General features: G+C 41.3%; 9 protein-coding genes across 45 annotated transcripts; 6 read left to right on the top strand and 3 right to left on the bottom strand.

Annotated features, from left to right (window-relative positions):
* Positions 1 to 1,176: 1,176 nt before the first annotated feature.
* Positions 1,177 to 13,654, top strand: FUT11 (fucosyltransferase 11). 4 transcript variants are annotated; one of them, XR_007889250.1, is made up of 5 exons: positions 1,186 to 1,929; positions 3,198 to 3,823; positions 8,519 to 8,675; positions 10,180 to 10,262; positions 13,392 to 13,654. XR_007889250.1 is itself a non-coding variant. In XM_051616867.1 (3 exons), the coding sequence occupies exons 1-3, from the start codon at positions 1,186 to 1,188 to the stop codon at positions 8,664 to 8,666; spliced, it is 1,518 nt and encodes a 505-aa protein (XP_051472827.1). In that variant the 5' UTR covers positions 1,177 to 1,185; the 3' UTR covers positions 8,667 to 9,221. The 4 variants fall into 4 exon arrangements, 1 of the variants encoding a protein (XP_051472827.1); XR_007889248.1 differs by having other exon boundaries at positions 8,519 to 8,796; positions 13,392 to 13,652; XR_007889249.1 differs by lacking the exon at positions 13,392 to 13,654 and having other exon boundaries at positions 8,519 to 8,796; positions 10,180 to 11,107.
* A 2,648-nt stretch (positions 13,655 to 16,302) lies between these two features.
* CHCHD1 (coiled-coil-helix-coiled-coil-helix domain containing 1) lies at positions 16,303 to 19,976 on the top strand. The gene is made up of 3 exons (XM_051617871.1): positions 16,303 to 16,463; positions 17,581 to 17,699; positions 19,168 to 19,976. The coding sequence occupies exons 1-3, from the start codon at positions 16,322 to 16,324 to the stop codon at positions 19,279 to 19,281; spliced, it is 375 nt and encodes a 124-aa protein (XP_051473831.1). The 5' UTR covers positions 16,303 to 16,321; the 3' UTR covers positions 19,282 to 19,976.
* Positions 19,977 to 20,930: 954 nt separating this feature from the next.
* On the top strand, positions 20,931 to 44,093 carry LOC127384024 (neurotrypsin-like). 3 transcript variants are annotated; one of them, XM_051617868.1, is made up of 16 exons: positions 20,931 to 21,276; positions 23,484 to 23,717; positions 25,820 to 25,865; positions 27,203 to 27,439; positions 28,852 to 28,975; positions 29,656 to 29,831; positions 30,252 to 30,399; positions 31,185 to 31,363; positions 31,778 to 31,919; positions 33,015 to 33,217; positions 34,755 to 34,896; positions 35,165 to 35,370; positions 35,891 to 35,969; positions 36,176 to 36,298; positions 36,817 to 37,097; positions 38,775 to 44,093. In XM_051617868.1, the coding sequence occupies exons 2-16, from the start codon at positions 23,646 to 23,648 to the stop codon at positions 39,083 to 39,085; spliced, it is 2,469 nt and encodes an 822-aa protein (XP_051473828.1). In that variant the 5' UTR covers positions 20,931 to 21,276; positions 23,484 to 23,645; the 3' UTR covers positions 39,086 to 44,093. The 3 variants fall into 3 exon arrangements, with proteins under 3 accessions (XP_051473828.1, XP_051473829.1, XP_051473830.1); XM_051617869.1 differs by lacking the exon at positions 20,931 to 21,276 and adding an exon at positions 22,937 to 23,018; XM_051617870.1 differs by lacking the exon at positions 20,931 to 21,276 and adding an exon at positions 23,095 to 23,145.
* Positions 44,094 to 53,710: 9,617 nt separating this feature from the next.
* On the top strand, positions 53,711 to 117,865 carry ZSWIM8 (zinc finger SWIM-type containing 8). Of its 4 annotated transcripts, none has more exons than XM_051617612.1 (26): positions 53,711 to 54,811; positions 79,788 to 79,941; positions 81,111 to 81,205; positions 87,630 to 87,802; positions 89,511 to 89,618; positions 92,278 to 92,359; positions 93,624 to 93,744; positions 94,092 to 94,293; positions 95,148 to 95,323; positions 97,675 to 98,683; positions 99,450 to 99,581; positions 100,515 to 100,694; positions 102,874 to 103,057; positions 103,204 to 103,302; positions 104,194 to 104,318; positions 105,419 to 105,650; positions 106,434 to 106,586; positions 107,350 to 107,572; positions 107,762 to 108,051; positions 108,796 to 109,019; positions 109,306 to 109,788; positions 110,372 to 110,540; positions 112,742 to 112,915; positions 114,333 to 114,452; positions 115,391 to 115,569; positions 116,831 to 117,865. In XM_051617612.1, the coding sequence occupies exons 1-26, from the start codon at positions 54,634 to 54,636 to the stop codon at positions 117,032 to 117,034; spliced, it is 5,469 nt and encodes a 1,822-aa protein (XP_051473572.1). In that variant the 5' UTR covers positions 53,711 to 54,633; the 3' UTR covers positions 117,035 to 117,865. The 4 variants fall into 4 exon arrangements, with proteins under 4 accessions (XP_051473572.1, XP_051473573.1, XP_051473574.1 ...); XM_051617613.1 differs by having other exon boundaries at positions 112,832 to 112,915; XM_051617614.1 differs by lacking the exon at positions 112,742 to 112,915.
* A 3,368-nt stretch (positions 117,866 to 121,233) lies between these two features.
* On the bottom strand, positions 121,234 to 126,897 carry LOC127383666 (repetin-like). The gene is made up of 5 exons (XM_051616908.1): positions 126,852 to 126,897; positions 126,565 to 126,605; positions 124,168 to 124,415; positions 123,965 to 124,136; positions 121,234 to 123,417 (listed from the first exon to the last, which is right to left on the bottom strand). Exons 1-5 carry the CDS (start codon positions 126,895 to 126,897, stop codon positions 122,671 to 122,673), a joined length of 1,254 nt encoding a protein of 417 aa, XP_051472868.1. The 3' UTR covers positions 121,234 to 122,670.
* An 831-nt stretch (positions 126,898 to 127,728) lies between these two features.
* Positions 127,729 to 259,081, bottom strand: NDST2 (N-deacetylase and N-sulfotransferase 2). Of its 9 annotated transcripts, XR_007889489.1 has the most exons (19): positions 258,881 to 259,081; positions 230,668 to 230,747; positions 204,440 to 204,513; positions 179,681 to 179,790; positions 176,040 to 176,101; positions 151,041 to 152,439; positions 145,354 to 145,441; positions 145,009 to 145,163; positions 143,392 to 143,577; positions 142,894 to 143,022; positions 137,256 to 137,438; positions 136,356 to 136,452; positions 134,909 to 135,032; positions 133,241 to 133,415; positions 132,813 to 132,983; positions 131,369 to 131,478; positions 129,811 to 129,913; positions 129,151 to 129,655; positions 127,729 to 128,536 (listed from the first exon to the last, which is right to left on the bottom strand). XR_007889489.1 is itself a non-coding variant. In XM_051619585.1 (18 exons), exons 6-18 carry the CDS (start codon positions 152,031 to 152,033, stop codon positions 129,530 to 129,532), a joined length of 2,640 nt encoding a protein of 879 aa, XP_051475545.1. In that variant the 5' UTR covers positions 152,034 to 152,439; positions 175,134 to 175,206; positions 176,040 to 176,101; positions 204,440 to 204,513; positions 230,668 to 230,747; positions 258,881 to 259,081; the 3' UTR covers positions 127,729 to 129,529. The 9 variants fall into 9 exon arrangements, 8 of the variants coding, with proteins under 8 accessions (XP_051475545.1, XP_051475540.1, XP_051475542.1 ...); XM_051619585.1 differs by lacking the exon at positions 179,681 to 179,790 and adding an exon at positions 175,134 to 175,206 and having other exon boundaries at positions 127,729 to 129,655; XM_051619580.1 differs by having other exon boundaries at positions 127,729 to 129,655.
* A 4,262-nt stretch (positions 259,082 to 263,343) lies between these two features.
* Positions 263,344 to 381,850, bottom strand: CAMK2G (calcium/calmodulin dependent protein kinase II gamma). Of its 17 annotated transcripts, XM_051619589.1 has the most exons (23): positions 381,612 to 381,850; positions 379,703 to 379,797; positions 330,261 to 330,320; positions 313,002 to 313,056; positions 312,347 to 312,412; positions 309,889 to 309,961; positions 306,739 to 306,841; positions 305,840 to 305,923; positions 304,871 to 304,965; positions 302,172 to 302,294; positions 300,032 to 300,115; positions 299,330 to 299,372; positions 291,421 to 291,461; positions 283,247 to 283,279; positions 279,413 to 279,481; positions 277,763 to 277,807; positions 277,050 to 277,098; positions 274,898 to 275,011; positions 272,994 to 273,119; positions 270,468 to 270,543; positions 269,884 to 269,978; positions 268,545 to 268,790; positions 263,344 to 266,048 (listed from the first exon to the last, which is right to left on the bottom strand). In XM_051619589.1, the coding sequence occupies exons 1-22, from the start codon at positions 381,674 to 381,676 to the stop codon at positions 268,558 to 268,560; spliced, it is 1,827 nt and encodes a 608-aa protein (XP_051475549.1). In that variant the 5' UTR covers positions 381,677 to 381,850; the 3' UTR covers positions 263,344 to 266,048; positions 268,545 to 268,557. The 17 variants fall into 17 exon arrangements, with proteins under 17 accessions (XP_051475549.1, XP_051475550.1, XP_051475552.1 ...); XM_051619590.1 differs by lacking the exon at positions 283,247 to 283,279; XM_051619592.1 differs by lacking the exon at positions 279,413 to 279,481.
* A 69,849-nt stretch (positions 381,851 to 451,699) lies between these two features.
* On the top strand, positions 451,700 to 463,961 carry PLAU (plasminogen activator, urokinase). 3 transcript variants are annotated; one of them, XR_007889444.1, is made up of 13 exons: positions 451,702 to 451,758; positions 452,047 to 452,140; positions 452,999 to 453,105; positions 454,183 to 454,237; positions 454,434 to 454,535; positions 455,066 to 455,231; positions 455,525 to 455,610; positions 455,707 to 455,896; positions 456,300 to 456,454; positions 457,555 to 457,695; positions 458,250 to 458,398; positions 463,247 to 463,381; positions 463,473 to 463,961. XR_007889444.1 is itself a non-coding variant. In XM_051619118.1 (12 exons), the coding sequence occupies exons 3-12, from the start codon at positions 453,046 to 453,048 to the stop codon at positions 459,092 to 459,094; spliced, it is 1,299 nt and encodes a 432-aa protein (XP_051475078.1). In that variant the 5' UTR covers positions 451,702 to 451,758; positions 452,047 to 452,140; positions 452,999 to 453,045; the 3' UTR covers positions 459,095 to 460,099. The 3 variants fall into 3 exon arrangements, 2 of the variants coding, with proteins under 2 accessions (XP_051475080.1, XP_051475078.1); XM_051619118.1 differs by lacking the exons at positions 463,247 to 463,381; positions 463,473 to 463,961 and adding an exon at positions 458,900 to 460,099; XM_051619120.1 differs by lacking the exons at positions 452,047 to 452,140; positions 463,247 to 463,381; positions 463,473 to 463,961 and adding an exon at positions 458,900 to 460,099 and having other exon boundaries at positions 451,700 to 451,758.
* A 46,283-nt stretch (positions 463,962 to 510,244) lies between these two features.
* Positions 510,245 to 570,281, top strand: VCL (vinculin). 3 transcript variants are annotated; one of them, XM_051616385.1, is made up of 22 exons: positions 510,258 to 510,680; positions 530,776 to 530,846; positions 536,979 to 537,129; positions 539,051 to 539,159; positions 541,625 to 541,747; positions 542,005 to 542,165; positions 547,834 to 547,924; positions 549,140 to 549,287; positions 549,975 to 550,128; positions 551,087 to 551,262; positions 552,400 to 552,590; positions 555,046 to 555,245; positions 555,746 to 555,874; positions 556,884 to 557,033; positions 557,609 to 557,717; positions 557,950 to 558,252; positions 559,320 to 559,444; positions 559,769 to 559,954; positions 563,082 to 563,291; positions 566,136 to 566,339; positions 566,926 to 567,030; positions 567,749 to 570,281. In XM_051616385.1, exons 1-22 carry the CDS (start codon positions 510,513 to 510,515, stop codon positions 567,893 to 567,895), a joined length of 3,411 nt encoding a protein of 1,136 aa, XP_051472345.1. In that variant the 5' UTR covers positions 510,258 to 510,512; the 3' UTR covers positions 567,896 to 570,281. The 3 variants fall into 3 exon arrangements, with proteins under 3 accessions (XP_051472344.1, XP_051472345.1, XP_051472342.1); XM_051616384.1 differs by lacking the exon at positions 563,082 to 563,291 and having other exon boundaries at positions 510,245 to 510,680; XM_051616382.1 differs by lacking the exon at positions 563,082 to 563,291 and having other exon boundaries at positions 547,831 to 547,924.
* Positions 570,282 to 570,599: the final 318 nt, after the last annotated feature.

The raw sequence follows: 570,599 nt of genomic DNA on the forward strand, positions 1-570,599 counted from the left end.
AGAGTGGTAGTTTCAAAAATAAAGTTCAGTGTGAACTGGCAGTGTAATTTAGCCTAGAACATGGATATTGTGCAGTGTGCTGATAACATTACAACAATCTGTATGAAAGCACAAGACAATCATTGCTAAATATCCACCAAGCCTTACCTTGCTGTAGAATATTTTTGAGATTATTCTCCTACAGAATGTACATTGTGTCCAGAATCTGCTGTGGAACAATAACAATGGGCTTTGTGGATCCTTGTATATTAATCATGTGGAGTAAATTGTGCTTGTGGGTATTTTTGTGGCAGCACCCCTTCTGATGTATGTGGAAATTACTTTGCAGAGCACGTCTGTTGGCATTTTATCAGGACAGAAGTGAAGGAGCTGGTGGGGATGGTATGAGGTTGGGTAGTCTTTCTGTACTGTTGTGTGCTCCTGGCTCATGCCTGAGCAGTGTCAAGACCTAACAAGTCAAAGAAAAGCAAAAAGATTCCCAGGTTTTAACCTGTTCCTTATGCAGATAGAGAATACTTCTTTGCTTCTGTCCATAGTAGCTAATGTCCTGTATTAGGATTGATCAGTTTTAAGTATTGTGATTGGGATTCAGTTATTTCTTTAGGAATTTATTTGAAGCTTTTAGCAATTCCCTAACCGAATGGTAGTTCCAGCATACTTCTGTTGGATTTTTATAGTGTAGCCCAAACTCCCATTTACAGAATATTTTAATACTAAATGAGTTATGGCAGGTAGGTACAGTAGAGCAGCTTTGAGGGAGCTTTAAATCTACCTGTAGATATTTCTTAGAAGGAAAATTTCTGTTACTAAAACGTGTTTTCTGTTCCCTCCCTTCATGGTTTTCAGCAGGCGCTGCGCCCGCTCAGTGCCCCGGTAAAGCAGCTGGGGTGTTTCCTTGTCAGCTGCGGGTGCTGCTGACGGACGTGTCCTCGCAGCCGGATGCAGGTGCGTTAGGGGCAGGGTTTACACCAGCTGCAGAAATCCGCAAGTGCTGCGGTGGCCTTGCTCGCCTTGTGCTGTGTTGCGCTGGCCCACCCTTTCCAGTCGCGTTGCGGCTCCCAAGTGCCGGGATGGGGGAAGGGGCTCCCGGCGCGCCCCGCCTGCTCCCGGGCCCCCCCCCCCCGCCCGCCCGGCAGCGCCGCCCCGGGGCGGGGCCCTGGCGGCCTCTTCCTGGGCCGGGCGGGCATGGAGGGCGGCCGGGCGGGCCGCGCTGCGCGGCGGGGCCGCGCCTGGCTCTGGGTCAGCGTGGCGCTGGCCTGGGGCGCGGGCAGCGCGCTGGCGGCGGGGCCGGGGGCAGAGGAGGAGGCGGCCGGGCTGGCAGGCGCCCGGGAGCCGTGCGGGGCGGAGGGCTGGGCTCCGGGTGCCGTCCCGCCGGGCGCGGCCTTCGTCGCCGCCGCTTCATACCGCGGTCCCGGCAACAACGACACGCGGAGCAACAAGGCTCTGCCTATCCTGCTGTGGTGGAGCGGGAGCCTCTTTCCCCACTTCCCCGGCGACACGGAGCGGATCGACTGCCCGCGCGGCTCCTGCCTCGTCACCCGCAGCCGGCGGGCGGCCCGGCACCGCCGCACCAAGGCGCTCATCTTCTACGGCACGGACTTCAGGGCCTACGAGGCGCCGCTGCCCCGCCTGGCCCACCAGACCTGGGCGCTCTTCCACGAAGAGTCCCCCATGAACAACTACCTCCTCTCCCACCCGCCCGGCATCCAGCTCTTCAACTACACGGCCACCTTCCGCCGGGAGTCCGACTACCCGCTGACGCTGCAGTGGCTGCCCGGCGCGGAGTACCTGCGGGGCCCGGCGCTGCCGCTGGCCGAGAAGGACGCGTGGCGGCGGAAGGGCTATGCCCCGGTGCTGTACATGCAGTCCCACTGCGATGTCCCCTCGGACAGGGACCGCTACGTGCGGGAGCTCATGAAATACATCCAGGTAGGTGGGGTGTGCAGGGAAGCTCTGGCACGGCGTTGCTGCGGAGCCGGGCCTGCCGGGCCACCCACCTCCCTCCAGCTCCTCTTTTTAATGGGGTGTGTTTGTCCTTGTTTTTAGCCAGCACACGAATCGTAACGGGATGCATGCTGACTACGAGCTGGACAGAAAATCTAGTTGTATTCCTTCCCAAAGCATGGTCCAGACTACACCTTATGCCAGTAGGTAGGCCTGATGGTAGCTGTTAGTGATGGAGTTGGCCAGACTGGGGATGAGATTAAAGTTGGGCTAAACCCAGATAAGCTTGGTTTTGTGGACCAAGTGCAAGAAGTTGCTGAAATCTGTGGGCCTTTAAGTCATTGTACAGGAAGGTCATCCATTTGTAAGCCTTGCTCCCATTTAAAAGTACGGGCTTGAAGTGAATAGACAGGTTATGGTGTTTTGGGAATCTGCTCCTAATCTGCAGCGTGATAGGACCGTGTTATTTCTGTGCTGGTTTGAACTGCTGTGGCACAGCTGTTGGAGAGTGGATTTATAAACTGAAATAATGTTTCAGGCAGAAAAAAAAGTTTTATTCTTTTTTTACTTTGTAAAAGTTTTGAAGGGTAGTACATGTTTTTAGTCTTTATCTGAAAAGTCTTTTTCCTAGTTGTTTCTGATGTTTCTACTGATAGCAGTTTATTGTGCAAGTTCGTCATGTACTCAGCAGTGAAGCAAATACAAAATAATTTTTTAAATGTGACTGAATTGTCAAAGTATGAAACATATTTGAGATCAAGTGCCTTGTCTTCCATTTTTAGGCAGTATTCTTTTAGCTCTCTGCATCAGTTTTTCTTAGCCTAACAAATGGAAACTTTTTGCCAGTCTGCTGAGGATGGCAGGAACTGTGTGCAGTAACTCTTTGGAAAAGTAGTGGATCTCTGTTAAATAGAATCATGACTTTTAAATTAACACAGGGTTGAATGTCCTTCCATACCTCTCAGTTTCTGATTAATCTGGTCATAATTTTTGGGTGACAGCTTCCTTTCTGCACACTTCCCCCGAGAGTGTAGCATCATTTATGCTGCCTTTGAAACTGAGCAGTTGGTTTCTGCTGCTAGAACTGGGACTTTGGAATAGTCACAAGGGAAAAAACTTGGAGTCAAAGTGAAGGTAAACTAAGGTAGGTAGATAGGAGCTGATCAAAGTTAGGAATTTTACAGGAACTTCGAGCTCTGAAAACAAGCTCAAGCAAACATATCACTTTGTAAAGATGCCCATTGGTATTTTAGGTTGACTCCTACGGGAAATGCCTGCATAACCGTGAGCTTCCCAGTGAGCGACTGAGCGACACTTCTACAGCCACTACGGAAGATTCTGAATTTATGACTTTTATTGCCAGGTACAAGTTTCATCTGGCCATGGAGAATGCCATATGTGATGACTACATGACAGAGAAGCTGTGGCGTCCAATGCACTTGGGTGCTGTTCCAGTATACCGAGGCTCCCCAGCTGTGCGGGACTGGATGCCAAACAACCTCTCCATCATTCTCATAGACGACTTTGACAGCCCTCAAGAGCTGGCAAAGTATCTTGATTTCCTGGACAAGAATGGAGAGGAGTATATGAAGTATCTAGAGTATAAAAAACCTGGTGGAGTAAAAAATCAGTTCTTGCTAGAGAGCTTGGCGAGGCGGGAGTGGGGTGTGAATGACATGACTCTGCCCAATTATCTGAATGGCTTTGAGTGTTTCATCTGTGACAGGGAGAACACCCGGGTCAAATGGGAGCAGGAACACAAAAAGTCTCATGGGAAGATTCCAGCTCCCAGACCTCACATAGCTCAGTTCCAGCATATGGGATGTCCTATGCCAACCCCTGGTTTCGGAAGCGTTGAAGACCTCTCTGGAGGAGACAGGTAATGTACCAATACTATGCTTTTTGAAGGAAAAAAACCACAAAAGTAGCTGTAGCTTTTAATAATGCCCAGTACTTAAAGCATCTCTCAGTATATTTCCAGTTACACTTCCTGTTATGTCTTGTGGGAGTTATGGTAGTTCTGCTGATACTGGGTAACACTGAGGCTGAAAAAGGTTTGAACACTGGTGTTGGTTAGTGGCTTAATGAGAAGCATGAGGCACCCATAATGCTCTGTGACCTTGGGCCATGTGATGATGCTTTGTCTATCTTAGCCTCTTTGTTTGGAGGAGGGATGTTTTTCAGTACAGTGATGGTAAAGCACTTGGTAGCCCTTGGGTGAAAGAAGCTCTCTGCCTCGTTACAAAGTACAGTGTTAGGAATGATTTTGCCACAGTGTTGGGTAACACAGGCCTGGTTAACTCCCACTGGCTTTAGAGCAGAAGTTAGGCTCACCCTGAATACTTTACAGGACTTCTTGGGTTTTTGTGTGACAAAATCCTGCTTGTGTTGAAGGATGCCATCCCATTTATTTAGAAGGGGCCACACTGGGCAGAGAATACGTTGAGTAGTTTCTTGCCCCACTTTGTGCACAGGGATTGCAAGTGTTTCTGGAATCTCCCAGGTTTATAGCCCAGTGTTAACCAGTTCTGGTGCAAGCTGGCCCTGAAATCTGTCAGCAGGGAGTTAACCACACAAACCCTTAGACAGCCACTTCTGACAGGCAGAATTAAGTTTTGTTTGCATGGTCTGCTTAGTATTTATACATGCATTGGTACAAAAAAAATCAGTGCTTGTGTTCCCAACCTTGAATTTTTCCACTGACAGCGTTTGAAGTTGCAGTTGCTAGAAGGAAGGGTTCTTGCAGTTCATGAAATGTGTGCCCTTCTTGTAGTGTGTATTACTAGTGTAACAAGTTTGGATCCCCCAGGTTTATCATTTTTCTTTGTGTTGCCTGCAACAAAATCTGTCTTTTTAGGCAATTACTCAAGTGCATGCAGTTTGCTTTCTATGAGCCATCAGACAGCTGTCATAAAGAGAAAACATCAGCAGTAGCAGATCTTGCCTATGTTTGTAACTTCCACCAAAGATTTCAATGGTCTGATGTCAATCTCCACTGTAACATTCAATAAATTACTTTTTAAATTGGGAAGTTCTCATGCACTGTCCAGAAAGAAGTTGTCAATATACTCTATCCTAGTTTATATCAATATATATCTCTGTTAATAATTTCCTAGAATAAGAAATTTAGTGCTTCAGAGTATTAAAATGTTAGAAGAAACAGTATGTTGAAAATGTAGAACCCATAATTTCAAGGACACCCTCCCAGTTCCAAGTAGATATGAAGCTCAAAAATATTTTTTATTACATTATCCGTCCACAAAGAAGTACAAAGAATTTAGTAAGTGCGGGGAACTACTTCGTCCTATGTTTGGATACTTTCAAAAATGGCTGGCTGAAATTAAAAAAGGAAAGTAAGACTGAGGTCATTAAGGTTCTTTAGGAAATGCCTATTTCATAAAACTGAACGTTTGTCATTAAAAAGCTTTTTTCACAGTACAATTAATTCTCATATTTAGTAATTGAAAAGTTATGCTTGTAAGTAAAAGGGGCCTATAGTCCTTTGTGTTGGTTGCTCGATCTATTGGAACTTTTTTATAGTGATATTTTTTCTCAGTCTTGGTAGCAAAATGCACGTTTCCCTTGTAGTGCGCTAGCCAGCGTCCTACTCCATGAGAGTGTTCTCTACTTTTTCACAGATTTTCTTTTGCTTGAACAGCAGATGGTTGTAGAGAAGTACCTGTGAAGGCACTGCAAGGGTGACTGTGCCACTCACTTGCATGCTCAGATACTCCATTATTCTGTGCAGTGGTCATCAGCAAGGGGTTTTCAACAGTTGGTCCATAGTCCAAGCTACCGTTGCATCCCACAGAAGTTTCCGTGTCTCGTTCAACCATAGTGTATTATTCTTCTCATGTTTATAGACATGAGATGTGTCTGGAAGAATTGTACCAAGGAAGCTTTTACATCGTCTGTTATCTACTTTAGAAAGATAGGTGTCTATAACTTCTGAGGCATGACCAAGGGGATCTCTAGTGAAAAAGAGAAACAGTAGTTTCTATCTTGTAAGCATCTGAGCTTTCACTGTTTTATTTCCAAAATTGAACATGATTACTTAGAATTTTAAATGATGTGACAGTAACATAAAATTGCCACCAAAGTATTAGCTAAACATGCTCATATTTGTCAGAGTTTGAGAATAATATTATGCCAATGGTATGATCCATTTAGATTATTGTTTACTGAGCCAGTCAATTGTGTATTTTGTTACTTGAGAAAGCATTATCGTGGAAAAAATAAGCAGCCTAGTGGGGTTACAAACAATAGAATTTATGCAACATATAAGGTCTAACTATATGTTTTTATAGCAAGTGCCCGTTTACAGTACGGTTACCCTGTGCATCTGTGTGGTCTGTAACCCTTATTCCCAGATATAATTTGTATTTAGTGTTGACGTTCTCAGTTGACAGAACTCTGGCATCAGAATCTCTCTCTGTGTAGGTGTGTGTTGCTGGAGCACATTGTTACACCTTCACCTTGCTGTCCTTTAGCTCTAACTGTGGAGACATGGCTTGTCAATCCTTAGCTTGCAGCCTCTAGTATTGGGACTTTTGGATTTCTGGGCTTCATGCCCCATTAAACTTAGAAGAATGGCTGTGAAACAGCCATTTGTATGTGTTAAGTTATCACTATAATATATTGAATTCTTGACTGCTTTTTACAGAAAATAGTATCTGTTTAATAGGTACCAGAATATCCACGTATCCTTGAACTTCCACCCTTGTGAAGAGAAAAGTTTAATTTCTTTCATTGATAAAGATTCATTTTCCAAAAGTGTGAGGCATTTGAGAGGATAGCTGTAAGGTGACTGAATTATACCTTTTCAGTTACCTGAAGTTTTAATTTCTTTTGGCAAGTTCCTTTTTTTGTCAATGTTTGTTTATGACAAGAAAATTCATCTTAAAAGCTTATCAGATTTACCACAGGTACACTGTAAGGTGTAAAAATCCAATAGTCTGTCAGGATTAAAGTTGGATCTCTACCTCATGGTAATAACATTTCAGGTGTATGTAGTTGGTAGTTTCAGGATATTTGTACAGTCCTATTCACCTAGGGATACCAGTTTTTTCCAAGCTACAGAATCAGAGTGAAATTATTTTCTTAAAAAACAGTAACAGCAATGTAAAAATAAAAATAGTAAAGTGCCCTTATTTAATGTTTTTGACAAAAATCTTCACTTGGATACTGGGATTCCTTTCAGCGTTGTTTCTATAGAGTTCAGCTGGAAAACTTTTTCTTTTTCCTGTTACCTGCTGCCACTTAGTGTGGTGTCTACTACTTAAAGCAAGCATGCTCCTTTTCCTAACATGTGCCCTAATTCAGTGCTGTAAAAACAAGTAGCTCATGTTGGCAGTCTTTGAACAAAGATTAATGAATTTAGCTGTTAAGCAATGTGATCTCACAGTACGTGCATTTTACAAAGGAACCTTTTGACAGGCTTTTTTAATGCAGAAGCAAGCCTCTGTGATCCTTCATATTGTAATCTATGTTAAAAGTTTATGTTGAGGTCTCTGTTGGTGTACACTGCAGAAATGTCCCACTGTAGATGATGCTGTTGACCACAGAAAATTAATTCCCATGGCGTACAAGTTGTATGCTGCTCCACAAAATGTTTTTTACATGTCATGCATGTACATTTCTTTTGGTCTTCCTGGTGTAGTGGGTGAGATTTGCTTCTGAGCAGTGCAGCCGTGCTTGCTTTAATATGTGATTTATAACATGAAGGGCACTGTGCTTATTCCTGTGATAGGGAGGGAGAAGAAGCCAAAGCTCCATATGTAAGTTAACGGGTATTGAGTAACTCATATGAGTAGATTTAAAAAGAGCAGCATGTTTGGTTCTTCTTTTCAAAATTTGTGATGGCCTTATCTGACTGGGTAGCAGATATAATGGAGAAGAGATAAATAAATTATTGTAGTACCTTAATATAACACAAATGAGAGAAGTAGTCCATATGATGATGAACTGGAAGGGAATCGCTGAGGGTTTCAGTGATATAGTGCTATGAAAAGTTTCTGAATGTACACATTGAAAAAGAGCCTATGAGCAACCATGTAGTCTGGAAACAAAGTCAGGGTTGAGGTAGATAATAATTTTTGTCTCTGCTGTGTATCACCTGAGTTTGTAATAAGTAGCTGTCATTCTCTAATTGTTAAATGGTTTATCTTAAAAAAAAAATAATCAATTCTTAGGCAAACTGTTAAATACATACTGGACATGGAAGGCAACTACCAAAATTGTATAAGGACTCTGTGCTAGATTTTATTTTAATAGACATTTTTATTCTCTACAGTTAATAATTTCATCTCTTTGGTTAACACTGAAGTCACATGCTGGTATTTCCAGAATGTTGTAAAGGTAGCATTGAACTTGTATTTTCTGTAGACAATTTTCACAGCAGATTTCTCTAAATGACTTGGGAGTACAATGGCAAGATATAACGTACTTTGTCATGACCATCTCAGGGTCTATTTTCCTCATATGTGAAAGAAAAAACATGATTCAGTGCTATTACCAGCTGCAGACTCATTTGTTTTTTTAATGGTTTATGATTGTGTCTCTTTTTTTGTTTCAGTTGGAAAGAGATGTGGCTGCAGGATTACTGGCAAAGCCTTGATCAGGGTGAGGCCCTCACTGCTATGATTCATCGCAATGAGTCACATCAGGGAAGATTTTGGGACTATATGCATGAGATTTTCCTCAAGAGAACAAGGCAACACTGACCTATCTTTGTAAGAGCTTGATTTGAAAACTGCATTGAAAGCTGAGATTAGGAATTTTTACCTCGCTCCAAATGTTTGCCTTGAAATGGACTTAAAGCTTTCACAGAGACTATTTTCTCTGGTGCATTAAGTAAGTTTCTGTTTGGATTGGATTTTAGCAGTGGGATCTTAGCAACTGCTTTGATTTGAATTTCAGCTCCATGGTATGAGGCTGCTCCTGACTTGCAGGTGTCCACACACATGGGGAAAAAGAGGAGTTTACTCTCCTTTTGCATTTGCTATAGTTTTTGTGGCTTACATGACTTCAGAGGAACACCTCTTCAAACTCACGCTCAAATGCCCTCAGTTATTTCAGGGATTTTTTTTTTATTCTCCAAAATATTAATAGCTTTTTATAAGTATTTTATCAGTCATTTATTCTTCTCACTAAGGTGTACTTTTAGCTGCTATTAACAAATGGCTTTTCCAGTGAAGGAATTACAGAAGACAAATGTCTGTGGAAAGCAATTGTGCCTTATGAAATTACAGCAATAAAGTCACTTCTCCTCAAGGAAACATGCCTCAAGTGCTCATACTTTTCAGGCTGACTGAATACCTATGGGCAGGTCGCTTACTGCCTAATTTTCCTCTTTTGCTAACTTTCCAGGTGATACATACAATGGGATGAGAGATTAAGTTATTTAATTTATAATTTCAACAAAGTATTTCATACCAGAAAGTGTATTGCCTGGTTTTGTGCAGAACTAGAGTAAAATTAGTATGCTTTGGTTCTGAAATCCCAGTCATAATCTTGTCATCTTGTTATCTTCTTAATACCAGAGATTCAGTGTCCTCTAATTTGTTCTTTTTGAGTATCTGCAGCTTTCTGCAAAGACAAATACGTTTTAACAATGGTGCCTTTCTGGATTGTTTCTGCAGTTTGGATAAAAACCTTGCAGTCTTCCTGTTCTGAAGTAGATAATCAGAACCAGGTGCACTGAAATGGTTTTGTATCTCTACTGATAATACAGTATGATCCTGGTCTGTTACTGGAGTTCCTAAAAGGGATGATAGGTGGATAGACCTTCCTGGTTGCATAGCATGTATCTCTTACAGAGACAAATGAAGTCCACTGTTCCCTGCTGTGTTAGGTACCTTTCTGAAATAATTGATCTTGCACTGGAGGGAAAATAATTCACTTAGTGTCACAGGTTTAAAAGCACAGGCAAATACGGCCACACTGCAGTGATGTCTCTAATGATATAATAGTATTTTATTTCTCCAGTTCTCGCTCTTCAGAAGTAGCTCCTGACTAAATAGCCAGGGTTTATCCCTGCCAAAGCAGAATATTGGTAATGAAGATCTTGAGTCTGTAAAATAATTTCCTTTTGTAAGGCAGTTGAGGCATTGCTGTGGGAAGTCTGAAGCTTGTTAATAAAAGTTAGGAGAAAATTACTTTGTCTGTTCTGTAATAATAGTAACAAATGGATCTTAAGTTACAATGCATTCATCAGTTTACATTCCTTTTTTTCAGTTACTCAGGAGGCATGAATACCTAAATGAACATACCTGATTTAGTTGTTGAAGTGGATTACTCAAATCACATTAAGATTACAGGTATGTGTGTTCAGGATTGAAGTGGCCACAATGCGCTTGAGAAGTAAATTAAGATAAAACAAATTAAGACTGCTCTAGTTCTGAATGTCAACTTCTACTGAACAGTTTAATGACATTTAAATAAATTGTCTGAATTAATGCCTGCAGTTACCTCAGATGATACTCACTTCATGTTTCTGTTCAGAAAGTCATTCAGTCTTTGACTGCATGGTTCTCTTGATTAGCTGTATCTCAAAACTTCTCTTATTCAAGGGTTTGTTGCCATAGTCAGAGAAATTCTGATCTTGCTTTTTGAACTAAACATAAAATATAAGAACCAGATACCAGCACGTTCTGCTTTTGCCATTTTATCCTGTAATTTAAGTAGATTTTCCTTAAGTGTGGGATTTGTAACTTGAGTCACGGTATTTGTTACATTTATCTGCTGTTGCCAAGACTAGACATGTTACATTGAATGTATTCTCCTTACAGGAGTAACAGGAGGTACAAACTTACGAGTATCTAGTAAACTAGATAAAAACTTACTCCTTGGAACCCTGATTCATTAATTTGCTAATTCACAGCCAAGTATTCCTTCTCCACTCCTTTATTATCTGTACTCAATATTTTACACTCAACAATCAACAAGTTTTTTGTTTGTTTTTTTTCTTAGTCCTACAGGAGGGTTTGGGGGTTTTTTGTTTTGGTTTGTTGGGTTTTTTTGTTGTATATGTATGTACTGCAGAAGGCTGGTGTTTTGAGTGTCATGACTGCTGCCAAGCCTGAGTATTTGTGAATGCTATATCCCTTCTTAATACAAGTATGAAAGTAACTTTAGCACAGATATTCTGTGGTTTTGTCTTGAGTTTTTCAAAGTACAACTTCTAGTTTGTAGCTAAGAGTAATGAGCCAGTTTCAATAGCTTTCTTTTCTGATTTTTCAGTGTTGTCCTAGGTTTAACTGTTTCGTAGTCTTATCTGCTACCACTCCTCACACCCTTCGTGCTCAACCAAGCCTGTTTTTCTCTTGTAACAGCAGTTTTTTCTGTGGTAATAGAACATACTAGCTTTATTGTCTCCTGTATGCCACAACATGTCCAACAGTGTGTCTGGTGCCTACATTGATATACTAAATGTGTTTCACTTATTGCACATGGTGTGCAGGAATTAAGGCTGAAGGGTTTCTTACAGTACACAGTATGAATAACTCATATGGCTGCCAGGCAAAGGGGCAGGAGAGGTGGAAATCCTCCCTAGCTACCTAAGGAGTTGTGGTTGTAGTTCTGTTCCAGGCTGCTGACTGACCTTCACAACATCCACTTTGCTGCACAGCAAGGACTGCAAAATGTTGACTAAAGGTGGTTCTACAGCTAGGGTTTTGCTTTCATCTCTCTCCTACTATTTGGAAGAGGCAGGAGGAGAAGCTGGGTGTCCTACCCTTGAAGAGTTTGAGATTAATTTACATAATACTGCATTTGAAAGGATTGCTATATAATGTCCAAGGACTGCTGCCAGTCTTAGCCAAAATTAATTCAATTTACAATTTTAAATGTCTTTCTACTAGTACAAGTATGTGAATACAGGCAAGGGGGAAGGTCATTGCAGCAACTATTAATATTTTGGAAAGAGGTTTCTGATCTCTGTTTTTGAGTGCTAACTGGATTTCTCACTTCACTGCTTTGAATCGAAACCAGCTAGGCAGTGGTTCAGTGTCATCACTTACATTGTGATTACTGGAAGGCTGATATGAATACTCTGAACAGTATAAACAACATCTTTCTTCATTAAGTTCCTATAGCACAGGTGTCTGTACTTGCAGAAACACAAAACTGAGGCTGAGAGGTTAAATATATAAAATACTGAAGATGATAAAGATAAAGCTCTCTAAATCTTTTGGTAGGTTTCTACTACCTAGGGTGAGTCACTTTGCTGCTTGTCATGCATTTTTCCTGTTTACTGTGTGACTAGAGAGAAGATTCCAGAGCTGTCAGTATAGCTTTATTCACTAGCATTAATGTTCTAAGAATAGTTCTCATTGCTGCTTATATGAAATGCTAGTAGGTTCTATTGGTGCTGTGTCTAAGGACTGACAAGCTAGGGATAAATATATACCCTCTGAGAGATGAGAAACAAGTGTCGAATAGAAGATTAAAAATTTAGCAATCCATTTAATTGCATTAGACAAGCTGAAATTCTCATTCTCCTGCAAAAACTGATACCAGGTGCTGCCTATTTTTCCAGTAAGAAGCTGGGTATTTTATATACTGAACCTAGTAGTCTCTTTTCTGTCCTTTAACAATGACTGCAATATCTAGGAATTAAATAACCTCACTGAAAAATATTGATTCAATACCTATCAATACACTGATAATATCTAGAACCAAAAAAACCTGCCTTTTCTTATTTCTGTCACTGTAGTGACTTTCAAACTGAAGGATTTCTGAGTCCCCTGTGATGGTAAGTAGAACGAGAGCCAAGCAACACTGGATGTGTGCATTTGGAGGGAAAGGAGAATGAGATTCTTTCTTTGGAAGTGATCTGTAGAGTGCAGCAGCTGGAGAATCACAGCAGAAATGCCCTTCTTGCACTTTGGCAGAGGGTAGTTTTAACTGGTGTGGAAGAACAAATAACTCCTAAAGTACTGGGAACAGGATAAATTTAATTGAAACACAGTGATCAGGGCATCACTGTTTAAACATGCTTTGCTGTGTTAGACAAGCAGTCATCTGCCTTACCATTCTTGCATATTCACTCTTCAGCCATTGTCCCAAGAGAGCCACTCCTTAATGATTAACTGTCATGTATTTGTTTGGATTTAATTAAGATTGTTGATGGATCTCCAGACACCTTCTGAGAAGGTGTATTCATCAGGAACATAGAGGGTGACAGGTTCCTTCATTTTTCCCAGAGACTTCTGCTGACAGGTTGAAATTAATCAGAGACAAAATCCAGCTGAGCCAAAGGCTGTGTCAGGCTCCAAGAAACTGCACTTCTCTTGTGATTCAGTGTCTCAGAGCTGGCACTGAGAGATACATGGCCCTGCAGAGTAATTAGGAAGAGTGGAGAAGAATGGAACTGCAGGATTTGTTCCAGAGCTCCAACACGACTGGCATTTTAATTTGTATGCTGTTATATACATTCTTTTCTGCAGAAAAGACTCGTCTAATGTTGAAGTGTCTCAGCTAGAGATGGTTATTGGGGATCTTGGAATGGATCGGAGCGGATCATGGTACTTTGTGACATCTCTGAGCAAATAAGGAGGCATCAGGTAATTTGCAGTGGAACAGGCTGGATTTGGGTAGATCTGTGGATTGAGGATGGCAGCTCAGAACTAGTCAGGTGTACAGAATAATGCATCTGACATGAGATAGCCCAAGATAAGGTCGGCTAGCATTGGAGTTGGGGCAGGGAGTGACATTTTGGAAAAAAATTTAACTAGCCAAAATGCTGGTTAGCATTCAGCTTTAACTGAATGTTGATCCAATTAAAGTAGTTGTAAAGGCAGTTACAATTTTACATGTTCTTTACGGTTGTACATTGAGGATACACAATGAAGTATCTGTGGGGTTCATTTGTCAATGTGTTCAGGGAATTGGGTTTCTGACTGTCCCTATAAAGATGGCACTTCTGTCTCATCCATTAGTGACTCTGTGCTATCAGCTATATAAAATATGGGCCATAAAGAGACTTGGCTTCTGACTAACACACCTCTTCTGTAGTTCCACATTCTCCCTTAAAACAAATTTTTGTGTCTTGCTTCATACATCTCTGTATGTTGTGTGCAGACACCGTCACATACGTTGTTCTGTCTGCTCAGAAATTTCTTAGGCTGATGCTCCAATCCCAGGCTGAATGCCAAAAAAAGAAACTAATGCAGACAGCAGTAACTGACAGGAAGCTATTACAATTCTCCTTGTGTTGCTTGCCTTTTTCTCAGCCTTCCCTCCTCCCCATTTTTCTTATAATTACTTAGAAGAGGGATCAGCTTTTGAAGGTGAACGTATCTGAAGGTGCTGCCACCATTAGCTAATGTAATTTAGTAAAAGGGAGGTTGATTTAGAGGGAATGCAGCTCAGCTTATCTTACATCCTAGCATTTGCATCTTTCCTTGTTACTGTTCTTGTGGAAGTCTAGTTAGTGATTGCAGCAGGCAAATGTAGCAAAGTGGGTATCAGTAGGGGTAACCAGAAGAGGCAAAACCAAGAGCAGCTGAACCTCACATGAACTGGAATGCTGAAAAAAACAATCTCCCTGTCTTGAATTTGCAAGGTCTCTAGTGTTGAGAGTTGCAGGATTCAAGTCCTTTACTAATTTGAAGATGTCAGTTTTTCTTTCTTATCCACTAGAAACCAAGCTAGGATGGTAGCTCATTTCCTGTCCTCTCAGAAGAAACAGAAGTAGAGAAACATCCCTCTTACCAAAATGTTTCAGAACTACCACACAGATGTCTGAATTTGGAGCTAAAGAGATGGAAATTTGCTTTCAAGAAGACCAAAAGAAGTATTTTGCTTACTTGAAAATGTCTTCTCATATTCTTTAAGCTGGACTCTGAGAAAATACTATTTTAACATTAACAAAAATACAGATTCAGACATAGCAGAATACATATTCAATCAGATGCAGTAAAATTTAGTAATAATACTGAGAATAGTCTGGTATAGATCCAGTGATGTTTATATCAAGGTAACAGAGTTTCCAATGTCATGTTAACTTCCCTGACAGTGCAGAGGCAAATGGAGTGCTGGTTTTTGATGTCTGTACCTAGGAGGTTGAATATATTATTTTCATCCAAAGCAATGTGCCATAAAATTGTTTCAGCGTTGCTGTGGAAGAAAACTGATTTTTCCTATGTTCTCCAGTGCACAAGGGAAACTGATGGTGCCTGAAGGAGCCCTGGTATGGTGGTAGGATGGCTTAGTGACCACTATATGTCAAGCATCTGAGTATTTTAGGTCCCCAGTACAGTATCTTTACTTCTCAGTTCTTTACATGTCCTTTGTCCCTCATGCTGTGCACCCCAGCCCTTGACATGTTACTGTGCCTCCTGTTACGACCTGGCTTTTTCAGCTGGAGACATCCAGAACCAGCCAGATGAGTTGAAGTCGTCCAGAGATTTAAGTCCTATATTAGGAAGAAAACTTCTGGGAACAAGGGGTTTCTCCACTACTGGGTACAAGGCTGTGAGAATACAATCATGTCAGAAAAAAGTTTCAGTATCTTCATGGAACACAGGGTAGGAACAATGCAGGAGAGATCCAGCTGTTAGTATGTGATGGGGAGAGATGAGGGGCCATGTGGATTGTCAGTTGCTACTGGGTGGTTCCTTGTAACACAGAAGCTGTGAGAAGTTCAGTTTTCACAGCCTTTGTCTGGAGAGCAGGATTGTGTGTATTCAAAGACACCTTTATTTTAGCGATGAAAGTTATCAGTCCTGTAACACTGACAAGCTACTTCACTTGTTCATTCTTATCCTTTTTGACTCTCTTGCATTGGCTGCCTAAAAACCCACCTTCCCCTCAACATCCCCACCACGTTAGTATTTCCCCATGTATCTTTCTAGTTCTTATCGCCTGCCTTACTGGTCAGATGAAGAGAGGAGGGAAAGAGACTGCTGAAGTTCTTCTAGTAGTTCACTCTTACACGAGTTACATTTCCGAGGTTCTTGTGTGTTATTACAGAACGGCTGAATTTGGCAGGGAGCTCCCCAGGCCGCCTAGCCTGACCGCTCTGCTCCGTCCGGGCCAGCTGCGGCCCTCGGGGCGCGCTCCGGGGGGCACGGTGGGGAGTTCTGTGGGTCCTGCCTTCATGTTGCCTTTGTGGGGTGCGCGGTTGCGGCTCTGTGTGTTTTGCTGAGTTCTTGGCTGTGTGGGGTTTTTTTTCCCTTGGGTGTGCGGTTGGAGTCCGTGATCTTAGTGGTCTTTTCCAACCGCGACAGTTCTGTGATTCTGGGGGGAAAGCGGGTGACGCCACGGCCGGGCGGGCCTGCCGCGCCCTGCCATGACGGCGCCGCCCCCGCCGGCCGGGCCTGCCCGCGGGCCGCGCTGCGCAGGCGCCGTGCGGGGGGCGGGCCCGGCGCGGAGCATGGCGGCGCCCGGCTACCCGGCCTGGGTCACCCGCTGGGTCTCCGGGCAGTGGCGGCAGAAGAAGCGGCCGCCGGTTATCCGCCCGACACGGCCGCTGGTGCTGGCCGACAAGGTAGCGAACCGCAGGGAGCAGGCGGGAGGTGAGTTGCGGCCGCCAGGCTGTTAGACGCCCCGTCCCCGCGGTGGCGCGGCCCTTCAGGCCCTGGGGCCGCCCGTGTTCCCGGAGCTGTCCCGCCGCTCCCCTCGGCCCTGCCCGAGCAAGGGGCGCTGGAAAGGGCCTTGTGCCCCGGGGGGCAGCAGAGGGTCTGTGCTGCAGCGTGAGCACACACGGCGTTTTGAAAAGATTACTTTTTCATACAATGACCCGAAGAAGGCCAATGGCATCCTGGGGTGTATTAGAAAGGGTGCGGTTAGTAGGTCAAGAGAGGTTCTCCTCCCCCTCTCTGCTGCCTTGGTGAGGCTGCATCTGGAGTATTGTGTCCAGTTCTGGGCCCCTCAGTTCAAGAAGGACAGGGAACTGCTTGAAAGAGTCCAGCGCAGAGCCACAAAGATGATGAAGGGAGTGGAACATCTCCCTTATGAGGAAAGGCTGAGGGAGCTGGGTCTCTTTTTAGTTTGGAGAAAAGGAGACTGAGGGGGGACCTCATCAATGTCTGCAAATACGTGACGTGCAAGTGTCAGGAGGACAGAGCCAGGCTTTTTCAGTGATGTCCAGTGACAGGACAAGGGGCAGTGGGTGCAAACTGGAGCATAGAAGGTTCCATGTGAATATCAGGAAGAACTTCTTGACTGTGAGTGACAGAGCACTGGAACAGGCTGCCCAGAGAGGTTGTGGAGTCTCCTTCTCTGGAGACATTCAGAACCCACCTGGACACGTTTCTGTGTGATGTGCTCTGGGTGACCCTGCTCTGGCAGGGGGGTTGGACTAGATGATCTTCCAAGGTCCCTTCCAACCCCTAGGATTCTGTGATTCTGTGGTGTTCTATATGGGAATCACACATGTAAGACACTTTGTTACAGCTCGATATAGCATCTATCTTAATAATTCAGTCAGATGTTGGATGGCCGCAATGGTTCTGCTCTGTGCTAGCAGCATCTTCTCTCTGCAAAACAGAGATGAGATCTTTACTTCAGTGTAACTTTTTCTCACCTGCTTCTACCCCATCTTAAACTACTTTCTACAGATTAATGTGCCGTGGAGGCTGTTAGCATGAAATCCCAAACACCTGAGATTTTGGGTTATGTCTCTTTTTCTAGAGGCAACATGCATTACGGAGATGTCAGTAATGATGGCCTGCTGGAAACAGAATGACTTCAATGATGCAGCTTGTGCTGAGGAGATCCGGATGTTCTATGACTGCGTGGCAAAGGCAGAAGTAATTAACACCTCTTCTGTGTTCTTAAAGGCTAGTAGCAGGGAAAGAGGAAGTCCTCAATACTTTTTTGTGTGCCAACAATAATGATGTTCTCTGAACAATGTGACTGATGTTGTAACTCATTTGAGCTGTAGGGGAGATGCAGGATGATGTAGGTCAAGCATGCTGTCCTCCCTTTTTCAATGCAGAAGTCAGATTAAAATAAAGGACTGTAGGAAAGGGACTGGATGTCTGGTATGTTATAACCAAGGATGGAAAAAAAATAGTTACATCTAGTCCTTCTTGTGTTGTCAAATTCTTGTAGTAGAGCTCAGTTGCTCTCAGTTAACCCTAACCTATGCCATTTCTTTTGATTTTTAAAACGTTTTAATCTCTAATGTTTCAGCACTACTGGAGCAATAATAGTCACTGCTCTTCATATTCCGTAATAGTTCAGGATGAGGGAGAGTACAGTTTGGAGCTCTTAAGTAGCACAGCGATTTCACTTATAAACCATAGTATTACCTAGAAAGGTTGGACCAAATGATCCTTGAGGTCCTTTCCAATCTGGTATTCTATGATACTATGAAATGTGGATTACATTGTAACTGGGGAGATGTACAGTGTACGTAAGTTTCCACAACTGCTCTGATTCATAAAATTAAGAAATGGCTCATTTAGGTACTGATCCAATACCTGTAATATCTATACAGTGGGGGAAAAAGCAGGTTAGGATTTCCACATCCCAGTCTCACAAATCTGTAAATACTTCCGTACTTGCACAGGTGAGGGTGAAGACAAGATGGTAGAGAAATAACCAGTGGTTTCAGTAATCTTTGTAACAAACAAAATTTTCAGGATACATGAGGTAGCTATAGCTATTCTTGGTTCTCTGAAAATAAGGAGTTATTTTAGGCTGTTTCTGCTGTAGAAGGCTAGACATTTTCTTGAAAAATAAATTTCATATTGTTTAGTAATTGGAGGTTTCCAGCTGTAGGATAAACTTGAAAACAAGTCAGTTTCAAAAGTAGACTAAAGGTACAGACGTGTACTAAACCTGTCCTTAAACTGATTTCAGGTTTCTGTTTTTTGGGTTCTTTCAGTAATAGTGATTTACTGTTGCTGTTTGAAAGCATAAATGAAAAATTGTCCACAATTTATTTGGTAGATTACAAAGGAAATGAATAATAGAAAGTAAAAAGAAAAAAAAATCTGCATTGTTACTATAGTTTATAATATTGTTAACTAAGAATGGGAAAGAATATAACTTTCACAGGTCATCAGTCATTCATTAATTACACCATTTAAAGATAATCAGCTTTTTAAATTCTTGTTAGTATTGAGCCAGGTGGTATTGTAAGTGTTCCTTAAAGAAACAGCATTATTCTGAAAAGAACTTCCCAGTACAATTAGTAGTAGTCTTTTCTGGTGAGTGTCAATTCTGCAAATAAACAGAGGTAATACCTTGAAGTTTCTTTTTCTGTTTCAGAAGGAGCGCAAGGATCAAAATGACGAGGACATGCTGTCACCCAAGGGAAACTTAACTTCAAGCAAAGTGAACAAGCTCCTGAGGAGGTTTCCTCAGGCCACGCGTTATGTGTAATGTGCTTTGCTAAAGGGACTGCAGACAAGCAATTAAAGTTGGAGACTTTTGCAAAAAAGTGAAAAGCAGACTTGAGTGAGCATTTGATGTCAGGTGTTATCTGTCAGCACTGCTGCATGGATATCGACTGCACCTTTGTTTCCAGAGTGAAAAACGCCCATCTTGACCATCAGCTGACTTTGTTAATGAGGTTCTCGGGTCTTGCAGTCTTAGGGTTTCTGCAGTGTACTGTTCAGTTGGCCACAGTGTGGAGTCAGATCTTCACTGTGAAATAAAATCTTCTAGGAATGCATGTAACTGCCTTTTCTGACAGTTAGGGGGTGACTTTTCCTCATGTGTAAGGTTTCTGCCAAGCATCTGACCTGCTATCAGAAAGTGCTCAGGCCCAGCCATGGAGCCAACCACCGATAGTAATCTCATGACTTGTAGTTCTGCATTGTGTATACACAGTTTGGTTCCTCTTGAAATTTTTTTAATTCCTGCTGCTGTACAAGAAGGCTGTAGAATGAGGAAGAAGTCTCCAGCAAAGTACCTTCTTAATACACAGTACATTGGTAAGGATCAAATAGATTTTTAATGGAGAAGCTTGTGGTTTAGGCCCTCTTGATTTGTAGGTGGGAAAACTATGGTGCCATATCAGAGCTGTTGTGTGTACTATAATAAAATAATGCAGGACTGTTGTTTACCCTGGGCAACTCAGTCTACAAGAAAATGTTGCATTGTTTTGGTAAAACTAAAACGGGGAAAGTTCAAACATGGACTGATACTGAGATAATGCAAGTAACTATTAGTTTTGATTTGTTATTTTTTCACAAGACTACCACAAAACTGCAGGCACGTTCCTGCTGTTTTAGGACCAGTACCTAATTGGTAAGAAAAATGTAGTGACTCAGATAACTAAGAATATTCCACTGATATCAGTAATTCTTTGGGGCATGAAGATAAAGCAAGAGTAAGAGAAGAGTCAGGCACACACAGACTGTGTGATGACCAACATATGGGTATAGAATTTGCCTGGAGCTGGAGCTGACTTCTGGGACCCCAGGCTGTAGAGGACCTGAGAAATTCTAAGTTCACTTCTGTTGGTGGTTTTTCTTTCTTTGTATTAAAACTTTCTAGTACAGTTTTTCACCTCTTAAGCTAGCAGCTGGGCTAAATGTGCCAAATTCTAGTGTCTGTAAAGAACTGTCTCATATGAGGCTGTAACAGAGAAACTAACACTTCTTTGTGAAGGAAGGAGGAAGGAAAGAGAATGGTTTTCAGATGAACCCAGGTTTTACAGTGCTTCTTTTAACAGTACTCTAGGAGTTATTTTGGCTCTGGATGCCATGCTGTAACCTAAAAAAATCTCTAGTTACTGATTGTCCTTGGCAATTTGAGCTGCTGCCATTTCCCCATAACTCAGTTAAGCTTATATTGGGTGTTTAAATGTGCCCTGTGACACACTCATATTGGAGGTCACCCCATTAATAGTTCATGTGTGTAACTGCAGAGAATGACGCTGTCCTCTGAGTTCAGGGTTTGTACCAGCCCATGTTGCTGTTGCTGGGGAATAAATGAAAACTGACTTCTGGTGCTGAGCCCACTGGTTAAGAACACTACTGCAAAGACCTATATGTGATTGCGTGGTGGGGAAAGCATTAAACAAAAGCTGACTAGGTGTTCTACCCTGCTAAGTCAGATTTGCAGGATTTAAGCAAATCTGCTAGAATTCCTTGATCTTACTCCTGTTCCTTACAGCTTGAGTATTATACCAGCTCTGGGTACGATTGCTATTAACTACCTCTATTTTCAGGTTTTCACTGTAGATCTCTTATGGAAGAAGCATTGATGTTTCAGATGTTTTTTATGGAGAGTAGTCCTGCCAGTTCAGGAGAAATATGCTGAATTCCAGAGAGCCAAGAGCATTATAGAAGATGGTGCTTCTTGTTCAGAACAATCAGTACAGAAGGACTCTGCAGAGAATCATAGACTTACAGAACTGCTTATATCAGGGTGAGAAGGTGATTTGTGTTAAATAGCGTACTTAGGTTATTTACAACTACTTCAAACTTGCCAACGCAAGAAAGTTCAAGATCTGTTTTATATATCTTTAGATATGTTACCTATCTAATTGCCGTAATTATATTGGTAAAATTCCCTTCTTGGTCTTCTTCTCCACTTTGGAGAGGGCCACGTATTTGTGAGAAGGTTCTGAGAATCTGAAATCTGCCTCTCTCAAGAAAAAAATGACATGTTCCAGAAAACCAGGGGGAGTATTGGCAAGAAGGAAATACAGTTCTAGAAGAGAGCCTGCTACAGAGGAGACCTCTGCAAAACCCACTGTGTCTTTGTACAGTTTGTCATTACTCCAGAAACTGAATTCCAGACTTGGACTTGCATTGCTTTTGGTGCACTGGTCTGTTTCCTTTCAAATCACTTTCTTTAGGAAACTGCTTTATGTAGAAAAGCCTTGTGTTGAGAGGGAAGCAACTTAAAAGCTACTGTCAGAGAAATCCACTACAGGATTTTGATAGAGGTTTTAAACTGTATTAGTGTGTGGCAGAGGCTCAATCAGCTGTTTCTTCCCAGGACTAGGGTGCTGATTAGGTGAGCATCTTACTGGAGTTCTGAAGGGGTATCGATAACCTCTTTGCTCCTTACTAAGCGTATTTCTCTGAATGCTCATAGATCTTATGTTCCTGCCTCCAGTATATCCTCATATTTTCAGTAGAGTAATTCGTTCAAAATTCCACTGTGTTCCCATCTTTAATTTCATTTTGCTCCTTGCCAACCTGGAGAGTTGCAGCATGCTGTAGCATCTAAGCTATTTCCATCACCTGTTGGCCCTGCTTATCTCCCCCCTGGCTGCAAGGATACAAGAGATTTGCTCCTAACTGACTGGTTGTAATTTGTGGCCAAATCCACTGTGTCCAGAATGCACTGTGTTACAAATCCACTCCTGAAAGAGCTCCCTCCTACCCCTCAGGGACTCCTGTAAAAGATCCAGCATGTAGTGGAATTTCCTCGCATTTATTTGATGAGTGACTTGAGGATGAGGCAACACAAACCTGTCATGTGAAGTGAGTAATGAATGGGCAAAAGGCTTTTTGTCAAGCTAATGGATTTTCATCAGCCCATTCCTTGTTTTTATGCTGAAGGTGTTTTTGGAAATGCTGCTCGGCAGACTTGGCCAGAAGTGAGCTCATTTCTTAAGGTGACCTTCATGTTTCTTGCTGTAGAACACCAGGTGTTAATCCCTCAAAAATCAGAATCTAAGAAATGCCCAATAGGCTGAGTTGAGGAGCAATAGAAAGAACTTCTTAGATTTAATAATGTTTAAAACTTTTATTATAGCCTCTAATCCTGATTTATATGAAGGTGCAGTAAGCTGAAAACACTAAAAAGCCCCGTGGGGTTGTTCATAGCAATACAATAATGATCAACCCTCTGGAAAGCATCCTAGCCGATTGAGTAACAGCCCAAGGTCAGGGAGACACCTAATGGAAAAGATCTCTGGAGGCAGTACCCACGACAGCAGGGTGCAGGGCTGAAAACTGAGAAGGCACCCTGGAGAGGGCTGCGCCACCTGTGGGTTTTCCATAGGGAGATGTGGAACCGGCTTCATGTAGTTTTCTGAGTCCCATTTACCTGGGTTCAAATCAGAGCAGTTTGACCTCAGGAAGCTGCAAGCAAGCAGCTAATCGAGGCGGGGATAAAGTCCAGATTCCTTCCAACAAATCTAATCTCTGGCAAACGTGAGCGCACGAGCTGTTTCCCAGTGTTGTTGCGGGAAGTTTTACAGTGCTATACAGCCCCAGCTCCCAACGTAGATGTAACCTCTGTGCTTCGGGAAGAGGAGGAGGCAGCAGCTGTGGGGAGGAGGTATCGCAGGAGAGAAGAGAGCGGCTGGCCCAGCCGCCGGGCAGGCAGGGGCGGAGAGGCGGAGGCTGGCACGGGGAGAAGCGCATCCCCGGGGCACCGAGAGGGCTCGGGGAGAGGGAGGGGACAGCGGGGAGCGGGCTGAGGGCTGCGCCCCACCCGCCTGCCTCCTGTATCCTAGAGAATTTCTGGGGCATGTTCTCCTCCCTTGTTTCTCCCCCCTGTATTTCTCTCGAAGAGAAGAGTCAAGGAAAACAGATGTGGAGAGGAAGGAGAAAGTGAAATTCTAAGATGCTGCTGGGAACTTCGATCCCTTCCCTTACATCCCTTTTCCTGCATAGGCATGGAAGAGGCGTCCCACTCCCTCCGGTGCAGAGCAGCTAGTGCCCTGCTCTCTGGGAAAAACAGCTGCAGATCCCGGGGAGACGGCAGTCGCTGAGCCCAGCAGCTGAACGAGAGAATGTGATGCTTGAAGAAGCTTCTGGCCACGTTTTACAGGAAGGATGGAGATCCCGAAAGTACTCGGGGTCCTGGTAGAGCTGTTGAGTCTGTTATCCTGTCTCAGTTGCATGGAGGTAAGAAATTGATATTCTTCTATCTGCTTGTAAGAAGTCATGGCTTTCAATATCTACACTGTAAGGGGATCTTTTTATTGCTTGAATATGTTTTCCAAAGCATATAGGCAGGTGTGGACTTTGGGAAAGGTTGGGAGCTTGGGGAGGGATTTATTTCATCGTGCATATGAAAGTCAAGAAAGGAAACAAAGCAGGAAAGTGATGCAGAAGGGCTTGCAGATGCTTTGGCTCAGGCTTCCTATGTTTCTCAAGCACTGCAGTGACCCTAGCAGGAAAGATCCTTTGTTTCTGTTCTTTGCTGATTGACTGATACCCCTATTGCTGTTGTGGACAAATGATTTATAGCCGCACAGACCTGGGACAGTGCTGCAGCACAGGCTGTTTGCACTAAAATTTGGTGGTGGTGATGGTCAGTGTTGGGGGATGTTGGAAACTGCTATAGGAACTGGCAACAACTAATATTTCATTAGAAGGAAAGCATATTACTTGGACTGCAGTTCTTTTGTTTATGGTCCACCTCCAAGAAGAGCAGGTTCAGGCTTTCATATGTAGCCTGTTATTAGCCCAACCCATCCCTTTATCCCCTGCAGGCTTATGTGTGTGCATGTGCACACTAAAAGCTGGGAGTCGGGGGACCGGGATTATGGCTCAGTCACCTGTTTGGTACAGTTACAGAAGCATAGATTAGCTCACTTTCCTCTCTTTGCAAAGAGCTTTGAGATTCTCAGATAAGTCCTTCAGTAATGTTGGTTCACAGACCATTGCGTGGGCTTGCAACAGCCTGATACCATGCAGATAGATGGATTTCTGGCTGAAAAGGGTTTTTTCAGTTAAATGCTGTTTTATCTGTGCATGCTCTTGTGCATACAAACCTGAGATCTGAGCTGCTGTTTCTGAACCTTGTCAGGAATTCATGTTCAATGTGCGGTGTCACATTCTGACTTCTGGAGGGTGATGCTGGAACTTGACCATGGTAGTCAACACTTGCTGATTCATATTCATAAGCTTGATTTGAAAATGACATCTGCTATGAGTAGGTGTCATTCTCATCAGGTATCTATGGGAACTATCTCTGCTTATTCCAGAGGTGGATTTGGTTTAATTCCAAGTTTTACTCTTCCCCTTTTCCAGGAAGAGGTGAAGCTGACAGAAGCAAAATTACTGCATTTTGAAGAAAAACAGATCCATTTCCAATAGCTAGTATTCTTTGTATGGACCGCACTGCTCTGTAAATTACAGCTTCTTCATATAAAAATACTAGAAATGTTCAGTAGAAAGTATTTAGAAATTAATTAAACTACAAGGAGCTAGCAGAAGCATGCTAGCTTTTCACTCTGGCCTTGTGAAGATCTTGCACCTGCCTGCACACCATGTGATGATGCTGAGTGGAGATCCCTATCTCTCAGTCAGCAGTCAAGTTATAATGATCAAATAAACTCCCTATAAGAGGAAATGCAGTTTTGGGGACAGATAGGATGCTGAAATTCTAAGGGCTTTGTTTCGTATTTTTTGGTTTTAGCTATTTAATCCCATTTTATATAATAATACCATAGGTCATATCACATTCTCATGAATTAGAAACAAAACCCTCTGAAAAACATGTTGGATTTTCTTCATTAGGTGTTGCCCACTTTGTACGTAGTTGTTTAGTACTATTTTAACAGGGATCCCTTGGGGCATCATCCCATCATGTAGATGTATTTCTTGTATGTTCACAGCTGTGGCCATAGATGGCTTGCCCTACAAATCGAGAGAAAATGAATGGTTATTAATTATGTTTCTAACTGGTAACAATTATTGTCTTCTGGCTTTTACTTCCATAGGCATCTCACTCAGATTACCAATTGTATTAGAAAAGAACAAGCAGAGCTCTGTAATGTAGTGCTTAGATCAAGGATAAATCTCTGCAGCCAGTAATTATCCATTTTGTTAGTGGACAAAGCTGTGATTGGATTTGAAGAGCAGCAATGGGAGAGCAGGGAAGAGGCTGGTTACTAGGGTGTGTTTGCCTAAAGCAGCAAAAGGCCAAGCTTCTTCTAGGACATGCCCATGTTTATTTCATTGGATAATAATCTCTGCTTTTGCTCTGTTTCTTTTCCCAGGCTTTCCTGGGATCCCAGCCCAACCAAAACCATTTGCAGAGTGCAGGTAAGAACAAGAAGTTATTAATTCAGTCATCGAGCAGATTCTTTCCAGCAGTGGTGATCTGAGACTGTAGGTATGATGAGCCACTGCTGCCTGGTATTCGTTCTTTCTTTCCGTCACTTGTTCAGTTTTTTTCTCCTGCCTCAATATCAGTTTATCTCCTTCCCCAAAATGATCAAACCACTTTCTTCTTCTCTAATACTTTTTCAGTTCCCTACTCCTCCCAGGTGTTCTTCAACTTTCATCTCTTTCTCCGCCTCAGTCTTTTTTGCACACTCACTTTTCCTCCACTCTAATAACTACAGAATTCTGAAACGTCCGTCTCCCAGGGTCCCAGTTGATGCAAAGTGCACAGTGTGTTTTCCAGACACCTCCCTGTAGCTGCTTCTCATTTTTGTACCTTGCCATTAACCTTCAGCTCTCACCCCCGCTGGCACGGGCTAGAAGAAAAATGGCATGAGGCAAAGTTTATTTGTACCCTTGCTGTTTGCCCTATGTGTCTCTATGGCAGAGGGGTTTTCTGACAGTATTGGCTTCTTTTTGTTTATTCAGCAACTAGAGCTACAACTGTTATCTCTGAGTCTGCTCTTCCTGTATTATGCACTCTAAAAAGCCCACCCTCACAGAGGATCTGGTTCTCTTTCTTGTTTCAGGGTCATGAATGGAGAGTTTTTATCTTTTTTAAAGATCCTATTAAATTAATTGTTGGGATTTATTTGCATGAAATGTTTCGCATGGGTACTGGCCTGGAACATTGGCACCTGTAATTTCCCCCCTAAGTAGGTTTCCTTTCTTGTATGTTGGCCAAGTTCAGATCAGCCAGGTGATATGCTAATGTGTATAGGGAACATACATACAATGAAATATAATGTCATTTCTCAACTTGGTGCTTTATAGAATCACATTATAGCCAATTTCAAATTCTTCTCAGTTTCAGTCAATTTAGACAATCTTCTAAAGAGCTTAGGATTGAATACAACAGTATCTTACTCTGTCTTACATCTGCCAAAGCAGATGGGGGAGGAAGTGGAGGAGTGTGTGCCAGGCTCAAGAGTAATTGTAATGGGAACCAGTTCAAATTGTCCACATTTGCACTCACAGTTAACACATTTCAAAGATCTATTTGGGCAGTTTGACTTTCAGATAAATTTGGATAGATAGTGCATATTATAAAGATTCTTTGAGCAGCTGTCTTGAAGAGTGATAGAATTGAAGCCAAGCAAGTAGCAATCAAGACTGTAGACACAGGAGGTGTTTCAGATCAGCTGTATCTCCCATGTTGTCTGAGCCTCAATGTGTGATGTGTAGCGTGATGCTAACAGCTCCCTTCCTGTGCCCAGTGTCCAGCGTGTGTGGTGTCGGACCTCTGGGGTATTACAATGGCTCACTGGCAGTCACTGAGGCTGGGGCAGAGTGCCTCAACTGGGCAGAGTTCCCTGATTATGTTCAGCAGTACCCAGACCGTGGCCTGGGGGACCACAACCACTGCAGGAATCCAGACGGGGGAACTACACCCTGGTGCTTCTACCGGCTTGCGTCAGGGGCCATCGGCTGGGCTAACTGCGACTGTAACCAAGGTAAGGGCTGCTGTGTGCCTCTGCCAGCACCTGGGCTGCACTGCTGCGGGGGGCCCAACCCAGAAATGTGTGCTGCACAGAACTGCAAGCAGCAGCTGTGGGGCACCCAGTAAAAGAAGCACAGTACAATAACTGTCCTGAATTGGCAAAATAGTTAGGACTAGAGGCTAGCCTGTGTGGGAGAATCATAGAACGGTTTGGGTTGGAAGGGACCTTTAAAGGTCATCTATTCCAACCCCTCTGCAGTGAACAGAGAAGAACATCTGTGTGTAGTAGGGGGTAGATTTAAGCCCATGTAGCCATAATGCCTTGTATAGAGGTTTTATTCTCATACAAGGAGACTTCTTTATTTTTTTACTGTTAACTTATGCCACTTTGAAAACAGTTTAAGTTATGTGGAAAACAACCCACTCCTGCTCCTTAAGTGTCTGTATCAAAGCTCTCCTGATGTAAGTGTAGCAGTTCAAATATAACAAGGAAAAATCTTCTGTGGCTAGATTTTTAAATCTTCTGTGGCAAGGTAGGTCATAGGCTTGCTTTAAAATTCCTCGCAGTGCTGACACAGACTACTGCTAACTTTGAAGCACACAAGGGAGCTCAGCTTTTTCAATGCACCGACTTCAATGCAACGTTTTTGAAAATGTTTTGTTTGTTCTCCTGTTTTCTGACTGTCCTTGTTTTTCCCACATTTTGCAGGACAGATGAAGTACCACTTTAATAAATGACATGACAAAGTCTTTTCCTTTGTCAGTGCAAGTGGCAAGTGCAAGTGCAAAGGTGGCTTCATTAAAGTGAAAGATACAAGCGTATTTGTGCTGTATGCCTGCATCGAGGTACTACAGAGAGAAGGTGTATCCTTCTCCCAGTACATAACTGAGCTGAGATGTGCTTTGTAAACAGTGATAGATATCTGTGGCACAGTGGGAATTGAAAGAACATCTACATTGGCACTTGTTTTTCTCAGAGAAATTAAAGAGGATTCACCTGCTCTCACTGAACATCTAGATATAGCAACAGTGATGCTCATAGGTGAGGTGCTAGATGGAAAATAAATCAGTGGAGTGCCAGAAGGAATTTGAGAGCCTGCCATTTCCATATGCCTTTTCAAGGTAGCATGTAAAATCATCCACATTTCACAGGAGAATCTAGGAGCCATGGCAGAAGCCAAGTTTCCTGCCAGTATTACCATGGCTTTAGAAAGGACATAGCACCAGCCAATCCTCCTGAGCAGCCATTGCTGGAACGAGGGAGGTGTCACATCCTGCACTACTTCCTACAAGTCACTTCAGTGAGAACACCAGCAAAACAGGGATGAGAAAAGCCAAGTGCAGTTCAAATTCAAGACTTGTTGATCTGAAACCTCCATCAGAAAATAGCAGCTTTCATTTTTATTTTTTTCCCACTTTTGGAAGGTGCTGTGCGGTTGGCTGAAGATAGCAGTGTGGAGCTGTACTTCAGTGGACTCTGGGGCGCCATCTGTGCTGACCACTGGACTGACTGGGATGCCAGTGTTGTCTGCAGGCAGCTAGGTCTCAGGTGGGAACCTCCCAATCTGGTTGCCAGAGTTACATGTTCATGTGGACTTTGTGGTTACAGTTCCTCTGGCATAGTGTATTGGCTGACGGACGGCAGTTTGTTTTGTGGGCTTATTTCCCAAGTACCAGGGTCCTTTTCTACAGTTTTCTTTCTCTGGCTATGCCCAACCCCAATCAGCATTCCCAAGAACATTTAAAAGCAGTAGTTTCTACTTGGTGCTGGAGGCTACAGTGAGTAAGCTGTGACATTGTATCCCCTTTTTAGTATTACCAGCTGGAGTTACTAATAGAAATTTTGAGAGTGTGAAGCCTTCTTGGGAATCTGGGATTTGGACCTTCAAAATTCCAAATAGCAAGGGGATAAGGAACACAAAGAAGGAAGAAGGTGATTCAGATATTTGGATGTTTGAATCTGTCGATGGGTTTGCTCATCACTCTCAAACAATGGTGCCATTTCTGACCATATCAAATCCCCTGCAGTAAGCAGAAAGACAGAATGGGTTAGATGGTGGAAAGTGCTTTGAAATTGCTTGTACTTTCCCATTATGCACTCCCCATCGGCCAGGTTCACTGGGATGTGAAATGCCACAGCTAGGCTGGAGAGTCACAAGAACTGAGGGGAAGTTATAAATCAAGAAGTACTACAGCATTTCATGGCTCTGCTGCTTTTTTTTGTACCAGTGAGATCGGCACAGCCGGGAAGAAGAGCCATCCTGGACTGTGGCCTGTTCCCCTGCACCTGCAGTCAGCAAACTGCCATGGGGATGAGAAAGCCCTGCTGCAGTGTGGCTACCGGGAAGCTGTGTCAGGAGCTTGTAAGCAGGGGAGTGCTGTGGTAACATGTGTCCCTCCAGAAGGTAAATCTAAAGGGAAGGCTTGCTCCCTGTTTGTCATATCAGTGTCACTGATAAAATCTAAGGTTGTGAAACTGTGGAGAGCAAATAATTGGAGCATGTTCTTCTTTCACCTGCTATACAGGTGGTTATCTCCCTTCCAGTGAAAAATTATCCATCATTTCCTAATCCCAAATACTCAGAGTGGGCATACTTTTATAATCACAGACAGGCAGCAAAGTCCTAGTCACTGCAGCAGCCAGTTAACAAGCTGTTCCTGGACCAGCAGGTCCCCCTGCTGTGGGCTGCGATCATGAATGCTTCAAGGGGGGAGCTTAGAGGGGAGGATGTGGTACAGTGGGACAAGTGTATCCCAAGAACTGCTGGCTGTGCTTTGTCTCTATCTTGCTCTGTTGTGCTCTCTTTCACTTTCTTGAAGCACAGGTGTAGGTGCCCCGCTACGTTTAGTTGGGGGAAAGGAGAGCTTTGAAGGACGAGTGGAGGTTTACCATGATGGCAAGTGGGGTACCATCTGTGATGACCAGTGGGACGACCGGGATGCTGAAGTAGTTTGTAGACAGCTGGGACTCAGGTAACTTCCCTGCTGTATGTCATGGAGTGGTAACAGAGGAAGGCAGAATGAAGAATGTGAGAGCACATCCTTTCACTAGAGAACCAGCCCTTTCTATGGGATGTATAATATAATTCTGAAGCAATCGTCCCATAACGGGATTTTATACTTAATTCCTGGCAGTTTTATGGGTTTACGCTGTGAAAAAAAGTGTGTACATCCCTTTATAAAGTTTGTTTGTGTTTATCGCTGTTCATTATTTTTGCACTCATGTTCTAGTGCAAATCTTGGCCTCAGTGATAACTTGTCATGGTGATTTCCATATGTGAACTGCAGTTGTTTACTTAGTTAAGTTTAAACACTTCCAGTTTAACTGGCTGCCCTTTTTCACTCCAGTCAGCAAAGCAAGAGAGCACACCCCATTCTCCTGTGTGCCATTCAACACTTAACATGGGAGCTGTTGTATACTGAGCATTCTTGAAAATCACATAATTACCAAACTGCTTGCAGTAGATGATTCAAGTTTGAGATCCCTCAAACTTTGGCAGTTTTTTGCCTGTCTCTGAGATTGAAATCTCGTTGTCCTCAGGAGTTCCCAGGTGTTTGAACTGTTCATATTGTGGGCATGTTTTTGTTGTGTTGGAAAGTCTTGCTGCAAAACTTGCCAGTAAGGTATTTTGGTTAACAGTGAGCAACACCAGTGTGTCAGAAATTATCAGATGTTCTATGGGAGAAACCCTGTGCAAGGCAGACTTCGCGGGCACAAGACCTGCATTACTGAGTGTATGTACCTCTACCATCTGCAGTGGGAACCCAAGAGCCTTGTCATGGGCTCACTATGGGCAGGGATCTGGCCCAATCCTGTTGGATGAAGTAGAGTGCTCAGGCAATGAACTCTCGCTTGACCAGTGCAAGAAGAGTGACTGGGGAAGGCAGAACTGTGACCACATTGAGGATGCTGGAGTCTCATGTGACCCTTTCACAGGTACAGACCTACAGCTCTATGCCAGTCATATACAGCCAGTCTTGTTCCTGTATTACACAACTTGCTCAGCAGATAACTCCCCTACTTCAGGATCCTGCAGTTTCTATGTATAGTTCCCAGAAGGATTGCCAGATGTGGAGGCAGAAGCAAGCAGCAGGAGGGAATAAATCAGAGCCTGGTTTGGTGGTGTCCCCATGGCTTTCCACAAGTGGCATGGAAAGGCTGGGGTTGAATCCTGCTCTGACAGATAGGCATGTTTGAGAAGAATGGATGTTTATTTTTTTAATACCCACAGATATCTGTGTCTTTGGTGTCTTTCACTCGTGGTCTGAACAGAGGCTTCAGCAGTGGGGCACAGGCTGTTTCTTTTTTCCTCTGCTGGGTGTTGATCTTCCCTTCTCCCACCCCTTGCAGAGGGCACTGTCAGGCTGGCTGGTGGCCGCAGCCCCAGTGAAGGCAGAGTGGAAGTTTATTACAATGGAGACTGGGGCACAGTTTGTGATGATGGCTGGACAGACCTCGGTGCCCAGGTGGTCTGCAGGCAGCTGGGCTTCAGGTAGGACGACTGAGAGTGTGTGTTGTGTCTGTGCTTCCTGATTTCAGGGATTAGATTCCATGCTGCTTCACTGGGTTAGGCTGGACCTTAACACTTCAATGCTGTCTTTGTTATCCACATTATACAATATTTTCAGAAAAGGTCAGTAGGTATCCACATTTTTTGCCAGGGGAAAAAAAAATAAAAATCTTTATTATCTCTTGCCTCAGCCTGTTTTGAAAGCACGTAACAGGCTTGAGAATGTCTATGTGAACCCCTCACCAAAGTCAGAAAGTCCTCTCAGTGCTCCTTAAATTTGCAAGTGTATCAGCTCAGCACTTCCACCACCCCTGCCCTGTCAGGTGAATGACAACATCCATCTGCTCTGACAGCTAAACACATCACCTGCTTCAATTGTTGAACAAAGACTACCAGGGCAAAAAAAGAGTAGTACCAGCAATTTTCATAAGGCTTTTATTTGAGTCCATTGCTGGACTGTTGTCTGTCTGGGTATAATTCTGGGGAAGACTTAAAATCAGATACTCTAGTCTTGGAGCCAGTAAAGCTTTTTATGACTTTTTAAATATTATTAGGGTATCCTTGTAAAATTTCATCTTTATAGACTAAAAAAATATTAAGCTTAATTCTTCGCTTTGAGTTCAGCTGCATCCTGTGTTTGTAGCCTCTTGTAGTGTCTGAAAGTTTGCAGCCTTCTGCATTTCAATTCCAGGTAGCTGCTTTCTATAAAAAGAAGTAGAATTATTTACATGTGGGTTTTTAATGCCTCCCCTGCTAGCTCATTCCCAAGTTGATGTGCCTTGTGTCACGTCTGTAAAGGAGCCGCTGTGCTATTGCTCTCTGTGCTGCTCTGACTGTGCCTTTCACCATTTTGAAAATGGACTGGTCTGAGTGGGCTTCCCTGAAAACTGAAGGTGGTGAGATGTGCAAGCTGCTTGGCTGCCATCTTGCATATTACTGAGTGGTTTAAGTCCAGAGGCCACCAATACCACAGCTGAGCTCTCTAGGGGAGTTTTGCTTTGCGTCTGAGCTTGGGTCCCTCTGCAAGATTAATGAGTTTTAATTCATCTGATGTTATGTTGTGTTTCCTTCCTCTAGTGGTCCTGCTACTCTGGCCTCTGAAGGGGACTATGCTGCTGGCCAAGGCTTTATCTTACTGGACGATGTGGCTTGTGTGGGGACAGAACTGTCTCTCCTGGACTGTCCCCACAGCAACTGGGGGCAGCATGACTGCTCACATGCTGAGGATGTGGGAGTCCGCTGCTCCCCTGAATGTAACACAGTCATGGATGGCAGCCTGGGTAACTCACCTTGCCTCTTACTCTGGAGAGCAGGGAAGTGCTTTTTGCTGGTCTGTTCTGTGGAAGCTGTGTCAAATGTGGGAGTCATCCCTGTGCTGTCTCAGTGAGGAGACTGGTTTTTGGGGACTCCTAGGAACAATACCTGTATAGAACCTGGAATTGCAGAGAATTATGTTGGCAGTCTCTAAAACAAACCTGAGGGGCTTTAGTGTGCCTTTGCTTACTGATGAAATGCCTGAGCTCCATGTCTGTGGGTACGTGGGGCCCCTGTAATGACATCCCTTAGGAAACTGATGCAGTTATATTAGTGTCACACCTTGCCAAGACCAGAGGACTTCAGAAGTGAGGGGCTGTTGTGTGGAAATTTGCACACTCTTGTGTTGATTAATTGTGTTTTAATTAAAACTGTGAATGTATTTCAAGCTAGCATAATTTCCTGATACTCTCCACTTTCCCTACTACAAGAGACTTTCCAGTTTGTTAGACGGCGTCCAACTTTTTTGTTTTTCCTGGATGTAGAAATCTTCTCTTGCCTAGAATAATGTAACAGTTTTATAATTTAATGGATTTATTTCCAAGGCATGTTTAAGCTTGTCTACTCTTGGCTCAGGAGTTAATAACTTTTCTTCTGTTCTTGTTCTCTTTGCTCAGCTTTCATAATATGATCCACTAATGATTTCCAGGATGTATTAAATAGATTAAAATTTATATAATCTTCTGATTCAGCACCCAGGTGAAATGAGGGAAATAGTCTTCATACAGAAACACTTTTGTTTTTTTAAGCTTACTGATGTCTGAGATTCTGATAAGATACTGATGTCTGAGTACTGTGTACAATTTTGGGCACCACAGTACAAAAAGGATATGAAGCTACTAGAGAGTGTTCAGAGGAGGGCCGTGAGGTTGGTGAAGGGTTTAGAGGGGATGCCATATGAGGAGCAGCTGAAGGCACTTGGTCTGTTCAGTCTGGAGCAGACTGAGGGAAGACCTCATTGCAGCTTACTGCTTCCTCACTGGGGAAGGAGGACGAGTAGGCACTGACCGCTTCTGGTCTGGTGACCAACGATAGGACCTGAGGGAAGGGTTGGAAGATGTGCAGAGAGAGGTTTAGGTTGGATATTAGGAAGAGATTCTTCACCCAGAGGGTGGTGGAGCACTGGAATAGGCTTCCCAGGGAAGCAGTAATGGCACAGAACCTGACAATATTCAAGAAACATTTGGACAACATCCTCAGGGACATGGTGTGAACTTTGGGATTGTCCTGTTCTGGGGTGGGAGTTGGACTGGGTGATCCAGGCTGTTTCAGGAGGCAGTTGAGCCACCATCCCTGGAGACATCTGAGAAGACAGATGTGGTGCCAGGGGACAGGGTTTAGTGGTGGACGCTGCAGAGTTAGGGTAGTAGTGGTTGGACTTGATGATCTTGAAGGTCTTTTCCAGCCAGAATGAATGATAATCTTTTCCTATAGAACCCAAGTTCTGGGCACCTCACACTCTGGTGTTTTTGCTCACAGTGACCCATGTGTTTGCTCCTGCAGGACCTCCTGTGCGGTTGGTGGATGGAGAAAGCACCAAGGAGGGACGGGTTGAGGTATTCCTGAATGGGCAGTGGGGCAGTGTCTGTGATGAAGGCTGGACAGACAGAGATGCTGCAGTCGTTTGCAGGCAACTGGGATTCAGGTGAGAGATCTGGTACATCCATCTTACAGATAGAAGCACCTCTCAGCAGGCATCACTTCTTTCTGGACCTATTGTTGAGGGCTTAATTTCTTAGTTTTGGCATACCTGCATGCACTTGTAGGGTCCTATTCTGATAGTGCCTTCAGCAAGTACTGTACTACTGCGTGCAGAGTGACACTTAAATATTATTTCTTTTAAAGTGTGCTGATGCATCAGGTTCATCTGCCTCCTGCTTACAGCAGATTAGCCACCCTCTCTCTAATTGCAGTGGTACAGCAAAAGCCAGGGCAATGGCTTATTTTGGTGAAGGCCATGGGCCCATCCATCTGGACAACATAGAATGCAGTGGCATGGAGCACACCCTGGGGCAGTGTGTCAGGCCTGACACCAGGATTCACAGCTGCTGGCACAGTGAGGATGCTGGTGTGATTTGTGACTATGTGGAAGAGAAGGTCCAAGACATCAGAAGAACAGGTTATGTGCCCATTTCCTCTGTCCAAAAATCTGGGGCTCCACATGTAGAATCTCCATATGCTTTTATTCTTTTTCCCTATAGTTCTCTTCTTTGGCTGAAACTTTCCCTACAGAATAACCATGTCCTGTCCTTGCTTCAGTTGTCTCTTTTTATGATCACAGGGTGCTCCAGCCTGAGGAGCTCCACCCATGTCAGGCCTTTGAGCTATGTCACAGCCAAGTCACCATACCCTTCCTTGGAGCTGTAGCCATGAGCATATTTTGGGGTTTAGAGCACTGAGGAGGTAGCTGTACAGGTCCCATTCCTGGCATTAGACTATAGGTAACTGGAGGCAAGCACCTCCACCAAACTGAGGAAACCTATAGGATCAAATCTTCTATGAATTGCATATGCACAACACAATCAAGTCAGTTACCGTGAGGATTAATGCCCTTGGGGAAGGCAAATGGTATTTGGCTCTGGGACAGCAATTGTTGATAGTTAAGCTGAAGGTACCTACCCAGCCCCTTTGCTGTGCAGGTCCAGAGTCTGGTGTGTGTGGGATGCGCCTGCTTCACCGTCGCAAGAAAAGGATCATAGGTGGAAACAAGTCTCTCAGGTACTACCCTATGACAGGGAATCAGAACTGGCAATGCTGAATACATTTATACATTTTCACTGATGATTTTTGAACTTGATTTGAACTGGTGTGCCTGTTGAGGGGAGAATGCACACCAGCTCGATCCTAGATGGGACAGAGTGGATAGGAAAAGAGGAAAACAGCTCCTTTGTGTGTGACTGCTATTATCCCTGTTTCTTCTTCAGAGGTGGTTGGCCATGGCAGGCCTCACTACGGCTGAAAGGTTTTCATCAAGATACTCGTCTGTTGTGTGGAGCTACATTGATCAGCAGCTGCTGGGTAGTGACTGCAGCCCACTGCTTCAAAAGGTGTGTTTCTGAGTGGGGAGGTCTGAGGGATACTTGGCAATGAACAAGATAACCTCATGCAAGGCTATCCTCCCAGGCCAGTGGAACCATATTAACAAAGTTTCTAAACCAAAACTTGCAGGTTATGATGTGTGTGATCTTGAAGGACTTACGGGGATGACTCAACGTAGGCTTGCTTTATCCTTCACTGCTGACACCTGCCCTCTTAACTCTGAGGCTTTACAACTTAAAGGGAACAGCATTTTGCCATTTCTCACTGCTTTGAGGAACTATGAACACGAGGTCACATGCCTTTTGCAACTGTTGTAGCCCTTTTTATCGGAAAAATGTCTTGTGTGTGGGACACCCATTGATCCCAACACCTGGCATTATCACATCTGCTAAAAAGGTCCCACAGTCCTGTAGCTGGCACTGTGATCAGTTTGTGAGGAGGTGGTTCAATCTCATAGCAACTGCTGCTCTGGTGAATCAGTTTCTCTCTTGGTGGGAGTGTCAAGGTCTTGTATCTTTCTCTCCAGGTTTGGCGTTGATGTGCGGCGCTACGTGCTGCGGGTGGGCGATTACCACACAGGCGTGAAGGACGAGTTTGAGAGGGAGCTGCCCGTGGAGCGGATTGTCCTCCACAGGAACTACTGGGCTGGCAGCAATGATAATGACATCGCCCTGGTCCGGATGCGGGGCAGAGAGGGGCATTGTCTCTCCTTCAGTCGTCATGTTCTACCTATCTGCCTGCCTGATAGGAAAGAGAAGTCTGACATCAACAGGCAAGCCTGCATCATCTCTGGCTGGGGAGACACAGGTAAGTGATGAGGCTTTGAGGAGCAAAATCAGTGGAGGAGTCTGTATTTAGGAGCCTAAGTGGCCATTAATTTATGTCTGCAGAAGTCAAGCTCATGCTCTTACTGCTTCTATTATGTGTGCCAGTGTATGGTGTCAAGGACCAGAGAGCTGTGGGGGTTTTTGTGCCATTGTGTTTTTTTCTGATTTTGAGGCTTCTTGAACCTGTCCATAATGGAAGTTTTCATTGCCATAGCATCCTTCTGAAGCTGTGGGAGAGAGGAATGCTGGTATCTTTCTTCCCCCTTCTACATGCATGTTTGCCCACAGCAGACCCTTTAGGCAGCAGCCTGTACAGAGCTGATTTACAAAGCCTATGTACTACCCAGGGAGGCCCCCAGGACCTCCTGCCTTCTTCATGATACTATAGTAGTGAGGTGGAAGGAATCTCAGACTGTGTTTCTTAGTCTCCCCGGCTATTGCTACAGGGACAGTTGGTCTCTGAGGCTGATTTCTGCAATAGATTCAAGACAGCCTGTATCTGTCCTCTTGCAGCACATTGCTATGGAGATTCCTAGGTAAAATGGAGAAGGAAATATTCTAGAAAGTATTAATTATTAAATACATAAATCAAGGTAATGTTTTAAAATGCTGGGCTTGGTGAAGTCCTGACATGCATGCATTAGCAAGATCTGGAGACAGCTTTGAACTCTAAACAAAGCTTTAAAACCAGCCATCCAGTCCTCCCCCATTTGGGGCTCAGAGATGTAATGCTGGGCTTGGGGCTAGGAGGCCTTTCTGGGGCTGCTGTGGCTGGAGAAGAGCCATATGTTGAGAAAGACTTGCTACCAAAAGGCAAATAGCCCCAGGACCTTCTCCCTTGATTTTGGAGTTACCTGTCCTTCCCAGCTGTTTCCCTAGCTGGTTACCCCAAGTGTTTAACTGCAGATACATAGTTGCCTTTGAAGTCAGTTGTGGCAGGTGCATGTGTCATTTTGGGATGCCTGGGGAGGAACAAGGAGCAATTTAGCCATGTAACTCCTTAAGCAGTACTGAAGCTTAATGGCTAGAATCCCTCCCAGGCACCAAACCTGGCTTTCCCAATAAGAGGTGCAGTTACCTACTAGTTTGTGAACTTACAAGTAAACCTTGGGCACAGAAAGGTCATACTCTAATATAGCATGGGAACCTTATGTTCTGAGCAAGTTTGAGGTAATAAAGAGATCTGAGTACACAGAGACAAACCTGGCCAAGGATGAAGTGAGGTCCCGTTTAATAACATTTGGATGCCTCTAAAGCATCTTCCAAAACTTATCTGGAATATTACAAATATTACTGCATTTAGTCTCTTGAGAAAAAAAAACACTGTCCTTGTTTTACAGAGCAGGAAATGGAGGCTCAGAGAGGTGAAATAAATGTAAGATGGTTCAACTTACTTGTTGGCAGAACCAGGAGTAAGACTCATCCTTTGATCCAACTTCTTCCCACTTCTTTGATCTTACAGCTCTTTTTTGTGGTCTGGCTTGGCAGCAGTGTTTTCTGAAGTGATGGTGGCTCAGAGATGCTGAGCTTGGCCTATTTCTGTGATGCTGTCTTGACGCTAAATGTGCAAACATCTGCCTTTGTGTGGAGCACTGTTGTTCTAGGTCGCTGCTGTTGAATGTACGTGAATTGGTCTGGCTGATCTGTTCTGTTCCAGGGAAGTCCTACTCCAGAACCCTGCTGCAGGGGGTGGTGCCTCTTCTCCCACGGGAAGACTGTGAGGTCCGTTATGGGCAGAAGTTCACTAACCGTATGATTTGTGCTGGGAACCTTTCTGAAGATAAAAGGGTGGACAGCTGCCAAGGTGACAGTGGAGGGCCACTCATGTGTCAGAGGTCAGATGGACGCTGGATCATTTTGGGGATCACTTCCTGGGGCTATGGCTGTGGTCGGAAAGATTCCCCTGGTGTGTACACAAAGGTCAGCAAATACGTACCCTGGATCAAGAAAGTGACAAAGCTAAAATGAAAATGAGCTGTAGCAACTTCAAGATATGATCCTTCTACCCTGCAGCAGCAGAAAGCTACAGCTTCTGGCCTATGACTGACTGGAGATTTATTTTGTCCTTGGACCCTGGAAAAGACTTTAATGTAGAACTGGGAGAAAAAGTTATGGCTGATTCTTTAGCGTCTTTGTTTTTACTTTAGTCTGTAATCTTTGAGTAGAGAAAGCAAGTGCACTCCGGTAAGAATGATAGGTCTATGTTGCTCTGACTATCCAAGTCCTGTAATATAATCACACTTTGTCCTTTGCCCTGGCACATAGAAATAGTAGAAGTGGAGAGATACCTGCCTCTGCAAATCTATTTCTGTTTCTGTATGTTCGCACACTTGAAAAATGTTGCAAGGAGAGGTGAGATGCTTGGATGGCATCAGACTCTGACACAGTGGAAATATTCAGATATTTTTTCATAACAGCTCTCTTCCATTCCAGAAATCAGAAAATTTGACCTGAGAAACAGGCCAATAGTTGGAGGTTTTTTTTCTTGGAGGTTTTTTTCCTTCTCTGTTATGTCTCTAGGGGGAACCTTCTCCCTTCTGAATAGTAGGTCTGCTCCCATATGATCCCTTCAAAGCATTTGTCCCTGCTAAGAGATGCTTGTCCTTCCTGCTCTAATCCTGTATCACACATCCAGCTGACAGATGCTATGGTTTTATTGCTGCTTTCTAAGTATAGTGGTTCTTTTGTGTTTGTTTTTTTTTTTTTTTTTCTTTTTTTTTTTTCCCTTAAAGCAGCATCTGCTAGAATCAGTTGTTGGTATGAGAGTGAATCTTCATTTTTAAGAGACAATAGCTTTCTTGCCCTCATGATTAGTAAAACGAACTTAAATATGTGACCTTAAAAGGCTGAATAGACACGTTATTTTTTTTAAATCCAAATGTAATGTTAATCTCAAACATTCAGATACTGAGTCAAAATTTAACAACACTGCGGGGAGTTTCTCTTGGAACCTTAGTCACCATAGTAATTACCTGTCCTTTATATGTGATGTTAGTCTTTAATATCCCTGCGTTCACAGTTCACCCATGAAACATGGAAATACTCCCAGGGTATAGATATAGAACAAACACAGGGAATGAGTAATTTGCTTGAGGTGTACAATAGTGTGCTGCAAAGCAGCTTCCCACTTTCCCGAAGTGTGTCCTATTCTTGCAACCTCTGGACAATGCTTCCTCTCTTCTCTTCTTTGCACTATTTCTCTTTTCATTCCTCTCAGTGGGAGTAAATTGGCTTGACTCGAGGGTATGCAAGCAGTGCCATCAAGCTGTAGTTCTCAGCCTGAACATTAATAGTGCTGAGAGAAAGCAGCAGTTGCCGAATGCTTCGATTTCTTCCTTCCCCCTCATCCAAATAAGTGAAGAGTTTTCTCTTAGGCCTTAATCACTTTTGTCAGTTAAATTATTATTCTTGAGTAGGTAGAAAAATATAAAAATAGGCAGGCTAAGTGCATTAACAGTTGTGCAGTGCACAGTGTGTTGTCACTGTGTATAGAAAAGCCAGAGGAAAGGCAGGTCTGCTCAGGAGCAGGGGCAGTAAGCTTTGATGTAGAACCAAGGACCCAAACATGGAGTAGTTGTACAGAATGGGACATATGGAATTTGTGCCAGATGTGCATGTTTTGGGTTCGCTTATGCACTGTTGGGTAGGCAATGACTGGGTCAGGCACTGGGCTGCTGCCTGGAAGATCTGCACTAGAGGCACTGAGGTGTTCAGAACGTAGGTATTACAAAGGCAAGAACAGACAAGACCACAGCCTGTGGGTTAGCAATGCCATATTACAGGACAGGTGGTGACAGCATCCTAGAAATTGCCTTAGATTCAAAAAGCAGTGATTGCCTAAAGCTTTAATTTGTCTTCTATAAAACAGCCTAATGTAAAGGTGCTGACCTGGCTAGGTGGCTGATTTTTGTGTGTGCATGCTAAACTAAGCAGTTCAATTTACTCCCTCCAGGGATTATAGGACAGTTGGGTTACCAATGCTGCAATGGACTACAGTGGAAACTTTATTTTATAAAAGAATTTAAGGAATCTTGAAAACATGCAATGTCAGAACGCCTGCAAACTCTCCTTCAAGACAGATCAGATCTGTTAATGCCTCTTCCTGAGGGGCTGAATGTCTGCAGCGCTGCTTGTGCTGATAACCCGGTTTGAAGTGCCAGGCGGATCCTTCGGCAGCGCTGTGCTTGGCTCCACGCTGGGGGTGCTGTCCCACAGCTGCTCGCAGGGAGGCCCTAAGGTGCAAGCTGCAGACTTCTCTTTATCTCCCAGGAATTAAAATGACAGAAGGACCAGGGCAATTATGTTACAGACCTCTGGTCTTCCAGGGGACTAAAAGCCAAATTCCACACTGTCAGTCACAGTACCTGTCTGGGAAACATTGAGGAACTGGGCTTCAGCCTCCCTCAAGCCAGCATGCTACAAGAGCTCAAATGAAGCTTCTGTGTCTTGGGTGCTGTCACATCTTTAGTTTAACCTGGTATGATCTTTCAGCTTATACTCATAACCCCAACAGGCATAGAAACAACCAAAGGATTGAAGCTATGAGGTTATTTCAGTAAGTCCACTTAACTGGTTGCCTTTTAGAGGTTAGAATAAATTGCCATGTAACATGAGTGAGATGCAGACCTGGCATTGTCTTCTGAAATTCCCATGTTATAGGTCAAAATATTTCTTTCTTCTAGATTTTGTCGCCATTAAAGCTATGGGAATTCTCATAAGTCCTGCATGAGCCAGGAGGAGGGAAAGAGGTATCTGATCTTCACCGAATTTTACACCTTACTGGTACTATAGGCAAGCCTGCCAATTGTCTCCTCAATTGTCCTAGCCTGTTTCAGAGCACCACTCTTACTCTTTACTGTTTAAACTTGGACTGTGGCCCAAACCAAGCTCACATTTACTTGAACTTCCTGGTTGGATGAGCAGCACTCAACTGCCTAGGACTGCCTAGGTATTTTGTACCTAATATTGGCCAGCAGGAGATGTTTCAAAGGATAATAAGTGTGAATTTGTATAGAACAAGTTCTAACAGCCTTTCCTTTTGGAGAGTTTTGTTCTTGGCCCATTTAATTTACTTGCATTACTACTATTATTATTAAAAATAGAAGTACTTGATCCTTTAGGTGTTGTACAAACACTATGTGCTATCTTTTTGTGATCCTTCTTTTTCTAAAGCCTGAACATTTATATCACTCACTTTAAAAAATAATTTAATGTAACCAGCCTTCATCTTCCAGAAAAATGTTAAATCCCTTATTTAATCCAACTAAACTCTCAGCCTCAATATTTTCTGGCAATGAGAACCAATATAATTTTATTCTCTATAGCACATAATTTCTTTTTATGGTTCCTGAATTAACTGCCTTTTGTTTTCATTGAATCCCATCTGTCCTTGTGTTCTCAGCTATGTGAGGAAATAAGGGGCCTGGCTTTATATTCTCTGATGTCCATTACTCTAGTGATAGTTCCTTTTCTAAAACGGTGGCTAGGTATGTCTAGGTATCTGATAACATGCTGACTGTCTCCCCATGTCCTCTCTTTCTGCTGGATCTTTAAGCTTTGGTAGCCAGAACAGAATGCAGCTTGCCAGGGGAGGCTGTGCCATCTGCTGATTATTTCAAGTATTATTTTCTATAGTAGGCAACGCTGTGTTTTCAGTGCTGCATGAGTATTATCTATGTATGCTGGAGCTAGCTTTAAACTTACCAGTGTGGCCTTGGTGGCAGCCTAGCTGCAAGGGGATGAAAACCTGCCAGGGTTAATTCCCCCCATGGCTCAGGAACAGCCCCTCTGAGCCCAGAGCCAAGGCTTGTAGCAGCATAACGCAGCTCTGGGCAGGGAGCACCTGAATAGCAGGGTAGACCTTTGCCTGGGCTGACACACCTGTAAGGCTGATACAGTCCTTCTTTGCAGCATTGGTCTGTTGGATAAGATTAATGCTCATACACTATTTCCAGGAGCTGAGAGCTGGTGGTGGCTGTGCTGTGCAATGTGGATGCTGTGAAACAAGTTCCCATAGCTGTATGGCACATGCTGGTTGTGTGAGAAAGGGAATGTCACTCTGACTGCGAGCATTGGCAGAGTAGACCCATGGCTATAGTAAGGGCCTACAGAGCAGCTCTTAGAGCTCAGGGTATTCCTCTTTGAAGGAATACCCCAGTGCTCTGCAGAGGCTGACCCAGTGCTGGTGTCTTCCTGATCTGCAGAGCCTGCATTGGTTCTCTTACGAGCCCTGTCCTGACACCAGTCCAGGCTTTGGCTGGCTGAACCTGGATTAAAGATTTATTCATTTCCTGTAGCTGAACACTGTTCTGATGATTTCCATGAATTATGTTCTATGCTGTAATTAATCAGGCAGCTGTTTATTAATCTGAACAGGATGCCAATTACCCTTGTAATCCTTGTACCCTTGTAGCAGAGAATAACAGATCGGTTCCTCAAATATATTAGTGGAGGCACTGGTGAGAAACCAGGAACATGAATATTTGCTATCTCAGGGGCAAAATAGGTGGGCCTGCCTTTTGTCTGTCTTCCTTTCTTCCTGAAGTCTCTTCACCCCAGAAAAGAGGTGCAGTGATCCATCAACCCCTTGAAGACAGATTTTTATGTGTATATTCAGCAGTCGCATGAAACCACAGTGTGGTATTTAACACCATGTTGATAGATTTGCTGGGATTTTGAAGGAACAGAATGGCCCATGTAGGTAACCAACTTGGGACCACTCCTTGTGGAATGAGGCATTGTGACCCAGACTGATGCACATCTTGTGGGCTGTATTTTTATATGCTAAGAAAAATATTTAATTCCCTGTATCAAGGAGAAGCACTCACTTGTGTAGTAGCCCACTCAGTCCTATTAAAATCCCTTTCTACAAACCAGAGGCTGAGTATCTCTGAAATCAATCAAGTGCCAAAACTGTCATGTCATCTGGATTAACACATTGCTCACAAGGTATGCTAATAAACAAATTACACTGTGACTCTGTGGGTCTCTGACTTATTTTTTAATAAAGGAACCTGTTTCAAAGGCAGGTTTTAGGATTTTTTCAGCATTGAATTAAACTAATTAAATTTCTGTATTAGTGTTATTTTTAGAGCAGCTTTAATGTGCTAAAGCATGTTACAAAGTCAGCATCTTGCTAGCTACCTTTACAACTAAAGGCAACAGTTCTTCAAATGCCACATTTTGTGGCTATTTGGAACAGGTGTGGGGTATCTGCAGATCAACTCATTACACTTAAAACTTAACAGGATTTGATATATCAGCCTCATAATTTGTTGGTATGGTTGATTTTTCTGTAGTACCATTGAACAAAGTTGTTCAGCGTGATTTAGTCTCAGTCTAGGATTCATGCATCACCACTCTACAAATCAAAGCCAGTCTCTGGAAAAGTGTAAGTAGGAGGAGGGAAATGCAGTTTGAATGAAGCAGTGATGCAAGAACACTCAAGCCTCCCCAGGTCCTGCTGCTCCCCACCTCTGAAATCTGCATTGCTGTATAAAGTCTATTTTGGAAAAATAGTTCAGCTCCTTGCAAGGTCACTGCACAGACTTTCATTAGAGTTAGACTGGGGCTGGTGTAGCTGATGCCTCCAGACTCCAAGTAGCATATAAGTTTGTGTGTGTTGGCTCCAGCCTGCTGTTGGGAAGTGACATGCACTCACTGAAGAAAAGAGCTGCTTGTGGTTTATATCTCCCTTGTTTAATGTCTGTCTTTGGGCTTTTCTGTACCTACCTACATTTCCTTTCTTGCCTGTGCAAAACTGAGAGTTCATGGCCAAGGTTTTGTGAAAATGGATGGCATGTGTATCAACAGGAGGAAGTAGAGTGCAGGCATTTTAAATGGCCATCCGCCCACATAGTAGTGGGCAGTGTTTCACCAAGTCAGTTCTGCAGTGCTCTTTGGTAGGCAGTGCCTGGGAAAGAAACAAAGTCGAAATAGTGGGTAAGGACAAAAGTCTGTCAAGTGTTCTGCTTTGTATTTAAAGCACTTGACTACTGCTTTAATGTGGGGAAATGCTTGGGAGGAGTGTATGGCATTAGCTTCCTCATTTCAGATTGCCAGCTGTAGGATAGCTGGCTTTGGATTTTGAAACTGAAATACGGTTCAGGAGAAATTGGACTTTACTACACACAGTTTTCTAACTAGCAGAGCTGCCATATTCATTGGGAGAGAGGAAGGCAGGCATTCAAGTATCACCACTGCCTTAAAAAATATTCTTACTTGAGCACAATTTCTTCTTTCCAATGGAGGAAGACACTATACTGCTCAGATGACAGTGGGTTTCTGGGCTGGGTGCTGTGCCACTCCTGAACTGGCATGTCTAGAGAGGGCACCTACCATTGTGTTTATGTGCAAAAGTGAAAAGAGGAAGTGGAGTCAGTAAAATGCATCTAAGTATGTGGATGATCCAGCTAGTCATTTATGTTTTTTAAAAAAATTGGATTTAAGAAGTGCTGATGGAGGAGTAGGGCAGAAAAATGCAATCAAATTGATGAAACCCTGGTGCACCACATGATCTTGCCCTCCTTGCTTTTCAAATCCCACACATTCTGCCAGAAATAAAAGGCACCTTTCTCATCACAGATTTTCAAAACAAGCCTGTCTCTCAAAAGGAAGAAACAACTGCTTTGGATCAACTTTACAAAAAAAAGAAGTTGTTGAAGCTGTGGTGCTCTGATGTCAGCCAAACAAAAGACCTTGTTTCTTCTATCTGTTTGTAGCTGGACTGGCCCTCATACAAACACTGAGGAAGCCAAGGCTCAAAGGGCTAAGCTGGTAACAGGTATAACTCAACTCTTCTGCCCAACAAAAAAAAACCCACAACACAGGGACAGGAATTAAAATTGCAGCAAATTAATCCTGCTGGGAAGTGTATACTGAGTATGTTGAGATTCCCAGCCCATGCCAGCCCTGGGGCTCAGGAACCAGCAGCAGGTACCTATCAACATTTTCCATGGGAAGAGCTCATGCAATTCCTTGCTGTAATGTTTTCCTGATGTGCTAGCCTGGTCAGGGCCCTTGTCACTGTGAAGATGGAGAGTGTGGGAAAGATTTATCATGTAACTGGACAACTCAACTAAAACAACTTTAAACACTTATACTTCTCTATTACTTTATTTTCAAAAGCCAAGCAAAACCTTTTCAAACAAAAAGAGCAAAACCTTCTTTGCAATTTAATTAATCTGCTCTGCTTAAAACTGAGCTGTATGCAAAGACCAAAATGTGCTTCTAGATGTTAGTCTCTTCCTATTTCCCCCCTCCCTGCATGCATGTACAGGCTAGCTGGAGATAAAGATTCCAACCTCCGACAGTGGGATGGAGAGATGTATTTAAAAGGGACAAGTGTACTATTCAGACAACTGAAAGTCAGGGGGGGGGTTTAGAACCAGTAACCAAACACACCAGAGGAAAAGTTCTTTGCTTCAGGTTTACCATTTTGTTATCTCTAGCAAGACTAAGAGGAGATTTTGTGATTCAGTACAACTGTACTGATGTCGCTACAGAAACCCTTTTCACTCTCCAGATATTTATACCACAGCTAGGTTGATTAAGACTTGAGAAATCTTTATTATCCTGTAAGACTTGTCTTTGCAGTTACACGGGTTTAACAATTTGCTTAAACTGATGCAACTTTGTTGTTGCCACTTGGGGAGGATGCACCGTTTGCATCAGATGTCTCTGTTCAGTTGAGGCAGGAGTGTCCATGCACGAAGTGCCAGAAGAAACAATCAAAGCACATGCCACTATTCACTAAATTCCCCCTACTATTAATATTATATTTAACAATCTTGAATAAACATAGGTTGCTAGATTCAACACCAACCGTGATGATAGAATTAAACAGATGTATTTTTCTTCCCCCAAGAAGATGTGGGAAATTACCTCGGGAAATGCATTAAATTTGGGATGGTAAGTTTTACAGGAATTTGTCGCAGCATTTTGCAGGCACATGGCTGAAAATTATCTGCCTAAAAAATCTGGTAGCTTCTGAGCCAGCTCACAAAACAAACAGCTGTCAGTACCTGCTAGGGGGTGGTCACCTACCTTAAGAGGAGAGCTGAAAATAGAAGCATCTGATTTAACCTGGGAATCTCTAAGTCTCTTAAAGGAGGAGGATCCTGTTGAAAGAGCTTGCTTCCTGAATGCATCAGGGCCATGAGACCTACAGGTAAAATAGAATGAGACAAACATTCTTTACCTATAAGCATCCAGACAATTCTAAGGATCGACTGATTTGTTTTACAGAGAACCCTGTGAGAGGTCCTACTTGCCCCTAAGAAAAAAGAAAGAGAGAAAATATTTTCTTCTAAATTTTTTACAGAAAAAGAAAAGTGACTGTGAGGTGTTCTGTCTGTATCTAGCAGCCACGGTAATTTTCAGTCATCATGACATGCACATTACTTTTGTTTCCTCTTCTCTTACACAAAAGATGCCAGTTATGCATGTTTAACTTGGCAAGTGCTGACCCTGACCCCTGTTCATGAACACAGTATTTGTCAAGGTATGTTTTCTTAATTTGAGTGCTGGTGTGGGATTGTCTTTATATTTTGAAAGACTAACATGCTGAGAGGCAGCTATAGTGCAAGTGTTGCTGTGGCCATTTCCATCTGAAGGAGCAGGTTTCATAGGATGGATAAAGCTTCCTTTTCTGAAGATGTGAGAAGCATGTAAACACAGCTGAGCAAGGTACCTTTGAGTTTGTTGTATTGTTTCAGTTTGCCTTCAAGATCTGTTTTACATATATTGCAGAATAGTGTGTATTGGTCTTGACATGAATGAATGGATTTCCTGTTTCCCTAGCAGTGATTCTTTACTTACCAACTGATTATACCCTCAACAGCAAATACAGAAACCTGACTGCAGCAAAGGTGTGTTGAGAGTCAGCTACTGCAGCACATGCATCTTTTTTCTGTGATTACCACTTTTTATTTGTAAAACTGTAGTTTGATAGAGAAGGACTGTCACATTAACTGTAGTTTGATAGAGAAGGACTGTCACATTCAGAAACTTTGCTTGATTACTTTTTGACAGACTGAAAGTAAGCCAAGAAACCTATGCTTTGCTTAATGCCTGCATCAAAAGAGGCTCAGAGTATTTAGGAAGCTTTCAAGTATATAACATAGCTAGTTAGTGTCATATACTCCCTAGACAAACTGAATTATCAATTGCTGAGCTTCTGTAAATGGGATATCAAAATAATGTCACAATCTTTTAACTTTAGCTGAGGAAATGTCCAAATGTGATACGAAATGGAAAAAAAGAGGACTTACAGTGTAACAGTTGTTTTTGTTCCCCTCTGAGAAATGGAGAACATTTTTTTCCACTTACTTTTAGCTTGATGCTACTCCTTTAATTTATCTGTGAACTTACAGTGCATATTAGAGCCTGTCAGACTGTCAGCTTTGGTAATGGCAGAAAAAAGAACAAAGTGTGAAAAAGAAAAAAAAATGCTCCTGCAGGTTACTATGAAAGCAGGAGGAAAATATACTTGTAACCTGAGAAATAGGGGAGGCCAGACAAAATATCCTCAGTAGTCCTTGCAGGCATTGTTATCTATAAAAGGCATCTTCTGCCTTCTGAAGTGTATTAGTTATGTTCACACATGAGGTCTTAGCCATAATTGTCTCCTGCTTTATAGCAAGTAATGTTAACAGCTGTTGCAAAGTGTTTCCCTACTGACGCTGTCTTCCATGTATGTATGTATGTACCAGCGATTTGTCTCACAAACAATTAATTCACTTTTGAATAAGGCTTTAATATCAGGCTGTAAGACTGCAAAGAGAAAACTTTGGACACCATCAGTTCAAAGTCTCTTGTGGAAGGGATTAGCCAAAGATTGGAAAGCGCTCAATCCAAATGGAGGAAAGTTGTTTTCCAGAGCTCGTGATTCCTCAGGGCAGCTTTGCTTTCAGCTTCCCAGTGTTCAATGTCTGGGAAAGCTCCATGCATCTTGCACAGTGCCCTGTTGAGTTAGAAGCAGAGCAAGGGGAAAGGAGGCAGCTGTGTGCTGTCCCTTCCTTTGTGCTAAAGCAGTATTTGCTCTGTCTGTTTCACAGGCTCAGTGTTTTGGAACAAATAACAATGGTTGTTTGTTGTGATTTCTTTGGGGGTGCCTAGTATGTATGACTGACCAGTATACTGTGAAACAGTGATCTTCTAGGAGGAAGAGGAACTTAAGATATAAGAATTACCTGCAGTTTGCCATAGTGTCATAGTGGCAGAGCATGAGAAACTGCTCTTCTGCACATCCAATTATTACTTAGACAAAAAGCCATATGTGTGCTTTTAAAAATTGCCTTTGTTTGTGATTTCTGAGTGCATTATTGCATGTGAAATGACAATTAAATCTTTGGCAAGTCAGAATGTAGCTGAACAGCTGGGTCCCACTGCATCAGCAGTGATAAAATCTCTAGAGTGCTTTGTTTTGTTATTCAGACTGTGTTAGATTCAAGCAAGGGTGCATTTTACTTTCTGTGCAATCAGAAAGAAAACCATGCTGGATACGACTTCTAGGGTACCACATGACTCAGCACTGAAAAGCAGACACTTCTAGGGTGCAACACAGACGCTCTTTGATTTTTAGTCCCCAGCGAGAGCTTAAGACAGGAAACAAATGAAAATGTTGCAGTTCTGCTTCAGGGTATATGCAAGAGCCTGTCTCTCTCATATGAAATACCACATTCTGAAAATTGTGTATAACAGAGGCAGAGGAATTTTTAACAGCAATTTCCTTCCTCTAAAATAAGACAGGAGGCGGGGGGCCTGAAGTACATCCCTGTAAGGGAGAAACCATCTTAGTGGCAATCTTGTAATCTCTGTAGGATTTCTTATTGAACCTGTTTCTTCGTAGCAGAGAACTGCTGAAATTGTCAGATACTATTTTTCATGGTCTTTTCAGCAGTAACTGCAGCTTTTGTGTGTTGGGACATCCACAAGGAAAAATACATGCCTGTCTCATGCTATAAGTTGGCTGGAAAAAAAATAATAGATGAGTGTTTATGAACTCCTGTGCCTTTCCAAGCCATAGCCCAAAGGACAAAGAAAAGCAAATAATCACACCTGCACTCCCTCTTGTTGGCCAGGGGATCAGCACACACGTCTGGTCTGCACAAACCAGAAGACACGGGTTTTTTTCAGTCTCTTGAAATACATTTTAAGGTAGAAGTGCAAATGTTCACCTTGCTTTGCTTGCCTCCTGACTTTCATCACCTCTTCCGTGCTTTCAGCATCTGGTGGTTGATAAAGTCAAAAGCAAGATTTCTTTGGAAATTTCTGCAATTTGTGGTATTCCTAAGCTGAAAGGAGAAGGAATGGGAATGAGGTTTGCTCCAATTTAATGCAGTTAAACATAATGTGCTGAAGCCCCTTTGTCATTTAAAGCATGTTACATTAGCAAATCTGGGGAGCTGTGGCTGTGTTAACAGCCTGGGAGTGTGGCGTGCAGTAGAATGTGCTCAGAAATTGTGGGAGCAGGGAGCCTGAGAGCTGCTGCTTGGCAAAGAGCCCAGCACTTGGCAGGGCACTCAGAAACAAATCTAGACAAAACAGAACCATCCCCAATTAATGCAGAGATGCACTAAGCAAGGCTTTCTTACCTGGAGTAGTCCCACCACATCATTCGCCTGGTTTCTAGAGACTGGGCATCTTCTTGGAGCATTTGATTCAGGTGCTTGTCATTGAGAGCATCACCCTGCTTCCCCCCCAGTCTCTCCTCTCATAGTGTTCTTGTTCTTCTTCCTTTCCATTTGAAGATGCAAATTGTTTTTGAACTTGGGAGTCCCAAACACTGCCCTAAGAGGATCCTTACTGAATTTGGGAATTATTTCTGCATCTTAGTTTAAGAAGTGATAATCCATACAGAACAGAAGCTCCTCTGGCAAGAAGCACTGATTACTGACAGTTGTCTTGTGAGCCCACGTCAGAACCTGTCCTCTGCATTGGCTCAGGTCACTGAGGTGTCCACGTGAATAGCTGAGCAGAGATTTTGTAGCAACCTGCACCATTCCTCAAATTCTCTTACGAGCCCATGCACAGTAATTTTTTCCTCCTGACACCAAACTGTCATACCTCTGTCTTGTAAGACTGCAATAGGCTATGTCTGAGGAAAACTCTTCTTTATCAGAAGGATGAAGACAGACATCAAGTTTGCATGCTGTGCTATGACTAACTGTTGTTTTGACCTCGGGTATGCCTTTGGGAGAGAGCTGGGCTGATCAGGAGGTCAAAATTGTTGTTTGCAAAGGTTAGGTGTTACAATGAATTTTGAGACAGTCTTAATTCAAGTCATTTGATAGAAGCTTAACAAAACTTCAAGTCTGGTAAATCCATGAGACAGAACCAGGACTGCATCTACCTTAAAAACCCAGAAATTATATTCAGGGTCCTGAACCTCAGATCACTGGCAACATTAAAAAAAAAAAAAAAAAAAAGAATGCAGGGGCTAGGAAGTGAAGTACCACATGTGGAGAATGGTGTGGCACCAGCTAGAGTTACACTTATAGAGATCCTTCTTCAGACATCTGTGGAGAACTTTGTCCCAGTAGAGTCACTTTGCACCAGCTCAGCGTTGATGTGCTGCCATGGTGGCTTGGAGGATATGTGGTATCACTGTTACCTTTGTGAAACCAAGGTCTCAACATTTTGACTTTGCAGAGCTAAGGGCAAAGCATTTTACTCTATTTGATGTTCTAAATCCCCAGGCTCCCCTAAGTATCACTCTCTGCTTGCCCCTGCACACTGTACAAAGGGACTGAGCACAGTAATTACTTAATTGCCTGACTGCATGTCATTAGCTCACAGGGTAATTACAACAACTACTGTTAATTAATAGTATTTCTTGCTAGCTGAAAAACAGGTTATAGGCAATAATTTTATTTTCACCAAGGAAGTCTCTAAATTTTAGAGATCCTGAATTAATTTAATAGGCTTTAATACACATATTCTTGTTTAACAGAGTATCAAAGATGGTGTCAGCTGTCAAGCCTTACCATAGGTATGTGTGCATGAGATCTTCCTATGAAATGAAAATGTATATAGTCTGATGGCAAAATGTCCGAGAAAAAAGCACAACAATTATATTAATGTTCTTTAGAGTTTATTCAGTTAAAAATTATTTATGTAAAAATACATGAAGCAAATACTTCTCTTGTAGATCTATTACCTCAGCTATTTCCTCAAGAGGATCCCTGGAAGTAATTGTGTAAGTATTTTTAGAACAGTAGTTTTAGACATGCAATGCATTGTTGGACAAAGTCTAGAGAATTGATGACTAAAAGGCTGCAGACTCTCCCTTTTACTTTGTTGGCAGGAAAGTCACTGCCTGCCCTTGTTCGGGGTTCTGGCCAAAAGTTCCTTTACTCTAGGAGGCACTGAAGGATCTGACATTCACACAGGTAAATATACCTCTTACACTGATGGACATTTTATGAATGCATCTTTGTGTTCAAGATCATAAACTACTAAGTATTATATGTGTAAGGATAAGCCAGGTAGGAAGTTTCCCTGGAGGTCTCAGTGGTGTTTAAGATCCAATAGGAGGACCCATCAATTAACGTAATTATTTTGGAGCAAGTACTGTGTTGAATTAAGATGAGGGAGATGTTAAGTGTTCCCAGGGTGAGCAGTTCAGTTTCTCTCAGCTCTAAGAGTACCATGACTTAGTATTTAATTATTTTTTTCCTCAGCTCTTCCTTTTTTCCCCACCATTAGGTTGGTTCCCTTGGTACCAACACAGGAAGGGAGCTGCAGGTCCAGCCTGTGGTTGTTCAGCCGATGTTTGCTCAACTTATGGAGAAAACTTACCATGAGCTGTTTTACAAATTTACTCTCACATTGAATCAACTATATCTCCAAACTAAAACAGAATTATAGAAAAAGCTCAACCAGAAGAAAAAAGCCCCTTGCTTTCAGGGTGGGTAGATCTGAAAACCTTACCTAACCCGCGCCACGACTGAAGCAGCAGGCACGCGTTGCTCCGCGTTCAGGTCGGCGCTGTTCGGACTCCTGCGAGTCCCCAGAGCCTGCCGCCCTCCCTCCGGCCCCTGGGACCGGCTTCTTTGGCCCGAGCGGGGTGGTTAGTGGGGTTTGACTGGTGTTTTTGCAAGAGCTGTATTAGCCCCGTGTTTCATCTCCTTTGTGTTCTCGCCTCTGTCATCTTTCCTGACTAAAATAGTTTTAGTGGGAAGTGCTATTGTCAAGTTTAGTATTTCTTTCCGATCGACAACGGAATTATTTCTGCCTCACGCAACGTCCGTGCAGCACGTCCTGGGGGAAAAATCCCGCCTTTTGGCGTAACTCCTGCTCTCCCGCCGCCTTGGGCGGAGCGCGCAGGTACGGCAGGAAAGCCCTTTCGTTACAGCCCCTTCAAACCACAAAGCGCCCCGCAGCCCGGCCCGCCCCGCAGCCCCGCCAGCCCCGCCGCCCCGCAGCCCGGCCCGGCCCGCCCCGCAGCCCCGCCAGCCCCGCCGCCCCGCGCTGGCCCGGACGCTGGGACCGGGCTCGGGGCGCGGCGCTTCCGGGCGGCGCGGCGCTGGGGCCCGGAAGCGGGGCGGCGGAAGTCGGGCTCAGCTGGCGGGGGGGTGGCGCAGGTGAAGCTGGGAAGCGCGGAGCCATCTTGCTGCCCGCACCGGGCAGGGACCCGCTGCCGCCGCCGCCGCTGCCGCCGGGACCGCGAAGCGCCGCCGGGCCGGGCACGGGGGGCGTCCGCGCGCGGGGCCCCGCTGGCCATGGGCACCTAGATCCGCGGGGTCCGAGCCGCGACGGGAGCGGCGGCGGCGCCTGCCTGCACCGCCCCCAGCCCTCGCTCCTGACCGGCCGGCCACCCGAGCCGGGCTCTCCCCGCCTGCCGCCGCCCGCGCCCCCGTGAGGCCGGAGCCGCTGCCCGCCGCCCGCTCCCGCCGGTGACGACCCGCCGGGAGGTCGCGCCTGCCCCCGCCCCGGGCGCTCCGGCCGCCGGGCCGTTCTTAAGCCTCCGCCAGCGGGAGGGAAGTTGTCCCCCCCACTCCGCTGCCCCTTCCCGCCCTCCCTCCGGTTCCTGCACCGAGAGTGAGAAAAGCACACCCTCAGGGACCCCTGGCCCTGCGCACAGATACCTGCTGTCCCCCAGCGGCAGCCCCGGAGGAGGAGCCGGCCCCTCTCCTCCCGCAGCGCCGGGCCGCTGGCGTCGGAAGGCTCCAGAGCCGGCGGGCGCCTGTCCCGCCGGGAAGCAGCTCCCGCGGGCCGAGCGGGCCCCTGCGCCTCCAGGTCGTCCTGTGGACATCAGCGCTTTTTTAACTTTTTAAAGAACTTGAGGTTGTTTTTTTTTCCTGGAATTTTTACGAGCTTCCCCTTAGTTGATTTCCTGCTTCTCCCACCTCAGATAGCACTGGCTCTGGTGTTCCTGGTACTCTAGTATGGGGTTTGGATCGGAACTGAAATTTTAAGTCTTGCAGAGGCCCTCGAGTCCATCCACCTGTTAAACGTCAACAGCGCTGTTTTTGTCTTTCTTCTGTTTTCCCTCGCGTCGCCCATTGGATGTGATGGAACTCATGTTCGCAGAGTGGGAGGACGGGGAGAGGTTTTCGTTTGAGGACTCTGATCGCTTTGAGGAAGACTCTCTTTGTTCCTTCATCTCTGAGGCGGAGAGCCTTTGCCAGAACTGGAGAGGATGGAGGAAGCAATCAGCTGGGCCCAATTCCCCCACTGTCAAAATGAAAGGTGAGGTCACACAGTTTAATTGGGATGCTCTTTGGGCTTGTGGAAGGTGTGGGGCAGTGGGGGTTGGTGGGTAGAGGAGATCTGCAGGAGGAATGTAGGAGCTCCAGAGGGAAGCCACATGTAGGGTCATTGTCAGAATAGGTTTTGACCAGACATGGTAACTGAAATTTTACCGGAGATCATAAGACAAAGCTGTCTTTTGGATGAGTTTTCACCTGTATGTGCTCTGTCATATTGTAGTACTGCGGTTCTGAGAAGATTTTCTGGGCTTACTTTTGGAACTCTGAGATCAGTTTTCTATAAACAAAGTACAGATATCTTGGGAATAACTATACATACATTCCCACTTGCTTTGATTGAAATACATGAACGTTTTTATGGAGGTTTTGTAACTGCTGTAAAATTACTCATGTAGAGGCATGTAAACCATCATTGTACAGAACAGTCACTTTTCCTTGTCGATTGGTATTTCACTTTTCTAGTAAATTAGCAAACTAACTTTTGTAGTAGTAGAGCAAGGGGGGCCTTAAGACTTCATAAAGAAGTCAGCAAACTACAGTGTTTGCTGTAAGAGTTGTATTTCCTTTCTTTTGATAGTAATTTATTTTTAATAGCAGACAGGAAAATAGATAAAATTAGCAATTGCAAATTATTGAAAACTTTCACATATCTTCTAATTCTTAGCTTGATTTTTTAAAAAGTGAAACAGTTTCTCTGTTATCCTTGATGCATCTTGACCCTAGAATTCAGGAGGCATTTACACCAAGCAGAGTCAGACATACAGTTAACAGAAATTGCACAGGTCCTTTCTACACTTTCTTTTATCTCCTGTATTTTTTTTTAAATCCAGTGTCAGTAATTTTCCTGTTACTGCTGACTTCCATGACCATCAGCTGCCTCGTTAATATCTCTCTATCTGGAATTGCAAAACTTCATTCTCTTCTGAATGTTTGCCTTACTTGAACAGAGAATGCAATATATATTGACTTGTGCTGAAATCTGGCTGTGTTATGTTATGAACAAATGCTCACTCATCATTGGATTAGGACCAGAAAGTACACTCTGCCTGAACCATAGGTTTTCCAGTGCAGCCTAAGTTTTACATTTTTAATAAATCTGAGAATGGTCTCTAGTCCAAGATGGGCAACCACCTGTGTCTCTTGAATAGTGAGGATTACAGTTGAGAGTAGGTTGGAAACTTTAAAAAAAAACTAACCTAAAAGAAGAGAGGGAGAGAAATGCAGAATACGTATCCAGGTTGGATAGCTCTCTGGGATAACACTGCTGGGACACATTGGTTTTAGTATGGAACATTCTGCTGGTGTAAAGAATAGGGACAGTGTTGGTGATGTGTTTTTTTAAAGCTACAAATCCTGAGTTATAGAAGTAAGTGTTGGGCACAGGGCCATAATCTATAAACTTGTGTTGCTCCAAGTCCTTTTGCATATGTTAACTTGCTGGACTGAAGTGGAAGTTTTTAAAAGATACTGCTGAAGGAAGACACGTCTAGTTTGGTAGAAATGTATAAAACTGGTTTGTACAGATTTACAGGTTCAACTGATGTTTGAAAACGTAATAGTTTTTTCTTCAACTTTTGAGATGCTTTTAGCTGACTGTTCACCACTGGCTCAGTGTATGATTGTGTGTTTTTCTGGGTTTTGGCCAAGTTCCTTTAGCTCTCTTGACCGAATTAAAAGGAAGCAGCAGTTGCCCTCTCTTCTGTCATGCACCTGTTGCATCAAAATGAAAAATCACTTCAGTAGATTATGCGTATTTGTAACCCTCAGTCTCTTTCCTGACATGAGAAAAACAATAGGTAACATTGTTGTGATAATTGTAATTATTGACACCACGTTGAGATGTTGCTGTTCTGGGTTCTGGAGGCCTGCATTGGCAAGGGTTGTATTGCTTGTTCTTACTTAATATTTTTTAGGTTTTGTCTGTAAAGAGACTTAATTCCTTTATACAAAAGTGTCACTTTAGCAAGAGAGTAATTCTGAAAGGATACTGTTGTCTGCTTTACATGCATTTGCTGGAAATTCCCAGGGTCTGGGCAGAGTTATTTTAAGAAGTATGAGCATGGATTTGCTGCCTAAATAATTATTTATCTACTCATGAAGTCACATATGGTATTACCAACGTGGAACACTTGCAAGGACATTCCTGTACAAAGTGTGTTGTCATCAACTCTGGTCTGATGAGGCATCTGTCGTGAACTGAGATCTCCTTGGATTTTAAAACTCAAGTACCAATTTAATTATTTTTAACACTTCTTTTTGACAGTGTTTTTGTAGTTAGAAAAAACAGTTTGTATTGAGAACTTGCCAGATCCTGTGGTTGTCAGGTGTAGTGGGTCTTCTCGAATGTGCTTGTTCTGAATTGAGCTGTGTGTTTTTATTTCTACAGTTCACCATTTTGCAGTGGCCTATGCAAACAAAAATGAGGATAGGCCCCAAGTTAAATGCTAACAGGAGGAACTATATTCTGTTAGTCTTTTCCTCCAGCTTGGAGCTCAGCCCGTGTTTTGATTTTGAATCAGCTAGTATTACAAGTAATGTAATAGAAAGGATTTTCAGCTTTTTCAACTGGTTTGAGTTTGTCTCTCTGAGCATCCAATTACTTAGTTCAAAGAGAATCCCCCTGAAACGGATGGTAGTGCTGTTGACTGGGGAGTCCTCTTCTTAAACAAACAAACAAAGCAAGTACCTGCACGCACCCCTGTTACGGCTTTCTTACTGTTTGCAACTTTTTTATTTTGTTTTTGGGTAATTTTAATGTTATTATTATGTTTACTGCAAATTTAACAATAAGACTTGAAGTAGCTTGTGCAAATATGCACAGTATTCATTGCAGAGGGTCACCAAAAAGTTGAGTTACTCAATTGTTTGTCAGTCACCCTACTGGCTTGCTAGAAAGATGATGAAAGGTGGAGAAAAATGTCTGACTTCTCTAATATGATCCTCGGAACCAAATTCTTTATACAGTTTTGTATCTTGAGTAGTTACATCAGAAGAATTGTAACTGGTTGGTTCTCCCTCATTTAATTTTCACTGTGGTTAAGTCCTTTTATAGTCCTCTTGTATTACTTTCTAGAAAGAAGTTTTCTCTTTAAATGTGGAATTGCTAATGTGAAGGAGGGATGCATTGTGTCCACTTTATGGATGCCCTTAGATTTTCTAATTTTTTTCTCCTCAGTCTCCACTGATTCACCTGTACTGAAGTTCCAGAGGAAACTTAAGTAAAGCATATAAATTCTGGGAATACCAAGAGTCCCGTCATAATTTTCAATGTTTATTTTAGAAATTACTTCTTCTCACATTAAACTGCTTCAATTGCTTGGTTTTGCTCCTGTTTTTTTTCATTTTGAATGAGGTAATGCATGTAACTGATATTCGGCCATTGCCTGTGTACATCATTGATTAGAAGCTTTCAGCTGTACTGGGCAGGAAGGGATTCAGCGCTGGAGTTAAGGTATGGATGTTTTGAAGAACAACATCCTTTCAGTGTATTCTGAACCATTTGGTTCCCTGAGTTGGTTTGTGGCTGTAACTCACTTTCTTCCATATCAAATTACATTCCACAAATTTGTTACCTTTCTACCAATTAATGCCCCCCTTGCCTTTTCCCACTTTTCTGGACAGTGTTCTCTTTCCCAGAAATCCCTGAGAAATCCCCTCATTTCCCTTCTTGCCTTTAAAAACAGTTGTATTTTTCATTGCTAATTTCACTAAGTCTAATGTTTCTGCAAATGTTTTGTTGTCAGTTATCTTCAGATAAGGATTATTGTGGCAGTGGTCTTAGAGTAAAAGTTCAGGTATGCCTGTTATCTCTCCAAACCCCCTGTGGCTTTATTTCTTCTTGAAAGATTCTAAGCTCTTTCCCACCCTTAGCCCTTTCTATTTTACAGTTTCTGAAGCGTAAATGTTTACCAAACACTTAAGAAGTTGTCATAAATACTGCAGGATTGCTAAACAGTGTGTTCACAATATTTTTGCTCAGTTTGTATTTATTCATTCACACCAGCTTCTGCTGGAAGCGTGCTGATGAGTTGTGTTGAAACTATTTTCAATAGACAGCTAGTGAGAAACCTGTTGTGTTTTTTTTTCCTTTGCTGTGAGCTTGAACCCTTGCACACTGTATTGCAAAAGTCCGTTGGGCTTAACTGAGAATTGATGCAGGCAGCGATCTCCTAGAAAATGCTCTTATTATCCAGCCCCAGACAGTTTATGTTCTTCCAAACTGTTAGGAGTGCCCACAATGTTAAGCTCTGGGCGGCACAGTGCCTCAGAAATAAAAGCCATAGAGAGGGAATCATTGGCAGAGACTAGAAAGAGCCTAAAGTGAGAATATGATCAGTTTAGACAGACAACCTGATCAAAATCTGAGCAGTGTCTACACTGGTAAAATGACAGCAACTGATTTTCATTGATTTATATGCATAAAGAATAAATGGCTTAGAGAGCAACACTTCTTCCTCAGGATTGCCAGTAACTATTTAATAAATGAAAGTTAACCCTTGCTCAAGCGGTAACTGCGGAAAACAGCAAGAGAAGCATGTAGTCTCTTTCAGATTCATATTGTGCTCTTCAGATTCTTACTCTTTTCAGAGAATAATGTCATCCGAAGTGTTTCCTCTCCTTGAGTCTGGTGAAGCTGGAAATGAAGACTGTGTGGTTTGCTGCTGTTTTGTTACAGGCTATTACTACACATTATAAAGTTACAGTTGATTTATTTTCTACTTGATATGTGCTTCTGGTATTAAGAAGGAGATTATGGTATCAGCTCACGCTTCAGGTAGATACAGGTATAATGCATCTTGTTTGTTGTGTTTTTTAATTTAGTACAACACATGACAAATCTGTTTTTGCCCAAATACATTGGTTTTAATATATCTAAGTTCACCACTAACATTAAAAACCCAAACCAGCAACTGCTGAGCAGAAAGTATTGTGTAACTCCCTAATGAGTTTCTTTATAGAGGTAACATAATTTAAAAAATACAAATGTTGGTGAGAAGATGCTACAAATGCTTATGAAATAAAAAGAGATCAGCTGTTCAGGGAGTAAATGTAACATGAAAGTAAAGGTTTAGATGCTATTAGAAATGAGGTTTCTCCATATTTTCTCACCCTAGTATGTGAATTTCATCTACTTTTCTACTCTTTTTCAGTAATGGCGGATAGTGTTGACTTGCCATATAGCAAATGTTAAAGTTGAGGAAAGGACTTACTGGGTTGTAATACAGTGTGCAAAAGGGGACATTGATTCATTAGAGCTGAAGACACCACAGAGAAGCTCTAGAGACAGTAATTTATGAAGATTGATTGGCATAATTAAATGAACTGCATCAGAGCTGGCATGTAGATTTCAGAAGTGGTCTAGAAGTTTCTACTCAATGAAAAGGTGGTTTCATAATGCAGTCATACCTCTATCTTGGAAGGATGACAAGTTGAATGACTCTCACACATTTGTCTCTTTATTTACATTTTCCTGTACCTAAGATCTTTGAATGTGTGTACTCCTCTCTCAGAAATGTATACAGGAGAAACCACATAAAGAAGCTATCAGGAAAAGATGCTTTTTTACTACTGAGATTTTAAATGACCAATGCAGTTTCAACTCTGTTGTGATCATCTGGCTTCTTCCTTCAGATAAGTTTCTCTTCCCCTGTAAAATGTCTTTCACATTCTTTCCCTCTTTTCATGTGTCATCTTTCTAGTGGGAAATGTCTAATTTTCTCCTGTCGCATCTTTCTACTCATCTTTCTTCCTGGCTTCCGTGGAGTTTTCTTTTTGTGTTTTTCTCCTTCCTTTCACCTTGAGTTGATACTTGACTTGCTGGATGATTGGAGATCACAGATGCTGTATTTGCATTTCAGGCTGACTGAAGCTATAGGGGTTATTCTTCTCTGTGGCATGTTTACTTTTGGGAGTAATAATAAGGATTCAGGTTTGATCCTGGATTCTGGATTGTGCTTTCCTTTGTCTCCTGTAACTTTTGTTATTTGCCTCTTTTTTTTTTTTTTCTTTGGCCTATTCTTCATTGCTAAAAAGTAGGTTTTATTTTGTCTCTCTATTTTATAACGTGTAGGTAACTAATTCTCTCCTGAGATAAAAACAAAGTGAGGACAAAACATCTCAGGGTTCCTCTCAAGCTGCACTTCACGTTTGAAGTGGGTGGTTATCTCAGCAAATGTAATGCTACAGTTCTTTTGTTCACTGAGTATTTTACTCAGAATAATATGTTAAAACAGCTTTTATTTTCAGCTTAAAAGGTGATTCTGTGATTCTATGATTATGGTGACGTTCATTTTTAAGCAAATGTAAGTTAATTTATTTCAGTTACTATGAAAAGTTGTAGATTATAGATGGCTTAAGTACTCGATTTTTTTTTTTTTTTGTAGAGTAACTAAGTAAGTTCCTTTTTTATAGCCTGGTTTCTGAATCTTTGCTTGGTTATGAAGTCTGGGTTTTTAATATAGTGAAGTTACCCTTCTAGCTACTAGGTTTAACAAAATTGTCCTTACACATTTTTAAACTCGCGTAGAATTGAAGGGAGAAGCTTACATGTCAATGTTAGTGTGATTAGGTGAGAGCTTTCTTGTCCATGTCAAGTTTTTGATAGTCTGTGGTTGCTGGGTAATATAATTTATACTAGTATGCTGAGGAAAGGGTATCACAGTGAGTTAAATGCTAAGAATAAGGAATATGAAACCAGAAATAAGGAAATGAAAATGAAAGTGAATGGCACAAATAGTAGGGTAGTCTTTTAAACATACAAGCAAAAAACCTCTCTTCCTCTCCCAGTATACCTTTGAGGGAACAAAAAAGGCCACCAGTGATTTGAACAACATCTCTTACGCCAGTTACAAAACTGGGAGCAGAGACTATCTCTTCTTAATTGTCTGGTGTCCTAGTTATTGTACAGTACTTTGTTCCAGAGGAAGAAAGGAATGTACAGCTTCAAAAGATGTTTTACATACTGTAATGAACTTTTGGAGTAAATACTTGGCTATTTAGCATATCTGTAATTGTTTTGTTTTGGTTTTATATCTTTTGAGTAATGTTTCTAAAGAGTCAAAACCAATTTATTCTATAGTTGTTAAAATGCAAGGATGTCTTTAAGATTCTGTTGCTTTTTTTAGAGCGACAACTTTTTTCTGTCACCTTTCTAATTGTAAGACTGTATAGCAGTTATAACAGTAATTTAAAAGTGTCATGTCTAAAAGTTAACTTTTCAACTTTATTTAAATCTACTTTGTTAATCTCCTTCCTTCCTCCTTCTCTTTGTAACATCCTTCCAAACCCAGAAAAAGTAAAATTCAAAGCACATATGTATCAACTAGCTAAAATATTAGTCTGGAATTTTTATTTAAATATTAAAGAGCAGTGATGCATAATATAAACAAAAATTAAAATACTGGTTCTAATTTCAAAATACTATATCAGACATTTCTAGATTACCTTCTTTGAAGCAGTGTGGTCTCCAGCAATAAATACAGGGTTACCAATAAGAAGATGCTCATACTCCTCATGATTTGTGTGCTTTTTGTTGCATCCTTTCTTCTTTGTTTCTTTCCCTATAGAATGGCAGTAAAGTTCTGGCAAGACTGTAGGTGTTGTGCCACTTAGTAGTTGTCTAGCATTTTTAGCAGAAAATACTGAAAATTATGTCTTTGAGCACGCTTTTTTAATGGTGGTTTAAAGGTTATGGGCAGGGCTTGTGGAAACTGTGGTTTTGATTATGCTTAATTCATCTGTATTTGCTTCCATGCAGTTGGGAATATACCATCTTTGAAAAGAATGAAACAAAGGAGCTCTGTCAGGCTGTGATATACCTACTACTTAAAATCCTCTAGAATGGCATACTTTGAGGACAGTGAAGCTGTGGAAAGTGTCTGGTTTTAATAAAATATTGTTGCTATTATGGATCATTATTAATGGTTCTAGATTGCTGCAACAAAATCCTAAGAATCCTAAATTTCTGTTGGTGTGTGGCTAGCACTGAAAAAAAGTGGAAGTCAAGACATTCTCTTTCCATAGAAGAGGGAAACCCGAAAAGGTTGCAGGATTAGTGTCTTTAAACAAATTCTTAACATCCTCATTTGGCTACTAGAAGGAGGGGACCTGAGTGTTATTTCTTGATGTCTCAATGAATTTTGTACCTTTCTGTTGACCACTAGGTTTAGTTTGTCGCTTTGAGATATATGGTAGAGCTTTCAAGCTTCTGTTTCAGATGGAATAAGGATTGGCATATAGAAAAAGAGGGAAGAATAAATGGATAAGATGGAGGGAGTATGAAAAAAATCTGTCCTTTTGTCAATGTATAGGACAGAACAGGAGTCTTCCTTGAAGTACAGAAAAAATTGCGGAAGCTGGGAATATTGAGTATTGTATGACTTCATGGAATCTGTCCAAGTCGTAGGAATTCAGGTTTACTGATCTCAAAATATGTGCTCATATTTGCCTGACTTCATTTATCACACATTGTGATTCTCAAGACTTACCCTTTAATTTTTTTATTTTCTTTTTAATGTCCCTGTACTTGGTAGATTTGCATCTGTCTCACCCTGTGGAAAATGTACCAACATGAATCGTTGTTAATCCATGTTAGATGCTAATTAAATGACTTGATGATGGCTTGAATGTTCAAGGTCCACGCTATTAGGAAAAACTCATTGCTGATATAAAAATTATTTTAAGTATTTGACATTTAAGCTTGATGGTCATCCTGCTGGTGGGTTAGTATGTAACTAATAGGCACACAAATGAAATGACAACTTTTTCTGAGAATCTAGTGCCTTTCTGAAGTCTATAGGGCATAATTTAGTAATTATTTTCTGCTGTTTACAGTTTTTGCTGTGCATTGTGTGCAATTTCATTTATATTTAGGTCAGTAAATGCTGAGATGGGCAAAAAAGGGAAATGCAGCAGGAAATTTGTTGACCAGGGGTAGCAACATGGGCCAGGAGAAAATATTTTTAACTTACACCTGCATGTAACTTTCACATGTGGCTTGAAGAGAAGGTGATATGACAAAGAGAAGTTAGTTGTATTTGACCCAAAATGCCTCTGGAAGCTTTCATTGACTAATTGATTACATTTCAAGCAGTAGTTCATGAGGTCATCTAAGGTGCTTATGCTTGTCAGGTGTATGAGCAGCCAGTGTTTCAAGACTTCTGTGACATTTTCAGAAGACAGTTGACTTCACTTCAGTCTTCTGGTGTTGGGAGAGATCTTGGGAGATACTATGCATTCGCCTAAGCAAATGGGCTGTAGTTAATCACAGTTTTCCAGTGCTGCTTTTGCTATAATTTTTGTGCACTGAAAATGATATATGTGCTTGTTACTATTTCTACTTCTGTAAATGTTCTGTAGCTGCCTGCTTGTTTCATATATTCCTTGGTACGCAGTTTTGTTTCTCCCCTTTTGTTCTTTCTATAGGTGATGAGGGAGAAATGGAAGAGAATTTATTTATTGTTAGGAAGAATCTTGCTCCAACCGTAGGGTACTAAGAAATGATCAGATGGATGTCTTACTTTGAGTGAGAGGAAATGTAATTGCTGCAGGGTGGAGCACTTGAGGAAGGCTGAGGACTAGTGTCTTTGGAAGCCTGTGTCCTGCAGCAGCAGCTCAGACTGGTTAGGGGCTGCTTTGCTGCACCTTTTAGCTGCGGTGGAGAAACTAGAACTTGAGGGGCATTGCAGAGTGGTTTCTGTAACCTTGTGAAAAGTCATAGACATAGGGTTAGATTTGGGGAGATTTTTAGAAAAACAAATGAGATAAAAATAGGAATTGGGTAATATTTTATTTTTCTAAAGCATTTAGGTACCTAACGTCCTTAGGCTCCTGCCTATGAAACAGATTTTTAAACCTCTAATGGTTTCGTTTTGGTGATATTAAGAGGGAGTATCTTCTTTTAGTTCCTGACAGATGTTTAATTATTTTTTTTTACCCTAGAGGTGAGAATGCCTCATCGTTGATCTCTTCTTTTCAGACAATAACTTTACCATCAGCCCCAGCAAAACTGGCCTGATCTCAGTCTGATACGTTCAGTAATGCAGCTCCTCACTGTTTGCCAGTGCATTTGTTTGGAGGCCAAGTGATACTGCTCTGGGATTTAGACACAGGAAAAAAGCTGGTTAGAGATTAATTTTGTATGTAATACTTCAGGATGGATACTAATGGCAGAGAGCAGCTCATTAATTACCAGAAGTTGTGGTGTTTTGTATGACTTCTTTCAGCATCTGAAAACATATCTTGGTAGAAATAGGTACTCAGTTGTGATGCAGTCTTTTTGATTTGTGTTTATGTTCCATCTACATTCAGAAAAATATCTGGTACCTCTTGGTGTTGTAGCTTGCTTTTTGTCATAGACCACTGGAGATAACTTTGAATTCTGACCTTTTAAAATACCTTGTGTGGGGTAGAAGTGGGAATAACTGGTAGCCCTGAGCCTTGCTTTCAGGCAACAGGAGCCGTTTGATGTCTGTGCTCTGAATGCAGAATCCCAGTTATGCAGTGTGCTTTCTGCACGGGGCTGAGAGAGTGGGGAGTAGCAGTGCAGGGGAAATGACTTGCCTGAAGCTGATCTGCTTCATCAGCTGTAGAGTTATTCTGAGTGCAAGCTGCCCAATTTGTTATGAAACCTTGGCCAGCACTGGCATGAATACAGTGTTTTGTAGCACTGTCTGTCTTGTTTAACAAAAATCTGCTGTTCATTTTAGGATTTCTAACAGCTGTTGGTTGCTTGCCCAGGCTGCTCTTTTTAAAAAATTAATTATTTGGGGAGGGAGAGAAATGGAAGGGATTAAGGATTTTCTTGTCTGAATTTCCAGAGGAGGTTATCAAGTTGTGAATGCTGCATTGCCTGCCTAATGCTAGTATTTCAGTTTTGTGATCTCAGGCATGTTAGAGTGGGTGAGAGTTGAGAAAAGAGCTTGCTGACATTTTGCTCTTGAGATGCAGAGCTTAAAAAGACATGAATAGATCTCATCTGCCATAGGTCATCAATGTAACATCAAATACTCCAGTTTAATCAGCACAGTCCTGTGCAGAAGATTTTCACATATTGCGTAGCAGAAGCAATAGAGTTAAATATAAAATATGCCTTTCTGATCTGGATTTGACTTGTGTTTGGAGAGGTTCTGGCATTTGCTCACAGCAGATGTTTTCTGTAGGTATGTTGTATATGTTTGCAACAAAATCTGTGAACCATGAGGCAGAACATGGGTGACTAGGATCTTAGGAATTAGAGTTCAGTGATAGAGGAACGTGCTAGTGTTTCTGTCCTGGAGTCATGAAACCAAAAAAAGGATTTTGGTTTCATCTTTATTTTCCTCCCTTCCCCCATCAAATGTCTTTTTGGGTCCCAAACATAACTCTAGCTTTCCACCTTTGTGTTGTCCTGAATATCTGAGGACTTGATTCAAGTGGGTTCTTTCTAGACACCTGGTTTATATATATAGTAATATGTAGAAATATATTTATTACTATAGTAATATATAGTTTATATATCTTTCTATACATAGTAGTGTCTAGAAATATAGTAAGTGTGTTGTAGCTCTCATACTTTAAGGACATAAGGGAGACAAGTTTGTAAAGAAAGAAGGCAAATGAGTTCTTCAGCCAGCTGACTTCTGGAGTGCAGGTAAAGTTTTCACATGTGTTCGTCTGTCTACTAATTGCAAGAGGACCTTTATGGGATGATTACACAGCAGGTTATCTGCTTGGCAATTAAAATTTACTGGGCATATCAAAACTCTTGTAGCCATGTTTACCAGTGATGAAAGGAGAAATAACATGGCAGGGGTGGTTATCTTTCTTATTAACATCTTAGGCTGCTCTGAAGAGAGAATCTCTTCAGATATTTTGCCTTAAAAAATGTTGCTGACACAGGAAACTGCGGATGAAGCTGGGGTGCAAGCAAGCAAGCAGCTGCTCCCAGAAGGTGTCTTGAGAAGTTTGCCTCCATCTTCATGTACATTGTAGCCTCCTGCCATAAGAAGCTGTTTCTCATGTCATTTTCTAGAAAGTCCCGTAGCAGAAAGCACTGGCCTTTTTCTTCTGGCATAGATCTGCTCAGCAAGTTCTAAGCACCCAAGATTTCCCCTGGTAATGCCAGTACTACATTACTTGAACTGTAATTTCTCCCTATTGATTCAGTTGTGGCATAGGTTAACAGTATCCCCTCTGGCTGTTCTTGCAGTAGGTTTATAGCAGGCACTGGTGTTTTGTGGGGAAAAAAGAATGTTTTTGAATAATTTTGTGGAAGTTTCCAGACAAAGTTGTATTGGATCATCTGACAAGATGATCTGAGTAGCTAGTCTGGCAGTCACAGAATGTTGAACTCACTTACCATGTGTCTTGGGTTCGCATGCCATGTGGCACAAGGCTGAGAGGTCTGATTCTCAGGAGAGAAGTCACATTTGGAGAGAGTGTGGGAAGAAAAAAGAACCATTTCCCCTCAAATTTCTAGAATCACAGAATGGTAGGGGTTGGAAGTGACCTCTGGAGATCATCGAATCCAACCCCCCTGACAGAGCAGGACCATCACAGAATCTAGGGCAGGTCACAGAGAAACGCATCCACACGGGTCTTGACAGTATCCAGAGAAGGAGACTCTACAACCACTCTGTTCCAGTGCTCCATCACCCTAACAGTAAAGAAGTTTTTCTCATGTTGAGGTGGAACTTCCTGTGTGCTAGTTTGCATCCATTGCCCCTCATCCTATCACAGGGCATAACTGAAAAGAGATTGGTCCCTCCTCCCTGACACCCACCCTTCAGATATTTATATACATTAATAAGATCCCCTCTCAGGCTTCTCTTCTCTAGACTAAACAGCCCCAGGTCTCTCAGCCTTTCCTCATAAGACAGATGTTCCAGTCCCTTAACCATCCTCAAAGCCCTCCTTTGGGCTCTCTCAAGTAAATGTCCCTCTTGAACTGGGGAGCCCAGAACTGGACACAATAGTCCAGATGTTGTCTTACTAGGGCAGAGTAGAGGGGTAGGAGAACCTTCCTCGATCTGCTGGACACACTCTTCTTAATGTACTCCAGGGTACTACTGGCCTTCTTGGCCACAAGGGCACATTGCTGTCCCATGGATAATTTGTTGTCCACCAGGACTCCAAGGTTCTTCTCTACAGAGCTGCTTTCTGGCAAGTCGGCTCCTAATCTGTACTGGTGCATGTTGTTGTTCCTTCCCAGGTGCAGGACTCTACTTGCTCTTGTTGAACTTCATTTAGGTTCATCTTTTTCCAGCTCTCCAGCCTGTCCAAATCTTGCTGAATGGCTGCACAGCCTTTCGGTGAATCTGGCAATCCTCCCAGCTTTGTGTCATCAGGAAAGCTGCTAAGGATACACTCTGTCCCCTCATCCAGGTCGTTGATGACAATGTTGAACAGGACTGGACCCAGCACTGAATCCTGGGGAACTCCACTAGTTACAGGTCTCCAGCTGGACTCTGCACCATTGATTGCCACCCTCTGGGCTCTATTGTTTAGCCAGTTCTGAATCCATCTCACTCTCCACTCTTTACCCCACACTTCTTGAGCAGTAGAAGGCAGTAGGTTTCGCTGCTTGTGGAAGGTTTTTGCTAACAGAAGGAACATTTTAATTACTCTAGAGAAAGCTGGGATGTGACTATGGGGTTTTTTTGGCGTGTTCTTACTGATTTAAACTCCTAGTGGGTTAGGACTCTTGGACCTTAGACAAACATTGTGCATCTTCTACGTTTTAGTTCTCTTATCTCTTAGTTACTGCTTTGCATCATAAATTCTCAGCAGTATTCTTTTTTTGCACAGCTTTTTTATGCCCATGAAGTCTTGTGGAAGTGTCACCAGCAGTTGGCATAATACTTGAACATGTTATGATTTAAAATATGGCATTTTAAAAACGTAAACATAAAGTAGTTTTAACTCAGTCTAAGATTGAAACAGCAGGAGTTGAACTGATTATGTGGGACCTCTCCTCTGTTAGGTGCTAAGATTCTGTAACACAAATTGTTTTGGGATGCAGTCCCTGTGCTTAATGTTAGCATGATAGTGATGCCATTTCTTCACAGGTGAACAAAGTTAAGTGAGAGAGTTTTTGGTGGGATTTTTTAGCTCTGTATGCACGCAGAAAGTGAGTGCAGAAAACCATTGTGGAATGGGTTTATCAGAAATGTTTTTTTAATCATCCAGGTGAACAGAAGGGAAACTGCAAGCCTTAAAATTACTGACACTTGAAAAAAACAACCCACTCATCCACTCCAAATCCACAATGTGATTTAATGTTGTATTCTGTAAATCTACAGGGCTTGTGTACAAAATAAAAAATTAGTATTTGTTTTAACATTTTGATGTATTTTAAGTTCTGCCTTACAGAAGAAACCAATTTTTGCTTCCTAAAATGTCTTAGTCTTGGAGGCAGAAGTAATGGTGGCAGGATATATTTATGCAGCCAGTCAGATAATATACTTCTTTTGTTTTGAAGAGAAATGTAAACACAGTAAGAAAAAGGTAGTTTGAGCCATTAAATATTTTGACTTTCATGTATGAGCTATTTGTGATGTAGTGTTAAACAATTTTCAGAAATCAAATTGAGTTGAGATTTGGCTCTGTGCTCTGGATTTTGCTGTAGATGGTGAAGACTTTGTGGGTAAATAGGACACCCTCCTGTGATAAAACTAACCTATTTGTATTGGATTAAAAAAAAAGCCATTCTTAAAATGTTATTGTGATGGTTGTAACAGAATTTGTGTAGTAATAGTTGCTGCAGTTAAGCTTGAGGTTTCCAATTCTGGACTGTAATCTGCCCATCTGGGATTTATATTTTTATTGTTTTTTGGCTATGAATCTCATCAGCCTTACCCATTGAACGCTAATGAAAAAGTTCTGTTGCTTATTCATCTTCTCAACTGTTTTGGACATTAAAATGTCATTCTGTGGCTTAGAGCTGATGTTGGCCTCCCCCCAGTTCTTTTCGCTTTCAATGTGGTCTTGTATATCTCCGCATTTGTTACCCTGACGTTATTCTCAGTGTAATTTCACTGCTGCAAAATTATTATGGGATCCAGATAGAGTTGTATAATTCTAGGTGGGGAAATAACAGGTATAAGAAAGTCTTGTAAACACAGATTCCCTTAGGGTTTTAATACTGATAGTAAGCTTGTGGGGATAGTAGCTCTGGAGGAGGAGGAGGAAAAAACAGCAAACAAGAGAATAATAGAATGGGTTTGGGTTGGAAGGGAGCTTGAGGATCATCTAATTCCACCCCCCTGCATGGTCAGGGACACTTCCCACTAGACTAGGTTGCTCAAAACCGCATACAACCCGGCCTTGAGCACTTCCAGGGAGGAGGCACCCACAGCTTCCTTAAGCAGCCTGTGCCAGTGTCTCACCACGCTCACAGTAAATAATTTCTTCCTAATATCTAATCTGAATCTACCCTTTTTCAGCTTAAAACTGTTACCCCTTGTCCTATCGCTACATGTCCTTATAAAAAGTCCCTCCCCAGCTTTCCTGTAGTCCTCTTCAGATACTGGAAGTCTGCTATGAGGTCTCCCTGGAGCCTTCTCTTCTCCAGGCTGAACAACCCTGGCTCTCTCAGCCTGTCTTCATAGGAGAGGTGCTCCAGCTGGATCATCTCCATGGCCTTCCTCTGGTCTCATGCCAACAGTTCCATGTCCCTCTTGTGTTGAGAGCTCCGGAACTGGACACAGTACTCCAGGTGGGGTCTCATAAGAGTGGAGTTGAGGGGAAGAATCACCTCCCTTGACCTGCTGGCCATGCTTCTTTTGATGCATCCCAGGACGCTGTTGGCTTTGTGGGCTGCAAGCACACATTGCCAGCTTCTCATCAACTAGCATCTCCGAGTCCTTCTCCTTAAGGCTGTTCTCAATCCATTCTCTGCCCAGTCTGTATTTCTGCTTGGGCTTGTCCCAGCCCATGTGCAGGACCTTGCACTTGGTTTTGTTGAACTCCATGTGGTTGGCATTGGCCCACCTCTCAAGCCTGTCAAGGTCCCTCTGGATGTCATCTCTTCCGTCCAGCATGTTGACCACACTATACATCTTGGTGTTGTTGGCAAACTTGCTGAGGGTGCACTCAGTCCCACTGTCCAGGTTGCTGGCAAAGATTTTAAACAGCACTGGTCCCAGTACTGCCCCTTGAAGAGTGCCACTCGTCACTGATCTCCGGATCAATGGACGTGAAGCCAATGACCACAACTACTTGAGTGTGACCATCCAGCCAATTCCTTATCCACTGAGTCATCCATCTAGTCCATAGTCCATGTATTTCCAGTTTAGAGACAAGGATGTCATGTAGGACTGCGTCAAACACTTTACACAAGTCCAGGTAGATTACATAATTTACTTTTCACTTATCCACTAACTCTGTAACCCCATTGTAGAAGGCCATCAAATTTGTCAGGCAGGATTTGTCCCCAGCAAAGCCATGTTGACTGTCACTTACAGTTTCCAGGGCAATCTGTTTTGTGATCTTGCTGGGCACAGAGTTGAGACTGAATAACCTGTAGTTCCCTAGGTCTTAATCAGAAGCAGACTTGTTCCTAAATTTTAAAAAGACATTTAGTCGATAACTTTCCATCCTTAGAGTTCAGCACTCTTTACAGACAGTAAGAAAGGTAATATGCAAATTTAGCAGGTGAATCTTTTTATTAACAGAAAATTATAACCAAATAACCCTTATAGTTCTTTTTTGTTTGCTTTGTCCTATGTGGGAAAATCAATGTACTAGCAACTCTAACTTAATTTTGATTTGTTCTTTGGAGCGTTTTGCATTATTGGTTGCTTAATTCTCTCTAGGGCTGTGTTTTCAGCTATAAAATCAAAGTGTGTATGTATGTGTTTGTGTTTATAAATTTTTTTGAATTTTTGTTTTCATTCTTGTGTAGTAAGAACATCATCCTGCTGTACAAACCCTAGTGGAGAAAGCTGTATTTGCAGTTTTTCCTGTGGCTAACTTTGCCTGAAATACCTGATGATTGCATTAGAGTGCCCTGTCCTTCCTGATTTTCTAAATCAGTTTAGCTGCACTTGACAGTCTGTTGTGAGTATGTGGACATTTTAAACATAGAAAAACACTGAGAGAAAACAACAAAAGGAGTCCTCAAGTGCAGATGCTCCTTCCAGTCGTCTTTTCTGAGCAAGCTTGGTTAACAGTCAATCATCAGCAGCATTTTTAGCATACTTTCTCCATCACTCGATCCCTATTCTAGTCTTACCTAGCCTTTTTGGTCTGTCACAGCATGTGAAAAACTAGCACAGATAAATTCCACCAAAGGCTTTTTAATCCAGACTCTACTGTTCTCCATTTGTTGTTGCAGCTGGCTTTGTGAATGCAGAGGTGTTTTGCAGGGAACTGGTTTGGAGTGGGTAGTATCTGAGAAGGAAGTAGCTGAAACTTTATTCTGACTTGGTACAGCAGGTGTTCCAGTGTAAAGGAATTGCTTGTTTTCTTAAGAGTGACACTACTTGGATAGTTGAGGAACCAGGAAAATGTGTCTTCTCATCAGTTTCCTTAATCTGTAAAATAAACTACTTTTTAGCAACACTGTGATTTGCTTGTTTTTTACAAAGGATGTTGTGGGTTTTTTCCCTATGGTGTAAGATGGCATGGAATTATTAATCTGAAGCAGAGGAATGCTGTTTGAAGACAACTGGAAGTCAGTATTTGAATGTTGCACTGTGTCTTCAGCTTTTCAGATGCTTCATTCTTCATGTAGTCAAGCTAGATCAGGACTGGATGCGAGGCGGCTGCTCCCTGTGTCTGTTCCTCTGTCAGGGTCTGGCATTGCAGAGTCTTGGTTCAGTCTTGAGGTCCCTACCCCTTGGCTTGCCAGTTTGGTTTCTTCGCTTGTATCTGGAGCAAGGAAGTTGGTTCTTGGTGCATAGTCAGTACTTGGCATGTCTGCTGGGCTGCCGTAAGAGCACCCACTAGCTCCAGTTGTGCTGAAGCAATCGGTGATGTGTGTGTGTGTCCACTGTCAACACCACTTAGACCACCTACATGGCTTGAAAAGACTCTACAACCCAGAGAGTGATGATTTTTTTGAAGGGAAATAAGTTCCTACTTGTAAGCATCAGAATACAGGCCTGAAAAGAAGTCACACTGAGGGAGGTTTATCTTCATTATCTAATGTGCTTTATTAAATAGTCTGCTCTCAGTATATGTCTAGCTAATCTTTCCTTTACTACATGGCATGGCTTCATAGCTGCTCCAGCAGTTCACCTGTGAGCCTTTATAACCAAAGTTTCTCATGCTGTTCAATTTAGTTTTAACTCTTTTTTTCCCAAATCTTCTCTCCCTTACCTTGGGCCTATTTGGGCATGGGTGTTTAAAGATGAATACTACTTCTATTAAGTGCTTGTATGTTTTTTCTCTCTCTTCTCTATGCTTAAAAATATATTGACTCTTTCACTTGCTTTTTTGATGTATTTAGTCTCCTTCTGGAGCTTGTTGGTTGTGGTTCAGTACTTCCTATGTTCCAAGTAAAGTCTTCATATGTTCCAGGTCTTACAGGCACAGACTAGAGTGGCTGTAATACCTCTTCTACTCAGATAGAAAACTGTTCCTTTAACTCTTTGAAAACATAGCCATCTCATTTGTGAGTGCATCGTGAAGCTTACATTTAACTGTGCTTAATGTGATTTGCTCTCAAGATTGGAATCCCAAGACTATTTAAAATTCTCTTAATATTCCACCATGTACATGTATTTTGTACTATTACGTTATAGATGTGTGGGGTCTTTTAGTACAATGTTGCCTGAAGTCTGGGAAATTATACGGCACACACATTAGCTACCCAACTAAAAAGTCTGTGCTTGAAAGCCACAAACCAGTAAGCAGACAGAAATGTACCCTTGCTGCTTATATAGACTGCAAGTATATTACTTAAACATTTCTGAAGATAATCCCTTTCTGATGATTTCATAGAGCTGGGACCTACCTGGGCAAAATGTTAACGTGACAGAAAGCCAGCTGCTGGTGATGTGTCTGTAACCCATTGAATCAGTTCTGACTCTTAACTGAATGCCTCTTTTTAAAGGGAACTAAAGTTAATGAGTCTTGTGGTCAGAGCTTTCAATGAGAAATGCTTCTGAAGGAAGATAAAATATCTTAATTTTAGACTTTTGCAACATGCTTCTGTTACACATTATGCGTCTTATCCTCAGTTCAGGGATAAATTTTATTAAAAAAAAAAAAGACACAACAAAAAACATGTTGCTTTCTATAGGATGTTGATTATGCAGTAAAATGGAAGAAGAACAAGTAAAGAGGTATAAGTAATGACCTAAGTATCTTGGATCCCATTTATTTTAACTTAACATACATTTTTAATTAAAAAGCTAATGTTTCATTTTGCAGTGTTCACATTGGGAAACTTTTTTTAAAGTACATTCAGAGCATTAATCTTTGAGTATTTACAGAGTTCAAGACAAAGGTCATGTTTTCTAATGTTTGCTTGAGAGTTTGAGACCTGAAGGTATGTATTTCTCTGGCACGTACTTCTTAAGGACATCAACTCAGAATAAAATTCTAGAAAGGAAAAAAAGAACAGAAGCTACAGCAGAATTTTAGAAGGAAGTGCACAAAAACTAGAAAATAGTAAGAAGCCAAATATTTTTAAGAGTTTTTATTTAGGTACGTTACGGTTAAAGGTAATGCTTGCTGTGCTTCCCCATATTTCATAGTTCTCAGCACTTTTTAGTTTAAAGGGGTATCAAAGAGAGAATAAATCACTGACGAAACATTTTACTAATAGTCACTTAAATAAAACAAGCAAAAACACTTGAAGTGCATTGTACAGTAAGAGATTTATCTTTCTACTTGGCAAATAATGTAAAAAGCAATGTAGTATTTACCGTTTTTTAAATGATATCTGTGAAACAGGTTTTATAACACCTTGCATGACCTCCTTCACTGGTGAAGATTGCACTCCGTGTATGTCCTCTTAGTTTTACTGTTCTTCTCAGTTTAACTTTTGATATCAGAAGTGCTTCACCTAATTTTCTTTATCTCCTTGTTCTGTGTATAATTGTATTCCTTTGTTCAGCTCTGTTACATTTTGGACTGAAGCCGGCAGGAAAGGTGAGGGGGAAATGTGAGATGGGGAATCAGAGCTATAGAACCATCTCTAAAAACATAATGCAGCCTAACATACCATTTTTCTTAAGGTGTATATATAACAAAAGCAAAATTTCCTGTCTTTGCGCTGTCTTGTATCTTGCTGTGAGATTTGTTCACTTGCATTTGTATTTATTCACTTGTACATATAGTTTATTTTTAGAGATGTGTGTGAGATGAAAGTAACCCAATGGAAATAATATAATTAGCTAACAAATACAATCAATGTTTGGCCCAGTTGTTTTATCTTTCACTTCTATTTAATAACTTTCATATTCTCATGGCCCCTATTTTTCAAGCAGTTTCTTCTCTATTTGTTTATTGTGGAAACTCAGTTATTGTACTGAAGGGATAATAGCCCAGTTTGCACATGATCTATTTTTATGAATAATTGTTGGCTGCAACTTGTTACAGCTTGCCTTATTCTAGGAAAGGTTAAGCAATGTAGCTACACATACATCACTATGTCAGTAAGCCCTGCTGGCACAGATCTTGTTTCCATTGGTTAAAATGCACGCTTGTGTGCATAGCTTGTGTTGGCTGTTTTGGGGTTGGGGTTTTTGTTGTACTTGTTCTGGTAGGAATAATTATGTCTATGCTAAAGTTTTCACTGTTACAAAATGGCTATAAACCCCCCCCCCCTCCCGTAACTCACGTAAAACAGTAGCAAAAAGGTTAGGATAGTCCTCATGAAAGCTGCACGTTCTGTGGGGCAGTAAATAGATGAGACATGATTTATTCGGAATGGTTTACATTTGTTTGATACTGCTTCTTAGGTAGAAGGTGTAGATTAGGCAGCCTCTCAATATCCCTTCCTGACCTGTTTTTTGCTAGTCATTTAACCTGTGAGATTATTTGAGGTTGCTTATGCTTTTCCTGTGACCTTATTCTTCCAAGTCTTGGTGTTTCTTTTGTTCTGGTTGGGTCATCATGTCTGCTTCCCAAGAAGAAGCAGTGATTCTTGCTAGTATTGCTCCACAATTTAAACAGATCTTCTCCCTTGGATATATTTATCTTGCAGATTTGTCAATTTTGTATCACATCTTTGTTTTCACTACTGAATAACGTTTTATACTAAATTTTTTGTCTTCTTTGCTGTCTTAACCTTTGCTTTCTGGTCAGAAGCTGTGATCCTTTCTCCTTTTCTTTGTAAGCAAACTTTTCCTTTTATTTTTCTTGCTCAAAATATATTATTCTAGAACCTGAGAGTACCTGTTTTATTGATAATACCTTTTGATACAAGTAGGTATGCAATCCATCAACCCTGGATTTGTGTATCTAGAAATAAACTTTTTGAATGGATCTCTCTTTAGGACTGAAAGGGAGAGTATTCAGTGTCTAAGCACCTTGCTCACACTGTCCATTTGATTTTATGGGAAGCCTAAAGAGAAAAGACCCTCTGATGCTCTGAGTCAAATTCTAGATAAGTTTCTCACCTTAGCTACATAGGAGATTACTCCCTTGAAACTCAGGGCAGTTTAACTTAATTTTGTGTGCCAAGTTAGCTACCATGGATTAACCTTCCCTTAAAGTATATTTGAAAAACTATACTCTAGTTTTCAGTTATTTTCTACTTTTTTTCCATGTCTCTTTCCCTTTATAGAAAATTCAGCATTTTAGAAAAGTGCATGGTCTCACAGAGAAAGTTACTGTTTTTTAGATTATTTTTCTCTACTAGGTTTTACTGCTTTCACCTTATTCTGAACATGTCTAAGCTCTGTGCTGTTAGATATGCAAGATAATTAGCCACCTGTCTTCTGCTGATGATTCCTAACAGAGTGCAGCTGATGAATCAGTTAATGAGTTCAATGCAAAGTCAGCCCTGTTACCTTATTAGTTCACTGTGTAAAACTTGCAGTCAGGCTGGCTGACTTGCACTGGACCTGCACTGGAGCAGATGAGGAGGGCTCATGTTGTCTTCTCACTTGGAAGAAATGTTTTCTCAGGAGAGGTAATTTCAATTACACTTGTCAGAGTATTATTCTTGAGTGAGTTTAGTTTAGCTTGAAAGAGAACAGCCACATAGTGTAATGGAGAGATTGGGGGGTAAATGCAATGATTGTGCTACTCTGCTAGAACCATTGAGACCTAGTAACTGGTTGTGTGTCGCAGTCCACTGCACCAGTAAAGTAAAATACTCTTTAAGAGTGAGATGTACTAACAGAATAGTAAGGGGAATGCATTTGCCTTTGCTGCTTTTTTTGTCAATTTAGTCTGTTCAGCATTTCTAATCTAACCTTTATACCCAGCACTAAATCCTTGTAAAAAGCAATGCCAGGCTGCAGGCTTGCAGCTATTTGAAGAATGTGTAGGTGTATTACCTGGCTCTGAAGTATTTTTTGAGTTTTGTACATTGTAGAAGGTGTTTAGGTGTTCTTTCTTTTCCAGTATTGTGTAGTGAAATACTTTAATAAAGTGCCTCTCTAGAAAAAGTGCAGTTAAACCCACAAGAAATACCTCTCCTTTCATTGCTCAAAGTAATTTCAAGTGTTAAAGTGCCTCAGTTTTCACCTTCTGTGGTATCTACTACTACTGCAGTAGCAGCAATGGTGTTTATGTTGCACTAATTAAAAAGAATGTGTTTTTTTTGGTGACTAATGAAAAATCGTTTTGTTTTTTTTGCTAACTTGATGAAATCTTTACACCTGTTCTGGTTGTCAAAAGTTGAAATGAAACTTTTCTGCCACGATTTTGATTGTCTGCTAGCTGTGGAGAATGGGGCACTCCACTTTTTCATCATTGTTCATTTTACAGTCTGCTGCTCTCACATTTGTGGATGGGATTATAGCACTGTAAAAGTCACTGGTGATGGAGAAACAAAACTGACAATAAAAGACTGACTGTATCTGGGAGATGGGAATGCTGCCTAATTAATCTGGTTTCACGGCAATAAAAAAAATTATAAATGTGGATGTTTGAAAACTTTTCTTTCCATATTTATGTAATCCTTCCATTTGAGAGGTCGGCTTAGTATTGGGGGGGGATGTTGGCTGCTTTGCTGTGTGCATGCACTTTCAAAGCCCTCTCCCTTCCTATCTGGTTCCCAGCTGTTGAGACTGGAGGGCATCTCTAGGCAGAGGGTGAGCAAGTGCTCACTGGCATCAGGGTTTAAGTTTTCCTTTGATATGTTGCCTGGAGGCTGGTGGGGAGGGAAAGCTGAGGGCCAAATTGGTTTATATTCTGGCTTCCAGTGGTGTTTTAGAAGCTGATTAGGAAGGTGATGAGACATAACATTGAATATCTGAAAGAGAATTAATAAGGCTCTTGGCAGCAGGGTTTGGAAGAGAGGGGAACCAAGGCTGCTAGATCAGGAGGTGATCTTAGTAAAGCAGTGAGGTGCTTGCAAATGAGACAGGTCTGGCATTTTCTAGAGTGTAATCTAGCTCAGAGTGAAGCAGAAACATAAGGCTCGCATAGTCTTCTGACAAGAAATCTTCATCTGCACTTTAAAGCAGTAAAAGGGGAGTTAATTTTCTATAAAGGTGATGGTTAAATGTGTTTGTATGAAGCTCTTGGCGTCTTCAGTTAAGATTCTTATGGGCTCAGTGTAGTCAGCCCAGTTGCTTCTGTAAAGAACTTGAAATATAAAGACATATACAAAAGGTGGTGGTGAGGGGAATAAAACAACAAACACTGTTTAAAATCTTGTAAATAGCTGAATACTGAATGTTACAAAAAACTTCAATTCTAAGGATCCTGGATAACCTTTACATTAATGTCTTGTGCATATACACTGTAATAGTTCTTCTCTGTGTATTCACCTGGCATTCACAAGATATTGCTGCCATATTCCAACAGAAATATATTTGTTTACCTTAAATCTCACTAAATGGCTTCAGTTTTCTCAGAAGACAAAGTTCAAGTCACTGATGTCAACGTTTGACTCAGGTCTGACAGCAATGCTCTCGATCCCCTTCCCCTCCCACCCAGGTAGGGAAGGAGAGAGAGAAAAAGAGAGAGACTTGGCTGGATTGAAAACTAACCTACACAGCTTTAATGAAACACTAATGATATAAGAAAATATATACAATTATATACAAATATGTTCGGGTATGTGCAAAATCCTCTTGCCTTCCCCCACCCCCAGCAACTCCCACAGCACTCCCCTGAGCTGGAACAGTCCTGAGAAATCCCAGAGCTGCTGCTGGAGAAGGTGGAGAGTGATGAGCGTCAGGAGAGCTCGAGCCTAAGGGTCGACGGTGATGGATGGACGGAGTCCTCCCCGGACACCAGCCATGGATGGGAGAGAAGGGAAGAAGAAGAAGGAAGGAAGTTGTCTTCTGCGATCCCTGACCTTCCTCTGATCTTATGTAGATATATGGAATGGAATATCTCTGGCCAGTTTTGCTGTCTGTCTAACTCAGACTCCTACGGGGGGGTCATAGATCTCCCCGTAGTGTCTGAGCCGGCAGAGTGAAGGTGCGACCTTGAAGCCCCAGCAGTTAGAAAAACATTCCAGTGTCTTATCAGTTTTAGTTAGAACAGAGTGTTGCTAGTTAAAAGAAAGCTCACTGAAGGAAAAAAAAATCAGTAAAAAGGAAAATTGGCTTCATCCTGGCTCAAACCAGGACAGATGTCTGCTAGGTGAATGTAGTTCTCCTGATGAAAGGACTGTTTTTTGAGAATGTGTACCCATGTCCCAGGGTGCTGCAAACAAGCATAAAGTTGGCAGGCAATTCTTCAGAAAGCTTCTCTGCTGCTTTTTACTGTTTATCAAAATTGGTCCTTGAACTTGGTGAAAAAAGAGAAAAAGTGGAAGAGCTCCCTGCTCCTATCTCTTTAGCCATTAATGAGTTTTATTCTCTGAATGGCAAATTGCATTTTGTTTCTTGTCTTGCTAGATGGGCTGGTGATCCCATTGGTGGAACTGTCTGCAAAACAGGTTGCATTTCACATTCCATTTGAGGTGGTGGAGAAAGTTTATCCTCCAGTGCCTGAGCAACTGCAGCTTCGAATCGCTTTCTGGAGTTTCCCAGAAAATGAGGAAGATATCAGGTAATGCATACTATTTGTATTTCTTCAATGCTTAGGTAAAAGTTTTGTTCACTAGAGGAGAATAGTTGTCCATCTGATGTCCTGTATATTTGCTGCTTCTGCTGTTTTCAGGTGCATTTTGTAATATGTGGATGGATTACTGTGGGTTATGGCATGATATGGGGTTTTACTTCAGGGTGAGCTGCCCTGCTTACATCTGAGGAAAACAATGTACATGTGGGTTCTGTGTGTAAATGATAGGAGAATAAATGCACACTTTAATTTGCCTGACAGTAACTAGTTTGTAGAGTTTTGTCCTTATGTTAATCTTGTACAGTATTCTCTCCAGTTTGAATCTGTTGCTTGAGTCAGAGCTTTAACTGGGCTCCGAAAATGCCAGGGAGGGCTAGCTCAATGTGCTATGTAAGCCTGTTGTAGGAGAATCAGAATTTGCTGAGTACATCAGTGATGAGAGTAGATACAGACAGGGAGATGACTATATTTCTTATGTTTCCACATCAATTCTGTGAGTACCTACTCAAATACTTTGTGCTTTTAGATACTTCACTAAAGTATTTTTGCTGAAGCTTTTATAGTATAGGAGGCCTACCCATGTAACTGTGCATGCAGACTTTTGTTGTAAAGTAGTGATATTACACTCTTTTAGAAAGAATAATTTTAGATGCATTCATCTAATATTCTGGTATGGGGGGGCGGGGGGGGGGGGCATAATTTCAGACATGCTGATGTAATTTGTAAGATCACCTGTGGAGGAAAAAGAGACAGCCAGCTGGTTGAACTTGTTCATTATTCTGATGAGCACAGGTGTTAAGAAACCTCACTTGATCATGTGGGTAACTCATCTAGAAGCAAAAGGAATTTTTCAGTGGCATGCTAACATTGAACCTTGAATTGATATTATACAGTATATAAAATCTTAATTTTAGACTATGAATGAATTTATATTTCAGAGCCTCAGGTTCCACTGGCTATACACAAACCCAGTTAGGAAGGGACTAACGATTTTTATGGTTGGATTGTAATGGAGAAATAGCAGAAAAGAGCTGGACTTCATCTTGAAGATAGTAATGATTTTTCAAAAGTCATGTCAACAAAGAATGCAAGAAGATAATACTGTGAAGTTTCTCAAAACCAGGCTGATCTTGTCGTGTTATGTGTACCTCTTGCAGATTGTACTCATGTTTGGCGAATGGCAGCGCAGATGAGTTCCAGCGAGGGGAGCAGCTGTTTCGGGTGAGGGCTGTCAAAGACCCTCTGCAGATTGGTAAGAACATTGCAGCTCCACATCTCTAGATATTTCAGATTCCCAAAACCACATCTGCAGGTGGTATGACCATGTCTCAAAACCAGCTCTTCTGACATCCTAAACTCCCTCCCACATGTATTCTTTGTAGTGTTCTGAGCTAAACAGTATGTTTATTTCAGCATACATCAGCTCTGCTGTGAAACTAAGTGAAAAGCCAGAAATGTTCTGAAAATTAGATCCTGAATCTGTCTCAGCAATTTTGGAGAAAACTGTAGAATGCCTTTGTCTCCATAATGCATAAGTTCGTTTTTGAGAACTTGGTTTTCTGGTGGTCCAGTCAAATGAATGCCTTGCCTGAAGTGCATGTATGGCAGAGGAAGATTGCAAGGCTTAATAATTCTTGTAGCAAAAGAGTTGCATTAAAACTACTCATGTAGTATTTTGACAGAAGGAAATCCCTGTTGCTGGACAGTGGATTTTATCGTGTCTCCACTTATCTTCTTTTTATGTTTTATCGTTATAGGAAACTAATCTTATCTTAAACAATGAGTCGGACCATAGATTTTTCATTAAATCCTTTGAAGTGAAAAAGAATATTGAGCTGGCTTTTCCAGTCACAGCTGTTAGACAGGAATGCATTAATGTGAAATAAAGACACTGAAAAAGGGAATAAAAGGGACTCTTACTATAAAAGTTTGGGGAGAAAGAAGAGAAGGAGGTAATAATTGAGATAAGCAAATTGCAACAGACTGAACTGTTACCTGAATGCAGGATAAAGCATCTTAAAGGGTTTTACCTAGTCCTTTGTCTACTGCAATAATAACAGCAGGAATTCTAGGGAATGAAAATTAAGTACTTCCTTATACATAATGTATATTGAGTTGTCAGTGACACCAGATAGTAATTTTGGAACATCAACAAAATAGATCTAAATAGGATTAAACTGATTTTTGAGTGCATTCATGAGCTCCTGATGTCAGGATTGAAATGCTGAAAGAGGACTCTAAGGCATCTGGTGGACTTCAGGAAAGTAAATGTTTAAGAGAGGCAAAATAAGTTAAAATGCAACTGGGGCTCTCACAATGGAAAAGAGCAGAATATTTAGCATACTGTGCTTAAACTATGGTCAAAGCATGTTTCAGTAATAAATTAAAAATAGGAGGAAGTCTAAAGTGATGTAAATGAACAAAGGCTAGGAATATTGATGCAAAATCTGTGCTTGGAGGAGGAAGAGAGGAGTAGGGAAAAAGGAGCGAATGATAAAAAGGAAGAACTTCTTAAGTAGATGTACTGCAACTGAGCTTCTTGACAAAAGATTGTGTGTGTGGAAGGGAAGCAAGTAACTTTTAATAAACTTTATAATTCCTCCTTAATAGAGGAACTTTATCTAATGGAGGGATTGGATTGGATTTTTTCTTTTGTTTTGATTTATTTTTATTTAAATGAGTAGCAGTCCAGAAGCTGGGCAGTGCAGGTGGGGTGGATATAATTTCAGTTGTCTACTACAAATGATTTTAAGGTGTGTTATTACAGTTTTGAGTTTCATATACTGACAAATGGGAAAAGAAATGCAGGAAGTAAAGCAGCCCTTGAAAGGGAATTTGATTTGGAGAGGGATTGGGCAGTGCATTGTAGTACTGTGATCAGTAGAACAAAGCTTAAAAGCTTGTGCCTCTTTTTGTGCCATTTCCCTTTGCAGTATAAGATTATTATTTTTTAAAAACATAAGTAATCTCAATCATCTTGCCCACATGCAAATCCATAATTTCTGAACAAAAGCACCTCTTCACCACATTCCAAAACCTCAGGTTTTTTTCCGTGTTCTACTGTATATACACAAAGAGTTTGCTTGTGTAGACCCCCTGCATGTTCCTTTTGTAGCAGGTCATATACCTCCCTCCTTAAACTGAAAATATTCTTGCTCTTCTCAAATAGGTGTATTGTAGTTGCTGATTTACAGGACTTTTTTATATCATAATTTCTTTTTAGCAGTTGAAGAAGGCATCAGCAGGTTCAGTCTGGATTCTAACTTTGCATCTCCTTAAATAATGTCTCTGATTCTCCACTTTTTAGAGATTGTCCTGTCTTGGTTAAAAAAAACAAAACCAAACAACCAACAAATAACTGAAATTACCTTGCTTTATTTCCTATCTAAAAGCTTTTGTTCAACTCTTGTTCTCCCATTTCTGTTAGTCCTGTGAAAGCCAGAGAAGAAGTACTTCAATTCTGTACAAGGTGTGTTTGCTGTCATTTTTGTAGGGGCATCAGAAGTACTAAATATCAATGAGGGAAGCTTGGAACCTGTATTGCAGGAAGTATTATTATCAGGATGTTGTTAACTCATAGGTCACTTAATTTTTTTCACTCCAGTTGCTCACTGAGTAGCTTGAGGTATTTCAAATTTTGCATTTGGCTTCACTAAGGGCAAGTCATCCCTGACCAATCTGTTGGCCTTCTACAACAAGTCTACAGAGATGGTGGATGGTGACAGATCATCTGATGTTATCTACCTGGATTTGTGCAAGGGTTTGACACTGTCCCACATGACATCCTGGTCTCCAAACTGACGAGACGTGGATTTGACAGGTGGACCACTCGGTGGATAAGAGATTGGCTGGATGGCTGCACCCAGAGAGTTGTGGTCAATGGCTCAGTGTCCAAATGGAGGCAGGTGAAGAGTGGTGTCCCTCAGGGGTCAGTATTGGGACCAGTGCTGTTCAACATCTTCATTTGAGACATGGACAGTGGGATTGAGTGTATCCTCAGCAAGTTTGCTGATGATACCAAGCTGTGTGGTGTGGTTGACACTGTAGAGGGAGGGGACACCATCCAGAGGGACCTTGACAGGCTGGAGAGGTGGGCCAGTGCCAGCGTCATGAAGTTCAGCAAGGCCAAGTGCAGGGTCCTGCACTTGAGTTGGTGCAACCCCAGGCACAAACAGAGGCTGGGGGAAGAATGGCTGGAGAGCAGTACTGAGGAGAAGGACTTGGGGGTGGTAGCAGATGAGAAGCTCGACATGAGCCGCCAGTATGAGCTCGCAGCCCAGAGAGCCAATTGTGTCCTGGGCTGCATCAAAAGTGTGGCCAGCAGGGCCAGGGAGGTGATTCTGCCCCTCTCCTCTGCTCTGGTGAAACCCCCACCTGGAATACTGTGTACAGTTCTGGGGCCCTCAGCACAAGAAAGATAGAGACCGGTTGGAAAGAATCCAGAGAAGGGCCACCAAGGTGATCCAGGGGCTGGAGCACCTCTGCTATGAAGACAGGCTGAGAGTTGGGGCTGTTCAGCCTAGAGAAGAGAAGGCTCTGGGGAGACCTTATAGCACCTTCCAGTACTTGAAAGGGGCTACAGGAAAGCTGGGGAGGGGCTTTTCATCAGAGAAGATAGTGATAGGACAAGGGGTAATGGTTTTAAACTGAGAGAGGGGAGATTTAGGTTAGATACTAGAAAGAAATTCTACACTATAAGGGTGGTGAGGAACTGGGTTAGGTTGCCCAGGGAGGTTTTTGATGCCCCATCCGTGGAAGTTTTTAAGGCCACGTTGAATGAGGTTTTGTGCAACCTGGTCTAGCAGTAGGGTTCCCTGCTCATGGCAGGGGGCTTGGAACTTGATGATCTTTAGGGTCCCTTCCAACCTTAATGATTCTGTGATTCTATGATTTCCACCTGAAATAATGAGGACTAATAGGACCTCAGAAAAATTAATAAACAGACCTGAAATTTCACAATAAATAATTTTCATTATAAAATAAATATTAAATGCAAAAGACATTGAGGTAGCTGTTCTAAAAATAAAACCCCCTCGATTTTTCTGGTGGGGAGCATACATTTCTTTCAGATACTTTTCCTGAAAGATTAAGTTTCATGGGTAGAACACTGAAAAGGAAATAGGTTATGGACTGAAAAAGAAGCCATCACTACTTTGTAGAACTTAGATTAGGCACCAGTTGATTATTTCCAGCTTTTACAATCAAACTATGTGTCTTAATTGATCAGAGAGGACAGCATGTTGCTATTTCTTCTCTATGTGATAAAAACTGCTTCACAGGTGCAGCAGATCACTCCTGGTGCTGCTCTCTGTGCATAGCAAGTGTGTTGTACAGTGCATGTACCTGACACATCCTCTCAAGCTTGGGTGCTGGCTGGTTGACATGTTCGTTCCATGCATGAGTAGCAAATCTGGTGCTCGTAAGAAGTGTAATATGCACTTTCCGTGTAGAAAGCCGAAGTGCTTTCACAGAAACACAAAGCTTGCTCTGTGCCCACAGTGCATTTAAGAAAAATCGTAGTCAGGGGTGTAAGACTCATGGCAGAGCAGTTCCTCTGGCCTGCAGTCCCTTCTTGAGGTCTTCTGGGAGGGGAGCCTGCCAAGAATAGTCTTGGCAATCTTAAGTCTTTTTTCTGGTGGGCTACATCCACTTGCAGAATGAATGCTGCTGGTACATGCAGACACGTTATTGTAATGTATTGTTATGCATAGAGTAGATAAGCTGTTATCAGATAGTGGGAGCAGTGGGGTGAGTGGGAGGGAAAAACATTCTTGCAGTCTCTGTGTGGTGGCCATGTCATGCAGATGTGCAGTAGATGTCTTCACATTTAAGCAGGATGGTAAGAACTACTTCTGGTCTGCAGAAGAAAATAGTTGCACTTTGACTGTAAACTGGTACAATTTGATTACCACTACTTTAAACAGTAGTGTTGGGCTACAGCACTGCAGAGTGGTCCCCTCATAATAGTGTTTTCGGACCCTGCAAAATTCTGTAAGCTGTGCAGTGAACTGAATTGTGGTGTTTTTTCTGGTAAAAGTAACCAGTAATTTAATCAGGTTTTTTTCCTGGAATGGTTTCCTGTACCATCTCACATACAGTTGTTCGGTATAGCAAGACTGGTGGTGCAAAAGAATTGGGCAGAGCTGCTTGAAATGGCAGTGTCAGTAGCAGAAATGTTCCTCAGGCTACAGTTCGAGTTGAAGCTTGTGATAAGTCATGCTGAAGCCCCATAATTTTCTTTGTCCTCTTACAACTGTTTGTCCCTCTTTGTGCTTTTGTGAAAATTAGGACATTTTGGCATCAGAGATGCTTCTAGTGTAACAGAAGGACTAGCTGAATTGCTTGGGTTGCATTATTCAAGTGTGGAACGTAAATTCAAACTGTAGCTAGTATTAAGCAGTGCAGTAATTTTGTGTGAATGCCTTATTTTGTTTTGGTGCTGTTTCAATGGCTAAAATGGCTGAAGAATTAGAGTGGCATTATGTGTACTAATCGAAATAATCACCCACATCAAGAAGAGGATTTGAATTCTGATGTACAGGAGGCATAGAAAGGTTAAGCAAGTTTGTGTTGGCACAGGGATTATATTTTGAGGAAGAGATATAGTGCACATTGTTTTAAATTTAGTATTTAGTAGATCATGGGCACTCCTGAACACCATCATTATTATAATCTTGCAATATAATAATAAAAGCTTAGTAGTGTGGATTTATAATGTGCTTCCCTCTGCTGATGATGGAGAAACTATTTCAATCATCTGTCCCAAACCATATATTTTCATTCAAGGTAGATTGTTGGATTGAATTTTGGCTATGGCTTTGATACCCTAAGTGCTCTCTTTCATTCATTAACACTGAATTTGAGACTAGCCATTATTGGTAGAGGAAGCTGCATTAGAAGTACAACTTGTATGCATTGTACATGAGTTTACAGTTAAACTTGATAAAGTTGTTTGTCATCCTGCCTGAGATGAGATGAATAGTTTATTTGTTTGATCGCAGATTAATGGGGCTGGATTAACTGAAGTGTTATGGCTTAAATTTCTCTCTTACATTGATTTTAGTCTAAGAAAGAGGGTGGTTTTTTTGTTTGTTTTCTGAGTACCTGGTTTACAAGAATGGGATATTTGCAAAATTGCAAGGAGGTACATAATTTATGAGAAATGGGTAGCTTCGGAAGCCACAAAGTGAAAGTAAGTGTTCAGTAAATGCTGCCTTCTTTAGTTCACTGTAAAATTGTGAAAGTTGACCAACTTGGAAATAATTCTGAAGAAGTCACCTAGCTGTTCTACACTGTTGCCAGAGTTAATTAACACAGGAATCATGCCTAAAATTCTATAGCCTAGCTTTGACCCTGTGATAACACCCCCCACACTTTTCCAGTTCTGCTTTCCTTTGTTAAATATGAATAGAAAGAAATATATACATCAATGTATTAAAAGCTGGTATTTTTTAGCTTCTTGTAAAATGTTATGCCTCTCTGCTAATGTACTGCCGTAGCTGACTGGGAAGAAACAAGTACTGGAGACATGGCAAGAGCCATGTCCGTCCCTGTATGGTGGTTGTTGCTAGACATGTTGCTTCACTGTTTAAATGGTATATACCTAAATTTCTGTGCTAGCTGAATCTGTCTTCCAAGAACCAGAGGAGTAACTTTGGACTTTTGAATTTTAACAGGTTTCCATCTGAGTGCCACTGTGGTACCCCCACAAATGGTGCCACCCAAAGGTGCATACAACGTGGCAGTGATGTTTGACCGATGCAGGATCACCTCGTGCAGCTGCACCTGTGGAGCTGGAGCCAAGTGGTGTGCTCACGTTGTGGCACTCTGCCTCTTCCGGATACACAACGTAGGCCTTTAAATACAGTTCTGCTCTCCCCTAAGCGTCTTCTCAGGGTCTCTCATTACAGTTTCACAGAACGTGCGCTCTCTTTAGGGAAGTTGCTCTTGGCACTCCTTTTGGTTACCGACTTTGCAAATGTGCACTCACAGTTGCAGTCTGAGGAGTGAATTGTCAGAGGCACTAAACTGCAGAATGTCCTTTGATGATGTGCAAACTGCTAAGGGGTAGATACAGTCTTTTTTTGGTCCCTTTGTCTTTCTCATTTAAGTGCTAGAATTACTCATTCTTCAGTTCTGCAAGGAGTGAATAGTCACTGATAGTTAGTCTTTTTGTTAAGTCTTTGTAAATATGGGATTTGTAAGCTTCCTTTAGGTTGTTCGATCAAAGTGCAGAAGGAAAGTGATTGTGATCACTGTTGTCCCTTATATTTGCCAGTTCATTTTAACACATACTGAGGCAGGTAAGTGTCATTTTGACTTGCAGATTTCAAGCAAGTTTATGTTCTTAGTTGACTGCTTGTATAGAGTGAAAAGTAGGTGTTTCTTATTCCAGTGAACTCCAAATAAAAATGCATAGCATCGACATGAAATACACAAGTTGAGGGTTCAGTCTTGCATGCGGATTAATTTCCTCAGTCTTTGGGAAGCTGAGAAATGCATCTTCAGGAAGGATTAAGCTTGGATGATTAAAAGGAACAGAAGAATTTCTGCTGTCACAGGACATTTTATAGCTAACATGCTTATGATCAAGTGCTAATAACCTGATGAAGCTTGTTAATATTTCACAATTAAAAATTATAGTAGGCTTAAATTGATACTCTTTTGAAATAATCTGAATATCAGTATACTTACTGTACTTAGGACCAGAGAGTTGGCAAAAAAATGGGTTCTGTTTTAAATTATTAGTTCCAGTTTTAAAACGTGGATACAGAGAGTGAAGATAGGAAATGAATTTTCATTTATATTATTTAAACTCAGAAAGTTTGGACCCTGTGTTTGATAAGAATAATTATTTTCCCTTCAATACTTTCTTCTGCCTGAAAAATGATAGTGAAACGATTTTCATATTTGGATATATTGACTGCTGACACAAGCAAGTTTCAAGCCAAGGTATATTGCTCTATGTAGACAAATCAATATCAGAACCATCTTTATTATCAAACTGCTCTTGCCTGTTTCCAGGTTAAATTTTAGGTAGGTGCCATTTGCGCATATTTTGTTTTGCAGAGTGAAAAAGATTAAGAAGCTAGTGGTGTTTTTATCATCTAAGTTGTTGTAAGATATGGAAAGAGACTGATTTTAAGATTGAAGAAAAAAAACCTGCTAATGAGATGGTTGTGTTTCTGTGGAACAACCCCCACTGCGCTGGTTGATTTGGCAGGAGCTTTAAGAATAATGTCCTATTTTAGAAGTTTGTTTGTGAAATCCCTGCCAATATTTGTGCAATTGTTAGCAACAACAGATCTTAAGCACGGCTGTTAAAGCAGTTTCCTTGAAAAGAAGCTCTTAAAAACACTTTATAAAAAGACTAGACAGCTTATTTGCATCCTATCTGCAACATGCTGTATAATTACAGAAAAAAAATAATTGTCCATCAACACCACTTATGAGATGCATCAGCATAGCTACTTTTCATGACACTTGATCCATTCAGTGGACACAGCTTCATTGTCTGACCTGTCAATAGCAGTTTATGTCTCCTTTTCTTTCTTCAGGCATCTGCAGTATGCTTAAGAGCACCGGTTTCCGAGTCCTTGTCTCGACTGCAAAGAGACCAGTTGCAAAAATTTGCTCAATACCTAATCAGTGAACTTCCACAACAGGTAAATGGGGACAATCCTTAGTTCTGGCTTTTTATTAAATTCAGCTATCTTAATTCTGGGTCAGTTTATATAGTGTCTTTTGTTGCAAGTTAACCAGTTTTGCTATTTCCTTTTTTATGTTGCTGGTAATACTTTCAGTTCTTGCCCTTTTCAGGTTTCCTGTTCTATTATTTGACATTTGTCTGTTGCCAAGTAAAAGATTAGAAGTGTCTTAAAAGGAGAAAGAGGAGTGGAAGCTATTCATGTTAACATGAATATACACTTGCGTTTTGGAAGACCAAACACAATAAAATAAAGGCACGATGGTGAAAAACTTAGGTCAGAACAAATCCGGTTGCTTCTTTATTGTGTGTTTGGTTATTTAAGTGGAGAAGACTACCCAGGGGATGTGGTGTATGTACCTTATACGGGCACTTTCTAATGGACCCAGCTGGTAACTCTTTGACTTCACTCAGTGTAGTTTCTTTATGATTCATAAGAATAATTTAGATTATGAAAAGTAACAGACAAGAAATTTTATTAGTCAAAGGCAAAATCTGCTCTCTTATTCCTTAGATATCTGTGTTGGTCAAGGCCAGGTCATTGATCTCATCTGCCAAAAAGGTTTGCACAAAATACACAAGAATACCTAAATTATTATAAGGCCTTGGCAACTCTTCTGTGTTGGTTAAACTGGAGGAGGATGAGAAAAACTGACCTGCTTGGGTATCCATCACATTTCAGTTGTGCATGTGCAATGTCTTAAATAGGAGTTAGATTACTGTCAGCATAGGCCTAAAATTCATATTATGGTGCAGTGCTTGGGACACTAAGCTATTGCTAAAATGTCTTCTGAATATTCTACAGAAATTCTGATCTTCTTATGAGAGGAAACAGAGGAATCATATAATATGAAAGTGATATCAAAATACTGCTTTTTTGTTGCTGAATGTTCAGCACCAATAGTATGTGCTGCTTGCTTCATTATGTAACAGAAAAAGCTTTTCTTCTCTCCTTAAGGGCTCAGAGCTTTGTGTCACATACTCTGGTGCTTAATAAAGGAGGATTTTGAAAGGCTAGTAGTGGTGGTAGTTGTTTCCTGAATGACATGCAAGGTGTTTGCTTTCAAATATTTTGTGTCTGCTCCTTTTTCAGAGTTTGTTTCTCCTTCTGTCATGTGTACCAGCTGTGCACCCAGGAACATGTAGAATATTTCGTTTAATTATGACTATTTTGTCAGATAATCTGATGGATGCTGCCCAACAGAAAAGTTTGGGTTTTATTGGCACGTGCATCTTAACGTGTTGTGTAATTCTCTTGAAAAACACAAGGCATGCCTCAAACTCTTCCTACAGTCCCATTCCTGGTTTTCAAGATTTCTGAGTGGAGATAGATACTCTGATACCTTGGGACCTCATATTTTGACTACATGATGTAAAATCAGAGTAGGCTGTACACATGATTCTATTTTATCCTAATTTCCAGGTTGTGAATGACATTATGGTACAGTAATAGAATGATGAATTATTTTTGAATGAAAAAGGATGGTGGTCTGTAGGAATGCAGCTAGATAAGGAGATGTTTTCAAAATCTCTGTAGAAAGTGTTTTCCGTATCTATGAAAATGTCAGTGGTTCTGAGCAGCTGGAATTTATTACCCAGTTCTACCAAGAGCTATTTCTCTTCATGAAGCCAGTACTCCTGAAATTAATTATGAATATCTTGGCAAAAATGCCTGAAGCAGTCACTGTAGGTCCCTGATGCTTCAACCTTAAGGTGTGACATTGCCTAGACCTGTGACTTTTCTGCTTTGTGATGACTTAAAATATGTAGTGGTGGAAACCTCAGAGTGGTGGGAGGATATCAGATGTTCTGTTGCAAGGCATTTAAATCCCAACTGTATGGACTAACCTCTTGTAAGAGTGCATCCTAAAGGCTAGTGGATCTGCAGTTTCAACCTAGACATAGTTTGGGAAAAAGTGTTTCCAGTGTGCATTTTTCTTTGAAGAAGAGTAAACTAAGGGTGTATCTGCATAGGATTTTGCAGTCAGCTACGAGCATTTTCTGCTTATGCCCTGAACTGTCCAGAAGCTATTTGTTTAGTGCTGAAATTGCATTAGTTTACTATTGAGTTTGAGTTGAATATATAGATGGTCCCTTTGCTCTAACAGGATCGTAAATAAGGTGAAGTCTGCCCAAAATGTTATGTATAGATGTAATTTATAGTTAGCTCCTCTGTTCCAATTGGCTTGGGTTTTAGAGAAATTACTTTAGGAAAAAGAAACTAAGAACATTCAAACTGCAGGAAAATGGTGACCTTGACCGCAGTCACTTCTGTCTTCCTCAAAATCAGTTGCAGTATCACTCTCTGTGGGCTACTACTTATCAAAAAATGAGAAAGGAACCAATATCCTGTGATATTTTTGTTTACTTCTTCGGGTATGAATGTAGGAAGTAAGCCTTGCATATATATTTGCTTTGAGAGAGGAGACATGTAACAGCTGGTTTGCTATTGTATAATCTTTAGCACCCTCTGTCGTCCTTTCTGAAAACAGGACTGTGTGTGTTTGATACTTCTGAAATTATGAGTGTGTCAGTCATGAAAATCCAGGCAGATCTTTGGCTGGGTACATCAGGGTAAGAAATACAGTGTATATTGAAAGTTTATTTTGTGTTTTCAGATTCTTCCAACAGCTCAGCGCTTGCTGGATGAGTTGTTATCTTCTCAGTCTACTGCCATCAACACGGTGTGCGGAGCCCCGGGTAACCTGGATATATCTTATTTCAGTAATCTGTGTCACAGATAGAAATTAGCTATATTTCCATTGCTTTGAGTTTCTGTTTCCATGTAGTTGAGGTTGCAGGTGAAGAGAGGTAGAAGGAGGAAAAGGGATAACTGCTAGCACTTGCATGTATATATGGCACAGCAATGGGCAATTGCTGGTATATTGGATGCCTCAGAGTGTAGACAGGGGAAGGGAGCATCAGGAAATGCACCTTTTCAGCAAAAGGTTTTTCTTTTAAAGTGAGTATTAATTATAGACTCCTAGAAATGCTGATTGGAGGGGACCTCTCCAACCTCCTACTTGAAACAGAACTGTTCACAGCGCTAACTTGGGTTAGCTGTGGCTTGGGCTAGCATAGCTGAATCTTGGTTACCAGAGATGTTACGGGGGGGTATTCCTATTTCATTGCTGCATTACCCTTTTCGTTAAGGATTTTTTTCCTAATGTCCAGTATGAATTCCCTTTTTTTATAATTTTCTACAAAGAAGAGTTTGCCTGCACTGTGTTTGTGATTGTAAGTAGCTGTAGACTGGTAATGATCACTCCTTACCCTCTCCTTTTTAGATTAAATTAGCCCATCTTCCTCAATCTTGCCTGGGCTCCATGCCCCCAGCTATCTTTGATACCCCCCCACTGTATCCTCTCTGGATTCTGAGTTGTTCCTGGTCTGGGGGACCCAAGACTGGATACAGGATTCCATGTGTAACTTTACCATTGCCAGGTAGAGGGGGATAAAATAGTTTCCTTAAATCTGCTAGCTGTGCTTTTCTTAATAGAGCCCAGTTTGCAGGCTCGTTTTTTGTTTTGTGTTTTCAGTTAAAGTTTGCCATTGGTTTGTGTTCAGCTTGGCATTCAGCATAATCGTCAAATCCTATCAGCTACTCAGCCATTTGGTTTTCAATCTGTACTGATGCATGGGCTTTTCTGTCCCAGGTACAGAAGTTTAAATTTTTCCTCAATGAACTTGATGAGGTTTCTATTGGCATAGTCCCTGAATTTCTCCTGGTTCCTCTGGTTGTCGTGCTACCATTAAGCATGCCAGTCATGTGTCCCAGTTTAGTCTTGTAATTGGTTAATGTAATGGTAGAATTTTAAGATAGTTCTGTATAGTGACTTCTGGAACAGGTGAAATAAACTGAGTAATGCTGCCTGTGTACTCCCTATAATCTCTGTGGTTGGGCACACAGAGGAAACTACCTTCAAAGCCTGCACACTATATATTGTGTTATTCTATTGTCAAGATCCCACTGCTGGACCTTCTGCATCAGATCAAAGCACCTGGTACTTAGATGAATCTACTCTGAGTGACAACATAAAGAAAACCCTTCATAAATTCTGTGGACCCTCTCCTGTTGTGTTCAGGTAACTGTTTCCCGTAGAAGGGAATTAATGTAATCTGTAAGCTCATTCACCGTGTAGCCTGTACCTTTGTGTGATCCATGGACTGAGGATGCTTAGTTTCATGGTCAGTCTTCTGGACTGTATTTTTGCATAGCTTGTCCAGTGTTATTTCAGTAGAGCACAGTGTATTTGCACAATACCTTATTTGTGTGGTGTTCTTGGTCTCGTTATGCATCTTCTCTTTTAGGTTATGCATGTCTGTGTAAAGGTACAAATATACTTCTGGATGTAGAATGTACTCAGGATTTTGTATGGCTGTGCTTAGCTTAATATTTTTTCTCATGCCTGCTCTTCTGTTTTATCCACAGTGATGTGAATTCAATGTATCTTTCTTCTACGGAGCCACCAGCTGCTGCTGAGTGGGCCTGTCTCCTGCGTCCCCTGCGAGGAAGAGAGCCTGAAGGAATCTGGAACCTGCTTTCCATTGTGCGGGAAATGTTTAAGAGACGGGATAGCAATGCAGCTCCTTTGCTGGAGATTCTAACTGATCAGTGTCTCAACTATGAGCAGGTATTCAAATCTCTCTACCGTGGGAGAAGATTTTGGGGAACCAGGCTGAGCCAGTGACTGGTGCCATGTGCCTATAGAGTCCATGGCTGAAATGATTTTATTTTTTTTTACATTCTGTATGCATTGTGAGCCTGTGCTTCTCCGTGCTAAAACAAGGTTACAGTTTGCTCCTGTCCTGATTTAGTCATGTCCCAAAAATATGTCAGTCCTTTTAACATTAATATATGGAGTCTGATCTCTTTTGTTCAGCACATTTGATTTCTGCCCAGTCAAGGTGATTATTTTTTTTTTATTTTCCCTAAACAAAGTACATCACACATGAACTGCCATTTTGGTAAAAACTGAAGATATGTTGGGTGGTAGAATCTCGGATTTCTTGTGTTATTTTTGTAGAAGGTACCTTTGATGGGCTTAAGTAACGTATTTTCTGATCTTTAAAAAAAAATAATATTGGGAGGAAGATTTCCTTTGATAGTTCAAGACACTGATCTCACTCTGTAATATAAATTGCAATGGAAGTTTCCTAATTGCTCTATCACATGCATCATCTTTGAGCAGGAGAAAGGAAATGCTTCATTTATGACATTTGTTCACTTTTTTCCTCCAAGCGTGAAGGCGTCTAGTAAGAGAACCTGCTGTGAGTGTTTTGTTCTGTGGGCATGTGCTTTCTACCAGAGAAATTTTGAGAGGCCCTTAGTTCTCACAAACCAATACTGCTTTAGTGGTTGTAGTTATCTTGGAGTTAAGTGAAAACATGGCACTAGCTACAGATGCCATTTCCTTGTGTGATTAAGTGAGAGCAGGGGATGAGATGTTGGCCACAGTGCAGCTCAACTGAACGTTTTCTTCTGCAGATAACTGGCTGGTGGTACAGTGTGCGAACATCTGCATCACACAGCAGTGCTAGTGGGCACACAGGACGCAGCAATGGGCAGTCAGAAGTAGCTGCTCATGCCTGTGCAAGTATGTGTGATGAGATGGTGGTTCTTTGGAGGCTGGCTGTCCTTGACCCAACTATTAGTCCACAGAGGTGAGTGCCAGGATCAGATCCAGTCTCTCTCATTCTCTGATATTCAGGCATACTCAGGAGTTTATTCCTGTAGATTTCTTGTATTTGTATCATTACCTGTTCAACCATTAGTCCTTCTGTTCTATGTGCTGTGTATGGTTCAGGAGCACTAAAATTACTTAAAACTGTATTTGCTATAGGCTGCTTACTTTTGCAACATCATGTAGTGTGGATAACTCCTTTCCTGAGAGTTCTCTTTTACATATGGGTGTAATTCTGCATTTCAGTGTCTCAGTGGAGAACATTTCTTTGAATGGTTACACTGGCTACCAATACGTTTTAATGCTTTCTAAATTTAACTCTTCAGCAGTTTAATGGATTTCTGTTTAGCTCAGTGATTCACTGATGTCTATTTCAAGAACCATTTCTTGCTTTCTGTGCTCTTAGGGAGTGTGTTCTCTGCAGTATGTTGGTAAACAGTGTCACCCACGTGTTTTGCAGTATTTTCAGTTCTCTGAGGCAAAATTCTGAGGCTTTTGCAGGTTTCTAAACCATACTGTGCCTTGGTAAATCACTGCTATCTTTATTTAGCACTAGTAGAATAGCACCGGAGGTACTGAGGGCTTATGTTGAAATACTGTGGTTGACATTGAAGTAATTTGTTTTGTACATCTTGTCTACAAAGTGGGGTGTGTAGAATGTACTGAATTAGTTTAATGTGCTACACATGCTCAGAAAAAGCTTTTCAGAACAAATTAAAACAGGTGGCATTTTCAATATAATTACACATTAACAGGATTTGCTTTCTGTGAATTGTTGTGTAACATTAATAAAATGCCCTATCTGTGTAAGATACATCAGGGACACTAAAATGGATGCAGTTTCTGTCTTGTACAGTTTATAATATGAAGTAGCTAAATATATCAGATTAAGACAAATAAAAAACTGTAGGAAACTGGGAATTGGACTCAAAATAAAAGCAGACATCAATCAGATCACATAGAAAAACCATAAAAGATTTTGGCTTTTAATAAAGTATGAAGTTATGCTATGGGTATTCACATTTCAGTTACTTGGCACAGTTCAGATTTGCTCAGATCTCCTACTTGAGCTCATGCATAATTGAAATGCTCCTGCTTGATTTCTTATTCTCTAGGAGTTTGAATAGTCATCAAGAACAACGCCCTTCTACCCATCCTTGCTGTTCTTTCCAGTGAATCGTAAGGAGACTTGCTCCCTCATTCCTAACTCGTTGCAGGCTCTCATCCTTATTTTTCCTGAGGGGTTCTCCCTTCTTCCTTTTCATTCTGAAAATCTTCTCCTTATTAATTCCTACCAGTCTCTTCCCTTGTTAATGTGGTTTGTTTTTTGTTTTATGGACAAAAGGAAGCAGTCCATTTTCTTTAGCCTCTTTTGTCCTAATACCCTTTGCACCTAAATTGAGTCACCCTGTTTGATTTTTTGTTCTTTTGCTTTTGATAGGGAATCTGAGAGGATTGAGGTGTTTGGCTTATATCTGAAGTCTCTGAAACCTGTGGTAGAGACAAAATGGCAGTTGACTGAGACACTTGGTGCAATTTCTAGAAATGTCTTTTCCTCGTCTTGAATTAGATCACCCAAATGTGTAATCCATTTAGATTATGTTGCTCAAATGCTTAGTCCCTACATCTGATTTGGCACTGGGAAATACAAAAATGCTTTGTTTTTCCCATGGTAATAAGGGACATGGAATTAATTGCTGTGTAGTTTAAGTCTCTGTAACCCTACCAGCTTGCTTCTTAGTCAGAATTATTTGAACATCAATTATTTTGTCTTGCTTCTTCTGTGCCTGTGGCTTGCAACAGTTTATTCTCCTGAGGATGGCCTTCTAAAGCCTAAATTAAATTGTTAAGCTCTAGATAGGCATATCAGGGTAGAGAGGTAAGTGCTTGGGAGGTAGATTAGGTGGACCTGTCTGGCTTTGTGCTTCCCTGTGAAGGCTGTTTAGATTGTACTTGTGAATGTCTTAACTGGAGTTGTTCACAAGACTGTTTCACAGCTGCTGCAGACTGTTTCAGGAATGTCTCCAAGAGCAGTTCCTCATGCACTGACTGGTCTCAAGAGTGCTGAGTCTCACATAACTAATACCTTATTAGGGGGAGATAAGCAAACATGTATCATGCTTTCATGTTGGTACTGTTCATGTTTTGTTTCTGTATCAAGAGTCTTGGTTGTTAATGTATCTGTTTCCTTTTATCCACCTGTCTTCATACTAGTGTTGTCTGCTTCATTCAGCAGAAGATGTTTCTGACAAAGAGGAGGAGGTGTAAGAGAGAGTTTATTGCAGCTACATTTTGTATCTGCTTTCTAACGTGTCCTCTTACTTCTCTTAGGCGCAGAGACCTTTGCTCACAGCTCAGACAGTGGCAGCTGAAAGTCATAGATAATGTTAAGAGAGGTCAGCACAAGAAGTCACTGGAGAAGCTCTTCCAGGGTTTCAAGCCAGCTGTGGAAGCCTGTTACTTCAACTGGGAGGAAGCTTATCCTATTCCTGGGATCACATACAGCAGCACTGACAAGAAGAACTCATTCTGTTGGGTAAAGGCCATCCAGCAGAGGAGCTGCCGGTTGCAGTGTGCAGAAACTGCCTGTGAGGCTGGTAGAACCCATGGACAGGAGCCTGGGGGACCATGTCTGCAGCCTGGGGACAGGCTGCGTCCCTCCCCCCAGGAGCCAGCAGTTCGTCCAAAGGAACTTACTGGAAAGCGGAAAGTTGTCTCTGAAACACCACAGAGGGTTTTGAGACGACTTTCAGCAGAAGGTGATAAAGCTGTGTATAAGACTGCAGTAGGCAAAGCAAAGTTGCCAGTGAGCAAGGGCTTGACCAGTAAACATAGTGGGAAACGCCGCATGAGCAGTGAAGACAGCTCTCTGGAGCCAGACTTGGCAGAGATGAGCCTGGATGACAGCAGCTTGGCTCTGGGGGCAGAAGCCAGCAACACATTTAGTTTTACAGAAAGCCCACTGAGCAGGAGCTACAGGGACACCTTTGAGGAGGATGGTGGGGTATACTTCTCTGAGGGACCTGAACCCAGTATCGGAAGCAGTTCCATGGCCAAGAAATCGTCCAAGGATCTTGTGGGGGAAATGGGTAGTGGTGATGATGATCTGCCTTCTGCAGATGAGAACAGTGGTGGTGTGAGCCTGAAGCCAGAAGAAGTGGGAGAGAATGGTGCAGCAGGTGGAGGGGATGATGGAGAAGAGGAAGATGATTACCAGGTATACTATCTGAATCCACAAGAGGTAGCCAAGGAAGATGATGACAAAGCTGAAGGGGGAAATGAAGAGGAGCAGGATATATTTGCAGGTATAAAGCCTCTGGAGCAGGAGAACCGGATGGAGGTGAGCAGAATCTGGTTCAAAAGACTATTTTGCAGTTTTGTGTATTGTATACATCATGATCTCGTCACCCTCCTAGCTGTCACACTTGACCTAGTATGTTGTTTAATCAAGTGCTTAAGCATAAGGGTATATGGTTAGGTATCTACAGACTTAATCCAGTGGTATCGCACATGTCTATTTCCCACAAGCTAGACTCCCTATTTCTGTGCTAACCTCAAGTGCGCCTCAATTTTAGCTCATCCCACCTCACACTCCAGGATAGGTAAAACAGTCTCTGCTTTTTTCCTAGTCTTGCTCTTGAAAATGGCAAAATTGAGTTGATATTAAAAATAAGTAAGACCAAGACATGGCCAGCAGGAAAATTTTAAATCCAATCATTTAAGCAAAAAATTTCTGGAAAACCAGACAATGTCACATTCCTGTAATAACCTCAAAATACGTTTAGAGCTTGCACCTTTATGAACAAGCTGCTGAAATGGAGATGCATGGAAATAGTCAGTCAGTTTGGGGTTTAGGTTTTTTTGAGTTACTCTCTGATCTCTTATAGCACTTGGAGGAAGGATGGGACTTAATAATGGAAAGAAAGCTTTTTAGGGGAGTACTTAAAGGATGGTCATTAATGTCTGGGCAAGGAGGACTCAGAGTATCTGCTGCTGAAGTTAATTCTGAACTATGTTTGCAGAGTCTTTGCAAGCAGTGGTTTGAGCAGCCTAGCTCCAGCCTTCATGAATGTGGTTGGAATATGACCGTCTGTTCCTTCTTGCAGATCCTTTTTGCCTGTGCAGAGGCCCTGTATGCACATGGATACAGCAGTGAAGCATGCCGCTTAACTGTAGAGCTCGCCAGGGACCTACTGGCCAACCCTCCAGATCTCAAAGTCGAGCAGCCACCAACTAAGGTAGAGAGAACGCTTGTCCAGTCTTGGGGGTAGAAAGTCAGCTAGAAGCAATGTGTGGGATGGATACAACAGCTTTCATGGGCGTTTCTCACTTGCTGTGATTAAGGGCCTTTCACTTACTTTGGGTTGAACTTCTCTGGATGTAATTAATGTGTTTTATCACTGTGCATGTGTGGGTGAATGAAAGGGAGAAAGAAAATAATTGGCCATTCAGCAGGACTTCAGGAGTCTTCAAAAACTCAACTTTAGTTAAAAGCTTCTTCGCTTTTCTCTTCGTTTTGCTTCAGAGAGAAGCTTGGTTTATCTGTTAAAAACTGCAGCTGCTTTAGGAATCTATTTTAAATCAGTTGAACAAAACTCTATTTAACATCAACTTCAAGGGCTATTTTGTTCAACATATACTTGCTATTGTGTGCTATGAGATTATACTGCAGCCATAAGAAGTTTTGATTTTTGTGCAGGTCTGTGCAAGTGGCCCTGTTTCATGTCATTCTCCCAAAACCACTTGTCTCCTACTTCATAATGTCCACCACTGGAAATGTTAGAAATTTTGCTATTTCAGGATAGAGGGTTTGAGAGGAAATAAGTATAAACTTCTGGAAAATCACTTGTAGTGGCACTAAATAGTGTTTCTTATATGGAAGGGTTCCCTTGGAAGGGATAGGCATGCAACATCTGCCTGCATGTCCAGTAGTGGACATACTGCTTACCAACCGGCCAGCTCTTCCACTCTGTTGAACTGGAGTGAGATAGGGGAAATAATGATGGTCATCAGTTACCACTGGGATTTTTGATTCCTCAAAAAGGGAATAAAATTTAAATGTGTTTTATTATTTCTTCTGTCTACTCATTATTGCAAAGAAAAGGAGGACAAGCATAGAATCATTTAGGATGTTTAGGAAAGTGTCCTGTTAAATATTCCTCCTCAAACAGGGCAAAAAGAACAAGGTATCAACCAGCAAGCAGACATGGATGGCAACCAACACCCTGTCTAAAGCTGCTTTCTTGCTGACTGTGTTAAGTGAGCGGCTGGAGTATCACAACCTGGCCTTCCAAATAGGAATGTTTGCTCTGGAGCTGCAGAGACCACCTGCCTCTACAAAGGCTCTGGAGGTATGAAATGTGTCAAAAGGTATCTGTACAGCATCTGTAAGCAACATTGTTCTGCTTGAATGTTTTTGCTCTTCTGGTTTCCATTTCAACTCCTGAAGTTTGGTTATGCTTATATTTGTTTCCTTAAAATTGGTTGCAGTGGGACTAAATGAATTGTCTCCACATCCCATTAGCACATGTTGATCTACCAGAAGAATTATTAGAAATATCATTTCATCTGGTGCCATCAGGCCTTTGATTTCATGTGAAGTGATAGGCTTGAAAATATTTAAATGAGTACAGAATCTTTTATTAATATATTATTTTGATTAGAAAAGCTTGCTTACTTATCTTAAATATGTTTCCAGTTTGCTTGGCTAATTTGGGAAAAGTAAAGCCATTTGTAAACGGAATTGCTCATATTTGCATTGTTGAAATAGTTTGAAACTTATTCCTATGGGTGAATAGGTGTAATTGTTACATGTTTGAAAATGGTTACTCTTGCCCATAGCTCATTTGTTGCAGGCAAACACTATGCAGGCATATTATTTTGAACACTGCTTGATTACTATTAGGCTTTCTATTTAGAAAAAAGAAGTGTCCAATTAAGATCTTGTCTGTGTGATTTGCATCCACCTTGCTTTTCACTGCAGGGTTGTGCAGTTCCTGAAGATGTGTATCATAGAATCATAGAACTATTCAGGTTGGAAAAGACCCTTGGGATCACTGAGTCCAACCATCATCCCTACTCTACAAAGTTCTCCCCTAAACCATATCCATCAACACCACATCCAAACGACCCTTAAACACATCCAGGGATGGTGACTCAACCACTTCCCTGGGCAGCCTATTCCAGTGTCTGACCACTCTGTGAAAAATTTTTCCTGCTGTCCAGTCTAAACCTCCCCTGTTGCAGCTTGAAGCCATTCCCTCTTGTTCTGTTGCTAATTACCTGTGAGAAGAGACCAGCACCAACCTCTCTACAATGTTCTTTCAGGTAGTTGTAGAGACTGATGAGGTCTCCCCTCAGCCTCCTCTTTCTCAAACTAAACATTCCCAGCTCCTTCAAGTGTTCATAAGACTGGCCCCAGCTGGATTTGAGTCTATTTACCACCACTCTTTGGGCCTGACCATCCAGCCAGTGTTTGATCCAACAGATCGTATGCTCATCCAGGCCATGAGCAGCCAGTTTTTTTATGAGAGTTCTGTGGGGATCCATGTCAAATGCTTTTTGGAGGTCCAGATAGACAATAACCACAGCCTTTCCCTTGTCAAACAGTCAAGTCATCAGGTTATAAAAGGAGATCAGATTCCTCAGGCAGGACCTGCCTTTCATAAGCCCATGCTGACTAGGCTGATCCCCTGGTTATCCTCTATATGTCTTCTAAGTACACTCAAGATGATCTGCTCCATGACCTTCCCTGGTACTGAGGTCAGACTGACAGGTCTGTAGTTTCCTGGATCCCCCTTTCTGCATTTCTTATAGATGGGTGTTACATTTGCTACCCTCCAGTCCACTGGGACCTCCCCAGTTAGCCAGGTAAATGATGGAAAGTGGCCTCTTGATCATGTCTGCCAAGTCTTTCAGCACCCTTGGTATCCACCAGCTATGTTTGTTACACTAATTATCTGTACTTCTTACGGTCTGATTAGAAGATGGTGAGATTGCCGGTCACTTGTGACCAAAAAGAAAAGAATCACTTTTGACATTTTAAGAATGGAGGGAATGCAAGAATGGCACAGAGCAGTGAAATCTAACAGTCTTCATCCAGGTGGCATGTGTCCTGCCACCCTGTGCCCATTCTTATACCAGTCAGTATCTGTGGTCTCCAATGGGTGTATTACTTAGCATAGCATCCTTTCTTTCTACAATTAAGAGTAATCACCTTTTCCACTGACTTACCCAGTCAAACACTTCTCCCGATTCTCATATGAAAGCTGAAGTGGTTTCTTCTGTATGCAGCTCAAGACTGATATTTGAGTAAAAGAAGAAAATGTATAAATATGAGGCAAGTCTTGTATCAGATTGGAAAATCTGTTTGTTATGGAGAGAACAGTAAGAGGCTAAGGTACTAAGAGTTGCTATAATTTAATGATCCAATAAAAACTATTGCTGTACTCTACGTATAGAAAAATAGTCGACTGCCCACAGGGCCTGTGCTCATGACAGCTACTTCTGTTTCCTTGTGGATACTACCAGGTGAAGCTGGCATACCAGGAGTCTGAGATTGCAGCCCTCTTGAAGAAGATTCCCTTGGGCACTAATGAGATGAACACTATTCGAGGGAGAGCTGAAGAACTACGAGAAGGAACACTATGTGATTACCGCCCTGTCCTGCCTCTGATGTTGGCTAGCTTCATATTTGATGTCCTGTGCACTCCAGGTACTGTCTGCATTGGCTTGAAACAGGTACAAAGCAAAGAATAGGACCACAGGAAGCTCTGCAGATTCAGAGAGTTCTCAGCAATGACTTTTGCCTTCTGATCCTAGTTTTGAAAGTTGAGCACTAATTCTGTTGTCTTCTTTCAGTGGTCTCTCCTACAGGCTCTAGACCCCCAAGCCGTAATTGGAATAATGAAATGCCTGGAGACGAAGAGCTTGGCTTTGAGGCAGCTGTTGCTGCTCTTGGTAAGAATCTTTTACAAGAAAGGTCTTTCTTCATCCATGTTTTGCATCCTACCTCATTTTGCATGGTAAGAGTTAGTAGTTCATTCCAGTTCAGTGAAGAAATGAAAGTGTATGCACAGTTTGTCATAGCCAGATGAGGAAGAATTCTACATGCCAGGGCTGATCTTCCTTTGCAAGCTGTGGAAAATGGAAGGTTACAGGACAGGAATTGAACGTTAAAGGAGTAACATTAATTCTAGCTTTTTTTCTTGCTGTTTTGTTGCGGAAGATGTATTGCTTGGGTTTTAATGGAGATGGACGGTTTTGGAGAACCAAAGACTAGACAATTATAGTGAAAGGCTAGCAGAAGTACTCTCAGGCGTTACCATATAATTCAGGATCTTAGCATAATTCTTGCCCCATTTATCAGCTTCAGAAACAAAGTAGTGATTATGTATGTTATATTGACAGTACTGTATGCCTGCCTTAAAGCAGCATGCAAAAAGGAATAGAATGGATTAAACAAGACCTGTCCTCTGTTGTCCCATCTCTGAAAGTAGGAATATTAGCTTTTTATGCTGTGGGAATGCTGGCTTGTGTAGCATCTACAGAAACTGGAAAAGCTTGTTTTAAGATGGATTTGTGGGCTTGCTTGGACTCTTCCCATGGCATATTAGGATCTGGTTGTTCTGACAGTTGTAGCCAACTTAGTATTCTGGGGACAGACAGCAGCTCCTATTTATTCATGGCCTATTTCTGAAAGTAACAGAAAAATATTGAAAAAAAAAAATAACCTTCTTTTGCCTGTGACAGCAAGGTGAGTGAAATAGCCTGAGGTATAGATAGTGCTCAGGATGTAGTACAGTCCTGTGGGCTCACTTCTCTCTTCATCCCCTCTTTTATGGCCTGCAGGCATGAAAACAACTGTCAGTGAGGCAGAACATCCTCTGTTGTGTGAAGGCACCCGAAGGGAGAAAGGGGATCTGGCACTAGTCCTGATGATTACATACAAGGATGATCAGTCTAAGCTGAAGAAGGTGAGTTTTCCTTTAAAAGGGGAAAGGGAGATGCAGAGCAAGCCATGTTTGGGTTATGATGGATTTGGTAGTTTTGCCAGTGAGCATAAATGGCTGTGTCATGTGCTGATAATTTACAAACTATGTGTGGTATATATGTTCTTCCACTGATGCAAAGTCTGATTGCAGAGTGTGCATTGGCCTGTAAGAGGCACTCTTTCCATAGGTTTCTGAAGGTCCAGTTGGGAGATGCATTTGCATACCTGCTAAAACAAGTCCTTTGTCCCAGGCATTTTCAGTGTGCACTGTGTGTGTGGTCTGGGGATTAATTCTCTTTTGCTGCAGGGATGTTGGCTTGCAGAACAGTATATCTAGCAAAACCTTTGTTTCCAGCAAAAAATATTACTCCTGTCTTTCTGTCTCCTAAAAGAGAAGCCCTTTTTGCTGTACTCTTCACCAGGGAATAATAGGGACATGGTGATATCAGTCATAAATTCTCTGTCACTTGCGTAGTATTTACTTCATATGGAGAATGACAAACAGAAATGGATGAACCCATAAAACGTGGTCATGCATTGTTCCCCAATGACATAGTAAATAAGGACAAGGAAGTGTTACTGTAGGCTGGTAGAAGGCAGATTCTCTAGTGGCTTTACCAGTTTCTCAGTAATGGTGTCACAGAATTTTTTTGAATGATGAGCACAGAATTTTGGTGACTTAAACAAGAACATCTAATGACTGGCAGAACTAAATACAGAGTCCTCCATTCTGTTCTTGATTTACAAGAAATACTTCTTTATAGTTAGTTTTGGGTGTTTGTTGGTCAGTTAGTTTCAAGTATAGACAGTGGTAATTTGAACTGAAAATGGAGATATTCCCAGTGAATCTCCGCTTCCTCGGTAATACAGACCATGTGGCTCTCAACTGTGCATTGCTGGTCTTCAGTGCAGGAAGATGATGCCTGCTTTCTAGAAAATAAGCATTTTCTCTTTTTCTCCAACAAATGGAGTTTATTGTCCACTGGGAAGCTGATTTAAAATTTTTCTTCTGTCTTAATGTAATGCCTGTTCTTACCCTTCTGCTAAGCTCTTTCTTTATTTTTTTTTCCTTTCCTGTTAAAGATTTTGGACAAACTCCTGGACAGAGAGAGTCAAACTCACAAACCACAGACTCTGAGTTCCTTCTACTCATCCAGCAAGCCTACAGTAGCAAATCAAAAATCTCCCTCCAAACATGCTGCCCAGTCCACTGCAGCTATCCAGCAGCTTCCAGGGACTTCTGTCACACAGCAAGCTTCTGTAAGCACTGCAGTCCAGAGCAGTCCAGAGAACTTTGTGGACAAGAGTGCACAGGGTAAGAGGTGTTTTTAAGGGCTATGCTGACATCCTTCTGTTATCACTGCAAAACCAGTACTGCACATTTTTGCCTGTTTGGGTTGTTGTCACAGTGATTATATTACCATCTGACTGCTTGATGATTACTAGAATGTCATTCCCCCTTTATCTGTTCGGCTGGATCTGTTTCTGTACACATTCTTGTTGCACAGAAAGTCAAGCTAATTTTCAGGTTTTCCTATCTTGAGCTGCTTGTATAACCAGCTAACATAAAACTACTGTGGCTTCATCTTTTTGGTTTGTATCACAGAAGTGCAAGATTTCAAAAGGTTACACACTGAGTCAGGTACCTTAATGCAAGATAAATAACTAAGACTGCTGAAGGGCATTAGAGATAAATGTGGTTTTCTTCAAGCTGCTCCTCCACTTTCATGGCAAACATCACATACAGCAGCATTTGGTGGGAAGCAGATGCTCTCTTAACTCTTCCCAAAGAGATCAATACTAGCTGAGGATTGCTGCGATAAGGTTAGGATTGCTGAAGGGTTTTTCTTCTAAAAAAATTTCTATAGTTGCAGCAAATTTTACGAATTTTGAGTTGTTAAGATTAAATGTTATTGGCCTGATACTAGATTATATGCTTAATACTGAAAGAAAATGGAGATAATCCTGGTCATAAATACCACTTATTTTATAAAAATCCTGCACCTTTCAATTTTTACGTCTTCTAAGTGGCCACATCTGGTTTCAGAGATAGAGAAACAAATCAGAATGCTTACCTTGTCACTGTCTGTTTATGCAGAGAGCTCTCAGAGGTCACCCTGTGAGCCAGCTACAGAGGCCACTGTCTTGAAACAAGAGGGAAAGGTCCCCAGTCGTCTGGCCCTTGGAAACCGAGGTGGATACAATGGGAGATGCTGGGGTTCGCCTGTCAGGCAGAAGAAGAAACACACAGGTAGAAACTGATTTGTTCATACAGCATCTAGTGCTGTACTAGGCAGTCTTGCTGGGCTTTCAGCAATTCCCTTGCGCTTGTCAGCCTTTCCTGAACTACAGAAGCAGTTGATAGTTTCTGAAGTGTTTGGCATGGAGAAATAGGTTTTGGTCCACAGGTTTCCTGCCCTGTGCCTTGTATGCAACTTGTATGCCAAGTTGCCATACTTTTCTGACACCAGGTATTTTCTTGATGATGGATTAGATTTCTGGAGCTGAATGACTGCTGGACTCTGGGAGCAGAGCACTGTGCTCATGGGTCCAGAGACAAATGCAGAGGAGCTGCTGCCTCTACAGTTCTCTTGAAAGGGTTATAAGGATGTGAAGAACCTTTATGTAAACTATGCAGTGTATACCAGAAGGGTTTTCTTCATACTCATATGATCTGGGGAACTTGACTTTGTATGTATATTTACTTCTTGTTACACTCTGCCAAAAAGTTCGGCAGATGGAATGAGAGACTGGGATGGTGTGAAGGGGAAAATAAAAATACATTGTTTTGGGGCTCTTCTGCTGTTTAATCTGAGAACTGCAGAATGAACCCTGATATCTATGGCCACACTGACTAATCTCTCTTGATTTGCAAAGTAGAATGCCTGGCAGCTGTAAGGCTAACTTGATGTGGAACAATAGTTGGGACTATAGGTGATGTGGCTAGAAGTTTACCTACCCACATGGCATTTACCAACCTTGGTGACATTACTGTGTTGGTTCTGGTGTTACAGGCATGGCTAGTATTGACAGCAGTGCTCCTGAAACCACTTCTGACAGTTCTCCAACACTCAGTCGGCGTCCGCTACGTGGGGGTTGGGCAACAACATCCTGGGGCAGAGGACAGGACAGTGACAGTATCAGCAGTTCTTCAAGTGATTCGCTGGGATCTTCCTCTTCGAGTGGCAGTAGGAGAGCCAGTGGGGGAGCCCGTGCAAAGACTGTGGAAGTTGGCAGGTAAGGAATAATACCAATGCATGGAGGCAACCATTAGGCCTGATGTCTAGCACATGTGCATCAGGAAGTAATTCTTGGAATTGTTTGCTTTGTTTTTTCTGGACTCTAAAGACAGGAACTCTGCATTCCAGCTAGTGAACTTGGAGTACTTGTTGCTGTCTGAAGGGTTCCTCTGTCTTTTTCTTCTAGGTATAAAGGGAGGCGGCTGGAGAGCCATGCTCCTCATGTCCCAAACCAGCCCTCAGAGGCAGCTGCTCATTTCTACTTTGAATTGGCCAAGACAGTCCTTATCAAAGCAGGTGGAAACAGCAGTACCTCCATCTTCACCCACCCTTCCTCCAGTGGTGGGCACCAGGGACCACACCGCAACCTTCACCTCTGCGCCTTCGAGATTGGGCTGTATGCACTAGGGCTGCACAACTTCGTGTCTCCCAACTGGCTCTCTCGAACTTACTCCTCTCATGTCTCGTGGATCACAGGTTACAGCAAAGCTTTATTGGGAAGCTTGCTTTTGGGCAGGAAAGAGGGGAGGGAGATGAGCTCATGCCCCAAAATGGTGATGCTGATGTGCTGTGGAAGCCATGTAAGCTCTGGGCACAACTGAGCACCTGTGATTTTACAGAGTGGTGCTTGTTTTGGCCTTGAAAGTTACTGCAACCTCTTTCTTCTTGTTTGTACTGCAACATGCTTCAGAGCCATATGCCACTTCTCACACAGAGACTGGTCTTAACTCCTCCTTCAGAGGCTGGCTGAAGAGACACACATGTCAAGTCTCAACACTCTCTTGGCTGTGTTCAGCATTTCACTTTCCTCCTCCTTCTGTTTGCACCTAGACCTACTACCTGCTTTCTATCCATGTGGCTCCTGGAGCCTGAAAAATGCCCTTGTAAATGCCTGTGTTCCTGACACAATAGAAATAATGGACAGTCCAGGCTCTGGTTTGTGGGTACTAAAGTCAACTGTAGCAAGTTCTTGTCAGTTTCAAATGCATATTTGGCTTAACTTTAATAATGGTGCCTTTGCTCACTGATTGCTTGTTGAGGGATCTTGCCTCTCCTGTGTTTTGGAAGGAAGAGCCTGAATTTGACTTGAAGCCAAAGGGAAGCAACTGGGCTCTGTTACTGTTCCTAAAGGCAGAGAGGAGTGCACCTCCTGGTGAGGGAAGGCTGACTGGAATTGTGCTGGACATACAGTGGTGTGAGAGTCTTCTGTTTTCCTCTTAGGGCAGGCCATGGAGATTGGTAGTGCAGCCTTGAACATCTTGGTGGAGTGTTGGGATGGACATCTGACTCCCCCAGAGGTGGCATCATTGGCAGACAGAGCTTCACGGGCCAGAGATTCCAACATGGTGCGGGCAGCTGCTGAACTGGCACTCAGCTGCCTGCCCCATGCCCATGCCCTGAACCCAAATGAGATCCAGAGGGCTCTGGTGCAGTGTAAGGAACAGGTGAGCATCAGATGGGGTCTGGCTAGCACAAGCTCATTGCCAGGGTCAAGGTCGTGCTGTGGGATTGGCTGTTCTGTGCTACTGAACAGCCTTAATCCTAGTTCTGTGGATTTCTCTTTATTTTTAATGAATAGCTGTGGTTGTTCTGTTGCATAGTTGTGATCTGTCTGGTTCCGATAGCGTAAGTTATTTAAGAGTGTCTTACACTTTCCTCCTGTTGTAGTTTTGTCTTTTGTGTTTCTGGTTTTCTGTTCTTCACTTCTGCTTTTTTCTTCCACTGTCCCAGGACAATTTGATGCTGGAAAAGGCCTGCATGGCAGTAGAAGAGGCAGCCAAAGGAGGTGGCGTGTATCCAGAAGTCCTCTTTGAAGTAGCTCACCAGTGGTACTGGCTTTATGAACAGACTGTTGGTGGGACCCCAGCCCAGAGAGAAGGTGCCACTGGCTGCAGTGCCAGTGGTACACGGGCTGCTTCTGAAGCAGCACGTGGGTTGACAGACAACCGGGTGACATCTGAGCCAACCACTGTAACAGTGGCAGCTGCGGTAACCGCGGCAGCAACCGTCATGCCAGTGATCTCTGTGGGGTCAACCATGTACCAGCAGCACACCATGGCAGGGCCGGCAATGGCACATACACACACACAGGGCCTCCACCCTTACACCACCCTTCAGACTCACATCCCCTGTAATCCTCAGTATATTGGACACACTATCCAGCACATGCCACGCCCAGCTGTCTTTCCCGTGCCTGGCTCAGCGTACCCCCAGGTGAGTTCTGCCTGTGTCGTGTTCGTTTACGGTGACTTTGTGCAGCTGCTGTCGGAGTATGTCAGACTGGGGAGAGCATGGCATTCAGACCTGCTGTGGCTTGACATCTAGCTTCTGCTCTTACTTGCTGATTTTTGATAGTTACTTACTCAGCTCTTGTATTACAGGGAACCTTCTGTGGGTGCATGTGAAGTCTCGAGTATATAAAATATAAACATGAGTAGTTTTTAACTTTTATTGCTCTGTTTTCTCAGAAGGCACTGGACAGGAAGCTTGTCTTGAGAGCTTGCAAAGTAATTAAGAGCCTACAGAAGAAGAACCAAACATAAGTTATTTTAACCTCTGTGTATTTTGAAAGTTCTTGGAGTGCTTTTCTGCAAACTGATTAGATTTAAAAGGATGAGGAGCAAGAACATGTAATGATTGTGTGGTGCAATGTAGTTTCTGTGCTGATTCTTCCTGTGCTTCCTCCCCACTGTCAGATTGGACTTCCCATGCTTGCGGGTTTGTGTGGAGGCATCGTGTTTTCCATTTTTTCTAAACTCTCAAAGTAGACGTGACTGTTACTTATTTTCTCTTTTAGGGTGTCCACCCAGCATTCATAGGAGCGCAGTACCCGTATTCGGTAACAACGCCGTCATTGGCAGCTACAGCAGTGTCGTTCCCTGGTGTGCCAGTCCCATCCATGACGCAGATTGCAGTGCATCCCTATCACAGTGAGACAGGACTGTCACTGTCTTCCAATGTCGCAAGTAAGTGTTACAGCCCTGAGCTGTGCATAGCATAGACTTGTTTACTGTGCCTCTTTAACCACAGGTGGAACCAGGGTTCTTGCACTGAAAAATTCTGACCAAATCTACCCCAGCCTAAAGGTGTGCATGCTCGGGTGTACTGGGACTCGTGACAGGGTGTCAGCTAGTGGAGCTTTAATTTCTTAATTTCCAGTATGAGATTATTTTGGCCTCTCAGACTAAAGTGTGTTTGGAGCCCTCCTGGCCTTTCTGACGTAAAACTTATTAGAGCTTTATTCCCCCTCTGCTCAGGGCAAGGAGAGCATAGATGATCTTAAGCAGGCTCTTGTGATTCCTTTGGGTCAGATGAACAGAGTGCAGCAAGCAAGCAGATTTCTGCTTACAGTAGTAGGAACAGATGTCTTTCCTGCCCAAAGGGACTGGAGGCAGCCAGTACTCAAAACTTGGAACTTGTGTAGAATGTACAGATGTTTTGGCAGGATCATGTCAATGGCAATCTGAAGGATTGCTTGCATGTTGTGTTGCAGCTAGAGTGGAGGTGAAGCCCCATCAAGTAGTGTGCAGCACTGGAACAGCAGATGTGGACTGATTTGTGATTGTGCTCCCATTGCCATGGGGTTTTGCACCAGTGGGTCATGGCTGTCCCGGGTTCTGTTATCCCCTCATGGGAGAGGCTGCAGTGTTTGCCTGTTTGTATGTTTTTTTATTCATACTTCACAACTCACCGGGTTCTGGAAAACTGGTACATGGGAAAACACTTAAAAGCTTTGTTGGTCTCTGTCATATCCAGATTATCATGAGAATCTTTTCAGTTATTTTTATCTTGCATTTTCATGCCAAAAAGCCACTGCAAAATCAATTAGAATAGTCCTGAAGGCTTCAGGATCTGAAGAGCATCCTTTGTTGACAGTCACAAGTCCTGGGCTGATGCTGTGACTCTTGATTGTGAGAAACAATTTCTGTACTCCTCCAAAGAGTTATGAATCTTCCAGAACTTCTATCTCATCCTAGAGCACTTAAAAGGAAAAAACAACTCCACCCTTTCCAGTTGCCATTGTTTATAACTTGTATAAACTTTGTTTTCAGTTCTTAAAATACTGTTCCTGGAGTACACAATCATGTGATGATGCTTGAGCTCTGGCAACAATTCAGCTCATTCTTGCACGTTATTCTCTTTGGCCAGGCTTCAAATGCAGCATGGATTTTGCCTCATTTTGTGGGTTGTTTGGCACTGTGTGTCTGCTTGGTTGAGAAGGCCAGACCGATCTTTCCTGGGAGGCACATGGTGCTCAAGTATTCAAGTATTCACTAGTAAACCTTTTTTAAAAAAGGCTGGATGTGGCAGGGGAAGAGGAGAAATAGGAACTTGAAGCATTACCCAGGCTGGTGTGGTATCACCATAGAGAAGCTGTGAAGTAAGGGTAACAATGTGCACACACCTAATGGCACCTCTGCCTTGGAATTCCCAGGCAAACCTTGCTCTTTCCTCTCCGTACCTTTCTTGAGAGGGAACATAAGGTAAACTTGAGTCCCTTGTACAGCTTACTGGCTTGTCTGTACAAGTGTAAGTGGTTGACTTTGCCTATACTAGTTAAGTGTCTGAAGGTGATGGAGCTTCTCAAGTTTCCTTGCTGTTTTTACTGTTGGTATGTACTGCCAGCATATGCAATGGTTGTTCCTTCCAGGGATGGATTGGAGGCTAGTCTTCCCATGTGGTGGCTGGGTAGAGTCTTAGCTGTCTTGCAGCAGAAATGAAGGAACTTGACAATGTTGGACTTGATCTTTGAGCAGGGACAGTATTAAGTGACTCAATTATTTTCCTCAGCAGTTTCTCATCAGGTGTAGACATTCACATGCTTGTTTTTGAGGACAAGAAGTCAGAACCAGACATGTCATTTAATAATAGCAAAGACTTTTGAGTCAACACATGTATTTACATGTAAAATATGGCTCATGTATGTTCAGGGTATACTGCAAAAGAGATGGTCAAGCATGTAGTCCTGCTTGCAAACAAAACAGAGATATTCCTAGCACATTGTGTTTCAGTTGCAAGTCTGTGGTTTTTGATTGCTGTATTGTTCTGTTTAGGAGCGCAGAACACTACATTGTCAGGGGACTGTCAGGTGAGGGAGATGATGGCCCAACAAAACCATTGTTTAGGCTGGTGGTGGGTCCTAATGCTGCTGTTTTGCTCTCTTCAGTAGGAAGTGTCCATGCAGGATCAACGTTCCCAGCGATTCAGGGGGCTTCCTTGACAACTCTGTCCTCACAGCCCAACTCCCTTGTTACAGGGGGTTTTCCTGCCGAGGATGAGCAGCACAGTCAGCCTGTGAGCCCCCAGGGTCTGCACTACCTCCACTCCGCATACCGAGTTGGTAAGGATGGCCAAGTGGGTTTCTGTGGCCCCCTCGAGAGGGATTCAGGGCAGGGCTGCAGGTTTTCACTGTCATTTAGCAATTTGCTGCTGCACCTGTGGGGGGTTATGACATCTTAGTTACATGGGGAAAGCCAGTTCATAATATGTCGAGGCTAAAAACTGAGACCGAGCAATAGAAGGTTGAACAGTTGCTATTGAGAGCCATCAGAACAGAAGAGAAAGCTAAGTGGGTTAGAGCTGGGAAGAGTCTTGCCTATCAGCAGGTGTATATAAAGGAGTCTGGACAGGGCTCTGAGGATGTGGTTGTGTAAGTTGTGTGACTGTGTGAAAAAAATGGAGTTTAGCTCCTGTTGCTCGTGGATGATGAAGGCACACTTGTAGTGTAGCTGAGTCTTCAGAGGCACACAGGAATGTGCCCTGTGCCTTTCCAGCTAGGTTGTTGAAGACTGACAAGGAGGGAAACTTAGATTTTGTGGAGAGTGGGTAAGTAATTAGCGTTCTTTTCACAGTTGCACTGCATATGAAGAAATAATCTCTGCCTGAACTGCCATTGGTACAAGTCTATCAGTCTTGGGTTTTCTGATTGAGCTTAGACTGCAGTATCTTACTTATACATAGTCATGGTCTGACCCAGTGGATACGTGGAGGGAGTGGAAAGGAAGCCTCTAATGTAAGCAAAGCCAGTTCAGGGCAGCAAATGAGGAGAAATAGCAGGAAAATGGAAAGAAGGCTATCTAGAGGTTGCTTGAGTTTTTTTTGTTGAAAGCTAGAGAAGAAAGTACTTGTTAGCCAGAAAGTGGTACAGATGTCATTGGAAACATGCAGTGGTAAGTTATAAGCCATGAAAGGTATTTGATAGCCTGACTAATGGAGAAGTGGGGAAGAGGGTCTGGTAGATCAAGACACAGTTCCTGTTGTTATTTTAAAACTTTTTAAATGGGAGGATTTGCATTAAGAACTGTAATGGAGTAAGTGAAATGTTTGCAGATTGATGATGCTGCAGCTCAGTGTTGGCCTGTTGTCTTTGCAGCTGAGTAAGCTGATTAGGGTAGCTTTTTTGTTGCAAAATTTGGTGCCAATGTTTTGCTTTCAGGACATCTTTTGCAGTGCAGCCTTTGGGGCTATCTGCTTGACCCTGCTGTGGATGCTACTGGAGTCTCTTTGCAGCTCTAGTGAGGTGTGATGGCTGTGCAGATTTCCCAGCCTAGAGTAGCAGATCTGTATGTTCTTCCAGATATTTACTGTGTTGACAAGCTCCAAGATGGGACTTCTGTTTTGCTCTGGACTCTTTGCAGCTAGGGAATTTTCTGCTGATGAAGGGCAGGCCAATCAGGTTGTGTTGCAGTGAGTGAAGTGCTAGACTGAGCCTTACAGGGCAGAAGTCCTGCTTGACTCTGGCTGCCCCTTTCTCACAGGCATGCTGGCTCTGGAGATGCTTGGCCGAAGAGCTCACAACGACCATCCCAACAACTTCTCGCGCAGCCCACCCTACACAGAGGATGTAAAATGGCTCCTTGGGTTAGCTGCAAAATTAGGTAAGGCTCAGAGCAGTATTTCAGCAGAAATCCACTTGCTGGGATTTGGACTATGGTGGGGAAAAGCTCTCTAAAGAGTGAAACTTCAAAGATTGGGTGAACCTGACATCTGATTCCATTTCTGAGAATGTTCCAGAAGATCCCTCCTGCTCTTTCATCCTGGCAGTTGTCCCATTTCTGGGTTCTGTAGGCATGCTGTTGAATTTTGAGGCACTGGATGAAGTGCATGAGGTTGGACAGGACTCAAAGCTTGTATCTCTTCCATTCTATAACAACTTTTCTTTTCCCTTTCCACTACCTTGTAGTCATTTCTCTTTCTTGTATATATTTACTCCTTCTGTGAAGACCTTGTATAGCAACGGGCACTCAAACCACCATTTGTTCATTTTATTTTACTTCTGCTTTGCTCTTGGATCTTTTTTGTCAGCTCTTTTTTTTCTTAGTTATTTCATCAGCAGTAAGAACTTTAAAAAAAACACCTCTACAAACAGTCTGTCTATTGGCATGGCTGTTGCTGCTGCTGCTGGGGGACGTGCACAGTAGGCTGCAGTGGGCTTGACTGTTTCTCCAGCCTCGCTAAGACCTGAGTGCTGGGGCTGCAGGTGCTTCCTACACAAGCAGGCATGAAGCAGTGGGAGGACACGTGGTGTATCCTTGCCTCTCTAGTTACCTTGCCACGTTGGTTTTCTTTCATATCCCCTTCAAAGACAGGTGAACTGTGACTGAGGTGGTACCTAGTCTCAGACCTAATGAATTTATCAGAATAAATGAGAGTGATTTCTTGTCCCCATGAGTTTGCTAGACTATTGTCCCCAAGCCTGCTGGAGGGTACATAACATGGAGAAGAAGGTGCCCCAAATCCAGGTTCTTGCTGGAAGTAGTTGATTTCTTCTGTCTCTCTTACCTTAACATTGTTCTGATTTTTCCTTCCCCTGCAGGTGTAAACTATGTGCATCAGTTTTGTGTTGGTGCAGCCAAGGGGGTGCTGAGCCCTTTTGTGCTCCAGGAGATCATCATGGAAGCTCTACAGAGGCTCAACCCTGCCCATGTGCACAACCACCTGCGCACCCCAGCCTTCCACCAGCTGGTGCAGAGGTGCCAGCAGGCCTACATACAGGTAATGTGTGGCCTGTCTTGCCTGTCAAAGCTGCCTTGCAGGTAGCTCTGTGTGTGTGTGTGCAGAGGGGAAGAGGCCTTGGTCACTGATAGCTGAACTGGTCCATTGCCTGCTGCATCCTGCTCCCTCAGCAGGGACTAGAATAAGCATCACTTGTCTGTATGGAGGCTGCATACAAAGGACCTCATTGTACTGCATCTTCCAAGGCCTCTCACATCCTGTGCTTACCACAAAGGATGGGGTGGTTCTGTTCCTTGTCCTCATTCTATCTCCAAATGCTAGCTGTGCCTTTTAACTTCTGTACTTGTTCTTTGCTATGTTTTCAAGCCCTTTGCCCGCCTCCTGTCCTAGCCTTTCTCTTTTTTCTTTCCTTGTTTGCAGCCTGTCTTCCCCTTGTGATGAAGCCCTAGCATGGCTGTCTGATGTGCCAGTGCTGGCACTAATAGTGGAAGTGGCTTGGTCAGCTATTAGTACAGATGAGATAGCTCAGGATTTATTGAAACGAGGACAAGTGTGTTTCAGTGAGCCAGCTGGAGTACTAGAGCTGCCTGTTCCTTAAAACAGTGTAAACAGGACACCCCACATGTATCTCCTTCTCTTGAATAAATGGCCAGAAGGATGATTCTGTAGCCATACTGTCTGGGTTGGACTAACTGTCCTATCACCTAAGTGGTATTTTTAAGAAGTTACAGCTTTTTCGTGTAAACTGTTTTTCTGAGCTATATTGGGGAAATATATTTCTCAAAAGCTGGACCTGCAGTTTTGGGGCCTTGATTGAGAAGCTGTTGGAAATGACAGTGCTAAGCCTTAGAGATATTTTGCAGGAACTTAGTGTTAGCCTTACTTCTTCCATACCCTTTAGCAAAGGAGATGCCCAGTGAACCTGCAGGGTCCCTGTGAATAACCTGTAGAATGAATGGTATGATGGTTAGATGCTGGTGGGTGGTGGGGTAGAGTGCTAGCTGGCTGTTTCGTGCTGTGGCGCAGTTTGGTGGTTGTGAAGGAGGGAACACCTGCTGGTGATGTGGGGTGGATTTTGGTGCTCTGAGGGGACACTCGCCTTGGCCATGTTACGAGTAAGAAATAGCATTGCTGTCTTGGGAGCTTGCTGTCCTGTCAGAGTCTCTGAGTCTTGGAACCTGTCTGGGGTGACAGGACCATGTGACATATTGGCCTGGGAGCTCTTGAGTCCTCCTCTGAGTGTCACCAGCAGGACGGTGGTGAGCAAATATCTTAAGGCTCTTTTCCTGTTCCCATCCAGTATATCCATCATCGGCTGATCCATCTCACTCCAGCTGACTATGATGACTTTGTGAATGCCATCCGCAGCGCCAGAAGCGCCTTCTGCCTGACTCCCATGGGAATGATGCAGTTTAATGATATTCTCCAGAACCTAAAGCGCAGCAAGCAGACAAAGGAGCTGTGGCAAAGGGTCTCTCTGGAAATGACCACCTTCTCGCCATGACAGCAGGCCGAGCTACACGGACATACAACCCTTTGCCCCTCATAGTTATAGTTCCATTTACATCATCCTCCCTTCTGGTGTCTTTTTTTAATTTTCATTTTAACTTGTTGGAAACCACTGATCTGATGTATTTATACTATGACATTCCTCTCCAGCACTGTTGCGTGTTGGTGCTCTGCTTTGCTCGCTCTTCCTCCTCCTTGCCAGTGGGCTGCAGGCTTCAGAAGCATCAGGAAATAAGAAGGAAGTTGAGCTGGCTGCCCTGTGGTGTAGTCACAGCTTTTTTCCCTGGGCCCCTGAAGGCTGTCCTGCGAGCACTTTGCAGTGTGATTGCGCACGTGTTAGAGGGGTGGGGGATTCTGTCTTTAAATATTTATTTTGGCATTTTTAAATATGTAAACTGTTTTTTTTTTTTGGTATGGGCTTCTCTTACTCCACACACCATCTCCTGTTGGGAGAGGCTGAGACTGCTGTCCACAGCCAGTGCTCCATTCCTTTCAGCACCTCCTGCTGAGAGAAGCTGAGACTGGAGTAGCAGGGCCAGGGCCACCTCTGCAGCTTTCTGCAGCAGCTGCTGAGGGCAGAGGCTTGCAGAGGCTGGAGCTTGGGCAGTTAGAGTCCATGAATGTGCTGAGCTGCCTGGAGACTGCCAGAGTGCTTGGACTCTTTCTCAGGAGTGTTTCTCACTGGACACTGCTGGCTTATTGGATGTTTTGATCCTGATTGTTCTGAGTTGTACAATCGTTTCTTTTGGCTGGGGTATTGCTGTCCTGTAATCAGTTTCTTATCCCTTGTCTCTTCTCGTTTCCTGATTAAACACTCGTTTTCTTAGGCTGACTCTCTTCTCTCTGATGTTGACAGCGTGATGGAGCTGACCAGTTGTGTTGTCAGTGGGAGCTCCTTTGAGCTCTGGTAGTTAGCAGTCCTGCCTTGGGGAACAGCAGTCCATCCAGCACAAGGCAGGTGGCCAGAGCTTTTACACAAGCTGTGAGCCAAAGCTTTCTTGCCTGGTACAGCTCTGTTAGTGACATGCCTCTGCAAAGGCTGAGGAACCTGTGGACTGGGTCATTGATGGGTGTCAGGGGAGCTGGTGGTAAGCCTGGGATGTTCTGCCTACACTTCTGCCAGCCACCAGGTTCCTTTTCTGGTCTTGACACCAGTGATACTGTGTGTTAATGCAGAACTATGTATTTCTAGAGTATCAGGTGAAACTGTGCTGCTTACCCTTGATGTAATTGTTAAAGGAGGCTAGTGGTCTGTTCTTGTGCATTTAGAGAGATGTTTGGTCAACTGTGCAAGATATCCAATAGAGACAGCATTGCAGAAAATGAATTTCAGAAAGCTTTTATTTGTATGTGAAGGAAATTTAAAAGGCTGCTGCCATTTGTAAGCATACAAGCCTGTAAATTTCAGGGCTTTTGAAGTGGGAAGTCAGAGGATTGATGGATGTTAAGAATCCAGTTTCTCAGAAGTAATGTATTTTGATTCTTACTTGGATTTAGCAAATGAAAATGGGAAGCTTTTACTTTCTACAAGCTAGAAATATGTGCCTGTTTGTATTTGATATTTTCAGCGATACTCTTAAAGAAAGTAACTCATAGGCACAGGGCAAAACAGATGTACAAGCTCCTTTGATTTCACTTAGTAACGTACTGCACAGGTCAGAGAGCATGACTGAGGTTCCTCTACTTCTGATTGTGCAACAGTAACTATTTAAAGATCTCCTTACAGCCCCTTGTATTCCTTCATAAGGTGTCTGGTTACATGCTAATTATAAATGCTGGTGTTGGTAAGAATGTGTTAAGTTTTCTGGTTTTTGAACTAAACTCTATGTTGATGATGAGCTGCCTTTTATTGGACAAAACTGGATTTGACTGGAGAGCACAGCCTGATGTCTGGAAGGTTTGGGTTCCTCAAGCACTTTCTTGCATGTTCAGAACTGGGAAGGGAGTTTGGAGAAAAATTAGTTTTCTAATAAAGTCTAATCTTTTGCTTTCTATTGCTTATAGGATAAAACTAGGGGAAGAGAAGGGAGCATCTTCTAGAAGGAAAGAAGCAGAAGGGAAATGAGCAAAAGAGCTGAATGTGTTAAATATCAGGAGCAGAGGTGACTGTTCCTGCATTGAGGATTTGAACTGAATAGGGAAATGAAATGGCAGAGCCTTATTTGTGATATCTATTGGAGGAATACACTTAGATCCTTAGCAGGCAAGTTTTCAGGCTACTGTAATTTAAAAACATCAGGAACAAGATAGTACTGTCACCAGCATCTTTGTTTTGGGAAAATACAGTGGAGCTGTTCACTGTGAGGTTAGAATGGAAGTGTACTTGCTTTCACTCTGTGTAGTCTCCATAAAGATTGTAAAACAAAAGAAATGCCAATGACCATTAGCTTTCACTGAGCTCAGAACTTTCTTTGGCTGTTTAACCTGTTCTAGTTCTTATACAGATTGCACTGCTTGCATATGACAGACCCTGTCAGAGTTGTCGTCCAGCAGCTGCAGAGCCCAAAGAGAGGAAGAGCCAGGGAATCTCACCTCAGGCTGACACTGACCGAACAAGTAGCTCAGTGGTACAAGGCAAGGTCAGTAGTTTCAGAAGTTTCCAATATTTTCTCTGAAAAAAATAATTGGTGTGAGCAGACAGAGATGGGAGCTGTGTGGAGGTGCTGCACGCTCATTTATTTGGATATTCTGGAATACTCTTTTAGTCCTGGATCTTCCACATCTGTTAATCTGTTGCTGTTCCTGAGCTGTATGCCATGGAAATATATATGAGCAAGGCCAGAAGAAAGGAGGAAGTGAGAAAGGAGGTGATGGTGCTTTTTTCTTGCCATGTGGCTGGGAGGTATTTTTCCCTTATAGGAGATGAAATGAGCCCTGGTAGCTCCAGAAGCATTAATCTATTAAAGCAGAAAAAATATTACCCAGTGCATTCTTGTTAGTTCGGTCACTATTCTAGGAATGAAGAAAATACTGAGGCTCAGAGATTCAAAAGACATTTCAGCTGAAGGCCTGTAAGAGAGCAGCGGTTGCAGCAACTCAAATTTCATTTGACTTTCAGTTAACCCCTTTGCTTTTTTCAGTTAAAGTAAATGTTCTCTAGGTCCTTATCCTTACCAGCAATGCATGAAGTGGCTGCAGTGATGGCCAGATGCTGCAGCAGCTGGATGCTTTAGAGCTCTTCCAGTGTAGTAATGGTTTTACATAGCGGAGAAGCTGTTTTCTGTGTTGGCTACCACCTCTTCCCAGGCTGGGTAGCAAATGCCGAATTTAGTCAGTACTGATGGCTATGGGGATATGTCTGGATAGGATAGGACCTGGCCCCAGCTTGCATGAAGACATGATATTCTGTGATGGGAGACCTTGCAATGAGTTGTTGTCACATTTGCTGAAGTCTAATTCACTGTTGGTTCCTTGAAGGTAAGACAAATGAGGTCTTTATACCGTGCTTCTTTCCTGTGTCCCTTGTTCACAATGACTTGCTTTCACTTGCCACATTTGTTTCCTCTTGTGACTGCAGGAAATATACTTTCCTATCTCTGGAGATAACAGCTCACTTCAGTGGACAGCTGGAGAAGACTAATTTTTACAGGTGCAGATGAAACCATCTGAAAAGTGGCTAAACAATCTGGCATAGTGCATAGATGTGCATTTTGATGTTCTGTCCAAGGCTCAGTACATGCAGATAAAAACAGATGGTGTTCAGTTGCTTCTAACTGTTTCATACTTAAAATCAACTCCTTAGAGATTCTCTCTGTGTCTCATTTTATATATATACAGTGGGGGCCATATATAAAAAAATGTAAGGGAGAGCATGTGAGAAGATAAAGGTCAGGTACTGTAAGTGAATCCCTTCCCTCCCTCAGGACATTAGTGGGTGCTCCTATAGGGTATTTATCCCTTGTCTCTGTGCACTGTCATTCTGCATCTGGGACAGCAGAATTTTTAGACTTTAAACTGTTGAACCCTACAGTTTCTGGGTCTTCAGGGGGAAAATCTTGGCATTAGTGTAGTTGGTCTAAGACATGCCAAGATTGCACCTGGACTTTGAGATATTTGGCTCATTGGAAGGAATAGTGTGATATTTCTGCTCTTATGGAATGGATAAAATAAAGGTTTTAGTCATTACAAGCCTCTTTCTTTCAAATAGATCTGCTGCTGCAGATCTATTTACACCCTTTTTCTGTGTAAATCAGGTGTGCCCTCTCTGGACATGTCCACCTTCAGCCATCTTACTTGCCTGTGAAGGTTTCTCTTTGGAAGCACTTTCCAGGAATATGAGTTAGCAGAACAGTATTTGCCTTTGGACTTCAGTGTCTTTACAGGCCAAGAACAAGAGGAGTTGGAGTTGTCTGATGAAGCAACATGCCTAGCAACAGGTATGGCTGGAGTTAGCTGAAAAGTGTATTTCTGTCTAATTTTGTTTACTGACATTAATATTTTTTTGGAATATGTGTTTTTCTGTCTCTGAGAAACCACTCAGAAATAGCCTGCTGCAAAGCTGTTGAACCTAAACTGTTTTTTAATTCTTATTGTGGGTTTGTTTTTTATCAAGCCTAGCACCGTTGTATTTTGGAGTAGATTACTGGCTGTAATTTTCCCAGCTGATTTAGTGCTAGCTTGGGTATTGCTACACCGTGCTGTAATGCACTGAACAGTCGTGCAAAATAGATGTCCTCACGACTCAACCTTGACTCTGTCCTGTCTGTCCTGTCCCTCCTGTCTTGTCTGTCCATCCTGTCTGTCCTGTCCCTCCTCTCTGTCTTGTCCATCCCTCCTGTCTGTCCTGTCTGTCTGTCCTGTCTGTCTGTCCTGTCCTCCCTGTCTTATCCATCCATCCTGTCTGTCCGTCTGTCTGTCCTGTATGTGTGTCCTGTCTGACTGTCCATCCTGTCTGTCCTGTCCGTCTGTCCTGTCCTGTCTGTCTGTCCATCCTATCTGTCCATCCATCCTGTCCTGTGCCTCCTGTCTTGTCTGTCCATCCTGTCCGTCTTGTCCGTCTGTCCTGTCCGTCAGTCTGTCCTGTATGTGTGTCCTGTATGTTCTGCCTGTTCTGTCTGTCTGTCCTGTCTGTCTGTCCTCTCTCTCCGTCCTGTCTGTTTGTCCTGTCTCTCCTGTCTGTCTATCCTGTCTGTCCTGCTTGGTCGGTCTGTCTTATGTCCCGCCTGTCCTGTCTGACTTTTCTATCTGTCCTGTCTGTCTGGCCTGCCTGTCCTTTCTGTCCTGCCTGTTCTGTCTGTCCTGTTTGTCTTGTCTGTCTGTCCTGTCTGCCCGTCCGTCCTGTCTGTCGTGTCTGTCCTGTCCATGTGTCCTGTCTGTCTGTTCTTTCTGTCCTCTCTGTCCTGTACATCTGTCTGTCTGTCCTGTTTGTCCTGTCTGTCTCTCCTGTCTATATGTCTATCCTGTCTGTCTGTCCGGTCTGTCTGTCCATCTTGCCTGTCCTGTCTATCCTGTCTCTCTATCCTCTCTGTCTATCCTTTCTGTCTGTCTGTATGTCCTGCGTGTCCTGTGTCTGTCCTGTCTGCGTCCTGTTTTTCCTGTCTGTCCTGGCTGTCTGTCCTGCCTTTCTGTCTGTCTGTATGCCCTGTCTGTCCGTCCTGCCTGTCCTGTCTGTGCTGTCTGTCTGTACTGTCTCTATCCTGTCTCTCCTTTTTGTCTGTCTGTTCTGTCTGTCCATCTGTCCTGTCCGTCTGTCCTGTCTATCCATCCTGTCTGTCCTGTCTGTCTGTCCTGTTTGTCGTGTCCATCTGTCTGTCCGTCCTGTCTATCCATCCTGTCTGTCTGCCTGTCCGTCTGTCTGTGCTCCTGTCTGTCCTGTCTGTCTGGTCTGTCTGTCTCTCTGTCCTGCCTGCCTGTGCTGTCTGCCTGTCCATCCTGTCTGTCTGTCTTGCCTGTCCTGTCTGTCGTGCCTGTCCTTTCTGTCTGTCTGTATGTCCTGTCTGTCTGTCCTGTCTCTCTGTCCTCTCTATCCTTTTTGTCTGTCTGTATGTCCTGTCTGTCCTGTTTGTCGTGTCCGTCTGTCCTGTCTACGCGTCCTGTCTCTCTGTGCTGTCTACCCTGTCTGTCTGTCCATCCTGTCTCTCTGTCCTCTCTGTCCTGTCTATCCTGTGTGCCCTGTCTGTCCTGTTCTGTCTGTCCTATTTGTCCTGTCAGTCCTGCCTGTCCATCCTGTTTGTCGTGTCCCTCTGTCCTTTCTGTTTGCCTGTCCGCCCTGTCTGTCCTGTCTGTCTGTCCTATTTGTCCTGCCTGTCCTTTCTGTCCTGTTTGTCCCTCTGTCCTGTCCATCCTGTCTGTCTTGTTTGTCCTGTCGTGTCTGTCCTGTTTTTCCTGTCTTTCTGTCCTGTCTGTCTGACCTGTCTTTGTCCTCTCTGCCTGTCCTGTCTATTTGTCCTGTCTATCCGTCCTGTCTGTGCTGTCTATCCTGTCTTTCCTGCCTGTCCTGTCCATCTGTTGTGTCTGTCTGTCCATCCTGTGTGTCCTGTCTCTCCTGTCTGTCCTGTCTCTCTGGCCGTTCTGTCTGTCTGTCCTGTCTATCCTCTCTGTCGGTATGTCCTGTCTCTTTGTCCTGTCTGTCCTGTCTCTTTGTCCTCTCTGCCTGTCCTGTCTTTGTCCTGTCTGTCCTGCCTGTCTGTAGTGCCCGTCTGTCATGTGTCTGGCCTGTCTGTCCGTCCTGTTTGTCCCTCTGTGCTGTTTGTCCTGTCTATCCTGCCTGTCCTTTCTGCCTGTCTGTCTGTCCTGTTTGTCCTGTCTGTCCATCCTGTCTGTACTGCCTGTCCCATCCGTCTGTCCTGTTTGTCCGTCTGTCCTGTCCGTCTATCCTGTCTGTCCATCCTATCAGTGTCTTGTTTGTCCTGTCTGTATGTCCTGTCTCTCCTGTCTATCTGTCTGTCCTCATTGTCCTCTCTGCCTGTCCTGTCTATTTGTCCTGCCTGTCCTGTCTGTCTGTCCTGTTTTCCATGTCTGTCTGTCCCGTGTGTCCGTCCTGTCTATCCGTCCTGTGCTGTCTGTCCTGCCTGTCTGTCCTGCCTGTCTGTCCTGTGCGTCTGTCCTGTCTGTCCATGTGTCCTGTCTGTCTGTCCATCCTGTCTGTCCTATTTGTCCTGTCAGTCCTCTCTGTCCATCCTGTTTGTTGTGTCTGTCCATCCTGTCTGCCCGTCTGTCCATCCTGTCTGTCCAGTCTGTCCTGCCTGCCTGTCCATCCTGTCAGTCCTGTCTTGTTTGTCCCGTCTGTATGTCCTGTCTCTGTCGTGTCTCTCGTGTGTCCGTCCTGTCTGTCTGTCCATCGTGTCTGTCTGTCCGTCCTTTGTGTCCTGTCTCTCCTCTCTATCTGTCTGTCTGTCCTGTCTCTCTGGCCGTTCTGTCCCTCTGTCCTGCCTATCCTGTTGGTCTGTCCTGTCCGTCTATCCTGTCTGTGTGTCAGTCCTGTCTCTCCTGCCTTCCGTGTCCATCTGTCCTGTCTGTTCTGTCTATCCTGTTTGTCGTGTCTGTCTCTCCCGTCTGTCCTGTCTGCCCATTCTGTCCGTCTGTCCTATCCTGTCTTGCCTGTCTGTTCTATCCTGTCTGTCTGTCCTGTCTCTTTGTCCTGTCTTGTCCGTCTGTCTATCCGCCCTGTCTGTCCTGTCTATTTGTCCTGTCAGTCCTGTCTGCCCTTCTGTCTGTGCTGTCTATCCTGCCTGTCCTGTCTGTCCCTCTGTCCTGTTTGTCCTGTCTGTCCATCCTGTTTGTCCTGTCTGTCCTGTCCCTCTATCCTGTCTGTCTGTCCATCCTGTCAGTGTCTTGTCCTGTCTATATGTCCCATCTCTCTGTCGTGTCTGTCTCGTGTCCGTCCTGTCTCTCCTGTCTGTCTGTCCTCATTGTCGTCTCTGCCTATTTGTCCTGCCTGTCCTGTCTGTCTGTCCTGTTTTCCATGTCTGTCTGTCCTGTCTATCCTGCCTGTCCTTTCTGTCTGTATGTTCTGTCTGTTCATCTGTCCCATCTGCCCTGTCCGTCTGTCCTGTCTGTCCATCCTGTCTTGTTTGTGCTGTCTGTCCTGTCCGTCTGGCCTGTCTGTCCGTCCTGTGTGTCCTGTCTCTCCTATCTGTCTGTCCTGTCTGTTCTGTTTGTATGTCTGTTCTGTCCGTCCTGTGTGTCCTGCCTGTCCATCCTGTCAGTCTGTCTGTCCTGTCTCTTTGTCCTATTTGTCCTGTCCATCCTGTCTGTATGTCCTGTCTGTCCCTCTGTCCTGTTTGTCCTGTCTGTCTGTCCTGCCTGTCCTTTCTGTCTGTTCATCTGTCCTGTCTGCCCTGTCCGTCCTGTCTATTTGTCCTGTCTGTCCTGTCCATTCTGTTTGTCCATCTGTCCATCCTGTCAGTCCTGTCTGTCTTGTTTGTCCTGTCTGCCTGTCCTGTTTGTCCCCTCTCTTTCTGTCCTGTCTGTCTCTCCAGTCTATCTGTCTGTCCTGTCTATTTGTCCTGTCTGTCCTGCTTTCCGTGTCTGTCTGTCTTGTCATGCAGGATAGACAGCACAGACAGACAGGCAGGACAGACAGACAGGACTGACAGGACAAAGAGACAGGACAAACAGACAGGACAGACAGATGGACAAGACAGGACAGACAGACAGGACAGAGGGACAAACAGGACAGACAGACAGACACATGACAGGCACTACAGACAGGATGGACAGACAGGATAGACAGCACAGACAGACGGACAAACAGGACAGACAGGATAAACAGATGGACAAGACAGGACGGACAGACAGACAGGACAGACATGACCAACAGGATAGACAGACAGGACACACAGGATGGAGAGGCCAGACGGACAGGATGGACAGACAGACTGGACGGACAGGACAAACAGGACGGACAGACAGGACAGGCAGGACATACAGACAGAAGAGGTAGGATAGATAGACAGGACATACCGGACAGAACACACAGGACAGACAGGCAGGACATACAGACAGGTCTGTCTGTCCTGTCTTGTCTGTCCTATCTGTCTGTTTACCCTGTCTGTTCTATCTGTCCTGTCTGTCTGTCCTTCTGTCCTTTCCTGTCTAACCCATCTGTCTGTCCCGTCCATCTGTCCTGTCTGTCTACAGGAGCTGGGTTTCAGACTGGTATTGGCAAGGCAGTCACCACTGTGGACATGCTGGTTTACAAGCATTTTGGAGATCCCAGAGAGTCGGTAAGACTATATGGATTAGAATGAGGGGGAATTGAGTCTTGGAATTGAAAAATATATTTAATACATTCTTTTTACTTAGTTCTCAAGAGTAGGAGATAGGTGAGTGCTGGGAATACTTTTTTGTGGCAAACCAAGCCTGAAAAAAAACCCAGAAGTTGTTTCCTAGAACTTGATTTACCAATTCTCACCTGTTGGACATCCTTCCACTTCTGAACAGTGACATGACCTGGATACTGTTTCTATTACAATTACATGCTGCTGATACCTGCATCAAATTACACCTTTTTTAAGGTTTCCTTTGGGTCAGTTTCCTATGTACCAGACTACAAAAAGTTTTCAGGTAATGTTTTGTACTTACCATTTTCCTCGTCTGAGAAGTAAACTGCTTACCATGAATTTCTGTTATTAAACAGTGAGATAAGAAGATGAGGTTTAGTTCCACTGTGGAAATGAAGTATGAAGGTCTGTAACATGTAAGTGCCTAATGGGTCAGTGTCTAGTAACAAACATACCTCACTGGAAAAGATGTTTCAGTTGTCTTTTCCAAGAGCTCCTCTTAAAAAGAGGGTGTTCGTTTGTTTCCACAGCTTTGAAGGGATGTCTGGAGGGAGGGCAGCTGCTGCAGCAATGTGCTGTCAGAGTTACCAGATTTGAAGATGACTCTTTTATCAGCTAGATCAGATAAGGACATCCCGCATTTGGATCTGAGCACAGCAGGTAATTTGTTTGATGTTAGCATAAGCAGTAAGAACAAGAAAAGCATAGAAATGAAGCAATGGGGGCTAGTAAAAGAATAAATAGTGAGAAGACAGGTGTCCTTAGCTGCCTTGAGTGAAAAAGGCTAGCACCAGTAAACAGAGCCCCTCCCAAAATTTATTCCTGGTACCTTGAGTATCTTTGAAGTCTTAAGTTTGTCTCTTCAAAGATGTACCAGTCCGAGGTTAAGCATGAAGTAACTGTGTAAGTCACAAGCTGTAATGGCTTAAGAGGAAGAAACTGTTTAGTGGAGCAGCAGTAACGTCATTGGTCCTGGGATCCTCCTGTGACAGCTGCACTGCTGCTGTGTTTACTTGTGTTTGGTGAAGTGAGAGCTGTTAAGGCTGTTTTATAATGCTGTCATAACTGTGCCTATTGAAATACTATTTTGCTTCCAGTTCAATGTAAGGTTGCTTATTGCTGTAGGTCACAGGCTGCTGGCCAAGGCAAGGCTCTGGACCACACCTGGACAGGAGGTGCACAGCAGCACTGTTGCTGCAGCGCAGCAGCTGGAAACTACTGCAGACCAGTAAGTGTGAGTCTCTGACTACAGGCTGTGAGCTCTGGCAGCTTCTGCAAGCCTGCAGTGGCACCTGCAGAGGAAGAAGCCTTAGGACACTGTTTCTGTGTTGTTACAAATATAAGGTAAAACACCTTTGTTGCCCCTCCCAACATCAGCTGTAAGGGCTAGAGTAGGTTTTGCAGTTTTTCTTCTGCTTCTACCGGCTTAGGGTCCATGACATCATTGCAAAACATCACAAAGAAGAAAAATAAGTAGTACATTTATTGAATCCACTTACTACTACTTCTAGCCTTTATTCAGACACTTGTGCTCAGCTTCAAGAGCCAAGAAATTTCTTCATTATCATTCAATGTGAATGATCCTATACATGAATCCAGTGCAGGAAGTCAGGCTCATCTCTCTAACAGGAGTGAGAGAGGGGTTTCTAGTCTTTCTGTCCTTTTTTTTTTGGCTGCACAAAAGAACCCTTTCCAAGGGCACATGAAATAAAATACTATATTGCATACTATATACATTTACATACAACGGTAAATGCACCATTCATTCAGAAATACACAATACCTAAGGCTCAATGGAAAAGCTTGGTTTAAGCAATTTCTCTCCCGTGATAGGAGAAAAGTAACTCATGACAGTTGTGGAAGGTTCCATAATCTGTGTTCATATGGATACTGCCCATCTTCTTCTCTGGAACTGCAGCAACCTCCAAGGAACAGCTGTACCTGGGAAGGAGGGATGATGGCCCACACAACTCCAGAAGCCCATGGCTCAGCAAGAGAAAACATGTACAACCATGATGGAGGATTTCCTCTGAGAATAATTATCTAGAAACTGCAGGAAGAGGCACAGCACCTTAGTGTACTTACTTGACTATGTGCAGTAGTAAACTAAACACTCCCTTTTGGATACAACACACCACTTCTAGCTCCAAGCCTTCCAGTTATTTCTGAGATACTTGCTTTTAACTGTTTTCTGCTTTTCTCCTTGGATTGTTGGACTGCAGGGGGATTAAAACAGGTGCTTGCTATCAGCATAGATGGCAGGGGCCCTGGAGCTGTTGGAAAGAGAAAAATTTTGCTTTTTAATTTTAATTTTCTTAAGCTGATCAGACTTGGGGAGCTAAGTTGTCTGCTTTCAGATTTATCAGTCTTATTTTTCAATACCCAAGTTTTACCTCCCCCAGCTGCTGTGCTGCACTGCCACATGCCTCCAAAGAGTTCTAAGGGGACGTACTGCCCCTTGGTTATCTTTTGAAATGTGTAGAGTCCCTGCAGAGAAATATTTGCCTCCATTGCCACATATGGCAACCTTTCCCTAAGATAACAAATTAATTCTGTGTGTGTCAGTATCTGCAGCTTTGCCTTATCTCTCACTGCCCATTACCCAAGTTACTGTATCACACTAACAATGCTGCAGATAGAAGAGGCAATCTTACATCTGTTACATCTGTCTCCAAGAAGATGCAATCCCCAATAGCTGCACACAGTGGCACTGTAAGTAATGATAATGGCCACTGTACTTCCATGGGGAGGTAGAAGGCAGTCTTGGTAGAAGGCAACCTTGCTGTTGCCAAATACACTACTAGATAAAAAGCTGGGGCTCACTGGGCTAGATTCCCCCTTTATTAAGCTGCTGCTCTTTTTTGCAGCAGTGGGCACAGTAACTTACCTCTTAAGTCTTCTGGACTCAGAGGAGTAACACATTTACCCTCCAGCTACTGCCTGTTTCATATACTGAGAAGAGTAATTTAGACATAAAGCATTAACTGTGTGCTCTCCCCTGCCAAAAGTAGGGCAGGCACTCAAAATCCTTCCTGTAAGTGAAAGTCAAAGTGTATCACACCATTAATACTCAAGAACGTGACACACTCTGTGTCCCAGGGCAGTGCCAGAGGCAGCAGCCCTTCCTAATGGTGTGGAAAGGCTCCACATGCACATTCTCTGCTCCTGCTGGTTTGTCCAGTTGTTTTGGCTTGACGACAGATGGCATCATAGCACACATTGGAGCACCACACATCCCAATGGCACTGGGGACAAGGGAGCTCCTCTCAACTCCAGCTGGAGTTCTGCAGTTCCTCTCGGAGCCAGGTTGGAAGGGGTTGCCCAAGTCTGTTCATCAGCTTGGATAATTCAATGTTGTGCTCCCGGTAGAAGTCTCTTAGGAACAGCCGTGACTGTGTTGTGGAAGACAGAGACCACATTAAGTGTGAAAGAAAAAGTTACCTTCAACACATTTCATAAGTCATCTAGGACACAGATGGTATGAAAATCCAGGTTGGTTTGCTGGGATGTTTCTATCTGTTTTACTGAGATCGAGACAGTTACTCACCGAGGAATCCATATCAGGGTATTTTCTTCCTTTACTCTTTCCTAGGCATTTAGTCTTTCCTCCATCTAGCAGCTGGCACCAAAAGCCTTTTGGTTCATCAAACCTGAAAAGGATACTTATTCTTAAAAGATATGGCCACATGCCCAATTAGTAGCAGCAGAAATTAAGTGAATCTGTAGGTATTTCCTGTTTCAATACTTTACAAACTGGGCTTAGGTTCTATATATTTATTTGTAGTGTTGGCTCGTTTTATTTTTTTAGAACTTGACTATTTTGACAAGAGATCCATTACAACTATGACTGTTTCAGCTTTATGCAAATTTCAAAGGTAACACAGTGTTACAATATTTGTCTGTTTGGCTGGGAAGGAATAATAATGTTGTAGTGTATGTAAATTCTTCCAACTCTCCTTATAGTTGCGAAGTATTAGAGAATCCCCATATCATTTTAGAGAGTCAGTGTTTTTCTTCTTGCTATAACACAGGTATAAGGCAATTCTAGGAACTATGTCTGGGTCTAGTTTGTTCTGTCCCCGCAACTAGCCAAAGGTGACCTTGAGGTCTCTAAGCAAGTTCCTCTACCAAACTCCTAGGCAAGTTGACCAATACCATTTATTTTCTGACCCTGGCTGAAGGGTACCAGCCAGTACCACTACTGGAACTAGTTAATTTACCATCACCACATGTGCTTCACCAAGTACAGCTTTCAAGTAACATGCCGCCCTCTTGGAAATTACTGTAGCAGAACTGACTTGGTTCTCCTCTACTCTTAAAAGAAAGGGCAATTGGTTTATGCCCACACACATACACACCACTTACTCCCCTCAGCTAACATAGGCTGCTTCACCTGCAAAGAATAATATTCAGGATCTCCAGTGGGCTTGTAGAGTTTCCACTGAAGACTGATAGTCATAGTTTTCCCCTCAGCTAGCATTTAATCTATTCAGACTAATTGTATTTGCAGTGTGGGCAAGATCACAGTAATGGCTGAGTAACATCCTTCAACTTAGTAGCAGCAAAGTAGTGCCTCCACTTTTATTTTCTCAGACATTTCCTCTGAGTACGTGTCAAGTCCATGTCTTCTGCAATAATAGGTTCTTTACCTCAAAACTGAGTGATGTGTCCCTAATCTCACCCTAGCTGAAGATATGAGCAGCTTGTCATACATTTTTAATCATACTTCCTCTACTTTCTGTCAGATACAGGTATAACACAAAGCATAAGGAGTGCTAGTAATTCCAGCACCTTTTCTGAAATCACAAAGACCAAAAGGAAAACACTGTAATTACTGCTGAGAGCAATCTCATACTTCTCCATGACAGTGCAAAAAAAAAACAACAACCAAACCTACACCTTCCCCTTTAATTTCTGGAAAGACTAAGGTATGATTCCAGTCTTAGCACAGCACCTCATGCTATCTGAACCTAGTTTTAGGTTTAGGCATACCTCTCAAACTTTGGCAGGTCTTGTAGCCAGAGGTAAGAAGTATTATTCCAATCAAGTGATTATTAGTATCACAGCTGTCTAAGAAAGCATCTTCCCAAAAATGATTTCCCTACCTGAGGGCCTGGGTGTAGTTGAAGAGCGGCGTAACTCCCAAGAACTTCTGGATGTTGTCCATTACAGAGGCAGGGTTGTGTCTCAGCTCCTGACCATCCACAATGAGAAGCTGAAAAGACAGCAGCTACCTTAGCCTCTGAGAACTTGTGCTTAAATACACCCATGAGCTTCCTGGACCTAAAAATTCCCCTGGCCTTGGCATATGTGAGTAAAGACTGTCAAAGCCTGTTTACTCTAGAGCAACATGGTGAGGGGACATGGCTCATTTGTCACCACAGGCAGAAGAGTTATGACATGGACCACAAGTACTATAAGACAATAGATCACGACAGGCTTCACTGAATAAATATGCCTTTGGCCACACCTAATGCCTTTGATGGTCATTAAGTCCCAGCAGTGGCATGATTTAGAGATCATCTCTGGAAATCTTATGTATTCTTTGTAGATGTCAGCAGCCACTGTCTTAAGTATTCCTCTGTAACCTATTATTATTCTCTCTTTATGTGTATAATAGACACTAATGAACAACAATTGTGCTAATAAATTACCTATTCTAAAAGGCACAGTAGAAAAATAGTCATGTTAACTGAAGTTTGAGGAAGGTAGAAGACCCTGACCCATAATAAGTACAAGGATGATGAGTCTGGCTCTGTCATTCCTCACAGCAATAACCTCCAGGAATAGTAAGAAAATGAGACACGAGCCCAAGAATGTTTTCCCATGTTTCTCTCAGTCTTGACAGATCTGTCCTGTACCGTTTAGGTTACTGCTCTGGCAGAGAATAAGACTGCTGGATTATAAAACTGCTGGATTATAGACTGAGGATAACCCCAGAAGCAGAAAGGAACTTGAAAAAAATATATTGTTACTCATACAGTTTTAGACACTTAAACTTCTTGGGAATTCAGAGACAATAATTCTATATTTTCTATTCAGTGACATTTTGCAAATTTATACACGAAACAGAATCCTGACATCTCTGCATCAGAATTTCCCTTCAGCAGACAACTAAAGGCCTCACAATATGGGAACTTAGAAGTGGACAAGACCAAGAGCTTCTTTTTTAAGCAATGAAACCACAGCAAGTAGGTGAACACCTACCAGGCTTGAAGAGGGTCCCTGGGCTGTAGGCTGCCAAGATAAAGGAAGGGAGTGCTAACACTGCTGTTCTTGCTGAACTTCTCAATATTGTGGAGATCACAGTATTCTCTTGCACTCATTTACTTTTACAAATACAATAAAGTGCAAAATTGGAGTATTCAAGGCTGATTTTTTCCCAGCTCGTAACAGAGGGAAGCAAGTGGTGGCTCTTGTTCCAAAAGACAAGACAAAAGGTGAAATGAAAATGTGCCGGGAAGGAAGTAGATGTGTATGCATTACAGTTTGTTCTCCTCTACACTAAACCTACAAGGGCTACACGAGAGCCTCTGCTGCCAGACCTACCTGCCCAGAGGGGTAGTAAGTCAGCCAGCGCTCTAGGTGAGTTGAATACCAGCCAGGGAGCAGGCATCGGCTTTGCAGGTTGCGCAGATCCTGAGGGGCTTGGGATTTTGCAGAGATCACTTGGTAGAAGGTGTAATTGAGTGCCACAGGGTCACTGTGAGCCCGCTGGTGCTGAAAAAGATAAGCTGAGTTTAGGAGCCGGAACACAAATTGTACCTTGCACATTTCTGTGCAGACGCCAGTGTCTCGGCACAACCACCCACAAATGCCTTTGTATATAACACTCTCCACACTCTGCAGGCAGTCTGCATCATCTCCCCTGGCCCCTTTATGGATATGGATCCACAGCTTTCTGCCCCAGGCTTGCCACCTCACCCCACTGGAACATCTTGCTGGCCCTCATCCACAGAACAATGCAGGGAAGTTACCTGGTACCATGAGTAGGCTCGGTCAGCAGGGTTGATCAGAACTGTAATGATTTTGGCTCGAGGCAGCAGAGCTGCACCACGTTTTGGTACCACCTCTGTGTCAAAGTAATTGGCACTCTTCTCAAACATGAAGTCTGTGCTGGCATTGGATGGGATAGGAAAGAATTCCATGTACCTGCCGAACAGATGGGACACTGGTGAGCTGCATGGCCCAACAGAAAAATGGCCCATGCCAAAACAACGTGTTTGCTCCTCTTCAACAGACACAGTTTGCAGAACTGCACCTGCTCAGTAATGCAGTGGATGGGCAAACGGGTGCAGTGCTGGCAGAGGCATGGCTTGGAAAGGGGTGTTGGAGTGCAATACACAAAGCTGGAGAAATTATGTTACTGACAGTGTGTTCCCCAAGTCCTTGGGCAGTGGAAGGAAAAGGAGGAGGGTAGGTACTAGTTGTAAGCTCCAGGAGAAAAGAGAAACCCTCTTCCAAAGAATAAGGTCAGAATCAGCTGCCTGCCCTTCCACTGACCTCTGGTTTAGACCCATCTAAATTATATATTTATTTGTACCTTAATACATAACTGAGACACTGGGTCAAGAGCTCTGCTATGCCTCACAGGAGCTTTTAAAATGAGTAATGCAGAAACTGTAAATCATTCAAGTAACAGGAGGGGAGAGGGTACAAGGCACTATAAAACACTGGAAGACTGGTCTCTGCTGAAATTTAAGCTGTACAACAAACTTAAATGTTTTTCATCCTTAACATGAAGTTTCTCCTCTTGCATGTGATGCTACACCCAAGTTGGATGACTCTTCTAGGGGATGGATGCAAAACCCTACACTTTCTAAGCCCATCTATCAGCTAGTACAACTGCTCTGTAGTGCTTGACTCATTTGAGCTTCACTCAGGTACCAACCATCTTCCTTCTCAATAGTCCTTTAAATTATCAGAAAACTCAGACAAAATCTCCCACAACTCATGCACAAAGAAATACCATGGCAGAATGCCTTACTGCCACACAGCTGTCCCTCAGAGCCACACAAGGGACTGCAGTGCCACAGCAGACCCAAAGTTCATGCTTTGAGCAAGAGACAACTTTGAAATTTCTCTGCCTGGAAACACGTTGCCATAATAGTGCCATAGTGACACTAGTACATCCTTGCCATGAAACACTTTTATCAAATTGCACCCTTGTACAGGAAAAGGCCAGGGTATGCATGTGGCCAAAGAGACAATGCAGGCACTGCAAGGAATGCAGTGCCGTCTCTGTTAAGTCTAAAGGGCTCAGATCAGTATGGAGGTTATCCCCTCTGTCCTTTGTGTCTTAACTCAAAAACCATGAATAATTTTTGAATGAGCACACTGTTGTCTGTTTTGCATGTCAAAGGAGAAGAAACTTCCATGACAGCAGCACATTCAACAAAGTGATTTTGTAAAGCTAAGTTATGCCTAGAAGTCTCCTGGTGAACAGTCACTAATATCAGAAACTACCTGTCCTGCTCCTGGGACTAAGCAGGAAAACAGAGAACATGTGCTGAGCAGTAGCAATGAAAAGAGCTGCTCAGAAATGGAGAAGCTACTCAGGTGGCTGAAGTGGACATACAGAGAGACTCAGGAGAAGACAACATGGGTGCACCTTATCATATAACAACATGTGTCAGGGTTCTTACCAATCAATTCCTTTATGATAGTTGGGTCCATTAAAAAACTGGATCTCCTCAAAGGTGGATGGACTTGGGAAGTTACTGGTGACAGCTGGATGCATGGTCAAGAAGAAGTGTACAGCTGTTGTGCCTGCAAAATAAACCAGTTAACAGAACCTGGGTCACAGATAATGCTTGGCTGAATGAAAGGCTTTACATTGCAAAGAACAGTCCCCAAGCAGGCGCAGTCTCACCATGCATGGCTAACCCACCCCTTAACTCATGCAGGTTACAACAGCAGTGACACCAAGCATGTCAGGACTGAATTTGACTCGGCAGTTCAATCCTGCTCAATCCCTCACTTCAGCTCATACAGCTGAATTAAGTCACCTCCTTAGCATGACAGCTGTCACCCATGTCAGCTATCCTATGTTCTCACCATGGCTGGGCTACCTCACATGTTTTTTCCCTGGTGGCACAGCCACATTGTCATGTGGCAGAACCAGTACCTGCAAAACAGGAGGTGGCCTGGGCACTGCAGAACAGTATCGTGTTTGGAAAGGAGATGTGCTAAGGACATTTGTGTCCCTGGATAAGAATTCACCTAGAGATACCTTGGCCTGCCTCTGCTGCAGATGTTTTTCTTTTACCCAGCGAAACCAAATAATCCTGCTCTGCACACAGCTGTAGGCCTCCAGCAGGCCAGGAAATCAGCCAGGAGAAGGGTTTTCTTACTGTGCCATTGCAAGCAGCTTGGGCAATGATACAGGAGGGCTCATACTGCACATATACCAACAGACCTTCACAGTGACACAGGCAGGAAGCAGCAGCTTGGCTGGGACAAGCTTCCTCCTAAAGCCAGGATCACTGTTTCCTGAGTGTGATGGTGGCTGCTGTTTCACTGCACTACAGAAAAAGCCACGGTTTGAAGTCCCTTAAGCCTAGAAGAGACTCCTCAGTACAGTATATACAGCCATGTCACTGCCAACCACAGTGCCACCACAGTTAAGTGGTGACAGAGGTCAGACAAAAGAGCACCTTTACCTCCTGCTGGTAGTGACATGGGACGTGCAGTGGATACATGGATCTGTTGCAATAAAAGCACTAAGGGGAATTAATCATAACCTTTGCTGAGCGTGTGTGTTGGTCCTGCTGACAGCTTGTTTGTGACACACTAAGAAAGGTCAGCTTCTCTGAGCTTATGTGGAAAGGCCAACACAGGACTCTGCAGGTAGGGCTTTTCCCTGCAAATCAGGACTGAGCCAAGCAAAGTGCCAGAACACAAAGTACTGACAGACTTGCCAGATTTAGGTTAGAACAAATCTGAGAGTCTCTGAAATGTCCTCTGCAGCCATTTGGCAGCTTGCACCATGTGCAGCCATACAAACCTACAACATGGACCTTTCCAGCTCTCCTCTCTGCCAGAATGAGATGGAAGCTGCAATCTATCTTTAGATTAAAATATTCACATTACCAGTTTTCTGAGGTCCAACGATGAGAAACTTGGGAAGTCGATCACATGTTTTCTCTTTGGACCAGATATCCTTGTGCCTCTTATCATCACAGGGATTCTGTATCACAAATGATGGGATTAAGCATTACCACAGGAGCTAACAGAAAGGGGAGGAAAAGCTGGAAGGCCAGTCCTCTTGGGAAAATGCCATTAGCATATGAAGAACACTTCACAGCCACATCACTGCTCTGCCAGGCATCAAGAAGAGTTAAGAAAAAACATGGGGAAATGTTTTCAAAAGCTATGAAGTGAGATGGGAGCCAAAGTCCCTCTGAGAGCATTAACCACAGGCCTTGCCCTGTGTATCCATGCTAGGCTGGGCCACCATGATAATACAGCTTGACATCTGTGTACTACTGGCAGAGAGACAACTCTACCACCTCCTGTTAATTTCATCTGCTCATTACCATGCAGAGAACTGCTGCACTGGGATAAAATGGAATAAGGATGTTTTTATTTAATCAATATGAATTCTGCAGTGTGAAATTACTTTATGATTAATCACATTAACATGCCTGCAAACTCCTCCAGCACCAGTGTTCTTCCTCACACACCTAACATTTCACAGCAGCTTGTTCTAATATAAGCCCTTTAATAACCCAGATGCCTGCAAGTTGCCCCCCAGTCACTAATGACAGCCATCCCTGTCCCTAAGCTCACACCGTGACTGTGTCCTTACAGCTCCTACCACCCATCCCTTCCACCTTGCAGTTTACCACCTACACCCTCAAGCCACAAAGATGAAACCTAAAAGCTTTATGCATTACCCCTCTGTGCTCTGGATCAGCAGTCTCACCACACTTTAAATGTGGAATGTATCTCTTGGAAAATGACTAGGAGCAGTTAAAGCTGCCTTCTCACCTGCCACAAGGGATTCTTTTCCTGGGGAAAGATTTCAAAGTACTTTTTTGCAAGTTGGACAGGGGGCAGTGTTTGCAGGCGAAGGTTGGTCCAGCACTGCACAAACTTGACCAGGCTCTCAAAAGTGTACAGTCCCAGACGGTCATTCCCATAGTTGGATAGGTGGGTCATGAAGATGCTGATCTGAAAACAGGAAAAACATGGGATATTGGTAAATCAGTACTGGTAACAGTACTTTTTCTTCCTAGCTAGATTCTACTGTCAGCAAGAGTCTGTTCAAAGATCTTAGATTGCCCTGACTGTCTGGGTTGATGAATGTTTATCAGCCAGTATGCAGCAATGCCCTGATGAAAAAAATGAAAGAAATGTAGCACTTGCAAGACAGGAGGAACTCGGGAGACAAAGGACACAGACCTCTCAGTAATGCCTGAGAATGGTAACTGAGCCCTGGCTGTGAGTCTAGAAGATGATTTAAAATCCCATTCAAGTGGCTCTGGGACATTCAGGGAAACAATGGTTAGTCAGTGACTCCCTCCTAGTCAAAACCTCACAAAGTCTCTTTCATTGGAGAACAGGAACTTTCCGTCCTCTCCCCAAGACACAATCAGGGTGACCTCTCTAGCTGAGGTGCCAGCTCCATCAGGGGAGCAGGCCAGGGAGAGGGGCACAAGGGGCAGTTTTCACAGGAGTTATTTCTAGACCCACTTCCTGTCAACTTTCGTTCACTTTGGAGTTGATGTCTCAAGTGTAAAGGAATATCTGGCAATTCACACTTTAAAAAGTAAATGCACACCTGGGAATATAAACATGAACTGCAAAGAGACATGGCACTAAGACATCGTCCCAGAAGCAAACACCAGCTGATAAAGTTTTAGCTTGAAAGAGCCCACAGCATAAGCAGTCCCTGAAAAATATCCTGCCAAGCCTCAGGATATAAACCCTTGGGCAAAGTGGCACTGAGCACCCATGGGAACCCCTCCAAGCACTGCAGTGCTCAGGAGCCCATATGCTATCTCTGCCTTGCCAAGCCATCACTTCTCTAAAGCAGGTATGTTTCCATCCTGTCTGTTTTTTCAGTAGTTTAACTTTTGGAAAAAGAGTGCAAAGGCTGCTGTCAGCTTCACTCTGGTGTGTGGCTTTGATGGGTCCCATGGAATTGGGCATCTCAGTGCCTGTAATGCAATAGCACTTTTCCAGACACAAACCACACCATGGCTATAAGTTACCAAACCAATAGCAGAACACTGCAGCCAAGGGAAGAATGACTATGTGGATGATGTAACACTCTCTGCCCAGTGTCTCCTAGAGCAGGGAGGAGAAGAGACCTCAAGTCATAGTAGAAGTACCCATTGCTGAACAGTTCAGAGCTTAGTCCTGATGATGCCAGGTAAGGTCAGCAGGCAACAACAGGCTTCACTGACATATGTCAGGAATGCCTTTCCCACTCACAGCAGGGGAAGAGCAAAAGAGGGAAGCAGGAGACAAATGGTCTTGGGATTAAGACATTTGCTGGCACTCAGGAGGTCTGAATTCAGTCTTCTGCCCAGTGTCTCCGTGGACTGGTCTCAGTGAGACAAGAGGTAGTGACAGATAGTAGTTTTTTGTGCCTAAGCCATCCCCAAGATACTGTGAAATTAATTTAATCCTGTCCATAAGGTGTTCACACCCCCAGTCTTCAGGTAGGCAACAGAAAACAGTGGCAGGACTGTGGGACATGTGGAAAGTAAGCACTGTTAAAGATTGATCATGTTCATCTGTCTGTGAGTTTTTCACTTCTGGTTTCCTACTGAGCTGACAGAGAGGCCCTGCCAGACAGACTCTGGCACCTCCACTTCAAAGAGCAGCCTGTGCTTGGTGCTGTTGTGTAAAAAGAATGTGCTAAATACAACACAGAACAAAGGACAGAAAGATCCTCTCTGTAACTGCAAGGCCATGCCATGGAGCACCCAAGGCAGCAAAAGGATGTGTCTCATGTATTTTGCCCATTTCTGGGAGATATCAGCGAAGTAGCATGACACCAAAGGGTGGCTCATCCCTTTGAATTGCTAGTGAAACATCTAGAGGAAAAATCTGCTGCATTAAGTATCTGGCTCTCTGGTATGAACCCAGAACTGCAGCAGGGAGGATGCAGGTCACAACCTGGGGCCCCTTCAAGATTTCCAGCATGAAAAAAGCCTGCATGTGACCCAGGTTAGCAACTGTGTCTCAAGATGACTACATTCAGTAAAATGGCTCACACAGGTAAAGCTGTTACCTGCAGAGTCCCAAGCAACTGGGTTTAGAAGTAGGTAAGACAAGCCCAACCAAAGAGCCATTTCCTTGTACTTCTGAGCCTGCAGTCATGTCCTGTAACACACATGCACTGTGTAACAAGGCCTGGCAGCTTGCTCTGCCTCGTCACAGCTACTGCTGCCAAAACAGCTCTAAGCACTACTTCTGACATAAGATATAATCATGTCCCATCCACACCCAGTGACCCCAGGAACTGGCTTGGTAATGATACCTCTCTCCTCTCCCCCTCCCTTCCACTGTTAGCATGCCATGGTTTCCCTTCCTTCACACAGAGGAAAGACGAGAGGAAAGGTCACAGAGAGCCTAGAATACAGAAAATAGGAGAGTATGAGCATCTTTGCAATATGCAATGAGCACCTGTGGGCACAGCAGTAACTTGCCTGTGTAGCGTGGGCACAGCGTTTGTGAGAAGTGATCACAAAGATGCCCTTTGCTTCTGGGAAGCAGCAACTGGGCACATGGCAGCCTGACTGCTGAATGTCAACAGCTATTCTCCTTCCTGACATCAGACCTTGTTCACTAGTCAGAAGATCAAACATCTTCTGTTTGCACTGTGGAGTTAATCATACATATACAGGCTTGGAGACTCCTGCACGCGTATATCCACTCAAAGGGAGCTGGAAGCACCAAAAAGGACCAAAAGAACCTGGTCCAAGTCTGCTACGGATCACTGCTGGGGTTGCAGGGCTGGCCAGCTTTCTATCAGGTTCAAGAGATGGCTCTATCAGCAAGGGGAGGAATGCAAGGGTCTGAGTCACTGTGCAAACAGGAGCAATGAAGAGGAGCTTAGAGCACTGTACTCCACTGCTTACAGAGAGAGAAACGCTCCCCTGCCAAAAGGAAGCAAAATTGTAAACATCAGAAGCGTCTGAAGGTGCCTGAAAGAATTTTAAAAGTCACCATGAAGAGCCAACAGTAAATCTGGCAAATAAGCTCATATTGGACCAGAGCACAATCTTCCCAAACTTTTTGGATCACAAAACACTAGCAGCTGCTTTGACTGTCAGAAACTTATCAGCAAATTTTAATGGGTAGCTCTAGAAATTATGTTTCTACAAATTCCTTGGTGCAGCATCCTAGACCAGCAATGATCTCTGGATTACAGTCTGGCAACTGGTTTTCCAAGAGAAACGTGGAACTCTTAAGTTTCACAATGGCTATTTCTGCAGGCATTCTTTAAGATGTAACAATTATGAAGTAGGACAAGGTGGAATTCACCCAACATATGGGAAGAGAAGTTCAAAAAAGAAAGCAGTTTCTTTCCATCTGACCCATCACTCCACATGTAATGCAAAGAACAGTCTGTTCTTTACTACAGACTGTTATTAACCATAGAATCACAGAATGGTTTGGGTTGGAAGGGACTGTAAAGATCATCTAGTTCCAACCCCCCTGCATGAGCAGGGACACCTCCCACTAGACCAGGTTGCTCAAAGCCCCATTGAACCTGGCCTTGAACACTTCACAGATGAGGCATCCAGAACCTCCCTGGGCAACCTGTCCCAGTGTCTCACCACCCTCACAGTACAGAATTTATTCCTCATATCTCATGTAAATCTCCCCTCTTCCAGTTTAAAACCTTTACCCCTTGTCCTATCACTACTTGCCCTTGTAAGAAGTTCCCCCCCAGCTTTTCTGTAGATTGTTTGTTGTGTGTAAAGATAATTGTGTCACAGGTAATAGGGACAGAAGGTTGGCTTCCAGACCTGAAAGTATTAACCCCTTCAGCTTTTTAGCTAGGACTTTTATAGACCCATATCTTCTGCAGGTCATACACCAAGCCAGAGCTGGTCAGAGGCTAACCTTCAGAAACACAGGGCCTGTTTGCAAACTACAGCCTTGTGTGATGCACCCAGAGCAAGCTGCGAGGGTGTTTTCATTATCACAGTTCTACTTTGAGGAATAGAGAGGCACTAAACACTAGAAAAAGCAAAAGACAATTAAAAATGAAGCTCATTTATGGGAAAAAGCTTGATTTTCTAATTCACTGAGTCTCTACAGCTCATATGAAAAGCAGCTAAAGCTGCATATTCAACCCTGCAATCAAGATGCAAAAGAAAGAGGGAATAAAATAAAACATCACAGTGAACAGAGCCACTGATGTCACAAGAGAAATCCCACAAACAAGAATTCATTGACTGAGACTAATACTCAAGGGTTCCCACACAGGAAACTAGTGAGAAACAAACCTTCTTTCTCTCCAATCTGCTTGCGTGACTTCTTGCCAATATTCAGGCACTGGTGAAAAAGATATATAAGGAGAAGAAGGTAGAAGTTTGGAAATAATGAGAAAAGGAGATTAAACATCTTTATATTCAGGAGTGGCTACAGAGGTAGACATTCTAAAATCACTTTCTAAACCTTGCAGAGCAATGTCCATTTACAGAAAGGATGGTTCCAAACAGGTTCCCTGTTACAGGTTCCAATCCAGCTTTAGTAAGAAATTAATTCAGGTGGGGAACTGAGAAAGCTACTGTACAATCAAAAAAGAGCAGCATGTCTTCCTGCTGCAGCCAACAAGCAGAAATGAGAGGAAGTGTGATCTGTGGTTGGAGACAGCTACAAAGCTTCATCTCCTAGTTCTAACCATTCAGGATTTTCAAAAATTGACAGCTTTTTCTTTTGCGTCTCTTGCCACCTAGTACATCTTACCCACTTCAATGGGAAGTGAGAAACTCATGCGATTTGGCACCCTTGGCTAAGAACTGGGAAGGGACTGCCGAGTGTTGAGGGTACTACATTAGCTTGATGGCTTGACAGAACTGTAAATTATTGAAAGGGAAAAAGAAACACCTGTGTTAGTCCCAGATCTCCCAAAAATGCCCTACGGTGACAGCTACATCACATAGAAAGCATGCAGAAATTGTTTTGAGCATATTCATATGGAAAAACAGATGAGAACACTTCATAAGGAAAGGCCAGAGAAAGCAATTATTCTGAACAAAACAGATCAGTTAGCCCCAAGGAGAAGCCAACAAGCGGCAGATGTGCATGAAACAGAAGGAGCCAAGGCACATCTCACTTCTGATTCACGAAGATGCAGCCACCTAGGCAACACCCACTCTACTCTGGACCATGCTCAGCATGTCACCCTGGCTAGTTTCTGTCTCCTGAGTGTTGCACAGCACTCAATACAGATGCTTCCTTGGCAGTGTGTAAAGCAAAGCAGCGTTAACTAGCAAGCACTTCCTTGGCACTCTTTTTCACATCCCCTTAGCATCACACTGGAGATGCCCACACTGTGACAGGTGGTTATACTGAATTTCCCATAAGATCAAGTTCTTTCCCACAGGAGGCCTATAAGCTCAGACACACATGCACTGATTCCACTTCTGAATGAGCTTACTGGGTTCAGAAGCACCGTCAGGAAGAGTTCACCACCACGAATGCTCTTGTCCAATTCCTTTGAACCACCAGGATATTCATTATAGAAGATGGTGTGAGTAAAAAGACCACAGGTCTGTCGAGGCAGAACCTGGAAATATCAGAGAAAAGCAAAGTTAGGTAGGAGGCAGATACAGCAGAATCTACACATGAATGTGTCAAACCAGCACTCTATGAATCAATATAAAGAGTAAGAGACGTAAGTGACGTAGGTTCAGGGGACTCCCTTGATGTTCCTCCCGACCATTTACTGATCACAGTGCAAACAAGTCAGTGGGATCTTAGTTTAGTCTTGTGCTTGGTTTTGCTCTCTGTTCAGTACTGACCTCTGAATTGTACTGAGAAACACAGGAACTGGTTTTAGCTGATAATATTAAGAATAGTGTCTTTGATAGAGGTCACTAGGAGACTGTTTCTTGGGCAGGAGGAGAGTGGGCTCTACTTGCTCGGCTGTGCTCACCATGATTCCACTATGGATGAATCCACGCCGGTAGCGGGCAGGCCGTAGGTGTGGATATTCCTCTGTGCTCGTTACCTGGATGCTCCAAACAGATTTCCATGCCTCATAGAGTTGTGTGTGGACAGGATAAACCCCAGAATGATGGGGGGCTACTGCATAGCCCAAGTCTGTGGGAATCCCATGCTCCTGAAAGCAGAATATGCAGCTTGATCATTCAATATTTAACTAATAACCTTAAAAAGGATTATATTTAGCAATAGGCTCCAAATTGGAGCACAGTGACGGTCACATAAAACTCTCTGGACTGGGAAACCTGAAATACTACTTTTACCTCTTGTTTTATGCATCTATAGAAATATAAGGGTGATTCTACACCAACAAGGATGTCCAGCACTGGTAACAGCTGCTGTAAGAATAATCTCATAGCTTGCAGATGTGACAAATCAGATGAATTCACAAGCTTCAGATCAGGTTTCTTGGTTACTACAAACTAATCAATGCTGTTAAGTGACACATCTCCCTCCCACATGCCTAGATGTGAGTTACTGGAAGAGGAAAAAGAAGTTCCTTAACTGATACAGAAAGAAAGATGATAACAAAGCTCTGTCTTGTCTCTAGCAATTAAAGGAAAAGCATACATGAAGCAAGAGACTGTTGAGGGTACAGATATAGGTCCTGGAGCTATACTGAAATGACAGGAAATATCTGAATTTCATAGGTTTTAATTCCATTATGTGGTTCTGGTAACAATATGAATGACGACAGGTTTGTCCTTGTGGTGTACAATAAAACCAGAGCCCCTAAATGAAGCAGCAACCTTCTCCTTCCCACGGCTTGCCTGCTTTACGTTAAGTGTGTGTAATTGTGTTCTGTGCTTTGTCTCTCTTTGCAAAGTCTGCACTGTTATTTAACCAGGAAAAGAAGGAGCCCAAATTGTTTCTATAATGCTGCAACTGTGCCCTAAATTTAAGATCATTCCTAGTCTGTGTGTATCACAGGAACACAAGACAGCAGCCTGCCATTCTCAAGGGGATTACCATCCCAAGAACCAAACTAGATGTGAAGAGGACATTTCAGAGAAACACGTATGCTATATTCAACTCTGGGCTGTAAGCACCAAACACATTGCTCAAGGCTTCCCTCTCCTCTGCCAAAACCCAGGGAATTTACCCTGGACTTCCTAGGTAAGTAACTCCCTCCAGCATTGTCTGGGGAGGCCAGATGTAGGGCTGTTAGCACCACAGAGAGTATTTTATACTACTGATCAGGTGACTTCCTTACAAAACCACAGTGAATAAGGATGGAAAGGGAAATGCTTTGTCACTGCCAGAGTTTGTAAATTAATTGCATTTGAATGGTAATGCTACAAGTTCACACCTCAGCAAACAAGAGCCTTGGGATTTGCACCCTGGAATGTAGCGGAGCTGCCTGGGGCCATGCAGGTGTCAGGAAGCACTTCCCATTGCACAGGCAGGCACACAAATGGTGTTTCTTGCCTGAAGACAGCATGAGCCATGCAGCAATTTAAAATTTCAGAACTGCCTTTCTTAAATGCAACTGTTACTAGACTAGTATGTAGGATCAGCTGTAAAGTAAATATACTGTGATGCCACTTACCACAGCAAACTGTTTGTTGAGTTTCATTTGCTCAGCCAGCACAGTGACATTGTGGAAAAGATGAGGCTGCATGTGACTCCACATGTGAGGAAACCACCAGAACTCCTTCCTATGTTTGAGCAGCATGTCATCCCCTTCATCTTCCTCATCCGTACCTACAGAGAGCAGAAAAGAAAGTGCAAAAAGACAAGGCACAAGAGGGGCTCGATGTTTCAAAGCAGTGGCTAATCCCCTGCAATGCTGAGTCATTCCAACAGAGAATCATCCTCTCTCTAAGGTGTTACACACACATACAAGAACACAGGGGTACGCAAGTGCTGGGGTGAAGGTGTGCCAGGGGCTTACCTGTGTGGTAGAATTTCCCTGAGAAGCCCAAGTTGAAGGTGAAATTTGGGACTAAAGTTCTCAGCTTATTCTGGGTGCTCAGTAAAGCCTGTTTGAATGACAGGAGAAAGAAATGTTTATATTCAACTGCCATGTAATGTTTCTCTGTGCTCTACTGGTGTCCAGTTCAGTCTGGAGAGGTATCACAGGGGATGGAGCTAAGGCATTGTTGCCTGTGGAGTGAAGCAGAGTAGCCAAGTGCTCCACGCAGAGTCTTTACTTGAATTAGTCCTACTGTACTAACTAATGACACTTCACAACCACAATCAGATGGTGCCCTCCACTTTAACATGAAGGATGCAGAATATCTGTGCTACGACAAAGGGACAATAAATCTCACTCCCAGGTGACAGATCGCTCACTCTTTACAGGCTCAACCTCAATGCCCCCTTCCTCTCCCATGTTGGCTGGGACTTTGCAATTGAAACTCTGCCCTTTCTCTGTGCCTATGTGTTAATGTGCAGCCTGTGCTCCACAAGATGCAGAATAGGCAATGGGAGGTCAAGTTCCCCTCACATAACCCTGCAAGACCCAGGGACTCATCCCACACACCAGGGAGCACAGACTAAGTGCATATCTCTACAGAGAAGCACCTCTCTGCCCAGCTGGATGACAATGCTGCATTGAATTTGGGACCAGCACCTTGAACACATCAGCCAGTATCTTAGAAAAGTGCCACTTTCTCCTTCTCCCCTGGTTTCCAGAGCTGTCCCAAGTCTCACCACTTGTCTCTGCTGCCCTGAAAGGCATATCCAGTTCCTCCAGCTCTTGGGTAGGGTGGAGGGAGAAAAGGCAGCAGTTAAGAGGCTTAGCATTCCTCCACACAGAGGGAGATTAATGCCTGACTGGGGTTACCATGACAACACATCTGTCTGATGACAAATCCCAAAAAGCCCTGCTCCAGCAGGCAGCAATCCTTTGTGTTCAGGGATGGACTGGGGAGGAACTGTGGAGGTCCCAGAAATTCTAAGACTATGGAGCCTTATGGAATCCTGCTTTCCTGGTGGGTTCACTGGTAATCATGTGCCATCTCTCTGCTGATGCTGGGTCCTTTTTACAGCCACACCCACAAGGTGGCAATGACATAGATTTCAAGAAATGTCTTTCCCCTGCACAGGATAAAAGAGACTAAGGTGCCAAGTAAAGTATTTGAAAATTTGTTTTAACTAATTATGCATTCACTCTTTCCTTGCACACTGGTTTAGGGATGTCTGTGAGCTGCAGTAAGATGAAACAATACAGACATGGGAACAGGCCAGGAAGACGGCACTCCTCTCTGCTCTGACACCTCTACACTATGTTTCTCTTTTATAAAGTAGGATGAATGTGATAGTACTAATAATATCTTACAGGTGACTCAAGTGGCATTTCATTTACAACCATAATGTGAGACTCTTAAATGAAGGGCAATGAAAAAAATGTGGAGTAGGCTATCCATTAAGACATAAAATAGCTAGCCAGATGCAAACAGATCAAATCTGCAAACAGACCAAATATGCATATTTAAGAAATTTAGTTGCTCAGGTGCTATGGGATAGAGTGCTAGCATTTTAGCTATCCCCCCATCTCCAAAAAGCAGAATTTCTTCCCCTAGAAAACTCCCCCTCCAGTCTCTCCATGTAATTCTGTTTATATTTTCTAACTTACATTAAAAAAATCTTTCCAAGATGCAGTCAAGCCCACTAGCTAGCCAGAAAGACCCCTTCCCCAGCTAAGCTCTCTGCTAGAAGCTCAGCAAGGTTCACCACAGGAAGGAACAGATGGGGTCTCCAAGAGATTCCCAGCACTGGCCACAACTACTCATAAGCCACATCAGGGCCAGACCTGCTTCACGCTTGTCACTGTTTATCAGAGAATAACCTCTGCAACTCATGACCTGTATTTCTGGAGGCCTTTATTCCTTAATTGGAGCAGCCATGCTTCAGGCCCAAGTGACAGACATCTGCATTCCAGTGCACTTTTCTGGACACAATGCAAAAAAAGGTCTAAGCATCAGCCTGGTATTTTATGTCCATCACTGAAATGATGATAAATATTTACTTCTAAGAAAATGCCAGGGGAAAAATAGTTGAAAATGGTGCCTTTTGTTGCAACACATTAAAATATCTATATAATCTTGCTGATGGGTCTGCAAAGATTTACTCAAGAGTCACTATGAACTCTTGATGCCAAAGATAAAAACTCTCTCAATGGGGTTAAAATTCTAGGAGTGAGCAAGAAATTAGGGGAAGCCACAGCACCCTGACTTCAGGTTGCTTCTTCAGGATCTAATCCTTTTTTAAATTGGCCTGGTGTCCTTGGCATAGCAATAATACCAGGCTAACCCTTAATGCAACTCTGCTTTTTCAGATATTAAATTTTTCACTTCCAAAAGTGTTTGCAGAGATTTTATCTGTTTCATACAAATGCTAAATATTAATTCCCCTATCTCTAGTCCCTCTAAAAAAAGGTGAAAGGGGGAAAAATAAGGTTGGAGGATGCTGGGAAGTGAGAATACTGTGAGTCTAGGAAAACAGTACATGGACAAAGAAGAAGCAGATATTAAAAAATGGAGGAAGAAAGCAGAGTATTTTGACAGTCTCTCCTCAAATGCTCATGCAAAACACACTAGCAACGTTGCAGAAACACCTTCTCCACAGGAACTATCCCTGTGGACACTGGGCAGCACATTTTCTGCAGTTGTCTCACTGCTCGGCAGCAGCACTGGTGTCGCTCACAGCAGCGCTGTCAGAAAGCATTCAACATACTGCAAGTTCTATCTCCCCTACAATGTTAGAATCAGGGTTAGAAACTGCTGAGTATTTTAATTTCAGGCAAGATCATCCTCTGTAATTTAGAAAGGCAGAAGCTGGCCGACAGCCACCCTCACTAGATTATCTCTCTTCTACCGTCACCATTCATAACCCAAAATGAAACTACTGTCCTTGATTTTCATTCATCTTGCTCTCAGACTTGCTAGCAATGATTACTCACTACTTATGCCTTTGTAGAGATTACGAACAAAAGAAGCAAAACCTCATCTACTTAATCTTCTTTCCTCATACCTAAAGACAACCAGGAAAGATCATAAAAGCCAGATCCTTTTGCAGTAGAAATGGCTTGTCTTTGTTGGCCAGTTTCAGGAAGGTTTGGTAAATTCTGAGGATTACAATTTTAGAAGAGACTGAATGTAGAATAATTGAGAAGGGATTCTCCAAGATTTTGTTTTGTTAATTATGTGCAGCTCAAGTCTCTGGTAAACTTTACAAGGGAAAAACATTTTCCTTACACAACTTCTGTTTCACTTCAGTTGAGGGCTGCAAGCTCCTGCTGCAGCCCTTCAGCAGAAAGAGGAACTCAAGGATTATCACCTTTAAAGCAAGCATGGTGCCTTGTTTTCTTGTCAAAGAAGAAAGCTGTTCAGCTGTCCTTTAAGCATCACAAATAAGAACATTTATCCTCTCACGCAGAACACGTACCACTGGCATACATTCGATCAAATTATATTCAGCACTTTCTTTTAATAATAACTTTGTGTGGGAAGCTCTCTGAACATGGACCTGGATAACGCAAAGAGACTCAATGGATCAAGCAGAGTCAATTTTATACCTTCACACAGAATCCCCTCTTCAAATCGCTACCCTGACCACTGTAATCTAAGCTTTAAGATAAGGAGCTGTGCGTTGCGGTAACAGTCTTGAAACAGAGCTTTCATATAAAAGGCCAAAGAAAATTCCAGCTGTTCTGTCACTAGTATATCCCCTTTTCTCCCCGTGGTGAGAAGTTATCAACAAATCCATGTAGTTATTTCTCGCTTTAAAAAAATAAAAATTCATTAACCTCATGTAGCTCTGCAATCAGAGAGCTTCTTTTAAATTGATATATCTGGGTTTTATCCGCTTTGCCTGAGATTCTCTGCTTACTGATCACAGATTATTTCTCTATTTTCACCCTGTTAAAACCCAAACAAACCATCTTTTGGAATTATCTTGTCTGGGTTTGTTTTTAACATCCAGAGCACCCTTTGTTTCCAAGAGCTTTGGTCACCTATCTCCTGTTTTCTCACACGGGTCTGTAACCTGCACAAACACTACACAGGTGAGAATCTCTGCTGCTGGTTTGGATTAGCGGGTGTAGGGCCTGCTTAGGACCACGATAAGGTTGTGATTCTTAAAAAAGAATATCTTTCAGAGCATTTCAGGATCTCAAAACACAGGGACACTGCAGTAAAATCAATTAAATTTTAGTATTTTCCTTAAGTATTATGTCCAAGTGTTCCATTTTTCTATACCTGTCTGCTTGGAAACACTTTTTCTATACCTATTTGCTTAGAGAGTTATGGTCAAAGGTGACTCTAACAAATCATTAAACAACAAAGAGAGTAAAATAAATAATGGCATCCAATTAGACCTGCTTCAAGTGAATTGAAATGACAAAGCTAGCTCCACACAGAATGTAAGGGTTTCTGTTTCTCCAGGCTGAATTTGGGATCACAAGCAGAACTTAAAATCTCAGTGACCTGAAAAAATCGAGATGAACTAAGGTACGTCTTGCCTGGATGCATAAAACATGTAAAAAAGGTGGCAAGACTCCTAGTGAGGTTGAAGAATGGTCATGGAAATGTAACAGATGAGGTTCAGTTCAAGTAAGAGACATGGAAGTACCACAGTATTTTGTTTTACACCTTTACACCTTTTGAGGCACCTGCCTCAATGGCTACAAACCAGAACTGATGGAGAAGATACAAAGGCAAGTCCTTGGCTCCATGAAGCAGCAGATGTACACATATCACAGGCTTCAAAGAACACTTTATCGCATACTTTAAAGGACATAGAGAATTAGAAGGGGCACTTAAGTTTCTTACCTTCTTCCTACTTGTTTTCTCCTTTGCCTGTCTTGCTTCCCTCTCCACAAAATGTTTCTCTCTGTGCATTTCCCATATCCTTTCCTAAGAGGTCACTATATTACTCAAAGAACTGCCAAAGAAAACAAACTATCAAGACGGCATCCCTCTTTCTTAGTCGGAAGGCCACGGAGACTGCTCTCAAAAAGGCTTGGTCTGAGCACATTTGCCTGTTGAATTTTTGGATACTAACTGCCCAGGGAAGTAATTTGCTGGTAGAGGATATGTGGGGGGTGTAATAAAGGGTGAAGGAAAACTGTTCTTTTTGCTATTTGGTTATGTCCTAAAAGGATTAATGACTAAAACATAGACTATATCAGTTTACACCACATGGACTGGCCTCCAGCTTTGCAATATAATATATACAGTTTATACATATAATATTAAATAATAAGATAATAAAGTTTTTCTGTTAAATTCTAACACAACTTGCCTTTTCCTTTTGAAAGGTAGAGTTTACAGCTACAAACAGGTGACAGAGGAAATCTGCACATTTGTTGCCTATGTTAAAGAGGAGACAGGACAGACCACCACAAGCATCCTCCTCTTAAGAGTTCAGAGAGGCCAGCTAGAGGTCCCAGAATGAAAAATGCCCCATTGAAACTCACAAAACTTTTGAGAGCATCACACACAGTGCTTCAAGCATCTTTGCTGGCTACTTCTCCATTTAAGATGAGAACAACTGCAGCAATGAACACTTTCACTCAAATTAAATGCAACCTTGACTTTCCCGGCACACCACACAACATTTTTCTGCGGACTTTACCTCTACATCAGACACCTTCATGCGAGTGCCCTCTTTTCCCACAAATATATCATCAATGTCGACGAGGATATAGCGATCAAGTGTGAGACAGAGGCGCTTGCCAGTCAAGTAGGCAATGGCATCCACAAAAATGAGTTTGTGCAGCCAAAAATTGAGGTTATTGCCAAAGAGAACCCGCTGGATCCCATCATGCAGACCCAGGTCCTGCACTACTGTGGCATGCAACGCTTTGTGGGTGGCCAGGTGAGGAATGGACTCCGAGGACTTTGTGCTGGCCAACAGCACCGGCTCGTAAGTGCTGTGGTTTGACTGGAATACAGTCCAGTCATCACCAGGCAGTGGACCCTGCTCCACCTCATTAGCCCGGGTGACATAGAGCAGGGAAGCACTAGGGTTGATGTGATAGTCCCGCAGGCCCAAGTTGGAATGTAGGAAAAGGGGGAAACCCTTGAGCTGTGCACTGAGCAGGCTGTTCTCGTTGGCTTTGAAAAAGCCTATAATCCCCACTCCATACTCTACACAGTATTTGTCCAGCAGCTCTCTGTTCCAAGCATCTAGGTTCACATATTTAAGGATGTTCTCATAGATAATCAGAGCGTAGCGTCCTCGATCTTTGTCTGTCAGGGTGGGCATATCCCCTTTGCCAGGGGCAATTTCTGTCCTGTATTTAAACCGGCTAGACTCCAAGATAGCCACTATCTCCTGCCCCAGCTGGGAGTAAATGCTTTCCACGAAGACCAGCACCACAGGATCTGTGCGTGAGGTGTCCACAGATTTCGTGAGCCTCCAGCTGGCTTGTGGTGGGATCAAGACACGGTGCTGGTTGCTGCAGTCACTGAAGGGAAGGGGTGGTGGCTCCTTGATTTTGGGACTGTTAGTGACGTAGTAAGCCAGGATGCACATGGAGATCAGGCTGAATGCAATGAGCAGTAGGATCAATCTGTGGAGCTCCAGCTGACGCACATGCCGCACTACTTTCCACAACTGAATCATGGTGAGGCGGGCTGCCCACCCCCTCCTCACACTCTGCACCCACGTTGCTCTTGAAATCTCCAGTGTTGCTGCGGCAGTACCCAGCAGCAGCTTGCAAAAAAGAAAAAGCAGCTGCGGAGAGAGACAAAGCTAAAGCAAACAGCTACAAGGCTAGACTCCCAGGGATCTGCCATTTATCTCAAGTAACCATGGCCCTCAATTCCCATCGCTCTTTTGTGTGCTTCCTCCTGGTCCTCTCCTCTCACTCAGGAAAGTCTTTCAGAGGAGTGAGATTTCCTGAATCTCGTCTCCAACAGCAAATCAGTCTGTCATCCTGTGAACAAGCAGTTTCAGCTCAGCCTCCCCAGGTGTCCTGTTTCTCATTTAGCTGTTTCACATTCACATCATGGCACTTTCTCTTTGCATCCTGCAATTTAAAAAGAAAAAGTAAACACTCAGTATGGATTAATGGTATTTAACAGGTTTGAGATGTAATGGCAGGATCAACAGGTACCGGGTGGGCAGCATCACTTGCCTGTCAGCAGACAGACCTGTTCCCTGGAAAGCAATGCACACCATTTGTGTGGAAGATGGCAGAAACACCATACTAGCCCTTGGAAGAAAGGTCCTGAACAGTGCACAGGGACCCAGCATTTGCCTTGGTGAGATTCTCACATGCTACAGTAAACAGCCAGTGTACCTGGTTGTCCCCCACTCCTCTTTATGCCACTTAACACAACACATGAACCCCACCCCTTTTATTCTAGCCTATATTTCAAAATTACCAAGAGCCCTCACATTCTCTGACTTGTCCTGTTTTCATACTTATGATGATGTGTCCATGCCAGTGAGTTCCTAGGCCCTTGGCATATGGCTGTTCCAAACCCAGCAAGATGTCTCAAATTCCCACCAGCTCTCTTGCCCCACAGCTCCCAGTTTCCATGGTTTCACTCCTCTCTACAAGGCCGCCTCACTTGTCCTAGGAACTAATGTTTTTCCAGGCCTCTCAGAATATGGCTCTGGAGGGGTATCATCCCCTCAGGCAACACAGAGCCAGGGGCACAGGATGCCCATGCACTGCACACCTAATTGCTGCCAATTGATTCAGTGGCAGTTGGAGAGGAAACATCATCTGAAACCTTCCCTTATATGCCACTGAAGAATCAGTGGCAAATCACCAACAGCACAACATAAATTTGGGTTGGTCTCAAATGCGTGAAAGCTTGGTACAAAAGCTCCCTCACCTCCTGCTTTGTGTTTATGACAGCACACTATTTCACCATATGTTATTATTTTTCTAGGATAAAATGCTCAACAAAGCCAACAAACATGAAACCATCTAAAACATAAACATCAGGGAAAGTAACTAAATTGCTCTGTGATTTAAAAAGAAAACAAAATCACCGTGTAGTTCTCTCCCTTACCAGAAATGTGACTTATCTACAGCAAGAATACCCAGGTGTGCATTACTGGGGATACAGACACATTATGGGAGAGTGCCTGCTGCCCTTGCCAGCAGAGTGCAAGTACACCCTGAACGCCAGATGTTGCTCACCAAGTCAGTCAGGCCCCAAATGAGGTCTCTGTAGAAGTCAAAAAAACCTTTCTCTCAAAACCTTCTTTACTCACACACCCACACTCCTGAAGATGCGCTCCACCACATAAAATCCCTCTAATTGCCTGCTCAACTGGCACAGCTTACACCAGGAGGCACAAGAACAGTGATAACTAAAAGTACGACCAAAACAGTTCTACATCATTTCTCCATTCCTGATATTTTTGAGTCTTTTTGTTACTAACATTCTGATAAAACAAAGAATATTATAAGACTAGTTTGTCCATGAGTTTAACACAGATGCAAGGCTTTCATATAGTAAAGGCAGGGTTTTATCAACCAGCTGCACCAAAAAAACCCCCACCAACCTACTTATGAGACAGATGCTTATTTTGCTCCACCAGAAAAGAATTACTAGTGAGACAGATGATTATTTTGCAATTTGTATTACTAAACAGAAAAAAATCCTCTGACTCAGGGAAAATATCAGTTCACAGATGAGGCCAGAAGTCCCACTCTAAAGACTCCTGACAGGCTGTTTTCCAAACTGCTGGTGCTGCTTGAAGCAGAGACAAAAAAACCCAAGCAGATTTTACATGAAGAGATACAATATTGTGACAGCAGATGGACAAGAGTCAAGAGCGCTCTTCACACAAGCCTTATAATGATCATTATCTCAAATAACTTCTATGCTGTAAGCTCAGCAGAGCAGGGACTAGCTTGTGTAGTGCACAATGAAACCTTAGCCTTGATGAGGTCTTCGGAATAGCCGTACACCATAAATGTAAAGTATATTACAGAAGTAATTTTCCACTGGAGAAACCGAGACATAGCAAATCTTACTGAAGGTCGTACTGCAAGGCAACAGATTAATCAAGATTTTTTTAAAAAACGAAGAAACTCTGTTCCCCAGCCTCCAAATGGATTGAGTCTCCATTCCCAAATGGCACTCTGTAATGACAGGGCTGGCTTTGGAAATCCACCTCAGTCAGTGACAATAAGCTGTGTTTTCTTCAACACAGACAACCAATCATCTTTCATTTTTGTCTCTACCTACTGTTAACTTTTTATTGGAAAAAGGGCAAGGGAGAGAAGGGGAGAAATTACTATGAGAAGATGTAAAGAAGAGAATTCAGATGCTTTTCTCCTGTTTTTGTTACTGAAGTGACAACTGATTTTGAACACATGACTCTATGGACTGAGTAAAGGATATGGTTTCTCATTCCAGCTCAAGTCAACTTCAGTCCCAGTGATACACCGGGATTGCCAGTGTGTCAGGACAGTAACCAGAAACATATGACACCTTTCAAAAGCAACCAGGAAAATTACCTATTCATCTCCACAATGAGCCTTTCCCATCTCACTGACTCTGCAAGGAAGGCTCCAATGTTACCAACCTGGTGCTTGGAACTAGAGCTCCAAAGTCACATTGAACTGCAGCGAGGCAGGAGCCAGTGGAGGCAGAATTCAGCAGGGCAGAGAGAGGCAGAGAAACATAGAATAAATGCTGTATCTTTTTTATGAGGTGAACTCCCTATAAGATATAATATGTACACAGTTCCATGCATATCAGCTACTATGAGAACTGTTCTTTGTTCTATTCCTGTGCAACAAATTAATGCAGAACACTCGCACTTTGATTTCTACATCCTCAATTTCAACTGAGAGGATTGAGAACTGCAAGTCAGTGCTTTTGCAAATAGCTCACATAATTTTGTTTTTTAATCTCACTGGATAGAGTAACTAAACTATTATGGATTCAAAGATTCACTATCTTAACATGCATTAGACAAGAAGATGGTTTTGCAGGAGAAAATAATGTAAAGAGGGACTTACAAGCTCAGGAGCCCACGTGTTGCCTGCAAAAACTTCTAAGCACATACCGAGAGCATCTATGCAAAAACCTGGCAAAGTACCACACTACTGTTACAACTTCTTACTCCCAAAACATCAACCTGGAAAACACTTCTCTTCCCTGGTTACACTCAACTCACCTCTCCAATTTCATTTTAAGTGTTGAACTGAGTATTTTGTAAAGAGCTGTAGCTTCAGTTTCCTGGTTATCAGTATAAAAATGAAAGTCACAAGAAAAGAGGATCATTCTGTAGAATAAAGATGAAACCAGAGTTTAACCTAGGCTGCCACACCTGCACTGCCCAGCTGAAGGGCAAGAGGGAGAGGAACCCCCTTTGCTGGACACTTCTGAATCACAGCAGTGTTTTGATAACAATGACTCCATTCAAACCTCTAGCAAAGCTCCCAAACAAGCCCCCATTTGTTACATGGGTGAGCTCAAAAAAACAAATTAGAAAAAAAGGCCTGCATCAGATTGCTGCTCAAGAATCTGTCAGCTCCAATCTCTTTAACAAGGCTTCACAGCCAGAGGGCATGCCAGCTGGCATAGTATGCATTTCGCTCTTTGGGGACCACATAAGCTGGTTTAGGTTCAAATGAAGAGAGAAAAAAGCAACATAAATATACCAACTAAAATTTATATTAAAAGGTGTGAGAGCTGTCAGAAACCACCCATACCAGAAACAAAAAGCCCAGAAAGATCTAAAAGAAAAAAAAATAATTAAGAAATAAATCACACTGAAAATTCCTCTCTCTTAAAAGAAAATAAAATACCTGTGTCCTCTTTTGAGATCATACTCCTTGAAATCTAACACCACAAAAAACTCCAGGTTTATTGATAAATTAGGGTCTATTCCAAACTCCTGCCAGGACTGCTTGAGTGCTAATTGCAGGAGGCAGCAGTCAGTATACACAGCAAGGATGGAGTGTTTCACCAGTGCAAGGATGCAGGCTCAGCAGGCTCCTGTCCTGCCAGAGAAGCATGGCTGGATCAGACAGCACCAGCTCTAAGGTCATTTATCTCACAAATCATCAGCATTAGGACAAACACTCGATAAAGCATAGATGTTCTGTTTCCTAGTGATATACGGTGTTAATGTGAAACATAAACCGTTTTGTGAATTATCAGCTGCTAAGCCACATGGTAACTGATGTGATCTGAAAGCAAGATAGCAATCAGAATTGTGTGGTTTTCATGTCTGATCTCCAAGTATTTTCAATGCTTGGAAATTACTCTGGGGTATCAGTAAAAACACTCAAGACCAGCACTTGTCCAAAACTAGCAACCAGAATGTACCTATTTGGGGCTACTGGTACATTCATGCAAAGGCACATGGAAGATAATGGATGTCACTTGACACCTTTATCAAGAACTTTGGTCATTCAAGCTGCTTCTTAACTGACCCACAGAAGGTCTTACCACCCTAGAACCCAGTGTCATAGGTACAGTTCACCACCCCTTTTTATTATTCATAATATAACGTCTTTCTGGAACACACAGCAGCAGAGTCTTGCCCCTGTTCACTACAGCTCTAATTCTGGGATCTTCAGCATGGTTGTTGCCTTGGGTCCCAGAGGGACTGCAGTAAGTGAGTTAGCCTGTAATCAGAGATGGAATCTGAGTGATTTTCCAATCCATTCCACTTTAATGGTGTCATCGTGACAAAATTCCTCATTCATCTGCTTGACTGCGAGGCACCAAAACCCCTCCTTTGTCTGTGGTGGTGTCTGTATGCCAGGCCTCCAGGAACAGACCCCATCTTTTGTGAAGGTGGGGAACCTGGCAAGTAATGTCAGCAGAGCACAGTGAAGCACACGGCAGAAGAATTATTAGACCCTCAGGAGAATGAACATTGGTTGTATTCCACATATTGGATTTAAAAAAAAAAAATCATTACTGTGGCAGTTACAGCCACATTGCAATGTAATTGCCAACCAAGCTCATTTCTGGGCTCTGGGTGTGTGTGTCAGCTATGCCTCTTTTGGTACAGACCTGTGCTAAGCCAGAAAGCTGCCAGCTGGCCAGCACAGCAGGCTTAAAACGCATCAGTCTGATGTAAGAGGAGAAGACCCGGGAGATGAAGTAACATTTATTATTATTTTTTTTAACATCATCCCCAGACAGGTATGTAACTTCACACCTTCTGCAAGAGCAACAAACCGCAGTCCATGTTAAAGAGATCTGCATGAACTCTTCTCAACCCAGCCTGGTGGAAACGCAGCCATAGACCTGAGTTTACCCTTGTGCCAGTGCAATGAGGTTTGAAGACACCATGAAGGCACAGATCTTGGAGAGGCTGGCTCATGCTGCCAGGCCAGACCCACAAGGATTGTACAGGAATTTCATGACTGTCCACAACGTACTTGCTATTGGGATACATTATGTATCCCTTCCACTGACAACCTAGCTTGCAGCAGATCTTTGTTCTTTTACTCCTTTACAGTACAAGAAGAGAAACATGGGTTTTGTCCTTCCCATGCCAATGACAGAAATATGGCCCAGCACTATCTGCTGGCAATGTAAACCAATCCATTGCTCTGAAAATGAAAACGTCATCCTTATAAGAGCTCCCAGGAAATCTGGTTTTCAGCTCCCTGCCTTCTCCCCACCATACTACACTCACTGCTTTAGTCATTACAACTGACCTCACTAAGTATTAGAAGCAAGGGAATTTCAAATTTTTAAAGTGAAGTATTCCCTCAAATTGAATGTCAGCACCAGAAGCATGTACGTGCATATCTTGGCACAGTACACATTTGGGAAGGGAAAACAGTTGTTGCCATGTTTTTCAGCTTGCCTAAAGGTCAGATGTGCAAATCAGGAACCTGAAGATTGTTTAAAAAACAAACAATCAACATTTCAGCCTTCAATAGTTGCTGATAGTACTTACTTAATAAAAATAATACATAGCTTGACAGCTGCACACCTTTGATGGAGCAGAAAGGAAAGAGTACGAGTACTGTGGCAGTGGAGGTTTTGCTTTAGGTGCTTTCCATCAGCTGAGGGGATGTAACTGCTCTGAGGTTTCACAGGTCTCAGCAATGCACCTGCTCATAGGCAAGAAAGGAGGTACCTCCCTCAGAGATAAACAAAGAGGCACCCTCACTTTTCCATTTTACGTGCTGCTGAAGCTCTAATGCCCAGGTATAAAACCATCAAAAGAATTGCAGTTCCATTCATGCCATGCCCTTCCTTCTGTTTTTTGCCTCTCCTGACACATAGATCTATGCATGCTTTGATCCTAACCCTCTTCTCAAACCAGGTGATCATGTGAGACACCAGCTCCTTTCTGCAAACAGCCACTTGAAGCTGTAGCACAGAGAACTAAAGTTAGCACAGCTCAGAGTTTACCACACAAAGGGTACTCCAAGTTGCTCTCCAATCCCACTCAGAGTATCTCAGTCACCCCAAATCGTGAGAACACACCGTCTTCAGCCTCTTCTTTACATCAGTAATCAACAAGTATACTCTATCATGGCAGAACATCTTCAACTCAATTGTGAGAACAGGAAAGAAATATAGCTCCTTCCACATAAGATACTGACAATGACCTCATTTCCATTCACTCGTGCACCCTGCTTATCACAATTCAGATAAACAATCCTACTGCAGAAAGCAAAACATCTTCTCTGCTGTCTTAAGTAACATAATAAAGGGGGGAAATATGGTCAAACTGTGGCAAAAACAAGACAACTCCATGTCATCAGAAGGGTCTTAACATAGAAATGTACCTTATGAGAGTTTATCTGCAATTGCTATGAAAGTAGCCTAACTGTTTTTCCTTTGAGCTACACTTTTAAGATTTCACCCCAATTAGCAAGAAGTTGATCTTCTATATTGAATTGCTTCCTCCTGTCAAGTAACACACAGGAGCTAATATTTTCCAATCTATTTTGTCTAGGAACATATGACAGTAGAGAACAGGTTTCACAGTGTTACAGTGAAAGTTCATCCAAACCGACATCAGAAGAAAGCTCTAAGTATGCTCTATCAAAGCATAAAACCTGAGGAAATGCTCTTGTGCTTACCTGTTCTTGCATATTTGCACCAATATTCACATGGTCTGAATTTTCTGGGCTTGTAAAAGAATGGGCTCCACAGGTGTCTACAGCAGCACCCTCCTGCCTGCCTTCAGCTGCCTTGTCTATTCAAAACATTTTTCATCCAGTGTAAGCTAATGGTGTATTTCTCAGTCTTTGCAGTTTCTAATATTCAGTTCTCTACTACTTCGATGTAATCAAAACAAATTTCAGAAAACAAAATATTCACTTTTTTGCTGGCTTGGCTATTGCAAGACAACTTTTAACTCAATTCAGAAAAAAAGAGGGGAAAGTGATATAAGCAAGCTATGAATCTGGCCTAGCAAAAGCAAAATTAGTAAAAACAAGCAAAGGAAAGAAGAGGGGAGTGAGTGGAAAAGGGCTGATTACACAGGCTGGCTGAGACAGTGGTTTGGAGGCCTGGGTTTTGCAAGATAGGAACAAACGCAAAGTGTTCTACTGCCCTCACTATGCCCTCACCTGTGCAATGAAAACCATAATCTGTTTTTTCATAAGGGTTATGGCAGAAATAGATCTCAAGAGGGGGAACTCTGTAAAGACAACTGTCAGGGCCCCATGGACTCATCTGGTAAGGTCTGGATTATAGGCTGAACTTGGTGGCTGCCACTGACTGCCTCAGTTTGTCATGTTTGGGTACTGTTGCTGAGGATGCTGCCTATGTCAGAGAAGGAGGAGGGTGGATGGAGACCCTATGCATGGTAGATGAGGACAACTCCAGCCTACTGGAGTCTCCTTATGGCCTTGATGGACTCTGCAGCAGCTTCCCACACTAGTAAGTTTTCAATGCATGACGATGTCTAAGTGACAGCAGGAGGGAATCTGCTAGAGGAACAGGGTGATGAAGAGTTATGACTACTGTTAGACTTCCCTGTCTTAATGTGGGTAGAATTATTTATTTTTTTCTCAAACCATCTGTGTTTGTAATTTTTACAAAGTCAGAGCAACACACAGAGTGCACACTTATTTCCACATGACAGTTTACATTATGCCACGTTCACTGCATTTTTAAACAATTTCAACCCTGTACCTTCTGTTTCCCAGTGTAGAAACTGTGCTTCTAGACATTAAACAGAGAATTAAGACTTTTAGAAGACATAACTCTCAAATATATTAATTAAGCTGTAATTACATCAATAATTCTTCACATTCCTCCCATTTTATAGACTTAATTCCTAAAGTGGGTGCTACATTCTTACATTTTTCATTCGTCAACTGATAAAGAGTATAATTTTTCTCTACTATGAGGCTGTATCTTTAAAATACTCCTTTATGCAGAATCTGTTCAGGACCTCATTAATAATGTAACACTACAGACAAACTCAGGAACAAAAGCTGCTATATTTGTAATCAAATGTACCCTCTGATAAAGCTGAAGTTTTGTCAGGAAAGCTAAAAACTTTGAGGAAAATGTAGATCCTCATTGAGGACTGCAGAGGAAGATAAAAGAATCTGGCTACTGAAAACTGGAAGATACCCAATTACCAGTTTTGGAGACTAAACAAGCTATCTTGGAGACTGTTTTCCAAAATTTACAGGTAATAAAATTCACAATAAAATGCATTCAACTACTGAAAATATGATTAATTTTTCATTGTTAACATAGAAACTATTTATGTTTTGAAGTAAGAAAATTTTTCCATTCATAAATTTAGTTTTGAAGTCTAGTTTTAGATTCTGATAATGGCAAAACATATGCTTAACCTTCACATCTTGCAAGCTTGTGTAAGTATCTATAGGCTTAAACAATTATGAAACTATTTCTGTTTCACATGTAGCAGTAAGATATGAGGTCACATATTATCAGAAGTGAGACTTAAGAAATAGAAGTATTCGTAACACTTTATATGATACTTAGTCTAAAGCAGCAATAATATTATTTTTTTTTCCCTTTCTTAATAAATCTTCAACTTGGTTCAGGTAACTGAATTGAAAACAGAAAATCCCAGTAACTTTTCTCAGTTGAAATGGAAAGAACACAATTGCTAGAAATTCTCTCCATGTAGAAATGTGCATCAGCCTGTATGGCAAAGCATTTAGTAGGAAAAACAACCCACTTATCCTGGTCTAGCCTGGCAGAAGGCATTCAGCCTATGAAATGCACTGCAAAAAAAACCAGTGACCTGATCCACCAATCGTGTCCAAAAACATAACCACTTACCAACACAACAGTTCTACTAACATGGTGGGTCTTCTACTTCCCTGCAATGTTTTTGTACTAAGACTTGTTCCACAAACAAGGAAACAAAATGCTTTCTAAACAGTAAATAGATGCATCTCCATGCATGCCTCTGTGAGCTTCTCCATGCTAGAAAAATAACAGCCACAGCACCGTAACTACCACCGTAGTGAAGTTGTGCAATGACACTAATATCATCGAGCACCAGAGCCCTGTGTTTTCTGCCACCGTTTCATGCAAATTGATATCCCAGCTGACCTTTGCCTATGCAGACAGGCTAGCTGATAGCACTTGCTGTAATACAAACACTAATTTTCCCGTGTCTAGCAATTACCTTAAGATAAAACATGGCTGCTCTCTAATACAGTATAGAAAATAGTGAACTAAGTGAAAAATTCTGCACCCAAAATGAGAAGAGGGATTTATTACAAATCATTGTATAAAGAGCTAACGCAAACAATGCTCAATAAAATAGTGGCAAATACACTCCTTATCCCACCATACCTACTATCTCACATTAAGAAACATGATCTAGAAAAATAAATATAGGAAAGAAAGCATACAGAGAGACAATTAGTCAGGTAAACAACTTGGAAATGACTGCTGGATGAAACAGGTTCGCAAGAGTGGAGAAAGGGATGGAGGATTTGGCAGCAGAGACTGGAAGACTGTTCCAGGAATAGGAGGTAGTACAAAACAAAATGCAAAAGCTGAGAGTAGGAGGAAGAGATAAAGGGAGGAGTGTACAAGGAGTCAGAGGGGAGTAGGAGAAAATGACAGCTCACATTGCTTAAGGAGGCAGAAACACAGAGCCTAAAGACAGAATTTGCTTGAGACATTAGGTCTAGCTTGCCTAATTTTAAAAAGGTAAGCCGAGTCGAAATAAGCAGAGTCGAAAAAGCTTAACAGCTCATCTTCAGACACAGGGTTCCAGCAGAAATACACCAGCATGCTTACAGCTTATGTATTTAATGCTGATGAAAGAGTGCCCACAGAGTCTAAAATTCACCATGTCTTGCAATATTCTGAACACGCCACATAATTATTTCATCCGTATCCTGACTAAAGCCAATGCCGGTTCGATTCCGAAAATCTAATACACTTGCAGTACTGTTTAACTGCATTCATCCCTTCCCTTTGTCCAGAGAAAAGCGCTTGGGAGCAAAAGAAGGCAAGGACTGCATTAGGCATTGAAGCTGCCTCAACTACATTCTTGCTTTTTGCCCTTTCATTTCCCATACAGAGACAAAAGCAGTATTAGCTAGTTCACAGTGTGTATTACCTACATTAAATAATACCCACAATAAAACATTATAGAAGCTGAAATTCCAGCATTAATGTTGAAATCTCAAGTACAAATGTGCTAATTGATCTCAGTGAGGTAACAGATACTTTACAGTTTTCAGATCATTTAACACTAAAATCTTGTGCACAGATGTGATGGGAGAGAAACAACCACATTTAAGAGCATTTCAGTAACTCACACTTGACTTTGCAGAAACATTGTAACTAAGTAATTATTTTTTGCTTTTTAGTAGCGTCATATTAGATTGACATTATACTTCCAGACAAGATTTTTTCTTTTTCTACTCAACATTGCTGCAAAGGGGAGAGTAAAGGTAGGCTGGATATCCAAACTCTGTTTTTTCTTACCTTTGTCACAGTGGCCAAAACACAAGAATTTAATAATTTTCAGCATGACAGCAACTTCAAAGAGCTATAGTTATGTTACTAAAAAATATACCATGGCAAATGAATTGGGGTTTTTGCAGAGTTTCTGCAATAATTTGAAATGCTCTGACTTTGTCCTCTCCCATGAAGTGCTGTGGCTTGCAGAACATGTGTTATTGCAAGTGTTAATGGAAAGCACATTCAAAGGACCTGCTGACATTTTAATACCTGCAGCAAGAATCTTGCCTCGGTGCTTTTACGCTTATTTTTGCCCACAACCCCTTTTGCCTCTCTGTTATTTCCCCAACCAATTTATCTGACATGACCAGGCAGCACCTCAAGGCAGCTGGATGCAAACCCAGTCACCTCTGCGCTCGCCAGGCACTTGCTTTGCTGCCTGACTCCCCTTTCAGCTGAGAGGGCACAGGCAAATGCACAAATTCACTACTGTCCCACTACTTTGGCCAGGAGAGCAGACCTGCACACCCCCCTCATCCTCGGCTAATCACATCTGCTGGTTTGACAAATACATCACTCATTAAATCTCTGGAAACCCACAGATGCAGCTCTTGGTTTCAGTCCCTTGTTTCCCTCTGGTCAGTGGGGCAGCCCACTGGCAGGAGTGCCAAGAGATAACTATCCCTAAGCAGTGCCAATGGGCATGTGTAGGGGTTCCCAAGCCATGTCCTCATTCAGCTCCTCCAGAGTTAAGGAAGGGTGTCAGTTTTCTAACTCATTGCAACACATGTACACTGAGGACCCAATTCTGTCCCCTCATCCAGACACCAATTTTCCAGAGCATTCAGACAGGAAGACTCCACAGCTGAGCTTCAAGAGAAGGCTTCATGTTTAGGAGACCAACACTGGGAACTACCAAGGAAACTAGTGCCCTTTTTGGCTTCTTTCTCTCCTCACATACTTACAACAGAAGGGGCAGAAACAGGAACAGCATTATTATGGGACATGAGATAGCGTGGGATAACAAAATCTTCAGCTTCCCCTTTGCACAATGGTCCACAAACATCAGAAATAGGTTTAAAGACCATTTTTAAAACAGTTAGAGAGCTCTTCATGTACCCTCTGGGAGGGAGCTAGACATCATCCTAAAAGCTAGGGAATTTTGAGAGTAAGACTGAATTCAGCCCTTTACTCCACTTTTAACTTGTTAGGCTTACACATTTCCTGAACCCCATCTGTAAAACGAGGATCATGTTACATAGGAAGACACTAAGCAGTGAGGCCTCAAGAGCATTATTTGAAAATATCAAGAGGAACGGATATCCTGATGTTACCTGAGAAAAACCACAAACTACAAAACAGTGGGACTGCCACTTCTGGCTGCCCTACTGCAGACACCCCAGAGAATGAGATTAGAGACAGACAGAAGGTGAAAAACCCTCCAGCAGTTCTCAATTAGCAGAAGGATTGTAACTCAGTTTGGTTTGCTGACAGCATAGAGGTTGTTCCATGGAAAGGGTGAAAATTCTTTTCCCCTCCACTGCATCTGCCAGGTTCCCATACATTTATTTTTCTTCACTGCTGCTATTTGCTTCATACGGGGGAACCATGCTCATTCAGCAAGGGCCACCACAGAGGTTAAACTACTGGCAATAGCATTTAATTTACTGGGAAGGGGAAAGTGAGTGAATTTATTTTTAGGTCAAATTGCTTATATGAAAAATCACCTTGGACTCCTCAAATGGTAGGAATACAAATACGAGAAGATATTTGAATCCTCTACCTTTTTAGAGGCACATTTTTTTTCACAATCCTAAACAGACTAATATCAATCAACCAACTTAATGTACACAGGCACAACTGGTGTCACAAATCCTACTCCTAAACTATCCTACCACCTAAGAAGAGACACCTTAACTTCTGTCCCCCACTCCTTACAGAAATCCAAACCAGAGCAACTGTACATGTATCAGTGGGAGCCACTGGAGGTCTGTGTTATGTGCTCTCCCACATTCCCCACCACCTTCACCTCAGGAAAAACATTTGGCCTTTACACAAATATATTCTGCACTTGAATCTTCAGCACACAATATGAAGTGGCCACTAAGCACCCCAGAAATGCTGAAAAGCTACAAGACACTAAAGCAGAGAGAAGTGAGCTTTTCCATTTGGTCTTTTTCACTTCCAAAAGGAGGGTCTCTGCATTACTTCAGCTCATATATGGGGATATGAAAAAGCAAGGTTATGCCTCCTTTGTTGTACAATACCCAACTTTACAACCTTTTGTGCAGAAGGCGGCAGCACACTGGATTGAAAGCAGCTTTTGGAATGGTAAGCAACAAAACAGATCCCTTTGAGGAATATTTTGCATTAAAGATGGCTTCAAATTTGCAATGAAAGATTCCACCACCAGCCATTTTCTGAGAACAATGTGTGCACTCTCTCCACCAGCCCTTGTGCCTGGCTTGCTGGCTGTATAGTGAGTTTGTTACTGCCCTAAGGGAGTATTAGATAATGAAGAGCTCCAAGCTTTCCTTTCACTTCATGCCTGGGCTCATCCTAATGTGTGTAGGCAGGCTTAGTTTGCAGACTTTTCAATCTCTTCCCCTCCTATTTTCCAGCAACATTTTTTATAAATGAGCATTACCAACTGTCTCTCATGAAACAACCTTATTGAATCCATCTTTAGAGTATTTCATAGACTACAATGATGTTCCCAGCTTTCAAACACACCCGAGTGCTTTTACTGGCCTAGGTGATTCCCATCACTAAGCATTAGAAAACAGATGCCCCAGAAAGTGGTAACTATTTAAATACCTGCTCCAGTCCAGCTCTGCACTACAGGTGGCACTTCATCCTCCCATAAGAAAACTTCAGCAGGAAGCGTGGAATGAGTTGTGACAACAGGAACACATCCATACACATTGAAGTGGCAACACCTGGCTGAATGGGAGCTTGTGCAACCAAACTTCAATTGCAGTTTCAGGCAAGTGGCTGCATCCACTCAAGAAATGCATCTGACACACTGCAACATTTTACTGAGCACATAAAATGGTTGGTTTATGATGATGGACGGAAGTGGAATTAAACAGCTTTACATTGTGTTTCACCTAAGGTGAACAGACTTGATACATAATTTTCAAGTGGTTTTAAACAATGGAGAACATTTTTATTGAAAGACCATTTGCATTTTTTTTTTAGAAATCTTTGAAATCATGAAAGCAGAAAAGCTACATAGGAGACTGCCTGACAATTCCAGCAGTGAGGTAAAACAGGATTCCTGGAGTTAGCAGCAGGTCATCTTTAACATTCAATTCAAATTCTTGAATTGAATGGCCTATAGAGAAGCCAGATCCTAATATAATATGGAAAAAATTTCACTGATATTTTAGCTAATCTGAAACGTATGACATCACATAAGCAAAAACAACCACCCTTCCTCATCCTTCATGAGCTGAAGCTGGGGAGTGAAGAGGGAGGGCAGAGAAGGAATTTAAAATTGTGTACCCTTGTCCATATAGCCACATTGTAGAGGGAAGGTTTTAGGCAGCAGAAGTGACATCTACACAGTTACTTACAAAGCAGCCTAACCATCTGACTACATTTGTTACTGCAAAAGGAAAAAACAAAGACCCTTAAGAGAAGAGACCCTGTGAGAAGTTCCTGGTCTGTGTTCCAGGCCAAGCTCTTGCTTCCTTCATCTGCAGTGTTTGGCCACATTGCAGATGCATCCACACTATCAGCATGAACTTGACTGGTTCATTAAAGAACATTTTTAAAGGCCCAAATTCTGTGTAATGTGCTTGAATAGGAGAATGGCAGCTGCATCTCAGCTTGAGAAGCAAGGAATTAGTTAATGACCAGAAAAACCTTAGTGTTCCAATTGAACCTTATTTCCCAAGGAACTAAAAAAATAAATATAAAACACATTGTTAACCAAAGGGTCTTCTTTCACTAGTTTGTGGTGAAAGGAAAAAGAAAATAGAAATTTCCATTTCTAAGCTTTGAAGTTGCTAAACACTAACTTAGCACCACTAGCTTTGCTCTTGAGATGGAAATGAGAATTCAGATCAATGTGTGACAATCCACTAGAAATTACGGCTGCATCAAGGAATATAATCTGATTTTTAAAATGTTCTATCTGTAATGGCTTTCATCTTTATGACGACTTCACCAGTTACTGACACTGCTGATACCTGTTAATCTTCCAGTCAGGTACGCACAACAAAGTGACTACAAAGGCTCAAGGGAGTTTCTATTTATAGTGCAGTGTGAGCTGTAGCCTAGGCAAAGGCATGCAGCTATAACAAGCTTCCTTGTATTTTTCAAGCACGTTTCAGAGCCACCAGCTCTTCACAGGCCAGGTTTCATCCTCCTCTAGCACATTTCAGAACCTGAATTTAACCCAGCGGAAAGATGCAGACATTCCAAACAGGAAAAGAAGGAGAGCAGGAGGAGGAGAAGGAACTAACAAAGGGCTTAACGAGCAAGAAAGGTAGCAGGCATATCAGTGGAAGCTACAAGCCCTGACAACTCCACTTAGTGCACTGCCTAGTACAGTCACTGAAGAGCAGCTCATTCATCCCCTCCTGAAAGCACTGTCCTTGCAGATGATGACTGGTTGACAAGTAAAGTAACAAGGCATGAAAGAAAACATGCTTTTCTTGTAACAACCTAGGTAAGAATTAGATAAGGAATAGCAAAGATAAGCACAAAGATTCAAACTCCTACCTTTAAAAGTGAAATCCTCAAGTGAAGTTACTCTCTCAAGAAGGGTCTGACAGCCAGCAATCCAAGGAAAGACATGGAGCCAAACGGAAAGCAAGAAGGCCTAATAACTGCTCTTCACAAAAATAATCTATGAAATGAGTTGGCCTTTCAGGAGAACGGCAGCTGGGCTGCAGAGTTGGTAGACAGCTGAATCACTGTTAGTAGCAGGGTCTGCCTTCCCTTCACTCAGTGTTGCCAAAATGTCTCAGATAATTTTGTAAATCTAAGGATGCTGGAATTTTAAGAGCAAACAAATGGAAAAATGAAAACAAATTCATGCTAGAAGAGAGCACAACACTGCTGAGCATAAGCACCACATATGTCATGTACCACTAGCTGGCACAGCATGCTGCAGCTACAGGTGAGTGGTGGGCAAAGCACAATCTCATAGAAACAGACCAAAAGCACAACCCTCTTCCTCCCCACAAACTATCTTGCCTTGCAGCTCCCCTCTGAAAAGTTTCCATGTGACTCCCTGAAATCCCAGAACAGTGTGCAGAAGAAGGTAGAGATGCATGGTCCAGTACTCAGAATATCATGGCACAAGGCAGATTTGAGATGCTCCTTCAGGGTGGGGATAAAGCTCCATTCCTTCCTCCTCTTACACATTGTGCATCTCATCACAGCAGGGTGTCGAGCTCTATTTGCACGGCAGACAATGGGATCTGGCAGCAGTTGAAAGGTATTTCTAGTGGAGTGACTGAAGAAGCTCACTGCCAGCGAAGGCAGAGCAGGATGCAGAGTGCCCTGCTTTCCTCCCCTGCGGTCCCCAGGCTGCAGGGGCTGCACCACGGGCAGCCCCTTCTTTTGTTCCAGCGGCAAGAGGATGAAGGAGAAAAGCAAAATGGCACCACCACGAAGACAGAACAGCGGCACCTAAACCCACACTGATAAGGTAGATTGAGGCGGAGAACAAGGAAGAAGAGGAGATAGAGAGAGGCAGGCAGAGAGAGGGCAAACGGGTGAGCAAGGTGGGGAGGAGGGAAGGAAGGGAACCCACAGACAGCAGATCCTGGGACCCTGACAGCTTGCTGCCTGAGTTCAGCTTCTGAAGCTGTCACAGGTTTATGGATGCCTCCAGACTGACAAGCTGAGGAAAACTACACTCAGCAAATGTATTCAGCAGCAGTAAATTGCTTATCTTGCTCTAATGTGGTTTGCAGTTTCACTCAGTGAACTGATCTCGTTATTGGGGGGAACAAACCAATCCAACAGCACACCAGATAAGCATACTCAGGCACTATTACTGGAATCTGGAGACTGGAATATATCTGCAGAAGGACACAAAAAAATCACCTTCTTGTGCACCACTCAAAAAGTTAACATGTTAAAAGAAAAAATACATAAACCTGGTATTATGTTCTTGTCCCTATCTAAGTGTGTTTGGTCACAGTGATGGTGGAGGAGCTAAACTCTCTTTATACCTCTGAAAGACTGGCACAAGAGGGGCTGTCTACTTCAAAGCATAATAGAAAAAGGTGTCCTAGAGGAGTGTACAGGCAGGCAGGAAAGGAGGTGCTGACCACAGCAGCATACCCGGCTTCTCTTTGAAGATGCAAAGCCCCAGATATGCCTGAAGTTGTATCCTTCTTCAGTCAGGGACTGGGAGAAGAGGGTTTTCAGGCAGATGACATACTAGCACACAATTCTTAAGGAGTTATGTTAACAGAAGCTGACAGTGCACAGCAAACACTTCTGTAATAGGACAGTGAAAACTTAAAGTGATGGAATGTTCCAGGGTATTAGAGAGTGTCCTGAAAGAGACCTGAATCTCAGTGCTATCTCTGCTATAAAAACAAAGCCCCTCCTTAAAATTTTACCCCAACAGTAACAAGCTAAGAACTAAAATCAGAAAGAAGGGTTAATTATCAGGCTCTTGGGGTTACCTACTATGACTCAATCTGCTTTTGCAGAATGTCTAGCTTCTCACAGTTAAACTGACCTGGTAGCTGCAGCAAGATCTGTCTCAAAGATACTTTCTCCTCTCTCATCACTCTGACAGGATACAAGCCCCAGAAGCTAAGGTACAAAATGTTTTACATTGTTAATTATAAATAGATTATTTTACTTTTGAATAAACTATAAAATTAATTCAGAATGGGCATACTATTATGTATTCTTTCTGTCCTATAACAGCATAATGATTTATTCAGTGCTGTTTAACCCTAGAAGATATATTACAAAAACATACCAAATTATTTACTTAGGTTAATGTGAAAACAGAAAAAACCTGAAGTTTTTCAGAAAGAAAAGCATACGGACATTAGGATATTTATTGCTAACTGGAGAATAAAAGACAAGGTGCTGAGGGATAAGTATTACACACATGAAGCTAGCACTGCTGTCCTAATCAATCAACAAAAGTTAAATGGATGTTGAGTACCTTTGAAAAATGTGATTTCCACTTCTAACGGCAGACAACTCTGTAGTCTGCATTGTCTAAGAAAATCTTCTCACGTGCATGTCATGCTACAATGCAACACTACAAGCTTGCAAGCCTCTTTGTAAAGCGCAAATGAGTAACGGTGACAAACATTTTCACTTATACATAACATAAAACGATTTAAATTTTTAGCTTCCAGCCCCCATCTCTACCAGTAAACAAATCCTTTTCACTCAAGCTGCAGTATGCAAAAAAAAATGTTGGAAATGTCTTAATACTCCACTAATCACAAAGACGACAGAAAATCCTGACTCCACACAACAAAGAACTGATTTTTAAAATAAGGAAGATTTTCATTATGAGTTTTCACCATACACTTAATACATTTTCCTCCTACCTCCAGTGTTTCCTAGAGATTCAGGTTTATCTGACACTTGCTGGTAGCCTTTTCAAATTTATTCACTTAGAACATGTTAGAGAGAAGAAGTACTGCAGCTCCATGTATATTAAGACAATTAACTTATGCTTCCTGCTGAAAGTCTAAACTTCAATATCCCTCTAAAAGCCTAGATACCCTCTCCTCCATCCTCCCTATCCACACCTCCTGCACTTTCCCACAACTCCCAAAACTATTCCATACTGTTCCCCAGATCAGTGGCAAGCAGATAAAAATTTACCTCAATTGCTGTTAACTATGACTTAAGGGCAAGTACATCAACTATGTCCTAATGCTAGCAGGTAGTTACAGATTGCTATTGAGCTGCTTTAATACTGTATTAACTACCTGAAAAAAATATATATATAACTCCATCCCTTCTCACCCAAATATTAAGACTCTAGATTACCTTAGCTCTTCTCAAAAAAAAACTTGGCCATAAAGCAGATTTTCTTGGGATCACCAAGGGAGGAGGGAAAATTAATTCCCTTTAGCAGCCACAGAAGGGATAGAAGATTAAGGATGCATTTAACCGAGCCAGTACCTGTTTTTTAACATAGGAACAGCTTCCTATCCTAAATTTCCCCTTTAATTTAACAGAGATGCACTCAATAACACAAGGAAGACTACAGTTAAACTCAACAATAGCTTATTGGACTAACAAGCCACACGAACATAGCCAGAATTGAGGCAGAGATGGGGGCTGAGAAAGGAGATGGAAAGCAAGGATGGACTTGTGTAGGTACAATCTGTTCAGTTCCCATAAACTCATTTTATTTGCATGGGTTTTGGTACATTTCTAGCTGGCTCAAATGTTTATGTCACAGGTGAAATCTACCCTACCTGAAAGTCAACTGAAGACAGCTATGTCATATTATCATTTTTTTAGCCTACCACTGAAATATAAAACCAGAGTGGTTCTCTAGAATGTCTCCATGTCCTTGACTTTGGAATTAAGGGAAAAAAAAAGACCCCAAACAAAAAATAGTAAAAGTTCTCTATTCCTAAAAACATGCCTCTGTCTCTTACACCAGGAGACAAGTGAGCAATCATCCACTGTTTAGAATGAAACACCTGTCAATTTCTGGAGCCAGAATATGCACATGAAGGGAAAATCCTTTTCTGCCTCTTCAGCAAAACAAAGGGGCTCTACTATAGGTACCAGCTGTATTATTAAAACCCTTACCTGCACAGACCACTCTCACATGGGACCTTCACGCACGCTCTCTGCCTGCTGCCCAGCATGCCCATTCAAGCTCAGGCCTGGGCCTTCACTCTTTGCCTGAACTTCGCTGTAGGTGACCCTGTGTGCAGGACCTGCCTTTGGCCCTGTCTCCTGGGTGGACTTAGGATCCGTGCTGCCTGTCTTTTAAACTCCTGGATGGAGTCTCTCACTTGCCTGGTACTGTCAATAGACCCTGTTACCAGCACCCAGCTCTGCTTGCCATGCTCAGCCCCTGTGGGACTGACCCCAGAGCACTGCACTGGGGTCACCCTTGCCTCCTGGCTTGCCTCAGCTCCCAGCCCTTGTCTTGCCCTGACAAGAGGCTGATACATATTGGTTGCAGGAACAGATTCAAACACTGACGGATTTATTAATCTACTGCAACTGCTGACTGGACAGGTGCTTTCTGGGAAGCCCTGTAGTTGTCCATAATCGCAATCTAAATTTATATTCAAGCCTTTATGCAAGGCCTTTGGACAGAACTTGGCAGTTTGGTGAGGTACTTGGATAAAAAACGGAAGAATGTGTTTGCCTTTGTATGAGAAAACTGAATGCTATCATGTTACTTTTCCTCTTCCATATTAAAGTAGGAAAAAGGCTTTTGATGTATTCTCCAACCATAAGCTTATATTAATTTAAAATGCATGGCAAGAATGGTGAAAAGGACTAGAGTTAAACCATTCAACTGACAAATAGGTGATACATTCAGAAGACAGGAACATGCCCCTGCTGCATCACCCTAAGTCATGCCCTTCTGCTTTTTAATTACTTTTTTGTCTCTGTTCAGCTGTACTCACAATTCTTATCTCACAAAAGATCTCTAAAGTCCACTTGGGGATAAAGTAAGCTTATACAGAGGAAAAGATACTGAGGTTACCGGGTGTTGCTATGCAGGTTGCTAGCCTTAAATAGTCTTTACACTATAAAGTAGTGCCTACAATTTCAGACAGTTATTTCATTTTTGTATTCATCTTTAATATCCAACAGGCTCATCTTCAGCAACAGCAAATCCTTACAAATTATGTAAATAGTTAACTGGCAAAAATCCACCACTGACTTGCCAGGTCTCCTGACCTTTAGTACAATAAACTAATTAAAATGTTTAAGACCAAATCCTGTTCACGTACTAGAACACATCTTTGTTGCACAAATGTGGTATGATATAATGAAGAACACATTAAATAAACCAGCATATTTCTGGAGAGGTTTCAGTGACAGGACCTCACTGATACGATTAGATCAATTCACCAAGTTTCAGAGAAACTGGTTACTATAACCTGGCCCAGACAAGGAGATTAAGAACTGGTAACTGCAAAGCGACACCTGGTAGACAAGTCCTTATTAGAACCAACTGCCAGAACAAAATAGACACAGTTAGGAACCAGAAAAAGAAAAAATATAATGGAAGAGAAAAGGATTTATTAGTCCCTCTACTTCTACTGCAACTGAATAGAGTTGATATATCTCACAGGAAAAAAAAGCTTTTAGGAAAATAAAGGTTTATTAAAAAGTAAGTTGCAGACATTTTGTGACTCGCTCTCTTACTTTTTCTGTAATTTAACAGCGGGATTTTATTGGCACAGGCTTCTCATTGAAGGAAACATTAAAATATTGATAACCAATAAGTAAGTACTGCTAAGGATGAACTAATAATGAGTTAGCACAATGAATGCCCAAAGTCCACTTTTGAATTACTAACAGTAACTTAGTTTCCAGTAACACTGCTTTCATGTACAGTGAAGTGGGTTCTACATGGCTATATATTCTACTGCATGGTCTTCTTTTCAATCTGCTGTCAATTCTACATTTTTGCTGACTTCACCCATTTCCTAGCATTTTTGTGAATGAAATCAGAGGTGCGGTGGCAATTTCTTGAGACTGTACCTGAAATCAAACAGTCTCCTCCCTTTGCTGTTCTAGCCATGATGTCACATATATATGGACATTAGTAGAATACATGAAGCATTCCATTAATATTTTCACCCTCTCATTTACTATAAAACTATAAATACTTATCAAATTCTCGTGTGAATATTACACTAAGTGTCTCTGGAATTACACAACTATTCAAGCCAAACAGAATGCTAATGTGGTCATTACAGTAAGTCTACTCCATGATAAATTTTTGTTTAATTTATTCTGTTTCTATTCTTCAGTTGGCAAAAGTAGTCCTGGCTTCTATTGCCACTCTATTTCTCACAACAATGTATTCCAAGTACAAAAATCTTTCTTATCTGTTTCAAGTTATTTTTGCTTCTTTACTAGTCTCTGCAAATCACACATGCAAAACAGACACATAAGACAAGCTTTACTATTTGAATCACACCAGAATAATGAGCTATGAAAACAGAAGCACACCAAATACATAGATTGTACCTCTTTTCTAACCTTCCAAAATCCTTTTATCTGACCAACACCAGAAGACCCTTGTCCATGTACCTCCAGGAAACTCAGGGTTAGGGTTGAGAAAAAGTATAGAGCTGAGTGTGAGTGGAGCCAAGAAGGAGATGCCAAAAAAGTGGGAGCTGCATGGAGATCAGCCCTAGAAAAAAATCTTTAATTTAGTCAGCAGTATCAGACTCCTCTATGGCATTCAGGAGAATTACGGTTAAAGTTCAGCATCAGGTTCACAAACAGAAAAAGTTCAGATCTGTATCATGTGTAGGGCTCAGTCTGAAGTCCTTATTTTATCATGTCCACCTTTCCTCATCACCTGAGTCTCTCTACACTGAAATTCAGCATAAAGTACCAGCTCCAACAACTTCCTCTCTAGAAAAACCCAGCCTGATTGCATAAGGAATCTGCTGTTCCATCCTCCCTTTTTTTTCCCCTCTGATTTTCTGCACAGCTGAGACATAACGGTGTGCTCGTATAAAGGACTCTGAGATATCCATATAATTGAGAACACTCTTCAGGCATAAAAAAGTATTTCAATCAGACTTGTCCAGCACACACACAAACCCAAATAATTTCTTTCCAAGTGAAGAATTTAGGAACATTTATAGGGAGACAAGACTTGACCACATCATACCTTTTCTATTGCACTGCAGGAGGAACTTCCAGTCTTAGGATGGGATTGACCTTTTTTGCAAGTATTGCAGTACCTGAAATCCATAAATTTCACAGAAGCCTGAATCTGTAAGTTTTTCACCAGGCACCTCAACAGGACCGATGCTTTTTTGCTACATTACAGGGCAATACTCAAATATATATTCTAAATAAACTCAACAAGAATTGTCTTTCCTCACTATTCATCCAGACAGAACTGAGAGAAAAAAGTAGGACTCCTTTCCTTCAGCACAGAATTTAAACCAACCCAGTATTTCTATTTTTAATTACATTTATGATATTTCCTGTGGGTATAAGATATGAATGCAGTTTCAGTATGCTGAGAGCAACATAAATACAGTCATTCCCAAAGGGATCTTACAGTAGTTATGCATGGGTCAGAGATTTGGTGAAATGCAAAATCTGAAACTTTAAAAGCTTTTTAGCCTCCATCCTTCCCATTCTTTTCCAAAGGCAGAGTTAATGGATACCGAACAACATTGGCCCAAATTTTGCCTACAAGGTATGGAAGTAGTAACTCCATTTAAATAAATATTTAGCAATAAGCAACCACTCAAATCCCATCTCACTCAGGAAATGCATCAGAAATTCCATCCTGATCCAAATTAACTCATATGCCACTTCATGCTGACAACTGTGCAACAAAAGACAAGACACATGGAATTGTTTCCTCTGCAAATCATTCTAAGGGGAGGAAGGAGGAGTGCAACTTCACACTGCAGCATACAAATCTAGTCTCCTCCTCCTGCCTTATTCCTTGCCTCTTATTTTCTGATGACACCACTCAAAAGTACATATAAAAGCAGCTCTTCCCCTTACCAAAACTGGAGATGTCAGCGCATAAAAACACAAAAGATGCTGCACTTACCTCTGGATCACAGTCTGGTGAAGCAAAAATACTCATCAGCTGCTTCTTTTAGAAACAATGTTCTGTTTTAAAAGAAATAAAAAAAAGAAACTACTTTAAACAGTGATTCTCTCTCTTCCCTAACTTTAGCCTCCATCAGTGTTTGTAAACATTTACTTAGCAAGAGAACCTTCGCTCTCCAGAACCAGGGTAATGATTACACTCATCATGGCATGAGGACAGAAAGAGGCCATGACAACAACCTTATTGGCACCAACTAGACAATGACGTGGGGTTGCACTGCAGCAGGCTCAGCTGTGCAAGAGTGAGAGTGGGGCAAGATGAGAAATGTCAAGTGCAAAGGAAAAAAAAACTAAACCAACAATCCAGGAACCTGGTTTTAGAGGTAAACCACAAAGAAAAAAGTTCACAGAACAAGCAAATATGATATGAGCCGACAGAACTGGACTCATCAGCATACTTCTAATGGTATTTCTCACAGCTGCTCATTAATATTGTTGCCTTTGAAGCAGCCAATAAAGCACACTTTAAGATGCTACCTTCTTTAGTCTTGGCCACAGCTAAATCACCTCAGTAAAACTTCAGTGGTGTGAAACTGTCTGTGTAGGCTACTGCCAAAGCTTTTAAGAGTCAGGACCATTAGGTATACCTATACAGTGAAATAAAAACAAACCACAGAAGGACAGAGTTACACCCTTACTCCACCCTTCTACCTGGTGAGCCAGCACACAGATGAAAATACCTAGTGAAGCTAACTGAAGCTCAGGGAACGGGCAGTTTGCCAATGAGACATCTCAGCAGAGTCACTGAAACCCCAAAAGGGAGGGCGCAGATTAGAACAGGGTTGAGGCTAAAATGTTAATTGCAAATTTTACTATACCTGTCAGACAGCCTCTAAAGGCAGCTCTTCCATGTCAGCTGTGTTTCAGGTAGACAAGTACTCTCCTGCAGCTTTCCAGCTCTCACAGACCTCGATTCAGCAAAAACTCTGACCTTTGAGATTCCGATAATCTTTCATACCTCTACAGTCAATTAGTAAACAAGTTAGAACTGCACTTGTGTTACCTGTAAATGTAACCAAGCATGCCCAGCTCCCTGCCTTTCTCACATATGTACAAGAGCAAAATTCCCTTTTCCTGGTTAGACAAAGATTAGTTAAGAAAAAAAGCACCTACTTTTCCTCAGCACCCAACTCTCCTCTCTTATTTTGATTAATAATTCTTATGTTTCTTCACTAAGCAGTTTGGGAAGGCAGAATGAGAACCCCTGCACACCTGACCTCCACAAACACCAACTCACCAGGGTAAACATCTAAACAGCCAGATGCAACAGCAAAACACCTAACCTACAAAACCTGTGAATGTTTGATATCACTATAAAAGGAACAGGCAACTAAAGAAATGTTTTTCACAGAACTGTGTCAATCCAGTGAAAGTCACAGAGAAAAGCAGTCAAATTGGGAGGTTAATTATTAGCAGAATATATACAATGGCAGTGGATAAGACTCTTTACATGTCCACCACTTCCATAGTCGTTGCTGAGACTCACACAGATATACAAAAATCCAACTAATGGCATTTAATGTAATTTTTCATAAGGGATGGCTGTGCCCTGATGTTTCACTGTAAAATATCTTGCACTTTCTGATGCAAACTATTAGCAAAGTGGCAATGGAGTATTACTCTGATCTAGTTGGTTTGACTTTCCAGAATACAACGGACTTAAAAAAAAAAAAGGATCAACAGATCACAAATGCAGGTGAGACACTTAGAGAGGAACATGAGTTTTAAATAACTTCCTCTTCAATTTTAAACACTTCTCTTCAGCTCATAAACAGCTGTATCAATGAGGTAGAGAATTCTGCTTTTTGCAGTCCCATAGTTTTCCACTAAAACTTGTCACGAGAGATAGAAATAGAAGAACAGGGTAGAGTAAGAGGGAGGCAGAATTTAACACCATTTGAATGGGGTAACAAGGAATTTAAACTGAACACAACAATTACTAAGTAGCCCATGATGAAATACAAAGAATATGGTGATATTATCAAGCAGATGGATTTTTCCATAGGTAGAATATGACTCAAACTGGACAAATCTGATTTCACTGCAAGATTTATTTTAAAGAATCTTAAACTAAAGAAGCAGTTTAAAGCAACACTAAAGGGATGATACTGCTGTAATTTCCACAGAAATTCAAGTGAAGTGGCAAAAACCTTGCCTAACAATTTTCCATTTCCCTCCTCCGTACATACTTATCTGCTATGTTTTCTGTGAGAAGCAAACAAATTTGTTTGTTTGGAAAGCTCTCAGCACAAAGTGCATGTTACCACCATTATCAACAGCTGCTACATACTACATCCCAAATGCTTAACAGAGAAGGCAACACGACATTTCACCTTCTGCCTAGCACACAATTAAGCTACTTTCAAAGATGTCATTAACTACAGGAACATTGTATCTTTTCTCCTGTTTGTATTTAGTTTCAAATTTACCAGCCACAACAGTAATGCTCAGGGACTTGTGTACTGGCCACTCAGGCTCCTGCAGGACTTCCCTTTAGTCAGGGTGTGTGCTGTATGGAGACTCAATAGGCAAAGGCATTTGTATTCCTAACAGTTTCATTTCTTTAAACACCAGCCACAGTGAAACTTTCACTTTACTTCTTACTCCATAAAAAAAGACCAAACCTGAGTGTAACAAATGCTGCTTGGAAAGCCCAGGACACATAACGAGAGCATGTGTGTGGTCCCCTTCACCATTATGAGATAAAACAGCTTTCAGGAAAATGAGAAGGGTTCGTAGTTGTTGTAAGCATGAACATCAATATTTACACTATCCAAATACAACAGGGTGCATTTAGTTGGAAGAACAGTTATTCAGATGGGAGCGCAACTAAGTAGAACTATTTTCCCATTAAGATCTTATCCTAAGTTGAGGTAAACAATCCAAGTCACACTAGGTAGACAATAGTTCTATGTGTCTCTGTAGTAATTACACCAAAGAAACACTCTCAGAAACTCCTTAGGTTAAAAAAGAATATTTTTAACAGCTCAAACCAGAAGCACAGAGAAAATATAAAATGATAAAGCATACACTGGGAAAACAGAAGGTGGCTTGATACAGTCAAGATACAAAAAAATTTACAGGGACATGAAGAGAGTAAAAAGTCCTGCTTAGTAATGGTGCAGATTTTAACTTAATTTCTGTAAAATAATAAAACAGAAAATAAAACCCACAGGCACCTAAGATTTGCTTGTCTTCCTGGATAACAAATAGTTTCTAACATTAGTAAAAGAGTTGTACAGCTTTCCAGTTCAAAGCTGCACAAAGACAACACAGAGCAAAGACAGGGGTGACTTTCAGTAGGTACAGGGAGAAGAAATGGACGGACTGCAAGAAACAAGAAAAAAGTGGGGAATGTACATAAAGGGGAGAGAAAAAATGTAGAGCTATGTGGGAAAGAGTGAAACCAAGGAAAAATTATCAGAAGTCATTGTCAAAAATTACACATGCTCAAGAAGCACCATGGAGAAAACTGCATTCCCTGTTAGGATCTCCAAGGAACTGAAAGAAACGGAAACTAGTCAGCAAGGATATAATTGAAATAGTTAATCAAGGACATTTGCAATCTAAACAGATTACCTTAACACATGTAGCTCCTTTATGGCTCATTCACATGTAATCAGCAGAACTGGTTTGAGAAGTGAAATGGCTTCTGAGACCTAGTGAAGTTCTTAAGTGCGTCCATATTTCTGGTAAGAGAAAGAAGTTTAATTTTCAAAGTTCTAGAAGTGTTGTCTTAAATTCCTCTCCTCCCTCTTGTATGTTGGGTTTCCTTATATGTAAATTCACCAGAGAAGCTTTCACAGGAAAAAGGCAGTCATCAAAGGTAGGAAAAGCATCACTTCCATAATGCAAAGCAAATAGCTTAGCATGGTTCATCATTCAGCCAGTGACCTGCTTCAGATCTAGCATGTTCTTTTCAGGCATCACCTTGTTTGCACAAAACAAAGGAAAGGATTCCTTCCTATAAAGCCTATTTATGGCATGAAGGGCATGTGGCCAAGACCCCATTTGCCATCAGCATGACTGTGCTTGCTTTGCAGCCATGCTGCTCTGAAATGCCCATCACCCTTGACTGCTTCTGAAGCTCAATCTTCATCCAATTTTCAGAAAGGCCAATACAAGCAGTGAAGTGTTAAAACCATAATGCCATCTGCCTTTGCCTCTGTCCTTCTCTCTCCTAGCATCAGCAACAAGCAAAAAAGCAAACCAACTGCAATCAAGATCAACAGGGAAAAAGATAACAGCGTAATAACTTTCTTCCCAATGCTGCAGCCTAGCAGCTAAAATCATGCCATCTTTATGAGAAAAAAATAGTAAAAAAGGGGGGAATGACTACCACTAGAATATTAGGAAAAGATCCCTCCTTATTCTCTTTTGCTTTCTGCTCTCATCACATGGGTAGGAAGGAAGCAGCTTTCTCAGCTGATGAACTTCCACTGCTACAATTCTCTTTTTCTTCCCTTTGTTTCTGACTGTTCCTCAAAGACCAAAGAATGGTCTTGAAGAAGGAAAAATTGTGACTTACTTATTACACAGTTGTATCTAGAAGACTGTCAGTTTCCATTCTGCCACAAAGCCACTGTCTCCTGACAGAAAAAAGGTAATTAAGTTGGTAGCATTGAGCAGTATGTGCATTACTGGGTTGAAGTAGCAGAGCACTGCATTTCAACCTTTCACCTCATCCAGATAATTTAAACAATTCTGCTCATGGCTTGTTTAGGCTACACCTCCTCAAAGCATTAAAAATTAAGAGCACCCAAAAGAACTAAAAGACACTTAGTTTGGTACTAGTCTTCCCAGGGTCCTAACAAACCATGGCTCACACAGACAAAGCAATGCTTTATCTCCCCAATACCAGTCACAAAGCCATCGTTACCTTCAGAAAAACAGCATTAAAAAAAACCCAACAAAACACAGAAAAAACCAAGGGCAAACAAATAACCAGATTAATGAAAGGCAGTAATGTGTTAGATTTACAGACAGCCTGAAAACACCTAGGAGCCCAAATCCCATAGAAATGAACCTGACATCAACAGAAAGCTATGTTAAGGCTTTGTGCCTAAATTCTGATCCCAAATTTACAGTGAAGTTGACAGCTACCATGGAGAATTTCAAGAGGAAGAGGGTAATTTATTTCTCATTTTATTTCTCCATTAAGTAAAGCAAATTAAGTCACAAGTCTGCTGACTTTAAGTCCATGTAACTCCTTCTTTACATTTTTAATTTATCATTGTCAATATTTGATATGGACATTGTTGCCTTACACTTACTTTTATCTCTGCCTTTTATCATAAAGCAAAGTGCACTCTACATCACAGAGGAGATTCCTCCAATATCTAAGATGACGTGTAGGAAAAAACAAAGGATAAATGGCTCCTCACTTCACCTCACAAATGGCATGAACAAATCGGCAATTCCAAATTATTATTCACTCCCACCAAGAAACTAATTATAACTGAAATTAATATTGTTGATTTTTTATAAAGGGGAAAACAAATAAAGCAAATAAACTATATCCAAATGAAAGGTACAAAAAACACATCTGATACGACTGTAAAACACATGGCAAAAATGAAAATGTAGTTGTATCCCTAATTTCAGTTCTAATGGGCTGTCTAAATAGCTTTGCTTGTACGCACTTTTAGGTTCACAGTAGTAACTTCCAAGATGCCCAATAAATGGACACACCACAGCTGGCAGTACAGTAAAGATACATAATTATGGGAGATATTAAATTCAACAAACCAAATAAAAATTACAGATATAAGGCTTTTTTGTGGATGCAAATGCACAAACTTCACTGAATGAAATACAAATCTAGAAGAATAAATATAATACTTCAAAGCCAAATTGTGAAAGGACAAGACTTGTTAACAGGTTGTATTTGCACCTCAGCAGGTGAGAGGAAGGCAATTTGCATACCTGGAAATAGACAAAACAGGTAAAAATAATTAATGCTTTCAGGGGGGTGAGGGGTAGGAAGAAATCAAAACTTCTTACTCAGTTACCTTTTACATGCTTAATCAATGTTCAGCCCCAAATTCAGTTTAGCCAATGCTCACAAAAAGATGTGCATATTCAGGATATTTCCCACACTGTGAGGTATGACAGCTTTCTCTCTCTTTCCACAGTTTTCTCAAGCTCTGCCCCTCACTGCTGCTGACTTCCAAAACACCTCTACACCCAGCCGCTGATGGTGAAGGCTGCAGGTGCAGTCAGCTGGTGAGGAAAATACAAGTGTTGAACAGACTGTTCCCTCCTCCCTGGGGGCTCCCGATCCCCACCGCGGTTGACTACATAAATGCTCAAATTGTCACCAAACTTTCCACCAAAATGGAAATAGATACCTGACTCATCCACAGAAGTCTCCACTACCATATGAACTTATTTAGCAAAATATTTAAACACACTATTTTAACTCTGTCTACCATCGTTCTTCCTTTATATTTCTTGGGATGCAGAGGAAAGCATCCTGGCACACAAATCCATTTTAGAAGAATATAAACATTGCTACTGCTTGATCCTATTGTTCATTATGCCTGGAAAAAAAAAAAAAATCTTAGCATGAACTAGTAATCCTCTTCCTCCTTATTTTCCATGAGACAATGCTATAGATTGTGCTTACTGAGAGTAGTGCCAGAACAATATGTGAAGAGGAGTATCAATTTTTTCAGTGCTACAGGTGTAAGAACTTGGCCACATCTATTCACTTGGTCAGTCAACAATCTGGCTGTGGTTAAATTTTCAGAAAGAATGGCATCTGAAAAAAGGTACACATGATCAACCAACCTGAGTTCAAGAACACGATAAATGCTTTCAGATTATTAGCCAAAAAAGCCTGCAGATTCTCTAGGACAATGGATTATGAACAGGGAAGAAGTGTCAGTACTTACAGATTGACTCATGGAAGCACGACTAAAGTAGGTCTGTGTGGCATTGTTTGAGAGCCACTGACCCAGAAAGACACAAAAGCAAGGCTGTATATAACACTCCCAACACAGGCCCTCAGCTCTGCTGCTGGAAGGAAAATACTACATGGAGCTCCGCAATTTCACAACTCACGTAAACAGCTAGAGGAGCTTTTGTGCTTGCACTGAAATGAAAATTTCTACTTCCCTTCTTAATTTCTTTTCATGGCTCAAGTTAAAAGCTCTCTGCTACCTTCCTTCTTTCTCCTCCTCCATCTTATTCTACCCTTTCACAGTGATTCTGAGGCAATCAGTGATTAAATTCCCTGTGTTTTCATGCAATCATCTGACTTCACTGGAACATCAGCAAAGGGAGATCGAGGCATACACAACTTTGCCTGAGCATCATTTCAGAGTAAGGCCACACTTGTGTTTTTAAGAGAGGCATCCAGACAGCTGGAGGTTTCTTTATGGCTTCACTAAGTGGAAAGCCTTTTAGACTCATAGACTGAGCCAAAACCCTGACCTACCATGTCCTTGTGGGACCAACACTCTTCTACTACTTGAGAAAGAAAATACATGAACTGCCAGTTTAAAAAGCATGCAACGTGGCAATTAAGTATTATCACTGTAGGATACTATCAAAAGGTGTTTCGGAAGATGAAACACAGCACGGTCTGGTATGCACACAAATTTTTTTTAAGACTTTCAATCAACTCTGCTCCATTTTAAGGCAGGTAGAAAAAAATGCAAAAGCAGGAGCTTCTGTTTGAGTTTTAGAACACTTATGCATCAGCATAAGAATTTGATCTAACACTTGTCATAACCATCAGAAGTATTTCTACTGAATTCAACAAGCACGGGGTCAGGATTTAAACTTACATTGTGCCAGTATTTGTACATATATTTACATATATAAACACCATGCTCTACAGTATTGTAACTATTTTTTCCAACATGAAACTGTCTAAGCATTAAACATTAATCACTCCAAAGGGTTCAGTTTTTTTAATAATATTAAAAAACTTCTTTCTCCTTTGGGACCCAACCATAACCCATTCTTATCTCTGTTATAACACAGATTTTAATCTCACTAATCTTCCCCACTCCTCAATACAAAAAGAGAATTTACAAAGTGGATGACTAACCAAACCCCATTCAGTTAAGGCTCACTTTGCTTAGGTGTTTTGACACTCCTAAGCTATATTTTTCTACTAGTTTTTTGAAAATGCATGTTCCTTTTGTTTTAAAATATATACAATAGACAAAGTCAGACACAATGACCCATCTGAGTTATTTCATAAGTCAGCAAAAATGTCAGGGGAAACTGCCTTTTTTTATCCTAGCAGTGCAAAAAGAAATTGCTCTTGCCCAGCTTTATTTACGAGACCATCTTGCTGGTAAATTGCATAACCCTCACAATCTGAATGCATCAGTGCTCTCATGAACCTAGACACTTGCAGATTATAGGACTTCTCATAGGAAACACTTTTTTCTTATTCCTTCCTTTCAGCTTAACTACATCTAATCTGGCAATGGCTCTGCCATCTCACCCTCACCTAGACTCAAGTCTGATTCAACTGCAAAAAAGAAAAACAGCTGTTTAAATATCATAGCATTTGTCTTGTGTCAACAGAATAATAGCAAAGCTCTCCCAAAAACAGGCTAAGTATAATTTTTCTGGTACACATGACAGCAAAGCTGAGGAACAGAGCACAAGCTTGGATGCTTACCATGTCAGCAGCAGAATCCAGAATGTGAGGCTGCAGGAACCGACTTCACAGGCTCTTAATCACTATCTTTTTGCCTTTGAGACACTATTTTCTACCCACCCAGAGCACCCCCTTATTTTTTGCTTCCCATGGAGCACAGGCCAGACTGTGCACTCTGAGGTTGCTGGCATAGCGAGGGCTGGGACTAGCGCTCTCAAAATTGTATCTTCCAGGTGTCATTCTCAGTCACCACAACATTAAATATCCAACATTCAACAGAAGGCATCTTCAAATGTTTACCAAAGGCAAAAGGCAGTCATTTGATGAAAAAAAAAAAAAAAAAAAAAAAAATCCCACTTAAAATCACGGTTCTTTCCTTTTTTTCTAGCACCTTCTTGTCAATTCCAACTCACCCTCAGTTATATATTTTCCCTACCAAAGGATGTCCCACATTGCTTCACAAAATTAACCAAAACATTTTTTCAGCAACATACTGATACCTTCTTACCAAGCAGAACAGGAACAGTTCTTTTAATAAAGTCAGATTTTACAGGTTATGAGAGCCATCTCTTCCCTGCTTCAGTGGTGGCTGGATGACAAGTTTTCTGTCCCTTTTTCCACCTTTCTTGTCTATCTCAGCTGGACTTGAGCTAATAAGCTTCTCATTAATGAAATTACTATGCCAAGATACTGGCAGATGGTCCTATGTTCCAAGCACATCTTCCCATTCCCTCCCTCCCAGAAGTCCTAATCTATACACAGTGTAATTGTCACAAAAACATATGCTCCCTGTCAGAAAGCTTCCCTTCCATTATCTCTGTACTCTTAGGGAATTGCTCCCGGAGCTTCAGTGACACAGAGCAACTCCCTTCCTACTCAAGTGTCAGTTTCCTATATGCCTGAACACACACATTCACGAGGTCCTGGCCAAAGTACCTGAACAAGGCTTAAAATCCATGCTCATCTCTCCATAGTACTGGCAATATCATAGCCCATTACTAAGCAAAATGCACATACACCTGTAAATACCTTGTAACAAAATATAAAGTAATATATACCTTGTATTTCTTAAGTGCAGTACTTTGCTACCATTTTATTTACAGGTCTTTGTAACAGTACACAAGCCTGTCTTAGGTGAAAAACCATATAGTATAATTTACTACATTAATTAATCTTGTGCAACACTTCTATTTCAGTGCCAAGTCAGTCACTAATTGGGTATCTCATATATCTTAAAATAATCTGTTTGCTTCATATTCTGGCTCCCTCTATCCCATCAATTTAATCAGATTATTTTGACTGATGCATTCATTAATACGGTCATTGTATCCTGAGATCATAGCTACTTCTAGAGAGAAAGTTTCAGGAAGGAAGATCAAGTATCTTTCTTTTGCACACACAGATAGTTATAACCATGAGTTATAAGATGAATAAATGAATGCTATCAGTTTCCCAGTTGTGGGAAGGGCTGCACAAAGGTTATTTCTAGAAACTTAAGATCACTTTGTCTGGCTTGTGCTGAAGCTTCTCAGAGAATACTAGGGGTATGAGGGGCGCAGACAGGCCACCATCATGTAAAGGGTTGTTTTAGCTCTCCAAATTGACTCTGAACATTCTGAAAAATCATTTCTCTCCAGAGGAAGAAAAATATCATTGTCTTCTCTGTATTTAATCCCATCAGCACCGAACAGCTTTTCCCCACTGCAGATAGGGAAGAACACTGAGAAAGCAGAAAAGCTTTCCTTTAATCTTTGCTGCTTTTTTTTCAACTTCAAGTTGAAATTCTTCAAAGTCAGACCTTTTCTTATACTGTGTAACATCTTAAATCACTTCTGATGTAGGGAATAACTTAAGCTTATCAATGCCAAAACTACCTACCTTACAAGAGGTGAAAAAGTTAAAAAACATTTCTAGACTGAAACAAAACCTAATAGGTCAAATACAGGTAATGGTGGAAAAGAGAGTGAGAAATTTAGCCAGGAGTAAAAAAAATAACAACATAATTAAGCTTCTGTAGCTTTTGTCATCCAAAAATTGAGAAGCCAAAGCACTTTTGTAGCACACCTTCCTGATCCTCCCAAAAAGTAAAAGAAAACAGAAAAAATTTGGCACTTACCAGGAAAACCAGTACCTACAGAAAAGCATGCAACAACACTGCTCAAACACTCAGGAGCTGTGATGACCTGAGGAGGATGATATAAATTACCTCCACTTGCGCTTTCTAGTTGGCTGAAACTGTATTCACGAGAGAGAACTCTACCTTGAGCTGTAACCTTGTATCTTTCTAAAAGCATAACAAACCTGATGAAAAACATTACTTAAAAATATGGTAAGACACCAAATTCCTAGGAAGAAAACCTAGTCTCTACCTTTTGCTGTCTGTCAAGCAACATCCAAAATGACACTGAGCATTTTGAAGATCAAAAAGGCTCTCAGTGTCTGTCAAGCGGAGAATTAGGATGAAGATTACTTCAGGAGGATGGCTGGCCTGCTAAACAGCAGCAAGCAAACAGGAAAGGCTACTTGTTGAAGCAATGCACAACAGGCTTACAGAAACTGAACACACCATATGTAATTAAAGCAATTTATTACAGTTATGTGGCTTTGCACATTTGCAAATGCATTTCTCCCTTTTTAGTCTCAGAGTGATGTTCTTATTCATGCATACTGAAAGGAAATATGCAAACAGTTTTGAAAATACAAGAAGAAAGTGTGAGAATGGAACATTTGATATTGCATTATCTTGCAAATGCCTCTAGATTCCTCTCTGGTCACTGTGTGGGCAGCACATTCCCAGGACAGAGAGCAGAGTGGGTGGGAGAAGGGGGACTGTAAAGCTATTCATGAACTGCATTTTGTCTTTTCCCGCTGAGGTTCATTAGTGACCTGCTGGAGCACTTAGGAGGAGGGAGGGCTCACTCTGGCAGGAAGGGCAGGCACAAGGAGCCCCAGTGCCTAACACGCTGGGGGAGGCCGTGCCGAGGGAGCACGGCCCTCTTGCTGACTCCCTGCCTACACAAGGCCTTTTAATTGCTCTGCTCAGGCTGCCAGCCCGATTTGCAATCTCTCATTTGGATGTACCATACATAATTATTCAAGAGGAAAGTTAATCCATCACAATGAAGTTCTTACAAACTGGGCAGCCCTTTCCCCAGCCCCCACATAAATAAAAATACAAGTTATATCGACTTGATTGCCGAGACTTTCCCTGACTCCACTGAAGCTCAGAGATGGGCCAAGACCAATTGTATGAGTTTCAATAAGGTCAAATGTCAGGTACTGCACTTCGGCCAAAACAACCCCCAGCAGCTCTACAGGCCTGAGGAGGAGTGGCTGGAGAGCTGCCCAGCAGAGAGGGACCTGGGGGTGTTGACTGATAGCCAGCTGAACATGAGCCAGCAGTGTGCCCAGGTGGCCAAGACAGCCAATAGCATCTTGGCCTGCATCAGCAATAGTGTGACCAGCACAACCAGGGTGATCCTGCCCCTCACAACTCAGCCTTGGTGAGGCCGCACCTCAAGCACTGTGTGCAGTTTTGGGCACCACAGTATAGAAAGGACGTCGAGGTGTTGGAGAGGGTGCAAAGAAGGGCAACTAGGCTGATTAGGAGTCTGGAGAACACGTCTCATGAGGAGAGGCTGAGGGGAGCTGGGGCTGTTCAGCTTGAAGAAGAGGAAGCTGAAGGGAGACCTGGGGAAACAGTGCACATATGGAGACCCCAAATCTCAGGGCACTGGTATCCTCAGGACTGATGCTTAACTGGTTTCTGTAACCTCTGAGTGCAAGGAAGGGCTGTGCACACCTGAAGGAAGAGACAGATGATGTGCCAAAGATGTGGTATCGAGGGTGGTTTATATTCACACATTCTACTGTCCCCAAGGGAATATACACAGATCTCTGAAAGTGTTTTTACCCATGGGAATATACAAAAAATTACAGATACTTGAGAGCAGTTTTCCTACTAATTACGTAAATATATTCCTGTCAAGCAGTGGTGTTTGGGGGGAAATACTTTTTCCCACTTCAGCTGCACTAGCGTGCTCTCCTGTAAATGCTCTTTCAACCCACACTGGCCTCTTTATACCAGTAAAAACTCCACTCAACTATATCTTAAAGGGTCTGAAGCAGCATTGTGCCTCCAGCAATCACCATCCCAAGTGTTCTAAACACTCCTGACAATACAGACAATACAACTGTATGCCCTTCTTCCACTCTCTGCCATTGTCTCTCACACCCTCTTCAAACCAAGGCTGGGAAAGGGGAGCCTCACCTGCAAAAGGCAGAAGTCCTGGAAGTTAGAAGAACAGTGAGGAGATGGGATGTGAGCAGCAAACAACAAAATTAAACAGAAGATAAAATCTACTGGACCAGTTCCTTCCACATAAGCAGTGTTAGGCTTGTCTACACTGATATGCTTCTTTAAAATTTCCTCTTTCACAGCTGCCAGTGCCTGCAGGGGTTGAAGCCTGACATGCTGCTCTGTACCAGTTTCCCAGACACAGCCATTATACCAGTACACTGATGTTAATGGGAGATGCTTCTTTCCCTCTTGCCTGGGATTTCCTTGCTTTTATACACTTGACAAGCATAGTTCAAAATTTAAAAATATAAATACATGCTTCTCTGCTTGTTGGAGGAAAAATCCAGGCCCAAGTGTTTAGTTTCACATGTTCAATGAGGCCATGAAGAAAAGTACTATGGATGCAGAAAAGTAACAGTCTTCCGTGATTTGTCAGGTTTTTTCCATATGAAACTACCATAACAATTATTTTTTATTAAATATATCCTAAATTTCTTCTGTTGTCAAATAATTTAAAAATGTAAAATTACAGAGTTGTTATCAACGTTCAGCCAACAGTTACAACACACTGACCTCTACCTTAAGTCAACATGGCTCTAACTTCAAAGCCTGCTTAGAACAATTTAAATACCAACATTATTAAGCATAGCAGGCCTCCTGAATACTCAAATGGAGCCAGCATTCTTTATGTGAAACCCAGCCTCTGCAGTTCCTCCCCCTTATTTCCCAGGCTAAGCTTACATGTGCCCCAGAGCAGGACTTTCCTGCCACACTTCTTTGGACAGAGAGGAGTGGTGTTTCCCGACTCTCTCACCCTTGGACTACTGCTTTTTATTTCCCCATCGCTTCCCCCTTTTACTAACTGCAATGAAGGCTAAGCACAGAGTTTCTTCGGTTCAAGTCACAGGCTTGCACCCTCGCACCAGTGTCTCTGCAGCTCTTCTGCTGAATGCCTGGGGGGTTAACAGAGAGAGCTACCACTGACTGAGCTGGGGGCCCTCAAGGGGACTCAGGCCTGACTGCACCTGCTTGTGCCATTTTTCTAGAGATTTCTCTATATAAGCATCATACAAGTAATCTGACAGTATTACCTACAGAAGGACAAAACAATACAGGAATTTTTATAATTGTTCACAAATTTTATAATTTGTGAACAGTGTTCTGGTCTGGTTTGGTGGGGTTTTCGGTAGCTCTGGTAAGAAGCTGAGAAGGTCCCCCTGCTTCCAAAACCCAGCCAAAGATCCACTACAGGAACAAGAGATGCGCCTCAGCGATTAATATACAAAAGAACAGCTATCACTCCTGAGTGGAGAGGCACTTGGGGAGAAAGAGCTGTGCTGGAGGAGGAGAGTGGTGCTGGGGAAAGAGAGCGGTGCTGTGATTGGTGAGGAAGAAGGGGAAGAAGGTGGCCAAGCAGAAGTTTCCCTGCAACCCATCGTGAGACGGCAGCTGTCGCCCCACACTCACAGAGGAATGTGGTGGAACATTCCCTGAAGGTGCCAGGAGGGGTGAACTTGGCCAGTGGACTTGGATTTTGTGGCCAGTGGATCTGCTGCCTGTGGACTCTGATTGCGCCGCTTTGGAAGACCCCGGCGCGAGGGAAGTTTGTTCCTGAAGCAGCCCGTGACTGTGTGGGAAGTCCAGGCTGGAGCAGCTCCGGACCTGGTGGGAAGGACTCAGGACGGTTTGTGGAGGACTCTCTCCCATGGGAGTGACCCCATGGGGAAGCAGGAAAGGACTGTAAAGAATCCTTCTTCCTGAGGAGGATGGCACGGCAAGAACCACCAGCCTATGAACTGACTCTAAACCTCATCCCCTGTCCGCCTGTGCCACTGGCGCGGAAGGAGGGAAGAGAAACCAGGAACAAAGTCATTGGGGCCCGGGAAGAAAGGAGGGGTGGGGTAACATATGAAAGCCCTGCTTTTTGTGTTGTCTGTGTCCTGTGTGTGCTTGCTTAGAGTGAAATTAATTTTTTTTTTTTTTCCCCAAGTTGAGTCTGTTTTGCCCAGTACCTTAATTGGTGAAGAACCCTCCTTGTCCTTTGTATCAACCTATGAGCTTTGTCTTCCTCATCCCAGACTGTGTTTATGTGGGGGTGAGGGGAGCTGAGCGAGCAGCCATGGGGCTGGTTCTTTGTTGTTGTGTTGGGCCCAAACCATGACATTAAATGGTGAGCCAGGCAGGAGAAAGAGAAACAAAGAACCATGACACAGAGCTACTGTAAAAGGCTGTGTCTTATAAAATGACAGGCAAGTGGTGGAAAAGCCTGGACTGCTAGAGCCCTTCAACACAGACTTTCTGGAACTTCCAGCATCTTTTTCACTGCATTTGTTATGGATAGAATCACAGAATCATTAAGGTTGGAAAGGAGCTCAAAGATCTTCATACAGTCCTGACTGACACTAAAGCAAAACCACCAAATTAAGAAAGTTATCTGCCATCAGCAATGGCTGTAAGGAAATGCTGCAGTTAAACCAATGTCAAAAAAAGTTGAACTGCTTAACTATCAAATGCTTAGCATACCTTAGAAGTATGGCAAAACTTTCAGCACAGTTTCTCAAACATCAAAGGCTGCCAATAGTAACACTGGGATCTCAAGAGTATTCAGTAGTATGTATTGCCGCTATCTTCCAACAAAATACATGTTTAGTAGTAAATTGCAACAGATCATTTAAGATGTAGCTATCAGGCTGCACATTTAAGAGTGCAATCCCAGAGGAACAATCTTAACAAATCTTCACAAGAAGGATTTTTTAATTTCTTTTTTTAAACTCTTCTCCTTTCTGTCTCTTACGGGTCCTGGGTGCAGTTATGATACCCAACCTAGCAATAATCACTGTGTTCTATGATTATTTTCCTCCTGGTCCTCACTGCTCTGGCCCAAACACTTTTACTTTCTCTTGAAAATCAGAGCATGTAGAGGTAACACAGTTCACAGAGACCTTTTAAACCAGACTGCTGGGCTCCAAGACATAGTCTTTTAATCAAATTATTCTTAAGGCTTATGTGAAGTGGCAAATGCATTAAATTCTTGGCTCCAACAAAAATAAAACAACTCCCTCCAAGCAAGAAGACATATACTTTCCAGGGTGAAATTTTACGAATTGTTTTCTACCTAAAAGTCAGAGACCTTATGCTTCTAATTAGTAATTTGCTTTTAAAAATACTACCCTTGAACATGATTTTCTGTATGTGAAATTGAAAAAGGAGGAATCGGGATATAAAGAATTTGGGAGTACATGGGGAAATCTGTGTTCTGTGCTCAAAAGTTAACCAGTACTTGGCACAGGTATTGTATTTTTCCACCATGAATTATCTTCCCTTCTTCAAAAGTAATGTATTTTAGCCCTACTGGTACAAAAGCTATACATGGTAAAATAAAATTTAGATATCCTTAAGCTTATGCATCAGCACAGGACTTCTGTGTACAGTCACTTTCTCCACTTCTTTTTCAATTATCTCTTTTACATTCTGGATACTTGCTGTGAAACCTCAGAGGAGCTGGGGGATTGATAGGGACTGAAAGCTGAGTAAAAGAGACCACTCCAGCACAAATATCCTGTGTCAGTTACCAATACAGATCCATTGCATTAAAAGCATCCAGTTTCTGAACCTTTCTTAAAAGCCCCCTTGAACACACAGTCCTACTGTATGTAATGATGGGATAAATCAAAAAAGGTAAGAGAGAGAGGAAAAAAAGAAGGATCCTAAACATAAGAAGTTTACCTAGGGGAAGTTAAACATGTTCAAAGTATCAATCATAAAGACAGTAACATTTACAGCCTGACGCTGGAATACCAGATTTCTCGTATCTTTTCTACAAATCACTGAGAAATCTTGAGTACTACAGTTTTAACATGCTGAAGTCTTCTACAGCAAAGCTTTCCATAGCATCACTGAAAAGCTTTTGAGTAGTAGCTCACCTTGCAGCTCCAACACATACCTTCTTTTGAAACTTGGAAGACATACTTTGATGATGAAGGGTAAGTCAGAAAGGGACTCACATATAGGTTCAAGCAGTCTTTATATTGCTTTGCTGCAGAGTACTCTTGATCACTTTCTTAGACCAGTTTGGAGTTGAAATCTGTTTTTCTCTCCCTCAGACATGTTTCAATCCTCTCAATACACTATCAAGATTATTACTTTGGCAAGAAACTTTAAATACACCACTCATTAGAGGGTTAATTTTCTTTTACCTTCTACTATCACACTTGAGTGCAGAGTGTTCAGCTTGGCTAAAAGCTCTAAGGGCATGAATAATGTATAAGGACTCCACTGGAGGAACATTAATGCCTCAGAAAGCCTACACTGAATCTCCCACCAGTTCTCACTTGCCTGTATCCTTAATTTCCTTTACATGTTACAGTACCAGCGCTAGGTCAAACTCAAAGCTCTCATCCAGCACAACCTCACCAGCAATGTAGACTAGAGAGATTTAGAAGTTAAAGGGGGGTCACCAGGATGGAAGTGGCCCTCACAGCCTCCTGGCTATGCCAACTAGCTCCTCCACCTTCTCAGCCTGTTCCCACTGCTCCACAGTGTCTTGTAACTTCTGCCTTGAGCTCTGAAGGCAAAAATATTACATCCTTGGTTTAAGCAAAATCTCTTCAATTGTCTTTGAATTATATAGAGACCTAACAAATACAAGAGCTTCAATATGTGGAAAAAGTGCTTTTTACTTTCAAGGATGGCTGAAGTCCAACTGAACTATTCATCTTGTAACGTAACATGGACATGTCATACTCAGCTTGGAAAATTTGGCAATGAGTTGTGGTTACAAGAAAACCCAGCCAGGCACATGCACAGAGGGAAATGGTGAGTCTGAATGTTATCTGATAAGCCACAAACTTGATATATCACACATCTACGAAATTGTATATAATTCTTAATTGAATCATTCAAAATCAAATCAAGAAAACACAACCAGATTTACTGGAAATACGGGGATCTTGGGCAAATAAGTCTTCACTGTCTGCTCTCAGTTAAGCTATCTGTAAAATACAATCAATAAGTGTAACCATTAAGTAAATGCAAAACATGATTAGTCCAATTCTTAAAACAGAAAAAAATAAGGCAGGGACTTTTTTGGTGTAATGTGTCAGACATCTGCTTTGTGGTACACTGCAACTATAATACAATTTCCGAATGCTGGAGAGCCTGGAAAATGGAAGCTGGAAGAGCACATTACAGGCAAACAGCTTGAACACAGAAAATAATTAGATTTGCATATGCACAATTATGATTTGTATCAGCCTTCCCTGTATACATAAACTGAAGTAACAAAATATAAAAGAACAAACTGTGAGGACTTAAGGAATAATGTCTTAACCCACAGTTATGAACCTAAATTGCATACAGAAAAAAGGTGTCCTCTGCACTTCAGTTTTCAGCTAGTTTTGCAAAGCCCACATGACAGGATTTGTAGGTGATGCTGCAAGTAGAGACTGAAGAATAACTGAAGGGAAAGATGGGAAATTACAAGTATTTTCAGTGGTGATAAAAAATACTAAAAGAAAACAAAAGAAGAGAGGCTTGAAGAGCACTAAGGATTCTAAGACTGGCTGGAAAGGATCACTCAAAAGTGGTTTTAAGCTGTGGTTTAAAATATATAAAATATCTATAGAGGCATCTGTTCCAACCTTCAGAGGGTAAGTTCAAGCATTCTTCAGCAAGCTATATAAACTGAGTTCTGTGTCAGAAACCACTAGGCAACTACTTTGTACTAAACGCTAAAAATTTTAATACATCTGTTCAAGTTATAAAATGTCCTGTAGCTCTTTAAAATGTATGAATTTGCTTTTTTTCATTTAATTATCTATTATATTTTCTCAGTATCATACATGATTGTGTGAAGTGCTTTGAAATGAGAGATGCTATGTAGGTGCAAAACAGTACTGCAATATACTCAACTTAATTTGGATATGCTATAACACCATGGTTCCTTTATTGAGACATTTGCTAAGAAACCAATTTGACCAAATCACAGTAGGTGATAATGAGTGCTGATTAATCAAGGCAGTATTAACATAAATTTTAACTTGTGTCAAGTAGCTTAATGGTAAATTACTGGATTTAAACAGACATGGAATTTTACACCTTGGTCTTTCATTAAACAAGTTTTTGCTTACAATAAAATGCACAAATTCTTTAATGTGCAATCAAAAAGAGCTAGATACAACCAGAAAGAGTCGAAGACAAGCAATGCAAGATTGAAATAATAAACTCAATTTTCAGTTTTAAAAGTTTCAGTCCTGGAATGGTCTTCATCTTTGAACTAAATACAAGAAAAATACATTCAGATGTGTTTGTAAGTAGAAAGCAATAAAAGGTGTTTTAATGAATTTCTGGCTTTTATACGTGTATGACATTTTTGACTGAACAGCATTTTACTTTTTATATGAATAAGCAACAACAAATATCTGGCCTTAGCACTGAAAAGACAGCTATAAACAGCCACCTGCCCCTCCATGATAATGCCAGATTATGTGGTTTCATCTGTTAGCCATTGATTTTGCCAGTCAATGCATCCACTTGCTATTTTTCAGGGAAAAATATAAAACTTCTGGCATCCTGACTCAAAACTACAAGGAACTAAAATACTGATGATGAAGAGCCACTGCACTCTGACATCAAGCTGAAGCATTTACTGCAAAAGCATAACACAGTGTAGGTACTGCATTACATATGAACTCTTAAAGGGAGATTCCCGCAAACGTGTATTAATAGTATAATTTGTCTAAATTTTAATTAAATTTTAAATTGTCAAACAACACGTACAGAGAGTGTGTTTAGAGCAGAACAGCACTTGCTGCAACATGTCCTAGAACATTCAGTTCATAAGAAAGGGAAGATGAGTAAAGGAAACACAAACAAAAAAAATCACAGTGACCTGCTCAGTACCACAAATAGTATGTTCTGCAAGAAAAGATGGCAGTTTAGGTCTTAGGACCAGAATACTGGGGAAGAGGCAAAGTGAAACAGCTGGAAAAAAGCTCACAATTGTGTTTAGGCTTGCATTAGGCATCCACATAAGAAGAGACTGTTTTTTTAACTATAGATGAAAAAAGCCAACCCCAGAAGATATCAGCATCAAACGCTATGCTTCTGCTCTCACCCACCCTTCAAGCATAACAAGGTGATGATGCTAGGAAACACAAGAATTCAAAGCTTTCTAGTTCTCCATGCAGCAGCAGATGTTGACACTGCCATGTGTACTTCAGTTTGAAAGAAGTGTCTTGCTACCTACAAGAGGTACCATGCCCAAGAGGTGACTTATCAATCACTTCTTATTTCATGGAGCAAAAACATCCATTACAAGTCCCTTCCCCACAATGTTAGGACAAATGCTGTCACAGAAGAATAGGTTTCTTAATGTGACATCCACACAAAAAGGGTCTATCAGCATGTGGAAAGGAGAATAGCTTCCTATTGCACACAAACACATGCATGAATGGGACAACGGTCATAAATGATTACCAGAGCACATGCACAGGACTGAAATTATTGTTGCCAATGTCCCAGCCCCAGGCCTTTCATTTGCAGAGCTTAGAAAGAGCCATGACTTTCAATATAATAATTTTATTAACACTAAAACCCAGAATTAAGTAGGACTCATTCCTTCCACTGTCACATCATAATCACACCAACTCTGCCAAGAGTCATATTCTTCCCATCCTACTCCTTCCACTCGTGAGCTATGCAAGCTGAAATCCCAGTGGGGAATAAGAAATCCAAGCTTTTCTACAAGTCTAATTCTCAAAGCAAAAGCCACCTTGAAAGGGAAAAAAAAAAAAGTTTGCTGTTGCTGTGGAAACCAGACAAAAACACTTCTGGATCAAGTACCTGTTGGAGGATCAAGAATACGGAGCAGTTACTGGAAGTCCTCTGAGCATGCAGGAAGGCTTAGGACAGGGAATAGAGTCAGCCCAGATGTCTCTAACATCATCCAGATTTCAGAAGATCTGGGACAGCTTTTCCAAAGTGAGTCGCTCACTAGTCTCTTGGGGAAGAAAGGTAGCTTGCTTCTGAAATCAATTACCACAACATGAAGGCACTGAACTGGGAAGAGGATAAATTGCACAGCTTGCTTAAAGTCTTGATAGATGCATTAATACAGAATCAGGAAACAATGTTTAACAGGAGGACAGAAATGACTGGGCCTGCCCCAAAAGTTTAGAGGCTGAATTCAAAAGCAATACTGGTGAACAGTAAAGAAGTGCATTAACCTAGATCCTAGTAGAGTTCTTCTGTTCCTTGTGTTCTAAGAGATTAAAAGTAAGAAATATAATGTGATAGTGTAGTTAAAGACTACATGTTATTAACACCAAAAAAGTCAGAATTAAGACAACATGGGGAAATTCAGTATCAGATTAATTTTTTAGTTACTTGACTTTAAAATAATTCTTGTGCATAAATCTGTTCTGTTCCCCTCTCCATTCCCTTTAAGATCCCTTAACTGTGTAAGCTGTTCATACTCTCAACTACGTGAACAACATGAGACTGCAAGAGTCTAATACAAATCAGTCAAGAGAGAACACTGTAGTTAAAACCAGTATGAGAATGCCATATACACAAAAGCCAGCTCCAGAATTTCAGGAAGAAATGAATTGTCAAGTGTCAGCATTAGGACTTCTCATACTAGCAAAGATCAGGTAAAACTAGCAATTAGAATCATAGAATCATAGGCGTTGGAAGGGACCTCGAAAGATCATCTAGTCCAACCCCCCCGCCAGAGCAGGGTCACCTAGAGTACATCACACAGGAAGGCGTCCAGGCAGGTTTTGAATGTCTCCAGAGAAGGAGACTCCACAACCTCTCTGGGCAGCCTGTTCCAGTGCTCTGTCACTCTCACAGTAAAAAAAAATAATTTCTGATATTCACCTTAAACCTCCTCTGCTCCAATTTGTATCCATTACTCCTTGTCCTATCACTGGTCATCACTGAAAAAAGCTTAACTCCATCTTCTTGACACTCACCCTTTACATATTTGTAAACACTGATGAGGTCACCCCTCAGTCTCCTTTTCTCCAAACTAAGAGACCCAGCTCCCTCAGCCTTTAGGACCTCCTCAGTAATTAGGACCTTTGATACTCTAAACCACTGACTTTGTTAGGACATTTTAAACATCAGATAGAGATGGTAGGGGATTCCAACAGGTTAGAAATTTGTGTAGTTTATCAATGTTGCAATACTACCAGACATTAGTTCCCCCAACTCCATCTTCTGCCCTTCCTTGTCATCTTTGCAAAACATCTCGTATTAAAATACACTGGACATTAGCAAGCTACAAGAATTATTTACTTTACAAGGGTGTTGTGAAGCTTAACTCATGTTTGTAAAGCCCTTTGTATTATGCCTTTCATCTGCTGTGGGAACCTCACAGTATTATCTTCTCTACATTAGAAAGGCTTTGCTAAAATAGCTATACTAGCAAATGTGCCCAGTCTAGCTATGGTTTACCCAGGCAAAAAAGTTATTTTGCCAGAACAGCTAATACCCATTCCCTGAAAAAACAAGCCATACTGGCAGAAGCACATTTTTGGCAATATCTCACTGCATCTAGCATACAAGACTGTGTATTAACTTAGGGTGATTTCTGCACAGTTTAGCAAAACATCAGGTATGCTATCAGAACTTTGAAGGGTGGCTCTTACAAACATATTTTGGAGACTGAAAATGAAGGATGTGTGTTTACTACTTTCACAATACCAAGCCTCTACAATCATTTATTCATGTGAGTGAACTAGAAGCAACAGAGCCCTCTATAAACAGATTAACACACTGTGGAACAATAATCTAGTTCATGTGACAGTAATCAAAGTGTGCTTTTTGGATGCTTCAGCTTGATGTCAGAGTGAAGTGGCTCTTCATCACCAGTATTTTAGTTCCTGCTATTATTATTTTTTTTTTTCTATTCAAGATACCAGTTTTCTCACTCAAGTTTAAAACAACAAGAAATATCCAGTTGTTATTTGCCTCCTAACAAAGGTTGAGAGGCATCATCATTCCAGGCTCCCAAACAACTACTTGCCACTTTTTTCTAGTCATGTTTAGCCTTACTCTAAGGGTGGCAGCCTGCAGCTACCAGTAGTAGCACATTTGCATTTTACCTTTCAATGTTTCCACCTCTTGCTAGAAACTTGTAGTAAATACAATCACCTAAGGGCTTGCTTACACAGGGAAAGGGAACTCATCTGCTTCACATCTATAAAAGGCTTTTCTCAAGTAGGTACCTGTATTTATTTTAGAAGGGTGTCTTTGTATCTGCCTGCACACAATTTTTTAACACCTAGAGGACTGCAATTATAAACTACAGCAAAAGACTTGGGCAGAGACACGTTTCAAACCTGTGATGGGTTACGAAGTGGCTAATCATCTTCCTACAAACTGAATTGGATCAGACATGCCTTAATCTGGAATGGAGCTCAAAAATCCAAAGACAGAAATTGCCACAGTTAAGGTATATAAGCTACTCAACAATATGGAAAGTTTGTTTTCCATGTGGAAGATGGTTTCACTACCAAAATGTCAGCAGGTGTATTCAGTTGCTTTCCACAGAAAAGTAAAGTTAAATCTACTTTAAAGCAGAAGTAAACATGAAACTCAGTCTTCTCTGCTACTGAGTCAAATTAGAAAAAGAGTAGCTACTGTAAATTAATCAGTAACCTATTATTTACTGACATAGCACTGTAGAATACACAGCCCACATACCAGGACTACCTGATGTGCTCTTTTGTTAAACCTAAGAATTATTTATGTGACCTCTGAAATAATAAGCACAATAATAAGCAGCAATTCATAACTGCTACGTGTTCCCTCAGTCACTGATGTACCTGTCTATATAGCATGAAGAACAGCACTGACCTAAAAAACAGGACTGACAGTTCTGGACTAGGCTTTAAAAGAGCAAGGTTCAAATAAGACCCAAAATACAAGAAATCTTGCATATTGACTGAGCTATAGAGCAAAGCTACATCACCAAAAGGTTTTCTGACTTCCATTTAAGAAGCACTTGCTTGTCATGAGAGAATTTCAAAAGCTGGATCAGGTTTCCTTTTCCCACTAGCATATATTTTGCATAATCAAAGAGAGTCAGATATTAACACTTCATACAACATGAAAATTTATGCCACACCCTTCTTTCAAAAATTATAAAGACATTTTCCCCACTATCTCTGTGCCATAGGCCAGATAGCACTCACTGTACCTACAGCATAGGAACCATTTACCTCTCCATCCTCCATTGGTATCACTAGACAGTTCGTGTGAAGATCAAGGACAGAATACGGCCATTAGACAGTAACTACATTTTTAGCTGGAAAACCTTTGGAATACTTAGAAGAAAAAATTAAGGTTAACCACCTTTAAAGGCAAGGATATCTTGCCCCCGTTTCTGCCCATTCCACTCATCACTCTGTTTCAGCTCTTTCCCATTCCTTCTTAACTGTCATCTCTCTTCTGATGGCACAGTCAGATCCCTTGGTTTCCCCCTAGGCAGAGAGCTCACAGGGAATATGCAGAGTTCAGTGCATAATCTTTCTGTATGCCCTGGGTCCTGCCTATACAAAACTGCTCCTTTGCTGAGCACATCCTGGCAGTCAGGTTTAGGCAAAGCATTTGGTATAAAAGTCTAGAAGTAAATATGTGGAGGCTGAGGCCAGGCTTCCCAGTGGAAGGTCACTTACTCTGAAACATTCCTCCATCACTGACAAAGGTACCCCACATTTCTCATGCGTTTAACATTTATCACTCAGACTGAGGATTTTTTTTCCTCTTAGTTTTCTGGAAATTACAACTGCTCCAAAGTTTCTGCAGGGGTAGAAATGAAATTTAAAGAAATTTTAAGAAACAACAGTTACTTGGCATGATCACCTGTTCTGATCTACACTGAAGCACAAAGCCACAACCACAAAAGAAATGCAGTTGAACGATGAGGAGCTTGCTTATATTCAGAGAGGCATCTGAAGCACCCTGAATAGTATAGGAAGACTGAGGCTATATGTTTTCAGCAAGCTCATACAAATAAACTCAACTTGTTGCTTTTTACCTTTGATGTCATACATGACTTGTGTCCTGAATCACTAAGATCAGGAAGAAGTCTAGGACATGGTAAAGATTCAGCCAGTAAATATCTCACTGATGAACTTCTTAGTTCTAACAGAATGGAGGTCCCCTTACTTTCAGAGCATGCTAGGGCTTATATACTCACACCTTACAGGGATGATGGGAGAAAAGATAAATACACAGGAACACAAGATTTTATTTTTTTATATGTAGGTTTTGTAGCTCTCAAATAATCTGTAGAGATCAAGTTGGGTATTAGATTTAACTGCACCTAAAGATACTTATTGCAGAGGAACAACACAGTTTGGAAAAAATATGCAGAATTGAAGATATACTAATTTTGTACAAACAGCTGCAGTACAATCAAAATCCAGAATTTCTTGAATATTAAATATAATCTTAAAAGTCAATCATAAATGCATGACATTTTTTGCAGTCAAAAAAGCAAACAGAAAACCAAAACTCGGAGAGCAATCAGACTGACTAGGAACTCAGTTGTGCACACTATTTCTTCGAATGTAAAATACAGGCTCCAAATGCAGCTGTACCTATTTCATGAATCACATGTTCATCACCTTACTATAAAGTCAGCATAACAGCCTCTGCTTATGCACAAGGTACCTATGACAAACCATCAGTCCTAACTGAGGAAAATATGTTATTAGACACAACATTTAGAAAATTAATTGCCTTTGGGGCTCCAAGAAACAGCACTGAAATTCCAATTTTTCCTAATTTAAACATGTGTTTGTGTTTTAACATACTTGGATGTCATTTTATCACTTCTTTCACAAAGGAAAAGAGCAAAAAGTTTTCAGCTGAAAACAGGCCTGAAAAAGTTTCCTTAAGACTGAGCATGCAAGACACTTGAAATGTGTTTTATTCATCAAAATGTTAACACTTTCAACCCTGCTTTTCCATAAACAATTCTTTCATAAGAAGTTTCTCTTTGAAGAGCTGTAAAAAAGTTGAAGATCAAAATCATACAAAGTGTGTTACACTTCTCCCCACTTTCCAGGGCATGTGTCAAGAGTCAGTGTCTTGCACAGAAGTACAGAAAAGTATCTCTAAATCAGCAGACAATCCCATTATGTGAAAATTGGTAATAAGGTTTATTTTATGTGATTAATTTTAGAGTCCCAAGATTTGGGGGAAAAAAAAAAAAAACACAAAACAATGCTGGGTAAGTTTCATATAATCATCTGAATGGCTCTATTGTCTCTTTCGTCATGCTAAAGTTTGCTTTGTTGTTGTTTTTATCTTTTCTTTTAAAATAGCCTCCTGCAGCTCTAAGCTAAAGATCTTCCTGGAGCTTCTATGCGACAGCTGCAGTATCTTAGCCATCTGTTTAATTTATATTTGCTAATGCAGTTCCTGCTGTTTTCAACTGACAGCTTTTTTCTCTCTTATTACCCCCACATGGGAAATCATTGCACTTGCCAAAGTTTCCCTGTAGTCTCTGTTGTCAAATCAAGTCTGGTGACAAAAGGTGATGAATGAGGCTCCTATGCACCTCTCTTTTTTTTTTGTTAAAAACTATGAAAATCTGTAAGGAGTTTTTTTATGTTATTACTTCAAAGAACAATCATAAATAAAAAGAAAGGAAGGAGTACAGAAACAAAGAGGAAGATAGTAAAGGGAAGCTATACCCCTTCCTCTCAACACGGCAATTCCGTGGGAAGGTTGACACTGGAGGATCTCCAAGATACAGAACCAGAACATCTATTCCATATCCATCCACTAATTCAACCTCTTCAATCATCTATGCCCACCTACCAAGCTCAGAGTTTGATTAACTACTGACTTTCCTTCACTTGCAATCTATGTGCCTCTTAACTTTCTGGAGTGCTCTGAATCTCAGAAGTACTCACAAGTCACTGGGAAGGGACTGAGCCCCAGGGCCCCACACGATGCAGTACCAGTAGTTACTGCCATCCTGTAAAGCCTTCTGCAGGGAGGTGTAAGGCCTGCACTCTATGTGCCATTTAAGAGACACCAGATAAAAGCACAAACTGCATCCTAAAATAGCAGTCAGCCTTATACAGCTAGCACAGATGTTACTGTCCCTCTAACTCCCCTATAGCATGATAACAAGAAGATTAAAAAGTCTATCCCTGAAAAGTGACATCAGGCTTAACATAAAACTTGGAAATTTAATATAGATACCCCTGTCCTGCTTAAAACCGTATCAGCTCAACCACAGTGAGTTCTGCAATACCTGTCCCAGGTGATGCAAGACTCCTGTGTTACATGAACTGTATCTCAGTGACAAGCCCCAGCCCAGGAACAGGTAGACACATTAAACACACAAAGCTGCATATAAACCAAACTCAGAAGAGTAACCACTCTGAATTCCTCCTTTCAAAACAACCTTAATAACTGAAAAGGTGCACAGAAACCTGAAATGGGCAATTCCCAAAGGGCTGGAAGATGCATGCTTTCTGGTGCTCGAGAGCGCCCAACACAGCAGTTGATAAGGAGCAAGCGAGGATGCATGTTTGAGGGAATACTTGGGAGAAAACAAGTCATAATTTTTTATTACTGCTGTTCCCAGAAGCTGATGAAGAGAAATTAAATTTATTCTGGCACTCTAGAGTTGGCTCCAGCTCCTAACATCAAAGCAACCCATAAGATGGAACTTGTGACAGCTCCCTATCTTGTGCAGAATCATTCCACCGAGCTCTGGAGTATAAAGTCACTTGAAACAAAATGAACATTTTTGCTTTTGAAAGGGCAGCAAGCTAGTGCCAAAAATAACTACTGATGCACTCTGGAGAATGTTACTGCTTCATTGTCATATTCCCACTCCTTGAATAATTGTGATACAGAAAGTCGATCTTTGAGCAGCGTATTGGACAAAACAGAAAAACCACAAAAAATATCCTAGAATAACCTTAGAACTAATATACTAATTTTCATTCTGTATCTCAGCCTTTCCATCTGTAAATATACATACATGTTGATGTACTTCATGACAGTACAATTACACAGTGCTACAGCTAGATACCTAGTACAGATTCTAACACTTTCATAATTCAGTGTCAATACCAAGGGGGAAAAAAAAAAAATCACCTCAAGGAGTATACAGGCCTGAAAACTCGAAGTTACTACTCAGGTCCAGTTGCTTACTTTTACTTTATGACATTTCATAAGTAATACAATCAAGAAAGCCTAAAGTATTAAATTATAATAATGTAGACAGAAACTGAAGTCCCAAGTCACCAAAGACTTGTTGCTTATAAGCTTCATCAACATACTGAATTAAAGACCCACAGATATGAATTCTCTTCCACTGCCTCTGTCTACCATGCTAACTGGGTCAAAATTATCCTTTATATCAATTCCTTCTTACCTCAAGAAGACTATCTGCAGTCTCAGAAAGAGCTGTGTTGTACCAGATGCAGCCTGAGTGAAAACACCATGAACCTGGGAAGAGAGAAGCAGTTTTGAATAAATACATGTACCTGATAGTGTAAGGCAGCAGTATTTTCCAAGCTACAAACACTCATCAGTGAGGGTATCTTACTCAATTCAGCACCTGAACTACTGCAGTTTTCAGCTCAGGAAATTAAAGTAGTGCTCATTTTAGTTATTCCTTCAGCCAGAAACCGGAATAACTCAAGTGTCTAGAAACTACCCGAAGTCGCAAATAAAATAAAAATATTAAAGAAGAATTGTATATTTGGTATACTGGTCTTCTCTTTCACAGTCAGATTTTTTGTTTTCTTCCCTCTTCCTGGGTTAGTAAGAACTACTGAGTGTCACTGTGACTAGGCTCTGGTCACAAGCTCCTGAAGGAAAGAGGAGGCTCAGCCATATGCCACTGCTCAGTCTGTTAAACATTATTGTACTTCTTAAGCAAAAAGGCTAGGACTAAAAAGACTCTGGGATCGCAGCTGAAAGAAGAAAACCAGCACACAGCAAGGTGCTCTAGGTGAGCAAAGATGTCTTGCACAAGGTGACATGACACTACTGAAGACCCAGCATTACAAATGTTGCAAAACCAAGGTGCAGAAAAAAAAACTTTAAGACGGCAACAGATTTTACAGCTAATAAATTGGGTTAATTTCTTCTCTGTAGACTACCACAGCACAAACACAGAACAATACTTTTCTACCCCTTAGGGACATAGAAGCATTTAAGTGGAAAGGACCTTTAAGATTATCAGTTCAACTTTTAACCCAACTCTGCCAAATCCACCACTCAGCCATGTCCCTAAGTACCACATCTACGTCTGTAAAATATCTCCAGGGATGGTGACTCAAGCACTTCTCTGGACAGCCAGTTCCAGAGCATGACAACTCTTTAAGTAAAGAAATTTTTCCTGATATCCAATCTAAAACTTCCCTGGTGCAACTTCAGGCCATTTCCTTTCATCCTATAGCTTGTTACATGGAAGAAGAGACCAACACCCACCTTGCTACAACCTCCTTTCAGGTGACTGCAAAGAGAGGTTATCTTCCCCAAGCCTCCTTTTTTCCAGGCTTAACAACCCCAGGTTCCACAGCCTCTCCTCACAAGACTTGTGCACCAGACCCTTCACCAGCTTTGTTGCCCTTCTATGGACATAAAAAGCATTGCTTCCTGGGGAGGTTACATTATGGTAAATACTGTATTCATGCACACCTCCTTTTGGACACTTTCACAATTTGACAAGATGGAATGTAAAGGGAAAAAAGCAGACACTTTTTACTGGAAGAAAATTTCCTTCTTTCTTTTCATAAAATACCTCTTGCTATAAAACTTTTCAGGGCATACAAACCACACAGGCCTAAAAGCTTTATTCAAGGGCAGGTGTATTTAGCAACAGAGCCGTGTACAGGATCATCTGCCCTCTCAATCTTTTCCATAAATGTTCTGAACATTGAGCATCCCAGGAGAAAACACCAGAACTAAACACTTTGTTCTTAGCTTTGCCAGACACCACTCAATGTAGCCTTCAACCAAGTATTTAACAAACCAAGTCATCTTTCCAGCGTTCAGGATAGTGAGGGATGGGATTAGCCCGATAATGGTAAAACGCTGAGCATACAAACCCTGCTGCACAGAGGCAGAAGTCCAGTATCTTTGTACTGAGCTTTGTGGTGCTCCAGGTTCTGGGAAGATTCTTAGCTGGGGTACAAAGGCAGTCCCCTGAGAAACCCCATCTGTTAAATCTCCCAAAACAGAAGGGATCACAGTACATTCAATATGGTACTCTTTCAGCAGTTATCCCTCCTGGAACTCCTGCAATCATCAGCTCCATGGCTCTAAGACTTGCAGAGCCAGATCTTCAACCCAAATCTGCAAGTTGTGGATCCCAGCTGCCTCCACAATGCTTCTCTAGCTCCTCCAAAGCCAGCTTCCCAGTGACCCATGTTATGGGAGTGCCAAGGAGTGGCTCTGAACAAAGTCAGCAACGGCTCAGCAGGTGAATTACCTCAGGGTTTGAACCATGCAAAAACCTATGTACTCCTGCTAGGTCTGAGCCTGGGATTTCTGTATGGGTAACTTGTTACCTGAATAATGTGCCCATGGAAAAATAGAACATCAGTTGCAGAAATGAAATAAAAGCCAAATTCAGTGCCTACACAGTAACGCAGAGGTAAAAAATTAACCTATCATGCTTACAAAAGTTATTTGCAATATCCCTGATAGTGTCTGAAATTTTGTCCTCTAAAGTTTTGCCTGTGTGTATTCCTCTTCACTTCCCAGCACTCTCTGGCATTCCTCAAGAGCTACTTCTGCTAAGAGTATAAAGATGATACACTCAAGGAAAACAAACTTCACTCTTTAGGCTGTCCAATATATGCAAGTAATATGCTTAGTTAAGCATGACTGTTCACACATACACAGCATTTCAAAACCAAACTATTACAGATCTTAACACTCACCATCCTGAAACTTACCTCTGAGCTCCAATAAATAGGTTGCAGCCTACCTAAAAAGGCTAATGGTAGTTTACTTTAAGCACAGAAGCAAAAGCTTTAAAAAATTCTAAAGAACTTAAAAGTTTTACCTTCCAGAAAAACACATTTTACTGTTCATCTGCACTTTAGGTGCCTAGATTTGACACGAAAAGGAAAGGAGAGCTGCTCACAGCTTGTAAGGCCTTATGCTACTGGCATCTATTTATATCCATGACCAAGAGTAATAAACCACATACTTCAAACAACTGAAGCAACTGTTAGATAAAATATGGAAATGGGAAGATGGGACTAGAAGCCACCTCCTTTACTGATTAAAACCCTTCCCCATATATCAAGAAAAAGCATATTTTGGTGAAGATGATAAAAGATCCATACTGTCTCTGAAGATTGACTGTCAAAGCAGAGAATCTCAAAACCACGTCCAAGTCAGTATATGACGGCAACTCCCAATGACATCTTGCTGGTTGTCATCTGGGGCCAGCACCTCTGCCAAGACAGTTAATGCCTTTTGGCTGAGGTCACTAACACACTGTTTTGTATACAGGCAGCTTCTGCTGCTCAGCGTTGCTCAGGAGCAGAGGCATCACAGGATGACTATGAGAGCATGGGTTTAGTGTTTGTGATTAACCTCAAGCAACACCCGAATTGTTGCAAAGCACAGATAGAAACACAAGTTTAAGTTCCCAGGAAATAAGGAAAAGGTGGGGCTAGGCCCAAGAGACAGAGAAGAATGGAACAAAAGTGTGCTTCCACCTAATGGCCATGCCAGCGTAGGCCAGAGCTAATGCTTCTCCTGCAGATGATACTTAGCCCTACTGAGCCTGAAAACCCCTGTGTAAGAGGACATCACAACTCACGCATACACCATTATACTACATTGAGATACTGCTTACAGGAAAAGAAACTGCAGTTTGTCCTGTACTCATCTGCAACATATTATTGCTCCAAAAGCATGTTACAGAGGAGGGTTAATAGCTCCAGGGTAGAGTTCAACAGCATAAACCAATGCTAGTGGCTACCAGCAGAAAAGGTGGACCCATACATCCCTGGCTATTCATAGCAAACCAAAAAAATATCAGTTGGTCAGATTTATGAGCTGATAGAATGCACTCTACAGCTGCCTGATGGCAAGAATTGAAGCAAGACAGAAATGTCACACTATGGCAGGTGAGAACAACATGGACCTTTCCAGGAGAAGCAAAGACTGAGATCACCTTTCACAAACAGTATCTTTATTATACAGACTAAAGGGGAAGGCAAGGGATATAGAGGCTAGCTAGTGAATATCCTTGTCCATTAGAATACATTTGTGTATGTTGTGTATGTCTAGTCCTAAATCTCAAGAACCACAATGCAAATGAGACACTGCTTATTTTCAAGGTAAATTTTTAAACTGTAATTTGGTAACAAACTTTGAAGTCAAAACCCTGAACAAGAGCAAAATACAGGCAGCATCTTAAAAAGCTCTCCCTAGTGTGCCCTACCTCTTCTTCCACAGTGTCTCTCTGCTGTGAAAAATGTTAAGTTTTATTTAAAACAGAAGCAAATACCACTTTCAGAGATCTCTCTCCCTGCTTCTCTCTTATCTTTTTGCTCCAGTGACAGAATAAAAATGCAGGGATTTTGTGGAATAGCAATACAGAGTCAACAAAAGATAACCTGACTGGGCAGGAAGAGATGTATTGGTATAGAGAGTGTTACAGCTCTGGAACAAGACTAAAGGAGAGGATTTCACAGGGACAAATCTGAAATAGCCATCACCTGGCCTTGAGGCATACACTGCATAAATCCACCCAATGGTAAGGGGCATCCCTCATGTTGCACCCAAATTTGTCACCATCCCACACTAGTTAACCATAAACACTTGGAACAGTAAACCAACATTGAACACCTAATCAGAAATCCAGGATTAGATGGAATAGTATTTATATTAAGAGATTAATCCCACTTCTTACCATGCTTCCTGTGCTATATTTTGTTTAACAGTTTTTCATTTTGATTTTGTGTTCCAAATCTGGGTTAGGGCAAGACAACAGTAACTTCAGTTGTTATGCATAACGTAAAATAAACACAATAAATAAAAAGTCTCAGGTCTGAGAATCTAATGCTCTACATCTATAGATAATGCTTAAACCAATACAACGTGCACAACATTTTGGCACGAAAAATGAGGCAGAAAATCAGTCTCAGGCATCAACCAAGGTAATTTTAAGGATAAAGTATGCCAGATGCAACAGAGTGACTTGGACAGGGATTACAAGCTACAGCAAATACAGAGTACCTGAAATTGTCACATTTTTTTCATTCAAATCCTCACAAGTATTTAGCAATTATTCAAATCTCATCCTGGATGAGCAGTAATACTGCACATCTGAGTCTTTTAACTACCAGCCACATGGTTTATGGAGCAGCCGCTCTGCCAGGTGAGGGGAAATGATAGCCTGTTGTGCTGACCTAGTGCAGAAACACATCTCATCTCAGCTGGAGATTGTTCTTACAAAACCAGTGCTCTCAACACATGATAAAATAGCTTAGATACCTGATATCATAGATTTTAATATTCTGACTGTGGGTATGGCCATCAAAATCCCCACTGCATCTCATTCCTCACATGCTTTATGTGATTATTTAATACACACTTGTATGATTTAATATATAATACATGTTTATATATATGTTTGTATTTATATATATTTAATTATTTAATATATTTAATTATGTAATATATGCTTGTAATTTGGTTTACATTTTACAGGAGGAAAATGTAGAGAGATTCTAGTGAATAACACTTGAGACAAGAAAATGAGCAACTGGAGAACATGATGCTCATTTTTTGCATATAGACCAGCCTATAATAAAGGGCTTGAAAATCCACTTGACTAGAGCAGGTAAGCAGCCTTGGCAAAAGCTAAATTAAAATTATTTTCCCAGATTTTAAGGTTATAAAGATAACTTGCAAAGTACAAATGAATAGCTTTCTTCATAAATCTGTGGAGAGTCTGCTGATCCACTCAGGGCTTTTTCCCCAGCTGCAGTCAACAAAGCTTTGCCCATCCTCACTGACCGGGGCATTAGGCAGCAGGGACAGGAGTGGAGCTGAAGCAAACAAGGTCAATTCCACACTGCTCCACCTGGGAAAACTCTGAATGTAAACCCATCTCCTGATCACTGAGGAATCACAGAATTGTCAAGAGATGGAAGGGACCTCTAGTCCAACTCTCCTCCTGAAGTAGGATAATCTCGAGCACTTTACATAGGACTGAATCCAGGCAGGGTTCGAATATCTCCGGAGATGGAGACTTCACAACCTCCCTGGGCAGCCTGTTCCAGTGCCTTCCAAGGTTAAGTAAAACATCTAGCAAACTGAAAGAGGTTTCGAGCTGGATCTTCCTCCAGCTACCTGTATGAAAGCAGCAGCCAGTAGGCTTTAGGGCAACATAAGAAAATTACAAGCTTTGGCTACTCTTCAGAAGAGAAAGGAGGAGGGAAAAACAATGGTAGCAGAGGAAAAGTACAGCAGGGAAAGACTGCAGGGAGGAACACACACATTTATGGAAGACATAAGCAGCAGAAGGAATAGGACACATAAAAGTCCCAGATAATGCTCAGAAAACATGGAAAATCATTTAGATACCTTAATTCCCACTAAGGGACAATTCGCATAAAACAGGAATAAAACCCAAAAAACAGATTACAAATAATCACCAAATGAAGAACAGTCACATCATCCAGCAAATTTTCCTAGCCTTAGTGCAACAATCCATTAGACCAGCATTTTTCTGCAGAAATAGTAACTTCTCTATATGATTGGGTACTCTGTAAAAGAATATACAATGACAGCTAACAAGAAAGTTACAATAATACATTTGACAAATGTATTTTACTTCTCTTCAAACCAGCTGTAGCATTAATTGAGATTGTTAGAAATGAAATGTAGCGTTGTTTTTGCCTCTTAGTGTTAGAAATGTAGTGTTGTTTTCGCACCCTAGTGTTAGGAAGATAATAGTTTGTTTCTGCCCTAGTGAAAAGAAGCTTTATGGTGACTGAAGAGAGAAGGGAGATATCTGGGCATTCCAAGGACACTGAGGTGATTTATGGGCCAAGAAACTGAGGGTCTTTATTGGGCTCCATCTGGGGGAGCTGAGATATCTGAACATGGCGAAGGTCATGATAAAGACAGAACAAAGTTCCTCCTATGTTACTCCCTGGGACAGGATAGCACCAGATGGTATAAATCATTCTGGTGATTCAGAAGACAGCCAAGGGGGCAAGAAAAGTCAGAATTAAACCTTAAAAGGTAAAAAGTAAACTCCTAGAATGGAATGTGTAAACAGGGGTGGGAAACTTATAGGATAATTAGAAGCGTCGGATAGGCTGTAAACCCTGGCCTATCCAGCCAGTGAGGAAACAGGAGAAGGAACTTTGCGTCAGGAATAGGGAATATAAACAGTTATTCACCTTACTATCAGGTGTGCCTACTTGTTTAGGTCACCCATTCTCACAAGAGTGTAAACAAACTGCTTCAACGAAGGATCTGTTTGGGCCTACTCACTGGTGGGACAAATGTTTCTCACAAGAGGTCATTTAAACATATTAAACAACAAGTCAGCTAGCACGGGCTTGATCAGCAATACACAATTATTTCATTTCTGTATGCCACAGCAGGCATGTCAGTAATGTGGCTCTTCAGCCCTCCTTGTTGCTGGATACAGTATCAGTATCTGCTGATGTTCCTCACCCTGCCTTTGTATTGTTAAAAACCATGATTTATGTAAAAACATTATTCCTGTGCTCAAAGATTCCAGGCACACAGCAGGACAGACTGCCTCCATCCATGGCCCCCTGTGCTATGTGACACACACCTCAGGATCCGTGAGACTTTATTGTAACAGAGACCGTGGAAGACTGAACAAATTCACTGATGGGAAATTGCTGACTCCAATGGCAGAGGACAACCCTGCCACTCTGGAATTCCTCAATTTTTCTGTATTTCAAAATCCAACTTATTTTTGAGGCTTAGGAAAGATATTTCAGAAAGGCCACAGATTCAGAAAGCTTGTATTTGAATAAATAGTTCAAGCTGACATTAAATCAAGTAACCTATGGGTGTTTGCATTTTGCTTTTAGTGTTCATATTTTTTACAACATAAAGGACAGGTCTCAGGTGAGCTAGGTTATTGCAGAATTCAGAAAGAGTGAATTCAGAAGAATGAATAGGAGAGAGAACTAGACTCCATAATCAAAATCTGAGGGAAAGAACAAAATTTTGCAGGATATCCAGAGCTGTGGAATTTATTGCGTTTTACCTCTCCAGAAAAATCTAAACAGTAGTATACTAACAAACCGTGTCAGCATCTGTCAGCCTTCAGAATAGCAGAAAAAAAACTCTGTAAGAGAACAACATGCACCAAGGGAGGATCACTGGATTATAGCAGTCACCACGTAAGCACTGATCCCTGAAGCCAGGAGGTATTTCTTGATATAATAAAGAAAAATGTCACCTTTGGTGGTTAATAGTACTGACCACCAAATACTTGTTAAAATCTTGGAACCCATGAAACATCTGAGTGACAGTTTTAAGAGGAACAGTTACAAAACCAGTATTTTGCAACTCTGAATCTAAAATGAGTGGGACATTAAAAAATTGTCCACAAATAATTTAACCAAAGACCAGATGGAATGAAGCACAGAAATTACCTAATAATAAAATTTATTGTTGTTATTTTTGTTAAGTCAGTTCAATTCTCACCAGGGAAAACATAAAAAAAACCAAAAACAAGCAAACAAAAAAAACCAGTCAAGTAAAGGTTGGTCTTGATGGGGGGAAGAGAAGGAGGCATGCAGATGGCAAAGTGAATCTCAATATATCCATGTAGAAAACTGGAAGAACTTTTTTCAGGAATTGAAACCTGTCAGAAATACCCAGAAAAAATTCTGACAATCTCTAAAATTATTAGCATAACAATGTTCACAAACAGAGTAGGAAAGAAAGACTGGGGATTTCATTTCATGCAAATTCATAAGCTGGTAGGAGTATTTTATTTCTTTTTACAGAGAAGGTTAATATCTAAATCAAAAAAACTCAGCAGGTTTACAGAGTAAATGGAGATACACATGCAAAAGCCTTAATGCTCATGCTGTTTCAGCGGAATTAAACCCACCATGTTAAAACAGATGGTCACTGTTTGTCTTACAAATGGTAGCATGAACCTGAGTGTCCATTAGGAAGCTAAGCCTGAAGTATCATTTTGTGTCCCAATGGACTTGCCTACTTTTTTCCTCCCTGTATCACTTTCTCTCAACTCCATCCTACATGGATGATGTATTTATGGTGAAAAGAAGCTGCTGCTGCGGTGTATTTTAGAAAAATCTAAGTTTTTTGCAGTACCCCAGCCAACAAGGTTCAATCCAGGAAATCAAAGTCCTGCGTATTATCTCATACGACAAAAAATCACAGGTAACCAGGTCACCTTGAGGATGAAAATACTACTACAATCTTTACAAAATACTAATTAAGGAATGGGATGGTATATTCGTATGCATTTCATATACACATATATAGTTTTATTTTCTATGTATGGACATACACACATGCCCTTCTGATGCAGGAGTTGAAATTTTCCCTTTAGCACACCAGTATTCAAACACCTAACGTATTAGCATTTTGGAAGCAGCTTGCACAACAGGAAATGCAACTGCACAGAAGGAAAACTCCAGCAGGGAGACAACAATCCAACAACAAACAGGACATAAAACATCAAATGGAAAGTGAACTCTTGAGGAGCTAAGACAGATGCAAAAGCTGTTGGTGGTAGTGTGGAAAGATGTATTTGCTTAGCAAGTTTAGGAACATACAGAAGGTGTGGAAATATTTACCAGTGCAATGCTCTGAAAAGATGTACTGAAAGTTCACTATCACTTATCAAGCATAGCTTTCCAAAAGCACCCAAAAAAAATTTCCACATATGACCTTAAACAAATTCAAATGCCACCCGCTAAAGTATATCACCAGTATAAATCCCTGTGTTGGCACAGTCCTGACACAGCAGGTTTTAGCAGAAAGCTCACAAAAATAGTTTCCCTCTCCCGACAAGTGTATGTTCATGGAATGCCTCTAGTTGGAAAAAATGTCTGAATTTAAATTCCAAAGCAATAGTATTTACTAACCATTACTTCCAGAAGCTAAATTCACAGACCTATCAAACAATGCCAGGTATCCTCCCAAACTCTATTAAGTGGCCATTAGTCAAAATAACTCCTCCAGTAAAAAGGACAAGCTTAAGCTTTTCAGCTTAAGCCTAAAATTCTCCTGATTCCCCCTAAAACCATAGCTATCGTGCATGAAAATTAATAAATCACAACAAAGAAATATCTTCTGTGTAATTTCACAGTGCTGTCGTTTCGATTTTTCTGCTTTGTACTTTAGTGTACTTCAGCAGTGACCCCAGCATCACATTTCAACCTTGGGCCTATCAAGGTACCCAAAGGTACCTTATTCAGAAAGCAGTTTTGACACTGCACTAATATTGGGTGTAAACAACTAGTTCATACAGAGGCTTTCAGAATCCCACTAAACACTAAACCGCTAACTTCAGTATCACAGCCAGGATGCCAGGCAAGTCAGCCTGCAGCAAAGAAACTCCACTTCTTATGTCATGTGGCTTTAAGATGAAGCCTAAAAAAGTATATATAAAAGAAGCAGCTTATGCTTAAGCATGTATTTTATACATTCATTCCTTACCTTTACATTGCAGAGATTTCATCACCCCTTGAGAGAGTCATAAGCAGAAGCAAGTCTTGTATGTGAATCTTTCTCTCCTTGGGTGCTTGGAGATGAGGGAGCATGCACTCAAGTGAGCATTCATGCCTCAGCCAGTTTAAGGACAAGGCTGTGCACCAAAGCCCTTAAGACCTTCTCACGGCTGCTGATTTCATCCACGGAGCTGAAAGAGTATCTCAGCAGGACACTGCCAGCCTCCTTTTCAGCTCCCTCTCACTGACTGCCAGTCTCTGGCAAGTGAAATGTCAAGAACCAGGCAGGGGCGGTGTTTGGAGAAGGAGGGATAAGAGATTCTCACCATCCATCAACCTCAAAACCTATTCAGCCGACAACTTGAATGGAACTGGCATTTCATTCTCCATGGTAACAAGAGATGGAAGGAGGCTGGAAAAAGAGAGAAAGAGGACAGACCCAGGAAAATCTGATGTTGAAGAAGCAGGGGAAGTTATAAACTTAGCAACTTCTCTTTGCTCTGCAAGTAGAAGAGGGAAAAGCCCTTTCCTTGCCTGCACAGTCCCTGAGACAAGGTGTCCCACAGCTGTGATGAGGTGCCCTTCCTGTGAACAGTGAACTGATGTGGGGGGAGGAAATCCATTATATTCTGCACCAGCCCTCCCCAGAGGAAAAACAAATGCCTCTTGAACACTGGGAATTAGGGAAAGATTATTGTCCCACAGAAAACAGAACCACCTGAAAGGGAAAATGTACTGTTGTTCTGTGTACAGTACTTCATGTCTACAGATTGAAGCCACTGATGCCAACTTAGTCTCTATGCCAGCACTGACCACAAAATAGAGCAAAGAATTAGCATCATTCCCTTTGCCTGTCTTGCATCTCATTTGGAAATAAGTGTTCATTACTTCTGTTATGCTGAATCACTTATATGCACAGAGAAACAGGGTACATCTTCTATTCCAAGGCACATCAAAATGAAGCATGGAAGTGGCTAGACTTAAAATTTGGGCAGCAACTTCACTGAGCTCATAGGAGCTCTGGGTTAAGTCAGTGCTAATTAACATTTCAGGTCTGGCCATCTTCTGAACTTTTTTTTCTGCTATTTTACATTCATAACTTGAGCTGTCACAGCCAGAATGTGCACAACAGGGAAATTACATTTGGATTCATGCACTTTTGTATTCCAAGCTGGCCCCATGCAGCTACTGAAAGAGTCTCTGGCTAAAGTACTTATGCAAGATAACCAAACAAAAGACTGAAAAGCTCTGCAAATCCTGACTGCTGCTGCTGCTGCCATCTTACTTCTTACTCAATTCTTTACACAGATTCTTTCCTGAAGGACATATTTAAATCTCCCTCCCCCACCACCTCTGAATTCTGAATTTGTTCTCACTTTTGTATTGCATATGGGACATGCTGTTGTGCAGTACTCTCTTTATAGCCTTACCTATACAGTCAGTTTTTTGTCCTGCAGAGCTGTTTTGAGTTCTCCCAGTAGTCCTCAGCAAATATGTTAAAAAATCATAGCTTTTAAAACTATCAGGTTGTCTTCATTGTTCCCATTTGAATTTTAGACATTGGGTTTTCAGTTTCTTATTTAAGTCTTTATTTACCGCTCATGACATTGCAACCCATCCCTGTTCACTGCACTTCAGCCTTTATTCACCACCAAGCATTTCAAAGCTGTGTGAATACATTCTTGCTTTTGAAAAACACTTTCATCCTCTGAAAAAATGTGTTTAATTTTCTCCTTTGTCTGGCAACACTCTGAAATCTTGGAAAAACCGAAGGGAACCTCAAAGGGAACAACCCTAGTCACTTCACTTCTGCAGCCACTTTTTATTGCTCTCAAACTCATCTTCCTGAGACACTCTTTTCTTTAGGTAAAAGGGGCATATTTACCCTTTGAAATGTACTTCCAAGTACATGGTTTAGAAGTACTTTCCTTCTTTCCAGAATAATTTAACAAGAAAAAGAGAAGTGAGACTGTTCCGTTCTCTCTCTCCACCAGCCAAACTAAGCCAACTAACCTGGGAGTGACAGACATCCGTTGGAAGATGTTGGCCTCCTAGAAGTCTAACTAAGCAAATAAATGCTGTTAAATGCATCCACACAATCAGTTATTTTCACTTACTTTTGAAGATAATTCAGAATTCCAAGGAGATATTTCCATCCCTTTAAAAATATATTCTACCCACATCTATTAAAATTAAGATATTTAACATATAAAGCTTTTTATGTTCTTTTCATAGAACAATCTCAAGAGTACTTTGTTATTGTGCTTTGTTATAGAAGCATAAAAAGGAAAGAAGGTATTTTTGCCACTTCTCACAAAGCAGGATCATCTTTTCTCTTCTCTTGCTGTTCATTGAGTTCAACCTTGATTCTCTTGAAGGTTTGAAAGCGCTGTTGTTTATCTGTAGCTCAGGGAAGGGGATTTTCTTTCTCTCTGAAGTTGATTCTAACATACTTCAAAGACTTGCTGTCTACTAACATCATCCATTTGTCTTTCTGTGATATAAAAACCGTACTCATAGAAATGGAGAGCTTTCCCTAATCCATTCTGGCAGCACACTTTAGGAAACGTTACCAATACTCAGAAACATGCCAAAAGAGCACTCCAAGAGTTAAGAGCTGTACCAACCACACTGTCCTACTGTGTGTTTTCCTACAGCCACCAGAAAGGGAATGTGGATGTGTGTCACCAACATGATGCACATTTTGGAAATGAATCTACTATGAATTGGTTAAAGCTGTCACCCTACTGAGAGGTACTGTAGTGAGGAGAGAAGCATGCCCACACTGAATCATGGTCCTACCCAACTTCCCAAACAGAAAAATGAACAGTACTGTACAGCCAACATTCAAAGGACTGCCCATCATGTGTGCCTGTCATACGATAATTAAAGCTGGAATACAGCAATAGCTTCAAACTGGCTGAGAACAAAGCTGACACTGGTTCTGATGAAGTTTGGTGGTCTCCATGCAGCTCTCACTTTGCAAAAGCTACCATCTCAATTGGCAGCAATTTTACAGGGAAGGAAGCAGTGGTGAACCTGAACCTGTGGTGAGCCTCACCAGTGGGACACCATTGGCAACGTCACATCATAGCATCCTACACTGCACCTGCTTTGGGCACAAATAGAGCTGCTGCAGCCAGATCTGTGAATCCAGAAGTAAATTCACTTTTTTCAAGTAGATGCCTGCTCAGAAAGCCTTGTAAAGCCTACCAAGAAAATTAACATGTGAAGTGACCACACTGTAACAGTGCTAGGATTTAGCAGTAGAACACTTGACTACAGTTGTTCCCTAAAGTACTGCATTAAAAAAGGGAAATCAGAATCCTGTTCTGCACTAAAAAATAAATACATTAAAACAGCAAATATGCCAAATTTTTACTTTAGTATCCATCCACCAACCAGCACAGCCAAGAGTGAGCCAAAATTTAAAGCATCCAAGAGAATATGTCTCAAGAGATATTTTAATAAAACAGAGAGACACCCCAGCCCCAGATTGACTTGCCTGACATGTGGAAGTCATGGAGATCAAATACCCCCTATTTCTGCTCACAGTCTTGAGGGAAACTCAGTCAATCGGATACTTCATATCCACAGGTACTTACAGAGATCGATATGATGTCATAAACTAACGCAACAGCAAAACCCCCTAGCTAAACCCAGAACAGTGGAGGGACTGGCAGGACTGCCATGCCTGACACCCACATGAGTCAGTGTTCACTAAGATACTTTTCTGGTCCTCAGTGCCTCCCTATTTCATATAAATCAGAACACTTCACTCCAGAATAATGACATTAGAGAAGGGGAATGAGGGCATTTATTAAGCTGACAGGGCAAAAGACTCAACTCCAGGAACCTCCACCCAAGACAACAGCTACCCCACTGAATAACATGGGCAAAAAAGGCAATGTCTCAGGCTTCTACACCTTTGAAGTTATAACTGAGATAATTTTTCTTTAAATAAATTTTTACTTCTGGGTTTACACAACACCTTAATTATCCTCACCATCTGAGGAATCAATACCTATCTTGATTTAATGTCAGAAATCACTCACCATCATGGAAATAATTTATGCATCTGTTAGGTTAACAGCTTTGCAGACGCTGTCAATGTCATGAGTTCATTCTGCTGTAGGAAAGATACATTTAGTTCTTGATTTGTCATTCCCAATTTCATCCCAGCTAAACGAAATACATATTTTAATAAACGTGGCCAGAGTACTATAAATTTGCACTTATGAGCATCATGGAATAAAATTCATATTTTACCTGTCTAAAATACGGAAGTGAGAAAGAACAACCAAAAAAGACCGACAGTCAATTATAAAGATTCAGAGAAAAAAACCAGTAAAAACAGTACACATGAATCCCTCAAAGCATACATTAAAATGGTTTCTGAGAATAAAAAAAGACTAAAAAACATGTTTAGAAAGCACACAAAAAACTTACAAGAAGTCCAAACCTCAAAAAATTCTGAGGACATCATTCTGTAAACCCAAAGCATCTTGATTTAAATTGACAGCCGTGGCTGAAATATCTGAGCTATTGTCAATACTAGTAACATCAAGGTAGAAATTAATATGGCCAGAGCGCACAGACTCAGCTGACCTAATGACACAACCTGTGTAATCAGTGAAGGGCACACTGTACCACCTAATTACCAGTCATTTCCCACTGCAGACACACCACCCCTAAATGGGAAGGATGGAATACATGCATACAATATTATCATAAATATTTCTCTAATAAGCTAAATTATACTATCTCCATAGCTTCCTAACTTTACGTGTGCCACAAAATTAATCAAAGAGAAGAGTTTAATAAAAACCTCTTCAAAAGAATCAGCATTAGTTATTCAGATCATGCCCGTAAGGGAAAAGAATCGTCTGAATCCCATGAGGTTGAAATTTTAACATACTTCAGATAAAATTCTTTTTTTGTTGTTTTTTTGTTTGCTTTTTTGTTTTCTTAATTAGTAAGAGTGTTTTAAAACTTCTCCTAAAATAGGAACTTGCATTCAACATCATCCACTAAACAATCTTTCCACCAATTTAGAAACAAAAATAATAAATGCAAAATCCTGTGCATTATGAGTTTCAGGTTTCATAAGAGACAGAGAGCAAATGAGTAGAAGAGTCCTAGCAATATGACTGGTCAATGCTATCAAAAATAAGACACAAAGTCATCTCAATCTGTTATCCAAAAATCTGCAATAGTACCAAACATTAATGATGCATGGAAAGGTGACAAGCTATCAGCCTGTGAGGGAAGAGCTTTTGGAAAAGCTTTTAGAAGAGGATTTTATATCTGAAGGAAAAGTTTCCACTATTTTGCATAAAAGCCATGCAAATAAATACATGTTCATGTACGTGGAAAAGTTTACAAGGGCACAATTAGCTGTTTTCATTGCCTACAAATCAGACAGCTGCCTCTATTACAACCAGGAGCAAAAGATGTATAAGAAATGCTTTCTTCTTTGCAGATGTTTTTCAAGGAAAATTCTACTTCAAGAAATGAATATAATGTTATTCAAATCCACATGGTCTGTGGTTTAATAGGTAAATCTACATGTGAATAGTTGGTTTGTTGTTTGCTTTTTCTGGTTCCCAATTTCTTGGATTTTGCCTATTTCATATAAGACTAAGCAGTTACAAAGATTCTTCAAGTCAAATAAAGCACACAATACCTCTGCAAATAAAGCTATCTTTTAAAAAACAGCAGGAGGGTCAATGCAAATGAATCACCAGTAACTGCTACCATTAACAGTGCAGAAAAGAAAAACACTAGCCCTTCATTCTAAGGGGGATCAGAACTGCAAATTGTTAAAAGTGAGTTTTGCAGATGAAGATATTAACATAAAAGTTTCACATGACAGAGATATGCCTAAATGTCTACTTCTGTCTACATTTCATAATGCAACTGAAATACAAATTATATCCAACATATATTCCACCAGTGTAAATAATGCAAAACCAATGGGTTTGGGGATTTTTTTTGGAGGGTGAGTGGAGAAAATACATCCTATTAAATCTTCTTATTTTTCCACTAAGTCAGCATCTCAACAGCTTAACTATCTAAAAATGAACCTGTCTCTCAAGACGAAACTGATTTCATTTAATTCTGTACCATCCTGCAAATAAGAGGGTGGTATTTAGAACAGATGTCGCAATTTATATCAGCCTTTCTGCTACAACTAACTGCTCCCACGATTTCTAAACCACTTTCCAGTTTTACACATAGTGATTCCAGCTGGTACAAGACAGAGAAACTTGCCCTTCTGTAGGGTGAAGGGAAATCCAGAATCAAAACACTTTTCAACATGCCAACTGACCAAAATGTTGCAGATAAAGAAGAACCATAAATTACCTATTTCATGCACCTCCACTCCCAAGATACCGAAACAATAGAACCAGCTGAGGTACCAATGCGTATCTGACCAAAGAGGCCTCAGGCACTGAAAAATGAGTAACTTCTGCAACTTTCAAGGCAACATAAGTTTCCAGCTGCCAGCTTCTCTTCCCCAGTGTAATAAGATGTAACACAAATTTAGTTTATAGTATGATGCCATATTTTGGCTGGAAGGCATGAGAGATCTGAATTTAACAATGTGTTAAACTGGAGTGTAGCACCTGTGTCTTACTACCAGCCATCTTGATTTCCCCAAGGCCCAAGCTGTGCCTGCCACTGGGAGATGGGCAGCACAGGCTGACTTACTCTTCATAGGCAGAACTACCTGGGCACAAGGTCCCAAACTTGACTGCAGATCCCAGGCACTGTGATAGCAGTGGGGAAGGAAAGCACACTTTCAATGCTATCAAATGCTTCACAGAAAACAGTTAGTACCCAAAATAAAACATTTAATATAATTTACAAGCATCTCTTACATTATCTCCTCCCACTTATTTGTGTGATACCAGAAAGGAGTGACAATTCAGGCGATTGCTACAAGTGACCATGCCACAGACAGAGCCTTCAACACATACTACAAAAGGATTGGGAGGTTTGTCTCTCCTACAAAATGCTTTAAAACAATCCTCTGCTACAGCATGGATTCTAATCAAGCACTTGCATTCTCTCAAGGTATCTCACTGATAAACACAGCCAATGTGATGTGTAATGAAAGGGGATAAATCCTTGCTCCCCAGAAAATAAAAATTAGACAGCTGATTTTCATCAGAGGAAAAAAAGAAAGTTGAAGCTCTCACTAATGGCTCTATAAGTGTTTTGTTTCTAATGCTAAAAGCTCCCTGGACTTAGGTTGGAACAGAGAAATTATGAAACAAAGATACCTCACACATTGTCTCACAGGCATGTTACCTTCCACCTCTTCTTTGAAGATAATTTGTACATCGCATCTTTCTGCATTTCAATATTTTATTGATTTTGGAGCAGCAAGAAAATAGGCATGTTGCTGAAAACATCTTATGTTTTCTAGGTTGCCCTTGTGTTTGCTGTTTCTCCACACAAACAAATGCCAAAATACCAAACCAATCCTTCTGTCCTGCTGCCTTTTCTCTCTGACCTCCAAGTAAGTACTCCTAAATATTCTGTGACTGCTTGGAAAAATGTACTGTATTCCCACCCCCTCAAACCACTTCTCTGTAAAACAGTTAATCTTGAAACTACAATGCTTTCACCGTCCTTTTGCAGGTTTCTGCCATCGCTATCACTATGGAAACAATCAAATCATCAAATTATGTCAATAAGCACAATTTATGAAATAAAACAGCACCAAAGGTAGAGAGTACACATAAAAACCAATCAAGACAAAATTAGCTCTTTAGCACAGAAACACTGGCTTTAAAGGACTTTCAAGTTCATATTCCTTGCTGCAGCAAGCTACAGCTAAGGAGAGAGCTGCCAGTGCAGCATCATGCATGACGTCGCACACCCAAAGGCTGCAACTATTGGAGAGGACAAAGCACTGTAATAATCCTTTATCCATCCATTTAAAACACAAAAATCAGACAGTGAAAAAAAGTCAGTATATCCTCAAAACATTACATCAATATAAGAAATGTTGTAAGGCACAGACATATTTGCTTCTCTGAAATTTAGAAATAAATAAAGGAAGGCCCTTGCAACTTGCAGTGCCTGGATCTCAAGAGCACATTCAATCCTCTTCCCTTCTGTTCATCATCTTAACATCTGCATCAGAAGCAAAGTTAGAAACAATTATTCTTATCTTCACAACAAAACAAAGATTTAAAGCAATTCTTGGAGAAACATCAGCTATAGAGCTTGGCTGGACAACTATTCTGTTGTGTGCTGTAAGACAGGATTCAAGCCCTGTATGTGCCGAAGCAGCAGTTTTCCCCTGCTCCCAAAGCTCACCACATACCTCACTTTGACATGTTGACTCAATTATAGCACATGGAAGCCTCCGGGGAACAAACAGCTTTTTGAGACAACTCCCTCCCCACCACTCATACATATTCTCTCTCTGCTTTTTAGAAGCTCATTTCAAGAAGTGTTTTGTCTTTCATAATTCTGTTATTCTCTCTTTCTCTCCCCTCACTACACTCCTGTGATGTTTCTACCCCCTTCATGTTGCTGCTTTTCCTCACTTGAACTGCTTAGAAAGTAAGCCACTATCGCACTCCAAATTCAGCTACTGAAGTTACAATACAGACAGCAGAAGCAAGAGGGACGTCTTCTTATGCCAAGATAGAACATTTCAGCTTAAGGAAAAACAGCGAGTAAACAGCTCAAACACAAATTAGAGCTACAGAGCACCAAGAGAAGAGTTGCGAACATTCAGCTGTGAAGCACTTCTTAAAAGTATCAAAGAGCTAAAAAAACCATAAATGCACATTTTTATTAATAATAACATGGCAAATGGTAAGCTTCAAGTGTCATTTCAGATACAGGAGATAGCTTGCCAGCCAACTAGTCAGTGCTAGACAGGTCACCCTGAAGACTCCTTGCTGCCTTCAGTTCTTGGCTGAAGGACTTCTGCACATCCACTGTCTTCAATAAGGACTAGATGATCTCCAGAGGTCCCCTCCAACCCCCACCACTCAGTGATTGTGTGTATGTGAATTCACACAAATTCCCTTACATTCAGATGCTCACAAACGGCTCCGTAAAAGGAAGAGCCTACAGTATTCTTGACTTAAACACGTTTCTTTACTGGATGTCTTAATGACAGTTGGAAAATTACCACATTATTCTCTTTTTGTCCCAGGACTGGCCATTTTGGCAGCAGTTCAGGTACTCTAAGATGGAGATACTCCCTCACTTGAAACATGCGTTTTCAATTCCTATTTACAAGCTACATACAAGCTTACACATGCAAGCTTAGATGCTTTGTCCAAGATTCCCTCTACTAGCTGGGAATGATCCAAACAGGAGCTTCATGAACAGAACAACTGAAGGATTGGTATTCCTGCACTACCTACAGGGTAGGGAGTAAGTTATAAATTACAGACCTAAGAAGAAAGAACACAGGACAAGGTAAGCTGAAATAATGAGCCTTCTGTAGGAGCTCCCCTTCCACAAAAAGCATCTTCCAGAAACAAGAGTGAATTTCAATGCATTGTTTCCCTGGTAGTTAATGATGACATTAGTTCACGGTATAAGAAATCTGTATGATAGTACAGAAGGAAATTCAGAGCTGGAATGTATCTTCCTCTAATATTGGACTATTTTAAATAATCCCTTCCACTCCTTTTGAAAAGTTTCAATAAATCCTAAATTAAAATATTTATGGAAATGATCAGTCTTCAGAAATTGACTCACACATACCATGTGAGTTTATATCCTCTTCTATCTGGCTCTTTTTTATCTTCTTTTCCATCAGTCATGCATGCCTGGTCCCACTGACTCCCATTTACACCTCAGAATTAATAACAAGCGTGGCCATGAGTTCCATGGACAAATGTGGGCATAATAAAAAGTACCTCCTGTTAGCAGTTTAGGTTTGCTTCTGCTCAGGTCTCCTAAATAAATCTTTGTTCTTGCATAGATTAAAAAAAAATGTAAAAAAAGAAGGTTTAAACTACCTGTGCTAAGCATTCATCACTTCCAAAATATATTACTTCTCATGTCATTTCTTTAAAAAAGTTCCAAAATTTAAAGTCATATTTATATGTCACTGTACTACTGCTCATTTGTGTATGTACCTCTCTGCCCCTCTCCTTTTGTATCCTTTCCTGTCCTTTAAAGGGACTACAAAACACTGCACTTTTTAGTCCAAATAACAATATGATATCTATAGAGTATTTTTAGTATTATAATCAATTGTGCATTTCAAGAGACTGTGGTACCATTTTAAGACAATAATTATAACTCCAATCAAGCTGATAGTAATCACAATGAGAGGTCTAGTAAAGACTACTCTTGAGACTCTGAACAGCTATCAAAGTCAATGCCACAATACTGAGCTGAGAAAATCTGAGTGATAAATATTAAGAACTTTTGCATTTACTGTGTGACTACTGCTGGATCGATTATGCCACCGAGATCAATGGGGGAGATCTGTAGCAAAACTCCTTGACACCCACAGAGGTAGCTTTTATTCTTTGGGCATTTGGAAAGGAAGCTTAAGGAACAGTAAACTCAGGTTAACTTATTTTTGAACACGAAAAGGACCCCAAAATGGTCAGTATAAGTATCATCCCTTATAACCCTGAGACTGACTACTTTCAACCCCATTACTTGGCTATAACTTCCATTGATCCTCTAGCAAAAAGGCTCTTAGAAAAAATGGAATAGTAAATTCCTCCAATTTATGGAAGGAAGACCTGGGAAACTAGGGACAACATTAATTTTATCAGCTATTTCAGCAGAAATACTCACTGCAGGAAAGAAGTAATCCCTGAAGCCTGATGCATCATGTACATATGTAGTCAAAACCACTGCTCTCTTAGGGTCACAACAAGTTTAGACACAGTTAATAATCTAACACAATATTTGCATATTTAACCATATTTAAAATCCCTCAAGTTGATCAACAGGCATCAAAGGCTGAAGAAAGCAAACATATCTGGATCTTTATGAGATAAGAGATTGACATCAGAGAACCTGAGAAGTTTCATGAGCAGTTTTCAACATGCTAAACCAGTACTAGTTTGGAAAAAGAGGAGTTTTATTATCTGTGATTCCACTGATGAAGACAGAACATTTTTATGGTTCTTGCTTACAAAAGAGCATAAAAAGGATGCAAATATAGAAATTAAGATAATGTAATATTGTTAAATGGAAAAACATACCTGGAATCTGAAACACATACACATTTAATGTTCTCAGGCTGCTCTTGCTTCATACATGCAGAAAATAAAATAGTGTCTGTTACCTTTTCCCTCTTCGCTTTTGTGATTAGATAACTAAGTATCTTCTTACTCTGGTTTCTTTGAGTTTTAATATATTAATGACAATTGAAAAGTCGCAACATTGGGTAGAAAATGCTATTTTATACAAACGCCTTTCATACATGTTCAAACAGCACTCTAAACTCTAGGATGCTTTTCATACATATACACAAGGTTCACAGGTAAAATGACAGAAGAGAAGGAATAAGACAGTGCATGCAATATAATCAAGCCACAAATGTGGGGTAGTCAGTACTGACTATACCTGCAACAGACTGAACTTGCTCCAGATACTCTGAGACAGAGCAACAAGGCAAATAAACTTCAGAAGATACATTTATTTTAGAAAATGACAGTGATTCTCAGTCACATAACAATCATCTTCCAATAAAATAAATGAAATCTTAAGCATCCCACTGATTTCACACTGTTCAGAAGCCAGCACTTAACACTGGCTACACCCAAACACAGATCTATCAGAGCCCAGCAGGCTCTTCAGTGGAATCACACACTTCCAGAACAGTCAAAATCAATATGTAAACCAAGACCCCATTCTATATGGTATACCACAGCTATTTCAAATATTCCTTAACACTAACATAAGGGGCAAAGACAACGTGTTTGGTTAAAATGAACAAGTACCAAAAAAGGATAAAATGTAAACTACTGCTTCGTAAAAACATTAGCTCTGTGAATTAACTGCAGTGGCAGTGTCTGCGCCCCCTTACTTTGGCATAAACAATGTAGTTACTCTGCTGAGAGAACAGAAGAACTTCAAAATCCCAATGAAGTATGCCATCCAGGAAGAGAAAGAATAAGATGACAATCATCTGACATACATTGGGAACATTTTGAATGCAGTTCTGGAAACAGATGTGGAGGAATAAGTGTGGTATAAGAATTTAGAACAAAATGAAACACCTGAAAGCACAACTCAACTGTTGGCAAGGAGCTACCCCCAGGAAGCACAGCACTTCTCAGCAATTTTTCAGACCCAAGATGCGTTCAAAGCTTCTACTTTGCGGAATCTCTCCCGGTCTTCCTAGTTCATGGGAAATTTCATCTCTGCCAGACAATTCGAGGGAAAATGAACTGCAAATTCCATTAACTTGAACTCTGAGACAGCAACTCGGCTACTGTGAGTCACTGACAGCTGGGAACTATCCTGCCAGCTTGGGAGAAAAAACAAATTCAATGCAATATCCACCCCCATATACTCTAGCCTGCAAAAGCCAGCACGCACATCTGAAAGAAATCACAAGCATGCTACTGCTTACTGAAGAGGGAGGTGTCAGTCTGCTTGAAAAAAAAACCCTCAGAAGGAAGGCCTGCTTCAAACAGTTCCTGATACTACAGCCCCACCTGCCCAGAGCACTTCAGGAGAAGAGCACTTCGTGTTCCAGTTTGTTGTTCTGAAAACTTTGTCCTGTGCCTGAATTTCTGGTTTGAGCAAGGATCTGAATAGCAGACTTAGAAGATTTTCCTCCAGTAAACTTACGTACTTCCAATCACCTCCAAGCCATTAGCTCTCTGGGTATAGAAAACCAAGAGGAGTACGTAGTATGTTATTGTAAGAACTCAAAAGATCCCTCTACAGATTCCACATTTATAAAAGAACGTTTTCAAGCCTTCCACCATCATGAATTGGAGAACAAAGAGAGGGATGAGCAGTCAGCTTCTTTCGACACCCCAAATTATTGCTAAATCAAACAATTCCAAATGAAGAAACATTTTGTATCTCTGGTCTTATCATACTGTCTGACTAATAAATGTGACTTGTGTATTAATATACTGTTTTCATTAGCTGCATGAAGTGAAAGTGTGTCTACATCTCAGCCAATTACACGGATATCACAGAAGGCATAGAGTAAATAATTTAAAAGGGTGAGAGAAATGACCAGAGGAAAGCAGCAACTTGAATCATATCCCTGAAACTCCATCTTCTAGATAAATACCACATTTTGAAATAGAGTTAAAGGAGTTTGTTTGAGGGATTTGTTTTGCTTTGGTTGTTTTCTTTTTAAGCAATCCATGCCTTCTAGGAGACAACCACAAAACCACAACTAGCCTCAGTAACTGCCCTTAAATTTTTCAACATGTAAAATTTGCTTGTTTTTAGGACCTTGTCTACAACAGCAAGTTTTAGAAAAAAAAAAAAAAACAACCCACACCAAAATGTTATTTCCAACTCAGCTGTACCCTGGAGTTTCACATAATTTAACTGCTAATGGTAAAAAGACCAAAGATGCTTAGTCTCAAAGAGCATCATGGTAGTTCCTGAACTAAACCTCATCAGAAATGATCATTCTCTACAAGCTCCCAGATACAGAGAATCATTCTTTATGATTATTTAATAAAATTACAACCTCATAACTGTAACTTCTTCCAGGCCTGATTCTCACACCTACCTGTCACCTCTTGCTATTAAGCTTGCTCCTTCCTTGCTTGCAAACCCTTCTGCATATTGTATTTCTCATGATTGCTCCTCACCACTTCCTGACAGAAGAAACATGCCATATACAATTGGAAATTCTAATTCAACTCATACTGATTTGCCAAATGTTAGTCAGGGACACACTTCTGACACACAGTAGTAGTTTTTGAGCTGTATGCAGTAACCTACTTATTTTAGTGTATTTCTGTTAAGAGATTATAACTGTCCTTAGTCAGAAAGGTTTTTCTCATAGATGTCACAGAGTAAGAGAACCACAGAACGAGATCTTGCTCTACCAGGCATATTTCTCTGTGCACAAAACCAGGAAAAGAATCTTGCTTTGCCTTTCATGATTTCAAAGATATATGCTTTGAAATTACCAAAGTCCAAAAAAACCTCAAAAAAAAAAAACCAAAACACATTTAGAAAAAAAAGTAAATTAGGAAAGTGTAACACAGTTTGGACACTAAACTCCATGATATATTCCTATAAGGTCAGAAAAACTATTGTAATACAATAGTGGTGTGTTAATATGGTCTTTTGACATCAATAGAGAAATCCTCTGAGTGGATCAAGAGCTTTCAGATCAGACAAATAGCAAAGAGTATCATGAAAACACTGATTTTTAAAGCAAGTGGATTAAAAAAAAACAACAATCCAAATTGCAATTACAGAACAGGACCTCTTCCAGCCTCTTTCAACAATTACTCATATCTCTCCTAAGATGCTCTCCTAACAAGACAATGCAATATGTGTATAATCCTTTTAAAGTAATCTATATTTTATTAAATACATACATTGTAACCATATTTCTCTAAACATGATACAGTGATATCACTATGAAAAAAAGTACTACAGGAAAAATTAAGCAAACAGTAACTAGCAAAATTCAAATATATGTATCTCAGTATGTTCAAGTTTTATCAAATATAAGTTCAGCTTTCTAACATAATAAACATTTTTTGCTTTTAAACTTAAACATTCTAAGATACTTTCCTGCATAAAGTCAAGATATTTACTTCACATACTTTCTTGTATATAAAAAGCCTTTTGGGGCTACTAGTTGGAAGTTTTTAGAATGTTTTACCCAAGACTCTCTTCAGTTCCTAAACTATTAAACGAATGAGTTAATACAGAGTGGTTATAAGGAAGAGGTAGGTAACACCGGTATTTTTAAATACAGAACACGTATAAGGGAAGTTATCTACACAAGACCAATACACACATATCATCTGACAGCATCTTTACAGATGCTCCTGAAGAACAATCTTCAAACCTGATGCATGACATTTGTGATGTTTAATGCAGCTTCATGGAAGACAGACCAATATAGACTTCACAGTATCACGTATTTACTGTCATCTACACTTCCTTGAAGTACTAATACTCTCCTATAAAGTTTTGCTTGTGTACAGATAAAAGACATTATTTGTCAATCATGAAGCACTAGATGTTTTTAAGAGTTGCCTTCTGTGCTAATCCCCTGATGTTTTACTCTGTTCACAGTCAACTGGAAAGGCTTGTAAAATGACTCTCCCCCCCACCCCTCAAACAGCACCTTTGCATGTCTGGCACACTCAGCATTTCACCGACTGAAGGGAAAGGTTTTGAGAAATTCCTGCTCAAGTACTCACAGAAGGGCAGTATCATTAAACTTATCCCTCATCTCGTAAGTAGCCTTCTCGATTTGATAAAATCCTTTTTTCTTTTTCTTTCAGATAATGCTCAGGAACCTCAGCTACTTTCAGAGGACAGATGATGTGACAGACATGAAATTTCATGAAGAATTTATACAGCTATGTAGGAAATGGGTAGTCAAGGACACTTCTCAGCCATCCCTTCCCATGGTGGTAGGGTAGGAATTTTTATTACTGCTTATTTTCAGGGTCTTAGAGATTTCTCTAGCTCTAAATTCAGATCTGTTTAACAGATGAAACATGCCTACCTTTCAGTTGCTCTGGTCTGCAGTGCTGCAGAATGCCACACTACTTACACTAAACCAGAATTTAACAGTACTTTGATAGCTGATGCTCACAATTTTATAAACTGGTAGATTAGATCTTCTCCACTGCAATGCCAGATACACTTTAAGGTGACAGGTTTGGCGAGCCTAAATCTATCAGCTCCTCTGAACATAAATCTACATCAAAGAAAATGAAAGTTAAGTACTCACCTTTTCAGCAGCACCTTTGTTCAGAAGCCAGCACACAGAGTAAAGCCAACACGCTCCTGGCTCACAAGCACACACTCCAGCTGCAAGGGGGTAATGGGTAGAGGAAGAAAACAAGGGTAAAAGAGGTTTAGATTAGAGATACACAGGAAGGAAAGATCAGAGAGTACTACTTCATTTTATAGAAGTATTAAGATCATTTCAGAAGGCGAAGCAATCACTTTTTTCTAAACACTAATTATTCAACAAGACAGTGCACACTATAGTGCTTCCTTAAACACACAGCAACTGAAAGTGAAGACAATATTTCTTAATCACTGAAACTGATCCACAATATAACAGGAAAAGCAGGATGGGGAAGAACATGGTAAGAACCTCCTGGCTTGTTTTAAGAGCTGACAGTCCACCAGAGAGCTGCAACTTCTATGACTGTAAGTGTCATGGCACCAAAATCTTGGCTTTGAATCTCACATTTAGAACCTTTTTCGTAATGAAAAAGTTAAAATCTACCCTCAGATGAAGTCCTTGATAGTGGTGCTCTGACAGCAGCTTTGTCATGTACAGACTGCACACAGAGAACGGGCACAACAATGTAAAGTAGCAGCATAAACTAACTTTCTCTTACTTCTGTTTGAAAACTAAAGTTTAGGATTTTTTGCTTTGCAAATAAAAGCCCCAAAACTGGTACACTTCCCAAATTCTTTAAATAATCTGCTCAAATTAATCCTAGGGCTGCTTTCCAGCCAATAGGAATCAGCCAGCAAATGCCAAGCATAGCCACGTCCTTCCCCTGACAAGGCAGTGATTCGGGCAGCGGATCCACGTGACTCCTGTCTTTCCTCGCCACATCAGAGCCTAGTGCAGGCACCTGACAGACAGAAAAGAAGCCATCCAAGAGCAGCAATGACCCTGAACACCTTTTCCTATTCACCCTATCACACAAGCCAAACAGGGCAGCTTAGGGATCCTCTCCATCCTCTCAGAAGCAGTCATTCCAACTTTTTGGCTGCAATTTAAGATGCAATTTGGTTTATTAAGGAAAAACTTTCTATTGCCTTCCTCTCTGCTAAAAGGGTTTTGCTCCTTTTCTTAACCATCCCATCAACTACAGGTTGGCTACACGTAACACAAACCATAGCTCACAGTCTGGAAGCTCCCTCATTATCGTTCACCTCGGTGTAACAGGAACAAAACAGTGCAACAACACGTCTATATCTGGGATTAGTTTGCTCCCATTTACTTGCAGCTACAGCGCTTAGGCAGAATGTAGCAAGTAAATGTTCTTGAAAGTAATTCTCTAAGTATACTCACCTTTCTTCTCCCTTTATATCTGCTAACATTGTTTGCCCAACTGTTCTTTTTTAAACATTTCTCTAAAGAAAAACAGCATCTAAGACTGGTATGCAATAATGTAGATTTGAATCAGCAGGAAGCGTTAGGAAGGCAAAATTAAAGAGTTAAGAGAGGCTGCCAACTTGTTTTAATACCTCAAAAGCAAACATAAATTAAATGGGTAAAGAGACTTACTAAATTATTAAATCTATTTTCATCAGAAAGCTGACTCTTTTGATGTTAGATTATTTCCTGAATCTTTCTACCAGTCTTACATATTATGTATTTGTTCTTATATATTTGTTCTTTCAACCTTTCCTTTGGGCAGACTATTTCATAGTTTAATATATTTCATAATCTCATTCCCTTGTTTCTAGTTACGCCCCTTCTCATCTTACTAAATTAATTAGCTTCTAGCTTTCAGGTATATGCCTCTCAAATATGTGTAGGCTCTTACCATGTCTCTCAGCTACACTTCTAGTTATCACAGAGCCATGGTAGGTATGTTTGTCTGTTAGTCCCTTGGCTTTTACACATTTGTCCCTCAGCTCTCTTCAGTTGGTTTACATCTGTCTAGAAACAAGATGTTTGGGCCTGCACACTTGGCAAGTTAACTCTCACAGTTGTTCAAGAAGAAACTTTTTTTGTTTGTATAACCCAAAACCATATTTATTTGTTTTTTTGCACAGCTACCCATCCTAAAGGCTTCTGGTGCTTGGAAGAACACCAGTGCTTTTCCAGTTTCACTGTTCCCCTGACACACACACACAAACAATTTCAGGTTAAATTTTTTTTTACTGCATTCTCTTCAGTGCCTCCCCACAAATGGGAAACACCTCATCTTGACAGTCTCTCATTACTTCTAGTATGTCCATTTCTTTTGTGTTAGTATCTTCATCTATATCTGATTCACCTTCAACACTGAGCATCTTAGAAGTTTAAAAAAAAAACCACTAAACAACAGTACATAATGGAGGTGTTAAAAACATACATTTTTCAGTAAGACACAATGAGACAAGGTCTCCACATGCCTAAACATATTGTTGCTCAGCTCTACTGTGTTTATGTTTCTATGACTTTCTGTTTAGAATCTCCCACTCTCAGTCTAAATTCCCTAATGCCAAAGGAGGAGACCAAAACAGACAATCTGACATACTTTAAGCCAGGTAAGATACACAGTTTAAGCCACCAGCACCATCAGAAGGCAGCAGGTATCTTCCTTCCTCTCCCCCCTCTTTCCCACACATCAGCCAGCCACACATTGCTTTGTTGTTCCGCCACTGCCCTGTGCTGGCACACGCCATGATGAGACAAGTATTTTTCTGTTTCAGATTTAGTGCAGATTGTACATCTGCAAAAACACTGGTTATGGCACTACACACCACATTATGCAGGACAGCAGATGACTGGGACTGCGTGAGAACTTACACCACTGAAAAATGTTCAGGGGATACTGGTCCTGCACTCCCTGGTTTAAGTACCACCTTACTATAAGAAATTAAACCTGAAACCCTGTAAACTGGGAAGTCTGCAAAAACCTGAAGACTTCTCAAGAACAGAGGGAAGAAGAATCCTTCCGAGCATGTGAACACTGAAAATTTCTGCATAGTTGAGGGGACAAGATGAATTGAACACAAGGTAGATCTTTTAAGGAGCTGAATTCTTTCAAGGATTAGAAAAAAAACCCAACATAGTAAAGGAATACAAGAACACATTGTTTCTTGGAACTTTCTCAAAAGATTTGGTCAAGTCCTTCACAAAGGGCTACTCAAGTCACTGTGCAGGCAAGAAGAACAAAGTACTGTCACAAGCAGGAAACTGGCAAAAAAAAACCAAAACAAGAATCACTGATGAGTTTTGAGCATGGAAGAAGGACATTTGTGGATCTCTCAAAGATTGGCATCTATTCCCTTTGGGGTTGTTATTAGTGCAAAAGAAAGCAAAAACTGAAATAAAATTTCAACTGAACACAACTTTCAGTGAGGTTGGTTGAATACAAAGAACAGTGTGCATTAGTTTAGGAAAATCTAACAGAGAGAGCTGCTCGGAAGCTTGGGGCCAAAGCAACAAAGAAAATGAGAAAGAAATTAAAAACAGAGAAGGAGGTCTTTAATTATAGGCTGTAAATTACCTGTAGTTACTCTGCAAGAATTTATGTTGTATGCCAGTGAAAACAATGGTAAAAAAATAAACAACACATTTAGAAAATGCAGTCTTTACATTATTTATATTAGCAGTCTTTAACATGCACTTTCACTTTCATATATTTTCTCCTTTAACGTGTTTAAGTCTACCTCGACTGAAACTGTATTTATCAGAAAGAAAAATCCCCAAGAAAATGCAATTACTATCAGCAGGGCAAATAATCTGCTAAAAACCAAAGGGAAACTACACATAATCTATTTTGGTACCCTTGAAATCACAGACAATATGCTTGGAAGGAAATTCTTTCAGGTGAGATCAGTGATACCTGACACATTTGCCTGTTATCTCTGCTAGCATTTTGGAAGGCAAAGCGTCCAGAAGGTCCCTAGGCAATCCAGAGTCTGCCACTTCACTGCTTGTGCTGCTGGAAAGTTTTTCTTCAAGTCTACTCTAATTCTGCATTTTAAGCTCTTTACTTTTGGTCTTACCCTGTGTAAACACAGAGAACAAATTGTTCTTTATCTCTTTGCAGCACACTTTTCAAATATTTAAATTGTTTTAACTTCTCCAGCTTGAGCAATCCTGAGTGTTTCATTCTTTCATTGTAGCCCCCATTTTCATTGCTATTGCTTTCTCCTGAGCTACTTCCAGTTGGTCTTCACCTTTTCTCAAGGATGGTGTGCAAAAACAGCTTCAGCAGTCCATCATTCCAGTACATGGTAGAAAGACTATGTCTCATATGGGGAAGCTCCTTCATGTACATTTCTTGCATTGTTGACTCCTGTGCAAGGTATGATCTACAACAACACCTGCTTCTTGTCCACAAGCCTACTACTTAACCAGCCTTTGCTGTTCAGTATTTGTGAAGCTGAGAATTCTTGCCTAAACAAGATATTTACCTTAAACAACAACAAAACACACAGTAAAATTAAAAGTCAACTTATTTAAAGTAGAAGTGAGGAATTAAAGAAGCTGTGCATACCCATGTAATCCATTATCAGACCAGTATTTTAGTAAAAGCTAGCAATAAATACAAAAATAGAAACATACTTAGTTTCCACAAACACAAAAGATATTGGCATTCATACAGTCCCCCTCTACCCCATTCTTGTGAGACCCCACCCGGAGTACTGTGTCCAGTTCTGGAGCTACCAGACCTGGACATGAAGCTGCTGGAGTGAGTCCAGAGGGCCACAAAGATCATCAGAGAGCTGGAGTACCTTTCTCATGAAGACAGACTGAGTTGGGGTTGTTCAGCCTGGAGAACAGAAGACTCCAGGGAGTCCTTATAGCAGCCTTCCAGTACCTAACTGAAAATGGCCTACAGGAAAACTGGGGAGGGACTTTTAACAAGGGCTTGTAGTGATAGGACAAGGGGTAATGGCTTTAAACTAGAAAAGGGTAGACTTAGGTTAGACAGTAGAAAGAAATTCTTCACTAGGAGAGTGGCAAGACACCGGAACAGGTTGCCCAGCGAAGTTGTGGATGCCCCATCCCTGGAAGCATTCAAGGCCAAAATCATCAGATTTTTTTTTTTTTTTTTTTTTTTTAAACCTCTTTGCCTTTCAGTGAGATGTGTGTGCTTCAGTGTCCCAAGTGTTGCATCCACTTTTGTGGATGCAAATCAGAGCACAGGAAGTTCCACCTCAACATGAGGAAAAACTTCTTTACTGCAAGGGTTATGGAACACTGGAACAGGCTGCCCAGAGAGGTTGTGGAGTCTCCTTCTCTGGACACTTTCCAGACCTGTCTGGATACGTTTCTGTGTGACCTGTCCTAGATTCCATGGTGGTCCTGCTCTCACAGAGGGTTTGGACTTGATGATCTCCAGAGGTCCCTTCCAACCCCTACCATTCTGTGATTCTGAAATGTTTCTGAAACTCTCATTAACAATTACATAACTATCCATTATGGAGATGTTATCACTTCCTCCAAAGCAGCTGATCATCAGGTACTACTGGAAATAGAACGCATCACTTCTCCGACTGGATACAGCATTCTCATATTTTTTATTTCTCATAAGTATATTTTACGACGCAAAGGAAGCCAAAAAGGAGATTGAGTTTTATAATAAAATGAACTATGATATCAAAGAAGTAAAGTCCAAGAAATGACAGAAATTTTTCTTTCTTGTATTTGTGCATGGATGTGAGTTCTGAAAGCTATCATACAGTATTTATGGCAAGACTTAATAGTTGCCTACAGTCAAAAACAGCAAGGTGTATTTTTTCACCAAATTGTTGAGAAAGCATCATATAATTTGTTTCAACTATAGTCGCATTACTATTTCCATTAAAGCACACACTGAGAGCCTTCAGCCGAGGTTAGGATTGCTATATATTATATATCTACGCAAACACATACACAAGCACGCCACTGTATCTATAGTATCAGATTTCTTTATGCCTAACAAAAGACAGCCCCTAACCCACATACTTTTCAAAAGAAACAGAGAGAGCACTCAGGTAAATTTCCAAAGTTCTCATACAAAGTAGAGCAAGAGACCTAGTTCATTTTCTAAGCCCAGTTATAGCATATGAACCACAAAACAATCCTCCTGCATTCCTTTCCCTACTCACCAAACACAGATGTAAAATGTCTGCACCTAACACTCAGGAACAGCAATACTGGTGGCTGAATAACATGTAACAATTCTCCAAGAGAAAGCAAGAAAGCAAAGAAATATTCTCTACTGTCCTGAATCTAGGAAGCCATTATCACTGTTTCCATTCCTTTTTCTTCTTTGGCAGTTCATAGCAAAGATCTACAAAGGTAGGGTTTAAGTGAACAGTATGTTTCACAACTGAAGCAAGCTAAGAACTCAGTCGCTGCAGTTCAACTCCAGTAGCAGGTTGTTAAGTCATGAGAACTAAAATTTGCTTTTGTTATTTCACCCTTAAAACAAAAGTATCACAGAGTGCTACTAGAACAGCTGGAAAGAGAAAAAACATCACACCTTAAGTTAAAGTACATTGTTACTATATGTGAACAGACTTTAAGAAATAGAGGATTGAGTGAAGAAACATTACCAAAACTCTCACAAATATTTTCATCTACATTTGGAAAAAGCATGCAAAAAGAGGCAAGAGTGGCATCAGAAGTGAGCACATATTTTCATTAAGAAAATAGGAAACGCTGCAGGAAATGACGGGAAAGGGAACAGCTGAAGCAGAAACTATGTTAGAAAAGGACATCTCCCCAGAGCCTTAACAAATCCATTACAAGACTCATGGGAGATGTTAAAAAACAAAAGCCTTTTGTAGTGACGTTTAACACTCCTTTATGCGACACAGTGCATATACTTACCAAGAAGAGTATTGCACCACACTGAAACTAAAAATAAAGTTGCATACTGAAAGATAAGAAGACAAGACCGAATTTGATCAGAGACACACAAAAGATAGCAGGTTACAGAAGGGTACAAATGATGTGAGGAAAAACTGATATGGGTTTATTTCAAAGAACAAGGAAGAAACCACAAAGAGAGCTACGTAGAAAATATCACTGAGGTTATACTTGCAGTTTATTGAAAAGCCTAATGGACCTTTACAGCAAAGCATAGTCTGCAACATCCAAGCAAGAAAGAGCCAAGTACTGATGTGCACGGCGGGCCCACAGGAAAAACATATAACTGGGTACTTTTATGACCTATTTTGTTCATTTTACATTAATGATAGCTTTCTAATCACTTTATGTTTGTATCCAGGCAACAGGACCAACCATGCATGTAAGAGATCAGGATGCTATTAATATATCTTTAAGCTGGGGCAGATGACAGTTTTTATGGAGGCAGTGAAGAATCCCAGGCCTTGTTTTCTCCCCACCAACTGGTAAAAAAAACCCGATCCCACTTGCACTCCAGATTACATGCTCTGCTGCAATACAGCAGCACACAACTCCCGTTGCACAAATTAGCATGTGATAAGCACCAATTCCACATCCCATCATGGGATAGAATTATGTCCAGTCAGAGGACAGAAAAATATCAGAAAAGGTTGGCAGGAAATGGGTAATTGAGACAATTTATTAACTCCTCAACCTGCTTTCCAGCACATCTGCAGAGTCTTGAGAAAAGGGTGGACAGATTAACTTTTCTGCTGCCGTGGATCTAACCTGCTGTTCAGCCTTCTCATCTTTGAGCGTGGTATTACAGTTCTTGCTCTCATCCTGCATCTCTCACACACTGCTTTCAACCTAAGAACATCAGAATGATTTACAGCAGAAAATGAAAGAGTCCTTCCAGTAAAGACAAGGCAACTTATGCAAGCAGCTAAACAGCAAGGGGGTTTTCTGGCTCATGCCAGAAAGAGCAACAAGCCAACCTTGGCTATATACAGTATCCATCCCCTCTATCCAAAAGAAATGCTTGTATGCTATTAATATCACAAGATGAAGCTCAGCTGTATAAATAAAACCTCTCATTTCAGCTAAGTCTTCATCATCTTTCTGGCATCCATCACCTTCTCCACAACAAAACTCTCAGGAGAGCCTTCAGTGAAGGTTTTTCATGGCAATCCTGTTCCTCAAGTACACCGGACAGGAACGCAAGTCTGGTTTTATTATCTCCTCTTGGCAAGTTAACATATACAAACAATTGGAATTAAGAAAAAAATAAAAATGAAACAATGAACTTCTGGAGGAAATGCTCAATTATCTGCAAGTCAGCATTGTTTAAAATGGAAATGTACTGTCTGGAAGTCAAGGGGACCAGTACGCTCTTTTAAGCAACTAGTTGACATGCTGGAAGACCTCAAGCTTATCACTTGATCTATGAAAAAAAAAAATAATCTCCTTACATGACCTTCCTAGGTACCTCACTTTGAGAATTAAAAAATAAATACACTGTAAATCCTCCTATTATTAATACTGCTGTTACTATGGGGGCTGGAACTGTCGTCAGCAAACAGGCAGGACATAATTTAATTTTCTTCAAATATTTATTATGTGACAATAACAGCCATCTGTTTAACACTCACTATATTTAGTTTCTGTCTCAAAACACAGGGAAAGAAAAGACCAACTTCTGCCTCTTGCTTCCACACATCCTTTCCAGCCACACATGCACTAATACATAGAGGACTATCAACTGTAGCACACAAGAAATGGCAGGAAAGCAGGCAAAATTTCAGCTTTGAGGAAAACAATTACAATAATAAATTTATTTTCCAATATACCAAAAACAGAATCCCTAGTTTCAGCAGTATTTAAAACATTTTAATTTCAGCATTGAGGACTAAGAACAGGATATGAAGCAAAATGGTGGAACGAGAGTAGATAGCAATACTGCACTGTGCACAGTGACCATATGCTAAAAGAGGACAGTTCTAAGAATATTATGTACCTATGCAGAAAAAGTAACTTTTCAGTAGCATTATTTTATCTCCAGTACGTTAAAAAATAAACCAAAATTCTTACGTAACAGCTGTTACACAAATCATGAGACACTGACATAATTAATTTATTGACATTGGATGGTTGAATGGATAGCAAACAATAACTCCCTAATATGGTGTCAGTATTATGTCCATCAACTATACAAATTTGTTGATGTTTCTTTTTGTTTGTGAACTGCAGATTCCAAATACATGAATCAAAATTTTTTTAAAAAAGCTGGGACTAACAGAACCAATAAAGATCTAAACGTTACTTTTTTGCACCAAAAAAAACCAAAACAAAACAAAGAAAAACCAAATCATTGGGGAGAGGCAAAAACTGTTTTGAAAATAGTTCTGTATTTGTGATCACAAGCCACCAACTCAATTTCTGTCATTCTGGCTTATGGCATTGGATGCTTATTCAGAAGCAATCTGGCCAGAAAACGTGCAGGTAGCCCTGCTGAGGCCTGGCTGTGCCCTGATGCCTCAAAGGAGCATCAATGCTACAAACAGAAAACTGAGTCAAGGCTGCTGTGCACCAGCATAGCCCAGCACTTCATGTTCATGCATGTGCAGCACAGCAGGACTGGTTAATATATGGCCCTTTTACACGTAAATAAAAATGCAACATCAGCAGGCTGCTAGAGCACTTCTCAGTCCACCTGTATCCCACCCATATCAGTAGCACAGAAACACAGCTGCCCACTTAGAAGCCATGCTCCTATGGAGCACTGGTTGAGCACCCCTAACCTTTCTTTCATTTCTCAACAAGGACAAAGGTTTAGACAAACACAACAGCAGATAGACTCCAGTCCAAAATGAGATAATGCTGGACTTTGTTTAAACTAATATGATTTGAGAACAGGTTAAAGATGTGCCACCACCTGCCTGATCCATCCAAATAACAACTAGGTCTACTCTCTGTTACAGTTTTCCAGATAGCTAAAAAAAAAAAAAAAAAAAAAAATCTACATTATTCCCCAATCCTGTCAAAAGCCTGCATTTAATTTTAAGTAGCCTGCCTACATTGCAGAATATATTTCTACCTAATATTTATCACCAGTGTAATAATCCGAACATAACACTTCAGTTTTAGCAGGATATTCGTAATTGTTTTGTGGTCTAATAAGAATCATAGTTATTTAAACATTTCAAAATCATACAGGACATAAAAATGTCCTCCTGAACTTCACCCAAAACTCATTCACATCAGTATCCTACCACCTGTACCATCCAGTTCCAGATATTTCAAAGACTAGCAGGATAAAGCCTTGAAGACAAATTTGCAAAAGTAGTAGGAAAAGTGGTCCTTATTATCCTTTACATTTAGGAATACCTTAAGCTCAAGGAAGCTACCTGTCCCTTCCAAAAGAGCTTAAAAAGTTTGTTTTCATTTGCAGAATTTGTCTATATAACAATTACTATTCTCCTAACATAAAATACCTGATTCCTTTTGACCCCATTGAGTTTTAGCCTCAATGATATATTGCAGCAACGATCTCCACAGACTAATCTGTGCACTGGACTAAGTATTTTTCCTTTGGCCAGAACTAAATTTGTTACTTTCCAGTATCATTGACAGTCTCCCTTTCTGATTATGGCAAGCTACCTATTCCTAAACCACTACTCTAAACAACACATCGTCAGTATCTCTTTTACAGGGAAGCTATCTCATAAACAGAAAGTAGTTTGCAATGACCATAATTCATAGAGATGCTGTAATAGGTAGGAAAAGCTACTGACAATGCATACACTGCACCTTCTGTATCTGAGATGACGTCTCTTACCAGCAGTACTACCTTTTCTGTGTCTCTGCACCAGGGCTTTAAGAGCAGAGCTCAGAGCACCTCCCTCACAGCTCAACACCCAGGCCTAGGAACAACAGATCATATTACCAGCAATACCACCATCATGAAGAATGACGGCAAATAGAGTTTTTAAAAGGCTGCTGGGTTCTCATGTCAGCACAACTGTGGTTTACCAGAGACACTCCTCCCTTGATAGTGGGAACAAGTGTAACAGCTGAATAAATTACCTATTCACTGGAGTATTGTTCTTCCAAACTTGCCATCAGACATAATTCCTACCTGCAGGACGTGAAGTTTGCAGCAGTCGGTGACTTCATGATGCTGTTTTACATAATTAAAAACCAGCCAAACGATACTTAAAAATTACTCAAAGAGGTTACTTAGCTAACTTTCAGAAAGAAAAACATTGAACAACCCACTCACAGATTTTGATACAGTAATTTTTCCTCTCATCCTCCTCAAATTGTTAAGAGTGGGCTGAGTAGGGTATTTCCTTATACTTTTCACTGCCATGAAGTCGATCTTCTGTCCCGATGTGGTCCAAACTACTGACAGAAACTGGAGCCAAACCCCTCTCAACATGCTGGCTAGCTTCCCCCTCCAGCATCTGAAAACCTTGACAGGAAGTGTGGGACCCACTCCCCAACTAAGAAGCCTTGTGTAACCATTAATTAATCTCTTGCAATTACAGGTGTCCCTGAAATAGATTAAATATTTTGCTATAATATTTTATTTCAGTTTTTCATGCACTGACAACTGGAAAACATGGATGGGTATCTAAATACTGTTAGAGATCTGGTATTATGTCCCTGATGTTAGCCATTGGGGCTTCACTTGGTGTCAAATAATCTCTCCATTTATTAGAAGACCAATTCCAGACAATTCAACAGTTTTAAAAATATTAAAGGATGTCTCTGATAGGCCTAAAGAGGAGATCACTGCTAATTCTGAAATGAGAGAAGTTTATCCAACAGTTTTGAGTCATTTGACACTGGCAGTGACCAAGTATTAATGACATTGTTTTTTTAGGACATATGAAAAAAGGTCTTTTGGCCCTTCAGAGAGGGGTTATGACAAAGACTGCTCAATCTGGATGAGCCAGCCACATTCAAATGGGTCATACACCAAAACAACAGTGAAACAGCATTTTTCATCAGCTTTGTCACGTTTACCTAATGCTAAGAAGTTAAATATGATTGATATTTGCTGAGTTCCTCTTTGTCAACACAGGCCGTAAGTGAAGATGATCCCACTTGCCCATTTCTTCCCTCTCTGAAGCAGCAGAGCCACACACTGCAGCTACTGCTACCCATTCCACGCACACACACTTTCAGTGAATCTGTGCCACAATCTAGTGACACCTGCACGGAAAAAAAAAATCATTTTAGCAGGCACATGATCTACCCACAAAGACAGGACAAAGATCTATCCTGCATATAAGCTCCTGTTTTCCTATTTATCTGCTTTCATCACCGAGAATTCAGCTTAACTGTCTCTGAAGAAGTAATACGCTCTGCTCAATTCACTTGTTTTTAGCTTTCCATGAAGCAGTACTGAAAAATAACTAAAAATACTTAATTGATAATTAAGGAGGGAGGGAACAGTAGACACAGCAGGCTCCTTCCACCAATACGCGTTATGCAGATGAGATAAAAAGCATGAACATTTTACAAAAAGGCCTCAAGCAAATGCCATTTTCCATTTGGTCCCAAAAAGTAATTTCTAACATAGACAAACTACCTAGAGATTCAAAATGTCTGAATTCAATGTTGGGCATAGAATGGAAAGGTCAATTACAAATCAACATCTCCTTTAAGTTCCTGGTAACAACATTTTAAAAAGGACCTAACATCAATTTTCCCTCTTCTGCTTAAGTTTCTCTTCCAAGCCTCAACACCTTTCATAGTAAGTTTGTTCTTTAATATGGAAAACGTGTTCAGTGACTTTTTCCTGTGGGTGTTACTGACATTGGTAGAGGAACTTGACTCACTTCCTGTTTGTTTTTTTAAATCCATCAGCAAAGTCTGTGTCTGCCTCATACCCCAACCTTGTGTACTGGAAGATCTGATGGCCACTCCCACCAGAAGCATTCCTTCTTCCCGTAAAAGAGAGCTGGCTCCCAACCAGCCCTGAGCAGCCCTCAGATGTGAAAAGACCCTACAAGACATGGGTGAGTAGTTTGCTGCATTCCATACTTCTCACAAAATCTGTATGCTGACTATTCCAAGCAGTAAGCTTCTGGATGCAAGGACTGCCTCTTCCCCCTTCTGTAGTAGAAATTACCACAAAGGTAGCCTTGTAACAGAAGCAGAGGTGAATAATTTTTTTGTTTTAACGTAGTGATCAACTGATTGTTAACCTTTTTGGTCTCTTCAATGGGAAGACATAGATTGGAACTGGGTAATAAGAAAAATGTGTCTGCTTTAATTATAGTGCCTAATGAAGCCCTTATCACACAGAGATTTTTTTTCAGGACTGCTTAAGAATGAAGGACCAGATCACAGGACTGCTCAGCTACACCAAGTGCAACACAAACAGGATGACGTACCAAAAGATAGTCAAGTCTACAAAAAACACAGCAACTCCACTAAGAGCCCCCAGATTTAAATCCCTACAGATAGAAACTACAAAAGGAGCATTCCTCCCAGAAAGAGAACATAAAATTCTTGATATAGAAAAGAGTGGTTTTGCCCCTCAAAAGAAAAACTGAAAAAGCAAAACTACTGAAACAACTCTGTGGTCATATGCCACTGAGATGAAGAGGGAGCCATGCCTCTCTTAACTATTGCTTCAGTCTTGAGTCTAAAACTAGTTCCTCACAACAACTTGTTTTGTATAAAGACTCTGCATGCTAGCTATTACATTAGAATATATTCTGAAGCTGCACACCTCTTCATGGGCCTAGGTGGTCTAGGTTGTTAGGACAACCTAGCTGTGGGTTGTCAGCACATGAAGTAGACAGATCAGGAAAGGGATCTGATCGTCATTTATCCTACCATCTGTGGGATCTGCTGCTCTAGCAGTGAATTCCTGCCTGTTTCCTTGCCTATTTTTAAGTTTCATGGCCTGAAAAACACCTGTGCCACTACTGTATGTTATTCCTGCAGTTTTTTCCCTAAAGAAAAAGGACAGAAAAAGAGGCTGACTTGGTAAGGAAAAAGAAAACACCCCAACTGGACAAGATGACTGAAAAAGGAAATTACTAACTCATAAGCTGTATATTAAGCTACTTCACAGGACCTCCCCCACCCTCAACCTCTCCACTTCCTTTTTTCCTAAAAGCACTTAGATGTATGGGTTTTTCTCCCTGTATGCTAGCAAAGCTTCACTGTTCTTTAGGCCAAACCACTAATGCTAGTGTCACAGAAGAGAAGACCAAAGGACAAAATACAGGAAGCAATCCAAGGTATGAGGTTTTTTTAAAACTCATTATGACCCAAAGATAGGGAAAAAAATCATAGTGAATGCAGCAAATTCAGCTCCCAAGATCTAGTATTCCAAGGCTGCAAATCACACATACCACTCTTTAACACCAGCAAGAATTACAACATAAACAACGCTTGCTTAACTCACACTGTTGGGTTTCAAAAGTTCCAATTCATACCAGTAGATACAAAATACCTTCAATCTATAGCATGCTTTCTTCCTTACAGTAATTACAATAAAACATGTACAGATGGTAGAATTAAAAGAATGAGTTTGGGAAAATTATGTTTTCCCCCTATATCTTCATAACCTACATAAGTCAAAAATTATTCTATTTAAGGGGGACATTAAGATTGCATATGCAAAACTAATTCCCCTATGTTCTGCCTTACGAGCGTTTGTCCTCACAACCTTCAAAATATCTTAATGTGGTGGTGAACATCCACATACATGCCTCCATGTGTGTCTCTTACTCCTGTCTCCAATTTTCACATTAAAACAAAGTCCTAAATTATGAATTCCACTACATAATCAACCCACTGATGCCATATGAGCAGAGCTATTGCCTGATCTGCCACAGGGGGATCCTGAGCTAGTTACAGCAACTACAGGTGGTCGTTCTCAGTGTGGAAGAACTGTAAAATGGAAGCAGCATTGCCAGAAGGTTTTAGGTATTCTCTGACAACCAGGTCTTCAGATTCAGAGACCTGAATTCCATCCAAGGCACAACAAGGTGCTACAAATCTTTTTATCTACTTCTTGCTATCTGAATCTCAGGTATTTAATCTTATTTTCTCCTCCAAAGCCTCTGTCTCCCACCTAACCTGTTATAATCTAACCTTCTCATGTTCCTTGTGCCATATGTGCCTGCCCTTGCTGGTCATCTGTCAGTTCCCTGTCTCATGTTTCCCCTCTGGCAACCCGAGCTGACAAAGGCAGTACTTCCTGATGAAATATTTTCCATTTCATTAGCACCCAAAAGCCTACTAGCATCTCAGCACGTCAACCATTTCTATGAACCCTATTTGTTTCCTAGAATCAGACATCTTTTTTTCAACAGCCATAGTCATTTCCAACACATTTTCAATACCCATTTCCCACAACTTCCAGCTTCAGCTTCCATCTCCAAGGATTAGTCTGTACTAATCCTTGGCCTGCTCCAGCCCACAACTCCTGGATACTCCAGTACAGCAGCTCCTTTCTATCCCCTCAGGATGGAGAATGCAGAGCCCAGACTACAGGACAACTGCATTCTGGTGCAACTCCAGTACTGACCATAGCCAATGGACAGGGACATACCATTCAGGGGAGAAGCCTGGGTCAGACCCAGGCTCATGCATACCCAGGTGGGGGGCATCTTCAGAATTTCTAACCAGCTCTACAAAGTGTTAAGCATGCTTAAACTGCACTTACTCCCTTAACATTTTATCACTCAGGTAATTTTCACAAGAACATAAAAGAGTATTGTAGCTGTAATGCAATACCAGTAACCACATATTATATGTTTTGTGTATGCACTTCTGTTCTTTTTGATAGTCAAAAACACAGTAACAAATATTCACGTTTGTCATAGTTCACATTAATTTTCCCATCCCAACTATTCACATGAGTGAAAAAGGCACCAGATTCAATATACAGATTATCTGGGGCAGACAAGAACCTGCTATGCTGTTAAGTTACCAATTGTCATCATTCTTATCCACCTACTCAAAAAAAAAAAAAAAAAAAAGGCTGTGACACTTCTTTTCCCCTGGAAGGAGAAATGAGGTGTGGTGGTACAGGCTAAAACTACAGTAGAAAATGCTGCAGTCACTGTAAGTACTAGCCCCCCCTCCACCCAAGTATTCCATTCTTCCATGATCCTCTGATGAAAATTTACATGGCTAAGTCTTGAAGCTCACTCAGCTCTATTCACAAATACTTCAAATATTTGCATCTTTTGCTGAAAAGTAAGCGCAAAGTTTTCCAAGGCAAAGGTAACGTGTATTATCTAATCTGAAAACACAGTGTGGTTTAGTAAACATTTATCATTGGTTCCTTGCTAAAAAGGAAGAAGAAAAAACACAAGTGCGAAAACCAAAGAGAATAAAATTTTCTTGTTTTCCAACATACCAGTTTTGGGAGGGTCTTTTCATAATGCCAGCAGCCAGCCCAGCACACACTATTTAATTGTGATGAGCAGCATGATGTGATGTGACAAGAACAGCCCAGAAGGCTGGGAAACAGCACTTGCTGAAAATCAATAGAATCTGTTAGGAATGGAAATCTTCAAAGGACCCCTGATGTATGGACATCACAGATCCCTCCTTTCATGCAATGAACTTCCCTGAGATAAAACTGCTCTTTATAAAAAAGTAAGTCCCACTGTGCAAAGCACAGTTCATGCAAAGTTATATGATTAACAGTTCTTCTAACCAGAACTGTTTTATAAAATGTAGCTTTTTATTGGAATTGACTTTTGGGTCTCCTGACAGCTGACATCTTTCTCCCAAGCAACACAGAATGCCTGGTGTCTGTAAACTACTTTAGATGTCATAGTAACAGAAGAAAAACATTACTCTGACTGTTTACACAGTACAACAAGGAAGTGCTCTTTCAGAAATTGCCACGTCAGATATCACAACAGTGGCAACTGTCTTGTAATCTCCAGTATGAGGCCTTCCAGTCCCAGCATCATCTTGCAGAAAAATAGCAGCTGGTACACAAAGATCAAAAAAGCCAGTATCGGTTAAAATTACATCCAATCTGAAAATTTTAGAGCCAAATGAAACTTTCAGACTGCTGGACTTGGGTTGAAAAAAAGGCAATGCTGGCTTTCAAAAGAGGTTTCCTATCTATTGGAAAATCAATATTGGTAAGGTAGCAGAAATCAACATCCCAGCAAGAATGAAGGTCCCCTATTGTAGGTGCTCTCAACCTCACCACACACATTCCTCCTCCCAAACCATGGTCAGGAAGAACAGGGCTTACCTCGAATTGCTAAGATGTTGACACATTTCACTAGAGCAAAGCAGAAGAATATGGTGGAAATAATTTTATGGCTGCTTGGCTCTTGGTAGGGCCGGGGGCTCTGATGAATGTATTTCTTGCTGTAATGAGCCAAATGCCTACAAGTTATTGCTATTTCAAATCCTCTAAAGTCTGTGAAAACAGATAATCCATTGTTTAAAGATTTTAACTAAAAAAGATGAAGGTTGCAAAGCCTCAGGCAGAAAGAACAATGAAACACTAGACAGTAGAGCACATCAGACTAGTTTGCTGCCCACATACTGCTATGCTTTGCACACTGTGCAAGAAATAGCAGCAATTGGACCTTTTTGTCAAGAGCTTTTAGTGAAGAGGGAAGAGAAAGCGGATTGAATTCTCTGCCCAGTCTCATAGCTACCTGTTCCCAGATGCACTGTACACCAAAGGTTTTAAACCATAGCAGTGACTAGTGATAGCCAGTATGAGCTACATTAAATAGGCATAGATTTTTTAAACCACTTGGCACTTGCTCTGGTTATGAGGCTTCTTTAATAAAATGCCTCAAGCATACTTAAATATTGCAGCATTCAAAAAAGTCAAAAGTCATTTATAACCTCTGCTGCTAATACATTTAAAGCATGATGATGCTGCGCTACCAACATAATGGTAATGCTGACCTTGTGTAGGAAGACTGCCAAGCCAAAAAAACACCCTTTATGACTTGCTCCCCAGGAGAGAGACACCATATCCAAGCTTCCGCACCAGGGGAAGAACTACTCCACTTGCTGCTCTCATGTACTGCTTCCTAGAATTTGCCATTTCCAAATGCAATAAAAATTAACAAACATTTCTAAGAATTTTTGATGTGACACTGCTTCACCCTTGTTTAAGATGCTCTTGGGTGACAGCGATAGGACAAAGAGTATTTTGCAGCAATATTACCAACACAAAGCTAGATTCAGATGAGTCAAAAGTCAGTTCTACTTTTTTCACATATTCCCCACAGATCTCTCTCGCTGCAATCTCAGGAAGGCCTGCCCTGCAGGCAGAGGAAAGGGATGAGAAGTCTCTTCACATTCACAGGATGGATGTCACTGCAGTACCCCATCTGCTCCTATTACTTTACATGAAACAGAAGATTTCTTTCTTCTCTTTCCTCTTCCTTCAAGACAGGTAGAATCAAAATAGATGTCAAGATTTTCCTTAAAAATATTACCTAAGGATAACGCATTGTAGGAAATGTTAATTTAAGATTTGAGTGTTAGATTATATCCTAATGCCTGTGCATAAAAGGTCATTCATATTTCATTTGACTGAGAGCTCCCTCTTCTTATTCTAGCCATCATGAAAGTCCTGGCACATCTGCTCACAGGCTTTGACGCTATTTCCCCAGCTTTGTCAGCAGTTTCACAGCTACGGTAAAAGGTCATGACTGCAAAGGAAGATGGAACTCCATACAGTAAGAGTTAAAGATATGCTAACAGAGAGCCAGTAGCAGAGGCTGTATAATAACTGCCAAAGGGTTGCAAAGACATGACAAAACAGCAGAGCTCCCAAAGCTCATTTTCAAGTTTGGTGCCATCAGTACCATCCTGGAGAAGCAAGCATGAGGTTTCTAAATCATTAATGATGGGAAAAAACAGAATCTTGCACTCATAGTTCACATCTGTATGAAGAGGTGTTTGTCTTTATTATTTAAGTTTGCTCATTTTAAAAACTACTGAACATGCTGTAAGACCAAATGATTTACAGACACACTCTTCAAGAACAGCCTTGCTTTCAGTGCAAATAGTGTATCAATTTCTACTGCTCTGTCTTTCAGCATTGCCTCTTGCTGATCTTCACCCTTGCACAGGATGCATTTCAGGAAGATGTAATTGCAGGAAGGGGCCTGAGCACTCACAGCAATTCCAGTCCCCAGAGATCTGTCCAGAATAGTATCATGGGTCAGACTGTCAGTGGCAGGGTGCTAGGGAAAGATCTTGAGGAAAACATGGAAACATTTCTTCTTCTTTTTTTCTTTAAAAAAAAACAACACAAAAAAACCCCAAAACCCAAGAAAAAAACACCACCACCAAAGTAGGGAAAAAACACAAGAACCTTTCTGTAGAGATGTATCCAGTTTTCTGACATAAAATTCCTGTCTTTCTGGCAAATTACACAGGAACACAAAGAGATTGTAGCACAACTCATCAGAGAAGCTGGTAGGTCTTGGAATAGGACATAGAAAAAAACAGTGCAGAACCTTAGACCTCAGATCTGGTCCGTACCACGATCAAAGTGACTGCTTTCCTTTTCCCCTGGACATGTCTCCTTTAGAAACGTCTATTACTGTGATTTCTTCAATTGTTCCCCTCAGAGGAAATCACTGATATAAAAACTGGTCCAGTGTCCAACTAAAACTGGAAAAGAACAAGCAACAGTGAAGGACTGCAGTTCCTGGTGCTCAGCCTGTTGGGCAAGCAGCTCAGCTCTTATCATGCTGCCTGTTTCCAGTATCCTTTCAGAGTCTGTCATGAGCACTGTTAGCAAAGTCTAACCTAGATAAGCTTGACATTTAAAATTTTTGCTGGACTGATGCAAAGAGAAGTAGCATAAGACTCCTCTTTAGCTTACACTGCATGAAATTGGACTTTTAAGGTGATCGTTTGGCATGTGTTTAGGTGGTCACACCTCTCCTTCAAAGAGAGTGGTCCTGGCATCTCATCAGCTCATCCTATCCTCAAGGCACTCTGGTGTGCCAAGACAAAAACATTTAAGCCTGACTGAGCTTCTCACCGATCAACTCAAAAGTAACTTTTCTCCTTGGAGAATGGTAACATGGCAAAAAAGGAGGCTTGTTTTGTTTTGTTTATTTTAATTTCCACATCAGTTTCCTGATCCTGCTTAGCTAAGTGGCTGTGCCAATATTTTTCAAGCACTGGAACAGGCTGCCCAGGAAAGTGGTGGAGTCACCCTCCCTGGAGGTGTACATAAAACATGTGGACGTGGCACTTCGGGACATGGTTTAGTGGGCATGTTGATGTTCAGTTGACACTTGGACTTGATTATCTTTTCCAACCTTAATGATTCTATGATTCTATTGAGAAGGGTCAGTATAGGATTGGATTGCTTTCCTCAGTGGTACCATCAGCTTAAATACAAACCAAGAGGAGTATGCTCAGAGGGCATCTTCACCCTGTTTTCATTTAGCAATGGGAAAAAGCTAGGACTGACATATAAATAGGATAATTATACAATAGTTATACAATATGCAAAATAATTCCTCATAACAACCTCCGAGAAACTTCATACTCAACATCGACTGCAATTATGACAATCCCTGAACATTAACTTGTTCTTTACCTGCCCACACACGCAACACAATACCAAAAGGGACATCCAAAATCTGCCTGATACCACAGGCACTGTACATCATGTGTTGTTAGTGAGGAATCTATATTTACAAGTACTGCTGGAAAAACCAAATGTCAACATTTTGTTTGAGGCAAAGTAAGTTTTCCTGCAGAAAGTTCTGTGTTTATATGTTTATGTGGACTTGTGCCATGGAAACATGCGCTGTTCCACATACGGTAACACCATGCTAAACTATAGACACTGACACATGGTAACAGCAAGTTTTGGTGGTAGCCTTGATTCAGGGAAGTAGGCTTATTCACATCATGCTTTGATACAAGTGGCCAAATCTTAAACAGGAACATAAAGGAAGGATAGGGATGAAAGCCTGCAGACAAAACTAAATCAGGAGACAGTGACAGATCTCTGCTTATGAGAAGGATGATCATGACTCAGCCAAAAGTAAAGCACATACAGTTTGAGCTGACATATCACTGAATGTGAATAAACACAATGGAATTTCAAGTAACAAACCAAAATACATTATTTATAACTGAAATAGGTGGGCAGGAGGAAGCTTGATGTTTAGGAGAGATTCTGGACAACAGATTAGGCATGGAGAATAGCAATTTATGCCAGGCTTCAATGCTGAAATTAATCTGCCTCTTCACGACTGCTGGACTGGGCTAGGTTCCCACTTTTTCCCACTGAAAAAGACAGATTCAACATTGTGATAGCTCACATCATTCTCCTGAAAGGGAATTCATACAGCTGATGAAACAGGGAGCTCCAGCAGTCCTCACACAGGGCCACTTTGTGTTGATTGATGGTTGTTTACACTTGTTTCTGCCTGCTCTTTTTAATACTTCTGCAGCCCTTGAAAGTGGAAGGACAAGCAGTTCACCCACAGTAAGGTGCAGATTATTTCAGTTCTGTAGCTCTGCAGCCGAGACAAACAATGCCGCTTCAAAGACATTTCAAGCAGACCCACACACAGGTGATTCTCAAGAAATACTACCAGGACACGGGTGACGACAGATGAAAGGGGACAGCATTTTAAGGAGTCAGCCAAGACATCAACCTTTTCTCCGCTGAACATATCTGTCTTTAATTAGATGGCACAGAGCTCCGAGTCTTACTGTGCCTCTCATTCACCTTGGGTTGACATATGTTATGAGGTATTCAAGTTGCTGTGAAACTACATCACTTATCGCAATCAGGGATCTAGACACAATGAGCTACTGCTTTAGGCCACTACCAGCCTGACCTCACCATTTCTTCGAAGTTAAAACTTCCAGCAGTGCAAAACACAGACTGTGCAGGAGTGAAGTCTGTCTCTTTACAGAATAAGAGAAAAAATCATGTAAGCCCATTCCCTGACATTTTGACATTCAGCTTTCTTCCAGATCCAACTATAATCTCAGCAGTTAAGATTTCAACCTACTCATGACCTGGTCTGACTTCTCTTGGACTGGGATGATAGGCGAGGACCAAAGTAAAGTCCTGGTTACTAGTTATACAGGGAAAACCTGGCTATTGAACAACTTAACCACAGAGGCAAGGCAAAAGAGACAGCCAACAGCTGCAGAGCATTTGCAAAAGCTTTCAGAATAAAGTGTGAGTGGCACAGAATCACTGCATCAGCATGAGCTAAAAAAAACCTTAAAATCTAGAAAAATGTGCTGTAAAGACGGGAAAGGTAGTTAAGAAAAGACAAGACAAATTTATGTAAATCAGTTATCAATGCAGGTATTAAAAATGCCACACTGAAAGGCGTCCAGGGTTAAAAACAAATTAGTGCCTTTCTGGGAGGTATTCAACTTAGCTTCTGTTCAGATATCTGCCCTGCTGACATTTTCTACATCTGGACTAAGATCCTCAGTTTTTATTATATTTGATGGAAAGGAAAAAAGATCTCCCAGAATGTGATTCACCCCACCAAATCTGGACATCTGCTTTAGGATGAAATGAATTGCACCTTAACATACCCTTACCATAAAGGGAACTTATAGGGCCTAGCTCAGATGTGAACACTTTAGTTGTAGATCTTAATGTGTCGTCAAATGAGTCAAATTCTCATAATCCAAGAGAATTGACTGTTTTAAAAGCCCATTCTGACATGAAATTTCCCACACAGCTTTAAGCACCGGGCAGAGCTAGAGTGCTAACGTAAAGCCATTCAGTAAGAAGCTCTTAATACAAAACTAGACATTCATAAAATGTTCTGGGGTTCTTCTAACCTTTCTCAAGCAAATCTCAAGTATCCCTTCTTTTCTAAACTGATATCCTCTACTTTGAGTCTATCACAGCTAAAGCCTTTCATCCCACTGCTTCCTTTGAGGAATTCATACCAAAGTGGTTGAAAATTAAAAAGTTAAAATCTGTTGAAGAGCTCTAAAAATCCACATGCAAGCTCTGATTTTACTTCAGAAGTACTGTCAAGCAAATCAGCATTAGAGACAAGCTGAAAGACCAATAAAATAGTAGGCTAATGGAATAATCTGAAACTGTTAAGACTAAACATGATCAAAGAAAAACAAGGTGCTCCATCATATAATCTAATAGTCCTGACATGGAAGCCTCCCAACATGAACCACTCAGAGAGACACCATATTCTTGGAGAGTATCTGAAGCAGAAGTGAAGGATGTAGGAGACTGGAGAAACAAACAGAGGAGAAAGGGCAAGGTGCTGAAATTGTAAAGCTTTCAAAGAGACTAACCAGGTGGCACACCAGAAATGCACAACAACATAAAGAAGGGACAAAACTGTCATTTTGCTGTCCTCCTTCCCCCTTCCTTCTGGCATCAGCTATGCCAACCCAGCTCCCAAGGGAACTGATGAATACAGAAGAAACACATACATCAATAAATAAAAGCAGCAGTGATCTCTAGGCCCAGATAGGGGTATGACTTGTTGGCATGTCGTTTAATACATGCAGCTTCATGTCCTCCTACCGCCTTGTTGTGGAAACCGCTTCCTCCCTGAGGAGGTACCTGCAAGTCTTTGTCTCCATGTGCGAGCTACAGTGCTGGGACAGGAAGGTAGGAGAGGAGGGGACAGACTATGCTTTCTCTTGCTTTACAGGGAATGGCAATAACATTCTTTCCCACTAAATCAAACACGTGGAAAGGGGAAAAAAAAAATATGAAAATAATCAGGAATCATGGACTGCAGTGCAGGGAGAAAACAGATGAGACTAGTGCAGTACAGCTGTACTCAGCTCGCACCAAACCCCCAGATCACACTGTCTCATTCCCATCCCACACTTTAAACATGCCCAGGTGCTGAAAATGCTAACAGTAGCGTGGCAGACACACACATCACAGAGACCAGTGTTAGGACCTGTATAAGCCCTGTACACTGAGCAGAGGACAAAATCTATCTATCCTTTTCACCATCTTGATTCTGTAGGAAAAAAACATTAACTTTGGTATCTAATTGTTAGTTTTAATGCTTAAATTCATAATTTGTCTTTAATGGCAAATATTAAATTCAAAAAAACTTTAGGCAGTATTTTAGAATAAGTTAAGGTGTTAACATTTCAGCCTGAAAGCAGCTGCAAACATTATCCATATATAATGTCTGAAACCCCAGCAGGAAAAACAGCTTTGGTTACATACAATTACAAACACACTTGGAAGACACAGGTATTTCGGTGTTGTTAGTACATAAGCAAGTGCTGCATGAAGCTGTCCTTACTTTGCACTATTCATTTTACTCAACAAATTCAAAAGCAGGCTGAATATATACATAGAGGCAGACCATGACCATCCATTTTCTCCTTGTTTGGAGAGCTTGGGCAGTTTTAAAAAACAAGCAAACACCAATTTCCACTTATGTGAAAACAGATCTTGTGACACTGCTCAGCATAAGCCACAAATATTTTGAAAAGGTCCAAACTGTATTTTACAATCGGTCCAAACTGCATTTTACAGTCTTATCAACCCTCCCACATTCACTGCTAGATGAGTTAGCTTACTAAAAATAGTAGAGCAGGCAAGAATGTGATGGAGGATATCTTCTGGTGCAGAAGATTAATTCATCGTTCATGTCTAGAGATTTCAACTGCCTTTTTAATAGGGCACATATGGATTGAGTCTAGTGATCTATATAATTTCCTTTTTGGATATGAGTCTGTATTGAAGAACAGTCCTCAAACAGCAATTGCTGGAGGCCTGAGACCTTCAAATAGCACTATGCAGAAAGAACAATTATGGCTCTGATGTATATACTCCAGTAGATGTTTCAGTGACAATTTAAGACATAACTGCTTCACAACTCTGCTGGAGATTCCTGCCTCCAGAGCCGGATCAAGAAAGCAGAAAGTCTGCCTGTGGCTTTGTGGCTGCACCATACTACCTGGGATCTCAACTCCAGCAGCTGAAGCAGAGGCATATGTTCCCTTCTGATTTTGCAGTGGGAAAACCGCCAGCATAAGGGCAGGGGGCACAGCTCAAAAAAACCCAAAACACACATCCCAGCCGTTGAGACTTCCAGAGCTGATGTCAGAGCACCGGGAGATCAGGCCATGCCTGCAGACTGTGCTGTTACAGGCCAGAGGTGAAGTGCCTCGACACAGGCATGATGAAACACAGAGCTTCACCTCTTTGCATTACCTTCAATTAACCAAAGCAACTGTGTTCAGATAAGTCACAGTGAATTTTACAAAGACAGATAATGTTGCTCTGGGCCTTCTAAAGATACGCTCCCAGCATTGGCCTTCTACCAGTTCTGTGCTGCTCAAAGCCTGGTACTGGACAACAGCAGCAACTTAGATGTATTTGCAAAGATCAGAAAGACAGCTAGAAAAGGAAAAACTGAAGTCAAAGACCCTTGCATCAGCAATGGCTGCAAAAAGGCTAGAGAAGCAGAGACAGCAAACAGAGGCATTCACCCCAATTATTTCCAGAATACGGGCCAGACCCATCACTTGTGCCAAGAGCCGCCACACCTCTGCCTGCCTGTGTGCTTAGTGCTGCAGCATCGCTGCCTCACACTCACAAACTCCATTGCAGCTGCCTGTTGAGCTGGAAATTCGATACACTGCAAAGGCTGCTGACAGCCAGAGGCTTGTTCCCTTGTCTATAAAATATCCTGCAATAAATTACATTACAGACTAGGGAAAAGGATTCGGGAGAGAATTAAAACACAACCTTGAGAGCTAAATGAGACCAATTAAAAGAGATTTGTTACAAGTGTTAAGGGATTTTGACCCGAGCTGTAATCAGGGATGGATACGAATTCCTTTAAAAGAGGAAAATGAGTGAGAGAGTGCAAACAACTCTGCCAGTTAAAATGAAACGGTATCTTACCGGTACCGCTCTGCTCCGAGAATCACCACATATTCCAGATATACCACAGAGAGATCTGAGAAAGGCATTTAAACCTCTGAAACAAGGCTCAGTGATGAAAAGATATGCTGTGGTTCAAAACACATTGAGGCCTCATCTGTATCTGGGTATCCTCCCCACCTTTTTTTTTTTTTTTTTAAGAAATCATGTAATTATACAAAACTAGCTTCAGGCTTTTTTACCAGGTCACTTACATGAATTCTGATGTAGATCAGACTGAAGGCTGGGCATCACAACAGTAAAACAAGCTGGGGTGGGACTTTTTTCAAGGGCTTGTAATGAGAGAACAAGAGGTAATGGATCAAAACCAGAAAAGGGGAAATTTAGGGTAGACATTAGAATAAAATTCCTTAGTGTAAGAGTGGTGAGGCACTGCAACAGGTTGCCCAGGAAGTTGTGGAAGCCCCATCCCTGGAAGTGTTCAAGGCCAGGTTGGATGGGGCTCTGAGCAATCTGATCTACTGGGAGCCCATGCAGGGGGGTTGGAACTAGATGATGTTTTGGATCCCTTCCAACCCTAGCCATTCTATGATTTTGCTGTGTCCTTGCTCTGCAGCTCCTTTTAACTGCTTTTTGAAGTTTCTAATACTCCTTAGCTCAAAATCTTTTATATGTTTTACAAGGGCTGAAAAAAAAAAAACTATAGAGGAAGAAAAGACACATTAGGAAACCATGTTTGAGAAGCAGTAACAAAAAAAAAAAGTATTACAGACTTACGGAAAATTAAAAGGGAAGAAAGCACAAAAAGAGAATTTGGGATGAGTAAGAAAAATTTTAAAAGCAAGCAAGCGTACAAGACAATAACCCTAAGAGATATGTACACATTCACAATTGCTGACAGTAGAAAAATTTCAGAACATTTTACACTGGTTGCCAATTTGAGCACAGAGTTTAGTCCAATGGCTCAGATCTGATCTAGCGGAGTCAGGCTGCTTTTGGAACCAGCCTAGCTCCTACCACAGAATGATCAGTTTTGTGCAGCATGTAAGCACAAACTAGAAAGCCTTTCTAAATCCAGTCTGCCAGGAACTTGATCAATAAACTCAATGCCATGAAAATGGTGCACTGAGAAGCCCACTGTAGAAAGACCACCCAAATCCATCACGATGGAGTGCCTTAGGTGCCTCTGTGCAGCAGTCCTCCAGGGTTTGGCTCCAGGACCAGTTGCCGGTGCAGCCACAGAGTTAACTCACATGGGTAACATGAGCATGTGTGGACATCCAGCCCAATAAACTCTTGGGGCTGATGTGAGCTTGTCGTTATTTCTGGCTCCCAAGGGGCTTTGGGGTACACAAAGTGTCCCACTGTACTGGCACTACCTAGATTTTTTCGTCATTCAAGATTTCCCAGCCCAATTATCATAGATAACTGAATTGACCACACATAACCCGGAAAATTCATTGCAAGTTTTGTTTGCCACAAAGGGCAAGACTGCATTTCCTAATGAGAAATGCACATACAATTAAAAACTCTGAATAGTTCTCTAGCAAGATAGGTCACAAAGAAACCCAGTGTGGAGTAGCGTAACATGGTTAAATTCAGATACACGACATTTGCCCAGTTCTAATTTGGGCAACACAGAGTTTATTCACTCTTGCATAAGCAAACGGGTGTCTCGTGCTTTATTTATCACTTTACCACTGCAAATATGTTTTAACGACTACAGGACAGAACATACTGTAGGAACAACTCATCACGCTTTATTAGCCTTTCCTACGTAGCACAATTTTTGTTGCGTCTTCACTTTAGCACCTGCACCCGTTGTTGGTGTCCACTCAACACAAGTCCCAAACAGAAGCGTGTGCAGCACACGCAGTCCAGCTGCGGCCGCACGACGGGGACACCAGCATCCTTTGCCCCACTGGGTGCTGACTTGCTCAGCGGCGGTCGACGCCATACCAAGCCACCTACCCATTCCAACACAACGCCGTGCGACAAACAAAGCAGGGCAGCCTCAGCACGGGACCGTGCGCCAGCCGGCGGCCAGGGCAGAGGAGAGAGCCACTGCGAAGGAGCTGCTGCTCCGGTCCGCGTGTCGGCGGCTCGGCGCCCACGAAGAGCAGCCGGGCAGGACTTTGAAATCTCCGGCCCTGGGCGCCGCCGAGAGACACGGCCGCCGTGGCGGGAGACGGAGCCAGCTCCCGGCGAGGCCGGGCGCCCCGGCCGCACAGGTGGCTGCGGGGCGGGCGAGCGGCGCTGAGCCTCAGGGGCCGGGGGCAGCGCCCACCCTGCCGGCTGCCCCAGCTCGGCCTCCCCGTCGGCGGCCGCAACCAGTCTCCTCCCGCGGCCCGGCCCCTCGCAGCACCCCCTCTGCCCCGAGCTGCCGTCTCCCGGCCGGCACACAACTTCCTCGGCCCCACCAGCACCGCTTGACCACCCCCGCCGCCCCCCGAGCAGGGCAGGGCAGGGCAGGGCAGGGCCGGGCCGGGCCGGGCCAGGCCGCCGCTACCGCGCTGCCCTCCTCCTCCATCTCACCTGCCGCAGGGAGTCCCGGCCGGGCGGGCTAGCGTGGGCAGGGCACAGCTCCCGGAGGGCGGGCAGGCGGACGGGCGGGCGTCCCCCGACGCCGCGGGAAGCTCTCAGGCCGGCCGCGGCCCGCCGGCTGCCGGGCGCTGGGCGTCCCTCCGGCCGCTGGGGGAGCCGCCTGCGCGCCGCTCGGCCGCCATCTTCCGCGCGAGGGAGGAGAGGGGCGGGAGGCCCCGCCCCAGGGCCGCCCCGCGCCGGGGGCCGCCGCCGCAGCCCGGCAGGTCTGCCCCCCGGTGCGCCGGGAGCGGGGCCCGCGGCGGGGAGCGGCGCCGCGGCCCCGGTTTGGAAGAGGAGCCGAGCGGGGCGGGCGCGGGGCCGAGGCTCCGCGGCAGCGCCGTGACGGGAGCGCGTCGCGCCGGCACGCGCGCGGCGGTTGGTGGCGCTGGGGGGGCCGCGGGGGCGCGCGCCGCAGCTGCCCTCGCTGACAGGGCGGCGCGGGCAGGGCGGGCCCGGCCCTGCGGCCTCCCCTGCCCCGGGAGAAGCAGACACACGCACGGTACAACTTCCTACTCGGAAAGGTGGTAGGAAGCTAGAATGGGGGGCGGGGGGGAGCCACATCACAGGGACGTTTCTTCTCAGCAGAGGATAGAGAAGTGGAGAGCGGTTTGGTAACGCTGCTACCACAGTCCTGCTTTTGAACCTGCTGCGCTGAATGCACCCCCCGCACCGGAGGAGCGGACCTGGAGGGGTCAAAGGCAGCAGAAATGGCTGGCGGCTAAAGAGGAGCAAGCAAAGGGAAAGCAAGTGCTCAGGGAATGAGGTCTCATCCTGGCCAAGTGCTGCTTCCCATCCCACAGGCTAAGGATTTCCAAGGCACTGGGGATCGCTCCTGGGAATCCCTTAAAAGCAGCAACACAAGATCTAATTTTGCTTTATAAGGACCTGTGCCACTATTGAATAGTTGGAAAAGCTTGAAAGTCACTGCTTTCAGACATACTTACAGAAGACTTTTCATCTTCAGCTAATCAATTTGTACCTGAAGCACTACAGATGCTTTTGCAAGCCCATAAAGCCCAAGTTAGCAGGTGACTCAATAACCAAAGCAGACAATCCGATGAGCAATCATATATTAGTGTGGTTCAAAAGCCTGTTCTGCTTCTGGCCAACAGTCCCCGTCCAGCAGAGGTTGGCAAGGCAGCTGCTCCCACCACCTGCACTGAGGCTACAGGCCCATCACACTGTGTCCCCATGCCGCCAAAATTCCCAGCAGCATATATTTGAACATACAACTAAATTTCTGTTGAATTAACCCAAACACGTGCCACAGTGCTTACATCAGACTAAATACCATCTCCCTGCCTGTAGCATCGCAAAACTATGCATGGCAGCAGCAGGTGATACCCAGTCTGCCACAGGCCTTGCCCTTTCCTAAACAGCTGAGCACATCTGAGCCAACTGAGGGAATGTGCAGCAGCTCAGCACTCCATGTCATGTGCTTGTAACATTTATGACCCAGTACTACATCCTGTGAAAATGGACTTACTGTTTCAAATCACAGCTTGATATTCTTGTAAAAGAATAGGTTTGTTGGTAGTTCCCCTCTCTCACTCAGTCCAACCACTCTCAGTTACACTGAGGGAGGGGAATCATTGACAGGAGTGTACGCTGTACAATATAGTAAGCTGCAACATTGGCTTAAAATTCCATTTTGATCTACAGTGGAAGAAACCACGCCAAGTAAGTCCCATGTCTCCAAACTCTTCCTCCCTATTCAAACCAACAGAGCAGAATTCACCCGTCTTCTTTCTCATTTCACCACAACTCTCAATCCCTCGGTCATCTTTGTCTTTCTAGCTACCTCATCCATAGCTTCCTCTACTCACTTGCCAGACACCTTTAAACCCATCTTGCATCTTTGCTCTCCTCCCCACACCAGCTCTCTTCCTCAAACTCCAAACCACTCCAGTGCGTGGCTTTATTACTTCCTTTCTATCTTCCTGGCTATCATACTGCCCTGTGCCTATCTCAGCACATCCTATCCCTGCCAACACTGCATTTCTCTGAAGCAACTTCTCCTTATGGTTATGTAAACAAATAATCCTTCCTTAGATATTTAGTAAAAAAAAAAAAAGCACTATAATATATTTATAATGCCAGCTTCTATTGAGGTTTTAATGGCTCAGGAAGCCTGTTTCTTTCAAAAGGGTAGGTCAAATATAACGCTGTCTAAGAGTTTAAATATGTTACTCTTTATGTGGATGCTCAATTAGGTATTTCTAATAGGTATAAAAGATTTTTATTGATACTGCAACAAATTAGGTGCTCAAACTTGCTGAATCATGATATTTCAAATACTTTCAGCATTAATACTATTTTGGAAAGAACAAGGCTGGAATTAGTTTACAAATCTTCAAAACATTTAAGACAATATATCTCAAAGTTTGGGCCTTTATAATATACGAAAAAATAGGATCAATCCAAAGCAATAAATTTCAAATGACACCCGAGTAGAGCATGTCCTTCTTGTATAAGTCTTAACTATGGCTAGGTTCTCTTAAAAACCAGAAGCATATGCATTTTTGTATTCTAATACTTGTTAAGAAGAAATTGCTTGCTTAAAATTACTTATAATTATCAGTAAATCCCAATTCCTTACTGGCAGGCAGGGCATTCCTGCTGTTGAGTTCTCAGGCACTAAGGATCTCAACTGAAAAATCCATAACCCTCCACTCAAGCCACTTTAAGTGCAACCAAGGACCACTTTTCCCAACTCTAAAATAAATGTATACCAAACCGAAATAAACAAACATTCCAGGTGCATTAGTCTGCCCTTCCAAACCTTTGTTCCGGGGGGGGAGGGGGGAAGGTGATGCACCTGTAAGGTGAACCAACAATACCACCCAGCTGCTCTGCATCACTGCTCATCAGCCTCTTCTAGTGGTTTCTGCAGAGGTCAGTCTATTATCTGCAAGGACATATGGGAAAGCTGAAGCAGAGAGCACACAAATTACTTGTCTGCTGTCACCTCACAGAGCCAGAGCAAACCTGGCTGTCCCTTTGTCTACATTAGCAGTTACATGTACGTAAAAGGTAACAGTTTTCATAATAAAACTGAAAGGGTATCTAACTTGAGGTCCATTTCTGCTTGTGCTTCTCTGCACTGTCTCATACATACTATGGCATAAAAGCACCCTGCCAGACTCGGTGCCACTAGCCCAGCAAGTGAGAGAAGACCAATCCTACTTTAAAAGGAAATCTGATTTGGGCACAAAGAAAAGCTACCATCAATCACAGGTATCCCACAGAGCAATCAAGCTCTGTGTACAAGCATTCATGTGCATATATTGGGAGAGAAGGAAGGAGTTCAGAAAACGATGGTCAGACACTTCTCTTAAGAAGACAGTAAAATGCCATCCAATATGATGAACAGATTTTAACCAGGCTGAAAATAAGTTTCTTAGGATATATCTGCTTGATAGGTCAATACTGCAGCTATCACACTGCAGGTAAGTACCATTCCCAATCCCTCGTGTCAGTTAAAAGACAAGAAAACCCAAGACAGGAACTTCTCTAGAGCAGATTCTATCATATTAGTACATTTTTTTCAGCTTCCCTACCCAAGACTGCCTAACAGATCTCTTGCAAGTGGTGAAGGCACATGCAGTACAGCGTAAGGGGAATGCCAGCACCTTTTCAAGTTACATCAATTCAAACACATAAAGGAACCCTCAGAAAAGTCCCATATATATGCCACATAAATATTCTTGATATAAGCATTAATTTGACTACTGTGCTTTCAGTAAGTCTTAAAGTGACTCTTGTCCCGATTAAGAGCTACTAAGAACACAGGAAATCATCACCAACTTTATCAGTATCTTCCTAGCACGTACTGGATCATACTGCAACATTTCTTCAAAGATCATTAAGATATGATTAACTGCTTCAGAAGATACTTTACCTGATGAGTGAAGTGATGAGTGATCTTGGATGTCAGAAATTATAGCAGAACCCTCTCTGATACCATAATAGCAGGAGCTATCTCTCCCAGCCACAAACAGATTGCCTTCAGTCCCAGTGGGCTGTAAAACTCTTACCTTCTCCCTTTAAACACCAAGAATAATTTTCCTCCTGTTTCAGGTGGCAAAAGCAATCATCTCTTAAGCAGCAGCAACTGACACCTATTTGCTAGGTAATTGCTGCAGTTAGAGGGGATTAAGCACACTGAAGTCTGGTGAGGTGATAAGGCAAAGCTACCCCCTCCCATCTGCAGTTCTTCCCACATGCACCTGAGAAGAGTGGGAGGAGGGTGGGGAGAGCAGCCATTTACCTTTTTTTCTTTTTAAAACATGACTCTTTAAAATCACATCATTTAATGACAGAAAAATAACGCTTTGCAGATTGATTCTTATCCCAGAAGTGCCGTTCCACATTGCTTCATGGTTTAAGAGAAAAACGTGACACTAAAAACTTGGCACTGTTTAAATGTTATTTTATTAAATATCTTCAGTTCAAGGTTTCATTGTAACAAAGCTATGAAGGTTCTACCAACATTCAGACCAAACAAACAAACACTAGCTAACTTTAGTTATTTCTATATCATGCAAAAATTCTGCATCAAATGCCTTCCATTTCCTGTTTAAAATGTGATATTTATAATATATATTATATAGATGCTTATATTAGCCCCATAAGAGAACATTAAGAATGCTAAAGGTGTACAGCTGTGTTTGATAATGGCCATACCAAGCTAAGGTTCTCATTAACTTAGAAAGAAACAAAACAAACAAAAAAACAACCCGAAGAGAGCTTGTCTCCAAGACTGTGCAAAACCAAAATACTCAAGTTCTTTTAAAATTTTCTCTGAAAGATGCAATTACTTAATACAGAGGGTTTTCTTTTTAATTATTAATCATCATCAGGTAGAGACAAGGAAGATCAGACCTAAAGAAGGCATGCATAATGTTTTGTATTTGTCTTTTTTTAAATGGCATAATTGTAACCTCCTGTTTGCTCTCTCTTCGTGGCTTTAAAAAAAACACCTGAATAAAATATCAAGGCTTTTCACTTTCCCACTTCACTCACTGGCATAGTGCTGTCATAAAAAATGTTTTGAAATAATAAAATATAGTGTTTGCCCTCAATGGGTTCAATCTCCACACTACTCCCTTGCATGGTGGAGGGAGGAAGAAAAGGGCATTTGCTCAGACAAGCCTGGGAGCATGGATGGTTTTTTCCTTCATCAGGGGTTTGCTGACCTAATCCTGGTGTGGGATAGCACCTCTCTAACATATGGAGCAGAGTGCTATCTGTGGAGAGAACTCCACTTCATGCAAAAGCTTTTATTTTCTGCATTCTGTTAAATAAGGATTAAAATTCCTAATTGGCTTTCTTATCTTGTGTAGTCTGTAAAATGGTTGCCTCACACTTAGTATGCTGTCAATATAATCACTTTAACTCCCTCAAAAGATCCAAAAAGTGATTAGGGGTAGACAGAAATCCAGGTAAAAGCCTATCCCAGCTTCTGCATGTGATGCCTTCCTTGGTCAGGAAAATCCTATTGGGTCAGCCAGAAAGGCCATTTTATTCTTGGGGCTATGCTCCCTCATTGGTAAGGTCAACAAAACACTTCCACATTCCCCACCCGATGAATAAAGGAAATTGACTCCTTCTGCAGAAAAAAATAAAAAATAAAAAATATTAACTGGCCCAAAGGACAAACATCAGATCACATGTGCTAATTCCCTTTCCCCTCTGCTTCATGACATAACACCCAGAAGCAACACAGGGAGGTGGTCTGGAGTCCTTCAGACAGTCTCTGAGGTTCTGAACTCATAGTTTCTGTGTTACAACATCACTGTAAAAAATAGAAAAATGACCCAAATAAACACTAGGAAACATGACACAAACATCAGATGGGTTAGTGGTTGGGAGAAGCACCTGGCTGGGGCTGCTGGCGCCCACTGCTATTTTACTCGGACACCAAACAAATCAAACAGGAGGCCAGGTAACCCCTTTAGTTCTATGGGTGCACATATTTCAGTATAAAAAACACACGCTATTTATGCCTCATATAGGAGTGTATGTGCAAGTCTTCATGAAGAACATAACACTAAGTTTTTTGTCTGCTTCCTAAGGAACATGTGTTCTGCAGCACTGTGGATCCCAACTATGCTACTAGAAAGGAAAAAAAAAATAAAATAGAAAATCCCATACATGTACTCTCTTCCTCTAAAATCTCTGCTCTTAATGCAATGCTTTTGTTTTGTTGAATTAAATAAGCTGGCTTCAAACCTCCATGTTTGGCCAGGTAGTGGCTGCTTCTAAAACCAGTATCTTTGAAGAGCAAGCTTCTACTTAAGTTATATTCACTTAAACCCATTTTTTAACTCCCTATATCCACCTTTAGTTTTAAATCAACATCCCATTTTGTTTTGTTGTTTGTTTTTTTTAAAAAAAGGTCTGTTTTGGGACCCAGCAGCTGAGCAACCAGCTTTCCATAGCATTCTTACTGTGCAGAAATCGAAGAAGAAACTCAGGCTGAAGTCAGTCTGCCAGGCAACAGGAAGAGAAGTGCCTCCTGTCTCTTGAGCCCCAGTCTTCTCACCGTCTCCTCTGGGGCCTCCTTGCCACCTCTCACGGACTGAAGTCACAGCACAGCCTGAATGTGATGTTACCTTCCATCATAGCTTTGTGGAGCACAGTTCAGCCATCGCTGCTCAAGCCGCCTCTGTTTTTATTCGCCCTCTCTTTCTCTCTCCTTCACTTTTGCTTTCCCCCTCACTTCATTTCTGAAAGATGTTCCAGCTGCTGCCATTTTCTTAGCCCTGGGGGAGGGGGCATGTTGGATAATCTGTCATTTATTTAGCATTATTCCTGTTTTTTAAATATTTTATACAAACAAGATGTCTTTTTTTGGGGGTTTGTTTTTTTTTTTTTCAGATTTAAAAACACCTTCGTACAGCAGAAACAGACACGATGGATCCATGGAAAACAACAGAAAGGCAGCGCCTGGAGCATCAGATGCATGCAGGGTTTCGTGCATTTGGCTGCTGCCTGTTTGTAATTTGTATTTATTTTTTTTTATGTCAAAACAGACATGACCGTTGCTGTCACTCAGGCACTCCAGAGCTGCTTGCTAAGAAGATTTTGCCCTCCAGCTGAGTATCTCCTCAAGTTGCTGCAGTCAGGGAGAGGTAGTGTCCACCCAGAAAGGAGAGGGGAGAACAGGATGGAAGATGGGAAGAAATAAAGTCAAACATTAGCTGTATGCAATTAATAAAACATGTTTTCCACAGGCTAATTATTTGGTGCAGGCAGAAACCCTTGCTAACATAACACAGGCTGGGGCTTGTGAGGAGAGCCCTGAAGACCAGAGGCACACACTTTCCCTTCCAGGTGGCTGAGTGTGCCAATGAAAATTAACTACTTACTAAAATTAATTACTTGCTTGATTGCAGCAGACATAAGCCCACTATCTAATAGTGACATGTCCCAGAAGCTAAAGAAGTTTCCCAAGGGGTGATCAAAGGCTCTGGTCCTAAGAACAGTTTCTGCCTCATTTCCAATTAGTTTTTGCCTTGAACTGAAAGCTTTTATTTTAATCTTCAGTTATTTTGTCTCTGTATGTTCTTAATATTTAAACAAATGTATGAGCCTTTCTACAGTTTTGCAAGTTGTAGCCCTAGTGACTGCTTTCAAAAAAAACTACTCCTGACTAATCTTCTTGTGTCAAATTACTGGATTTATTTTAATCAGTTTTAAGCTTGGGGTTTTTTATGTTTGTTTAGCATTGTCCTGCCATGGAAGTGTAACCAAAATCTTCTTTCTACCATTTCTTAGTTGGCAAATCTTTGTCACAAACTCTCTTACCAGTCTTCTTCCTTCTTGGTTCCTACTCTCTACTTATACAAAGTCCTCTGATTAACCTGAAACTGCTTTTATGGCTGCAGTTTCCTTTCAAGAAACATTACCCAAAACTGAACTCTGCCTACCAGGTAATAAAAACCCCACTGATTTCTATTTAAGCATTCTTATTCATCTCATTCCTTCTTCATCCCTGCCCTTCACTGCACAGGGACCAATAGTGCTCCAAAATGATTCAATGCTCTCTGATGGGGGCTGCCCACACTGACCTCACTCATAATTGCACGTGGTTACACCTCCTTCAGAACCCAGAAATGCACACAAATATTTCAACTTCAGTTTAGTTTATGGGTTGTTTTTTAAAAAATATTGTTTTAACCAACATTTTGTGGTTTGGAAATGGCTTCTGCTCTGCAGTCTTCAGAAACCCTCCAGCACATACTTTGTGAGGAGCTGCAACATTTCAGCAGCCAAGTCAAGGAAACACACTTCTTCTGTAGTAGCTAAGACTCTCCATTCCTAAGCTTCTTCAGAACTCCTAGATGTAGCCACTGAGCCACACCAATCTTCAATGTACTAATTTCTTCTGTTGTTTTTTTTTTTTCTTTGGACTAAATCCAGGAGAGAAGTTTCCCTCAACATCTTTGTGGATGAAAACTGCTGCAAGTAAGTTATTTTTTGTTTCCCTGCAAAAGCTTTATCCTTCTCACTGCCTTAGTCCCTGAAAATTCAGCTGATTGTCCAGCTCTCTGGAAAGCTTCCCTGCTTCTGGTGCCCCAACTGGCTTTTGCTTTTCAAATTCCATCTGTGACCTCTGCAGTTTGCTTGTGATAGTTCACATTCTTTTCCACTGCTTTCAGTAGGTCTGATTCCTCCACAACACATAAGAGTAAAAACTGCTCTTGGCTTAGTCCCAAGTAGTACACAAGACTCAGACTCAAGAAGTAATTATACTTGAGTGGCTCATCCTCAACCAACCACATTGAAAAAAGCTTGTCTCCCAGGTGTAGATATTTTTTTGTGTTTGCTCTTAAATAGAAAACCTTAAGTAAAACGGTCTTAAGATTAGGAAACTTAGATCTTTAAAATGAATGTGATACATACTTTAGCATAAAAATGAAAGGAGGCAGAAAGACTCTCTGTATCTAACTAAAAGAAACCAGTAAAGCAATAAAGAAGGATGCCTAAATGCTGCATAAGTAAAAGGATCTGCTGTCCTTCAGGAGCAAGAAACAATAGTTTCTTCATGTCAAATTTTATAATCCAATGCTGAATTGTAGGAGGCTAACTGGAGGACTTTTTAAATCCTTTGATACTATTATTTTGTTTAGATTTTTTTTCCTCTAACGTTTCTCAAGAATTGTTCTGCAAAGATTCTCTCTAGAACATGACATTCTTATAAAAAATGTTTTCTGAAATCACCAGCATGTAAAGGTAACATGCCTGGCAGCTCAGAAACAGCAAACCCATGCACAGCATGAGATGACTCTTCCTCTCTGCCCTGGATTAGCACTCTATCTGAGCACAGAGCTGAGTACCTGGGAGGAAGGACTGCTGCTACAAGGGTAGCTATGCTTAGGAACAGCTGTCTTGCATATGACTCCAGTTCATCAGGAGTGGCACATAATCCTACTGAGCCCAGAGGGCAAGGCTTAGAAAACAGAACACCAACTGATCAGCAGAAGTTTTTAGCCTGCAGACAACTGAAAATGGTTCTCTTACAGTCAGCTGAACAGCTCTGAATACTAAATTCCCACATAGAGGAGCCTTAGCTGTGTGTATGATATACTCCTTCCCTGATAGTCCATACCCGTATTTGATCCTCACTGGAGAGGTGCTGCAGGAGCTCCAGAGCAGTGGTAGTGGACATTCAGCCACTTGCCATCTCGGCGGTGCCAGACACGGGTCTCCTCAGATTGCGTGGTGCGGGGCCGGCCCTGGCCATCGATGTACTGTGTCAGGCGGATGTAGGCGATGCAGGCAGCATCTTCACCGATGACATGGACGTGGGGGTTCAGGATGGTGGTGTGTATTGGCTTGCTGTTCTTCGACAGTACTGGCAGAACATGCAAAACTATCAGCTTCATTTTACTACTAGGAAGGAACAGCCCCCGCATCCTCCAACCTGTATCGTATTCTCACCTTCCACTGGATTCTGGGATACAATAAAAATGGCTCCTGCAATTTTTCAGGCAAAATCCAAGCAATTCTTTCCCTTATCACCTATTGTTCTCCTCAGGAACCGTGCACTTATTATTGCCTAGAATCCCCTGGGCCCTTTTCTCCCACTTCTTCAGCAAAGCATACTTGGCACTTTTTCAACATCGGTGTTGCTGTTTCTTCAGTTATAGGAAAAGATATTTTAACTACAGAATATTGTTGCAAAAGAGTCAATAATCAGGAGATCTTTAAGCTAGGCCTGCATTAAATATGAACAAGCCTCAGAGAAGTATTAGAAGTACTCCCAAAGAGGCTTTTGAGAAAGACAAAGTCTCTGTGTATTTAGAACACTAGGAATTACCTCTGCTAAGGACCTTGACCTAACCCCCAAAATCAAACAGCTCAGGATTTAAATTTCAATTACCTCTTCCTGTGGAAACATCCAGGAAGGGAAGCAAATCCACTACAATTAATGACAAGCATTTCTCCAAACTCTTTTTCCTGCCCCAGACTGACAAGGTGATTCTTGTATCCATGAAACAGGTTCATTAGGTGTTAGAGATCTGAGACTGTCCAGGCAAAACTCAAAGCAAAGGCATGACTGATTTGTGCATGATGATGTTTAGCCATTCAGTATGTCTACCTCAAACATGCATGTTGTTTCCATCAAAATACACTCTTTTTCTCCACTTCCAGACCAGTAGGAAATCCAGTGCCTCAATCTTTTAAATATCCTGCAGTCCCTGCTTACAAAATATTTGCACCAGGAAAACTGTATGCCTACAGTGAAGGAATCTGGGGGTTAGAATTAAAATTGTTACTGAAAAAGGTTTTTTAGAGAAAGCATGCTGGCCATTATAACCCATGCACAAACAGCTTCTTGCTGGTTCTGATAACCAATAAAAACTAGAGGGCAATTTTCCTAAAAAATGTGGCATAAAGGAAGATTAGAAAGAAAGCTGTTGGTGTTACCAAATCTACCCACTCACAGTTCTCAAAGTAAAACTTATGGAAATCCATTCCTTCAACCAGGTTCCCCAGTGCTTCAGGTTCAAATGAGGTCAAGCCAGGATCACAGATTTTTCTGCAAAGAAAAGCACCACAGGCTTACAGTCTGCATTTGAGCCCCAAGGCTACTTACAAAATGAAGCCCTGGTATGGCATTTGACTCACCCTGTGTCCACCTAAGGATTTCCCTACATAAGTTCCTGGAGAACTCAGTCCTACAGCAACAACACAGGAATTGCTGATAGTTGGCATTTGACATAAAACAACCTTTATCTTTCTGGCTTTTCTTTTATTCTCTTTCTGCCCATCTCACTGCCCTCTCCCCTACTTTTCTTACAAAGCCAGGACATTCCCCTTTTGTCACTCCTACTGCTGTTTGATATCTGGCTTCTACTTGATGTCCATTTAGAAAGCTCTACCATATCCCTACTTGTAACTGATGGAGGCTAAAAAGCGTATAACTTTTTGTCATCCCTGACTGCAAGACAAGCCCTCATACCCAGAAGCCAGAATATCACTTGCACACAAACTGATGAACAACCTGTCAGAAGACATCTGTACTTACGTATAAGCCTCAAAGTCTCCATTATTGATGGCTTCTATCAACTGCTCTGTTATCTTAATGATCTCTTGCTTACGCACTGCGAACAAAAAGAAGGAGCAATTTAACTGTGTGCAAGACTTCAGTGGGAATAAAGGGCTAGTGGGTGCTTCCTACAAGCAATTTGTGGAGCACCATTAGTCTAGATCTCATAGGATGCTGCAGGCATCCACATGAGAGTCAGGGTGGGGGTAGGGGAGGGTGGCAGTGGTATGAAAGGGGAATGGTGATCCTGTAATGCAGGGAGAAAGCAAATAAATATGTCATATTCCATTTTTTTTTCTTCTAGAAAGGTCTAAGGCACCAGAGGTGTCTCCTGAATGACAGCCTGAGGTGCTTCTGGGGAGTTGGACCGAAGAATGTCAGTGAACCTGCCAATGTGAAGCCCTTGTCTGACAGCTTAAGATGTGGCTACCTTTCATCACAGTAGTCATATACAAAAGCCCACCACATAGATCAAGCCAATTGCAAAGTCTCCCAACAACTTGACTATCACCATCATCAATACCTCAGCTATTATGAATGCTGCAAACAAAGCAACTGGGACATGTAGGAATGACTTCTGCAAGCTAGAGAGACAATGGCAGCAGGATGGATGTGTTGGATTAACAGATCCTAGATATTCATTAGTATGCACTCCTTTCCTCAGGCAGTTAGCTTCTGCCAGTCCCTGTGGCACATTTTCAGCATTCTGAAAGTACTGCTATTGACCCAAGTCAGCACACTGGACTTTAAGATGAATGAAGACAGGGGTTATCTGTCTACTGTTATTTGACCCCTCTCTGGCCAGCACCTCTGCACTCTTTTCTCTTGGTTTCCCACAGCCCATTGCCCAGACCCCATCCCCTCTGAGGTGTTCTATCACCTGTGCTCATCTTAAAGAGTCCTTAACACTTGCAAAGTTTGGGTTGGCTCTGTTAAATAACACGGTTCTTGCTCTGTGACTAACTATGCATTATATATATGCCTGAGCCTGTATGCATACCCTTACATCTCTTCAGCCTTCCCCACTACTTCCCTGTGGGTAGAATATCCTGCACGTTATACAAGCATTTAGCATCTTCAATGTTACCAAGTAATCTGCAATTCAGACCACCAGAAGTGGAATTTTCTGCTCTTAAGCATCTAAAATGTAGGTGTTGGAAATGGAACCAGTCACCTGATTATTCCTCCTTTAGACCCTGAAAGAAACAGGCATTTCTGGAAGTCTTCACTGAGGCATCTCAGATGCCTGTCATTAGGAGAATGGTTTATAAATCCAACCGACTACCTTCAGATGTCCAAGTCAGGGAAGTTAAATTCCACTCTAAATGCCAGAAGATGCTAGTCTGAATTGTTGTCCCCTGTAAACTTTCATCCATATGTGCATCTCATCTCACCATTGATAAATGCAGCTGAAGAGCAACAAGATTATAAGCTCATTAGCTGTGAGAGATGTCTGCACTCATGCTGTAAATCAGTTAAGATAACTATACTACACAACATCTCAGGTAGGGGCCAACTGGATCTTCCCAGTGAGAGAGCTAGTATTGCCACTGAGGCTGTGTACACTCCCACATGTCAGAAGATGTATATAGAGAATGGATCAAAATGACACAGGGGCTATGTCTATTGTGAAGAATGTGTTTAAAAGCAAGTTGTCTGGAATTTCTTATGTATGGAGCAGGGCTACTTTTTAGACCTCCCTCCCATGCCACGCATACACCAATATGTGCAAAATCCACAAGATGGAGTCCATGGGAAAGGCTGCATTTGGGATGCGTAAGGAAATCTGCAGAAAACAGCCACATTGTGCTGACGCATCCTAAGGAGATTTGCACCCCTTTCCTAAGGGTCACTAGGCAGCAGCATCGACCCTATCTCCTTCAACCCAGGTCCATTCCATCAGGCTGTGCTCATCTTCTTGCTTTTACTACATGTCCCAGGCTACAACTAGCACAGAGGAGGTGATTAATTTTTTCCGAAGGACAGAGAGCTTCGGGATGTTATGGAGGAAGGCACTCGCGCCTAGGGGCCCTCAGAACTTACACTGCAGAGGGTACGAAAGGGAGACAAGCATGCACCAGCACGGATAGAAAAGCGTGACTCACGGCTATTCTCCTGTCTCTTTTGAACGAATAACCGAAGAGGCAGCCCCGCTGCAGCAGCCCCGCCAGCAGGGGACGGCAGCCGGGTGCACACAGCGGGCGCGGCAGGAACCGGGGCAGCCCTTTCCCGGGAGATCGCTCTGAGCACCGGGCAGAGCAGACGAGCGGGATCTCCGCCCCGGCGGCGCGGCCCCCCCCCGTCCCCCAGCCCGGCGGCGCCGCCCGCCCCTGCAGCCCGCGGCCCCGCCGCGCCTGCGGGCAGCTCCGAGGGGCGCTCCGGGCCGTCTCGAACAGGGCGGGTGTAGGGGCACAGAGGTGGAGAGAAGAGGGAGGGGAGCTTTACATCTACGGTAGCTAGTATTAGCTGCACTACTCCACTACTGCTACCCAGCTGCTAACTTACACGGTGCACGGTTAAGTACAAAGGGAACTACTGGAGTTAGCAAAGGCTCCGACCGAGCACGCTCTAACTCCAATGTCTGCCCTGGGCTCTCCCAGGCAAGAAGCTTCTCTTCACAAGACTGTGTAGCTGCAAAACAAACGTAAGCATTAAAATAATAACAAAAAAAACCCCAACCAACAACAACAACAAAAAAAACCAAACAAAACAAACCACACAACAACAACAAAAAAAAACCCAACAAACCAAAAAGGAACAAAACCAAACAAAGCAAAATAAAAAAAAACAACAAAGAAGTACAAACACACATACAGCCCCAACCCCGTCTGGCACACAAGAGACATCCACATCCCAGCAACCTCTACGGACTCTCCTGCCTCTGTCACACATCAGCCCAGAGGGGACCACCCTGGCACCGGTGCAGGAGGGACACCCCTTAGAGCATAGCTGGAATTGCACTAATGCTGCTGGAGGTAGTTTGAGGGTGACATAAAACACTGGTTGGAGTAGTGACAGAGCAGCACGAGGGCAAGTACGAGACGCGAATGAAAGGCAAAGGAAGCAGGCCACCCAAATCACTGCAAATCTCAACGCAGAGGGGAGGGGGGTGGGGGCGGGAGAATGCTGCCCCACTTGGCAGAGAAGTGATCTGGCACTCCTCAGTGTACCAAGCAGGGCCTTGCTATGAGCAAGAGGAAGGAATTACTAAGAAGGCAGAGATGGACAGTTCACAGCAAAAAGGACTTCAAGAAGAGATCATTTCCCTTCCATTCTAGCTGGGCAAAACACCTTTCTGCTTGCAGCTCATGAACAAGCAGTTTGACATCCTCAGAGCTACATAAAAAATGAGTAAGAGGGAGGCTCTGACTGCTGCATTGTAATGAGATACTGGTGCTGTGTGCAGGAAACCAGGGAAGGAAGACAGGAGGAGACAGAAGACAGCATGCTTGTTTCTTCCAGACTGACCTGAACAGAATAAAATACTCCAGATGTTCTCAACTCACACGAAGGATCCTTCCACTATAGCTTTAAACAGTCAGGCAACTTGTACAGTATGTCTGTGTAGGGGAAAGGCTGGGAATCCCACCTAGGTTTTCCCCAACCTACTAGTTTTTTCTATGTCCATTCTGAGTTTTTCAGCCACAGGCTTCTCTATGGAGGCAGCCAATTCAGGAGGGATCAGGCAGATGGTACTTTACTGGCAGACTAACCATGCTACCAGCTAACTGAGCTAGCAAGATAGACATGCAAGGTAAAGCTCACAACAGAGAAATGCCCTGCAGAGCCCACATTATCCACAGGTTTTCACTCAGAGCCTGTGACAGTGGATTCAGAAATATTAAGGAGTCTTCCAGCAGCCACCTCCTCCCTTCCAAAGCATCTTTGAATCAGTCTGTAAAAACTGGGTTTAGTTGCTTTCATATTTCATGAGCAGCATCCATGTCTGGGGTGCTCAGAAGTGCTCAACAAATCAGACTGAATTCAGTCTTGCACCACTGACCCCATTTACCACAAGGGAAACTAAGAGATGTAGTGACTTGCCCAAGGAGACCTCGAGAGGCAGTGCCTCAGAACTCCACATCTCACCCAGAAGAAAGCAAGGAAATAAAGTTATCTAGGATGAGGTTATGGGTTGGGTGGGGTTTCTTTTGGTTTTTTTGTTTGGTTTTGTTTGGTTCCCCCCCTTCCAAAAGGGTAATGAAAGGTTTGGAAATTTTCAGTGTGCAAAGGAAGGTATTTTGGAGGAAGGGAGATGATTTATTTTTTTATTCTGGAGTACTTGAAATGAAAAATCAACGTTCTGGGAGGAGGCTGAGGAAAGGAAAAATCTTGGGGAAGGAGAAATGGGAAAGGTGAAGAGATGGGTGGGAAAAAGATGCCATGAAGCACTGCACCCCTGGACTTACTGGCTGAGAAACAGAGAGAAAGCTGGGACTGCATGGACTCAGTCTGTGTTTTGCTTTCACTGTGCCTCCGTCCTTCAAGCACTGAGCTGCCGTCCCCGGTGGAGAGAGGGGGAGCTAGCATGGCAGGGAATTAAAACACAAACACAAACAAAACACTCAAGTTCAGTAAATAAAAAAAGAGAAAGGAAACAGAAAAACATTAAAGAAACCACAATGCTAGGCACAAAACATGCTGGAGTATCCTTCAGGGCAAAGCCAAATAGACAGCTTTACAACATGGACCTGCTGTGCAATTTACAGTAACATGGGGGTCAGGGGCCTCTGCCTTTAGCCCCTCCACAGTGGAAACAACATATCCCTCAAGCAACTGTCAGTGGTGGATCAAGATGATGTCTCCTACACCACAGGAGAACAGATCCATGTAACCTGTTGTCTATGGAAAACAGGGAGTTGGCAGAAGAATTGCAGAAGCACTTCCCTTTTCCCAGAGTCAGGGCTATGCAGAATGCCAAGAACTCCAACACCTCCAAATCTTTTGGTCTACTTAGTTTTGCTTGAGTGTTTGCTTAGCCTAAAACATAGAGGGGCAGGAAATAAAAAGGAATACTGGTGAACGCTGCTACACTTAAAACAGAAGCTCTAAAATTACCAGAGCTGGTAACAGGACAAACCATTACTGTGCAAGCTCCTTCCCTCCCAACCACCCTTCAAATGCTACATTCTATTACATTGTCTAACCTCTACAAAAAAAACGCAACCACCACCACAGATACTCAGTTTTGATCTGCAGCTATGTCGCCCTATACAATTCTTCATAGATTCGGCCCTGGCCAGCTGCCCTCTCCTTCCCCCTTCCAGTCCTAGCCTTCCTCTCCTCACAGAATTTGTATTCCTGACTTATAGGACAGATTGGCTTAACTGGCTGAAGTGTGGGACCTCTCCTGAACACAAGCTGCCAAGGAGACAGATATTTGGACAAATATATCTTCTGGATGGATATGCAACAGAGATCAGATAAATCAATCTAATTACCACACTACCAAAGTGATCCAGTTCCCTCTCCTCAAAGCTAGGCTTTTAAACCACAGACTACTCTTCAGCAAAAAGGTGGGAGCTAGAACATTGTCCTATAATGAGGTTAGGTGTTACCTGAAACAACCTGTATTGCAGAGCTCATTCACTCACTGGCATGTGTTTCTGCTCCCTATGACTCCTCAGAAGAGGAGCGAGCAGGGCCATAGGAAAAGCATCAGGAACTAGTCCAGCTGAAAAGAAGTGACATTGCTGCTACATCACAGGGCCAGCATTGATTTTTCTGTGGGTATGTAACTCAGCTTGACTACAGGGAGAATGAGAGTACCTCTGCCCCAAAATTTAAACTGTTTGCCTCAGAATGCAAACTAGATTCACCCGTCCCAAACCTCCTCATTGAGCAAAATGTCAACTCATCCTTCTTTAGGGAGGTCAGGAAAAGGACAGCTACTCAAACAATACGAGCAAATATGAGTCATGGGGCTCTTTCATCTAAAGTTTTACAAGATAGGAATATTTATGATATGGCCACTGAAAGGTGAGAAACCTCTTTTCAACCTCCCCCTCTACAGATATCTCAGTCAAGGACTTGAAAAATAATTTCCATTCAGTGATGACAGGCTGAGAATTATATTCATCTTAGAAACAAAAATAGACCCAAAGAGAAAAAAAAATCAAGAAGGAAGTGTGTGCATGTCTCTAAAGAGATTCCCAGAAAGGAATGAGAAGGGAGACAGAGTAAAAGAGAGGTTTCAACTCCTTGTAACCTACAGGGAAGCACAAAACCAGAATCGGACTCCAAAACTCAAAGGACTGCTAGGGTTTTTCCAAGCCTAGAAATCGACTAGAGATGAACAGATTATGATATTTGCCAGAAATTAATTCCAACTCTGAGACAAAAACAAATTACCTCAGGGCAAACTGTTTATTTACCACAGCAGTGAAGTCAGCTGGTTCTCTAACTCATGGGTCCCACTGTAACAGGAATGACAGCATCACGGCGAATTTATGAACTGAGTCAGACACAGAAATCTGGGAAGCTAGTTCAAGGCAACGATCAAATATCCAGGATTCCCTACCTGCACTTAACTGTATTAGAGATTACAGGCAAAACACCTACCTTTCAGATCATCATCTTCAGTCGTGGTGTTACAGCTCTCTGTGGAACCCTGCACAGCAGAACAGAGCATTACCAGGCATCAGCAGTTGGGAGAATGAGTAAATACTTCCATTTGTTTGTGAAGGAAGATGGGGAATAGCGCAAAAACACTGGCAAGGATGGCAAGGATAGGATGATAGAAGAGATGGACAGAAGCAGGCCAAATATTAAGCAAAACTTAAGAGCACCTCTGCTCAGCTTTTGCATGTTTAAGTCATTCAAATGGTCAGAACCATTTTACAAAAGAACTTTTACAAAGACAGAAGCTACCAAACTGTCAAATGAGATCAAATGGGAGTGCCTTCTGTTTGGAAGAAGAATAGCCACAAGAAGCTAAAGAAAGGCTTCTAGGCTTTCTCAGAGGAACAAACTTCCATTTACAGAAGAAAAAAGTGCCTAAGTGCCTGTATCTTCTCTTCTACCCCACATATGAAAGAGAATGGTGATTACACACCACAGTAGGAAGGAGATTATAGTATCTGAACAGTTGTCCCTACTCAGCCTCTTCCAGAGATCCACAGCTGTACACATAACCCTCCCAGTCTACTGCCAGCAGTACTCAGGAACATGCTACAAACCAGATGCTGGAAAGGTAGAAACCGAACTAGGACACACAAGAATTAGAACAACAAGAGAGAAGCGGAGATTTCTCTGACAACACTCCTGTCCCTTACCTTTATGCCATCTGTAGCATTATGGACAACTGTTGTTTGAGGCTCCTAGGAAAGGATGGAAGAATCATTAAACTCCAGTTCCAAAGCATTCTCTCATTTCTTTTCACTCCCCAGCAAGTGGAGAAAAGGTGACTGACATAAAAAAATAAATCAAACCACAAACTCCAAATAGCACGCGTGTGCTTGCGTGCGTGCACACACACATCCTGCACAGAAGGTTTCCTAAAGTAAGAGGCTGCACTACAAGCTACAATCTCAAGGAGACAAAGCCCCCAGCTTCCCTGCAATTGCCCCTAATTCCCAATTTGCCTGCAGTGAACAAGGCTGGCGCAAACGCCTGATGGCAACTGAATAGTCATTCTGCATCCTCTGCAGCTGTTCATGAAGTAATGACCTCTCAGCAGCACCCTCACTGGAAAACGCCTCAAAAGAGGGAGAGGAAAGGATAATATTGGGCTGGGGCCTTTGTCTCCCAGTTTTTTTTAAAGTTTGCTGGGTACTTTAGCCTAAAAAAGGGACATTCATAATTTCCATAACAATAAGAGGATAAGCCAGACCACCTCAGTGCCTCCCAGAGAGGAGTTGCTAAGGGAACTGGGCTGTGAAAAAAATTCTATTTTTCTAGAAAGCTCTAAAATGAGATCCAATTTAAATAATAACAACAATAATTAATAACTTAGAAAGGCTTTCTCGGTATCAAAACCATTATGAACAAAGGCAGTGAAAGGAAAGCAGAAAATTATGAAGTGTCCCAAAACCCCTCCATCCTACAGCAAACAATAAAACAATTAAATCCCACCCTCCCACCCCCCGAAAAATTGTCAAATCCAACTCTCCAGAGACATACAACAAAAACCAGCTACCAGGCCTATGGGTGCTAACTAGCTCCTGCACTCAACCCTTCATTACCAGGAGAAGACCTGACGATCCTGCACCATCTCCTCACACTGCTGTCACTCTTGCAAGGGTGGCTCTGCAAGGGCACCAGGGACTGTGATGGTGCAGTGATATAAACTCGCCCATCTGCCTGTCACCTATTGCACTGCTGCCTCAACTTCCAAGCACACTGAGGCAGATCACATCAAGTTGTGCCGTTAAAGGTGCTAGGCACATGGTATCCTATGAAGCCCACTGCACACAGCTCAAACAGAGAATGCCAGCCCAGCAAGTCAGTGAGCTGCAGAGGATCAACCACACAATTGAGCAGGCTAAATGGGCCATGAAAGGATTCCTCTAAAACCCCTTTGCCTGCTCTTTCTTCTGTGGTGTCCTAAAGTCCATCATCCATTTCCTCAGTGTTGGAAAGTGGAGGGAGCTTGGACTCTCTTCTTCCAAACCAGACTCCCCAAAGCCAGCAGGAACAGTTGAACGGGACACACAGAACTATACAGGAATGGCACAAGGGGAAGTCCAGGCAAGCTATGATCCCCATATCCAACCACAGCTCTGCTCAGCACCCCCACCCCATAGCCTGTGAAGCTGTGATCAGGGCCCACAGCAGCACAGGGACACAAAACAGGACAAAGCCAAAACACAAGCTGAAACAGAGCAGCACAAGCAGCACTCGGGATGAGGGGGAAGGAGGGAAGGAGAGAGGACAGAATCAAAACTAAACCAAACAGGAAAAAAAATAGTGGTTGGGGAAGATACCATGGACGTCTGCACTGGGGGTGTTTCTTTTGCAGTGCTTACTATACTGGTTTTGTTGTTGCTCTGTGGCTGAGACAGAAAAACATGGTTTTAGTTTCCCTGCTGGGCAGCAGAGGCAGCAAGAAATTACAGTATTGCTTCAATCCCAACCATCTCCTCAGACCCTCCCCTCCCCACAGTCTCAATCACCAAGAAGAGAGAGGAAGAAGGAGCACTGCCCACGTCTCTGGACATCATCTTACTCTCAGAGATAAAAGATGTAAGGGATGTACCAAAACCCAAATGTGAATGGACTGCTAGAGCAGAAGGAAAACAGAAGGGAAAAAGGCAGCAGCCCAAAGGGTTGGGGAGAATTCTGCAACAAGCACCTACAAAATATTTGGTGAAGAAGACTGAGAGGTGACAGCAGTCCTGAGAGAAGGAGACTACAGAAGTGAGAGACACACAATAGTCATGGTGCAGTCTAAAACAGGGGACATGAACAGTCCTAGATATGTGATGATGCTGAGGGTCCCAGGGAATCTACTGATGCAACGTGGTCAGAAAAGGTAAAAAAATGTCCAGGATGATGTGTTGTATCCCTGCTGTGACCTGAACAGAGAGACTTCAGGATCAAACTATGGAAAGGAAGGGGGGTGGGATGAAAGAAAAAGGTCATGTAGTTCCCCAAGTAGCAAGTACTCTGGATGGTGACCAGTACTTTTTCATCTTTCCTCTCTTACATCTGTCTTGCAGCTGTGGCAGAAAAAGAAAATCACAATTTCCTTCACTCACACAGCACAACAGCAAGGCAGACAGTCACCAGCTTGCTGCAAAGAAACATCCCCTTGTGTCATGTACGTCAGTTAGGTGAGGAATGAGCAGAGCCTAAATTTGCGGGAAGACAAATCTGTGTCCACTAATATAGAGCTTCCAGCTCATAAATCCAGTCAGTTGTTGGAGAATTAGGCCCACAGTTACACTGCTGTGTAGGACTCACACCAGGTATCTTGCTGCCAGACACCAGCAACCATGTTAAAATCAGCACTGCAGAAGCCTCCTCAAACTCCTTGGCTTACAGATCAGGGGTACTGGATGGGAGCTCACAGCAGTGTGACCTCATTGCAGCTGCTCTCCATCCCACCGTTCCTGGGGAGTGCAAACTCAAACCACAAAGCATCAGGCCCTCATCACCCAATAACCACCACAAAGAATGCAGAAGTCAAATGCTGAGCTGGAAAACATCTGCCAAAGGTGTCAACCAGAAACAGATCCTTTGAGGCCGAGACTTGACACACCTACAAATGCATAGTTTTTTCTCCACAAGCCACATGCCTTGCCTTAGCTATCCCTTTTGGAGAGGGACAAAGGAGAAACAGAAGAAGATGGGGCAGGTAGAGAGGGAAGGTAATACAAGAGACAGGCAGGAATTAATACTTTAGAAGTCCATGGGGAAAAAAAAAAGAGCATATGACACACTCATCCCCAAAGCTAAGAGAGGAGAAACACTTCACAAATTACTGTTTACTGCCTCTTCCTATACGTCCCTGCATTGTCCAAAAAATGAATCCTAAGCTATTTTGTGGCATAAATACAAACTTCTGCCAATGCCTGGGCCCACCCCTCCACACAGCACTGATGTTCCTGCAATTCTTTGGAAACAGTGATCCTAATGCAGAAATCTATCTTCTGAACCTCTTCCAGTGAGAAGAGCATAGCCTACTCTTCTTACTCCACTGGGATAAGCAGATAAAAAGTTAGCATGAAATAAGCTATACAAAAATACTTCTGATATTTTTTTTCAAGACTTTATAACTGATGCTAAATGTGAGGAAAAAAACCAAACAAACAACAACACAAAAAAACCCCACAAACAAATAAAAACATCCAAGAAGACACTGTCTGTTAGGTGTGGGACATCAGCTTACAAGGTGCAAACCCATGCACATCCAAAGCATACAGCCTACCCTAACCCATCCAGTGGGCTTAAGAAAATGGAGTATCATGCTTGCTAGTCCAGAATCACAGCAGGACAGAGTCCCAAGGACATGAGAGGCAGACTTCGCCCAGTTTTCACAGCTCTTTCTCAGATAGAAGCATCTGACATGCTAAGCTTCCTGCACACACTCGTGTTTTGTGGCCACTTAACCAACTGCCCTTCCCTGGAAGACTGGCCTGCCCTTCCCATGGCTCCAGGTACCACAGCCAACTCTTACTCCTCCATTCCCTCCTACTGCCATCCCACATCATAGTCACTGGGCTGACTACAATCCTTGGTAATGCACAGTGGTACAGCTCAAGTTAAAAGAGGCCAAATAACCTAAAAAGGTGCCAGGCCCTTTTTAAGATCTATATAACACAATTAGTTTTGGCACAGCAGTTGGCAGTGCTTCCTAAGCTAGACAAGAGACAGACAGACAGGCACAAACAACACAGAGGGTGCAGGAGAAAGAAAACAGACCAGTGGATATCACTGAGGACACACACTTCTGGTCAACTAAAAGAAAGTAAGTACCAACACATGGACCATCTCTAGTTATTTAGCCACCTTCACTGCTTCCACATTTTCTAGAGGCTGGCACTTACATGATTTACATATCCCAGATGCTTGAAAACAACATGCAGAGGGAATTCAAGACTTGCTGGCAGTAGGCAGAATAGAAGGCCAAGAATGGCACAACAAACTCCTGCCCTGGAGTTTCATAAAGGCAGGGCTGGTGAAAGGTCAGTCCCTCACATCAGATTTTCCAAGCAGTACTTTGGGATTACTTTTTTTGTGTTTACATAGTTTTAAGCTGTCATTGAAGGAGGAAGAGGAGAAATACCTTCCAGTTAGCAATGTAGAAACATATTCTGCTTTCTCAGTACTATAACATTCCTGCTCCTACCTGCAATAAGGGAGAAATATTTCCTGTTTGTTTGGTTTTTTGTTTGTTTGTTGGTTGGTTTGGTTTTGGTTTTTTGTTTGTTTGTTTTGTGGGGTTTTTTTGTGGTTTTTTCCTGTGTAAAGAAGATTAGGCAATAACTAACTGCTGTACTCTAGTTACTGTTCTTATCTCAGTGTCAGAGATGAAGGCATCATCTAGTGGGCCGTGTATGACTCCTTACAATACGGCACTGGCCAATTTTCTCTTTGCTGTCTTGAGAGTGGATTTGACTACTTTTCTGACAAATTCTATGGATGTCAAGCATCTGGATGGATAAAAAAAGGAAATTAATAGGACAAGGGAGGCAGTTACTAGGTATTTGGTCATGCTGGGATACACAAACAAGATCAGAACAAAAGGAAGTTTGGGATTATAAAGGCTCTGACAAACCTTTTCAGTAAGTATTCTAAAAAAAGAAATGACCAGCAGGTCTGAGCTGCCCAGCAGTGCTGTGCCCACACATTTGATCTGAACAGTGGAGCTCCATCAGTTTCTGTCACATTTGGAGGGATTCCCAGTTTGTTCTACACTGCAGGGCTCCCACCAAGGATGACGGAACCAACACCAGGCAAAGCACTTGCTCCTCTTTTTGGCACCTCTGTAACAGAATGACAAAGCCCTATGTCCAGGCAAGGGACACACCAGGAGAAACACTGCCTTTTTTCATTTGGCACTCAGAGCAGGCAAGGTCAAACTGCATTGCCAGCAGTCAATTTTCTGCACAAAACAAGAACTGTATGACTGGCCAAGGGCCAGATGACTACAGGGCTCTTTCAGTGAGGACATGGACCTTTCAGTGCATAATGATTCCCCCCACAGCCTCCCCCCTGCACAGACATGCTATGTAGGGTGATGAGCACAAGCCGAGCGTGCATGGCATGAGAATGGCGGACGCACGAATTGCAGGCAGCTTACGGGAGGTGCTCACCATCAAATGCACACTGGAGCTCGACTTCCTTTTCTGGACACACCATTGAGAGAGGGAAAGAGAAGGGAAGAGAGGAGATGAAAAGAAAAGCACAGAAACAATTCACACGTTAGTGTGCCAGCGAGGGCGCCCTGGCAACAATGCTCCCCTAGAGGCAGGTATAAGCAGCAGCAGAAATGCACAGACACAGGAGAGGGTGCAGAGAGGTCACCATAAAAGAACATGACTACACTCCAGGGGAAAGAACAGGGTAAAAGACCCCCATATCCACTCAAACACTGAGGTCAGAACATAGGTGTCCCAAACTGATATAAGGAGAGGAGAAGAGGGAGGAATATATATACACAAGATGTGGGATGCAAGGGGGTGCCTCTATGTGCTCTCCCACCTCAGCACACTGTGCAGCTTCCCCAGCCACACTGAAGAGGTAGGAAGAAACCCCCCATGTGTTCACATCTGGAGGAAACAGAGGTGTGACTATCAAGCCCCATTCGGGACAACCTACAACATGAATCAGAGGGTAGGGAAGAGGACACAAGGGAAGGAACATCTCCAAGGGCTAAAAAAAGCAACGGGAACTTCTGTGCATAGCATAGGGAGGAGAAAGGCTCCCTCAAACAGAAATTAGGGCTAACTGGAGAGGCAAGGTGCACCCATGCTCAGACATAAAAGGAAAGGCAAGGAAAGCAAAGAGGCACTCAACAGCCAGAACACTTTGCTCTCTCAGATAGTGGGAGAACAAAGAGGGAACAATGCTCAAACAATATCCAACCTTCTTGTACTCTACTCATGCTCAAAGGTATCTTCAGTCATCTTCAAAGACACCTTCATATCAAACTGCACTCTCCAGTAAAACAGCCTCAGCATGCATTTCTCTGCTGTTTCGCTATACTCTTATTGTCATCCTGTCCCATCTCAGCCTGGCAGGTCTTGCAGAATTGCCATGCTACTCCTTCCCCCTGCTGTCTCCAGATACACTTTTAATCTGCCTTTCTGCTTTGGTACTATCTAGGCTATTTCTCTGCTGCTTACTACTCACAGGGTGGTACCACAGAGTCTAGCTCACAGAGTACTATAGGACATGCCAGCCAAAACTCATGATTGTGTGGGCTCTGCTATGTAGCTCTGGACTCCTGCATACTACCGTGGTCCACAACTGAAGCAGCCCTTGAACTCAGTGCAGGCCATGGAGTTGTATGTCCCCATTTCATACAGTTACTGAGCCTTCACAGCTTTTACCTTGAATATTGCCCTTGTTCCTGCTATCCTCACATCATAGCTCAAGTGCACATACAGACTGACAGGTCTTTGAAAGCAGAAATGCCCATGTTCACATCATACCCAGACCCACATTCCTAATCACACCATTCCGTTCAGAATCATGCAGCTACAGCATGTACAGACTCAAACTAGCAAAGCTTCTGTCTCATCTGATCTTTAATTCCAGAAAAGACAGACTTCAAATACTGATCTGTTCAGCATTTGGCTCACAAATCTTCCACTTTGTGGAGGCACAACATAGGGTTTGCCATTACCTGGTTTACAAACTTGTGATTCCTCTCACCATCTTTTAGGACAATTTAGATTCTCTCCAGGCTTTTCCTCAAGCTGAAGCTAAAATAGGATGTACTACCAGTGCAATGCTTACACCACCAACAACCCAGAGGAACCTTTGAACCCAGTCACAACAGGGAACTTCTAACTGGGAGCAGTGGAAATCCACACCAGCTGAGTAACTGCTCCAAAACTGGAGTTATTACTTTAAATGTATCCTATAAGTTGCAGCAGACACATAGAGGCTACACAGATACTGCAGGGTAACTTATCTCTAAGGAAGACAGTCTTGTTTGAAGTTCATATAGACTTCCAGTGAGTTACAGAAACAAGAAAACGTTAAGAGACAAACAAAAGTTTCAACATAAAAGGAGAGTCAATCAAGCCATACAGAAAACAAACACCCTCCTATATTAGAGGCACAGTTAGAACTGACACAGGAGAAAACAAAACCCTCTGCAGGTCAGAATTTAATTAAGAGTACAATCTAAATTTAAAACAGCACTGGTCTACTAACATAGTATGATGTATTGTAGAAATTCCAGAAAGCAGAGTATTACTGGCTGATACAGGGGGGAGAAAAGCTAGCTGGACATCAAGAGACGGGTTGGGAGTGAGGTTTGTGTTAAGACCAGAGCATGAAAGTATAATTACAACTCAAGACAGGTTGGATAATGTCAACATGAGGTAATGACAGAAAGTACCAAACCTTCAAAACTTACTAAGTCAAAACATACACAAAGAAATTACTAAAACCAGGTTAGACTCCCAGATCCCTCTGTAACGACTACATCAGAGCCATTTATGTCACCTTCCCAAGGTGACTTGCTGAATAAGCAAATCTTTTTGTGCTTGTAACGTGACTGCAACTTAGCAAAGTAAATAAGGTAACAGAAATTTAGTTACAGTTATTTTTCCCTTCCGTAACACAACTACATGTCCATTTATATCTAGACAGTGCAGAGACATCCCAGGGAATGCAAAAAAATCGTTAAAGGCAGCCAACCAGGACAAGGTGAAGTACCTCACTCAACAACTACATCTGAGCAACAAAACATTCTCTGAAAGCAGTAGAGACAATATTTTCCTCTCAAACCCAGGGATGAATGCTTGTTAAAGTTCTATTTCTGCATTTTTGTGATATTCAGGTGTACATCTCAAAAAAGGAACAGATTCTCTACAATGAAACTTAAGGAAGAGTCTTCCTTTAGGTAACAATAAACAGAAGTCAGCAGGTGTTAGAAGAAACCCTGGATAATCACTGTCCCTTCCACATAGCAGCAATACTAAAAATGGCAAGCATATTCCAAGCACCTGTAGAGAATACAACACAAAATAGAAGATGCTATAGGGAATAGAGTGATTCTAGGCAAGGTTCTATTCACAGGTCTGACCATGTAACATGGATATCTTTTTAGAACAGCTTTTTGTGTTTGTCTTCTACATGTAGTTCTCCTCCAGACTGATACTGACAGTGCATGCATGTTAAAATATCACGCTTGCTGCAACTCATATTCCTACAGAGAATTTTGGGTCTCATGGTAGGAAAAATAAAGTTGAACTCAAAGCAGATCATTGAGAGGAATCCTGAAGTAGCAGATTTGAGGTCCTAGTTCTACTTCCGCTTTAGTCCTTTTGTGTGATGCTGAGCAAGTAATTCCATCTTTGTCAATCCATTTTCTCTCTTGCCCTTTGTCAGCTTGTCTATTAAAATTGTAAGCTAAGAGGCAGGTATTTTCTGGTTAGGTAGGCTACAGCACTAAGCACCCTGGACCCTTGATCTCAGTTGGAGTTTCTAGGCATTACAACAATGCAGTGAAAAAAGTGAGTGCATCCAAGGTGTATGTTACTGGATGTCAGCACTTAAACAGATCTGAAGCACTCCTCAAGCATATTGTTTAAAATGGCTCAGCATAAAATGGTGCTGTTCAGGAGAACTTGGGTCCTCCTACTTTAGCTTCACCATAACAATCTTTAAACAGTATGGCTTCAAGATCATAAAAAGTCCAGATACAGAAATGGGAGTATTAACTCTTGTTAGTCTGTGCACGGATGTTACTAGAACCTTGCAGATTTCCAAACCCTTGGAGATTTTCTAAGTATCACCTGTTGGTTCACCTTGCTACTGTGCCTTCTCTGTTTAAGGTATGCCTTCACAAATTGCTTTCTCACCAGCCATGCCTGCTCACAGAGCCTCCTGCCCTCCCCACATACTCTTTAATGGGCAGGGAAAGCTGGTACCCATCAGGCATAAAATGTATACTTACTACAATTCCTTACAAGCAGCACAACAGATGGTATTTGGTGCCTCTCTGCAGTTATGCAAGATGAAGGGCAGGTTTTACAACATTAACCTTATGGCACCAAAAATCCGGATTTTTACCCTTTAAGCTGAGTTCTCCTTTCAGCTACACTATTCAGCTTTTACTGGGAAAGAAAACAGTGTGTGTGCAGGAGAGGGATAAGGTAAAAATCAACACATTTTGCAGAGCATTGCAGGTGAATTCCACAGTCTTCTCCACAAGTTACTCTTTCCACAGAACGTTACACTGGTCTTGAAAAACATTATTGTTATCATTTTTTATCCCCTCAAAGTGCTCAGGAAAAAACAAAAACAAACAAACAAAAAAAGAAACCAAGAAAAATAAAAGATGACAACACCGATAAAGCACTTAGAGAAAAACTAATTTTAAAATACTTATAATTACATACTTAACTAAAAATAGCACTTTGTGCATTAACAAATTCAGATTATAAAGATGGATCTGACAGGCCCTGCTAGACCCGGAAACATATGCATCCTCTCACATCAGTAGGAAGGGAAATTCCCCTTTAGCAGAAAAGGGAACACAACTGTTTGAAGTGCTGCCTGAGACAAAAAAATATCAACTGGACTGTAACACTAACTACAGGGAGCCCAGACCCTGATGGGGTCACAGAAAGGACATTCAGCATAAGGTGTCCTTCATCTTCACCCAGGTGCCTGCACCAGCTCGTTCCTTAACCCCTGCTTCACCTTGCAGTAGATGGCAGTCCAGATTACAGATAGAAAGGGGAACAAGAAAGCAAGGAGATTTGACACGGAACTATCAAAAGTAAATTTTAAAATGGCAGCTGCACAATGTCGGTAACAAATTTAGAAGCTTAAAAAAATACCTGGGACCTACAGCGGTAGCCATAAGATACGTGGTATATTAAATGGTCTGCAATTCGTCACCCAGTATCTTCTAGCCTCACTTTCTGGATTTGAAAGAAGAAAAAAGCATGTTCCTTTGGGGATAAAACCTGGGCATTCCTTGTTGCTATTCCATTAGCCTGGATCCAAACTCTGCCTTAAGAGAGTGAGTGCAGCCCTACCAAAGGTTTGGTGAGCAGGGACAATTTAAGATTCAAGGCAGTTTAAATCATACATTATTTAAGATAATGGAAAAGTTCTCAAGTGCCAAGCTGATGAAATATCTACCAATTAGCAGAATTAGTACTTGAAATAGAAGCAGCAGTGCAGAATGAAAACCAGGAGTGCTTCAAATAGATTTTGGAAATAAATATTCTGCAGGAGAGGGTAATACATATGGAAATTTGTCAAAATAACACCAGTGTGGACACCTGGGACAAAAAAGTGTTTCCTTCCTGTTCTCTTCTCTTGATTCAAGCTTTCCCTTCCCTTTCCAAATGGTCTGATGCCAGTAAAACACATGTATCCCCATTACTTTAGCATTTTAGGATTCTTTCAGCAAAGGATTAAAACCAGTTCCTATAGAAACAAAAATTGTGGGTTTTTCCTTACATATAGGCTCGACATGACTCATGCTAAATGCTTATATCACCACATATGACCAATATATCATTCCTCTCTCATTTATGATAGATCAGCAACAATATGCTGCACCATGCATCAGATATTCACCAGAATACATCTTCATGGAGTTCTTGGGAATAAAGCATAAGAGATGTATAGGTCTCACTTAAACTTGCCCAATACCACATAATAGAAATTCCCATTGTATTTGACAAATAATGCAGGATTCTAGTGTTGCTAGCTCTGAACACCAGCCAAAAGGATGGGAAAGTTACTTTGAACAGAAAGTAAACTAAGATAAACTGGTGGGGTTTTTTGTGTGTTTTTTTGGGCTGGGTTTTGTTTTGTTTTGTGTGTTTTTTTGTTTGTTTATTAATGTGCTTAAAGCCATTAATTTCTATACTCATGTAATCATCAGCTTGTGAAAATATACTCTTTCTATTCTGATCTACTGTGCAGATACCTGTGTGCAACACTCATGGCGCACAGTCACCCTGGACCACATAAAGCCAGCGAAGAAATTGAAACATGTTTTCTCTCAAATCTCCAAAAGGAATTAATTTTCAAGAAGGTTTTATGAAACAATGAAAAAACTCAACAAAACCACCAATCAAACCCAGAGTCTCCATATCTGAAGTGAATATGAAAAACAGCCTAACCACATGGCATGTGGTCAGCAACAAACTACAGTTAAAAAAACAACATGCAGTGCTTGTTCTAAACCTATGTATTATGTTAAACTATTTATATAGGAAGTGGAAGTGAAAAGGATACCACAAAGCTGAAAATCTGTTTACTGTTCAAGTCATAGTATTTGTGCTCTGCACTACTGCAATGGGCAGAAAAATGAGTTTGCTACAAGTAGGGCAAGACCAGATGCTCTTAACTCAGTCATTGGCACAAGTCGTTTGGCAGAAGCATCTAGGATGAGAAAATTTCAACTTTCCTCCATAAGGAGAAATGCATGAAAAGTAGGCATGTCACAATGGTGAGGCCACCAACCAGACAGTGACCAGCACAGAGACTGCTGCACAGCAGCCAAGTGTGCCAGCACTGCTCAAATAAGCAAATACTAGAGGTAAAAGGCTACACTTCCATGGGATGACTAACAGGAAGTAGCACCATAAACCTAGACAGTAGGGCTAAGAAAGGAGATAAGCATGTAATCCAGCTTTACTCTTTTCACAGAGGAAGACACCATATTCTCAATGAACTAAACATCACAAGCTTTCTGTGAAGCTGGAATTCTCTAACATACAGGTGCCCTTGTAACTACACGACCAGGAAGCTGTGCCTCAAAACCTGTGTGCATATCATCTGTCTATTTCTGGAAGATTTTGAGCCCAGTTGTACCACTCACTAAGAGCCTACTGAAAATCAAGAATCTTGAGAAGAAAGCAATTTTTTTCTAGGTAGGTCACAAAAAACTATGTAGATGTGTTGTTATCTGCTGCTTTTCCAGTTGTTTCTCCCTGCCACATTGGGATTTTGAAGCAAGTATCTGCTGGTTCCCAGTTCACAACATTAGAGATGATCAGTTCTTACTCCACTGGAATTTTACTGTAATGCTTTCCATATCAACAGATGCGACAACTTCAATGCACGTTTGCACAAGATGCAGGCATAAGCAAAGCCATACATTCTCACTCTTGCAGGCACATTTTGAAGTTAAGTATCCTAGGGCAAGAACAGCATGTAGCATCTTCATCCAAAAACCCTAAAGACTTGGGTGTCCTTAGGGCAGAACTGCAAGAACGCAAATGCAATAATCAAAATGAACACAACTCCCCTGAAAACACCTTTTTCCAGTAGCCTGCTTGTATTGTGAGTCCTCTGCAAATAGAGCCTCATTAAAATGGAAAAGAGCTGAGAGAGCAGGAGAGAACAAGCATGCTGGTCCTGCAGTGTGCCTGTCAGCCCCCCCAGCATGGGGAGAATGAAGATTGTCCACAGTGCAAAACCAGGAGATGAACTATTCTGCCTAATAGCTGTGGAGAAAGGATTCAACTTCAAATGGAAATGCAAGCAAATAAATCAAATCCTACTTTCCCATGCGGAGGTCAGATAAGCTTTGGAACAGTTTGGGGAAGACAGTGCTCTGGTCCGTAACTATCTGTACTCCAGTACCAGATGGTAAAGGGCTATTGCCTGCAACAACATACAGCCCTGGGAATGGCCTATTTGACCTCAAGAACTAAAGGATAACCATGCACACAAAAAGTGAATTGAAGTGGGGAAAAAATACTTCCCCTCAGAAGGGAACAGGAGAGTGCTTGAACCTCAGAATGTGGACCAAACTCTTAACACAAGACTCAGTTTCCATTCTGTCCAAATATGAGCATTTGGAGGCTCCTCCTTCCCCACCTCTGTTCCCAACTCAACCTTCAGCATATGCTCAAGGGTGGAGACAGTGAGATTTTTGTGAGGTCTGCTGCATATCTTCTGTGACTGACAATTGCTCTGTGCAATTTCAAAACCCAGAAGCATTCTGCACTGAATAGAATAGTCAGATGCATGTGTCACACTTGACCAAGTCCTTTGTCATTCTAATCCACAAAATTGACCAGTACTCTGTATTTTAGAGAAAGGGGAAAAAGAAATCTTGCTGGTACAATAGTGCACTTAGCTAGTTTTGCAATGTGTAAGGTGCATGTGAGGAACTTTAAGATCCCACCTGGGGCTCCTAATGATACACTGAACATAATCCCAGCCACAAGACAGAGCTGTGATTTTACTCTGGAAGGAGATGGGCACCATGGTAAGCAGCTGCCTTCTGTTCAGATGGTGGGAGAGAATGTGAAATGGGAAAGCAAGAACTTACCTTCACTCCATCTGACTTCTTGTTCAGCAGGCTTTTGGCAGCTGTGGAGAGAAGGAGAAACAGGTCAGGTTTTAGTTTCAAGACTATCATCTCTCCCCACTTTCCTTGAAACTGCATGAAACTTCAGCATGACAGCCATCCTGCTGATTCCTTTTTAACAGCAAGAAACCTGGAAAACGGGCCGAGTCATTAATCAAATCCATCCTGAGAGCAGAGGTCACTCATCCTATCACTGGTCACCCGTTTAGGTAAAAATGCTCCCACTTTCACCATCTCAGGAAGACCACATCAGCAATGAGACTTTAGAGCTCCTCTTTTACAATCCTCACAGTGACCCCATGCAGTAATGCCAGTAGTTATAAGGGGAAAAGCTAAAGAAATCTGGCAGATCTTTGCAACAGGATAAAGGCTTTACACTCAAGGGCAGACATTCACGTAACAGACATTGCTTATAAAGAGGGCACTGGTAACACAGAGGCCTCCTAAGTACTGCTTTCACAGTTACTCTGGGGAAACATCAGGATAGCTGAAAGGAAGGGACTGGAAAAGTGCAAATGCCAGTGTCTGATAACTGCTTAGGAAAAAAATGAAAAGAATAATAAGAGACAGACACTAGGCTGAATTTCTTCACTGAAAGATAAAGATTCTCTTCTGTGCTCAACTTGAACAACTGGCACTAGCAATGAAAGCAAGAAAGAACATGATAAGCACAGACAGGGAGCCCACAACAAATATTTTCCACCCTGCCTTCCCCACCACATGACCCTACAGTTACAGATTAACTAGACAATATTAGCTGAGCTGGGGCAAATTACTACAGTGTCTCCTCACAATAAAAAGGGGACACCCTATATAAGTTTATTACAATCTCTGAATTGGTCTTCCTAATTCTACTCCCCAATGCAAGTATATAAAGCTAGATCACTATTTTGTTCCATTCCTGGTCACAGGAACAATTTAAGAACACTGGAAGAACCTCATGCAGAGGTTTTCTTAATGTGATGCTCCAATGTGCACACATGAAGGTGGGCAAACTGCCCCAAGCAGCTCAGCTGCCCTGCAACAGTTCCTTTGCTGAGCATACACATACTAAAGCATTGCAAGAGTGAATCTAACAGCTATGTTCTTGCCACCTTCAAAGCACGATGAGGGAGACCAACTTGATTCCCTATAAAAGTGAGAAGGAGAACAAGGTGGCCATAGGGTCAAAAGGGGTCCAACATTTACACCACACATACATCAAGATATCTCACACAACAGCTATTGAAAACAAGAAAATATTACGGCCTTAAAACACTTCTGAAGGAGTAAAGCATTCTGCAACTGTATACCACAAATGGGACCTCCTTGAAGTGGGGGAGGGTGGAAATCATAAAAAATATCAGAGAGGGGAAACAGCACCACCATATCTCCTTGGGAATGCCTGAGACGCAAGCTGAGAAGCAACGTTTTTCACACTTTTTGCAGTTTTCCCAGAACCTCACATTTGTCTTCATGGACAGAAGCTAAAATCACATTCTACATTGCTGAAGCAAATTCAGCTGAGAGCCTCTCTGTGTGGTCCAGCACTACGTAACACTGACCCAGTGCCCCCCAGCCTGCAGGGCTAGCCCCCTCCCCTGCTGGTATCTCTGCACAGCACACACTGCTCTTCCATAGGCTGTCAGCATCTGCAGAAGAAAACTGCAACAGAAAACTGCAGAACAAAGTCGATCTGCTGTGTATTTAGTGCATCATACTGTAGTTTGTAAGGACAACTGGAGACCAGCAGGGACAACTGGAGAGCCGTAAGGACAAATGCACTGGCACACAAAGATGACTGCAGACACCTCAAACAAAAGGAAGGCATGCAGATTTACCCACAGGTCAGCCTGTACATGTTATAAGACAGAAATTAAAGGGGATGCAAGTGGATTTTCTGCAGCAAGCAACAGACAAGACTTTTTCTAACAAGAATCATTATAGAAGACAGACAGCTTCACCCAACATGCAGCCTAGCCGAGAGACAACAGAAGGGGGGAAAATCCAATGACACATGAATGCAGATTCTTAATGGCTGAAGAAATGGTCTTGCAGCCATGCTCTGCAGTTTTCCAGGCATCAGATACTAATATTTATTTTCACCATCTTTCTTACATCTTTTATACATTAAAGGGAGTGATTTCTCTCTTCTCAGTATAGTTAAGAGTTCCAACATAATGAAGCAATACAAAGGCCCACACAACTTCCCCTGTAGCTTAAAATCTCAGTTCTGCTCCTGGTTTAACAGGACACCCTCCAGTTAATATCTGAAGAGAAACACAAAAGGCCTTCCCTGCACACACCCCATATACCCCTCCCTCTTTCCACATCTCTCAGTTTTGGCCTCCACAGCAAAAGGGGGGGCCTCTGGACCATGCTCCTGGCAGAAACATAAATTCTTAACGCTGAACTCATCAGCAATAAGCACTGGACACTTTGGATATACCAGAGCCAAGGGGAGTGTCTGTTCCATCACGAGTAGCCCTTCATCCAGCCTGCCCTGGCTTTGCCCTGTTCCCAGCTGGCAAATCTTAGTTACATTTCCCATCTCAGTTAAGCTTCCAGTGATTACTTTTTTGGGATGCAGGCATAACACTGAGGTTGCTTTTATTAAATCTAACTCATGACGGTAGTCTAACAGACAATCAAGTCCTGGCTTCTAAACACCAACACATCACAGAGAATTTTGGGCTTTGCTGAGACTTGATTATTAAAATAAAAATTGTATCATACCAACACAGAATTCTCAATGGCACACAATTGCAGTCTGTCATCCTGATATTCTCACTTCAAAGAAATTCAGATTAACTAATTCTCAACTTGATGTCACTTCTGGGGCTCACCACAAACCAAATGACAGTCAGCATCCAGCCTCAAAGAGGCACCTTTGGCTACCACTACAAACAATGCCTGTAAATGCAGTGTTACTTCAAGATCATCTATTTATTAAGGACAAGATAAAACAAAGACTGATGTGTAACTCTGCCATGATGGATAATTAGGCACAAGCCACTCTAGCAGTGGATATTTAAACACAGCAGAGTGATTTCACAGAACAGAGAAGAGTCATTGTCTTATGTTCTCTAATCTCACTTTGGTTTCTGTCTCCGCAGTTCCCTTTTCTCTTAGATTCTCCAGTGACTTGCTATGGGAACTTGTTGCAACAGCAATTGCACAAGAGTGCTACGCACTAAGTGAGAGATGAAAGAATCTATTTGCATGGGATAACTGCCTGGCGGAATTTCCTATGCAGACTCTCCCTTGCTGAAAAGTTTATTTTAAATTATTTTATTTTTAAATCCTCCTTTGTTACTAAATCCCTCTTCCTCCTAAAAAACACCGCAGTTGCAGAAATTTACCTGAGCAACAGACAAACAGCATCATTTAATATCTACCCCCTCAATAAAAAGTCTTCCAAGAGGGCCTGTGTTCCTCAACAGGACTAGACCAATTCTGTTCAAAGAACTGCTACAGGATAAATAAAGGGTCATGAAAAGCAGTCAGTCACTTCAAAACACTCTTTATAAAACAAGTAGAGAGAAATTGTTAGAACCAAGAGGAAAGGCCAGTAAAAACCCCAAACAATTAATTAATGCAAGTTTTTATGCGATCTGGACCTTCAGGATCTCTAGACATAGCAGATATCTTCTTCCTATCCAATTAATCACATCAGACATAGCCAATGCCTAGCACTGTGCACATACTTCAAATGCTTTGGGAAAATATCAAGGGTAGATCATATTTGAAGATGCACATCCTTATCCCAGGCATACTGCAATGGTTTTCATAGTAAGATGAAATGGGAGCATTCATTAAAACTAAAGCCTAAAATACACAACCCAGTGGTATCCTCTTGGCATGAGCCACATAGCTCCCAGTTCTCCCTGAAGTGAATAATGGAGAAACCGTGTGGGAGCCAGGTGATTTCCTTCTGCTTTTTTCACCTTTGCCAGTGAAAGTTGGGAAGCTGCAAAATCAAAGCTTACTTACAGAAGTACACTACTTTAGCAGGTCCACACTGTCGTAGTTGAGCACCATTCTCTGAAACCTCCGACTGTTTCTTAAGCAACTTAATAGATACAGAGAAATCACTTAAAAACAACTTAATAATTCCTTAAATATGACCTGATCTTCTGCTTGGGAAATGTGGTTCCCAGTGATCTCATATTAATGTGTTGGGTTTTTTTCAGAAGAAAAATCCCAAAACTTCGCATGGGAGAATCTTATTAACTCTCTGTAGACAGAATTACAGCTATTGTCACAAGCTGCCATAATAGCTCGCTCACAAAACTGACTTGAGCAAGCAGTGACCAAGAAAAAAATCTCAGCAGCAGTAAAAGAGAAAGGTTTCAGACATAAAGCTTAATTACCTTCAATGTCTGCTTTAGGATCTAGTTTGAACACAACATGGCACAAAGCACTTGTGCTGAACCACTTGAGAGAAGTCTGTTTCGTAGAGCATCAAAGCTTGTCGAACAACTCCTTCCCAGATCAACAGTTGAAAGCCAGTTACGAAAACAGTGATAAGAATTTGATGTAGTCCACTTGTAAGCCTTGTGTAAAAAATAACTTATGGATAAAAGCCACCTCTCAGCACTTTGTGAAGATGGTTGTTTCTAAGGTGAAAACCAATTTTGTCCATCCTTTCACTCAGTTTATAGCAGGCTTATTTACAGAGTTTTATCTACATGAAAAAGTCCAGGCACCCTTAAATACTGCTATTGTTAGGAATCTCTGAAAATTTTGCTAACTTTCTCCTAGTAATAAGTATACATTCACCTCTCAGAAGGTGATTAGGAGTTTCTTGCATATGTTCTAATAAATTTATTTACCTTGACTACATTTCTGTATTCTTTAAATGAACGCAGATCAGATCAGTGTTTGCTTGGATCACCTGAACATCAAAAGCCACAAGTGAGCATCCAAATTATTCTGTGTGTACCCTAGTGTTACTCCAAAGAGTAACACAACTGCAAAGTTTAGATCTCAATGTTCTCTCTTGCAGCTGAGTGAACACCTACCAGGTCTCAGTTTCCTAACTTATACTGAAAGGAGTGCAATTATATGTGCTTTTAACAAATAGCCAACGGCTGACCTGAGATACAACCTTTTAAAAAGAACCACAAACAGCCAATATTAAATTGCTGAATATACCACACCTGGGAAAAGGAGACATATCACATTCCTTTACCTTTAGGACCTGACCTGGGGTGGGTCACACACTTAGCAAGCAACAGATTACTCACAAAAGAACAGAAGGGGCTATTTTTTTGCTTTGTAAAAAGTAAGATTTTTTCAATGTGAAAGAGCACTGCTACAGACTCCTTAAGCATACAATTTGTCACAAGCTAAAACCACACTGTGTAATGAACAACCAAGAAAATGTTTGGAGAGGAGATAGTAATGACAAGAGGATTAAAGAAGCCTTCTCATATTTCCTGCAGATAGTATTATCACGCCTAATTAATTGATACTAGGGTCACATGAGCCTTTGTTTTCCCCATTGGCTCAAAACATCTGTGAAGAAGCTTTTAGAAGATCTCATTCCCAGACAGGAAGAAGCTTCTCTCTTCATAAATCTAGCCCCCTGTCTGCTAAGAATGGGGTTTTTAAAGGCCCACAAAACAGTGTCACCTGATTAGAGAAAATAAAAACCCCTTAAGGTCTTTAGGGAAAGAAACAAGTACTATTTCAGAATTTTTTCAAGTGCAGTTAGATGACCTGCCATTATAGGAAAAGTCTGAGCTCTACCCAAAGCTCCCACATGGACTTTCTAACTTTTCACATTCAGTCAGCATGCACTTCTTTTTCACTTCCAGCACATTTATGCATTTCAACTGCCAGAATTAAAAAAACAACAACACTCTAATACAGTAACAATAACAAAAACAATATCAATAATTCAAGCTCGTAGTACACACAGTCCTATGAAGAAAACGAGTAGCTGATCTCCCCACTTTCAAAACACAAAAATACTTGGCATCTAAATTCACAACATTTCTATCTGGACAGTTACTCAGAGCATTTCATTACCTAAGATCACACCTTATATTAAAAGCAGAACTCAGGGATGCTGACAACTTGGCATTCACTGAGGGCCACCTAGGATTTCCTTCTCTTCAGCTGTTAACTGAAGTGGATCCAACAGCTTCAGCCCTTGAGACAGAGAAGAAGAAGCAGAGAAAGCCTATTCCTCCTTGATTCTAGCTCAGGGAATAAGTGGATGTATAGGTCACACATCATTAAAGAGAACCCTTCTCTCAGGCATTTCATGTACTCAAATCTGGGACACAAGAGATTTTCTTTCCCAAGCACTTCTGCAGCTTCATTAGAAGTGACAACATTTGCAAACTAAAAATGAATCTAAAACTGCTGTTAAAAAAAATAAGAAGACTGTTTCAGATTCAACAGTTAAATGAAATAAAAACTAGTTGTGTGAATATATCAAAGACCATTCACACTAGCAGAAAGCCCATGAAAATATTAAGTTTCATACAGTCCTGTTGAAGCTCTGCCGTGTTGTGCCATAGCTCCTAAAATAGTTATTTCATAGCCATTCTCAGAAAATAAAAAGTATAATTTCTAAGTCCTGTAATAGCATAATCCTGGGACAGGTGAATGGAGAAAATTATTCTGCCCCTTTAAGGCCAAACTATCAGAAATACAGGAAAAAGAAAACGTAGCCACAAGTAGTCCTGTCATATTGGCACAGGTTCACCTGAAAGCAAGAACCAAGGAAAAAACATTCTGAAGCTGTTGGGGGCTGTCCTTTAATTGTAGCTTAATTTCACATCCTTTACTTTCTTTTTTTACTTTTTTTTTTTTACCACCATACAGGAGGTTAAAAATGCTGCCTTGATTTCACAAAAGAATGTATGCATGAATGTGCACTGTGAATGCTAGGATGATCACTTCAGAGGTTTTCATTACAATTAGAAGTTTATTGTAACATCACCCAGAATATAAGTATCGGTATCCACCATTAGTAAATGGCCAGATGAAATTAATACACTTCAATTTTATTTCTCATCATTTAAAAATCCATATGGCAGACTTTCATTGAAAGTAACTGTAGTCAGGTGCAATAAAAGTCTGACTCATGCACTCAACAAATGCTCTTTTTAGAAGAGGAAAAAAAATGGCAAAGAGGGCAAAGAAAGTGATCAATCCCATAAACCAAAAGCAATTGCAAAAAGTGTTTTTCCACCCAAATTGAAATGAACACAGATAAGACTGCATCATCTAGATGTGCTGAGCCAAGACAATCATCTTCCAAAAAGCACTGATTTGCATGGTAAGATTTGCATTTTCAGTAAGTGCACTATGTAATGCAGCTGGGTAGGAGCCAGACTACCAGTTATTAAGCTTAAAAGGATTAAAACCACTTCTGAGAATCCAAGAAGGAAAACTAATAGCTGCATGCTTCAGACCCATTTCTGATGAGTCAAAGTAATACAATACCCAACTAGCTCCTGTCCCTGTTCTCGACAATACTATTACTTGCTCTGTGCCCCTGCCTCTGGTCTAAAGCAAGTAATTACTGCTACCTAATAAGAGTTCTTGAATCCTGGTTTCAGACAGGAAAGCTAACAAATGCCAACTAGAATGTCCCCAAAATAATCTGATAACAAAATACTCTTAGAGGATTGTGGCAGCTGATTTTATTTCTACTTTATACTAGTCTGCAGTGCCATGTGCTCCTACCCAAACAAATCACTTCCTATTTCACGCAGGTCATCAGCCAGGACAAAGCAACTACCATTACACCATAATGAATTGTGAACATTTCCTTCTCTCTTACTCAATCCCAAAAGAGTTACAATATCCCCCGACTCACTCACTCACACAAAACAAAACCAAGGAAAGGATGGGAACAGTAAGAACTTACCTGAAAAATTCCGAGACACAAGCATCGTTGTGAGGATTGCACCCTGTGGGGAAGAGAAAACAGGGATAACAGTGTTACTCACTTCAGAAAGGGGCTGGGCTCACTCATGAAGAACACAGTATGTGAAGTGCCAAAGCAGAGGTATTCCAGTACTACCCTGGAGTATATTCAGAATACTCATAGGCGGCTCTTAGACCTTACATGGGACCACACAGAGTCATGCCTTTCTAGAGCAGCAGCTAGAGGCCAGACAGGATAGTCTAGGAAATCTAAGTTGCCACTAAGAGTTATGTTTAGACACATAGTTGCTTCCTAACTTTCAAAGACCAGACAGCCACTCTATGCAGAGGACAGAGGCTTTGCCCTAGCTAAGGCAACTGATACACTATTACTAGGAGGCAGAGTGTGGTCAGGAGTAAAAGAATTTAAGAACTAGTCCCGCTATTTCCACTGTCCTGCAGGAAGCAGAAGGGGTGATTATGTAGCAGAAGAGGCATGGGAAACTTACAGCTTCAAAAAAAGAAATTACCCAGCTCCTCAACAGATTCCTTTAGTACCTTGTACTGGAAGAACACATAAGGTACTTCACTAATGTTAGTGAGCTAATCATAAAAAAAAAAGTTGCTAGGAAAGCATCAACCTCAAATTCAGATAACAAAAAACAAATTTAAAAACAAACTTACAGCAAACTAACATACTTACCTTTAGCTTCCTTCTAGCATTGAACTTTCTCAAGCATTCCACAGTCTCCTGCCTGTGCATCATCGAAGCAACAGTGGACCGTTGCTGAAAAACAGGAACAGCAAAAAAAAAGGTCAAGAACATACCCTAACCTATCAGCCAGGGGCATCTGCACCACTTGCACACAACCATGACATGCAAGTTGACATGGCCAAGCCTCTCACCACTGCATGGCTGCAAAACACTGCAACCAGTTCCTAACTTAAGAACTTCCCAGTACAGCAAGACACGTTAAGTCAAAGCAGGCTATTACAAGACTGTGCCCAAGAAATTCTATGACTGAAGTACAGGTGAGAATCAATGCTTCCCTACCCTCAGGCACACAAATGGATCAAGACAGTAAGATGACAAAGTCAAGCAAACAAGCATACCCACTGGGGACTGAGTTGAAGGAACTACAGAAAAGATCAGCATTGCATTAATTACAGGTCTAAGGGAAAATTCCAAGCAGTAAGTGAATACTAGTGAGCAGTAGCCTTCCTGGACATGGCAATTCCCTCTATATAAGTACTTGAGTAGCAGAGGCCTCAGCATCTTTGCATCAGTTTTGCAGAAACAGACTTTCAGTGTGCAAGAGGAAAGCTCACATAGCTTTACTGTACCAATGCAACAAACTGAGCGTAACCTCCAGCCAATGGCACACACCTGTCACCCACAGTTAGACTGGGATCCCATCAGCTGCAAAATAAGAACTTCCCAGAAGTGTTCCAAGTCATTCGGAGCACATGAGGAAACTAGAGACTGATGCCAAAGTGGCTGCTGCTCTCGCACAGAGCCACAAGCCTGAACTTCCTTTACAAGGACAGCGGGTGAATTACTAACCTGGCAGATCAGTGTGTTCAAACCCTCCATTACCCTTCTCCTGCTTGGAAAAAGTTCTGCAATATCCAAAAGAACAGTAAACTATATTCATATTCAGCTACTTTCATGGGAAGTCTTTGCTTTGATCCTGTCAGCGAAGCTAGCCACCAGCTGCAGCACACACAGCAGTGTGGAGGCAGAATGTAGCTAAACTGCCCTCTTTAATGACTTTGATGGTCACTGTTCACTCAGCCTCTTTAGGAGTAACAGCAAAGTCCAGTTGTTCAATGTGGGCTTAAAAGTGTCAGGACACGTACTTTAAAAGCTTAGCGATGCTAAGAAACTCAGTGCCTCAGATAAACCTTTAAGATTTCCTACCACATGTACTTCAGAGAAGCAGTAAGTCTCCAGATAGAACACATCTGTTGCACACATAGATAATGCAGAGCAAACGGAAACAATGGACTCAACAGGAGGCAGTTTGGTTAAGAGGCTATAACGGCTGTGAAGTGAAATCAAACTCCCCGTAACTCAGAGAAGGAAAGCCTCTCTTGAACCATTCTATATTATGTTGCTAGAGGGAGTGAGCTACTGTAATATATACAGCTTTGGTTACAAGCACTGGGACAAAAGAATGAGCAAAGGAACACACTAGACACATAGCAGAAATATGCTACAGTATAACAAGAGTATCTGGTTAGACGTAGGTGGAGCTACTTCATGCTGCAGAGACAAAAAAGGCACCATTACTGTTTTCCCCTATGCCTACTCCCAGCTGCATTCTGGGATTTCCTTGCCAACTTTGCAAAAGATGAAAAATACTCATATGTGGGGTCTGATGAGGCAGAAACTACATACACAGAACAGCAAAAGATTTTTTGCTGATTTCAAGTTTACAGTCAGTTAAGCTGCAGCAGAGCAGAAATGTTCCAGCACTGCAAAGACGCAATGCAATGAACTGAAGTAGAGATGAAGAACAAATAATCATAAAATATTTTGTCTGATGCCAAACTCCATCTGACATTTTAGGATGACATGGACTGCAAGAGGAGATGCAGGGAAAACCAGATACCATGGACATCCACAAAACCTCTACAAGAATAAGGGAATTTATTTTTTTTTCCTATAGTGGCAATAAAAGCACCACAGCATGACAAAGCTGGCTTATTGAAGGTCAGCCTCCAAAACAATCAGATTTTTAAATATTTAAAATATTCTGGGCTGCTCTGCAGCTAAGTCTTCTTGACATGTCAGGTCAGAGTAACCACAAATCAATCCATAGTAAAAGGAAAACACTTACGCAGACCCATGGATGTTTGAGAGCTTGGTCAGCTGTGATGCGCTTTGCTGGGTTTATTGTCAGCATCTGGTTGATCAAATTCTTTGCTTCAGGAGTCACAGTGTCCCACTCAGGTGAAGGGAACTGAAAGGGGAAGAAGGACCAGATGATGAACTGAAAATATCTTCTACTAGCAGAAGAGTTTCTCCTCCTACACAGCTGAATCCCAGCTTTTGCCCTTTTGATATCAGGGCTAACATAATTGCAAAATACTTAATTTTTTGTGAAAACCGACGCTGAACAAAAATTGTACAGAATCCAGCAAACAAATGGTAACAGACAGCAGGACACACCTGTACCATTCACCAGACACAAGGAGGAAGATTAACAGTTTACAAGTCTTTTAGGAATCACTCAGACCTTCTAATTTCTTTCACACTCAATAGTCAAAAAAGTAAAGTCATAGATCTTCCTAAATGAGTTCTGACATGAAAAACACAAGCACTATATTTTTCACTCCACCTTGCTCTTTCTCCAGTATGCTAAAAAGCTGTACCAGCATATGTGAAATCACAAACACTTCACTACAGCAAAACCTCTTGGAAGCAAAACCTGCTAACACAGAACATCCCATCAGGTATATTTTCCCCACCATAAGGCATAATATTCTGGAATAATAGCAGTCACTTAGGTGTAGCAACCCACCAGCAATTTATTAGCAAGCATGTCCCATATCAGAAATCATTACTTGGGGAGCAAGAGAGATGTAACAGTGGATGGGAATACAGAAGCATGGAAACAAATAAAATAATCTGAAGTATTTCTGTTTCTGGTTATCCATCAGGGGTAACTGCTCTCTCCTCTAATTCAAGTAATGATAAAGATATTTACGTCGTCCTCCAGATGCTTGCATGTGGTAAAGATGACAGCATGCTGACATTAAATGCAGTACATCTCACTCCTATGAATCTACTGTACAAATACAGGTGAACTTGAGAACACAGATACATATGCTGTTGGGATAGAAGTCCCCTGTCTTTAAGGGGGGCTGAGGGGAAGAATGATCTATTCTGAGAACATTTCCTTACAGTGCTACAACCATTTAGAGAAAGTTTATCCCATTCTGTGCTCCTCTCACTCAGGTCATAAAAATACACCCATGGTAACTGACTTGCCCGTTATCATACTCCTGCATTTTCAGGCATGAGCAAGACATGATACAATTTGTTCTGCAAACATTACAAAAGATGAGTAAAAAATTATGATACTGAGCTTTCAGCCAGTATCAGCCCCACCCAGACTGAAGTATTCATGGTAATGCCTTGCAAAACCTCTACCCAACAGCACGAAGTCCAGTTCACAGTTGCCACTTCCTTTATGGTCAAGAGGTAACAACAGACCAGTCCACTGCATACTCAGTGCTGGGGAAAGGACACCCTAGGCAGGTAGACCAGTAACACTTGAGCTGTATTCTACTAGGTAAAACGGGAGGAATCTACTGGACCTTGTTCTTAAAGCTAAGAATTTGAAAACAGCAGGCAGATAGGGAGCATCAGGCACTTAATTCCTCATGACTTACAGGAGTTAAGACGGTTAACCCCTGAAGTGCTTTGAAAATCCCCATTTACACAACCAGTGCAAAAACATTTCAAATGAGAACAAGCAACACAAAAACAAGAGGGGCAAGAAGGCAAGAGGAGAGTACAAGTCCATTTAAGGCTATCACGTACAAAGGCATAACTTTCCTTTCACTCAGGAAGCCACTGAGCCAGGACATGAGGTTAGGCAGACCTTTGTTCTCACTGTCACCAGTACTGCTGCTCTCATGGTCTCAGGCACAGAGGCTGGGAGGTAACTGGGGTCCAGCAGAACCCTATTTTTGGTAATACAAACCATAAGACAGCCTACAAAGCAAACTCCCTAACTCCCTCTTGATATTCATGCTCACAGGCTTTGAGCTAGGATTTCTAGGAGGTTCCTTCTTCCCTCTGAGCCTCTCTTTACGTGGAACAATTTAAGTCAAACATTCAAGCTGTGGTACTCAAAACACATTTTACACCACCTTTGCTACCCAGTACTAACCTCCTTGCTATTCCTCTCCTTCGGGTAGCTTTTTACACCTCAGTTGTGCCACGCTCTGAGGAACTGCTTTGCTTTTTACCAGAACCTCCAACCCACCATGCTGATCTGCACCATAAAGCCACCCCTCCAAAGACCCCTGCCATTCAGTCTTCTCACTGAGCTCCAAGCTTTGCATGGCTGGAAGAAATTCCACTTTGGCACTGAGGAGATCAGAGGCTATAATTTAAGCTATTATCCTACATAATACTTCCCTCTGATTTTCATTAGGTGTCTTGATCAAGCAAAGACAGGCTCCTTCATTTAACCTTCCCTTTGCTCCTCTGAAAGAGTTAACAATGGCTATGTCTGCGGCACTTTGTGGTAAATGCACTAGAAGACAACATTTTCCACCATCTGCATTTCCAGCTCTGCATCACCCTAATGACCAGCAACATCTTGGTGCCCACTGCAATGCTTTCCACTTCCTTTCAAGTAGCCCCAAACACGACTGTATCCCAAGCAGTGAAGACAAGGTGTATGAACATGCCAAACATCACTTTGCACAGTAGCTTGGGGCCTGCTGGACACCAAGTAAGATAGCGCCATGTTCTGGATGGCTTCTACACCCATGCAGGTACTCAGCAAGAAAGTGCCCTTACGTCATAGGCTCCGGCTTTGATCTGCTGATAGAGTTTGTGCTGATCTTCATCCCAAAAGGGAGGGTAACCCACTAGTAATATGTACAGAATCACTCCTGGGAGGGAGAGACACAGATACACTATGGTTAGGCTAATATGCCAACTACGCCTTTAGCCCCTCTTCCTTCCCTCTTGACAGTCCCCAAGGTAATGATTGCCCTATATCTTAATTAGACATCATATTTAGCCCTCTGAGGTAAAAAAAGAGAGTAGAAACCTCTCCTCTGCTGAAGCTCACCACAGCACTTCATGTTCAGCTCTTAAACCCAGCTGCCAGGAGATAGAACATGGTGCATAATGTCCTACCCCCTCCTCTGGCTACCATGGCTGGTGAGTCACAACTTCCAGCTGCTCTCAGAATAAAATGAAGCCACATCTCCTGGGGCTGCTGGGCAGCAAGGGACTTTTTAGGAAGGACTAGGTTTTTAGATGTTACTGTGCATGGTCTTGGGACAAAAATGCCACTGACAAAGCTAACATTCCTAGCCTGCAGAGAACCATTTATAGTTCATGTCAGGCAACACTGATGTCACGTATCTTTAAACTTATTGGTCCCAGATACTTGAACACTTAATTTTTTCCTTTTCAAAAAACAAGTCTCTTCAGTATTTCATCTTCTATACAGTTAATGTAATTAGAAATTGCTACAGTTATCTAAACAACTAACTCAGCAAAACATAGAGAGGTCCTATCTCTCAAGTCTCAAACATCTGATAGATGGCCTGAGGGAAGGATTAGGAGCCAGAATCAAACAAGTTCAAGCTCCAGTGTTAACTCCATCTACACAAGGTGCTTATTCTCAAGAGTGCCTTTATCTCTCCACCCAGTAAGAAGGAGCATTGTGCACCTGCCCAGCAACAAGTTAAAGGGAATTGCTCTTCTACATTAAATGGTCTTGTTTAAATGCAAAATGTTTTTACAGAATCTTACCACATGCCCATATATCCACTGGTTTTCCATAAGGATCTTTTCTTAAGACTTCAGGGGAGAGGTAGCCTGGAGTGCCAGCAAACCCTGTCAGGAAATGGATGACATGAAGTATTTACAGCACTTAAGCAGAAGAGCTCTTGCCATATCACAAAATCCACTAGTGGTAACCAACAAATCCCAAAATGCATTTCCCACCCTTCATCTCACATTTGCTAGCACTACCTCTTGGTAAACCAAAAGAAAGGGGAGGTGGGCTGGGGGATAAAGAAAATCAGATGGGATCAAGTGTCCATGTTTTGCAGGAAAAACAGAAAAGAAAGAGCAACCAGCTAGGCACAAACTCAAATGCCAGGCCTTTTATAATTTTAACATATAATGGCTTGGAGTTTGAAAACACAAGACACAAATGGGACACATCTGATTACCAAAAGGCAGACCAGGAGAAGCAGTCATCTCTCCAGAATCTCCACAGCACTGCAGAGTCTCAGAGCTGATTCTCAGCCTGAGAAGGTCTTGTTTCTCGTTATGTTTTAGCTAAACAAAGATAAGGCCAGATCCAAATGTGCCTGAGGAAGGCCAGGTCAAATGCATTTCTGTAAAATGACCAAACAAAATTCCAGGTGTCTATACTCCCAAGCAGTAGGAAAGTTCAGATCACGGCCTAAACTTAGCAGCTGCATTCATCTCTGATACTAGTATCTAATGTAAACTGAGAAGAAAGACAGAAATACACAGCATTTTTTTCTGTCTTTATCTATCATATTGTTTCCTCTTTTCCAGCTAGGCTCATGCCCAAGACAGACACAATTATCCTGAAGAGAAAGTACTCTGGGAGGGTTCAACTAAACCAGCCATCAGTCAAGGGGGAAGTAAAAGTGGGAAAGCTCAAACATTCTTACCAAACCAGGCCTGTTGCTCTCCCTGGACTTCTATAGCCAATCCGAAGTCAGCCAGTTTGACAGCAGCACCCTTACATTTACTTGCCAGTAGTAAATTCTCAGGCTGGGGAGAAGAAAAAAAAAAGGGGATGAGAATGAAAGACTGACATCATTGTTAAAGCTTCCTGCCTCAGTATTCACATAATTAAATTGAGTCTGCTGACTGAATTTAGCAGGCATTTACTAAATCTGTTCAGGTGAAGGCAGTGCAACAGCAACAAATGGCATTGACCAACAGTGGCAGAAAAGTCTAAAAAAAATCCTGTGGGAGCCAGAGCATCTCCCAACCCAGGCCATATGTTACATGCTGACACCAGAGGGCACTGGCAGTACAGTTCCTGAAGCACAAAACCCAAAATTTGTTTCTGTCAGCCCTGAAGAGAATAATCTGAGGTGGGGAGAGGAGGAAGATGCAGTATATACAATCTGCAGTGATGTTTCTCCCCATACGCAGTCCCCAGAGCACTGGAAAAGTAAGTATGATGCTAATAAGGGCTGCCAAATACAGCATTGTAATGTGGGAAGGCATCATCTGGGTAGGCAGTAGTTTTCAACCCTTACAGAAAAAGCCTCAGCCTCAAATTGGTGTAAGCAGCACAGCAGTGAGTATTCTTGTAAGCTGATTTTTCATTATACATATTTACAGCAGCATAAAATATGTCTTGCTACTGCTGCTGTCACCTATACAACAAGCAGCCATGTCACCTCTCTCATGTGCCAGGAAAAGGAGATAGACTTTGGCCTCTCATATATCTGTCTCATATGAATCTCACTTAAATAATAATTCTGTTGTGTTCCAGTATAGGACTTAAGGAGAAGACTTTAACACAACTTCAAAAACTGTACTGCTGAGAGTCAGCAGCTTTCTCTGAAGCACCAGAACAGCTAGGTACATGGGACCCTTTGAAACTCCAAAGCCTTTAAGGTGGCTGCTATAACAGTTCTGTAGGAAACCAAACTTGTAGATAAGCTGGAGAAATGCATTTTCTGATCCTACCCCTTCTGATCATTTGTGCAACTCAGATCAATTTGAGTTTTTAACCAAGCAAGGTAGAAGCCTGTAAATGCAGAAACAGGAGCTTGTCTCAGTTTCAGAAATCTGATTAAGAACTTCTTTGCAGCCTGCTCACCAGCTTCATCCCACAGCAACCCCCTATCCCTGCTCTGCCTGACAGGAACAAGATGCTTTTCTCACTGGGCATGTGCCTTTCTTCTGCTTTGAACAAAGGGAGAAAAGCCTTGCTTGTCACAGTCCTTCCTATAAGCAGCATGGAAGGAAGGGGAACTGGTATTCAATACATTTGGATGCCACCCTCTTTTCACCAGATGGGAAGAGGAAAAGATTGTGTTAATCAAGCTACACTGATGAAAATTCACCAGTGCAAACAAGTCCCTAAGACAGAAGACCAATGGAGTCTTCTGAAAATCCCTCCCACCTTCAGATCACACGTAGGCTTGGAGTGACTAAGGAACTATGACATTTCAGCCAGGCTTGTGCTAGCTAAGCACTATTTGCTTATAAAACACAGCTACAAACACCTTAAGGCTAATGGTGCTTAGCCATGTACATGTTTATGAATATACGGGTTGTCTCACATTTCACATACTTTTTTTGTAGAGATCTGAATGCATTCCCTAACTTTTATGGTCCCTACGAGCAGCTCAACATTTGAAGTTCTTTAAGAGCATGTCAGCTTATGAGAGGGAGGTGAAAAAGAAAATTTCACTTGAAGAAAGCTCTGCAGCTATTACACACTGATCCTGAAGGCCAAGCTCTTGGCAAGGAGCTAAATATTAAATAAAGAGCACGGGACCTTTTATTGCCAAAAGGAATGGCTACTCCTCAGGCCTGGACAGTTTCAGTGAATTAGAACAAGCAACAGAAGAAACACATTAACTACAGTGGGGAGTGTCTAGCAGCTGATAAGTCCTAAATGATTTCACAACTTTCACACAAATAAAACATAGGAAGCAAAACAGATCATATCTGAACTTAAACCATCCTGTACTGAAAAACACTACTGATTTTCATAGAGGCCCTAGTTTTGGGCAGTAGTGCCTCTTAGAGGCTGCTTTCTCAAAAGCAGGTATCAGCTCTAACCCAGAGCAGCCGTGCTGCAGCAGATCACTTGCATCTTTTCACAGAACTATGAATCAGAAGGCCAAAAGTGCTGTAGTGGAGCCTGCCAGAAATGCTAAAGGTTAACAGCTGTCCATTAGATCAAAACACCTGGGGAACACTACCACTGAGCTTGCAACAGACTTTTACCTTGCTCTCTGCAAAATATTTCTATATTTTCTCCCTTATGCATTGTATGTCAAATCAAAACCAACACTAGCAGCAAGTGTCATCCTGCATTAATTTAACTGGACCACTGGTGGCCATCACCATTCCCACTTTAGACAGACAGAGCTGCAGGGCAAGCAGACCTTCCTGTACAAATCTCTCCATTTTGGGGCCTGCTTAGCTCCCATTAAAGCTGGCTATGTGTGGGATGGGGTTTCAGTAACTACACTGTGGGGGCTCTGGGTCTGCAAATGTGTTACAATGTGGCAAAAGGTGATTCACCTAGTGTTTAACTGGCCAGCAGTTTTGGTTTTAGAAGTGCTTCCACTGATGAGAGAAGAAATAAATGACACAAAAAATTCTTGTTATGCACCCTGCCCTAGCCCAATGGCGTGTGTTTGGCAACAGTGCAGAATAAAAATATACCTGCCCTGTGCAGACAAACTCATACTGGCAGGTTGAACAGATTGCTCCAGGTTTCTAGGGGTCTCTTCAACGGCCAATTAGAAAGTGTTTTTCATTATAATGAATCTTACCCAAGTTTCTCTGAAAGCCTACTGCACACTAAGGTTCAAAACTACTCCATCCTGGAGCTGCCTCAGAGAGGCTGAGAGCTGGGCAAAGTTCACGAAGACTGAAAACTTCTCAGGAGTTCAGTACACCCTCTAGAAAACTCTGAAGGAGCAAATTTGTGCTTCAGGAACCCTGAGCCCAGTTCAAGTAAAAAAATCCCTGCCAGCTGGCAACACAGTATTCCTGTCTTGCCTATTCCAATGATCCCCTGGCTGCTCTCCTCAGCCTCAGTGGCATGGAGGAAATATTACCTTCAAGTCCCTGTGCACGATATCATGCTGGTGAATGTGATTCACACTCTCCAGTATCTGATGAATACAGTGGCTGCAAGATAAATTGAGAGACACACAGTTATGCACACACACACACCTAGCATCTCATCTCAGACCAGAGCCATTTCCCTAATTTTTATATTTGTAGTAAAGATAGTTCAAGACCCCAGGATGAATCCCTTCATCATGCCCACTGGATGCCACAGCTCAGTACTGTCACAGTTGGACACGCCCAGAGCCCTCAGCAACAGGATGCTAAACATCCTATCTAGTGGGACCACAAAGCCTTGCCTCTCCTACCTTCTTCAGCTCCTTCCTTTGCTCCCCATCACACCAAGCATCTCATTTACTCCTTTAGGCAACAGTGCCCACCCCAAACAGGAGAACCGAGGTACCCAAGTATCTGCAAACATCAGCCAAGACAGGGCAAGAAAGACCCAAGTGCTCCAGGAAACATTCAGCTGGGCTAGTCCTGAGCAAAGAATAAACTTTTTGAGAGCAGCAGACTCCCCTAGGAAATTCAGGATGACAAATCCTGGGCATGTGCCAGTTTGCAAAGCTTTCAGAGCAACATCTCAAGCACTTTACATACACAATGTGCGCACACACCCTCTTGCTGGGTGCCTTTTAAGTTCAGATCCCACTTAAGGGGTTAGTAATCTGAAAAGAAGACTCATTCCCAGTTAAGTGTAGTGTGTTGTGCTCCCTAAACCCACAGGAAACTCTCTCTCTCTGCCACTCTCACTGCTATAACCACTAGGGAAAAAGTAAGATGTTATTTACACCTGTTGCATGAAGACAGTGCAACACACCCATGGGTGACATTTCTGGTTGAAATCATCTTTTCTGCTAAACATTTACTCAGCTCCCACAGGTGAGTGTGAAATGGAGTAGGGATTTTGACAACTATGGCTGGGCAATACACACCCAGCCACGGGCAACTCAGATGGTCCTCACTGCAGGACGAGTCAGTCCCCTCACAAAATTCTACAAATCTTGGCAGAACAAATTTGAAATGAGTGAAATATTTGAGGGAAGGGAAATTCAATACTGGAAAAGATGGGAAGAGGGTGAGGGGAGAAAGAGGAAAGGAGGTGAAGCACTGTATATCTGTTATCCCCGCCCATCCAGAGCTGGCAGTACAATCCTCAGGGTTGGAGTCCATGAATATCTCCCCGCTCCCAAAACAAAAATGTATAATTAGAACAGAGCTGAGCCTGAGCGAGAGAGATTTTCTGGCCAAAAATGGCAAAAGTGTGAGGTGTCTCAGGCGAGCCAAGTACGGCGGATTGGCACAGACCTCATTCCCTCGCTCTCCCAGCCTTCTCTGGAATTCAGCTCGGCATGGGGAGAGAAAGGGAGGAGTTTCACTCTGTCATCTTGTGGGCACTGCAAGACCTGGCCAGCTGACAGTTAGAGGGATGAGTACCCTGATGATGCCCCACAGAACAATCGACAGGTCTCCTTTTCCCTGAATCCTGCCATAATTTTCCTGAGCAGTGTCGGTCACTGCCAGGTCTTGACTATTCCAGGGAACTGGCCCTAGCAAGAGGCTCAGGGGGAAGGATGATGACTGATAACCTCAAATCTTCCCAGATTCAAGCCAGAACAGCTCAAGTGACTATGTATCTGCCTGAGATGCTGTATCTACAACATCTGTACACCCCACTGAAAACACCTACAAGGGTCTCAGACGTCTCTGCCAGGAGCTCCATCAGAGATGACAAGCCCACTGGCCTTCCCCCTCAGCAGACAGCTCACAGTGAAGTGTGTGGTGCAATGCCTCATTTTAAAGCATGGTGCAAGCACAGGCCATCTCAGGAAGCTCACACATGGGAGAGAGGGGACACACTCAGAAAAAGAAGGATATAGCTATGTATCTTTTTAATATTAAAATATAACAGTTGCTTTTACATATTGTGCCTTTTTTCACTGTGCGAACCAGCCCACAGTCAGAGAGGGCACCCACAGAAACATAGTCCTCTCCCACTGCCCTGTAAACCATTATCTAGCCACAGGCCAACTGAATGGGTCTGCCCAACAGCAATGGCAGATCACTGGATCTCCTGGTAGGAGAAGGCAGAGGCCAAACAGGCAGCACTCTGACAGCCACAGGACAGCTCTCCCCTATGTTTTCTCACTGAGGACACCTTGTCATGACCCACCAGAAAGGTCAGGCAGAAAAAGCTGGTAGCAGCGGGTCTCTCAGCAATGAGCACAGGGACAGCAGCATCTGCAAGTGGCAAGGGCTAGAGCTGCAGTGAGTCAGGCTGACTAGTGACAACAGTTTATGCTAATAGCAGAAAGAGGAATTGTTTTTTCCAGATGGGGAGCAAGAGTGTCAGAACAAATGCCTACACAGAGCATCAGTCAGGAAACTCATTCCACTTGCCAGGACACGTGGCACATACACCAAAGGCTCTGGAAACAGTCTTACCTGGCATCTGCTTCACTGTAGTATTCCCTGGCAACAATATCCTCAAAGAGCTCCCCACCAGTAACCCTAGAGAGCAAAAGAAGAGGGGGAAGTTACAGGGTCTGTGAACATCTAGCTCAAGGCTGTTTGGGACATACATGGCCACACCTATGGGCCCTTTCCCACAGCCTGTGTGGAGACTTGCAGCGCAGGGGAGCCAGGGCAGAGCCTCATTACCGTGGCACCAGCATTGGTACATTCATGTGACTGACCCCTTGGATTGCCATTTCACCGACAGTGTACAGGACACTGCTGACAAACTGGGTATGAATTACTCATGACACTCTATAGAGCTCAGTAGATGCTAAGCTTGGGCAGAACATCCCTTCTCTGATCCCCTCCTCCAGGCTGCCTCAGAGACAAAAGTCAAGCAGCCTCCCTATACAGGATAGCCATCCTCAGCCATCCCTTGCTTACACCTGCTGCCAAGAGCCTTCCTGGTCCATCCCCTACCACACAGTCAATGGATTTTTGTCAAATAGGCCAGAGGTCTCTACAGGTCTCAAAAGTGAAAGGGAAAATTATATTTATGCAGGTGCCTTTTATTCCACTCTTAGTCAGCCATCCACATGCCTGTTTCACTGGTGAAGCATCAAAGCAGAAGAAAGACACTTACAGATCAAAGACGAGGTAATGGAAACCTTCTTCTGAAATACTGTCATGGAGCCGCACTGCAAACACATAACAAAGAAATGGAGACTTACAGACTATGTAGCAAATATGGCACTTCACAAATCAAACCCATGCACACAGCCAAGTTCTCCCTCAACCCAATCAGTCTATTAATTACCACGCCCGTCGCTTTCTATGTTCACTTAATGACCTATTTCCTTCTGTTATCTCAAGGGAACAGACGGGTGCCCTTCACATACACCCACCCCTTCCCACTGTCAAAACAAACTGAATATCTTTGACCTCCTGTCTGTTCTCTAATGCCTCAGCTCTGTCCTTTCACATCTGCCTCCTCCTTCCTCCATGCTCACTTTTTAACATCTCACCCCACCCATTCTTATTTGCCAAAACAAATCCTGCTCAGAATCTCCAAACAAACCCCCAACCCAAAAACTGACATCTGACTCCACTTGCATGTCAGTGCCATTGATCTCCCTTTTGCCCTTCATCTGTAAAGCTCCATGAAGTTCACTCCCTCTAATTCCTTTTCCTCACTTCCTTCTTAGACACCAAATCCTTACCCAAAATTCAGAGCCAGTCCCTTGTCTTGTTTTTCCAGACAGGTTTGTTACCACTGACACATCTGGTCACATTCTCCTTCTCAAAATTTCATCCTCCTTCAGCTTTTTTACCTATACCCCCTAGTTCTGCTCCTATTGCCTCAATTAACCCATAGTCCTTCCCCATTCTTCGTCCCTCTAATCTGCAGGGCTGAGGCTGCCTCCATGACAAGCCACTATCCCTTGGCATTCTGCAGGCTCTGGGGCTCTGTCCTCCTTTCCTCATGTTACATGTGGGCAATAACTATTGGATCTATGCAGCCAGCACAGTGCTATTTCCTCCTGTCTAAATAAAACTCTCAATTTATTTGATGTTTCTTCGATACCTAGGCAGTAATTCTAAACCAAGAGGAGAAACTAAGCATTTAATTTCATATTGCTTCCTACCTTCTACTTTTTGCTTTTTTCCCCTCCTGCAAAACTTCACTCTTCTCCCTGCCAATCAGAATGCACAAGCCAGCAACCCTACTTGACTCAGGGCCTAAACCTTCACACCCTGACCAGACAAGCTGTCTTCTTCACATGACCATCTACAGTCCTTCCCTATTGATTCATCCCACTAAAGCAACTAGCTGACACGACTGCATTTCAGTCACTGCAACAACTTGTAATCGAGTATTGACCAAAGTAAAATAACTGGTCTCATCCCTAAAAGACAAAGCTTGTTATCCTGCTCTATGACTTAAATGTTACCTTTGCCTTCCTTCCTTGTCTTCCATTCTCTTCCTCATGAAACACAGGTGGTCTGTCTTGACTTTTCCCATCATAATGATTTTCTCTCTGCCAGTATCAAGAGGTCAGTTTGCACCTCTCACTGGTGCATGACGTCAGCCGCCATCACCGTCTTGGAAATGTTTCAGACTAGCACTTGGCACATGCTCCTACCTCATATGGGATAGCTTTTGCAAATCTTCTCAATGCTGTGCTCTAATCCTCCTTGCAAATCTATTTTGCTAAGGCACCCTTCCACATATATGCAAACACAAAGAAACTCAAAATTGAGGGTAGCACAGATACGCAGAGACCACTGCCAGTACATTTCCTAAAAATATTTCATTCTTTCCTTATTCTTCCTGCCTGTTCTTTCCTATATTTTTCCTCCACTTATCTACAAGCTCTCTGGACTTGTCCCTTGAGCAAATTCCTTCCTAAGTGTTTCTACTGCATTTAACCATTGGGGTTTGGGAGGAGCACCCCACACAGCACAATACTTCAAACAAGCAAGAACAGTTAGAGTACCAGTACCACAGGTGTTTCAGGCACAACTTGCTGTTCCTACAGCATGAAAACAGATATATATCATCCTTAAGAACTATGTTCCTCAAATTGTGCACTGCAAAAAAAAATTATTCCAAGTAAGCTGTTTCAGTTGGCTTTGTAATAACTTCAATGCAATACAATTTGGTGTTTACAAGAAGACTTGTCTCCTGAGTACTTGGCAGAAGCCTGCAGGGGCAACATTACAAAAACACAAGAAAGAAGAGGGTATTTCCTAGGAGAAAATATTTCCATTCAAGAATGAAAACAAGATGGGAAGTGGAAGAAACAGACACTTGGATTCAAGGCTGTTTTCACTCCACTGCACAAGACTATCTGAGGTGAATGCAGGAGACAGGCACATGAACAAGAGCTGAGGCCCAGAACACGGGCAAAATTCTGTGAAGGGACCTTACAAAGAAAACATCTTGATCTGAAAACAGATGGAGAAACTTCAAGAAAAGCTGAATGTGCTAATAAGGTCATGTCTAGTGATGCTCGGTGTGGCGTGCATGAAAAAGCATTCTCCCTCCTCTGGCACCTGAAAGGTCATAGAAGCACTGTAAGGAACAGAAAGAAGAGGGGAGAGCAGCACAGATGAAATCCTGACAGAGAAGGAGCACAGCCACCAGCAAGTGGAGAGGACTTGCCACAAAAAGGGAACAGCAAACACATCTGCAGGTAGAAGTGAGAAACAGTGAACAATAAACTTTGATGCAAAGATGCAGGAAGCAAATTACATCAGGAAATAAAATATAAATTAGCTGATTAGTGCTATTTCTTTATACTGAGGTAAGCAATTTTGTCATATACATTATGAAAAGGGAAGGAAGTAGCAATTGAGCCAGCAGAGACTGGCAGAGGCAGTAGAAAGTGCCCTCCAGAACAGTAAAACACTATTTGTGTCCTTAGGTGAGGAGCCATGACAGAAGGACAGAGATAGTTCATAAACACTGATGCTGTACACCATCCTAGGGCTGCACAGCGAAGAAGGCTTTGGAGGCAGGACACAGGTCATTAACTTAACAAGGGAGCTACTTCCTCGCGATGGTCAAGAAAGATGCTGGCACAAAATCTGCCCAGTATTTAACCTGCTGAGGTAACAAAGCTCAGGAGGTAACAGTAGAACAACAAAACCCAGAAAAGGTATTAGGAAAGATGATGGTGTCCACCACCACCCTGCATAAGAATTAGGGTTAAAGTGTGGAGGGGGCAGCAATGAGGGGTCAAAAGGGATTAAGAAAAGTCTGAATATACCAAAACTCTTGTGACTTTCAATTTCAGAGCACTACTACTTCATACCAAGGCAGATGGGAAGAAAAAAAACAACAATACCCTGTAGCAAGAGCAACCAGTGCCCTTTCACCCTAACATTTTGCTTATCTACCCTCCTGCAGAGGCACAAAAGTTTTCCTCACCAGAAAGGACACTGCAATCAGCAGCTCTGATGCCATAGTTCACTCTGCTGACACTCAAGTTAAAATGCTCTTCAATGCAGTCCTAACTACCAGGGATTGTCAGCTTAAAAACATGATGTGCTTATTCCCAAACCATTCAGCCAGCCTATGAAATGGCATATATTCAGAAATAACTCCACCATCTTTAGCTCATGTCAAAGATAAAAGCATTTTTAAATTTTCTTGTCCCCCACTCCACCATGGTTCATAAATACGATCCACGTTGTGTTAGCATTCATCACAAGATACACAAACATGAGCTACTATCTGATACCTCTGCCTTCCAAACAGTATAGAGGCCTCTGTGCTTTAAAGATGTCCTATGCGAATGCCCTCCACCAGCAGGCAGGACATAGGATCTCGAATGGCCAATTCCAGGAGTGGGTAACAGAAACTCAAGTATTGGGCAGTTCTTCGTTTCAGACATTTTCTCATGAAAAGATGCCATTTGTTCCACTGGCTGTTGTTCCTGACACACCATTTAACATCTCCAGTACTACCACAAGGTAAGCTTGAAACTAGCAGTTGAGCAGAAACCATGTAGGCTGCTCATGGTTGTGTAACCTGTTGACACAAAAGGGTGAAAAATACAATTGCATATAGATGCTGGAGGGTAGAGAATGCCCAAAAACTGACTATCAATGATAAGAAAATGGAGAATGAAAATTAAATGCATTCACCCACCTTTTATTAAAAAATATTTCAGAACCCTTTTTTTTGCTTTCATCAGAGGAGCAGTGACATCTCTCATCTCTGTCTAGTGCAGCAGACTAGACAAACACATGGCAAAAAGAATCTCAAGTCACAGCAACAGGAAAGTTGCACAACAGCGACACAGGGTCTTCCAAAAGATGACCAAAATACAAGAGTCCAGTACTTGGCAAGGAACCTGATCTCAATCTGTTCACCAGAAGATGAGCTACATTATTTCTATGGAGTGGTTCTTTTGCCCAGAAGCAGTGATTCAAAACATATTTCCATCTCAGCCAAACACTTTTAACAGAGGGACGTAGAGAACCATTCCCTGCTAACATCACACACAGTCAGGGTCACCTGATGACTGTTACCATGTCAAAGGTCTCTGATGGATGAAAAAGCACTTACTACAGCAGTTAGCAAAAATAGACAAGGAGACAGGAGTAAGAAGGAAAACAGAAGCAAGTCAGACATTGAGGCACTAAATCAGTTACAGGATACGGCAAAATAATTTACCTAAGGTTTAAGTCAGAGCACAGAAAAAAGTCCCACACAAAGAACAGAGGGCTCAAAGAGTTCACAACACATTTAATTTTGTAAGAGTGTCAAGTCTTACAAAGAGCTTCGGAAATAATTAACAAAAAACCTACAGCACTAGAATGCAATGCTAGAACAAGTGCTATCCTAAGGAGCAGAATCAGTCACAGATTGTTACATAGAAACATCTTCTGCAACAATACCAGCTGGTCAGTCAGCAGAGAGTGTGTATCAGCACCTGCATGGTATCTCCAAGAAGCATATAGATTCTGGGAGAGATAAACAGTGATTTCAGTACAGCATCTTGATGAAACAATGTTTTCATCAGGACTCACAAAAAGCCTAATTTTCTCCACATGCAGTCCTGAATTTGGTACTGTAGTGGTACTCCACCAAGGGTAATGAAAGACTGCTACCAAAAACTGTCCCTCCAATTTTAAATGCACACCTGTAACTCTGCAAAATTAACGAGCTGCAATGCAGGACTACACAGAAGACACAAACCAGCTAAATGGTTTATGTATCCTTTTCTTCCCTCAGCCTCCTCTCCAGTCTCACTCTATGTAAACTGATTTTACCTGTACAAGAAGCATCTCCCACAAAGCTGGCCTTCTGGAATAACAGCTAACAGGAAAAAAAAAAAAAATAAAAAAAAAAATAGGAAGACCAAATAATCCTTTTCCCAAAAAAATTCAGATCTTCAACACTGCCTAACGCAAGTTACACAAATTGTTTTCTGCCTTGTAAGGGTGCTTCAGGTCTCAGGCCCTAACACAATCCAGATAGTTTGTGAAGAGCCTGATACCACAGTGGGTGGCTTAAGGGGACATTCTGCAGATACTAAACCTAAAAGCAGCGGGGTTCTAGGAGTTCAAGCACTTTTTAAGAACAGCTGCTGTGTACTTTTCTCTGCCTGCTGTCTTCAGAGTCACACTGGAAATCCTGCCTCAAGAATGAAACTTCCAAGATGATACTTTAAGGTGTCTCAAAAATCATCACATACATACAGGTTTCATTTTAGAAAAAAAAAAATATTAATAAGCTACAATATTAACTACAGAAAATTAAGCATTTTAGTGAAAAACGACAATACAGTTATGCCATCTAGTTTGCATTCCCTGCCTGAATAAAGTGACCCCGTACAGGGAAGCTGCAGTTCTCTGATGCCTGAATGTGATACAAAGCAACTAGGAGCCAATGAGAAAGGGTGCTGTGAAACAAGGATGGCCTGGTGAACAACGTGAAGCTTAAGGGCAGCCTTGGCTGCAGTGACCATGAAATGGTGGAATTCACGATCTGTAGGGGAACAAGAAGAGTCTGCAGCAAGCTCGTGACCTTGGACTTTAGGAGAGCAGATTTCAGCCTCCTCAGGGGTCTTCTTAGTAGGGTATCATGGAATATAATCATAGATGGAATAGGAGCCCAAGAAATCTGGTCAATATTCAAAGATTATCTCCTTTAAGACCAGGAGCTAGGCAATCCAAGAAAGAGAAAGGCAGGCAAGAATGCCAGGAGACCTGCATGAATGAACAAAGAGCTCCTGGACACTCTTTGATTAAAAAAAAAAAGAAAAAAAAGACTTCAAAGGGTAGAAGCAGGGACAGGTAGCCTAGGAGAAATACAAAGAAGTTGTTTGAGAAGCCAGGGATCAAGGTAGGAAAGCTAAAGCCCAGATAGAATTAAACCTGGCCAGGGACATCAAGGGTAATAAGAAGGGTTTCTACAGGTACATCAGTGATAAGAGGCAGAACAGGAAAATTATGGGCTCTCTCCAGAAGGAAACAGGAGACCTTGTCACCCAGGATATGGAGAAGGCTGAGGTACGAAATGACTTTTTTTGCCTCAGTCTTTACCAGTAAGGGCTCTGGCCACACTGTCCAAGTCACAGAAAGCAAAGGCAGACTGGGAAAAACAAGATCCCCTCACTGTAGGAGAAGAGCAGGCCTGAGACCATCTAAAGAACCTGAAAGTGCACAAGTCAGTGGGACCTGAGAAGATCCATCCACAGCTCCTAAGGGAGCTAGCAGATGGCACAAATATATTCTGGGGCCAGAATGGCTAGAGAACAGTCCTGAGGAGAAGGACTTGGAGGTGGTAATAGATGAGAAGCTGGACATGAACCACCAGTGTGTGCTGGAGCCCAGAGGGCCAACTGCATCCTGGGTTGCATCAAAAGAAGCATGATGAGCAAGGCCAGGGAGGTAATTCTGCCCCTCTACTCCACATTCGTGAGACCCCACCTGGAATACTGTGTCCAGTTCTGGAGCCCTCAACACAGAAAGTAGACTGAGCTGTTGGCGCAAGTCCAGAGGAGGACCACAAAGATAATCCAAGGGCTGGAGCACCTCTCCTATGAAGACAGGCTGACAGAGTTGGGGCTGTTCAGCCTGGAGAAGAGAAAGCTCTGAGGAGACCTTATAGTGGCCTTCCAGTACTTGAAAGGGGCCTACAGGAAAGCTGGGGAGGTACTTTTTACCAGAATGTGTAGTGATAGAATGAGGGGTAATGTTTTAAGCTGAAAGAAGTTACGTTTAGGTTAGTCATTAGGAAGAAATTCTGTAGTGTAAGAGTGGTGATATACACTGGAACAGGTTGCCCAGGGAGTTTGTGGATGCCCCCTCCCTGGAAGTGTTCAAGGACAGGTTGGATGGGGCTTTAATCAACCTGGTCTAGTGGGAGGTGTCCCTGCCCATGCAGGGGGTTGGAACTAGATGATCTTTAAGGTCCCTTCCAACCTTAGCCATTCTATTAAAAAAACACAAACAACAAACTAAGCATAGGACGAAAACCTCCCTCATAACACACTGTACCAGCCTGACAACATATGCAAATTGCTGCTGAGTCTCACAAAGCAAGACTCCGTGAATGCAGAGTTGAAGGAATCATGAAGTAATCAGAAGAGAGTTTTCAATTTTCATAAAAGTTCACCTGAACTACAGGAACATAAGAAGTCACTGAAAAGCAACATGCATGTCATTTTTAAAGGGTCACATGTAACAGGCAAATTGATACTGGGATCACAGACACAGATTATGCCTAGCCTAGATTTGACCCACACCTTCCCTTCACTCTGTCCAGTGTGCTGAGTACTATTATCCTTCCACTCGTATGTCAAGCATAACTGGCCAGGAGCATTTATGCCTGCCATGTAAGTCCTGGGATGAACACTCCCCTGTATCCCATGTCCACAGCAAAAAGTTGAATGGGGCTGCCCAGGGACTTGGCCTGTGATTGGGGCAGGCAGGCTCTTGTAACACAGGATGGTTCTGGAAACCTGCTGCAAGTATATCTCTGCAAGCAAAGTAGTTACCAAAGTCCCAGCAAAAGGCCAGTATCTTCCCTTTGCAGCTACTTATCTCTGCTTAGGAAGAGGTAACATGGGCTGAAATATGCTGCCTGCTACATAACTTTGCCTGTCTTTAGGGACAGTCTTCAAGCTACATGGTAGGGTAATCTTGTCTGCTAAATATATGTTCACTGGTGTTCCTAAATGCAAAGCATTTGGATATTATGGGAACTTAAAGGCCATCATTAGCCAACTACCTCTGCACCAACACACATCGTGTGCTGTGATTATATCGTATTTGGGCCTCTCAAATTAAGTTGCCTGTGATGCAGTACCTGCAGCAGAGCAGAAAACAAGCAACAGAGATTTCTGGTTGTCTCCTGGGTCATGGTAATTGCAACACAGTAAATCTTTCATACAGCCTTAGTAGTGCAAACTCAAAAGTGCTCTGGGATCTTCTAGACTGAACAATGCTATTTAAAGGTCAGCCACTCACTAGAAAGAGCCACAGCTTCACTTCTCAGGAGTTTCCAACCAGACATGAGACATTTGCCTGTATCATGAAGAAAGGGAGGCAAAAGATACCACAAAGGGCATATTTCAAGAGACACTGTATGTCAGAAGTAGTAAAAAAAAAACTGTCTAATGCCCTCTTCCAAAGATATTCTCCAATGTGCCAGGAGATGCTGAAACTATTGATACAAATACACACAGTCTGACAGACTGCAAACTGAGCACTATTAGTCCGTGGCAGCACAAGTGACAAGTGAACTGACGCAGATGGCTACCACCCACCCTCCACTTCCCCAGCTGCTCACCAGCCTGGGGAGCCAAGATGGGATTTGTCCCAGCACCTCCAAGCCTGGCTGTGTGCCAGGATGCTTTCTGTGCATTTCGTATCGCTCAGGATGCCTGTCCCACTAGGAGCCACCACCAACCTGCCTGTGAGCTGGGTGCTCAGCTCCCACCCCAGCTGTTTCTCTAATTACATTAAACATGCAGAATTCAGCTGCAGCTGCTCAGGCTGCTTCCAAAAGGACTCTCCTTTTAATTAAAAATTTGCTATTAAAGAGCATTAAATTGTGTAATGCAAATAATCCTCTAGAAATAATCTGTTCCAGCAGCTAATGACCAGCTTTTTTAAAGCAGTTACTAGCAGCAGCAGGACAGTTAGCTAACAGGACACAGCACGCTGCTTTTAACCAGTCCCTTAGGAACGTGGACTCTTTCCCTCCTCCTCCTTCCAAATCTGACACAGAGAGGTTACAGCATGCTGGATATATACCAGCTTGCTGTAAACTCCCCAAGCCCACAGAATTTCACACCAATTGCAGTTTTAAAGCTCTGGAAAATGGAAGAGAAGAAGGGCTTGTTAACACTGTTCTGGTTCAGGCGGAACCAAGCTGCTGCAGGTTCTGCAAAGAAAGACAAGGAACAGTCACACAGAATCACAGAATCATCCTGGTTGGCAAGGACCATGAAGATCATCTAAAGTCCAACCATAACCTAAATCCACCTACCATAACCTAAATCTACCTGTTCAGTGCTTAAATCATGTCACTAATTACCACATCTATATCTCTTACAGACACTTCCACGGATGGTGACTCCACCACCTCCCCGGGCAGCCTCCTCCAGTGTCCAACCACTCCTTAGGTAAAGAAATTCTTTCTAATACCCAGCCTAAACCTCCCCTCATGCAGCTTCAGGCCATTTCCTCTTGTCCTGTCATTATTCACTTGAGAGAAGAAGCCAACTCCTACCTCCCTACAACCTCCTTTCAGGTAGTTGTAGAGAGCAATGAGGTCTCCCCTCAGATTCCTCTTCTTCAAACTAAACAATTCCAGTTTCCTCAGCCTCTCGTCATAGGACTTATTCTCCAGACCTTTCACCAGCTTGGTAGCTCTCCTCTGGACACACTCCAACAACTCAACATGCTTCTTGTAGTGAGGGGCCCAGAACTGGACGCAGTACTTGGCGTTGGTGAGGCCACACCCTAAGTACTTGGGCATAATCACCTTTCTACTCCTGCCAGCCACAGGGAATAGGAAAATGCATGCACACACACACACAAAGGTGGTTATTTCCCCACCACCACCACTGTTCTCACTGTAACCTTTTTAACACTCTGGTCCTAAAATATTAGGTTAAAGCAGTATCCTTTCTGCCATACATGGTGCCAAGTCAGAGGAAATTCCCTTGAGCACAGGAATTCACAGCCTAGTAAGAAGTTGTAGGAAGAACAGTAACTTGCCTGTTACAAAACTGCTCCTTCTGCAGAGGTAAAAAGTATAAGTAAAAAACAACAACAAAAATTTTTTTAAAAAAACATTTCAGTGTCAGTTGTTATTTTTCCTTTGATTTAGCCATACCTGTATAGAAAGGTTGAAGTTCAGCACCCAGTGCGTAACATTTAGTATGCCCTACTTAAATATTACAAGAGCTAAAAGAGTGCATTAGCAAGAATATTTTCTACTCTCATCATAACATAGCAATCAAGACCATCCAGAATTTTTATTAATAATTTTCTAGTATCCATATACCTGATAATCAAGGTACTTGAGATAACCACTAGTATTATACAAGAGCTTTTTCTAAAAAAACCCAAAATGATAACAAGCCCACTTTATTGGTATCTCAAAGCAAATACACAGAGAACAACCACTTTATTATATAGAAAAAAGTCAGAGGTCATGACAAATTTTAAGTCTCCTATACAGGCTTTGCAATTTTGCTACAGAGGTTTCTGCCACCCAGGACAAATCAGCCTTTGGTGCTGCAAAGCAGAGCTCCTGCCCATGCAGGCAGGTGCTGTGCCTGACACACCCCCCCTAGCCTGATTTTCACAACTTCTTTCTCATGCTGCCCAGGAGAGTCATGAAACCTTGCCACAGAGACAAGCTCTCTAGCAGATTGTCCCTTGCACTATATCACCAGAGTGCAGCCACCCCTCCATTCTGTTTGGTGCTCAAGCAGAGGGAACCCCAGAAAAGGCTCCTTCCATTTCCTCAATGCTATTGTAATTAGAGAGGGGGTACAAAAATAGTAGAGAAATCCTCCTTCTCTGACTTCTTGCAGTATCTTTGAGTTTGTGAGCACCGAGGGGGTTGGGGTGTGCAGGGGGGAGGAAGAGGAGAGCAGGTTGAAGGCTTAAGGCCAAGAACGTCACTGTTTGACCTCTTAGGAAGCACAGCAACAGCCCTATTACACTTCCAAGGAAAAGCTGCTCAGTAACTGAGAAAGCCATAAAGTATAACTCTTGCTGCAAGATCTCTTCTCCCTACATCCCCACACCATCCCATCTCTGCTCCAGTTTCACCTGAGAAAACAAGCAGTTCCCCAGCAGCAGAAATTGCAGGGCAGCAGCTTTAAACAGCAGGCCAGGTGCAGGAGCATCCCACTTTGAAATCACTGAGTTTCCATGGGGCAGCAAGCCGTGGCCAAACCACTGGAGAATCCCCAGCATTTTAACTATTCTTTGCACATAACATCCTTTCTGTCCCAATTGCAAAGGCAGTCTGGATGTCTGAAGCCAAATGAAAACAAGGAAATCTGCTGTTTACAGCAAAACACAGCCTACGTTTTTTTTCTTGTTCACTAAGCAAGCAATTCAAATTCTTGTTAGGGAAAAGGTGATACAAAAACATTCCAAGTGGCAGGAAGGGAGCAAAAAGTGAGGGCCTACTTATCAAGAGTAGTATCTCAACACAAGGAATAAGCAAAGAAGTTGTGGCTGATACCACTAAAACAACAAATCCAGTAGTAAGTCTGCAGATAAGATCAATGCACCCTGTTTTCTCCCAGTTATGAGTGTTGTGGGATTCTCCAGCTGGGCTGCACACTAAAGCACAACATCCTTTGTGGTCCTTGCAGCAATTCACACCTTGACCACCACCATCATTTAAGGACACACAGAACTGGAGGCCTTTTTTCACACATTCCATCAAAATCACTCCCACAAGATAGAGGTACTAGGAGGACAGATGACTTGTCAAAGGAAATAAAATTAAACTGGGTCAAAATAAATTCTTCTAATTCACAGGAGAGTTCTATACCATTTTCTTCCCATTTTAAGTAAGGATGTGTCCAAAATTGTGGTTTATCCTAAAAGAAGCCAACAGATTGAAGCTAAAATAAAAAGAATTCAAGTGAAAGTATACTTTGGAGAATAAGCCAGGAAACCTACTTTTTCAGGAAAAACCTGAAAAAGCAATAATTCTGATAGATGCTGAGGACAGCACTTCACTACTGCTATATATTCCCTCAAAGAAATTAACTCTGAAGAGTTCAAGCAAAGGATATGGAAGCAGAAATCAGAAACATAATTTGGCTCTGGCTTTTGGCCTACTACCAGACTCTCAAAATAAGCATTTTTATTACTCTAGACATAAGTGCATGCAGTTGTTCACTGTAAAGACTGCCATGAGCTGCAACACAATAACTGACCAGAACGGCTCAGTTTGAACTATGAACAAAAGCCATTCCAGAACTACTTCTGTACAGTTGGGTTAGAAACATCTGAGGAAGATGATGCTGCCAGATCATCTGGCAACAGATCCAAAAAGGAGGCAGCACATATTTAGACTGGCATAACAAAGAAAACTTAGAAGGAGAAGGGCAACACTTAACAACATGGTGGACAAAATCTATGGACAGAGCAGACTTCATGGTGCACTGAACCAGCCACACTCCTACTCTTGTAGAAGAACACAAAACGCTTTGGAACAGTGAATGAGGTTTTTTATTGAATTTTGCATCATTCCTGTCCTAGGACAGGAAAGGTTGTGTTCAGCACTGTACTGAACTTCACATCTGCACTGAGCAAGTTTGCAGAAAGATACTAGGGTTCCCAACTCTGTCACTGCTCTAATATTTTATGGCTAGCAGGAAGCATGGGAAAAAACTGAATTTTCCGCAAGAGTATCTCAATGTAGTGAATTAATTCACGGACTTAATCAAAGACACAGACTGATTGAAATTAAGTTTACAACTAAGCAGAAGACCAGATGATCTGTTCTAGTAAACAAGAGCTGATATTCACAGTAAATTTAGCTCTACAACAAACCAAAGAAAATTGTGAGATTTATTGTATCTTAGCCATCGCACAAGCATCAGTGGCACAATCAGGAAAACATCTGCAAATGAAGGGTCAAGGCTGTGACCATGTTTATAGAATCACAGAATCACTTAGGTTGGAAAAGACCTTCAAGATCATCTAGTCCAACCACTAACCCTACTCTACCAAGTCCAGCACTAAGCCATTTTCCCAAGTACCACATCTAGACAACATCTAAACACATCCAGGGATGGTGACTCAACCACCTCTCTGGGCAGCCTGTTCCAATGCCTGCTTCTCTCCTGCAACACACGGACCAATGGAAAAGAGAGCCATATTATTCTCTTCTACATGTTCCCAAACACATCCATGTCAAATGCCCGTATGATTTATAGATAAGTGAATCACTGGAACAAGTAAGTGGAATTCCCCATAGAGCTGTGATTCTTGCCAGCTCCCACAGGCATTTCAACTGCTTACAGACAGTGGAGTTTTACTGATGTTGCCTTCTGCCTCTCTAACATTCCCATATTTTCAGTAATGGGTGCATCTTTTTTGCCTTTAAAACAGGATGGAGTGAACAGATACTACTGTATTTGGTGAACATGGCTGGCAAATGGTTTTGCTGGACCAAAATATTCTAGAAAGTTGTTAGGAGGAAAAAAAACCTATGCCAAAAGTTAGGGAAAGAAGCCCTTCCTCTTCTGAGCTAAAATCTGAGGTGATCAGCTGTAATGGCACATACAATTGGATGGTTCACAATGAGAACAAGGTACACAACATAAATCAGGAATCAGAAAAATGCCTCAAATCACCTTTCTGCTTTTGTCCAGACAAAAATCCCTTACTTCAACACTAAGCTCTTAGAAATATTATGTCACTGTGATTACCTTGCCCATAACGTGCATCTAAATACAATTCAAACACCCAATTACAGAGTAATAGCCTATAATTAGGGCTGAGATTTGATGAAGGCATGTTAGGATAATTCAGAAAGCTGTCATTTCACAAAGAGCAACAACAAATGGAAATATCATCATTATTTTGCACATAGAGTAACCTTTATTTTACTGGAGTTGCAGCGTTATGTCAGTGTGTTCAGTCCAGAATCTCCATGGCAGAATCAACTGTATTGCAGCAAATGGATAAGAACCCATTCAACAATAGGTGTGCTTTATACCCTGTGTGCAGGCAGGAGAGAAAAGCAGCCCACCTTGCAGAGGTGTCCTTCTGCCTCGGAATCACTAGAGGCTCAGGTCACTGTACAAGAGCAGGACATGCTGCAATGCAGTTTGCAATAAAAGGAGTAACAACAAAACATAATGGGGAAATTAAAGCAAGTGCAAAATCTGCAGAATTCTTCAGGAATGGTGCAGTGTTACTAGTATAGCTCACACTGAAGCAACACACTACGCATTCATCTAGAAGAGTTTACAACATAGAATGGCAGTAATTAGGTAATTACTGACTACTAACACACACTTCAAGGAAAAACCTACCACTGTGTCAGAATCACGTTTCCCTCCTATGACAATATAACAAGTCCAAAGAATATGGAACCAGCAATGCATGCAACATCTGGATTTCAGCAAGGCTTGTGACAGCATCTTAAGTGCTATTTCCATAAACAAATTTAGAAAAAAATGTGTACTCAGAAGCAGCTTACAATGGTGTATACAACTCATTGAAAAAAATACTCAGAATTGATCACTGTTATACTGGAACAATGTATCAAGTAATATCTTTCAGAGTTTGTCCAGAGTCCAACTATATATTCAATAGTACTATTAATTACCTATACAATTCAATATATGGCATCGTTATTAAGGATCATGTTACTGTGGGGGGAGTTGCAACCCTATTATGCTACCAGAAGAAAAATCAAAATGGTCTTGACAAATCTGGGGGAGAACCCACTGAGTAAATTTCTTCCTATTTGTTTAAATAAAGACTAATGTTATGTGCACTTCAATGGGAAACCTCATCTATACAAGATGAAAAACATTTTTGCTTGCCAGAAGTTCTGCAGAAAGTAGTCTGCAATATGCATCAGAGCGATAATGTGTTAGAAAACTGTGCAACAACAATATACTTAAATGGCAAGTTTCACAGGTTGATGTACAAGACAAGAGTATCTTTGGTAGGACAGGTGAAGCAATTCTTCCCCCTCTAGTCAGCACTGGCATTGCCTTAGTTAGAATCTTACGTTTCAGGAATCACATTTCTAGAGAGAGATGAATCAACGGGAGAGAGTCCAGGGAAGGGGAAAAAAAAAGAAAAAAAATAAGACTGGAGGTCTAGAAAACATGACGTATGAGAAAAGATTGAAAGAACTGGATTTGTTTAGTCTGAAGAAAAAGACGACTAAAAAGAGACATGATAACAGTCTTCAAATATGTAAAAGACTGTTACAAGAAAAAAAAACTACTTTCCACATATACTCCAGATAGAACTAGAAACAACAAGCTAAGATAGCAGTAATGAATGGTTCTTCTAATGTCTAACTGACAGAAAAATTAAACATTGTCACTAGGGGCTGTGGAAGCATTAAAGGTTTTAAGAATAAACATGCCTGGAAACCAGCCAAGTATAAAAGGTTTTCACAGGGCTGCTAAGCAAGGTCTTACTCAACATACTTTGACTCAGTGTTATAGGCATAAAGCTTAATTCCTTTATTGCTATTTGTGATCACCCATTGAGTTTAGAATGACTAGTCTCTTTATTTTCAAATAAAAACTGTTCTTTCTAGGAGTACAAGAAATGCTCTGCAGAGAACGAAAGAACCACTGACGTTCCTCAAAACTGTCTTTTCCAAACAACAATACAGCAGGAGACAAGCATTGTCACTCATTATAGATGAGGAAGAAGCTGTAGAATTGAACTAGGAACATGATAGGTTTCTGTATTCAGTGCAGTTTATGAAAGTGGTTTTCTTCTTGTGTGTAAGATTTACTCTGTGAGAGGCCTGGCTAGAAAAGATAAAAGAAATTATAAAAAGGAGAGATGATGTTAAGGCCAAAATAGAAAGTGACATCACCTACTAAACTAAGAGCAACAAGTCTTATGGAGCAAACAAAGCTCGACAACTAGCTAACGTGACTTTAGTTATTCTGAATATTGCCAATAAATAAATTTACCAGCTAATATATTCATTAGGGCAAGTTATTGTAGAAGGTGGTTACTACTCCTCTCATGCTGCACCTCCACAACTACACTCTGATGCAAAGCAGCTATGACTGCTGAAAAGCTGCTACTAAGGTTCTTTACATTTTGTAAAGACCTCAGCTTGTGGAAATTGCTTCTTCATCATTTTTGGAATAGGCTACAGCTGTTAGTCCACAGAACATGCTGTAAGGCACCTTTGCTCTCCCAGGTCTTTAGAGGATAGGAGAAAATTATTACAAAACTGAAAGTCAAGAAACCAGACGGATGCTCTTAAGAAGTTACCTACACTTACAGACAGGGTTATGCAAAAAGAAGACAACGTAATACATTACAGATTTTCCCAAGACTGGTTTGGTTGAAAGTGGCAGTTAGATATTTCTCCACGTTTCCTTAAAGAAATTAACTCAAATTAAACCTTATCTGGATCCTAGCTAGGGTTTATTTATGTAAAGGTCCTAGAAGGGGGATTATTACTGGTCTAATTTTTTTTTTTTTTTGCTCAAGCAACTTCAGTCAATTAAAATTTCTCTAAAAGAAAGCTTAAGACAAACTTCCATGGTGCTTTAGAACTAGATAAAAATCCAAGCCCTCTACCTACAGTTCAGTAAATAATGTAGCTTTGGTTTGAAGTTGTGCCTTATTTTAACTCAACCTGTATTTCTAGGCAAAACTATTCTCTTTACAAAATCACTGCCAAAATGGGCAATTTGGTTTTTGTCTCTTGTTTTTAAGTTAACCAGCCACTGAAATGAGAAGAGCTGACATATTAATCCCCCTCCTTTAACTCTGGGCATGTCACTGAATACAGCTTTTATCCGATATGTCCAAAAGTGCCAGGAAGAGAAAACAAAAGACAAGTGTGGGGAAAATGAACACAACAGCTCACTGCCTTTGAAGAATGTAAAATGAGCAGACAAGAGTCAAGTGTCACCAAAGCAGCAGGGACAGCTCTGCATGGGTGAGCAGATGCAAACACAGCACACTTTGGAGAACATCTGGGCCAGGATGCTATGGGAATGGGATAGGATCATATGCAGAATTTATCAGGGAGATAAACTGAGGTGATTTCAACAGGCAAGTCCGAAGAGTTGTTGTAAACATTCAGACTACATCTGTTTTCTTACTGCATGTTAAATGAGAGACATTATTCCTTTCTCACACCCACCCCTCTGAACACAGGGAGGATTACCGATATTTGGATGTTTGAGAAGTCGGCAGATTCGAGCTTCACGTTCCAGTTTCTGGTGATCTGAAAGAGAATAAGAAACAAGGCATTAAGCACCACAACTATGAATTAAGCTCTTGTTCATATTCAACAGAGAGGAACACAGTGACCCAGCAGACAACCAGAGGGCTGGGAACTGCTGGAATACAACTGTCTCCCAAAACTTCACAGGCATTTCAGGTGAGGGCTCCACAACCAAGGCTGCAGAGAACCTCTGCTTCTGCTACAGAGCTAGCACTACACTGATACTCCCTTCTTGGATTCAAAGTGAGTAGCAGCAGAGTCAAAGACATCAGTCTCCTGTCAGACACACAAATACGCAAAGCCATTTCCCAGTGACATCCCTTCTGAGATTCACCCACTTCTCCAAGGCCAGAGAGGAGGAGGAAACATCTCTGAAGAAACAGCTTGCATTAAATGAGAAGACCTGCTGCTACCCCAGAGAAAACACTGGGGCAGAAATGCAGAGGAGGAGGGAGAAAATCCTGCTAGTGAACTGCCCTCACACAAAGTAGGGGACTCTGCCAGCTCCAATGAACTGTAAAGGTAACCATACTTCAGCACCCACAGATGGATATGCTGGTGAAATGCTGATCAAGCACTTTGAGATCTCCAGGCAAGTTCTGCCCAAATGCTAAGCATGCTTATTTCAGCCCAAAGGCAACATCAGCTTGACCATGACTGTCACCTGGATTAAAGAAACAAATATCAAGGACAGTAAACAATGTTTTCTCCTCCCTAAAAACATAACATGCATGAGGGCAAGGAAAGAAGGAGATAGAGCAACTCTGCCTGTCTCAGCCAAGAAGCAGGGGCTTTCTAACCACTGAGCCTTAGACAAGAGATTTTTCACTAGAGCAACAAATGAGTCCTGAACTTTCACTACGAAGTTCCTCTCAAGTGAAACGATCACATCAGGCAAGCACAGCTTCAATGAAAGGATCTGAGAGAGGGAAATATTTTAGACAGCCCTGGCAGTTGCTCAACTGTAGAGCTTTGGGGATGAAGATGCCTAGAAAGAGGCAAGAAACAAGGACTGCCCTTCCTCCCCAGCCCAGCTGCCAAAACAACACAATGAGCAGCAGAAGTCCCTACTTCCTCTTCACACTTCTTCCATAGCAGATCTTCAGCACACAGCCTTGAAAACACAACTTTCTCTGCAACCCCTGAGACACACAAGTCTTTTCCACAGGAGTTAAGCAGGACATTTGGCTCGTTGGGCTACTCAGGCCATCGCTGGTAGAAATGCAGCATTCTCCCATTTATACGAACTCCACTAGAGAACCACTTCACACTGTACAGCTCTGCCTGAGAACAGTCTGTGCAGCTCCATGGTCTCTGCATGGTCTTTCCACTCCTTTGTAAAGGAAGGCTTTGGGCAACTGTTCTATTCCCTATAAGCAGAAAAGGGACACTGAGCCAGATCTCAGCTCAGAACATTTTTCTCTCCCAGGCTAGGAATAGCAGCTCAGCTCAGGGTACTGCAGGATTTCTGTCTTTTTTCCCACTGCTGAACCATAGAAAATGTCCCAATTAATATTTTATAGGACTGAGATGTGCTTACATCCTCATCTGCTACTGTTCAGGGATGGAGGAAGGTAAATTACTCTTTTCATCTCTCCTTTGTTCTCCATCCTGGAAATTATTGTTGTCTTGCATATATTTCACAGTTCTATGCCAGAACCACTCCAATAAAGTAGCAGGTAGCAAGAAAGCCTGGAGAACCTCCATGCTCCCTAGGCCTTGGTGCAGTGCAAGCACTTTCTGCATTGCTGGGGAGGGGTAGAGGTGTCTTAGCTTCCCTTTTAGCAGCATTTCTCACAAATCAAGTTTTGCAAAACACAGTTGCAAGGTAATGGACTGCACTCCATACTCTGCACTCAGGCCAGATTCTCGCAGCAGAACAGTTTAAGATAAACTAGCCATCATCCATGTCCACGCCTAGGTCTTGCAAATTCCCCACTTATCCTCCCAGCTCTACTTGGAACTCCTACAGAAGGGGATCCTTCATCCACCCAGATCACGTTGCCCTCGTGCACAGTTACACTTGCTGAGAATCTGTTCCCAAGTACAAGGACACAGGGAAGTAGACAGCAAAAACAGCTGAGCAAAGGGGGAAGGAGAGGTAAGAGCTCACCACGTGCTACTCAGCCACTGACTCCTGACAGCCAGGACAGACAGCTGACAGGAGCAAGGCTCAAACAAAATGACATAACCATCAAAATGCCACGGGAGATGTAAATCAAGAGCAATTGCTCTCCTGAAATCCTACACCATCATGCAGAGGGAGGGGAGCGGGCAGGGCCACACCAGAACTTGTGACAAGAGGTCATCACCCCACACCCCATCCCTCCAGCACCACACAGCCTGGCTAGGGACCAGAGGAGGAGTAAGCGCTCTGGTCACAAGGTACAGGAAACTATTTCTGGTCAGGGGAAAGGCATACCACACTCTTCTGTCTCCAGGGCAACAAAACAGGCAAACTCAAGCACAACTCACAGAGAGAAAGCACACTGTGGCTCCAGGAGCACCAGCCACAGCAGCCAGCCATGACAGCCCAGAGCAGCAAAAGGTCAGGCTGAGCAGGTTTCCTGCCCTGGGTCCTGGAGTATCACGGATCCCATTCCTGTAGGATCACGGATCCCATTCCTGTAGGATCACCTGTCCCTATCGCAAGCACCACCAGAAAACAGCCCAACCTGTAAGGAGACCCTCTTTTAATTTTTCTTCATTCCCTGGTAACCTCTGGCACAGCACAGGTACCTAAATGCATAAGGAATAAACATGTAGTTGCAATTTTTCTATCCTTCTCTGTTTTAACAAAGGTTATTCCCAAGTAGGAGACAGAAAAAGGTTCTAGGAATCCAGCAGAGCAAATGCTGGGCTTTAAGATGTCTCTTACACAGATGCTCATCAAACCTTAAAAATCCAAAGTATTTTTAACTAAATTAGAATAACGATTTAAAAAAACCCATGGGTTCAGATCCCTGCCTTACAAAGAAATTACAAAACAAATAATTTCTCCTTATTCTGCCCAAAAGATCAAATTATTTTTGCAAGCCATCTTAGAAGTTAAGGTCTTTACTCTTAGAGCACAGCAGAAGTACCTTGTACCTAACAGTAACACAGCCACACAGCCTCACCTACCTTACAAGATAGCAGGCCTCGGACATTAGGACTATTTCCTGCCTTTCACAAACTACAAAACTCAACCATAACTTGCCTAAGACATAGTAAATCCTTTAGAAAATATAAGAGTTCACGTTCAAGACTTAAGTCTTAAGTGATAAAGAAAGCCATACACCCACAGAAATTACTACAAATGTTAGTTATCCTTCCTGTTAAAATTTAGCACTGCTGTTCCAAGTCTGAATTCATCTACCTCCTGCTTCCAAATATTGGATTTCATTAAGCACTTTTCCTGCTATGTTACAGAGCTGTCTAGCCCAAAACAATAGCTGATGCTTAAAACTTAAGTACAGGATATTACAAACACTCATCTAATATTAATTTACTGTTTTCCAGCCAAAAAAAGAGAACCTTGCTATTTGGACAATCTACAATCTGAAGCAATGAGTGTCTATGCAGACAGAGAAGTGAAGTCTGTATAGCTTATCTGTAGCAAAATTTAATACGTGAATGCTTACAGAGATGGTGCTTAAAAACAGCAGGGCAAAACTTTCTCATGTTTGATACACAGACTAAGGTGTGAATATCTGTTTTGTTTCTCTTTATTAGCCTTTTATAAAGATGAAATTTATGCATCTTGGTTCAGCGTGTGAGACTGTATTTAACCAAAGTATGTTTAGCGTTATACTCTGCAAATACTGCTCTAAGTATCATTCTAGTAACTCTAATACCAGGTTTCTCCAGAATATACCTGGTAAGACACTGGCTGCTTAGAGAACTGAGGTTTCTCTGGGTTGGGTTTTGATTTGTCTAGCAATATATCTTAACAGAAAAAAAGAATTATTTAGTTAGCATCATTTGTGAGAGTTAAGGACCTGCAAAATGAAACTGCTTCATTTCATAAAAACATGCAAGGCCATTCACTGGGACAGGACTCCTCATGCACAACAGATGGACAGAAGTGGCTGTGCACAATTAATAACATCACAGCTGTAGGAATCTGTAACAGAGCAGGTGTACCCAACAGAAATGTAGAACAAAACGCGGACATCTGTATTTCATGAAAAACTGGCAAATTCCAGCAGCAGGGGGAATACAACTAGTTTTATATTGATGTGCATTTCTTACTCTCTTATAAGAAAATCCTGTCATCATCTGACCACTTCTGTCTGTAACCCAAAAGATGTGGAGGCAGAAATGGATGGATAATACAAGACCAACTTCTGGGCACCATGCTTCTCCAGGGAATCAGTTCTCAGTTTTCGACTCTAGCCACTACATGCACAGCTGCTTCACAGCTTTTTCTTCTATATCTTTCTCCTCGAAGGGCACCTGTGGCCTGGAGGAGAACATTTTCAGGCACACAGATAAGGTAGAGGATATCTACAAATTGCAGAGGTCTAGAGCTGTTAAGTGACAACATTTATGTAACAACAACAACAAAAGTATAAGAAAAAGGTCACTATTAGGAAGCTGTGCTGCGGAGAAGAGGCTGCCAGGGAAGCACAGGCAGATCCATGGTACACTTGCAAACAGCAGAATCGAGAAAGAGACATGCAACAAACCCAAAAGGGAGGTCAGTCACAAGCAAGTGGAGCAAAGGCGGAACTTGACCCAGGGATCAGGGGAAGGTGGTCAGGTGTCAGGCACCAACACTGCCACCCTGCACAGGCAGCACAGCATGAACCCCCCCTGTCTTTGGACATAGCTCCGATGCCCTGACTCCAGCTCCCGTGAGGCGCAGAGAGGGGTTTTGTTTCAGCTGCAGGCAGCTGCCATGCAAATACGCCCTCCAGGCAGTCTCACCACAAGCTCCCGAGAGGACAAGGGAGGTTTACAGAGACACACCCTTTGCACCCCATCTCCTCCCCCTGCCCAAGGAGCACCAATACTTCACTGCTCTAGGAACAAATGTCAGCAATACTATACCTACTTCAGCTAGTTCCTTCTACAGGCAAGCAGAAGACAGCATTAAAAACTAATTGAAAGAGTGGACAAAAGCATTTTTTTACGTACATCAAACCAAGATTTATCTGAGAAAGAGAGAGAGAAAGAGAGAGCGAAAGAGAGCGAGAGAGAGCGAGAGAGCGAGAAAGAGAGAGAAAGAGAGCGAGAAAGAGAGCGAGAAAGAGAAAGAGAAAGAGAAAGAGAAAGAGAAAGAGAAAGAGAAAGAGAGAAACAGAGAGAAACAGAGAGAAACAGAGAGAAACAGAGAGAAACAGAGAGAAACAGAGAGAGAGAAACAGAGAGAAACAGAGAGAAACAGAGAGAAACAGAGAGAAACAGAGAGAAACAGAGAAAGAAACAGAAAGAAACAGAAAGAAACAGAAAGAAACAGAAAGAAACAGAAAGAAACAGAAAGAAACAGAAAGAAACAGAAAGAAACAGAAAGAAACAGAAAGAAACAGAAAGAAACAGAAAGAAACAGAAAGAAACAGAAAGAAACAGAAAGAAACAGAAAGAAACAGAAAGAAACAGAAAGAAACAGAAAGAAAAGAAAAGGGAGGGGGGTTCTATAGCAGCCTAGAAGTTTACCTACCCCAATGGGAAGGCAGAATCTTTCCTAGATGCAATAAAAAGAAGTAGCAACAAAACTAAGGTTTCATTGTGAATCATCTCTATTTGATGAAAAACTGCCATAAAAAAATTTAAACAAAACACCTTTCCTCCCCTTACTAATATGTAATCTTCCTGCTCTCAACTGGAATACACACTCTGGCTGCTTAATACCACAGTCCACCTGTCTTCATCCTGCACTAGGACCATGCTGTATCATTGCTTGAAGATACAATTCCTTTGGGAACACATTCTAGATTACATTTCTGAGAATGGGAAGAGTCCGGAAGAGGAATCAAACCCAAAGCAATAAATTCAGTTTGATTGCTGTCATCATGCCAATTCCGGAAGACAGTCAATTGGTGCCAGCTGCTAAGTCATCATTTGAGTTGCTTCAAGACAGAAATCGAATTTGCATCAAATACATTTTGTAGCGTAAAACTAATCTGAATCTTCAGGTTGCTTCATGCTTTTCTTTCCCTGTTCAAATTTAAACTTCCTCTCTGAGACATTTCCAGCAAAAGAGAGTAGTTCACTCATCCCACACTTCAAGCCACAGACTTAGCCCCATCTTCTCTTTATTCTTCCAACAAGATTGTGCTACTGAAAAACAAAGATCTCTCGGCATTTGTAATAGAGTGGCACAGGACAGCATACTATGCCATGCCATGCCACCACTTTAAACATGAATACCAGCAACCCTCAAATCACCACCACTGCCCCTTCTGCAGAAGTAAATAGAAACAAACGAACAAACAAGCAAAAAAATCACACTAAACCTTAAGAAAGATCAGAGTGGGCCAAAGAGATTCCGTGTATCCTTTTTAATAATAGCTAACAGCAGATGTCTAAAGAAAAAATATAAAGAAAATAAGCACATAACATTTCCCAAAAGCTCTCCCTCCCTCCCTCCCTGCAGCTATTTGCAACTCAGGACTTCTGATGTTTCCATTTCGGTATTTCTAACATTGCCATTTAAAAGACCAGCCAAAATTCATACATCTGTAACAGCATACTACCCCCACTGCAGGCTACATTTCTGAAAGCCAAAGTCTATTTTAGAGCCCCATAGTGCAGAAGGACCCCAGTGGCAGGATGTCTCAAGTCTGAGGGCACCATTCCCTAACACCACCAAACAGCATCTCTGCTGCAGTAACTGCGCAACAGCTATAAAGTCACCAAGGGGAAGACACAGCTGGAGTGAGCAAGTGAAGATTACACAGCAAATCTCCACTTTTCGCACCCTAAGAAATCCCGAGAATAAAGATAATGGTGGCATCCTCATCACTTGCCTTCAGCTATTGACATAGAAAGAGGTTCATGGGCCAATCGGACACAATAAACAAATACAAGTTTTCTTTCAAGAAATGCTAGCAGACATACTTCTGACCAAGCCTTTCCTCTAGCAAAACCACTAATATCATTACCTCGAACAGCCTTTTCCCACACTCTCCCAACCTCCCAGAAACAAACAACTCCACACATAAAAGTGCAATACTACCCCTAAACGCACATATACATATGGATCTTAAAGACAGCCAGAAAGCTCACAGTTGGTAACAAGCTGGGTACTCACTCACTACTAGCTGTGAACCCCTTGGTATTACTGTACTAGAAAAACAAAACAAACAAAATAAAATTAATTACACAAACTTAGAACTGAGTTTCCATTTTTTTGTTCAAGTAATGCTGAAATTAGACTATCAACACCACAGAGTAGAAGCCAAGATGGTTTAAGTAATTATATTTCTATCCCTGATGAGCACCCTGAAGAGTGGACCAAGAAAACTTCTCTTTTCCAGGATTTCATTACCTTGTACTTACTTTGCAAAAATAATCTAACTGAAGGCAGATATGAACATGTGTACAAGTGGCAAAAGGAAAGAAGGTATTAAAAACACCTAAAAGAGATGGAACTTTAAAAAAAAGTTATCCTGTGCACCTTTGCCACTGCAGTTTCTACACTCTGCATCATTTGAAGTTGCCTTTTCTTTTCCCACATGTATTTTTCAGTTTGTCAGCAAACAACTTGCCCAATATTTTTCTTTGGGTTATTCAGCAGGTGGAACTGGTAAGGAAAGGGGAATTCTTGCTCTCTTGCTTTCAGCAGGAGTGCTGACCCTGAGTATTACCTATTGTACACACTATAAAGCAAAAGGAAAGCAACCTGATGTTCACATTGAGAGGAAGTGAGGAGACTGAGCTCTTAAAGACAACAGCAACTTTACAGGAACTTGAAGAATCTAAGGAAGTAAAATTACTGAATCAGTGAAGGCTCACAGCTATATCTGAGACCAAATTAATGATGTGAACACACGGAGGTTAAGTCTGCTCCAGCCTGACATGCCATTCCTTCCCTACAAAGGCACAGATAAAACCAGATTTGGTGTTTTCTCTCTCTCAGAGATCTTGTGGTCCACATCTCCTCCTGGACCTACCAATTCCTCTTGCTAGCAAAACACATCTCTTCATCTGCCCAGTCATCCTTTCCATGTTGCCAGTGGGATACCCCTGTGGCAACCCTGCTTTTTTTCTGTGTTTTGTTTTTCCCATCAACTTGTTACTTCAGTTGCTAAAAAACAACTAAGCATTTCCAAGAGCCTCTGATCTAAGTTTCATTCCCCCTCTTTTTTCCTCCAGACATCAGTATATTTCATGCCACTGTGATGGAGGCAAGTCATAGAGGGAACATACATCCCAGGTTTGGTGGTGAATAGGTGGGAAGGAAACATTTCACCACTGAAGTTACTTTCCAAACTGTGTGCTAGGCTAGCACTTACAGCCACAGAAGTCAGTACCTACAGTCTGCTGCAATAATTGAGAATTCTACCAATTGACCATGAAAACTACCCACCAATTCATCAACTCTACCTGCTCCATTTGCTACTGCACAGAGTGCCATTTCTTCTTTCTACAAGACAGACTTCTTACTTGCTCAGGTTGGGATGAGACATAAGGAAAGCTGGCACTGCAGTGGAAGGTACTGGGAACCACTCCTGCACCAATACATTGTAGCTCCCCTGTGAAGCAATACACCCTTCAGTCGACAACAGCAAATAGCCACCTTCCTCCTGACCTGAAGCAATGGAAGATCACCAACCATAAACATTGATGGACAGGTATAAGGAAGAAAAGGGCAGGAATTCTTTTATCTAATTTTATCTGCTGTGGCCAGAAGGCATTAACAGCACCCACCACAGTCCTGGCACAGGAAAACATGTGGTGTAATTGTACTCTTCCTAAGAACGGTGAAACTGCCATGCTGTTCAGCCTGGTGGGGCATTTGCTCAAAGGCCCCCACCAGGTTTGTGGTGAGTGTAACAGGGAGAATAAGCTCTCCGTGGGCCTACTTGCTTAGTGTGATTTCAAAAGCTTAATAAAGTCTGTGTTCCATAGAAAGGAAGAACTGGGGGATATGAACAAGTAGCAAAAGGAATTAAGTTTTCAAACTAGAAGGTGCTGAACTTCACAGCTTAAATGGTCAAACGACTTCCTCTTTCTTGCACCAAAGCAGAGCAAAAATTACTACAACCCTCTGTCACACTCACTATGGACCTCATAACCTCTAAGACCTTCAGTTAAGAGTACTTGTCTAGCCCAACTCTGAACAGCCCCCCATACCACCTGCACCCCACCTTTGCCCCACATGCAGCACCCCCCTCCCCCTTCCCCCAGTAGGGCTGCGGTTCAGCATGTTCCACTCCACTTTGCCTCCTGCAGCTTGCACTTTCCTCTGTGGCCCCACATCCTGCAGCATAAGTTCCCCCCAGCACATGCCCTCCAGCACCAAGTCCCCTCAGCTTCCTGCAACTCATCAGGGAGATGCCCCCCTTTCCTAGCAGCCCCCAGCCGCACACAGGGCAGCCCCTGTCCAGCCCTCCCATCCCTGATTTCCCATCTGCAATGGCACAATTTATTTTTTTTAACTGCATTTTACAAGTAAATCACGTGCTCAGCTGCTCCTTTGGGTGCAGAGCCAAGAAACACTTCAGTTCATGGGGGAGGGGAGCTGATGTATTTTTTGTTTCATGTGACCAGCTTACCAGCAACTTCACTGAGAGCAAAAGCAGAATCTCCCCACAGACTTCAATTTCACCATCAACCCCCTTTCCCCAGATGCTCTTGCAGTGCAGATGCAGAGTGAATGCCCAACACAAGAGTCTAGCATCTAAGGTGACAATAGCCAATCTTAAAGTTGGAGAAGAGATGAGATACCCATCCCATACTCCAGCTGATCATCTGAAGGCATACGTGCAGGCAGCTGTGTCTCCTATAAAACACCATCAGGTTGTGGAAAACTGGTGGTTGGAAAAATGTAAAAATACAGTATTAAAGGTAGGGCAGAAGGGAGAAGCATGCTGTATTCCTCTGTAATGTTGGAGTGGTTCCTACTACCCCACTGGAAGCATGAGAGCCCCAAGAAACGCTGCAGCGCAAATGATGTCTGGTGCCCTGACATGGCAGCTCAAGTGTCCATCTGCCCCTCTAAGTCTGAAGTCTGTGGCAGTGTGACAGACAGCAGGCTATGGTCTCCCACATGCAGAAAGGTAGAAGTTGTGGGTCAGGGTATTGAGGCCAGAGGCTGCAGTTGAAATGCTAACTTACACACACACATAGCTACTTTCTTTGTTAGAAAGTTGTGGGGGAAGAGCATTTCAGATCTAAGAGGTTGGCTGTCTAACCAACATACCAACATGTTTTCACTGAAGGGACAAGTTTATTTTCAAATAAATGTACAGCCTAAACTTTAGAGGCGTTCCACAAACTTTGTACATCAAGATGGGCAAGACAATATGCACAGTGGTGTCTTTCAGCCCACACAGAGCTGTGCAATGATGTTATTCTTAGGTGTCCTTTGCAGGGCTCTCTTTAGGTGTTCTTAGGCCTTCACTCAAGCAGAGATTTTGGGACAATGGAAATTCTGGCAAATTTCTAGAAGACAGGTACTGAGGTATGGAGAAAAAAGTTACCGCAGAAAGCCAAAAAATCCCCATAGAAGAACAACTTCTTTCATAGCATCTTTTGTCAGAGAATTTCTAGATGTGTAATAAACATTTACTATGCAGCCTAAAAATGCAGGAAGCACACGTTTCTTTCCCCTGTCTTAGAAAGAGATGAAGGAGAAAAGCAGAGGTACATGTCAGTGACAAATTTGTCAACAAACTCAGATCTTTTAAATTTCAGCCTCAGTACCATGTTCTTCATCCTTCTGCAGAAAGAGAAATTACTATAGAAACAATGCAGTTCAAATTTAATAGATTTTGAGTAGTCTCAAAATGAAAACTGTGAAGGGTAGCACTAGCACTGTTACGATAAGCTCATCATATCTTACTCTGGGAAGCATGAAATCCTACCTCAGTTCCATACTAGGACCTAATGGATTTTTATTATATGGTCCAGTGTTCAGAAGTAAAAAAAAAAATAAAATTAAAACCTAACGTTTATCCTGTTCAGGTGAAGCTGCCCCCAACAGCCTGTGTCATGCTTGGCAAAAACAGTGCAGCCTGTAAACAGCTTCCATCACATGGCAGCTCCAGATCTGCCCCATCTGGTGAGCACAACAGCCTGAAAGTAGTTGACCCACTCCATCACCCTGCATGCTTTCAGATTTCCAGGGAAAGAGGCACTTGACTCACATCTTCTCCAAAAATGCAGCTGTTATGCTACAGCTTTGATTTATTCTCTGGCTAAGTTTTTCTTGTTTTGATGAATGTTTAATGCTCCTGGCTAGATCAGTTTAGATCCTGTTTGCCTAGGGCATTTAATGCTGCTATATTACTGCTGTACTAATTTTAAGGCCACCTACTCCACTGCTTTTGCTATTGTTTGGATCTAAATTGTGTGGTACATTTTGGTACTGAATTCCACAGCACCATATCAAGATGACAGACATCAAATCTCAAGAGATGGCCAGATTTGCTGATTAATGAACAACACATGCAGAACAGCAATCCTCACTGTTTACGTCCACACCATATACTGATTGACAAAGACTGAGGACAAGGGGTTGAATGTGCAGCTCTCGTGTTATCTCAAAGCATGCAGATCTGCAAATGGCTGCCTATCCCAAGGAAAAAAAAAAAAAGAGGGGACAAGGAGGTATGTCAGAAGGAGAAAGAAAATGCAGTGAAACAGTTACTAAAGCACTGATACTCAGTTTTAATGGGGTGGTGGTGAGGAAATCAAGACAATGTATTTTAAGACTAAACCCTCTCTTTATTCTAAAGAGCACACAAAAGAGTAATAGTGCAGAGAAAGCATCTTTCATGCTACCAACCAGCCTCAGCTCTGATCCAAAAGGAGCACTTTGGCCCTACAAACATTACTTTGACCCACACAAATGGACTTTCAAGTGGAGCATGGTCTCCTATGACCAGCATCTGAGAAGTCTCCACACTCCCATATGAGGTCTGTGGAGCGCAAAGGTGGGATTCAGACTGCAGCACCTCCTGTTAAGAGATGGTCCCCAACAGCCACCATTCCCAGCAGACAGCATGGTAAAAAAAAAAATTAAAAACAGTCTCTTTATGCTTCCTTTTTTGCCATCTCTACCTGGACAGCTGGTCAAGTCAGACGAGACCTGGGATCCTGCTCATACTATCACCAAAACTGTTATCTCCATTTCAAGGTGAATGCCAGCAAAAGTGATCCCTGCCCCTTCTTCAGCCTCTCTTCTTCAGTTCTTCTGCCAAGCAGTGTATCTAAACACTGCAGTCCTTCAGCACAGCAGGCAGAGGACAACTACAGACATCTGAATACAATACATTGTGAAGATATTGCTGCAGCCCCAGCGCAGAATCACATAGCTCACACAGCCTCTGGAAGGCTGAGGAACATGGAAGAAGTGCAGTCTTTTACCTAAGAAAAAAATATAATTAAGAAACATAATCTGTGTTATAGGATTGGTGTCTAGCAAAAAAAAAAAAAGTTCCCAGGTCTCATGATCCAGCAGGAGAGGGGGGCAGTGGCAGGGCAGGTGGAACAGGGCTTAGGGACAGCGAGTCTCCCTGGCCAAGGTCCTCAGTAACTTCTTTGCTTCAGTCTTCTCTGGCAAGTGCTCCAACCTCAACACAAAGGCCACAGCAGGTGAAAGCAGGGACTGGGAAAGTGAATTACCCCCCACCGTAGGTGTAGAGAGGTTTTTGACCATCTAAAGAACCTAAAGGTGCATAAATCTATGGGACCTGATGGGATTCACCCATGGGTCCTGAGGGAGCTGGCTAATGAAATTACTAAGCCTCTGTCCATCATATTTGAGAGGTCACGGCAGTCTGGTGAGGTTCCCACTGACTGGGAAAAAGCGAACATAGCTTCTGTTTTTAAAAAGGGGAAAAAGGAAGACGCAGGGAACTACAGACTGGTCAGTCTCACCTCTGTGCCTGGCAAGGTCATGGAGCAGATCCTCCTGGAAAATCTGCTAAGGCACATGGAAAATAAATAAGTGATTAGTGACAGCCAACATGGCTTCACTAAGGGCAAGTCATCCCTGACCAATCTGGTGGTCTTCTACAACAAGGCTACAGAGATGGTGGATGGTGGCAGAGCAACTGGTGTCATCTACCTGGATTTGTGCAAGGCGTTTGACACTGTCCCACATAACATCCTGGTTTCCAAACTGACAAGACATGGATTTGACAGATGGAGCACTCACTGGATAAGAAATTGGCTGGGTGGCCACATGCAGAGAGTTGTGGTCAATGGCTCAATGTCCAAATGGAGGCAGGTGAAGAGTGGTGTCCCTCAGGGGTCAGTACTGGGACCAGCAGTGTTCAACATCTTCATTGGAGATATGGACAGTGGGATTCAGTGTATTCTCAGCAAGTTTGCTGATGATACCAAGCTGTGTGGTGTGGTTGACACCCTAGAGGGAAGGGATGCCATCCAGAGGGACCTTGACAGGCTGGAGAGGTGGGCCAGTGCCAACCTCATGAAGTTCAACAAGGCCAAGTGCAAGGTCCTGCACCTGGGTCAGCACAACCCCAGGCACAAATACAGGCTGGGGGAAGAATGGCTGGAGAGCAGTCCTGAGAAGGAGGACTTGGGGGTGGTAGCAGATGAGAAGCTCGACATGAGCCACCAGTGTGTGCTGGAGCCCAGAGAGCCAATTGTGTCCTGGACTGCATCAAAAGAAGCATGATGAGTAGGGCCAGGGAGGTGATTCTGCCCCTTTACTCCACACTTGTGAGACCCCACCGGGAATACTGTGTATAGTTCTGGGGCCCTCAGCACAAGAAAGATATAGACCTGTTGGAAAGAATCCAGAAAAGGACTACCAAGATGATCCAAGGGCTGGAGCACCTCTGCTATGAAGACAGGCTGACAGAGTTGGGGCTGTTCAGCCTGGAGAAGAGAAGGCTCTGGGGAGACATTAGAGCGGCCTTCCAGTACTTGAAAGGGGCTACAGGAAAGCTGGGGAAGGGCTTTTCATCAGAGAAGATAGTGATAGGACAAGGGGTAATGGTTTTAAACTGAGAGAGAGGAGATTTAGGTTAGATATTAGGAAGAAATTCTTCACTATAAGGGTGGTGAGGAACTGGAACAGGTTGCCCAGGGAGGTTGTTGATGCCCCATCCGTGGAAGTTTTCAAGGCCAGGTTGGACAAGGTTTTGTGCAACCTGGTCTAGTTGTAGGGTTCCCTGCTCAAGGCAGAGGGGTTGGAACTTGATGATCTTCAAGGTCCCTTCCAAACTTAATGATTCTCTGATATCCTCCAGGCCCGAGTAAATGCAAGCATAAAAAGTGCTTCTAAAAAAAACCAAAACAAACATTAATGGCACAAGAGACAGAGAGAAGTCACAAGAAAAAGCATGGATCATAGGAAGGTCAGAACACCTACCAAAAAGAACAGCACAAGGAAAATGGGATCATGTGGGAAGGGAAAGCTCAGCTCAGAGATGAGACTTGTTGGCCTTGATGAAAAGGAGCAAAGGACAGGCTGTTCTCCTTCACAGGCCATAACCCCCAGAAGCAGCCTGGAGCATTACTGAACACGTCACCCACAGTTCAACAGAAAGTAAGCCTAGTAACCTCTGACGAGTTTAACAACTGTTGTAATCACAAAGTAATTAGTTTTCCATTTTACAATTATTTACAAAATTTCCTGGTCTGCACACTGCCCCCACATTCATTCTTCCACCATGCCATGAAATGTGTTTCTCTGTTTAGCTGGAGCAAAGTCACCAGACCCTCCAGTCACCACAGCCAAGGTGGCACCCAAAGAGGTCATTCAGCCTAATTATATCAGCCTCCATCCAAAACACTGACCATACTACTATTGGCTGATCAACTTTAGAAGTTTCTGTCTCAAGCCCATCTGCTTGTTCTCACCTCCTCAGCTGAGTCCAGTGCCAGATCAGCTGTTTGGGTGGCAACCCCAAAAGCAGGGAAGAGGCTGAAAAGGCAATTTTAAGTCTTCTCTAAAGTCAGTTGAGTTTCCAAGGCAGTTGATAAAATTAACAACCTTAACAGAAGCTGCCCACTGCAAACAGCAACCAAATAAAGCTGCTAGTTCCCAAATGGCTGATGACCAAGCCACAGCTGTGATGGGGGGAGGAGAGGGGGAGACTGCACATGAATCCTTGAGTGAGTCACTCGCTCCCTGCATCCCTGCTGGCCTAGATAAATGCTGCTGCCAGTGGATGATGGGCGCCGCTAACCAACTCCTAAGCCCACAGCATCCCTGCTGCTCATCTCCTGGTGGGCACAGAGCCCACGCTGAACACCACGATGTCTGTGCAAGTGTGCAAGCGGAAGAGGTAGTCACAACAGCTGTCAGGTCTCAGTGGTCCCTGTACATCTCTGATAGACTTTTTATGTCTTTTCTTGTCCTTGCTCCTACATTCAGAGTTTCCCCATCAAGGGCTGGGATCTCAGGTAGGTGAGGATGCACTGTAAAGCTCCTCCTTTTAGACAAAGAAAAAAAACTCAAAAAAGTGAAAGGAAATAGATAATAAAATAAATATAGTGATTAATTAACTGTGTAGGAAGTTGCTCCTCATCCCTGTGCCGGCAATAGTTTGTTTACAGTGCTGGCTGCTCACTTGTACCAGAGTTCTCATGGATCACATCAGGACTGCCTCACCTTAGTTTAGGAAGAAGGCAGAAGTGAGCCTGACAACAACCCAAAGCACAAAATACATTGGAATTAGGGAGCAAACAGTGTCAAGTCTAAATCACACATGTAATGTCTCCCCTACAGATGCACCAAGGACAGGGAACTGGTTTAAAACAGACACTCCAGCAAGTTAGAACTCTACAACACAGTAAGAAAGCCTCAATTGCTGTAATACTGAGGCACCACAGCTGCAAATCCTGCAAAGTCATTCAGTGTTTTAACAATGAAAGGTTTTAAGTAAGTCCTGTAGTGCCTAATGCAATGTGTCCCTACAGGACAGCTACTAAAGTTCTATCCTCACCCATGGAGTATGTGACAGATTTCTCTCCTTCTGTTTCATCAGTGTATAAACATGACAGAAGGGATGAGAAGAGAAGAGGAAAACAACCTTGAAGGAACAGAGTCTCAATTTTCTGAATATACTGACTGGATGCTGAGGATTTCAGCAACAGAAGCTGGCTAGCTGATATGCACACCAAGAAGAAAGGCTTGTACTACAAACTCTACGTTTCAGGCTAATTATGTTAAATTTTGCAATTTGCAGATTTCACCTTTGATGTTACACAGCTCTGAAAACTTCCCCCATGACTCTTGGTTGTGAAATGACAAAACACACAGGATGCTGGGTAAAATATAGTTATTCTCAGACTTAAAAGTGCCTGAGATAGCACTGGCTTCTACTCCAAACCACTACTGTAAGTAGATCACGGAATGCAAATAAATAAAGGAACAGCTTCTCCTTTGCTTAATCCACCTGTTCCTCTGGCCTGAAGACAAAGTATCTTACTGTAGTTTCCCTCTCCCTACCATAAAAAAAAAACAACAAACAACATCATTTAAGATCCACCTGCAAAGTTTTCTTGTCTATATCTTTGAAGACATGACATGGAAGGAGTACAGTGTTGTCACTCACAGTTAGAAGTAAGGAATATACAAAGAAGAGAGAGGACTGCAAGACAGAAAATATGATGCTGCATAGGTCACATGTCTCAATTGAGAGTACTGTAACAGCAAATCCCCTCAAGTACATGAAATACCTTCATAAAGGGTCACTGATACAACTAAATATTGAGAAAAGGTCAGTTAAAACTATTTCTGCAGTCTTTCCACAGCCCCCTAGACAAGCAAGATTGTTTGAATGCTTTGATGCTAGGTTTCTCTAAGGAAACTGCAGCCAAAACAAGTGTATCTGAACTAATTTACTGCAATACTAACAAGTGAAAAAAGTTTATAATTTCTGCAGCCTTTAGATCAACACAGCCCACACTGAGAAACACAGCAACAGAATGAATGAAACAGAGTGGTCAAGACCTGCAGTGCTGCCATCCCTACCCTAAGACAGGTAAAGCAAACTGACTATGCTAGTCACAAGAGTATTCTACTCAGTCTCCAGATGGGTAGTCTAGCCCACTGATTGTCCTGAAGCACCCAGTGCTGCTATTGTTTCTAAGCAACCATCTGGCTAGCAATGCCCATGTGTCAAATAACCAGGCCAGTCACGATGGATTTATGAAGCCTTGAAAGTCTCCTGAAAATGCAAAGATGCCCCACCTTAAACAGGCATGTCTTCCAATCAGCTAGGGCAAAAGTATCCTAAAACACAGCAAATACCTGCTGTAAAGTCCAGGGACCAAAACTACAGAGAAGCCAGGGGAAAGCAGCTTCCCATTATACCGCACTCTAAATTATCACATAGAAACACAGATACGGACAAATGAACCAGTGGACATGGAGACCTGAGAAGACCTCTTTATTTCCTTCTGTCGGTCGACTTGGTCCATCCAATACCATTCCAGTGTAATCTCTGCTTAACTTCCCTGAGCATCTGGCTTCTGAGCACAGAACATACGTCACGTGCCCCAGTGTTTATACATCTGTGCTAGAAGCCGATTTGTATCAACTGGCTCAGGTCCTGCTTATGCAATCGATCATCCTTTGTCACATTTGGAAGTGGTATTTCTTTAGCCAAACTACGGGACCTGGGGCAAGAGATTCCTCACCAAACGGTCAAGGAACCCAAGAACTCAGAGGTACAAGCTCTTAAGAAGGACGAAGTCACTAAGGTTGTTCAGCCTGTGTGGATCAGAGCAGGGATCTATGCTCTTCAGAGAAACATTTTTAGGAGGAACAGCTTGATGCTGTTCTGCTACCAGCAATTATGCTAGGTTTTAAACAGTGCAAATGTTTCCTTTTAGTGACCAGAGTTTGATTTAACATCTGATTCCAGCACAGATTTCTTGCTTTTGAAGTCAAAGTTTCCCTTGTACACTCCTACCATCTCACCATACTTGTGGACTTCTTCCTTACTCTGTATTTTAACTAATACATTTGTGCTTTCAAATAAAAAGCACAACAAACTGAAAAGATCTATAGAAGAAAATGCATACTTTTGTTCTTTATAGTAAAGTCAGCAAGAAACTTCATGTAAATCTTAATTCAGAAGGTAGCCAAAAGACAGTCTGTGACAAGCTCAGATAGACTTCTATGGCATCTGCTTTCCAAATCCAAGATTAGCACTGAAGCAGTCTCATTCCAGTCCCTTATAGATGTGTCTGCGATGATAAATAACCTTTGGGACCATGGAAGCAATTCACAAAGCAGGGTTCAGAGAATTTGTATATTACAGTTTTTCTATTTGATACATGATTTTCACTTAAAACTAAGATTTCTACTGAATTACAAGGCCTAATTTTTAATAACACACTGGCCAAACATATGAGTAGTATTTCCATACACAACTTGGTGAATGTTGTTTCTAGTTCTTTTTGGTAGCTTGTTAGCATACTGTGTGCTTTGGGACTGCCAGACAGCATGGCACTAGAAGAATAAACTTTTTCTAAGAGCTTTTAGCAAGCCCACAAGCTTCCTAACCTGCAGGTTGGAAGCTGTTCGTTGGTAGAGTGCCAAGAGAAAAATGGGATGCCCCTTTGCAAGGACCAGATGCACCATCAGGAGCAAGCATCTGAGCATGGTCCAAAGGTACAGAACTAATGGCATGCTGTCAAAAGTTTTATGAAACAAGTTAAAGCCAGGTTTGATTCTCCCACATTGTGAACTCGACACAGGTTCCAGTGTGAGAAGCAAGATCAACAAATGGAACAGAAGATGACTTTAGAAGTGTGTAGTGACCCTAACAAAAATGAATATACAGATTACCATCTGGAATTAAGCTTCACGTAAGGAAAAGGAACAATAAGCTGCCTTTCGTAAAAGCCCTGCATCCCCTGCTACACCACTGACAAAACTGAAATAAAACGAGGAAAGAGATCGCATCGCAGCCTTGCTCTGAACAACCACTTTTATTTTAGTGAGACAGGACGGGAAGGAGAGAAATAAAAAGCAGCCTTCATTAGTCACTGATAGGATAAGTTGTATTTACAGAGAGTGCATTAGTCATCCACTGGTTTTGTTCCAGAGGGAGCAGAGGAGGCTCTGTCTTCCCAGCTTCCACAGAAGACAAGGCCCAAAAGCGCAGCCACTGCACACCTCATTGCAGAAAGCACTTGTGACAGCACGAGGTCCTCACATCTCTCCACCCAGGCGCTGACTTCTGCTCTCTGACAGACACCAGCTAGGAAGATGTAGGTGGAAAATAGATCCTTCTGATTAGTATTGGCCTACACTGCCTCTCAGGGCTCGGTCTATTAAACACACATCAAAACAGCACCACCAGCTCTGGTGGGAGGAAGACGCAGGAAAATACTGAGGCTGCAGCTTCTCTAGTAGCTGTCACTGCTCACATGAAAGCTCATCCACAAAAGAAGAGTGCAAAGCAAGCAATTCAGAGGTATTGCAAAGACAGCCACTCCTTTTTTCCTGCCTAAAGTCACAGCATGCTGCAGAAAGCCTAAAATACACAAAGACCTAAACCCTAGCCAGCACAGTTTGGAATGTCTGGACTACAATGTACTTCTGCACAGCTTTTGTGCATGCCACAGCTCTCTGAGCACACCACATACCCAGCAGACTGACACAAATCATCTCTTCCCACGCACCTCCTCCCTGTGTGCTGGCTATGGCCATTGGGAAAGGCTGCAGCAAGCAGGACCTGCCCCTTGGTATGGAGGGGGCACCATAGAAATGCAATGGCTGTGCTTCTGCTGGCACCTGTAAAGAGGTTCATGTGCAAGGGAGCTGGAGGATCAGGCTCGCTGGGGAATGCAAGACTTGTCACAGAATAAATATTCTGTCCTTTCAAATGCTTAGTAGTTATCAACTCTTCAAGAGCTTCTGAGCTGCAGGGAGTCTGCCTACAGTTCATCTGAGAAATTCTGGGAAGTTCTCGAACTCCTGAGAACAGGGTTGCCAGCTGAATGCATGTTCTACTGCTAGTGTTCTACAAATGTATTAATTCCAGTTAGAAAAAAATACATATATATATATATATATATATATATATATATAAAATGGAATGTGTAACAATGCTCATGTCTGCCCTGCTAACAGTGATTTTGCTGCCTCTCCTCACCACCACCATCCCCCACCACTCATTCATCTTCACAAAATAGCAAAGGGATTACGCAGATGTTGCTTTGCTATCCTGACCTTCTTAACCTATGCCCACGTGCCATCAGTGATGTTGTGCATTCACTGTCCCATCAGCCATACGTCAGAAGCTAACTCCCATCTGGCTGCAGCCTCATTCAGAAGCCGGGTGGTAATTCTCATCTACTGATACACAGAAGCAAAACCAGGAACTACCACCCTCCCTGCACAAATAGGAAGCAAAGTACAGAAAACAACACAGTAGTTATAAACCACAACTGAAAAGGAGGACAACACAGGCAGCATACCCAGAGTTGTATCCAACTGAGAGGCAGCAGGGACACTGGAAAACTGAATGCTCAGAGAAGCAATCGACAGCAGGGACAGTGTAGAGCGTATGTAGATTTGTGCCCACAGACACTAATGGGCAGAGGGAACTGCACCATGAGGGACAGGATTTCGCTCTAGTGTCCAGCAGAACCAGCAGGTCTAAGGAAGCTGAGGCTAATGCTACTGCAAAAGAACCACAGAAGATTGCTGGGCCACCAGTTTGCATATAAACTGTTTTCTACTCCTGGGTGAAAGTCTGTCTAATCCAGAAAAAGAAGCTGCACAAATCTTGCAGAACAGGTCAGCAAGGATTTTCACAGCCATTACTTGACCACACTATGGACACAGAAAAGTTGCATTCCATCCAGTGAGGATAAACCACCTTCACTGTCCAGCACTCAGCTTCTGAGAGCCCAAGAAGAGGTGCTAAGGGCAGCCTACTGTAAATCTATCATGATGTCCACAGCAAGGGAACAAACACTCTTATTACTCAGAACAACAGCTTGATAGATCTATAGCTGGTGAGGTTCCAGTTGAACAGAAGGAAAGACTCTAAAGCTTGCTCAGCAAACCAGAGTAAGCATATAGCAGAGACAGGAGCAGGTGGCAGGGAAAGGAGTCTGGCAGAGATGAGGGGTAACTTCTACAAAGCCATTACTTCAACCACCACAGCCAGCACTGCTGGTGAGCCTTGTGTCAGGACTCAAGCACCAGCAAAATGCAGCTGTCAACACCTATCCCCTGTCACCCAAAACACACAGCGAAGCAGCAGGTATCTGCTACTTTGATTCCAAGAACGAAACCAAAGGTGATCTTGGGCTCAGCTCTACTTGTCCCTACAGCTCTTTCCTATCTTCTGCAGCACTCCAGGTATCCGCCCTGGGGAGCTGCAGGGATGACAGGTTCACAGGGCAGAGCAGAGTCACCTTCCCAAGTACAGTTTCCTCCGGAGATTTGGGAAAAAAAAAATAAAAGAAAAAAAGAAGAAAAAAAAAATATTAAGGCCTCTTCAAACAAAAACCCCCAAACAAACCACATCTCAGCTGCTAGAACTTAGAAACCAACATAGCTAGCAGCTCCCAGAGTTTTCCAGGGTAAATAACTATGGTTAGGAATACAGCTGCCACAGCTGCATTTCCATTCCTTTGGCAGGGAAGGTGTATGGAGGAGAAAAGCAAAGCATGCTGCAGCACACATGGGTTACTTTTGGGTCACTTTTCTAGTTTCCCAATCCCTTTTTCACATTTCAAAAGCCACGAAAGTCATAGTGATTCCCCATGCACACTACAGCTACACCACTAACTTCCTTGATCTCTGAGGCATTAAAAACACCAGCATTCTAAAGACAACACAGTTAGCAAAGAAGGAGGCTATAAAAACCCCAGCCTCTCCACTGCCCTCTCTTTGCTGCTCTGCCCTGCATGGACAGATGGGTGGCTCTCACCACCATCTTCCATCCACCTGCTTCCTAATCTCAACAAGGAGAGGGGACCAAAATTACCTTTCCCCTAGGATCTGACAGTGACACATCCAACACTGCAGACAACCTGTTGCCTATAAGGGCTCAAGTGGTCACACAGGTTTTTCTCCATAGGGTTAGGGGCTGGAAAAGTTCAAGGAGGCTGGGCTTTAGTGAACAAGATCCTGTGCAAGGGGATACCATAAGCAACTGTCCTCTGGGAAGCCAAGACCTTTGTTTCAAAAGCGCAGCAGCCGAGTGAGAGCTAGAGTAAAACTCAAGTGATAAGAAAACTGCTTAACAATTTCTGAGCTGGCACTCACAAGCAGGAGAGAGACACCCAGCTTCTGATAGTGTTCCTGGTGGACACCTTCTGTCCTTCCAAAAGAACCTCAAAGCTTTATAGAGATGTCTACTTTGAAATCAAAGATTTAATTGCAGCATGAATAGACGTATCCACATTAGCACTATACTCAATAGCAGGACTAGTAGAAGCAGAACTCATGGACTTGAAAGCTGATTCTACAGGCCTGCTGGGGACTTACATATGTGCCAAAGTTGCTAGCCCTCACTGATATCCACATCACTGTGACTTCAATGCTATCATCTCTACTTTACTGAGAATAAAGTTAGTGAAGTGTGTTGTTCATGCTGCAATCACACCTTCTACTACACTGCCAGAAGGGAGACCAAGCTCTCTTCATTAGCTTCAGATACTTGGTACTTGTGTATAGCCTATAAATGGGTAAGAGGAATGGAGAGAAAGAAAAAATACAGAAACAAAGTGAGAGATTTCCAATTATGCTTTGTTTGTCCAGCCCTGCATTTTTTCCCCAAACAAACGCTAAGCACAGAGACAAGTTATAGTAGTAGTAATAATAATAATATAGACATATAAAAAAAGGAGAGACACATGAAGAGCAGCTTTGGGAACTCACAGCACTTGTGGGTGAAGTGATTACACTTCATATCTCACAACTCTACTACCCACAGCCAATTCCATTTTCAGTGCAATGAGCAAGCAGAGTCAAGTACCAATCTGCAGCCCAGTGGGTGCAGAGATTTACAAATAGGCACACAGTAGTTCCCACTACATTCGTCTCTAAGCACAAGCTACCAGCATCCACAGGTGTCCTGCTCTCCCCACTAGTTCTGCATTTCCAAATAACTTCTGCATTTCGCTGCAGGGGAGGAAAGAAACAGGAGCCAGTTTGGCATAGAGTCTCCAGAGAAGATCCAGGTAAGTTCAGACATACACAGGATTAACTTGTTCCAACAAGGCTGGTCCTTCACCTCACCATCCTGGCAGTACTATGTCCACATTCAAAACTGTGGTCAGCCGCTTCAGCTCCCTTTTTACATCACACCACCTAGCAGACGGGACAATACTGGTAGTTACTTTGTTCAACTTATGACTCAGCTCTCTGACCACGCTAACCCTAGGTAGAGTAAATATTGTCCCAGATGTGATGGTCAGAAAATGGCATCAGAGAAGAGGCTGCCAAGGAAAACACCCAGGAATTCATCATTTCCCCTCCAAATGGGCCAGTATCAGAAAGAAAAGAGGTTTTTTAAAAAAATCTTTTTCTGAGTTTTGCAAAGACTGGGCCACCCTCAAAGACACACATGTGGGAACAAAAATGAGGGCACAGAACTGAAAGAGGTTTTGGATCAGGAAGGTCAGAAGAATGACACCAACTGAGCCACAATCAATGGGACTGAACTCCACCTGAGTTAAGCATGTGCTTTTTGTATCACCAGCAGACAGGAGCTCAGGAGTCTGAGTCTTACTCAAATTATGAGCTACGGCTGGCTACCTGAGGCCACTGTGCCAAGAAAACAGAGAAGCAGAGCAGCCATAATCACTGTATTTTGGGACTTTTAGAATGTGGTCCACAAGGGCTCAGATGTACTGTTGCTGGAAGAAGAGCAAGTCTCCACCATTTGATAGTCTTTCCTTCATTTCTCTTCACAAGCAAAACTCTCAAAATATGTAATTTGAAATACAAATCAATGTCATGAGCCGAAGCTGTCACAGAGGCTACCGGCTCATGAAAATAACCCTGATAGCAAGAGCAAAGAACAAATGGACATACTCCTTTCTTCCCTTAAAATTCACATCTTGTAAAACTACAAAAGACTCCTTGAAGTTGGAGATGCTAACACAAAACGCACAGAAAAAGAGCTGGAACCCTGGGATCTGCAAACCAGTTTATTTTGCAGGACTAGAGGTAGCTGGGAAAGAGGGCATGAGAAGGAAAGGGCAGAAGAATACAGCCTATTCAGTCTGTACCACTACCCGCCCTACTGGGCAAAGAAGCCCTCACCAGTACTCCCATATCTACTACCCTGCCATGTCAGGAGAGCAAGTAAAAAAGGAAGACTTAACAAGAAATGCACAAACTGTTATTAGAGTCCTACAATGTATCTAGGAGTGACCAGTCATCTTGCCCAAAAATTCAACAGGATACTTTCTTTAAAAGCTCACTAAAGGGGACAGACTTTCTCAATTGCTACAGAAAGTTTATACAAAATAATCCCGTTAGTTTGTTTCAGGACTTTTCCTGAGGGAACAGAGGGAAAGGCAGTATGGTGACAGGACACAAGAAAAGAACAGTTGTCCCATGAAAATCTTTTATGGCAAAGGTACCGGGGTAGAGAATAACAGGCTGCCCAGCTTGCCTTCACTGCAGAAAAAGCACACTGCCCTGCCTCCACATGCAAACCCACATGTACAGAGGGCATTCTTCCCAGCCGCAGTGCTTAATAGTGAAAAGGTTTGAATGACATCCCACCAGGGTACGTAGGGGTCATAATTCTGCCTCATGGTCCAGAAAAAGTACATCTTGAGATGCACAGTGGCAGCAGCTGAGGGGAAAGGCCTAGGGAGATTAATGTGTTTATCTCCTCACTTAAGTCTCTTAACGGCCAACGGTTTCAGCCTGATGGCAGCAACAGGACTAAAAATAAGGACTTGGGCATTACCAATGACTCAGTGGGCAATAACACTGTGAGGGATCAGAGGGAAACCCATTCCGATTCCTGGATCCTAGCTCTAAAATCATAAGAAACAACTTCCCAAAGAGACAAGGGAGACACTGAATGGAAATCTCTTCATTCAAGTCATCTTAAGACTGTGTTACAGTCTCTTCAACCATGCAGTGGCTTTATATACAGATCACCAGACCAATCTCAGACGCAAATTTTGCATTCAGTACCTGCGTCTCAGAGAACGAAACCAAGGCTTCAGGGGACAGATGATGCTATCAGATCAAGCCCATACTTCCAGAACATTAAAATTCCCCACTAGAGATCATGCTCACCACTCCTGGTCTTCATTTCTGTCTGGATCATGTCTACCAGTAAACACATTCACAGGCACAGCAATTCCTGCATGTGGCATTAGAAGAGTTCCTTAAGCAGGGACAAGTGCACATTAGTAAAGCTAGCACAACAGCAAGACACCATGCAACCTGAAGAACTTCCCACTTCCTCCAAAAAGACTTGTCCAACAACAGGTACAGGAGGTCCTTTTGTTGTAATGCTGGCAGACACTGCAGTCCCATCCCTTCCCTGCCTGTTTCCTAATGGCCCTGCAACCTCTGGCACAAGCATTTGTGCAGCAGCGCACTGAACTGGATAGCTGAACTGATGCAGCATTAACCTGGTTCATCATGTAACTATATAAAGATTTTGTGTTGATGCAAGGAGGGAAGAGTCAGAAGAAAGGCTGCCTCCTTCACACGCAGTACACAGCTCGTGCTGTATGCGACTGCTCATGAAGCTACGGGGTACGATTGAACTATCCTTTGCTATCATACTCCAAGAATTGGTGCCCACAAGTGCTTTATGTCAGACCTTATGATGTTCTGCTCTTCTGACTGAACTAGTCTACCCCTAATTTTGGATCCACTGTAAGAGAAACTGTTCTTCAGAGTTCCCCCAGTATTGTCCCTTGTTAACTCCTGGCACTCGTGTAAGAGGTAATTATTTTTATAAATACAGAAAGATCAATCTTCACCACCCCCTTCATCACATACTGAAGAAAATTACTTGGTTTTGCAGATTAAAAAAGTAGAGTGAGAATAAAGCAATTTATATTTGAAAATCACAAGGAGTCCGCAGCACAGCCAGAACTTGTGGAGTCCTAGATTCTGCAACTAAAAGAAAGAGGATTTATCCCAGTCATGTAATACCAGGATACCACATGAGATCTGGATTATAGCAAGGCAAATATGACATTGCTATTGAGACAGTATTGCTTTAGAGACAGACTGTTCAGCAGTAAGTGAAACACACTGATTTCACAAGAAGCAATTACGCAGTCGGCTGCTTACAGTCAGAACCAAAGACCTCAACAATGAGAATAGACAGTGCCTGACACCCATCAGGTTGCCTACTGCACCTTTTACAGTGACAGCCAAAACCAGAGTGTACCCAGATGTACACTTAGCTCCCATCCATTCAATATACTAGAGGACTTGCAAGGAGCAGCATCTCCTCCTGTGTCTATGAGCATACAGAGCAATTCTCTCCCTAGCTCTAGGTGGTCAGGGAACTGGAAGACCATGGCACTGAAGCATTTATATGATCTGAAGTTAAAATTGGATATTATTAAAGCTCCCAGTTTGCCCTAACAAGAACAAAATGGAGACCACACATCAAGAATTATTCCAGTATTAGAACAGTAGGACACTTGACTGAGTGACTAAAAAGAAATGGAAACTTTAAGGGGAAAATAACTTAGACAGCAACTTATCTAGAAAAGCACATCACTGACTGCTTACAGGAGAAACTCTTATTATTACAGCCCCTACATAACTCCACACTCTTAAAGAGAAAAATCACAAAGATGGCAGCAGAGAAACAAAGAAAGTGAAGACAGGTCTCAGGAATGCAATTACTACATTGGCAGGTACAGGAGGGAGGAGTTTCAGGAGGAAGAGCCAGGCAACACCACCAAGAGCCAGGCTGGCAGGAGGTGCTGCAGCAGCCCCACACTGATGGCAGCCTGCACTACTGTGGCCAAGATAAACCCGTCTTTGCCTCACTCATCAGCAGGACAGAGAAGACAAGATAAGCATTCAGTACAGAGAGGGCAAACACCCAGATTACCAGGAAAAGAAGGGGATTTTGAGGAGTTTGTTTCATTTTTCAAGCAAGCGGACTCCCCATGTAAGAAGACCTGGGACAGATCATTCTCAGAAGTCAGAATAAGAAGGCAGCATATCTCAGAAAACCAAACAACTGCAGCTCTAAGGTCTTCTCTAGTCTTCACTGCCTCCTGCCAAGTTTAAATGTATTTTGCCCTGTCCAAGGCAGCTTTTCTGACAAGAGGCTGTCCTTAGGGACTTCCGGATGTTTTCATGATACCAATATGCATCTTTGAGTCTTAACCACTGGGCAAAGTAAGTCTGTAGCTCTGTGGTGATCAGATGCTCCCAGGAATACAATTTGGACAAGAGAAAAAATGAGTCATATTTGGGCAGAAATACAGTAGAGTCCACAGATACTCATTTTGCTTCTTCCTGTGCTCATCAGTACAAGCCAAACTTGGGCTGCCTCCCTTTGTTCCTCACACTTTTAAAAAAGCAATAACCACCCCCAAACCAAAGCTTTATTATTTCTTCTAATTTTATGCTGAAGCATCATATTTCCAGCATGTTAATGTCTCCATCATGTCTGAGTTACTTAATAGGATCATTTGTGTACAGCTCCAAGTTGAGATACACCCTTGTTCTGTGATTCCCCAGCCCATGACAGCAATTGAGTGGTCCTGTTAGCACAGTCAATTCAAGATATACTTGGAGATCTTTCAGCATATGAAATCTTACTACAAAGATAGAACACTTGCTCCTGGTTTTTCCATTAGATTCTGCTTAGTAAAGGTCTGAGGGCATCACTAGACCATTTCTAATAATCTACCTGAGTAGAGACTTGAGTGACACAAAACATGACTGGTTATTAAGCAAATATTTCAAATGTACATTATAGGAAAGATCCATCCACTCAGCACATAAATTGTGGAAGTCTCCATTTATTATGCAGAAAATACATGTTAACATACAGACAGGTCATGACTAAGCATTGAGAACAATTTCAAAAGCCCTTCAAATAAAATACAGATTCAGATACTGGCTGCAAAAAAAAAAAACCCAAAACCAGCATTTCCTGTGACACTTCACAGTACTGCATTTTCAGGTGCTTTAAACAGAAATTATTTTAGCTTACTAGCACCAGCAATAAAAGGAGAATACATAATTTTGTAGCAGAAGAATCTGAACTCAAAATAGTCTGTGTTTTAAAAGGTTGAGGCGAAATATGACTCTGCTTTTTCATAGATACTGCCTGCCCAGCAATCAGATTTGTTTTGATTAGACTTCAGCTATTCCTGAAAGAAAGGAGACAGATAAACGGGGAAAAGAAGATGGTGACAGGGGGGGAAGAGGGTGTATAGGAATTTCTGTCTGAATTTAATATCAAAACTGAACACCTGAATGCAATGACTTGCTTATCATCACACAAACTATGAACAAGGCAAGATGAGACAACAGACAGCTCACCATCTTTTACCCTCTTTTTAAGGAAAAGGGCAATATTGCCTGAGATACCCATTTGCTATAGGCACTTCTTTGTCCTATAAATGGCACCTCTTCTTCAACACCAGCTACTTACAAACTAAGCTGATATCCAAAATTGAAACATATCTTGAAGTGGCACCCAGACATTTATACTGACCCACTCTAGTCAAAAGACATTCCAGACATCTTGAAAAAGATGACAGGTTATGACAAACTGTGTCTTGTCTTCGCCATGCTCTTCTGTACACTCTTCAAAAGCCGTAAGAAAAGAGGAGAAGGAGATGAAGTGGCAGCTACTGCAAAACACATTATCTCTTAGAGAAGGATTCACAAATGTACAAGCTTTCCTTCTCTACCAGCCAATACAGTTAATGCAGTGGCATGAGCAATAAAACTCTGGACTGTAGTAATGAATGACCAAGCCAATAAAGAGGTAGAGAAAAAATATTTATCTGGGCCCAATAGGCATAATACCTTTTAAATCGTGACCCCAAGCACCACATCTCCATGTCTTTTAATTATATTCATGGTAGTGACTCAACCACTTCCCTGGGCAGTCTGTTCCTGTGGCATGACAACCCCTTCAATAAAGAAACTTTTCCTAATATCCTATCTAAATCTACACTGGCAGAACTTGAGGCCATTCCCTCTTTCTATTGTTTGTTACTTGAGAGATGAGACCAACACCCCTGAGCCTCCTTTTCTCCAAAGTAAGCAACCCCAGTTACCTCAGCCACTCCTCATAAGATTTGTCCTCTAGACCATTCACCAGCTTCACTGCCCTTCTCTAGACATTCCCTGAAATGCCCTACTATTTATTTGTATGGGCAGGCATCATGCATGCAGTCTTCTTGTGTCAGCTCCTAACAATAATGTGGGGTTTTTGGGTTTTTTGTGTATTTGATATCCAATATAGTTGGTGCAAATCCTCCCATATCCTTAAGCAGAATTACTCATGTATTGAAAAGCAACTCATAACCTTCCCAACTAAAACAGCACATGATGCTGAGGTGGCAACACACTAAAAAACAAACATAGACAGATGAATAATTATGTAAAAAGATCGCTTTCCTACTCCATGTAACTGCTCTGTCTTGCTGACTCAGATCAGTTCATTCCAGCAGACAAAAAGCTGGGTTTTACTACTGCTACTCCCACTGAGGCTTGGGAAAGCAAATTCAGGCCTACACCAGCCTCAGCTAGGCTCAGTCTGGGAAGCTCTTTAGCACTAGAAGCCCCAGCCCTAACAAAGCCCCAGAGGGAACTGCAGATCATGGGCACATTTGTAAGAGAATAATTAGTTTCAGAGCCAAGACTGTGCTCCTCCTCCACTCCCTAAATTAAATAAGCCAAGAAAGAGTACACAGCCATCCAGTCATTCTTAAGAGAATATTTTTTCTGACTAGGTCTGCACTTTAAGGATGCCATTTTTCATTATTGTTAATAGGTCTCATTAACTAGAAGCTCTTAAGTACAAAACCATTACTAAATGCAGTTTACATTGCACAAAAGCAATGCCCTTATTGTAGCAAGGGCAGGAGGGAAGGAAACAGTTTGCCTTTCCATAAACACCAATAATTCAAACCAAAGTACTACTTGCCCTGCATTTGGGCTCACAGTTTTATAAATGAATTCACAGTTAAGAGGACAGCTTTAAAGACCTCCAGTTTGCAATTAAAGTATAACTCATAACTTAAAAGAAAAAAAAATTTATTTTAAAACACAACAATTGGAAAAAAACCACATCTCCTCTTTTTTACTTAAGAAAAATGTTCAGAGCTTTTTGGGGTTGGTGATCACATCATAGATTTATAAAGATATGTGACCACATAGTTAAATTTCAGGCACATAAGCAACTTAAATGAACAATTATATATATACACGTATTTTCCCCTTCAAAGAACCATATTCTGGATAGCGAAAGCCTGAAACAATGTATGTACTTAGAAGCCTAAAAGTGAAGGCTGTACAAGAATTTCACTTTTATGAAGCTACAGAGCTGCTGAGCACAGGAGAAGCTGGCATGCTCCTTGCTGGAAATGTCAGCCCCAGCAATAGTTAAAACCCACTCTCAAAGAGTCAGAGAAGTTTATTGCAGTGTTTCAGTGCTCCACAAAACCTGCAAAATCACCAGTGCTTTCAATTAGCAATAAAGTTAATATTCCTATGACTACTTTATTGAATTGGCTAATAACTTAGAGTATGATTTTCCATGGAGAAGGCTTGACATCACACTCTTCAGGCTTTAGATTCAAATATTGCCTAAATCAACCTGAATTTCTTGTCATGGACAAATACCACATTTCTTTGGAGGAGACCAGAATATCATCCATAAAGAGAAGAGAACACTTGTAGTTCCAGTGTAAAAAGTTATCTCCGATCACACACCACATCCAGGCAGTTCCCAGGACTGAACCTATGAGGACTGTCCTTCACATCCTCCTTCGCAGTGTTAGCATCCCTTTTTATAGGAGGCAAAAAACTGGGGAGAAAACAATTGCTTCCTAAGTGTCTTTTATGTAGAACTGCACCACATGGACCTTCTAAAAACAGCATCATAGAATGCTATATTATTACTTCTTCAGGCTTTCCCTTTGTTATCTTTTCCCCTGCTCTCCACCAAAAAAAAAACCAAAAAAAACAACCAATAAACTAGTAGAAAAAATCTTTACAATCTCCTGGAGGCTGAAAATTTACATGCAATAGTGCTAGCATAGGTTTACACACCAGCATTAGTTCTCAGCAGCATTACACATTATTCTAACCTGCTAAAGACTGAGAAAACAAAGCTCAACCACAAAGAAAGACAAATGCAATTTCCAAAAGCAGAGAAAGACAAGTCACAGTGGGCAGTACTGCTGGCTCCTAAATGTAATATACGCTCACTGCCAGACCACTAATTCATTTTGTCTCGCATCCTGTAACCAATGGTGTCCGAAACCCACTAATCCAGGTAGAATAGCAACAATTCAACTTACAATATGTTGGAATATTTGGAAAGCCAGATCACAGAAAGATAGAATGAAAAAGGATAGTGGCTGGATGCCCTTTGTTGCTTTTTTTGTGGGTTTTTTTCTTTAAATATCATGCTACAGGATGGATCACTACCAATGCTGGAGTCAAACCTCCACCCTTCCCTCATCTTCCATTCACCCACTGCGATGCTAGGAAACAGTGTATCTCTAAAATTTTTCTCTGAAGTTAGGGAGAAAACCCCAAAAACCCCACAGATCTATGCTTCAGGACTGTCCCATTCATCCTCTACAAAGGGGAGAAAGGAATAATGCCCCAGTGCCAAACACAAACAACCTGGAGAAAACTTTTTTTAAATAATTCCTTTCCAAATATGTCAACTTTATTTACACACAAGTTCCTCATCCTTTTTTCCAATCTATGATATTTGTCTCAAGGCAGCAAGTTTGAAATGAATTATTGAAAAGATAAATTTTCAATTTGTTGCATAACCACATTTGTCTCTTATTACAGAAAGTGCACACAAGAACATCTAATTAGTTTTCACAGCACACTTTAATTAGCCTTAATTACATTCCACCTCTCGCTAGTATTTTCCTTTTCCTTCCACTCCCCCCATCACACAGATACTCCTTCCAACACTTCCATAGCATGGTTTTTAACTGCCTTCTAAACAGAATCCAAATCACACTATTTGAAATGAGAGCAGTATTCCCAACATACAAACTATTAAGTGGAGAATACCTTTCTGGTCATTCCCTCCCATTTTTTATTCCCTCCCCTGAACCAGCTTTCAGTTAATAACAGGTCTTCAGCTCTGTCCCAGAATTTCTCATTATTCCTTCTGACAAGCTAACAGTAATCTTCTTAAATGCATCCAAGGTTTTATGCCTCCCTGGGTGGCAAAGGAAGTTCTACCATTGAAGACTTCATTAGTTTGACATTATCATATGGTCAAGAGGGCTAACAGCAGTATACCTTGTGCATCTAGAGCAGTTTTATTTAGAAAGACTTCAAATGCCTTAACCATATGTTAATGTGAATGTTTACAAATTCTCCAGGACATAGGAAACCTTTGCACAAACAGACTTATTAGTTAGCCAAAAAGACACAGCGAGTGGGGAGCAGGAACACTTTCCTGACAGCATCCCATAATCTAAATTTTCACAACTGACTCAATTACTTACTCAGATTCTGAAATGCTGCCAATTTTAAAATTTACTCAAAGTCCTGTCATAAGATTGATCTTATTTTCACTCTTTAGGTACAGCTGCTGGTCCTAGAGATCCAAGTTTTCGTTTTTGCCATCTTAATTTTACCCACTTCAGAAAGTAACCCACTGCAAATGTTACTGTCCATGTTCTGTAGTTATGACTGATACAAGGAAAAAATACATAAAATACATCTAAGTGATCTCTTTATTCTGATTAAGTCCTCACAAACACATAGAATCACATGCTGTTCATTGTCATCTGTATAACAACCTTCTGTACCAAGAGCAATTACCTCTAGTTTTCAAACCATCTCATATGCCCCAGAAAAATAGCAGGTAGTGTCCAAAGGCAGATGCTAACACTGCATGCCTGGCATAATGTATTTCAGACCTGTATTCTATAAACAATAAGCAAGTCAGATGGAAAAGCAGTACATGGAAGATGCCAAAATCTTATTCCTATAACCAACAAGCTAGACTACAATTCCTCTTAACACTACATGCTTTAGGCCATGTTCTTTTCCTGCCAAATGCCCACAGTCTTTTTTTTTCTACCTACACGCTCCTTATCACTGTTATAGCAAAGAACATGGCTTGGACTCTTTTCCTAATTTGTCATGGCTTATTGCCAAGCGTTTCGGAAAGCACTTTAAAATTTGCATCTCTCAGTATTTCCAAGTGTAAAACAGGACTAATACTTCCCTGACCAGTAGTGGTATTCAGAGGATAAAGAATGCTTAATGAAAGTCATTGATGCATGATCTAGTTGATGGTGGAAGACTTGAGGGTATATGGCTAAACTAAAGCTACAGGAACACTTTTCTGGTGGAGCAGAGGAACACAGTGCAGTGGAAGGACCTTCTTTCAGGTAGGGACAAAAAATTTTGGAAGGACAAGGAGAAGGGAAATCAGACTCCTGGAGAACAAGGCTAAACATCCATCCCCTTCCATAGAAGAGAGCAAATCACTTAAAAAAAACTTTGGGAAAAACCCTACTTGGAAATAACCTGGTATTGACTCCACCTTTACCAACATCTGAGCAAACCATAAGGCTGCCCTGTGCAGGAATAGCTAGGCAGGCTCCTCATACAACCCCAACACACCCCAGTTCAGCCACCATCAGTTTTCCAACAACACATCTGTACAACATGGACCTTGAGTAAAACACTGTATGATAATGCAGCCACTGATCATCCAACCGTTGGATTTCTTTTGAATGAACCAAGGAAAGCTAAGTTTGAACCCAAATGAAGCTCAGGAAGGAAACAAAACCACAGAATTTCTGCATGCTCCTAATACTGGCACTCAGCAGAATGCCATTCTTCACTGCATGAGACATGCTGGGGAAGCCAGTGTTCACGCAACAGCAAGCCTATGTTCATCACTTATTTTTTAGCTATTCCAACATTTGAGAGAGGCAAGGATACTAGAAATGCTGCCTTGATTTGGTATTAGAGGGACACGAACCAGAGGGGTAAACTAAATCTTCTTGAGGGCACAGATGAATGGTTCTGCACCCAAGTGCTGAATGACTCCCCTCCAAAAGAGATAATACCTCTGTCAAAATACACCCTTCTAACAAGAAGATACACGAAGTCTCAAAGGATTAGAGTAATTAAAAAAAAAAAAAATTTCAAACGATCTATTTTAAGACTAAGTTCCCCATGCGAGACTAGGATAACTTTAAATTAAGCAGAGCAAGCTGTAAATACAGACAAGACTACCAGGAAATTTCAGTGAGACAAGACTCAAAATGCACACAAGATACCACCTATAACAAAACCACCGAAACACTTCTGTACAAAAGGGCAAAATGCACCATGATCACACAGCAATTAGGAACATGAGGCGGGAGGGGAAGGTGTGTGTGTGTGGAAAAAGACAGCGTGCCTGCCTCCAGCTCCTGAAGAGTCCAAAAACTTCATCCTGTGTATGCCCAGTGTTCAAGTACTTCTAGGTATTGTATAGAAGTAAGACAGTGAGAAGACATTTTCAGTGGAAAAGTTACCATTCACTAAAGCAACTTCAAATTTAAGGATTACTTAAAAACAAAAACATGCACCTCAAGTCCCAGCTGCAGGAGAACTTGGTTGCTGGAGCTACAATCAAGCAACAACTTCCATGATTACTCTGAGAAACCTATCTGGAAACTAAATGCCTCTCCATTCCTACTACTTCAATAATTCCTCACTGAAGGGTTCTTCCAAGTTTGGTTTCCCAATCCAAGGGATGAGATAGAAAAGGAAAGAGACCTGCTGCAAGACAAAGAAAGGAACAGATGTCTCCAGAGAAAAGAGGTAGGTGCTCCTTAAGCCGACTCTGGCACAAGAGACTGTATCTTGTCAACCCATGGCCTCGCTCAGCTGGGCTCTGTAATTTGCCCATATTATGTTCGTTCTTTGCCAGCTATAGCTGCCATAATTACCAGTTTTCTCAGGTGTTGCAAGCTGCAGATCTGGAGTGACAGAGGTGCTTACAAAGAATAAGCACACACCTTATCCTTTAGTCTAGACCAAGCAATTGGCAGCAACCCAGTGCAACCTAATACATCCAGTACAAGGAGCAAATTGCCTGTTAGGGACAGCCCTGTACACTGACACACAGATCCTACAGCACTGACATCTCTACATACAAAAAAGAAAAAGGACAGAAACAAATTACAGTGTAATCAAAGAAAGGTACTTTGTTTTCCTTTCCTTTCCACACACACCCCCCCCCCCCAAACAACCAGTTCAGTTACTGCCTAATATATCACCCTGGAGGCTCAGTATGCTTTTCATAGGTAGACATGCTGCACCAGTCATTGTGGCCGTCTCCATAATCTCAGTGGTGTAGTAGCAAGGAACTCATGTCTGCCATGAACACCCTTACAACAGAAAGATCAGGCATGCCAGCAATGAGCTGGGAGTCCTTTCTGCATCTCAGTGACATTTTCATCACCATAACTGGCCACGGGTAGAATATCCCAGGAAGCAAACCCTAAAAATAACTTCTTACAACAAGTCAGCCAGTCCCCTGGCAAAAGGGGAGGGAACATTGATTGTACATGGTTAGCACAATTTGCTTATTACAAGTGGGACAGCGAATGCCTGGGGAAACAGCAAAGGCAGAGAAGAAACAGAGGAGGAAAAGCAGGTGGTGAATCTTACACCAGTTTCTCCCACATCACCAATGACTGTCAATAGGAGATGCTTTCCCAAGTGAAAATAAACAGAAGCTCAGAACTAAGTCTGCCCAGAATACTATTAAATGCAGTGAAGGAGGGAGCCTTGCCTGTTAAGCACCAGAGTGAAGAGTACACTCTGCCCAGCAGCAGCCACCTATAAGGAAGGTATTGTGGGGCACTCTCCAGCTCTGGACCATGGAGCTCCAGGTATCCCTGCAGACCCTTGTGAAAAGGCTTCATGCTCCTCAGCCATAGTGGACTTTCACATCAGAACATCCTCAGAAACTTGTTGTTGGGGAACCAGCAAGCAATCCTGCAAGTGTTCCCAGGCATGGCTGATATCCAAGTGGTCATTCAAAGGGCTTCTGCACACCAGAGGAGCCGAGGGGCAGGGGAAGAGCAGGACAGCAAGCCAGCCACTCCTCAGCCACATGCTCCAAGCCACATGCTCCCCAGCCAGCCTCACTGACATGCGCTTAACGGGCTGCAACCCTCACAGAGTTCCCCCTCACACAGTGTATCTGCCCCACCTGCACCAGGGCTACCACAGCACATGGCCTCTCTCTTCCTCATACCAAGTCACTCAGCAGCAGTCCCCAGCCTGCCAGGTACTACACCAGAACAGCTGTGGCACTCCAGCTGACTCCACCTGTGGGCTTCCTCCCCAGCATCCCTGCAGGTCACCAGTATCACCCCCTTGAACCAGCAAGTGTTCACTCTGACAGCCCGTGCAATGGCAGAGGACACAATAAGAAACTTGCAACTCATGAGGCTTCTGTGCACTTCTGAGTCACGTGCAGAAACTTAGAAGTTCCGAATTGTAACAGGACATCCTGTGTGAGAAGGGAGTGTGCAATAAAGACATCTTGACAGGATCAGCCCTAAGCAAACACCGCGTTAGACTCTGTGTCAAAGGAGTGAGGAGGAGTGGAAAAGCATGACAGGATTTTCCAGTTCCAGCGCTGCTGTCCATTGTGCTTTTCCACACGTTTTGCAGCTCCTGAGCAGCTGGGGCAGACACAGGCATGGAAAGGAGGGGCTCTTAGCATCAGTACTCCACTGTCATCCCTTTTCTCCTCCTCCTCCTCCTCCTGCAAAAAGTCTTTCTGAACAAGTTTCCCTGTGCTGTAGGGAGGACACAGCCACAACTGCAGACATCAGGCTCACTTGCATTCGGTCTCTCTTGATTTACAGAACTTCCCCACTAACAGCTGCATTGCAGATGAACCCTCTTAAAGTGGACATGCAATAAGCAAGACAGTAGGGCATAGAGCTGCTCCGAAGGTGACACAGCCATACCAACAACCCTTCTCCTGCACACACAGCAACTCTGACCTTTGCAAGAACTCCAGCGACTCTGTCTCAATCCCACTGCACACAGAGGGTCCTGAAGCACACAGCTTAACAAAGAGAAATCCCACCAAATGAGGTCATCTCTGGACACGAGCTCCTTTCTTTTCCCCATCAGCTGTTCACATCAGGTGCCTGTGGGTTTGGACGAACCAGCTAAATGAAATATCAGACTGCAGCTGGTTAGCAGACAAGGTAACAGTGGCAGGGAGGCAGGTCTCAGCAGTGCCAAGTCACTGCAATGCAGGATCCAGGAATTCAGAGATGCAGAAGGAAGAATATAAATTCTTCTGGCTCAGTCCAGCTGCATGTTTCCTTGTTCCCAAGACACTCCACACCACCTCTTCAGATAAGCTAACTGCATCAGTGAAACCGGAGTTTTGTTTCCAAGATGGAAAGGAAGTTTTAGCTTTGTTTTTCAAATGGGGAAAAACTGCAGCAGCTAACATTTCATATTTCATCAGGAGATGAGCAGGCTGAAAAGCCTAGAAAGCCAAGAAACTTCCTAACCCTTTGCAGGGTGGTGAGAGAGAAAGCTTTTTAAGCTCAGCTTTGGGACTACTGAAGAAACTAAGTGTACACAGTCAAAAAGAGTTAACAAGGCACAATGTACTTTTTTAAAGCTGGATAACCAGCTCTGCAGCAACATAAACTGGTAGCAGCAGCCAGAGTTACCTGGACCTGTCAGCAATATTTTATAATGGTTATCAAAAAAGCAAACTACCTTATTCCTCTTTTTTCACATCTCTGTTGCTGAACTTGGCAATTTGGAAAAGTGTTGAGGGCTTGATTCCCAGTCTGCTGCTGCAGAGGTGCTTCCACACAAAGGACGAGCTGACCAACACTTCACTCCTCTACATCATACTTATTAAGTGCAAGAGCAATTCAGTCAGACAGAGGAGGCTGTGGATCATTGCTTTGCACTGTTCAGGCAACACTGTAATTTTTAATCCAAGCAACTTCATAACAAGCAGTAGATGCAACACAGTATCCTAGTCTGCAGAGCTGGCAGATTCTAGTCCAGGTGACATACGAGTCAAATAAAAATGGGCAGAGCTAGAGTCACATTCCTGTACAAAAAACCTGCAGTACAAAAATCAGGAGTATTTCAAGTAACACAAGAGCTAGGAGTCAGAGTTGTAACTTGCAGGGAAGATGCACATCCATCACAATTGAGCTTTGTCTCTGCACTGGCACCAGTTGCAAAATAAAGCTGTGCAACTTCAACTCTTCAATCTCCCAGAGTCAATCTCATCAGAGGACATTTGATACCCAAAGCTTACATGGAGAGGCCAGAAAGCAGGCAAAATCAAACTTAACAGCATACCAGCTGTTTGGGCAAACAACAGGAAGAACTTCTGCATGGCATCACCAGGCTACACTGTTGATTAGCCTCCAAGAACCTTCCAGCAAGTCCCTGTGGGTTACAAGGGGCAGTAAAAACAATTTCCTTCTTCCATATCTATTTTAAACTCCAGCCACCCTGCGTGATTTCTTAGGCCATCACTCATGAAACGGCCACCACTCCTGAAATATTACACACTTTGATATAAGGCTGTAGGAGGAAAAAATAAAAACCACAAAAAAAACTAAATACACATGGACATTTTTAGAATGACAGCTGCTCCACAACAGTAGAAATGCCGTGTATTTGACAGGCACTGGAGAACAATAGAGGAAGAGGTTTAATGAGCTGTTTTCCCTGCAAAAGCTTACAGGGCTATTTGAAATGTGTATCTAGGAAGTGCATCCCAGAGCAAGCACTGGACTATTGCCTCTGAAGTCACATTCCAAGTCAGGTGTATGACATCAGGTCTCTAACAGCAAACACACCAGCAGGATGAACACACATATCTCACACATCTCCAGAGCTACAGGGAACTATAGACACTGCTGCACAGACAAGGAGACCTCTCACTTGGAAGCAAGACCACTACCTGCAGACCCTTCTGGAACATAGAGCAGATTGGGAACAAAGCAACGGGTTCAGAAAATAATCTCCTTCAAATGAAGAAGTCAGAGTAAGCCCCACCTTCTTGAGCTACCTTATGCTCAAGAAGAAGGCTCAGAGGAAGGAAAAATTCTGGTGCACTTAAGTTTAAAGATTTCTATCTAGTCCTTCTCCCTCCTTTTTTCACCTCAGACTTCAGGCTGTGTCAGACGACTTCTCCTTTTCTCACTGCTCCCCTGGGACTAAGAAAACCTCCTCCTTCAAAGGAGAGTTGTCTTAAACATTACAAAATTATATCTCTCTCTTCATGACTATCACTTACCACAGTCAGCACTAACTGACTTACTGGAGGTAACACAGTAACAGCAGAAGATAAAGCACAACCAAATAGTGTTACTCCACTAGACAAGCTGCAGCCTACATCTACAGTCTCACTCAGGTGCTTAGAAGAGAAGTGAGGAAAGGAAAAATAAAGAATCATTCCCACAAGCTTTCAGGAACTGGCTTTGGAGCCTTAACATCCTTGTTCTCACTCACAGCCTGTATTTACAGCAGCTTAAAAAGTCCACTGGGATTTGAGCTACTGTGAAAGACCTATACCATTAATTTCCATAGATACTAACGTCTCATTTCATAAGTGAAAAGCTTTAAGTTGAAGAAGCCCTTCTAGAAATCAACCAGTTTTAATTACCACAATTCTGTCTTACTAAGTCTACAGAAAAACATTTTATGCTAGTATGTGTATTGCTGCTCAGATGTTTGCTGGGCATGACCACATAAGTCTTTCCTGAAGCAGCCTGCAAAGAGGTGCCATGGTAGCTTATAGTACTGCAAACAACCAAGTGGTACCACCTTTTGAGCTATGGGGCACCAAGACTTTGGGCACCGAGCGGCCCTCACCAGCTCCTCACTCCCCAGCCAACTGCAAATCAGTAATTCTTCTCAGGCCAGTCATATTAACGGTAAACCTCCACACAGGAGGCCACAGCACAGTGTAGTAACAGGACCTCCCTCAGACTCTAGTGGAGGAAAAACTGCCCAAGCCCAGCCTCTCCTGCAAACTACCTGCCCACTACCCAGGGCCTTCCCCACCATGTTGTCAGCTCCAACACACAGAGACAGCATTCTAGCTTTAGAAAGGGAAAACAGCAAGGACAAAAACAATATGCAGGGTCAAGTCCAGTATAACACTTATAGTGCTGACATGGCTTTGCCTCAGACATTTTCAATAACAGCCCTGTGTTATCGATAACACTAGTGCAGGCTGTTCAGCTTCATGTTTGACAGTCTGAAACCCACAGGCAACACTGAAACTTCATTATTTGCACCAACTCTGATGCAGAAAAGCTCTAAGCACAAGGCAGAAAACTAGAGTTATTTGTAGCTACAGGGAATATAAAAAAAAAAAAAAAAAGGCTGAAGAGAGACAACACCTTTACACATTTGTTACATTTCAGCTGCCAAAACGATGCAAGTTCTAATTATTTACTCAGTGAAAGCACAGGTGCAGTCCTCCTCCTCTTTAAAGAGGAAATCGGTCAGAGCAGTGTTGTCCAGAGTTTAGACTGGAGAAGAAATGCCAGTTTGCATTCCCCATTGCCATCCCAGTGGCTATAGGAGAGTGAGCCTGGTATTTCTCACTAAGATGCCACCCTTCATTAAAACATCACCACGCGCCCTCTTCCTCCTCCCTTCCCTCCTATGTGAAAGTTTAATCTTTGGCTCACATGCATCTGGTAAATTTTGCAGTCCCTGTTTGCCACTGTCATCATGGCAACAGCCCCCAGAGATAAGCCAGCAGCTGTGCCATGGCAGGCAGGCTGCTGCTGCCTGCCTTCTCTGCCATTTAGCCTTTGGCTTGATAGGCCTACAAAGAGCTATGCCCGCTCTCAGGCTCATCTTCACGGGCACCTTCCTTCCTTAGAGAAATGTTTGCATGGGTTTTGTTTTTCTTTTAAATTAACTGTGTCTTCATTCCCACAATACCTACTCTTTTCTCTGAGACAGCTCCCAGCTCAATTTTTGGGACTCTGACAGAATCATGCGAACAATAACACTGCAAAGAGAGATGGTACCTTTGCTGCCCCAGAGAAAAAGGGTCTTGTGCTTAACAGCCAAATCACCTGTACCTTCTATCAAGGATAAAAGATTAGCTAGCACCCTTTTCAGAAGCAGGACACTAACCTGGACTTGTCCCAGTGCCATTGCTAAGCATACTCCAGCCATGGGCAAGAAAAGACAGCCCAGGGCTGCAGGTTGCTTGGATAGCAGCTAACTCAAGACGGGAACTTTGGATTGAAGCAGCAGGACAACAGGTCACCACTTCAGAAAGATATGTAACTCCTGCTCTCAGGAACGTAACACAAAAAGCGCAGAGAGTACAGTATCACATCTATACACACACGCACACACACTTTCTCTGAAAGGTCATCACATTTACTCAACTCACATCTCAGAGACAGGGAATTCTTCTTCTGACTCTGCCAGGAGCAGAGCGAGACAGATCCCAACACCAGGAGTAAAGTCACAGTTATCTCCTCTCCTGACCTTGTCATAAAAAGGCAAGATACAGCATTAACCAGCTGTCCTTACAGCTGGTCAGTCACCAGTAATTAGCTGTTTGCACTAACCACCATTCTCCCCAGTCTGCTTATCTAACAGGTAGGAGTGATAGGAATTCTGCAATAGCCTCCAAGAGGCAAAAAAAGAGGGTAAAACAGCGTTACTAAAGGGATAGTTTAAATCCAAGCATTATAGATTAATGCAATGACTGGTTATAATAACCAATCGGCCAGAGACAGAATCCCAGAATTGCCAAGGCTGGAAAAGATGAACATTCAAAACAAATTATAAATTAGAAAGAAAGGGAGCTGGAGAGTAGCAGGTAAAAAAAGCTATGAGGAACCAAAATCTAACAACTACAAACTCAGTTTCCCCAGAAAGCTAAATCCATGTCCCACTGATCTTCAGCTACCCTCAGTGCTCAAAATGCTTATTTCTGAGATACTGTCATCCCATTTCTTTGGAAATATTCTGCAACTGTTCTCAAAAAATCATGCAGGCAGCAATACCAGAATGCCTGGGGAGCCATAACCTAAGTATATAATGATATTTAAATAGACAATTAATTTAAGAAGGTACAAGAAAGAACCTGAGGTCAGTCTAACTCACAGAACTCCACATTTTGATGCATTAAGCTTACGGTTATAAGGGCCAGCAAGAACTACAGTTGTTTAAGTTACAGTTTGACATTTCCTGTATGCACTAAAAAAAAATATCTAGTGAGCACCTCAAAATTTTAAGTACACATTTGTCCACCAGAAAACAAGGCACCCCAGTTTTCCTCAGAATGACTACTCGGAGCATTGATACCACTTCTCTTGCAGGCAAACAAAGTGAGACCATCCACATTTCTTTTTATAACATTCAAGGCTTCTTTCCTGTGCTTGTGATCCTGGTGCCAGCTGATATTCTCCTCTTCCCCAGGCCAAAACTGAACTTTTTTTTTTTTTGCTTGACGTCTATTATCTTGGTGAAAATTGGGAGATTCAAAAAACTGAGCAAAGAAAAAGAAACACCTGAAATGCCAATACAGGTGACAGGCCAGAATTCATGAAAAGACAGGCAAAGTTGTGAAGTAGATAAATGGTGCTCATAGGTAGCACAGTGGAGAGATATTTTTACATTAGCATGCTTCCCTTTTGTCTTCAGCCAATTTGCAGGGCCAGGAAAACTACAATACTTCCAGGGCATGGAAGAGAACTAAAAGATTGTCATAATCCTCTCTTAGAGCAGTGCTGCTAACATACTGGGTTTTTCTTAGGTTTTGTTTGTTATGGGGCAGGGGGAGTGAAGAGGCAAGCACTCAGATTTCTGTATGATGACCCCTCTGGCAGAGATGGTTTTGGTACTGTCCCAAGAAGGATGAAATTTAGAGGGAGTGAAATTTCCATGCTGCACTCCAAAACCAACAAGAAAACCTCACAGCTTTTGCACTGGATCCTTCTTACAAGAAATTCAAGTAGCTCTCCCTGCCCTAAAGATCTACAGTGTGCTCAACATCCTGCTCTTCACTGGAGGGACACCTGGAAATACTTCACTTGTGGCTCACTGATCAGAGTAAATGCTCTAGAGCCAAGGGCTTTAGGACACGTGCAGGAATTAGTATAATCACATCTCTGCTGTACACAAATCCAGTTTATATTGGGAAAACAAGAAACCTGACTCTCTTGCCAAGCCCCTTTCTCCAACCTCACATGGAAGCAGTGGGAACTCCTGCCCAATCTGTGTGCCCACTGCCCCCCCTCCTCATTGTTAAACTAGAAATTTAATACACAATGTGACCACTGAGAAGACAGACACAAGCTGAAATCCTGTCTGCTCTGTTCCAGCTCCTTTATAAAATATACAGCGTAAACTGAGAGGCAACCTGGGGTAACCCCAACCATCATGAACACCCACAGCAGGAAGAAGCCAGCTTCTGGCCATAAAGAGGCACAAAAAACGCCAGCCTTGCACCATTCGCCACCCCCTAGTCTCTGTCGGTTCTCACGCCCGGGCACTCTCCTGCTTGCATCGATGTGTTGGGGTGGGCAAAGAGTCAGGCTGACCCTCAGAGGCCCCCTACCAAGCTCCCAGTCCCTCCACCAAGGTCAGGGTCTCTCCTTTTATCCCCTCACCCCTTCTCCAAACACCTCTTCTAGTGATATTTCCCCTAGTGGCACGTACTGCTTGAACCTCCGTTCCTCCGAGCGAGGGGCTGCAGGAGGAGGCGGGGAGGCCGAGGGGGGAGGCTGCTGGCGGGAGGTAGCGGGCTGCAGTTCTGACATCAGCAGAGCAGCCCCCCCGCCGCCCCCGCCGCACGCATGTGTGCTGCGGTGCAGAGCCGAGAGTTCAGCCACTCGCTCTCCACTCACCCCCTGATTCCTCCCCTGCAGCCCCTTCCCGCAGTGCCCAGCCCCTGACGGACACCACGCCAGGCAGCGCCCCCCCCTCCGCCACGCACACACCACTCCGGAGGGCACAGCGTTCCCTACCTCCCTCCACCTGCGTGAAGATCTCCAAAAAAATCCCCAGCCATTACTGCAGTTGATCTCACATCTATGCTCCCTAATCACAGCATCGCTCAGACTCCTCGCAGGAGGCAGAGGGGAGAAGGAGGAGGAGGAGTTAGGGCACAGGGAAGCTCTTCACACTCAGCCTAAGGCCCACCCTGCAGGAAAGTCAACTCCTTCTCCCACACCAAGTGACCAGAGCTGATTTGGTTGCTCAGCAAGTAACAGCTGAACGGACAGTTTGATTTGCCATCCTCTGCAAGAAAGGACATTTGTCCCCAACGGACAAACACAGGCACACGCAGAGGACACCTATTACAGGACACTTCTACCCGAGGTGGGATTTGCACTTCAGCCATCTGCAACCCGTGTGCTGGGCTTTACTTGCTTCCACGCAGAGCAGCTTTGCCAGGCTGCAGTGCACCATCGCTGCCTGCATCTAATTCGAGCGTGTATACTGTAGCCCACAGGGGACTTTAAACCTGGCAGCCACAAGAGCACTCCAACAGAGTCCTAACTCAAACGCCAGCTAAGAACATTTAAAAAGCAGATTAACAAAGAGGTTACGGACTGATCCTCCTAAACTTCCTCTGCAGCATTCAAGCTCAGCCTTTCAGTATCCAGGGAAACTATTACTGACACCTCCAAAAAACATAACATAAAACCCAAATCAGCAACCACTACAGAAGTGAAAGTCAGGGCAAGAGATGTGTAAGAAAAAAAGTCTGAGCTGGAAGTGTAAAGAGAGAACTTTTTTCCTCACAGGGTATGATACACAGAAGTAATTCCCTGCTCCTCCCCCAGTCCACATAATCTCCTACAGGAATAACGACAAAACAACTGGGTAGACTGCAAATTGTTATCTGTTTTACAGATTTGGAAAGATGGAGAGCAGGGGAAGAATCCACCCTCTTTAGGCGACAGGCAAAGCCACAGCAAGGAGAAAACAGTGGTCGAACTTCCAAGGCAGCTACTTTTTTTTTTTTTTCTTTTTTCATCAAGAGATGTCTCTTGCAAGAGTTGAAAGATACAGATTTTCGGCAGCAACCAAAATGTAACAATAGATGTAATCCACAGAGGTTTCTTCCCTACCCCGTACCTAAAACACAAGGGCAAAAAAATCCTACACATGATGGTAGGATCACTATATACTATTTGGCATAAACAACATTTGAAAAGCTATCACAGGATAGATCCTGCCTACCTCTTTCCAGCGCAGGAGTATCTCAAAGTATATACTGGAGAGTCAAACCCTGGATATTTCCCTGCTGCTGGTAAAGCTACTGCTTCTCTCTTGATCCCTTTGATCACTGCAAGCAATTTTACTTTATTTAAACTTCACTGCTGCCCAGGAACTTAAGCACTACTTGCTATGAAATTTCATGTTCAAAAAGTATTCTGGCGACGCCCGCAAGACAACTTCCAAAAAAATTACAGTTATTACTTCCCTCTGCCTGTAGCTCTGGTAAAAGCCTGTGCATTCAATCCCATAGGAATTTCAGACTGAAGCATTGTATTTCCCCCATATGTAATAACCACTGGTCTTGTATGTCAGAAGAATGCTGACTAAGGTGAAGTCTGTTTCTCCTCCCATTCCACAAGCATTTGGCTCCTATTTAACATTAAAGTTCTTGGCATACTCTTCACTGGGAAGTCTTAAGCATCAACACAATGTGAATAATATCATATACTTCATTAAAGCTAAAATACTAATTTAGTCTAGACCAGCTCTTATTGACATGATTTATGAAAAAAGAGAGAGAATAGGCATCCAAAAAAACAGAGACAATAGAGAAACAGGCTCTCGTCTCAACATCTGACTTCAGATTTTACAAAGGGTGAAAGCTTACTAGACTGAACTTGTTAGGACACCCCTTCACAATGACCAGCACCACAGTCATCCTCCTTGCTTTCAGGGAAACCCTGTAACAGCACCATGCCTCTTCAACTCTTTACTACTTTAAGAAAACAGTTTGATAAACATGTCAGGTAATGCAGAACCCTTTAAATTCATACAATTCACCCTGAAGTGTTTCTCTTCCTCCTTTTTCAGCTATGTGCAGCAAGCTATTCAGCACTTCTCAGTCAGCTATCTAGTATTTCTTCATCAAGAGTATTGAAAAAAGAAGGTAACAAGAAGAACTGTGGAAGGAGAATAAGGCTTTGTTACCATGACCCTGGACATAAGCAAGGGAAGCACTACAGCAGGCAAAACTTCTGTGAAGCAGCAATGGCCTATATGTACTTCCCATCAGCAGCAAGACACTGGCTCCTGAAGTAGCAGTTACTACATCAGGTATCTATACATGTTCAAATTCTGTTAGAAAACGTACAAGATGTTAAATGTAGCTATTGCTGGCCCTGTGACCCAGCCTAGAAAAAAACCAACAACAGGGGAGGCAGGTCAGGAGGGTGGGTTAACATGCGCAACAGGCAAGCACACAGCTGGGTGTTCATGCGTGCGCACTGCTGGGCAGACACGGCCTCCCCAGGGAGAAGTGCCAGCTGGGGAAAGGAAGCATCCGGCGACGTATATCCAGGATACTGCAGAATTAACATCGTAATTCTCCTCCTGTGGGAGACATCTTTCTAAAATGCCTCTCCCTGAGACTTTTATTTTCAGGTTGCTGAATCAAATCTCCCCAAATCACTGATTTACAGTTGCAATGCCTAAATAGCACACATTTTTCTTCAGTGCTTTAAAGACCTATTCCAAGGTGAATTCACTACTTCCTATCAAAATATTAAATCCTTTTCTGTACTAACCACTTCAGCTATCAGCAAACACAGCTGGAATAACTGAGGAACCTATATATTCACCTGAAATCACCATCTACTTTTCACTGTAAATGCAGATTCTTTAGCCCTCAGACAAGACTTCAATGAAACCTGATCAGTCCCTTGTTTCTGATACACTTCTGTACTAGAAGATACATCCATTTCCTTTCTTGACTCTCCTCACACTTGCCCTCTACCTACCTCATACCTTTTTAAGTAAATCTTTGCCAGCTGCCGCAAGTTACATTGCTGAGGACCAGATTAATATCCTCAATATATTTTATTTGTAGGAAGGTATGAAATCTAGAAAGTAAGAAAGAAATCAAAATATGGCCTGTATTCACCCATACTTACTTTTCCTACTTACTCGGTCATAAAACTGTCAATATGAGTATCACCTAAATATGAACAATAATAAGAATCTACATATTGCTCCTTCTGTAACTCATTAGGTGCTCGAACACCTAAAAACCGGAATAATTTCTTTTGCTACTTCTGGACTTTTGCTAATACATTTCTGAGTTTTGTTTCAACTCTACTCATCTTGCAGGTTTCCCCATTTTTCTCATCTAGAGAGTTAACTTGAATACTGCCTCCTTTGTCAGCAAACGGTTTCTCATTTGCAATCAGGTCACCAAGCTGCCCTCTCCTTTCTCAAAGCAGGGCCATGTCCATCAGTATCTGAGAAGATGGCTCTCCTGAGCTTTAGTCCTTGCTATAAGATGGATGGGGAACTCTGAGGAATGAACGTGGCATTAATGGCTGCCAGCAATGCCACCCTTCAAACCTCTCCCATACTAAGCTGGACTAATTTTGAACTCAAAAGATTGGATATTCTACCTACATTACCAACTGACCATGGAGGGGACACCAGTTCTCACAGGATCTGCAGCCACCTCCTAAACAATCTAGAGTTCCACTGGTTGGTCGCCAACACAACCTCACTCAGGCTAGATTCTGATACAACACAGTATCACATATGCTTACTTCTACAAGCCAAACAGACAGACAACCCCTCCAAAAAACCCTTCATGGCCCTCTCTACTTCTGATACTACTTCTCCATGCAAACCACAGTAAATGGATTTTTTTCAACATTCTTCAAGCAATCTTCTATGCTCATAATCACATTTCATATTCCAACAAAAAGAATACATCTATTTTTCCCTTTATAGGGATTAGACAAAACATTCTTCACTTCTAAATAATTTATCAAGATCATTTGCCATCTCCTCCTGATTTTTTTTTTTTTTTCATTTCCCAGTCAACTCCCCTACTAAGCCACCTATTCAACTAGCAAGACAGTCAAGAATCTAATATATGAATTCTGTAAAATCTGAAAGGCCTCTAAGGACTTAGATCTTGTCTTGTTCGTGTCTTCTAGAAACAGTTGCCTCCGGCAGCTCAACTTGTTGCACTCTGCTTTCAGCATCTTTACTGCAATTCAGTATATTTTACTGCAGTTCAGTTTCTTTCAATCTCCCCCTCAAGCATCCCACATGGGTGGGGTGCACCCTGCAAAAGATTACCTGCACACTAGAAGGTACACATTCCTTGCATACTACAAGGTACACCATCCTTTGTGCATACATACATCCCTGGAAAACTGAATGCATAGAGTTTGGGGGAAGAGTTAAGATCTTTTCTCTTTTTCTAAGATTACAGTCTGGTTTCAACTTTTTGAGGAATCCAGGACTAACAAAAGCAAAAAATAAATACTTTTTCTCATTTGTTGAGAAGTCAAACTTGCAAGGTTTCTCCATCCAACCTACTTCTGCCTTTGAAGGCAAACTTGCTCATTCCCAAAGACACCATGTTTAACTACAGCATGAAAAGAGCAAGGAATATAGCATCTATCTATCAAAAATAAAACAATCACATCTATTCTGGTAAGACAGATCTCCTTGGTAGAAAAGATATCCAGCAAAATCAGTCTGCAACACTTCTCTTTAGTATGAGTGATAGGTACACACAAATGTAGACAAATCTTCTATAATCACACCTCCAGCTCAGTTTGTAGAAGAAAGATCTCGAAAAGGAAAAAAACACAACATCACTTCAGAAAGTAAGAGTTTCCAGATACAGGATTTTTTCTATCATCCTACACTACTTCTTTTCAATCTCATCTTTGCCACACAACTCTATTATTTTTTTAACACTGAAATCATGACTGATACAAGCAACTTCAGATTCCTTAAACTTATTACAGCTTCACCTCCAGTGTAGTATTTTCTATTGATAAAAAGAAGCATAGATTGTGGCACTAACCTCTGGCTGACAGTTTTTTGGTGTTGATTATTTTTGCAGCATATTCCTGTGATGAGCTTTTCTTTACACATCTGCGGACCACAGAGAAGGCTCCCCTAGAAGAAAAATAAAGAGGATAGGAGCTACAAAACTGAAAATGAGAATACAATAGCAGCAATTTCTATCCCAAGAGTGGACCAGCTTAAAGATAGGGCAGAAGACATACAGAGAAGGGAAATAACACATGAGAATCTGATGAACAGTGCATGCTGTCTGATCAGCAAATAAAACCTAGACTATATGGTACTCAAGCCTTCTGAAGACCCCTCAAGCCCTCTCACAGACAGAATACGAAGAACAGCACATTTTGCAGGGAGAGAGACCATATGGGCACAGAAACAGGACATGAAGGGACTGATGAATGGGGGACACACAGCCTAGAACAACGCTGCAGGCACTAGCCAGTAAATCCATCTCCCAGATACAGTATCTCCAGGAGAGGATATTCTCGGGGAATTCTCCCACATTCAAGAGCCAGCTCAGTCACAAAATTGCTGCAACACTTTGCAGAATTTACTAGTTCTCTTACACCTCTACATCCACCTGCAAAAGGGGGATAAGCATTTACCTATTTATGAAGTGAGTAGAAAGCTATGAGGCTCTGTATATTTTCTCAAGCTGGAACTACTGATATTATTACAACTATTCCAAAGAGCCACTTGGAGAAGAGGTCTGAGAGAGGGGGAAGAAGGATTTCTGTGAGGAAAAAAAGAGATAATAAAACAACAACAACAAGTAAAAAGACAGGGAATCAAAACCTACAAGACTACACAAATAAGTGCTTGAAAGCAGTCCTTTTTAAAAACAAAACAAAAAAAAACAAAAAACGGGTGGGAAAGGAATAACAAATGTCTTTGTATGAAAGATCTGAAAAGGGGAAAAGAACAAGTAAGAGAAAACTGGCAGAAAATTCCAAGTCCTTCAAACCAGAAATGTGAACCCATGTTTATGGGCAAAAGTACATATTTGAAGTATAAGAAAGGGGAACAGAGACTACATAAAGGCCTCACAAGACAGCCCTATGGAGAGCCTAAAATAGCTTGAATCCTCCTGATACTGCAGAGTCCTGCCTTTTCTCCCCTTACTCAACCTCTACATACAAACCAATAGGCAGCAAGGTGAGCACCAGCACTGAGACCCAGGCTTGGTGACACACAGCTGCAGCACTGTGGGGAGGGACGGGGACACTGGGCTGGAGAGAAGAGATGCAGCAGAGCCCAGTAGTTGGTGCAGAAAGGGAGGGAGAGGGAGAGCAGCAGCACCCAGGAAAGCACTGTCTCCCTAATACTACCCTGGCCGTTGCTACGCTGCTTTCCTGTCCTACAGGGTCCCCTCCAAAGCCTTGTCCTAGGGTGCAGCAGCAGGTCTGCCAATACACAGACAGTGCGGAAAGGAGGGATGGAGGAAGGGAGAAGCGCGGTGCAGCAGCACCTGATCCTTTCACAGGGACAAGGAAGTGAGGACTAAAGCATCGCAGAGTAACAGTGCCGCGTCCCAGCGCAGAAAGAGTTGAAGGGAACGGCAGTGTGTAGCAAGGAGACAGTGCGGGGAAGATAACGCAGCAGCCTGGTCATGAGGAGGGCAAGGGGGGAAGAGAGGAAGTCCCGGGGTGCAACAAGGGCGCGAAGCCCGCGGCGGGCTGCGAGAACACCCCATGCAGCAACGGGGTCGACCCAGGGGCGCAGAAACACCTTTCCCTCCAAGCGGCGATGCCACTGGAGAGGACGGGGGGTTGGAAAGCAGGATTACAGCGCGACAGCTAATCCTTCTCCGGCTGCCAGGAGAGCCGGGGCGTCGGCACAGGGTTCCCGGCAGCGCCGGCGGGTCCCGGGGCCGGGGCGGGCGGCGGGGCGCGCAGCGGGCTCCGTACTTGCCAAGCTCCTCGTAGAGCTGGTACTCGTCGGTGAAGCGGGTGCACGTTGCCGTGGTGGCCATGTTCGGGCTGCGGGAGGCTCAGCGCCGCTGGGGCATTGGGCAGGGCGGCCGGGACGAGCCGGGCCGGGCGGGCGCGCTGCTCGGCGGCCTCCCTCTGGCTCGGTGGGGCGGCGCGGGCTCCCCCCGCGCCCGGCTCGGCGCTCCCCGCTCCGCCGTGCACAGTCACCGCTCGCCGGGGAGGGGAAGGAGGCTGAGCCTGGCCAGCACCGCGAGAACTGGCTCGGAGACACCCCGCGCCGGCCCCCTCCCTCCGCCCCTCCGCCGGCCCCGGCCCGCCGCGGGGTGTGGCCGCCGGGGGCGCTCCCGGGGCGCCCGCAGCGCCGCCGCCTGCACGGGGGCCGGGGGCTGCAGCCGGGGCGCGGCCGCCGGAGCAAGCGCCGCAGCCGGCACCGCCGCCCCCGCGCAGGGAGGGCGGGCAGACTGCGGCGGGCTCGCCCCCTCCCCACCTGCTCCGCTCTGCAAGCGGCTGGGAGGTCACAAGGCCGAGAAGAGACCCTGGGCCGGGCGCACCGCGAGTGTTTTATCTTAATTCCCTCGACGCTGGACGCCGGGCCGGCGCTGTCGCGCTCGGGGCGGGGAGAGCCGCGGCCGGATAAACTTCCTTGAGTGCAGCGGGAGGGAAGGGGAGGCCACTAGCCTCCCCCGGGCGCACGTCAGCTGGGCTAGCGCTGGGCGAGCTGGCCCCTGCCGGTCCCGCACCGCCAGCGGCCGTCCCGCAGGCAGCAGCCGTCCCGTTCTCTCCCGGCCGGCGGAGGAGGAGGAGGAGGAGGCGGCTGCGCGGAGAGGAAGAAGAGGCAGCTCCCGGGCGCTGCCGCCCGCCCTGGCCGCAGCCTGAGGCCATGGTCCGGCGCCGGGAACCCGGCACGCGGCTTTGCCGCCCTCGAGATGGGGAAGCGCAGCCCTGAGTCCTCCTCCCGACCCGCCTCATCATTGGGCCCGGGGCGCTCCCGAGCGGGCAGCGCTTTCAGGCTGCCCGACCTTGGGGGTGCGTGGGGGAGTCCCCGAGGAAAGAAACCATCTGGTGCAGAGAGGTAGAGCGGTAAAGCGAGGATTGTCTTGAAACTGTTAAAGAATGAGTGCCGGCATTCGTACACACTTAGGGTTTATAGTGATGGGACTTGGATGCAGAAGACAAACAGAAATCATCAGTCTCCAACTAAAAGAAAACAAACTAGCCTCTGTTCTGTCTCTAACAGAATGCCATCTGAGAGTGCTGTCTGCAGTGCCTTTACAAGCAAGTTTATTTTCACTTCTTACTTAAGTGAGTCTGTCTCTGTCCGAACAATTGCCAAATCTGCTTAATATGCAGATTTATACACAGCAGTCACTAATCCAGTCAGAGAGGGAAGGACTGCTGGGGCCTCTCCTGCACCACTGGGAGCACAAGCTGTGTTAAGAACATACAGAGAGACAGACGAGTGTACCATGAGCCAGGAACTGTACTAAACTGATTGGAAAATGGAAAGTACTGTATGAGTACTCTGCATTAGTGCTCTGACACTGGACTATGAAATCATTATGTGATCATGTGAAAAGCAGTGACAGCAGCCACCAGCATATCCTCCCCACTTCCCATCTCCAGGATAAACGCGGCCAGCCCACTGTTGCCGAGTCTACACCAAAGTGATGCAGTGGGCAAAAATTGATCAAGCCTATGCAGAAAGTAGATAGCAAAAGCAGGACAACATAACTGTAGCATTACAACAAAGCAATACTTCTAGAAAGCGATTATGAAACAACAGCATTCTGCATCTTACACTGTGCCAGCATTTAAACCTGGAAACCTGCTGAACCAGCCGAATAACTCAAGAGAACCAACAAATTATCTATCCGACAAGTGCCAGTCAGCAAATCTGCCTCCTGCCGAGCTAAAAGTGCTCCAATAGCCTCATTCAGTGGTCCATCAGTTCCTTTAACAGCTAGGAGAGCTGCAGCCAAGGAGGCAAGCAGTCCAACAACCCACGGTCCTTACCAGGGGAACTGGCTCATAACATGAAACTCAAGACGGAGATTCTCAATGCAGTGGTGGGCAATGTTGCTGATTCACAACATACAGCACTCTTCCGCTATCCAAAATGACTTTAGATGTTCTTTATGCAGGAAAGGTGAGCTGTTAAGTTTGTGCTGTGGTTGCACTAGACAATGTAGTCAAGATGTATTTACCCCAGTCCCTTATGTTGAAATGTACGGAGCAAGCAGAACAGGATCCTATTCCAGTCTGTTCCTCAACACAAAATCTGAGGGTGGATGTTTAGGACCAGATTTTAGCACACTCTACTGAATGAGCAGTCAGAGGAAGATTATCTTCTGTGCATTTGTCTTGTGTTCCTGCAAACTGAGGTAAGATAATAAAGATGGAAATGCGTACAAGCCATGACAAAGAAATACAGCAACGGGGGAGCTTTACCTAAAGAAATGGATTAACTGAGTCTGCAGTTAAAAACTGGAACTCAAGGACTGTTCTGTGCCCTACACAAAGCACCCACATAGTATTTAAGCATTGCAGTGGTCTCACAAAAAATACTTGAACATAAAAAGAGGGAGACAGAGAGGAAGTTTCTCATCTTCAAGTGTTACAAGGAAAAATGAGGCCTCCAAATAAGAAAGGGAACAGAAAAGCAAGTGTGGAAAGAAAAGCTAAACATGTGTTATGCATAGCAAGTGCTACAGAAACAGATTGCTAACTGAGAAACTTGTGTTAAGCGAGAAGTGGGATATAAATTGAGAGACAGACTTGATTTAACCAAGTATTGAGTAGAAGACTAAATTATGGGAGTAGAGTTTGTGAAAGGAATGTAGACAAAATGAAGCAGGAGGAGGGGTAGCAATATGGATAAGAGAGTATTGTGTCAACAGAAAGAAATATTGATGTTCTGGCTGACATAGCAATCTACTTGTACTGAGAGTAAAACTGCAAACAGATGTGAATCTTCAACAGCGCCTGGTCAAAATAATGTTGTCAGGACCAGAAAATATCCGAACAGTAAGAAATGGTTTTAAGAGAGCCTGTGCACTAGTAATGGAAGATTGAGCTAATAAACATGAAGTGAGATTCCGACACCAGTTATGCAGGAATGAAATCTGGAAATAATGCCCTACTTCTAGTATTGGCCAGCTGCAGAGTAGCTGAGTACACATTAGCAGGGTACCAGTTTGGGACTCTTATTTTTTGAAGTAGCACAGGTTGGCTTATATAGTACACTGAACTGTCGGGGATCTGTCAGGGATTAATCTGATTTTAATAACTGGGGCTGAGTAAGAGGCACTAAAGAAAGTAAATGCAAAGGATTTAATGCAAAGTCCATGGGCGTAAATGGACATTTCCTCTGATGTTAATGGACTTTGGATCAGGCCCCATCTGTCCATGGAGCCTAAGGTCAGCTTTGGCATGTTGAAGAATGTCTGTAGGAAGGCAGTAACACAGAAGTGTTGGTCTTTAGGGAAGCAGAGTAAAGGACTACCAAATGAGTTCACAGAAACTAACTGGAATTCAACCCACTGTGGAAAATAGGAAGGATGCTGGAGAAGCTGCACCATAGTCTTTATTTCCAGCAAGGCTGAATAAGCCAAACGGCAGCATGTAGCAGTGTGCTGAGTGGAGCAGTGCTGACTAGTGCCAGATAGAAGAGAGGGCATTAGCAAAAATAAAAGACCTGGGAAGGGTAAGAATGGGTGGAGTTAAAAATCAACCTGGGAGGGTGAGGATAAGAAGGAAAAAAAAAAAACAAAAAACCAACAAACCAGATGAGTAGGCATATTTTTAAAATAGACATTCTCTGGTTTTCTGCTGTTAACTTGGGGTTTCACAAAGAACCAAGTAATTTTCTTCTCTATGCCTCTGCTGTCCAGTCTGTCTATTTAGTGTGAGTAACTCCACGTCTTATCACTCACAAGGCATTTACAGGGCATAAAATTCAACCTGCCCTTCTCGTATGTGGGGTTCCTGGCACTACTTCAGCATAGCAACAAAAGAAAGTAAAAACCAAAACACCCAAACCTCTAGAATTGTGTGAAATGCTGCATCATCTTAAAATGATTTATTTTTTGGAAGATGAAAGTGAGAAAAAGTGTTAAAATTCTTAACAATTATTTTGCCTCAGACTCTACAGAGAAAAATGGAAAGATGCATCATTTTCTCATGACTGACCACAGACTCAATGTCATGTACACAGAAAAATACCTTTATAGGTGATTATTCTTGTTGCCTGTACAATACAAGATATCTCAACAATTTTTTACTTCATCAATCGAGTATCAACCAGAAAAATCAGGTTCCTTTAGTGTGCCTGGTTGTTCTCCCTTCCTTCTCCCAAACTGAGGTTCATTTGTTACCTCTGAAAAATCTTGATTCAAATGAGCCTAAAGTGGATTTGTATGTGTAGCTGATAAAAAGTAGCGTGCATAGAATAAAATTTGGAAAGAGAGGAGCTTTTTAGCAAGTGAGTATAAAATTTATATTTTAAATAAAAATTAGCATTCTGGAGACAAGAAAACATCAAATTACTCTTTTAGTATGGACTATTTAGCCATCCATCTAGTTTAGTGTCTTGTCCTCAGTAGTGACCTATTCCAGGCAATAAACGTGAGGAAAGGGTAACAGGAGGGATCGAAAAGAAGATAGAGAAGGGAAAGAAATCAAAACAGGCCAATAAAGAGATTCTTGTAACTATAACTCAAGTGTATACTGCACACTACTCCATTAGAGTGGCCTTCCTCCTGACCCCAAGCTGATGATCAAAATATGCCCTGAGGCAAAAGTATCAGTACCCCTTGTAATTTTGATCCTAGCTTGTGTAGTGCATACGCTATTCTGTTTCATGTCAATGCCTAATCCTTTTTGCTACTTACTAAGCTATTTAAGTCAATAATATGCCATGGCACTGAGTGTTGCATGTTAATTATATGGCTCATAAAACATATAATCTGATATAATTGCAAATTTGTTGTATTTTAATGTCACTGAGTGCTCTCTCCTGTTATTAGAGAGGGTCAGTAGGTATGTCCAAATGGCCAGCTCTGTTCTATACATCTCTGCTCTTCAGTGCCATGGGTCATTGCCCCCAAGTAAGTCTGGCCAAAGGAGGGGGTGGCTGCAGTCTGGCCAGGTCTCAGTGCCTGGGTGCACCTTGGCAGGTCCTATGTACCTGCTGGCAGCTTGCCTGGTTCCCCAGCTCCCCTTAGTGACTCAAGGGAACATGTGCGTTTCACTGGGACTTTTGCAAGCCACCTAGACATGAGGTATTTTCCTCTCAGCTTGAACTTTGTGTTTCAAAAGCACAGGTTAGGTCCTCAACTAGAAAAGGGAAGGATTCTGTGCACTTAGAGCTAATTTAGCTGCCATAAGCTTACTCCACACAGTCTTTTCTCTGCAGCCTTATCCTACATTTACCAAGGGATCGATACTGGGTTCATTGATTGATTTCACAGCCTGATCTGGATTCCTGTACAAGTGCATGTCATATAGACAAAGCCTGGTGTAAGCTAACACATGGACAGTCCTGAAGAGCTGAGAACTTCACTCGCAGACCCATACAGAAGGGGTTGCAGCAGCCTGATTTTATGTTTCACCTCATGAAAATCCAAGTCCCTCTAACACTAGCCTGAACTTTAGGTTAGAAACTGAGTTATCTCTAGAAGAGTAGACTTTCCAGTCTCCTCTTGTATGATGTATGAATCTTTCTTTGCCAGAGAGACACCACTAAACAATTTTGGAATGCTGAGCTGCAATGTCTACTGGCTGGTTTCTTAACTCATCAGTTCCACAAATTATTTTTGCTTTTATAATATCTAAACTATTCTTTGAAACGTATCAGTAGGACTCTGTAGAAAACACCAGCGAGGATTACAGAAATCAGACAAATGTCCTGAACAGTAAGAACAATTTCCTCTAGTTCTGTATCTATATCTGTATCTATAGCAATATGAATAACTTATATAGTTTTGAGTTTTCATCCTATCTCCTTGTAACTGGCCAATGCCACTTGTTAATCCAGTGAAGAGCAGGGTTTCTCACCATTTACAAGGCAACAAGGTCATATTCCATGAATTCCTCTAATATTTATCCAGTAACAATAACCAGAATATTAAAATCACCCTCAGATGAGCTTGGCCTCAATATGTTTCATGTCTCTTGCTCCCCTTGGCAGGTGGATGACAGAGAAGCAGATTTTGCTGCTTCATCAGAGCAAGTGAACAGATCTGTGTGCCCAGCGCCAAGTGCAGCTTAATACAACTCTGCTGCCACTGAAGGGTTACTGTGTGGGCATACGATAGAGAATAAGGGGGGAACATGTTGAAACATTCATTTGAACGTGCCCATTGAAGTGGAATGTCCAGGAGCTACTTTAAGATTCACACTGTTTGTTTAAACAAGATTGCGTGACTCAGTAACTGTTATGTAAAGGATGAACACAGATTTCTCCGTATATCCCGGATATCTCCAACAACTTAAAATATTGCATGGGATTATACATCACTGATTAATGAATACTAAAAACTAATGCCACATCCTGGGGTGGGGTCTCACTCATTTTTAAATAAGGTCTCTGTCCAGGGGAGGGCTAATACTGCAAAAAAAAAAAAAGATCGTGGATGGACAGTCCCCATGAGCTGAATACTGTCTTTCACAGTGTTGAGAAGAATATGCACAAGCAACTCCTTCATTGCTGTGGGTCACCCATAACCTAAAGGAATGAGAAACGAGCACTTCAGTTTATGTGGATCAGTCATTGCTATCTATTGCTACTGTTAAAAAAAGACTTCCGTTTAGTGCCAGCTACAGCAAATTTTGTTTCTCTGCTTTTTAAAATGGAGCACAGAACACTGGGAAAAGCTCCAATTTAACTTTCACCACCAAAGACATCGTAACATTTGGCCATTACTAGCTCTGTTTGAATTTAACTCAAATTAAAGATAAACTTAATGAATCTCACAATATCCATCTTCCTTCCTCGTCATCTCAGTTGAATTCATGGCACAATCCTTGGGGAGATACTAAGCTTTTTCCATTAAGTTCTCAGGTCTTGATTTAAACGGCTATGGATTATTGTCCTAGAATAAGAGTGCTAGACACCAAATCTACACTGCATGACACTTGAGCCACTTGGGATTACAAAGAGACCAAATAATTTCCTTGGGGAATCTGCTGTCATACCGTATCTTGAAAGATCAGTCTCAAACTGTAGTCTCTTCAGAACAAGGCATCTGTCTGGTCTTGTTTGATAAAATAATGTGCATATCTTGTAGCATGTTGTAGACCTATCAGTTTTAACTGAATCAGCTCTCAAATCATAATGCCCTACCAATTAAACATCAAACCAAGACCAGAGTTATATAATGTTATCACAAAAAGATAAAGTTATTAAAAAAAAACACAACACAATAAAAAACAACACAAGGTTTTGCTTTATTCCAACTTAAATATAACTTAATAGTATTCCATAAAGCTTGATTATTTTTGTCAAACTTGCAGTTCTCAATTTTTGGGTTTTGAAAAGAAGCACCCTCTATTCTTTACACAAGTGGGAGTGCAGCATTATAATACACAAAATGACAGAAACATCCAGCACGAGATCCCTTTTCTTTTCCCCAAGAGATTACTCTGGATCTGGGAGACCTCATAAGCAACATTTAATCATCACAGACTCCTGGACCGTTATAAACCATGAAGTACTGTATGTTCACATCACAAATGTCACTGCCATAATTGGCATGAACTGGCCCCTCCTGGCAGTCTCTGGAAGTCAAAGTTTACAGAGCCTGCGCTTTCCTGTCATCACCAGGCAGAAGTCCTTTCAATTTAGGACTAAGGCAGGAAGGGTGTATTTTCACTAACAATGTCCCTGGTACAAGTACAAAGGAGTAGATGCAGAAGCAATTAGTGTCCAAAGTTTTCCACCATCACTTTCGCCAGCACTGAACTCCCTAATAACACCTGTTAGCAGAAAATACTGGTTTTCATTTTTTCATCTCTCAGTCCTCTTGGTCCAGTGCTTCATCTCCTCTGTTTAAACAGTAACTGTTTAAACATGACCTTGACATTCTTAAGGCAGCTGGTAAAACCTCTCCACTGTAAACCAGCCAGATTAACATTATTGCATAGGGGATTTTTTTAAAAATACACTTCAACCAAAATTGCCTGAATGTTTATGAGAGGAGAGATGGCTCACAGGACTCTTCAAAGAACATTGGCAGCAATTTCCTACCCCGAGTAAAAGAAATTAATTAACGCACACATCCTGTTTATCATCAAAAGAAAATCTGGCTCCAAAGAACAATCCAAAGGAGAAGGCCTGTGAGTGTTTACAAACACAGCCTGAGCCAAGAAGAGCAGCAAGAGGGTATTTGAGAACCACAGTGAAACCACCACCCAGTACCTGGACCGTCCAGTTTCTGCAGGGTTTATTTCACCCTGTGTGTGATGAACAGAGAGCACACAGTGAGAAAGATGGGCCTGATTCCCCACCCAGAGCAACAGTAAAACTGTAACACCCACAAAACCTTCAGGAATAAGTGAAGTAAATAATGTTTCACAATGAGAGAAATTAGGCAGAGAGCAGGACAGTGACTGTTTCATAACCTCACAAGAGTGCAGCTGTCACAGAAAAGCAGAAATCAGGTTGCTCCTTCAACATGAGCATAAAAAGCCGCTTTCATATAGATCTTGATTTTGGGTGAAGGTAATTCAGTGGTGCCACTCGAGATTTCAGCACAGGGTGCCATTCACAATTAAACACTCCCTAAAACTTTGTTACGCTCCTGCAACACTTTTCTGTGGCGTGGCTGTGAATGTTACTTCTTTCAGTGTCTCCTTCTGAGTGTATTTTGTTCCTTACATCTTGTTAATAAAAATAAAATGCAAAAGAAAAAAAAAAAAAAGATGGTTCTTGACAGGTTAAAAAAATTACATCCAAGATCTGTCAGTTTGGGTTGGGATCCCCATTAAGAATCCACCACACTGAGTCTGCAGTGACACAGACTTCCTGCCTTTTAAGGGCAGGAGGCAAATACACCTGACTGTGTGGAAATACAAATATTTGCACATTCTAAAGCCTTCAAAATATGTAAAGGAATTTCTATACTGCAGAGGAAGGCATTATTTCCATATTTAATGTCCTTATGTTACATTTGAAAAGTACTAACAAAAAATACATCACAGCAGCAGAATACAGTGCTAGCTCATGGCTCTTTGTCTCATGAATACTTGCAAATCAGAGAAGTGCATGTGAATGCATGAAGCAGAACTGTGTTTCTGGTCACTAAGATGTGGATAAGGTGACTCATGCTGAGGTGTGCATTGTACATGCAACTGGGTGCTGTGTCACCTATGTGGATCTATGTACTACAGTGGCATAAACAGGAACAAAAGCAGTCAGATACCATAAACTGTGCAAGAACAGATGAAAGGCATTTTTACATATTTCTGTCAAGACAAAAAGAAGCCAGAATATGTAAAGGCCAAGGATCTGGAGACAACTAACAAAGTGAGCTCCCTACAGCAAGAACAGATAGGCTAATGGGTGGGTCAAAGAAAGAGTGACAAAACATTTTTTGATCACGTGAGAAAATAAATGCTGCATTTCAATTATGGGCCTAACTTCATTTAGCTTTTGGCTCCAAGTGTGTTTGGAAGAGGATGTGTACTATGTGATCCCATGCAGCTGTAGCGTTGGGCTGTCATTCTCAAGGGAAGAGAAAGCTCCCTCTAGAAATCACACCTGCTGGCTGTAAATAAAATCGGCAGAACTAACATCTGTCTCAGCTTTCCTATCTGTCTCAGCTTTGGCACCTGTCTCAGCTCCTAGGCAGGCTTGGAGGTAGGTGGAAGCACAGTCCGGACTGTTCTGACTCCACTGGATGGCCTCCAAGCTAGGGCTGGGATGGTGTTAGTCCAGGAGCTGGGGTAATTCATTTGACAAATGATGCCAGCTGAGGACTTGAAAATCCTACTCCTAGCACATACTTCCCTTCAGCAGGGGGAAAAGAGGAGTTAAAAACTTATTTGTATTGCATGTAGAAATACTTTTACAGAGTGAAACTCAGGTTTTACAGGCACACAGAAAACTTCTGGAGCTCACATATGATACCATTTCTCTTTCTACAATAGGTTGCTTTGAGGATAGCTTCATTTCACACCCATATTTTTTGTCATCAACATAGACACTCTAAGATTTCCTATTTATTTTCATCTATATCTTCATCCTTTTGTCTAAAGTGTATAATCCTCTTGTTCTCTTGGGATGGTTTGTACTTCTTGGTAACTGAAACAGTTTTTTCAGCATTTTCTAAAGCAATATTTACCAAGATGGAGATCACAAAGGTGGCTGTAGAAATCACCGGTTTTTGCAGCACACGTGACTTTCTAGTACAACTGACAACAGACCTGTTTTGTTTTTTTTTTACTAGGGGTAATGTTTGGGGTTTTTTCTCAGTTTTGAGCTATGATTCTCAATACAGCTGATTTAGAGATGCAGCCTTCTTACAGACACCTTGTGCATTAAATGTCCTTGCTTGTCTGTTTCCACCAGCTAACAGACAGAAATTTATCTAATTGCCAGAGACTAGAATCTGGCCTCTTGTGTTTGGAATGTCTTTTACTAGCTAAAACTTTGCTAATTACAAGTGTTGTATTAAGTGAAAAGGATATTTTTATTCTCAATGGTTTCTGGTAGCCACAAGTCTACTACCCTGCTGTTTTAGCATAATGTTTTACTCAAACGCACAACACACGGTGCTTCTAGCCTTAGGCCAGTGTAAATGTGAGGCTCAAAACCAACAATATTCAGAATTCAAGTTTCCAGCATAACTTCTGCCAATGCCAACACAGGCCAACCATCAACAAGGTCCTGCATATACTGGCCTAGTGTGCAAACCTGTTCATGTCAGTGGCTTCTGAAACCATTTTAGGGAGAGGAGCAGAGGAGAAGCAACATTTGGGACTTGCCTGCAGCTTTCATCACTGCCTTAGAAGTGAACATGACATTTGGGAATGATACCTGTGGAGACCCATTCCCATGTGAGTTCATTCAGCACAAGTGAGAGGGAGAAGCAGCACTGCGGAGTACTTAGTCCATGAAGGCCAGCCCATAGTGTACACAAGAAGTTTTGTAGCAGTAAAGATATAAGAAGCAGCAAAAAAAAAAAAAAATAAACAAGCTATACACAGTTAAAACAGACACGAGACATCAAGAGAAAGGTGAGGAAAAGAAAAAGTTTCAGCAACTACAGGAACAGTCCTGCTACTGCTGACTCAAAAAGAGGCCTCTCTGTGAGACACAGAAATGCACTGCCAATGCAATTTAGCATTTCTAAAACAAGCATTGGTATGGCAATATCTTAGATCCTACAGATGGCAGTAAAAAGGGCACATCATCAGGAGATTACAGTACACAAAACTATGAAAGATGGTCCAAACCACATGGCTTCAGGTTTCTTCTTTAACTGTCAAAGAATATTAGCAGAAAGCAGAGGAGCCTTGGCTGAACTGTGTGCTGCACTGGGAGAGATTTTATCACCAGTCAGGTGTTTGGGATGCTCAGACATCCTCAAGGAAGCACTACCAAGAGACACCCAGCAGCAGCAGGTCCCTGGCCAAGTCTGACTGTGAGCGCTCACTGTGAGGATAACTAACTTACCTGCAACCCTGGCTACAACTGGATAACTGAATATGTTAATCTCTCCCAGGTGTAAAGATCCCAGCTGTCTTGACTGCCTGAGGATTAAAACCACATCCACAACAATAACTTTAGACTATTTAATCCTGGGGTTTAATTATCTAAGAAAACACTTCCAGTTTAAGGAGTTATGAATTACCCACATTAAAAAACTGTGTTCCTTTCAATGAGCTTCATCTGTGTGTCTTACTCTTGACAACTTCTGCTTCTGTTGTAGCCTGCACCTGTAAAATCCTCCTTGTGCTTATTTGCTAGTGTTCCCTTACAATAGGATCCTGAAGCAGGTGACTCTGCCTTCTCATCATAAATCATTTCCTCTACTGAATAGTTATTGTGCCTTCTTGGAGGCAAGCAGAGTTCTTTGGAGATGGGCTACTTATTTGCACAGGTCAGCAAGTATTTACATAGTGATGTACAACAATTAAATGATATTATAAAAGAGTTGCAAGAATAAGTAATGTCTGGTCATCGTTACATAGGCAGAACTCCTAATCAAGGCAAAAAACTATTTAGAGAAAGAGCTGGGAAGAAATTTCTCTCTCTTTCTGTGTTGTTTATCTCAGTGGAGAAATCCAAAACCACCATTTAGATTCAGTGTCTTAGGTTTAAAGAGATTTTTAGCACTTTTGAAATTCTCTCTATCACTCAGTATTTTTTTAGCTATTTAAAAGAGAATTGACATATCCATTAATATATTTGAGGAAAATACCAGATTTATATAGGACGAAGTTCATATTTTCAAATTTGATTTCTAATAATCTAATTAAAACAGTCTTTTAATATTACATATAAAAGGAAGGGGGAAAAACACAGTGAAAATGTGGAAGCATACCCCACATTTCCATCATAATTCACTTAAGTAATTTTTCCTGAAAATTACTGCAGGTTTAGTGTCAGGCTGGGCAAGCTACAAGGTACTAATTCCTTTTGTGTCCATCTCAGAAAGCTCCTGCTGCAAAACTTTTCTAAACACATTTCTAAAACAAACCAACCTACCTTAATTATTGGTTTCTTCTGCTTTTCAGAAAATACTTATACCGTACCATGTTTGTATATAAACAGTGACAGAGGAGAAATCAAAAACCCAAAAGCATATCCTACAGCACCCAGGAGAAGTCTACTGTGAATTATGGTTTTCCAGGCTGAAGGTGCTGCTTGCTTGTGTCACACTACAGGCAGGAGAATCTCTAACCACTGGTTTTAACAGTTTGCCTAGACAACCTTTGCTAAAAGCTCCATCTCAGAGGGTATCTCTATAGGGTTTCTTCAAATAGGTCTCTACTAGGAGAGGTTAACAAAGGGATAATCAACATGCATATATAGCATAGCAAGAAAAAAAAAGACAAAAAAAGACTTCAAATACATCTACAGGAAAAGAAGACAAAAATGAAAGCATTTACTTAATTAGCTCAAGTAATGGCCCCACTGTTAATGAGTACAGGAAGTGAAAAGAAGCAGACCAGATCCTATAGGGAGGTATTCCAGTGTAAGAGAAATTCTTGAAAAACACACAGCAGCTCGCACTTGAGAAATACAGCTGATCATGGTTACTGTAATTAGACAAGCACACACTGCCCCCAGAAGGCAGCATCCCATACCTTTCCACTGTTGCTTTTTGCCACTGCTTCACGTTTGCCTGCACTAACATTTATTGTGAATAAATGTCGAGATGCTTGGGGGGAAAATAAATCCCAGCTTCATGTATGAAGTGATGGACTGTGAGCTGCACATTATTATTCAAAAGTAAGAAGGGCAACAAGGGTAGCCAAATATATGAAATTGTGCTCTAACAGAGATGATTAAGTAAACTGGTACTCTTCAGATTAGAAAGGAAAAAAATGACAAGTGATGTGAAACTTGCATATAAAATAACTTTACATTATGAAGCTAGTTCTGGTATTTTCCCCTAGAAATTCACTTACTCAGGTAGTTTTAGACTTGCTAGGCTAATAGCTAATAGCTCTTGGAACAACTGAGTGACATGGTCCTTAAGAGTTCCTCACAACTCTGCTGCCACCTTGGGCTCCCAAAGAGTACATCAGGGCCCTACAGAAACACACTGCTCCCCAAGTGGTCTGCCCCAACCTCCACGGACTCATAAGCAGCACTCACCACCATTCCTGTCCCATAGCCTGAGCCTTGGACTGAGAAGTTGGCAGGAACTGAGGAGAACTGAGCTGGTGCTTTCTGAAGGAGTCTGGTAAAATCTCATGACCCTGTGCAGGCTCTGAATGCTTCCTCTGGCCGTCACCTGGGTCTGCTCAGGCTGATGACAACCCTCAGCAGCCCTTGGGAGAACCCAGGGAGCCCATCCAAAGATATCTAACTGGCTTCCACCTTCAGAGGAATTTTTTTGCATGATCTTCTCACTTGGTTTATATTTCTTGATATATTACTTTCCTCTGAAGCCTGTAAGAGCTCTGGAGGCTTTTCTGACCTTCTTCTCTGCAGAATTCTCATCTACAGTAACACAGTTCCCATTGCCATTTCCTAACAAGCTTAAAATTTTGAAATCTGCCCTCACAAGAGTCTTTGCTGGCTTTTTGCAGGCCTTAGTGCTTTCATAAATCCACTGATCAGTAACAGTGCAAGCAGCGCTGCTAGAACAGCAGAGGGAAGAGATCCAGAGGGATGCTGGTCATAAACACGAGAGCAGTCTGAGAAGTCCGAAAGCAAATACCTTCCATACACCTGGAAGAGCGATGGAAACACTCCGAGGCGAGCGGGCAGCGCACCCGGCATCAGATTCCTTGAGGGAGTAGAAAGCGGGGCGGGGCTAGGCCGGGAGGCCGCTGCTGGGTGGAGGGCAGAGCCATCAAGGGAGTTGTTTTTATGGGCACAGTATTCAAAATCTGACAGGGCAGAGACTTCTTTTTGAGTTGCCCTCCTCATCAGTCTGAGAAATTTTACTCAAAAATTTTAAGGACGCAACCTGTTGAAACTCGTTCAGAACGTACTCTGACAGAATCGTTTAAAATAAGTTCACTGGGTTTATGCAGGCTGTACAAATGACAGTGGTTGGGGTTTTCTGCAGCTCAGCTCCTCTCCCCGCCAGAGCGCTCCGCTCCGCTCCGCCCGGGGTGCCCGCGGGAGCGGCTGGGCGCGGTGCTGCCCTCCCTCACCCGTTTCGCACAGTCTTAATTCCAGCAGTGCCCCAGCAAGCGATCAACAAATCTAATCGAAATTGGGAGTCTCCCGCAGACTCAACAACGTGGAGGAATTGATCAAAGCGTGAAGAAGTTCATAGAAATAATACAACATGAGACATGGCACATTTCTGCAACAACATCCAGTTTAAATGTTAACAGGCTGCTGGAGCTCATAGTTCTTGAAAGTTGTTTTAAAATAAAAGAAACTTTACTTTTCAAATAAAGGGATTAGTTTGGGAACAAAGGTGCCTTGCAAAAGCTGTGCCCAGTATTACAACACCAATGCCATCAGACAATTTCAATTCACAAATACAAGCCTGGAGCTGTCAGATTTTCAGCTGCTGGCTCCACAGTGGCCTCAGATGAGCCCTACACGTCTTGCTGCTATCTCTTCGCAAGATGCTGGTAGCACTTATCTCTCCTATAAATCACACACAGAGCTATGACTGACAACTGGTATTTAAAGAATGAAGACTTGTTAACAGTCACTGAAGTTCTGCCAACTAACAACCCCACAAATTCACTCTGTTCTTGCATGCGTGTACTCATTTAGCTAATGAATATCAATCAGTGTGTGGGATTAACTGGACAAACCTGTATCCAGTGAGAAATTAATACTATTCAGGATGTGCATCCCTCTCAGCAATCCATGATTAATACTTGTTTGTAGCAGAGTTTATGCTTTTCATAAGTTATAGAATAATAAGACCGAGTTTGCTCAGTTAACTTAATTTTTCTAAATTCAGTACTCGAGGTTGTGGGTCCCCAGGTGGCTTGCAAAGGACAAACAAAAAATTGGGAGAAAATCACTTTTGCTGTGTGCATCCCCGTTGCAAACAGAAGGAGGGGCTGTTGTTTGCAGTTTAGAGTTTCCAGGACTGTTCACCATGGCCAAGGGAAATGTTTACTACAGCTCTAATGTGTTACACACTGTTGATTTTAATTGCTTTTAAAAATGTGAAGACAACTGTGATATTTGGAAGAGGCGAGCTGCACTAATAAGCTGTATTCTATAGCAGATCTAGTTCACACTGTGCCATGCAGGCTTCTATGTAAAATTTTGCCAGTAGCCTGGGAAGCAGAGAAGGAAAGGAAGATGGAAGAGGTCTATGTCCTTTCTTATAGGATCATACAGTAAAAGCAGCTATCTATAGCTACACAGCTATCGAGCTACTACGTTAAACCTTATTGTGAGCAAAAGCAACATTTAACATCAGATTTAGCAAAAGTTATTTGGTCAGATTAAGAACTATCTTGGGAATTAGTGCCTTGGTACTTGTGTTAGCAATATATCTTGGTTGAAGGCTCAGAGGGGTTCCTCAGATCTTTGGGAGCACTCCAGTTCCAGACTAATGTTAATCCAGAGGCTGTTCCCAAAAGATTTCATACCCTGGTCCCAGCTGGTGAAGTAGGAAGGAAATTCATTACTTCCTTCCGCTGGGAAATTGGTATTCTGGGATTCTGACTCACCTAGAAGTGGGTTGGAGGTGCTGATTACAGCTGGGGGCTCTTGAGAGATAGGAAATGGTGGAATTTACTTAATCCAGCCCCTTGGAATCCAAGTGCGTAAGGCTTCTTCCTGGGGCTTGTATGGAGTCTCAACCCCAAATGTGTGTGCTTTTCTCACTAGCAAGAGATGAGCCAAGTAAGAATGACATTTCAGAGAGTTAGGAAGGTTTGCCTCAGCAAAGCTGTACAGCACAGACTGTTTGCAAGTGCTACGTGCCAGGGCCCTGCATACACCTCCCTTGCCCCTGGGTTTAGCTGTCTGTGCTCCATGTGTGGACTGACAGGGCTTGGCTGTTACCTGGGATCAGACTGGGAAACCAGGCCCTGCTGTGCTTTTGCTTAGAAGCAGCGCTGGAGCCGAGACCCTCAGCCCTGGGCCTTGCCCAAGCTATGTTGAAGGTAGGCACAAGCATGGTGTCCTCCCTCCCTGCCCCACTGATCTCCTGGGCTGACCTCAGACATGCCCCTACAGGCTCACCTGGCAGCTGGGTGCTTGGCTGAGGCTGGTTACCCGGCCCTGCTCGCCATGCTGGCGGGCTGCAGTCTGGCTGGTGCGGGCACAGCCCCGCCTGCCCTGGGGTGAGTCCCTGCTGCCAGCTCTCCTCCCCCGGGGAGCACCTGCTCCTGCTGCTCCCTGGTATTCCAGGCTTCAGAATAGCCCCATTCCCTTCTCACAAAGGGATCAGAGATGCAAGAAAAGGGTTTCCTGATTATTTTTTGTCTTGGACATACTAATATATTCGACTGTTTGGGGTGAGCAGAAATGCCTTCACACTTCTATACCTATGATGACCTAGCTTAAACTAGATTGTGAATGAATTAAAAAAATACTGTGTTCATATGGAAGGTTTTCCCAAAAACTCTGCTCTTACAAGGCAGCTGCCTATCTGAGCCTAACAAATGCACTAACTGTATCTGAGAAATACACAATGAAACTTCCTGTAATCTAAAATGGAGACTGCCGAGTGCTTTCGGCACACCCCTCACCAGCAGCTCCTCACGGCACACAGCGAGCTGGTGTGCTGCAGAGCTCTGTAGAGGTGCAGTGTGTACAACCCCTGACTCACCAAGACAGTCCCAAGTCAGTTGGAAACAAACCTGCCTTGCCCATGACACTTTTAGAGCTCAGGACAATAAATACACTGCCCTGACATCTGGGCCATATTTGCCACCCTTTTCTAATGAACACCAACTCACATTCACCTTGTGTCATTCAACCCCAGGTAAACACACTCAGAACAGAAAGCAAAGGTGTAGCCCACTGTTGTAGGCAATGCGTTATATACTATCTAAAGAAGAAAATACAGGCAGAAAATCCTTTTCCCTGTCTAAATAAGGAGATACTTGCTGTCACTAGGCAGCACAGAGGTAAGATTCAAAACAAATCTACTACCAGCTAACCATTTAGACATAGACATATTACTTCACTTGGCTCATACTTTTTGAGGGAAGATCAGATCCCCTGTTTCTCTTGTGTTTGTACAGTAATTAGCACAATGGGGCTTGGACCTATAATCAATGTTCCTATGGCTATTCAATAGCTGAGGCATTTAAGAGATCTCAAAACACTGCCCACTGCAACTGGCAAATAACCTCACTGGTTGTCCCAAAGCCAGCTAAGAACTGGATAGGTCAGGGATTGTAACTTTGAAAGAAAGGTAAAGGCACAGGGGTAGGATAGTTTTGTGCTGTGCCTACACCCTTTGTTATCTGAATGAAAAGAGAAAGCTTTAGACTACTTGTTCTGTTTGTTCTGTTGTTTTTTTTTTTTAAAAAAAAAAAAACAACCCAAAGACATGAATTACCATATTAACATAAAGAGAGAATGATGGAATATAGAATAAGCTTTGTTTTTCAAGTACTTTAACTTAAAAAAAACCCTTTTGGGTAAATATAGTAGTCACAAAACAAAACTTTACAATATTAATGTAACCCAGAGAAAAAAAAAGTGTTATTTTGTGCATACCTATAATACACTGAAATAATCTCAGCCACAGCATGATGACCGGTTGCTGAGATTTACCATATTACTAGTTTTACACTGATTTACTAATTTTTGATACTTATACTTTTATAATACATTTTGGTGTTTCTGAGGCCAAACATTTTGTTTCCAGTGTTGTCTCTAACTAGGCATAGCTGAATTATGTGTCTGATTAAAAATTAAATACACTGCATGGAGTATTTCCATTATGGCTTCAGCCTCTGCCTAATAGCACTTTTTTTTTCTTAGTACAAAATGTTTTTTTGGTTTCCTTGAAGAAATCTCGTGACAGAGGTGAGAACAAAGATTAAATTATCCAAATCAAGATGCTCAAAAGCAAAAATACAAGAACCTCAATATAAGGATCCTTAGAAAAGTAATGCTTTAATTTGCTGGAGAACAAGCATTAAGAACAACAGATTAAGGGGACCTGCTGAGCCTCAGATTTTGTCCCTAATTATTGAAGGAAGCCACTTTGGAATACCCTGTTTCTTTAAATGACCAGTTTTCTCTGTGAGCAGTGACAGGATTTTTGCCTTATCATTTTGGAAGGTGCTCCAAACCAATAGCTGTGATTGTAGGAAAATTCCTTTCAATTTGCAGCCCAAACATACTCACAACCAGTGGACACTGTCTGTACAGTCAGTTCTAGGGGTTCTCCCAAGTGACATTTATGGCATAAATAGCTTCTGCCATGTAAATGCCCATATAGCACATAGATCTTTTCCACCTGGTCATCTTTGTGACCTAAATAAGCCTTCAAATCTCTTCAAACAGCAGCGTACCCTCTACTCATTTGGTGCCCAGCACCTTACAAGCTCATCTACATCCCCTTGTTTAGTGGTTTTCAGTTTCCTTGGATCCTCTTGTCTTGTCTCTGTAGTTTTCAGCTTTTTGCCTGAGTGAGGGAGGCACACAGTATTAGCAGATTCACCAGCTAGGGGCAAAGGGAAGAAGGAAGCCTCCTCCCAGCCTCTAGCTTTATGCTAGGCCTTTAACCTCCTCTCAGAGAGGAGGTGCTGCAGATGACATGGCACATAAACAGCTGGGGAAGAGATCTTCCACTCAACAGACTGACACTTGTTGACCCTGACAAACAGAGAAGTCATTGCTAATATTCCGGACTATTAACAGAATTTGCAGTTATCTACATTAAAAGATCATGTTTTAAGATTATGATTCAGGGAATTAATTTAAATATATTTGGTTGGCACTGAAAAAAAAATGTCTCTACAAAACACTGCAGGGATGACAAGGACAGACAAACTTTAAATTAGTGGGCTAGACATTTAAAATAACCTGACAGTAATGAAGGTGCTTACAGCCAATGTGTGAATCAGTGGCAGAGCTGGTAGCAAAACTTCACTTTGCAACTCATGAATCAAAGGTCCCTCCAAGACACAAAACTGGCTTCTACAGTAAATCAGCTTCTGTGTGTTTTCAGATGGAAGGAAGAGATGGGAAAGCGTGCTGATAACCTAAATCTTAGTTACCAGCTGGGACAAAAGGCAGCATGCCAAACTGGATAGATCAAATGCTTTAATCTATGATGATACCCCTGTAAGCATGTGAAATATATAGGTGTCTTAACAGATTCTGTAGCGGACCAGACCTCTTATTATCCAGGGAACTTGAGTAGGTGCATCATTTATAACTAGGTATCTGTGAATTTCCCAGTTGATCAAAATCAATTCTTTTTATTAGCTCCGCAGCATTCCCTCATTTTTGTCCTAGCCTGAAGAAAAGGAAAACCCCACAATGACACATGAGAAAGCAGAAAAACAGGCACAATGGAAATCACAGCATTGCTTAATGAATTGGGAAAGGAATGAGAACACTTGTTCCGTAGCTTTTTGGTTTTGAGGTCCTTCCTCCACCGCATTTGCCCTACTTTGCCAATTATTTGGCACCAAGTAGCCTAGGAGTAGATTCAAGCAGGAAGCTGGGGAGGGTAAAATTTAATGCGTGTATATTAATAGGATACATGTCCCCCTGCTTCGTCTGAAGTTACATTGTCACTTCTAGGTATAAACTAACCTCACATAAACAAGATTTAAAGTGACTGAATCCATTTATACTTGAAGCTCCAGCAACTTCATTAAACAGGTTCAGGATTCAGCTAAACTAACTGTACCTGTCTGCTTACTGACCTTCTTCAGTACAAATATCCTGCAATAAAGGACCATAAATGTAAAATTATTGAACACGATGAATATGCTCTTTGTATACCCGTGTCCTAAGGCACTTTCTGGCCTAGGAAAAGAAAAAAATAACTGGAAAATACCCTGACAATTAATTACACCTTAAAGAATTTCAGTGACTCACTTGTTTTTAGAGTATAATCCACAGATGATTGGTCAAATAGGTAGGCATTCCTTCTCAAAGGCTGATATGGTATGAAAAACTGCTTAATCACACTACAGTTGCTTCTGAATGCAACCCTTGTTTCAGTAGCCTATAACCTTTAGTTATTTAGGAACATCCTGACACCACAAACAAATACAAGGCCTTAGAACAGGCATAAGGATAAATTAGTCAAATAAATAAAATTGTAAGTAGCTGATCAGTTAAGCATTGAAGTTGTGGTTTCTCTAGAGACACTTAAGCCACAGTCAGTAATGAAACTGGAATGCAATATCACACAGAGTGTGAATCAGCACTGTCAAACACGTTCACCTTTACATAGACAGTTGTGTACAAAGGTGCTACCTTGCAGCCAGAGTTTCTCATTTTCCACAAAAAAAAGGAATTATTCATTGCTTTTCTCTTTAGATATCCTATCGACCTTCTTCCCAGCAGAGTAGAAGGTGGGTGTAGACCTGGTCTTCTGGTTTGGGAGCTTCAAATACAGCTAGCACATTACCAGGTATTCAGCATATTGATATACTGCTACTATATATTCATGAAGCCCCAAACAGAAGAATCTACTTGCAATACATCTGTGTCTTCCCATCTGCAACAAACCAGATCCTTGAAGGTTAAACACTACATAAGGGAGGAAGAAGATAAGCCATCCTATAAAGGAAGCCTTTAATCAGCAATAAATAAAATGAAGGAAAGTAAGATCATCCTGTTGGAAGGCAGTGTGAAAGGAAACCTGGAACCATTTCCTCCTAAAGCCACACCCTTACCATGCTATTTATTCCCAGGGGAATTATTTAGCTGCAGCTGCTCAGAGTCACATTATCAGACATATTATAACGTGAGACCAACTCCTATTGTTTTCTATGGAACTCATGCAAAAACCTAGCAGAAACTAAACTGAAGGCAAAGGTGTTTGATAATCAGAGAGAGTTTCCAAAGATGCACCTGCATTTTGCTGCTTTTTTTCTCAGTTGTCCTCATGCCATAGACAGTAGAAATCTATAGAAGCAAGGTATGGCCACTTAAACCCATAATTTCTGTGAGTGGCGCCAGAGGACTGAAAGGGAAATGCACTGAGAACTGGCAGTAGGAAAGGCCATCTTCCTGTTTAATAAGAATGCTGCCTGACCTAAACACTTTATTCAAGAGCCTCATGGTTGCAGAGGTTAAAATGCCCAGAGACGGAAGGATGCTGAATAACTCTTAGGGTTTGGCAAATACAACTCCTGAATGTTGTTGGTCGCCAAGAAAATTCTGACTCATAAGTAGCCATATGTATTGCTCCACAAAAGGATATGAATGTGTAATACTTGCACTGATGGGTCTTAAAAGTAGTAAAATATTTTTAGCACTTTTAGTAGATTTCTGTCTGGTGTGAAGAATAGTTTGGTTTGCAGAGAAGACCTCCTTAGACTGTGAATGCCACTTGTCCAAAGAGGCCTGGTGAGCAGCCTGCCTGGGAAAGAGAGAGCAAAAGCACGGAAGCGGAGGTGACCTGGTAATGTGTCAGCAAGGAGTGGCAAGCCTGAAAAAGAGAGTACAGTGCCAAAATGTTATATAGAGGCATATAATCAAAGGCAAATTTTCTAAAACAGTTCTACCCTGCAGAACCCTTTTTTTTTTTTTTTTTTTTTTTTAATCATGTGCAGCAGAAACCCTGAGGAAACACCATTTGACCTTCCCAGTGCTGGTGCTTGGGACCCAATGCTGTTGACATAACTGTCGCATTATTTCATCACAAATTTTGGCCCCTTATTTGCTAAATTTAGTTTTTCCTTACTTCAGGGAATGGCTAACTCTGAAGATCTGCACATGTGTTTGTAAAAAAGACTTACAAAGGGAACAAAACCAAGCCTTAGTGTGGATGTTCAGAGTCTCCTCTGTTAAAAACACCTTTGGCTTTGCACATCTAAAATATCTTCTATTTAGGACAGCAGTATGCTCTTCACATAGTCATTAGTCAAGCTACACGGCATGTCTAGGTGGTAAGCAAGCTTTATAGTCCACTAAATGGATATCTATGGTCAGTAACTGAAAAACTGACTTACCTAAAGCAACAAAACAAGACAGTAACAGAGAAGTCAGATCTATATGATAACATTTTCCTGCTTTGCTTGATGTTACTCTTTAAAGTTAACAAGCAGAGCTGTCTCCAAAAACAAATCCCTTAGTTCCAAACATGTGGAGTCTTCCCATTCCATGCTCGCCAGGCTAGAAATCATAGGCTTCTTGCCATGAAGATCAAACTGTTACGTTTCAAAAAAGTTGTCTGCATGTCACAACTTTCTGTCTCCACTAGTTTGATGCTTTGAACAAAATTTTAAAATTGAATCCAATGAGGATATGTCCCTTGCATCTGATAAACCTTCCCTGGAGTCCACACTCCAGCTGCTGCTGTCTGTCTACATAAGGACTGAAGCACACTAATGGTATTTGAAAGACACACAAGATAAATGGCCAAGACACATCACTGTAAAGCAGGGATCAAAGAGGTATCTGCATTCCCTCAAAAACTGAAATAGCAAAAACATTTAAGAGCCCTTTTCTCTTACTGGCATGGGCATCACAGGAGGACTGGCTAGATTTGGAGCCTAGAAACTTTGCCAGTTTTTATAAAGGAGCTCAGCCTATTTTTTTTTATTTTTTTTTTCCCCTGAGAAGTGACTGCTTGTTTTAATGTCCCCACAAACTATTTGGCAGCAGAACAAAGGTTTCTTCAGATAGCTGTGGGATATTACTGAGCACTTCATGCTCCTAGCAATGCAGTAATTCCCTAACCACTGTACAATTAAGGGCTTTGTTGAGGTCCAGTGACATATTTGTGCATTTGAAGTGCTGCACCTTGTTTCATAGGTCAGACTGACACACACACTGAGAAAAAAACCCCTATTTTCTAGCCAAACTTTTACCTGCAAAGGTGGATTCTTTAATAGTGATTCATAGCTGCTCCATCCCCAGCCTGCTGTACTTGCTCTCCCCTTGGATCATAACCATTCTCTGCATTTAGTTTTAGTCACCATTAAAGCCCTGATGCTCAGTTAGAGAACTCACTTGGCTCTCTGGAGATCAGAGCAACTAAACATTGAGCCTTTTGTTCTCGTTTCCCAGTGAAAAGAGAACTAAATTCCTGAGTGGATGATTCTATCTTTTTGATCATAATTTCTAATTTCTTCCTTTGTTTCCTGCCATGGATTTCCCTGGGAAAGAAACAAAGAAGCCTTTCCTGCCTTGTGTGTGATTTCCTTGCCCTTCTGCTGACAAGTCAAATGGTTGGTGCTGACTGGTGATGATATTTCACTCTATGCAAAAGGCAAAGGGGAAATGACCTGTCAGCACTCAAATAATAAAACTTGCAAGTAGCACGTTCGCTGCTGACGACTTATTTGCATTTCTGTCTTTTTAGAGCCTTTTCCACACTGGAAAATCATAAAGAAATTTTAAAATACATTCAGGAATTAAAGACTGATTCTACCAATTTTTTACCATACAGGAGGCTTCACGAAAATCTGCACTAAAATCATGTGGATGACTTATAAGAATGTCTGCAGAGGCAAGCACCATTCTTCTATTCAAAGCAGAAAGTACATTGACAGAGTGCACCATACACATTATGCAAGATGGGGGATTACATCTGTAAAACAGGCATCAAGTGAGCAGATAAAAAATTTAAATAACTTGAGTGACAAGCACAGGTCACTTTCAGATGCCTAACTTGGTGCTATAAGGGCAATTTCATATTCCATGTCCCAATAAGGTAAAGATATGAGAATTACTTGAGATGTTATCAATTCTCTGCATTTTTCCACTATCTGCTCCCTTAACCTAAAGGTATTTCAGAAGATTTAAGGAATTCCAATTTTCATATATGTACACAGAAAGATAAAATACTGTCTAAAAGGATTTTAGATTAATTTTCCAAAAATCTCCACACATAGAAAGAAAAAAAAATAAAGAAAATAAAATATTTTGCAATCAGAGACTAGCATATTAAATAAAACTTGCAAGGCAATATAATAATGATATTCTGGGCAAGTATGGACATTCCAACCTGCTGGTATAGTAGAAACTACAGACTTACTTCTCTACAGTGACTAAAACCCCTTAAGGCTTAATGTATATTAACCTGCTTTTCTTAAGGAAGTATGTTCAGTGTAGGTTTTGGCAACATCTAATTTTTCACACATGATGAATTAACCAGCAAAACATCCTGCCCTTTCTCACACAGATGAAATAAATGCTATGATTTTCCATAAGAGCTTTTCTCTTCAATAGAAGATTTAAAAAAACACACAACCCCCCCCCCAAAACAAACAACAAAACACCACACAAAGCAAAACCTAATCTAATCTCTATTGAAAACATACTGTTTGGTAGAATATTCATTCTTATGGGAACTGAAATGAGACACCATCTTCTAGCACAGTTTTTGGTGGGATTTTGCATATCCATTGTATCTGTGTTCTTTGTAACCATAAGCACCCCCATTGACTGGGATGACTTAAAAATTTCACTCACTCCCTACTCCATGTCTTTCTGGGATATTAAGGAGGTTGGGTAAGAAATGCACAGGGCTGACATGCATGGCATTCCCATAAAACATTTATGATTCTCTCATGGATGGTCTGCAAGACATCAGGCAAGTCTGTGTCAACCTGCTGCAAAATCTAACTCTGGATTAGGTTTATACATCACCTTTCTGTCTATAAAATTAAAAGTATGCCTTTTTAAAATAGAAAGGTTTTAATGCAGGGAGGGTGACTTATCAAGGAGTTGCAACTTCCCCTGGCAGGTTAGATGCCTGATTTCAGCACTGGCATCCATGCAAAACCTTAAAGGTAACACAAGGGATAGTTAATAAACTTTCCTGCAGCTTGCCTGGGAAACACCTGGGTGCTACCAGTGATCATTATCTCAATCTATTGTCTGTTGATGGCTGCACTGCATTGCTTGCAGCAGCTATTGAAAGTAGTTTTATATATACACATAAAAAAATTAAAAAAATTAAATATTTCAGATAACTGATAGCAAAACAGGTATCAGAGGCCCCTGATCAAGCTTCACACACCTCCAGAGGAACAGTGCCACAGGATATGCAGTTGTTAATGGAATTTTTTGAAGATCTGTCCAGGACAGGAGAGGCAAGAGCTGAAATTTTGCTTCCTGGTGAGTAGTGGCACTTGTATAAGTGGGGCCTGCTTCAGTGCAAAGGAAGATGCTAAGCACTGAATAGCGTAATTTACATGCTCAAACCAGGACATGGCCTTTTATTGTTTTGTCCTTCCATGACTCCTGTTTACTAGATGCATCAGTAACAATAAGTTTTTCTAGATCCTTGTACCACCAAAAAGTCACAGCTGCCTTCCAGTTAGGTTGTTTGGAAGTGGTCAGGCAGAGCGAAGCTGGAAGAACAGTGGTGGCTGGAAGCATAGGATGAAAAAAACTTTGAAACATGGTTGTACCCAGAGAGAAGAAAAGACCTGGGGACTGTCATTCAGCTTACTAGATCTGGAGAGGTTTGAAAGAAGAGGCTGCAGATATGGTTGGTACTAAATAACAGCTGCTCTAAAATAGGTATTTCTGTCATACAGAAGAATTTATCTTCTCTCTGTCTAATATTGCTTCTAACTACAGGGGTGGATAGAGTGACTTTGGTGTTAAGACAGTGCATATAAATTCTGCCAGTGTTCCACTTTAAAATAAATACGCTATATTATTTAAATATACTTGCATATAAAGTCAGTCTTCAAATTCTCTGCCATCCACCTTCAAAACAGATATGGTGTATCCTCTTTAGGACAAGGAATCAAGAACTGTTGAGTAGATAATGATCTCAACATGAATGTGCTTGTAGTAGCAAAACTAGTTTCTACAGGGAGATGGATATTCTTGGGTGCTGCCACTGAATAATGTAATTTTCAATGCGATTGCTAACATGGGAGCCTCCCCACCCTCTGGTAGCTTTCTGAAAACAGATGACACATGATACTCAGATATTTAGTTGAGTTTTTACTTCTATTTCAAGATATTTCCCCTAGTTGAAGTCTGGACCAAACGATAATAAGTCCCAAGTCTTCTGAGATTTATGATATTAGTATGCTTTATCTTCCATTATGGAAGCTGTTTGCTGTGTGACTTGTTTATGTAGCTCAGTGATCAGGCACTACAAATACCAGGCACTAATTAATTCTTACTCTCTTTTGGCAACAGTCCCACTAGCAAGCTGTGATGGTCATGCCTTTTCTGCGGTCACTGGAAGGGCAAGACTTGCTATGTGAGCCTTCACTGTTGACTGGTTATCATATCTACACACTTGTTTGTGTTGCTGCACATTTCTGTTTCTTCCCTTAAACTTCAGAAGTGCTAATTTGAAGCTGAACTGCTGTGCCCCAGCCAAGATGTGAACCTCAAAGACTTCAGGTTCTAAATAAGAAAGCAAAAGTAAAGAAAGCAGTGGACCAAAGGAAGCATTGCTAGCTCAAGTTGATAGATGAGAATCAATTTGAAGAGACATTAAAGGTCAGTTTCAAGAGGTACATAAGCATAAGCAAGACCTTCAGAGGCAATGAGACTAGTTAAATTCTTGAACCATTCAGTGAGTTACCTGTGGGTACCATCGAGTTCCAAAACGTAGTTCCTCTACTTCCATAAATGGAGGCCAGATCTGAGGCAGGTTAAAATCAGAACACATCTCTTGCACCTATGACAGAAGCTTAATATGGTAACGGGCTTTGGCAGTAGCTATCTGGTGCTGAGACTGGCTTTTTCTGTATAGCAAGTACTCTGACTGGCTAATTCTCTCCAGCTGCATTAAGCCACAACCCTTGCAGGACATAGCCATCTTTTGCCTGGAGAAGACCCAACATCTTTCCTCCTTAAGCTTTAGCAAGCCAGAGTTTTATTACTAGAAAACATCTAGGCCCATATGCATTATAGCATTTTTGCTATGGGCTACTTAGACAAATCAATATACATTCCTAAAGGAGACCACCAGAAGTCTATTTTCTGGCTATTTTGATGTATGTTGAGTTCAACTAAGAATCATCCCAGGTTTAATTCAGAAAATCTTAAATACTCTGGAATCCCTTGAAAGTTTTTTCAAATATCAGTATTCCTTGTCCTACTAATTCTTGTATCTTCTTACCATTCCTCCTTGCGTTCCCAACATCCTACACATAATGCATATTAGATCCAGTCACAGCTCCACAAATGTGTATGAGCTTGACTGCCTTGACACCTTGTAAGAAGTCAGTAGAAGAGTCTGTCAGAATCTTCTCAGCAGGTTCTGTTATTTCTGTACCACATCACCCATTAGTTCTGTTTCCCAGGGTGGCACCAACTTACTTGCCTTATATTTAGCTACTGCAAGTCTCATGATGTTTCAGAGTGTCCTCAGGTAAACTTACTAACTCCTCTGTCAAACCCATGAGTCAAGCCGGGCAGCTTCTATTGTCTCACATGATAAAAAGAAGGTTAGTCCTCAGTAGTCTTTTCTGATCAGCCTGTGTATTAGATGAGACAACCATACCTACCTTAACACATCTTGCTTGTGCTTTTTTCAACCAGTCAATAAGCCTCCAATAACCAAAGGAAAGGAATAGATGTTCCCACACAGAGGTGCAATACCTTACACTACAAAGAGAAATTGGATTATAAGGCCTTTTCTTCAGCTAGATCTCAGGACATAGGACAGACAGCGTAAATGTCAGAATTAACTTCTCATTGGTAGGGTGCCTTTCACAAACAGCCAGAGCTGGAAGAAGAGCTACAATCCCAATAAGTTGCCAAGATGTATCAGGAGAGAATGTGGGATTTCTGTCTATTTTCCATTATGTTATCATTGTCTTCCCACAACCCTGTAATCTCAGTTCTCTTCACAGAGATACAGGTAAAGATACTGAGTAGCTTATCTTGGAGGGGTTGGCTTTGGCTTCCATAACACTGGAGTTTGTATGTTGCCAGGATCAATGATCATCTTGGACAAAAAGACTCAGCAATGTGGACATCAGTGAGAGATCTACTAAAAGACAGCTACAGCTGGGGAAGAGCTAACATTCAGTAGGAAACAAAACCTTGAAGAGCAGGTGTAAAACAGTAAGATACAACACAGAAATACAGGAAGGTGTTTTTCCTCTTATCTGGATGTAGATCCAGATGAGAGGAAAGACTGGGAAACTTGGGGCTGTTTACTCTAGAGAAGAGAAGAGGGCCACTTTCTTTTCAGTCGTGCCCTGTAATAGGACAAGGGGCAGTGGACAAAAACTGGAACACAGGAAGTTCAACATCAACATGAGGAAAAACTTGTTGGGGTGACGGAGCACTGCAACAGGCTGCCCAGAAAGGCTGTGGAGTCTCCTTCTCTGGAGACTTTCAAGACTGGATGAGTTTCTGTGTGACCTGCCCTACGTGGTTCTGCTCCAGCAGGGGGAATGGAATCGATCTCCAGAGGTCTCTTCCAACCCCATTCTGTGATCCTATAATCCCGGCTCATTCGTCATTTTCCATTCAGCCATGCCTTGCCTGTTTGCATGATCCTTTCATGCAACTGAGAAGGTGGGGGTTCATGAAAGGCAGGGTACATTGGGTACAGAAGACTGGAGAAATGCAGCGGAGACAGTAAGACCATTTCCCTCCTTGATGGATCAATCCAGCTTGCTACCCCTCTCTCTCCATGTACTCCTAAGGGAGCTGGCTGGTATGTCTATATCCAAACTGAGCTCTGCAAAAGCCAGCATGAGCAGCTTTCTGCAAACCACTGTTCTGTTTCAAATATGGGTCACCAAGCTCTGCTTTCATCACAGCCCACTTTCTTTCCAAACAGCTCTCAGTCCCTCTGGCCCCAAGTGCAGACAATGATCTTCATTCTCCTTTGCTCATGCCCTGGGCATGTCTACAGATTCACAAACCTCTTCCACCCCCACAAAGAGTCATGGAAGAGTCCTTCCTCAAAGTTCACACCCCCTATTTAATTGCTAACTCCTCTCACCTGGACATAGGCCAAGTCTTCATTAGTACGTGCTCCTTATTTTATTTTTTGCTTTCCTGTTTTGCTCATAACTTTCAAAATGGTTTCTGAAAGATTTGGTGTTTCTCTTCCCTGTCTACCTTAATGTGGATGTTGACTTGTGATGCTCAAAAAGGTAAAAATACCCTCATCAGATGCAGGCATGTTTTCACAATCATTCTGCCTGTCTGGCAGGGTGTTGGGAAACATCTCAATTACAGTATGTGCAAGTGCTCAGTAAGAGCAAAAGACTCCCCAGCTTTCTCTAATGTGTTAATAGCTCTCCTATAACTGTAAAAGGGAAAAAGCTCAACAGGAAAGGCAGACATGACCAGTTCCTTCCTTAACAGTCTCACTGACTTCAGCTCTGCCACTCAGAGCTACCAAAGGCAATGGGGAAGGGAATTGAGGGGAAGTAAGCTGGGGCAATGAGCTGCACAATACATGCACAACTTACATGTTGCAGAACAAGGCATAAGCCCAGGCAAGTCAGAGCATCACTCAAGCCTGTGAAGAGCAACTGGGTGTTGCCACAGTCCAGGTGATTCTGCAATGGTCACAGAATCACCTGCATGGTGTTGAGTGAGGAGGTCCCAGATTAATCCCTAGCTCATCCCTATGCAACCTGATCAGGGCACATTTCTCTTTCTCTCCGTGTTCTTGCTGCTATTTACAGCCTCATTATGTCAATAACACAGTGTAACAACAACAAAGCTTTCTTTCTTCTTTCTTTCTTTCTTTCTTTCTTTCTTTCTTTCTTTCTTTCTTTCTTTCTTTCTTTCTTTCTTTCTTTCTTTCTTTCTTTCTTTCTTTCTTTCTTTCTTTCTTTCTTTCTTTCTTTCTTTCTTTCTTTCTTTCTTTCTTTCTTTCTTTCTTTCTTTCTTTCTTTCTTTCTTTCTTTCTTTCTTTCTTTCTTTCTTTCTTTCTTTCTTTCTTTCTTTCTTTCTTTCTTTCTTTCTTTCTTTCTTTCTTTCTTTCTTTCTTTCTTTCTCTGTAACTTATTACACCTCACTCTCTCTGGAAAAATTCAGAATGAGTCTAGAAAGCCACAGATTAGCTACAAAACTCAGCCCATCAAATATCTATTGTTTCTCCTACCAACAGACAATGGATGAATTCCTGTAATTTTGTGCTGGTTTTAGTCAGCTGCTAGAAAAAAAGCCTAACAACGAAGAATGGGCTTCTGTGTTGCAATTCCCAAAGGCATCTGAGACACTCAGGCAGACTCCAGGGGGGTTCAGAGTAGAAGCAAGCACTTGTGACAGCAGCTGCTGGGAAGGTGGCCCTTTGCACCTTGTGTTCTGATGTCCTGCATTGTCAACTGAAATGCAAGATCAGACATCCAGAAAACTAAAGGTTCATTCAGGCTCTGCTACTGATTTCTTCCACAACCTTGAGAAGTGCTGCCCCTCCCACCAATCTCTGCACCTGTAACATGGGAAATATATAATTTTCCTAATGGTAAAAGAGGTGGGATTGAATTAATGAGTCTGTGAAACACTGTGCGAAAAATAAAGTATGCAGGACCCTTTCAGAAAAAAGAGTATACATCTGCTACATGACTGAAAAAGTCTCTATTATAGAGTGGTAATCACTAAAAACATAACACAGCAACTTAGCTTAAAGGAGAATATGGATTTTAGCCAAGAAAGGAAAAACCATACTAACCATTTGCCAAATATTTGCAAACTGCATTTTAAAGCCTACTTCAATGAAAGCTCTACTGGACCTTTGGACAAAGCTGATGTCTAAGACTGAACTAACAATATATTAAGATATCTCAGACAAGGGTAGGCAGCTCTCCTGGTGTTGGCATTACCTTGCAAACTCCTAAATGGATACCGACACAATTTTTCTCTGACTATACCGGAGCTAGCTCACTACCAGACACACACACACGGAGTACTGTGTGTCCAAATTGATTAACTGTCTGTTAAAGGATTTCTAAATTGTGATTTATGGCTTATACTATTACAGGGCTCTCCAAGCTCATATTTTCAACAGGACATAATTTTACATTTATGAGACAACCAGTGTGTATTAACGAGTTATTTGGTACAGCCAAATGCCCTCTAGCTTGCTAGCATCCTCCATCAGGAGTCTGGAATTACAATACTCTGAGTCCCTCATATCAGATCTATTTTTTTGTCTAAAAGGAAAAAAAAGAACAGAACCTTTAATGGTTATCAGAAATCTTTCTTAACCACCTGATGATGACCATCAGTAGTTCTGCTGATAACTCAGAACCAGTTTTCCTCTCTTTCAAAGGACGTCAACTTTACTCAGTCCTAAAGACTGAGACTTTGACTTTGCTTTGACATACTCATACATACAGTGCACCTGTAAAGGAAATACATTTAATTCAGATTTGCAAACCCAGGAGAAAGCTCTCTGCAGACTTATTTGGCTATCTAAGCCAGCCGAAGGAAAAATTTGCCTGAAGGAACATGTCAGCAGTGTGGTGAACAAGGGCTGCTTGTTTATCAGATGAATTTCCAGCCTTTTTCTAGTTTAATCCCTGACAAATACTCCATAGGTTAACTTCAGTTTGTAAAACAGGTTCTGACTATGATGGTTCATCATTAATCCATTTAGAAAGATTTCTGGCTGTATGTCAGAGCTCAGAACATTCAGTACGTAATTGGACTTTCCTTTTCCAAAAGTTTGGTGCTTATTGGACAAGAAAACAGTCATTAAAGGTCACTTTCATGAGAATGAGGAAAAAAACTCAAATCTTGTATAACTCATGGTTATATAATAATTCTGTGGCTGAAAACATAGCGGTGATTTGCTGTTTTTGTTGCCACATGACAGATGCCAATCCAGCTGCTCTGTTCTCCCTTCAAGCATAGCCTCCCCTCCTCCAATGCCACCAGGAGGAGATGAGACAAACAGAGGTGCTGAATATTGTAGGAAAATAATCTGCTGTGGGCCAGATACTTTGGTCCTGCAAGTCTGTATAGCACTATATAAATAAGAGGTATCTAGATACTGCCTTTGTAAGAGCAGCACAAAGTTGCAGAAGCAGCTCTGACTTCTCTTACTCCTTTCTGTATATAAAAGGAAATGAGGAAAGAGTCAAAAATGGGAAGAGAGAATATAGGAAGAGTCATGTTTCAGACCAAGAAAGGATGGGAACAGAATACAGCTCTGTTGACCTGAGCAGTTAGTCCCACTGTCCCTGTCACACTGCTACACAAGCAGCACAAGTTGAAATAATTCCTACAGCATACAGCTAAAGTCAGAAAAGCACCCTGAAAGTGCTTGAGTGAACAGTAGAATTAGGCCCAACAAGTTGTGAAAAGGAACAAATCCTGAATCACTGCTTGTCAGTTATCCCAGCCTGCCTCACCCTACATTGCTTAATATGGCCTCAGGATTCTGGCAAGGAAAATTAAATTTAAAAAAAAAAAAAAAATCACACCTTCCCTTACTAACTATGAGTATTTCAGCATACCAAAATCCCAGGTATAACCTTTTGTACTTTATTCTGTATATTAGAAAATGTATTTGTAAATGACAAAATCTGTCTTTACAACACTCCGTGGAGTGAGTAAACTGGGACATTAAATCTTTGTCTAAGCAATTTAATTTTGTCATATATTCACACTGGCTTATTACCGCAGAAGTACAGGCAAGTGCTGAGCTGAGAACATTGGTTTGCCATTGTCTGAATGGTCACAAAGTGCTGAGTTTTGCACAAAATAACATTTTACTTCCAAGTTTCTCAGAAGATCCAAGTTGTTTGGACAGGTTTGCTATTCTAGGGTTGCTTACAAATGCTGAACTCTAGAAGATGTGCTTGTTATTACAGGAATGATCCTAAGTGCTAGAGAGTTGTTTGGGTTTTTTGTTGGTGCTTGGTTTTGTTGGGGTTGGGTTTTTTTTGTTGACTTTGTTTTGTTTTGTTGTTGTTGGTTGGGCTGGTTTTTTTGCATGGTACCATTGTACTGAAAAAACCCCAACAATTAATTTCATCCCCCATGCGTCCATTAAAGCTAGTGCCTTAATTAATTCTCTATTTCGTTTCCTCACTTTCTTGAGGCAAACTTAAGAGCTGTAAGCCAAAGTTATGACATTTCCATGTAATCTGCTAGACAGGATAAAAGAGTGGAATTACAACAATTACATGTTAAGTCTTTAATGAACATTTTCTTAACCTATATACAACTAACTACACAAAAATCCTGGAGTATTCTTCTGATTAAGAAATCTGTCAGTTGTCTCTCAACTGCAGGTAAATTCTGCTCTAATTTGCATTGTCTAAACAAAGTAGTTGCTCTTAATTAAATTCCTGTAGTATCCTGAGGAACCGTAATTTGCTACTCAATTAAAACTGCTGAACATTATAGATCAGATACAAATTATTGTCTTATTACTTTATGGAACGGCTCTTATCCTAAAAAAAAATGGAAAATGCAGCACTTCACACCCTTTTATGCACAAGGAGCACAAACTTTGTCTTCCTAATTTTTAACATCCTCCAAATACATGAGAAATAAAATATGAATATACAGATGAGAAGCTACATCCAAATAAAATGAGAAATAGAAAGGAATATACAAAGAAGTAGCTACATTTTTTATCTTATGAATACAGGAGATAGTAATAGAGGTGATACTTTTTACAAGAACTGTGTGCTCTGCCCTAAGGCATTTCAATGTAAATCGGGCATTTAAATTCCCAAAATGCATATAAAAATATCACCTTTAAAAAGGAAAAAAGTGGCTGTAGAATAATTTACCTCAAAGATAATTACATTAAGCAGTAAAGTTAGAGCTGACATAAAAGAAGCAGAGCATTGCCATGGCAGAGTTCTTGAAATTCCTTTATAAAATTTCAAAATAGTTTATTAAAGAGGATTTGAAATTATTGCTTCATAATGGACAGATATATGCCTGTGAAGAAGCCCTGCCTTATGCATCAACCCATGGTGGTGTGGTACTGGAATGGGCTGCCCAGGAAGTTTTTAAGGCCAGGTTGGATGAGGTTTTGTGCAACCTGGTTTAGTGGTAGGGTTCCCTGCTCACGGCAGGGGGGTTGGAACTAGATGATCTTTAAGGTCCCTTCCAACCTTAACAATTCTATGATTCTGTGATTCTTGGGTAAGTCTGACCTTTAAACAGCTGCCCTAGGACACTCCCACTCTCATTATTGTGTAACACCAAGAAAAGTTCTGTAGATTAATAGCAGGTTGAACTGCAGCTGTGCAACCTGTCTGACAGCCCCATCTTGCTGTAACTGTCCATACCTTGGGAAATGTAGGGATAACACTGGGTACTGTGGATGGTGATACAGCATTGGTCAGTATGCTGGGGACTGTAAAGGTTCTGCCTGTGCTGGTGGCAGTCTCTGCTTTTAAATTCATATGGCATCTCATTTAATTTCAGCCTGTGGAGCAACTTCTGAGGTCAGGCTCTGTACTCCTATTAGTACCTACTGTCCAGGGCCATGTCCCTCATTTTGGTGTAGTGAACCTGATAGAGTGTACTCTCTGTGGCAGAGGAAAATATGCCCCTGTTTTTACAATCCCGTGCACTACAACTAGGTCAGTGAATCATACTGGTGACTCACTGTGGTGTTTGTTGATTATAAGCACTTTGGTGCATGCCTGTTCTTCAAAAACATTGCTGCAGAGGCTAGGACTTCAGGAAACATGTTTATAGGAATGTTGTTAGCTTTGAATTGGAAATAGGATTTTGAATTAACTGAAATCCGTAGAAAAGCAGATTAATCCCTGTCAACTCATACTCTGTCTCTATTGACCAATGTCCAAGAGAGGAAAACAGGTTACCAGTTCAACCTCACAATCTTCAGTTGGCAAGGATTTGCATCATTACTTTAACAGGACATGGTATTACCCTGCTGTAAGATAGTGTACCATACCCTGTATCAATCAGGAGTCTGATAATGAGCACAGGGAACAAAATTCTCACCCCAAATGCTTTAAAAAAAGATTTTGCTTAAATTAATGACATTTTCAAAATACAGTATTTTGTGGATCCTATCTGAATCCATGCATCAAGACTTTTTCCAATAATCAGGAAGGTAAAAAATAAACAACTAAAATTCTTCACTGCTCCAACACACAAAGGAACCTTGAAGTAATATAGCAACAGCAGAAAGTCATGCCACAAAATTGTGAAATTTGGCATTACTGACAAACAGGAGAGTGGCTTGCTGCTCCCCCATAGTTAGCTCATAGAAGCATCCAGAGCCAGGCAAGGAGATCGAGTCACTACACAGATTCCTTTGGGCCTGTTTTGTGATCTGTTTATGTAACAGCTCAGATATTTCCATGATTTTACTAAATATGACCAGAGCCTTGGAGCCAGCATGAATTAAGAATTTTTGGGTTTTTTCTTTCTTTATTGTAAACTTCATAATATCTAAAATTAAAATCTGATTTTTTCCCCTTCTCCTGTTCCCTGGGTCTGTGCTGCTGCAGGGGAGGTGGGGGTGCAATATAGCTGGGCAGCTGATTTTGCAAATTCTTCAAATTCCATGTATTCAGCCTCAGGAGAAATGAGTGACTTGCATGACTTTGTTATGATGGATTTAATTGATTCATTTACTCCTTTCCCAGGAATATAGTGCCTTCTAACTGGGTTTGGGAGCAGTATCTGACTTCCTTACACAAGTAAGAACTGTGACATTTTTGGAAGGTGAAGAACAAAAAAAGGCAACCTAAGCAATGTGGTGAATTGAAACCAAACTTTGCAGAATAGTTCTTATCTGCCAGCTGCAGTCCTGACTGCTGTTCTCAAGCTCTGCTAGTCAAATCCTTGGACTTTCAAACTTGTGACAGACACATCACTTCCCTTACAAACCACTTCCACTTACTAACAACAGGAAATTGTCTCTGGAAGAGACACATGATTTGCTTGGAGTGACAGCTTTGGCAGCTTGTAGGAAGGAACACGTCCTCTTAGACCTCAGAGCTCTTCAATCTAGTGCTCAGTCATGCTGGTTCTTCTCTGTTTTGACTACCTCTGTCTCCTTCCCACTGCAAATAACCAGCACTAAGATATGTCCATCATTTTAACATTCACTTGTGGAAAGAAAACAAAAAAGTCCTCCAAACCATTAAGATGCAACATAGATACCAATGTTCCTTTGGAGCTGCACGGAGCTTGCCTGCATGAGCCAGTACCAGGTTTTTCAGTAGCATGTCCTCTACTACACTGTTATTAAGGGGCTACTGCATCATGAACACATCTATGCACCAGGTCTGTGTTGCAACGTCTGCAGAATTCTTCTAACACACTGATGTCAGAACTACTGATGAGCAATAGTGCCTGGATAGTAGTTTGGATGAGAAAACTTAAGTCAAGCAAATTTGGCACACCCGCTTGGTTAGTGTAACAGACTTGCACATGGGAGGAGACATTGTCCCTTAAAGGACATGTTCCCTAAGCTCTAGTCCAAAGCTCTGTACTAACAGTGAAATAATAAAGCAATTAGAAGCACCACCTACAATGCCACTAATGGCCCAATGTTACATCTGACAGCTGCGTTTCTATTACAATAGCTTGTTTTTATTGGCTGGGTTATCTTGGCCAAGGTCTGATTCAAACCATATGGAAAGGAAGAAGTCTAAAAACTCTGTAATGCTTCCAGGTCCTGGTAAAAAAATGTTCTCAGGGGATGGGGAGGGGGTTCAAATGCATAGTGATTTGACATATTCCTCCCCATTTCTGTGAAAAGAAGTGACAGTCTGTGACTAAGGAGATAAAGAAATGAAACAAAATACAAAGAAATGGAGAATGTCCACTGTGAAAAGATGTTGGGGCAGTATGTGGAAATAAGTCATTGATAACCTCAAAATAAAGGATGGCTGGAAAGCAACAAGTGGGTTTTTGAAAAGGAGCTATGAATAAAAAACGTGAAATGGACAAGAACATATGACAAAAAAATCTTATCCATCCTTCAGTGAGCTGTTTCATTCTCACCTCCTGTTTCTGCTTGGATGTCATGGCTGCAAGAGCAAATATAGAAGAATACAACAAAATTTCCCCCAAAACAAACCCTCAGCGCTATGTAGGCTGCTCACTGCATTGTAGCCACTCTACAATAAATTACTCTGTCTGGCTGCCCTACTGTCAGTGACAGTGCTGGCCTGTCTCCATTTGTTGCAGCATTAGCAGCTTGACTCCATGGTATTTATGTTCAGGAGTTTTGACAACTTTATCCTCTAGATTGGCATGGCTGTGTAGGCAAGCTGCTAAAAATAAATTGTTTCTACTATACTATGATCAATAGCTGATAAACAAGCATTGGAGGATAAATTCCTATAACTGCTAGGGTTACACAGTATATGATGAAGCATAAACACTGGATTTTTTTTTTTTTAATTAAAATACTTTAAATACATAAACCCTGGTTCAGAAATGCATTTAAACAGATTTTTCAGTTTAAATACATGTGACTTACAGGCAGGTCTGAAAAGGCATGATTTCTTGAACCAGGACAATATGCATTTTAATTACATGGTGCATTCATACCATACTGGATTTATTATAATGTAATCTCCAATTTAAGATGATATTTAATTTTGGAAGAGCAGAGATGAAAACAAGAAATTATTAGCATTCATGTTGTTATGCTGCTCCACAGTCCTCCTGCCCCTGCAGTCCCTGCATCATATACTCAAGGGATCTTCCCCAGTCTTACTCATAGCCCCACAAAACTGCTTCCCCTCCTGATCCCTCCAGAGTCCACAGAGCTGGCTAATCCAAATCTTTGTGCCACATTGCAGCTCCCTAGAGCTCTAGATGGAGATTATGCTACAAGAGAAGGGGCAATGCAAGAGAGCTCCCCAGACTATGTTGTAAGAACCAAATAATGTCAGGCTATTTATATCCCCCATTATTGTCTCCAATTGGGATTATAAAATCTACATCTTCACAGAACTGGGAACAGGCTAAGCAAACAGGACAGTTTTCTCCTAATGCTCTACCAACCTCTGTCTATTTTCAGTTTCATCCTGTGTGGCTGCTAAGTATTTAGCATTACTTGCCTAGTCATGTAATTATAAACTGCACAAGTGGCTTCAGCTAATATACTGTGCTGCTGGAGTAGCATCTGTTCTCAAGTATATCTCGTTTTGCTTCATTCCTGAAATCCATTCTTCTCCCAAGTAAGCATAAAGCCTGATAACAAGAGCCAATGCAGCTTTGTCAAGAAAAAATCATGTCAAGCTATGTTTCCATCCTGGTGCAGGAGATCAACTGATGTTCTCAGAAGTAATATCTATTTTCAGCACAAGCCCCTAAGACATTCTCATAAGTAAACTAGTGAAATACACAGATGGACACGGCTATGGGGTGGTCCTACTATAGGAAAAAGCACACATACAGTAGTCATCTGTGTTTTGCTGGCAACTGGAGAACCAGTTATGTCAGGTCCCACAGGCCTGGTACTAGCCAGTGTTTCCAGTAACAACTTAAATGACATATTGGAGATTAGTTACAATATGTCACAGTGCGTAACTGCAGGGAATTGCAAGCACTCTGCAGAGCAGGACAAAATTTCAGAGTTATTATGATTAGGATAAGAGAAAGTTTGAATGCAGCAAGATGAAATTCAAGAAAGAGAAGTGCAAACTGCCACCCTCGAGAAGGAAAAATGAAAGCACACAAATTCAAAATGAAGAATAATTGCTTACTAGCAAAACAGCAGTGAAGCATTTGTGCAAAAAGTCACACACTGAATAAGGATGAATCATGTGATGGCTGCAAACAAGAGAAATCTTAGCTTTTTCTAAATTATCGATTTTGTTGTGGATTAGAGAATGGAGGTGAAAATCCAGTCTTTCTCAGTGCTGGTAAAGAGGAAAATGTTATTGCTTTAAAGACAAAGAAAATAAAGATGTAGGCACACTGGACAAAGTCCAGAGAAAGGCATCATGAATGATAACTCAACTAGAAAACATGCCCTAAAATGAAAATTTGAAGAAATTGGAGTGATAGAGTCTGGAAAAGAGACAACTATGAAGGACCATGAGAAAAAAACAAAGGTCAAAGGTTTCTAGTATATGAAAGGATTTTATAAAATAATAGTGATGAGCTGTTCTCCCTCTTTAGTGATAGGAAAACAAGAAGTATAATCTGCACAAATTGAGGATTAGTACTAATGTTGCAATACTATGGAAAAAGCTCTTGAAGAAATCAGCTGGGGAGGTTATAAGTCCTGTTCACCAGAGATTTGAACACAAATGTGTCTCAGGAATTTATAACTCTTTACAACTGTTTATATCTGTTTATAACAAATGCTTCCTTAGCAAGGTTACATGACCTTTGAAAGTTCCGTTTCATTTTTCACGTTTCTAGAATAATTTAAATCATAAAGGAAAATACAAACACACAAGTATGATGACTTCCCTAAGCTGAGACAGACTAGAGTCAAGAGAGAACACATCATGAGACTTTAAATTCTCTGCTGTAAGCAGTACCCCACCGTGTACACAACACTAAGCACTGAGAAAACTGATACGCATTCCCAAAACTCAGGGAAATTCCCAGCTTCCTCCTCCTTTTTATACTCTATACATTAAGTGTGAAGACTGGCAACTTCATGTTACTGATCATCAGATGAACTGTGGAACAGTTATGGCAGTAATTCTGAATAGTCTTACATTTTTATAGGGATTATGGATAAAGAATATGAGGCTGACATCGTGTGCAAAGGACATCTGTTTCTTTGTGGCACTTGTAGATCTATGAAAGAAAATGTGACTCTTCTCTGTCAATATTTGTAACTCAGTCTGTCCACTGTGAAAAGATAAGCCATCACAGCAGTGACAACCTAGAGCCACAACTGAATTCCACTTCAGGCATTCCTTTTCTCAGTCATTGGTAGCACTGCCTCTGCAGGCTGGCCTGTAAGATAGACAAGCGGCAGATTTCTTATCCTGGCACACTAAATATTCTTCAGAGCAAACCAGAGGAACCTGTTTTTTTGGTTTTTGTTTTAACTGCCATAGAGTTGATATGGGTTGGGGTTTCACTGGGTAGGGCTTTAAAAACTAGTGGGCTGTTCAATATTTTCAAAACAACAAGAAGAGTGAAATAGAGATTACCTTTTTTGAATGTGCAGGTCTCAAATACTGGTGAAGATCAATTCAGAATTTATGGCAATTTTGAATAAGTAGAAAAACGATTTTAAAAAAAAAGAATATAAATCTCTTCTGGCAAATAAAAGAAAATGAGCTTCAACAGGACAACACTAGCTGGGATACTACTGTCCCAGCAGCAGTTCTGCAGGAATAGATCTCAGGGTTCTAATTGTTCACAGGCTGAAGATGAGTCAATAACATCATGCTGCTGTGAAAAATGCAGGCATTGTAATGAAGTGTCTACGTTGGAGTATGGCCTGTATAGCACATGAAATAATCCTCATTCTCTATCTATTTAGGCAATCATAACTTCAGCTGAAACACGGGGTGCAGTTCTAGGTGCCCAAGAAGGACATGGAGACCAACTAAGGCATTCAGAGGTGCAGGAAATACTGCTTGTAAGCAGAGATCAGACACACCGCATCAGTCACAGAAGAAGGCAGGAGAGGGGATGTCACAGTAGTCTAAAACTAAATGAGAGTCTAGAAATAAAATGTTTAAAAGCCTGTGATAGACAGGACAAGAACTAATGTATTTCAGTTGCAGTGATTGTATTCCAAGTTTTCATTAGATTAATGAAGAGCATACACTGTCTTTTATCACAGGTGTTTTTAAAGCAAGTGAAAAAATGTCATCTAGTGACCCTGCTTTTGGACAGAGGGGTGAACCTAAGGTTCCTTCAAATATGATCTTTTTAATAATTTAATGAAAGAAAGAGTAACACAGGACATTGTACTGTAGATGGCTCATTTCTGAGCTTAATACTATAAAAGAAAACAAATATAAAAAAAGTGATGTCCAACCCTTTGCCTTTTGGATTACTTCCTCTCACAAGACCACGCGGATGTGAATGTTACCAATTCCTGTTGTGTTATTAAGAAACAAAAATAAGAACTTGGTAAAAAAGAACCTCAAGTAAATAATCCTCTTCCTCTTTAATCTTTGACACAAGTTCCTTTTGTCCAACAGAAGCCATAATTTCTCTGGTTTATGCCTATTATGGAAATGGAGAAGTATTTGACACACTAACTGCAAATCTTTCTAACAAATTTTATTCCTTCCAGAAATTAATTCCTTGTCTAACATTGTAATCCATTATGCAGCCCAAAGCCTCTCTGAGACACTGCCTTCAGATACCTAGGAATGAGCTAATCTTTTTTAATTTGCTAGGACTGCAGGTTTATCTGATTTCCATATGCCTCAGTCCCTATTTCCTGGGAATACTGCAAGCTTAAAACCATGACTGTCAAAGAAAAGTCATTAAACAGAGACATCACAATATACTTAAAACAGTCTTTTCCTTGCCAATACATCAAAAAATAGGGAATGTAGAAAATATATTGGCTGGAATACATCAGCTATTCCTATTACACACAACTTTTAAAATTAACAATACAGCAGCAGCATTTTACGTCAGTTTTATTTAGAAGATGCTGACCGGGGATTCAAAATAGGAAAAAAATCAAGTATATATAAATCTGATCCAGACTCAGGGTTCAGGATACTGGGATCAAGGGGCTGAACCTCATTTACTGAATATAAACCTGCAAAGAGCAGCCTCCAGCAGAGAAGGAAGAAGAGACATTCCCACCATCTGCTAAGCAACCTGCTTTACACAGTGCAAGCACTACAGGCAGAAGAGCTTGGATCATGGACTGCAGTCCTGCAGCCAGGGTGCTTGGTTAGACAAGAAAGACCACCAGCATAGACAGAGCTCCCTACTGCGTATAAAAATCTGTCTGAAAAAACAGTTACCCTTAATTCAATTTGCTGAAGACAGCTGTAAGACACTAAATACAAGCGTGGTAATTAACAACTTTTGCATGCCTTTCTGCAAATAACCACTCTGAATGAACTTTCCTGTTTACCTCTTCAGATCAATCTAAGTTTGTTAACATACAAGAAATTTCAAACATACACTGTGTTCTTAAATGTAAGGATATTAATAGACAAATTGCTGAACGGGGATGATTTTCTAAACAGAGTAATAAAACACAGAAAACCAGGGATGGTTACAGAGGACAGACCCAGCAACCTCAGTTCTGAAAATACTGCCAAGAACAATACTGGGGACGTTGACTCACAGAGAACTGTTTAAATTCCCAAGTAAACTACTGCACATCTGCATTGTATCCTGGAGAAAAGCCAGGATTGGGAGATTTTATCTTCTTTTGTGAAACTCCTTAAAATGACTCTTGGGTGAACTCAGGCAAAAACTGACCAGAGTTTAGAAAATACAGGACTCCATTAGCTAAAGTGGCTGAAATAAACTGAAGGCAGGTAACATGGCAGCTTCAGACCAGTAGGCCATTTGTGCGTCTCAAGGTTCACTGTAACCCAAGTCTAAGCTCAAAACATATTTTTTTCAGTATATTGCCAGTATCTAAGAACAAAGGATGTTACCAGGTGGTTTATAATATTAACTGCAACTATGGCTACCACAAAAGCGCCATACTTTAGCCTACAGCAAGAAGTCTATTATGGCCCAGTAAAAGAGGAACTGCACCGTAAATGGGTTTGGTTGTAATGTTTACACTGAAGGCTTTTCCAGTTTGCAAATATTTCATGAGTCAGTTCTGATTTCTTCAGATGTAGTCATTGGGTCAGATGAACATAACATCAGATTTTCACAAATACCTGAGAACTATTTGGATGAAATCTCACAAATGATTGTGCTTCTATGTGTCACAGTATTTGCAATGTTGGTTCAACAAATGCCATTTGTTCTCTTCAAAACATTTTTGTCCAGCATTCATATTGTTCTAATAATAAATTTACATTAAGCAGTGCCAGAATTGCACTCAAGATACTTCAAGTATCACACTACATTTAATACAGAAAAGACTTGTATAATCAATATTGAGCTTTTAAAACTACTAAAGAAAACAACTTGACAGCCTTCTCCATATATTCATAATTTATTGGAGAACTATTTTCTTTCCTAAGTTAGGCTAAGTTTCTGAACACGTCCCTAGAATATGCAGCTTTGCCATGAATTGTATAAACACTTAACGGAAGAAACATCTCAAGCCAAATCTGAGAGGAGTACTACTTCCACGAGAGAACAAACCAATAATAACAGTTTAGTGCCACATCAATATCTGTAACCATATCAGTATGGGGGACGAAAGATGGAAAGTCCACAAAGCCAATTTTTTCCATTCCAAATAGTTTTTGTTCTACTACGTGATTATTTAACTTCTTTAGGATACTGAAATCAAAATTTTAACACATCAAATTAAATAATCTGCTTCACATTGATTCCTCATTCTACTGACACATTTGAAGAACTCTCAAATAACAGAAGCAAGATTTACCCTTGCAAAACCTGTATTCTTTCATCCTCTGAGAACCTTGTCTTCCAGTGTTCCCTCTGTCTCAGCTACAGTTTCAAATAACTTGGGAATAATGGAAAATTTTTTGGTATACAATACTGAGTTAACCTTGTAAAATTTTTCAAGAAAAGAGCAATACTTCTTACAAACTTCAGCAGCAGCAATTTTAATTAAGAAGAAGCATTATTTTGAACATTCCTATACTTCATATTAAAGTTTCAGAAGTTTCAAGCACTGCTTACCTCCTAAAAGAGCTACTTCTTTCTGACCTACAAGTACCCTTATTTTTGATAGCTCATTTTTCATATATTTTACAAGGAGAAAAGAGGTACAAGACAGGTCTCTCTCCAAAATGAATAGTGAAGATAAATACAGAAATTTTGTTTGCTATCACAGCAATTGTCTAAATACCCTAGTTGTATTTCCTAACACCTTGTGATTTACTAGGCTAACAATATCAGTCATGGGCTTGCCTTTTCCAATAAACTTAAGGTGGCACAATACTTGTGTTTGGTTTTACAAAATTAACCATTTTCTGACTTATTTGTAATGATATCTCCCCTCTGTCATAATTTATAGTCCAGTTTACTGATTTCATTTGTCAGAGACTTCTGTGTGGCTTTGGTGGATTTTCAAACCTCACCATGTAGCCAAAATAATTATTTGGAATAGAACAGAGCAAGTGTCTTTTGAAACTTTCATCTTTCAGTCCAATTAATTTTAAAATAATTTAAATTAACTGAAATTGAGCAGCCATGGATCCAGGATCAAATATCACACTGCCATACTAATGGTTCTTTGAAACAGCACAGATGTCAAATAAATTAGATTTCAATGCCATAGAATTGAAAGGCAGTCCAGATGGGAAAAATCTGAAATGAACCCCACAAATTTAATAAAGGAGTGTGGCAACATCAGTCAAGATCTCAGGTGTAGGAAAGAAAAAATGCAATTTGGCTGATGGTTAATAGTCATTAACAAACTGCAAATAAGAAAAGAAGAGGAAATGAATAAAGATGACCCTACAAAGTTGACAGTCATATTCAATCTTAAATGCTTCTTAAGTCACATCCTACTTTGTTTGGAAATGCAGCCCACAGTTATGTAAAGCAAGACTGACATAGCATCAAGTCATGATTGCGTAAACTGTTTTACAATAGCATAAATAAAGGAAGCAGCGTGAAAAATATGTTGAAAATCTGTGTGATGTTAGGCTGTCCTCTTGCTCATGCTGCTGCAATCATGTCACTGCTGTGGCAATCAGCAAACTTGCATAGGGACAGATGCGTCTAAAAATTGTTCTTTGCTATCAAAAATACTGAATATGCAAACAAAGCTTAGCTCTATGTTGGATCTGAGGAACAAGTCATATGGGTAAAGATTCAACTAATAGGGTTGTAAGAACTTGGACTATACTGTTCTCTGGATTCAAGTTCAGATAAGGTGACACCTGAGAAGAGGCAGTATGGTATGTCCTTCTACGCAGATACACTAACATGCTTCAGGGGAGTTGTGCTATTTCCTACATATTTAAAATGTCAAGAAGTATTACAAAGGGGACCCTTGTTCTTCAAATCCTGAGTTTGGTACAACTAAAGCACTTAATATTTCACTCATATAAGACTTTGATTTTGAAATCTTTGCTTAACTGGATGGAAAACTGTCAGTAGGTCCTTGCTCTGGCACCAGTACTACCAAGAGAGGCACGTCTCTATACATCTTGATGGTTTTGATCGTTGCTGCTAACAAACATGGGGAAGGTTGCTTACTAAGCTGTACTTGCACAGTATTATGTCCTATTTCTTATCCAGACCTGGCATGTTATTAAATCTATCAGTAAAATAGCTGCACTTATTTACACATCTCTTGACATCAATAGATAAACAAGTACTAAAATATACTGCACAGCAGACCCTTCTATACATCTATGAAACATTAAAAGAGACTCATGCAAGGACATAATCCAAATATAGATCTTCTTCCCCCAGTTCACTGAACTTCAGAACTTAATTCCACATATTTCTTCTATAATAAATTCAAATGTAGATTTTGATGCATGTATTTAAGAACAAAAATCTGCCCCTTGGAAGTTCCTGGGTAGGTAAATCTCACACAGCTGCATGACTGCAACTGTCAGAATCTATTTGTATATGTCAGCAACCACAAAATAATCCTATAGATTAGCTCCTGACATGGACAGAAAAGCTCATAGGTTTTCAGTATTGTTAAAGAGACAGGTTTGTGGCATGGGCAGACTACAGATGTTGAAGTAATACAGAAATGGATGATGCTTAGCTCTGTCAGAAAGACCTTCCTGGGGTGTCAAATAAGTGTTGTAAATTTAATTGTCACATATGATTCTCAGAAAGCAAGGAGTTTTAACATACATAAATCCTGTGTTTTTCTTAGTGAAGAAAAGTTAATGAAATACACTACACTAAGAGCACCTGTTCATTACTCCTCCCTGACAGCTGCAAGAAGATTAGTATTATGTGCAACCTAGGAATACATCTGTAAGATTTACAGATTTTAACTTTTCAAAATTTCAGATTAAATGTTCCGGTTGCTTTAGAAGTGTTATCAATGACAAGTAAGTAGGAATTTCTACTGATATTTCTATACTAGTAGAAGTCTTTTGCAGGTGCTACTATGCTAGAATGGAAGAAGGTTAAGGATATATTCATATATTTTGTTTTATTTTGCTCACAAAATTACAATGTGATCAATCTGCAAACTATTCCAAATAAAAATTTCTATAATAAACTAAGCCAGATGTAGGTATTTTCTGAAGAACATGAGAAAACAGTATGGTAAATCTCATTGAACTCCAGCTCATTCAGGAGGTCACTTGAAGCATAAAGGATTAATGCAATAAGTGTGACAATTTTATCTTCTGAACCTTCAGGTTTACCACTATAATTCACATACATGCTGAACAGCCTTTTTATGTGTACTACGTAGGATCTGTGAAGTAATGGACAGGGAGAAATATAAAGTTATCAGCATTGACCCATTCTGGTTCAAAGAACATTGGTCTAGCTATTCATCTGGTAGAGATATTAATCATAAGAAGGAAATCCTTTGCAGCATTGGAAGAAGGGGTATCTTTGTCAGGCAAACAGCAAACAATATATCCTATTATTTTCTCTCCCCCATTAAAATTAGCATCTCCAGAGAAGTGGAAGTCTGAATTTGTGCAGATTTTTAATTACTAAAAAAGTCAGGTAATAGAAACAGTGATATATAAAGTCTCTACTTTCCATCTTCCTGGACATGAATGCAGTTCTCCACCTAAGTGAGCACAGTACTTCACTGCAGGACAATGCACATGATGTGTGTCATATATATTCATGTCATCGCTCCTCTCCCACTAAGTAGCAGTTACTGCAGAAAATACAGGACCAGATGGGAATTTAAGACCATACCTATTTTATTTTAATTACATTAGTCTTTTACATTAAATACATAGATAGAATAATCGACAGCAGAACACTGAAAGGAAAGGGAAAAGAGCTTTAATGAGTGGTACCAGAAGTAAGCAGTTCACTCTGGGAGGGGAGTAAGCAGTGTTTTGACCATTGAAGAATGCCAATAGTTTTCACATTTTGTTTGGCTTCATTCTGACAAAATCATAAAGATTCTGAAAGTTACTACTCACCTTCCATGGCCCAAAAGGCCTGAATCTTTGAATTACCATTCTTCCTCCCAATGGGTCCCAAACATACCTCTTTACTCTTTCTACATGGCACAAGCATCTCCACTGTAGCTTCTCTTGTCCTTGAAGGACATGGTACTTGCTTTCTTTCGACATGCCTCTCTTACTCCCTACTAACTTTGAAGAGTCTTTGTGCATGTAGAGCAGAGGAAAATTGCTCAGTTTGTATCTCCTAATTATCCTTTTATTTCCCTTGTTAATTGCCTGGAGAAGGACCTTTTCCTACCAATTAATGGTGTATTAGTTGAATTGTGATTTTTAATTTTTTTTTTAAGCATGACTTTCTATGCATTTATAAAATGCTTAAGATAACACAATCCTATTCTATGGTAGGCTTTTGATGAACTAAAATAAAAATATGTATAGATTGAAACAGCTTTCAAAAATTACCTGAAAGAAAAAGATAAATGGTTTTGGGTGGTCAGCTTAAGATACTTAAATCAACTTTTCATCAAACTTAAGTGCCAATGCAAGAATCTTTAAAAGGGGTGAACCAAAGCACCAACATTTAAAAAAAATTCATCACTTGTAACATATTTAAGGAAATTCCATACAGTTTATGGGCTTGAATCATCTGTTGGCATGGCACATGAGTATTGCTGTGTTTTTTTTTATTCTAAATATAGAGCACAGATATTAAGGTCCCGTATTGTAATCTTAAGAATTACTCCACAGCCAAACTAAATTAAACTACCATGAACGACCCAGAACTCCTTCAATTCCATTAGAGAAAGCAGGCATGCAAGGAAATGCCACATCCCAGGTGCTGTGGGAGAACGAAATACTTTGGACTGACAGGCCACTTTATGGCAAACTTCATGAAAAAACAAATCTGTACCAATTAGTACATATTAAGGATTCCTATAACAGCTTGTATTTACAAACTGGAACTCATTAAATGCCATGAAAGAACGTGGAGTATGCAACAATATGAAAATATAAATATTTATTGTTTACTTTAAATTATAAGTCCACAGTTTCCAAGAAAATGGAAGCCAGAAATATGGGCACCTGAAAAGATCTTAATTTCAAAGGGCCTTTTTGTTCTAATTTCAAGGGGCTTCTTTATCAATTTTTCCAAAACTGCTTGGTAGTCTCTAGAACTAGCAGCTACTTTTCTTAATATTCTCTAAAAGAGGTAAATAATAGTCAAGGGGATGTATCACTATGGAGCCCTTAAAAATGGAAATAATTAATCCAAACACATCACGCACAGTAACAGACGCTGCCCTCAGGGCACTTCAATGCTCCTGTGATTTCATTGAAAATACCTGTAAGTAGAGCTGTGGAATGGAACTCACAAGACTTACATTTAAACCCGGTTTTCCCACTGAACTATAAGCAACACAAAATTTTCGGTGCCTTCTGCTGCAGCTACACCATCTATTAATATCATTTATCCAGAATACCAGATGGAATTTACAGCTAGTATCCCACACATATTATGTTTATCAGTGTTTTTAGTCTAGTCCATGTGTTACAGAAATTCAACTTTAAGACTATTCAGGAGAACTTTAAGACTTTGCATGGAGATTTTTTTCTTACATCCTTGAGTGGGTCAGTTTTTATATAGGCAAAGTGCCAGCAGATGCCTAGAGCAGATGACTGCCAGGGCACAAGACTAATTTCCAGTTACAGGAGTAATGCAGGCAACCATGTTTGCTCCTGTAGTTGCCTATAGAGGAAAGATCTGGGTGTGGGAGATGATATCTCCAGCTGGCAGTGAGGGAAATATATATTACCTTAGTTAGCTATACCAGTCTCTGCCATTGGTTTTCCTTCCATCCCTCACATATGCTTGTGAGCAGCAGAAGCAACAAGGTAGTCTCTTCCCCAGTTTAAACAATGTATGTCAGTTTTATGGACTTGAGATTCATTATCTCTTGTTCTTAAAAAGGGCAAAATAATAGCTGAGTTACTAGCTAGGAAGCATTTAAATTCTTTAAATTTTACTTAACAAAAAGGCAAGTAGAATGCTACTTTTAGTTGTATTTTTACTGGTAGAAATTTTTAATGGATTGACTGGAAACCAGACTGAAACTTGGATGACCTTCTTCCCAGTAAATCTCAAGGGGCTGAAAATAGTTGTCTATGTTCCCTAAAGAAAAAATAAATAAATGGAGCCCCTATTGGCCAAAAGCATCACAGAGAACTATTTGGTGGTTGTGACTGTTAGTGCTACTTCCCTCCTACTAATTGTATTCTTATAATCAGAGCTTTATTAAAACTAATGATTCCACAAGAGGTAGCATACAATACCATCTTCACATTTCCTAATTGCATTATTGATAGCCATAAATACAACTGTTAGAAGGTCACAAACTATGACGTCAGTGGAAATGTGAGGGTGTAGCAAGGGACAAATTTTGACTCATTATTTGTAAATGATCAGTCTAATGACGAGTCTGATACTGAGCTACTTCCTCACACTTGAATATGTTTACTATTTTTCTATAAATTTTTCACACTATTTAAGTAAGCATATATTAGTAACAGAAATGCAATGCTACCCTTTTCCTATAATGCCCTGAATAGTTTACTTTTAAAACCTAGTGTGACAAGCACAGTATCTGGTAATACTACAGTATATTTTCACCATCACTCTCAACTGTCAAGATTGCACAGCCCTGGGCTATGTCTTTGCCCGTAGGAAAAATTAAGCAGGAATTTGCAAGCATAACTGGTTGAGTTGTTTTTGAAACACCTGAAAGTTAAAAAAGTAAGCTGCTTATACTTTTAATCACAATTTTTAGTTGAGTCTATGAAATAATTTAAGACTGTAGACAATGCAACAGGTTTTTTAGTCTCTGTGAATACTGGTTTCTCATTTAAATGCTATCTGAAGACAGGGAACTATCGCAAAAACTTTGGTGTTCCAGAATTTTCAGCCCAGCTGGTATCGTTAGCCATTTGTAATTTCTGAGTTCTGCCTCTACTTCAGCAGTAATAAAAGAGCATCTATTAAAAATATAGCTATTTTACAGAACTGCACTAGTTATTGTCTGCAGAATTCTCATCAGACAGAAATTCTCAGGCACAGATGGAAACCAAGGTATATATGAAACCTTAACTGTTCCATGCTATTAAAAAAAAACAAAGCAAACAACAAATCTGCAATAATTTCATAATTTGATAACTTAGCCTTACACAATCAAGCTGAAAGGTGCCTGCTAGGCATGCAGATTGTAATTTCCTCACTGTTGTAGTCAGTCTCTACTGTGAATAAATTGGTGGCTCACATACATACCCAAATCAACAGCATGTAGCATACAGCCAGGAAAGAATTAAAGTATACCCTTACGTTTTGCCCCATCCTTGTGGAGTGACACAATGTGATACTCACAACTCCACATAGCAGGCTGACCAGAAGAGCAATCTACATAAGGAATCGGCTGGTTGCCACATGCAGCAGTCTTCAGGGTGGGGAGGAAGCAAAAACCATGAGAAATGAGGGGAGAAGACAAAAGGCGAGTTGGGTTAACAGTCTTTGCTGGGCATGGCTCTGACAGTACAAAGGTATCTTTGAGGGGGAATATTCTAGGCTGTCCAGGAAGATTGCCACAATGAGATACCTGGAGAAAACAGTTGAACATATTAAGACAACTGGCCATAGGACAGGAGTTAAGAGGAAAATGGACAAATCATCAAGACCTTTCACTTAAATTTCATAAAGAACAGCACCCACAGACACCTATCTTAGGAACACATCCTACTGTAAATATGACACTATACAGTAAATATTACTAATTCATAGTCCTCTATCACTCAGCTACTTTGTTCGTACTACCTTGCTTTTCCTCTCATAGGTGACTGATGTAATGAAGAGCTTCCTGCACTATAAAACATGTCTGTCTGTGCAACAGAGGTTTGAATGAGGCTCACAACTTATAATCTGTCTTCAGGGCAATCTCACATCACTGCAACTTGTGCTGACATATCCCAAGAAGCTTTAAGCATGAATCTTCAGTGCTACCAGCATAACTGTGGTAGCTTCAGCTCTTAGTGCCTGAAAGGGACTCCAGGCCTAAAAACCAAAAACTACATGCCCCTGCAGCAGTACTAGATGGAAATAAGTTAGCAAGCATAAAGCTACCTTAGGAATACCTTCACCAACAGTGCCTTCCATTTTGATTACCACAGGCAAAAAAATTCAGATACAGTGTTCAGGGAGTTTACATTAAGACATACAAATCACTAACATCCTGTGAAACTAACTTTTACTGTTAGCTCTTTTCAGATTCTGCCGCAAAATAGACATGCTTCTTAACATGTGCCACATCTAGCAAGAATGGGGCTTTGTGCATGACAGCTACGTACCTGCTTATTTTAATATTTTTCACAATAATTAAGAGGTTACTGCCTCAATCTTCCTACATTTAACAGTCACTTAGGTTATTCCACTAGTCATGAAAGAATTTTTAAAAAAGGTTTTGCTTTCTACTACTTTATTTAAAAAAATATAAAAACCTAGTCCAAGTCTTGTTCTTGCCTTTCTAACCAAGAAGATAGCTTAATTAATTTCAGCTGTGTTTGCCATCATCTTGTCAGTATCAGCTCTAGATTACAAAAAATAAGCCAACAATTACTTTGAACTCCACAGGGAATTTATCCCAACTCACTGGAGTATTCTTATCACACTTTAAAAATCTTTAAAATCTAAACAAAACAAATCAGCCCCCTCTTGTTTACACAGAATGGGTTCAAATTTTACGTGACCAAATGTCCATGCTATGTCAAACAGCAGGATGCTCTGGTCAGTTCTGAGATGTTGCAGACTAGCAGTGAGAACACACAGGGCATTTTATTGAGAAATTCATACTGCTAGAATTCCCCAAAACATATCCCTTTGCAAATTTTGGCTCACTTATATGGATGAAAACTAGCATTTTCCATAATAGGATAGAATATGTTGTGCACCTTGCTTTTACTGCAACACCAAGTTTGATTTAGTCACCAGATCCCTTGATTTAGAGTTGGATTTTTTTTTTTATTCTATTAACATAGATTACTTGCAAACATATTACAGAAACTCCTCTCTCTGCATGTCTCATGACCCTTGTATATTAGATATCGTCTAGAAACAGTATGAGAAAGATAAACTTCTTTAACTTATTGTTGCTTGTGTGGCAATACCCAGCGACACCTTACTTTCAGGTGAGAGCTGTATTGATCTGTCTGGAACTCCAAGAAAAGACACTTCCATCCCCAAAAGATCCCACTGGCAATATGTTCAGTTCCTCTCCTATGTTCAGTCCAGTGGAGAGAAAAGCCCCAACATTCCTCTGTGAAATTGTTTCTTTGCATCTTCTCCAGGTGTGGCAGATGCTTTTGTTTTTTTTGTGGAATAACACTTCGTGGATATTCTGCTACTTTTCAAGGCAAGTAGCTGCATAAAAATAACTGTTTTTCTTAGAAAGCCCTCCTTAAATTACTGTAATAAAAGGAATAATACTTTTTTTTCTTGAAAACAACTGGATCTATTTATTGTGCAGGCAAAATAATTCACTTTAATAGTAGAAAGAATTTAAATAAGACTACTATTTCACAATGTGAAACTCATTTCTGCCTGCTTACCTCCAGAACTGAACAGGTTTCAGGATGTCTGGCACCTTCTAGTTCATGTAAGGTCAAAACTATCAAGTCTTTGATCACTTGTTCTGAAACTGGATATTGTAAGCATTTAAAAATGGAACCTGGAAACTGAACTCAATTCTGCCAAGTTAGAGAAGATAGAAAAAAAGAGTTAAAATTGGACTATCATTTCTACCATTTGATTTTAAAACAAGGAGAATGAAAAGGAACTAAATTTGTATAAAGTTCCATTAGAGACAATGAACTTGTCTTAACTTTTAATATCATCCACTCTAAATTATTTGACTTTTTATCCATGAAACACTGACAGTCAAAGGATTTTTAACTCTTCAGGAATATCCTGATTAAGTGAATCACATCTCACTCAGGAGCTTGTTCTACACTTACTTTCTTTCATAGCTGCCATCATACACCTAGCTCGTTCGCACTCATGACCTCCCTGGCAACTCAGAGAAACTAAAAAAAAAAGTAGCGGGAAAGCATAGTAAGTGATATGAATAGATGTCTGTAATACTAAAGATATGGTTGTTTCCATCAGATTGAAGAAAATTAGCTACCTGTGTTTGCTATCTGTGGTACTCCTGATAATTGCTGACGGATATATATACCCAGTGGGCCTGAAAATTACTTTTGTTCTCCCCTGAAGTCTAAGGAATAGGTGGAGGAGAGATGGTTGAGCTTTGCTTCCATTTTTTTGGCTGCTCTGTATGTTTTCACATTGCTAGTGTCAAATGTTTTGAGACTCCTGAAAGTCTCCAGAGACTCCATAACCAGTCTGGGGAGCCTGTTCCAGTGCCCTGTAACCCTCAGAGTAAAGAAGTTCTTCCTCATGTTGAGATGGAACTTCCTGTGCTTGAGTTTGAATCCATTGCCCCTTATCCTATCACAGTGAAAAGAGTTCACACAAGTGAAAAGAGGTGGTCCCTGCCTTCTTGATGCCCAGCCCTTATGTATTTATAGATTAGATGAATTACATTAATTAGATCCCCCCTCAGTCTTCTCCTCTCTAGACTGAAAAGCCCCAGGTCTCTTAGCCTTTCCTTGTAAGGCAGGTGTTCCAGTCCCTTAATCATCCTCGTAGCCCTACTATGGATGACAGAGGTCTATATCTGGTGACTGTGCCTACTGTCACACACTTCAGAAAGCTATCTCATGGCAAGAAAGAGAACTGTGAAAATATAATGAAGTTATGCTGGACCTGCAAACAGCCTCATGTAGCTGCTTTCATAGAACGAGCTGACAGTTGCTTCTCACCAGGGTGAACCCACAGGGGAAGAATCTGCTAGCAGACCTTTGCTACAGGAAAAAAAGAAGAAAGAAAAGTACTTTCCCAAGAAGTGTATGAAACAGAAACTTCCTGCTGCTACTGAACATGGTGTTCTTGTTTATGTATCTGAAGGAAATGGGAAGCTGCCCCAATATATCTAAAATGACCTTCAGATAATATACATGCTTCTCCTAAATATTTGACCTTCAGTCTCTCTTAATCTTCATTTCAGAGCTGTGTGTACCCTGACTAAAACTCTTACAGTTTGGTGAGACAGCATCTGCTTTTTGCCTGCTGATCAGGCAGCATAAAGCAAAGAGGTCCACTGTATACAAATGAGTTGTATAAGAATAATGTAAACAGACAGCAAGGAGTGGTGCCAGCTACTCATCTCCTTGCCAAACTCAGTAAATGCTCACAAACCAGGAGCACCGACACATGCTTGAATTCTGAAGTGGTGAAGAAGCCCCAACTCTAGGCATTTTACCTTCAACCTGGAGTTCAAGGACAAGATGAAATACATCTGCCCTTTCAATCCCTAATCAGATAGACAACAATTTTGCCTGTTCATGATCCCATGAGGCTCAGAAATAGCAGAGTGCAGGAGGTGGCTACAAATCCTATTAATGAACCAGGCTTAGTATAGGAAAGGCCAATGCCATATGTTTGTTCAATTATTTTTCACTGATACCCTGTAAAAAATCTCCCCAAAGCTAAAGTTAGAAGGGGTTTGAGCTGCCTAGTTACTTGGCAATTTAAGACCCTTACAGTAAGGCTTCAGCTACTAACCCTTTCCCACAACTTGAAACAAGAAACTGCTTCAGCATAACGTATCTACACAGTTCTCCAAAGACTAGGAAAGATGTAGTCAAGTCATAAAATCTCAAAATAACACTGTTACTATTTTTTTTCAGTTCTCTTTTGGCAGTCCCTAACAGCAGAATTTGTTGGGAAGCCAGAGTGCTTGCAGAGGGACTCCACTGTCTGTGATCCCATAGCTCTTTCAACTAGCCCAACTCATTATCTGCACTCTATGAGCTTCATGTTATAGCAATACAGGTATAATTTTTTATATTTTTTTTTAATTTTTCTGCATTGTGTAAGTCTTTTCAGCACTACAAACTGAGAGCACTACACCTACAAAACCCCAACGTGCTCAAAACTAGATTGATGTTTCTAGAGCTGTTCACAGACTTAAGAGATAGAAAATGTGCTAGTTGAAGAAATACCTTAAAAGCAACACTTAAAATAAGGAACATTTGAAAAATTGAATTAAAAAGTACTTACCTTAAATGGGCTAACATGAAATACATTAGCGTATGTTTGCAAAGAACAATGACCAACAATTATTTGCTCTTTTAAATAGACAGTAATATACACATGCAATATACACCAATATGGTAACTGGATATGACATGAACAATTTATTTCGTTGTTGTATGGTTTTTAGACTGTCAGAACGCAGACAGCCTGTATCACATCTGAGGGGGAGAAAGAAGCCATAAAGAAAGGCGCTGGAACAGGCAGGATAAACAGATGAAGGCATCAGTAAGGATTCTGATCAAAATGGAGTTACAGTCAACTAGTGAGCTCCAGCATACGCAGGCTGCTGTGTGGGTAGATGGCAGGGCAAAGGGATACCAGCAGTTGGTCTCACACACCACCACAGGCTTTGAAAGCTCCCATTACTAATTGCATATGATTTGACTGCTTTGCCTATATTATCCCATTTCCTAATTTCTTTAGCAGTGTTTCAACATATTTGTAGTCCAAAGGCCTGTATTTAGAACCTTATTTTTCACTGACCACTTCCTTCTCCTCCCCTTTGCTTGACTAAGTGACCCAGCCCTTCCTCTATCTTTCTCTCCTGGGGTAGCATCCAGGCTCCCTCACTTCCTTCATGATCAAGTGGAAAAATTCGTTTTGCAGGGTGGAGGAAAAATAAAGGAAGGGGAAGGGGAGAGACCAGGATTAATTGGTATGCTGTGCATGATCAGTGCATTCTTTATTTGACACCAAGATAACTTCTTGATCACATTTCACAGCGAAATCTTGTCATTATTACTCACATGGAGTGCTAAGCCTTTCCTCACTCTTAAGGAATTTAAGAACAAAGGGGATTGGACCTGCAAGCCCAGTTCCAGCACTTGCTCAGATATGGTACTACTGTGCCCAGGCACTGAATTTTACATGCTTATGTCCCTTCCTCTGCTCTGGAAGCTACTGCAACACCTTGATGAACTGCATATTCTCGCTAAAAATGATACATCTAACATTTAAACACATTTTCAACATTAATGGAGGTACTCACATGTTGACAAACTCCACCTGCTAAATGAGCTACCTAACATTTAATATGTTCCATTACTCCAGAAATCAGTTAACCATTATGTACAGATTACAACAGTTAACTAAATAGTCCAAAATGCATCTTCCTGCTACAAAATTCAAATAATTTGCATGTAGCTACTCACAATTTTAACAATAATGCTAGCAGGTCCAAACCAAGAGTTACCAAGATTCCTACTAAAATATCTCTAAAATTAAGTAAAATGTAAGTAGATATTATTCCACAATTACCAAAAAAAAAAAAAAAAAAAAAAAAATAGAAAATCAGGAAAAATATAGCAATATTTCTGTGAACTATTAAACATTAAAAAGATTTATAATTCTAAGCATTATGTCATCAACAACATGCAGGATCATAGCACCTACACTTACTGTTGCATAGCTTCAGATTTGAAGCTATGATCTTTCCCAACAGCCTCTGGCAGTACTTTTTAAAATCTGGGTACCAAAACTTGCTGCCACAAACCTTCACATAAATTAGTGTGTGGAAGAAAGTAATCTGTTCTGAGAACTTATTTTTCTTAAATTGTAAAGTGGGATTATTTTTTTTTTCTATATAACAAAGGGATTTAAAAAACCAAACCAACCAAACCAAACCAAACAAACAAACCCACAACAAACCACAACAAAAACCAAGACCAAAACCAGAAAACCTAGGAGTAGAGAACAACTCTGTACTGGACACGTGAAAGCCAGTAGGAAAAATTCCACATGTGGAGCAACTTCAGGTTAAACTTTGCTGAGGTTTTTTCAATTCCTATCCATAAATTGAGACTTTGTTTAGAAAAAGTTGTTCTAAATCCCTGTGCACATCTACTGGGTCACAAGTCCCAAGAGGAAACATACTGCCAATGCCTCAGTGCATCCCTTCAGTTCCAAAACTGAATGAGCTGAAAAAGCTCAGACAAGTTACAGTGATAGTATCTGTCTGACAGACAGTCTCCAAGTGGGATAAAGTCATGGGACTGTGCAGGTGCCAAGCCTGGCACTTCCAGTAGTATCCACAAAAAAAGAGACATTGCATTGTGGCACTCATACTTTCAAAATTCATAGAGGATGCTGACCAGCTAAGGGCAGGAGAGAGCTACAAGCTTAGAGGAAAGGAGAATAATAATTTTCCCAATGGATTAAGTAGGGAAAAGTGGTAATTATCCTTGTCTGGAATCTGGGTTGTTGTGGTTAATATCCCTGTTCTCGTCAATAGCTCAATGAATTTCCCAGTGGCCATGAACAGTCAGGACTTCAGTTTTATATTTCACACTCTAGAAATGCATTTGGACACTGGATCAACACTGACTCAGTGGGCAAGGTGCCGCTTACTGAATCACAAATACCACTTCCTGTAGGACTGTTTCTGCCTGTTGTACTTCAGAGGAGTGCTTGGCTGGTGAGCCGAGAATCAACCTGACAAAACAAGTTGCAGAACATATGTAGTTTGTGTAGCATTTAATACACTACTCCATCCCACAGACTTTGAATGAGGTTATTCAAATGCAATAGCATTTACATAATATTAACTTTTCTTAGGAAGATAAACTAAGTTCTCAGAATGAATAAAGAGAAAACATGTCTATATTCATGCTTATTTTGCATTGTGTCCTTCTTCAATGGTGCTGCAAAGCACTTAATTACAAGAGAATGGACATCTTTAATAGGATAATTTTTCCTTGTCAGATATTTATGATAGCTAAAACTTTATAAGAGAGATAGATTTCCACATTGTAGACTGTACAATAACAAAAGAAGCAACTCTTAGGTCACTGTAATATTACACATTTTAAAAACAAAGTACTAGTGGGGGAATTTTACATGGTGCTATTATCAGAAATTACACATATAATTTCATGTGCACATATTCCATGTGACCATTTCAGCTTAAATTAATTGCTAAGACTCTGGTCAATAACGCTGGTAAATATACTTGTCCTTATGATATGCAAAAGACAGACAGGGATCTCTTCCTCTTGGTGACAGACTCTTGGCTGCAAGTAGCTAAGTGGTTAATTCCTAGTGAGGATCAGCGAGTTTATCATGAGTTCATTCTTGCATGCCAGCCAGCACTAACCACTTGAGCTGTACATGGGACAGCAGAGCTTCTTCCGCAACCCAGCCAAGCCTAGACACTCTCCTACAGTTTTGTGACTCTCATGCTATGATTTTAATTAGCAAAAGTTTTGGTAAGTTGTTCTTAGAAAAATGTTTCTCAAGTAGGAACACACATGAAGTAAAACTGTAATCAGAAGCAGTGGATGCTTCTGTTTAGATTTCTCATTGTTAGCCCAGCTGGGGACATTATTTTTCTAATAGAGTAACAGCGCTGACACCTCATCTTATGCCTGAATGTTTAAGACAAAAACCACAACAAAACTTGAAAATTCAAATCAGAATTTTCAGATTATGTAAGTGGGGCTGCATATGTGCTAGGCACTAAGATCTCAACCAAGTATTTTGCAGTGGGTATATAATTTTCAGCTTATACAGGCAGCCCCAACAGATTATTAGTATTTAGAATTTTTGTATACACGCAAAACTTCAGCTTCTAAATACATTATTGTGGATTTCCCCAAAGCTGCAATGCTGCTGTACAGGAATCTTAAGAAACTCACACAAGAAGATTGCCCTGCTGTGGAATGCAGGTTTCAGTAGAGGTTAGATGGCAATAATATTATACAAGAACTCCTAAGTTCACTGTTTCCTGGTCATTGCATAAGATCTACCATTCCAAGGCTTTCATATAGCGTATTAGATAAGGACACAGTCCTATTGTTAATCATTTGCTTACAAGCAGCAAATACTTTTGTCAAGAAGCAAAAAAAATATAATGTTGAATTCCAGCCATTGAGCTTTCTGGCTCCTTGTCTTCCTAGAAATATTTCCTTAAAAGAATGTTACTATTGCTTCAAAAAGTAAAACTCATGTCAGGGTTCAGAGAACTACCTGTCACATCAAATCTCCTGATGAGTCACAGCTCTTGGGACCCTACTGGCTCTAATAGCATTGGTCCATTTAACATCTCACAAAACCCTCTGATACCAAAAAAGTCACACCAGGTATTTAGATATCTATTATTATTTTGACTTTATATGAAATTGCTGGGAAAATTCCAGTTCACTTACTAATTGCCAAACAATAGTTTAGAATAATTCTTTTACATTTTTAAGTGTTTGTAGATATGTATTAGTCAAATATTATTTGTACTTTTGATAGTTGTTTTAAGATACTTAAGGCCAAGTCTGTCTTCGTATCTAGTCTTAAGTTACTTACATAAACTTTTCAAGTTAGTATACTTGATATATATACTCACAGACTTCAATGTCACATGCTCAGACTGTGGTTTCCTTATGTTCCTTAAATGATGTTGCCTTTCCTCTTTTTTTGCATTTTCTCATTAATATTTTTGAGGAAACAGTCTTTTCAGTACTTGTCACAACTAGGGGAAAAAAGTCAAACATGCCTATAGAAGGCAATGCGGAAAAACACAGAGGTCCAAACATGCCAAATTATCTAGCTCCAGAACCAAGAGCTGTGAAACCATAACCATGTCACGCTGTCATTTTAATGAACCTCACTTTCAGGTATTATCTCATGTTAATGTAGTGACATGCTTTGAGGATCAAAGCAAACACCTCTGCCTGGCACTGAATACTATTGTGGAATCAGCTACTAATAAATCACCGGACTGTCAAAGATAAATTCCTTTTTCAATATGAATCACAGTGGGAAGAAAGACAGAGGCATAGCATTAATCACCTAAAACTATCCAAAGCAAGCAAGTGACCTAGTAGCCTACATTGCCTATACTGGAATTTAGCTTGAAAATCATGGCTTTTACAAGCTTAATTTCCAAACATATCAAATTTAGGCATAGAAAAATTTTTTAAAAGTGCTTGGCCTGGTTCAAAATGCCTAAGGTAGGTATCTGATGTCCTTACATCCCATGAGACCACCCCTAAAAACATCTGACATGTTCTATGGTATATGAGTCAGTGATTTTGTAGAACCATTGCACAACTGTGCAGCGCTGGTACTTGAAACATCCTTTATCTCCCTTAAAACTCGTATCAAGTTTTCTAAGAGCAGGAGCTTAAAGAAGAGCCAGCAGTAGCAGCAGCCACTTTTTGCAGTGACCCTTAGAGGAAAGATTGTGATTCCAAGTTCTTGTCAGTCTAAGGCATGAATTTCTAGATTTTACAGTGAAGAGAGTGGCTCACGGCAGGAGTCATTCTCCATCTTTCCCTGAGAAGAATGAGGCTCAAGAAACTATGAGTAACTAGGTAGCTTTCCAGGAAAAGCTGTTCCATTGGAATGTATTTTCTGAAGCAGGCTTCTTTAATTTTGCGGATACAGTAAAATTGTGATGAGCTATTACAGACCAAATGCTGATCCCTGTTACACCAGGATAAACATGTTATGGGGTAACTGAACTTGTAGAGCTGTATTTCAGAAGAGGGTTTGACTGTCTGATTGCATAGGTTATTTGGTACCCAGACTTACTCCACTGAAAGGAACAGAAGGATCTCCCTAACCTAATTTTCTTTTAAATAATATTCAGTGCAGCATAAGGTAGTTTTAAATAATATTCAGTACAGCATAATACAGTGGCCTAGGATTTGTCCTCATGTTCCTTACTCCAGCTGAGTAATGCTTATTCATAGAAGCAGTTCTATATAACTGTGTTACACAGACTATATTAGAAATTTCCATTTGTCTCGGGGGAATTCACATAGGCTTGCAAAAGCTTTCCTATTGGACTGCAACATGGATGTTCATCACCAGGTGCTGGGAGAGAAAATCCAGTCATTTCCTATAGTCTGTCTTACCTTAACAGTATTCCACTCTTTATACTACTTGCAACTCCTTCACACATTGATCACTTCAGAGCTCACCCAAAACAAAATTAACAGTGGCAACCTTAACACCACTGGCCACATTCCACAGCTCTGTTCTTTACTGCCTCTCTTAGTAATCTTCTAACTCAACACTTTGTGGCTTGAAATGGCTGCTTTTGGGTCCCTTTTTTTCTTCATGCTGTATCTCACTTGGAAACAGGAACTAATTTGCCATCTCTATGCAGGTGACGTTATACCCTCTACTGTAAACCTCCCTCACTCTTGAGAGTAAATCTACATGTGTCTCTATCACCTTTTGTAACACCTTTCATAAGATCAAACTCAATGTAATTATAACAGAGCTCCATCATTCCTGGTCCTTTTGGGTCCAAAACCACTGTTCTCCACCTTCTTTCTTTATCATTGAAAGCAATGCAACTTTTCTGCCTGCCAAAAGCCTTGACAAATGCAATTCCACTTCTTTTATCTGCAGCCAGAAAAGTTCCTGCAAGGGCTTCTCTTATGGAATTCTCTTCTATCCTGTATAATTCTTCTGTTTTTCACTGCGTAAACCAGACATAATTTACTTTCACTCTCAGAGCACCTCACGACCTATGCCCTCCAGGCCTCTCCTCTCACATTCAACCTTTAAATGCTGACTCCTGAATAACCTGTGTGGACAACCTCCATTGTCCATTTACTAACTTTTCTGATATTAAGTCCCCTCCTGGCTAAATCACAGCAGTTTCTGAAATAGAAACAACACTAAACACTGCCACTTCCCCATGCCACCTTCCTCCCTTCCTTTCTGATCATGACTACATCAGTACCAGTATGCAACCCAAGATGCTGACAGATTTATTAGCATGGACTCCACTCTACACCTTGCCTTCTCCATCTCCCCTGTCAATGCCTGCCTCACTCACTGCTTGATCCACAGAGACAAGTGGGCATACACCTGACACCTCTTGGGGAACAAAAAGATGCTTTTCAAAGCTGTTTCAAAAACTCCCAATGAGGGAGGCTTTCTTGTATCTCAATTGGAGATATTTTGCTCAAAACCCACATGCATTTCAGAAGGAATAAAACATTGTCCTTTCCAACAGTTCTAACCAAAATAAAAAAATGGCACAAGTGATAAGTATTGCCAAGAAAAAGCCATGGAGACAAAGGATGGAGACAAAGTATTTCTGCTTCCTGGCAGGAATATCCTTGGTGGTACTGATGATAGGTCACTATATGCCAGAACATCCCCCTCTGGAAGACACTACAAAAGGATTTTTAAAAGGCCTGTTTTGCAAACAAAAAAGTATCTTTAGAAGTTTTTTTCTGTTATGCTTGTCATATGCAAGCAGGCTCTGTAATCTTTCTCTTTTTTTGTCCTCTTTGTTCATCAATAAAGGCTGCAACTTCCACAGACAGGATAGGTGTTTATGTTCCTGCAGGAGAGCAAGCACACTTTCTTTAGAAATGTATTTATTTCAAAATTAAAAACGTTAACAACAATCAGCAAACAAAGATTAGGGAAAGTAGTACAGTGGCTATACTAGAATTAAGTTACAGGAAGCTAACTAGAAAAATAAAAGACTGCAGCCAAAACAACTGAAAGAGTGGGAGGAGAAGAGATAAGTACTATTATTAGTGCACCCAAGATACATGCTATTATTAGAATACTCAAGTAAATTCTGTTTCCCCTTTCTTAGCACAGTTTCTTTATGAGCTTATGCAAGAATTTTGTAGTTCAACAGCATCCAGGAAGCAACTTACTTCTTCTCCTTAAAACTGTTTTTGTTCAACAGCTGTTCACTTGAAAGTGTACTGAGACTCTGCCTGACACCCTGGGCAGTACTGTCCTATTGGCTCTCTACACTCCTATCTTTCTGCATTTGGTATCCTTTTCCTTCAACTGTAAATCTAGAGGGGTGTTTTTTTTCTTCAGAACTTTTTCAATACTTCATAGAATTAATGTCAATAATATTATGATCAGAGAGTTATTTTTCTATAGCTTATATTTATTTAGATAATTAATGCTTCAGAAATGTATGCTGCTGCCCACCATTATAGTACCTGAATATTTTTCCAGTCAAAACAATCCTGTAGTTAAGGACTGTAGCACAATTCTATGCTATGGCTGCAAGTGATCTGCACCTCTAGTGAGCAGCAAGGAATACACTCAGCCCAGCTGCTTCCCTCTGGGCACACAGGTGTCCCTGACACTGATCCTGCACCCCGGGATTCTACCGGAGAGGTGCAAGACCTACACAACATGCTCTTTTCTCCCTGGAGGCCAAGACAATCAGAGAAGGCAGTGTCACACTTTACTGAGAGCAAGAACAATTAAGTGTCACTCCACTAAGACATCTGTTATGGTATTAGCGCTGCTTGGCAGGGCTGCCTGTAAAGTCACCAATTCCTTCCCTGTAGGTATGAACTGCCTATGTTAGTTTAGACATTTATCTTCCTTCTTGAGTAGGAAAGCCAAAGACCGAGGAGGAAGGATCTTCCCAGGCAGTGTCACATAGAGATGAGCAGTGCCAATATTCTCACCTGGGCAATATTACACAGGGGGTTAGGATATGCTGCTTCCCTGGCTACACCATCACTGATGCAGAACTCATCCCTCAATATTTGCTTTATTCCCAGTTTTTAGCAAATCTTGTTTCTCCATAAGTCTGCCAACTGGTACACTCTCAGTTTGTTGGCTTTTCTGTGGAACGTGAATTTGATTGACTGAAGCGCTGCAGAAATACTAGTCCAAGCCAGCTGTTTTTGTGAATTTCCAACAACATTTCAATATGCTATTACAAATAACTAAATGGCAGGCAAACATAGGATTCCCCTGAAAAATATCCTACTTCAGAATTTACCAGAAGATGCACAGCTTAAACCCTAAAAACTTTGTATTTGCTTTCTGCCTTCTAGCTTCAGACTCAGAAGTAATTTATGGGTTTCCCCCAGTGCTTCCAGCAACTAGCTACTAAAAATTGGTCAAGACATAAATGCAAACATAATTTTAAGTTACTGAGGATCTGGATGCAACATCTGTAGCTCAGACTAATCTTTATATGTTTCAAGTGAGCACTTTAAACAAATGTCACTGGTGATTTTCATAATCGGTGGATTCTCATAAATGTTAAATGAGATATAAAACAGTTTAAAAGCAGGTGCACTTCAAGCTGATGAAGAAATCCTCAGATGTGATCATTGCTGTTCAAAAAAATATCAGCATCCGTACAGCTCACTGGAACAGCAAAACACTGTATACGCAAAAAGAACATTCGTCAAGTAGCTGCTTCCTACACATTAATGAAATGCACCCGGTGATTTCACAGGTGCTTAAGGTGCTTCTAGCACAGTCTCACTGAAGAATGCAGCTGGAACATCCAACAAAACTGTGCTTGCCAGGCATTATATTATTTTAAAACTTCAACCACATTCTCACCTAGTGTAATGAAATAGCTGAGCTCACAGCAGTTGTTTTTTTTCTTGTGACTAAAACAAGTTTACAAGTTTTTTATTACATTACCTTCGTTCAGAGATAAAGGCTGGCTACTCCTGCTTCTTGCAAAGCAACAAGTAGTGTCAACAAGCACCTGGAGTGAGTTCAATGACCCTCAACTACCCTGCTACTTCCACCCATACATATAACACAGATAAGAGAGAAACAGTAGGCTGCAAAGAGAAGGAACAAAATTTTACATAAACAAAGAAACTGGAGTAGCTGAACTCTACCTAAAGGAAATGAGATCACCACTTGCTTCAAATTTCAACCACAAACAACTGACAAGTAATCAAGAGTCATTAAAGTACAAGAATTTTTATGAATCACATTCAACTCTAAATCAGCTATTCTGGAAATTCCTGGGACACATAAAAGCCATAATTTGAGAGAATAAGATTGAAGAGCAAGCTATATATTTTTAACTTTATGAATAGTGATAATGTAACATTTGAAATCTCTGGGTTTACATTTTTAAATCTATCAGTTTATTCAGTCATTATTATCTTCAGATAATAATCTTGAGATTGTTATTATCTTAAGAGCTAGAAGCTAACTGATTAAAAGTAACTTGGCTAATATCAAAAGAAGAATACAAAATGTTTGTACTGGAGAGGTGCTTGTGTTTTTGAAGTTGAAACTAGGATATTGTAAAACAACTCTATTCTGGAATATCTGCCTTAAACTTGCCCTGAAATCCCTTCTGCCACAATTCAAAATTTACTGTAAAGCTCCTCTCCAGTACATAAAATTATATTCTTTATATTCTATACCCTTAACTGGGGCTACTTAATTCAGTGACAAGCTATTTTCTTTTAGAAAAATAACAGCAACAAACTATTAAAATTACAGAGATGACATGTCAAAAGGCTACAAGTGTTTTCTTAGCTTTTGTATTCTTAATCATTAAGTAAATAGTGAATGTGAAACTTAACCCTGTGCTCTTTTGTGTGAGGTGACAGAGGTTCAGGTACACAACTCCTCAAGTGCAAATTTAGACCTCCCCTTTCTTAACACATGAGTAGTAAGCACTTGCAAATGATTTTTCTATTTCATGGGAAGCCATGTTGGAAAAACATACATAATTCTCATATTGTTGATATGTGATACAAACCAGGAGATGCTCCACATGACTGCTTGACTTAAGGCAACATAAAGTCTCAGGTGTAACTGAGCCCTGACTGCAAAAGTTCCTTGAGCAGACAGAACTGCTCACCCCTGAACTGAGCCCCGTTACCTTCACCAAGTTTTGCAGAAGTGTCTGCTGAGAAAGACAGGATATCAGGATTAGGGCAGATTTCTAAGCATTTCTGGTTGTAATTTTAAGTGTGTGGAGATTCCTATTAGGCGAGTATCCCTGATTTAGAAAACCAGCATGGAGTGTTAAGAGTACCACAGTAAGGAAATTTTTCCAGACAGAATAGCACTTACGTGGCAGTTAACTAATATTTACAGGGTTACTTAATTCTCCATGAATTCTACCCTTCTGGGGTTTACAAATGAACTAAAAGCATGTATGGTGGATGAAATTTCTCCTTAGTTCTAATATTTTATCAGTAGCTGTGGAAACGAACACTAAAACTAATGCCTCCATCCCAACAACTTCTGCAAAACATTGCAAACTTTACAATCTCTTTCAGCACACCATCAGGAGATAAAAACCTTTTATTTCTTTAAAAGGGTCAGTGTCCTCATCTGGTTGGAATGGATTGTTATATTTTCTAAAAAGGCTAGATAATTAGTCTGAAACATTCAACTTACTCCAACTATAAATTAAAATAATCAGCAAGAATTTTATCAGTAACTGAAAACTAAATCACAGTAAACCAAGAACTGCCAAAACAGGGTCTGATCCTACTCGCTCTTCAGGGCTGGATCCACTGCATCCAACTTCTGAGAGAAGCACTCTATGGGTTTAATAGACTTGGATCACATAAGCAGCTCATAAAAGGTATATATTTTTACTTTACTCTGTGTTATAATCCAGGTACAGACAAGAGAAATATATAAAGCCCTACTATTAACAGCCCTGACTACGTAAATGAGAGAAGGACTAAATTTTCCAAAATGCATTTTCTTCTTTAGATGCTGTACTCCTGCTAAACAGTACAGTGTCTTCTACAAGGTCACCCATACCACTTCCTGTGGCACCCCTTTTCTTCAGAAATCTTTCCCTCTCATCCTGATGACACCTCTGCCAAATTTAAATGACACCAAAGTGATGAAACCACAGGCATGTGTAAGGAAAAAGAATTTAACTGAGGAAAGCAGAAAGTGTCTCTTAAAATAGAAAACCTGTTCATGGGCCTGTACAAGTTTCTCTCTTAAGCTTCATGGCTTGTCATTAATGAGTGCCTACTGAGCACATATGTTTTGCTGAGTCTTTTAGTAAACATTTCGTCTTGTTCACTGCTCTTCTCAAACAATTTTTATTTTCAGTAATAAAGGTCTTATTTTCCTTTCTCCTATCACTATCTTACTCTGGAGAGATAACATGGCTTGTAACTAAACTCTCAAGACATGCAGTAATGGACAAATCCTGATTCTGAAGCTACCAAAAGTCCCTTGGTAGCAGAACTGGTCCTGTTTCACCTCTCCCACTCCCTGGGTCTGTGCATTTCCTATCAGTTTTGAGGTCAAATGGACATCTTGTCAGAACAGATTTTTCAAGGTCTCTGCCTTAAGGCAGGACACACAAAAAGGGTCCAAGGGTTTATTTCAGCTGCAGCCTCACTTCAGATCTTGTGTCAACCATCAGCCAGCACAGCGAATGCAGAGGTTCAAGGAGATCATTGCTCACACTTGTATAGTAGTTCTCAGGTAACAAAGGTGAAACAGGAAACCTGGATGCTCTAATGCTGACTGTTTTTCCAGAAAGAGAGTTTGAGGAAGCCACCAAGGCCTAATACCTCTTCCTTGAGAGCATTGAAGAGGAAGGAGAGAAGGCGTCCAGCCCCAAGGAACCCTCCTCTTCCCAGCACCTTGTTCCTTCCCTGCTCTCCCTGCTGAATCAAATGATGAGCCATTTCTTAAGTAATTATGTGTAAGGTTGGTGTATTAAAACCCATTAAGTGAGCACATGTTCCAGACTGCTTTTTAAATCGGGATCATTTTTCCACCTGGAATTTATCCCCTAGGATAAATTTACTCCACAGCCACCCCTCTAAATTGAAAAGAGTGCCATGGGGACTCTACCTTGAGATTTTCTGCCCTGTTTCTTAGAGAATTTATTTGCTTGTGATGTTGATATGTTCAGTCACCCTACAGAGAGAAAAACTACTCTTCTGAAATTTAGAAAGATGTGGTCCTTTCCTATGTTCATTTTTGGACTTACAGTTTGACTCAGTTTCTGCTATTCAGTGAAGTGAATTCCCTGTGCTTTCAGACCACATGAGCTTGAAGATCTCAACAGAAAGGAATACAGAATCTAACTAGTCAGTATTCAAATAAAGGTATAGTTATACCACAGACTTGACACAAACAGAAGGTGAGGAAGAAAGAAGAAAGCTAAGCCATACTCATACCAGTTAAGTTACATACCAAACATAGAAGAGGGGTCTACTTAGGCTCTGAATTGTCCAGTTATGAAAACATTCCTCTGAGGGAAATTCAGGTCAACTCCTGCCCTCACCTGTCCTCTGAAGAAACTGCCCTTCCATCAGCTACACAGCCTATGGAGACCCACCTCAGTTTAGTAATCTGCACTACCTGAAGCTAAACCCTAGGAATAAATCCACAAATACCATATGCCGGTTTACTTTCATTCACTACATTGCTACAACATTACAGCATAATGTGAAAAATTCCATTTAACTGGGCTAGAAAAAAAAAACCAGCTATTTTGCTGAGCCTGCATCCTTAGATAAACATCTGTCAGTTCACATCTCCATCCCCATCTTATGAAATGACTCCACGTTGAGTATTTCTTTGGAGAATAAAAATTATGTGGAAACCATAACCAATTTCTTGGGAGCAGAAGATTACTTAGAGGTGAGGGATCTGCAAGTAGGCTTTGGAGAAGGTGAGCTGCTGTGAGCCCCATGTCCTAGCAGATTCCAGCTGGCATGAATAACACATGCTGCTTGCTGTAAACGTCCTGCGTTTCAGCTGGAGGCAGCTGTCTGAAAAGACATTCAGCGCCTCAAGCACACATTCTGGCCTAATATCTCCTCCCAGTGGGCTGTGTTTAACCCACACCAGAATCAGTGGAATCCTCAATAAATAATTTATGCTTCTCTCATTACATGTAGCACCATTTGAATAAAATACATGCTTGTTCATATCTCTAGCCATGTTTCAACACAAGTAATTCTTCTCATTACTGCCACTCATTTTTCTTTTCTCTCTTTTTTTTGGAAATGCCTTTAAAAAATTACTGGCTACCAAAGAGCCCCCAACAGAAGTCGAGCTCCTAATGCAGTTATTAGCCCGCCCTGACCATACTCCCCCCGCCTCCCCGAAACTAAAAAGCGGCACTTAAAATTTCCCCCTTGAGTCACTCCAGGATCTTCTGTTTGCAGCGAGGTAAATTCCCAGGCGCTCGCAGGTCCCGGTAGGGGGCGGGAGGCCCCGGCTCCGCCCCAGGGCGGCAGCTCCGCCCCGGCCCGGCCTTTATAGCGCCCGGCCCAGCGCGGCCCGGCCCGCACCGCCAGCACCGCCCGGCACAGACCGTCACCGCGCCAACTCGGGGCTCTCGCGCCGGTAAGTCAATTTGGATTTAAGGGCAAAAATGCCGGGTATCAATCAAACAGAATCGAGGGATTGCTCTTTAAATAAAATAATAATAATATCCTATAATGCAGTATTTCATCAGTAGGGAAGATCTGTTCTCCATGCTACAGTACATTTTAATTTTAGCAAGAAATCAGCAGTACTGCTAGTTGTGATGCTAAGGCTGGGCCTCAGAAATATCCTGGTAACAAAAGGCATTTACTTGCATAGCTACCAAATATGCTAAAAATAACCATCTTAATATGAATAATGTTTCAGGAAACTATATTAGCTGAATCTAAAAGGTGTGCACATCCAAGTACCTGAGACATTATTTGCTTCCCCGCATTGTGAAACCTTCCTTCAGCACCAGGTCAGTTCTGCATACCCTCTCCTACTGCATTGCAACGCTTGCCAATGTAGATATAACTATGGATTCCATAACAATGGAATCTTTTAAAAATCAGTTATCCAGTTTTCTAGAACTGAAGACACTTAGATAAATCCCATAACTTGCATTGCAATTTAAAAACAAAACAAAAAAAATACACAAACATGTACTGGTACTTTATAGTGCTCTTCTGCCACCATTTTTACAAGCTAGTTTTTTTAAGTCAGTCTTGGGAAGATTGCTTGAAATGCTTGGCTACAGGTGCCAGCTACAGATACGAAATAAAGATAGAACATGTCCTAACCCTTTCTAAGACTCTTGAGTAAGTGAAGTAACATCAAGATCAGCCTTTCAAGAGTTTGCAGTGGTCAGAAACACTCAGTGATGTGGCCAGGCTTATGTAAGTGCTTAGTATCAACAAGATATAGTCAGCAATTACAGAGGTAAAGAAGAAAGGAGCTTTCCCTTTCATACAGTAAATGTGCACATTCAGTGCTTTTGTTGCAAGAGAGTAATAATCAGTTAAATAAGAAAAAGCTGGACAGCAGCTAAATATGTCTGCCAATTTTTGACTGTGTTAGTCCATACTGCAGAAACTGAGTATGGATTTTCAGTGTTGGCCTTTCTCTGCTTAATTTAAACTCTAAAAAAACAAACTGGTTTTAATGCTAAATGTATAAAAAAGCTTCAAACAATAGCCTCTAATTAAATATATGAAAATAATAAGCAGATATTCTACCACAAGTCCATGCTTATTTCTTCCATCAATTGTGTTATGACTTATTCTGAAACTGAGGACAACAGCAGCAATTAAGCTGACTATTCTTCTTTTATTTTCAGAATCAACATAATACAGATAGAAGAGGAACACAGTGAGAACTAACAACATGAAGTTACTCATCTTCCTCACAGTAACCCTGGGCACACTTGTCACGGGACTAGATTCTGTAAGTTTTGAAATAAATGGTTGGGTGGTTGGAACCACTTCTGCTTTTGATCACTCTGCTTTGGACAGAATAGTAAGGCTTTTGACTTGAATTCTCCTTTTTGCCGCCTTTGCACATACTTACATGTCTGCTGCATGCACACCTCTAAGAAACATGTTTTCGAACCCTTTGCTTTTACTTCTGATTCTGCTCTATCTTAAGATGTCTGCTAACATTCAAATAGTGAAAACATCATAAAATAACCAAGAAATCTAGCTTTCCTACTTTTCTCTTAATGCAATTTAGACCTGGACATTAAGTACCAGGAGCTCACTGGTGTTCCATGGAGGAGGATATCAGGACTTGACTAAGTTCCTGTCTCCTCTGTTTGAAAACATGATGCTAAAAAAGGAACAACAGACATGAATTTTAATATTTTTTACTATCAACTTGTAGAAAAACAATTAGCTAAGCCATTCACCAATATTATGGAATTAGATGGTTACCATTACTTATTTTTGCTCAGGCAAGCCCACTTGACATCTGAGAAAATTATACTAAATGTCTGGTCTTATTTAGCTTCATGGAGAAAGATATATCCCACCTGCAAAACAGAGGCAGGACCTGACATACAGGGCAAGAATCTGCTGTTGTATAAATGCACTGGCTTTTATTCCATGGCACAAATAAGCACCAAGGTCACCAAAATGACTGAGACAGCTGGTGAATAGTGTTTTTTTGCTGCACTGGTTGGTGGGTGAGAGGTGGAGAGGGAGAAGTTTCCTTCTCCATTTTAGGGACACTTACCATTGAGAGCTGCTTAGGTCCTTACTGCAAACATACCTGCACTGTTGACCTGATGCAGCAGACCAGATTGGTCACGTTTTCCTAAGGGTGTTGTGTGTAGTGTTTTCTTCCCCATTCTACTTTGCTCATTCAGACCCAGATTCCACTGAGCAGGTTCAGCTAGTAACTACGTGCAAAAAACTAAACTGTTGAAGGTATGCAGTAGGAAACAGAGCTTGTGCCCATAAAAGATAATCAAACCACATAAACAAAACTGTTTCCTTAAAATCCCTTTTTTTTCTTTTCCCTTAGGTTTACAGCAGGAAGCACAACAAGCTGTCATATAAATACAGATCAAATCGCAAGGGTAAATATCTGCCTGTTCTACTCAAACCTAAAAAGAACTTGTTAACCTGCAATTACATATTCCTACAGGAAAAAGGGCTCTTAATGATACTTAAACACCTAAAACTTAGTTTACAACTACATTTTACTTTACTTCATCATTCACATGTACTGCCAAATGTGTTTGCCTCTAATTAGTGATGTCTTTTAACTTGCAGAATGCCATTGTTTGAATGGAGGAACCTGCATTACTTACTACTTCAGCAAAATTAGTCGCTGCATGTGCCCAGAGGGATATGCAGGGATTCACTGCGAAATAGGTAGAGTATCTTCCTAAACACTAACAAAATTGACTTAAAAGATCTAAAAAGGAAAATTCTGAATATGAAATGCCAAGTGAAAGTATTAACAGTAAACACATGACTGGATATCCCTTAGCACTTTATACTAATAGACTAAGTGAGGAGAAACTGCTAAATATTGGTACAAAATCAGGATCTCTAATTTATTTGTCCCTGCCTCTTAACTAGTGTTACCTGCCTCCTTACAAATATTTTAGTGTGGGGTGAAAAAAGTTAACTTGTTTGGGAGTGGTCAGAAGCAGAAGAACTGATTATATTGTGAAGTGCACTGAAACTATTAAAGAAGCAATATGAATGTTTTCAAGTATGAGATACTTGATGCTCAAAATTCATATAGAACAATGTTAAGGAGACTAAATAAGCAGTCCAGATGTTGCATAATCTGGTTTTAAGGTAAATGCATTAACTTTATCATTAGAAAGATCCATACAGAGCCTTTTTGTCTCAGAACAATTAAGAACATACTACTAACAAAATAATTTTCTCAGACACGACCAGCATATGCTATACTGAGAATGGGGAGGACTACAGAGGAATGGCAACAGAAGATGAGTGTCTGCCATGGGACCTTCCTTCAGTAATCAGAAGGGGTCATTACAATGTTTACTCAAAGAATGCACTGCAGCTCGGACTAGGCAAGCACAGCTACTGCAGGTAAGCAAAGCCCCAAAAGTACCTCATGTGATGAAACAACTTAGAAAAACCCCTAGAATGCTACAGAGATTAATTCTGACTACAAATATTTGAAATGTGACTCTTCAAAAGTTGCATTCTCACTACTGAAGCTGATTGTACTGGAAAATGCTCAGCAAGGAATAGTAATAGTTAATTATTTTCTCTTGCGAATCTTGCAACAGAACACTTGTGGCCATTTCAGAACAGTTAGAATTCTGAGATGCTATCTTATTTTTAAAGTTCTTTTATGAAAAGAAGACTTTATCTTCTAGGAACCCAAATGGAAGGGACAGACCTTGGTGTTACACTAAAACAGGATTCTCCCTTCAAGAAACACCCTGCAATATAGAGAAGTGTGGTAAGTAACAGTTTGAGGAAAATTATTATTTTTTTTAATAGCCTGAGGTTGGTACTTAGTTATAAAAACATCTGAAAAAAATGTCTTTTTTGATAGGCCCTGCATGCGGTCAGAGGAGCATCAACAAGTACTTCAAGATTGTTGGTGGAAGCCAGGCAGAAATAGAGTCTCAGCCTTGGATAGCTGGTATCTTCCAAAATATAAGGGGCATTGACCATTTTCTGTGTGGTGGCAGCCTCATTGACCCTTGCTGGGTGCTTACAGCAGCACACTGTTTTCATACTCCGTAAGTTTACAGTTCTAAATCCTTCCTATTTGCAACTTTCTTCAACTGATTTTTTGTGTGATGCTCACTGAACAACTCCTAAAAAGTACCATAAGAAGGCTTTTTGATTGAACAAAACAAGAACAAAAGCCATAAACATTAAGCCTCTGGGAGTTCAGTTCAAACAGAACAAGCTAGCAAGATGTGAACATTTTGGTGAATTATAGAATTTAAACAATTTCAGCCTAAATTGGAGCCAGCATCTAATTTTATTACCTTAGCTGTTCCGTAAAAGTGGTACTGAAAGACAAGAAGCTGTTGAGCAACAAATGTTTGTGTTTTTTCTTGTTTTCCCTGGGGAAAGCTGATGTGTTCACCTCACTCTTAGAAACCAATAGTCTTTTATGTCTTCATTCTCACTCAGGTCAAAAAAACCACTAAACAAATCCCTCTACAAAGTCTTTCTTGGAAAGCCTATGCTGAATGTTACTGATGATAAGGAACAAGTATTCATGGTTGATGAAATCATATCTCACCCTGACTTCACAGACGATACAGGTGGCAATGACAATGATATTGGTAAGTGTCACCTTAATAAGAGCCTTCTAAACACTGAGGATAGCTATGTAATTATGGCATACACTTTATAAAAGTAGAACCAGAGATGAGAAGAGGAACAGGAACCAGGTGCTTCTGAGAACTAGGCCTGTGCTGAGAAAAATTGTTCAACTTGTATAAATTTGGTTTGTGGCATGTGGTCAATTACAAGCCTACCTTATCTCTGGATCTGTGCAAGGCATGGCTTTTCCATAAACAGTGGTAACAAAATCCTATTACTACCATCTTCCCAAGAGAAGGGGGTTGCCTGTCAGTAGAACTGCATGTAAACCTGGACTAGGCATTCAGAAAGGGGCAGAATGTCCTATACACATGCAGTAAAGTTGCTCTGGCTTGAGCATAATAGGCTCAGAACCCTGTGAAATAGACATTACGTTATTCTGTGTCTACAGAAATCACACTATGTAAAATATGAAAAAAGCATGCACTGCAGGTTTCCTCATATAGCAGGGGAATGACTTATCACATACCACATTGGCTGAAGGTTATCCTCAATTAATCCAGACTTCCCCAAGTATCTATCTTTCACAATCCTATCCCTAAACTAACACAGTCAAAGACGGGTTTTCGCAACGTGCACAGAATAGATGTGCTGCTCTTGCGCTTGACACTTAAAACTCTGCCACCCATTCCAAATTCCTGCTGCAATGGGAAAAGACTGAAAGCAAAACTTCAGAAGCCCTTCTGGGGAGAAGTAAAAACTGCCCCCCTCTTCTGCACAACAGCAGATGCCACCCTCTACAGCCAGTCACAAAATTAAGGTTTTAAAACACCTGAAGATACACTTGTATAACAGTCTTCCCATAGCTATTATCCTCCTCCAGGAAGGAATTTCAAGCTGGAACACTTGCCAGTTTTAGTGCTGGGAAATAAATTGTTGTTGCTAAACCATGTTGCAATGTCATTTGAAAAGCAGTGAGAGGAACCATATATGTAACCAGTACCAAATATAATTGCAACTACTAACTCTATTGTATTAACTGTACCCAATACTCTATTCTGAGAGATGGAGGCTAAAAACTTGGATTATAAATATAACTATCTTCTGACTTGTTTCTCAGCTTTGATAAGGATAAGAACAACTTCTGGACAGTGTGCAGTAGAATCCCAATACGTCAGAACAGTCTGCTTGCCAGAGAGGAACCTTTACTTACGAGACAACACCCGGTGTGAAATAGCTGGGTATGGAAAACAAGATCTTTGTAAGTGAATTATTACCCTTTCTAAGGCTGTAGTTGCACAGTGTGGAAACTGGATGTTTTTAATACCATGATCTCCAAAGGATTAAAGCAAGATTGCTTTCTATTATTTTATGTACTACATATGCATATCTCAAAGGTGATATTTTATCACATTTTCTAGTTGTCTATGGCACTCTCTGCTGCTTCTCACACTTGCCAATCATACAAAGTGAGCAAAGACATAAACCACAATTATTTTTATTTTTCATGTAATGAGAAGTAGAAAAAATTAAATGTGTTGGAGGATTTACAAAGGATTGCATTCATGCAGAACTTGCTTCAAAAACTAGCAAAATGTTTCTCTCTAAAAACCAAGCCTATAGTTAGCATTAGAAACTCTTGTTTTTCTCTTTAGAATTTATTAATTAATGGTAAAAGTAAACAAACACTGCATAAGCTGAAAATAAGAGCCTCAAAATCAGAACTAGAATAATTAAACTGATTTCTTAAGTGCTGAAAGAGTGTTATGGGCTTTTGTCTTGCATGGTGAAAATTGTTAAATCTTTTGTTTGTAGATGACATTTACTATGCTCAAAGACTGATGTCGGCCACTGTAAATTTAATATCACAGACAAAATGCAAATATGAATACTATGACAATATCAGAGTTACTGACAACATGATCTGTGCTGGAGATCCCACATGGATGACTGATTCATGCAAGGTAAAACTGATTTATCTTCTACAGCATTTTAAATGCATGCACACTATATGGATCAGCTGGTGGCATCTTGAATTCCACTGGTCAGATGAGTCTCTCTTTATGTAGACCCTCCAACCCAGACGCTTCTTTGGAAGAGCAAGAAGTCTTAGACAATATTATTCCTCAAAGCCTTATTTTACAGTCTATTCAATGGGTTCTGTGATGAAAATAGGGAGTGTTGGCTTTGACCTTACCTAACACCTAGGATGGAATGTTGTTTGCAGGGTAACTATTCTCTCTGTGCCCTGCTAGAAGGGAACTAGAGAACTCCTTCCCTTACAGACTGTATTCAAGTCATAACATATGCTGAGCCTTCTGTTTCATTTATGCAGTGTTGCCAAAAATTAAGACTTTAGTTCATAGTTAGACTTGTTTTACTCCAGAAAGCAACACTCAAAAGCTCCCTGTTAGAAAGGCTCCATCTGCAGAAAATTACTTAATATGTTCTCTTTCCATTGTCAGGGAGATTCCGGTGGCCCCATGGTCTGTGAGCACAATGGCAGGATGACACTTTATGGGATTGTCAGCTGGGGAGATGGTTGTGCAAAAGAAAACAAGCCTGGTGTTTACACCAGAGTTACTCAATACCTTAACTGGATTGACTCCAATATGAATGCAGTAATGGCCAAGAATCACTTTCTCCCTGAACCAAAGTGACCTTTTTTCTACATCTGGACTCCAATGAACAAAATTAAGCCTATACTGGTGCCAGGACACTGAAGTCCTGAATGTCATGAAGCTTTTCTTTTAAAAGCTGTTGTGGTCTGCCACTCACATCAGTGTTCCTGAGGCAGAGAGACAGTTGACACGTTATCTTACTACTATGAATTACCTGAAAAGCACTCCATGGGAAGCCAAAATATTTAACATTTAAATGAGTATTCCCATGCACAATACTATGCATATCAAGTTATCTGTCCACTTAATTTATGAGCCAGCATTTGGTCTTGAATTATTTGTAAAGTTTTAACTTACTTAAGTATCCATTTTATACATGGCCTGACTAAATCTTTCCTAATCACACTGAACAACACTAAGACTCCAGTCCTAGAAACCTAACCTGTTAAGACCAGTACTGAGAGAGTGATCAGGCTTTGCATTACAAAAAGAAAGAAGCTGTATTAGCATTATCACTAACACACGAAGAAGGACCAAAAACTACTTATAGCAAGAAAAAGCCTGGTGTACAGGGTTCATTTCTGTAGACTCAGTGTATGCTAAAATCTTATGGATGGCATCTGTAACTGTGTCAGCTTTGCAAACTCCATGTATTCCACTTAGAACTGTACTGCAAGAAGGCAAATTGGAAAACTGACTGGACTTCCAGGTCACATGTGAAGGTGTGTGGGTCCCCTCAGAAGTCTGATCATGCAACTTTTCTACACATACTTATGCACCCAGGAAAGGGTTTAAGGAGTCAGCACTCACTGAATACTGCTGATGTCAAGTCAGAACTTAACTTCCATTCATTTAACTGATATTATATGGAAGTAACTCTTTTCCCCACAATTTGTGCTGGTTTTATTTTTTAACTTTGTTTTATTCATTTGAATTATTTGTATGAGGGCTGGAACCTCAAGATTTATTTAATTATTTTACTGCATCTAACTTATTGTTTGTGTGATGATGTTAAAATAACATTAAAAAGCTCTGTTATTCTTATGTGTCTATTCCTCCTTTCTTGGAAAGGAAAGGGTATGCTTTGAAAGAAAACTACCATTATTAAGTTCTATTCTGAAAATTCAGGCCCTTTAGTCAAACATGTTTGAACTTCCTGTTTACTACAGCCTATCATATGAGAAATTCTGCTCTACGTGAGAACACTAGAAAACTATGCATGCAGTAGCAAGAGACAGAGCATAGGATGAACAACTGTGCTGAGGATCCAACATCCTTGCTGTGTGTGCTTTAGGACTCCCATCTATCCCTGTGGACTAGATATTCTCAAGTGGCTGAAGAGTATTAGGTGAACTTGTAAATCAAAAGATCCTATTTAAGCTTCACTGTAAGGGAATACAGTTCTCATGCTCCAGAAGGGCTCTGCAGTAACATCTAAATCATTTGGTGCAGAGGATGAAGAGATAGGTTTAACAAGTTGACCCCTTAACTAAAATGTGACTGCATGTGGAAGAATGCAGTGCAGCAGTACCATAAAGGTGCTAAAAGGAGAGTGATATTTCAGCTTTCCTCAGTACTTCTTTGTGGGCACTAATATTCTAAGAGAAGTGTTGAAAGTTGACCTCAAGTACTGCTAAGACAAAATCTTAGGCAGTAGAAATTCTACCTGAACAGCAAGATGAATTTATATTTCAGTTTGTTTTCTTCAATAAAAGGTTAGGTAGAATAATTCATAGGACAGTGTTAAGAACAAAAACACTTAAAGCCAACTACATTTCTAACTCTGGACAAAGTACCACAAATACAAAGTTAAGTCCTTACGGAAGACAGGTTCTGTTCTTTGGGCAGACAAAGGAAGAAAATATTCTCAAGGGCTTCTCTTTCAGTGGTTAAGAACACATTGAGAGCCTAGCATCACTTCAGCATCCTAAAGACCATGTGCTGTCTGCTTTGACTTTTTTTAAGGAAGCTATATGATGCAAACAGATTGGAGATACTACTATAAGCACTGTTCATAGCAATTTTACCAAAGAGTTGATACCACAGCATCAAGGTGCCACATATTTACGTGATGTTTGTAATTGTGACAGTAAAAGACTTGCACCTATCATAACAGCATCCTGCCAAGCATGTAACACTGAGAAGTTACTTCCTACACCAAAATAGCCATCATGGAACAAATTAGCAGGCTAATCTATGAAGACAGCAGTCCTGACCATCTGAACCTACTAACACAGTGAACCAGCAAGTCTCCAGTAGTTACTGGAGTACAGAGTAGCAATTTGACTTAGGATTTTTGGCCCATTAAAAAAAAATTAGTACCTAAATGTTCTCTAAGTTATTAATCTCCTTCCATAAAAGCAGAATTCAGGGTCAAATTACAGGACAGGTAGGGCAATTTAACTTGTTTTTGTAGATTAGACCATAATAATGTTTACTTTCTAATAGTACGCAGAAAAAAAATGCATATATTTACATGCAATCATTCCTTATGGAGCCCTCACACAAATCTTTTAGTCTCAGCCTCTAGCTGCTTAATGATGAATGACTAGATTTCACAAACATTTTGGAACAGTCTTGAAGAATAAATTTGTTGCAACCTACAAGCAGTGCTATGACGACAGATAGCAGAATTTGCTCTTGGCAAAAAGTACCCATTTTGGTAATTTCTTGTCATATTGTACCCAAATTATGTAAAAAAGCCTCAAATAGAGAAAAACCTCTTTCTTTCAGGAAAAAAATCAAATTGAGATGAGCTAGATAAAGTCAATTCATTGTTAGAATTAGCAATTTCTTCATAACAAGGCAACTGTGAATTCAGGATTGCTCATGTACAAATTGAACTATAACAAGCATTTAAAACAATAATAACCAAAATTATCTTTCCAAAAAGCACACTAGTATTTGAGACACACATTACATCTTGTAGCTTATCTCAGTCTGGGTGCACGAGCCTTGCACACTGGTGATGTAATGATAGGACTAAGAATTAAGTCATGTCCTTTAGACTCAAGACTGAATCATGTAACATCTGGACTATCTGCAGCTCTGATATTGTTACGTCATGTCCTTATACTGAGATTTCCCTTCTATGAAAAGGGTTGGACAGTACTTCCTTTTTCTCACAGATCTGCCTGGGTATGATCTGTCAGGAGGAGGGAGAGTTGACAACCATGGCAATGTCCCATGAGTAACATACTGACAGCCCAGTCCCACAGAAGGAGAGCTTAAAAATTATTGCCAACAATACTGGATTGTGAACTGTTTGGCAATACAATTTATGGTTGGGTTGTGCAAACAAATTTATCAGTAGATGATACCACAATGTGGTACAGTTATTTGGCAAAAGCATGTTATTTGTGGACTGCTGATTAAAGTTTGTGGACAGAGTTAAAACTGCTTTGTTTCTAGAGAATGAGTTGGAGATCTCTCCTGTAAGACTGGAGACTGCAAGAGGAGAAAGAAAGAAAGCACTGTATCAATGTTTTTCTAGATAGTAACTAACAAGACAGCCTGACCAGTGTTGGCAGAGAGTACTTGGGGCACAAGGTAACCAACAGGAGTTCGGGACAAAAATCTACTATGTTGTAAGTATGTATTTTGGGATGCTACAGCTTTTTCACTTCAGTATTTCTTTTGTTTAAACGTTGATCAAAGTACTAATGTCAACAGATTTCTAACAGGTGTAGAACAAATATCTTCAGCATGACTGCATATTTTTATCATTGCAATGAATGACATTTGTCATCAGCTTCTGTGGGCTTTTTCCATAAAGACAACAAAATGTAAATTGCAACTTATTCCCATCATTCTGAGGACTGCTCATGAGAGCAGAGAAAATTTAGGTGTTGTTTTAGGTAGTACACTCCTAGCTCCAAGTCTGGGGTCTTTAGGCCTGACTAATTACTGCTTGTGTGTGCAATCTCAATTGGTTCTTTAACTAATGTTAGATTAAATGCCCCAACAACAACAAAAAATACTTAAATACAGTGTACACACATCTCCGCTTTAGCTACTTTAATAAGCTCTTTCATGTTCTGAGCATGCCTTTGGCCTCACAACTACAGTATCATCTGACTGACTAGTTATCAGAGGCTGGAAAAAAGAAAGGCAGAAGATAAGAGCAGCATTTTGCAACACTTTCTTCCTCCAACAGAATCCACAGGAAACATTTTATTCCCCTTTTTTCAGAGAATGAGCTGAGGACAACCCAGGTTGCAGTGCTGCTGAGGATGAAGAGAAACGGCCTAGAGAACTGTGCGCAGAGCCTCACAAACACCACTGCAGAATGACAAGAGAAATACTAGAGCAAGGACATTTTGGAAGGTATTAGATATCTGGTGGGTACTAACACAAATGCACAAATGCCAATATCTTAAATCCTCTCTTACTTAAGCATATAATTCCTTGATTTCAGATATCCAGCAGGCAACAAAAAGGAATAGAGTGGGAGTCCAACAAACATTTAGAAACAGCTGAGAAGTGGGCAGCCAAAGAAAAGAGATCATACTTTCAGAAGCCTTAGGAGCATAACTAACATGAACTCAAGTCCTTAAGTATGTTGAGTATTTTCAGAAAAGAAATGTATCAAGCAATGAGCATAGAGCAATATCTGATGTGTCCAGGGGACAAGAAGCCAGTTTAACCTGTCAACACCTACAAGGAAGTGACGCATGCTGAACAGACTATTTTACCTTGTATAGTTGAAGCTTTCCAATATGACTCAAAAATCTAAAAATAAAATATGCTTTAAATAAACAAAGTTACAGTGAAACATGATATATAGTCACCTATTTGTTACATATGTTACACCACTTGCATGTGGAATTCTATGTGTGGGAGGGTTTATTTTTTGCACATATTGAAACCTGAAATAATAAAAACTGTACAACTATCTGGTCAACAAGCCTTTGGTTCACGTCTAACACTTAACTAGAGCTCTTGCTTTGGGAAAAATGAGAACAGAGCTTATCCATGGAAAGAGAATCAAACCTTTCTATGTTCATGAAGCTTGTACTTCAAGCCAAAGTAAAAAAAGTGAAATACATTAAATAATGCATATTAATTAAAGAACAAATTGAAGTTCAAATCTGGTCCGGCATACTCCTTCCAAATCCATTGCATCCCATACAATCATAGAAATGGGCAATACGAGCAGAATTTGGATTATGTTGTTCAACCTTTTGGCAAGTGAAGGAAAGAGAACTTCAAGTGAAAATGCAAGAAATTTATGAAACAAGTGCTATGTACTTCATTAACAGTAAAATGAGATCTAGACTCACAAGTCAAGCATGAAAACATTTGGAGATCCCCATAAGCACTATGCTCAATTCCTGTGTCTCGTTCCATAGCAACATCCAACTAGGTGACTCATTCAGATTTAGGCTGCATCTCTCTGGTAGATACTCTAACTGAAGCTGGGAAGGACTGCAAATATACCAGTATCCAGACTTTAGAGTGTGCCTAGCAAACCAGAGTTATCAGAAATGAACAAGTTAAAGACAAACAGGAATAACCAAACACACAGATGTAGATGAGTGATGACTGGTCTTACAACAGATCCAGAAGGCAGAGCAGACCACTTGCTGGATTTAATCAACAGTATCAAGTAAAAAACAACAAAAATGTAAACATACTGACCCATGCAGCAAAGCAGTTTTTAAATTTAGGGACCAGGCATTCAGTTGTGTCTTGTTTTGAGCATCATCCTTCTTGATGAGAACACAAGAATAATGATCAGTTGTCTAGAACATGACAAGGAGAACACACCAAAAATACTTGGTTTCTTTTATCCAGAGGAGCAAAATCTACAAGCAACATTTTCTTCAAAGGAGAAAAGACTGCAGCAGAGAAGGGAATAAAATGTCCTCTGTGTCTGTAGGAGACAGTGTGAGAAGCAATTAGCCTCTTTGCAGGAGCAGAAACCTAAGGATTATGAAGTTATTCTACTACTAAGAGTAGTGAAGTACGACAATAAAAGGCATTAAGTGGCATTGAACCTCCTCCACTGGAATTTTTCAGAACAGTTTAGACAGAGATAAACCAATTGCTTCAGTATCTCACAATGAAATTGGAAAAGGCTTTTGAGAAATAATTTAATTTTAGGTTCCCTGTTTTATTATGAAATAAACATGCTTAGTGACTGAGATAAAAACATGAAAATACAGACACCACAAGGAAGTTGAAAAATAATGTTACACAATTTAACTGACTTTTTAAAAAGTGACTTTAAGAAATGGCTCCCATGAGAGAAAATCATCTGGATTTCTGAATTAAAGGCAAACCTCTTATTGGCAGACTCACAAGCATAAAAAAGTTCTGAGGAAACTTCTCAGTGACTCCTCATAAAATAATATTCCAGACACAACTAGAATCAAATTAATTGCTTCCAAATACACACTGGACAAAATATTTGCAATGAGTAATATGCGCAACTGGTAAGGAAGTACATTTATTATCCCTCGTTGGATAGTGGAAACATCATTTCGCTAATGAATAACTGGAATGGTTTTTGTACGTAATGCTATGACCTGGCATCATACGCATTAATTACCTCAGTATGTTTCAAGCTAGAGGCCTCTGGGTGTGATAAAACCTTCTAAGGGACAGTATTATCATAAGGAGGCAACCACAAAAAAAGCTGAAAATCACAGGCAACCACCAGACTTTGCCAGTCACAGGCTTCTGTATTTTAGGAACTGATGCCTGCTTGGTGACACTAATTTCAGAAAACCTCATGGACACACTTCCACATAAAAAGCATCCACAGGCAGTTACATTATTTACGGGAAATTAATCACAGAATTGTCAGAGTTAGAAAAGACCTCTGGAGATCATCTACTCCAACTCCCCTGCTAAAGCAGGATTGCCTAAGAGCACATTACTCAGGACTGCATTGAGGCAGGTTTTGAATTATCTCCAGAGAAGGGGAAATAATTGTTATCTCCACAACAATTCTGGGCAGCCTGGTTCCAGTGCTTTGCCACCCTCATAATAAAGCAGTTTTTACTCATATTTAAATGGAACTTCCTATGTTCCAGCTTGTGCCTGTTACTCCTCATCCTGTCACTGGGAAATAGTGATGAATCTGGCTCCATCCTCCTTGCACCCACCCTTTACATACTTACAGGCATTAATAAGGTCTCCCCTCAGCCTTCTCTAGGTCAGGCTAAAAAGTCTCAGCTCTCTCAGCCTTTCCTCATAAAAGAGATGCAAGGTATCTTTGCTAGTCACAGCTCAGATGTGCCAAGTTCAGTATAATTCTAACTTCAGGAACAGAAATTAAGAACCACCACCAGTAATTCTTCCCTAAATTCTCTTATGCTGAGGAACAAAACTCTAACCTAAGGTAAAACAAAACATCCCTAAGTGACATAAATTGGAATATCACTACAGCTGTTGAAATTGCAGCTGCTCCATGAAGGTCACAGCATGTACTTGGCAATTACTACAGCCATGATAAAACAACTTCACGAATGTTCCAAATTCATCATCTTGAAACGCACCTGTGAAGTTTGACATACTACAAATTGTTGGGTCACTTTTTTATTTTTAAACACACTTGCATGCTGTATTCATAGCAGCCCCATCTGCATGAAGAACTGCCTTGAACAAGTACCCTTGACCATCTCAGTTACATTTTGCTCTAGAACTTGCTAGCTAGAACCAGAGGCAATGTTGCAGGACAACAAGGATCTTTAAGTAGCTGCCATTCAAAAATTTGTCTCAGAAAAGATTGTGACTAATAATCTTCCAAAAAAAATAAGAAACACTATCAGACTTAAAGCATTCAGATATATAGAGGATCACGGGAGAGTGACTTCCAACGACATGTAAACAGAATTGTTTCCCAGAACAACTCAATTTTATCTGGCAGGGGGGTTGGACTAGATGATCTTTCGAGGTCCCTTCAAACCCCTAGGATTCTATGATTCTATGATGTAATATAACTGCAACTAGATTTATTCTACATATTAAATATTTTTCTATTTAAGGACCCTTCTGTCTTAGATTAACTGTATCCTGTATTTACAATAGGCTTGTTTTAAGACACACAGTTATCAAGAGATCTTTTGTTTATTACTAGGGGAGGCAAATCAGATAAATTTATCATATTCTCTAGCTAAAACCAGACTAAGGGTGTGTTTTTAGATGGTCAATTCAACTCAGCCTTAATACTACATTAAAGCCACTTTTAGGACCCTAAAAGGGGAAATTATAAGCTACTAGTTTTGCTCTAAAAATTTTGGAAAAAAATTTGGTTTTACAGTCATTTTCTAGTCTAAAAATACACGTCCTTCTGAAGCATGAAAACAATCACATGTATAGAAAAAATACTGGCTGTTCAGAGGCAGCAGAGCTTTCAAGCATATAAGCTGACAAATGGGGGAAAGGAGATAGAGACAGGGGATTCCAGTCTACCAGGGATGCTACCTAATAAATGCTTTGCATTGCAAAGCTTGCAAAGTTCATCACCTGGCTGTGATCTATGTCAGTAGTCTTAACTCAATAAACTTCCAAGAATAAAAACAGATGTATTATGAATTGAAGCAGAGGCAGCAATGTTTAATGACCCCTCAGGAACTAGCTACAGTAACGCAGTGAAAATATACCACACTCAAGTGCCAGCTTAGACCTACCTATGCTGCCATTTAGGGTGACAGACTTCATGCAAAAATTAAAAAAAGTATAAGTACACAGGTATAATGATATTTTATAGTTTTCATTACATAGATTTTATTATTTTGACTACATTGGTTTCCATAAGTTTATCATCTTTCCCTGTTTGATAATTTTACAGCTATAAAGACTGAGTGGCAATAGGTATGAATTTTACCACTAAATGAGCTTATCTGCTACATTTCTTCCAAGCAACTATTCATGACAAGGGCTGAAGTTTTCACAAACATATATGTTGCATTTCACCAGAGTAATATAAAAGGATCCAGCAAATATCTAGTATTTTTGCTCCCGCGTTTAACAGCCTGAGAAAGCAAATATATCTGCTCACATATCCCAATTTCTAGAGACAGTAAGGATTCTCTGCATATCTTGTCCAGCCACTGTAACAAAAAATACCGCCTGTGGGGACTTCGTATGGCAAAGAGCATTTCTGTATGAGCTCTCTTACTTGGAAGGTTACCAGTACCCCAGCCGTGTTGTTGGTATCACTGCACAGGAGCCAACAGCTCTTTTTTTTTTGTATTAAAAAAACCACTGCAAAACAAAAATTGTAATCTTGTATTTTTAGTTTCAGAATCTTGTTATGAAAACGATGCAGGAACACAGTCTTTATACATATTCAGCCACATAAATGAAATCTAAAATCCCTCCAATAAAAAAATATGGGTAATCAGATCCATTTGGAGATTTGTAAGATATCAAAGAAATCATGTTTTAAAGGGAGAACGTAAATATGGCACTGAGGAAAGCCCCTACCCTCCAAAGTACACCTTTATTACTGAATTATCTACAAAATCACGTGAATTCTTATTTCTAGATTTAGTCCTACTTGTTTCTTTCCTGTTAGACAGGAAATGAAACTACCCCAACCTCATCCCTACCAAGCTCCCAGCAGATAGAGCAGCAACCCTGTTTTTCAATGCCACTGTTCTATTTATGAACTCTTATGACCATCTGAAGAAAAAGTAATTATGTCTTTCATTGATTGGCCTACACACTAACTTTGATGGGTCACACTTGCTTTTATTCAAATCAGTTTAAATCCGCGCCTGTAATCGATAATCCAGACAGTGAGGAGGAGCATCTCGTGTCCGCACGGTGCCCAAAGTACCGATCTGCCACTAGATGGGGCAGCAGCCTCAGAGAAGGAGGTGCTCGCAGCCAATGCACAGACTATTCATTTGCTGAGTCTACGCAAGTAAACCACACGGAACTTACTTATAAAAAGGAGAGCAAGGGATAAACGGTAGGTATTCAGCCAGTTACGTACAACCCGGCACTGCTTACTGTGACCTCATCAAACAACACTGTACTCATTGACATTTTTCACCTGATTCATCTAGATTTCAGGAACCAGCAAATTTCAAGGCAGCAGAAGAGCCAGATGCTGCTGTTATAGGAATCCCTGAGTCACAAAGACAGACTTAGTGAGCAACAACAACAACAAAAGCTATTTATTTCGTGCCACGCCCGCAAGAAGGCATAGAAACAGCGGGGAAAGTGTTTTAAGAAGAACCGCAAAAGTTCCCCTCCCACAACACATGACTTCGACTAAAGTAGCATAGCCAAACATAACTAGCACATAAACCAGGAGCAAACACAAAACTAAATCTTACCTAAGAAGTGTAGCTGTTGTAATCGTTTTAAGAAAAAGTGATAACAGCGATCATCCCCTGGGCCTCCCTAAACCGCTAGATCATTAAAACGTGCCCGTCGCCCGCTGCTCCGTCAGAGCATTTTCTGGGAGCATCCCCCCCGTCCCCGCAGGGGGCGCCCGCGCTGCGCCCCGCCGGGGGGCGGAGGGAAGTCCCCGGTCGGCCCGGGCCGGCCAGGGCAGAGCCGGGCAGCAGAGGCCAAGATCGGCCAGCCGGGCATGTGCCGAGACAAAAACCACCGGGAGAGGGAAGACGTCCCTGCCCCAGAACACCTCAGACACCCGCACATTCCGTTAAGGAGAAGATGATCTCCCTGACATATGAATAGAACTCAACGTTTCTTAAAGAAGCAAATGCTACTTTTTCAGATCAAAACTGCACACTTGCTCAATCTCATTCTCAGTTATCAAGCAAACATGACATCAATCAGGATGCCAGAAATATTCCCCATTTCTCACAAATCACCTACCCATTTAAAACTGGTCTTGTAATGTTGAAATAGGTTTGTTACATACTCTTACTAGACATTGGAAGAGAACCACAGTCAAAAATTGCCCACTTTCTAGGTTGCTGTTGATCTCCATTACAACCAGTTATATTCTCAAAGGATGCCAAATCACTTATTCCTTTTATACTAATTTCTGCCACAAGTACACAATGTTTTGAAAGCAAATTACATTAAGTTGTGGCAATCAGCACTGAAGCAGAAGAACGGAGGTATGTAGTTTTCATAGCCCCCTATAATTTTCTAAATTACTACTAGAATTTAGATCTTTTGCAGATAGTAATTCAGATGCCAAGGATAAGTTAGTTTGTTTTTTTTTTTCTTAAAGGATAAATTCTGACTGAAAATTAAGACAATTTAGCATAAGATAAATTTTCCTAAAGCACTCACTTACAAATGAAATGAAAGGTAAGAGGCAAGTAGTTTTCTCAACAAGATACATTTTACCTATTAACATATGCCATATAAACTCAAGATGACATTAGACAAGAAAAATAGCTTTAATGCAAAAGACAGGGATTAAACAGCCATCATTTCCAGGCCCTGCTGGAGAAGCAAGTTTGATGAAGAAGCTCCTGTTGTTACAGCCCAGACTGCACTTTGCACAGCAGCATTCCAGCATCAGTGAACAAGTCATTAAAGCCACAGCAATTGGGGATATTTAACATGAATCCCTGGGGCACTGAATAGGGCCCAGGGAACTGCATCTTTAGTATATGTATGGAAACAGAATTCTGCATCTTAGGGCACCTCTCCCTTTCTATGTGATTTTTCAGAAATCATGGAGACGCTCAGCAACACCAGCCAGCTCTCTCATCATGTGGATACACCCCATCAGTGCCCAAGGATTTGTGCATTTTCAGTTTATCCAAGCAATCTCTATTCAGCAAATTTTAAGTGTAGAGAGGAATCTAGATTCTATGGATTTTTCTTTTCCTGAAGCTCCGCAGAGATAGGGTACAAGATGAGCATGACTTGGCAAAAATTTTACTAGGAACTCTGAATGGCTGGGAGCTGAAAAAAGTTCGGACGATATTTCTAAAGCAGGAATAGACCAGCACAAACTTTAACTGCTAGTTATAGTACTTTATTTCAGTATTCACAAGTCAAACTGTTTTAGTTTTAGCTATGGAAGAAAATGTTTTTAGGGTTGGAAATCAATTCTCCAGCTGTGAAGATAACCAATACAGGATGGTGCTGAATATTCACAGTGCACAAGGCCAGTACACTAAAAATAAAAAGCATCTTTGTTGAAGATTTTACATAGGCAAGAGAAACAATTGTGTTCACAACTTAAAAAGAAGCCAAGTGATTTTTTTTTGGTCATACTTTTTGATGCAAATTATTCCCACTGTTACAACAATGTATAGACCTATGTCTAAACCAACTATTTACTGCCCTACAGGACACTTTTGGATTAGGTCCATAAGCAACGTAACTACGCCAGTTAAAAAAATCACATCAAAAACACTTGGATATTGTAATTTAGAACTGACTCCAAGACTTGAGTCCAGGACTTAATCAGGGCTGCCCTGGAACCTCAGTGGTGACATGAGAATTATGGGGGGGGCTAGTGCTTTTGTATATGTCTGCAGATACTTCATTATTTATCTTTTCATCACTATTATTTCATTAAAGCTGTGCAGTTTAGTTTCCAACCTGTAGGACTTTATCCCTTCCTTATAGAGGGAGTAAGGGGGACTAAGAGAGCAATCTGTCATTCACTTAATTGCCAGCCCAGCTGGCAACAGCACAGCAATTAAATCAAATGCATTTATGTTCCTCAGATGGGGCTGTTGTATCAAGTGTACAAAATAGCTTTAAAATTAACTTCCCATTTCACTTAGTATTCTCTGGATGCAAAAATATGAGGCTTGAACCTACAGTGCTCTTATTTTCCTTCACCTCAGCATCTCTCTCAATTATAAGACTTGATTTAAAACAAGCAGCCTAGTCAACAAGAATCCTGTACGGCAGAGTAAACTAAATATTTTTGTGAGTTTCTAGCACAACAGGAAGTACTAATGATATTTAGCAGTGTGTCTAGTTAGAAATAATACCATTTGTCCTAAAGTGGGATAACAAAAACTGTGAGAACTTGTAAAAATAATTGGTGCTTTGCTTAAAGCTCAGAATCAAGTCATTTAGGCTTGAGTTTACAAAAAAATTTGTAGTCCTTATGGTTGCAGAGCAAAATGTAGAATCAAGAATCAGGTGTTTCCTTGGAAAAAAGAAGAAATAAAAAAACCCAGATTCATTAAGAAAACACCATGATTTTACAGGATGATGGGGAAGAGGAGAGAGGATACAGAAGTCTCAAAAAAACTAGCATACTTGAACTTGGTATAACTATATTTGTGATGGTAATCTATTTTAAAGACCATTGTCACCCCAAGGACTTATTGCCCATCCCTTCCTTGTACTGCATCTGTTGTTTTGCTTTCATTTGTCCTTGAGCAGCAGGCCAGTTTTTGGTCCATAACTGGGTATAATCAGCAGAAGGCCTTTCCTGACTTAAAAGGCATTTTGTTTAGACTTGTGTGGGAGAGAAGAACCACCATTTCCCACAACCATCAACGTGGAAGCCTAAGCTAACAGGGGACGACTAAGTTGTTAAAGTATTCCTGAGCGGTTATAGTGGTTACATGTAACTGAATGGTTATAGCTCCCAGCAGCCAACTAAATGGCCCAGACTTAGCAGGGCATCTTGGTGCTGCATTGCACAGTGCTGGGTAAGCATTGACTAACTACCAGTATACAGGCAAGAAATACACTTGGACAAATCATCCTCTTAAAACCACCTCACTTGCTCAGAAGAGTGACTTGAAGGGAGATGATGCAGGATTAAGAAGAGTTTGGTGGTTTTGGGCGTACATTCAAAGTGTTCTGAAAATGTAGAGAACGTGAAATATAACCCTGAAATGAAACAGAAGGAGCCAGTCAACTAAGCCTAAAAAGCACAGCCATTAAGGATTTTCTAATGTCTTCATTAGGAAAACTGTTGAGTGCCAAATCAATGAAGATTTAAACTTTGGATCACTGATTTCTAAGAAAGATTGCAGCAAAAATTCTGCTCATTTATTAAAAAAGATTGACTCAAAAGTAGGAAAAAAGTACTGTCTGTTTTACAACAAGATGCCACTTTTTGTATAATCAATATAGAATCATACAATTATTTGGGTTGGAAAGGACTTGTAAAGTTCACCTACTCCCACACCCCTGCTATAAGCAGGGACATTTTCAACTACATCAGGTCATAGAGGATCTCTCAAATCTGAAATGAAGGAGAAGCATGGATATTAGATAAGACTGTATGTCATAGCATGACAGTAACGTACATGAGGGGTCTTTTCTTTTTCATGGTCCTGCTGAAGAACACTGGACATAACTAGCATCCAAAAAAGCCCAGAACTGAGAACCTCAATGAATTCTGCAGAACCACCATCTGTCCTTATCTTCAACCTAGAAGACTGTTCTTAGTTAAGGTAAAACAGATGAGGTACCCAGCACAACTAAAATTACTGGCACTACGTGAGAAAGCCCCAGATGTTTTTTACAGCTCTCAGGTAAAATCTTTGCTTTATCCTAGCACAATCATTGTGCCAATATCTGAGATACATCCATGAAGAGCTGACTATTTTTGCAGCGACAACAGTTCCAATATTTACTCAAGGAAGAGGAGTGGCAGACAGTTACAAATGAGTCATGGGTAAATTATGCAAGAATATTCTGTAGCAAACCCTGACCCAGTCCCTTGGGGTTCCTGAAGATCCGTACGAGACACATGACATCAATGCCATGGACTTAAAGGAAAGTTGTTACAAAAACAGAGATGAAATATTGATTTTAAGGATATTTTATGTTGTTTTGCCTCATCTCCACCTATACTTGTAAATTTTTAATTACATTTGCAAATGTTTGTAGTCTAGGAAGTCAGAGGGCACACCTGGAAGCTCAAATTAGACTCCATGGTACCATTAGCTTATAAATAGTTTCTTATTCATAAGTCAGTGTTATGCTTTTCTTCCCCTAAATTAGACATTGCAACACATGCATACTCAAAGTAAGACATAATAGCTGCTGAACCACTGAGCTAAGCAAATAACTTGTGTCTATGTGGTGTGACTCATTCCTTAAATAAGAAAACTATCATAATTTTGAGTAGTAACAGACCAGCATTCTTACATATTAAAGTACATGCATTTTCTCTCCTCCAGCACCACTGTTTAGCTATTGCTTAAAGATCCAGGCTCCAGACAGCATAGGCAAAAAAAAAAATCAGAAAGTCTAAAACAAATACATGTGGGTAAACAGTGAGTAGATTTTCCTGGGAGTCCCCATTTATACTGACAAAATTTTCAAAATCAAAGTAAGCAAAGGTAAAGTCAGACAAAAAACTGTCAATTATTATTCTTGTTTAGAAATAGTGTCTCATGAACCTCCTTTCATACTGTATCCTTCAATAGATGAACACATGCTGTTCTAATTGACTGGTAAGCCCCAGATGCAATAGGCTGAGCAGTGTACCTCATTTGCATAAACTCACATCCACCCACTACCAACCTTAACCACAGCAATCAACTTGCCACAGTTCAGCTGTCATTTCCTTACAAGTTTGTCTCATCAATATTAGATCCACATAATAAAAGCATATGTGGACACTATTAGAACCAACACACACAGTTTTGACTAATTGATAATTTTATGAAGGCAAAGTTAATCAGAAACTAAAAGAGTTTCCCCTTTCAGACTTCCTCACTTGTTCTTTAGTCAGTGAAGGTTTAGATGTGAGATAAGGTGGTAGGGCTGCTGCTGCCAGGCAGCATGTACAGAGGGCAGCAACAAAAAGAACTTAAACTGATGCCTAGAAAGCTCCAGCTCAGCATAGTCATTGTAAAGTTCACTAAATGAGTTAGCATTGCTCGTAGGTCATCCAGAATTAGTATTACACTGATGAGTGGCTGAAGAACACAATGGCCCATTACCAGACAAAATATAAAAGCAGAGCTGAATACTAGAGATCTGACTTTGCTAGAACCAGAAGTGAAGCATTATGTACTACAGGTGCTAATATGCACCAGTACTCTGAGAACATCCAACAATTAAACAGCTATAGAAACTCCTCTTTTGCCAGAACTAACACATCACATAGCAAGTAATCTTTAGTCATTGGTGAACAAGAAAAATAATGAGAAAAAAGCCCACAAACTACAGCTGTTTCACTGTTAGTTGTTTTTTGTTAGTCATCTTGCCCCTCCTTATCTACCTAATTTGACATCTGTGCACCGGTGCATCTCTCATATGCATGTGCCACACATGCTAGGATGCTGTCTCTGATGCTTGGCTTCCTGTATGAAATGGAAACCAACATTATACAAGCACCAAGTGTCTACTGAGGCAATGAGCACATCATAACTTAATTCTGAGGATCTGGAAGACAATGTGACTTATTAGAGATACTGTGCCATCTTACAAGTATCTCCTAATTCAAGTAAATATATATTTCCTGAAGCTGAACTATGAATACTATTTAAACATTTTTCAGCTTACAATGTCCAAGTGCACTCACATTTCTTTCCCCGGAATCACTCTCCCTATTGGTAATTGCATCTTTCTCCAGATGACTAGGAAATTACAGCTTAGTGGGTGCAGAAGCAGATTAGTATACAGAGTGCTCTGGCAGAAGAGACACAAAATAGTGATGGATTCACTTTATAATTGGCTAGCACTTGCTACCAACCATGTAAATCCTCCACTGTGACATGCTGGTTAGTATGCACTGTAATTTTTCAGCCAGCTGTTCCAGGCTGGAATTCTGTGCTTGAAATCCATGCTCTAAAATTGCTCTATTTAAACGCTGTTCCTTCTTGCTAGACCATAGTTTGAGAGTTTAAAGTGCAGAAAGCTCTTAAATAACCAAGAACAAAAAATGTAATTCAGAAAAACTTGTATTTAAAAATACAGTCCTAAAGAGCAAGATATAGTCAGAAGAATTGCTAAAACTGCTGGATAACATACAAGCATGTATGCTACACTCGATTTGTGGAGACTCCTGCAACAGAATCTTAATCAAGTGTCACTGACACCACTGCACCATTACCAGTACAATTAAAGGCATTAGATTAGGGAAAGCTACAATCTATTGCAAATAAGTGCAAAAGAATTAAGTCAGCTCCACAGCACAGCACTGCAGTAAACCTACCCAGTTTCAGTAGTGCTTGTTAAATAGGATTCTGAAAATCACTTGGAACAGAAAAAAAAAATAGGCTAGTTTCTATCCTGCTTATTCTCTTTTTCTTTCAGTTTAATTGGTTGTGAGATAGAAACAAGCAGCAACACTGTGGCCTGCAACAGTAACTAATGCAAGAGTTGCACTTCTGATGCCAGTAATTTTGAAGTAAAATAAGAATAGCATTGTACAAGACAGTAGTCTTGTTTAAAGAGTATTTCATAATTTTCACCTTTTTGATTTGTTTTATGGCAGTGCTCCAGGTTGCATGTTTCTCTATACAATTTTAATTTTCTAATGCTTTGGCACTAATCATGTTGAGATTGTGTCCTCACTGACTTCGGGTCAGATACTGAGATACTACGCAACAAAAACATAAATGAAACAGGTTTAGAAAAGGATAAGATCAGAGTTATAAAAAACGGAATAAAGAAAGTGACAGAATTTTAAAAATTTAAATTCTGTTACAGTTCAGTCATTAGAAACCACCACACATAGAAGAGGCAGAAGTGAGAAAGACGAATGCACCAAAATCTTGCTTGTGACTAGTTCAGACTTGATACACTTGTCTAAAACTTCTCTCTTGCTCTGACATAACATGTAGGCTCTTAAATTGCAAATTTATAAGCTTAAATATGTATTTCAAAACCATCCATCCCTGTAGCAATTGGATGGTTTTTGAGAAATATGCTGGTGACCCAAAATTATCCCTCTGGCCTCTGCTTTCCTGGTCCGTTCAAAACTATCACAGCCAAAACCAGAGAACATCCAGGGCCTAAAACAGCAAACAGTCTGTTGTTAGGAAGGAAAAAAGATACAACTGAACAGATCATACATATTTCCACACAGCCAAGACTTTGCTGTCTGCTGAATACTGTCTTTAGGGCACAGAAAAACTAATTGAAGACAAAACATTTTAAATAAGAATTAAAAAAAAAATTTCAAAGCTAGTGAAAATGAAATGGCTGACACTTGATTCTGTAATATTTAAAACACTGAAATGTTTTAGCTCTAAGCTATAGGAAAACAGAAGACTGACATTCCTGGAAGGGCCATAAAACTGCTGAAATATATATGATAGTATAATTGAAACATTACCACAGCTTTTGGAAAAAAATTCCTCCATCCTGGAAAAGCATTTTCTTCATTAGAAAAGTCCGAAATAACATTTCAGTATAGCATTTGCCAAAGGAGCCACTACTTCCCTGCCACCCCTCCCTTGGCTACATTCTGTTTTCCAAGAATTATGAAGATGAAAAAAAAAAAAGGAACCTTAACAACAAAAAACATGTTTGTGGTTGGTTACTCTAAAATATTATTAAGTTCATATGCAATAATTCAGAATGGCTGCATGCCTAATGGTTCACAAAACATTAAGACTTCCCAGTTGTATCAACAGTTTCTAGATAGGACTACACCAGAGTCCTGTGTTTCTTGACTCTGCAGCTGCATCACGGTAAAGCATCTCATCCAATGCCCACAAAATGATGTGTTCACAGGTCTGCATTAGTTGGAGTTTGGAATAAAGTAAGTAAGAGATGACAAACAATAGCACATTTAAGTGACTTTGTCAGGACAGCAAACTAAGCTTGTACATCTTTTGCAATCTGAGCCTGAGACTGCTGCTTTGGATACCAGGAGCGAGGATGCACAGTGATGCACACTGTAGCTCATGTAGAGACATAGCTGGTTTCCTCAGACATCAGGCTTATATTTGAGGCACTGAAAAATTTGCCATATCCTTTCCTTTGAGCAACTTGCCTACAAAGGGTACCTCAAACTTTCACTTCTCTCCATGCCTTGTACTAAACAGTATCCTGTCTTTGTACACAGGGTAAGTATTGCACTTGCTCTGACACAATGCTAGTTTAAAGGAAACAGAAAGCACTGACATCGAGAGGGTGCCTCTACTCAGCTCAAACCTTCTGCCACTTGATTTTAAGTCACCAACCTTTCTATTTATGTACAAACTGCATGATCCAATAGCATAATATTGTCACAGTTCCATGCTTTTTGGATCTCTGAATGCTTCACATCTGTAGTCTGTCTGTCACACTGACCAACCCATTTCATCATGTAGCTTAGGATGACCTGATGTAAATACATATATCTGGGGACAGTTACAGCTGCATTACATGCCCACATTGGAATTTGCCCTCTTCTGACTACATAGATCCTGACCTTGAAAGGAGTATTGTATTTTAGTTGAATTATATATTTTATAGGCTTTTCATCACAAACAGTGATGTTTGTTAGGTGCTTCTGATATACAAAATGCAACATGAACTACTGCATTAGAATTAAATGCAAACTACTAGTTAAAACCAATGCAAACCAAACTCTGAAAAGTATTATTGGCACTCAGCAACCTTGTGGAAGTTTAAATGAGCAATATTATTTATATAACAATTGCAGAGGCACTAAACACACTGTGCCAGTGCAAGGAGAGATGTATACCATTTTATCCCACAGTCAGTCACAACAAGTGGAAAAAAAAAAAACAGTCCTCCCTGTTTAGAATCATATAATTTAGATTGGAAGAGATCTTAAAAATCACCTAGTTCCAGCCCCCTTGCATGGACAAGGACATAGCCCACTAGACCAGGTTGCTCCAAGTCCTGTCCAACCTGGACTTGAACACTTCCAGGGATGAGGCATTCACAGTTTCCTTGAGCAATCTGTACCAGAAATAAAAGCATCCTGCAAGTATTACCAGAGAAGGCTCTTCTGGTCCTGTGCTGCAAAAAGTTATTCCTACAGCACTAAAGAGTAGATTAATTTTCCTATGCTGTTACAGTAGGCACCTAAAAACCCCCAACAGGTGCACCCTGCACACCTTTACTCTGTTACCAATAATTAACATTCTACTTTTGTCCTTTTCTGTGTCATGATTAAAGTATTTCTGCTTGGGAATTCCTCAAAGCAGCCTGCATTCATAAGACTTGCAAAGTCATCCACTTGTATGACATGCCAAAATGACTGTATGTGTAGCTGTTGTACTAATTTTACAGACCTTGTGACAGTGAGCCTGCACAGGGTTCCTAGAAGAGCAAACCTGCATCAGAGCTGTTACGCATATGCAGTAATATCCAGTTCAGAAACTTAATATGTTGTCCAGTATATTTGCACTTTGCTTATTCAGAAAAAGTTAAGGACAGGATCATTGTTCTGTTTAATTGCTTATTATTATAATCCAGAATTACTATTTGTATTTATATATTTCATCCATACTCCAAGCATTCCAACCTAGCCAGATGCATTGCATAAAGGGGATATTCTCAAAGCTGGAAATTGACACATGGGCCTGCTTGGTTACATTAATTACAAAGCAGCTGAACAAAACACAAATGAACAGAAACTAGAGGAAAGTGTAAATAAAAAACCAAGAGAAATATTGAGGAACTGTCTTCCAAGACACTGAGACAGTGTTGATGCTGGAATCCTAAGACTCAGCAGTTCTTGAATTTGGAGCTCCAAGCTAAAGCAGAAAGTACTTTTATCTCTCAGTTCAAAAAAAATATAGATTTAAATGAAAAATAATTCTGTTTTCCTCTGTCTACTGTCAGGCTTCCCACTGTGCAAGTTGTTCAAGGATTTGGGATAACCTAGCTGTATTAGCAATGACTCATCTAAACAACATAAAAATCATAAATAGCAACAATTATGGCTGATATCATTTGGTGCCAGTGCCAGAAAGAGGCTGCCTGCCAAGGGGAACATTCCTCTCAAGTTAGTCCTACAACATGCTGGCAGCCAGCAGCTCCTGGAACAAATCTGATCTTCTGCTCAGTCAGGCAGTCCCACGGTGCCACCAAGGCAGGGCTACACAGGGGTGCTTCAGGGAGCCCCCATAGAGCACAAAAACAGGGACATTCCCCTCTTCCTCAACACAAGGGAGGCTTTGAAATAAGTGGAAACCTTTCACTGAAGTTTCTGCTGTAAGGGACAAAAAAAACCCTGAAAAACAATAACACATTAGAGAGGTCAGGCTCTGGTCCTCAGACATTTGTTTGCATCTGTTAGCATGCCTTAAATGGAACTACTCTTAAAACTAAAAATTTGTTTCACAGTGAGGAACATAGCAAGATTTTTAGCATCAATATAACAATAGAGTTGAAAGCTAGCACAGATGATTGTTTCAGAATGTAAAACATGGTAGCTTTTGGACTTGTAAGCATTGGATTTTGTTTACTGTAGTAGGGGGGGCTGTTGTAAGAGAAAGGATTTAAAAATACGGCCAATCCATGATTGGTGCAGTTCTTCCTGGAGTCTCCAAGAGGAGTGATTGCTTTACATCCTTGACTTCCACCAGAGAAAAATGCAAGCCTACCCTCCTGTTGAAGGCTAACCTTCCTCTTAATTTTTTAGCATAGCATTTCCTGATATCTTTGTAATCTGTTAAAAGGCTGGAATATGCTCACCTAGTAATTTCATACCCGATCAGGATACTTGACTCTACTATTATGCAACATTACCACAAGAGCACAGCACTTAAGTGTCTGTTAAAACACTTTTTGAAGTTCAGAAAAAACTAAGTACCTTCTCTCTCCTACTGCTTGTTGTAACTACAAACACTTCTATTTCACACTAAGCAAGCACAGACTTCCCAATGCTGACAAGTTGAGACAATTTCAGATTGAGTCTGCACAGCTTCATCTTACAGGATTATTGATTACGTTTGACTCTCCCTGACCTCAGGACTATTTTAAGAACAACTTCTGTCAGTGGCTAATTTGTAAAGTTGTAGTTCGCTCAGTAAAAGATGGCACTTATGCTGAGAATGGAAATCGATGTTCGTGATGTGTTTAATTTTAGAAAACAAATAAAAACCCCTTTTATGTCACCATCTACTATAAAATTAACCCAAGTTGATAATAATCGCAATTCAAGTAATAAACTTACGAAGATTGACAATGTTTTGTCAGAGGATACCAAGCATCACTGAAACTGTAAAATCTACCAAATTTAATAATCATTGGGTTATTGATTTCATACTTAGACTTACTTAGCTGTCAAAGGTCTTGGTTTCAAACTGACACTAAATAAAAACTTAAAATAGGAAAATAACTATGAACATGGAAGTAACATGTAAAATGGTTAGACACTGAAGAGCTTGAAAGAGTTCAGTTAGGAGAACATGCATTACTCTCCAGTGTGATAGCACAACAGTGATGCCTCCAAATGCCCAGTTTTGAAAAGAAGGCTATATAGAGTCAAAGTGGGCTCAAAGTATGAAAACTCAACATACAGAACTTCTTTCTGACTCAAAGCCTATTACAAAAAGCATTGACTACTCTGAACTCAGGCATGTTATTCCATTTTGTTGCTATTGTTCTGTAATCCAACTTCTAGTTATGTTACCTTGAAAATCATTACATGATTTGCTGACTCCTTTCTTGAAAGAAGATGTAGTAACTTTTTATTTACTTAAAGATTATTTTTTTCAGGCGAGGCATCACATAACCTGACTGCATGCTTCCTATATACTTCCCAATAAAACGCTACTTGAACATATGCAAGCAATATATTTCAGTTAATTAAGCACATCTATACCTCAATAAAGATAATGTAGTGTGCTGGCTAACGTTGCAAACATTTGTTCAAAACAGGATTTGTTTGCAATTATCAGTATAATCTTAAATATGGGAAGAGCCTTGAAATGTGCTTTTAAGTTGTGAAAACAGAACACTGGAAGCATCTTGAGAGAGTTGTAACCTTTTTCAGCCTAAAAAGGATATAAAAGGACTGAATAGCTCAAAGGATTAGCAATGAAAGACAGACACTTTCACATATAAACTTGACTGAGTTCATCAAATGCAACAGCAACCTAAGTCATGAAACGAAAAGAAGCTTTGGTGGTTCACTGGAAGCAAGTCTATGGCTCTCAACCCAGTTTCTAGAGAAAAGACACTCAAAAACAAGCTTCTATTTGGCATTCCTACTACATGTTTCAGAAAATACCAAGAAAAAAACTATACTGAGCACTTAGGTTAAAAGAGATATGTTAGTAGCCTAGCTAGAAGAGCATGTGGGGAGCACAACCTCCTTTTTTTCAGTTGTGGGTATGCAATGCAAGCCATGAATAAAAGCAGAGTTTTACAGTATTATTAATGCAGAATTTCCAAAAATATGGAATATATTCAGTACATGGGAAGGAGAACTCAGGTGATTCACTACTGAACTCCTCACCGCTAAATTTCAACTGTTTAAAATATAATGCAACTAATAATTTTGTATTTTTGTTGACTTTTTGGTACAGTCATTCTCCACCGAAGTAGACTCAGATTAAACAGGACTAGTCAAGAACACTGTAGGACTGTGTAATGTTTTTTAACACACTGCTATCCTACTCTTACACAAGGAATGCTGGTGGGTCTCAAGTGCTGGATCAGACTGTGTCAAAGGCAGTGAGCCACAACCAAAGACACCAAGTGTTGGGGAGAGCATGCAGGTACCAGCCCATCCACTTGGGCTGAGACAGCAGGTATTAGACAAGGTACCAGATCTAATTCTTGCTCATAAGAGCAATGAGGAGACAAGGTAATAGAATCCAGTTAGCAGCTCAACATTATGCATTAAATAAAATTAACTTTAACGGACCAGCCAGGCATCAGGAAAATCTCTATAATGGCCAACGTGATCTGGAGTTCCAGGATCACTTGCAGAAGCCCGCTTCTCATCAGCTGTTCACACCAATCCAACTGCACCACACAAGCAAAGCCAGATACAGCCTCTACGCTACACGTCATCTGCACCTGTACAACTAAGAACTTAAAAACTACGTTCAAACAAAACAGATTTTATTCTTTCCCACTGAACTGCTCCCCTACTGTCTATACACCATCTCACAGACAATCCTCCACAAAATAATCAACACCTCCTGCAGCAACACTCCAACATGAACAAATGTCTACCTGAAAACTTGCACAATAATGATTCAACATAAACAGGCTCTAGCACAAAAAGCTCCACTTCCTCCCTAAGAGTCCAGTCTCTGCTAGCTGCTGACAAACACACACTACCCTCACCAAAGCCAAACACTACAATTACTAGTGTTAAATTAAGTTCAGGTGTGCAGAACCTTGTTGCAGGAGTGAGCTAATGCAGAACTGGGCTTGGAAGCTGTCAAGCGTACACCCCAGGGTCCAGGTGGCATTTTATTGGGGAATCTGTGTTCTCCCTGGGAGAAAGGTATCAGCAAAGCCTGTTTAAAGACAAGATCGGAAGACCTCTCCAGGTGTCTGGAGCTGAGAACAGTAAACAATAACCTGCGTTATGTTGCAGAACGGATCTTAGCATTTACATACTTTTCCAGAGGAGTGGGTGCTGCAGGGGAGAAGATGACAGGAAAAGTTTGTGTATGTGAAAGAGAGATTTATGACAAAATTAACAACCTCAACATACCAGGACCAAGCACAGAAAACAAAAACTTCCAGATATTGAGGAGGCCTGAGAAGCTTTATGCTAGTCTATGACACTAGAACAACCTGGGCAGGAAGAGATGGACAAAGTACCACGCTTTATCGGGTGCTTTCTTCACTCTTCACATGACGGGGCTCCACAGAACACGTGTCCACCTCCCCCCCACCCGGCTTTGGTAACAGCTTGTTTCCCCTTCTTGAATACCTTCATCGCAGAGGCACATCCATTGTTGCTGATGGGCTCGGCCTTACCCACAGGTGAGGCTGGAGGTTTTGGAGCCGGGAGAGCTCTCAGCAGCTTCTCACCAGACCCTCCCTCCCTGCCAAAACAGCAACACACCAGCCCTGCACATCCCACCCCACGCCTCTGCGAATCGTGTATTCAAGAACGACTCTTACAACCCACAGTCATCACAACTTTTGCACAAGTTACACTGACAAAGGAATCCGCGCACGCCAAAAAAGCCCCAGCACAACAATAAATAAAGGCAGGTATTTTACATACAATGCAGCCTTGTCCCTTCACCACAACCACAGCAGCCCCAAACCCCCATAGTCACAGTTCAGTCCACCTTGCGGCCGTTGCCTCTCCCGGTTATCGGCCTTGTCCTGGGGCCCACGCTCGGCGCCAAAACGTGGCAGGGCTTAAGGCCCTGCCAGCACACCAACCCAACGCATTCACTCAGAGGCCCACCTCCAACTTGGTCTTTCTTCAGCCTTCACTCACAACGTCCGCCGTCCTCGACTTCGTCCTCTTCTCACTCGCAGCTCTCCTCCGCCAGCCATTTCCGTCTTTGCTCCGAGACCCGATGCTCTCCTTCTTGATAACTTTCTTTCAACATCGGTCCCATAATCCTGCGCTTTCTTCAGTCTTCACGTGATGGGGCTCCACAGAACACGTGTCCACCTCCCCCCCACCCAGCTTTGGTAACAGCTTGTTTCCCCTTCTTGAATACCTTCATCGCAGAGGCACATCCATTGTTGCTGATGGGCTCGGCCTTACCCACAGGTGAGGCTGGAGGTTTTGGAGCCAGGAGAGCTCTCAGCAGCTTCTCACCAGAGCCACCCCTGAGGATCCTCTCCCCTCTACCAAAATCGCATCACACCATCCTAACACATTCCACTCTATGCCTCTGTGAATCATATACTCAAGAACTACTATCACAATCCAAATTCATCACAAAATTTGCAGAATCTTCACTGACAAAGAAATGTCTGCATGCCAAAAAAAATAATCATAATACCAAACACATCAAAATGCAATTATAATACAACACAGATAATTTACATAACATCTGCCCATCATCCCCTCACCACAATGGTAACAGGCAAACTTCCCACAATAATATTTCTGTCCATGCTTTGTCCATTACCTCTCCTAATCATTAATGTTGTCTTGGGCCCCACATTTGGTGCCAAGAAGTGTCTTGGTTTAGGCCTAGCTGACAACAGAGTCCCATTTGGCCCCTTACTCAGCCGTATCCCCACAGTGCTAAGGGGAGCAGAAAATAGTACTAGAAGCTCATGGTCACCAGAGGGGTAAGGTGAGTTCCCTCACTGATCATGGTCATGGGCAAAACAGATTCAACATGGGGACAAAAATTAATTTATCACTGAAATTATGCAAATAGGACCAAGAGAAAACAGAAACCAGAGCTTATCTTCCTTCCCCCTCCCCTGTGAGCCCAACACTTACCAGGCTCTCATTCCAGGCATGATCCTCTTTCCCCCACCCACCCTTGTCTACATCTTTCCAGGAGCTCGAGAACAGAGGGATGGCCCCCAAGCAATGGCTGCCCCCCTCCCTCAGCCAACTCAAGAAACCAAAAGCCTCTTGCTCACCCACCCCACTTCACAAACCCCAGCCAACAGACCTTGCTCCCAGCTTATCAGCAGCTACTACTGAAGCCTCATCTTAGGCTGTCAGTTGTCACCTAGCCAAGGAGGTCTGGGCCCCTGGGCACAGTTTCTAGGGGAGAGCAGAGGCAACCCCAGGGAGAATCATCTGCCCTCCTTACAGGGTCTCTTCCTGGCCCACTTGGTACAACAGTGACAAGATCAGAGCAGGGTGTACTCCTCACCCTGAGTTACAGGGCTCCCACACAGCTCTGTCTAGGAAAGGGCACCCCATATCACTCTGCAGAGCAGTGGTGCCTCATAGCATGGACCCCTATTATGGGTCTGCTAGGCTGGCCTGCCTGCCAACGTGGCAGGAAGCCACCAGGCAGAGAGCCAAACCCTCACGGCAGTGTCAGCCTGGACCCTCTGGCCTCAGGGTCTACAATTGCTCCGCAGCCCCCATCAAGGAGAGCCTTGTGACACAAAGCTTACTCCCTCGTGGCCTCATCCCCGGTTACAGGGAGCTTGAGGGGCTGCTGGCACAAAAGGGCTCCCCCAAAATGCACAAGCATTGGCAAATGCATTCATCGTGAGACAGTAAGCCAGCAAGCAGAGCCTGGTGGCCAGAGGCCAGAGGAGTGGATGCCCCAGCGCTGCTTACAGCAAGGGCACTCTGCTTCAAGGAAGCAGGAGGCCCAGAAGGGCAAGTAAGGCCTGTACATGACCAAAGCCCTGATTACAGGAAGGTCCCTGTGCCCAGGGGATACTCTCCTTGTCTCCAGCTTGAGCTGCCCATCTTCCTTCTCACTCTTGACTTGCAGGTCCACCAGCATCCTCTTCTTTCTCGCTTTCTCCTTCATGAGCTGCTCCACTCCAAGAGGCATACAGAGGACTGAGGTACGCCAACGCCATGCAGCTGCAAATGAGACAGAAGTTGAGTCTGGGTGCTGACACCTCCCTGCACCCCACACAGCAAAGCCACCTTGCCTTGGTCCCTGCTCCCCATACAGGGCCTTCAGCCCATCTCTACCCCCGCACCGCAGCAGAGCTTTCCCAGCACACACCCCGCCTGCCCCCCCTCACAAAGCAGTTATCAGACTGAATCCCAATTTAATCTGTTATACATGTCATAGCGCACTACTAATTCCCATAGTACTTACCTGCTGTTTGCTATTTGCAGAGGTTAAAGTTTGCCATGCTCTGCTCCACTAGCAGTTCATGGTGCTCTTCAGGACAGCCAAGCAGCAGGAAAATGTCTATAACAGCCAACCTGATCTCGAGTTTCAGAGTCACTTGCAAAAGCCCGCTACTCTTTAGCTCTTCACACCAATCCAATTGCACTGCACAGGCAAAGTCAGCTTCAGCCTCTACCCCATGCCTAATCTGTACCTGTACCACCAAGGACCTTCCAGAACCTACCTTCAAACCATCCAGATTTCATCCTTTTCCACTAAACTGCTCCCCTACTCTCTCTATACCATCTCACAGACAAGCCTTCACAAAGTAATCCACTCCTCCCACAGTAACACTCCAACATCAACAAATGCCTACCTGAAGACTTCCACAATAACGCTTCAACAACAACAGGTTCTGGCAGGAAAAATTCCACTTTCTCCATCAGAGTCCACCCTATGCTAACTGCTGACAAACACACACTGTCCTCACCAAAGACAAACTCTACAATGACTAGTGCTCAATTAAGTTTGCATGTGCAGTGCCTTCTTGCAGGTGTGAGCTTAGGTAGAGCTGGGCTTGGAAGCTGCAGAGTGTACCCCCCATGGTTCAGCTTGGCATTTTATTGGGGAATTCTGTGTTCTCCCTGGGAGAAGGGTATCAGCAGAGGCTGTTTAAAGGCAAGACGGGAATGGCTCTCCAGGTCTCTGAAGCCCCCAGCAGTAAGCAGTCATCTGTCTTGTGGCACAGGATAGATCTTCTCATGCATATGCTTTTCCAGCCAAGTGGGTGCTGCAAGGGAAGGAGCAAAGGAGGTGAGTAACCAAGTAAATACATGTCTTTTAATCCAATCCCAAGTAAATCAAGATAAAACGCAGCCCAAAAGCCAAGTGCCCTGCTCACCAATCCTCAGACTTCCCTGCTGAAGCATGCCCCAGCACTAAGCCCTCACTGAGGTACCTCAGTGTTTCCCACCAAAGCCTTCTCAGTGCCATTCTCTCACTGAAATACCTCAGCCTTTCCCAGTCAACTGGCCCCCAAAATCATCCCTTCCCTGAGGTACCTCAAAGTTTCCCGCCAAAGCCCCTGCAGTGCCACCTCCTCACTCAAATACCTCAGCCTTTCCTCCTGAAGCACCCCCAGCATCATCCCCTCACTGAGATACCTCAGCCTTTCCTGCTGAAACCCCCCTATGTCATTTGCTCATTGAGGTAATTCAGCCTTTCCCAGTCAAGTGCCCCCCAACATCATCCCTTCCCTGAGGTACCTCAGTTTCCCACCAAAGCCCCTGCAGTGCCATCTCCTCATTGAAATACCTCAGCCTTCCCTCCTGAAGCACCCCCAGCATCATCCCCTCACTGAAATACCTCAGCCTTTCCTCCTAGAGCACCCACTGGCAACATTCCCTCACTGAGATACCTCAGCCTTTCCCACTCAAGGGCCAGCCAGCATCATCTCCGCCCTGAGGTACCTCAAAGTTTCCAGCCAAAGCCCCTCCAGTGCCACCTCCTCACTGAGATACCTCAGCCTTTAATGCTGAAGCACACCCCCCCCCCCCCCCCCCCCCCCCCCCCCCGCCATCGTCACCTCCTTGAGGTACATCAAAGTTTCCTGCCAACGCACCCACAGCGCCGGCCCCTCCCTGAGGTACCTTAGACTCTCCCACCCAAGCCCCCCAGCACCATCCCCTCCCTGAGCTGCCGCAGCACTTTCCGCACCAGCGCCCCCGGGGTCGTTTCCTCGCGGGGGTGATCGAGTCTTTCCCGCTCCAGTGGCCGTCGGCAACTTCCCCTCGCGGAGACACTTCGGACTTTCCCACTAAGCCCCTCCCGGCATCACCCCCTCCCTGAGCTGCCTCCGGGCTCCCTGCCCAAGCCCCTCCGCTGCCGCCCCCTCGCCCAGGTACCTCAGCCTCCCTGCTGAAGCGCCCCAAGCACCGTCCCCGCGCTGCGGCTCCTCCGCCTCTCCCACCGGAGCCCCCTCGGTGCCGTCCCCTCGCTGTTCCGCCTTCCGAAGCGAAGCGCAGCCCCGGCCGCTCCCCGCGGCACCTCAGCCTCCCCCGCCCCAGCCCCTCGCGCCGCCTCCCTCAGGTACCTCAGCCCCTTCCCCGCTCGCGCTCGGGCGGCCGCGCTGCCCCCGCCGAGGCTCCCGCCTTCGCGCCCTCCGCCCCGCGCGCCCCCCCGCACGCGCTTTCCTTCTTCGCACCTCGAGTCCCCGCGGGCCTCACCCGAGCCCCGCCGCCCGCACCCGAGCCCCGCGCTCCCTGCCCTCCAAACCGCCCTCCCGTCTCCCTCCCCAGCCCGGGGCCGTCGCGCTGCGGCTACCGAGGCACCCCGGGACCCCCCGCTGGAGCCCGAGGCTGCCCCTTCCTCCTCCGCACGTCACCTGGTGCCTCACGCTCCAGCCCCGCACCCTTCACCGGCCGGTACGAGCGCGGCCGCCCCGCTCCCGCCGCCGCTCCCGCCGCGCTCCGCTCCGGCCCCTTCGCACCTGCCGCTGCGCCCGCGCGGCCGCCGCCACTGGCAGCACGCGCTGCTGAGGCCGCACCGCGCGCCCCGCCTCGCGCCGGCTGCAGGGCGGGGCTGTCGCCGCTTCCGCCGCTCCCGCGCAGCAGCAGGAGCAGCCGGGGCTGGGAGGCCCCGCTGCCCGCGTCTCTGCGGGAGGGACGGCACGGAGGACAGACGGTTTCCACCTCCCGGTGGACAGAACCGCATCCTTTCTGCTGGTGCGGCTCAAGCATCTCTCCTACTCCTAATGGCACAGCAGTTGACGCCTGCAAAACATGCACTTCTGATGAGCTTCCCACACCAATCCAGTTGCGCTACACAGAGAAAGTCATTTTTGACCCCTATGTCGTACCCAGCAGGTACCTACAAACTGTCCAAAACAAACTACCTACCTAGCTGACTTCCTTCGTTCACACCCACTTGCTCTCTTACTCTCTGTACTACATCCCCTCGATAAGCCTACCCAAAGTGACCCTCTCCTCCTGCAGTCCCACTCCAACATCAGCAAACACCTACACAAAGATCACGTCCCACACTTAAATCCTCAGTGCACGGGGAAGAGAACACCAAAGAACTTGCGAATTCCGCTAAACAGCAGGTTTGAACGCTGAACTCCAGCTACAAAGCACTTAGATTTCGTGGTTAGAAAAAAGTTCCATCTGTTCATAAAGGGCAGACACTTGTTGAGACACTAAAGGAAAATCTGCTTGCCAGACTCTCTCCCTGGAACATCTCTCCAGGAGCTCACCGGCCCCTGCTGAACCACCCCTCAGGAAAATTTTTATCACTTAGAGATGATGCTGGGACACCAATTACCAACTAACTCTCTGTGCTGAGCAGCAATGGAAGCTCAGCTCTGAAGGGCCGCGCCCCTGCCCCCTTGCAGAGAACCAGAATTGACACATCCAGCTTTGTAACACAACCAGCTTCTATCTAGATTTTGAACAGTCCTTTTAGCTTTCTTCAGGAGCTTAATAGTCACGACAGACGTCTAGAATTTCCCAGATGTCTCATTCTTGAGAAGCCTTGTACAGGAAAGTTACAGCAGTACCCAACATGCTGCAACTAAAACAAACAAAAGACACAGCCATGGATAAATAATTCTACACCCAAGTTCTCATTTTCTTATGTTGATTCTCTTGGTGACAATCCATTTTCAGCAGCTTCCCGTGCACCTCATACAAGGCCATTTTGGTTCCTGCTTCCAGGCAATGTGAGCTGAACTACAACTGCTGGTTAACCCCCTGGAGATTGCATCAGTGCCAGAGGATGGCAAACCATTGTTGGCAGTGTTAGATACTCCAAGAAAAAACAGAAAAACAAAAAAGAAAAAAAACCCACAAAACCCCCCCCAAAAAAACCCCAAAAGCAACACCAAAAACTTTCAGGCAGAGTACCGTGTTGAGTTGTTCATGCTACATTTTAAAAACTCTCAGAACATTGTGTTCAGATAGATGTGCTTTCATTACTTTTCATATATACAAGTCTACTCTGCCTATCTCCATTTTTGCATTCAATCAGATTTACTCTGCATTTGAATTACTTTATAACATTCTCATTCTAAGAAAGAGCAGTGGCTAAGGTAGCCAACCATCTTAACAGACTTGGTGAGAAACCAACACAAAAGATGTAAGCTTCTTGTAAAACCAAGACATGGAAACTGTCAGTAAGCATCCCTACATGTCTCCAATCCATCAAGATAAACTATCTTAAGAGGAGAGGGTGGACAGGGATAGAAGTGCATCTTAAATAAGCAGACATTGCAAATGAGCTATAGAAAGTTATTGCTAAGTTGTGCAATACAGTAATAAGTTTCCATAAACATTTGTATGTGTATAATTATATATTTACAAATATTGTAAGTTTCTTAACACAATAGAGAGCTCTCTTGCTTTCCTTTAAGGCAAGGGACTTCAACTCCTGGCTGCAAATTCACATGTGGTGAGCACACATGCTTCACCAAGTGTAAAAGACAAAACCAGACACAGGGAAAAAGGCAGATTAGACTGAGAAGATGAAAATTAATATTATCCCAAGCAAAGCAAAAAAAAAGTAGTTGAAGGAGGCAAATCCCTTTTCTCTTTGATATCTTCTCACCTATAAGCTTATGAAAATTCTACATGTTCATATGACTGTAAGCTTATTGAGATTTGTAGCTCCACAAAGACAAACAGTATTTTAATGAACAATAATCCTGTACACTTCACTTTAAATCACTCACACTTGGTGTTTGGGTGCCCTTTATTCATAACCTAGTTGTCTCAGTATGAATGATAACATTAATTAAATGTCTAGAAATCAAATAATCTTCTTATGTAGGTGTTATGAATACACAAATCCACACAAGTTAGTTTGCCTCTTCTGCTTTAAGAATGTGGGAGGGACAGGTCCAGAGCACCCTAGCTATGCTTTCTGTATATTATTGCATGGTACATTTGCACTCACCCAACTCAGGCTGGCAGTAAAAATAACCTGCTCTTGAAAAGCCAACATTAATTTACCTGCTAGGGTTTCCACCTGCTAACACTTTTCAGAGAGGGGTCCTGTCTAGAAATAACTCCCTATTTCACTACGAACTTCATGGGCTTTACTGGACAGAACCAAGATGTGACTCATTGCTCTGAGATATGTAAATACTAAAACTGTTTCAGCTGTGGAGGCTTTTATTTGTTTGATAACAGACCAGCATCAGTAACAGAGCTGAAAAGAGACCACAAAAATCTAGACTCCAAAATTTTTATTTTACCTGAAAGAATTGTTGGCATTCAGAGTAATCAAAAACTAAGACCCTCTGAGGAAGACATGACCAAATAGAAGCAGCACTCTCTGATTTCCAGGAGATAGAAAGAAGTTTGCTTTTGTCTATAGGACACTAGCCATCTTGGAATCATGCTTCTCCTTCCTGCTGGTCACAAGGTCCTAATGGTCATCACTGGGAGAACCACATTTTTTGATCCCTGTGCTATTTACTCCTGTCCTTGCATTAAAAGCTTTGGTCTCAAGCTACAGTTTTGTGAAAGACTTCAAAGGTGAGGAGGGAGGGGAGGGAACAGACATATAGCAAGACACTATTTATTAAACAATATTCCTATTGCCCTAACCATCATGACCCTACACCAAATCCACCTAAGCAGAAGGGTTATTCCTGAATAGTCACAATCAACTGTTCCCTGTACTGTGCTTCCAGTTCATGCCCATCTTTTCAAACTTTTATCTACATACATTTTAAAATTTGAAATTAGTTTTATTTACATAGTTAATACTACATTATCTGCCTTTCCAGTATTAACTCTTCACATTCTAGAATTCCTTGAGTCAAAATTGTCTGAATTGAAACAATTTGGCTACTGGGGTCATAAAACCATGGCAGTTATATACTGAGGAATATATTAAAGACACTTATTCCCATTAATTATTAGAGATAATGGCAGTGATATCTCTGCCATATCAGAAAGAGGTAGGAAAAATGAATTGCAATACTTTCAAGCACACTAGTTAAGCTCTAGCATTGTTTCACAAGAATCAGGAAAAAAGTGCAGTACAGATAAACATTGCATGATACTCCTGCCCAGGTAATCCTAGAGGTAACTGTACAGAAAGAGCCTCAGCAATTTATAACAATTCATAAGATACACAATGACCGAGTGGAGACTAAACCAATACCTGGGGTTAACCCTCACCCCTCATACACATAGCAGTTTTTACAGTTACCAGCAGTATTACCTCATGGACACAAGCTCAACTTGATACTCAGTGGGGGTGCTGATGTCTATCCATTGTACAGAGCCAGTACAATGTCTTAGCACCATAGAAGACCTACAGCTTATTGAGGGGTTGTGTGACAAATTCTCATGAATTAGAGTCTGTTTCTGACTTATCCTCAAGGGCTCTGACCACTGCACCAACCAAGGCATATTTATTAGGAAATATTAACAAATGCCCCATTTCCCCAACTTCCGTTTTCTCCCTCAAAACAAAAAGCAACATGCAACCACTGACACAGGGCAGCTGTGACAGAGACTTTCATACCAGAGACTACAGTTCCAGCCTGTAATATTCTTGCAAAAGGACTGGTATTAAGACAGCTTTGCAAATGGGACTGCAGGCTATTGGATGATAATTTCTGACCCTGAACTTCAGTATCATAGGGAAAAATATTAGCAAAAAAATTCAGTACCAATATATATACTCTTCCAGAGGGTATAGCATGTCAGCACAACAACAAACCCTGGCAAAGCTTCTTTAATAGCCCAAGATAGACAAGCATAATATTTTTGTCAACCGAGAAAAAGAGAAAAGAACTGAAATTTTATTATCTCTAGCAACTAATCCCCAAGGCTTTTCTGAAGGACAGCAGAGTTTATTTGTGCATGTGCCAATTATACAGCTAAGTGAAACATGTAGCTACCACACTTGAATTGATTTTCTTCTTGGATGATTTACTGACAAAAGAGAGATCTATGTATTTCCAAACAACCAATGTAAAAAGCCTGATGCAAAGAACTCAATCTGCCTTTAGTTTCCCAGAGAAAAACAGTAGCTTTATACTTCTGGTCTGTGTCTTATTTTAGGTTATGGAAAGTATTTGTACAGAACTCTTAGTGGGATGCAAAGTTACTAACTGATGCTGTAAGATCCCAAATATATTTTTCCCACTAAAGCAAAAAATTACCTGAAGCTCAAAACCTCATGGCTTTGGTTGCTGTTAAACTGGAGTTGGTTTTCTTTTATAGCAATCTTCACCACACTTACTATTTTGTAGCCTTCTTCTATTTTCTGCATGACAGCTAGCAAGTCTGGATATAGAGATTCCAGAAAGACAGAACAGTACTGGCAACTGCACTATATCATGTTGTTACAACTGCTGGCCATTTCTAAGAAGAGGAAGCTTGCAATAAGCACAGACTACTACACTTGCAAGCATCTGGAACAAAACATTTAGCAAGTTGTCTACACATGCTGCTAGAATCAAAGGTTTTACGAAGATTGCAGTAATCTAGGCATTGTGCATAACATCTCAGTGTCCTACAAAATCTAAATTACAACATTCTCCTCATTGCTGATGCTCTATTTCCAATACCTTCAAGCCAGAGAGTGGGCTGAGTTTGTGTTTCAGTACACTACAGCAAATTACTTGACCAAAAGACACCTGGTTCTTTCTAAACTAAGAGCTTCATTATTTCTGAAAGCACCAGTTAAAACCCAAACACATCTGCTCAGTTGGGTTTTGGTTTTTTGGTGGTGTTTTTTTGTGTGTGTGTGTTTTGGTTTGGGTTTTTTTTTGTTGGTTTTTAAGGAATATTCCAAACCAGACTTATGAACACTGGTGAGAAAAGCTGCTATCTTCTGCTTGAATTCTTATAATGCATGCACATTGTAGGCCACTCTGGGGAAATGGTCTTTCTCTCCTGAGTAGCTACCAAGGCTTCAAATAGACAGCCTTTATAAAAGTCCTCATGCTGCAAATTTCCTAACATACTTGAGCTCTTAACTGCAAGGAATTGACGAACGGAAAGGAAACTTCCTTGGCTTTCACTTTCTGATCAGAACCTGCAGCAGTAGCTGTAGGGTGATACAGCTTTTCCTGGCAGTTCTCAGTCACAGAAGCATTGTAGAACCTTCACAGCCCCAAACAAAACCAGCACTCCTGCAGAAGCAGAGTTCACATTTATGAACTAAACATCCTACTCTGAAAAGCTCATTTCCCAAGCTACAGAAGATATTTTCTAGGTGTCACCATCACCAAGATTGGGTCTCCAATGTAATGAGGGTGCTTTGCAACAGATCTATCAACAATATCCACAGTAAAAAGCAATTACATTAGAGGAAAATTCCAAATGCAAATGAAACACATTAGTAAAACAGCACATTTAATAGGGACAATGCAAAGTATGTCAGATCCTGGAAAGTCATGTAATATTGCAATTGAGTGTAGTGTTGTACGTAAGTGCTATGACTCAAAGTACTTTCTTTGATTTTACAATTAGAATGCCCCATTTTTGAGGTTTTTCTCCCCAAAATAGACATTGTAATTAGACATTCATTTAAGAGTTAGTGCAGTATCATATAATTACAGAATTAAGAGCTAGTGCTCTATTAGTAGTAATAGCAAGGCTAAGAAGAAAACTATAAGTTTTGGAGTCAGTAACGTGGGATGCTGAGCTAGTCATGATTTGAAAATTACCTAATTGATTTAATAAGAGCACTTTTTTCAACAAGCAGACAAAACTATGCCCCTCAAAGAAAAGGCTAACCACAACACTCTAGCCATCAAACAAGGAAGGCTGAATGTTTGAACACACTCCAATCATAGGGAAACTTCTTTAAAGCTTAACTGCCTGATACTGGGGCTTGCAAGCATGATGAGTTGAGCTGTCCACATTAGTCTTTTTTTTTTTTTTTTTTAAGTCTCTTCCACACCATGTCTGGTTCAGGAGAAAGCTATGGCCTAAGAATGTTTCAGGCTAAATAAATATCAACTTGATTAGCCAGCAGGCTTAATGCCAGTGATGATACAGCACAAAGAGAGCCAGTCTCATGATCTGCCACTGAATTCCCAGTGATACCTACCATTATAGTATTTTTTTAACAGATTTAAGGTGACCAATATTTAAAGGGGATTTTAAATTAACTTTCATACACAAGACACATATCTTAATTAACTTTAAAAATCTTGACTCCATAATAAATATTTTCAACTGAGAACTCCTATCTCAGTCACAGTGAGCTGCACACCATGGGGTGCTGCTCTTTAAAAACCCGACCTCAGCTAACAGCCTACATTGCAACACTGCAAGTCACTTAAAATCTATGGCATTATCTGGTCTGTTGTAGCTACATAAGAAGAATAAGCTACAGGTACATCTTCTGGTATGTGTTTACCTTGCACAGGGACAAGAAAAAGAACAAGAAACACCATGAGCAGAGATTATTCTGGGATTAAGAAACACAAGAAGACCCTCTTACAAAACTAGAGATAGTATTGTTTCCTCTGCATCAGTGTCCACAGGTCTGTTCCAAATAAAGACAAAGCCCTTGAGTCTCTACAGATAACAAGATGTAAACAAAACCATAGTTTACACTGTCTTACTAAATTTTTATGGTAACTACAATTTCCACTGCAAGAATAAAAGCATGTCTTTCTGCTAGCCTTCCATCTTCATTTAGCCCATAGCCAAGTCTAAACTGAGACAGTTTACTCTCTCACTTGCTGACCCCTTTCCAGAGAAAAGGAGGAATCAGAAATAGAAGCCCCATGGGTTGAAGTATAAGCAATGAACAAAATAACAAATCTAATACAAACACTAAGATAAAATATGCAAGGTTATACTTAGCTTAGTCCTCAGAAGCAGTAGAGATAACACTCAATCAAGACAAAGAAGCCCAAGAAAACACAACTCTATCCTCACCATTCTTCCCCCTTTTATAATCAGCACAATGTAAGTAGGGTGGGATACAATTGATATGCAGCTTGTGGCAGCTGCCCTGACTTAGGCTCCCAGCTGAGTTGGGTCTACTAATGGCCTGCCCTCCATGACTGGCTTGTGATTCTGTCACAGCAAAACCAGGATTCCTTCTGAGTGCTACTTTTATGCCCAGTTCTTCAGCAAATAGAAAAATAATATTTCTCTATATGAAGAGGGCAGATTATTTCTATAATTAATAGGGGAGGGGGGATAAATGATCTGCTAGGAAAAGTTTACAGCTCTACTCTGTATGTTTTGACAACGCTAAATGGTTAGCAAATGGGCAGCACTGCCCCCAGCTGAACTTCATGAGGTTGGCACTGGCCCACCTCTCCAGCCTGTCAAGGTCCCTCTGGATGGCATAAGAAGACATAAGTACTATCATATAATCTCAGTCTTGAATATAACATCTAAAGTTAAGAATTCAAGAGAATGGATTCTATGCTGTGTGTATTACTGAAACTAGAGAAGTTGAAAGAATTAGGTTAGAATATCTAGAACCCGCAGAAGAGAAGCAACAGTGTACTCAGGTGCTAATTCAGCACAGTATTCAAAACCACTGGCTAAAAGCCATAATAACATTAAACAGGGAGGCTAGCTGTGAGACCACCTCTAAATACATCTGAGTGTGTTAATAGTAACGCAATCAACATTCAGCTATGTAATTACAGTGTTCATGTCAAATCACATAATTTAAAAACACATAGAAACAGTGCTCTCAAATGGCTCAAAAAGAGCCACCCACCAGCTAAGCCTAAAAAGATGACGTAGGAATTTCCACACAGTATTCAAGAATGAAAAAATGTTTATTTTTCAACAGTCTCGGTTCCTTCTTTTCTAAAACAAAGACTTATCCCACGCCAACCTCAGAAGAGAGTACTACACACTAACTAATATCTAACCCATTCTTTGAAAAATACCTGGTGTTGAATGACCTTGCAAAGAGAGCATCAATAGATATAAATGATGCCATTACTTGCTGAGAAAAGAGAATATCCACAAACAGGGAGATAAATCGACCAGTAGATAAATTATTATTATTACCGCTAAACAATACTTTCAGTTACTTAATAATAGAAATTTTTTGTAACAAAAAGATAGGAGTATTCACTGTTGATAATGTAAAACCATTATGTGTTATATCTGTAATTCTTATAGACTACAAGGGGAGTTTTCTGACCTCATCAGTTTTGTAAGGCCAAATATTTCTGAATGTCATTTTGCCAGTGTGTGAATCACACACCCTGTAAAAAAATACTACCCTTCAGGGATTTTCATATGTAGTGGAATCCATGCATCTAAATTCTGACCCAGCATGTTCTATTTCATGGCAAAAATGACCTTGCTCAACCATTCAGGCTACAAGAACAGCAACAGAAGAAATTCACAATTTACAGACATGAAAAAAACTCCATTTCATTGGGTGGGAATTCCTAAGCAGTAGGAATTTTCTTACACCTTCCTCTGAAAGAGTCAGGATTAGCCTCCATTTGATTGGACTGATCGATACGACAACTGCTGCCTTCCTATGAAAAGTCTGTGGAATTATTTGTGCTCCCAGCAAAATATAAACAATAAGTATTTCTGTTTCTTATATCAAATGAAAGTATCTCTGTCTGCTTCTGGAATACTAAGAAATCTGAACTCAGTGTTGCTGAGGGGTGCTAGCTGGGAATGAAAGAAAGAGAAAAGGAAAACAGCCTGGAGATTTTAATGAAGCTCTAGAGTATTCTATGCATATGGAAACATTTGCAGTAGCATTAGCCTGAGTGCCAGATTATCACTTTTCACTGTAAAAGCTATCTTCTGACTGTGGCAACTGCAAGAAAATACATTTCTAAGCTGCCAGCTGTTAACTTTTGCAGTCCAGGGGGGCAGTGCCACTTTGCTTCCCATCTATTGCCCTGCTTGAAATCCAGCCTACAGAGAGCAGGAGAGGAAACAGTGCAGTAGAAAGAATCAGACTCCTTTGCTTCTGGGTGGTGTGGAAGAGTCATATATACTAGATATGGAGGGAAGAAGCAGGATTTTCCATTCTGCAGTACTATCACCTGCCTAGTTAATTGCCTGGAAGGCTCCTGCACTGTCCATATGTTCAAACGTACTCAAAGTAACCTGTAACTTGACAGCATTTAACATGTTATTGCAGGCTCAAAGCTGATTGTAGGCCTTCTCACTGTTTTAAATAAAACTCAATTTACATCTGCATGTACTTATAAGTTAATTTGTTCTCATTAAAAAAACAAAATTATTTTATCATAATGGCTACTTCTTTCCTTAGGATTCCTTTTTTTCTTTCAACTTGTCCCTTAGTTTAATCTTTCCTAAATTACTTTTTCCAAATGGCTGTCATAGTTACTGTCTCCTTCTTTTCTGCTTTTATTTTAGTTTTGTGCTGTCTTGTCTTATTTTCCTTTTCTTCTTCTTTCTTTTTAAACATATATATATATATAGTGGCAGCTTTAGATGTTTTAATGAGAGAACCAAGCCTGGGACACTGTGGACAGGTGCTGGGCAAGATTCTTTACATAGCTGTTCTGTGAAAAGACACCTCAACCCTTGACCTCTGGCAGCTGTTGTTCTTCAGGTCCTTCATTTATTAGGTAGTTCTCTCTCTGCTCCCTCTTCTTCTACTCTGGGGCCTCCCAAGATCCTGTCTTTATGCAGCTCTTGCAATTCCAATCCTGGACTGGAGACACCCTGTGCAGAATCTAAGCTATGCAGATTCAGCATATCGTGCTATTTGTAGGTTAGATGGGGGTTTTGGTGGGTTTTTGAGGGGGTTTGTTTGTTTGTTTGTTTGTTGAGGTTTTTTTCAGCTTTATTTGCTGTCTTCCAAATGTTCTCTTAGAGGCACAAGCCAAGGTCAGGGCTGGGTTGCAACTCTGCTCCTTCCCCTTTGTGGGCAATGGAGAGGGCAGAACAGCTGCAGCCAGGATGGAACGTTTACACTTCCTGCTTCCTCCTTCCTTGCATGAGTCCTTCTACTGCATGAGTCAGTACAATCTGCAAGATTTCAATGCAAAGGCTATGGTTGCCCACTCATCCAGCATCTCTGAGCTTATCTGCATGCACCCACTATTAAAGGCTATGAGAAAAAAGAGAACATAGGCCTCTCACTACTATAATCAACGTAACTGCTTTGGGTTTTTGCAGTGTCTTAGGTCACCTGTGATAACATTATTTCTAAAAAAAAAATACTTGTGCTCTTTTTGCATTCACTTTTTAAATTTTTTTAAGAAAAGTAATCACAGTTGTTTGCTAGTGTTGGATGGGACATACATTTTCTTAAGTAAAGCCTATTTGCAAATACAAATCCACAACCCCAAAGACCATGTTATCTGTCATGTTCCCCAGCTGACAAATGGCATGGAGATAATAATCTCACTTTTGCATTTCATCTAAGGAAACCCTCATGCACTGCCATCTTTTCTTGCACAGGTAGGTTTACTTCCTACTATAATATGAGGCAATTAGCATCTATCTCATCTTGACATTAGCCATCTGACATGTGATCAAAGGGGTCCCCAGGCTGTTAAGAGCCCTTTCTATGTCCACTTGAAAGGTTCTTGCTTTTATGGTTTAAGCCGTGCAAATCAACAGTGATTCTCTTCGCACTTCAGATGTTAAACTGATGCTGATCTCATATCATCTATCTAGAGAGCTAAAAGATGAACCAGGCTTCAGCACCCGGTAGAGAAGGTTTCTCTGTTATTTCCAAGATTCTCTCAGCTACAATATTTGGAAAGTCACTCTGCTGAGGTTATACACTTTTTTTTTGTAGCCTTCAAGTACCAAGATTAGCCCTCAGGAACACAATGCCTGTGCAGAGCTTTGCTGACAAGAGCTAGCCCAACCTTCCCTGCTGATAGTCACATTTGGAAATACACTTAGTGATATTATTTTTAACTCTTCCTGAAAGCTATAGAAGTACTGGTTTCCTACAGGGGCTGAAGGAAGCTGAACTCCCAGGGGTTTTGTGCTATGGTTGTGTGAATGGTATCAACTCAAATGTGGGGGGACTTACGAAAATGTTTTATTCATTTTATACACATATTCTTCCCTCCTTCAAAATTACTTTGAAATTAAAACATAAAAGGTACATCTCCTTTACTGAAAGGAAGTCTATGCTCACTGTCATTTCACAGACAAAATAAAATCTCTTCTCTTCCTGAAAGCTCTCAGATACTCAAAGCAGTCCTGTCTGTAGAAGGCTTATACGATTTTCCCAAAAGAAATTTTCTCCCTGTCTCAGTCCTTTGTTCAGAGTCTGTTTTCTTTACCTCATTTTCAGATCTAATTTTCCCTGGGTTTCTATTGCATTATGTTCTCTCTGCCCTCTCTCCCAGTCTCCAAGAGAAATGCAAACCTAATTAAAGACACATGGAATTTTTAGGTTATGTTAGTTAGAGATGGCTAGAAATTGGAAAAAAAACAGGCTTGTATTAAGTCATGGGAGGTTGTTTTCAGGCTTCTTTTGTGGAGGAGATTTGCAAAAAGTTTACTCCCAGCTTACATGAAGAAGATGCAAGGATTATTATCTCACAGAGAGTGTCACAAGCATGTAAATAAGGCGTACACAAATGGGTATCTTGAATATATGTACATCTTTTGGTCTTACTGCTCATGTTTGGAGGGCTAAAGATACGTGTGGCTGTTAGAGGCTGTCCATCAGAGTCTCTGCTAAGTGCCCAGATGCAAGCCCACTCCATGACCTGACCCACAGCTGTGCCTCTCAGATCACTGCATCCACAGCTATCCGTAGGGTCAGGACATGATGACGCAGTGTGTGTTCTCTTTTCCTTCACGTTATCACAAATTTTAAAATAGGAACAGTGCTGTGTTTATACAATATGTATATTTGTTTTAACAGAGACAGTCAATTCTAGCAGAAGAAAAGCTCAGGCACACAGGAAAGAGGAAATACCAGCAACAGCAGATAACAAGTTACATGTCTGCTGATGTACAAATCATCCCTCTGAAGTTTCTCATTACCCTGACACCAATTTTATGCCTTCTTTCTTGATTTGACGTGTTAGACCAGAATTATTTTACAGGAACAACATTAAGACACACGGAGTCAGACCACATATGTCATCTAGTGCACTATCCTGGCTCTGACAGCAGTCAACAGTAGATGTGTAGGGAAGAGTACAAAAATGGGATAAGGACAAAATAACAATTCCCAAAACACACATGTACAGTTGAAAAATCTAAAGCTGAGGATCTTCTTGAGCCAGAAATAGTGCCTCTGTGTTTAATAGGTCCTGATAGGATGGATGATCTACTATGAGTTTGTTCAAATAGTTTCTGAAGATTTAGGACTTTTGAACTTTATTCCATATAAACTTTTGGAGTCAATGTCATCTTTTTGTGATGATATAGTGAAAATATCTGTCTACTGAAGTTATAAGCACTTAACTTTCAGAACCCTTTATTGTGTAATTTACAGCTATGGATAGCACACATTTATTTTTCAATCACCAACTAAAGACAGCAGTTTAAGCATGAACTGTGAAGCAGAGTCTTTACTTATTTGCAAACTGTTTTTTGGATTCCATTATTAGGCACAAGGTTGGAGAGAGAAAACTGGAACCAAATCAGGCATTAGGGTTTAAGCCTTTTGAGGGGTAAAATACATCTTTCAAACAGCAGCCAAAGCAACATAGTTTTACAGCATAAAGTACAAGATTTCTGCAGTTAGACAGAAACAATTTTATCAAAGTTGCGATGTTTCCTATTTCAGACAGCTCTGAAAACTAATGGTGTTATTTAGGAGCACTCCTACTACATCTTTCACTGATGACACATTAGCTGAATCACTATGACTCAACTTTAACATTACAATGCTAATTTGAGAGGCTTGTGACTTGAAATTGAAGAGTCCTTCCCATTACGTGTTGCACATGGTATCTTTATTTTGACGGTAGTGCTACAGGAAATGCATGGAGGCACACAAGAAGCTGTCTAGAACCTGCAGAGAGAAATGTTGATGCTTTTCCCTGACATATAAATAAAATATGTTCATGTATACCAGCATAATATGCCATTCTAAAGAAACTCAAATTCAGATGCTGTTCAGACAGCAAAGTCAGTTTCAGAAGTCTGAAACAGAGTGTAATCAAATCTCTTTTGCTAAGAGAACACACAATACTTCCTGGAAGCTGCTTGAAAAGAAAAATAGAATATTTTATCTCCACTTTCATCTTAACAGAGTCTCCCAGGACAAGAGGTACCCTATCTCTTCCATAGCCATTCTAGCCTCAGCTATTTTTCTAGAAAATTCAGAGCTCTTTCACAATAAGTAAGGGAAAGTGGCCTACAAATTATTTTCTGTTGTAAAAAGTCCGCCTCCGTAAGAGGCCTTTTTAAATGGCATTTCAATTCATCAAACATTGGCCTCATTTTCCTTGTTTCTAAAAGCCAGATTTATTCTCATCCTATCAAAAGGTCCTAAATATTGTCTATAATGTATGTTAAAGGCTCTTGTTAAGACTTTGAATAAGAATTTGTAGAATGTGGGGTTTAAACATTGGTCAATTTACTTCTGTTCAGAGAGTCTGAGGCAGAATTTCAAACAGATCTGGGTGTCAGCTCCACTAATCTTCTCATAAACTTTCTTCTTAGGACTCTTTCTGATAAATCTGCAAATGCAACAGATTGCTATTGCCAGAGTATGGATGTACATTTGTATTACAGGTAAATGAAATAGAAAAAAAAAAGCTGCACTTCTGTTGTTGAGGCTCTAGAGAGTTAAAGTTCAACAATGCTTCTTTCTGCTATCACAGTATTTGTATTTAATTCCTTTATTCTCACAAAAATACTACAGCTGTTACCTTTCCAAACAAATTTAGAGAAGCTCATGTACTCCTGACTATTTTGTCCCTTGCTGTACTAAGGATGGCTTCCCAGGCTACTACTGCTGCTTCTCTTCTCCCATATTTGGAAATTGGCCTGCAGTATGGAGATCCCTTGTGGGTTTCTGTTTAAATTCCAGAGTCACTGTTGCACATTACAATTTCCCTCAGCTGATGTAAATCAAATACAGTATGAGTGAAAAATGTGAGTCCAGGCTCAGCTAATTGCTTTGCAAGGGAAACTGTAACCAATGCAGAAAGTTTGTCTCAGGAGAAAATACTGCAGCAGTGCAGCATGTTTTGCACAGAGTGACATTGCTGAGGCTACTGACCCTCCTTTGCCACCAGTTTGCATACACTTTACCACTGTAAACCACATTTAACTAGCAATGCTGACACGGTATGCAACAGCAAAGAATGACACACTCACATGGAAAATATTCTTGCCTGGCATTGGGGGCATTTTTCTACACACAAAGCTGAAAACCTAAATGGGAATTTCATTTCACCCCTGAAATTTTAGGGCTTCTGCAGCAGATTTATTAGCCCTAAATTTTTGCTTCTCATATTCCAGCAGCTCCAAGACAACAGAACCCAAACATCTGAAACAAACGTGAATAGTTTCAAAAAATGGTAATTTTTTAAATCAATCATGCCTTTTTATTTTGTCAGTGGACCAAATACATGTTATCATATGGAACATAATACCTTATATAAGAATGATTTTTAAATATTTTACCAGAACTAATAGTTTATAGCCAAGCTCCTTTAGAACAGTGTTTATGTACCTCTCATTCCTGTATCTGAATACTCACAAGGGTAATCTCACCTGTGCAATGGGGCAAAAATCCAGTCCGCTAACACTTGACCCCTACAGAAAAGTAAAGCAAAGCCCAGAGATTTTCTATGTGTATAAGAGATTCACAGTTTAATTCTTAATGGCTATGAATCTAGCTATAGAGAAGACTAAGAGAAATATGATAATGTTTTCAGTTAACTTTAAAAAGATTCTAAAACAGATTTTATGGATGTAAGTCAAGAGGACAGTTTTTTCAAACCCAGAAGTGTTGCATGGATCCATGTAATTCTGGATTCTTCCCTTTGCAATAGGATGAAACTCTCACTGCAGTCCTCATGACCTTTAAACCTATGAGTGGCACAGTGTTGAATACACACTGTCCTTTCTGTGACACTACTGCATTTTTACGAGAAGCAGAGAACAAAATACATACATTCACAGAGTAATCTTACAATGAGTTCTGCTGAATTTTTGCAAGTCTAAGGTCCAATTATGTGAAAATAGCTGTAAGTTCAGAATGTCAGGGCAGGAAGAAGGAAGTCTTTTTGTATCAGGTTAATTTTCTTTCTTTTCTGTAATTATTTGAAGCTTATCTGCAGTCTGGGACACCAGAATAGTTTTAGTCAAGATGAATTAACGAATATGGCACAGATAAGAAACTCCAAAGCATGTTAATGTGATTTATTCTGATTACTTATATTTCCATTGCATACAGAAGGATTTTATACACATATACAGAAATTCGGTGCTATCTAGCAATTTATTTTTCACGTACTGACTAATTTGGCCATTTAGTTCTTGCTGGTGGCAGTAAACTCCTGTATCTATTAATACAAAACTGCAGATCTTTAGTATGCACGTCAAAGAAGATAACTATTTAAGCAAAAAAGAATCTACAAAAGAGTTAAAAATCTTCATGATGATGCAGTAAATAAGTAGTTACATACATATTTTCAAAGAGTTAATTATTACTAAATATAGTATTATTTCATTTCAGCCAGTGGCTTTTCCAGAAGTCTTGGCCAAAGGCTTTGGCTTTGATAGGAACTGTAATGTACATAGCATTGCAGAAACCCCTGAGCCTGTTCATTCTCCAGTAGGGATAGAAATAATTTATAAGACTCCAATCCAGCAAACACTTAAAATATTAGACTAATTGTACACTTACCAATATACACATGCTTTACTACTTTGGTAAATCAAATCCAATATGAGGAACTACTAGGAAAGGAAATTATACTTAAAAGCATTTAATATAGTGGGAGTGGTGCTGGTGGGGAAGTCTACAGAGCTGAAATGGACCCTGATAAAGCAAAAAAAAAATAATAATCAAGTATTGCATTGGTCATCTCATAGCCTAATTTTGGTACAGGGGTCCTTGAAATTGAATTGAACATAGTTACACGCAAAAATACTTAATAAAGAACTGACTGAATATCAAGATGTGTTCTTGCAAGGCAGATAAGAAAATCTGAGAACATAGTCTAGGCACCTCAGCTGAGGTATCATCTATTTCATTGCAAAGTAAAACAGGGAAGCTTAAGCTGATCAACAAGAGTGATTTAAACCAACTTTTCCCATTTTAAGGAAATGCACAAAGAACACACAAGAAGTCAAGTTACCACATCTCTGTAAACTGCTTGCTCACAAGAGTCTTACTGCTCTCAAAAAAGCGTGTTCTTGGAAAAGACTAATGTTGTAGCAAAGAACATTTGAAGTTGAAAGAAAAAATTCACATGTGGTTTAATATTCTTAACTTAAAGACATTTAACATCTTCAGTTTATTTGCCTCAGTTTCCCTGTGTCCATGACCATAAACATTAACCAAAATTGCTAGTGGCAAAATGAAAGTTTAGACTGTAAAAATGGTCACCTACTGTGAATAAAGCACTCAGATTGTTCAACAGATAGTAATTTATACTGACAAGCTCTGAGCCAGTATACATGTACTCAGAGCACGAGCATACATCTCTCATTGCTTAAAAATGTTATTTAAAAGAACAGTGCCACAAAAAAATGTGATACTTGGTAGGATATATATAGTTTTTCAGTTTTTTTTTTCTCTTAGTGATACTTAACTATCCAATCAGAGAGTCAAGCTTCTGAAAACTACTTGTTGCTTTTTGTAAACTGAAGTCTATCATACGTTTGTAGTCACATTTTTTGTTTGCATTTACTGTGAATAGCCATGTAATTTTAACTACACATACACCGACATACACGCTTTACATATACTTGATACTATACTCTCAGATTACCCAAAGTTAATGGCTTCATAGGAGCTGATCAACAGCAGCCTCTGGTCCTCCAGAAGGTGACAAAACAATACTATATTTCTTAAATTTTGACATAGGCTTAAACCTTCATAGGATTAAGACAGTAATGTAATCTAGTTTATGCAAGGTATGGATACAGCAATTCCGTAAACTTTGTCAAGCATCTAATAAGGTATTATTTAGAAAAGTCAGAAGTTGGTACAGTCAAGGAACAAGATCAGGTCATTCCAGGGAAAAGTGATTTATCACAGCCAAGTGCATTTGCTTAGCAAACCTAATCCTTCTCTGCTGAGGTACCTAATACTGAAAATAACTACTGTAAAATGTAGGTAAGTGCTTAGAGCCAACTGGACACACACACTTTGATGAAGTATTAATACTATCAAAACACCTTATAATTATAGACAACTGCAAGTTCATGAAGCTCTCCAAAAAAGTTATTTTCCACTGCTCCCATCACTCGCAGCTGCAGTGCCATGTACCCTGACCTCAGGATACAGAATTCTCCAAAAGATACTGCAGAAAAGACTGCCTTGGCAGTTACATTGTTGGTAAGCATGCACCCATCTCTTTTCAGTGGAAGTAAAGAGAGGATTTCTTTGTTCATTAAAATACTTTGTGTGAGAAAAGGATAATTTATCATCTGATTATCTGGGACTTCGAGACGTTATGGCCCTAAAGTCAATGGAGACTTTGGTAGGCAGAAGTCTGCTGACATGAAGTTCTTTGCAGAATGGGACTCACCTGAGCTCTTATGAAATAGTAAAAGACATGGAAAGAGTGTCTTTAAAGCTCATCCTCTCATTCTAACCACCTTATTTGAGATGCTAGTCACCACTATAATGCTAATAATAGATGCTGCTTTTTAACAAGACTAAAATTTTGAGTGTGTAGAAAGGTAAGGAGGTTCAGCATCTCTTTTTTTTTATCTCAGTGGGGAATCCATTCTTGCATGTGTAGTCCCATATTGGAAGAGAACAAAAGAATTCACACATGTCCACCTTGGCCTCAATAAAGGGAAAATACTCTGATCAAACCTATTAGTTACTTTCTAACCATCTGCTAGGACCTGGAGAGTTAAGGAACTGTATAAACTCAAGAAGCCGTCTCACAGTAGCTGCACAACTAGCATACAATTACAGACTGAATAGTGCTATGGGCATAAGAAATCGATTTCTGTTTAAAAAGTAGCTACTATAAAGCTGTTATTCATATGACATCAATGTGACACATATGAATCCTGCAAAATAAAAGAGAAAACACTGTAAAGGTGGCATTTAAAAAGAAGAAAAAAACACAAAAATGTGCAAAACGACATGTATGTTAATTGCATAGGATTTTGCTGACATGGCTTCAAAAATCAGGCAGCCACAGCAATAAGCAGGAAGAGAATTTCAGTAACGGGCCTGCAGTACAGTCACATATTATAGACAGCAAAAGTTAATTTTTGCATGAGCAAAAATTATACCAATATAACCCAAATATTGTGAAAGAAACTCCTAATACCAAGACATCCCCAAATAACAATACACATATTTTGTCTTGAGTAAAGTTTTAGAAGGCTACCAACACATCCCTCTGTTCTAAATCATATTTTGCCTATAGTAGCTACACCTACTAGAGCTAGGATGGCCTTTTATAATTATCAGATATTTTTTTCTTTAAAACATATGCTTGCACATGCATATTTCAGCCAGACTTCAGTGCACAAGATCCCAGACTTAAAGCAATTATTTTTAATCAGAGAACTTAGTTTATGTGCAAGTCCCACAAATGACTAAATATGTGGTTTATTAGGCTTGCATACTTCCACAAAACATAATTTAGCAGATTATTAGTTCATAACATGAACTAATAGCTTTTTTTAACTCCCAGCTGCTGCACATTACTATCCAGAAGGATTTTAATGCGTGCTCATTATTTCTGATCCATAGTATGCTAAAGAGGCACTTCTGGGAATGCATAGAAATGATAAGAACAATGCCATATAGCCAAAAGCTAACAACATAAAAAGACTCTAACAGTACATAGTTCAAGTGGCCTAACACATTCATTACTGCTGAGAAGCTGGTATTTTAAATATGTTCTGAATGCTAATAATGTACTTTGATTATCTGTCATCGAGTCTATAGGCATACCTGTTTCCAAACAAAACAGGATGGTACAACATTGAAATTAGTTGTTTGACTTCTACCATTGCAGATTCAATAAATACACACCAACACAACTCCCAGCATACTAATAGAGGGGAAAGAAGAAAAAAAAAAAAAAAGGGAGAGAGAAAAAGAAGAAGACATATAAACAAAGAAATTGAGAGCTAGAGGTGTTGCTAAGATTTCTAACACCTGACAAAATCTGTTTTTTCTTAGCTCTTTAGGCCTGCAACTTTTAACTATCTCCAGTACAAGTACTTACATAAAGGCAGATCCTTGTACACACCAGAAGCCTCTTTCTACATGTTCCTGGACCAGCTGAGTTCCAACACTGCACAGAAAGCACACTGCTTGTTCTGAAACATTGAGGAGTGAAAGCTTGTCTGACAGGAGCATTGATTGATAGCTTAAAATAGCACCAGGACCATGAGAAAAATACCTAAAAGCCAGTAACAATTTCCCAAATCTAATTTTGTGCTCAAGTTATCAAAGAAAAGAAGCACAGACCACAATCCTGTAGCCCCTTACCCCTGTGCCTTATTTTATTGCCACGAGGACTCCCAGTGTCACAAGAGACACTGCACTGGCAGCGCCCAAGAGCGGGAAACGCAGCCCCAGGTTTTATTTAGGCTGACGACGGTGTCTGGAGGCCCCGGAACTGCCCGTTGCTGCCCAGCGGCGCTGCAGGGCGGGCAGCGGGGCCGGGGCGCTTCGCTCCCACCTCAGAGCCACGGGACAGCGGGAATTAACGCTACTCTCTGGGTACGGTCCGTGCTCCTCCCGCAGCCACCTCGCTCACCTAATGTATCTAAGCGAACTCCCGCGCCCGTGCCGCTGTTATCTCCGGAGATGACACCGGTAAAACCCGCACATTGCGCTTCACCCTCCCCCTGCCTGGCCCTCCCCGCGGAGCCGCCAGTGACCCCAGGCAGCGGGGCCGCGGAACAGCTCTGCTGCCAGGACGGGGCCCGTTGTCCCGCCACGTCCCTCAGCCTCAGACGGGAGGCCGGCGAGGACACCCCCCGCCCTCAGGCGGCCGCGGGCGGGAAGAGGCCCCCGCTGCCCGCTCTGCTCAGGGGGGGCGGAAGCGGCGGGACCGCGCCCGGGCGGTGGCAGCGGCGTGAGCAGCGCGGAGACCGCGGGAGCCTCCGCCTCGACGGCGGGTCACTGAGGGCGCGGAGCGGGGGCACCACCCGCTCTCCCAGGCGTGCACAGCCACACGCTCCCCGCCGAGGGAGCGCCCGTCCCAGCCCGGCCGACCCAACTCCCGCGGTGCGTGGGCGGGGCGCAGGGATCCCGCCACCCCCTCGTCCTCCGCTCCCTCGGCCACTATTCCAGCACTCCGGCTTTAATCGTCTCCTTATATGGATAACAGAATGTCTGACGTCATCTCAACGCTGGGAAACTAGCGGCCGCGCAGCCAAGCTTGTTTGGGAAGGCGGGTGGTGCGGGAAAGGCGCGGGGGGAGGGAGGCAGGCTCTGGAATGTTGATGGACGTGGCATTGCACCACTGGGAGACGCGGTTCCGGCTGGGCCATTGGGCGAGGGCGGCTGAGGGGCGGGAGCCGCGGGAGGGGTAGGTTGTGCCGCTTGAAAAGCCGCCGCCGGGCGGGGGAGCCGTGCCAGTGCGGGGTGGGCGCTGCCGGGGGAGGCGGGCGGGCAGAGAGTTCGAGTCTTGCCTCCGCGGGCTTGGGACGGGAGCTTCTTGTCAGGGCTTCTGCCGTCTGCGAGGGGGCGAGGGGAGGCGCGGTGGTTCTTTGCTTTCCCCTCTTGCCTCTTTAATTTTTTTTTGCGCGGAGGCCGCGGCTTTCTCTGTGGGGCGCCAGCCCGCAGGGACAGAGTTTCCTAGGAGTTTGTGCGGACTTGAGGCCCCGGCCCCCCGCCCCGCCGCCGCCATGCCCGTCTTCCACACGCGCACCATCGAGAGCATCCTGGAGCCGGTGGCCCAGCAGATTTCCCACCTGGTGATCATGCACGAGGAGGGGGAGGTGGACGGCAAGGCCATTCCGGACCTCACCGCCCCCGTTTCGGCCGTGCAGGCCGCTGTCAGCAACCTGGTGCGGGTAAGTAGTGGCGGCCGGCCCGTCTCCTCCGCTCCCCTTCACCGGAGTAACTTTGGCTGCCGTGGCCAACTCGGGGTTCGGCGGCCACGCAGCGCGAACGCCCCGGCCTGTCGTCTGCAGGCGTTCCGGGCACCCCCCGTGCCGCCCGCCCGGCGCCCCGTCGCGGAGCGGCTTTCCCCGCCGTGGTGCCGGCGGCGAGGCTGGGGCCGGGAAGGGGTTAATTGGGAGGCTTTCTGGACCTCTGCGGCTCCTGTCTGGAAGCCGCCTGCGGCTATTCCCGCCCTGGCCGGCGAGGGAGCTCGGGGAGCCGTGCTGCGGAGCCCTGGGGTGTCCGGCACGGCGGGTCGTTCCGCATCTTCCTGGCTGAAGGAGTCTGCTTGCTCCCCACCTGAAGAGCAGCGACGCGGTCAAGTACTCTAGTTATTGCTGCCTGTACCTCCCCACCCCGAGCCGAGTGCTCCTTGAAACGTCTCACGGATGTCTCTGATAAGCTCTGTGGTTTTTTGCAGTCTTGGGAAGTCCTATTTTAAGCGTATGCACTATAAAGGGTAAAATACTTTTTGGTGTCATCCTATGCTAAAAAAAGCTTCAAGCTTCCCAGGCACCTGATTTTCAATTTTATGTCGGTGACGGCTGGCACTTACTTATCAGTGCAGGAGTCGAAAAGGCAAACTTCTAAGTTCTAATTTGTTCAGTTTGTTACATAGATTCGAGTGTGAGTTACTGTTTGCTTGCGGGAAGTTCAAAGTAACTGAAAATCGTCTTGTATCTCACTACTTCTTGAAAGCAGCTATACAAAGCGTATCTCCAAGATCTGAGTATTTGCAGTACGGACATTTCAGTTTATTTCAGTTTGAGAAGTGCAAGTCACTATTACATTTGAAATGTCTTAATCATATTAGTACTTTTCTAACCAACTGCATCAAAAGAATAGCAAACTGTCGCAAGGAAGAAATTGAGCTAGAAAGCACTGCAACATGGCATACTCCTCTAATTGGGTTTACCTGGTTGTACTTGTACTTCTGTTAAGTTCATTTACAGACACTCTTGAGTTAATTTTTGAACATTGGATGTTACTTATTCACTTCTTATCCTGTGAAATTCTCTAATAATTCATAGCAACTGATATCCATGCTTTGCCAGTAAACTTTACCTTAAAATGCAATGACTACATGCCGTTAAAATACTGTGTCACCATTAATTGATGATTTAATGCACTGAAATCACGAGGCTTGTGGGTATAAGAAACTGTCAAAGTGACTAATGTATATGATGCATTTTTCAGGTTTTGGCCTGTAGCACTTGCTACTGCTGGAATTACGTGCCACTTTGGGGTTTTGTAGTTCACCACAGTGTATCTAGAGCTCTTGATCTCCAAGACTCCGTGAATTTTACAGGATGCACTATCTGCAATACTTGTGCTTTTTCTTGACTTCTGCTTAAATTCTTATTTTTCTGAAGAACAAGCAATCTGCATCAGTGAACTGATGAAATAGGTATGGTGCCTGTAAGGGTGTGATGGCCGAGTGTAGGAAATACTTTTCCTTGAAAGGAAGACGTTAGCATAACGCCTTGCCTCTCTGAGCTTAGCTTGTATGACTGTGTTGTGTGGCTCTTTTCCCTCCACCTCCCTTCCTCTCAAAAAGAAACCTTATCTGATAAAGTAGCTTTTATGACAGAAATGCAGAAAAATAATTAGTTTCTTTCTGCAGCTTGCTGATGCCAGCTCTTCTTTCATTTGGGACTGTTTTAGAAGCCTCTAGTTTTCTTCTCTTTTCTGCTAGCTAGATAAAAGGAAAGATGGTAATTATTTTTCTGTGTTAATTCATAAAGAGCTAATAGAAGTGGTGTAATCTGAGTTGGTACTTCCAAGAAAAATGCTCTGGGCTGGTAAATTACAGTTTTGACTACATTAGGAAAAATACAGAATTCATGTTGTGCTTCCTATCTGAAGTTGTTTTCACTCTATCAGTCTGAAGTGTAAAGATGATCTGTGAAACTGCAGTTTCACAGGAGCAGGAATATTTGTGCAAACAAGTTATCTAATTGGGAGCCTTTTGGTGGCTTCACAGGTGACAGCAAAGATGGATCTGGTAATATAAGCAAGACAGTAATATAGCTGCTAGTTATTTGTGTTGCTTGCTGTCTGCTCAGGGTTCTTCATTTGGCATGAGTGTTACAGTGTACATCATGGTAAGTACTGACCAGCAGATGAGTTTTTCAGTGATAACTTGTCTCACACAGCAGCACCATTCTTTGGTTCTCCAGCCTATAGAAAGAACTCTACTATTTAAAACATGCAATATTTAATTAATGTAACTTGCTTCTGGAAGTACTTGTTGGTAGCAGTGTTTGAAGTGCTGAGACCTGTTCTTTTGCAAGGCCTAGGAGATGGGCTTGTGGGGCAATGGGCTAGGAAATGACAAAATGGCTATGAGGAAGAAGCCATATGCAGTAACCTGAAAGAAGCTTTTGCTGACATTCATGAGTTACAGTCAACACAATAGACTATATCTAAAACAGAACAGAGCTTGATATATATATATATGAGTGTCTTAATTTAAGGCTGTTGTTTGAGTTAAAAGGGCACGTTTCTCCAAGGTAACTTGACTACAGACCTCTCTATGAGAACTTTTCCTTCAGTTTGCTATTCAATGTGCATTTGTGTTTTTTGTCAGAAACGGATGTACTGTATTTTAAGGTTTTCTTGAAGCCATCTTATGTTTTGTGGTTTTTTTAATGTAAAGTTTACACACCCAACAAGATGTACTGTAAGGATGCTTTCTTTCAAAACCTAATTGTCAAGTAATCCTAGGTAAGAGGAAGGCCAAGTAATTGCTGAAGTTAATGAAATAACCATCTTCACAAGTTAGTCTCTTTCCCATGGGAAGTATCAAGGACTTGCTGTACTGCGCTTTTGTACTAGTTCCCAATATTTGATGGTTCATTTCTACTGTATCTTGAATGTTCCATTAGGGGATAGCTTTTGCAGAACAATGCTCAAATTGTTTTCAAGTAATTTTATCATATTTCTTAGTTGTGAAATAGGGTAGGTGTTGTCCATGCAAAAAATTTGCACGCAGAGCTAAGTGGCAGAAGTTTTGTTTCGTGTTTTGTTTTCAAAAAAGTAGCTTTGGACTAGAGCCAAGAAATTGAGGGAGAGGCTTTAGATTATCACAAGATTAATCATGTACTAGATCAGTCCTTTTCATAACGGAAGATCTTAATGTTTTTATTGGCTGATATTTGGAGTGGATGTGACCCTCTTATGGGAGGGTTGGGGTTTGATTTGGTATTTATTATAGCTAAAGCTGTAACACTAAGACAGCAGAATTGGTTGGCCATAAAAAATAACCCAACCCTATAGGCAGGGAATAACGTGAAGTTTGCTAGATATACTATTGGTTTAGTGGGCAGTAAAATGAAATTATGAATTGGTCAGACTTTAGCCTATATTTAAAGAGTGATTTCTATCAAAGATTAATAATGATAAAGGAGAAAATTTAAACATATCCCACACATTATATAAAATTACTTCAGTTAATGGAGGAGAAAAATTAAACTTTCCAGTAGTGAATTTACAAACCTTTATGTTCTGAGAAATGTCATATTACTGCCAAATGGAGTAACTGGGTTCTACTCTGTTTTAAAATCCTTTTACTTACTGCCATGTATGGATTCTGTGAGAACAGTTGTAGCCCATTCTTGTAACTTCTGTCCACTGTTTCAAACAAAACTGCTTCAGAGAGTGTCACTGCTACTCTGCCAAATACTGACAGTGCCATGGTGAAGCTGCTGAGCTGGACAGATAGGGAAGTTAATTATATGTATAAAACATAAGGTAATAGAGGGCAACCTGAGAAAGGACTCAGTAAGTACACAACTGAAATACTGGAGTGGGATGTTGGCTTTTAGGGGCTGGGTTGTTGAACCAGGTCAGTGCTCTGAAAGATCTCTGAGACCAAATGTCTCACCATTACACTATTTTTCTGTCCTTAGTTTTGATTGAGCTCAAGTTATCTGAGGAAAGTGACACTGGTGTGAAATGCTTCTAAAGGAGTGGCTGAGATGTTTCAGAACAGAGATCTGCTCTGAAAGGCCAGCACTTGTCCAGGTGATAATGCAGCTTCTGCCTTTCTGTCCTCTTTGCTATCGGTGCTGTCCTTTTATATTAAAATCTGTTTCATAACTGTCTACATGCATCCAATTTCTATTATATTATTGGGGAAAAATGGGTATATCTAATAAATTATTAGCTATCACATTTCTCAATAATGTATTTTTTGTAGATGCTGTGATAGTCCTTCGTTTACCTGCCAAAATTTGGAGGCTTAGGAAACTATATTGATGTATTTCTGTATCTCACCACATCTAGAGCAGGTCATGATGGTCATCAGTTAGGGTCTGTTACCTTATAAATACTCTGTCTCAGTCATGGTTTATTGGATGTTTCCTTTAAGTAGAGCAAAGCCAAGCACTATTGTCAAAAGTAAATATACGCAGTTTAGAGCAACATTAAGTTTAAATGGAGGTTGATGAGAACAACACCCTATAGCACTGGGTCAAGCAGTGGTGTTACAGGTTTTTGTCACTTCCTAACGTTGTCAGTGTCTTTAAACTACTGTGAGCTAAAGCCCACTCTAAGCACAACTAAAACCACAAAGATTACTCACTGAACGGGTGAAACTTTATACAGTACTTAGGCAGTGAACATCAAGTTTAAAACAAACCAAAGAAAACCCCTCAACTGTGAAGGTAGGATGTTCAGTGTAGCTGTAGCTGCTGTCCTGTCTCATCCTAGTGGCTGAAGTAGTAATCACGTGAAGCCATCAGCACATCCTTCAGCCTCTGTCAAGTGAAAAGTTGCTTAGGGTTGCAGGGCCATGTAGAAAGAGCTGTGCATTTTTTCCTGGAGAAACTGAGTTGTTACCAGCACCTGCAAACCACCAGCTTGGAAATCACCTCTATACATGAGTCTGTGAAAAAAGCAGCCTGCCTTGAAATCCTTGTAATTATTGCAGCAGCAGAAGTCAAATACATGGCTAAACACTTAAAATGAGGACAAATGGTCTGACTGTTGTGGCAAGTAGATAGTAAAAGCGCTTCTTCATCCCCAAGTTTTCTCCTGGCATAGCTGGCTTGCGTGTATGTCAGGGCCAACAAGATAGGAGTGAGCTGTTGAGGCCAGCTGAGTCTTTCTTTCTAGGGGAAAAAAAACTAGCTTGCAATTTTTATGTGTATGTATTTATGTATCTTGGAAAAGGATGGAGGAAAAAAAGTAAGCTTTTTCCTTGCAATATGAGGATATTAGAAGAGCCCTGATGATCTCACGGGTCTTGCCTATGTGTAGAAGAAACTTGTCATTAGTGCTAGGAGAGACAATGTTTTTGAAATAAACTTCCTTATTTTTGGAATTAGAAGATCGAGTATACCTGTGGTTTCTTTAGGGATAATTTCCTGTGTTGTGGGAACTGTGGCTCAGTGCTCTGAGAATGTGGATAAAACTCATGAGGGTGTGTTCATTGGAGGGGCAGGGAGAAGAGTCCTTAGTGATTAATCAGATAGAAAGCAACTTTGTAATAACAAACCACCCCACACATAATAAGATTTGTTTTTGCTTTTATCTTTTATGAAATATCTTTACATAAGTGATTAATCAGCTTATGATTTGAATGGAGTTATCTTTTTTTCTGTTATTATATTTGGAGTATAATTTACACCAGTCTGTCCCATCGGCTTAAAAAATTATCTTTTGTTCTCTGATTCTTTTCAAGTGCACAGAGATGGTGGATGCCTCCATTAGTAATAACATGCAGATGGCTTTTTGGGCATAAAAGCTCAAAATATTGTGAAATGGATAACCTCTAAGTGGCAATTGGATTAAAAAACTCCCTATGCCCACAACATGGTGTATACTACTCTTGCTCTGGAAAACATAACATAGGCCTTGTGTTGCTTAAGTGAATTACACCAGTGAGAGAGGAGTTGTTAAATCTCTATTAAGGGCCAATGTTTAGTGTTTCTATCTTGTTCCTGAGTTCCTGTAACTTAAAAGTGTCATGTAGTTTTGTGTTATGCTTTGAAGCAAGAAAATATTTTCCTCCACAGAATACTATTGGAGTACAGTAATGTAATTCCTTTCTAGAGTTTAATAAAAGAATTAACTAAAACCTATTTTGTTTTGTTTTACACTCAGAGATGAGTAGTTTCAGAACATAAACAAGGTGTTTTACCTGTGTCTTCCCCTTTCCAAAATAGTTGAAATTTGGACTGATGAAGCAGGTATTTGAGAGGACACGGGCAGGGGGAACCAAGCAGCGGTTTTAAAGATGCATTAGCAAACAGGTTGTTGATGCCGGTTACTTGATACTATGTCTGAGATAGTTAACTTGTTGCATGATAGGGTGTGTTGCTTGTTCCAAATCTGCTACATGTCTTAAGAGACAAATTATACTTTTTAACCGATTATTCTTCCAAAGGAGAGAATAGCCCATTCCTAGTCAGTCCTTGCCTTGGGGACTACTTCATTTTAGTTGCGGCTTCACATATAGCAAGAATAGCTTTTTATCCCTTCTTGTCTGGTGTGTGGCTTGTATGTATTTTTCCTAAGCTCTTGTTTCTGACTTCTTGTCTTACTCTATTCTTACTGACTTCGTGTTTTTTCACTTCAGATATGCATATGGAGTATCTTCTGTTAGTAATATCAATATTCTGCTGCCATTTCTCACTCTGAAAAGCAAGTTGGGCTGGCAAACTAGACCTTAACAAACATTGCCATGTTATGTTTTTTCCTTTAGCAATACAAATTGTATTTTATTACTTGCTCAGCAAATGCCGAGAAGCCATTCTTCTTGGTACAGAACTGCCTTTGTGACATTGGTTCTTAGTCCCTGCAAAATGATAACCTTCCTGGCATTTATCTTTAAAAACACAATAGGAGCTCTTACTGGGAGCATCGTTATTTAATTTGAACATGGAAGTATCTTTAGTGGATGCACTTAGGACAATTATTAATGGTTATATTTAATTTTTATTAAATCAGGTAGGAGAGAATTAACCCTAAATTTTGTCCTGTAATTGCAGTCCAAAGTAGTATCTTCTGTTGATTCATGGAGATGCACCACAGATTAGTGGTTATTGCAACCATCTGCATCTCAGAAGGCACCTCGTGCATACAGGATGAATTGCTTCATCAAGCCGCCAAGCTTTCAGTGCATCTCTGGGATCTGGGATTGCTGAAGGCACATGTTCTAAGTAAAGGTTGGGCTAAAGAAAGTATTGAGTATTTTCTTTCTTTCCCCTTTCATAGACCAGTGTTGTTAACCATTTATTATTATTCATAGTGTAAACAATTATTCTGAAGCATTACAACACAGCATTTTCAGTGTTGGGATCACCCATTCAACAGCAGTCCCACATGTGACCTAGTCTCCTTTTGTTGCTGTTCTCAAGCAGGTTTTTCTTTTTTGTTCTTCATGTCCCTCACCACTTTAAACTCTAGATAGGCTTTGGGATGGACCTTATTTCTGGATGCTCAGGTGGCTTCTCTGTATTTCTCCTGAGTTACCTGTCCATGCTTCTACCTCTTGTGTGCCTACTTTTCACATCAGCTTTGTCAGGAGCATTCTGTTCATCCATGTAGGCCTCCTGCTAGCTTTCATTGACTTCAAGCATGGTTCATCATGATGAGCAGGAACTTGCAAGTGATTATTGAAAAGAAGACTATTGCATGGTATTTCTCCAAGCAGGTCCCAGGAGAGGCTGAAGTCTGTTCTCCTGAGGTGTAGGTTCTGATTTGTGTTGTTTCTTGTGTTCAGGCACCAGGATTCCTGAAATGGGTCCTGGATTCCTGGATGAGGTCATGGGTGCTGCAGCGAAGGTTGCACCTGACCTTTGCATTCCCAACAAATTCTCCTTTGCCTCTAACAGCAGAGTGCCTTCTCTCTTTGGGTCTTAAATCTGTATCTATCTATTAATGAAATATATTATTTAGAGCTTACAGTGTATGATAGGAAAAGGACAGTATTTTTCATTGTAGTGGAAGTAAGCAGTTTTCATATGAAAATGATTTTCTGTGATGGCCTAAGATGATTTGACTAAGGATCACGCTTAATCTTTGTCCTCAGATAAATATGGTGCATAAATGAAATTATGAATAACAGAAGTGAGAAAGTGCTGCTTTGGCTGATTTTACAAGCTTTATGCTCAGATATCTCTGTATGCAGCTTAAAATAACTGGATATGCTGCAACTGTTCTTGTGTAATTTCTCTAGAGTTGTGAACATTTTCAGTCATTTGACTTAGATACAGTAAGTCTTGTATGGTAATACTGAAATTGTCCATATTCTTTAACTGTCCTAAAAGGTAAAAGGTACTGATTAATTCAAGGCAGTCTCAGGTTAGCAGTAGACAAAGACCAAAAGCCTTTTGCTGTAATGATTGTAAATATCTGGATTTGCTGCTTGTAAGGATATTGAGAAGTACTTGATATTCTTGTGATGGTGTTTATCCAGAAATGCATTTTTTTAAAAGTAAGTGATAGAAAAGGTTGTTTTTTGCAATTCATTTTTTAATGGACACACTTCTAGCAGTACCAGAGTGGGTTATTTTCACACAATTTCCTGTTTGTGGGAATAGTAAAGTATAATGGTGTTAAATTTGAACTCTATTTTAGTAGATGAGTCTTAGCATGAACTGCAGAGACAAGCCTGTCCTTCCTTTGATGCTGAAGACTGTGCAAGAAAATAGCTATAGAAATTTATTCCTTGAACAGATAAGAGTCACAGAAGTGCCAGAGTAGCAGTATGAGAGATGGAGATTATTTCTGTAACTCCTAAATTGATGTGGATCACTCTGGCCTGTACTGGATAACTTGCAAGTGTTGTCTTTGGTAAGTCATTGTGTGATGACAAACAGTTGTGACTGTTTTCTTCTGTCTTTTTAGTTTAAGTTTTCATCAAATAGTTACTATATAATGCAAGGAGCAGGTCCATCAAAATGGTGAGCTTATTAAAGGCTGAACCAGGAAAGTTAACTTTCTTGTCCATTCTAGTTTTTCAGCCATTTTCTGGATATCAGCTCTTCAGTTGCAGAACAGTCTCAAGAGTCCTCCTATCAAGTAGGAAAACTACTAAAAGCTGTCATCTGAAACTTCAGTTACTCCATCTGAGTTACTTCCTCTGCTGTCTTCAAACCTTTTCCGGAGTTTGGAGGAGGCTGTGTTTTGCAACTTTTTGAGGAGGGAAGCATTAATAAAACTTTTTCTTACGTAGGCATTGTTTTGCTTGCCTGCACAGACTTCTTCAGAACGTGTGAAAACATTAAACCAGACTGATAGTATGTGTGAGAGCCAGATAACTTGTAAGTTGCAGGAATTCTTGGGTGGATTTGGTTCCTGGTGACCACAAATTGGGTTATGTCTTGAACGAGCCAACTTGTCATTTTTAATAAAATATCTGTGTAGCCAACAATGGTTAACTGTTTATCTCAAAATGAGATGTAGTACAGGAATGAAACAATGAGTGCTAAGGTTTAGCTGTGTGCAGGCTGATATGTTTGACTGTCCCAGCTAAACCCTATGGAAACCCGTTCAGCTGCTAACATATATCCATGTACTCAGCTAAACTTGCTTAGGAGAGGTTTTCAGTACAGGAGTGTGTGATGTATTGAATGTTTATCTTGCGAATTTTCACTATATAAAAGTGCTGCTTCAAGCATGCAGTTGGAAATCACTGAGGGTTACCTTTTTTGGTGTGTTAATTTACTTTTAAGATCTTACTACATTTGTAACTGTTCAATATTTATCTAGAAAGATTTTTCCCTGTTCTGCCTCTAAATGTGTATACAGGTGTCTTAAGATCCTTCAGCTAAGTGATTTGGTTACTAACAGGTCACAGAAACTCAACACTAAAAACAAATTTTTTTACTCAAGTGTAAAAACTCTTATAATGCTGTATCAATCTTCAGATGTTTTATCTGAGAGAAGTGGTTTAACTGACTAGTGTTTGGACTACACTAAAAATCACTTTCGTAAGCCTAGCTGTGTTTGCAGCTTTTGCAGCATAATAGTTGTGCTGAATAACAGAGGTAAACAAATGGAGCTTCTCTCCAGCTCCAGAGTAGTAGCAAAAAGGTCACTTATTATTTAGCTTGCTCTGATACAACGACAAAAACACTGGATTGTGATGGGCTACTAACTGCCAAACCGCTGTTTTAAACATAGCAACTGAAGAAGTGCTGCTTTGTTGTTTGCCACACTTAAAGTTCCCTTTTGCTCCATAAATTCAAGTGGTAGGGAGTGGGAACTTTAGTCAATTTTAGGTAGCTTTCAGCTTGACTTGGGTCTTTGGGGAAATAAAAGAGAATAGCACGGCATTTCTTTTATTCCTCTTAAGCTAATGCTGGCAAAAAGCTGCATTCCTTAGCTCTCTGACTAGCCTCTGCTGGCACTTTAGCTGCAGAGCAGCCGAGCCCGTCTGTCCCCCCCTCTCCCATGAGGTAGGAAGGAATGTATTTTTCTGTTTATCTGATTTTTATTTCCACCTCCCCCCTCCCTTAGCAGCTTGACATCAGTGATGATAATAGTTGAAAACTATATAATATGACGTGTTTTGTGTCTCAATTGTGAGCTGATTGCTGGCACAAAAACTTTGTTCTGGCAACTTTTGAGGGAGGGGGCAGTTAGAATCTCTGACCTGTCTTCCAGCTAGTCAGGATAATGAAATACTAATGAGACTTTTTGACCCTGAAGCAGTTACTAACTGCAACAGAGTTGTTGCTTAGCCTTCGTTGTGGCAGATTTTTACTTCATTGTCTTGCACTTATTTCTTGCAAAAAATCCAACTTCACATAGGTTTTTATTTGTAAATATTTTGATAGTGCTAATAACTAACCTTGTTAACTTGAGGCAGTGGTTTTGTAGACTTGATGGATCTAGCTTCTGCCTTTACAGTTGAGTGTAAATTCCTTTCTTTAGAAACTCCTTTCTTTAGATGAATGTTTAATTTAGCTTCTTAGCTGGCCCAAAACCTTGTATTTCTGTTTCAGATAGTAACATTATTGTGCAGAGAGTGTTTTCCTTCTGTTCCATTGGTTTTAATTTTGGAACAATTTCCTCAAATAAGGAAAAATGGTTTTGGGAACAAGCATGACTGCCTGCTATAGAAGATGCTTTTAGTCAGATTAGCAGCAGTACAGCTGTTTCTCTTTTTCAGTCACCTTCTTGTAGCAGGTAAAGGAACTTAATCTCTAGATGTGTTTACTTCACAAAGTTGTAAAGGATTCTTTATTAATTTCTATTCAACTTGTGAAATAATTGAAACAGTTAAAAATGGCATCTGTAACTTCACAAAATGGTAGCAATTACTTAGGCCATCAAGTGTTGGTGCTGCTTTAGTATCTTTTCTAATGTGGAGTTGGTTTGTCAACATGTTATGTGATACAGGCAATGGTCTGCTGTCATATGTGAACTGAGTAGTATTATGTATTTGGTACAGTGGAGCTCTAAAATGCTAATTACAGTGGAAAAAACTTTACTTTTAAAGAAATCAAACTTATTTATATGTCTATCATTCAGTGTCAAATTTGAAGATTAAATTTTAAGGTAAGTTTATAGAGTAATTCTAGCTAGAATTATTCCCTTTCTATGCAAGTGGTGAATGCAGGTTTTGGCCAGTTTTGCCCATTATGGGACTTTAACAAAATAAGCAGTCTTAGTCTAGATGTTTGCATATACTGGACTTAACTTTTAAGCTACTTGCTTACACTACTCAGTTTTACCCCTTTGTTTCAACTGAGAGTATTAGAAGCTTCATGTTACAAAGGTGCACTGAGAGCCTGTACGTCCCATCAAGCATGTTCAGGTGCTGTTGTCTGCAGGAACAGGGCCAATCAAATCCACTGCTGAACTAAGTCACACAGGTGTCAATATTATGTCAACTCAACTTTCCTGTAGGGGACAGCAAGTGTAAGAGTAAGGCTTTCATAGTGCTTTGGGTGGGCATAGAGCAGTAATGAACATTAATGTTAGTCCAAAGCACTTTTCTAGTAGCAGGCTGGCTCCAGCACAGTTTTGGGTAGAAATAAGTTTGAATGGCTGAATATGGACTTTGAAAGTGGTGAAGAGCAGATTCTATTCAAGATGGCATAGAAGACAGTAACTGTTTTGAGTGAGAAGTAAGGTCTGAGAAATGATAAAATTCACAAAGGAGTCACTGACAACTAGGAATGATATTACACCACTCTTACTGGTATGTCATCCTGTAGTAGAAGATTCTGACTGTGCTGGTAACATCTGCTGCTATGCTGTAGTTTTAGCCTTTACCACAGAAAATGCTTCATTTCTTCAAAAAATCATTTTATTTTTCAGTGTAAGTCAAGAAATAGCAAGTGTTATTGAAAATATTTGTTATAAAAGCTTTTTTTGGATGTGAAAAGTAGCTTGTTACTTGACCACATAGTAAGTCTAAGTTTTAATAAAAACTATTTTTAACAGCTGGATGAGTCTTCATCTAACTCAGAGCTAATGCCAGATTTGACATTTGTTTGATTATTAATACCCTATATCAGTTATTTGGGCTGAGTGGCTGCTTTGTAATAGCTTGCAAAGTATTTGTGATGACTCTGCACATCAGTGTGTTTTCTTCTGACACACTTAAGTTTTTAATGGTGCAGTAAATGAGCACTGCCCCTTGGGAAACAGCACACCATTTCTAGTAATTATTCTGTTTAAGGTAACTTGATATTATCATAACTAATTAAAACATCACATTTAACATGTGAGCAATGATTTATGCCAGTAACTTATTGTATGCTTGAATTAACTATTAGTCAAATAAAATTATACTTTTATTGAAGACAAATTGTCCAATATATTACATAATGTGGATAATCACTATAAAATACCACGTTAGTACGTATGTTGCTCAAGAAACAGTTGCTGAATACTGGGTGTTTCTGTTGCATCAGCCATATATTAGTGAGCACATGAAGGTATTTTTGATTTAACATTAAAACACTGAAAAATACTTATCATGAGACCTAATTTTAGAGTGGTATGTTTCCCTTGAGGGAAGCACTAGGATTAAACAAAGTCAGTGAGGAAAATAACTGTCTAGTTCCTGCATTTGCAGGTTGACCTAAGTAAGTAGGTTAAAGTAGTGTCTCTTAGCTATTTCCTTTTCTGCCTCAGTACATAGTACTAAACCCTTTTTGGTTTTGTAACTTGTCAAGGCAATGGAAATGGATACTTGCTTGACAAGGCTGCAGTTAAGTAAGCAGCACTGATGGCAGGCATATAAGAGCAAGTTCAGTAACTCGGAAGTGGAGGGAATTGTAAGAATTTCAGGATTGCTTAGAATGAAGGGGGGTCTCATGACAGAGGCTTTGGCAAAAAACTTACTTTCAGAACATGCCAAAAAAAAGTGTCATGTAAATGGATGGGGTGGTGACTATTTTTCCATTGATGCGTTGCCCCTATCAGAAGCTAAAAGTGAACCTTTATTCTGATTCGTTGTGTTCAAGTCCATGATGATTAGTATTCCTCCTCCCCCTTTCCAAACTTGCTTGTTCTTATGCTTATAAAATTGGTCTTCATGCAGGAAAATGTTTGTCTTGAACTTAGAAAAAAATTTCTATTGCTCTGAAACCACTGATGCTGTAGGAGAGAGCTTGTAATGGAAGTAGTGCCAGCCAGAGTTATATAAAATAACAACAGATTTCGTAGTTAAATAAATATCCACTTATAGTGGACATCTGCCTTGCACCTGTTTCAGACAGCTTAGAAACTTGAGAGGAAGAAACTTCTCTACTGTCTGCATTGAAACTTGCCCAAGAGGTAACAGAGAATGTGCATTCGTTGTCTTTTTTTAGCTCCTTAAATGTTTTCTGTGCCAACACATGGATAAGTGAAATATCAGTTTAATACTAGTCTTACAGAGACCACCTCCAACTTAGTTTGTCATTCTGATAGAATTAAAAACCAGCCTGGGGAGAGTGTTAGTCGGTACTACGTATAAGAAGCTGTAGCTTGGGTTGGTTTGGGTAGAGTCTGTGCAGTACAACATTTGTCTGTATTAGGAACACAAATTGTCACAGGCCACTCTGTTCGGGAAAGAACTCTATGAACTTAAAATGGTGAGGGTTTTTATTATTATTCTGTTACCAACAGAACCAAAAAAAAGCCTTAATCTTAAGTATCTAGAAAATTGTCTTAACACTTGGAAGGCTGGGGGAACAGGATACACCTCAGTTACTGAAATGGTGGGGAGATCATCAACCGAAATTGTCTTTAAGATGCAGATTGTCAAAGATAATGCAAACCTAAGAGCAGCATCATGGTGTTTGTTTGCTTGCTTTTCAAACAAGCATCTAAATAATGAGCTCAGCTCTGATATCGCATATATCTACTTTGAGGTCCAGTGCTAATCTATGTATATATCAGCAACAGGATTTGTGTTAAGTGGTGCTCTGAAACTTGATGGTGATGCACAGGTTTGGGTACATGGAAATGAACTGAAGAAGTCTGGGATTCTGAATGCATGGTAGGATATGCTTTCTTTAGACTATCTTATAAGGTGCAAGTCTCTAGTTACAGCTGTGAATCTCATTTCTAGAGGACAATTCCTTCCTGTCTTATTTTTCCAAGTGAGTTTTGTATATGCTTGGAGGTCAGAGCTGCCTTGTGTTACTTGACAGGAGTGAAGCTTTTAAGTAGTTTTAATTCTGAAGTACTGGTTCAGAGGAAAAAAACTTCTCTTGATAAAAAACTATAATTTCCAAATTTTAGTAGTTATTTAAAAAGTCTCTCATAATTGGTATGTGCTTTTGTTTACTTTAAGTTGCGTGTCCTGTAATTAGCTAAACCATTCAAGCCTCAGCTCTGGTAACAGAGTTAGTAGACATTAGCAGCATGAAGAAAAGTAATTTGGTACCTAAATTATGTAACTTTCTGGTTTCTATATGGTTCTCATTGCATAGTTGTGTTTTACTTGGACAGCAGGATTTCCTTAGCTTCAAGCCAATTGAATTTGTCTTAATTGCCAGTGTAGACAGGTAGGTCAAGTTGCCCCTATTAGGGACCAAATGGCTGGAGTGGCCTAGTTTACTTGACTTATTGCCAGATGATTTTGAAATAGTACCTTACTGTGGAATGCAGTCTAGAGGGTAATAATGAGAAAACTAGAAGCCAATGTACAGCTTACATAATAACTGAAAGACAAAGTGGTTAGGCTCTGATTCAGCAGTCTCTTCAGGTTTGTGCCTGGCTGGTAGGAAGAGTGATCTTGAGTGATGTCACTCATAGTATATGTGCATTATACATTTGGTGTAAACCAGAGGAAGGAAGAGAATTCTGATGCAGATTTTTTTGGATGGAACTCTTCAGTCCTAATAACATTGGCCTGTTCCCCTGTGGAAAAGGGGAAAATTAAAGCTTCTTAAAGCAGTGTTTAACTTGTTAATTGCGAGTGAAATATCAATGCACTTTCTATTAAAGGCAAGATGAGAGTGGAAGAAATGGGACATTTACTTAGTTAAATGCTTCCAAGAGAGCCTTAGAATGAAAAAAGTTGGTTGTTTTTGGTTTTTTGTGGGTTTTTTGGTGGTGGTTTTTTTTGCTGTTTTTTTTGTTTTGGTTTGTGGGGTTTTTTTAAATTGCACCTTCTTAGAACTGTCTTCTTTGCTATTAGATTGTGAGGAGTGACCTGTAAATCTCTTGTATTTTTCTAAAAACACTTTAGTGTTACGGTTTGCTGAAAGTTCTATTTTTGGTTATTTTTAAATTACTTGTGAAATTTAGGTGGGACCAAGAAATATTATGTATCCCAAAACTGTTTCACTTGCATCTGGCTAAGTTTTAAGCTTTGCTGCTACGCCAGGATGTATGCCATTTAGTTTTTGCCAGCTTTTACCACATGGATTGTAGTAGTCAGGGCGTGGTAAAACAGCATTGACTCCAACATGCTGATGATACCAAGCTGCGTGGAGTAGCTGACACCCTAGAGGGAAGGGATGCCATCCAGAATGACCTTGACAGGCTGGAGAGGTGGGCTATTGCCAACCTCATGAAGTTCAACAAGGTCAAGTGCAGGGTCCTGCACCTGGTTCAGCAAATCCCCAGCCATAAATACAGGCTGGGGGGGGTGGGGTGCAGTGGAGCAGTCCTGAGGAAAAGGAATTTGGGAGGGTAGTAGATGAGAAGCATGACATGGGCTGCCAGTGTGTGCTGGAGCCCAGAGGGCCAACTGCATCCTAGGCTGCATAAAAGAAGTGTGGCCCAGCAGGGTAAGGGAGGTGGTTCTGCCCCTCTGCTCTTGTAACACCCCACCTGGAATACTGTGTACAGCTCTGGAACCCTTGGCACAGGAAATGCATGGACCTGTTGGAGAGGGTCCAGAGAAGGGCCACCAAGATGATCCAAGGGCTGGAGCACCTCTGCTATCAATACAGGCTGAGCGAGTGGGGGCTGAATAGCCTGGAGAAGAGAAGGCTCTGCTGAGACTTTATAGCAGCCTTCCAGTACTTGAAAGGGGCTACAGGAAAGCTGGGGAGGGGCTTCTCACTAGAGAGGGCAGTGATAGGACAAGGGGTAATGGTTTTAAACTGAAAGAGTATAGGCTTAGGTTAGATATTAGGAATTAATTCTTCACCATGGGGGCAGTAAGGTGCTGGGATAGATTGCTTAGCAAGGTTGTGGATGCCTGCTTTCTAGACGTGTCCAAGGCCAGGTTGGATGAGGCTTTGTGCAGCCTGCTCTAGTGTGAGGTGTCCCTGCTTGTAGCAGGGAGGTTGGAACCTGATGATCTATTAGATGCCTTCCAAAGTTAAACACTTTCTGAACTCTTTCTAAAAAAAGAGCTGAGTGAAATAGCTTGAAATGGCCAAGAATTGGATTTACTTGATATGGTAAATAAAGACAGAACATGGGCTGCAATAAAATACTGTGGCTGACAAAAATGAAGGTAAACTAAGTCCTGGTTTGCTTCTCCTGCTGACAGAGCTCCTTCCCACAAGATTTCCTTGTAGTTTGGCTCCAATGACTCGTTTCACAAAGGGAAAAATGAACCATTGTGAAGTAGTTATTGAGCCCTTGCCACCTTTGAACCCACTGAGACAAACTGCCTCTGAACTTGGTTTGAGATAAAGAACCTGCTTTCTAGGCCTTCAATGGGCAAGTCTTTTGGGGATGGATGAACTCTGTGAAAGGTAGAGGATCTGTAATTGGATACCATCAACTTCAGTCATCATTTTCCTTGCATTGCCATGTCTAAGACCCCTCGGTATGTAACCTGAAATAAAAGTTATGTCACAAACATCTCATTCTCTTTGTCCATGCTGTATTTTTTAGTATGGACTGACGTCTATATCATCAGTGGCAGTTTGATTTGTCAAGCAAAACTCATATTCTGGCTTATTTCTTGGGAGAAACGTGGGGGTCCGCTAGTGTTACAGCCAAGGCTGTATTTCTTCACTGGATGATGATGCAGAAATATTTTTAGGCTCCTTGCTAAATTGACAGATGTTTTAAATTAGCTTTTGGAACACTGCAAGAACGAATTCTTCTAAGGTTGTCTTCCTTTTTAACTGGGGATATCAATAAGCTGTAAGGAAAATTTCACTTCCAGCATTTTGCAAATTGTCAAATTGGCTTTGTCAATATAGACATTCAGAAAGATCTTGTTTTAAAAAACAAACAGAAATAAAATCACTCCTAAACAACACTTTTTGGACTCTAGTCCTAAATATTTGTGTTTTTATATAATACATACAGTTCATACTCTGAAAGCTGTAGAGGTTAAGAGAACTATGTATTACTGGGTGTTTGTGGTGGTGTTGTTTAAACAGACTTGTAGAGAATTAGAGAAGCTGAAGCTGTTTCTCCTTCTCTCTGAACAGCTGCTTTTTGCTATACCCAGTAGGATAACAAGATGGGAAAGGGGCCTTGTGGGTGCTCATGTCATGTCTTCGGCAGTAGAAGCAGACATGATAAAAAAAACCCCAAACTGGTAATAAGGAAAAATCCCAGCCTGATCAGAAAGCGTTCCTCTTGCTTTTCCATGGAGAAAATATTCCCCAGCAGGAAGCTTAAAACATACCCTGCTTCTACTAGTCAGTGGTGGAGTGCATGAGGCCTACAAGCAAGGTTAAAAGCCAAAAGCAGAAGGAAATGTATCTCCCCTTGGTTCTTCTAGCTACGTTTGTGGAAGATTTTGAGTGGCCGTATAAGCTCTGACTTTGTGTCTCCTGTTTCCTTTACACTTCTATACTGGCCTGCCATTTGTGCCTGGTAGCCAGGAGGAAACAGAATTACTTACTGTATTTGGCTGATTTGCCTTTAATCTCCCAAAGAGCATGGAAATGCATATGGATGGATAGAAGTTTTAATTATAAAACTGTCTTAGTAAATTTTACTTGAGAGCTTCCATTACTCTGTGCCGCTCTAGGCGGGTACAGTGTTCAAGAAGTTATGTTCTCTTCACTGTGTTAACCCCTGCAGTTTCTTTGGAACAAGGAATAATGATCACTTCAGTATTACTTCAAAGTATAAGCTGCTATTCCATGGGAACTGTTGCTTCCATGTTAGGGGAAGATTATCTGCCTTGGGTTTCAAATATTCTTACCTCTTAAGAATCCTGGTTTGACGTATACTGGTAGATATAAGTAAAATACAGGTTTCCTAGATGCTTTTTCTGTATTAAGATGAAGCTTGAAAAGCCTTCTGCCTGAAATAGGAAATGTGTAGTTATTACATCTTAAAGAAAAAAAAACCCTTAATTCCCTTAGTATTGAAGTGTGCAGAAGGTAGAATTGGATAAATCTCTACTTTGTGTTATACTGCAGTGTGTCCAAAAATGGTTTAGGTCATGTAAAAATCAGTCTGAAGATACTGGATCTTATTAAAACAAGAAGAAAGAAACAAAACAAAACAAAGCAAAATGCCCATCACCACAAGGCTAAAAGGGAGTGAGCATGGCTGCTAGGGATCCTACAATGGACATAAGAGACAGAAACCTATCATAAAATTGAAGACCTTTAATCTCCTCTCTGCTCTGAACCTTCTGTATTTAGAAATATCTATGTGGCTACCTCTGAGTCTAGTGCTAATAGATGGGGGGGGGGGGGGGGCGGGGAGGAAGCTAGGCTGTGTTTGAACCAAAATACTAGGGCCAATGTACTTTAGTAAGCACCACAATAGGGAGGCACAGTTTTTGGCAAGCAGCATAAATTTGCAAGGAACTTGTGCTTCTGGAAGGCTGTACTGCATTAGAATTGGCAAGTGCTGTGCGTACTGGCACACTATGACTCCTGTCTAAAACTAGCAAGTCTTTAAATATCAGATGATGGGCTTTTCAGGGCTATCTTGTCTAGCTTGAGCAGGCCTGGCAGCTCTTAACACAAACTAGTGTTTGGGTTCAAGACCTTCTGCTTTGTGATGTCTTTCTGAATAGCTTATTCAGCTGGAAAATACAGTGAACAAAAGAGCTGGAAATATTTTGTCAAGTTGGTGATCTCACAGTTCAGAGGGCCAGCTACCAATTATAAAGACTTCTATTGTATAACACAAGAGCTAGTGTATAGAAAACTCCAGATCTTACTCTGTCTTCTTCTTTATTAGCTTCTGCATAATTATTTTTGCCTAAAGGATGGGGTGATCGTGGGGTTTATTCTCAGTAATTAACTATATTTTTCTAATAGGCTAGGTAGAATAGGAAAATGGTAATTTTTTTCCACTTTGAATTTGTTTTCTGGCCTGTGGGAATTAGGAGGGAGGGAAGCTTACAGCATTCACAATGATTAAGTTTTTTACAATTAAGTGCAGCAAACAAATAGTATTGTCTCTATGGAGAGCTGTAAAAGGGACAAGTGTCCCCCCTCAGTTAATTTAGCAAAGATGTTGGCAGGAAACAATATTAAGACTTATAAAACACTAGTTTAACAACAGTATATAATGTTCTCAAAAATAGACACAGCAACAGTAAACCTAGTGAAAGCAACTGTGAGTACAAAGCAGGTTTTATTGTTGCTGTTTTTCTATTTGTTTTTATCTAGGCTTTACAGTGAAATTCTGAGTTTTAAGTATGATTTCATTCTCTTGCAGGTTGGAAAAGAGACTGTGCAGACAACAGAAGACCAGATCTTGAAAAGGGATATGCCACCAGCATTTATCAAGTAAACTAATCTTATTGTAAACCTTGTATTGTAGGTGCAGAAAACTTGTTCCAATGACAAAGCATTGTTACTCATTGTTGCTGTACAGATTAGAAAATGCTCTGATGTTTGAATAGCTCTTTGGGGTCTTGAGGCTGACTTGAGTCAGGAACGACCTTTCTGTCAGCCAGCAGCGACTTTTCCTGTTACATACTTAAATATGCAGAATGTACCTGGGGTACTTCTTCCTTAAAAGTAAAATCAGAGTAACAATACATTGTCTATACATTGCTGTAATTTTGCTTAACGGTGTTAGATAAGATGGTCTTCCCCATGTTTTCTATTTATTTGGTTGGTGAAAAAGCATGAATTTGTCTGTATAGGAATGTGATGCACAATATAATTGCCTGGAGTTCTCAGATATCTGAAGAGCAGTGACTGACGGTTTTAATTCTGTGATTTGGCGTAAAGGACAATGGAGTTTTTCCTTTTGCTGCCATAAGTCTGAGAAGTAATGCATCACTTGGGGTGGAGTTGCCAAGCTTCTTACTGCCAACTGACAAATTTTCACCAAAGGGACTTTGCCCTACAACCTACTGAATGCAGTGATCCCTCCATTAGCATTGTCTCCTCTGTACAGAATGACTGAATTTTTTTACTGTAGTCCCAAACACAGAACAGGCAAATAGGCAAAACAACAATATGTTGAGGCAACAAAGAAAATACTGAAACGGAGAACAGAGATAATGTCTAAAAAGAAAATTTAAGCAGTGAAAAGGGGTTTAGTTTGTTGTATTGCGGGTTGAAAAATAGTAAAAAAGTGCTTAGGACCAGGTGGTATTAGCATAAGAGTTCAAGAATGACATAGCTGAATTATTTGTGAAGTACAGTCTTTTGTGTGAGACAACCTAGTGTGTCAATCAAGGTGATAACTGCTGCCTGAGAAACCTTTTAGGGGAATCTGGGGAACAGGATGTCCTTAGGTCTGATATGCTTTTGGAGCAAATGACTAGGAATATGATATTGAAGAAGAAAATGAACAGATCTCAATGTATATAATTTACTTTGGGTGAATTGACAAGGTTTCTGTGGAGAGAAATTCTGCCACATAAACCTGTTGATGTTCTTAGAAACATCACAGACTTGGACAAGGTAATCCAGATGATTTCTAAACTTCTTGGCAAAGTCTAAAGGCCTTTAAGAAAAGGAAGTATCTGCAGGGTAGTAAGTTGTATGGAAAAGAGAAAATTGAAAGTGAAAGTATAATAACATGTTTAACCCTGACAATGGTAGGAGGAGGTAATCAGTAGAACTGTGGAGACCTCTACTGAGATTGTGCTTTTCACCATGTTCACAAATGCTCAGGAATTCAGGATGAGCTGTGAAATAAAAGTATCTGATGATGACCTGAAGTCTTACACAGGGTAGTGAGATTAATGGGTAACTGAGAAATTACAGCAGGACTTGATTAAACTGAGTGACTTTATATTAGGTGTGGATGAAATTGCTTTGAAAGATGTGAAACTGTGTACATGTGGGAAAGCAGTAGGTCTAGTGTTGCAATGACTGCCTCTGAATTAAACATGAGCAGTAGTGAGCAAGGTCTTAGAGCTGTGATACACTGGTGAGAGCATCCATTATATGTTTAGTTGTTGCCAATTAATAAGCAAGATGTTGTGTTTATCAGCAAAGAATGAGATGCACAAATATCAGTAGATGTTTTTCTCCAACACCTGAAGTACTATGCACCTGTGGTCTTGAAATTTCTGAAAGGTGGTAGTAGAGCTGGAAAAAACTCATAGAAGCACTTTGAAAGCCAAGGTATGGAATTGCTTCTGTATATGGCAAAGCTAAGTAAGATGAAACTCCTCAGCCTGGGAAAAGTGATGGAGAGGATTGTGGCTCTGATAAAGGTCTAAGAAAGTATGAGGTGTATGATAATGAAAACTTGTACTTTTTCTCCTGTGCAAGAACTTGATTTAAGCATTACAGAATCTTAGGGGTTGGAAGGGACCTCAAAAGATCATCCAATCCAACCCTCCTGCCAGAGCAGGATCACCTAGAGCACATCACACAGGAACTTGTCTAGGCAGGTTTTGAATGTCTCCAGCAAAGGAGACTCCACTTCTCTGGGCAGCCTGTTCCAGTGGTCTGTCATTACTTGAAGCTAGTTATTTATAAACCAACAATAGGGAGAGCTGCTCGGTACAGCAAGCTATGTGCTGTTACAGTTCTTTATATAGGTTTAGAAGTGAATAATTAAGTACTGAAAGGAATCTGTTGTGGGTTATCAAATGGACAAACTGCAGGAAATCACGGGCACTGAAAGTAGTTGGAGGATGGGAGAGTGCCCAGAGGAAGTATGTTAAATGCTGTGACCCTGTTCTTAACCTTCATTAGGCAACTACTTCCAGAAACAGAATACTGAGTTAAGTGGGCCTTTGATATAACCCAATACAGTATTTGTTATGCTGTGTTCCTGGTGTGCGATCTCATTTGGGTGTAGAGGGGTTTGATTATTTTTTTTTTAGTGTTTATGTATTCAATTGAGGTCAAAACTTTTTACTTGCTTCTTGAGTTGTACACAAACACGTAATTTTGATTGTGTTCATGTTTTAGGATCTGTAGAGTCTTTAGTTAATTTCCAGCTTCATGTTCATCTGGATAAGTAGGAAATGAAGGAAAAGGTTTTGTGTGTTTTTCGGGTTTTTTTTTAATTGCTATATTGTAACCAGCCTTAGATCAACACTTAGCAGATTGTTGATACATAAATAATTAAACTACTGTAGAAATGTGATAAGTGCTGCTGAATAGTACCATTTTATGCTGGGTGCAAGAAGGTTTTCTGAAGCAGTTCATGACTGCTTCAATTGTGATATAAAAATGGGAAACATAACTATCTGTCACAGTTATTAAACCAACTTTACGTGGTACTTACTTTCCTAGATGCAGTAACTTGAGTTAGGAAAGTTCAAGGGCCTTTATGAATTATAAGTTATTGCATTTGTGGTTTTCTTAATCTGGAGTTTATATAAAAATGAACTAGTACATCTGTTGGGACAAGTGACAGTCACAGATGAGCTGTCGAGATTCCTGCATTTTACTCCATTAAAAGGAGGGTTTACATGTAGGAAGTGAAACAGATTAGGGTTGTGGGGTTTTTTTTCTTGCTTGCAAAGGGGGTTTTTAGGTTTTATAGTGGTAGTTCAGGAATTGGCATTCCTCTCTAAGGGAGTGATGGAGCAGAACATGTACAGACACATGGATGATGGGGTAAGAAGCAGTGTACAAGCACCAGCACTGTCCATATTTTTTCCTATATGGAAGGACCACTAGTCTTTTGGGAACTACTCTTGGTCGATGAGGGAGATGATCTGTTTACTGTTTGTAAAGACTTGGGTTTTGGCTTGCCTAAAGGCTGGCACTGAGGGTGCATAATGGATATATGTGATAGTAATCAGAGTAGTTTTTCAATAGGACTGTGATTGTGCAGCAAAATAATTTTGTTGACTGCTGAGAAGCTACCTTGCATCCCCTTGCTTGCTTACTGACTTAAAGCACATTGGAATTATTGACCTAGAGTTAAAAAATGCTTCTGTATCTTGATTGTCTTAATCACCAGCGAGTACGAGTAACACATAATTTACATCAGATGTTTTTCAATGTGTTCATACTACTTGTTATAATTATCTTGTAAAGATGAAAAAAGCTCTGATCTCTAGGTAAAGAATAGGGTAACACCTTATTTACACTGAGAATAAATAAAAATTTGTCTTAACTTGCACACCCAAACTCATTTAACAAATCAAGCAGTTATGCTACTTTATATTAATGTTATTTTGGTAGCCAAGCTGGAGTTGCATTGCTGGTAACTGAATTAACTAATGTTAATGTAAAATATTTGTTTTTTAATTTATATTTGTAGAACTGCGAGTAATCTAAACTGTAGTAAGTAAATTAATTGCAACTTAAGTGATCAGAAATGGAGTATTATTCAAGTATTGTAAGCATTTTGACAGTCGTTTGGCATTTATGGACAGGCATCTCTGAGAAAAGCAGAGGTCAGTCCTCAAAACTAAAAGAGTATTTAAGCATAAGATCAAAATTTTTCCTTGCATTTCATCAGGAATACACTCACAGGAATAAATCTGTTTGACTACCCAAAATAGTATGGCTGGCAATATTATGAACCTGTGTCTCCTCCACAAAGAAATGGGATGATGCTAACAGTGCTTTATTGTAACCATGCCTCAAAAAAACCCACAACAAACCCAACCTTTTTTAAATAAAGCTGGAGGGTTTTTTAGTTAGCAATATAATACAGGGATTAGAAAATTCACCATAGCAATGAACTTCTATTCAAAGCTTTTGAATGTGCTTGACTCGTGTGATAGAACAAGCACTTCATGACAGTGAGTATCTTTAATGTTTTTTTGGTGTAGTTTGTTTAGTTTTTCTGAATTCAAGTATTGGAAATAATTTTTTCCCCAAATTGTAATGTTTTGTTTGCTGGCATGTATGATCTGCAGGGGATGGAGGGTGATTTTTAACACCACTTCTGTTATTTATGGTGGCTTTTGCATAATACATGTTTATGTTAATTCCTTACTTTACAAATGAAAAAGCCAACCTTGAGATAATTATTAAACAGATGACCATGAAATTGAACTGTAGGAAATTTAATCTTTTTGAGGCTATAGCTCTGAGCTGACTGAATGGGTGATTTGTTTAATCCCTTTCTTGGCAGAATTGAAAAGAATAAATTTGAGAAGCAAGCACGGAAATCAAATGTAGTAAAGTCAGTTCACTTGGATAATGCAACTAAGTACATTGCATAGTAATGAGCAGACGATTCCTACTTTCTGCCTGGAAGTCCTCCTGTATTTTCTTGCTCAGTTATGAATTACCACCATCTGATCATCTGAGCAGATGTGTCACTAAAGAGCAGTTTATGATAAGCTCAGCTGGCCAAATTTGATCTTCCTTAGGGAGCCTTTAGCTGAAAACTTTACTTTATGAAAAAGTATGTTCTCCTGTAATGAGTGTCTTATTACAGTTAAATTTAGATGTAACCACTAAGTTCTGCCATTTGTGTTAAAAAGGAATGTTGGGGAGAAAATAACTGTAGCTTTCCAATAATACTTAAATGAAAGTATGGTAAGAGTATGTCCAAGTGGTCACAGAAAATGGGCTATATGACAAGCATGAAAAAGTTGAGATAAGAAGAGATAATAGTGCTTGAATACGAAACTTTAATGTTAGTTGGAACCTTGTGTAACTTGAATGACCACTTGGCACTAATAGGCATAGCAGCTATGTATTACACTACACTTATATTTCTGTCAAAAAAATGGAAGAGAATGGAAGGAAAGTCACAGTGCAGTCAATAACTACAGTTGTGAGTAGCATAGCCAATATGGAAGTGAAATCTGAATTCTGTGTTTCTTTAAGCTGTCATGAAGTAATGACAATATAAAAACACCCAAGAAGTTGTCTATGTTCCAATTATTGATATTGTAAAATTGTTGTGTTAAATTGGCTTGATAGAACTTAATTTCAAAGCTCATTTGCTTTTTGTAGTACCTTCTGTGTTACTGTAATGACATAATGTAATATGTTGCAAAGCTTTCTTTTGTTTTTAAGTCTGGAATTTCAAGCTGCCTTTCAAGCTCATACCTTAGATTTAAATCTTGTGGCAATTTAAAGTGCTGTTTCTGTTGTGAGTGTTAACCAAGTGTTTTGGCTTTCTTAATACTATGTTCTTTTGTCTTAATGTGGCTGTTACAGGTTAGCAATTACTTTGGTTGTGAAGTGCTAAAGGAATAACTGTCCCCTGTCCATGTCATTAAGAATGAAAGGCGTTTCACTGTGAGACATTTCCTAAATGACACTGTATTGACTGCTAAACATGGGATACTTCAAACGTTCCCTAGTTTGGAAGATTTCATGTCTTCTGAAAATTTGTGTTGTACAGCTGCTTGTTACTTTCTTATTAAAAGATACACAATAAATACTCTTGCTTTTTAAATTGTAAAGGTATAAAATGATGAGTTTTCTTGCAGTGCTTTAGGTAGTAAAGTTAAAAACGAATCCAGCATTTTCTCAAGTCTGACAAAGTAATCAGCAAGTTTGCTCTAATGACTTTCCCCACAGAGTGGAGAATGCCTGCACTAAACTTGTTCGGGCAGCCCAGATGCTGCAAGCAGATCCTTACTCAGTACCAGCTCGTGACTATCTGATTGATGGATCAAGAGGCATCCTTTCTGGAACATCAGACTTACTTCTGACATTTGATGAAGCAGAGGTAGGAATCCCAACATGAGTGACATAAGTATCGATACAATAGTATTTTAATATAAATGTCCACCTAACTGAATTAGCTAATTGAAACTATTGAGTAGATGAATCTGTGTTTGATCATTTTAGCTTGATTGGAAGCATATTTTGCTTTCCTTTCTGTCAGAAAGAACTTAGACTTGTTGCTGTGTTCTGTTAAGAGCATCTTTGTATGATAGAATATTTAAGCACTGCCTGTGATTTTTTCCTCAAAAAGGCCAGATCTCATCAAACCTGTTGACGCTTTTGTGCATTCCCTTCACTATACCCATTACTGATCCTTACTTTATCTGTATCCTTTCACTGAAAAGCCCTAGGACTTTTCCTAACAAGTCTGACTCACTAGCTGTGGCAATTTAATTGGCCTTGGGGCATGGGAGTTAGTGTGAATTGGGACAGTCTCACTGGTCAGCCAGAAGTGTGTTCTGATAGATGTAACAGTTGCTATATTTTGGCTGCTATACAAGCCAAAACGTGGCTCAAAGGTGCTGTTGGTCTGTCCTCATTCAGATGGACAAAAAAGCCAGAGTTGCAAGGAAACTTGAAGGAGGTGTTGAGTGATTTGTATTTCAATATTTTTTGTTACGAGTCTTACTCTTGTGATCTTCCTGGTAATGTGGAGTCTTGTTTCTAAATAGTAAATGTCCTGCTGCTGTGAGGAAGTGAAGCTCACACTGTTCGCAATGTTGATGTTAATTCTAAATTTTACCCATGTCACAATACACTAATCTATGAAATTGTGTTACTCTTCCTGCTGTTCCTAGTAGGGTAACATGGCATTCTTGTCTCTCACTTAATCAGCTCATGGTACTGTTAGCATGATCCTCTGAAATGAGAAGAATGCTATGGGATTTCTTGATGGCATTTGTAATTACTCATGATTTTAAGTGGCTTTTAATAGATACTACCTAGTGTTATAGAACAGAATTGCAATGAAGTTAATAATTGCTTTTAATCTCTCTGCTGCCAGTCTTTAGGAAATGAATTTACTCCTGTGGAGTTAATGCTTCATTGAACTAGTCTGGCAACAGGATGTTAACCAAGAGATAAACTTTAGTCTGCAATAATTGACTTTTCACAACTACAAAAGTTGACACATCTCTATCCTACTATGTTTCAAGATAAAGGAATTTGGAACAAAACTGAAATGAGTTTTAGTGGAAGCTGTACTGTTCCAGGAACTGAACACTGTATGTGGTTGAATTAAATGTTAATTACTTATTCTTCAATGACAGTTGTATGTGATTTTGTCAGAAGTAATGTGGTTCAGGAAGTTAGAAGATTAGCCAACAGAGAACTTGGTTTTTGAATCAAATATGAAGAGAAAATTTAAGCTGAGGCAGATGTCCAGAGGTAAATGAAGTACAGTCTTCACAGATATATCTAGAAAGTTTGAGATGTTGGATCTACATTTCCCAGTGGAATGCTGGATAATGCTTTATCCATAGGTAAAGCTGTTTGGTGAATAATATTTCCTTTGAAAACTTGGAGTCTGCTTTCTATATAATTTAGCTTTGTGATGTAAGTGAAATATTTTATTTTGATGAAATTGCAATGAAAAACTTGAAGCATGCCAGCATAGTTAAATGGACTTCCTTATAACCTGTTTTCTCAGTGCTATCCCTTGTTTATCACACAAAGTGAAAACAATGGAAGTACTAGTTTGCATTTTTTGAGTAGTGCAATGCTGATTAAATGTTGTCTGTGTCAGTACAGCACCTGTGAGTAATGGCATTGTGTATAACTTAATCAGTATCCCAGACCTTTGTCATTGCCCATGCATCATGTTAGCAAATGCTATACCTATTCTGTTCTAATAATAGGCTTGCATTTCTAATTCAAATGGTACTTAGCTTCATCTAATAAATGATGGAATGTTCCTTTTTCAGGTCCGTAAAATCATCCGTGTCTGCAAAGGAATATTGGAATATCTGACTGTGGCAGAAGTAGTAGAGACTATGGAGGATTTGGTGACATACACAAAGAATCTAGGGCCAGGTTGGATTTGCTTCAGTCTTAGCATAAACTTGAGTGTATTTTTTTTCCCTACCTATTTTCCCCCAGCACCTTCCTCACCCAAGTTTCAATAATGTTAAAGCAGTTATTTTGACTGTGTCTGCTGGAAAGAGTTTTAAGGTACAGGGTGAATGCTGACTGTTTTCTGATTCACATTCTCCCTTAAGAATGCAGAAGAGTCAGATGTTGATAAACGATACGTACTACGCAGGTGATATGTACTGTACTTTTCCTACACTCTATTGTGGGAGAAGCAAGCATTAGTAAGAGGAAAACAAAAAAAATTAAAAAGCTGTGTAATTAAGCTAGCATAACTATAAAGTTCATTAGGCTGATAAAATGTCTGTATTAACGGTGATGGTTAGCCTAGTAGGAATTTCTGGGAGTACTATAAGCCACATGTCATATCTGAATCTTAAGGCAGTTGCAGGAAGAGCTGTCTTGGAATATAATACAAAAGCTCAGCTGTTACAGAAGTTATTACTTTAGTGATTTGATATTCCTTCACTACTTCTTTCTTCATTTTGTTAACTCATACTTTCACTGATGGAAGTAAGTGATTGATAAGTGGAGGACTGGAGTTGCTATAGAGGAAACATACTATTAATCTGTAATTTACTACTACGAATGCTTCAGTTTCAGCAAGTGTGAAGTAGTTTAGGTATTTAACAAAATCATTCTATAAAAAAATATGTTTTAGTGGTTATGTAGGAAGATAGTGAAACTAAAGTTACACTTAACTAAAGAGTGCCTGTATAAACAGAACAGGAATCTAGGATTTTATATAAATAAGAGTACGTATGTAGTATAAGAGTAACTAGCTCATAAACGACTAGCAGCCCTCATTTCACAGAGCATGTTTGTAGATGATCCTGTTTTTATTTTACATGTGTATACTTTACCATGTTTCTAGATATGAAAAATAAGTTCCATATGAAGATAGAGGGTTCTCTAAACTTTTTTTATGCTCCATAACAAGTTAGCTTCAATGGAATAGATTTTGCCTGATTTAGAACAGGCAGGAAATGATGAAGCCAAAAGGGCCATCTTCTCTTTCCATGGAACTTGTTCTTTGATTTGGTGTATACAATTTCAGTTTCTCTGTGGTAATTGTCTTTAAAATGGAAGTTTCCCCAAACTTAAGTTGATTCTATTTGGCTCAGTCACAAGCATTTGGGACTTCCCATTGAACTTCACAGGCACTACTTGTCATACTGTGTGTATGATGTAGGTAAAAGGTATTGGGCAAGTGTTTTAATTTCTTAAACTGAGATGTAGGCTTGTACCTTGACTGCAAACTATCTTTGCTAAAATCATGCTGTTCTGGATAACTAGCTCTTCTGCTTCTGGCATGCTCCAGAAGCACGGTCTTTGTGCTAAATGCTGCTCAACACTTAGAACCCACGTCGCTGAAAATTTATATGCCTGGAGTCCTTGATCCCTTCAGCTGCATCAATGAGCAGCTGAATTTATGTTAATGAGAGCACTATTTAAGTAACAGGAATGTGAGCATGTACACTTAAAACCTGTATGCACATTTCTGAATTTATATTGTAAGTAGAGAGGAGAACATGATTACCCATGTGGGCTTTAGTAATGTAAAATGAAGGGTGGTTCTGTACAATTTACCTCTCTATGCTGTTGATGTGGGGATTCTACTAGTTTTCTGTGTTGTCATGAAAGCTCTTAAGCTTTTTGTTATATTAAGATGCCCAAGATGCTAACAAGCAGAAGAGTAATTCAGCCAAAAGGTATACACCTTCCTTCCAGTTTTATCCACTGTAGGAGAGTGAGAAAAAGATCACAACAGCACCAATTGAAATTAGCTTAAGTTTTTATGAAGCTGCCTTGGAAGTTTGTGCATGTGCTGTGTAGTAAACCTCACAAGCCTTAGCTGTTTAAATTAAGTATGTTCTAGAATAAATGTAATTCTTTCTATACTTGAAGAGCTGAAATATTTCTGAAATACTGAAATATTTCTAGCAGAGTGGAAATATAAATAGATACATTTCTTGAACTCTGGTAGAAACAAACTCAAAAAACGCTCATGTTTCCTTTTTCTGCTATTCACACTTAAGGCTTTGATCAAGTCTTAACAAAAAAGGAAAAAAATACTCTGTAAATCAGCTTCCAGAGTTAACAAGGTGTTTTAATATCCTAAAGCAGTCATTTCAGGTATTTTCCTATTTTATTGTTGGGTTTTTAAATCAAGAATTTTTATGAGTCCATTTTAGTTAGCATAGTGGCCAGGTTTTGTGTCAGTGGCTTCTCTGAAGCATCTGTAATGTGTTTTAAGTAATAGCTGCTTATAAAAAAATTAAGTTTTAAACATCAGTACAGGTGTCATAACTTACTACACTTTCTTTTTGTTTAGACAGCTCAACTGTTGCAAATCAGTCTTAATATCCTGTTTCTTTATTACCATGTTAAATTACTTTAATCTTTAGGAATGACTAAGATGGCCAAAATGATTGATGAGAGACAACAGGAACTAACTCATCAGGAGCACAGAGTTATGCTGGTAAACTCCATGAACACAGTAAAGGAGCTTTTGCCAGTACTTATCTCAGGTATTGTTTGCTTTAATTTTTTAATACCAATCTGAATTATTGTATCTCTGGTTCAAAATATACAGTGTCTTACATGTTTTAAAAATAAATCTTTGTTTCTGTATTTATTGCAGATAACAGTGCTTCTTGTATTAAAAATAGTCTTTTTTGAGATAAAATTATCAATGCAAAAGGAAATGTACAATGTGGAAAATGCAGTAGGAGGTCACCTTGAGTTTTTATAATAACTTGCAGGTACCTTTTTCTAATTTTTACAGCTATGAAGATTTTTGTAACCACGAAAAATTCTAAAACCCAGGGAATAGAAGAGGCCTTGAAAAATCGCAATTTCACAGTAGAGAAAATGAGTGCTGAGATAAATGAAATAATCCGTGTATTACAACTAACTTCCTGGGATGAAGATGCCTGGGCAAGCAAGGTAAGTTTCACACCTGTGTTTGTATATAGTAGTCTAATGTTTATCTACTGTTATACGTTTATAAACTTGTGTTTTTGAGAATGTTGAAATATGTATTTGTGCATCAGTTTTTTAATGCTCTGTAATCACATTGTATAATCTTTTCAAGGTCAAAAAACATCTTTAGAGATGATTGCATTAATGTATCTTACAAAATTAGTTTTTTCACACTAACCTAAGTTAAAGGTGTGTGGCATTTGAAGGTAGCTCAGTGGTTTACTGCAACTGAATGGTCAGATAACTTAAATTTGTTCATTGTTTAATTTTGGCATGATTAGGAAATCATTGGAATATAGCTTATTCCTCTTGGAGAAAGGTTTTTTTTTTTTCATATAGCTACCCTACATAATCAGAGAAAGGATAGTTATACAAGTAATTGCTCTATACATCAAACTGGTCTTTTAGCTAGGCATTCTTAAGTGAGACCGAGATTTTTCTCCTAGATGCTAGTAGAAAATCAAGGCTGTTGTCATGTATCTTGTACAAAAGGCTTGAAGATGAGAAGTTGTAGTCCATTTTGGGGGATCCCTCCTTGAACACCACTTCTCCCTTTTCCCCCACCCCAGTTTTAGTCTGGACATGGCGGTAACTTTCAAATATTTGCCTTGTGTCAAAGAAGCGTATGTTAGACTGAACAGCCTTTGTGGATAAGCATGATGTCTGCAAAGCTGCTATATGGACAGTATTGGTTCTTTACAACTCGGTGTTAAGCTGTGTGACTGGAACTACGTACCTGCAGTTAAGTTGTGCTTTTAAATTACACACACTGAAGATACTGAAATGTCCAGCAGATCATAAAGCAGGTCTGACAAAGAATCACACAAGTGGTGTTGTGGCCTTAAGAAAAAACGTAGCTGCAAAACTGAAATTCCTGCCAGTTTGAGTACCTTTAAGTTACTTGCTCAAGGATTTTTTTAAAGGGTTAGGACTGTGAGCAACATGTAACTGTAAATAGAGTTAAAGAAAATATTGAGACCTGAAGCCAGACTTAATAACAAATGAAATCTTGCAGAAAAACTAACATTGATGTGATCTAGGCATTAAAATCACTAGGATTAAAATCACCCTTAGTTTGCCTTTTGCATTATTTTGTCACCCTTACTTCCTTATTATGACTACTTCATGCATCTTTGTTTTTGTTCTCCTGTTTATTACCCTTTTCTCACCTGTAGAAGGTAAGCTTTCTTTAGCACGCTACACCTCTACCTTGTACTAAAACCAAAAAAGCATGTATATGGGATTTTGTGCTGTGTGCAGACTGTGCTGTGCATCTTCTTGTGTGCCAGCTGTGACACCATACACTTAAAAGGATCTTACTAGCTCTGTCTAGAATTGGCTGTCACTAAAAGAATGGTAATTGCAAGCTGACCTGTGTTAAGACTCTTCTTCCAAGTCTGTTTAGAGTTAGCCCAAGATTTTAAAGCACATTCTTTCTGAATTGTTTTGGTGTAAATTTATGTTACTAGTCTCTGTAGCTACAAATAAAGGGTCCAGTCATGCAGGAACAAGCTTTCTGCATGCCCAGAAAGCTTTATTAAATCAGGAATTTTGTGTGTTCTGTAGTATTTCACTAGCAGCCTTCCTTCACTTTAACTGGTTCATGTTCTTCAGGTCAAAGCTTAAAGCCTTCTCTTGTATCTTTTCAATTCATTTTTTATTTTTGTATTTAAGCATTCCTGTATTTTACAAGATGTAAATAGTTTTATTTTACAGAAACTTGGATTTTTTTGTGGTAAAATGTGTCTGTTGCAAAAAGTTGGCATATCAGCAGTATTTCCAAATAGAAAATATTGGTCATTATTTGTAATGCATAAATATGTTGTGTAGACTAGTATAATTGAAGTATAATTCTGTTCTGAGTTGAGAACTTGCTAATGGTATTTGTCTTTTTCACTTAATGTATGTTCATAATTTGGAATTGTGGCATTGGGCATCAACCAAACAGTGGTAATAAAGAAATCTGAGTTGAAAAATACAGTGGGAACAAAAAGCAGGATCTAGTTGGTGAATGGCCACTTATTACAGACCTATTCTGGTATTTGCAGAAATAACTAACTGTTCAAGTACTGCTTTTCTGGGAGGGAGAAGGAGGAGCTTGTAAATTCTATTTGAAATTACTTTTGCACTTGTCTGGAGTTCAAGGGAAAGATATTTTCCCCATGCTTTTCTGGAGCAAACTAAGGTGTGTTTGGTAATGCACAACCTTAAACTTTTATCTGTGTTGTACATGCTATTGTTCATGTTGGAGTTTATTTTATGCTTATTCTTCTATCTTGAATTGTTTATATGTTGCATCACAAAATGTACCTAGAGATAGTGAAGGATGGACAAGTGTATAGAGCTGAAGTTGAAGGCTTCTTGTGAACTTTTTGGTTGCTCTTCCTAGACACTGAAATGCACATAACTGTTACAGGATTGCAGTAATCTCTGCCTGCAACAAGACTGGGATTTTTTAAATAGTGTGCTGATTTAGAGTTGAAATGCTGGGCAAATACTTGTTTTACAAAATCTTAGAGAGAAAAAAATGTCTATTTTTTTCCTCCTTTGTACCTTTTTCCTTGAACTTGTTTTACAGAATAGTTCAGCTTTCTATTGTATGTTTTTATTGTTTGTTTTTAAATAAATTTGAAATAATAATCAAGCCAGGTATCTTCCACTTCGATAGAATGGAGGCAGTTAAAACTTTAGGAAGCTGAGAAGTATATAGTATCTTGCAGGATTGAACCCTGGATAGTGATTAAGCTACCTGTTGTGCAAAAAGACTGGCTTAGCCTATTTCCTTCAACATTGCCTTATTAGGCCACTTAATTGAGCCAGAGGTTGTCTTATATTGAACAGGGGAGTGTGTAGGTTTTATTTTGCCCCTTTACAAAAGTGCCTATGCCACCTCCTCTGTGAATAATCTAAAAACTCTTGGTAGTGGCAGAAGTTATGTGTGAAGGTATCTTGAATAAGTTCCTAAAGTTAATTTGCTGTACGATTCGCAGAAAGCCAACTTGCAGTTTTCCCTTCAGACAATGGTGCCTTAGTTGTTTGACTTGATTAAGTTGTTTATCTCTTCAGAAAAGGTAATAGCACTGCTTTTGTTAATAAAATTACTTTTGCCAACAGGGGACCTGTGAAGGGAGGAGGGGAAGAATCCTTTGCTGACAAATCGATTCTAGACCATTTTGCAGGGTAGCTGTAGGATTTTTTTCTTGGTGGCAATTGATACTCTGCTGGCGATGAGTACAATTTTAAATAAATTTAGCTGTTGAGGAAGGAGCAAGGCATGTAAACAACTTGCAAAGCCAGGGATATCAAGACACTTTCAAACAGTAAGATGTTGAGCAAATTCCTGTGTTTTGTTTAAATCGAGTATTTCTACTTTAGTTTTCCTGCTTAATCGCCTGAATTGATGGATATGTCCAGACATTTCAGAATTGCTACACCTTTGTTTCTTGCCAAGTGTCTGACACTAGACACAGCTGTGGCAGAAACAAAAGTGCAGCACCAACAAAGCTAGTTAAGGATGTGTTTTAATTACCTGTTTAAAAATTACTCTAGTCATTGCAAGGACAACTCCCTATCAGGCTAAACCTGGGAGGGATTTCTTGCGGTGGTAATTCCAGCTGTGAAGGTGAGAAATCTGTGCTTTTAGAGCAGTGGTCCTGAAACACTTTGACTGCTATTCTAGGATTTAACAAGATTTTTTTAAAAAAGGAAAGGGTACTTTGCAAACCTGAGTGCAGCAATGTAGTTACATGGGCATCACATGACAAAAGACGAAAAATAGATCCTGTTCTTGGTTGGCTAGTGCTAGCAATTACAAAACTGTGAGTGTAGAAGCTAAAATACCTTGGATTTGGTCCCCTGCTGGAACTTTATATGGAGAGGCTTCTTCACAATTTTGCTGAAACTGCAACTCTGCAGACAGCTGAGACAACACAAAAGCCAGTGTCAGTAAAAAGGGAAAGGCAATGACAGTTTTCCCAGCACTCAGCCATCCCACACCTATCATCTATCTCATCAACACATGAAGCAACATCTGTTGCCTTTTTAAAAATTCAGTTACCTCTTTGTTTCAAATTCTTTCTGGTTAGACCATTTGTTCCAAACTACAGTAGCTTCAGCCCATATAAAAAAAATAAACAGAAAACTGTTAACACCTATCTTCAGAGCTGTAAAACTTACCTTCAGAAAGGCTTTTATAGATATTTGAATACTTAAATGATCATTTATATTTGTCTTGTATCATACATTGAATTCTCAAAGTATGGAGAAGATGACTTAATATAATGTGCCCATCTCCCACCCCTAGCTGCATATCCTACCCTTTAACATTTTTTCAAACAGGTCCAGACCTAAGCTCTGAGACCCAGTTACTAGATTTGAGAACCAATCATCCAGGTGAAAATGATTCTGCTTTGGGTGCTCTCTCTCAGGCTGTGCTTCAGGAATCCTTAAAAATATCCAGCAGTGTCACATGACTTTTTAGAAAGTTGCTTGCTGAATTTTTTTTGCTACTTTGTAGCATCTTAGGAATAGCTGTCAGACCAACATGCCGAATAGAATAAAAATGCCAAAATGTTTACAGTAATATATCTTTGAATGCAGAATGAACTCCATAAAAATGTGGCAGTTCTTGAGTGTTGTCAGGATATCACATTCTGTACTAGATACTGATCATTGATGCTGATAGGCTCATCTTGATAAGAGTTGGACATGGGAAGTCCAATTCAGTTTATAACATGACAGCCAGGCATCTTTTCATCATGTGTATACTAATCATGGGATGTCAAAGGAATTTTCCGTGGCATATGTATTAAAAAGCTATTTTGGCTTTTCACCAACTTTCTACTTAATGTACTTGATAGTTTTTTCACTGTCTTTTCATTTGCATAAGATAGAAAACTTCTGGCCTCTAGTGGAGAGATGACACAAGAACAAGTAACAGAGTATGAAGACAAGTGGGCTTTGGATGGTTTTATCTTCACTAGTCAGAGGTGCTGGGTAATAGCAGGATAGTAGTAAAAGAAGCAGCTTCTCTGATGCTCCTGGCAGAGGGGGTGTGAGTTTAAAACAACCACATGTGAATGTGTGCTTGTCTCCTAAGACATGGAACTCCATCTTTGAGAACTGCAGGAAATAGCTGGCAGTTGATTATTCTGCGATAGTAGCTGTTAGACTTTAAGCAGCAGAACAGGTGAAAAACACAGATGTGCAGCCTCTTACACTGAAGCAAGTAGTAAAATTCACTGGCCTATTTCCATTTTTTAAAAGTTTTACTGCATTGTTACAGCTTTTCTCTGTGCTCTGATATAAATTATAGGGGAAAAAAATAGAACTAACTCCAAGATGTGTGCTCATTAGAACTCTTGAATTCAGAAAATAAAATACTAGTGAATGAAGGAATAGAAAAATCACTAAAATTGCATGCATTTTTTCTGCATTTTGAGTGAAATAAAATTGTCTGCATTAATTGGAAATAAGTGAGTATGACCTGTTGGAAAATGGGGTTTGAGCTGCTTATATGGGTGTGTTTCTGTAAGCAGATTGTGCTTTATAAAACTTCTGTCTGCTTTGGCTGTGTTGACTATTTGTGCTTTGATTGTTTGAGAATAATTTTGGTTTTATCTCTTTTGTAAAGGATACTGAAGCCATGAAAAGAGCTTTAGCCTTAATAGATTCAAAGATGAATCAGGCAAAAGGTTGGCTGAGAGATCCAAATGCACCTCCAGGTAATAAAAAAAACCAACCAAACAAGAAACAGTTTGGTTTTTAAAGGTCTGAATAATTCCATTGTTTAAGACAAAAGTGCATTTAAGCATTAATAACCCATACATGGTGGATCATTCTGTAGGACCCTGTATTTATTCCTTTCTTTAGATGCTGGAGATGGAACAACCTGTGTCTAATGATCAGGACAGCTTTGCTTCTTTTTGATTGTCAAAATATAATATACTCTGTATAACATACAAGAGCATTTCACTGGTAAAAACACAAACCCATGAATTGCATTGAAGATTATTTAATTGCAGTGGTTACTAATGCTTAAAATACTCCCTTTTGTGTTTTCATATTTGTGCAGCTTAAAATTTTCCTAACACAAGCTCAGAGTGGTTTTCTTTCAATTTCTGTATAAAGTTTTTTACATAAAAATATGCCATAATACTGTAATTACAGTCACCTTCATATAGATTGTAATTTAGTCATCTTTAAAGTTGTGCCGTTTTATGTGTCTTAAAAGCAAATAAAACTGGATAGTAGCCTGTTTCATTTGGGATTTGAAAGACTGCCTCAGAAGTTGAAGCCAAAATAATACAGTTGTGCAAGTTGGAAGTGAGTTGTTATCTGGGGAGCTGCTGCTTATACTACTTCTGATCTCCTTCCCCTTGCCACTCTCAATTCCAGAAACCACAAAGTTCTTTGCAAATCCATCTTTCATTGGCACTGACAATTAATGAAATGAACTATTAAAAAAATTCCTAGCTAAGGACAAATGCAAAGATACCTGTAGAATGTCCTGCAAAGCAGATGATAGTGCAGGATCAGGGTGGGTTGCAAGTAAAAAGAATATTGTTCTTGCATCCTCTTTTGCCAAAATCAAGACACATGTGCAACTGGCTGAAGTTGAGGCTACATTAATATTGCCGTGTTGCTCTTTCCCTTCTCAGCCTGAATTGCGTACTCTATAAATTGAGTATTTATGGAAATTAAGCTATGATAGCAGAATTATTAAATTATTTGAAATACATGGCACATAATACACAATAAGGTTATGCTATATTCTTTTGGAAATACTGTCCCATTATAACTAGCACATTGGGTGTGTCTCATAGTTTTTGATATATGTATCCTCACAGCTGAACCTAATGTTGGATATGAGATTAGCAGTTTACTTGTACATGTCAAGGAGTGTCTTGTTTGTTTCCTTAACTGATTCTGTGTCTTAGGGGATGCTGGTGAGCAAGCAATAAGGCAGATCCTTGATGAAGCTGGAAAAGCAGGAGAGCTGTGTGCAGGCAAAGAACGCAGAGAAATTCTGGGAACATGTAAAACACTGGGCCAGATGACTGATCAACTGGCTGACCTCCGAGCAAGGTAAACCTATTATTTTTCTTGGACAGTTCTCCATTTCTATTAAAACACTTCCTAATGTTTCTTAACCTGTAGGAAAGCAGGCCAGTAACTGTGTTTTACCCTTTTTACTTCAGTCCCTTCTGATAAGAATAATGTTTTAATATGTGAAATATTAAATTTAAAACATGATGAGCAAAGCTGGTCACATAGATAATTCAGAGTTTGTTTAATGTCAGACACTTAACTTGCCTCCAAATTAAGCAGAGTTGAATTATTAAACTCTACTGTTAAGTCTGTCCTCCAAAGAGGATATACCCCAATTACTGTAGCTCCTGCAGCTTCTGACTGATGTGCAGCAATCTATAAATGAGTAGATACCAGGCCTTGCCCTGGGTATTCAATGGAACCCTCAAACAGCCTTACTTTGTGACACTTCTGAGTATTCTAGATGTCAAATCCTGGAAAGGGGAAAATAGACTCTCAGTTTTAAACTCTTCTTGTTGTGGTGTTTCTCCTCAGTTGTTGTCCTTTTTTTTCTTTTTTTTTTTTTTTTTTTTTCCCCCCCAGGGGAAAAAAATCTGATTAAATACTGTATCGCTTGAAATAATTGCTGGGAGTGCTCATAAACAGTTTTTGTTGTGTCTCCATTAGAAAAGAGCTTTTTTCAATCCAGAGCTGAATCTGTGATGCTCTTCTTGTCTTGGGCAGAGGACAGGGTGCTACACCCATGGCTATGCAGAAAGCACAGCAGGTGTCACAAGGTCTGGATTTGCTCACTGCCAAAGTGGAGAATGCAGCCCGCAAATTGGAGGCCATGACCAACTCTAAGCAGGCAATTGCAAAGAAGATTGATGCTGCCCAGGTACCACTAATGATTTAATAAATACTACAGAACACAATTACATTAGAGCTGACTATTGTATTTCTTTCCAAACACAAAGCAGTTATTTGTTAAGAAGATAGAGGGGATATTTGATTTTATAAAGGAAAATCTTCAGTAATTTAAAGGGTGCTGTGAGTTTTATTAAAGCTTATGACATTTTTTCATAATTCTTTTTAGCATTGCTAAAAATCTCAAGGTTATGAAATTAAAGAGAAAAAGCCCTTAATTTGGACATAAGCTGATTTTATTAAAACAGTTTCTGGCAGCGCATATTTGCCGGTGGGTAAAATCAGCGCCCTTTCCTTGGGCTCGGGAAGTGGACTTCGGGGTTTAGCATTACATGTTCATGACAAATGTAAGACAATGTTGGTGAAAATATTTTTCCTATAAATCAATCCTTTTATTTTTTTTTAACTCTTAATCTTCCTCAATGGTCAGCCTATTACCCAGTGATTAAGATGTTGGTCAAATACTGAACCTTCTATGTATACTTTATCTAAGTGTATGTGTATATATTTACAATACTAATGTATATTTTTAAGTATATTTCAAAATAAATTATTATGAGACTTTTTAGAAAGAGCTCTTTAGGGTGCCACACTGTGCATAAGAGCACCTGTCAGAATTTTTTTCTGAAAGTCAGGTGAGTTTCTAAAGCCGATACTTAAAATTTACTTCTGAAAATATTGTTGGCAGGTATTGGAGGGAAGGAGATAATGACAAATCCTTGGGTAGATTTCATCGGATTTGAAATCTTTTTCAAAACAGAAAATCTGACAATAGAACAGCTTCATGGTATCTAATAAACAAAATGTCTTTCAAAACTTTATTTAATACTTTTTAAAAGCTTTATTGGTATTTATTTTTTGTTTAACAAGTGTCTATAGAAATAATATTACTGTTGATCCTCACTTGTACACAACTTCTTTGTATTAAGAATTGGCTTGCAGATCCTAATGGGGGCAGTGAAGGAGAAGAACACATTAGGGGAATTATGGCTGAAGCAAGGAAAGTTGCAGAATTATGTGAGGAACCTAAAGAAAGAGATGATATCCTTCGTTCCTTGGGTGAAATCTCTGCTTTGACAGCTAAGCTGTCAGATCTGCGACGACAGTATGTATTAGTTTTATCACCATTAATTTATTTGAATTACTTTAATTTGCAGTTCTAAGTGCTGAATGAAATCAGAATATAGATTATTTTTCTTCAAGAACAGGGAATGGGCATATTGTACTTTTGAGTTGCTATCCTGCCTTTAGTAAAAACTGAATGCAAAGAATTGTTCATGTCCAGGGGTGGGGGGAAGCTAACATTTTAACATCCTTTAAAAAACTTAGTTTATAAATAGAGCATCCTTTTTAATGCTTCAACCTAACTATTTCTGTCTCAAAATCCAACTGGTATTATCTTCCTCAAAAAAAGAGTAGAGTTGTATTACCTAGAAAATATTTACTTTATACTGCCTATGGAATATTTGACAGCCAAACTAAAGCCTAAAGTGAGTTCCTTTATACTGTCCAAGTGCTTCAAAGGAACAGGAAAATGTGGAATTTAAGTTTTATTTGCTGACAAATGTCATCAGTGTTTAAGCAGTTTGCTGAATGGCAAGACAAAATATCTACTACTTGAATTAGTGTCGGTGCTCTAAGTTGTTACTGCAAACTATAAAAAACCTTGTAACTTTAAGAAATTGTATTTCTGTATCTCTTTCGTGAATAGGATACTTGAGAGTGGAAGTGAAGAAACAGTTATTATATAAACTGTGGTCTTAATCTATGACCAGTTGCAATATGGAGATAAATATTTTTATTTCTTCATTAGTTAGACACTTGATCTTACTCATATTTTCATTGAGATTGAGCTGCTGTGGGTCTTAACATGATACCTCTTCATGTTTACACCTAGCCTTGGGCCTGTTGCTGCTTACTTTCCTGCTTGTCATCTGTCTGGCATTATTTTAGTTGCTTATAAGACAGCCATGGGTATGGGAAATGCAAGTCATAGCTGAGTAATCAATGACAGTACTATGCCCTTTCCCACCTCAGTACTGTGTTGGATGTATGTTGTACCCAGGTACCACAGCAGAGAAGTGTGAGGTGGAGATTTACAGATGACAGATCTGCATTATTCTGAAATTCAAGTGCTAATTTTAACCTTACTTAACAAGATGAAGTACCTTTCATTGTTCCTGCTGAATTTGGATCTAGCTATGAGTGATCTTTATATGACTATACCTTCTTTAATTTTTAGTGGGAAAGGTGACTCTCCTGAGGCCCGTACATTGGCTAAGCAAATAGCTACATCACTTCAGAACTTGCAGTCCAAAACAAACAGGGCTGTAGCGAATACAAGGCCGGTTAAGGCAGCTGTTCATTTGGAGGGCAAGATTGAGCAAGCTCAAAGGTGGATAGACAATCCTACAGTTGCTGATCGGGGAGTAGGTAAGTGTTTGTGTGTGCTCTTCCCTCCACAGTTTTATGATTAAACATGTTAGTAATTTTTAAGACTGAAACTATTGCTCCTGACATGCTGGGAATGCATGGAATTTCTTCGCTTCTCATTTGTGACTGGAGATTGATAGCCAAGCTCTGGCAGCAATACTTTTTAGTCAAGCTGGCCCATGATTCTGTGTTTGTCTTCTGGAAAGAAAAACTTTAGTGAAGAAAAAGGAAACGTGCTGTAGAACAGCTAAACTTTAGACTAATTGTTGCTCTTTTGATGGAAATACGTTATCTCAAATTTTAATTTATACCTGCTCCAGCAAGTTGAGTAATTGCATCCTTCAGAATGGAGAAAAACACTCACAAACCTGAGCTGAAAATATATTTTCTATGGTTCCTGGGCTATCTGTGGAGAATGCTTCCTAATCAAAAGAGGTGATCTTAGAATCCAAGCATGCGATCAGCAAGCTTATAATGATGATTCAGTGTTGCTCCCTGGAGAGCTTATCGTTCACTAGTTCTGAAATTTCCTATTTAGCTGCTTCTGATGCTCTTGCAGGTAGGTGGATCAAGCTTGCCAATGGGATTCAGTAGTTATATTGATAGCAGTTAAGTCTGAGCAATGCAAATAATGAGTGGTAACATGCCTTATAAGCAGTAGTATAACTGCCAACCTTCAATACCTTTCTCACATGTGTTCCTGTCTGTCAAGGTAACTTCTGTTGTGTGAATAATGAGTGACAGATCCTTGAATTCACGGTTTAGTGATGTTGGTATCTTGGACACTTATGAAATACAAATTTATATGCAATATTTTAGACTGAGTGTTAGAGTGATATGTTTTGACAGTTCCTGATGAGCAGATTGCACACAGAATGAGATGACCAAGATGGCAGTAGATGGGTCTCTTGAGATATTTTGGCAGTGGCTGAAAACCTTCCTAATTTCCGTGTTCCTCTTGAACATAGTAAACTGTGAGGTGGTTGGCTCAAAAAAGCTCAAATGCTTAACTTAATTTTTAGTATTTCTAATTGAAAATAAGCAAAGGTAACTTAAATTGCCCTTGAAGCCCATAAGTGCCTAATTAATCATGAGGTTTGCATACATACTGAAAGCTTGCTGAAGGAGCTGAAGTTCCTCAACAGTGGACATGTACTACAGAATTTAATAAATGGCTGGAATAGTACATAAGACAAAAGTATGTGTAGAAATCTGTCATGTCCCATAACTGTAATCTTTCTAGTTTAATAAAAAAATGCTACTTTTAAGATGTCATTGTACATATTTTTTTTCCTTTAACTGTCTTTGACTTGCTTTGGCACTTCACAATGTGCCTATAGGGAGGATATATTGAGAATAAAAATCAAATATTACTCTTTTCAGTCGGGACAGCACTTTTGGTAGAACTTGGCCTTGTATTTGCAGTGCTATTGATTTGAAATTAATCCCATGTTCTTCAGTTGGAATGATCATAAAAAATAATTGTGTTTGCAGTTATCCCAGGTTAGTGCTTCAACACCAACTGAATTTTGAAGTAACAAGGCAGAATGTGCATTTTATTTTATTGACACATGAGAGGCTACTGAAGTGTTAGCTACTAAAATATTGACATCTTGCAACACTGTGACAGTACCAGACTTAGCTACCCTAATAAACTTTCCAAAATAACAGTGGCAGTGCTGAGTGTTTCTGGGATAGTTAGGTTCTGTGGCAACTTTCTTGTAGTTAATTTTGAGCTTGGTGATAAGCTTGGATTACTTGTGTGTTAGCATTAGCTTAAAATGATTCTTTAAAAATCTTTAATGGTCTTAATATACCATGACTTCTTTAAAGAAGATGACTTAGTATTATTGAAAGAACAGAGGACCATATTCTTGTGAAAGAACAGGAAGCTTCTGTAAGGGAGTGAAGGAAATTGCCCATTATAAAGATGGGGGTTTTTTCAGAAAAAGTTTTGACACATTGTAGAGACTTTGTAAGGTGTCTCCTCCCCCTCATATCCTGGACACTTGATACTTTTTACCCATGATTTCTAGAATCCTGGGAGAGGTTATTCTGCTTTTTCATTTAGGTTTTCTACTTGTCTTTTCTCCCCCTCTTCCTGCTCATCTTCTAATGACTTTTAATGATGTGGAAATTAATTGCAGTACTAGAAATATGCAGGTGCTTTCTGTTGTGGTCAAGAAATGCCTGACAACTGCAATAGTTGAGTTCTTTCAGGCCACCCTAGTTAAAAGGATGCATCTCTAGCCACAGTTGCTTTAATAAGAAAAAACAAACTGGTGAGTTTGAATTGCTATTACTCAAACTGCAGGAGATACTTTCCACCTCCTTTAGAAAGGTATTTTAAAAACCAAGAATTCTCAAGTGTCACATACTTCATGGTGCATCTGATTTAGGCTTGCAGTTTTTTGCTGCACTGTATGTTAATGCAACATTACTTCATCCACTGTAGGTCAGGCAGCAATTCGGGGTCTGGTTGCAGAAGGTCGTCGTTTAGCCAATGTCATGATGGGACCTTATCGTCAAGACATGCTTGCCAAGTGTGACCGTGTAGACCAGCTGGCTGCTCAGCTAGCTGACCTTGCAGCAAGAGGGGAGGGAGAATCTCCTCAGGCGAGGGCAATTGCTGCTCAGCTTCAGGACTCACTGAAGGTAAAAGTCTGCTCTTGGGCAGTGAAATACATGATGTGCTCCACTGCACTCCTCTGTTCAAGTGCAATAAAACCGAAGTGCAGCAAAAACCCTAAGCTGAGATGCTTAACACAAACTTTGTAGAAAGACCTTGGTATTGTGCCATAGGGCCTAATTCCAAATGGACAATTTAGAAGTAACATTCAAGTCTCCTTTTAAAAGAAAATAGTAGGCTAGCATTGCAAACTTGAGGGGCAGGATCTGAAATAGTGCCTTTTTATTGCTTCTGATGCTGCTTCTATGAGTGATATGTAAACTTCTTGTATTTCAAATGAAGTAAAAAGTGATCATGCTTTCAAGATGGCTTTACCATAATGGCTACTACTGTAATGGGCTTCTTTTTTTTTATTTAGTTGTGTTTTTTTTTTCTTTTTCTTTCCAAGAAGAGGTTTTAGGGGCTTTGAAACACTAGAAACTTAATATTGCTGTATCGTGTGCCAATAGTTTTCCTTCTTTTTCAGGATCTTAAAACACAGATGCAAGAGGCAATGACCCAGGAGGTTTCTGATGTTTTTAGTGACACCACAACCCCTATTAAATTGTTAGCAGTAGCAGCCACTGCTCCCTCTGATGCTCCTAATAGAGAAGAGGCAAGTATACCCAGGTGGTCTTTTTCCCATGTGAAGCTTCAGTTAGTGTTTAGTTTTACCTGGATTGGTATTTTGAAAAATGAATTGTTATTTTGAAAAGTGACTTGTTTGTTTTCTCTCAAGCTTATGTTATGTGCTTATTAATTCTGACAGCATAATGATTGCCATGCAGATCTCTCTGGCCTCTTGGAGATGGTGAATTGTGCTGTATATCCCTGGGAACTGTATTGTCCCTGATGTCAAGAAATGTCAAAGATCTCTCCCTGTGATGTTCATACTGTATTGCCTTCAGCATGCTAGAAACTCTTACGCAAAAATCACAGTCAGATTAGTTATTCGATGGTATATATATCCATCTTCTATAAGCTGATTACAGTAGTTAAATTCACACTGAGACTTATCATCAGATTTAACCTCTTACTGGATAATATTTCCTATACTTCAATGCTACTGGCTGCATATGAAGTATCTAAAACTGTGTCCAGCAGCTCTGTTTGTCTAGCTGATGTGAACATGATCAAAATTATTCCCACAGCTTTGGTGAATTTGGCTTTGACAGGATAGCTTTCTTTCAAAGTCCTCTGTGCCTTGAATAACCAAGGACTGTCGAAGGATGCAACTTTTTTCCAATGTAAACCTTCAATTTTTAGGGTAAAACTCTATATTTATTTTCAAAATAGTTATTTGGATTATAGGGTTGAAGATCAATCTTTACAAGCTAAAATAGTTTCAACACTTTTTTTGAATAATCAAGGAATTATTGCACTTTAAAACCTCAAAGCTATAAAGTAGGGTAGTGCCCTTTTCCCAAGTGATTTAGTACAGAATAAAGTCTGGTAATGTCAAGATTAAAAAAAATAGCTTCAAAGCTTTTGTGTCCTCTTGCATCCTTTCAGAAGAATGAAGTTTGGATGTTACGATGGTGCCTCTGGCATCTGACTTAAAAGAAATTGTGCCTTGTGTTTGGCAAGTTAGGCTTCTGAAATGTTTTTTCTCTTGTGACAAGTAGGTATTTGATGAAAGAGCAGCAAACTTTGAAAACCATGCTGCCAGACTGGGAGCTACAGCAGAAAAAGCAGCTGCAGTTGGAACTGCAAATAAATCTACTGTGGAGGGCATCCAGGCAACGGTGAAATCAGCCAGGGAGCTGACCCCACAGGTTTGCTTTCTTAGTCTTGCAGGGCTATTAAAAGGGTTGAGGCTGACTTCTGTGCCATGTTCTTTATGCTTCTGTTCTCAGAGGAATAGGTTAATGCCACTGAGCAACATAGCACTGACATTGTTAAAGGGGAATGGCAATATTAGTGTATATGATACCGTGTAGAACAAACTGATTAAGTGACATGTCATACTCTTCAACTTTTGGACTGAAGTGTTAGTGACTTACTGTTGAAGCAAAATTACTTAGAAGTTTAGTAAAATATGTAAGTGGAAAACATTTTTTCTCTGAAAATGAATATTCCATCTAACATTTTGGTGCTATAATGAGTATTGTACTTAAGTGCTTTCAAGAAGTGCCTTTAAGATACACTAGCACATAATTGAAGTTCCAGAAAAAAATAATTTGTATTGTCAAAGTCCAGAAGCACTGTAAATCTTCAAGCAGCAAGATGCTAAACTGATTTCTCCAAACGAGAAGCTACCCATCCAGTCCTGAAAGAGCAGTCATGTTTTCAGGAGTATGTGATGCTGTATACTGGTACTTCCATAATTAAAAATGTTTTCCATTGACAGGTAGTATCAGCTGCTCGTATCCTTCTAAGAAATCCTGGAAATCAAGCTGCTTATGAACATTTTGAGACCATGAAAAACCAATGGATTGATAATGTAGAAAAAATGACAGGTAAAGTAGGAATTGTTGTTGAAGGTGACACTTGTGGCTAACTAATTAATTGGTATCCATTTTCCTCTGATTCTGTTTGGGCTGATGGCACATGATTTCCATGCCCCCTTTCACCCATCCCCACTTCTAATTTGCGAGTACTTACTTTTCTGGTTGTGGACAGGCTCTGAAATGCCAAATACCCTTTCTACAGGTGAGACTAGAATATTGATGTGTTTATCTTTTCTTCTAGGGTTGGTGGATGAAGCCATTGATACTAAATCTCTGCTGGATGCATCAGAAGAGGCTATTAAGAAAGATCTTGATAAATGTAAAGTTGCAATGGCCAACATGCAACCTCAGATGCTGGTAGCTGGTGCCACCAGCATTGCTAGACGAGCAAACCGCATCCTACTGGTAGCAAAACGGGAAGTTGAAAATTCAGAAGACCCAAAATTCCGTGAGGCTGTTAAAGCAGCTTCTGATGAGCTAAGCAAAACTATATCACCAATGGTAATGGATGCTAAAGCAGTAGCAGGAAACATTTCTGATCCTGGTAAGGATTCAGTCAGCTGATTTTAATTTGTTTTTTTACTAGCTGAAGAAGATGCAATGTAGTTCTCATTTTGTCTTGTACACGTCTGTCCCCTTTTATGTGCGTTTTGTGTACACTTAAATCCCAGAATAGTGAAATCAAAGGTCACACCACTAACTGCTGAGTTCTGCTCTTTAAAATGCAGTCTAAGACCTTTGGCATATTCAAGGGTAAAGGATTCAGCGTTTTAGTTTATTATGAGATTTCATAATCTGTTAGAATTATTTGTTGCAAATTATCAGTAGTACTACTTTATATAAGAAAATATTACATTATCTTTTCTGAAAGTTGTTTTGGGTATTACTTCAGATATTGATAGTGACTGTTACTCAGCCTAGGCTTTATTTCATGCATGATGGAAATCACAGGTTGTTAGGGAGTAGAAGGGATCTTGAAAGATCATCTAGTCCAACCCCCTCCCAGAGCAGGAACCCCTAGAGTAGGTCACACAGGAAGGCACCTATGTGGGTTTTGAATGTCTTCAGAGAAGGGGAATCCACAGCCTTTCTGAGCAGCCTGTTCTAATGCTCTGTCACCCTCACAGTGAGAAGTTTTCCTCATATTTATGTGGAACCTCCTGTGCTCCAGCTTGTACCCGTTGCCCCGTGTCCTGTCACTGGACATCACTGAAAAGAGCCTGGCTCTGTCCTCCTGACACTCGCCCTTTATATATTTGTAAACACTGATGAGGTCACCCCTCAGTCTCCTCTTCTCCAAGCTAAAGAGACCCAGCTCCCTCAGCCTTTCCTCATAAGGGAGATGTTCTACTCCCTTAATTGTCTTTGTGGCTCTGCACTGGACTTTTTCTAGCAGTTCCCTGTCCTTCTTGAACTCTGAGGGGTCCATATGACTCTAATGTTAAAAACTACTGGGTTTTTTTTCAGTGGACTTACATGTTTGTAACTTAGTTTTTTCACACATGTAAGTGTATTCAGTACAGCATGTTATAGATGTAATTTTTTTGGGATAGTGTTGCAGTTTTGAATATTACAAAAAGCTATTAAAATGGTAATGGGATTTTTGTTCAGGTTTGCAGAAGAGTTTCTTGGATTCTGGATACAAAATTCTAGGAGCTGTGGCCAAAGTCAGAGAAGCCTTCCAGCCTCAAGAGCCAGACTTTCCCCCTCCTCCTCCTGACCTTGAGCAGCTTCATGTAAGTGTAGCATAGTTTGTAATACAATATACAGTTGTCACTGACAACTTGTGGATTGTGCACTGAAATTACTTGAGAATATTTTGATTCCTTAGAAGTAAAATACAGCATCTGGCAAGCCTTGCATACAAGTATCCTCAAGTCAAAAAATACTGACCTAGCTTTCAGAAGAAGAGCCTAAAAAAGTGCATGTTCTTTAACATGGTTCTCTTGCAAAATTGGACATAGGCATGAGCTCATGTATTCATGTCTTGGCATGACACCATCCTTTACTTAATCTGTGTAATATTTTATTCTACTGAATAAGATTTCTGCCTTTCTTAGCTGACAGATGAGCTTGCTCCTCCAAAACCACCACTTCCAGAAGGTGAGGTTCCCCCACCCAGACCACCACCACCTGAAGAAAAGGATGAAGAGTTCCCAGAGCAGAAAGCAGGAGAAGCTATTAATCAGCCCATGATGATGGCTGCTAGGCAGTTGCATGATGAAGCCCGCAAATGGTCTAGCAAGGTAAGAAGTTGTTACAAGTGTCTTATGCTAAAAGGAATTTTTTAAACTTTGTTTTTAGCATCAATGTATTTGGTCCAGAGTCAGTTATCTCAATGACAGAGACCATCTTTTATAGATCAAATAATAAAAAGACTGTCATAGGAGGAATTAGAAACCCTTTCAAGTTTGGAGTGAACTAGGGTCAGCTGTTCTAATTGCTAGAATGCTTCATTAACATACCTCCCAACACAAATATGCCTTGTATGCTAAGCTGTTAGTGATCCTTGATTCTGGTATTGCCTAGAGAGCCACTAACACATGTGCCTTTCTAGGCTGCCAAGCTGATTGCTATGTTTAAGTGACTGTGAAAGGTCTGCATGGATATTGCAGATACCAGCTGCAGGGATCATAAGCTGGTTGGTCTTAATTCTGGAGGGAGCTGCAAGTTACTTTGCAGTTCATCCGGTGCATTTATGATAGCAAAAGTGACCATATATAGATAGCCTCCTCTCATTAATTTGTGTACTGAGTCACACTTGCTGCCAAGGCCAAAATCTTTCATTTTCTTACCATTTTAGTGCTATGACTAAGCAGCGTGAACTCATCAGTTTTATAAATGCTAATAAATTTGTTTTGCTTTCCAGTCTTTTACCCCCAAACATCCAAATTTTAACTTTGATAGCAACTGAGAGAAAACTTGTGGGACTTAGGCTTCTTTAGGTATAAATTTAAGGTCAGAATTTGGCTTTTAAAATCTCATTTTTTTTTCCTCCACTGAATGGGATAGTGTATGAGAAGATAAACTTGAATAGCTTACAGAATGGACTTCAGTGCTTTATGCTTAAGGAAAATATGTTTTGGAGGTAAAGATTAAAAGACAGACCTTCTGCAAATCTGTTTAATTGTTTTTTCTATAAAATGAAAAGCTTGATTTCTCCCCCCACAAAATTCTAGTTATAATGAACACATAGATATTACTAAAGGGATAGGACTGTATTAATCTGTATTAAACTGGAATGTATTAATCTCAGAAGGTAGTTTTGGGGCCAGAAACCATAATTTTGGCTTCCTTAGAGTGTTTTTATGTTTGAATCCCAAAAATGGGTAACTTCACAATATACAGTAGGTAATATAAAATGTTTTTAATACATCCTTACTAAATTACTTGTATGTACTTGTCCTGGTTTGTCCTGTGACAGTACTATATACATTATAAATTAAGTAGTGCAACTGTTAAAATACTTATTTCTGAAAGTCAAGAAGCATAGAATCATAGAATCCTAGGGGTTGGAAGGGACCTCGAAAGATCATCTAGTCCAACCCCCCCTGCCAGAGCAGGGCCACCTAGAGTAAGCACATCACACAGGAACGCATCCAGGTGGGTTTTGAATGTCTCCAGCGAAGGAGACTCCACAACCTCCCTGGGCAGCCTGTTCCAGTGCTCTGTCACTCTCACAGTAAAAAAATTTTTTCGGATATTCACCTTGAACCTCCTATGCTCCAATTTACACCCATTACCCCTTGTCCTAGCAGTCCTTAAAACTCCTTGCTGGTTATGAAAGAGATGGAAGCCTTGTGTCTCTAAGTTATAAACCACTATTTTTGTTGGCATTCATTTAATTTGACACCAACAAATCAGTAAGTTAACAGTGTTTATCTTTCTAGATCTTTCTTAGAAATAAGAGTGCAGGTATTGTGATAGTATGTTTTGAGAGGAAGAAGTTTAAAAACCTATCTGGAGTCACTTATTGGGTGGAGGAGGGAGAGATGGACAGTGCTGCTGAGGAATACAGGTTAGATTTGAAAAGACAGAAATGTAAGGTCTAGCTCATGCTAAATCACAGTACACTGTGTCAACTGTCTTCAGTAGTCTACTGGTACTTTACCATGTGTTATGTTTGAAGGGGAGCTGAGCAAGTACTTAGTCTTAAAAATAATTTTGGTTAAGTTCTTAATTCTTCTGAGATTTCTACTAAATTTGTTTTTTCTTTCTTTACACAAACTACTCTTCTCTGAGCAGACTCTGGGCTTTTCTGTACTCCGTTTTTCTTAAGGACCACAAAGTGAGCACTATTGCCTGAGCTTTCCTTTTCTTTCGCCCTCGTTTGTATGAATCAGAGAATGACAGATATTTGGAAACTTTTCATTAGATATAGTCTTGAATAGAAGACGTCTTAGAAGAGGAGTTGGTTTTGCAATATATACAAGTTACAACTTTTTTGCAAAACTTCTTTGTTTTTGTTGATGCAGATGCTTTTCTTATAAAAGACCATATCTTAAGCAAAACAGTTGAAAAGACAGATTTTGTTATGGGTAGTTTGACTTATATCACACTTGGCTTTAGTCAAAGAAGTATAGTGAGTAAACTTATAGAATGCTATAAATGCTTGTATTGTTAGACCTCTCCCTTGTGTTCCAACTTAAAACAATATATTTGCTTGAATCCTTTTTTTTTTAAGTGAATAGATAGAACATATTGTGGCAAAACAGTATCATAATTCTCTTATTCTACTAATTCTGTTTCAGTTTTTAAGAACTGTAATAACATTAAGGTATCACATTTTCATATCTCAGTTTTCTTGTTTTTCATGTTATCTGTGGTACTTCAGCACTTGCTTCTTCAGTGTTTCCTATCCCATCTTTTTTTTAACTCTTCAGCAAGCAGTGTCTAGTGGTTTTCCTGTCATCCTGCTGCTGTTTGTTTTGACCACGTGTATATGAGTGGGCTTTCATACAAAGCTTTCTATCTGCATAAACACCAGTCATCAGCTGCTGTGCCTGCTTCTATGCAGTCAAAATTGCTTTTGTTGCAGCAGCAACTCTGTTCATGTCACCATTGTCTTGCCAGAAAAATGTCGTTCTGCAAGTCAGCCTCTGTCTGTAGAAGCTGTATGCTTGGATGAAATATGTTGTTGCATCTTTGAATTGTAACTTAATATTCTTGGTAACTTCGGTTCGCAGGTCAAGTGTTTGTTTCCTTTTGTGTTCCTTCTCCTTCCTCTGGCCTCATCCTAGCTCTGCCTTGTCAGATCCTGGGAGGCCAAGAGGATGTTTTGGTCACTAAAACAGCTCAGTTAATGCTCTTCTACGAAATTCTGCTTCTTGTATTAACTGTCCCCTTTCTCCACCCTTGCTGCCACCTGCAAAGCCTGATGTGACTGTGATTAATGAAGCGGCTGAGGCTGGTGTAGATATAGATGAGGAGGATGATGCAGATGTTGAATTCACTCTCCCCTCTGACATAGAAGATGATTACGAGCCTGAGCTGCTGTTAATGCCAACCAATCAGCCTGTTAACCAGCCCATTCTGGCTGCTGCTCAGTCTCTACATCGGGAAGCAACCAAGTGGTCTAGTAAGGTACTCCTGAGTCTCCCCGGTGACTGATCTGTGTGCATCCAGCCATTTGGAACGCTGACACATTTGCATCACTCTTGATTCGTGCTGGGCCCCACCATTTTGAATGAACAAGTGTGTCTGCACTTCATTTTAAGGACTGAGACTGGCTTCACAAGTTTGCTAGATCTGTTAGTGCTAGATTGAAGCTTGATTTGGATCACCTATTAATTGTCAAAGGCTTCCTCTCCCTGTTCTTTTTTATGGCAGGTTTCAAATTGTAATAGGGGTTGCCTTCCCTCCCCATTGTTCTTTTTTTTCCCATTCATATGGGCTACCTGGGAAGCCATGGTTAATGGTTTCTTAATGACTTCAGATACAGCAGAGTACACACCATTAAAGAAGTCATTTAACGTGTATATTGTGCTTAGTCTCCATTGATGCCATGAATTAAAATACCTTCAAACAAGGAATGGCTTTGTATGGCAGTGTTTATCTGAGAGGATGTGTCTGTCTGCTGGCTTGCACTCGGCTGTATTGCAAATGCTGGTTTTGAGAGAATTATTTTATGAGGAAGCTGCACTGAATGCTCTTAGCTGCTGAATGGACATATTTATATGAAACCAGTGAAAAAAACCTAACATGAGGTTCAGACATTCACAAGTAGCCTGTCTCTTCTGTCTAAGCACAAATGCTTGCAAGACTGGTCACTTTTTATAGCATGCTGCAAAAAATGAGGTTGGTGCTGCATAACAAACAAAGGTTGGGGGGTGTGTATGTATGTGTGTGTATATTTACATAGATAGATACACTAAACTATTTTAATAAAAAGGGCTTTTAAAATGTTCTTGTCCTTTTCAGATTCTGATGCTTGGATAACTTGTTAGAGAGCTTCGTAAATGACACTGGTCCTAATTTCTTGATCCTCCTCCGTGAAAACATGGAAAAACTTTGTGTTATGTCATTTGCATCCTAACTGATTATACTAGCAAACTGTTTAGCTATTAGGTCACGGTAATGAGTAGTTCAGCTTTTTGTGTCAGCTGTATCTGTAAAGTATCTGGGGTATCTTCTTGAACTTGCTAGTAGTGAGTCATGGAAGTATGTGCACAGAGATAGAGAATACATTTGCTAAGTTGGGTTCTTGCTGTGCATTTTTTGCTCCAGACTTCATTGGTCTTAAATTGTGGCATTATACTGAGGAAAGAGTGTACTAATATTTAAACTCACTCTGCTAATGTTTAATATGCACAATAGGAATGCTTCACAACACCAGATGGTTTACTTCTCTAACAACTTTCCACCCAAGTGAATCTAAATATACTAACAGACTACTAACAGTTGATCATCTTAAGTTTGTTTTTTTCCTTGCACTAGGTTTCTCTCTGGAACAGTGTATAAGAAATGGTTTTGTCTTGGTCGTACTTAATGTTTCTAATATTTTTGTGAAGTATTTCTGTGACTAATTTTGATGTACAAGAAACCTGGATTTTAATATAAGAAACACTGGATTATCTTGTAAATGATCATGTTCTTCTCTCCTGGAAGCATTATTTTAAAGAGGGAGATTTAGTCAAAAAGGAAGATTTTTTTTTTTTTTTTTTTTCAATGACCAAGTTAAAAAGAAGTTGCATCCATTTCCATATTACTTGTGACAAAAGTTGTGTATGTTACAGATTCTCCTCCATTTATGTTAGCATTATAGCAGCATAGCTGATGCTCTAACAACTTCAGTTTCAGATGCCACTGAACTTTATGTTCAACTGTTAAGACTACACAGTTTAACTTAATCAGTGCTATTGGATTTAACAAGCTATTTAGCACACTTATTGATTTTTTAAAAAAAAACAGGTTTTGGGAAATCTGGGATTTCACATGCTAACATGCTTTTTCATAAAACCCAGCCAGCAGAGCAGTAATTCTCATTCCATGGACAAACTAACACTTCTTTTCTAGTTTTGAAGTGAACTTTTTTTTGCTGAGTGTTAGGAGGAAAAGTGTCAGAGACATGTCACTGTTTGACTCAGGTTGGATAACAATGCTCTTGATCCCATCACACTCCTAGCCAGGCAGAGAAGGAGAGAAAGAGAGAGACTTGGCTGGATTGAAAACTAAACTACACAGCTTTAAATAGTAATATAAGAAAATGTGTACAATTTTATACAAATGTATCCAGGTATATGCAAAAGCCTCTCGCCTCCCCTCACCCCCAGCAACTCCCACAGCATCCCCTGAGCTGCGAACAGTCCTGAGAAATTCTGGACTGCTGCTGGACAAAAGTGGAGAGTGATGAGGGTCAGGAGATGCACAGCCTGGGGGTTGGTGGTGATGGATGGGTGGAGTCCTCCCCGGACATGGGCCGTGGATGGAAGAGAAGGGAAGAAGCAGAAGGAAGTTGTCTTCTGTGATCTCTGACCTTCCTCTGAGCTTACGTAGAGATATGGAATGGAATATCTCTGGCCAGTTTTGCTGTCTGACTAATTCAGCTTCCTATGGGGAGGGGGGGATGTCATAGATCTGAGCTCTGAGCCAGCAGGTATAAGGTGTGACTTTGAAGACCCAGCAGTTAGAAAAACATTCCAGCGTTATCTGTCTTAGTTGGAACACTCTGCTACTAGTTAAAAGAAAGCTTGCTGAAGGAAAAAAAAAGAGTAAAAGGAAAATTGGCTTAATCCTGGCTCAAACCAGGACACATAATTTCCACACATCTCTCCTGTTCCTTGAAGAAACCTCTTCTGTGTTCACAAATGGTTCTTTCATCCTTAATTTCTTGAAAGGGTTGCTACCAAAATCTAAGCTGCCATTCAGCTGTGACTTCTGTGAGGCCTCTGTCCTGGCATGACCACTAACTCATGTTGTCCTCTTCAGGGTAATGACATCATTGCTGCTGCTAAGCGAATGGCGCTGCTCATGGCGGAGATGTCACGCCTGGTGAGAGGAGGTAGTGGAAACAAGCGTGCCCTTATTCAGTGTGCAAAGGATATTGCTAAGGCATCAGATGAAGTCACTCGATTAGCCAAAGAGGTGGCAAAGCAGTGCACTGACAAGCGCATTAGAACAAACCTCTTGCAGGTAATGATTTAACTTGTAAATGCCTCCTGTACTTTTTTTCCCTCTGTTCCTCTCCTAGTGTGAGTGGCCACAGGAGTTGTGGCAATAAATCAAGTATTTTTCCTTGGCTTGTTAAGTTTTGTCTGGTTCTATGTCTATCTTTAGATCCTGTGGCCATATACATTCTGTAAAGTCAGGATTTGTTTATGGGTGGCGGTGGAAGATGCCCAGAGATGTTTTGAAAAATACTGTGCCATGAATGTTGTTTGTTTACTCCTTCCTTTGTATTAAAGAAGAGTAGCAGAAATGTAATACTCAGTTTTTTTCAGTCTCAGCCAAATGTACATAATCTCATTGCTAACTAAGCAGACCCTTGAGGAAGCCAAAAGTGCTGACTCCATCCCAAAACTTTCCAAAGCAAGTAAAATAAGATTAGAGTATCATCTCAGTACTTGCTAGAAAGTCTTGAGGATTGTTAAGATCCCCATTATTATTGTTCTTTATCTAATAGTAAAACAAAATAATTAAGTTTATCTGAAAAAACAACAAACAATAGACTATGTATTGGTTCAGTTAACAATGTGAAGTGTCTTATCCCCATCCTCAGGTTTGTGAGCGAATCCCAACCATCAGTACACAACTGAAAATTCTCTCCACTGTCAAAGCTACCATGCTGGGCAGAACCAACATCAGTGATGAAGAGTCAGAACAGGTAAGAGGTGTTAAAAATTATGGTGGTGCAGAATTGTTGATGAGTTGTATGGAGAAAAATATGTAACATGGAATATCTGAGGTATTCAGGGAACTTGATGTTTGTAAGCCTACCTCAGCTGTTTAGTGAAGATAATTTCAGTTTCAGAGCTTGGTTTCTGGCTCAAAACCTACAGTTTAATAGAGGAACATCAGACGTTCCCAAGCCAGAAAAGCTACTTTGGTTTAAACTGTTATATAAACAACTTCTTAATCTCCTTGATTAACAGTAAAAAGCAAGCCAATGAACTAACTTGCTTCTGCGAATACTGTGGCTGGTTTGACATTAGAGGAGTCGTGGCACCCTCTGGTGGGTTGTGGTGAAAATATTTATTCTCCAACAACACCTTCAGTACTTTCTGTTAGTTGCTAAATGGAAGTTGTCAGTTGAAATCCTAGTTTTGGTTTCTGAGAGATACTATTGTACTTGGAGACACTAAGATTTTATTTAGATTTTGCACAAATATGCAGTGAGAAATGGTCAAGTCTTGTTGTGAGTCAGGATAATGATTGCTGGTTTCCAGAGACTAGTTGTTTCATTTACTTTTTCATAGTGTAAGGCAGCAATAAACTGACATAAGCTGCTTGCACTGGGAGTCCTTGCACACAATGGGTTTCCATGCTGTTGTCTTTAACATGGTATTTACTAATGCATTGGCACTCTTTTTGTTTCTTGATAGGCAACTGAGATGTTGGTTCATAATGCCCAGAATCTCATGCAATCTGTCAAGGAAACAGTGAGAGAAGCTGAAGCAGCATCCATTAAGATAAGAACAGATGCTGGATTCACTCTTCGCTGGGTCAGAAAGACCCCATGGTATCAATAAACACTTGCCACCTAAGTATTGTTTTCTGTAACATAAAAAGCCTTTTTTTGGAAACAGAAGCGATATAGTAACAGCAAAAGGTGCTGTATACATGATCTGAAGATTAGCTTATGCTAATACCCCATTATAAGGGTATGAATCATAAGAGAAAGCTTTTCAAATGTCTTTGGAATGCATTTGATATGAAACAGCTCAAAATTGCTTCCAACAGCAGACAGTTCTTACTTTTTTTTTTGCTTTTGAAGGTTATCCTCATGCATTCTGTCCTTCCAGAAGCACATTGCATTTATGCACTGTATATTCCAGTAGTTTCCATGTGATGATACAAAACATGGATGTCACTTTAAGCTTGTGTTGAGAGTCTAGGACACTATTGGTTACTGGGCAGTTTTTTAGAGACAATCATTCATACAGACATTAATCTTAACAGGATTTTAGCTGGCTGTTCTTAAACGATGTGAAGATGATGCAAGGTTTGGGGTTTTTAATTAAAAAGGGGGGTGTGCAGCAGAAAAGTTGTGAACTGTAAGGATTAAAATTCCATGTTTGCAATGGTATTTTTTTGCTTTTGATTTTTGTCTGGCAACAGTACTTTAGTAAAAACTGGAGCTCTCGCTGTCACCCTCCTGTCATCCTATAGGTGGGCATTCTGAAACTCTTGTACTGTACTGAAATGCTTTGCAGTGGCTGTTAGTGGCACACTGTTGACAGCTTGAGCCTTATGGCTGGAGACCTTCAATTGTGGAACTCTTTGCTTTTTGCTCAGTTCAGTAATGTATTGAGCTGAAAAGTCTTGGTTCTCTTTAGCTGCGTGTCCAGTACCAGAAAATGCCACATGCTGGCTCTTTCCTTTTGAAAACCAAATGAGCACAGGCAGTTAGTCTCTTTTTTTTTCTTTTTAAATCTTCCCTCCATCTAATGTTATTCCAGCCACTCTAAGTGGAAACTAAAGGGTAAAGATATTAAATGAAGAAAATCCCTTTTGCTTTGCTACCCTTGTTTCCAACAGTGGATAAACTTTTTGAAACCCAAGCACTGTAGGGACATGTAGGTAATCTGATGGCTACCAGCAAACAGTGGTTCCTGATGCTAAACATCCTACGATATTTTTACTGTTGTTGGCGTTTGGAGGCTCAAAATCTTAAAGTTGAATATTGAATTTAACAAAGTCTTGTTGTATCTTCAAAAAACAAAACACAAACACAATAAGAAAAAAACCTCACAAAATCCCTCTCCTCTCCTAGTAGAATAGACTTGGGATGCTTTTACTCTTCCATAATTGAACATGCCTCTCTCTCTCGTTGGCATTTGACAGAAAGGAGAATTACTGTTTTAGAATAAGTCTGTACAGTTGCAAGGTACACTTGCAGACGTCTGCCCCTACCAGCACTGACTTCACGATGCCCTCTTAATTTGCTGAAAATTGTTGCATGAGCAAACCATCTTTAACAGAGGTGCCCTCTTGGAAAAATTTTTCAGTCTTAACAGCTTGAAGGAAGAGACACAACATAGTCCATTGTCCTTTACCTGTCTGCAACAGTGACTGTACACCTGGACTTAGTCCCCCAACCTCCCTCTTCATTGCACTGTTGTCTAAAAAGGGAAGTTAAACTGATTGTAATACATCTGCCTCAAACTGATCTTAGCAAAGGAAAGCATGTGGTTGTCTTTAATTCACTCCTTGTGTCTGGTTATTATGACCTACGTGGTACTTAGGATCTTTTCTTAGTATTCTCTTCCTGTAATTACCTGCAACAGGAAGAGGAAGGAAGGGGTGCCGGAGCCTTAACTTGAATGTCTCGCATTTGGTTGGTGTATACCAGATCTTTAACATAATTGTAATGTAGTAATTTCTATTTAATAGTAAATAACACTGAATAGGTAGGGGTTATTTGTAAGGGATTTTCTAAATAGTCTTCCTCTATTACTTTCCAATGCTTCTCACATTTCCTCCTTCCTCCCTAAATTCAGGCTTTGAGATTTCTTTTTTTAGCATCACTCTTGAGTTGCTTCACTGATATGCAATATTAATAATGCCTTTAATACATAATTGTTTATGCCAAAGATCACTTTTTGTTTATTGAGGAATGTCTGCAGGAAAGTTATCAATCGTGGTTGCCTTTGATATTTTTCCAGAATGTTTGCTTTTAAGTTCTTGAACTGTTTTGTAGAAGCTAAGATACTTGTCCACTTTTTGCAGTTACTGCTTTTTTGAACACTATTGGCCTTCAGACCTGAAATATAGCAAAAATTTTAATAACACCATGGATGACACTTGGAAATGTTTTACCACTCTAAAACCTTCTTTATAAACCAAAATGTATTGTATATGTTTTCAACCTTACTTTGGTTCTGTTAAAACAATAAAAACGCATTTCTACAAATACCAGCTTGTGAGTATAAATGATACTGGAGGAGCAGATGAACACTGAAACAGCAAGAAGAGCAAAAAGCTAAAGCAGTAGAGATACAGATGTTTCTATGTATTCTGAACAGGAAAAAGGGCCAATTTAAGGAAATGGGAGAAGATGAAAACAAGGTGTTTTTCTTTCATGTCTGTAAAACTAGTAATTAAAGAACTTCTGGGAAGCTGCAGACCAGTGGGAGAAAATGGAGTTCTTCCAGAGGCCTGATGGTCATCTGTTCTAGTAGCACTGAATAAGGTTTGGAAAACTTGAAGTGAGTGCTGCCTGATTCAGTAAGA

Source organism: Apus apus, chromosome 4, assembly GCF_020740795.1.
Source record: "Apus apus isolate bApuApu2 chromosome 4, bApuApu2.pri.cur, whole genome shotgun sequence".
Lineage (NCBI taxonomy): Eukaryota > Metazoa > Chordata > Aves > Apodiformes > Apodidae > Apus > Apus apus.

Excerpts from the sequence above, each read along its gene's own strand:
- FUT11 (XM_051616867.1), top strand. The coding sequence starts at position 1,186 with ATGGAGGGCGGCCGGGCGGGCCGCGCTGCGCGGCGGGGCCGCGCCTGG. Across the intron at positions 1,930-3,197 it reads AGCTCATGAAATACATCCAG|GTTGACTCCTACGGGAAATG; the intron begins GTAGGTGGGGTG and ends TTGGTATTTTAG. Across the intron at positions 3,824-8,518 it reads GACCTCTCTGGAGGAGACAG|TTGGAAAGAGATGTGGCTGC; the intron begins GTAATGTACCAA and ends TTTTTGTTTCAG.
- CHCHD1 (XM_051617871.1), top strand. The coding sequence starts at position 16,322 with ATGGCGGCGCCCGGCTACCCGGCCTGGGTCACCCGCTGGGTCTCCGGG. Across the intron at positions 16,464-17,580 it reads CCGCAGGGAGCAGGCGGGAG|AGGCAACATGCATTACGGAG; the intron begins GTGAGTTGCGGC and ends CTCTTTTTCTAG. Across the intron at positions 17,700-19,167 it reads ACTGCGTGGCAAAGGCAGAA|AAGGAGCGCAAGGATCAAAA; the intron begins GTAATTAACACC and ends TTTCTGTTTCAG.
- LOC127384024 (XM_051617868.1), top strand. The coding sequence starts at position 23,646 with ATGGAGATCCCGAAAGTACTCGGGGTCCTGGTAGAGCTGTTGAGTCTG. Across the intron at positions 23,718-25,819 it reads CCTGTCTCAGTTGCATGGAG|GCTTTCCTGGGATCCCAGCC; the intron begins GTAAGAAATTGA and ends TTCTTTTCCCAG. Across the intron at positions 25,866-27,202 it reads AAACCATTTGCAGAGTGCAG|TGTCCAGCGTGTGTGGTGTC; the intron begins GTAAGAACAAGA and ends TCCTGTGCCCAG.
- ZSWIM8 (XM_051617612.1), top strand. The coding sequence starts at position 54,634 with ATGGAACTCATGTTCGCAGAGTGGGAGGACGGGGAGAGGTTTTCGTTT. Across the intron at positions 87,803-89,510 it reads GCCTCTTCCGGATACACAAC|GCATCTGCAGTATGCTTAAG; the intron begins GTAGGCCTTTAA and ends TTCTTTCTTCAG. Across the intron at positions 112,916-114,332 it reads CCACTCCGCATACCGAGTTG|GCATGCTGGCTCTGGAGATG; the intron begins GTAAGGATGGCC and ends CCTTTCTCACAG.
- LOC127383666 (XM_051616908.1), bottom strand. The coding sequence starts at position 126,897 with ATGTCCTTATCTGATCTAGCTGATAAAAGAGTCATCTTCAAATCTG. Across the intron at positions 124,416-126,564 it reads CTTCTCAGACGAGGAAAATG|GATAGGCAGGACAGAGGGAC; the intron begins GTAAGTACAAAA and ends ACAGACCAACAG. Across the intron at positions 123,418-123,964 it reads GGACAGACAGACAGGACAGG|ACAGGACAGGCAGAGAGGAC; the intron begins CAGGACAAATAG and ends CAGGACAAATAG.
- NDST2 (XM_051619587.1), bottom strand. The coding sequence starts at position 152,033 with ATGATTCAGTTGTGGAAAGTAGTGCGGCATGTGCGTCAGCTGGAGCTC. Across the intron at positions 143,023-143,391 it reads TCATCCATAGTGGAATCATG|GTTCTGCCTCGACAGACCTG; the intron begins GTGAGCACAGCC and ends TGATATTTCCAG. Across the intron at positions 135,033-136,355 it reads CGTTGGACCTCAGAAAACTG|GCACAACAGCTGTACACTTC; the intron begins GTAATGTGAATA and ends TTTATTTTGCAG.
- CAMK2G (XM_051619589.1), bottom strand. The coding sequence starts at position 381,676 with ATGGCCACCACGGCAACGTGCACCCGCTTCACCGACGAGTACCAGCTC. Across the intron at positions 300,116-302,171 it reads TCAAACATCCATGGGTCTGC|CAACGGTCCACTGTTGCTTC; the intron begins GTAAGTGTTTTC and ends CCTGTTTTTCAG. Across the intron at positions 275,012-277,049 it reads TGAAGATGATGATCTGAAAG|CTCCCCCTCTCTCCACCGGG; the intron begins GTAGGTGTTTTG and ends CTGCCATGCTAG.
- PLAU (XM_051619120.1), top strand. The coding sequence starts at position 453,046 with ATGAAGTTACTCATCTTCCTCACAGTAACCCTGGGCACACTTGTCACG. Across the intron at positions 454,238-454,433 it reads ATACAGATCAAATCGCAAGG|AATGCCATTGTTTGAATGGA; the intron begins GTAAATATCTGC and ends TTTAACTTGCAG. Across the intron at positions 454,536-455,065 it reads AGGGATTCACTGCGAAATAG|ACACGACCAGCATATGCTAT; the intron begins GTAGAGTATCTT and ends TAATTTTCTCAG.
- VCL (XM_051616385.1), top strand. The coding sequence starts at position 510,513 with ATGCCCGTCTTCCACACGCGCACCATCGAGAGCATCCTGGAGCCGGTG. Across the intron at positions 510,681-530,775 it reads CTGTCAGCAACCTGGTGCGG|GTTGGAAAAGAGACTGTGCA; the intron begins GTAAGTAGTGGC and ends ATTCTCTTGCAG. Across the intron at positions 530,847-536,978 it reads ATGCCACCAGCATTTATCAA|AGTGGAGAATGCCTGCACTA; the intron begins GTAAACTAATCT and ends CTTTCCCCACAG.